Source organism: Ursus americanus, chromosome 9 (assembly GCF_024610735.1).
Source record: "Ursus americanus isolate L20-20 chromosome 9, mUrsAme1.1.p, whole genome shotgun sequence".
Classification (NCBI taxonomy): Eukaryota; Metazoa; Chordata; class Mammalia; order Carnivora; family Ursidae; genus Ursus; species Ursus americanus.
In genome coordinates, this window is record NC_142135.1 from 35,194,732 (window position 1) to 35,698,682 (window position 503,951).

General features: G+C 41.3%; 6 protein-coding genes and 2 pseudogenes across 22 annotated transcripts; 5 read left to right on the top strand and 3 right to left on the bottom strand.

The window, feature by feature from the left end:
• Positions 1 to 30,039: 30,039 nt before the first annotated feature.
• On the top strand, positions 30,040 to 94,045 carry SNX31 (sorting nexin 31). Its single transcript, XM_045805858.2, has 14 exons — positions 30,040 to 30,183; positions 30,295 to 30,369; positions 39,757 to 39,871; positions 43,258 to 43,322; positions 57,388 to 57,498; positions 61,340 to 61,430; positions 62,359 to 62,446; positions 65,671 to 65,740; positions 71,264 to 71,356; positions 75,291 to 75,494; positions 81,499 to 81,612; positions 84,461 to 84,538; positions 90,322 to 90,378; positions 92,908 to 94,045. Exons 1-14 carry the CDS (start codon positions 30,118 to 30,120, stop codon positions 92,998 to 93,000), a joined length of 1,320 nt encoding a protein of 439 aa, XP_045661814.2. The 5' UTR covers positions 30,040 to 30,117; the 3' UTR covers positions 93,001 to 94,045.
• Positions 94,046 to 103,529: 9,484 nt separating this feature from the next.
• Positions 103,530 to 322,644, top strand: ANKRD46 (ankyrin repeat domain 46). 6 transcript variants are annotated; one of them, XR_015725785.1, is made up of 9 exons: positions 103,530 to 103,636; positions 127,151 to 127,251; positions 129,312 to 129,649; positions 130,848 to 131,006; positions 211,393 to 211,690; positions 234,645 to 234,810; positions 245,167 to 245,251; positions 291,848 to 291,961; positions 322,628 to 322,644. XR_015725785.1 is itself a non-coding variant. In XM_045805861.2 (6 exons), the coding sequence occupies exons 3-6, from the start codon at positions 129,339 to 129,341 to the stop codon at positions 189,829 to 189,831; spliced, it is 597 nt and encodes a 198-aa protein (XP_045661817.1). In that variant the 5' UTR covers positions 103,530 to 103,636; positions 127,151 to 127,251; positions 129,312 to 129,338; the 3' UTR covers positions 189,832 to 193,431. The 6 variants fall into 6 exon arrangements, 2 of the variants coding, with proteins under 2 accessions (XP_045661817.1, XP_045661815.1); XR_006781093.2 differs by lacking the exon at positions 322,628 to 322,644 and adding an exon at positions 293,597 to 294,188; XR_015725786.1 differs by lacking the exons at positions 234,645 to 234,810; positions 322,628 to 322,644 and adding an exon at positions 293,597 to 294,123.
• LOC123797674 (large ribosomal subunit protein eL20 pseudogene) lies at positions 313,808 to 314,984 on the top strand (annotated as a pseudogene).
• A 2,658-nt stretch (positions 322,645 to 325,302) lies between the features above and the next one.
• RNF19A (ring finger protein 19A, RBR E3 ubiquitin protein ligase) lies at positions 325,303 to 378,341 on the top strand. Of its 3 annotated transcripts, XM_087864697.1 has the most exons (11): positions 325,306 to 325,442; positions 326,653 to 326,685; positions 348,833 to 349,601; positions 360,740 to 360,948; positions 365,236 to 365,380; positions 366,252 to 366,414; positions 369,989 to 370,103; positions 370,608 to 370,769; positions 373,353 to 373,566; positions 374,941 to 375,084; positions 376,157 to 378,341. In XM_087864697.1, the coding sequence occupies exons 3-11, from the start codon at positions 348,928 to 348,930 to the stop codon at positions 376,845 to 376,847; spliced, it is 2,517 nt and encodes an 838-aa protein (XP_087720823.1). In that variant the 5' UTR covers positions 325,306 to 325,442; positions 326,653 to 326,685; positions 348,833 to 348,927; the 3' UTR covers positions 376,848 to 378,341. The 3 variants fall into 3 exon arrangements, with proteins under 3 accessions (XP_045661825.1, XP_045661826.1, XP_087720823.1); XM_045805869.2 differs by lacking the exon at positions 326,653 to 326,685 and having other exon boundaries at positions 325,303 to 325,442; XM_045805870.2 differs by lacking the exons at positions 326,653 to 326,685; positions 374,941 to 375,084 and having other exon boundaries at positions 325,303 to 325,442.
• A 13,225-nt stretch (positions 378,342 to 391,566) lies between these two features.
• LOC123797970 (small ribosomal subunit protein uS5 pseudogene) lies at positions 391,567 to 392,853 on the bottom strand (annotated as a pseudogene).
• Positions 392,854 to 398,168: 5,315 nt separating this feature from the next.
• SPAG1 (sperm associated antigen 1) lies at positions 398,169 to 463,828 on the bottom strand. Of its 7 annotated transcripts, none has more exons than XM_045805863.2 (20): positions 461,099 to 463,828; positions 456,318 to 456,459; positions 454,355 to 454,514; positions 448,441 to 448,566; positions 445,387 to 445,451; positions 444,371 to 444,480; positions 443,698 to 443,803; positions 440,561 to 440,691; positions 437,053 to 437,159; positions 433,370 to 433,526; positions 430,867 to 430,938; positions 421,634 to 422,011; positions 421,164 to 421,263; positions 415,896 to 416,048; positions 411,677 to 411,843; positions 408,859 to 408,991; positions 406,792 to 406,918; positions 400,773 to 400,937; positions 399,245 to 399,616; positions 398,169 to 399,139 (listed from the first exon to the last, which is right to left on the bottom strand). In XM_045805863.2, the coding sequence occupies exons 2-20, from the start codon at positions 456,455 to 456,457 to the stop codon at positions 399,008 to 399,010; spliced, it is 2,901 nt and encodes a 966-aa protein (XP_045661819.2). In that variant the 5' UTR covers positions 456,458 to 456,459; positions 461,099 to 463,828; the 3' UTR covers positions 398,169 to 399,007. The 7 variants fall into 7 exon arrangements, with proteins under 7 accessions (XP_045661819.2, XP_045661818.2, XP_045661820.2 ...); XM_045805862.2 differs by having other exon boundaries at positions 459,606 to 463,828; XM_045805864.2 differs by lacking the exon at positions 430,867 to 430,938 and having other exon boundaries at positions 459,606 to 463,828.
• A 142-nt stretch (positions 463,829 to 463,970) lies between these two features.
• Positions 463,971 to 467,613, bottom strand: POLR2K (RNA polymerase II, I and III subunit K). Of its 2 annotated transcripts, none has more exons than XM_045805872.2 (4): positions 467,545 to 467,613; positions 466,842 to 466,911; positions 465,768 to 465,860; positions 463,971 to 465,101 (listed from the first exon to the last, which is right to left on the bottom strand). In XM_045805872.2, exons 2-4 carry the CDS (start codon positions 466,900 to 466,902, stop codon positions 465,079 to 465,081), a joined length of 177 nt encoding a protein of 58 aa, XP_045661828.1. In that variant the 5' UTR covers positions 466,903 to 466,911; positions 467,545 to 467,613; the 3' UTR covers positions 463,971 to 465,078. The 2 variants fall into 2 exon arrangements, with proteins under 2 accessions (XP_045661828.1, XP_045661827.1); XM_045805871.2 differs by having other exon boundaries at positions 467,513 to 467,610.
• Positions 467,614 to 472,323: 4,710 nt separating this feature from the next.
• Positions 472,324 to 485,297, top strand: FBXO43 (F-box protein 43). Of its 3 annotated transcripts, none has more exons than XR_015725787.1 (5): positions 472,324 to 473,164; positions 476,078 to 477,533; positions 480,330 to 480,432; positions 482,540 to 483,947; positions 484,501 to 484,632. XR_015725787.1 is itself a non-coding variant. In XM_087864698.1 (5 exons), the coding sequence occupies exons 2-5, from the start codon at positions 476,095 to 476,097 to the stop codon at positions 485,054 to 485,056; spliced, it is 1,995 nt and encodes a 664-aa protein (XP_087720824.1). In that variant the 5' UTR covers positions 472,324 to 473,164; positions 476,078 to 476,094; the 3' UTR covers positions 485,057 to 485,297. The 3 variants fall into 3 exon arrangements, 2 of the variants coding, with proteins under 2 accessions (XP_087720824.1, XP_087720825.1); XM_087864698.1 differs by lacking the exon at positions 482,540 to 483,947 and adding an exon at positions 484,808 to 485,297 and having other exon boundaries at positions 484,501 to 484,704; XM_087864699.1 differs by having other exon boundaries at positions 482,540 to 484,640.
• Positions 485,298 to 503,951: the final 18,654 nt, after the last annotated feature.

Consider the following 503,951-nt stretch of genomic DNA (forward strand, 5'->3'; position numbering starts at 1 on the left):
GCCCCCAGTTTGTTTCTCAGAGTCCATGAGAGACTAAGTTCTAAGCTAGAGCTGCTTGCAGTCACCTCTCCCGGTTTCCCGGAAGCAGCTGTCGGTAATACACGTGAGTGAAGCCTAAGTGCAGAGGCAGGTAGAACTGAGAGGTGCGTGAGAGTCCTGAAGATATTACTTGAGCTCCTGGATCCATGTGTGCCTGAAGTCAGAAAATGTGTATTTTCCAGCTTACCTGAACATTACATTTCCTTTTTGTTTATGTTACATTAAGTTTGGTTTCTGACACGTGCAACCCCCCCAAAATGTAGTCTAAGACATGGTTCAAAAGGCAGTTGTAGATATAATTTTTTTTAGCTTGCTTGATGATACTTTCTAATTATGATTGACTTTTTTCTTCTGCAAAATATAAGGGCAAGTGAACTCCAGAGTATTATGCCCTTGTAGGTCAGACTTAGTAAGGTCTTTATTTTGTATTTATTAATTTTTATTTAAATTCAATTAGCCAACATTTAGTACACCATTAGTTTCAGATGTAGAGTTCAATAACTCATCGGTTGCATAGAACACCCAGTGCCCATCATATCACATGCCCTCTTTAATGCCCCAGCCTTAGTAAGGTCTTGAGCAAATGACCTTTTCTTTTTATCATGGAACTGATGTACACTCCCCTCCCCCGCGCAGGCCTATGGCCTCCTTCCCTGGGCATAGCTGATTGGTCCAGGGATGCACCAATCAAATCCTCTTTCCCAGGAATTTCAGCCCAGGTCCCAGTGGACTGAATCACTCTCTCTAGGGCTGGAAAGGTTGCAGGTAACATGAACTTAGGGTGGGGGAGGGGGAGAGCTGTAAGGCAGCAAGTCTACCAAGTGACTTAGGGAAACAGTAAAAATGGATTAGCAAATGTGAAGAAAAAGTTTCAGAAATGTTTCAGTTCCAAGCCCCATCCGTTCCCAAGATCCAGCTATATTCCTGCCCTTAGGTTCTTTAAGAACCCCTGTGTCTTTAAGTAAAACCCTGTTTTTTTGGTTATATCTTCAGGGGGCTTCTTTACTTGCCTCTAAAGAATTCTAAGCTAATACCTTATTTCTATAGGTATTTTAAGTTCTCCCTTTGCTGTGAATCAGATAACTAGGAAGCCGCACCACACGGTGAGGGGGTGAGGGTAGGGGTGGGTCAACCACCTCGGAACCACCTGCGGGGGAAGGTGGTGCACGGCGAGGTAATAGGTTTCCTTTGGCTTTAATCAAAGGTCAAAACAAGAAACAACCACACGCTTTTGTATTCAAACCCGGGCTCTGACCCTCGCCCTTGGAGTCTTTCGCTGAGCCTGTTTATCTCAGAAATGGGCGTGTTTTTAAGGGCTTACAGGAATCAAGCAGGACAACGCGGTCGAACGCGCACGAAGAGGAACCTCGCTGGTCAGTTCCAGCGACAAAAGCTTGGACACGTGAGCTCCCTTCTCAGAGCCTGTCCTCCTCGTTCGCTCCCTGCCGTAGCGTCTGCTCTTTCACTCCAGCTCGATGGCCTGGTTTCGGTTCCTCCCGGAGAACTGGAGGCTTTCCCACATGTGCTGTTTTTCTGCCTTCATCAGTCCTCTTTTGAACCCTCTACACCGGCTCTTCATCTGACTAACCCGACTCCCATCTCAGGTCTCAGATAAGCCTTCCACGTGCTCCTGACTCGGCGCCGCTCCCCACATCCCAGCCCTGTGCACGCACCGTGCTCTAGCCTTCATAGAATGGATCGCACCTGGAATATATTCCAGTTGTGCTCCTCTTGCTCAATGTGTGGCTTGTCCATGAGACCATATGAGCACAGGGACTACGTCTGGTATGTCCACAGGGGGAGGCGAAGCCCAGGCGCCGGCCACACAGCAGATAGCCACTAAACGTGCTCTCCCTTCTTGACGGACTACCGGTCCACCTTGCTTGACCAGCTCACTGCTGGAACCGCCAGCTCAACCTTGCCCCTACAACTCCCTGGCCAGAGATGCAGAAAAGCTGGTTGCCCTCAAGTTCATGTTTACTTAACCAAAATCAAAGTCTGATAGCTGAAGAGTAAGACAGGCTCAGCAGGCGGACCTTCCCCAGCAGTGCGTCCTGGCGTGGCTGGCAATGCCCTTCCTTTATCCCCAGCCATGGAGCTGAGCCTCTCATTACTGTTGAAGAAACAAAATCGTCTTTATACGAACCCTTAGACAATAGGGTTTCAAATGGCAGAGAGAACCCCGATCCGATTGTTTTGGAGCTGTGGGGCATTGCTGTAATTCACACGGCATCCTCGCAACTGAGGAAGAGGAGCCAAAAAGAATCAAAGGCAAAAACAAAACCACTTTTCTGCAAAGGCATTCCGCGAAAGCCCCGTGCACACAGAAATGGGCTGGCTGGGTCATTTCCAGCTGTGCTGTCGGGAAAAGAGCTATTTCTCTTTAACTCTTAACTACAAAGATACTACTCCAGGGCTATCGTATGTTTATGATTTTTACTCATTTGTTATTAAAAGCAAAATATTTAAAAAACTAGGCCAATGGTGTCATGATACTCTATTGTTGTAAGAAAGAGGTCTAGTGAACAACTTCATACCTAGAAATGTTCTCCATTCAATGAAAAGCAGAAACAGAGGTTCTAAGAGGACTTAAACATGCAGTAGGACAGTTTAGATGGGAGATGATGGCGGTTAAGAGCTTGGGTGTTGCAAATACAAGGTATAACTGCCACCCCCCACCCTACCCCCATCCCATGACAAGCGTTGCTAAGGGACTGTGGCAGTTTAGCACAAGGATTGAGAATGTAGGCTCTGGAATCACTGGGTTTGAATCCATTTAACAGCTGCATGACCTTGGGCAGGTTAGTCGATCATGCCAGGCCTCACTCAGCTCATTGATAAACGGGCGCAGAAGCATACCTACCTCAGGTCATGGGGTGGGCTGAAGGACCAAATGATTTATACATATAAAGCACTTAGAAGAGTAGCCCAAAGCAAGCACTCCAGAAATCTTAAGTTCTTACGCCCAAAACTAGACATAACCCGAGTGCTCATCAACAAGCAAATAAATTGTGGAATATACATACAATGGAATACTACTCAGCAATGACAAGTGTGGGGAAAAAAACTATTAACATGCACAACAACTTGATTGGATCTCAAAATAATTATGCTAAGTGAAAATACACGAAAAAGCATCTATATAGTCGGATTCCATTTACCCAGAACTCTTGACAATGCAAACCGATCTACAGTGGCAGAAAGTGTATCCGTGGTTACTGGGGAATGGCAAGGCAGGGGAAGGTGGGAGGGAAGGATCACAAAGTGTCAGGAGGAAACTGTTGTGGGTGGTGGATATGTTCACCAGGCTGATTGTGAGCATGGTTTCGTAAATGTGCACATATGTCAAAAGTCAAATTGTACGCTTAAAATATGTGGGATCTGTTGTAGGTCAATTGTCTCTTAGTCAAGCGGTTTAAGTAGAAATATTAGCCACTATTATTTCCCACTGACCCCATCCCTGTTGGTCACTACTGGGTCAGGGTCAACATTCAGTTCAAGTCTTATTGGCTATCCCTGGTTTAGCTGAACTTTTTTATTCTCTCCCACTTATGAGAATTTAGGATTCTAGAACTTACTAGTCCTTGGACCTTAGACAAGTCATTGAGTGTTCATTGGTAATATGGAAATTGCAGGAGCTACCTGCCTTTCTGGACTGCTGTGAAGGCTGGCTCTCGAAATGCTCCGACTACTCCGGAACACTGCACAGTGCTAGGCAAACGTGAGGGATGACGCAGGCGGCGTGCATTTTCACAGTTCGTGTGTTTGCCAGGACTTAAGTCTGCCACTAGAACTTGATGCACCTTTTAAAGCAGCCCTTTAGCAAATATTATTCCGATTTATGAACAGCATGTTTTTATGGCTAACCATCAGGATTGGGGGAGAGGAGCGCTTAAGAGATGAGAGTCTGGGGAACTCTGGCCAGGCTGCTTGGAGAGGCCCGGCCAGCATTGGCAGGAACTGTTGTATATAGAACTTCCCAGGTGGAGAGTCTGCCACCCAGAGAAGCTTCTTCCTTCTGGCCAGGGGCCCGTGCCCTTTGAAGAATTAAAGCCAGGTGCTGATTGGCACAGCCAGGCCTGGCTTGATCTCTCGTGTAAAAGCAATGGTTTATGTCACTACAGAGCCCAAAGTGAGTATTTGCAGGAAACAGCAAATGTTAAAAGACCTCATTTGGAAGGAGGATGGGAAGGAATAAACCCAGAGTCAAGACAACTGGAAAGGTACAAACTAAAATTGTACCAAGTGCACACCAAGAGACACAAATCAAACACTAATAATAGTTACTTTTAGGTCGGGGAAGTTTTTACTTTATCTGTGTTGTTTTCTGCAGTGAGTGGCTAAGAAAACCAAAAGGGGGGGGAAAGCTCACAAAGTATTTCTGGTATGGAACTGCTGCTACCTTTGTTCAGAAGAGGAAGAAACATTCTAGTTACCTCTAATCAATAAAGATAGCCATCATCCATAAACACACACAAATAATTTAAATGCCTCAAGCCTACGTACATTCTGGCCAGCTCAGGCACCTGACCCTGAGAGCTGTACCACACGGTAGTTTCGGGAAAGTCCTGCTGTGCCCCTTGACACCCAAATGAGAAGGACAGGCATGTCCCCCAAGCCTCCTTATGTCCTTATATGCTAGATCTTGCTCTGTAGTCTATACATAAATCTAAATTCTCAATTCAACATGTTTTCTGCCTGTAGGACTCAGCTTGAGGTTAATTGTATTGTATCCTAAATTCCTCCAAGCCTATCAGCCAGTAGGTCCAGCCAGAGCAGGTCCCGCCAAGAGTGATGGAACAGTGCTCACCAGTTCATGGCCTTTGCCATCAACCAAGCCCTGGACCCACCGCAAAGAACCTCTTCATGAGTATAGGATCCCCAGAAGCATCTCGTGTGTGCTCCCACAAAGTCCACTCCGGCCACCACTGTCCCACGGTCTCCCTCATGGAGTCGGCAGTGTCCTTTTGCCCTACATTTCTCCGTGGAGCCCAAACAGTTGGATTTCAAACCCTGCTGTAAGGATTACCAGCTGTGTACTCGGGCCAGGTACTGCTCTGTGTCAGGTTCGTTTTCAGGCAGATGGGCACGTTACTACTTACTTCCTAGGGGGGGTTGTGAGGATGAAACGAATGCTGTGAGGTGCCCCGAGCCGCGCCTGGCACATAGTAAGCGTTTACTGCGCGTTCACTGGTATGGCTACTATTGGTCAACGGCTCTCCAACTTTCCAGCACCCACTCACTCTCTCTCTGCGGGGTCCTGGCAGCACGTGAAAGAATCGTCATTCTACCGATGGATGAAAAAGACTTTGAATAAAACCCCAGGCTTCAGTTTTGTCCCAGCGAGCTGCTTGGATGAAGTGCTTAACGCAGCTTTCCAAGGAGGCATTTTTCCAAGACTAGATCTCCTCTCGCATAGAGCGAGCCGGAGGGAAAGTGAACCTTCAGAATTCTAAGAGCTGGGAGGGGCTCAGACCATGATGGCTTCATTCACTCTCCAGGAGCTTTCACACATGGTTCAGCCTGGGCTCCCCAACTAAGTCGGGATGCCTGAAAGGGGGACCCAGGCATTATTTTTTTTCAGAGAGTGTGAATGCATGCAAGTGGGGGCGGCGAGAGGGAGGCAGAGTGGGAGAGAGAATCCTCAGCAGGCACCCCTGGTATTTCTTCAGAAGCTCCCCAGGTAATACCAATGTGCGGTCAAGGCTGAGCCGAGCTGCCCAGGCCTAAACCAAAGGCCGTGCTGTGAAGGTTTTCACAGGCGTCATGGATCACAGGTGGTAGTTAGCATATGGTCATATTTAAAGATACAAGCAGAGGTTAATAAACTGACAAGACTGGGGATTCAGGAATGGGGTCCATATGATATCAAAGCTCCATGGTCTTTTCTTACCTGTTTGGAAGACTTAGTTGGAGGGACCCCCAGGTAGGATGGCTTAGGTCTTATAATTTAGAGTTCTAGGGAAAGAGCTCCTTCTGGGATAATACCACCCCTGCTCTCAATTAGCGCTCCCCGCAGGAGTCTAAAGGCAGGGCTGGGCAAAGGCAAATCCGAGCCTCATAGCTCTGGAGTGTCTCTGACCTGGAGGCGTTCGTCTCTCACCGAGGGGAACTGAGCCAACCCTGGGGTCCATGTTGAAGGTGGGACGGGGAGCTGTGCCTTGAAGCATAGAGAAGGGGACTATGGAGAATTTCTGAAGAGGCTGCAGCAGCCCAAGGGGGGACTATTAGGGTGAGAGGACAGGTATGTCCTTGGGAAGGATCCCTAACCACACTGTGCTTCTGAGTCTTCAAATGAATGGAGGCGATAGTAGCTACCCCAGGGTCACTGTGAAGACTGAGTTAGTACAGTATGTGTGAAGGCAGCGCTCGGCCCGGAGAAAACCCTCCCAGGATTAGCTGAGCTCACCATTATCATCGCTGCTCGATGATGCTGACAGCAATATTCAGCCTCCTCCATAACCTGGATGAAATTTTCCTTGATAATATTCCCATCACCTTTGAGAGGCAGCAAACCCCTTTCCATGGTAGCTTTAGGGTAATGCTTTGAAGGTCCTTCAAATTCTGATAGTCAAGGTCTGTGTGTTATAACAGCATGTTTGCCCTTTATATCCCATTTCTCTGAGGTCATTTGTGCTTCTCGTTAAAACCAAGTATCTTTTCCAAAAAAGTTATGCTGCCCCTTAGGAATAGTTGCCAAAGGAGCACTTAGGGCCTGCCCACTCTGGGCCTCACACAGAGTCCAGCAAGTGCCTCCTGTGGCCACCACGGACCTGCCAGTGTACCTAGAAGTGGTCAGGCTCAGAAAGGACAGAAGAAGCCGGCTCACAGGACACCAGTGTCCTGGCCAGGCTCTGATTTATTGAATTACCAGGGGGAGGGCATTTCTTGGTGACAGGACATGGCTGTCTGGGCTCTCTAGAGCACCACGCCCTTACTGGCACCCCTCAAAACCCAAATTACTAATAGAAGGCTGTTGGTGAGCCTCAAGTCAAAGCAAAGGAAATTAGATGGTCAAGAATGGTATCTCATTCTAGCTGTACAGAAGCCCAAGGAATGTCCCCTGCTCTAAAACTCTGGGCTTGGAGGAGGGACCGGAGGAGAAGCCTGGGCTTCTTGGCAGCCTTCTCCCAGGTACTCTACCAGTGAGCAGCCGTTAGGGTTCCACAGCCCGTTTTAGACACTTGGTATACAGAATTGGTGAGGTTACAGCCCTGATTTCCTTCGTTCCAGAGAAAGCCTTCTCGTCACCTTGACCACACCTGACAGGTTTTTACTAGGGTTCCATAGTGGAGCCCACTTCTCTCCTTACCTTCTGTGCCTTTGCCAGGTGACTATATCCTCCCCTGTGCCTGTGACCTCCGCCCGTATCCCCCTGATTCCCAGTCATGGTTTCATCTTCCAACCCAGCCTGGATATCTGAACCCTCCAACTAGCTCCCCCTCTAGCACATCCAAACTCATTTTGGGCTCCTCTTCCCCACGTGGTCACCCTATTGTCCATTCAGACTTTCCAGCGCAAACCCTGAAGCAGCCTTGGGTCTCTTAACCTTTCTTCACTCCCAGGCCTGATCAATCCAAGTCCTGTATAACTTCCCCTCCTCAATTTTTTTTAAAACAACTTAACAGAACATTGATTTATTGCAAGGTAAGATGTGACATGCCATCCTTCTGTCCATGTGAGCTTGGTTAGTGAGGAAGGCAACTGTCGAATGCTTGCCCTTGCTCCTTTAGTTCTTCAAAATTCAATCCCTGTTCACTTTTACCCATACAACACCTAGCTGCCAGAACGGGACGGAGCAGGGTCACATCCATGAACTCCAAGCTCCTTGGCCCAGTGGCTGCCGCCTTCAGAAGCAGCCTCCGTCTGCAGCCCCACCTTTATTCCCTCTGGCCTCACCTTTATTTCCCTATAACAAACTTTTTTTTTTTTTTTAATCATCCTAGGCCCTCGCTGGCCTATGTTTCTGGAATGCTCTTACCAGCCTACCTCTACTCATCTAGAAAGATCCCTGTCAAAGCTCACCTTTTCCAGAAAGCTCCTCTGCTTCCCCCTACTCTCCATGCTGACCGGCACAGCACAGCACCCCAGAACTCCCCACGGTGCTGGGGTCTAGCTGTGTCTGCCTGACCCCAGTAAGCAGTGAGGCTGTCCAGCTTTCAGTTCCCACCCCCTAATGCTAATGCGGTACTAGCACAGAAGGGAGCATCCCAGCAACCCATTTATGTCCCCCTCTGAGGGGGTGGCTTCTGTAATAACACCCGATTCCCAGTGTCACTTCCATAGGGTCAGCGCCTCCTGACATCATTGCCCAGATTTGGGGCCCTTGATTTTCCAGAGTTCCTCCAGTAGCAGATACAAACTGAAATGTTATTTTTGTTTAAAGAGATAAGGAGTCTAGAATCAGAGTGCCTGGGTGTGCATCCTGACCCCCATCATATAAGCTGTGTGACTTTGGACAAGTGTTATCCCACCTCAGTCGGTCTCCCATAAACAAGAACCGTTGTGTGAAGATGCCATGGTCGTTGCAAGGGTTCAAGGAGTTTGTATATGTGAACACACCCTGGCCCATAGTGAGCACTGCGTGAGGGTAAGCCAGTCTTGGGATTATTTCCAGAACAGTGTCACTCAGGTCACAGGTCCCCTTTCCTCTTGCTGCTCTCACCTTGTCTCACCTCCGCAGAGGCACACGTGTGGCCTGGACGCATAGCCCCTGTGCTCTGGCAAAGTCCCTATTTCCAGTTAAGGCTTCATTCTGAGCTTTCAGGTTACCTGAATATTTGGAGGACACTATCCAACGGACTCTAGTCAGTCTCTGGGTTTAGGTGTTCCAGACCAGAAAATTACCCAGGAACTCCAGACAGTACAGAACTACCTATTACTGGTGTAATTTTGCAGCTCTCTCACATTTCCTATAATTTTGTGTGTTCTTTCAAATTCTAAAGGACTCTAAAGCATTCAACATAGCCCAACACAGGTAGAGTCAGGACAGAGACATACAGCCCAGGCTCTCTAGCTTTACCTTTCTGACCATTTCTTCGGAACCTCCAGAGAATAAAGAGGATGCTGACAAATGAAACAAGATAGATAAGGTGGGAGGATTTAACTCCATATCTCTTGCCACTCTTACACCTTTGTGCTTTTGCTCAAAAAATCTGCCCATTGACAGGAAAGTCTCACATGTTTGCTCAAGTCTCTTTGTTCATGTAGTCCAGAGCTTTGACTATTGGTTCCCAAGGCCTGGGCTATAAGAGGAGCAAAGGGTACCAGTGGGCACTGGGCGGGCCCCTGCAGTGTGCATGTAAGAGCACCAGCCGCTGGGAACCACGTTGCTGGCTCTGTAGCAGACCTACTACCCTGCCCATCCCAGAGGCCCAAGAGTACGAAGGACTCAGGGGGAGTGGAAAGCTCCACAGTTAAGACAGAGCCATACCTCACCATTCACACCCCCAAAGAGTGTGGGTCCCAGATATGAAAAGACCAAAAAGATTATATAAAGTGGATAGGCTACACGCAAATAACATTTAAAAAACTTAAAAAGCAGTAGTGATCTTGGTTGGTAATACCATGGATTACACTACAGAAATTCCTTCTTTTCTTGTCTGTAATCTAGGCTGCAGATTCTGTGAGGTTAGGAGACTGTTACCTGTCACACTGTAGGAGGCACTCAATAGATAGTCCTTGAATGAGGAAATGCTAAGCTTTTATTTTATATGGCCACCATGTGTCAGGTACAGAATAAATTAAAATATTCCTTGGAAACGATATAGAATTGATTCAGAAATGGCACACCATAAAAATATATTTATTGACAACTGTATTAAGAGTTAAGACTTATAGAAATGGCATGACTGAAAAGTCATGGTGCAGATTTCACAAGCCGTCCTTGGAGAGTAACCGAGTAAAGCACGGGCTGTAGACGCAGACTCCCTGTCTGCTTGATACCCGGCTTCATTACTTACAAATTCTGGAGCTTGCAGCAAGTTTCCTAACTTCTCTGTGCCTCAGTTTCCCCAACTATATATGAGAATAAGGTCAGTACTTACACTTCAGCTGGTTGATGTGAGAATGAATGTATTCATGTAACGTGTTCGGAACACCTGGCAGAGAATAAGTTCTCTTAGTGTTAGCTATTACGCTTATCTCATGGGCACGTTTGAGCGCCATGCCTTGCACAGCGTAGAGTTCATGGAAGGAGCTCAGTAATGTTTGTTGATAAATTATAACATCAATAAACTAAAATGTGAGGTGGGGTAGAAGTGAAAGTAGAGAATTTTTATATGCTATCCAAGTTAACTTATCAGCTTAAAGCAGGACGTTATAAGACCTTTCATTTAAGCCTCATGGTAGCCACAAAGGAACAGCGTATAGTAGACACACACAAGATTATGATAAAGGCATCAAAACTTACTACCACAAAAAGTAATCAAATCACAAAGACTGCCAAAAAGAAAGAAAGGGACAAAAGCACCATAAAACAATGCAAAAACAATGAAAAAATTAACAATATTAAGTCCTTACCTATCAATAATTACTATAAATGTGAATTAAATTATCCAATCAAAAGACAGAATGGTTGAATGGGGAGAAAAAAACCCAAAACACTAGATCCAATGATAAAGAGACTCCCTTTCACTTGAAGATCACACAGGCTAAAAGTGAAGGGTATGGAAAAAAAGATATTTCAAGTAAATAGTAAATCAAAGAGAGCATGGTGGTTTTACTTTTATCAGGAAAAAAAATACTTTGTGTTACAAATGGTCACAAGTGACACGGAAGTTCATTATATAATGATAAAGGGATCAATTCATCAAGAAAGTATAATAATTGTAAATTTTATGCATCTAATATTAGAGCACTGAAATATATAAAGCAAATACTGAGAAAACTAAAAAGATATCAGCAGGGCGCCTGGGTGGCTCAGTTGGTTAAGTGTCTGCCTTCGGCTCAGGTCATGATCCCAGGGTCCTGGGATCGAGCCCTGCATCGGGCTCCCTGCTCAGTGGGAAGCCTGCTTCTGCCTCTCCCTCTGCCTGCTGCTCCCCCTGCTTGTCTCTGCAAATAAATAAAATCTTTAAAAAAAATAAATAAATAAAAAGACATCAACAGCAATACGATAATGGTAGGGAACTTAAATAACACACTCTCAACCATGATTAGATCACCCAGGCAGAGAATCTATAAAGACACAGTGAATTTCAGCAACACTATAGACTAAATGGACTTAATAGACCTACAGAACATTCTAGCCAACAATAGCAAAATACACATTTTTTTCAAGTGGAAAAGAAACAATCTTCAAGAGGCACATGTTAGACTATAAAACAAGTCTCAACAAACTCAAGAAGATAGAAATTACATCAAGTATTTTTTCTGACCACAATGGTATGAAACTAGAAATCAATAACAAAAGGAAAACTCGCAAACACATGGAAATTCAACAACACACTTTTTAAGATTTATCTATTTGACAGAGCGTGCAAGCAGGGGGAGCAGCTGAGGGAGAGGGAGGAGCAGGCTTCCCACTAAGCAGGGAGCCCGATGCAGGGCTCAATCCCAGGACCCTGGAATTATGATCTGAGCAGAAGGCAGACGCTTAACCAACAGAGCCGCCCAGGCACCCTCAACAACACTGTCTTGAATAACCATTATACCAAAGAAGAAATCAAAGGGGACATCAAAAAATATCTTGAGACAAATGGAAATTGAAACACAACATACCAAAATTTAAAGGGTACAGCAAAATCAGTTCTAGGAGGAAAATATGTAACTATGACAACCTACCTTAAGAAAAAAGAAAAGAAAAAAGGGGGAAAAAAAGATCTCAAATAAACAACCTAACAGTACACCTCAAGGAACTAGAAAAAGAAAATACTAGGCCCTAAGTCAGCTGAAGGAAGTAAATAAAATTAAAGAAATAAATGAAATAGAGAATAGGACAAAAGTAGACAAGATTAACAAAATAAGAACTACTTCTTTAAAAATATAAAGAAAATTGACAAACCTTTAGCTAGACTCATCAAGAAAAAGAAAAAGAGGACTCAAAATCCTGAAATGAAAGAGGAGACATTACAACTGATACCACAGAAATAAGGACAAAGGATCAGAGACCACTATGAACAATATACACCAAAAAACTGGACAGCCTAGAAGAAATGGATAAGTTCCTACAAACGTACAACCAACAGAATAATGAAGAAATAGAAACCCTACACAAACCAATGATGAGTAAGGAGATGAAGCATTAAAAAACAAACGAACAAACCCTCCCAACAAACAAATTTCAGGACCAGATGGCTTCACTGGTGAATTCTACAAAACATTTAGAGAAAAACTAACACCAATCCTTCTCAAACTCTTCCAAAAAAAAAATTAAAAAGACACTCTGAAGCTAATTTTAAAAGACCAGTATTACAATGATACCAAAGTCAGATACAGACGCTACAAGAAAAGGAAACTATAGCGCAATATCCCTGATGACCATAGATGCAAAAATTCTCAATGAAATATTAGTTGAACTCGACATGTTACAATGATCATACACAAGGACCAAACAAGATACATCCCAGAAATGTGAGGATGATTCAACATATAAAAGCTAATATATATAACACATATTTTTTTTAATGAGTAAGTGAAATTTATTGTTTTACTTTGATCATTTTATAACAAGTTAAATTTTTACTTTTTTTTCTATTAACATATAATGTAGTATTTGTTTCGGGGTACAGGTCTGTTATTCATCAGTCTCACACAATTCACAGCACTCACCATAGCACATACCCTCCCCAATGTCCATCACCTAGCCACCCCATCCCTCCCACCCCCCTCCACTCCAGCAATCCTCAGTTTGTTTCCTGAGATTAATAGTCTCTTATGGTTTGTCTCCTTCTCCGGTTTCATCTTGTCTCATTTTTTCCTTTCTTCCCCTCTGCCTTGTTTCTCAAATTCCACATATCAGTGAGATCATATAATTGTCTTTCTCTGATTGATTTATTTCACTTAGAATACCGTCTAGTTCCATCCACGTCACTGCAAATGGCAAGATTTCATTTTTTATGGCTGCATAATATTCCAGTGTGTGTGTGTGTGTGTGTGTGTGTGTGTGTGTGTGTGTGTACCACATCTTCTTTATCCATTCATCTGTCCATGGATATCTAGGCTCTTTCCATTGTTTGGCTATTTTGGACACTGCTGCTATAAAGACTGTGGTGCACATGTGCCCCTTTGGATCACTACGTTTTTATCTTTGGTGTAAATACCCAGTAGTGCAATTGCTGGGCTGTAGGGTAGCTCTATTTTCAACTTTTTGAGGAACCTCCATACTGTTTTCCAGAGTGGCTGTACCAGCTTGCATTCCCACTAACAGCGAAGGGGGCTTCCCCTTTCACCATATCCTCGCCAACATCTGTCATTTTCTGACTTGTTCATTTTAGCCATTCTGACTGGTGTGAGGTGGTATCTCATTGTGTTTTGATTTGTATTTCCCTGATGCCGAGTGATGTTGAGCATTTTTTCATGTGTCTGTTGGCCATTTGGGTGTCATCTTTGCAGAAATATCTGTTCATCTCTTCTTCCCATTTCTTGATTGGATTATTTGTTCTTTGGGTATTGAGTTTGATAAGTTCTTTATAGATTTTGGATACTAGCCCTTTATCTGATAGGTCACTTGCAAATGTCTTCTTCCATTCTGTCAGTTGTCTTTTGGTTTTGTTGACTGTTCCCTTTGCTGTGCAAAAGCTTCTTGTCTTGAATTCCCAATAGTTCATTTTTGCCCTTGCTTCCCTTGCCCTTGGCAATGTGTCTAGGAAGAAGTTGCCGCAGCTGAGGTCAAAGAGGTTGCTGCCTGTGTTCTCCTCAAGGATTTTGATGGATTCCTGTCTCACATTTAGGTCTTTAACCCATTTTGAGTCTATTTTTGTGTGTGGTGTAAGGAAATGGTCCAGTTTCATTCTTCTGCATGTGGTTGTCCAATTTTTCCAACACCATTTGTTGAAGAGACTGTCTTTTTTCCTTTGGATATTCTTTCCTGCTTTGGCAAAGGTGAGTTGACCATAGAGTTGAGGGTCCATTTCTGGGCTCTCTATTCTGTTCCATTGATCTATGTGTCTGTTTTGTGCCAGTACCATACTGTCTTGATGATTACAGCTTTGTAATAGAGCTTGAAGTCCGGAATTGTGATGCCACTAGCTTTGCTTTTCTTCTTCAACACTCCTTTGGCTATTCAGGGTCCTTTCTGGTCCCATACAAATTTTGGGATTATTTGTTCCAGTTCTGTGAAAAAAGTTGATGGTATTTTGATAGGGATTGCATGGAATGTGTAGATTGCTCTAGGCAGCCTAGACATTTTCACAATATTTGTTCTTCCAATCCATGAGCATGGAACTTTTTACATTTCTTTGTGTCTTCCTCAATTTCTTTCATGAGTATTCTATAGTTTTCTGAGTACAGATTCTTTGTCTCTTTGGTTAGATTTAATCCTAGGTATCTTATGGTTTTGGGCGCAATTGTAAATGGGATTGACTCCTTAATTTCTTTTTTCTATCCTGTTGTTGGTGTATAGAAATGCAACTGATTTCTGTGCATTGATTTTATATCCTGACACTTTACTGATTTCCTGTATGAGTACTAGCAGTTTTGGGGTGGAGTCTTTTGGGTTTTCTACATAAAGTATCATATCGTCTGCAAAGAGTGAGAGTTTGACTTCTTTGCCAATTTGGATGCCTTTTATTTCTTTTTGTTTTCTGATTGCTGAGGCTAGGACTTCTAGTACTATGTCGAATAGCAGTGGTGATAGTGGACATCCCTACTGTGTTTCTGACCTTAGAGGAAAAGCTCTCAGTTTTTCCCCATCAGGAATGATACTCGCCGTGGGTTTTTCATAGATGGCTTTTATGATATTGAGGTATGTACCTTCTATCCCTACACTGTGAAGAGTTTTAATCAAGAAAGGATGCTGTATTTTGTCAAATGCTCTTTCTGCATCTATTGAGAGTATCATATGGTTCTTGTTTTTTTCTTAATGTAGTATATCAGATTGATTTGCAGATGTTGAACCAACCTTGCAGCCCAGGAATAAATCCCAATTGGTTGTGCTGAATAATCCTTTTAATGTATGGTTGGATACTATTGGCTAGTATTTTGGTGAGAATCAGGGATATTGGTCTGTGATTCTCCTTTTTGATGGGGTCTTTGTCTGGTTTGGGGATCAAGGTAATGTTGGCCTCATAAAATGAGTTCAGAAGTTTTCCTTCCATTTCTATTTTTGGAACAGTTTCAGAAGAATAGGTATTAATTCTTCTTTAAATGTTTGGTAGAATTCCCCTGGGAAGCCATCTGGCCCTGGGCTCTTGTTTTTTGGGAGATTTTTGATTACTGCTTCAATTTCCTTGCTGGTTATGGGTCTGTTCAGGTTTTCTATTTCTCCCTGGTTCAATTTTGGTAGTTTATACATCTCTAGGATTGCATCCATTTCTTCCAGATTGTCTGATTTGTTGGCATATAGTTGCTCATAATATGTTCTTATAATTGTATTTCTTTGGTATTGGTTGTGATCTCTCCTTTTTCATTCATGATTTTATTTGTGTCCTTTCTCTTTTCTGGCCAGGAGTTTATCAATCTTATTCTTTCAAAGAACAGCTCCTAGTTTTGTTGATCTGTTCTGTTGGTTTCTATTTCATTGATTTCTGCTCTGATCTTTATTATTTCTCTTCTCCTGCTGGGTTTAGGCTTTATTTCCTGTTCTTTCTCCAGCTCCTTTAGGTGTAAGGTTAGGTTGTGTATTTGAGACTTTTCTTGTTTCTTGAGAAAAGCTTGTATTGCTTTATACTTTCCCCTTAGGACCACCTTTGCTGCATCCCAAAGATTTTGAACAGTTGTGTTTTCATTTTAATTTGTTTCCATGAATTTTTTTATTCTTTAATTTCCTGGTTGACCCATTCATTCTTTAGTAGGATGTTCTTTAGCCTCCACGTACTTGAGTTTTTTCCAACTTTCCTCTTGTGATTGAGTTCCAGTTTCAAAGCATTGTGAAAATATTCAGGGAATGATCCCAGTCCTTGGGAGCACTTGAGACCGGATTTGTGACCCAGGATGTGATCTGTTCTGGAGAATGTTCCATGTGCACTCAAGAAGAATGTGTATTCTGTTGCTTTGGGAAGGAATGTTCTGAATATATCTGAGGTACATCTGGTCCAGTGTGTCATTTAAAGCCCTTATTTTCTTTTTGAGCTTTTGCTTAGATGATCTGTCCATTTCAGTGAGGGGGTTGTTAAAGTTTCCTACTATTATTGTATTATTGTCAATGTGTTTAATTGTTATTCATTGGCTTATATAATTGGCTGCTCCCATGTTAGGGGCATATTTACAATTGTTAGATCTTCTTGTTGGATAGACCCTTTACATATCATATACTGTCCTTCCTCATCTCTTACAGTCTTTGGTTTAAAATCTAATTTGTCTGATATAAGGATAGCCACCCCAGCTTTCTTTTGATGTCCATTAGCATGGCAAATGGTTTTCTACCCCCTCACTTTAAATCTGGAGGGGTCTTTGAGTCTAAAGGAGTCTCTTGCAGACAGCATACCAATGGGTCTTGTCTTTTTATCCAATCTGATACCCTGTGTCTTTTGATTGAGGCACTTAGTCCATTTACATTCAGGGTAACTATTGAAAGATAAGAATTTAGTGTCATTGTATTGCCTGTAAGGTGACTTACTGTATATTGTCTCTGTTCCTTTCTTGTCTATGTTACTTTTAGGCTCTTTTTGCTTAGAGGACCCCCTTCCAATATTTCTTGTAGGGCTGGTTTGGTGATTGCAAATTCTTTTAGTTTCTGTTTATTCTGGAAGCTTTTTCTCTCTCCTTCTATTTTCAATGACAGCCTAGCTGGGTATAGTATTCTTGTCTGCATATTTTTCTCATTTAGTGCCCTGAATATACCATGCCAGTCCTTTCTGGCCTGCCAGGTCTCTGTGGTTAGGTCTGCCGCCAATCTAATGTTTCTACCATTGTAGGCTACAGATCTCTCGTCCCAAGCTGCTTTCAGGATTTTCTCTTGGTCTCTGAGATTTGTAAGTTTTACTATTAGATGCTGGGCTGTTGACCTATTTTTATTGATTTTGAAGGGGGCTCTCTGTGCCTCCTGGATTTTCATGCCTGTTTCCCTTCTCCAAATTAGGGAAGTTCTCAGCTATAATTCGCTCCAATATACCTTCTGCCCCTCTCTTCTTCTTCTTCTTGGATCCCAATTATTCTAATTTTGTTTTGCTCTATGGTACCTCTTATCTCTCGAATTCTCCCCTCATGATCCAGTAATTGTTTCGCTCTGTTTTTCTCAGCTTCTTTATTCTCCATCATTTGGTCTTCTGTATCACTAATTCTCTCTTCTGCCTCATTTATCCTAGAGTTAGAGCCTCCATTTTTTTATTGTCCCTCACTAATAGCTTTTGATTTCAACTTGGTTAGATTTTATTTCTCCAGAAAGGGGTTCTCTAGTATCTATGTTTTCAAGCCCAGCTAGTATATTTATAATCATTATTCTGAACTCTAGTTCAGACATCTCACTAACGTCCATGTTGATTATGTCCCTGGCAGTCAATACTGCCTTTTTTTTTTTTTTGAGGTTTTTCTGTTTTGTTATTTTGTCTAAAGAATAGATGAACAAGAGAAAATGCTAAAAGGGTAACAACGACCCCAGAAAAATATAAAATATACATTAAACAAATCAGAAGAGACCAAAAACTGGTGGGGGGGGGTAGAAGAAAAAAAAAGAAAAGAAAATGGTCAGGCGGGTGAATAGAACAGAGCCACACACTAGATATTTTGGGTGTATTTTGGTCTGAAGAAACTGCCTCCCAAAATTTTACAGAAAGAAAAACATGTACAAAAATAATGGTAAATACAAAGAAGGGATAGAATATACTGTAAAATGAAAATTAAAAAAAGATTCTGAAAAAGGAATTGATAAGTTGGTTGAAAAAGAAAAGAAAAATTCAGAAAAAAGAAATAGAAAAAGAAAGAAAATTTTAAAAATTAACTTTGAAAGACTGAAGAATTATGGGGGAAAAGTCATGAATTCAATGCGCTGTATTCTCTTAACACTGGAGTTTTGACGTTCCCATTGATCCGTAAATTTGGTCTTGGCTGGATGTTCTTGCTGTTCTTCTCGGCCCGGGGTGGGGGGCGCGGGCGCTGTTGTTTGATTCTCAAGTGTCTTTGCCCCAGGCAGAATTGCTCTGCCCTTTGCCAGGGGCCAGGCTAAGTCATCTGCTCCGGTTTGCTCTCTGCAGCTTCTGTTCCCTGAAGGCTTTCATTCGGAGCTTTAGAAGATGAGAATGAAAATGGCAGCCTCCCAATCCCTGGCCCCAGAGGAGCTGAGAGCTTGGGGCCCCACTTCTCAGTGTGCCCTCAGAGAAAAGCAGTCAGTCATTCCTGCCTCTCTGGTCTCCAGCCGCACTCGGTGCTCACCCGACCTGTGATGGAGCGTTTCTATCTCAGGCACATGGTCCTGTTTGTGGCTTCCAAACCCAGCAGGCTACTGCTGTATGCTCCTGCACTGCTCCTTCTGGGGGAAGAAGGGGAAGCTCCCTGGTTCTGCTGCTTGTTGCCCCCCCCCCCCCCCAATGGCCCAGCTGCGCCGTGGATCACAGTTAAGGCAACCCTGAGCTGAGAGCCTACCCCTCAGCTCACTCTTTGCCACTGGCTTCCCCGCTTCGATACCTGGGAACTCTGCTGCACTCACGCACCCCCAGTCTTCCTGTGACCCCAGGGATCCTGAGACACGTTGCCCCCAGAGAAGGTTCCACCCCCCTTCTTAGCCACTGGCGCGACGCCCCTCACCAGAGCAGACTTCTAAAAGTTCTGATTTTGTGCTCCCCTGCTCTATCACTTGCGGGTAGCTGGCTGATGGAGGCTTCCCCCAACCCCCCCAGTCTATCTTCCTATATATCGCCTCAGATTCACTTCTCCCCATGTCCTACCTTCCAGAAAGTAGTTGCTTTTCTGTTCATTGAGTTGCTGTTATTCTTTGCTTTGATCTCCTGTTGAGTTTGTAGGTGTTTAGAATGGTTTGATAACTATCCAGCTGAATTCATGGGACCAGACAAAATTTAGGTCTCCTATTCCTGCGCCATCTTGCTAGCCCTCATATGTAATGCATATTAATTGAATGAAAATTAAAATCTTATCTCCGTAGATACAGAAAAAGCATTTGACAAAATTCAACATTCATTCATGATCTTTCAACAAATATAGAAGGAACCTACTTCACACAAAAAAAGAACATTATATGATAGGCCCACAGCTAACATCATACAAGAGTGAAAGGTTGAAAAGTTTCCTCTAAGATCAGGAGCTAGACAAGGATGCCCACTCTCACCACTTCTATTCAACACAGTACTGGGAGTCCTAGCCAGAGCGATTACGAAAGAGAAAGAAATAAAGGGCACCCAAATCAGGAAAGAAGGAAGCTGTCACTATTTGCAGATGACAGGACATAATTTGTAGAAAGTCCTAAAGACTTTATGAAAGTACTATTAGAATAAATGAATTCAGCAAAATAGAATGGTAGCAAGTCAGTGTTCAAAAATCAGTTGAATTTCTATACACTAGAATGAAATAGCTGAGTAAGAAAACAATTCCATTTACAATAGTAACAAAAGGAATACTTAGGAATAAATTTAACCAAGGAAGTGAAAGATCTGTACACTGACAACCATAAAACATGGATAAAAGAAATTGAAGAAAACACAAATAAGTGGAATGTTATCCCACGTTCACAGACTGGAAGAATGTTGAAGTGTCCATTCTTCCAAAGCCATCTATAGATTCAATGAAATGACTATCAAAATTCCAGTGGTGGGGCACCTGGGTGGCTCAGTCATTAAGCATCTGCCTTCAGCTCAGGACATGATGCCAGTGTTCTGGGATTGAGCCCTGCGTTGAGCTCCCTGCTCAGTGGGAAGCCTGCTTCTCCCTCTCCCACTCCCCCTGCTTGTGCTCCCTCTCTTGCTGCCTCTCTGTCAAATAAAATCTTAAAAAAAAAAAAAAAAATTCCAATGGCACTTTTCACAAAAATAGAGAAAACAATCCTAAAATTCATGTGAAACTACAAAAGACTCTGAAAAAGAACAAAGCTGGAGGCATAACACTTCTTGATTCAAACTATATTTCAAAAGGTAGAATAATCAGAATGGTATGGTATTGGCATAAAAACAGACCTATAGATTAGTGGAACAGAATTGAAATCCTAGAAATAAACTTCTGCATATACGGTCACTAATATTTGACAAGAGAGCTAAAAATACTCAATGAGAAAATAGTGTCTCCAATAAGTGGTGGGAAAGCTGGATATTCACATTCAAGAGAATGAAACTGGACCCCTATTATATACTCCTCACAAAAATTTTCTCAAAATGGACTAAAGACTTAAATGTAAGACTGAAACTATAAAACACACAGTGAACACATACAGAAAAAATCTCCTTAATATTGGTCTTGGCAATCAATTTTTGTATATAGGACACCAAAACACAACAAAAAAAACAAACAAGTAGGCCTACATCAAACTAAAAATCTGCACAGCAAAAGAAAATGAAAAAGCAGCTTATGAAATGTGAGAAACTATTTGAGAGCCATATAAACATATTACAGATATATGAGAAAGGGTTACTATGCAAAATATATAAGATAATCATGGAGCTCAATAACAAAGGAAATAATCTGACTAAAAAATGGGCAAAGACAAAACAAGTCTTTCTTCAGAAGACTGAAATCATATTAAGCATCGTTTCCAAGCATAGTGGTATAAAACTTGAAATCGAGCACAAGAGGAAATGAGGAAAATACACAATTATGTGGAGATTAAACTACATGTTACTGAACAACCAGTGGATCAAAAAAAATGCCTTTAAGACAACTGAAAATGGAAATACAACATACCAAGACTTACGGAATGCAGCAAAAATAGTTCTAAGAGGTAAGTTCATAGAGATAAATGCCTACATCAAAAAATAAGGAAAATGTCAAATAAACAACCTAACTTGACACCTCAAACAAGAAAAAGAACAGAGCCCAAAGTCAGTAAAATGGAAGGAAATAACAAAGATCAGGAGAAAATAAAACAGACTAAAAAGGCAATAGGAAAAAAAAATGACTAAGATCTGGGATTTTTTTTTTAAATAAACAAAATCCACAAACCTTTAGCTAGACACACCAGAAAAAAAGACAAAAATCAATATAAAAAATGAAGGCGACATTACAGCTGATAATACAGAAAAACAAAGGATAGGAGAGTGCTATACCAATTCTATGCCAACAAATCAGACCATGTAGGAGAAATGGATAAATTGCTAGAACCATACAATATACCACGGACATACTTAAGCATGAAGAAATAGAAAATCTGAAAAGACTGAGTATGTAAGGAGATTGACTCAGTAGTCAAAAACCTCCCAAACAAAAGTCCAGGACCAGATAGCTTCACTGGTGAAGTCTATAAAACATTTAAGGAAGAATTAATACCAAACCTTCTCAAACTCTTCCAAAAATAGAAAAAGAGGGAAGACTTCTAAACTCATTTTATAAGTTTAGCATTATCCTGATACCAAAATCAGACAAGGACACCACAAAAAGAAAAAAAAAGGGTGCGGGGGGGGGGGGGGGGGCGGGGAGAATGAGAACTATAGGCCAATATCCCTGATAAACATACATGCAAAAATCCTCAACAAAATATTAGCAAACCGAATTTAATACATCAAAAGGATCACACCATGATTAAGCGAGATCTGGTCCAGGGATGCGAGGATGACTCAATATCCACAAATTAATCAATAAACCACATTAACAAATAAAGGATAAAAATCATATGATCTCAATAAATGCAGAAAAAGCATTTATTGAAATTCAACATCCATTTATGATAAAGAAAAATGAATTTCAACAAAATGGGTATAGGGTGATATACATAAACATAATAAAGACTATATAAGAGAAGCCAACAATTAACATATGCAATGGTGTAAAGCTTTTAGCTTTTCGGAGCAGGAACAAGACAAGGATGCCTACTCTCCCCACTTTTATTCAACATAATGTTGGAAGTCCTAGCTAGAGCAATTAGGCAAGAAAAGTAAAAATATCCAAATTGGAAAGGAAGAAGTAAAATGGTCACTATTTGCGGATGACATTATATGTAGAAAACCTTAAAGATTCCATTAAAAACTGTTAGAACTTATAAACAAATCCAGTAAAATTGCAGGATATAAAAAAAATCAATATATGAAAATTTGTTGTATTTCAGTTATCAGAAAAATTATATATCATAAATATGTAGGAATCTGTTTAACCAAGGAGGTGAAAGACTAGTACATTAGACAGTATCAGACACTAATGAAAGAAATTGAAGAGGACACAAATAAATGGAAAGATATTCTGTGCTCATGGATTGGAAGAATTAATGTTAAAAATGTCCATACTATCTAAAGCAATCTACAGATTAAATGCAATCTCTATCAAAATACCAATGGCATTTTTCACAGAAATAGAACAATCCTAAAACTTGTACGGAACCATAAAACACCCTAAATAGCTAAAGCCATCTTGAGAAAGAACAAAGTCAGCAGCATCATGAGCCCTGATTTCAAGCTGTATTACAAAACTATAGTAATCAAAATGGTATGGTATTGGCATAAAACAGACACGTAGATCAATGGAACAGAATGGATAGCCCAGAAATCAACCCATGAAGTAAGAGTGTACAGTAAGGAAAGGACATGCTCTTCAATAAATGGTGTTGAAAAAACTGGACAGCCACATGCAAAAGAATGAAACTAAAGCACTGCCTTATACCATACACAAAAATTAACTCAAAATGGATTAAAGACTTGAATGTAAGACCTGAAACCATAAAAATCCTAGGAGAAAACATAGGCAGTAAGCTCCTTCACATTAGTCTTGGGGATGGTTTTTTGGATTTGACACCAAAAACTAATACAACAGAAGCAAAAATAAACAGGTGGGACTACATCATACTAAAAATCTCTGCACAACAAAGGAAAACATTAATAAAATAAGGCATCAATGAAAAATCAGCAAACCGAACCCAATAATACACTAAAAAAAAAATCATTCACCACTATCAAATGAGATTTATTCCAGGGATACAGGATGGTTCAATATTTACAAACCAACCAACATGATGTATGACATCAATGAGAAAAAGGATAAAAACCATACAATCATCTTAATAGGTATGGAAAAAGCCTTTTACAAAGTACAACATCCATTCATTATAAATTACCGCAACAAAGTAGGCTTAGAAGAAATCTACTTCAACATAATAAAGGCTGTATTAAAAAAAAAAAAAACCCACAGCTAACATCTTATTCAATGGTGAAAAAAGGGGGAGCTTTTCCTTTAAGATAAGGAACAAGACAAGGACATCCACTCTCACCACTTCTATTCAACATAGTAGAGAAAGTCCTAGCTGCAGCAATCAGGCAAGAATAAAACACATCTAAATTGATAAGGAAGAAGTCAAACTTTCACTACTTGCAGATGACATAATACTGTATATAGAAAACCCTAAAGATTCAACCAAAAAGCTATTAGAATTCATAAATGAATTCGGTAAAATTGCAGAATTCAAAATTAATACACGGAAAACTGCTGCATCTCTACTATACTAATAATGAAGTAGCAGAAAGAGAAATGAACAATCCCACTTACAACTGCACCTAAAAATTAGTAAAATACCTAGGGATAAACTTGAGGTGAAAGACCTGTACTCTGAAAACTATAAAACATTGGTGAAAGAAATGAAATAGGACACAAACAAATGAAAAGACATTCTATGCTTATGGATTAGAAGAACCAGTATTGTTAAAACAGCCATACTACCCAAAGCAGTCTACAGATTTAACGCAATGCCTATCAAAATACCAACAACATTTATCACAGAACTAGAACAAATACAAAAATTTATGTGGAACCAAAGACCCTGAATAGTCAAGCAATCTAGAGAAAGAACAACAAAGCTGGAGTTACCACAGTCTGAGATTTCAAGATACTGTAAAGCTGTAGTAATCAAAACAGGAGGGCACTGGCACAAAAACAGACACAGACCAAGAGAACAGAATATAGTGCCCAGAAAATAAACCCACACTTCCGTGATTAATTGATCTGTGACAAAGGAGAAAAGAACACGTGATGGGGGAAAAGACCGTATCTTCAAGAGATAGTGCTGGGAAAACTGGATAGCTACATGCAAAAGAATGAAACTGGACCACTTTCTTACATCATACACAAGGTAAACTCAGAGTGGATTAAAAACCTAACAGAGTTGAAACCATAAAACTAGAAGACAATAGGAATTTCTCTGACACCAGCTGTAGAAGCATTTTTCTAGAGGGCTCCCCAGGCAAGGGAAACAAAAGCAAGAAAAAACTATTGGGCCTACACTATCCAAGAAGGGTTAATATCCAAAATCTATAAAGAACTTATAGAACTCAAAACCCCCATACCAAATAATCCAATTTAAATGGGCAGAGGACCTGAACTGACATTTTTCCAGAGAAGACCTACAGATGTCCAACAGACACATGAAAAGACGCTCAACATCACTCATCATCAGGGAAATACAAATCAAAACCACCATGAGATACCACCTCACATCTGTTAGAAGGGCTACAATCAAGAAGACAAGAAATAACAAACACTGGTGATGATTGGGAGAAAAAAGGAACCCTCATGCATTGTTCACAGGCATGCAAATTGGTATAGTCACTGTGGAAAAAAGTATGGCAGTTCCTTAAAGAATTAAAAATAGAATTAGCATATGATCCAGTAATTCCACTACTGGGTATTTACCCAAAGAAAACAAAAACACTATTTTGAAAAGACCTATGCATCCTTATGTGTATTACAGCATTATTTACAATAGCCAAGATATGGAAGCAACCCAAGTGTCTATCCATAGATGAATGGATAAAAAAAGGTGTGTGTGTGTGCGCACGCACGCACATGTGTGTATACAGACACATATATAATGGAATATCATAGAGCCATAAAAAGGAGATCGTGCCATTTCCAACAACATGGATGGGTCTAGTGAAGGAAGCCAGAGAAAGACAAATACCGTATGATTTCACTCATGTGGAATTTAAGAAAGAAGAAAAGAAAAAAGAAACAAAAAACCAGACTCTCAAATACAAAGAAACCTTGCCAAAGAGAACGTGGATTAGAGGATGGGTGAAATAGATGAAGGGGATTAACAGTACACTTACCATGATAAACACCGAGTAATGTATGGAAATGCGGCATCATTATATTACATACTTGAAGCTAATAACACTGTATGTTGATTATACTTCAATTTTAAAAAGAGGTTAAATGGCACACAAAAAAAGAGGCAACCTACTGAATGGACAAAAATCTTTGCAAGTCATGTATCTGATAAAGGGTTACTACATAAAATATATAAAGAATTCCTACAACTCAACAGCAAAAAACAATCCAAAAATGTACAGAGGATCTGAACATTTTTCCAAAGACGACAGAGATGGCCAACAAGTACATGAAAAGATGTTCAACATCACTTATCAGGAAAATGCAAATCAAAACCACAATGAGAGGTCACCTTACACCTGTCAGAATGACTATTATCAAAAAGACAGTAACAAATGTTGGCAAGGGTGTAGGGAAAAGGGACAGGACCCCTCATGCACTATTGGTGAGAGTATGAATTGGTGCAGCTACTATAAACAGTATAGAGTGTCCTCAAAATATTAAAAATAGAACTACCTTAGGCTCTAACAATTCCACTTCTATGTATTTATCAGAACGAAATGAAAATACTAACTCAAACAGATAAGTACTCCCTCCCAGGCATTGCAGCATTATTTAAATAGCCAAGATATGGAAGCGACATAAGTGTTGGATGAATGAATTAAAAAAAAAAAATGGGGCACCTGGGTGGCTCTGTCAGTTAAACTTCTGCCTTCAGCTCAGGTCATGATCCCAGAGTCCTGGGACCGAGCCCGGCCTCAGGCTCCCTGCTCCGCCAGGAGCCTGCTTCTCCCTCTCCCTCTGCCACTGCTTGTGTGTGCACGCAAATAAAATAAAAATCTTTAAAAAAGTGGTGTATGTATACATGTATTATAGAATGGAATATTTAGCCATAAAAAAGAAAGAAATCTTGTCATTTGAGACAACATGGATAGACCTTGAGGGCATTAGGTTAAGTGAAATAAGTCAGAGAAAGGCAAACACCATGGCATCTCACTATGTGGAATCCAAAAAAACAAGAAAAACAAAACCAGAAAAACCCTACACCGAACTGCAGGGAGCCTGCTTCTCCCTCTGCCTGCCACTCCCCCTGCTTGTGCTCACTCACTGACAAAGAAGTTAAAAGAGAGAGAGACAGACAGACAGACAGACTTACACCTCCACATTCGTTGCAGTATTATTTATAACAGTCAAGACATGGAAACAACCTAAGTGTCCACGAGTGAATGGATAAAAAAATGTGACACACACAGAGACACGGGATTATTCACACACACACACACACACACACACAATATTAATTGGCCACAATAAAGGAAGTCCTGACATTTGCAATAATGTGGATGGACCTTGAGAACATTATGCGAAGTCAGAGAAGGACAAATAAGAGATGATCTCACTTATATGCGGAATGTAAAATAACTGAAGTCATAGATAGAGTAGACTGGTGGTTGCCAGGGGCGAGGGGTAGAGGAATGATGGTCAGTGGGTACCAACTTCCAGTTAGGAGGTGAATAAAGTCTGGGGCTCTAATGTACAGCGTGGTGACTATAGTTAATACTATATTGAATATTTGGAAGTTAAGAGTTGATTTTAAATGTTCTTACAAGAAAAAAACCCAACTACAAAGATACAAATGGTGACTATGTAAGGTGATAAATTACCGTAATTATTTCTCAAAATACATGTGTATCAAATTATATTGTACCTCTCAAACTTCTACAATGTTATAGGTCAATCATTTTTCCATAAAGTTGGAAAAAATAAGATACAAAATACTCTGGCAAAAAAATTATATATGTATATGTAAATAATGTTCATTGAATGAGTGAAGGAGAACGGTCTGTCCGGAGCAGAGGCTGGAGGTAGAAGACTGGGACTTGCCTAGAGGCTGGTCCTGTTCCCAGTCAGCTTCAAGGTGAAACCAAGTGAATGCACATTTGTTCAACGCTAGGAGGCAGAGGCAGGCCCCAAACAGGTGGAAGAAAGTTCCCAGGATGATGGGCTCTGCTTTGCCATCCTAAAGACCAGGCCTACCTGATCAGCCTCTACCCCAGGGGACACTCAGGGGAACCCCTGGTCTTGGTGTAGGGCAGCCTTCCAGTTCAGAGATGGCCCACTGGCAGAGGAAAACCCTAAGGCTACCCTGGACTGAACATTCTGGAAAACCGATTATATATACATATACATGTATACACGTATATATGTGTGTGTGTCTATGTGTGTGTGTGTGTCTATGTGTGTGTGTGTGTCTGTGTGTGTGTGTGTCTGTGTGTGTGTGTGTCTGTGTGTGTGTGTGTCTGTGTGTATATGTGTGTGTGTGTATGTGTGTGTGTGTATATGTGTGTGTGTATATGTGTGTGTGTATATATGTGTGTGTGTATATATGTGTGTGTGTATATGTGTGTGTGTATATATGTGTGTGTGTATATATGTGTGTGTGTGTGTATATATATATTTTTTATTTTTTATTTTTAATTTGAGAAAGAGAGCAAGCACACACAAGCAGAGGGAGAAGCACACGCCCTGCTGAGCAGGGAGCCGGATGCGGGACTCAATCCCAGGACCCTGGGATCATGACCTGAGCCAAAGGCACATGCTTAACCAACTGAGCCACCCTAACAGCAACCCCCCCCACCACCAGAATACAGATATTAACACAATTTCATCAAGGAAGAAAATGCAGTGTAATAGTCCACTAACTTGCCCAAGGCCCCGCAACTAAAAGCCACTGGAACAGGAATTCCTCTTGCCATTCTCTTAGGCATGCAGTAAGCATGCAGGAAATAAGGGGTGTTCAGCAAGTGTTGGTTCCCCTTCCCTAGTCTCAGATCCCCCTTCAGGCACTCAGCTCTCACCTGGTGAGGGCTTGCATTACAGAATAAACTGATGAATGGTGGAGGGAGGTGGGCAGGGGAGGGGCCTAAATGGGTGACGGGGATTAAGGAGGGTGCTTGTTGGGATGAGCACTGGGTGTTATATGCAAGTGATGAATCACTAAATTCTACAACTGAAAGCAATTTTACCATGTATGTTAACTAGAATTTAGATAAAAACTTAAAAAAAAAAAGAACTTTCAGTGTTATCACTGAATCCTAGAATAATTCAGACCAATGGAGGAGGGGAATCACATGCGATCTTGGAAAAGTTCTTCCACTCTGGGCCTGTGGGGTCAGTGGCAGGATGCTGCCTTTTTTTTTTTTTTTTTATAAAAGATTTTATTTATTTGACAGAGAGAGACAGCCAGAGAGAGAGGGAACACAAGCAGGGGGAGTGGGAGAGGAAGCAGCAGGCTCCCAGTGGAGAAGCCTGACGTGAAGCTTGATCCCAGATAGCTGGTATCACGCCCTGAGCAGAAGGCAGACACTTAACGACTGTGCCACCCAGGCGCCCCCAGGATACTGCTCTTGATGTTTGCCCACAAGAGTTAGGAGATTAAGGAACAGGAAGAAGCATGGAGACAGCCCAGCACCTGCCTTGTGACAGGCACACAGGTAACCAGAGCATCCCCCCACCCTAGTGAGGGGGGATTCTACCTTGATTTCAGTAGAATAAGGGAATTAGGAGGATTACGTGACACAGCTACTAAAAATGAAAGACTGTTGAAAGAACTTGAGCTGGTTAGTCCAGAGAACCCAAGGTTTATACAAGCCCAGCTACGTGGGTGCTGGCACCTATTTAAAACCAGGACTTCCTGGGGATCAAGAGAGGCCCAAACCACTTCCATCTAAGGTTTCTGGTATATTAAGGGGAAAAAATTGTTGAGGTTTCTGGTATATTAATGGGAAAAGTATTTTTTAAAGGAAAAATGTTTAGTATTAAAAAAATACTAAATCGGGGTTATAAATATTATGGCATACCTTAAGCGTTAGATTTAACGAATGTTACCACCCAAAACTAAAGCTAGTATAATTGCGCTAGTCCTAGGGCAACTACTAGATTTATGTACTTCTCGAAAATCTTAATTCACAGCGCACTGCATGCAGGCATTGTCGAGAGGTAACAGAACACACCTCCCCCCCACCCCCCAGTCCTGTCTGGGCACCTACTTGGAGAAAAGTTCAATTTTTTGAGCTTGAGGGTGCATCTGCAAGGGATCTGTCTCTTGTTCCCCCTTCCCCCCCTAACACGATAGGCCCACTGGAAGGGGGGCGGCACATTCCCCAAGCCACGCAGTCAGAATGGGGCCCTGGAGCGGACGGACCCTTGGAGAAAGCAGGTTTCTCCTCCCAGCGCATTCCCCTGCACCCTTCCTCCCCCCACCCCAGCAAGTAGCCCCACCCCGAGATGTTGGGGCAGGGTGGGAAGTAGTTACTTGGTTGGCACGTGGTCAGGACATTTATGTGGCTGAGGCAACCGTTTTAAACTTTTGTGGGTTCTGATGAAAATCTGAAGAAAACCTAGGAGCCTCTCCCGAGAAGAATTCTATCTCCCCACGCACCAGGCACGCACGCACGATTTTCCCGCCAAGGAGCCCGGAGACGTCCACACCCCAGGGTGAAACCCCTGGCGGGCGTGTACTCCGTCCCAGGCCCCGCCTCGCCCCCGGGAGCCCAGCTCCCCGCAGGCCCCGGGACCCGGGCGCTCGGCCAGAGCTGGGCGGGGCTAGAGGCGGCGTGGCTCGGGGGCCGCCCCACCTGCCGACGCCCGGGGCGGCGTAGCCAGCACCCCCGCCCCCCGCGGCCACCGCCTCAGGGCTCCGAGACTAGGACCGCGCTGCTGCTCCCGGAGCCCAGACTCGCGACGCGCCCCCGCGGCTCGGCTTGCCGGCGCTGTTTCCGGGCGGCGGCCGGAGCCATGAAGATGCACTTCTGTATCCCGGTGTCTCAGCAGCGGCCGGACCCGCTGGGGGGGCGCTACGTGGTGCGCTGGGGGCCAGGGTCCGATGGGGCTGGGGGAAGGTCGGTAACCTGGCGGGGCCCGGGCTCACCTGCTCGCTCAGCTAATCCGGGACGGTGTGTCTCTGTGTGGCAGCTGTACTCCGTGTACCTGGACGGCTACCTCTTCTGCAGGGTGCGCTACAGCCAACTGCATCGTTGGAACGAACAGGTGAGCCAGTTCGAGGCAGGTGAGGAAAAGTGCGCCCCAGCACACCGGACTTTTTGAGGGCTCCAAGCCCCTGATCCGTAACCGATCTGGAACTCCTGGTCTGTGTTGCTTGGCACAGCGCTCCGTTTATATAGGTTGCGGCTCCTAACCTTCTACAGCTGGGAGATGAGGCAGTAGGGCTCAGGTCATTCTCCCAACCCCTTTCCAGCCCAATGATCCCCAGCAGCCCCACCTGGCAGGGTGCTGGGGGATGGTGGGCTCCATTTCAGTGCCAGCTGTTCCCCAGGACAATGTCCCCATTCAAAATGAGCATACTCAGTCTAGACCAAGGTGCCTTAGGAATCCTGTACATAAGTATTTAATCTCCTCTCTCCCAGAGTTTCTTAGGCTTACTTCTTTAAAAAGGTGTGTCTATTTTTGTTTTCAAATTCGTGTATTTATAGGCTTCAAGTACTGGCAGGGGGGAAACCCGGGAAACATGACTTATCAAGACATGAGGTCGTTTCCCACTGTAGTTTCTCACTCTGATGGCCTGGTGGCATTTTCTTTGGGAGGCAGCCTGATTTTTTAACCTGCTCTTATTGTCCTAATAAGGAAGTGTTGCAAGTCTTCAAAATGGGTTGGAGGAGTAAAAGAAAGTTTGGAAATAAACTGCACCCTCCCTCTACCTCTATGCATTGTGTTTTCTTTTTAATTAAAATTTTTAAAAAGAGAATATACCCAAAATTAGAAAGAAAGGGGAGCCTGGTTTGCTCAGTGGGAAGAGCATATGACTCTGGATCTCAGGGTCCTGAGTTTGAGACTCAGGGTCCTGAGTTTGAGACCCAGGTTGGGGCAGAGATTACTTAAATAAATAAAACTCAAAACAAAACAAAACCAAGAAACAAACTTTCCCAGGCAACAGCTATTAACATTTTTGGGAGAATCCTTCCAGGCAATCTGGGTTCCTAGTGAGTAGATACACCTTCTGTCGAAGGACAGCTCTCAATTTCTTTTTTTTTACTATTGCAAACATTGCATTGAGCCTTCTTGCTCATATCAGAGGGCATTGGAAAAGTCTATTTTCAAGGCATGATTACGTTTCTTTGGAGTCAACAAAAAACAGGTGTAATGTGCTTGTAATCTTGTAATGTGCTTGTAATTTGTGCGGTCCTCTCTGAATTGCTAGCACCTGCTGCGGTTGCCCCAGAAGGTCCTCAGGGATGTTGGTGGGCTGACTCAATGAGGAAGGGCATGGATTCAGACTTCTGCAAATGAGAAACTACTTGTGACCAAAACGTGTCTGGGGATTTGGGAGGACTGCTGAGGTCGGCAGATGGAGATCTTAAGAGAAGAGAAAGTATAGGTGTGCTGGGTATTTGGAGGAAGAAGTTGAAGTATCATCTCCCCCACTAATCTGTGTCCTCTAGTGTGAGGTGGGATTGGGGAGATTGCCGTTCACAGCCTGAAAAGCAGGAGACAGCAGTGGGAGCAGGAGGGTGTGGAACTGACTGACCGCTTCCTGGCTGGTCGCCTTACCTCTTCTCTGACCTTCAATTTTTTTTCATCAAAAATAATAAGCAAATAGGTAGTTATGAGGGTCCACTTCCCAGAGTACTTGTGAAGCGTAGGGGCCAGTTTCTCCCAGAGCCTGGGACATGGAACATGCTCAGTAAATATTTATTGACCAAGAGGCTTGAAGAATTCCTGAATCTGGCCCTCCTTAATCAACAGACTCAGAGGAAATGCTTGGTTTCAGAAAAACTAAGACCTGTCGAATCTTAGCAGGTTCAGGAGGAGAGACATAAAGTGAGTAAACTTTTACTCTCGATCTTCTGTTTTGGAAGCCATGAACAACGAACTGTTATTCACTTCAGTTGACTCTTTTTTTTTTTTTTAAGATTTTATTTATTTGTCAGAAAGAGAGAGAGTACAAGCAGAGGGATAGCAGGCAGAGGGGAAGCAGGCTCCTCCCTGAGCAAGGAGCCTGATGTGGGGCTCGATCCCGGGACCCCAGGATCATGACCTGAGCCAAAGGGAGACACTTAACCGACTGAGCCACCCAGGCATCCCCCCTCTTTTTTTTTTTAAGTTTTACTTATTTGAGGGAGAAAGGCACGCCCATGGTGGGAGGGGCAGAGGGAGAGAATCTCAAGCAGACTCCCCATGAGCGTGGAGCCTGACACGGGGCTCAATCTCAGGACCCATGAGAATATGACCTGAGCCAAAACCAAGAGTCGATGCATACCTGACTGAGCCACCCAGGCGCCCCACTGCAGTGGACTCTTAAATATTGAATTGCCATAGCCTGGTGCCCGATGTAGGGTATAGAGTAGATATTAATTAATTAATACTTCATATTTGTCCCAAATTTTTCGAAGTCTAAAAGTGGAGATTTCTTTATCAGTTTCCAACTATTTTACACCTTGCACTTAGCATTTTTTCCTCCTGCAGTAACAACAACTTCATTTTAAAGAAACTAGAACTTAGGTGGCTATTTGCCTTATTCATTTAAAACACAGGCAGTTACTGTGTGTTAAGTTTGGTGCCAGGAGCTTTACAAATAATAGCAGGTTTAATATTTACAACAGTTCTATGAGCTAGGATTATAATTAGCCTCATTTAACAGAGGAGAAAACAAGGGCACAACTTGCCCCAAATCAAACTGCTAGTAAGTATTGGAGCCAAGATTTGATCTCCAGAAATGGCGCTGGCCCATTATATTTTGTGGTTTCTTACTAAAGTTAATAAATTGTATCAGTAAAACAATTGGGTTACTTTAGTAACAAGCTATTACTCTATTTGGGAATAACATAAAATTTCCCAATTTTCAGTGTTCAGGGTGGTGAATTTTGGTAAACGTGTACAATACTCCCACCATAATCAAGATAAAGAAAAGGTTTTGCACTCTAGAAGTTCCCTTGCCCCTTTGCCCTCAATCCTCTCCCTCCGCTTCTCACCCCAGGCAATCAAGGTCTGCTTTCTGTCTGAATTCCAGGAGCAGGATTTTATTCAGATTGCCCACCAAGCGTCTTCGGGGTCAGCGGTACACTCATCATCATGACTCCCATTTTGTGTATAGTCTGAGGTTGCCAGATTGAGCGAATAAAAACACATGCTCCCCAGTTAAATGTGAATTTCAGATAAACAACAAAGAGGTTGTTAGATGAGTAGTTCCATGCAGTCACTGGGACATACTCAACAGGGCATCCTGTCTTTTGTCTGGCAACCCTGAGTCGGAGAAAGTTTGGGGGTTGTCTTTCAGGCCCTTCTCAGCTAGATCGTTTTCTTCTTGTTTCACCGAAGATGTGAAAATGGCTCAGAACTCTTAATATGATTTAATACAAAACACCATTTAAAAAAAAGGAAACCATAAAGGCCCCATCTGTGTGTGCATTTGAGTGTATTTCCTAGGAAGTTCTCTATCCTGATAGAATAAAAATGTCATCTTATAGAATTAACGGATTGATTTATTTACTTAAGAAATGTTTACCAAGTTCCTGTTAGAGGGCATGCACTGTGGTGTACGTGCAGACAGCACTTGAGCACATGTGATTTTTTTTTTAGAAGATTATATTTAGAGAGAGAGTGTGTGAGAGAGATAGCACAAGCAGGGGGAGCAGCAGAGGGAGAGGGAGAAGCAGGCTCCCAGCTGAGCAGGGAGCCTGATGCAGGGCTCGATCCCAGGACCCTGAGATCATGACCTGAGCCAAAGGCAGATGCTTAGCCAACTGAGCCACCCGGGTGCCTCAGCACACGTGATTTCTGACTTGAAGTATTGGATTTCTATTTTGTATATTGGATAACTTTGAGTGCGAGGAAGGGCACCTGCCCAGGTGAGGCGGCCCCTGCTCTTTCTCTGCCAGTCTGAGTGGAGGCTACTGCATCTGAGACTGACTCCGGAGAGACTGAACCTGGCTGCGTTTTCGAGATGTCAGTTGTGACTGGTGCCCTCTGAAGTCATTGCCTGCAGCCGTGTCCCACGGTGAGGTTCCTTCCAGCAGCTTGCCCCTCTGCTGCTGAGTGCCATGTCATCTCTCTGCCATGTGAACTGCCTGAGTGCCATGTCATCTCTCTGCCATGTGACCTGCCTGACCTGACTTCTCTCTGAGCCTTTACCTAAATAAAACCAGTTTGATTTATGCTCTGCTCTTGCCTACAACACCTTCCTCTAAGGGATTTAAAGAGATCTGAGAAGGAAACATTTAACTGGCTCATTTTGACCAAGTGTTAAAGATGAGGCCACCCTGTGTGAGCGACGCTGGACTCTATGAAAAGGATGCCTGCCGCTTTGCAAACATTCTGCCAGTATCAGATATGGCAACGGGCGCAAGCCATAGAATCTTGCGAAGGATCTTTCCATGGGGTTGGAAATTCTGTGTAAGGCCGTAAGTGCTAGTTTGGTCTTCCCCCTTGCCTGGTGCTGACCCAGTCTCCCTCTTTCCCCTCTTTCCCTACTCAGATTCTCTGTTTGTATCAGGCCGGACCATTCATTACCTCTGTCTACCTCACTTCCACATCCTGGGAAGACCCCTGCTTTCTGGCCCACTGGTCAGGGACCAGCAGTTTCTCAAGACCAATCTCAAAGCCTCACCTCCTCTGGGAAGTCCTCCTTGACTGCATGAGATACGTTTCTCTGATTCCTGTGTCACTTTGTGTTTAGACCTTGTCATGTTCCTCCTTTTGTGTATATATTTTCCTTCCCCTGCTCTAGTTACAAAAGCCCAATATTTAAAGGAAAGAAGGAATGAAGGCTGTAGGCATAGTATACCCAGCACGAATCCTCCTTTAGTAGAGGTTCAATAGAGATTTGGCGGAGGAGAAGGAAGAGGAGAAAAGAGGAAGAAGGGAGGATAATGAGGGAGAGAAGGAAAAAGTAATGAAAATCTGCCAGTCATTAGCTTATAGGACCTTGGTTAAAGTCCCTTCATCTCCCTGAGCTTCAGGTCACTGTGACTGTCATGTCACTTTGATGTGAGGGTGGCAGGATGACATGTTGACGGTAATGATGACCCTCTGTCTCATGGGACTATTTTGAGGAACTAATGGGATAATATACAAGCTCTGGGCTAATGTTCTTCGGTACCAGATGCCACATTCTGGATTGCTTTGAGCTGTGGCCCTTTATCTGGTAAATCTGGGGTGTTGATTCGAAGGGGTCTTGGAGAGGTGGATGGATAAGCATTAGAAAGGACACCATTTGTGTCTGTAATTCCACTTGTCCCGGGTCACCACTTTGGGATAAGTATGAGGGCTGGGGGTGCATAAGGAGGTCATATTTTCCACTGGCCAGTAAAGTCCTCTTCATGTTAAAAGGCAGAACCGTGTGATGGTGAAATCCCTGCAGGAGATTGTGCTGGGATTAAAAATATATATTATCTAAACATGGTCTTTCAAAAGCAAACAAAACCCCCAAACAAACAAGACATCTCATAATAAAAGAACAAAAGAGGTGTGTTTTCTTTTGGAGATCTTTGAACAATTTTTGGGAAGAGTCTTTGGGCTAAACTCCAATACCAGGTAATTCTTAGTATGCTATTGGTTTTCATAGCTAAACTGTGCTGAGACCAGTAGAAAAGGTTATATTTTGATGGAGTTGAAGCACTTGGGGAGTCAGTGATTGATATTTGGCAGACCTAACTACTCAGTTTATTATATGTTTATCTCCCCCCCTTAAACCAGTATTAGAGAGGGGAGGGGAAAGATTCCTTGAGAAGTCAGCTCAGGTTGTAAAACCTGCTGGGAGAGTTTGGGCTGTGTTGGCTATCAGAACCTTAAGCCTCGGTGATTTTTACCGCAGCTCTTGGCCTTATGGTAGGGGCTTCCCCAAGATGCTCTCCAGCCCATGGAAAACCCTGACGGCTCTGGTGGCTCAAGGCTGCTGTGATTCAAACCATTGGGAGCATCTAACATTTATGAATGCATGCCTAGGAAGACAGTTGCCTCTTAAAGATCGCTTAATCCACTAGCAAAAATAGTCACATGCAAAGAAGACAATTTTCTTCTCCTATTTAGTGGAATTAACAGCGATGGGTACATAAATCCCAGGTTGTTTGAGCAGCCTTGCCTGGTTTGATGCTCCAACTGGGGTGTCTTTGGGCAGTGTTTGGCATAACAGGAAAATTGCCTTGAATTTAAAAAAAAAGAATTGTTGCTATAATATTTTATACTACCAGATTTAAAGGAGGAAAGGTTGCAAACTTCGATGGCTATAGGGGTCAGGCAGGTAATTGAAATGAGAAGCATGGATCAGGTGAGAGGCAGCGGGGACTGGTGGGAACTGCTCAGGTCTCCTCTAAAGGGGATGATTACCTGAGGAATGTGAACCCAGTGATTCCAGAACCTCTGATTTTTCAAGAAGCCAGAACATCAGGGTTTGGTTTCGTTTCTTTAAAAACCTTAATTTTTGTGGTCCAGTTTTAGATTTACAGAATAATTGCAAAGATAATACAGAGAGTTCCCATATATCCCCGCACCCAGCTTGCCGCATTGTTTCCTGTGAGTATGGAACATTTGTTATAGTTAATGAGCCAATATTAATACATTATTATTAACTAGAGCCCACAATTCACTTATATTTCTTTAGCGTTAACCTAATGTCCTATTGCTGCCCTAGAGCACACGTCCCCATTGTTAATTTTTTTGTTTTGAGCGCTTCCTTGTTTTCTGGTGCTACAAGATGCTCCAGATTCCTCTTCTATATTTCCTGCTTCAGTCCTAAAAATTAACTATTTTCTTCATGGAGTCCTGGTTGCTTTAGTTGGGGAATGGTTAAGAGAAACCAAGATCTCGGACTAGGGTATATTCATTGCTACTATAGTGTTGTCACTTCCAGGCCTCTCAGCTGATAGAGCAAGGAAATATGTGTATCCACATATCTATAAATCCTTTCATATGTAACCATCTGTATCTACATTAAGCTAAACATGAGTTCATACCAAGATCTCCAACTATAATCCATCACCACAGGGATCATTCCAGCCTACTCCCCTTGCTTATCTGAAAACTCTCACTTCAGTAGTGAAAAACCTGACTCCCATCACCTGCCATCCATTTACGTGATGTCTCTCACCTACAGGCAGGCATGTACTAACCTTTCTAGAACACCAATGCTGTTCCATAGAACTTTCTGCACTGATGGAAATGCTCTGTGTTTGCTTTGTCCACTTCAGTAGCAACTTGCCACAAATACTGTTGAGTATTTAAAATGTGGCTAGCACAACTGAGGAACTGAATTTTAAATTTCATTTCGTTTTAGTTGATTTAAGGGTTAAGTAGTCACAGGTGGCCAGTAGACATGTTGAATGGCACAGCTCTTGGCCATTGCAAAGATTTTCCTTGGATTTTCCTTGAGTGAGGTAGGAAGCCATGAAGGATTCTGAGTAGGGAAGTGGATTGATCTAGCTTACCTTTTTAGAATGTTATCTTAGATGCTGTATTAAGAATAAACTGAAGGGGGTCAAGAGCAGAAGCAGAGAGATCTGTTGTCAAGCCGCTGCAGTAATGGGGCAAAGAGAGGACAGTGATTTGGACCAGAGTGATGGCAGTGAAGGTGGACAGAACTGGTAAGTTTTTTGTTTTTTGTTTTTATTTTATTTTATTTATTTATGTGAAAGAGAGTGAGAGACAGAGAACATGAGCAGGGGGGAGGAAGCAGAGGAAGAGGGAGAAGCAGACCCCGCACTGAGCAGGGAGCCCAATGTGGGGCTCGATCCCAGGACCCTGAGATCACGACCTGAGCCAAAGGCAGACACATACCCCACTGAGCCACCCAGGCGCCCTGAGAACTGGTAAGATTCTTGATGTCTTTTGAAGCTAGGTAAATAGTCACCAGATACACACTGTGTTTGTGACAAAGGCCATGGAATTAAAATTCCTACCTGTTTGCTTCTTTTAAATCTGTTTTCATTTTCTTTAACGGACTGACTATGGCAATAGTAAGAGTTTTAGCCCTTCTTCTCCAGAGGTACCATGTTAAAACCTGATTTCTGACTAGTTTCCTTTCTCATATTTTATTTATTTATTTATTTATTTATTTATTTATTTTTAAAGATTTATTTATTTCCGGGGGGGAGGGGTAAAGGGAGAGAGAGAGAATTTCCAGCAGGCTGAGCATAGAGCCTGACCCTGAGATCACGACCTGAGTCAAAGTCAAGAGTCAGAGGCTTGGGGCGCCTGGGTGGCACAGTGGTTAAAGCGTCTGCCTTCAGCTCAGGGCGTGATCCCGGCGTTATGGGATCGAGCCCCACATCAGGCTCCTCCGCTATGAGCCTGCTTCTTCCTCTCCCGCTCCCCCTGCTTGTGTTCCCTCTCTAGCTGGCTGTCTCTATCTCTGTCGAATAAATAAATAAAATCTTTAAAAAAAAAAAAAGAGTCAGAGGCTTAACTGGCTGAGCCACCCAGGCGCCCCTCCTTTCTCATAGTCATAGTTTAAAGAGAATGATGCTGTGGCTTGTCTTCAAGCTGTCACTGTAAATGTAGGGCTGGAATGAAGGAAGATGCATCTTTGATTGTCTTAATTTAAAACATATTTTTGATATACCCACTATTTAGCTTGCGTAAAAATAATGGTCACCTCGGTCTTAGATCAATATTTGGGTGGTTGGGAGGGTGGGAAGGGCCTCCGGGTTTCTATTGGGATCATATGTCAGCCTTATAGGAATTTTATAAACCGGCACTGTCCAATAGAAATATAAGATGTGAGCCACATATGTAATTTAAAATTTTCTGTTAGCCCAATTAAAAAACATAAAAAGAAACAGGTGAAATTAATTGTAATACACTTTATTTATCCTAGTATATCTAAAATATTACCATTTCAACATATAATCAATATAAGAAGTTATTAGTGAAATATTTTACTTTTTCTTTGTACTAAGTTTGGCAGTCTGGAGTGTGTTTTATACTGATGGACTATCTCAATTCAGACTAGCCCTAGTCCCAGTGCCCATTAGCACTGGCTGGGGGATACCATATCGGATAGCATGCTGTGACCATCTGCTGTTATGTTCAGATTTGGTGGACGTGGGGTGGGGAATTCAATTCCTAACTATCATCATCGGTATCACAGATACTACTGGGGAATGAATTAAAGAAACATTGTGTGGTGTGAGTGGTGGGCAGTCTTGCAAAAACAAATGAAAAATTAAAATGTATCCCAAATCTACTGAACTCAGACTGGAGAGGTCAGTCCATAGTATGTCTAATAGTATCTTCAGAAACTTATCCTGAAATAAACCCCTCCTTAAGAAAATCAAAGCATCCCCTTTTCTTCCTTTTGACCACCAGGAAGGGCTCATTTTAAATTAAGTACTAGAGTGAGACTTGCCCTACGAGGAGGCTTCGGTGTCTCATTAACCTCGAATTGGAGGTTCTTTGCTTTAACCGTATGTTTTCTGGATATTTTAGCTGAGGCGGGTCTTTGGAAATTGCCTGCCACGCTTCCCACCAAAGTACTACCTTGCAATGACCACCTCCATGGCTGAGGAGAGGAGGGACCAGTTGGAACAGTATTTGCAGAATGGTATGTATTTGGATTTTATTTTTACAGATTTAATGAGATACAGATTGTACACCGTAAAATTCGTGCATTTAACGTGTGCAATTCAATGGTTTTTAGCATATTTACAGAATTGTGTAACCACCCACCATAATCTAGTTTGAGAACATTTTTGTCACCCCAAAAAGAAACCTCACACCTATTATCAGTCACTCCTTATTCCCCTGCCCCACGTGCCTCTATCACCCCTTATACTAATTTTTGTCTTTATAGATTTGCCTGTTCCAAACATTTTACATAAATGGAATCATACAAAATATGGCCTTTGTATTTGGTTTTAAAAATACTCTGTTTTCAGATTTGCCCTTGGATGCTGTATGTTGGCTTTGATTGTAGAAGTCAAAGACCTATTACCTGGATTGAGACCAAAACAGAGGGATGAGAAGAACTGTTTTCCTGAAAGCTCTCAGGAAATACCAGAGATGCGTGTCCATCTCTGTCCTCACCAGGGAGCCTCGGAGGTCTGCTCTGACCCCCGTGGGGCTTGCAGTGCCCCGGTCCTTGCCCCTTGCCTTCATCCTGCATATGCTGTGCACAGCAAAACTGTGGTTGGCAAAACGGAGCCCTCTCAAAAACGGGGGGTTGGGGAGAAAGAGCAAAATTGACATTCAAGTATTTAAAGGTTTTGAAAATGTGGAAGGGTATATACACAACATATTTTTTATTTTTATTTTTTTTATTAAAGATTTTATTTATTTATTTGACAGAGAGACAGCCAGCGAGAGAGGGAACACAAGCAGGGGGAGTGGGAGAGGAAGAAGCAGGCTCATAGCAGAGGAGCCCGATGTGGGGCTCGATCCCATAACGCCGGGATCACGCCCTGAGCCGAAGGCAGACGCTTAACCGCTGTGCCACCCAGGCGCCCCCAACATATTTTTTAAAAAAGAACCTGTCCGAAGAGTACACAATGAAAGGCACATTCCCTTCCAGCCCAGCCCCCCAGGCCTCTAGAAGTAAACACAATGGCTTATGTGTTTCTCGGAAACAAGTTTTGTGTCTGCTGGTGTGTAGGCACATTCCTGTTTGTTAAACACAAATTGGAATGTACTCTATATACTTTTTGGTACCCGATTCTTAAAAACTTAACCTGAAAGCATTTCTGACTTACCAAAAAGGTGCGGAAATAATGCAAAGAATTTCTGTAGAGTCTTCACCCAGATTTCCCAAATGCTAACATTTTATATTTGCTTTATCATCCCCTCAATTTCGTGGTATACGTATGTGTACTATATGTAATTTTTTGAGAGGCCTGTGTTACCTGCACAAGCCACTTTCCCCTTAAGTACTTCGTGTGTATTCCCTAAGGTCAAGGACATTCTCTTCTACAACCACAGCACAGTTATCAAAATCAGGCAATTAGCGTTGGTACAATAATGTTATCTAATCTAGAGACCTTTTTGAAACTCTACCAACTATCCCACTGATATCCTTCATTGCACAAGAAAAAACGATTTTTTCTTCTGTAAGTTGATTTTTCCCTCTTAAAATCTATATTTTATAGACCATTCTAGATCAGCAATTAGAGACTTACTTCATTACTTCTCATGGAGGCACTTGTTTTCCTTAAAGATAGTAAATAAAAATTCTAGAAGTCATCTATTTCCCATTCGTCTTTTGTAATGGAGAATATCCCTCTTTTAGACCCATTAAATAAGCCTTTTCCAACTCAAAATGTAGTATGTGTTGAATTTTTCTTCTCCCGTGGTTTGATTTCTCATGTCTTAGGGCAACGCTCCTTTAAGTACTGGCCTTTCCACAAATGATCAGTGCCTGAGGGGTTGCTTTTCCGGGCCTGGCCTTTGTGCACATCACGGGGAGATCTCCTGCACCCTTCTCTGGCAAGACAGAGCAAGGAGACAGTGCAGCTTAGTGTTGTGACTAAGACATGGGCTCCAGAGGCAGACCCAGAGTCAAATCCTAGGTCTGCACCTCACCGGCTGTATGACCTTGAGCAAGACATTTACCTTCTCTGAGCTCCAGTGTCTATCTGTAAAATAGAGATAATATTTACCCCAGGGTTTGTGGCGAAGATTAAATGAACTAAAATATACAAGTGCTTAGCATTGTACCTGGTTCTTAACAGTTGCACAGTAAATACTAATTGGGTGAACACATTTTTCAATGGCTTTCCCCATGTCCAAGAATCCATGCTAACAATTATTATGTTAATTTGCATTTCTACCACATAGATTCCAGAAAATAAGGCAAGGCTCCCCACGCCCCGAAATCATCTCCCTTAAAAAAGAGGGAATACCTTTTATAAAAAAGTTTCTCATAATATGGAGACTTCCTTTTGAAAAATGTTGCAGTGTTTGGGAAAGATACAACTTGAAATGACTTTAGTCAGTGCTAGTTTTGAATGCTGGTAGAAGTTACAGTGATACAATCAATTGAAACAGCAACAAAAAAAGAAGGCAAGGAAAGGAAAAAGGGAAGGGAAGGGAAGAAGGAAGGAGGGAGGGAAGGAAGGAGGGAGGGAAGGAAAGAAACAGAAAGAGAAAAACAAAAAAAGAAAGAGAAAGAGGAAATAGAGAAAGGAAGGAGGGAGGGAGGGAGGGAGGGAGAGAGGGAGGGAGGGAGGGAGGGAGGAAGGGAGGGAGAAAAAGGTGTGTGGGAGGGAGGGGGAGGAAAGGGAAGGGAAGGGAAAGAGAAAGACATTTGCTATAGATTTAGTAAGTACATAAGTCTGGCTAGAGTGAAGGGTCCAGGAGAGGCATAAGAAATGAGAAAGGCTGGGGAGCCCCTCATGCAGGAGTTTGGACTTGAGTCTCAGGGGAAAGCTTCTGCCCCTCTGCTCTGGCCACAGCACCTGAATATTGGTATCTGAGCTTTAAAAACTAAGAGGGTGAATACTCTTATAGGTATAGAAGAATAGAAAACTTTAAATCTCTCTGACAGCCTTAAATCACTTTTCTGGGGATAACCTCTTGAGAGCTCCTATTGATACAAGAGATACTCTCAATCAGGGTTCTTGGTTGATTTCAGATTTTCAAATTAAGAAATGTCTTGCTGAAGTAGGAGTCCAGGTCCACGTTTTAAGATCTTTTTGCTTTTTCAAATTAACTTCATCATCATCCTGGTAGGGCAGCAAGCTGCATATTGAGTGATATGGGGATGTGTGAATAAAGTGAGACTCCTGGGACTGATATGATGGGTTCATGTTGCTGTCAAGGCTGCCTGGAGGAGGCAAGCTTTGTGGATTTTCATGTATTTGACAGGTCATAGCTCCATTGCCCAAGGAGGCAGGGGTGCACTGGCCAGGCCTTCAGGGCTCCCTGGAGGACAGAATAATTTAAGAGAGAAGTCAATCCAGCCCCATGCTGACCTGGCTTACCCTCCGTATTTTTCAGTAACCGTGGACCCAAACATGTTGAGAAGTGACATCTTCGTTGACTTTCTAAAATTCGTACAGCTGGTAAGCATGCTCTTCTTTACTAAGATCATTAATTCACTGCTGAACATGTCTCTTAGTTACCATGTGTGTGTTTCTGGCCATTTTCCCCACATTAGGTAAAATATATTCATTTGTAGTAATTGGAGGATTGGAGGTTCCTCTTTTCTTTTCTTTTCTTTTCTTTTCTTTTCTTTCTTTTTGGGGTTTAGATTCTAGATGGAAAATAAGCATGTCACTTGACTTTTGAACTCATCTTAATTAAGCAGGTACCTTTTTAATCCTATAGCCTAAGCATTGTATATCTCAAAACTGGTCATGGGGAAGAGAACATTTCATCATTAAGGACTCCACAACAATTCAGGGACCTTCCTTCTGTAGCTGGGATCAAGTGTACCCCAGTGAAGACATCAAGACAGCAGTAAGAGCGGGCCCAACTGTTACTTGTGTATTCTCTACTCCTAACTTTGTTGTAAATGGATCACAGAGAAAATTCAGTCTGAACAGAATGACATAGAGCAGCTCCCTTTCCTTTGTTGGTCTACAGAACCACTGGCCACTTGCCTGTAGAGGCCGGAAGTTTGCCAAGTAGGCTTGGTTAGCACACCGCTCATTCTCGTTGTACATGGGGGAACGTTTTTTTTATGCCTACAAGTATGTTCTTGATTGAATGGAAAGCTTTGTGAAGATTGAAGTCATAAGAATAACGTGATATTATTGAACTGGATCCCTAGCTAGGAGAGGAATGATACTTTGATGGGATTTGTAAAAACTGGAAGCGAATTTCTTTTATTCCGCGGGTCAACCATGTTGGTACAGTAACTGGTCCATTCAACCTGAGAAATGACCCTGGAGTCTCCCTTGTGCCACTGTTCATATTTTCACATATATTTGATGGCTTAAAAAATGCGTACTTTCTTTTTCTTTGAAAAGTTTGTTGTTGAGGTGTTGATGGTTGTAAAATTCAAACAGCACCGAAGGGCATATGATCCCAGCACCGACCTCCAGCAGCGCTCTTCAGAGACAACTGTTTCCAGTTGAATGTGCGTTCTTCCTACATGTTTCTGTGCGTCTACATGCATTCATATGTATGCATGTCCTTTCCGTCTTACGAATAAGCACATACTCCACGCACTTACTGAAACTTGTTTTAATTCTGCATCTCACAAATCCTTCTACGTCAGTATACAGAGGTACGTTTGGCCTCAGTTCTGTCATCTTTTTTGTGTATATTATGGCTTTTGCTTTCAGTGCTTTTTAGAAACCATTCATGGGGTGTCAGTGTTTTGGAGCTTTGATTTGAGTGTCCTTTTTTTCTGATAATCTGAAAGATTTTTGCCTGGTTTTAGTTCTGTTAGTGTTTTGCCTTTCCTTGCTTGCTCTGATGAGATTTTCACTTTTGCAATGGCTTTATTTTTCTCTTCTGTTTCTTCCGTCAACTTTGCCAGCTTACTTTGCTAACTTTTTTTTTTTTTAAAGATTTTATTTATTTATTTGACAGAGAGAGAGACAGCCAGCGAGAGAAGGAACACAAGCAGGGGGAGTGGGAGAGGAAGAAGCAGGCTCATAGCAGAGGAGCCTGATGTGGGGCTCGATCCCATAACGCAGGGATCACGCCCTGAGCCGAAGGCAGACGCTTAACCGCTGTGCCACCCAGGCGCCCCTACTTTGCTAACTTTTTGTTACCGTACATCTTTTTTGACGTCTTCATCTGTTCTTTGAGGCCTTAGTTCAGAGAAGCCATATTTTTATTAATACATCTATCACTGTCATCTCCTGAGTGGCATGGTGTGGGGAATATATTTTTTACTCTTAGTTGGTCACGATTCCTCCCTCCTTCCCCGGAGGAGTTTTACCGAGGGCTCCTGCTCTTTCTTCTCAGGCAATCACTCAGCTTTGGAAGGGGCTCTGCTTTGTGAGCTAGCTGACACATAGTATCATAGCAGCTGGGGATGAGTCATTTGAATCTGTCCATTATACTCCTGATCTTACCTCTTGTTTCTGAGCACTTTCTCTAATGTTCTGCCTGGAGGCCCCAGCAGTGTGTCTAGCAGTGAAGCCATAGCCACAGTTCCACACATCATGATCTAGCATTCTAAACCCTCTTATTGGCTAAGTAGTCTCAGGACTGGCTTAGTGGTTAAGAGTGCAAGGTCAGGAGTGTGATGACCCAGGTTTAAATTTTGGCTGCCCTCGGAGGGAGTTAAGATGGCGGACCCCTTTTTCAGCTGGTCCCCTGAGTCGAGCTGGATAGGTACCAGACCAGCCTGAACATCCACGGAATCAGCCTGAGACGCAGGAAGATACTTCTGGATCTCTACAAATGAACATCTCCAGCGCTGAGTATTGAGGTACGAAGCGGGGAGCCGTGAAACCGCGCACAGATATCGGAAGATAAACGGAAGGGGGAGGGAGCCGCCGCGTTCGGGCGCCGGGAAGCAGTAGCCACCTGCACAGGGGAGCGGGCGGACTCGCCCACGGCACCTGCGAGAGAGCAGACTGAGACGGTGAGCGGAGAGCGCGTGCCACCAGACTGAAACGGAACTCCGGTGTGCTCACTGGAACCAGACTGAGACCGGGAGCTCCGGGAGCGCGTGGGGGTGGCTGGCGGCTGGCAGCTGGCAGTGTTAGAAACACAAAGGACAGAGACACGCCGGCCCTGGCAGTGAGGGCTGGGACGCCAGGTGTGGGGCGCACATCCCGGGACGCTGCAGGGTTGAGCAGCACCAACAGTAACAGAGTTAAAGCGGCCAGAACATCAGTGGAGAACGGTCCGCGATCCCTCTGTTCTGAGACAGAGGCTGAGATTCGGCCGCTGCTGCTCTGACTCTCAGAAGAGGCACAGCAAACTGCCAGGGAAAGCCTCCAGAGAACAAAAGCCTGGAAAGACTGGCTCAGGGAGTGCCCATCCCCATCCCCCTCGCAGGGGACACGGAGACTCTACCCAAACAGGGTTGCCTGAGTATCGGCACGGCAGGCCCCTCCCCCAGAAGGCAGGCTGAAAAATCAAGAAGTGCACATCCTAAGATCCCTATAAAATAAGGGCGCACGGCCTGGGTCCTGGTCAATAATTTGGGCTCTGGACAACCCCGCAACCTCTCCTCATCAGAATGACGAGAAGGAGAAATCCCCCTCCCCCAGCAAAGAAAAGACAATGAGTCTGTGGCCTCTGCCACAGAACTAATGGATATGGATATAACCAAATTATCAGAAATGGAATTCAGAGTAACAATGGTCAAGATGATGTGTAGACTTGAAAAAAGTATTAACGAAAATGTTAATGAGAATATAGAATCTCTAAGGGTGGAAATGAGAGCGAATCTGGCAGAAATTAAAAATTCTATGAGCCAAATGCAGTCAAAACTAGAGGCTCTGACGGTCAGGGTGAATGAGGCAGAAGAACGTATTAGTGAATTGGAGGATGGGTTAGTAGAAGAGAAAGCTAAAATAGAATCTGGACTCAAAAAAATCTATGCTCAAGAATGTAGGTTACAGGAGATTATTGACTCAATGAAACATTCCAATGTCAGAATCATCGGCATCCCCGAGGGGGTGGAGAAAAACAGAGGTCTAGAAGAGATATTTGAACAAATTGTAGCTGAAAACTTCCCTAATCTAGCAAAGGAAACAAACATTCGTGTCCAAGAGGCAGAGAGGACCCCTCCCAAGCTCAACCACGACAAACCTATGCCACGTCACGTCATAGTGCAATTCGCAAATATTAGATCCAAGGGTACAGTATTGAAAGCGGCCAGGGCAAAGAAATTTCTCACGTACCAAGGCAAAGGTATCAGAATTACGTCAGACCTGTCTACACAGACCTGGAATGAGAGAAAGGGTTGGGGGGGCATTTTTAAAGCTCTTTCAGAGAAAAACATGCAGCCAAGGATCCTTTATCCGGCAAGGCTGTCATTCAGAATGGATGGAGAAATAAAGACCTTCCAGAATCGCCAGCCATTGACCAATTTTGTAACCATGAAACCAGCCCTACAGGAGATATTAAGGGGGGTTCTATAAAAGTAAAAAGGCCCCAAGAGTGATACAGAACAGAAAGTCACAATCTATAGAAACAAAGACTTTACTGGCAATATGGCATCATTAAAATCATATCTCTCAATAATCAGTCTCAATGTAAATGGCCTAAATGCTCCCATAAAATGCCATAGGGTTGCTGATTGGATAAAAAGACATGACCCATCCATTTGCTGTCTACAAGAGACTCATTTTGAACCTAAAGATACATTCAGACTGAAAGTAAAGGGATGGAATACCATCTTTCACGCCAATGGACCTCAAAAGAAAGCTGGGGTAGCAATTCTCATATTAGACAGATTGGATTTTAAACTAAAGACTATAGTTAGAGACACAGAAGGGCACTATATTATTCTTAAAGGATGTATCCAACAAGTGGATATGACAATTATAAATATATATGCCCCCAACAGGGGAGCAGCAAGATACACAAGCCAACTCTTAACCAGAATAAAGAGACATATAGATAAAAATACGTTAATAGTAGGGGACCTCAACATTCCACTATCAGAAATAGAGCACCCATGCAGAAAATCGACAAAGAAACAAGGGCTTTGAATGCTATACTCGACGAGTTGGACCTCATAGATATATATAGAACACTACACCCCAGAACCAAAGAATACTCATTCTATTCTAATACCCATGGGACATTCTCAAGAATAGACCATGTTCTGGGTCACAAAACAGGTCTCAACCAATACCAAAAGACTGAAATTATTCCCTGCATATTCTCAGACCACAACGCTTTGAAATTGGAACTCAACCACAAGGAACAATTTGGAAGAAACTCAAACACTTGGAGACTAAGAACCATCCTGCTCAGGAGTGATTCGATAAACCAGGAAATCAAAAATCAAATTAAACAATTTATGGAGACCAACGAGAATGAAAACACAACGGTCCAAAACCTATGGGATACTGCAAAGGCAGTCCTAAGGGGGAAATACATAGCCATCCAAGCCTCACTCAAAAGAATAGAAAAATCTAAAATGCAGTTTTTATATTCTCACCTCAAGAAGCTGGAAGAGCAACAGAGGGACAGGCCTAATCCATGCATGAGGAAGCAGTTGACCAAGATTAGAGCAGAAATCAATGAATTAGAAACCAGGAGTACAGTAGAGCAGATCAACAGAACTAGAAGCTGGTTCTTTGAGAGAATCAATAAAATTGACAGACCACTGGCAAGATTTATCCAAAAGAATAGAGAAAGGACCCAAATTAATAAAATTATGAATGAAAAAGGAGAGGTCACAACCAACACCAATGAAATTGGAAGGATTATTAGAAACTTTTATCAACAGCTTTATGCCAATAAATTAAGCAATCTGGAAGAGATGGAGGACTTCCTGGAAACCTATAAACTACCAAGACTGAAACAGGAAGAAACTGATTTTTTAAACAGGCCAATTAATTATGAAGAGATTGAGTCAGTGATAAACAACCTTCCAAAAAACAAAACTCCAAGCCCGGATGGTTTTCATGGGGAATTCTACCAAACATTCAAAGAAGAAATAATACCTATTCTCCTAAAGCTATTTCAAAAAATAGAAACAGAAGGAAAGCTACCAAATTCATTCTATGAGGCCAATATTACCTTGATCCCCAAACCAGGCAAAGACCCCATCAAAAAGGAGAATTACAGACCAATTTCCCTAATGAATATGGACGCCAAAATCCTCAACAAGATCCTGGCTAATAGAATCCAACAGTACATTAAAAGGATTATCCATCATGACCAAGTGGGATTCATCCCTGGGATGCAAGGGTGGTTCAACATTCGCAAATCTATCAGTGCCTTAGATTTTATCCAGAAGGAAAAATTCAAAAATCATATGATTCTCTCAATAGATGCAGAAAAAGCATTTGACAAAATACAGCATCCTTTCCTGATTAAAACCCTTCAGAGTGTAGGGATAGAGGATGCATTCCTCAATCTCATAAAAACCATCTATGAAAAGCCTATGGCAAATATCATTCTCAATGGGGAAAAGCTGGAAGCCTTTCCCTTAAGATCAGGAACATGACAAGGAGGCCCACTCTCGCCACTATTATTCAACATAGTACTAAAAGTCCTTGCAACAGCAATCAGACAACAAAAAGGGATAAAAGGTATCCAAATCAGCAAAGAAGAAGTCAAAATATCTCTCTTCGTAGATGACATGATACTCTATATGGAAAACCCAAAAGAATCCACGCCCAAACTATTAGAAGTTATAGAGCAATTCAGTAATGTGGCGGGATACAAAATCAATGCTCAGAAATCAGTTGCATTTCTATACACGAATAATGAGACTGAAGAAAGAGAAATTAGGGAATCCATCCCATTTACAATAGCACCAAAAACCATACGTTACCTTGGAATTAACTTAACCAGAGACGTAAAGGACCTATATTCTAGAAACTATAAATCACTCTTGAAAGACATTGAAGAAGACACAAAAAGATGAAAAAATATCCCATGCTCATGGATCGGAAGAATTAACATAGTTAAAATGTCCATGCTACCCAGAGCAATCTACACTTTCAATGCTGTCCCAATCAAAATACCGAGGACATTTTTCAAGGAACTGGAACAAATAGTCCTTAAATTTGTATGGAACTGGAAAGGGCCCTGAATAGCCAAGGAACTGTCAAAAAGGAAAAACAAAGCTGGGGGCATCACAATGCCGGATTTCGAGCTGTACTACAAAGCTGTGATCACAAAGACAGCATGGTACTGGCACAAAAACAGACACATAGACCAATGGAACAGAATAGAGAACCCAGAAATGGACCCTCGGCTCTTTGGGCAACTAATCTTTGATAAAGCAGGAAAAAACATCCGGTGGAAAAAAAGACAGTCTCTTCAATAAATGGTGCTAGGGAAATTGGACAGCTACATGCAAAAGAATGAAACTTGACCACTCTCTCACACCATACACAAAGATAAACTCCAAATGATGAAAGACCTTGATGTGAGACAGGAATCCATCAAAATCCTAGAGGAGAACACAGGCAGCAACCTCTACGACATTGGCCAAAGCAACATTTTTCATGACACATCTCCAAAGGCAAGAGAAACAAAAGATAAAATGAACTTGTGGGACTTTGTCAAGATAAAAAGCTTCTGCACAGCCAAGGAAACAGTAAAAAAAACTAAGAGGCAGCCCACGGAATGGGAGAATATATTTGCAAATGATGCTACAGATAAAAGACTGGTATCCAAGATCTACAAAGAACTTCTCAAACTCAATATGCGAGAAACAAATAAACAAATTATAAAATGGGCAGAAGATATGAACAGTCACTTTTCCAATGAGGACATACAAATGGCTAACAGACACATGAAAAAATGTTCAAAATCATTAGCCATCAGGGAAATTCAAATCAAAACCACACTAAGATACCACCTTATGCCAGTTAGAATGGCAAAAATTGACAAGGCAAGAAACAACAATTGCTGGAGAGGATGTGGAGAAAGGGGATCCCTCCTACATTGTTGGTGGGAATGCAAGTTGGTACAGCCACTCTGGAAAACAGTGTGGAGGTCCCTTAAAAAGTTAGAAATTGAGCTACCCTATGACCCAGCCATCGCACTACTGGGTATTTACCCCAAAGATACAGACGTAGTGAAGAGAAGGGCCACATGCACCCCAATGTTCATAGCAGCATTGTCCACAATAGCTAAATCGTGGAAGGAACCGAGATGCCCTTCAACAGATGACTGGATTAAGAAGTTGTGGTCCATATATACAATGGAATATTACTCAGCTATCAGAAAGAACGAATTCTCAACATTTGCTGCAACATGGATGGCACTGGAGGAGATAATGCTAAGTGAAATAAGTCAAGCAGAGAAAGACAATTATCATATGATTTCTCTCATCTATGGAACATAAGAACTAGGAAGATCGGTAGGGGAAGAAAGGGATAAAGAAAGGGGGGGTAATCAGAAGGGGGAATGAAGCATGAGAGACTATGGACTCTGAGAAACAAACTAAGGGCTTCAGAGGGGAGGGGAATGGGGGAATGGGAGAGGCTGGTGATGGGTAGTAAGGAGGGCACGTATTGCATGGTGCACTGGGTGTTATACACAACTAATGAATCATCGAACTTTACATCAGAAACCAGGGATGTAGTGTATGGTGACTAACATAATATAATAAAAAAAAAACATTAAAAAATTTTTTGGCTGCCCTCTTTTCAATTTGTATGGCTTGGGGCAATTTACTTAGCCTCTTTGTATCTCAGTTTCTCCATCTATAAAATAGGGAGAATCGCTCCTGCCTCACAGGGTTGTTTTGAGGATTAAGTAAGCCTTCAGTATCTCTTAAAGCACTTAAATATCACCTGGCAAACTTAACACTTACAAAGTACTTGCTACCATTAACACCAGTCCTTTCTTCTCTTCCCAACCATGCTGAGAGATTGCTTTTGCAAAGATGGTGTGTCTGCACATTTTTTTTGGCCTTCCCTGTCACTAGGTAGTGTCAAATGGGCTTGCAGTTGTACTCCCAGTCGTGCTAGTCCCTGGGGTTTAACTGCTTGAAGAGGGCTTCCGTGTGACTTGAGTTCCCTGGCACCTGGATACCTCTGCTTCTCTCCTCCCTGACCAGGTCTGATTTTCACTGCACTTGGCGGCCCCTCTGAAAACCCTGTAATGATTCAGGCTTGGGACAATTTTCAACTTCTTCAAGGATGATTTTCCTTCCAGTTGTTTTCTGTTTGTCTCCAAAAGGAGGGCAGGATAGAGGTAACTTTGCTTCTAAAGATGTTTATAAAGGAGGTTGATGATTTTGAAAAAGGAGCTTAAATCAGGAAGGTCGTTCTGTGTTCACTGCATCACTGTCCTGCTTTATGCTGCCCTTTATCATTCATACGTTAAACAAATACGTAGTGAATGCCCACCGCGGAGAGCCAACACTGCTCTAGAGGTGGGGGAGACACCAGTCAATAGCACCCAGTGTAGCTCACGGAGTTTACCGGCTTGACGGGGAGATAGAAAAGTCACTGGGCATGACACTAAATGTAATGAGTACTGTGAGACAGGGCCACACACCGTGATACAAGAGCGCACACCCTGACGCAGGAGCACGCACCGTGGCGCAGGAGCACGTGCTGTGAGACGGGGCCGCGCGCCGTGATACAGGAGCGCGCACCATCATACAGGAGCGCGCACCATGATGACGGAGCACGCGCCGTGATACAGGAGCACGCGCCGTGATGCAGGAGCACGCGCCGTGAGATGGGACAGCGCGCTGTGATACAGGCGCACACGCTGTGAGACGGGACTGTGCACCGTGATACAGGAGCGCGCACCGTGATGAAGGAGCACGCACCGTGAGACAGGGCCATGACCCAGAAAAAGATTAGGGCTGTGTCGAGATTTCTGTCCTCTCAGCCCTGGTGCAGCATGTGTGGGCCCTGCCACACCAGTGGCTTTGTCCCCACTTAACCCAATGTGAAGTACCAATATCATTCTCTACGTGTGACCCGTGAGAAAAGGACCAGGACACACTGCCATAGGGTGAGTGTGTGTCCGGGGAGCCTTCCACACAAAGTGACAGCTAAGCTGGTATTGGAAGATTTCTAGGGTGGGCAGGGAGATCAGATTATCCTCCAGCTTTTTCTTCCCGTTAGGGACAAAGCAACAAACCACGTAGTATCTGGCGTTCTGGAAGCCTCAGGACTGATATTAGTAAAAGGGAAGCAGTAGCCACTTAACATTGGGGGTGAGTCTACTCCAACTTCCAGGAGACCCTTCCCCGACCCCCTTGCAGGGCCAGAGCCATTTACTGGTGGTAAATAGATGCAGTAAATGCAGAAGAGCGTTGGCCCACCGAGCTTGCCGCCAGATTGCTAGTGCAGGGCGCACAGGAGCTGGAAGAACTGGAATGGGCAGTGGTGATACGTGGATTTGCCAGACTGTGAAAGGAGCCCGAGGAACAGGGATTCGGCATTTTGCCCAGCTCAATATTCTACAGACCTGCATATTTTCACCACTACTGATAAGTGCTTGGCCTGCATTTGCCAAGTGATTATTGCCATGTAATCACATGCTCCCAGGCCTGGCTCTCCGGGCTCAGCAGTGCAAGAGCATCTTTTCTCTGGGCAAGGACACGGGACACTAGAAACTTGAATGCATGCAAGCTTCCTGGCGCCCTCCTGAGGAAAGCCTTCATCAAGGATCATCATATGCAAGTTGCAAAAACAAGAGGGGTTTCCCTCTACAGAGTGATTTAATCTGGGCAAGGCCTGCTGCTTTATGTGCGCTCTCTCCTTTATCCCCCACAACTTGTTGAAGGAGGTGCCACTAGGATCTCTTTTTCAGGGGAAGTAACTTGTCCAAGGGCATACATCTCATACGTGAAAGAGCTGGGATCTGAACTCAAGGAGCCTGGATCCAGAGCCCCTGCTCCATCGATGTTATGAAGTATTTCTAGAGTGGTGGTAGCCCACCCAGCCCTGCCCCTAACCACGTCCCTCTTATTTTGTGTGTCTAGACTCCCTTCACTTACTCCATTCTATGTTTTTGCCCTGTGATCTCCTTGGAGATAGAAGGATTTTCGAAAAGGCAAAATCAAAGTCTTCAAAGACTTTTTTAATGTTCTGGATTCTTAAACTGTAGTGTTCTGTGGCCTTGTGTGAACAATATGTTTGAGAAAAAGAAGACCGAGAAGGTATTTGGAGCAGCGTTTGTGCGCCTGGGAAGTTAAGGGCAACCTACTGACCCGGGAAGTTTAGCTCACTCTGGCTTTCCTTGGGGGATCTGAGAAGTGACTATTTCCTTATTTCCTCTTAAGAATGTTTAGCACATGCCTGTGTGATGAAGCCTCCCTAAAAATCCCTGAACTGTGGGGTGCAGAGAGCTTGAGTTGGTGAACAAGCGGAGATGCTGGCAGGCTGGTGTGCCCAGAGAGGTATGGAAGCTCTTTGCCCCTTTCCACACGCCTTTCCCTAATGCATCTTTTCCATTTGGCTGTTTCTGGGTTGTGTCCTTCGTAATAAGTGGGTAATGATAGGTAAAAAGAGCTTTCCTGAGTTCTGTGAGCCATTCTAGAAAATTACCGATCTTGAGGAGGGTGTCGTGGGAACCCCTGATTTCTAGCTGGTTGGTCAGAAGTATGGGAGGCCTGGACTTGTGACTGGCATCTGAAATTGGGGAGGGGCTGTCTTGTGGGACTGAGCTCTTAACCTGTGGGGTCTGTGCTAACCAGATGGATAGTGTCAGAAGTGGTGTGAGTAGAGAAAAACCATCTTTTTCCTTATAGCGTCCTGTGAGCAATGTTAAGGCCGGTGCTGGTGGTATAGCCGTGAGCATAGCTGCCTTCCATGAGCAAGGGGAGGACATTTTTAGGTTTGCATTTTTAAAATATTTCTTTGGCTGCTATGTGGAGAGTGCTTTGTAGTGGGGAAAGAATGGGGGCACCTGGGTGGCTCAGATGGTTAAGCGTCCGCCTTTGGTTCGTGTTGTGATCCCAGGGTCCTGGGATTGAGCCCCGCGTTGGGCTCCCTGATCAGTGGGGAGTCTGCTTCTCCCTTTCCCTCTGCCCCCTACCCCCTGCTCATGTGCTCTCTCTCTCTCACAAATAAATTTGAAAAAAAACAAAACAATGGAAGCCAGGAGGCCATGGCAGGAGTCTAGGGAGAGATGTCGGTTGGGTCAAAGGCGCTGGTGGTGGAGATGAAAAGTGGATGGATTCAAGAGATACCAGTGTAAGATGTAAAATATGCACAACTCAGAACTTGATTGGATATGAATGTTAAAAATATCTTCCTGAATCTTTCCTTGGATCCTTTATTTCTTATCCGTTGGCGCTCATTCTAATCAAAGGGACATAACTTCCTGCTCTTTCCTTCCGCTAGCAATAACAAAACAGTAATACAGCCACTAGTTGGGTGTTTGTAGTGAGTGCCGTTCCAAGTTGCACATGTTGCTTCCTTGAATCTTGACCACAGACCTATGAGGTGGACACTATTAGCATCCTTATTTTAGAGCTGAAGGAATGAGGAACACAGGGGGCAAGTAACCTTTCCGGGTTTGTACAAGGTCCTGTGTGGTGAGTGTGGGAGCTGGGTTTGGAGCCCGTTTCCTCACATGGTCCAGCCCAGTCCCTCGGTACCTCCAAGGGGGTTGCTGCAGCTAACCTCTGAGTGTCCCCCACCCCACCCCCACTCTCTCTTTCCGCCCATTTTCACCACACTACCAGACAGATTTTTCCATAACTCTGTTTCCATCCTTTTGCTTCCTTTTGCCTTTTAAATAAAATCCTCAAGTATCTGCTTTCAGGGCCTTCTATAATCTGACCCGCTCTATCAATCCAATCTGCTTTCTCGCTTTTGCAGAAGAATTTAATAAAGGTATGCATTTATATCATTTTAGCTGTTCATGTAGTTTAGCTATCTTACCAGTCTGCAACTTAGTTTGAGTTGGGAGTTGCACTGAGGTAATATAAATTAACGCTAGGCTTTCCTTCAGAATCTTACCACAAAGCAATGGCATTCTTTTCATTCATTTTGAGTGTTTTTCCCCTGAGGTAAGAGATCTCTGTGATTATAGGCCCCCGAAACTTGAAGAACCAACATCTAGGCAAAGAGGTACCTAGAAAGGGGCTATGCGACAATTATTTGGGGGGAACCCCTAGAAACTTAGTAATTGTAAGTACATGGGGGGGAGGGCATAGTTAAAATTTAAAGTCAAAGTTTGCCTTTTGATAATAAAATTAGGAAAAATAAGCCTGTCATTAATGTGATTGGCCTTTTGAGAAGGTACCTGGGTAATGCAATCGAATTGTTGGACTCCCCCAGTTGCCTACAAAACCTGATCTGTTGTATCTGTGAATGTGGTGGGGGTGAGGAAAGGGGAGGTGTTGCCTGTTGAGGGGAAAGGTTCCCAGTTGGTCAGCTCACCTGAGCCCAACTCTGTGATCTCCAAACAATCTTAGGGTTGGTCATTTGGTTCTTCTCTTCCCCAGCCTGATACCAGGAAGTCCTCCAAGGGGGTTGCTGCAGCTAACCTCTGAGTGTCCAAACAATGGTAACCTGGGCTGGGTGCACATTGTCTAGGCACCCCTGTATTACTAATATTCTAGCTTATACAGTAGGCTTAGAACACAGACAGTGATTTGAGTGACTCTTTTCTCAGTTCTCCCCAGGATGATACATAATCACTGCCATTCTAAATGCCTAGGACAGAAGTGAACTCATTGCATACAGGGGATGCGTTGGTGCATTAGGGTTGAATCTTGTTGTAGAACCTGGGATCAGAAAGGCCGTGCCCTGAGTCCACGTCCCAGAGAAGAGGCAGCCCTGTGGACTGACAGCATCCCACTTGGGAGGTTCTAAAAACAGCCTTCCCCCAGACGCAGCTGCCCTTTGAGGCTCAGTTGGGTGGCCACTGGCCATGCCTCCCCCTGAGATCCCTCTCTCTGTGGTAACTGAGCACAAATTTCAGCTTCACCCTTTCCCAAACTCTGAAGACACTCCTTCCCAGTGTCTCTAGCCTGTCCTTGACATTTTAGAGCATTCCATCCAAGAACTTTACAGGCCCCCAGGTTTGCAGTCATATCCCCTTGCAGAATGCATAAGTGCAAAGATGCAGGACTGAGCTGGGGGTGCTGGCCATCAGCTGGACACTTACTCACCAGGTAGTGACATGCTTTCTCATTCAGGCCTCATGGTTTGTACACTTCAGATTTTGCTATAGCAGAATCATAAATTATTGCAGATTATGGACTTTCAGGGAGGCCTGGAAATATTCAAAATGAGAATTAAAATCTGAGATGCCCCAGGGTCACATGGATAGCTTCCCCCCCCCCCTAAAATGGATGCCTTATTGTTTATTTGGAAATTATTCAAGCTGCATGTCATTGCTTTGTCTTGGCCTCTCTACATGCTTCCTCACCCCACCCTACCCCTCAAGACGCCATCCCCAAAATCTCTGCAGTCAGCTCTGTGTGTTTCTGGACACGTATGCCCTGAGGGTCCGGGTGGAGGAAGTTACTGACTGTTCCTGCTCCGTGTGCCCCAGTGAAGAGCACTGTGGGGGCTCACTGGACTTTTCTTTTGCTTGCAGGACACATTTAGCATCACTACCAAGACAGCCTCTCTGGATGTATTTCTGCCAGATGGAAGGAATATTCCAGTTGAAATTCTAACATCAGATACTGCTGAAAGAGTCCTAGAGGTAAACTTTTTCTAAACTCCAGAACCAAACTTAGGAATCGTTCTGTTTGAAGGCAGGAAATAGGATAAGGTTACCTTCCAGAAACTTCCTGCCTATCATTTTACTCTGGATGACATATCTGTTGAGATGGTGGGATTTTCTGGGAGATGGACCAAGGAATCTGAGCTACAGCCAATCCTCCAGAGTATCTTTGGTTTTACTCTCCTTGTGGACATCAACTTCCCAGACATCTTTTAGGCCCTTCCTAAGGCTGCTGTCAGTCACCTGGGACTCAGCCAAGGATGTGCCCTGGAAATATGCCAAGTGCTTTATTATGGGATGCCTCATAGTTGGGAGCAGGAAATGGAGTGGAATCCAGATGAGTCTGAAACAGGCTGTACCCAGGTAGGCTGGTGACAGGTTTTGTCAGAGAGTGACAGAGGAATTCTCAAAGGCTGAGTGTTGTCCCTCCTCCCCCACAGGGAAAACCCCTGAAGCCAATACAGCAGCAGGTCTAACTCTGGATCCAGAGGGCCAGACCTGCATTCTAACTGGTTCTGTGAAGAGTCTGAGGAAAAGACCCAGAGACTATCCTCCCTGTCTTTGGATGGCGGTCGTTACTGACTCTGTCCCCAGGGCCTTTCCTCCCTCCCCTGGACATCAAGGGGACACTGGCTTCTCACACCCACACACTGTTCTCAGGTCCTTTTCCTTTGGAGGGTTTTATTTCTAACTCTCCAGAAAAGTATGTGAGGGAAAATAAAAAGTTATAAACAGGTGAAGGTCAGGAAGTTTCTAGGGCCTTCCCAAGGACAGAACATTCTTGTGCTGGGGACATGGTACCTGGTAACTTCTGGGCAAGAAACAAGCCCTCCCTGTTGGGTTCCCAGCCCTCGAGCCCACCTTTACCTGAGACTGTGGTGTGTGTGGATGGCCTCTCCCAACATCATGGCTCCTCTTTCTAGCCTGGAGATTCAAGCTGGCCCATGCCCTCCCAGCCTCCAAAGAGCAGTTTTGTCCCCAGACAAGGAAATGTCCCTTTTCTAGGGTCTTGGCTCTGCCTAAGAGTGACCGTTTTGGACCTTCCTTCCTATGAAAGTCACTGCACACAAACTTGTCTTGGCTCCTGTAGCTGTCCTGGTTGAACGGGACCAGCAGTCCCCTCATCGCCGAGGCCATGAGGAGTTACCTTATGGTCCCCCTCCTTCACCACCTCCGACCCCCCGAATCCTACTGACCTTGTGTCCCAAGTGTCTCTCCTAATAATTCCTGTCTCCCATTTCCTCCTCTCCATCCTCACACCCTTAGTTTGAGCCCTCATTTCTCGGCTGGATTTCTATAGCAGCCCCCAAAACTAGTGCCTACTTCCAGTCTTGCCAATCTTCTATCCTGACCTCCAGAATGACCTTTCTAAAAAGCATCAAAGGCCCTTGACACTTAATGCCTGAGGGGATCTATACAAAAAACTAAAAAAAGCTCTCAAATACAAAAACACTGTTCCCCTAAATTGCCGTCCCGGGACCTACACAGTGGGAGAATGACACATCAGTGAAGGAGGAGGACAGTACAGAAGGGCAGAGGCCACAAACACAGACACCTCCAGGGCCAGGCTCGCAGCCCAGGGATGCAGATGAGGGATGTGAGATAATTTGGGAATGGTGGGGCTTATGGAGAACTGGAGAGTCCCTGCCCTGCCTGACAGCATCATTATTGACATGTTTTTCACATGCTGGGCTCACGGGCCTGTTTAGACATATCTGCAGCTGAAGTTGGCTGCCGGTGGGGGTTTGGGGTCTCCTCTCTGCTGGGTTTAGAGCCAGAGCTGGATTCAAATGACAGCACTGCCATGTCATAGCTGTGTGAGTTTGGGTAAGTTGCTTAGCCTTTCAAGACAGTGTCTAAGTAATTATAGAAATAGCTCATGTTCCATCAACAGTGGTGGTTATGGTTATTTCTCATTGTCGGTATTATTATTGATGTCAGAGGGAGTGTTGAGTCAGTACTGAGTAGGGTAGTAAGTCTAGGGTCCCGCAATACCATCTATTTTGCACAGTTCCCCTTGTAACTAACAGCATAAGTTTAACGAGGTGCATTTGTGATCTCAGAAAAATATGCTTTCCCTCTTCTAATCACACTGACTTGTGAGAAATTCAGACCCCTGACACTGACATCATTACCATCAGGTAAGTTTACCTGGAGGTTTTGCCCTCGAAGTGGTGGAGTTTCTATAAAAAGTAAAGTGAGCAGTTGGTCAGGCAGACAGGTGAATTCTCTTCCAGGGGCTGGGAACTTTTCCAGCTTGCATAAAAATGTAATTTAAATTTTGTAATTGAAAATCATTGTTTATATCTCCTCAAGCACACTCGCCCCCACTGTCCATCTCACCACCATCCTGCTGGGCTCCTTAAAGAACCAACAACAAGCTAAAATCTCATTTTGGTTTTTAATGCATTTGCGCTAACGTGGTTTTATTGGTGGTGGTTGTGTTTTGAAGTATCCTTAACATTTGCTAAGAAGAAAATATTATTGTGTCTCTTTTTGTCAGTGCTTACTCCTCCTGAAAGAAGGTGTGTGTGTTTATGTCTTTATAAATTATAAAAGCCTTCTCCATTCTTCCCGCCTCCCCACTCCTTTATCTGCCTTGGCATGTGAGCTTGCTGTTTTCACTGAACAAGTCGGAGAAGAGAGAAATCTAATCTGAATGGACATGGATCACACTCTAGGAAAAGATGTCTTTGCAATCTGTTACGTCCCAGCACACAGGAGCACTGGGTTTTGGTTTGGGGTTTTTGCCCGATGGGTGAGGTAGAAAGAAGGCAAATGGGGATAAGCCTTGAGTGAACTTGTAAAAAGTTCCCAAGCTCTTCTTTATTTTCAAAGCTATGCCGAGAACACCCACTCCTATCATGCACCTAATAAGACTGTCTCATGAGGTAATTTACAGATCTCTGACAAGAAAAGTACCCCTTTGAGCCTCGTGTCTGTACAACTGCCACCTTGGGAGCTTGGAGCCATGGTTAAAACATCGGCTCACACACACGGCAGTGCTCGAGTGTCACAGAGGTGATCTAGTGAATTCAGGGTGTGCAAGCAAAGAATCACTCTGGAGCCCAGTCTGCAGGAGGAAGGGGGTGGGTGGATGAAGAAGGGGAGAATCTGTGGTAACATGGGCATTCCCGCTGAGGGAAGGGGAGTGGAGGTAAGACATGATGAGGTTCCAGCCTCATGACCCCCTGGCAAAAATGAAACCATTAGTGTTGAAATGAAAGCCGTTTGACAGAAGGGCCAGGGAGGAACATGAAATGAGAGCAGCGTGTGCCTGAGATCTGAGGTTTCACTGAGCCAACGCCATATAAAGTAGACTTGACCGTCACAGGAGACGGCAGACGGAAGCAGGCCCAGGGGGTCAAAGACGGCCAGTAGCCCGCACACTTTCATATGCCAGCCAAGTGGCGGGGCAAGTCCCTTCTCCCAGCGTCGGATAAGCCAGCCCATAGGAAGGGAAACTGGTGTGGGCGCCCCGTGGCAGATACCACAGAAGGACCGACGGGCATGGAGAATGACTGCTGCCCCCCAGTGGACGGTCAAGACCAAATTCTCTGGGAGGCTCCTCTGTGTCCGACATGGGACAGCCCGCCAGTTCATGTCCAGTGTGTTGGAGCTGATTCTTTTTTTTTCACTCTAATTTTTAAAAATTTCTTAATTTCCTAAAATCAGTATTATCATTTTTAGATTCAGAAAAGATTCCTTTTAACGTCTGCAGCCCATTAAAGCCCCCTTGTTAGCGATGTTTACAGGCAATTTCAAATTCTGCGCATCACCGTAAGCGGACACTCCTAACTTTTCTTGTCTTCGGTTAAAGGTGGTGTCGCACAGAATTGGACTGTGTCAGGAGCTCCTGAGCTACTTTGGCCTGTTTCTCATTCGGTTTTGCGAAGAGGGCAAACTCTCTGGTAAGGAGAGAAGGAACGCAGGGCAGCCAGGAGGCGGGGAGGGCCGGTGTGGGCGGGTGCTGAGGCCACAGGACGCAGGGGATACCCCTGAGTGGGGGTGGTGTGTGGGCCCTACCTCTGCTCTCAGCCCCTGGGTCAAAAGTGGGGGGATGGGAAGTTGTGTCTGTGTTCAGGGTGAGGTGAGCGACTCCAGAGAGGTAGTACAGACAGTAGCAGGACATCAGGTCCTTCCAGCAACTGCAGTTCGTCCTGTGCCCTCCCCGGCCCCAGGCCTAATGTCCGTCTCACCTTGACCCTTGACCCTGACCACCAGCCATTCCCCAGCCCCCTCAAAATTGGAGTGCTAGACTCCAGGTGTCAGGACATCCCATCACACCATCACTTCTTCTTGTTAAGGAATGTTTGCTACAAAATGTGCTATAAAAAAGTTCTGATTCTGAAACCACATGTAATGAGTTAGCGAAAGATGACGGTATGATTCACATCACTTTTGCATTTCTCTACAGTGTATGTCTAAGATATGACAGGTTATTTACTTGTGAAATGGTATCGATTATCTGAAGGCAGTTTACATATATTCTCAAGAAGCTGCAGAGAGGTGGTGTTGAGCGGGAAGTTGAAGGGTTTGTGTGGCGGCTGGGCCGCTGAGCTCCGCAGCACGCTGGCCAAGGCACTAGGCCTCTCTGGACCTCAGGTTCTTCTTCAGCATCACAGACTAAAACACCCCCACTGAAGCTGTTGATATTTGATGAGGATCGAATGCTACTTATCTTTGAAGGGATTTCAGAAAGTTAAAAATTGTGTACAAATATTGTTGTTGTGATTTTATTCTTTCTAACGGTAATGCTTTATTTTCTCATTTCAGAGCCTCGGTATGTAAACTCTATGTGCTGTTTCAACCAGTAAGACTCTCTTTCCCTTTCTCTAGTCATGAAAAAACTGGTGGACTTTGAGCTCCCTTATGTGAGTCTTCGAAGCGCGGATGTGGAAAACTGCAAGGTTGGACTCAGGAAGTGGTAAGCAGTTATGGTGACGGTAGGTATTTGCGGCTGTTGTAGATTCCTGGTGAGAACTTGTTGGTCTCACCCTGTCAGCTCACCACCTAAGCTAGAGAGGGACGAGGAACTTGGGGACAGTTGAGAGGAGAGCAATAGAGTAGAGAGAGTGGAGGATGAACCAGAACATTTGTCCTGAACAATAGGATGTCGAGGATGGCTTTCACTGGTCTCCAGAAAGTACTTGAGGGTTGCTGTCATGAAGACGGTGGCCATGAAGACAAGGCTTGAAAAGCAAGCGCTGTTGGGGTGGGGATCGAAGCAGGAATGCTGAGGAACCGCAGGTGGTGGGCTTGCTTTGGAATGGATTATCAGCTGTATTGATTGAAGGGATTTGTTGACGATTACAAGCAGGTGCGATTCATCTGTTGAACGGTGGAATTCCCTAAAGGCAAAGAGTGGACTCAGCCAGCTTGCAGGGAATTTGAACTCTTAAGTATTCAGCTTACATTCCTAAAGGATTCCAACAATAAATTCATATAAACCAGGGCCAGCCATACTCCTAGACTGATTGAACACCTTGCAGAGAATACTACCCTTTCCCCCAGAAACAAGAAGCCCTATGGAGAGCGAACAAACAGAAAATAACAAGAAGCACCCTGGGGTGCCTGGGTGCCTGAGGAGGTTGCACATCTGACTCCTGAATTCCGCCCAGGTCATGGATCTCAGGGTGGGGAAATAGAGCCCCACCTCAGGCTCCACGCTCAGTGGGGAGACTGCTTGAGATTCTTTCCCTCTGCCCCTCCCCCGTTCTCTCTCTCCCTCTCTCTCTCTCTCAAATAAATAAATCTAAAAAAAAAAAAAAAAATAGGAAGGACCCCACATATATCCTATAATCTGTAGTTTGCTGTGTTTATCACCATGGCTGTATTGGATTGCTTCTTTGGTTCACTGTCTCCCAGCCCAGCTATTCTGTAATCTGAGCTCCGAAGTTTTAAGAAAGGCATTTTGTAATCTAGGAATAGTAGCTATCTTGACCTTGTGATGCCTTGCTTGAGCTCCAGTCTGTGGTTTCGAATTTTGGAAGGATATTCTGGGCAAGGCTAAAAGTTCGTATACTGCTATTCAAAATATTCTGAGAAACTGTCAAAATCTGTGGCGTGGAACAGTGAGAAGGGAAAAAGGAGAAACCTTAGCAGTTCCATCTAAGTGTTTCTGGAAGCTGCTTAGGATAACAAGTGGCTGAGCATGATTGTTCCTGGGATCAGAGTATGTGAATCTAAATCCCAGCCCTCTCAGGATTTAGCTGAATAACCTTAGCCAAGTTACTCAAGCTCACTCAGCCTCAGTTTCTTTATCTGTAAAATAGGAATAAGAGTCTACGTCATACAATTAGTATGAGAGTTAAATAAAATAATTCCACATGCTCAGTAAATTTTGGTCTTGTTTGTTACTGTTATATTGAGGATAATATGATAATAGTAACAACAGTAACAACAGAAATCCCTGGGGCTTAGACTGCTTTGCTCATGGGCTCTCCAGAGATCTTGACATCAAAGAAGACATGAGGATTCTGTCCCTCACCTTGAAGCTTTAGTTGGATCGGGCTTTGCCTCTGTCTTCATTAGATAGGTATATTCTAGATCATCAGCGCGAGAGAAAATGTCATTCACATGCCAGCATCTCGGATCCAGGCACATTGCCTTTGTTTATGGGAACTGGGAAGAAACGAGGTCCCACTCCAGTTGTTAGAGCTGAGGGTCAAGTCACCTGCGGGGGAGAGCCTGGAGTGGGATCCTGAAGGTGACTTCTCCTCTTTCTAGGAAAAGACCGAGTGGGAGCAGGGAGGCTAGCTTGGCTGCCATGAGCCGTGGGGTTCCCAGCAGGTGAAGCATCACAATGAAGCCTAGCCAGCATTTGGGGGATTTTTCTCCATCTGGAACTCTCTGATGCATCTCTCCAATTATGATATGGTTCCTTCCAGACTGGAGGGAGCCTGCCCTCGCCTCTCAGAGCCCCAGTGTGGGATGAGTCTGGGGCCTCTCTAGCTCTGACACAACAGTTGCTATTCTCTGCCGCGGAGAATAGGGTGCATCCACTGCATGGAAATTAGCTAAATAGAACATAACAGAGTGCTTCCTTTGCTTCTCCCCAAGGAGGAAGGTGATCTTCAAGTTACGTTTTCATCCTTTCCTAGTCCATGCCAATCCCATTGGTCTATTAACCATTCAGTTCTAAGTGCAGTGATTCTGCTTAAGTCTGCTTTCAGATTGGTTTAGACCAGCTGCAGTGGGGACCCTTTCCTGACCGTTTCTATCCATTCTTAATCCGCTCCTGCGCTTAAACCGGGACTATGGTTTCAGTTTATCCTAGTGATTCTGGATCCGTTAGACAGACATGGAGCCCTGCTGTTTGCAAGTCACTTTGCGAAGGTCCACAGGGGCAACTCCAAATAGGACGCAGCCTCTGCATACCTGGTGTCAAGATCAACTTACGAGAGCAGTGGTCAGACTGAATTCACGGTGCTAAGGAAGCACAGAGGATGGAGTGGAAGCCTTGGGGAGTGGGGACTAGAGGATGTCAGGAGAGGCAGATGAGTCAGGGATGGAGGCTGGGGGAGGGCAGTGGTCTTCCAAGCAGAGGAGAGGAGAGAAAACATGGTTGGAATGTAGAGTGTGGGGGAGGGAGATGGGTCATAGATGGAGCTGGAAAAGAAAGGTACGTGTCCCATGACAGGCATCATGGAAGGGAGTAGGATGAGTGATCTAACTCCTGGGACTGTGAGAGCCCAAGGGTTACTCAGGAAAGAGCACTCAGGCTAGAATGCAGAGCCTGAGACAGAGGGGGCAGGGCTGAGGCAGCGGGCCTGACAAAGGGAGCAGCTCGGGCAACAGATGTGGGTATGGGGCTGATGAAGACATCAGGTACTGTGGGGTGGGGAGAGGGCGCGCACACTTGAGGACTGACGGTGCGGCTGAGTGTGAACGGGGCTGTGGACCATTTTCCATCAGCTTCATTGTTTGGCATCTTTACTCTCAGGGTCCACCAGGCAAGAGCTTACAGTGTAAAGAAAGTAGGAGACAGAGAGATGGACGGACAAACCGAAAGCTAGGCGAGGAGAGGGGTGTTAGAAAGGGGGGGCTCAGTTTAAAGTGTAGGGGACCACCACTTCAGAGAGCACCTGCTCCCAGGTGTGCCCACTAGCCGTGTCGTATGAACGAACTTACTGCTCCTGAATCACACAGGTACCTGGACCCATCCCTGGACTCCGTGCTGATGGACTGCCCAGCAGCGGTAGATCTGATCTATATGCAGGTGAGGGTGACCGAGGACTCTCAAAACACCAGATGTTCTTGACCATTTGGGATTGAAACCATTAGAAAAAATTTGTAATAGTTAAGAATTCTACGTCGACAGCTGGAAGAAGCAAATGCACAGAGACCGAAAGTACGATAGAAGTTATTAAGGGGTAGGGGGCAGGAAGTTATTGTTTCACGGGTACGGAAATTTTGCTAGGAATGCTAAAGTACGTATAAGAGAATGTTGAGAGTTGTACGACATTATGAATGTTTTTAGTGCCACTGAATTGTACACTTAAAAATGCTTAAGAAGTGGGGTGCCTGGGTGGTCAGTCAGTTAAGCATCTGCCTTTGGCTCAGGACATGATCCCAGGGTCCTGGGATGGAGTCCCGAGTTGGGCTCCCTGCTCAGCGGGGAGCTTGCTTCTCCCTCTGCCCTTCCCCCTGCTCATGCACACATGCTCTTTCTCTAAAATAAACAAACCTTTTAAAAATGGTTAAAATGATAAATGTTATATGCACTTTACCACAGTAAAAAAAAAATTTAAAAAGAAGCAGAATTTAGAAGGAAAAAAAGTTCTACCTCCATTTTAACAATCTCTCTGAGTTTTCCAGCTGACACTCCATCATCTGGGCCAATTTACGTGAGCCTGGAAATGATGTCCCTGATAATCTAAAGCTACATGTGGTCCCCAAATCTCATTTTAGCATAATCTCCTTTTCCCTGAGCCGACAAGCAGCATCCCTGGCTGCAGGGCCCGCTTCATGAGTGTGTAGTCTGTGAAGCAGCCCTGGACCCCGTGCTCAGAAGGGCCCCACACTTGTGTCAGATTCTGCTGTCTCCATCTTGAAATCCTTAATTTTGCAACAACAAACCCCACATTTTCATTCTGCATTAGGCCCTGCAAATTATGTTGTTGGTGCTCCCCTATGCCCTAAGCCCCAGAAAGTACATTTAGTGTTTGGCCTCCTTTCCTTTCCCAGACTCGGTGGTGAAGGTGCTGCTAAGCAGTGGGACGGTCAGCAGACGGTGCCTCTATGATACCTCTCCAGTTACCCCCTCACCCCCACTCTGTTCTCCTGCCTCACCAGCCCCCTGTCACTACGTACACGATGTTTCTCCATGGAATGGGAGTTATCATTACACAGAAAGGCAAAGACAGGGTACCTGATGGCTCAGTCAGTTAAGCATCCAACTTAGTTTCAGCTCAGGTCATGATCTCAGGGTCGTGAGACTGACCCCACATCAGTCTCCACACTCAATAGGGAGTCTGCTGGAGGTTCTCATCTCTCTGCCCTCCCCCCTGCTCATGCTCATTCTAAATAAATAAATAATAAATAAATAATTAAATAAATAAAATCTTTTTAAAAAAGGCAAAGACGGAGTGGCAGATTTCCCTTTTATATTCATAAAGCAACGGCTCATCTTTGAAGAAATGACCACACTTCCATATTATCTTGTAAAGCAACCACCAGGTGCTTTATGTGCCCAGAGAGAGGAAACTGCTCGGTGTTTTATTAAGCTGCATGCGAAAGGACTGCCTAGCACAGGCCAAGCAGGGCAGCCAAAGGCAGGAGAAATCACCAAATGCCTCAGAAGAACTAAAAGTAATTACTAGCTGGGAAGGTGGGCATGGTGGGTTCATGCACCCTGCACCCCTGTCACAGGACACGTCACCGTTTGACCATCAGTGTTTTTACTTAGTGTCTCACAAAATCATGGTACCAGAATCCACTGTACCTTCAGTTTCACAAAGTAGAGGATCACTGACATCTAGAGTTCCCCCACTAGACCACCAGCCCCATGCAGGAACCTTGGCTTTTCCAGTGCTGGTTGGAGCACCTTGGGGTAGGACTGAGCAGAGACATGGAGCCCAGCGGCCAGAGTGTCAATAAGGGGTCACAGCCCTAATGCCCATTCCTTCTTATGTGACTTTTTTTTTTTTTTTTAAGATTTTATTTATTTATTTGGGGGAGAGAGAGACAGAGCGACAGAGATAGCGAGCTGGGAGGAGAGGAAGAAGCCGGCTCTCCGCTGAGCTTACAGCCCACGTGGGGCTCGATCCCAGGACCCTGAGATCACGACCTGAGCCAAAACCAAGAGTCAGACGCTTAACTGACTAAGGCACCCAGATGCCTCTCTTATGTAACTTTTTAAGAGACCAATGCAGTCTAATAAATCATCTTCACAAAGCTCTTCTAAATTCTAAGGAGGCAAATCAAAATATCACTTATTAAATGTTTAATGTTCTCTACTGTAGTTTAGTGGTTAGAATATAGTTTTGAGTTCGTTTCTTATCATACTTTGATCCATGTAATTAAACCCACGTTGCGTGAGTTGGAACATAACTTACATTTTAAATGTTTACTGAGGCTCCTTGCTGCTGTATCCTTGCTTTTATAACACGTTATTAGTTGTGTCTGGTCTATTTGATACCATGGCCTTGGTGGGGAATGCATCACCTAATTCTACTATTGTTCTGGTGGGAAACAGTCTTTCTGGCCTGGTTTCCAGGAGACGTGAGAAGTAGGAGCTGCCAGCGTCATCATAGGAATTTTATCTGTCTTCATCAAGGTGTTGTAAACCGGAGAGAAATGGGCTGTATTTCCTCTGCTTATAGCTGGGGGGAAATGGCTTCACGGAAAGCACACTGAATTCAGTTTCCAAGATGTGTACTGTCCCTTGCTGTGCCGCGGGCTGTCTCTCCGTGTGATCTCGGCCTGCCACTTCATCCTTCTGAACCTGGAACTACAACGTCCCCCTGTTAGTGATGACATTGAACGAACAGTTTCTAAGTTCTCTCTCAGCTTGAATAGACTGATATTCAAACTGTAGCTCTTTGCCTGGCAAAGTCTTCAAAAGATTGCAGCTGATGTTATAATCATCTGTGCTGTCATCATCATCATTCTCATTGGTTGCTGAATCCACACAGAGGTACCAAGAAGTCCGCCCCAGGGAGTCGCGACCACCATTGTGGCCTCTTTTGGGGAAACTCTTCTCAGCTCCCCTTGAAAGAAAACGCCCCCCTCCCTCTCTGCTTCTGTGGTATTTTGTTTATACCCTCCGTTATGGTCCTCCTCACCCAGCCTTGTAAATACTGCTCACATACCTCTCCGTCTAACTGGACTCTGAATGGCCCAGGGCAGAGACTGTCCTGGGAGCTTAGGATGTGTGAATGTGTGAGAAGCAATCATCCTTTTAAAAAATTAATGCAGAAAATTCTTATGAGTTCTTCGATAAATAACAGTGCCATCATAATGAACTATTAAGGACACCTCTTTTATTTTTCTAAAGCAGCTGTGCCCCATGACCTCCTAGAAGACAAGTGGACTCCCACATGTTCCCTTTTTCTTTTTTAAAATTCGAGTAACATTGACAAAATGAAAGATCGTATATAAAACTATAAATTTCTGGGTTTTCTCAAAAATATTGAGGCTTGGTCAGTTCTGGGACTGCATTTCAGCACCGCTGGCCAGTATGGTTAACTCTGTGCAAATTAGAACAAGGGGTCCTTTCCTCCAGGCAGGCCTAACCCCGTGTCAGGCCCTAGGCTCGGGGAAGGGAGCATGGGTTGACTGTTAGCTTCCCTGGAGCTCCATGGCCCGGTGCCCTTTGTGCAGAGCCTGGCCTACCCGCACAGCCCTGGCCTTGCTCTGCCATGGCTCCACCAGCTGGAGCTGTTGGCCGATGCCCTCCTCTCCATTTCTCACTGCTGTACCCTCTGCGGGGGATACGGGACATGTGTGATTGAAGCGCATGAAACCCATGGCTTAAGTGGTTTCACTCGATTTTAAAAATTAGTTTCTACATACGTTTCTACATAGTTTCCACATAAGTGTCCAGCGGCCAGTCTTTGGGGAGCCAGAGAACAGAGCAGAGCCATGTGTCTAAATTCGACTGTCTCATTGTTAGAGTGAGGTCCTGTGTGTCATGTATTTGATGACTCCTGAGCCCATAATCAGGGTCAGATCTTTTCAAAGGTAGTGAAACAAAAGCAGTCCATTCCTGCTGATGTAGGGCATTTAAAACTCTGTGTCTGAGAGTCCCAGGCCCCTCACGCTGAATGACGTATCTTCAGTGAGTGCTTACTGTTGTGATTGCTATTTACCTTCTTTCTTTAGCCATACTTTCTCTTTGATATCCCTGCGCTGTGATAACAGCCCCTTGTAGGGCTCTACCACCAAGTAGAATTCAGGAAAGGAAAAAGCGTTCCGTTCTTCACACCCACATCAATTCCATTCTGGCGTGGTGTCTAGGTTCGGTTTTGAGAATAGTTGGTGACCAGGAGAAAGTCTTGGGTTGGGTAGCTGCCTACATGCTCAGAATTCAGTGGCTTGGGCAAGGACAGGAGGGCTTAGTGCAGTGACCAAATTGGGATTTTTAACCCAACTCTTGCCGCTTACTTGCTGGGTTGTCTCGAAAGCCGTAAACTCTCTGGACCTTAATTTACCCATCTGTAAGATGGGGGGATGGCCCTACCCCACAGAATAATTTGGAAAAAGTCAATAATAAAACCTATCTACAACAGGTTCTCAACAAATACTATTTTTCTTCTCCTCTCTAAACCCATCTCCTTCTCCCACCTAATCTAAATAGCAAAATCAAAACTTTATTCAGCTTTTCATTCTCCATTTGGAGATAAGGCATAACCAATAGCACTGAGGGATGGAACACATAAACTTAATTCAGACTATGGTGTAAATAGGTGCAGGACGATTGGCAAAGAATTGTTGAGTGTTTGCTGTGTGTAGAACCTTGGACAAAATACACTGAGGTGAAGGACTCCAGGTTTTCCCTCGAGGGGTTAACAAGCTAACCGAAGACCAATGGAAAACTTCTTTTAAAGCATGATAAATAAAAGCAGCACAGGCTAATCCCATCCGTTCTATATGGAACTTCTTGTTTCTCTAAACCCTTGCTAGCTCTGAATATTATATATTTTTTAGTCTTCGCCAAGTTGAGAGGAAAAAACAAGATTATTGGTTACTGGTGAGTTTATAGATTTGTAATTTAGAATTCCTTTTTGTTGATTGCTGATACCTATGCCTTACTGACATTTTTCCTATTGTTTTACATAAATAATATCAACTTTCTCCCACATATGATGCAGTCATTTTCTCTGGCTTGCCATTTACTTCTTACTTTGTTCTTGATGGTTTTTATGTACAGTTTTATATTTTCATGTAATTATACATTCCTTCATATTTTAAAAATATTATTCCTTACCTCAAGATCAGATTTTTTTTCTGAAAAAAAATTTTTTTTAAACATCTAAACTTTTATCTGGATTTATATGATTGGGTGACATGGGGAAAGAGCTAACTTTATTTTCTCCCCCAAGTGTGGCCAGTTGTCCCCAAACCACGGAAAGATCTTTTCCTACACCCACTAATTTAAAAAGTAACCTTTATAACATGTGAAATCCTTACATATGTCCACTTGGGTCTGTTTCTATAGCCTTTCATACATGAGTGTGTTTTTGCCAGATTAATTCGTTTCTGCTAAGGTTGCTAATCTTACAACTTCTGTTGTTTTAAGGCAGTTCAGGACATTGAAAAAGAATGGGCTAAACCCACACAGGCACAGAGGCAGAAATTAGAGGCTCTCCAGAAAGAAGACAACCGAACAAAGGTAAATCAGGTATTGCACCAAGAGAAATCCCTTGGAGGGCTGTTAAACATATTGGAATTGAGCTGTTTCTTAATTTATAAACCCATCAACCACTAAAAATCGGGTTCTTTTAAAAAATGAGAATACCATCATTCATTTTTCTGATTATATTATTTAAAGATTCTGAAAAATACAATAGATTGTGGGAACCCTTGGCCCACTTAATATAGACCTTCAGCATTTCTTTTTAACGACCACAGAGTATTCTGTTTTATAGTTATCATTTAGCTAACCAACTTCTTATTATTAGAAATCAGGTGGTTTCCAGTCTCTGCTGCTATAAATCACTTTGGCAGTGAGCACCATGAGACCCAGGACTGTGTCTAATTTTACATGCCTCGTGTGTTCCCAACACCTGTACAGCTCCTAGCTGAAGTCCCTGAACGCCGCAGCCCAACATCCTCTGGCCTTGAGTACATGTTCTATTATCTCTTAGAATATATTCTAAAAGTCCATTTTTAAAGCTTCCATAAAGATCGTACCAACTCACACTCTCCGTCCCCAAGCAGTGATACAAGTCTGACAAACAAGGCGTATTTTAACAGAAGAAATGGACTCTGCGTCATCGTGTTGTCTTCTTTATCCTTTAGACTTTGCCAGTGGTCTCTCATTGATTTTAAACAAAATGCAAACAAAATTTAGAGGACTCATTTATACTTAAATTGACATAGAAAGTAATTCTTCAAAAGCTCAGATATTTTCAGAATTTCACTGATGGGCAGGATAAAAAAGGAAAAAGCATCTACTGCCATGATCTAATATTTTCCTTCCTTGGTATTCTGCCTCAGCTTTGTTATGAAAATTCTGGAATTCAATTGCAATTATAGTGTTTATTTTGATGGATAGAATATTTGGATATAATCGGATACATCAGCTGCTTTGGATACAATTACAGATTCTAAGTGCACTTCCGCTCCCTAAACTTTTTAATTTAATAATTTAGTAAGAATATTGTTTTTACCATGTGCTATACTCTGCCAAAATTTGTATTTATATTTTTGACACAAAACAAATTTTATTTTCCATAATGAATGTTTTACCTGATTTTACCATACAATTTGTAATAGTCCTCTTTAAAAAACTTTGAGTGCATGAATTAGGTGAAAAAAAAAAAAAAAGAACTGAACAATGATTCAAATTAACTGATATTCTCTTGAAGCATCTCCGGATACTGACGTAAAAACCGGCATTATTTAAGTGTTTAGGAAGTTCTGCTAATGGATTCAGCACATTAACCACTATTGCTTTACTTTATGTCCATGTGCAAGAAAACCTGGAGTTGAAAATGAGTGAAATTAGGTGCTCCTGGGTGGCTCAGTTGGTTAAGCGCCTGCCTTTGGCTCAGGTCATGATCCCAGGGTTCTGGGATAGAGCCCCATATTGAGCGCCACGTCAGGCTCCCCGCCAAGTGGGGAGCCTGCTTTGCCCTCTGCCCCTCCCCACTCATGCTAGCACACGCTCGCACACGCACACACACTCTCTTTCTCTCTCTCTCAAATAAATAAATAAGATCTTTAAAAAAAGAAAAAAAAGAAAATCAGTGAAATTAATTTAAAGGAGGAATTAGTTGATCTAAATCATAGGTAGGCTAACTACAGCCCACGGGCCACTGTTTTTGTAAATGAAGTTTTATTGGCACACAGCCGTTCATTTCCGTTCTCTCTAAGGCTGCTTTTTGTGCTAGGATGATTGAGGTGAGTAGTTGCAACAGAGACCATGTGCCAGGAAAACAAAGTATTTACTGTATGGCTGTTTACAGAAAAGTTTGCCAACCCTCAATCTAAATGAAAATATATGAACATACCTTTTGCAGTTACGCATGTTAAACTATCTTTTTCAGGTGTAAGCTTCTTTAAAAAACTAATTTTCTTTAAAAAAAAAAACAATAAACCTTGCAGATTTCTTTTAGTTTGCATATGGGCAGGAATATCACTACACCCCCTTGTTGAATGACAAATGCCCACAAGTATTTTGAACGAGTTACTAACTCATCACTGACTTTCTAGAGAAATGGGGCTTACCTTTTAAACACTTTTGTCTCTTTGACAGCATGGCAGGGAAGAGTTGATTACAAAAAGTCTTTTAAAGTATTACCAAGCAATAAGGTAAAGATTTGTATCATGTGATAAGTAAGAAACTATTGTAGCAAGAGCTTAAAACTGCTGTGTATGCTGTGTGGCAAGATTACTCAGCCCCTGCCCCACCCCTGCATGCACAGCATAACTCAGGACCTGTCATTTCCACTGTTTCTCATTGACCCAAAGGGGGGCAGGCAGCTTAAGGCATCTTCTCAGTTGAAGGCATGGACCCCAGCACAATGAGCTGGTACAACGATGTGTGGCTAGAATACCTCTCCCGCCTTGGAGTAATAGTCCCCTGTCTCTTGCTGCTCATGTCGGGGCGGTTTCACTTTATCAGAGAATGCTTCATATAGTCCTCCAAAGGACTTGCCTTCCTTCAAAAAAGGATCTGGAAAGTGCCACATCGTCACTGAGTGATCTCTCTGATTTAACCATGTGCTCAAGTGAGAACTCCCTTTTCTTTACGCCCATCTCACACAGCATCAGGCAGGACTATGGTGAAAGCTGGAAGAACCAGGTAGAGGTCCTCAGACTGATATGAGCTTATTAAAAAGCAATGGTTAATAATGACGCTTTGTTACAAAAACGAAAAGGCCCGGATAGATGTTGTCAGGACAAGATGCCTGGACCACAGGTATGAGCTAAAACTGTCCTCTTTTCTTAAACCAAGTTAGAAGCAGAGGGAAAGGGGGCACCTGGGTGGCTCAGTCGTTAATCCGACTCCTGATTTCGGTTCAGGTCATGATCTCAAGGTTGTGAAATAGAGCCCTATGTCTGGCTCCACATTGGGTGTGGAGCCTGCTTAAGATTTTCTCTCTCCCCCTCCCTCTGCCCCCCCACCCACTCTCCTCTCTCTCAAAAAAAAAAGCAGACGGGAAAGCTAAACCTTACAAGTCACATAAAAGTGTTCTCTTGACACTTTTAGAAAGCAGAGTCATTCTTTCATTGCCATTTGCAAAATCTCTTCCTCTGACAATTCATACCACCATCATATAAAGCAGACTGTAAAAATTAACTACTTTCTTTCTACATAGACCTCAGCTTTGTTTTTAAAAAAATAACATCTTTTTTAAGGAGGCTCGACATCCAGTGTGGGGATTGAACTCACAACCCTGAGATCAAGAGTCGCATGCTCTACTGACAGAGCCAGCCAGGTGCCCCAACAGCATTTTATTTATTTATTTATTAAAGAGTTTATTTATTTATTTATTTATTTATTTATTTATTTAAGAGAGAGAGAGCAAGAGAGAGTGTGAGCGGTGGGGAGGAGTGGAGAGAGGGACAAGTGGTCTCTGTGCTAATCACAGAGCCCGATGCAGGGCTTGATCCCAGGACCCTGAGATCGTGACCGGAGCCGAAACCAAGAGTCAGATGCTTAACAGACTGAGCCACCCAGGCACCCCAAACAGCATTTTAAATGTACACTTTTCGTTTAGTTTGCTGTGGTAATTCATTGAGATAGGATCCTATCTACTACTCATTTGATTCACTCTATTCTTCTCCATTCATCATTCACTGACTGAATATTTTCGTCCCCACTATGTACCAGGCACTGTAACAGGAGTGGAGACACAATGGTGAATGAGGCAGAAATGGTTCAGTCTTGGCAGGACATACCATGAACTTCCCCAGGCCTTATTGTCAGGAAGCACAAGGGACATTGTCTCCATTCGTATCATCCAGAAGAAAGGCGCTTTCACTGGGGGGCTCGATTCCATGTGTTCCACTAGAATGGCAGTAGCTTCTGACGTAAGGTTGTCATCTTTTTCAAGCAGTCTTTTGCTTCTTTTGCCCCACCTTCACCCCCGGAGCAGTTTCTGGAGCTGTCCCAAGAGGTCCGGCACTATGGGTACTTGCGGCTGGATCCGTGTACCTGTGACTACCCAGAACCAGGCTGTGGGGTCGTCCTCTCGGTTGGCAATAATGAGATCAGCTGCTGCATAACCTTGCCTGACAACCAGACTCAGGAAATCGTTTTCCAGATGAACAGAGTGAAGTGCTGGCAGGTCACTTTCCTTGTAAGTATCTTGGCACTTTGCCTTACCCATGATTTAAAGTCTCTACCCGTGGTTTAAAAGTCCTATTGTCTTGGGATGACAAAGTTGGCAGTAGGGAGATCGGTCTGCCATTTTCATCACTCCCTTGAGTGGACCGGCACTGAAGCCACAGGAAGCATCTCCTAATGGTAAAACCTGTCTATTGTCTGATACAAGTGTCCCATCCATAGCAGTAGAGACACCCATCTTTCCACTTGGCAACAACAGGCTTTTCTACTGGCTGGAAGCTGGCTATAGGAATACAGCAGGTAGAAACAATGGCTATTGTTTATGGAGTGCTTTATACAGACTTGGTACTGACAAGATCTCTACCCTTGCAAACTGGACGCTGACCGGTAGAGCTCTTCTTCTTCGTCGTCGTCTTTTTAAAAGATTTTATTTATTTATTTGAGAGAGACAGAAATAGCTACAGAGATAGTGAGAGAGAGCAAGTGCAAGGAGAAGAGGGAGAAGCAGACTCCCTGCTGAGCAGGGAGGCCAATGCAGGGCTCCATCCTGGGACTCCAGGATCATGACCTGACCCAAAGGCAGACGCTTAACTGACTGAGCCACCCAGGAGTCCCCAGTAGAGTTCTTCTTAAGGATCCCCAGCATCAAACTTACGTTGCCATCTCCTCCCAGAGGAAACCCCATGATCAGATGTATTGAGTGCCTGCTTCGTATCAGATGCTGTTCTGGGTACTGCCACATCTATTACTTAATTAAATTCTTGCAATAACTCAGCGAGCTCAGGGGGATTATCCCCTTTACACAGGAAACCGAGGTTAACTAGGAGAGAACAAACACTATTGGAGCAACCGTGACCCCCAGTCGCTAAATCCATGGAATCCACGGGGATTTTTTAGTTGGCACAATACTGGGCCTCTCTGTGGCATTTGGTGTTTTCAACCATTTCTTGCTTCTCAGAATTCCCTCTCCTTCCTCCCCTGTTTTTGTGGGCTGCCTCTTCCTCTGAGCACTTCTTTTTTTTTTTTAAGATTTTATTTATTTATTTGACAGAGAGAGAGACAGCCAGCGAGAGAGGGAACACAGGCAGGGGGAGTGGGAGAGGAAGAAGCAGGCTCCCAGCGGAGGAGACTGATGTGGGGCTCGATCCCAGAACGCCGGGATCACGTCCTGAGCAGAAGGCAGACGCTTAACGACAACTGAGCCATCCAGGCGCCCCATCCTCTGAGCACTTCAGAAGTGCTCGTTTCCCTTGGGGTTCCATTTCCATATTTCCTGTACATATTCTCTGAATTCAATTGCCTACATCCCTGTCAAGAGGTCCAGTATTTCCTAATGCCTTCTGGACATCTACCCCAGGTGTCTCACAGACATCCCAAACGCAGCCTTTTTCCAAACCAGACACATCCTTGCCCTCTCCCGCCCATCCTGGAGACCTCCCCTCTTGTGTTCCCCATTTTGGTAAATAGGACTTCTACCACCTGCTATATGGCAAACCAGCAATCTTGACATTTTCAGCATATAACTTCAGTCTTTTAAACTTACAGGAACTTGTTTTGTGGCCCCAAATCTGGTCTGTCTTGGTAAATGTTCCATGTACACTTGAAAAGAATGTGTATGTGCATTCTGCCACTGTTGGGTGGAGTATTCTGTAAGTGTCAATTAGGTCAAGCAGTTGACAGCTTTCAGCTGTCCTGTGTCCTTGTACGTTTTCTACTTGTTCTGTCAGTTACTGAGAGAAGAGGAATGGGAAAACCGTCAAACCTAATTGTGGATTTGTCTATTTCTTTGAGGTTTATCAGTTTTCCCCCCCTCTTTTCCTGCCTTCCTTTGATTAAGCATTTTATTTTTCCATTTATTTACACCATTGTTTATTTTTTCGCTCTACCTTTCCATTTATTTATGGTTACTTTAGGCTTTCTTATGTCCTTTTTGAACTTATTACATTCCACTTTTAATTATTATAACACTTCACAAAAAGTGTAACAACAGTGTACTTCTACTTCCCCTTTTGTGATATTGATTACCATATTTCTACATATATAAGCCTCATGCTACATTATAATTATTTTAGCTTTTAAGCAGTTGATTCTTTTTAAACTTTTAATTTTGATGTCATTGTAGGTTCTCGTGCAGTTGTAAGAAGTGCTGCAGAGATCCTGTGTACTTTTCACCGACTTTTCTCCAGTTGTTAGTTACATCTTGCAAAACTGTAGCACAACATTAACACCAGAATAGTGGTATTAATACAAGCAAAAGCCCGAACATTTTCATCATCCCAAGAACCCCTCACGGTGACCCTTTATAGCTCCACCCACTTTCTCTCGCCACACCTCTCCTTAGCCCCAAGGAACCACTGATCTCTTTTATTGGTTTTTTTTTTTTTTCATAATTGTGTCATTTCAGGAGTGTTATGTAAAACTTTTGGAAGTGATGAATATATGCATTACTTTGATTGTGGTGATGGTTTCATGAATGTATGTCCAAACTCATCAGATTGTATACATTTAATATGTGCAGGGTTGTTTTTTTTTTGTTTGTTTTTTTTTACATCTATTACACCTCAACAAAACAGTTAAAAAAAAAAAAACCAACAACAGAAACACTCCTAAAACAAGGCTATGTACTGATTGGTTGATGAGAACGTTGTGACCAGAGGTTTGCGGGAACCTAACCTTGCATCTCCCCCGGAGCAGTGACTCAGTGTTCAGTACTGCAGTGTTTACAGTGACCATACAACAGGACTACTGTGAATAATAAGAATTGACTGCATTTAGGAGGCAAAAATAAAAACAAAAACAAGGTAATGATTACCTTAAGAATGTTCTCTAAATGGAATCATATGTAGCCTTAAGGATTGGCTTTTTTTATTCAGCATAATTCTTTAGTAATTCATTCAGATCGTTGTATATATCAGTAATTTGGTTCTTTTTATTGCTGAGCAGTAGTCCGTGGCATGGAATGGACAAGATTTATTTAACCACTCACCCAATGAAAGGTACCTGGTGGTTTCCAGTTTTTAGCTATCATGAATAAAACTCCTATAAATATTCATATGTATGTTTTAGAGCACAAATCTCCATGTCTCTGGCAGAAATGCCCAGGAGTACAATTGCTGGGTTATGTGGAAGTTGCATGCTTAGCTTCTTAAGAAACTGCCAAACAGTTTTCAAGAGTGGCTGTGCTAATTTTAATTTCCATTCCCACCAGTGTTGCGTGAGTGATGGAGTTTCCCAGCATCCTCATCAGCATTTGGTGTTGTCGCTGTTTTTTAGTTTAGTCAATTTGCAAAAGTGTGGAATGGCATTTCGTCGTGATTTTAATTTGCATTTCCCTCCTGGCTGATGATGTTTACCGTCTTTTCATGTGCTCATTTGCCATCTGTATATCTTCTTTGGTGAAATGTTTTCTTCCATATCTTTTGCCTATTTTCTAATTGATTGTTTGGGTTGTTTTTGTGTTGTGTTTTTTGGGTTTTTTTTACTGTTGTTTTGAGAGTACTTCATATATTCTAGTTACTAGTCTTTTGTTGGATATGTGGTTTGCAAATATTTTCTCTCACTCCATAGTTTTTCATCATCTCAACAGGGCAGAGCAAAAGTTTTTAATTTTGATGAATTCTAATCCATCAGTTTTTCCTTTTATAGATTGCGCTTTTAGTGTCGAGTCTAAGAACTCTTTGCCAAACCCTGGATCCTGAAGAATTTTTTCTTAAGAGTGTTTTCCTAAAGGTTTTACAGTTATAGGTCAAACATTTAAGTCCATGACTCATTTTTGAGTTAGTTTTCAACTAGGGTGTGAAACTCAGAACGACATTCTGTTTTTCGCCTGTGGAAGTCCACTGGCTTGGCACCATTTGTTGCAAAGCCTGTCCTTTAACTGACTTGCTTTTGCACCTTTGTCAGATATCAGTCAGGCATATTTGTGTGGATTTATTTCTGGATTCTCTATTCTGTTCCATGATGCATGTGTCTATCCCTCTCCCAGTACTACACCATCATTCCCTTCCTTTGTAACAGCTTTATCAAGATATAACTCACATGCCATACAATTCACGTTATAAAGTGTACAGTTCAGGGATATTTAATACATTCACAGTCCATTACCACAATCAATTTTAGAATATTTTTGTCACCTCAGAAAGAAGTCCCATACCCCTTAGTTCACGTCTCTATCCCCCGTTTCCTACCAGCCCTAAGAAGCCACTCACTTGCCTGTCTTTATAAACTCGCCTATTCTGAACATTTCATGATTAATGGGACCATATATAATCTTTGTGATTGGCTTCCTTTACTTGGCATAATGTTTCCAAGGTCTACCCTTATCATAATGTGTATCAACACTTTATCTTTTTCATGGTCAGGTAATATTTTGTTGTATGGATATTACTAAATTTTGTTTATTCATTCATTAATGTTTCTCTCTTTTGGTTGTTATGAATTATGCTGCTATGAACATTTGTGTACAAGTTTTTGTGTGGACGTACGTTTTCATTTCTCTTGGGTATATGATTAAGAGTGGACTTGCTGGTACCATGGTGGGGATTCCATGTTTCACTTTGTGAGGAACTTCCCGACTATGTTCCAACCAGTCTGCTCCATGTTATGTTCCCACCAGCGGTGTGTGAGCGTTCTCCCCACACATGCACAGATGTTATTCAGCCAAAGATCTGAAAAGAGCTCTCTGGAGCTCTTATTCTGCATAGAGTCTTTGTCTGTGATCCTCTGCCCCACATATTCTAAACTCAGTTTCTTCAAACTTTCATCTCTTTCTCCTCAACTCAGCAAGATCTCTGGGCTCTGTTTGAGTTCCCTTCCCTGCACTGCCTCCTGGAAACTCCAGGCAGTAAGCTAGGTAGCTGTAGGGCTCACCTCATTTGTTTTCCTTCTCCCTGGGTTAATTAATACTCCTGGATTTTATGTTGTTCAATGTCTGAAAAAGAACCACTTTTCAGTTCATTTTTTCACCCTGATGCTGTCAGATTAATATTTCTAAAATGTAAATCTAATCGTGTTATTGTCCAGCTTTTAAAATCAGTGAATGCATGCCTGTTGCCCTCAAAATGAAGTTCAGACTCCTTAACTTAGCTTATCAAACCTGTAACAGCTAGGGCTCTTTGGTGGCCAGCAATAGAAAGCAACACTTCTGGCTCTAGTGAAAAAAGGGGATTTATTGGAGGGGTATGGAATAACCCACTGACTCAAAGGAAGATGGAGACAGGGGCTTAGGAAAGTCAAGAACCAAAGGAGCTCAAGGTTTCTAGGAAACAAGGAACTCTTTTTCCGGACCTGCTCTTTGGATCTCCACTCTTGAATCAAAAAAGGGGCATGGAGGGCATTTGTCCAATTGGCCTGGACTTGGGTCACATGCCCTGCCCTTCAGGAGGGCGGCGTCTCCTGATAGTCCTACCTACATTGGCACAGGGCAAAAGAGAAGGTTTCCCCACAGGCATTTGAGACTCCATTACTAGGAGAAAAAAGGATGGATGCTACATAGCAAAAATCAAAGCTGCTTCCTCCGGGGCCCCAGGACCTGGCCCCACGCTGCCTCTGCGAGCCTCTTCTCTCAGTGCCCTGCCTGCCTTACAGCCTGCGCTTCAGCCACATGCCATCCTTTGCCATGTGTCCAGTGTGCCAGTCCCCTCGTGCCTCAGTGCATTTGCACTTGTTATTCCTTCTCCTGGGAAGCACTTGTCACCGCCCCTGCTCCCCCTCCAAAACCCCACAACAACGACTTGGGATGTTTCTAATTCTGCTGCTCAGGTAGCACCCCCTTCAGGGAGCCTGCCTTGACCCTCCAAGTCTGAACGAGGTGCCCATCCTACCTCCTTCCACCGTCCTGGGTCTGCTTCCCTTCTAATAGTTATCATACCAAACTGTGGTGACTTACTTTCATAGCCCCTCATGGCCTGACAGCTTCTCGGGGGTAAGTGGCAGTACTGCTTGTTTTGATATTTTGCCCAGCACTTAAGAGCTGCTTAAATTTCTGTTGAACATCAAATACTGTCTTTTCTCTGTAGGGAACTCTGCTGGATATGGATGGACCGCAGCGAACTCTCAACCAAAACCTAGAGCTCAGCTTTCAGTTTAGTGAAGAGAGTCGTTGGCAGTGGTTTGTAATTTACACCAAGCAGGTGAGCTGTCAGGGCAGAGCATGAGGACCGGCACTCAAACGCCCTCTCGCTTGCTGGGGTGAACAAAGCGCATTGCCCTAACCCAACCGGAGCAGAGTAATGAGAAGATGCTATTCACTTTGGCCTATAACAGTGTTTGTTTTGTTTATTTTTTGTTTTATTTTACTAGTCACCACGGCCTTCATTTCAATTAGAGATGAATTTAGTTACTAAATAACAGAAGAGTCAACTAAGAGTGGCTTAGACAAAGCGCTGGTGAACTTTCTCTCAAAGGGCCAGATGGTAAATGTTTTAGTTTGGGGGGTCCATCTGGTCTCCGTTACAACTACCCAACTCTGTTATACCACAAAAGTAACCACAGGCAATATGTGAACAAATGGGTACAGCTGTTTGCCAATAAAAATTTATAAAAACAAATGAGGGGCTGGATTTATGGACCTCTGACTTAGACAATTCAGATTTCTATCTCACTCAACAAGAATACTGGAGGTAGACGATTGACATCCCTGTTATCTGGACGGGAAAAGCTTTGCCTCAGAAGCCCCCAGTAGACTTCCCATTATGTCTCATTGGCCAGAACTGAGTGATATGACCACTCCTAGCTGCAAGGGAGTCTGGGAATCAAGTATTTAGCAAAAAAGAACAGAGTTCATGATAAGCTTAGAGTAAGGGTGAGCTGGGCACTTTGTCATCAGATGAAATCAAGGTTCTATTAGGAGAGGAGAGACTGTTGGACAGCCAACTATCCAGGTTTTCCATGGCTTTATAATTAAAGTTGGAATAAAAATTTTTTTTAAAAAGATTTAATTTTCTAAACACCAAATTCAGCTGAAAAATTCTATGAAATAACTTAAGCTATTTCAAATAGGAATCAAAGCTACAAATGTTCTAAAGCGAAACCAAAATATCAAAGTAATCTTTGCATCAGCATTTCATTCAACTTAAGTCACTGGTGGTCACGCAAAGTTCCATGGAGAATTCTGGTTTCAGGTAACCAAAGCTCCCTGAGACTCTCTACTTTTACTATAGTTGTGATCACGAGATAATAGATACCAAGGTGTTCTGAAACACATGAAGTGCTAAACCAAATTCTAGGTTAAAGAAATGGGCCATCAGGTTCACCTTGAATATGAAACATCCTTAAGGGAAATGGTGGGATGGTTTGCAGTCACTTGGAGAGATGCAGATCTGTCTTGGCAGTGAAACCACCTACCCTTGCCCAGAATGCTAAATGCAGTAATTAAATTTTATTATGGTCTTTTAATCTAGTCTGTACCAAATGAGTTTAAGCCGCTATAGAGAGTGCAATAAACATTCTTTTAAAGGATTCCTAGTAAGGTCTTATTTCCTTTGGAGTGTGGGTTTATTGATATGTACCCAAGAGCTACTTCTGCAAAAGGCAGAAATGTGGCTGTGTGCCTTGCAACTACAAATGAGGGCTTGGACCCCAATATTTTCTAGACCCTTTACACAATAGCTCACTGCCTTTATATTGAATAAACCTTACCTGGTTTATAGCTGAATCTTAACCTACATATCTGTAGACATTGTATGGAATATGGAATCGGTCCACGTCTTGTGGGGTGTTATTAAACACCCTTCTAAGCTCTATCAACTCAGGTTATAATGTTTAACTATTCCATACCCTGGTTTTGTGTAGGTTATATATATGCACAGATAAACAGGGTTAGTTTTTAGCTAAACCAGGAAATCAAAATTTGTTTGTGTACGTAAATCCCAAGTCTTTTACTCTTTTCCTTATTGGTAGCAGTGCCTTTCTTCTCTTCTACCTCCTTTCTCTCCTCCTAAATAAATTAAATTCTGGTCAAGCTCTACAGTCCTGCAAGACTTTGAGATGCCATCCACATGTAGCCATTCTCCCTCTAATTCTACTTTCTATGTCCCATCCTCTGAGAGTCTCTGTTTGGCTACCATCCCAACCTGGGTTTTCTCTTTTTCCTTTCTCCTCCTCTCCATCACCCCCTCCCTTCAGTGCAGTGACCATCCTTGAGCATAAATTTATGTTAAGGGCCTATAACTTCAAGCTTTGAGCTTTAATTGTCTCAAACTTTAGTAGGGCCAAAAGAGAAAAGTACAAGCCAAGCATTGAGAGCAGGACAAAGGAGAAAGAGGATTACTGGGAAAGGAACAAGTGGGGAAATTGTAGGGAAACTTAAATTGGCATGTGGAGTGAAGATCCTGGAAAAAGGAAACCCCAGTTTTGTGTAGCAGGATGTCTAATGTGGGTCTTGGCACTGACAACGATGAGCCAACAAAAAGCTGCAGGTGGTACTGGGAGCAACCAGCAGTTTTAAAAGTGAGTGATTAACGATGCCAGGAAAATAAGAAAGTGGTGAAAAACAATTTTTTTTTAGTTCAATAAAAGCCATAAGGTGCTAATACCCCTTTCAGAAAGACAGGTTAATATCTATGCCTAGTAATATGTCTCTCAATAATTATGCATACAATTAAATGTAAGATCGGCCATCATCAGTTGATTTGGTTACAATAATAAGCACTTTTTATTATTTGTTGCTTGTAAAACATGAGCTGCTTACAATGTAATAGGAGAAAATAAGAGGGGAAGTTTTAAGAGGGAAGAGATTAGTAAATGCAATGATTCTCTGTCTTTTTTAAAAGTTACTGTAAGTACATCCATGTAATTAAGAAAATGTATGGCTACTTGCTAATTGCATCTTATGCAAATTTATGGAAATTAAAGGTGAAATCTAAATTCTTAAAGGCATGCTGTTGGAGAGCTGAGTTCAAAATCTGCTTTGTGGTGTGAGGAGGGAAGAAAGAGAAGATCTCTTCAGTTGAGAGACTTCTTTATTTCTGGATTCTTTAGGCTTTTTTGCTGAGTAGCTGCTTGAAAAAGATGATCTCAGAAAAGATGGTAAAGCTAGCTGCAGAGAATCCAGAAATGGTAAGTGCTCTTAACTGTGTATGTTTTTCACTTTAAGTTCCCACCCTCAGCCAACACTAACCTACAGGAATGAATTCTGGTCCTCCGGGGAGGAACCCAACCTCCCAGAAGTGAGCCCCTCTGCCTTCTCTTAAGAAGAATTAGAATTCAAGCCATTTTTCCAAGAGAAGTGTCCTTACATGGCTCTGTATTCTTGTATCTCTGCTTTCCCCCAAATGAAAGATTCCAGATTTACCATAAAAACTACATCATAAAGTCAGGATCCTGAGAGGTCTTTAACACGGCAGCGATGAACTTAAATAAGCTCTATAATTTTGTCTCTAGAAGGAACTCACAGTTTCTCGATACTTCCTCTGTTCCAAATTAAAATGCCATTAGCAGTCGAAAGAAGCCATAGAGTAAAAGCTCTCAAGGCTATAAATTTTTCTCAGTGTAAAATTAAACTTTGCTTTTCCAGTCTGTATCTCTTCAATTAAGGACTAGTAACTCATTGAAAAGGTTGGTGGCAGGCTGTACAGAGACACTGAGGTTTTAAACTTTCCTACTTGTCACCATCATGGTATAAGCATACCCCAAATAAGACAGTACCGTTGGAGTTTTGAAAATGATTACAAATACTAGTGCCTGGTTGACATTTATAAACATTTTTTTTTTTTTTTTTTTTTGCAGAATGTTATACTGATCTTTAAAAATGCAACAGAAAACATTTGGAAATGTTCCCTAATGTTTTCATTTAAGTTGAGTCCTTTATAAGAGGATGGGTGACATCTTTCGTTGAGCATTGCTCTTTACTAAATTTTGCAGCTTTTTTTTCTGAGAAAATAGTTGCATTTTGTCCTTAATTCTCTTTCTTCTAGAACTGAAAATATTTTCCTGGGGAAAATAAAATTTACTGCCCCTTGGTATTCAAACAATTCAAAATGTACTATAGAGTAGCAGATCAAAGCCATCAAAGAATTATGGGTGCTCTTTTTTAAAGAGACATAAAATCTAACCTCTTAGGATGGACCCCCTTAGGTTCCAATTATTATATATACATATATAAAGAAGAAGAAAAAGTAGTTAGCTGAAGTAGTCCCATTAAAAGAGAGAAGGACTCTCAAATGTGGCTGAATAAAATGTAAGCTACTTGATGCAGGAAATACTTGTACAATGAATAGCTAGAGTTTGCTAAATAATAGAAGGTAGTGACCTATTTAAAATTTTCAAAAAAAAAAAAACAACCACACTAACTACATTCTTTAGATTTGCACACAAATTGAAACCTATCCTTTCCCGTGGCCGATAGTGAAATCAGCATATTAGTCAATAGTGCATTGCTTAATCCAAATACCTAACAAGTTTTAGTTCCACAAACTCCTTTTTCTCTTTTTTTCTTAGTTTGGTTATTGGAAAGAAAAGTTAAGAAACTTCCTCTGGAAAATTGGGTTTTTGGGGCACGTGGGTAGCTCGGTTGGTTAAGTGTCCAACTCTTGATTTTGGCTCAGGTCATGATCTCGGGGTCCTGGGATCGAGCTCCGTGTCTCATCAGTCTCTGAACTCAGCAGTGGGGGGGGCGCGTCTGCTTGAGATTCTCTCCCCCTGACCCTTCCCCTGCTCACTCTCACTCTCTCTCTAAAATAATTAATAAAAAATTAAAAAAAAAACCAAAACAACCCTGGGTTTTCAAGGGGGATGTTGTAGGGATAGTTCACATTTCAACGTGAAATTTCATCTACAAACCCCTGGGAAGAATGAGACCCCAGAAAGTGAAAAGAGCAGACAGATCAGCTTTTTGAATGTATACTGAGTTCTGGGCTTCCTCACAAAGCACAGATGAACAGAACGAGTCATTTTGTGGTACTTAAAGTAGCCGTATAAATGTATGACTGTGACATGCACTCATTTTCTAGGTAAACACATAAAGTCTGAACTGACACGTATCACTTATAAAAGGCTTGTATGGACTAGGATCCAGGGGTCTCTATTTTGCAAGGCAGAAGAGATTCCAAGATTTTGATAATCATGAATCTGGAAAGGGGGAGAGAAATTAAGGAAACTTTAACCAAATGAACCCCATAAATAAAGCAAATAGTCCCTAGAAGCAGATTAAATAGTGCTATTTTATACTAGGAAGAAGAAAGGCTTTGAAAGAAGAAATTTAGTGCTAACTTAATTAACTTATCTTTAGGCAATGCTTTCACAGGTAAGACTTGAACCATTTCTGAAGAGATTGTTAAAATTTAAAGTCAAATAAATGCGCTAAAAAATGTAAACACACAACAAAATCATGTAACATTTTTTTTTTAAGATTTATTTATGTGAGAGAGAAAGAGAGCGTGAGCAGAGGAAGAGGGAGAAAGGGAGAAGCAGACTCTCCACTGAGTAGGGCCCCGCACGAGGCTCAATCCCAGGTTCTTGGGATCATGACCTGAGCTAAAGGCAGACACTTAACCGCTGAGCCACCCAGGTGTCCTTCATGTTATAGTCTTAATGGCAGTATTAACTGCAAACCAGAAGGGGAAAAAGTTGTAACATTCTTTTTTAGAGCTATGCTCCTACGCAAAAACCTTTAATAAATAAATTTTGTTATTATTTGCTCCTTTTAACTGAACAAAATTTTAGGAATAATTTTATGTAAAAATGAAGTGTATTTGTTAGTAGTAGGGTTGGCTATATATAATGAAGAACAAAAGACAGAAGAGGGGTCCTAGGTAAAATAAAAGTTTGTGTCTTTCTCATCTAAAAGAAACCCAAGGGTAGGCAATTTAGGGCTGGGATAGTGGCTCCATGATGTCACCAGAGACCTTTCTGCTCTGCTGTCTTTAGTGTGTGGCTTTTACCTCATGTTGAACATGGCTGCTGGAGCTCCAGTCATTACATCCACATTCTAGGCAGCAAGTATGAATGGAAGTATGAATGGCTCATCTCTTTTCTTTAAGGAAGGGTCTCTGAAGTCCCACAGAATTTCGGCTTAGGGCTCATTGGCAAGAGTTAGCACCACAGGCCTACACCTACCTGCAAGGGAGTCTAATAAAGGTAGTCTTTTTACAGGGTATGTTGTCTCTCTAAATAAATTTGGGTGGTATTACTAAGGAAGAAGGGCAGAATGGATAATAGAGTAGGCTACCAGCAATCTCTGCCATTGAAAGAAATCTAAAAGACATCAAGAAAAGAAAACAGATGTATTTTATGCAATGAATGTGTTCCTAATGAGTTTCTGAAAGTATATCATTATTATTATCTTGTATATTGAACCATAATCTGAATATATGAGAGGTATCATGAATAAGATAGTGACTAATTTTCTGAATTAAAAAACAATTTATATTTTTAATAATCCATACCTAGTTTGTTTTATTAGTTTGTATATTTTTTCCTTAAGTTTACTAAAAAGTGGTTCTGAATTTCTAAATTGGCTTTCTGGAAAATGGCAAAGAACAAATGGCTTTCTGATTCTTGTTTGCCTCATACCTCTCACCCCCAATGCCAACTGCCATCACTATATATATTTTTCTCTCCACTCCTCTTTCATTTTGGGCAAGATCAGACCATGTAAAAGGCCACTGGGCTCAGAGATCATGCTTTGAAGTGTGTTTCTGTCACAGGTGAGGAGGGGAAACAGCAAGGGCAGTGTTATCTGATGTCCCAGGAATGTCAGCCTTCAAATAGTTGCTGTTGTCTAGAAAGCAGCAGAAGTACAGATATATTACAGCCCACTTGAGAATGGTCTGAGCATAGCAGGTGGACAAAATTTTAGAGAACCAAGGGGAAATTACTATGTGGGAATAATTAGTTAGATTATTAAAAGAAATTACCTGTTGATAAAGAAGAGGGTATAGGAATACTGCATTATGTCAAAAGGATTTGCTCTCTTCCCCTCCCAACTTTATTCCCCCTAGTATATAAAATATTTAAAGCCCTTATTCAAGTAAGTCAAGGAAATAGATTATATCAGAAATTGCTTAACATTTGTAGTGGGTTCTGTTTTATTTATTTTGACATAGGGAGGGGATGAAGGTGAAGGAGAATAGGAGAGAGAAAGATTCTGAGCTGTTTTTGCCAACTTCTGTACTTGCTTGCACAAGGCTACTTACGAGTTATAATGTAAGGTTGTAAGCAGTAACAGTCATACTATAGCAAAACACGTAAGGCAACAGAGCATTAATTTCTCATTTGCCAAGACTTAATAACTGATGTTTTAAAAGATTTTATTTATTTGAGAGAGAGAGCATGAGCTGGGAGTGGGGCAGAGGGGGAGGGAGAGGGAAAGGGAGAGAATCTCAAGCAGCCTCTGCCTTGAGCACATGGCTAATGCGGGGCTCCATCTCACCACCCTGCGATCCTGACCTGAGCAAAAACCAAGAGTCAGATGCTTAACAGATTGAGGCACCCAGGCATCCCTAATAATTGCTTTTTAAAAATTATTAAGCGATACTTCAAAGTTATGAACATTTCTATTAATACCAACCTAAAGGAAGTCCTTTGCATCCCTCAAAGCAGTCTATTTTATAACAATATTAAGTTAACTGTAGTTAAAAGACAACGCTCTTGCAGTGTCATGTTATTTATCCCACTTATTTTGAAATGTTCCTCTCTATGTTCTCATGAAGAATAAGCAATAAGAAACAACTTAATTAACTCACACCTCATTCTTTCATTTACAAATGCCTCTGTTTACCATACAGTGGTTGGAAACTCGAGGATCCAGAGTCAAGGAGTTTATTTGTTGGAGGAGAAAGGCAATTAGGAAGGAGATATTTACGGGGATAGAGTGATACGCTGAGACCCACACACAATGCTAGCTGCTTAAGAAGAGTGTTCTTTTCCTCGAAGAAGAGTCTAGGAACTCTTCCTCCTGAGCCCTGCCTAGGTCATATTTCCTGGCGTGCCAGACGCTGCTTGCCTTTCCCGGTTCCCTGTCCACTTTCTTCCACCCCGCTCTGTGCTCTGGACACTCAGCTCTGTGTGCTGCCATCTTGCTCTCAGGACTCCCACTGGGGTCACCCATGGGAAAACCCAGCGAGACTGGATGGAGCATGGAAGAAAAGTGAGATTGAGGGATTTATTTCTCCAGTTCTGTCCCTGCTGGGTCTCTGTAGTCGACACAGCCTTCTGCTGAGGGCCAAGCTCCTGGAGGTGGCCTCTCCTCTCCGCAGCTCTCACCCCTCCAATACCAGCTGCTCCCCAGGCCCTTTCAGGCCTAGGAGTGGTAAAAATTACCCTCCAGCCCCTCACGGCTAGCCCCATTGACTCACTTTAATCCTGTCCACACCTCCATTAAATCGTTCCTTTTTTTAAAGAACGCTCCTCAGGAGTGTGCCATCTGTTTTCTGCCAGGACCCTGACTGTTATGTTAAGTTTACCTGATGTACGTGAGGTGTATTCAAGCGTCTCGAGCTCCCGTTTGATCTTCACTTGATCCTTGGTGTCTTTTGATTAATCAAAGCCCCATTTGGCTTTGATTCAGCGTATGGATTGGGGCTCTGCGGATTATTTCAGGATTTTGGAGTTCATTTCACGTGAAGTCCTTTTAGAAGCTGTGTTAAATCCCAAAATCTATAGGCAACCACCACTGTTAAACATGAAGCTTCACTTCACTTTTAGGGGCTCAATTTCTGCACCGTTTGTGCGTTTGTAAATGAAGGGGGATGTGCGGACGGGAAGCAGGTGTGCCTGCTGACTGGCAGCCTTCGAGACCATTAAGAGGATTATGGTGGAAGGGAAAATGTGCTAGTTAAATAGATTATTTGTGTGCTTGCTTCTCCAGGCTGTGCTGACTGACATTTTACTCATCTATTTAGCAGATAGAAGTTCCAGAACAAGGCAAAAGTAAAAAACACCACATTCAACAAAGCCAGGTCTGTGAGTAAAATTATGTAATTGATACATTATAATTTTGATAAATCTGTCCTTTTCCCCCATTAAGTAACCGGAGTCATTCTACTTTTAAGAGTAAGCCAGAATTTTCTTTCTCAGAAGCTCCTCCACATAGGATTGGGCCAATTGGAGGACCATCACAGAAGTATGATATTTTTACTGTAGAACCCGGTAGGGCCAGGAGACATGCTCTCCTGAATTTTTACATAGAAAATTTCCAAGAAGAACATAAAATTCTTTAGTGATTTTCTTCTACACTCCATGCATTTTTTTTTTAAATCCTCTTTCTGGTTTACATTTTCTTTTCATGAATTCTCTGCAGTGTACTCTGTAGAAAACAGTCTCTACGTTTATTACCTACTGTTTGGAGCATTTAGGTCTGTTGGGCAGATAACAATAACAATAAATGTCCTATTAGAAAGCATTAGTAGGTACTTATTGCCAGGCACTGTTCTAAGCACTTTAATGGGGATTACCACATTCATTCTCACCAAAGTCCTATAAATCATTGGAGGAAATGGGCTCAGAGAGGTTAGGTGACTTGCCCAGGTTGCACAGTAATCAATGCTGGAAGAAAGCAGACGCTCTGACTCCAGAGCTGTGCCCTTAACTAACTCTTTCTTTCTAGGTTCAAATCCTCGTGTATGTAAGTGAAATAAAGGTGACCTCCAAGTAGCATTTGAATGGAATTTATGGGTCTACCCCTGTTACATAGCTGGCTGTGTATTTAAAGGTACTAAGTATATAAGTACAGTACTTATGAAAATATAAGGCCCTTTCTTGAGTGACTAAGCTGAGTAAAAAAATTTAAAAACAGACTAAATGCAAAGCTTACTCTCTTTCATAATAGCAGCATTTTTGGCTGCTTAGATCAGAGACGGGAGATAAGAACTCCACCATGTACTGGCGATGTGTCCTCAGGCAGATAAAAAACCAAATGTTTAAGGGACTCCTGAGGTGCTTATTAAAATGTAAATTCCCGGGCCCCACTCCAAAAGATTGATTTAGCAGATCAGCATTTACAGCAGGCATCCCAGTGGGGAACACTGCACCAAGCTTCAATTTCGTTACCTGTAAAGCGTAGGTAGTAATCACTGCATCCCTCAGATTCATCAGCGGCATAGTGATTAGCACAGAGCTGTGGTTCTCAACCTTGGTGGCGCATTGGACTCACCTGGGGAGCTCTAAAAACAAATCATGGCCGGGCCCCACCCTCCAAGACTCTGACTTAATTGGTCTAGGGGCCTGGCAACGGAATTTTTAAAAGCGCCTCTGGGGGTCTACTGTACAGCAGGACTGGAGCTATTATCCTAGAACAGTGGTTCTCAAAGTGTGGTTCCTAGAGCAACACCGTCCGCATACCTTGGGAACTTATTAGAAATCAAATTCTCAGGCCCCAAACCTACTTCTTCAGAAACCCCAGGGATAGGGGCTAGTAATCTGTGTTTAGCAAGCCCTCCAGACGAGTCTGATGCATGTCCAAATTTGAGAGCCACTGTTCTAGAACAACAGATAACACATAGCACAACTATGATCAACATCATAACTAATTCAGATGTCCTCTCAGATGAGCGGCAATGCTGAAATAGGCCAGCCTCCCTCATGCTCTAAGCAGGTCCAGCATGTCAGAAGCTGCCCAAGTATACTGAGTTCCAACTTATTTAGCAAACCTTTATATAGAGCTTGTCCTGAGCCAAGAACTGTTCTAATTGCATTCCACTTATAACTCATTTAATCCCCATAACAACCCAGCTATTATTATTTTCTTGGTTTATAGCCAAAGGAACTGAAAACACAGAAAGGTTAAGTAACTTGCTCAAGGTCACACAGCAAATAAATGACAGAGCCAGTATTGGAACTGAAACAGTCTTTATTCGTTGTTTACCCAATAAAGTTTTTTGTTCCTTTAACCACTTTGCCATGGGGCCTGTCTATCAAGACAGATCCCTCATAGAAAAAAATTTTTTTAGCTTATCTGCCCATTGAGGCACATTTATTTCACCAGGGACAAAGCCATGGCCTAGTCTTTGAGATTTCATAAATACCGAAGGCCAACTATACACTCACTGAAGGTTTATAGCAACCATAACCTCTTACAATGTTTTAAAATAGAAAACCTGTTAAAAATTTGTATTTGTGTGGGGCGTGCACTAAAGATTTGAGGTAGAGTTAAAAATGGAAAGTTGTATGGAACTTAAGAGGAGGGGGGGGAAGGATGGGAGAGGCAGCACCCAAATGTTACCTCTGACATCACAGTGCCTGGAAAGGCCCTCTGCACAGGCCCTCGGCACACCAGCAGGAGGCGCTCTCAGCCCTAACACAGACACCTACCCCAAACTAAAGCTTCTATGGGGGAAAAAACACTTGAAATAACCATTGCTTAAATCAATGTAACCTTTCTGTTGCCTTTTTAACATTATTTTAACATTCCTGACTTCGTAATTATTATTGTTGTTATGGAAATTATTTCCTCTCACATACATTTCTGACCTCTGTTTATTTCACAACAGAAAGACTCTTCTCGTTTTCTGCCAAGAAAAAGCAAGATTGAGATGGCCAAAGTTGACTGTGTATTTGGGACCATAAAGGAAGAAGACCTTTGATGAGAAACTCTCACGTTTTTAAATGTCCTCTTGAGTTGTCTCCACAGTGAAAGAGCTTGGGGATTGAAAGTGGGCTGCCCACCACCAGTGGAAGAAATTTGACCCCTTCCCATTTTCTCTTGACATTAAGATGGACCGTATTCACCAAGGGTACTTCAGAACTCTGTGAATCTTAAGATTAAAAAGAAATATGAACCAAAGTTATACAGTTTGCTTTTAGTGACTCATAAATGACAAGTGGCAAATCCAAATCAATTAGTATAAGTTTGTTCTCTCCCCCCCCCCCCCCAGTCTAGTAGATGTTTACCTGGCTGGATGAAGTCTTCGATGTGTTCTGATACGACACGAATAACAGGCTCAGCATAAAACACTATAAATGTACTTGGGGTTAAGTTCTGAAGGCATGACTCATCACCTGCGGATAACGCGGCTCTGAGAAACGGAATCATTGAAAAAGAAATCGGGACTTCGCTGACCCATCTGCAGCACCGAGCAAGGAGGTGATGAAATACTAATTTCTTTCCTTACATAATTCTGAGCCTACCAGTAGGGGTGGACTCAAAGTAACGGGCTGCCCAGTTCTCTGTTTCTCCACTGATGTAATTGTATTTTCTCTTCAGAATATGAAATTCAGCTCAATAATCACATGCTATTTTGAATATTTTTATTTTGGAAAGCAACGGGGCCCTGCACTCAAAATCAGATACTATATAAGTCTCTTAGCTTTAAAACCATGGATATTTTTTTCTCTAGATTTTTCCTTATCTAGTTTCAGTTTATCATGATAATGAATGTAATTATATATGGAATTAAGACTGCAGTAAGGGAGAGGGACAGAGGAATCTATGTAATGTAATTAGATATAGTGCAATATTCTAATGTTCTTTTCTTACTGGATTGTGTAACTAATTATGTAATAAATATGAAACACATTCTGGTGAATATAAAGTTTACTGATGAAAATTCTGAGAATGATCTTTCTGAAGTGTAGAATCTATTTAAGCCCTGTAATGTTTATAAAGCAATGCCTCCAGACATAACTTCTAGTGCCATAAAGTTTTATATTTATATTTTAGGCAGTGGTAGGATGTTTTTGCGGGGTGGGGGTGGTATAGTAAACATCCCAAATCATCCATGGTGATGGTATTAATGGATTAGGATACATTTTCAGATTAAAATAGAAGTTTATCTACTATTTTGCCAATTTAAGAATAGTCCGTCAATTTCTTTTTAATTGCAAACACTTAAACTGTGTAAGGGCCTGTTGGAGACACTAGGGATGCAAAGAGAACTTGTATTTGGGGTGAGAAGGTGCATATATGAGATTGAAACATACCCAATTGCTGTTTTGTAGGTCAAAAATAGTTGAATGTTGTCGGTTTCATATGTTTCAACTTGATACCTGAGAGCTAGTAATCCCAGACAACACATGGTGGGTATCCAATGTGTAGTGTGGACCTGTGTGTCGGCGGAAGTTGGGGATCGTCAGAAAGGCCCATGGGGAAGTGAGACTTTGAAGAAGGAGTGGAGCCAAGTGGAGAAGAGATGGGGACACACATGTGAACGGCTAGGATATGCCCTAATGGAACAATGAGTGGGAAATGATGAGCAAACCCACTGTGTGCTGGCAAAGTTTTAGATTGGGGAGTAGTTAGGAGATAAAGCAAAGAGAGATGAGGGATCAGTACCTACGTATACACAAATGCAGCATTCCTTTTTTTATTTTTAGGATTTTATTTATTTATTTGACAGAGAGAGAAAGAGAAAACAGCAGAAGCACAAGTAGGGGGATCAGGAGAGGGAGAAGCAGACTCCCCGCTGAGCAGGGAGCCCGATGTGGGCTTCAATCCCAGGACCCCAAGATCATGACCTGAGCCGAAGGCAGACACTTAACCGACTGAACCACCCAGGCACCCCACAAATGCAACATTCCTATAAAATGAACAGAGCAGTTTGTCCCTTATTTTAAGATGGCAAAAACAGAAGGATTGTATTTAGTAGTTTTTTTTCCAAGACATAGAGATTATCATCGATATCAGAATACGAGAAGAAACAAGTGATGGCGTGCATTCCATAGTTTATACCATGAAGAAGAAAGGAACTGGGATAGCGGAAGACAAAACTCAAAACTTACTTTGTAAAATGACACATTCCTTAGCAGTTACGTGGGAGAAGAAAGAACCATTAGCCCCTTTGGGGATTATCGGGCCTATCTTTATTTAGAAGAAGTTGCGGGTTTGAATGACTTCTGGATCAAAACACTTCATCAGTGGTTAAAAAGTCTAAACTCCGACTGCCAGAGTGGCCTTCCCTACTGCAGGCTCCGAGAGAGGTCAGAAGTGGGCCCCCGTCTGTCCCGGGGGTGATGACCTCACTCTTGTGTGGTGCTGCAGGGTGGGACCTTCCCAGCAGCCTAGCCCCTCAGCCCGGGACAAGACATGAGCCAGTGTATGAACTTTGTAAAGGTAGGCAGCTACTGAAACCCTTCAGGTAACTTCTTAGTGGTGTGACATGGCTTCGGAAACCACCAGTGTGTGCTCTAGGCTACAGATTCACTCCATTTATATCTGCAAAACCGGCCCCCGGTCAGCCAGATTTTCTCCTGCGGCATCTGCTCTCACCAACACCACTTCTCCCCACTTCTAGACATATGTATGTGTTTCTATTGCTGTTCATGCTCCTAAAATTACTGGCATAAGCACCCGGCTCACAGGCCAACCCACGAGTGTGAAAAGTTCACAAAATAGAAGAAAAAAGGGCAGAGCTGATTCAATTGTGATTAGGCCCCCAGGGTCTGAACCCCTGTGGGTGCTCAGGAGGGAATCACGTGCAGGCTTTGTCTGAAGGACTGACGTGCTCCCTAAAGCCAGGTCTTGGTCTAGGTCCGTATGTGGTGAGCTCGTAGCTTGCACGCATCCCCATGTGGACACTTGGGAAGCAAACTTGATGCTACATATCTAAGTGAGAAATTACCTTAAGTTTGCCCTCAAAGTGAATTTGAGAAGAGCTGAGTAGTCCTGATTTGTGGAAAAACAAACAGACTCCAAGCCTCAGTGGGAAAATAATGGCCAAAGTAATCTTACGATACAAAACAAAGGAACACTCAGCAACGCAGGCAACTCTTCTTCTCCGGGTGCTTTTTAGTCCTCCCCCTGCCGTGTGTGGACCGAGGCTCACCGGGAGGACTGAGGCCAGGGGCCCATTTGGACTCTGGACTGTAGGAGACGGAGTGCCAGGTACTTCTCTCCTTCTTTAGGGTGGTCTCAATCCTGTCCTCGGGGATCCCAGAAAAAAAGTCAAGAAAAAGTTAGACATATTTTGGTGGCTTTTATCACCCCAAAATAAAGCATGCTGAGTTAGCCTAGAAAATGTATGGCTGGGGCGCCTGTGTGGCTCAGTTGGTTGGGCGGCTGACTCTTGATTTCGGCTCAGGTCACCATCTCAGGGTCCTGGGATCAGCCCCTCATTGGGCTCCATGCTTAGTGGGGAGTCTGCTTCAGGATTCTCTCTCCCTCTGCCCGCCCCCCTGAAATAAAAAGTCTTAAAAAAAAAAAAAAGGAAGTGTATACCTAACACCAATAATCCCTTAGAAGATGGTTTTCAGCCTTACCATTGTACTCTCCCCCCACTTTATTGAGGTATAATTCTACTTTGCTTATAAGTTACATTATAATAGCTATTTGTTGTATGCTTAAGAAGTCATATGTTGAACAGTTTTCCATATAAGAAAAATTAGAGCCATGGAAAAAGTCCATGGTGGGCTTGGCTCTTTGGTCTAGCCCTGTAACCCGTGTACTTTTCTGTAGGGCAAAGTCCTCAGCTCGCCAAATGGGCTTTGGTTGTGTAACATCTTGGAAGAGGTTAGACACTCAGTTGATTTAAAGGCACTGACCCTGGTGAATTTGCACCACTCCTGCACTGAATGTGGTTTCTGTCCCAGAAATGTGGGAACACAGAGTTGGCTGAACTTCCTAATGGCTTTTCCATCTGTCCACATGAGCTCTTATTTGATGGGTTCTGCGGTGCAGCCATTGTCTGGGGTGGAGGCGCCTGGAGCGACAGGCTGAAGCTGGGAGTGTGAGCTGGCTTTTCTGTGCACAGGCGTGCTCTTTCTTATTCGCACTGAAAACTAGTCCCCACAGAATGTCTGGGGAGGTCCCCGTCTTTGTATTGGGTCTAGTGTGCAGAGGAAGAGGTGATGGAAACCTACTGCCTCTGGGTCCCCCATCAGGGGCAGTTAGAATTTGATTTTCTGCAAAATGCTGAGCACAACAAGTGCAATGGCAGTTACGAAACAGACCTGTGGCACAGTCAACCACGTGGAGACGGGTTCTAGTCAAAACTCAACTGCCGCGCCTTTGCTTCACAACAGCTGGCGGGGCATGATGCTTTCCAGAGGCATCCGCCCCAGGACTGATAGGCACCATGTTAAGGGAGCAAATAGGAAGACTGCATATCAGGGGCTTTTTTTTTTTTCATGTAAGGGTTGAATACGTATCATAGCAGTTAAATCGAAGGTTTCTTACAGGTAACTGGGTTTGTATCAATTACGTATGTCGGTATTAGTTTCTCTTTTGCAATTAATTGTGGGTCGTTTGTGTCAAGATGTCTTCTTTTCCTTTGTTTTTCTTCTCTTATATCCTCTTTTCCCTTTTCATTGGTTAAAATTAAAACGGAAGTGACATGTGGGCTAGGTGTGATGATGAAGATGGGCTGAGATCTTAGTGAATTCGCTGTAGGAAAAAGGAAATCCTAGAACCTTCCTGTTCCAGTGTGGTAAGGACTTGTTACCTGGGACTCGTTACAAAATCCTGCTGGGTGATGTGACAAAAACAAACACAAAAGGCAACTAACGCCGTTTATTCGTGAGCGTGGAAGACGGGCACATAAAATATATTTTTGAGATTTATAAAAAATAAAAATCATTTGTGTTTTCTGATTCTGTTTGCCTTAAAACAAATGCATAGGCTAAGAGCAATTGGCATTACTTATCCACACCCCCCTTTTTTCCCCTATAAAAATGTCACAAGTTTCCTTTCTTGTTGGTCAGGAGTTTAAGTAAAAAAGATGTATTGGTCCAGTTGTATTGGCAGAAAATAGTTGTCACAGTAAAATAGCCTCGGGCTTTCTCCCGACTTGGGTGTCATAGGCTTGTAAAGGTGGAAATGAAAGCAAAGGCTCCGTGTTTTGAGAGGACAAGAGCAGAACTGAGGCAAGTTCTGATGAAGCTCTTTCCCTGGAGTATGTTTCAGGACCGAGAAGGAGAGGAGCTTTGCTTCTGTTGGAATGACCGCTAGGAGTTTATTTTGAGACTAATATGAGAGTCAAGATCCCTCTAAGCTGAAAATGTCTGTTCAGAGCGAGCCCCTGGAGTGAGCTAAGCGCCATTCCAGGGTTGAAGCGAACCCTTTAACAACACAGGTTGCTGGAACCAGCTGCTCATTTTCTGGACCGAGCAGACATTACAGAGTCCTCTGGGACCGGCATGAACCCTTCCTTAGCTTCTCCTTTGCCCACACACTGAACAAACCCTGAACTAGTATGGTCTCTAAGGAGTGGCAATATTAGTAGGTTGGGAAGGAAATTTAGGGCCAGAAAGGAAAGGAGAAAAGGTCAGGATAGCCTGGACTATGCGCTTTTCCGTATTATCTCCTCTTGGCTTTCCTTGCTCGCTTCTGAAAGAAAAAAAAAGAAAGAGAAATTATAAACCTATTGACTTCTAGTTTCTAGTGCTTGTTTTGAAGTATAAAATAAATGATCGATATGTGGACATTACCATTTCTTATGCGTTCTGGAGAGTTTTTATTGACTTTGCGAATGACATACAGCAGTGTTCTTTGGGAGATCGTTTCTTAGGTTCCCCCCATAATCCCTATATGCCAAGTAAGATATGGCTTCCACATGCCTAAGAGCTCCTATCTCATTACTCAATGACTGAAGCCTGGTGGTCACGGGTCTCACCAATCGCTTTTAAAGGCTTTGCAAAACAATGCATTTGCTTAAACCTTTGCAAAAGGTATTTCCTTACTAAGGATCCCTTCCTTAACTTTTGGAAGGGAGGCTCAGTCAGGGCTAAGCACTATATATGTTCCCATCACATACTTTAGTTAGCCTAATACATGTGTGAAAATCCGTGTGGTTCTGGCATGTGCGGGTAAGTGCAAAGAAAAACAACAAATGAGTGTTGCAGTGAGGAGCCAAGTTCTCTTCTTTCCAGGGATCTCTTAGTAACTCTCGAAATTCAAGATCTAAGACAAACGTTTACTTTGCAATTAATAAAGGGAGAGAGACCCCTTTCTGAAGGTTTTGCTTGCATACTTAATTTCTAGTTGTGTTGGTTGGTGGAGGGACAGATTATCCTCCTAGACTCCAAATTTTTTCCTCAGTGTTGCAGATACGATGCCTGGCACACATGCACGCTTCATTTTTTTTCTGGTGGTTTAAATGTTTAAACTGTTGGGGAACCGAAATAAATCTAACTCTGGTTTAGATAAATATACGCTACTTGTCTTATACCCTGCAACTTATTCATTCCATGGTTAAGCCTTGGGAACCTGCAGTGTTGTTAAAAAACACCTGATTCTGCCTACCCGGGGTGAGAGATGGGACGCCCACGGAAGCAACACTTCCGGGAGCATGTCTCCCTCTGATGGTCATTTGTTGGTACTACAAAAACCAACCTGGAACAGTAGTAAAGCTCAAAAACGGGTAGAAATCCCTCGTCCTTTGTAGGTATGGTGTTTTTTGTTGTTGTTGTTGTTGTTGTTGTTGTTGTTGTTGTTTAGAGAGGGAGGGGGAGAGGGAAAGAGAGAATCTTAAGCAGGCTCCACACCCAGCATGGAGCCCAACGCGGGGCTCAGTCTCACAACCCCGAGATCATGACCTGAGCCGAAATCAAGAGTCAGACACTTAACCACCCAGGCACCCCGGTATGGTGTGTTTTTAAAGCGCTTTCCCATTCCAACACATCCCTTTTCTACAGGGACATTGGTTACACTGGGATGGTTGCTGGATCACTCTGAGTCCCTTCTGATAAATGTTCAATTCTGTTTTTGAAAACCCTTTCTGCATTCTTTAAGACAGGATAGTAATATATAATCAGTCTAGCCCAAACTCCTTTTTTCCCTAACCAGAAAAAAAACCACCTAAAAGAAAATCCTACCCCAAGCAAATGTTTTCTACCATCCATTCATTCATTCACTCGCTCAGTTGTATCTGACACAGGGGTTCTCAATCCTGCACGTCGGCTGCATATTGGAATTCCCTGAGCAGCTTTTAAAAATACAGATGCCAGGGGCGCCTGGGTGGCGCAGTCGTTAAGCGTCTGCCTTTGGCTCAGGGCGTGATCCCGGGGTTCTGGGATCGAGCCCCACATCGGGCTCCTCTGCTGGGAGCCTGCTTCTTCCTCTCCCACTCCCCCAGCTTGTGTTCCCTCTCTCACTGGCTGTCTCTCTCTAATAAATAAATAAAATCCAGGGGCGCCTGGGTGGCACAGCGGTTAAGCGTCTGCCTTCGGCTCAGGGCGTGATCCCGGCGTTCTGGGATCGAGCCCCACATCAGGCTCTTCCGCTATGAGCCTGCTTCTTCCTCTCCCACTCCCCCTGCTTGTGTTCCCTCTCTCGCTGGCTGTCTCTGTCTCTGTCAAATAAATAAATAAAATCTTTAAAAATAAATAAATAAATAAATAAATAAATAAATAAAATCCAAAAAAAAAAAAAAAATACGGATGCCGGGGCCGTACTTCAAAACAATTCTTACTTGGTGTTGACTAGGACCTGGGTGTTGATATTTTTAGGCTCCTGTGGTGACTAATGTACTGCCAGGGCTGACAACTACTAAGGTCATATTCTTGAGCACCTAGTACATGCTATTCGTTGTGGTAGTACAAAGGATTCGATGGTAGGGACACAACTGGGCCACACTGACCTCCTCCTTCTCTTTCTCCTCTTCTCCTCCTCCTCCTTCTCCGGTAGGCTCCATGCCCAATGTGGGCCTTGAACTCAGGACCTTGAGATCAAGAGTCGCATGCTCTACTGACTGAGCCAGCCGGGCGCCCCCACACTGACCTTCTGACATCACCATTCCCAGGCTACACATACTATCCCCTCATCTGGAACACTGCCCTTGCTCATTGCATAAATGACTCTTCCTCATCCTTTGCGTCTCAGATACAATATCACTTCTTCAAAGGCATTGCTGCCCTTCTACCTAAATTAGGTCCCACATTATTTGCTTTTATGTAGCGTCTCTTCTCTCTTCCTTCATAACACTTATCCCAGTTGTAATTACAGGTATTCCTCCCCAATGGAAGGCTCGCAATCAGAACCTGGGACCAAACAGATTTTGGTATTGAGGAAGAAGAGGCAGATATCCCTGAAGGGAATGGAGTTTGAGCTTCAGGATGCCCTGTAGTGGGCTGAATAACATCCCCTCAAAGATGTCCATGTCTTAATCCCCAGAACCTGTGACTATGTTACCTTGCATGGTAAAAAGGACTTTGCAGATGTGATTAAGTTAAAGACCTTGAGATGGAGAGATTCAGGGTTATCAAGGTGTGCCCAGTACAATCCAAGTTTCCTTATAATGAGGCAAGAGGGTCAAAGTTAGAGAAGATGCAAGAGTGAAAGCAAAGGTCAGAAGGAGAAATGATGCTACATTGATGGTTTTGAGGCTGGAGGAAGGGGCTACGAGCCACACAAAATGGGCAGCCTCTGGAAGCTGGAGAGGGGAAGGAAATGGATTCTCTCTAGAGCCTCCAGAAGAACGCAGTCTTGCCGACATTTTGACTGTAGCCCGGTGAAACTGATTTTGGACTTCTGACCTCCTGAACTATAAAATGACGAATTAGTGTTGTTTTAGGTCATTAAGTCTGTGGTAATTTGTTACAGGGACAATAGGGAACTAATACAGCCCACCTCTCTCTTGTACAGTTGCTTCCAAGACCCTGGAAGTATGTTCACATGGTCAAATGTTTCTGTAAAGCTTGCAGAATTAATATATTTTAACTACAATAAAGACTGCCGTCTCTTTCTGCTCAGATTTCCCAAGGCTCTCTTCTCTGGTTGAGTAGCATTGGAGTTAATACAGATTTTTGGGGGCTCTTGCTAGCAGAAATGCAGTTGGGAATACTCTGGTTTGCATTTAATGGGATACGTTCATGTGGTTCTCGGTCACATGCAGCATTACTGCTGACGTGCAGGAATGGCTTCTCCTGCACTCCTAACGACCGATGTGCTGAAGTCCCCAGGTGCGCTGACACGGAAGAGTCACAGAACATGTGTAGAGTACATCTCACTCCCTTAATCTCGTCGGAGAACAAAGCTGTCTGCAGAGTGCCTGCATTTTTTCATATCAAACAAAAGCAGTAATTCACAAAGGGTAAGAAATATGTTTGAATAGAAGTAATAAATAGGCTCCTAGATTGTTTGGTAAGCCAATTAATGAAGAGAAGTGCATCCTACCAGCACATCTGGAAAAGGCTTAGATTCTTTGTAGATTTGACACAATTTATGGGCGTCAATGAAGATATTATAAACTCAACCCAAACCACAAGGAAGACATCCATGACAAATTGGTTAATAAAAGTCATTCATTCAGAGAGTTCTTAATACTTATGATTAGCCACTTCACCAGAAAATGTGAAATGCCCTGAAATCATAATTCTTTTTTTCTTTTCAAGTAGGCTCCATGTCCAATGTCTTTAACTAATGACCCTGAGATGAGGTGTTAGATGCCTCACCGACCGAGCCACCCGGGCGCCCCCTGAAATCATAATTCTTATGTGAAAGAAATTTGAGAGAGATTCTCTTGAATTTGACAATCATCCTAAACACTCACATGGCTTTACGAAGAACAAACTGTTAGACTGAATAATAGCTCTTGAGTGGATGGGCACGAGACATCCCGGAGGATGGCCTGGTTAGGCAAGTGGTGCTAGAATTCAGAGAAGGGATGATCACTGTGCAGAGGAAGTCTGTAGAAACAGAGCTAGTAAATATATATATAATTAATTAGCTAATTAATTAATTTTCTGTAACTTCCACCACCCCACTACCCACCACACTTTTAGTGAGTTTTGGCTGGGGATACATGCAGCATTTAGTCCAGAAATCCTAAAAAATGGGATGTAAATATCCAAACCATTAAAAAAAAAACTTTGCATCATATTTTAGAATTAGAGCAGTCAGTTACCATTATGAATGTGTCCGTGTGGGTTATATATTAGCCTTACCTCGAGGCCAGTGACTATTAATTGATGCCTACAGCTTTTAATAAAATGGTTCTTGCTTTGAAGCCTTCATTTAGCTGAGGGGGTGGGATGTATATTTAGAAAAGGATGTGAATAGTGCAAAATGCTCCTGGACTCAAGTCGGAAAAACCTCTTCCTAGGCTGTCATTCTCTTCTCCCCACGCGCAGGTTCGGTCCTTTCCCAAATTCAGAGCAGGTTCATTCTGCTTCCAGCTCTGGGCAAGCCGAGCAGCCGCGCGGGCCTCCCGCCTCCAGGGGGAGTGCTGTCCAACGCGGCGTGAGGCCGCTCTAGCCCAGGGGGAGAGCCGCCTGTCTCTATGGCCCGCCCTTCTCCTTCTCTCAGCCTGCTGCCGTCGCCGCTGCCTTCTCTGCTCGGCCGTATCGAAGGTACCTGGGCCGGGGCCCGTGGGTGGCCCCAGGACTGAACCGCTGACACCTCCCCTAACGGCCCAGACGCACCGGAGAGGCCCGGGCCGGAGCCTGGCCGAGGGGCCAGGGGTCGGGGGGAGAGGCCGCCCGGAGCCCCCGCACCTACTCGGCGGCCGGAGGGAGCCCGATCGGGCGTCGCGCGTGCGGAGTGGCTTCCCCCTAGGGCTGTGCCGTTCGTCAGGGCTAGGAAAAGACCTGCGAGGGTTCTTGTTTGTTTTTGCGGGTAAAGGCCGTGGTCGTCCGCAGGAGTGGGCCAGCCCGGGTTTGCGGGCCGCCGCGGGCGGGCCCAGGGCGGAACGGGGCGGGGCGCGCTCGCGGTTAATCGGGAGGTCTGAGCCGCAGCCCTCCGCTGGCATTTGGTTGTAGCGCCCGGACCGAGTGTGTGCTTTCGCGGCAGGAACACCGCTGTACGTGGCGGATCGTAAGGAACCCGCAGTCTAGGTGTAAACAGCTGTTGCGGTGCGACTGAACAGTCCAGAATGGCACATAGCCCCGTGTTTAAATAGCCATTTGCCTCTTAATGTGCAATGCTAGGAAACGGGTGGTTAGGTTTTCCAATACAGAGCCCTGCCTCGAGGAAAAGATACATTTATTCTTTAAAATTGGCTACTGAACACAACTGGGGGGGGTACTATACCATTGAATAATGACACCTCTCACTCTTAAAAAAAATAGCAGTGGTACCAAGAAGCTCCTAGTTTAAACAGCTGTAATATTAGTGGTATAGGAATTATAGTAATAACTATTTTCAGTGCTTACTCTGTGTCAGACATGGTGCTGAGTGTTTGAAATACCTAATACCTCTATTTAATCCTTACAGCAACCCTGTGAGGTACCATTGCCATTTTACAGACAAGGAAACTGAGCACGGAGAGTCTGAGTTAACTTGTCGAAGGTCAGACAGCTAGCGGAGGGTGAGCTGGGATTTGAGCAGCATCTGCCTTACTTCAGTGTTCTTGGTTCTTTTACCTGTCCATACGTGTTCTAGAGATTTTTGTTTGTTTAATTTGATTTGTAGCCTGAACTGATTTCTCTCAGGCTTAATTTTCATGGCTATATGCAAGAGCCCTATACCAACTCCTTTTTCGTTTTTAAGGAGTTTAATGAGAAAAATGTTTGCTCATTACAGATTATAGTGGATTATAAAGTAAGCTTGGACTAAGGCCCTCACCACTACCAATGCAGTTTGATTTGAAATAGAGTTGGGTTTATCTGGTTGTTTGTATGCTTCATCACTATTCTTCATTATTTGTGTTTTGATACCATTGTTATTGAGTTCACTTTGCCTTTACAATATTAAGACAGTAGTGCTAAAGGGAAATGAAAGATTTTTCAATGACAGTAAATTAGTATCTTACTGGATGTAGGAAAGGCCCTGGAGAGAGACTGAAGTAAAAAGGAATGAAGAGATTTTTGGCCTGTTGTTTAGAGCAAATTGAGTTACTGTGAAGCATAAAGAATTTCCATGGTTCCTATGAACATCATAAGGGAAGTCCTATTTCCCAGGAGAAAGAGGTTGGATACTAGAGTCTCCCAAATTTCTTAGCCTTATCAGGGTATAAGAGTTAGCATATTCAACATTCTTGTAGCAAATGTATATTGCCTGCCATGGCCAGGCACTGTTCTACACACTGGGGATGGAAGGGTGGGGGAAAAAAATCTTTGTCTTCATGGAGCAAACTTTCCACTGGAAGAATGTGAGAGTGGGTACAATAAACAAAATAATTTGAAAAAATTAAAATATATCCAGTCAGATGGTAACTGTTGCTAAGAAGAAAAATAAAGCAGCTAAGGGGGATGTGGTTTTAAAATAAGGAACAGTGTCATGAAGAAGATTCTTGAACAAAGCTGGAGGGAGTGAAGGACAGTCATGGAGCTATCTAGGGGAAGAGTATACCAGGCAGGTGCAGAAGCCCAGAGACTGCCAGTCTTACTGGAGGACCAGCAAGGAGGCCAGCAGGTTTGAGCAGAGTAAGGGAGGGCAGAGTGGGAGTCTGAGAGCTGACTGGTCCTGGTAAAGACCTTGGCTTTTTCTCTGGGTGGGTGGAAGGTTTTGAGCAGAGGAGTTGGGGGATCTGACTTAACATTTTTAAGGAGTCGCTCTGGCTGCTGCGTTCAGAATCAACTGTGGGGGCAAGGATGGAAGAGGGGAGACTGGTTAGGAGGTTGGTTCAGGAATCCCAAGTGAAAGGTGATGGAGGCTTAGACCAGCTTGTAGCTGCCAGGATTTACTGATGGATTGGATGTGGAGTGTAGGGGTAAAAGCATGAAGCATGACTCCAAGGCCTTTTGTCTGCTGTTGGAAGGATGGATTTGTTATTTACTGAGATGGGGAAGATTTAAGGATGGAGAGATAAGGGGAGGTGGGTGGAGTGGGTATTATGAGTTAGTTCTAGGTGTGTCAGGTTTGAGATGCCTGTTCACGTGGGGTTATATGAGACTGGAATTGATGGGAAAGATTCCAACTTCAAATAGAAATTTGGGAATTATTAACAAGTAGATAGTATTTAAAACCATGAGATTTTATGAGATCTGGTCTAAAGGATCAAGGATTGAGCTCTAGGCTTTCCATGTTCAATGGTTGGAGAGATTAAGAACCTCAAAGTCTGAGGAGGAAAAAAAGCCTTTGAAGGTAGTAATGTGGAGTGCTGGAAGCCAAGTGAAGAGAGTGTTTCAGGAAGGAGAAAGTGATCATCTGTGTCTGCTCCTGCTCAGTTGACAAGTCATGTAAGATGAGGACTGTGAAATGGCCATTGGATTTAGCAATGTGAAGGTCCTCGGTAACCATGCAAGAGCACTTTCAGGAGAATATTGGGTGAGAAAACCTGGGCTAAAACCTGGTTTTACAGAGCGAGTAGGAGAGGAATTGGAATCTACAAGTATAGACAACTCTTCAGAAAAAGTTAGCTGTAAATTTTTCATATATGAATTATTTAAAAGCACTGTAGTCATTTTCATAGTGACTAATTTTATTTCCAGCTTCACCTGCTTAGCAACTAGACTTGGATTATTTTATCAATGACTGGTGAAGTAAATAATTATACTACTAGTACTGATAATGTATTATTAACCTTCAAAACCAATACACCAGGAAGCTTGTCCTTTATATAACGTATTTCAGGACTCATGAAAGTGCTTGAATGGAGTGTGTTCTTTTGCCACTTTGTTCTTACCTCAGGTTAAAAAATTAAACTTACAAGCGTTACAAGCTGTGCATTTAGAAACAAAAATACACTCCAGAAATTGAGAACTAGGATTTATTTTGAAGTATGCTATCTCAGTAGTAGTAAGAACTGACTGTGCTGATATACATCATTTCTGTTAAAAGAATTAATTCATAAGTGCAAAACTACACTTCTGTTACTTATAAAGTGTGAAGACTAATACCTCATTGCAAATAAATAATAGAAGACGGCGTGGTTTAAAAAGGGGGTTAAATGTAAAAACAAAAAGCAAAAACAAAAAGAGTGCAATTTTTATTTAGGGACATAAGCTTAGGTTCTTGTGTTTACCCGGAGTAGGTTAATGCCCAAATACAAATACAAACTAATCAGTGAGATACACAGCATGTGGCCGATTTACACCATCTTAGCTGTGGATATAAGCTCTTTCCATGATCCTGTGTACTGTTTCCATAGTAGGTACAGCTCTGTGTTGTAAAGATTTAGAGTGATTAAAATATTTCAAAGTTTAGTGTTATAGCTACTAATTTTTTAATCCATTAATTTTATCTGGAAGATGACAGGTCCTTCAATCTTTTTTTTTCACTTGAGGGAAGTGTTTTCTTAAGTTTGTGCCTTTTTTTGTTTTGTTTTTTCATTTTTTTCCTGTGGGGATTTTTCATGGGTTGGCTCTGGTTTCTAGTTGTATTAATTGTGTCACACATCCTGAACTTTTTTCTTTTCTTTTGCATCGCTTCTTAAGCAGGCCTTTCTGTCCCAGATTTTATTTTCTGCAGTCATTTGTTCTGTTTCTTACTGCTTACAATTTGGATTTTAAATTTCTTTTATGTTTTTACTTAATTTACAGTTTTGTTTTATCCCAGTCTCCTTCTAATACTATTTTTTTCCTCACCCTGAGTTCTTAATTTTTTGTATATTCCTAAAGCGCATTTTTTTCTGGATTTCTTTTTCAATCTTATTGTAAATAATTTTCAGTGGTATGCTTTTCTTCACGGAGAGAACCTCTTCTCTTCTGGTGCAGAATTTTTCATTGACTCCATATTGACTTTGTTTTATTATTCATCCTTTAAAAATGAAAGAACTTTTGAGATTGTCACTATACTATTGAATTGTCATGCCAAATTTGCTTAGTACCGTTCTACTAAAGACTTTTTCTAGATTTCTTACAAGGAAAATAATTAGAGAATTGGACTATATGCAGGCATTCCATAAAGAACTCTGTTGTGGTGTTGACAAAGGATTTACCTATTTAAAATAATTTTTGCTATTATTAAAACTTAAGTTTATAGTTATGTCTTTGTAATAAAGTCCCTTTTTTATGAACCAAGAAGTAGACGTGAGAATAATCAACTTAAACTTTATGTATAAAAATAGAATCAGTGACAAAGGAACAGCTAATTTCCAGATTAAGGGATGCTTGTTCCTTTTTCTTCCAGCTTTATTGAGGTATTAGTGACAAATAAAATTGTATATATTTAGGTTGCACAACATGATTTTTTAAGGGGTACAATGTGATGATTTAGTATTCTTATACACTGTGTAATGTTTACCACAATCAGGTTAATTAGCACATCCATGACCTCACATAGTTACCTTTGTGTGTGTGTGTTGCAACACTTAAGATCTACTCAGCAAATTTCAAGTATACAATACAGTATTACTATAATCACTGTACTGTTCATTAGAACTTCAGAGCTTAGTCATCTAACTGAAAGTTCGTACATTTTGACCAACTTCACTTCCTCCACCCTTCAGTCCCAGGCAACCGCCATTCTGTTTTCTGGTTCTATGAATTAGGCTTTTTAAAATTCCACATATAAATAAGATCATACAATATTTGTCTTTTTGTGTCTGGCTTATTTCACTTAGCATAATGTCCTCCATGTTTAATTATGGTATTGTAAATAGCAGGATTTCCTCCTTTTTTATATCTAAATAGTATTCCATTATATATACACACACACGCACACACACACACACACACATACATATACACACACACACACCACATCTTCATCTTCTGTATTATTTAGCTGTCAGCTGACACTTAGGTTATTTCCAAATTTTGGCTGTTGTGAATAATGCTACAATGAACATGCAGATATCTCTTTGAGAGAGTGATTTTATTTCCTTTGGTGACATACCCAGAATTGGGAACTTGTTCTAGTTTTAGTGCTGTTCAGGTTTTCTGAAGCTTCTCTTTGTTCACTAAGATCGTTTGCAATTCCTCCAAGACAGTGTTTAGAAACCTTAAATACTGGGGCGCCTGGGTGGCACAGCGGTTAAGCGTCTGCCTTCTGCTCAGGGCGTGATCCCGGCGTTATGGGATCGAGCCCCACATCAGGCTCCTCCGCTATGAGCCTGCTTCTTCCTCTCCCTGTCCCCCTGCTTGTGTTCCCTCTCTCGCTGGCTGTCTCTATCTCTGTTGAATAAATAAATAAAATCTTTAAAAAAAAAAATAGAAACCTTAAATACTTATTATCTTTATCGTCAGTAATCATTAGAGAAACAAAACAATTCTAAGACTAAAACATGTCAAATAAATAGTAGAAATATACCCATTTGATTAAAAAATGGACAATTTGTTGTCTCTAGCTCTTTCATGTAACCATAAACACATATATACCAAAGAAATACTGGTATTTGTATGTATTCGATAAGCTATCCAATAAGTAGTACTTTTTTTTCCCCTGAAAGTTTGTGCCTCTTAATCTCCTTCACCTAATTTGCCCATTTCCCCTTTCCCCATCCCCACAGGCAACTAACAGTTTGTTTTCTGTATTTATGAATCTGTTTCTGTTTGTTTTAGATTCCGCATATAAGTGAAATCATATGGTATTTGTCTTTCTTTGTCTGATTTATTTCACTTAGCATAATACCCTCTAGGTCTATCCATGTTGTTGCAAATGACAAGATCTCATTCTTTTTAATAGCCAAGTAATATTCCAGTGTGTGTGTGTGTGTGTGTGTGTGTGTGTGTATAAAACTTTATTTATAAAAATAAATCAGTGACAAAGGAACTGTGTGTGTGTGTGTGTTTATCCATTTATCTATGGATAAACACTTGTGTTGCTTCCATATCTTAGCTGTTGTAAATAATGTAAATAATGCTTTAATAAACATAGGGGTGCATATTATCTTTTCAAATTAGTGTCTTTCTTTTCTTTGGTTAAATACCTAGTAGTGAAATCCCTGGATTGTATGGTATTCCTACTTTTAATTTTTTGAGGAACTGCCATACTGTTTTCCATGGTGGCTGCACCAATTCCCATTCCCCCCAGCAGTGCCGGAGGGTTCCCTTTTCTCTGTGTCCTTGCCAACACTTGTTATCGCTTGTCTTTTTGTGACTAGCTATTTTGACTGGTGTGAGGTCATAGCTCATTGTTTTGATTTACATTTCGCTGATGATTAGTGTTGTTGAGCAGCTTTTCATGATCTGTCTCTGGCCGTCTGTAGTCTTTGGAAAAATGTCTGTTCAGCTTCTTTGCCCATTTTTAAACTGGATTATTTGTCTTTGGTGTTGAGTTCTGTAAGTTCTATATATATTCTGGATATTAACCCAGTATTGGGTATATCATTTGCAAATACCCTCTCCCATTCAGTAGGTTGCCTTTTGTTTTGTCGATGGTTTCCTGTGCAAAAGCTTTTTATTTTGATGTAATCCCAATAGCTTATTTTTCTTTTTTGTTTCCCCTGCCTGAGGAGACATATCCATAAATATGTTGCTAAGTACTAATAAGTAGTACTTTTCATAAATTTCTGAATATAATCACTTAAAAGATATGTGCACAATGTTATTTAGGGATGGTAGCAAGTCAGTCAGAAATAACTCCAAGAATACAGTTTATTTAGCTACCTTTTCCACGTTGGGTCTTTATGAGACTACTTGGCTGTATTTTACTTTTTAAACTAAATATATTAAAATTAGCCAAATAACCTATGTATTTTCTCTTACTAATTACAATGTCTTTTTTTCCTTTACTCTAAGTTTCATTTTGTTTTTTAAGTAGGCTCCACACCCAGCATGGTGCCCAGTGTGGGGCCTGAATTCAGAACCTTGAGATCAAGAGTCAGACACTTAACCGACTGAGGCATCCAGGCGCCCCAAATTAAGTTTAATGTTAAAATGTTCCGAGTGTGACATTGTTGGAAGAGTTTGGTCATTTGTAACTTTGGTGGCATTTTTAGTCCTAAAGTTAAGTCAGTCACTTTTTATCCCAATTGCCAAATAGTACTGCTTCTTTCATTAAAGTCTTTCTCTGCCCCTTCCCCATCTTTTTCTGTGTTTTGCCTGTTGACTGTTATGTTGATTTTTTTCTTAAAAAGCAAAATCAGAGTATCTTTTCAACTTGTTCTCTGGGTTATCTCCGTGGTCAGTTCCTAGAATTTACTCAGCTCTCAGTCAGCATCCAATTCCTTGTGCTGTTTGTTCCATTTAAATGCGGGATTTCTTAGGCTTTAATTCATCTCATTCTTGAAGCGAGTTAGATATCATCACACCCCACCCTTCCTTGGACCTTTGTCTTTCTCTGAAACATGTAACAAAAACAATATTTTTTCCTTCTTAGAAAGCACATACAGCATGTGTGACAGGCACATATAGCAGTAGGTTAGTTATCAAGTAGCAATGACCACTTTAGGTTCTGTGTTAAATATTTGGCTCTAAGTAACAGAAAACCTGATTTAAACTGTCTTAATAAAAAAGGGACTTTACTGATGCATGTATTTAAAAAATCCAGAGCTAATATGTGCTTCAAATGAGGTTTAATCAAGGCTTGACTCCCTTTTTCTCTCTACCCTGTGTGCTTCCTATATGTGTGTGGACGCATGCATATATGTGTGTGTATGTGTGCACATGTATATAAAATATATGTCAAAATAAAGCAATTTTAGGTGTTATTTACACACTGTATTTTTAGGGGGGAAAAAAGAGAATGTGTCACTCTAGCATTTCAAGCAGAGTCTTATTGGACTGGTCCCATGTCTACCTCTACATAAACCACTATAGCTAGGGGAATGTAATTACTACATGGCTCAATATAATCAGGACTAACCCCTTCAAGGCATGTGGGCAGTGAAGAGTTATACTGTTGGGTACTATGGGGCAGAAAAACGTAGGAATAGATACTAAGTAGGCAGCCAATATGTCCACTACAGTGGGAGTAGGCTTCTGAGGATAAAACAAACACACATAGTTGGTTTTAGATCAAAATGGTACATTAAGTTCATGTTTCAGTACATGGCCATAATTAATCAAACTTGAAAAGAGGGAACCAGAAAGATGTAGCAGAACAATACATAAATTAAACATCTCTATAGAGTAGAAGCACAGTGCGATGAGTGGAGCTGCAGCTGTTCTGGAAGTGGGCGGTGGGGGGGCAGGGCAGATATTTGGCTCCTGCTGGGTGATAAGGATTAAAAGTGCTTCACACAGGACAGGAATGGAGTAAGATTATGGCTTGAAGTCAAGGCTTTGAGTAGAAATTCCCCAAGCAGGAAAAGAGTCCAAATAAAACTGTTCTTGACGGCTGCTAGAATCAAATGGCTTAAAGAAGCTGGACCTAGCAAGGCAGAAGGACATGGCAGTCTCACAGCCAGGAACTGAACTGGACTTCAGCTCAGCGACTAAATCTGTAATAGCCCCACTCTCACTGAGAGACAGGAGCTCATACCTACCTTTTATAAGACGTGGTTCTGAACTGCATTCCCAGGAGGCGAAGTGGAGGCAGCTCTCAGAAGGAGTAAGCATGGGGGAGAAGGAATGGAGAACAAAAACAAACAAACCTTTCTCCCAAAATAAGCTTGCAGCACAAATTCCAAAAGGAATGAAGAAGATGCTAAGTGCTAAGAAGAACTCATCCAATAATACGAGCATTGGAACACAAATTCAGGCCTGCTGTAAAAAATTTTAGGAAACCATCCAGCAAAGATTTTTAAGTGTCTATATGCTCAAAGAGAAAAAGGACTCATATTTATTAAAAATGAACCATGGGGCGCCTGGGTGGCTCAGTCGTTAAGCGTCTGCCTTTGGCCCAGGGCGTGATCCCAGGGTCCTGGGATCGAGCCCTGCATCGGGCTCCCTGCTTCTCTGGGAGCCTGCTTCTTCCTCTCCCACTACCCCTGCTTGTTGTTCCCTCTCTCGCTGGCTGTCTCTCTCTCTGTCAAATAAATAAATAAAATATTTAAAAAAAAATGAACCATAAATTATGAAACAAAAAGTAACAACAGGTGGATATGAAGAATTAATTAGAACTCTTAGAAATGAAAAATTACAGTAGTTGAGGTTTTTTTTAAGTGTAATAAACTTTTAGACTCAGATCAGCCTGAGCATAAGTGAATTAGAAGATGGAGCTGAGAACTGGACCTAGAATGTAGCACAGAAAAACTTTTTTTTTTAAAGGATATATTGATTGTTGAGTTTCCAACATTAATAGGAAGATATGGTTGAAAAGCACTAGTTGAAGAGAATTTGATAGAATTTAAGAAAAGCATGAGTACTTAGATTACAGATACGTTCTGAATTCCCACCAGGATAAATAGTCCTCCTAAATAGATCCCAATAAAACTGTAGAGCATTAGGGATAAAGTGAAAAATTTTAAACCAAACGAAGACAAAGACATTCCTACACAAGAACAACTGAACGGAAGCAGACATCTCCTGGCAATAAGATGCCTGGAAGGATCAGAGCGAGAGCTTCAGGGGACTGAGGGAAAGTAACTGGCAACTACAACCTCACGATCACCTGAACTGTTAGTCAAGAATAAAGTCAAAACAAGTCATCTGCAAATTTGTGAAGACTGAAAGCAGCTACTTCTCACAGAATCTCACTAAAAGAAGTGGAAAGTGAACTTCAGCCAGAAGAGTGAATCCAGAGGGGAGGCATGGGATTTTTTGAAAAAGAGTGAACTGATTGATAAAATGTTGATAAATTTAGTTAACTTTTTTTTTTTTTTTTAAGTTTTAGGGGTTTGGGGTTTGGTATTTTTTAAAGATAAAGCTAAAGGGGCGCCTGGGTGGCACAGCGGTTAAGCATCTGCCTTCGGCTCAGGGCGTGATCCCGGCGTTATGGGATCGAGCCCCACATCAGGCTCCTCCGCTATGAGCCTGCCTCTTCCTCTCCCACTCCCCCTGCTTGTGTTCCCTCTCTCGCTGGCTGTCTCTATCTCTGTCAAATAAACAAATAAAATCTTTAAAAAATAAAAAAAAAATAAAGATAAAGCTAAAACTATTAGACAGCAATCATGGAGTGGTCTGTGGTGGTTATAGTGCATTCTGGTCATTGTGTTCAGAATAAAATTCTAGATAATTTTAGACTTTAAGAAACATTGTTAGCATGCATGTCAAAATTTTTGAATAACTAGTCGAAGAAAAGGAATAGAGAAGGAAAAAAAGATGATAAACAGAAGACACAAAGAAGAAAAAATAAGTAGAAAACACAAAATAGATGGTAAACAGAAAACACAAAATAGGTGGAAATCAGTCCAAATAGGTTAGAAATCATAGAAAAATGATAGAAAATCATAGAAAATCATAGAAATCATAAAAAATATAAGTTGACTGAACTCACCGTGGGAAAAAAAACCTTCAGAACTGTTAAAAAGCAATCTAGTTTCCTGTTTACCAGACATACATCTAAAACAAAACTATCCGTAAAGGTTGAAATAGGAAACTATCCCCCCAAAGTTATAACTGTAGAATAGAATATAACCATAGTAATAACATAATGTTAATATCATTAATGTCAAATGTTGAGGCAAGAAACATTAATAGGAATAAAGAAGCACACTAATAAACAGTCTTCTGGGAAGATAGAGCAGTGATCCATGTACCGAAACATAGTCTCAAAATGTAACCCCAAATTAGGTGGGATTACAGAAAAAATCGATAAATTCACAGTCGTGGGGAAAAACTGTAGCACTACTTTCAGAAACCAATATATCAGATGGCAAAAAAATTGGAAAAATAAGAATACTTCCACAATAAAATTAACAAGATTGATCAAATGTATGTATATAGAGAGTTGAATCCTGTCTTCAACTAATGCTTCATACATTCTTTTCAGATACACATGGCACATTAACCAAAAGAAAGTCTGTAAATTTTAATAAATTCTTGCCCCAAAGACCATTTTCTTTTACCACAATGCAAATAAACTAGAAATTAATAAAAAGGTTTTCAAATCCCATGCTTGGGTATTTAAAATGATTTCTGTATAATTAATAGGTTTAAAGAGGCCATCACAGAAATTATATAACATTTAAGCAACAATGTGAAATACTGCATGTGAAAACCAGTGGGGTCTAGTTGACACTTCAATGTAAATTTATAGATTTTTATCTTTCTTTTTTTAAAAAGATTATATAGATTTAAGTAAATTTGTTAAAAGATAAGATTAAAAGTGAGTTAAGGATACAAATCAAGAAGGTAAAAAAAAAGAAACCACATATAAAACTTAAAGTAGAAGAAATTAACAGGACAAACCAGAAGCAGTAAAACAGCGGAGCTGGTTCTTTCTCTCTCTTTTTTTTTTTAAAGATTATTTATTTGAGAGCGAGCCAGCGCACACATGCAGGGGAAGCGGCAGACTCCCCACTGAGCTTGGAGCCAGATGGGGATGCGGGGCTCAGCGCCAGGACTGTGAGATCATGACCTGAGCCGAAATAGAGTTGGCCGCTTAACCGACTGAGCTACTCAGGCATCCCAGAACTGATTCTTTGAAAAACTAAATACACAAACTTCTACCAGTAATGATCTAGGAAGGAAAAGCAAAACAAGAAAAAGCACAAATAAACAGCATCGGAAACAAAAAAGGAAACAATGCAGATATAATAGAGATTTGTTTTTTAGTCATGAAAGTATGTGATGAATAACTTTTATGCCAATAAATTTGAAAACTAAAAAGTTTAAAATAATGATGTCTGTGGGTCAGGAATTTGAAAGTGGCTCAGCTGAATGGTTCAGGCTCAGAGTATTTCAGTGAAGATTTCAGCCAGGGTTAGCCATTTGAAGGCGTGGCTGGATCTGGAGGATTTTTCCCAAGGTGGCTCACTCACAAGACTTGGCAAAAAGCTTCAGTTCCTTGCTGTCTGCTGGCAGTGCTTCATCACAGGAACCTCTCTAGTACTGCTTGGGTGTCCTCATGACATGGCAGCTGGCTTGTTTCAGAGTGAGTAATCCGTGAGAGAGTAAGGAGGAAGCTGCATTGTCTAATTTATGACCTATCTTACAAACCACTTCTACTGTATCCTGTTTGTTAGTAGTGCGTTAGTAAGCCCATACTCGAGGGGAGGGCATTTTAACTCAACCTCTTGAAGAAAGATGTAGTGAAGATTTTGCAGGCATGTTTTTAAACTAACACAGTGTACTTAATGTAAGTGATACGGTAATACATAGAAAATTCAGGAGAACCTATAGATGTATTAATAGAATTAGTAAGAATTCAGCAGGGTTGCGGATATGAGTCAGCACATTTGCATCAGTTTCATTCTTTGTACTGGTAATAACAAATTAAAACTGTAGTAAAAAAAGGACCTCAATCACAGCAGAAATAAAAACAGTTAAGTTTTTAAAAAATAAAACATATAAAAATGTACAAGACCTTCATGGGGAAAATTATAAAAATGTCTAAAAAGATAGCAGAGAATATCCAGATAGTTCATGTTCAAGGGTATGACTTGGCATAGTAAACAGATTTCCAATAGGCTTTCCGTGGGACATGTCAAAATAATCCTGACACTCAGATGGGATAGAAGATTGCAAATAATTGTTATAATGATTTTGATGAACAGTGTTGGGAGACGTGCCATAGAAGATATCAAGAACTATGATGAAGCCAAAGTAATTAAGACAGTGTGATATTGGCACATATATATCCCATAGACTATTAGAACAGAGTAGAGAGCCAGAAACAGACATATATAGATAGAAATTTATTGTATATTAGAGTTACATTATCCAGTATTGTGGCTATTTAAATTTTAAATGTAAAGTGCCTAGCATAATAACTGCAGTACTAGTTCTCAGCATTCTGGTGTGCTAGTATTTAGTGCTGCTTTTAAGTATTTTTGATGATATATTGTGGGGCTTAGGGGTATTTTTATAACTTTAAGAATTTATGTCTTGGGACTTACCAAGGGAATTATTATATGAAGAGCCATGTAGCTAAAAACTTGAAGTCCTTAGTCACTAACCACTTTTTCTCTTGTTGGTCACAATGACCTGGTAGGTCTCTGGGCAGTCTCTAAAAATAGTTCCTTGGGAAAATGATGTAGGGATTTGCCAGCCCTACTCCCATTTCTGAAAGAGTCCCTAGAACTCAGAGTACATACACTTAAACTGAGCAAACTCACGGATCTGCCATTTTAACAGGAGAGGCTTTGTGGGGGCCAGGTCTCAGTCGGAAAGAAGATTGCTGTAATTCATTGTCCTTTTCACTTGGAATTACTGTTCTATTGACGAAGCTATCAGGACTGCTGATTCAGCTCTGCCTTGGAATACTAGCATTTCCCACTTTGTGCCCCACATTTTAGGTTCCTAAGTGGCAGCATGAGGAAAGCACCAGCCAAAAAATACAACTTCTCTCTGTAATTCTTATTTTTATCCTCCTAAAATGGACTAAAAAATTTAGGGGGGGAAATCCCTATTTCTCTTTTCTTGAACCTAGAGTCATTTGTATGTCACTCCCTATTTTCTTTTCTCTGGGTATCAGAAGATGCCTCCCCAAAATAGGTTGCCCCCTAGTCCAAAGGGGGGGGGGAGCAGGCAAGGAAACAAAGGCTTCCCTTAAAGTCTCAGACATCTACTCTTCATCCTTTACTTGATTCCTACCAAAGATTTTATCCTTAATTCTTAGGGAATTAAGGAAAAAAGAGGAACTGTCTCACACCCCAAATGGTGGTCCTTTTGTGGCTATACGTAACCATGCCATTTTTAGAGGCTATTTGGTTAAGTTGGTTCCTTAGTCCTCTCTTCAGTCGTTTTTTCATCGTATATCCTTATTTACCAGGGCCCCTAGAGTTTGGAATAAGTGAGGTAGGATGTGGGTCTAATAATGATGTGTCAGGAGTTCTTGACTTTTAAGGGTCTATGTAGGCCATCACTAAGCAGTATGGAGCTCTAGACCGCGGTGATCCACATAGCTTCACATGCAATCAGAGCACACCTCAAAGAAGTCTACTAGATCTTCTGTGGGCTCGTATAGCCTAGGGAGGGCCCTCGTCCACCAAGTCACTAGGATGGGTGTTTTGTGTGAAGCATGCCGTACGTGCTAGCATCCATCTGGTGCACCATTTAAAGCATTAGATGGGGACAGATCACAATAGAATTGTGACAAACTGTTATGTTGAGGATGATGTACCTTATATTTCCACCGTGAATCATGAATGGAGTTAGAATCTTGAGGATAAGGGGTAGCTTGCTTGTAAAGTAGCAGGTTAAGTTATAGCCTTTCTGATTCTCAGTATCCTTCTATGTAAAATAAGGAGATTGGGTTGGATAATCCTGAATGGCCTTCCTGGTCGTAAAAACTTCATGGAAGTATTCAAGTTTCTCCTAAGAACAGAGTCTTGTGCCTTCAGACTATTTGAGGTGAATCTGGTTTACATTTTGTGAACTATTTAGAAAATGAGTAATTTACAAAAGTTGTAGTTCCTGTATTTTTAAACAACACCAAATAAATGAATAAGTAGGAATGTCATTTTTTAGGGGGGAGGGGCAGAGGGAGAGGGAGAATCTCAATTTCACAACCCTGAAATCATGACCTGAGCCGAAATCAAGAGTTGGATGCTTAACTGACTGATCCACCCAGGTGCCCCAGGAATGTCATTTTTTTTTAGGACTTTAATTTTGTATAAATGAAGTCTGCTAAGGTGTATTTAATGAGATTTAGATCTCCGAATAGTCCTGGGATCATATTTATGCTATTAATTTGCTTTGTAAATCTTTTTTTAATTGAGGTATAATCAACATACAACAATATGTTAGGTACATTTTTTTTTTAAGAAAAATTGAGCTTCATCTCAACTCTGAATTTTCACTAATTAAGAATTATTGAGAATGATAATGGTAAGTAACTAAAATAAAGCAGAGAGGAGCGCTGGCTAGTTCATTCAGTAGAGCATTGGTCTCTTGATATCAGGATTGTGAGTTCAAGCCCCACATTGGGTGTAGAGATTACTAAAATAAGTAAGTTACTAAACTTTAAAAACGAAAAACAAAAAAAAAAGAAATGAAACAAAAACTTGGAAGGTGCTCGCTCCCTCCTCTTGCTTTATCCTTGTCCTAGATGCTAAAGTTGCACTTGAAGCCCAGATAGGCCACAAGGTGGCACCATTGGGTCATAAATAAAATGCTACTAGTGCAGAAAACTGATTTTTTAAAAGCACTTGATTGCAAAAGCAATACATACGCATGGAAGACTTCAGATTGACCTTCCAGTGCTTATTTAATATCTTTATTATATAATTACGAATTATAAACTGAAGACTTCCTATGGAGGAAAGCCCCTTGCTAAGAATTTTAAACATGCTAAAATTACACAGTGAAGATTTTGGAAGATGCCGAAAGGTATTAGAATAAATAAAATATCCATGGTACCAGTACTCCATATGTGAACAAATAATTTTTATTTTAAGCCAATATTTTTACAAAAGTTGAACTAAATTTTATTTTGTTTTATTTTATTTATTTTTTTTTTTAAAGATTTTATTTATTTATGTGACAGAGACAGCCAGAGAGAGAAGGAACACAGCAGGGGGAGTGGGAGAGGAAGAAGCAGGCTCCCAGCGGAGGAGCCCGATGTGGGACTCGATCCCGCTACGCGGGGATCACGCCCTGAGCTGATGGCAGACGCTTAACGACTGCGCTACCCACGCGCCCCTGAACTAAATTTTAATAATGCAAAAATATAAGTAAGACAGATGTTGGAGGAAATATATATCAGAAATTTTTTGATTTTTTTTTGTTTTGTTTTTTTGATTTTCTGATGGAGAAAGAAAAATTTAGACAAGTGTTTTCTCACTATGCCAATGAGTAAGAAATACATGAGAATAACGACTCCAGAAATTTAGTCACTTCCTGTAAAGTAGCAAATATTTCCAAATATTTTATTGTTGTTTTCTCACACTTAGAAAAGATTACTTTGAGAAGATTGCAAAGAGTTAATTCAGAATATATGACTGAATATTTCCTGTAAACATGTGACCGATGTTTCCTGTAAAGTAAGAAACATTTCCAGATATTTATTGTTTTTTTGCAGAAAAATTTACTTTGAATGAAATGATAAGGAGTTAATTCAGAGTGTGTGGGCTAGACTAATGTTTCCCTTTATGTAATCTTGGATGAAAAGTTTCCTAAACTAATTCATTATATGAAGAAGAATCTTATGAAAGCAAACTTAGTGCCATTAGTTTTTTGCCCATAAAATGAGGATAATATTTACCTTATATATAAGGCTTATATGGGGATTAAATAAGTCGTTCCAGGAAAAACACTTAAATAGTGCCTGGAATATAATAACTTAATGAATGTTAAATGTTATGTATCTCATGTTGCTAAGCAGTTGTTGCATAGTAATAGCAGACATATAAATAAATCCTTGTTCCTTTTTTCATTAAGCTTTCTTTCCTAAGAATGTTTACTAAGTAATACCTGATTAGCCTACTTTTAATTATTATATGAACTTAAACGTAATGAACTGGACTTTGTAGCATTCTGTAATTCACACATTTCAAAATAACCTCACCTTTATTGCTTTAATAAAGTTTTAATTATAAAGTAATTGATAGCTTGGCATTGAAGAAGTCACAAAATTAAGAATTTTAAACAAATCAAGTTAGACTTGGAAATACAACAGAATTAAATGTAAAGTAAAAATGTATCTGTAGTAGATCCAGATCTGTCTAAAAATTTTTCTTTTTGAACTTCTGTTAATTATTTTTGAGACTTGGAAGTAAAATCCAGAAGGTTCTACTTATAAACATCCTCCTTCACGTGTTCTTCATGGTGCTGGAATATCCTGAAAGGATAATATTCTCAATTTTTTTTTTAAGTTACTTCCATGCTTTCAAAAAGGGGGCTACCTTTTTCCTTTTTTAAGAACTCAAAACAAAGATCCACTATTTTGCCTCTATTTTGGACAGATACCTCAAAGGTTAAGAATTGAGATTCTAGCCGGACAATCTTTGAGAATTTATTTCCCAGACCCTTCTAAGACAGTCTTTCAAAAAATCAATAAATAGGGATTCTAAAAGGGATTCAAATTAAAGTGAACTGTAGTTTAAGATGAACCATACACCAGAATCTTTGACGTTTTATCATGAGCAAAGCAAGCATTGCATCAGGATTGCTGTCAAAGTAAAACTATTGTCCGTAAAGAAATAAGCCTCGGGGGACCTGGGGGCTCAGTTGGTTGAGCACCCGTGGGACTCTTTGTTTCAGCTCAGGTCACAATCTCAGGGTTGTGGGATCAAGTCTGCTTGAGATTCCTCTCACACTCTCTCTGTCCGTCCCCCACCCCCACGTTCTCTCTCTCTCAAATAAATAAATCTTTGAAAAAAGAAGAAAAAAAGAAGTCTAATTCCACATTATAGCTGGATGCATCCGTGTCACATCTTTTAGATACATCGCCTGAGAATCCATTATGGTAGTCAGATTTTGAAACCAAAAATACTATTTTAAAAGTCTCTTAGACTATGTTTTTGTTTTTTTAAGATTTACTTATTTTAGAAAGAGAGCAGGGGGAGGGGCGGGGGAGGGGCAAGCAGACTCCCAGTGCTTGATCCCAGGACCCTGAGATCATGACCTGAGCTGAAACCAGGAGGTGGTCCCTTAACTAACTGAGCCGCTCAGGTGCCCCTCTTAGACTATGTTTTGATTGGCTTAAAATGTCAATGAATTTAAATTCGGGTAAGAGGAAAAATGCAAAGCAAATTTCTTTAATGTGGTAAAGAATTTAATAAGAAAATTATGGAAAATTATAGAATATTACAGAATGCAACCATTAAAAATTGTTTTTGGAAGACTGGTAACATGGAAGGATATTCATGATATGGTAAGTAAAAAGTTTAACATTTGTGTATAGTATGAATTAAATATATATTCATACAGAGAAAAAAGGCTATAGGACTAGCACCAAAATAGTAAGAATAGTTACTTCTAGTTGGTAGGATTATGGGTAACTTCTTTTCTTTGCTCATATTTATTTTTGTAATAAATTTATAATAAATTATAGAATTAGTCATAAAAATGTTACCTTAAAATTTTGTTAAGATGGGGGTGCCTGGGTGGCTCAGTCAGTTAAGCGTCTGCCTTCGGCACAGGTCATGATCCTGGAGTCTCAGGATCGAGCCCCGCATTGGGCTCCCTGCTCAGTGGGGAGTCTGCTTCTCCCTTTACCCCTCAGCCTGCTCGTGCTCTTCTCTCTTTCTCAAATAAATAAAATCTTTAAAGAAATAAAATATAATCTTGTTAAGATGAACTTAATTGAGTGTGTAATCCACAAAGAATTATTGGATTCTCCTATCTCTAGATTTTTAAAAAATGTGCCAGGCACTATGTAATCTGCAAGGATACACATCTCAAACCCATTTCTTGCATTTTAGGCACAAGGTCTGGCAGGAATTTTTGCAAACAATTGTGAACAAGCACCTGAGCTTTGTATGAACCATTTCCTACTAATTATCTTGATAACTGTATAGAGGTGGCATGGCATATTAGAAATATTGTAGACTAAATTTGAAGCCCATTCTGCCACTTAACAGCAATGTGGCCTTAGACTCATTAACCTTAGACTCATTAACCTCTCTGAGCCTTGGAAATCACTCTATTAGAGAAATATGGCTATTGAAGATAAGCAGGCTGAAAAAATATATTATTAACATTTTGAGAAGGAATTAAATTGTTAAAATGTTTACTCGTGCAGAGCTAGATTTCTTTTAGATGTGGCTTTTTTTCCTTTTGCCTAATGTCTGTGGATCTGTACAGCACTTGGATTTTAAGAACAGTAATTCTAAAGTGCTAGCAGTTAGGATTTAATGACTTCATTGGAAGTTCTTATTTTATGGTTCTTTAAGGTTATTTTTATATTTTAAAAACAGCTGTATCCTTTTAAAAGGCTAAGAATAACCACATGAGGTATAGAGAGTCCAGATTTGGGTTTCCATTTACTGTATATCACTCTCAGTTTTAGTACTTTTCTATGATATTAGAAAATGTAGGCAGTCCGATTTGATAATGTGTCTCTCCAGGTATGCCATTTTTCCCTTGCATTTTGCTGAAGTGTCTGGTGCTTTGATCTCTGATCAAAGTTGCTATGTAGGCATAACGTCAGTCCATTTGAACCAAGAATGTAGCACTTAGTTTTGCCTTTCCCAGTGGCCTTTCAAAATGAAAAATAAATCAATACATTATGTATGGTTGGTGATATTGGATATAGAAGACCAATTTAAAGTTAGGTTTAATGAGTATATATTAAAATACGACAGGTTTTCTCCATTAGTTCTTAACCATCAAGAATATTATCTTGAAGTTATGTAGATGTGACCCAATATTAACATAAAAGAAAAATAGAAATGAAAAGGAATATTAACTAGAACTTCCAATCAAGTCAGTAACTCACATGCTTCCACTAAAACCTCCTTGTTGTTTTGTCAGTTGTATTGAGACAAGCGCTGTGTGGTATTAGGAGCTCTTGTTACTGGTATCTAGGTGACTGCTTCATCCTAAAGGATGAGTGGCTCCATCCTTATGAAGTCTCTTAGGCAGTGCCAGGCCTCCAAGATGTGACCCCCCGAGTCCTCCTTTTAACAATCCCAGGGAATTGGCCTCTGAACTAGTCACTGTCCCTCATGGACACTGTCCCTTAGGAACCAGGCTATGGTGAACAAGGGGAGGATTTTCTAGGGCTTGACTGTTCTTGTGGGTTTTCCTCTTCCAGGAACCAGTTCTCTTTTCCTTTCTTGGATGTCTTTACTCCCCACTAGAGGTCACCCCATTGCTGGATGCTGCTACCAGGGGATCAATTCTCAATGTTCCGTGCAGGCTGTCTTCGGTGCAGTAGAGAACTGTCGCCCCAGAGCTGTGCCCTTCCTCACGAAGCTAGAAACTATTGATTTTTGAGTACTTAAGTCACACAACTAGTAAGTATCTGAACTGGGGTTCAAATCCTAGGAGTCTAGCTCCAGATACATTCTGGGTGAGGTAGCCAAGCTCTTTTAACATCTTCTGACACTAGAAAAACTGCCTCTCTAGAGTATTGGATACTCCTGAAAGTAGTCCCTCAGGAAAGTCAGACCATATCTTACCTCTCTCCCTCCTCTTCCTACCTTGAGAAGCAGTCTTCACTATGTCTAGCTTTTATATTCATTTACAGGGGAACAGACTCAGCCCTCTGTGAATCTTGAAAGATACTAGTTCAGGGTTCACACTCGCACATTCATGTTTCTAACTCTTACTTGTGGAATGGTTCTTACTACACACTATCTTTGGTAAATACTAGGGCCCTTATTAATGCTTAATCCAACAAACTCTTCTGTAAATAACCTCTCACTGTCCTGGTTGCCTGAGCCATCCAAACAGATGATCCCAAAGAAGACCTTACATTCTTTTTTTCTTTTTTTGCATGGGAACAGTAGGCACCTTCAGACTTGACTGTTTTTTTTTTTTAAGATTTTATTTATTTATTTTAGAGAGAGAGCATGGGAGCGCACAAGGAGAGGGAAGGGCAGAGGGAGAAGCAGACTCCCTGCTGAGCAGGGAGCCATGCAGGGCTCAATCCCAGCACCCTGGGATCAGGACCAGAGCTGATGATGTAACCTACTGAGCCACCCAGGCGTCCCATCAACTGTCTTTTAGTCCAAATCTTTAAGCCTCCAGACCAGCAGTTGCACCCCTGGCCATTTGTTTTAGAGAAACAAAGATGTTCATTCACATAAAAACATGTACCCGAATGTTTTAGAAGCTTTAAAATAACACACCCAAACTGGAGACAACCAGATGTCCTTCAAAAGGTCAAAGGCTAAATAAGCGGTGGTACATCCATACCACGGAACACTATGCAATAGAGAAGAATGATACTATTGATACACACAACCTGAATGAATCTTCAGAGAATTATGTTGAGTAAAAAAAAAAAAAAAAAAAAACCAACCCCAAAAGGTTACATACTGTATGGTTCCATTTATATAACATTCTTGAAATGACAGAATTCTAGAAATGGAAGACAGGATAGTGGTTTCCAGGGGATAAGGTGGGGTGAGGGTGGGAGGGAAGTAGGTGTGGCTGTAAAAGGGCAATATGAGAGAGTTTGGTGATGGAAATGTTCTAGATTTTGATTATCAGTGTCAGTATCCTAGTTGTGATATTATAGTTTTGTGAGATATTAACATCAGGGGAAACTGGGTAAAAGTACACAGGATTCCTTTGTACTATTTCTTTGAACTTCGTGTGAATCTACAATTATCTCAAAAAGTTTAATTAAATCTTTAGTCCTTTTCACTCCTTGAACCATAGTTAATATGTGTTCTGAGTTTTACTCACTTTCATAACTTCTTGAGAAGCTATTAATAGATTGCTAGTGAGTAAGTTCTAAATGGGGTCTTAGACATTTTCTTGGCGGGTTTTAAGTACAATTAGGTCTAATGCATTTGTGTAATATTAAGTTTGAAATCACATTAATCTATAGTTTGATCAAATGTACTTTCTTATGGAGCTTGTCATCAGAAGAAAATGTCAGAAGCATTATCTTGTGAACTTAAAGAAACTTTTTAAGTTTTTATTTAAATTCCAGTTAGGTAACATACAGTGTAGTATTAATTTCAGGTGTACAATGTAGTGATTCAACACTTCTATACAACACCCAATGCTCATCACAACAAGTACACTCCTTAATCCTGATCACCTGTATAATCCATCCCCCCCCCCACCCACTCCCCTTCTGGTCACCAAGTTTAGGAACTTTCTTGTGAATTTTTAACAGGTCATTTGAAGGGGTAACTATATAATCTATAATTCTGTCTCCAAATGAAAAGCAGAATTTGTCCTTTTCATAATGTGAACCCTGCTGTCTTCAGAATAACACCTGCACCATTTCAACATTGAAAATCATATATTAGAGGTAGGCTTTAGTCATGAAGATTCAGCCCCCAATGGTCAGGATAAAAAAGTAAAGGTACAATACTTTGGGTGAACTCAGAATATTTGTGCAAGGAAATTAAGTGGTTCAGTAATTTGAAGTTTGTCTAAATTGGTACATGTAATTTGTCAGCCCTCATCTTCTGGTCTAGCCCTGATAACCCTTACGATACAGCATGACTTATGTATTTAAATGGAGCTTCATAAAATACCATTGTTTCTCATACAAGTTTATTTAAAGGGATTTGATAATATTGAGCATGAATGACCAGTAAAAGCTTAATCTGAATCTCAGCCTGAGCTACAAATTCGGGATTTAGTCTTTATATCCTACCACTTAGCATAGTATCTGCCATATTTTGAGCACATAGTAAATGTTAGTTTCAGGAATTAATACTGATTTTTTGTGGTGCCTACTGTCTGTGCATGACCCTACTTCCACGATCCCTTACAAGAAGGGTACAGTGGGGCAGACAAGGTCCTTGAGATGTCTCTGAGTGCAGAGGGGAAACCTGAGGGGGTCCCAGCAAGAGCATGAAGGTGGGGCAGCAGCACCTTTCAGGAGGAGCAGGGTCTGGCTTGTGGAAAAGTGCAGATAGATTTGGGCCAATTTTTCTTTCACATTGAAAAGCAAAAGGGGCGGGGGATCAATCTCATGGGGGAGATTTAAGTACCAGAATTGAGAATGGATTAGAAATATTTTTCCTTAAATGTATCCGGTTTGGTTTAAATGTAAATATTGGTTGTTTTTACTCCCCTCCCCATGCAAATAGCATTTTATTTCTAAAAGTGCTTTTGTGGGCTACTCTGAGTTCTAGCCACCATTTATAATGTGAAAAATAGGCATTCTGAATTCCAGTAACTTAGAATGAATAGTCAGAGTCCAGTTTGTCCTCTACTGATGGCACATAATTTGATTCTTTTTATCTTTTTGACCATGCTTTCTTGTTTGTGGGCAACAGAACCACTCCTTAGGAGGCCTTCTGTTCTCCCTTTTCACTACTTTATTACTTGTCAGTTACTACTGGCCTTGCAAATTAATGCCTTACCCATAGATTTTCCAGAGAATATTCACAGACCCCACCAGCTCCTCTGTGTTTAATAGAACAGCTAGACTTCATGTCACACCCTTGTTATAACCAAAGTTTCTATTTACTGTAGATCCTTGCTGTCACATTTCTGGATATTCTGTTGAACCTTCTTAAGAATTCAGAGAAATTGCTGGGTGACCACTGAAAGAAAGATCTAATCTTCAGGCTTACGTGAGTATTTTTCTGCTGTCAACTTCCTCACAGTGTGTGAAAGCTTCGATGCCTTGCTTTATGGCAGATTCAGTCCTGTGATCAAGATGAAAAATGTTATCTATCATTGGCCTTATTAAATTTGGGGGTAAAGTTAGTTTCTCAAGGACAGAAAGAAAAATCACAAAGTACACCACACTTATTCTCACTTAAAAAATAAACAAGGAAGGCTTTTTTTTTTCCCCACTGAGCCAACATTCAAAAGAATCCCAAGTCTTCAAACCACAAGAATTCTTACTGTGTTAGAACCAAAAATACCAAGTAACTTGTTTTTCATTATCTATTCTTACAGAATTTAACCAAAACACATTATCGCTTGAAAAGCTCTTGATATGTGGTATTTTATTTTTTCAAATGCTTTTGATAGTTTTGTCCTTTTTTATGATCTAATCCAGTGAATACTGTAGGGGAAAATAGGGAGGTTACCCTGAAAAGAGAATTCTTGATTATTTTAATGAGTAATTTCTTCTCAATGGGTTAATTTCTTTAAAAAGCATTATATAGTATCATAATCTGAAGTTATTTTATCTTGATCTAATTCTTAATCCTTAGCAGATTTTTCCCATATTTAAAATTATCCTTAACAACTCCTTCTCACCTGTTATATGCAGCACGTCATTAAGTTGTACTAATTCTATCTTCTCTATACCTCTCCAGTGTGCTCCCTTCTCTGTGCCACTGCCTCAGATCAGGCTGTCATCATTTCTTGGCTGGGTTTCTACAGTGACCAGCTGATTGGTCTCCCAGTCTCCGGCCTTGACCCCCTCTAATCTAACCTTTCCCTCTGACAGAGTAATCTTTCTGAAAGACCATCCCATTTCCTTGGCTTGAAATCTTTCAGTGACTCCTTATTAAAATTCAGTATAATAACCCTTACCATAGAGTTGTTAGGAAGATTAAATAAAACTCATTAGGCACCCTTGGTGTGATGCCTGGCTTGGAACAGGCCCTCAGTGTGTGTTCCTGAATCCCATTGAGGTTAGCCACAAGAATAGATGGGTCTAACATCCAGTTCCATCAGTGTTCCAGAAAGAAAGACTTTGTCTGACAAATTACAAGACAACCCTGTCTGTGACTCAGCTTTTGTAACTGTAGAGTGAGGGAGTCATCTCTGTAAATACATTGGTCTCTGCTTTTGTGATTTCTTCTTTTGGTTTGTTTTCTATTCAGTTTCTTAGTAAGGTTTCTTTTGTCAGACTTTAACTTTCCTTAAATGAACCAAGAGGAGGTCAGGGAGACATAAACACACACACACACACACACACACACACACCAAGAGACTGCTGGGGCAGGGAAGTATCAGTGAAAGAGGTGTGGACACACTGGAGAGGCTGGAGTACTCATTTAGGTGAAATTTGTGGAGTGGACACAGTTGGGATTGCTGCCTTTGTCCTGCCTCTGTGTTCCCAGACCTGTTTTTCTTCATCTCTCAGCCTTCAGACAATGGGAGTTTCTATGAAATTGAAGTTTGTGCTATAGACAAAACATTCAGCAGGTCTTGATCGAATATGAATTAAGTCATTTCATTGTTGTTTTCTTGCTGATTTAGTTAACTTTTGAGTAGATACTTCTGTTTACTATGTAGAATATCTCAAATATGATAAAAGGCAAATATGTGAAAGAGAGTTACTTTGTTTTAAGAAAGAATCTCTACCAGCATTAGCATGCGTTTGAAGTTTAGGGATCATGTTATATATGTCTTCTGACAATGCAATAAACTTAAATCTAAACGATTATATCTTATTTACCTTAAAAAAAATCTCTCAATCTTTTTGCTTAATGAAAAACAAAATAGATCTTTATAGTAATTTAATTGAAATTTTGATCAAGTGGATATGAAGAAAATAAGACATTTTAATGAGAAATAAAATATAATTGATAACTTTGTTGTTGTTTCTGTTTGGTGAGGTAATTTATTAGAGGCAGGAGGCCAAGAAGGATAAGAAATAGTGTCTAATGACTTCATTGTCTTGATTTAGTTTGGCTTCACCGAATCTCACTCACCTCATATTTCATTACAGGCATAGTCCATCCACTCCATCAGAATAATGTCCTATGTTTTTGTAAATGACTCGTCTCAGACTAATGTGCCCTTGCTGCAAGCCTGTATTGATGGAGACTTTAACTATTCCAAGCGGCTTTTGGAAAGCGGCTTTGACCCAAATATTCGTGACAGCAGGGGCAGAACAGGCCTTCACCTCGCGGCAGCCAGAGGGAATGTAGACATCTGCCAGCTGTTGCATAAATTCGGTGCTGATCTCCTGGCCACAGATTATCAAGGAAACACAGCTCTGCATCTCTGTGGCCATGTGGATACTATTCAATTCTTAGTTTCCAATGGACTCAAAATTGATATTTGGTAAGTCTGCTGTGGTTTTTGAAGTCTAGCCATTTCTTCCCATTAGTTTATCAACCAATGGTCCAATCTCAGAGTCTATCGATTCTGCTTTCTTGTTGATCAGCTGCAGTGACAAGTTCAACAAGGCATGGAGGATAAGGTAATCTTATTAGGGGAGTGAGGAAACAAGAGGCTGACTTTAAATTTATGCTGAAGCAGTGCAAGTTTTTCTATGAAAACAGTGGTGAGGTTCTGCTACCAATGATTGTGTATTGTCAGATAAGGGAAAAAGAAGAAAAGAACTAACATCTGTTGAAAATCTGTTATGGACCAGGTGCTGTGTTTACTTACATTAGCTCATTTCATCCTTAGAATGAATATTTCTTGAGGTTGGTGTTATCTTCATTTTACAGATGCAGTAGTTGAGACAAGAAGGGTTTAAAAAAAGACAGAGGTCACACAGCTGGAATTTGAACCTAGTTCTGCCTGATTCCAAATTGTTTGTCTTGTCACATAATACACCATGCTAGCTTCATAATCTCTCTGGGGCTCAGAGTCCTTTTTATACTGAACAGTTTGTAGAAGTAGTGTTTGTTTTAATGATACCTTGTCTCTAGAGTGGGAAAGATGTGAGACCATCTTTAAAACTGAGCTTGACCTTTAAACTACACTTGTTGCCTTGATTTATTGATGCTCTACTGTCACTAAATCTGAAAAAGACAGCAAATGTGATAGACAAATGTGGTGGGAATTGGCTATGGGATTCGATGTTACTTGGCTGTCTTCTCTTATTAGTGTTAAATAGCCAGGTGAACCAAAGTAGCTTATTTGGTTCTTTGGGCTTTTATTTGTTTTTAATTAGACTTTGTTTCTGTTTTTTGTTTTTTTTAAAATATGCTCTGTTGCCATAAAATGTAAATGTCAGGTAAGAATGAATCTAGAATCTAGAACTTTGCAGTTAATTTCTAAGAAAATGCCCTCTTTTTCTTTTATTTATTCTCATTTACTTACTCTTTTGCATATATATTCTTTTTCCTTTTTCCCTGTAAGGAAAAAAATAGCTTAACTCAAAATTCAAGTTCCAGTTCAACCATTGGTTCTGCTCTGGGCTTCGAGTTAACTCGGCCCATGCCTTTGTCACTGAGATCTACACAAGTGTGTACTAATGCTGTAATCCAACTGTTATGATGACCTCTTTGTGTTTATGAACTTGTTTTAGCAATCATCAAGGTGCTACACCCTTGGTTCTGGCAAAGCGCAGAGGAGTGAATAAAGATGTTATCCGATTGCTGGAGTCTTTGGAAGAACAAGAGGTAAAAGGATTTAACAGAGGAACTCACTCAAAACTGGAGACCATGCAGACAGCTGAGAGTGAAAGGTACCTAACAATGTAATTTTTTAAAGGGCAAGTCACTTTAAGTCTTTGGATCTTTTATGGCAACTTTGTGAGCTTTCTATTTATTTGCTTTCAAGTACAGAGCTTTGATACTTTATTTGAACTTTATATAGGTCCGTATGGCTCCAGATTACAATTGAGAAGCTGTTAACAGAAAGTTCTACATGCCCACATGCTTAGTCCCTGTGCAAGGAAGCCTGCAGTATTGTCAGCAGAAGGGAGAAGAGGTGGTTAAGAGGTGAATATGAGGGAAGGAAGCAGGAGTTTGAGAATTTTAAGTGCCGGCCACAAACAGAATTGTGGAAAGGAGGAGAAGGATAAGTAAGGCTAGAAACATAGACAACATTAGAAAAGACCGAAAAGACCATTTCAAAGGCAGGAAAGTGGAGTACTGAGGAAAAGTAAAATAGGAGGAGAGAAATGAATATTTAACACACAATTCAGGAATGTGAAAGTGAAACTAACTTCCCCATGAGTTGGAACAAATGAAATTTGGGCTCCTGTAAGTAACTAGAGCTAAGATGGAGTGACAGATGGGGCCTTCAGTATCTCATCATTTCTCATCCAGAAACAGTTTATAGCACGGTTCAGGGAGCTCTGAAAAGGTGACAAATCGTCTTTTCTCCTGGCCTCACTAGCTCAACAGGCGAAGTCCGTAGTCCAGACTGAGTTGTACTAGCGTGGAGTCTGGTTGTTTGCAACAGAGATTCAGCATTACAGATAATTACAAGGTAGGACAGATGATGAACCTACTATTGTCTCCTCCCAAAATTTTCAGTGGAATATATTTCAAGGGCCCTCATTAGCTGTTGACCTAGTAGCTTGACTGATTAGGACTTGGAAATAGGATCATATGGTCCACTTAGACTGCTGGGATCAGTGTTTCTGTGAGTTCTAATTGAAGTCGTCTGTTTTTTTTATAGTTGACCCTTAATTTGATTCCTTTGTACCGGTGATTGCTTTCCTTTCTCTTCATGTGTTGGCCAGTGTACTCTTTGGGAACCATGAATTCCATTCTCAAGCTTAGAACTATTTGTTTAGATACTTTCAAGAACTTACTACTGCCCAAAGAAATTAAAGTTTTACTTCTAGAACAGTGCTTGCTCCTCATGAGTTATCACTAAAAGCTGACAAGTAGATAAAATAAGCAAGAAGTCCGAGATATATTGCAAGCCCTTTTTCTTTCACCTGTGTACTCTCAATTGACAGAATGCCATAAGCAATATGATAACATTGAGTTTTCTGTTATTTGTTAAAGATCGTGTTCTTCCAAAATAACTTGAAATTTGTTTTCATAAATACTTTAAGCTTCTTTACCATGAAAAATGTCCAAGAATGTGTTTTTGCTTGGTATGTTCTGGGGACCTTGCTTGCTATATTTTGTGAATACCCAGTTTCTTGGCACCTCCTTATCAGAAACATACTTTTAACTTTTATTTTGCCTAGGTTGTGATTACTTACTAAGTAGGAGAAATAGTCGTTTGAGCTGCTCCGTATGAAATATTAATCCTGCTTCTTTCACATACCTGTCATGTCCTTTAGCATAAGAATTTGTATTTATAGCATTGTGTAAAGCCAGTTCTTAAAAAATTGAATTACTAATACTTGTACTACCTGGTTGCCCTATCTTACTCCTGCCTCTCAATATCATGGTAGACATGTGGTAGTTGAAGTTTAAATTTAAAAACTTAAAGACAGCATCGTTGGTCGTTAGAGAAATGCATAGCAAAGCCATAGCGAGTTACCACTTCATACCAGTAGGATGGCTGTAATCAAAAAGATGGAACGACAACAAGTATTGGAAAGGATGTGGAGAAACTGGAACCCTCGTACAGTGCTGGTGGGAATGTAGAGTAGCTGCTTAGGAAAACAATAGTTCTCAAAAAGCCACACAAAGTTACCATATGACCCAACAATTCCACTTCAGGTATGTACCCAAGAAAATTGAAAACATGGGTTCACGCAAAAATTGTACACGAACGTTTATAGCAGTATTATTTATAATAGCCCAAAGGTGGTAACCACCCAAAAGTCCATCAACTGATAAATGGATAAACAAAATGTCATCCGTGCATCTAGTGGAATATTCCACCATAAAAAGGAATGAACTACTGATATGTGCTACAACGTGGATGAGCTTTAAAAGCATCCTCCATGAAAGAAGCTGGTCAAAAAAGCCATATATTGTGTAATTCCGTTTATATGAAGTGTTCAGAATTGGCAAAAAGAAAGTAGGTTAGTGGTTGCCAGGAGCTGGTGGAAGGGGCAATGGGAAGTGACTGCTAAAGAATACAGAGTTGATTATAGAGGTGATTAAAATGTTCTGAAATCAGTGGAGATGGTTGCATAACTTTGTCAATATACTAAAAAAAAACCCACTGAATTGTACAAGATGAATTTTATATGTGAATTATGCCAATAGAAAAAGTTAGGGAATAAATCTTAATGGGATTGGCTAGTACGTGGCATTGTGGCAAAGCTGTGTGATGATTACCAGAACATAAAGCAAGTTTTGAATGTACTTAGTATTTTCCATCACTCTTAGGATTCTCTGAGACATAGCATAACTTAAGGGCCTATAAATCAAGATGATGAAAAATATTTTCCCACTCCCCCATATATCCTAAATTTAATTTAGTTATTTTTAAATTTGTGGGTATAGAATGACAAAGACTGCATAGATGACACATGTACAAAAAAAATATTGCACACGCACGTCCAGTAGAAAACATTTCACTGGGTAAGGTCATTATAGAAAATTATGATCGGCAGAGCTTCGTGAGCTAGAGATTGCTCAGCTGAATTCTGATTTTATATCTAACATCTTTGAATATGAGATCACATCAACTCGGACATAGTCAACACATTTCATACAAGTCAAAATTCACCTCTCCTGGACTTCTTTATCTGTTCATGGTATTATGTGTTTAAACCTTCTCAAAGTTCCAATCTTATTTTTCAACTTGCTTCAGTTTTCTAAAATTTTTGTATTCATGTAGACTCCCACTGAAAATGTCTTTTCTTATTTAGAGAATAAACATTTTAATATAGAAGGAAGAAAAGCTTGGATGTCATGCAGAGTGGCCCATTTAGGAACTCAGCATCCTATGATTAGAGAAGACCTCTAATACTAGTAAATGCTGCAGGACGTCTGGCTAAGTGTCAAGAAGTAAAGTAAAATTGTAGGTTAAATAAAAATGCCAGTTTTTGCGTGATAAACCAGACTGTAAGACACTGTTTTATTCTGTTTCCATTGTTCTGTGCCCAGATGGTTGGAAGAATATGAAGAGAAGGGGGTTAGGAAGGGTGGTAAATGACCTTTTATAAGCAATAGATACTTGATACATAGGATTATGGTCATTGTGGCTTTAATCTAAATGATACCCTGTTATTGGACCTACATGTTGTGACATAATTGTAGGTGCTAATCCCTCCGAGCTTTGAATTCATCACAGTGTGGTCGTCCACATACCAAAGTCAGATGTCCTGTTTTCTACTTGTAAGGGTCATATTTTTCCTTGCTAGAGTTCTGAAAACCAGAATCAAGAATCATTGTTTTTATGGTGCTTGTGCAACCTTATTTTCAACTAGATTTAGCCTTTATGCAGAAGCGAAATAAACTTGTTTTGTATTATTGTAAAAGATAGAACTACAACCAGGGGGAGGAAGCTAGTAAGAAGAATTCCTAATGACTGGGCCTGTTCAGATGTACAACAGACTGAGCTAAGTGTCCGTGTTTAGAGGATTATAGTTAAAAGAAGTAATTCCTTCATTGGTCAGATAATTGAACTTAAGTTAATGAAAATTCCCTTTTTAACTTTAAGATTCACACACTGTATAAAAGTGAATCTAAAAATCATTTTTAGATTTACCCATCTTTGCTTATTTTCGTTAACATAAATTCTTAAAATATGAATCTTTGTTTTGAATTCTTCTAAATTTAAAGTAACCAAAATTTGGTTACTTAGATACTAGGAGTTTGAAACAACTCATTTGACCTACAGTCAAGACTTCTGCTTGGGACCTTTTCATTAGAAAAGGATTTTTAACTCTGACTCTGCTGCATACTAAACCAAGAAACATAATCATTGTGGCTTAATTGACAGTTGAAGACTGTCCAGATATATGCAGATACATACATCAGTACATGGATGTATGAGAGCACATATATGTTGGTTTTCTTCTTGTAAGTGTTGAGTCTTGTCTTTTCTAAGTAACGCGGTTGCTGTTGTATCTTTCTGAAATGGGTAGAATGTGTTGTTCATGCCCCTTTCCTTTGTCTTTGCTCCTTTCACAGTGCCATGGAAAGCCATTCTCTCCTCAATCCCAACCTGCAGCAAGGGGAAGGAGTCCTATCCAGCTTCCGAACCACATGGCAGGAGTTTGTCGAGGACCTGGGCTTCTGGAGGGTGTTGCTCTTAATCTTTGTCATTGCTTTGCTATCTCTTGGCATTGCGTACTACGTGAGCGGGGTGCTCCCCTTTGTGGAGAACCAGCCTGAACTGGTGCATTAAAGGAGCCCATGGGGATGGGGCCGGTGCCTCTTTCCTGGCTTCCGCTATTCCTTCTGAGTTTCTCAAACGTTTTCTCTTAGTGCAAGGCAGTGAGGGCTGTACAGTCTTTGTGCATTTTTATGTATTGTAATCCTTTTCAAACGACGTGTTCATTTGAACTAACCACATACCGTAGTCAAGTATACTTCATCCTAAAGCTACCTCTGACTCAGCCCGACTTGTTAGGAAAGCCTTCACATAGCCTTGTTTGATAAAAACATGGAGGTGACTGAAGAATGAAAGATAAAGGAAGAGACTAGGGAGTCCTTGCTACAGAAACCTTATCCTAATATGGGACCAACTAAAGTGCAGTATTCAAAAAGAGAAAGGTTTTCTGTGATTACTTTTTGTTAGTTGGTGGATTTGGGTTTTGTTTATTTTTGCAAGAGCCCCCTTTTTTCTTTTTCTTCTTCTTTTCTGGGAATAGGGGGAGAGAATGAAACATTAAGCTTAAAACTTGAAGTGCTTTTTTTACATCCCGTATAGCAAATCAGTATTGTGGGAATGTGTTTGGTTTATTTAAATATTTTCAAGTCTAGTGACAAACTGAACAGAACTTTTGAAAATGAGCTGTATTTTCTTCAAAAATGATTGATTTGATCTTATATTTATTTGTTTATAGGCTAATTTTGGCTTTCTTTTTTGTTAACTGCTTTGCTTGTTGTTAATATCTGTGAAAAAAGAACTTGAGTTCATTTTGTTCACTTTCCTGTTTCCCCTAATGTTTATATCAGAGATCTCCCGTTCATCAAAAATATAGTCAGAAAACTCTTTTTCTACTCAGTAGTTAGCAGGGAGAGATAATTCTGACATCTGTCACTGTAATTCTGTAGTGCTATTGTTGTGAAAAATTCAGTTCTGCAGGCTAGCTGTGTTGTCACAACTGTAGCATAGTTCATAATTATTTCATTTTACATGCAGTCCTGTTTAGAGGCCCCTTTAGAGTTGTCCTAACAGTCTCATCCGTGTCAGGAATTCTCTGATGCAATAACGGATGGAGCATTCCTAAGGTTACTGTGCTGAGCACTGCTGTCCTGGGTGCCGTAATCTCTTTGCGGATGGTGATACTATGTAAATTGAAATCTGGTCCCCAGACTATATTGCAGCTTTCAGCAGTATGTTTGAAGGCCTCTTTTGTTAATGATTCTGTTATGTATAAATCATACTCTTGAGTTTTTAAAAAGTACATGAAGAGTTGATAATTATTCAGGGTATAGTCAGAAAATTGTAGCGAAAGAACTAATGGTTTTATTTTTTAGAACAAAGGCACCTAAGCTACTACTAATTGAATTGTTGCTAGAGTTAGAAATTATAGTTTAGAGTAGGATTGGCATTTCTGTGATTCTTGTTGCTTCTTGATATTTTCTCTTGTATTTATATATGTAGGATTGAGGTGTTTTCTTTCATGTGGCTTTATCCTCTCTAAAAGAGCTGTTTAAAAATTCCTGATTTAACTGACTGCTTCAGGATCAGCTCACAGAGTCTTGTTTTTAGGGTAGAAAGAAAATAAATCATACTTGGTAAAATACAGCAAAGTAAAAGCCAACTTTAGAATGGAGAATACTAGAACTCAAAATCAGAGTATATTCAGAATGAAAGCTTTGGGATTCGCTTTATGTTTGTAAATCTAAATAGATAAGCAGAATCGGTTAACATATATGTAAAGATACTGCATTTTTTAAAGATTTTAAGTGCTGATTTCTTTGTATTTTAATGTCTGCATTCAGCATTCAGTAATACTACCAATAAATGCATTTATAGTCTCTTAATCACAACCCATTTCCTTAGTGTGTCATTGTTTTAATTTAGGGCTCTTTGTAATAGGTTGCAAGTGCCTGTTAAAAAAAAAAGTTTTTTTCAAACCTGATGTAGCAGGTATATTGAATTTCACATATGTTTGCCTTGTAAGTGCTCTGAAACTAATTTGGGTGAATTGCTTGTGGATTCAAAAGTGATAATAACTACCATGATCAAGCACCTTTCTATTGCGTATTTTACTTAACGTGCCTCATCTCATGCCATCGGTTGGTCCCCCGACCCAAGCTATGTTTTTCCATTTTGTAAAGTGAGAAAACTGACACAGGGAGGGTTGTGACTTGTCCAAAGTCAGACAGATAGGACATAGTGGAACAGGGATTCCAATCTGAGGCTCTGTCCCGATTATAAGCTTCTTTTTTCCTTCCGCCCCACTCTCTGTCATGCACCTGACAGTGGAGTCATCTAGAACCTTGCCTGCTGCCATCACAGGAGTACATTACTAAATTTTCCACCCACATTCTTAAAACTTTTGCTCCTTCTATACTGTGCCATTGCCCACATCCTCTCAGTATTACCAGCCTTTAAAATTAAAGGTCTAACTCTGGCATGTTCAGAAGAAAGTTCACCTTGACAGCCCACTTCTCTGCCTCTTATTTCCTCATGACTTACCATACTGAATAAACATGTTTGCTTGTTTGTTTGTTTCATTTGTCTCTCGTTACAAGCTTCTTGAGAGCAGGGGCTTAATCCATGTTACTGCCCATTTGTCAACGGTGCCTCCTATGTTGTGTAGAACTTTTTGTACCTACATGCTGACAGCGTTACTTTTTTACCTGTAGCTATATTTTCTCTTTTCAGATTAAATAGCTTTTTACCTTTCTCGTGTTCTAACAGGCTACATCTGTGAACTGTGTTGGTCATTCTTCTTCCACAGTATGCCTGTCGCTTGATAGAAGAACTGCACATTCGTGAACGGTGTAACTCCTTTTACATAAGAGCATGCAGGCTCATTTACCACAGGTTAAAAAAAAAAAAAAAAGTATACTTGGTATAGAAGTCCAGGAACAATATTCACCTGTTGTTGTTTTGGTTTGGCTTTTTTTTTTTTTTAAACCAGGCCTTATTCTTTGTCTTGTGAAGTTGTTCGTGTATGTATCAAAGTGCTTTCAGCTGCAGGAAACCAAAATCCAAATTAAAAGTGGTTTAAACCATAGGAAATTACTGATATATGTAACTGGAAGTCTAGAGGTAGAGTAGATCCCCAAGGGTGACAGTCGAACTTTACCTCAGTTTTCCTGTGCTTCTGGCTCTGCCTTCCTGCTTGTTCACTTCATCCTCCAGCTGGTTCTGAGATGAGTTTAGAATGTTCAGGCCTCACATCCATTTGTAACCATGAAGAGAAAAAGAAAGAGACTGTCTTTCCTGTGGTTTTCTCCTAGAAGACTTCCTGCCAGGCCCCCAGCAAACTTCCTCTGTGTTTCATTGGCTGACATTATGTCATGTTCCCTATTCTCAAACCAGCCACAGCCATGCACTGGACAGTGAAGCCTGGATTGATGAGCCAGTTATTGGTGAGGGCAGGAGTGATAGAACTCCTCTGATTGGCTTGGAGCAATGGTTTTAGAAATGATTGGAGGTACTGCTGGCAATTAGTAGGCAGGGGCCAGAGATGTTTCATGTCCCACAGTACATGGGAAGGTTTAGCACAACAAAGAGTTGTTCCATATGTTATGATTCTTGAATGCTCTGTTGAACATTAAAAAAAAAAAAACTTACCTGAGCCTTAAACCCAACTCCATTTTTTTATAGAATTTTAACAACCACTGAATTTTCCAGGAATACAACCATGAGATCAGTGAGGGAAGATTCTACTTTATTTTGTTAAAACTTGACCAAGAACTGTACCCGTCTCAAAAAATCTTGTTACCAATGCTACTGGTGATAATTGAGTCACCAACACAATTCTGTGTATAGGTGCTCATAACTTTATTGCCTCTTATGTGGCTGTGCCTAAGCATTTATATATTGAAATACACGTTTTATTATCAATTACTTTCCCTTTATTTTGCCTTTATGTTATGTGACTTATATGAAATCATTTTATTGATTTCAGCAATTGTTACTTTTATCTGGGACTCTATTCATATATACTTTCTCTCATTTAGTCATCTTGATGTACCTTTTCCGAATAGTTTATCTTAGAGGGTACACCAGGAAATAGCATTTCTCAAAGTTAATAGAACACTGGGGGGAAAATGAGGCCAGCATCTGGTTAGACTACCCTTTAAAATTGTTCAGATCCAGGGTGCCTGGGTAGCTCAATCGGTTAAGTGTCTGCCTTCGGCTCAGACCATGGTCCTGGGGTCCTGGGATCGAGCCCCACGTTGGGCTCCCTGCTTAGCAGGGAGCTGCTTCTCCCTCTCCTTTTGCCCCTCTCCCTACTTGTGCTCTGTCACTCTCTCTTGAATAAATAAATAAAATCTTTAAAGAACATAAAAATAAATTGTCAAGTCCAAACAGTTCCAACTGTGCTGCTCGAAGTAGAACTTTGGGATCAAACCCATTCCTTTGTGCTCTGCAGTAGCTTCAAAGCAGTTTTCTAGGGATGATCTTGGTCTTGCTGTGGATACCTCCTTAGCTTCCCTCACAGCACAGATAGGTGGGCATTCTGTTCAGTCATCTTAGACTTTGCACATCAAAAATAGGTCCACAGCCCAAGGCGTAGGTGCTGTGTTTACCTGGCGGCGGAGGTGGCCACACTCCAGTTAGATGTCAAGGAATACAATCCGGAGTCCTTGTTGCCAAATACTCATCAAAAACTTATAATGGTATTTAGAGAATATTACTTGGAAGATGTTTGTAGATCAGTAATATTCAAACTTTCTGAAATTTCTGTATCCTGTGCTATCTGGTGCAGTAACTAGTTGTTACTCGTGGTTATTTAAATTAAGTTAGAAATTCAGTTCTTCATTAGCACATTTATATGAGCCTAAAACCGAGCTCCATTTTACATTTGAAAGCAAAACTAGCCACATTTCTAATGCTCAGTAGCCTCAAGAGGCTGTTGCAGTGACTAGCGCAGGTTTTTGGGCAGCACTGTTCTAAAAGCTATGGGGTCCAGTCAGATCAGTGTAGAGCTAGATCCTGAATTGTGTTATGGCAGTGCCCACCCCACTTACTTTTACTAAGCTCTTCATTAAGAAGTAGTAACACTCTACAATGCTTATTAACTTGCTTAATCTTTGCAAATTGCTGCTGTTATCACCACCTCACAATTAAAGAGACTAAGGCAGGAATAACGTGCCCAAGGTCACACAGCGGAGCTGGGATTTGCACTCAGACAGTGTAGGGCTGGGGTCTCTCCTAACTGTCGTGCTGTGATGCCTCCCTCTGCATGGCTGTGATGCCATCATTTTCAAGGAAGAATTGTCTTGAGAACTAGCCCTGTGTACCGCCCACTGTATCTACTGAGGATGCTGTTGGCCCGATTCTTTATGAAGACCCCCCGAAGAGGAGCTTTTGCTTCTTCAACTGCAAGCAACTGCATTTCCGCTGAGCTTTGCTTTCATCTTATTTTCTCTATGAATTACGTAATTGATCAGGTAGACCTCCTCTTCCACACTGGATGCTGGAATGCTTAATGCCAGGTTTGGGTTCCACTAGAAGCAGTTGTAATGTAGGCCGTTAATGGTGGTTTATTAGAACTTCATTCCTGGCTTATTTTGTATGCTTATCTTTAGTCTTATTTCCCTTTTCTAATTCCCTCACTTTTTATTTATGCAATTCTGTATTATTTAAGCCCCTTAATTTATTTTTGGATCATGATAGGGGATGATAGTTAATTACATAGATATTTTTATTAGTATGAATTGATAGGACCACAGCAAAACTGTCAGTTTCTGGAAACTAACAGCAGAAAATGCACTGACCTTTTGCAATGGGAAACAATAGTTTGTTGCCTCCTATTCAAAATATAATTATGGTTTCTGGCATAGCTGCAGTTGTCAGTTTACCTTATTCATATGTCTCTCTGTTCCAAAAAAGGATTTAAGTTCTGCTGAATAAGCAGGTATTATTCTAAATTATGGAAATCGAATGTCTTGGTTCTCTTCTAGCATTCTGATGAATCATGTGCGTGAAGCCTGAAAAATGAACATTATAACAAGTTATAATCACAAAATTTTAGAGATGAAGGGACATTAGGAGTCATCTAGGGAGGGGAAAAAGACCAAAAAGGATGGAATGACTGGTCCCACAAGTAAGAAAGGGGCAGAACGGTTATGTGAATCCAGATCTAGTGTGTTACTCCTACCACACCTGCCCTTATCCACATCTCCAGCCTCCCCACAGGCTGTTGGAAGTGTTATTTAAAAATACAAGTATCTGATGTTAGATACATAAATATAAACTTTCTTGCCATGATGTTTTGTGTACTTCAATAGTTAACCAAAATACTGATCTAATCAGTAAATTGATCATGTCATAAGCCAAGAATGTATTTTTCTGTAACCCCAGTCTATTTGTTTATGGGACAATCACCATAAACCTATCATCTGCTCTTGATAAACACTTTGAGAAATCTTTCTCTTCTCAAAAAAAAAAAAAAAATTCCACATCAGATAATGTACGTTCTCTGTAAAGCACCTTACACCGTGGAAATGCTGTGGGGAAGCTAAGCAGAAGGCCCCAGAGTTTCCATCGGAGGCACAGTGTTGCCAATTTTTCGCTGGTCAGCCACAGTACTTTTTCTATTAGAACAACTGTCTCTTCAATCCTGTTGTCTGCTGTATAGTTCTAATTCAAGGTAGTGGGTTGATGGCAGCAGGACTGGTAATGTAAGCCCCGAGTTATAAAATGCCCTGCTCGGTGGTTCTTCACACGGCCGTTCACTGCTTCGTTCTCTCCTGTATCAGACGTGTCTTATGCGTGTCAAGTGAGCTGTTCGGTACGTGTTCCCGTGTGTCCTTTCCCACACCTCTGGTAGTATTTTTTAAAAAATAGTGAGAAATGAGTGAAGATAGGAGAATAACCCACAGTCAGAAGAAAACTATTACTTATCTGCTTAGGAATCACTCACTTAGGGGTGTTCAGTAGATTCTTCTTGCCCCCTTTTCCTTCTTAAAGGTTTTGTTTTTAATCTGGGTTATTTGTTCATGTCCAAATTAGTCTAAGGATCAGTTTAATTATAAGCTCTGACGTAAGGTAATTCCAATTTGAGATGTACAGTAGTTAATCTATTCTTGAGAAGAAAAAAAATACTAAATGGATAAATTTTTTGTTTGTAGGAATCATCACAAGTTAATGTGTGCATATATTATTTTATGAACAAATCTATTTCAGCAAATTTCAGTTGTTTCTCTTTTTTACAGTATTTTTTTTTTTTTAAGATTTTATTTATTTGTATGACAGAGATGGAGACAGCCAGCGAGAGAGGGAACACAAGCAGGGGGAGTGGGAGAGGAAGAAGCAGGCTCATAGCGGAGGAGCCTGATGTGGGGCTCGATCCCATAACGCCGGGATCACGCCCTGAGCCGAAGGCAGACGCTTAACCGCTGTGCCACCCAGGCGCCCCTCTTTTTTACAGTATTCTTTTATGTGCTTTTAAAATCATATGGCATGCAATGTTAGCTCTACAGAATACTTGTGCGTTTTTGTATGTGTCCATAAGCCAGAAAACCTTTTTGGAGGTGAAAGAATAATGGTCAGCCTACTTCTCTTGCCTCTTTATGGTGTAAATGGCAAGTATTTAGAAGTGTGGCATTGCAGTGTTCGTTATTCCTATAACTGGGCTAGGAGAAGGTTACTCTCTGTCACAATAAAAATTAATATTCCCTTTCTTTGGGGATTAATTTCTAAATTTGAAGACTCTGGGTCAGAGTTGGTTGGGCTGTTTCACTGAAATTTCAGCCCCTAAGAAACAAAAATAGGTTTTGGAATAGTTTCTAGGTCACTGGCACAGAAAGCTGGCAAAAAGCTGTAACTTACTTTGGATAGTCCTAGTTAGTACAATTCCATCAGTACAGGCTGTTCTTTTAGCCTGTGACTCAAGTTTAGGAGAAAATAAAATGTAGGGATCCCCAAATTCTTACTCTGTAGTGAACGTTTAGGCTTGGATTCTCCTGTATTCTAGCAGAACCCCTGACCTGGGGGGTGGAGATGTATTTGATCAGATGTCAGTTGTATATTTCACCTTATTGAACTATTCGCAATTCATCTGTTATTTTAGCTTATGTCCCAGTTCTGGATCAGACAGTGGAGGCTCTGGTTATACTGAAAAGCATGCAGACCTGGGAGGCGATAGATCTCAGCTGCACTTAGTGTGGACTGACCTTGATCAAATAATGTAAGCTTTCTAAGCCTCTGTCCTTATCTGTAAAACAATACCTACCTCACAGACTTAACAGTGATTTAAAAAAAACTTATTTTGAGGGCTGTGTGCCTGCAGGTATATGTGCCTGGCCCTTTAAGTGTTGATAGTGTTGTTAATCCCATAAAGAAAACAAGGCTTAAAAATTTTAGTATGTTTCCTGAGGTCATGGAGTAGACCAAACCAGGAGTCTAATTGTGGCAGTTTTGTGTGTAGCCGTTAGAACACGGTGCTTCTCCCATTAAGTGAGTCACCACATCTGAAAGTACTTGATACTCAATATAGGGACTCAATATAAGTTCTCCTTTTCTCTCATTAGAATAAATTGTGTGGTTTATTGACTGAATCCTCGCTTTTTATGTGCAAATGATCTACACATTATCACACAATTTTTGATTCGCTGAGGAAGCTTTAATAACTGCTTTATTCATTAAAACTCCTGTCCATGGTCTTTCATACCTGCAACCTTGTAAGAGCTCGAGAACCTCCCAGGCATCATCTCATTAGCTCTGGCTGCCCCTTTTCGATAAAGGAACTTCTCAGCCACCAAGAGGAAGTCCAGAGATCTCTCCAGTGACAGGGAAAAGGAAGATGCTCAGGCTCGTGACTGCTGGACTGACCAATCTCAAGCTGACACTGGAAAGGGAAGTGTTCCTTTTAAACCAATCGCGAAGTTGTAAAATGCCAAACGCACACCATGTTAAAGACTGTAGAGGATGATTTCCATTGAGTGGATGGGGGTAGCCACATTGACTATATTCTTTGAAAAGGGGCTCTTCTAATGGAACTACTTTTGAAGATAACAGTAAATGAGAATTATGGAAGCTTATATTTTCTTTCTAGTTGAGCTCTTTTTTCTGTTTGAGAAACATGATACTTTTCTCTCATGATTTTTGTTATCTGTGATTATGTTGGCCGTGTCAGATCCCCAGAGATTGGTGACATCATCTTGCCTAATTACAAAAATGTTTTAATGGCTGAGCTTAGAAACCCACTACACTTCTTATGATCTTCAAAAGGTATATGTTGGTCACATGAACTGGGAATGCACTAGATCTTCAATTAAACCTTCAGCCATACTGGAATCCCCGTTCTGGAAAGGGGCAGTCCCAGGCCACAACACAGGGGCTCTGCCCTATCTTATTTCCCCTTTGACAAACCCTATAACTTTCCAGGGCCTGCCCTGCCCTAGTCTTGAGCTGCAGTTGGAAGAGAGACTTGAAAAGCAAGGAGCTCCTGTTCTTTTGGTCCTGACTCAAAGAATGCTATAAATGGAAGGGGCTTGGAGCTCCCATCCCACAAAATTATGATTCTCTTTGGACAGACTAAACATCTGACCCTCCTCAGAATATAGCTTCTATTTAATCAGAAGTCTTATTAGAAAGAAATCATTTCAATTCCAGAGTTAAATGGCTAAGCCCCGTTTCTCCGCTGATGGAGATTCTTCTTTGTCGTTCATAGAGCCCTATTGCTCACACTGGGGCCTAGCCTTGGTCCGCTGGCTTACAACTGCTCAAATAACATTTGCAGTTGTGTCATAAATATAGGCAGTCAACTTATTTCACATGTCAGCCTTTTAAAATACGTACGGATGTGTGATGTTTCTTGATGATTTGGATAAAATAAATTTTAACAGACCGTCTGTTGCTTCTGGGGCTTCTGAGTTGCAAGAACGGATATGAAGGAATGAGCTAAGATGCCCCACCTTCAGCATTCCAAGGGAAGTACACACACACACACAACATGGTCTCTCTGCCTCACTCTTTGCCAGGTTTATATGAAAAGAAAATAATGAGGCACACCTTTCCACAGACACCCTCTGTCTATGACTGGGAGACAAAATGGCTTAGTGGGTAAGCACACGGGCCTTGGAGTCAGACCTGGCTTTGCATCCCAAGCCTCCCACAGTAGTGGAGTGGCCTTGAGCAGGTTACCTACTCGTCCCCCTAGCGTCAGCTTCACCATCTGTTAGATGAAAATAGTAACACTAACCAGAGGCTCAAATGAGATCAAGTGTGTAAAATGCTGGATGCAGGGTCTGGTAACTCTCAGTTATTCGTGTATTTATAGGATTACTTCCCTGTAGGCCAATCACTACCTAGAACTGTGCCAGCCCCCCACGCTATACTTTAGGAAGCATTTATTTGCAGAAAGGACAACTTCTGTTCTCTTGTAATTGGTCAGGCCCTCAGGCACTAGCTGATTGGATTCCCTGATGACTGGATGGCTTCCTCTCTTCTTTGAGCTTTCTTTAATACCTTAATTATTAGCTCAAGAGGAGGTTGACCACAGTCACTGCCAATCTCCCCAAACCTTCCCTGCAGGAAGCCCAGGACATTTGAGGAGCTACAGAGCACATCCCTCTAAATGTTAAGAGATCTAAGGGCAAGAACTGGAGAAGCAGGGCCTGTGCTTGCCAGGTCCAGACATTCATTCTCTTATTTAGTCCCAGTACATCTCTGTAGGGTAGCAGAACTGGGATTTTTTACCCTCCCCACTTCTACAGAGGAGGAAGCTGAAGCCGAAAGCTTTGCAAGACAAGACAGAAGCCGAGTCCAGTCCATCTAACCTCCAGGTCAGTGCTTTCTGTACCTGGCTGTTACCACCTGAGCATGGGAGGCGAAGAAAGGAGGGACACAGACATCAGTATCCCTGTGCCCATGTCCCCATCATGACTGTGTTATGGAGCTGCATCTCCAAAGCTCTGGAGTTAGAGAAACAGAGAGATCTTGCCACCAGGCCCCTCCTGTCCAGTCCTGCCCTGCAGTCCGCCTGGCACACCTGCTGCCCTCCCAGTTCCTCAAGCTGAGCCCAGAGGACCGTCCCCTCTGCTGGGGCAGGATGCGACCTCCACAAGGCAGATCACAGCCATTTGATCCTGAACAAAGGCTGCGACCGTGTCTGAAATGACAACTCCCCGGCGGGTGATGTCATGCTGTTTTGTCTCCATGGACTGTGGGGATCTGATTTCAGTTGTGAAGAAAAATGGTCTGGGGAAAAAAGTTACTTCATTCGGAAAATTCCGAGAAGCCATAAATACAGTTTGCAGCTGATGAAAGCACATTCACAGGCAGACAATGGCTTTGGGATGGAAGAAGAGCCCTCTCAAGAGGCCAAGCCCTTCACCCCCCCGCACCCCCCCACCCCACTCCACCCCCAGCCAGCAGCGGCCCTGCTTCTCCCGAACTTCTGGCAAGATCGAGAGCAATCGCTCCATCAGCTGAGGAGACTCCATACCCCAGTGGCAAGTTGGCTATGGACAGATTTTCCCTGGTTCTCATCCTAAATTGCCTCCTGCCCGGTTCATCCCTGGAGCATCTGGCACAGTTGTGTCCACCTCCCTGCCCTAAATGGTTGACCTGCATTTCTGAGCTCGAAAGCAAATTAAAAATAACATTTTGTTTTGTTGTTTTCATTTCTTATTCACTTTCTAGCCTTGCAGTCTCTTTGAATCTTTTTCACTTTGCATATTCTTTTCTCTTTCTCCTACAGTTGGCACAGTAAGAAAGAGGGAGAAAACAGAGGATGAAATTCCATTTTGCTTTTCATAAGAAATTTAAGAGTATAATTCCTAGTCCAGATCCTCAGGCCTGAGTCAGGAAGGAATAACCACTGCCAGGAAAGACCAGAGGCAGAGAGCTTAGAACTGGGGGTAAGTTTTCAAGAGATGTTTCATCCCCTTCCCTCCCCCTGCCTCAATAATATAAAAACAATATGGCAAGATTAGAGAATTTGGGGGAATCAGAGAAAGTTTTCCTATTCCAGCCTGTCCCTCCATCATTGTGTCTTCCTGGTGCCAGGTCCCTAGGTCACCGAGCCCCTTATTCTGTCTTCCCTGTTCCCACAGCCCCCAGCTTTGGGGTGCCCTTCTCTTGGGGCCTGGCCTCCAAGAAGTCCATGGTGTTCCCAGACTATGGGAGCTGGTTTTTCCAGAAACTCACCCACAGCTTCTGATTTCCATCCCCAAGTTGGTTCCTGGAGACAGTGAGCCCCTTGTGTTTAGTCCTGAGAAGAGGAATCCCTTCCCTTTGGCCCTTAGCCTGGGTGCCTCCCACACAGGTCTGCCCCCAAATACCCGCAGCCCCACCAGCTGCCCATCTGCAGGTCTGAGCTGAGCCATCGTGGTGCAGACACTGCCCCAGGTGTGGCAGGCACAACCCGGTTCCTGCCTCCACCCTGTGAGCCTCAGTGACTCGCCGCCAGGCCACAGGTTCAGGCCCTTGGAGAGTCCAGTTCCTGGAGGAGGTGCAAGTACAGTGTCAGAGGAACCTTGGGAGGAGGCCGCATGTGTCTTTCGGGGGGGCACAGCATCACCAAATGATAGAAGAATAAAAACAAAGCCAAAGCTTCTTAAAAAGTCCCCATTAGGGGTGCCTGGGTGGCTCAGTCGTTAAGCATCTGCCTTCAGCTCAGGTCATGATCCCAGGGTCCTGGGATCAAGCCCCACATCAGGCTCCCTGCTCAGCGGGAAGCCTGCTTCTCCCTCTCCCACTCCCCCTGCTTATGTTCCCTCTTTCACTGTCTATCAAATAAATAAACACAATCTTTAAAAAAAAAAGTCCCCATTAACCCAATTAGTCAAATCCTGAAGGGGCTTTTGTCTTAATGGAATTTGACTATATCTCAATAGTACTTGAAATTAAAAAAAAAAAAAACCAAAACATATCAATTCACGTTTAGGAAATGTGGATTTTAAACTCCTGGGATTTGATTTCTAGACATGACTAGTTTTACGTCATAGATCAGTATTGCCCCACAGAAATAGAAAGCAAGCCAACTGAGTAATCTTTAATCATCTAGTAGCCACATTTTTAAAAAGCAGTAAGAAACAGGTGAACTTCAGTATATTTTATTTAACCCAATATATACAAAACAGCAACATGGAGTCAATTTTAAAAATTATTAATGAGATATGACATATTCTTTTTGGTACTAGTCTTTGAAACTTTACCCTTTCAACATACCTCATTTTGGACTGGCCGTTTTTCCAGCACTCAGTAGCCACATGGGGCTAGCGGCTGCTGTGCTGGCCGGTGCAATTAGAGGCAACTGCCATCTCTCCTGGGAAAGTTCCCTGTGGGAGATGATCCTGGCGAGTGGGCAGTGGCTCTGAGAACACAGCTGCAGCCCATCAAAACAGAGGCCTGCGTCTGTCAGAGATCATAGGGCACAACCAAAAGCAATGCAGGAGTCCATTAGAAAGTAAGTGCTATGGGAACAAAGGAAAAATAGAGCAAGGTTAGGAAATCAGTGCTGGGGTGGGTCAGGTTGTAGTATTAAAGAGAGTAGGTCTCCAAGAAGGTGAGATTTGAGCAAGTCTGTATGCTGAGAGTTGAAGGAAATGAAGACGTTGGCCAGTAGAGCATCCCGACAGAACAGCTAGAGCAAAGGCCCTCGGGTGAGCGGGCATACACCCGGCATGTTTGAGAAAGAGCAGAAAGACCAGTGTGTCTGGAGAGGAATGAGCAGGGGGGAGAGTATTGGGAGATGAAATCACAGAGGTAAGACGGTAAGATCATGTCAGGCCGTCCAGGCCATTGCAAGGATATTGGCTTTTATTCTGAGAGAGAATCACTATAGAATTTTGAATGACGTAATCTGACTTTAGTTTGAACAAGGTCACTCTGGTTGCTGTGTTGAGAATACAGCGTAGGAGGGCAAGAGTGGAAGTAGGAGGACCAGTTAGGAGTTTATTCCAAGATGAGAGCAGTTGGACCAAGGTAGTAGTGAAAAGACAAAGAATACATGCCTTATGGATAAATTTTCAAGGTAGAGCCAATGAAGTGTAAGAAAAAGAATAGTCCAGGATGCCTCCTAGGTTTTTGGTTTGCATAAATGATAATCTGTCAGGGCCATCTATGGAGATAGAAAAAGCTGCAGGGGGCGCAGGCTTATGGGAGAAGATCAGGAGTTCAGTTTTAAATGTGTTTAGTGTGACGTGTCTGTTCAACATCCAAATAGAAATGTCAAGTAGGCAGTTGGAATTACAAAGCTAGAATTTGGGAGAGAAGCCTGGACTTAAGATATAGATTTGGGAGTTCTCAGCGTATACATAGAATTTAAAGCCCTGAGATTCAATGAAATCAAATCATCTGAGTAAGTACAGGAAGAGAGCGCGCTGAGGCACTCCTAGCAGTCGATGGTGGGGACGATCAGGAGAACCAGGGAAGAGTACTGAGGAAGAGTGACTAGAGATGGAAGGAAGACCAAGAGACTGTTGTGTCCTGGAAACCACAGGAAAAGAGAGCTTCAAGGAAGAAATGGCAAACCGGATGGGATGTCCTGACAGGTCAGGTCAGATGTGAGAAATGAGAACTGACCATTGGATCTAGCAACATGGAGGTCATGGCAGTCCTGATGAAGCAGTTCCATGTGTGATGGAACGAGATGGGTGTGGACATAAGAGAAAATCTGTGGGGCAGAACTGCAGCCAACTCAGGAGCCTTGCAAAACAGCTGGCAGGGTGATTGGGAGCAAGAGAAAGCTTTTTTAAAAATCAACTTTATTGAGGCATAATTTAAATTTATGTATGAAGTATACAGGTCAATGAGTTTTGACAGATGTATATACCCATGTAACCACCACAACAATCAAGATATATAACACTTCCACCACCCCAGAAATTCCCTCGTGCCCCTTTATAGTCAAACTCTCCCACCCCCTCCTCCCAATCTCCAGCCCCAGGCAACCACTGTTCTGCTTTTTGTTGCTGAGCTTTGTTTCACCTTTTCATATAACTTGAATCATACAGGATGTACTCCTGTGCCTGGCTTCTTTTGCTCAGCATGTATCAGTAGTTCCTTCCTTTAGATCATTGAGTAGTCTCCTGTTGTACAGATAGATATACCACAATTTGACCATCCATTCACTTGTTGTTGGACATTTAGTTGTTTCTAGTTTGGGGCTACTATGATTAAAGATGCCAAGAATATTTGTATACAAGTCTTTGTGCAAACATGAATTTCACTTCTTTTGGGTAGATAGATATCTAGGAGTAGAATTGCTGGGTCATATAGTAATGTGTGTTTAATTTTATAAGAAACTACAAAAATGTTTTCAAAAATGACTATATAATTTTACATTCTCACCAGCAGTGTATGAGTTCCAGTTGCTTCACAGATTTACAAACACTTGGTATTGTCAGTCTTTAAATTGTAGGTGAAGTTTTTTTGTTTTTTTGTTTTTTTTTTAATAGACTTATGATTTTAGAATAGCTTTAGGTTCATAGACAAGTTACAAAGACAGAACAGAGAGTTCTGGTACACCCTTTGCCCAGCTTTACCCAATGTTACCTTCTTATAAAGCCATAGTATTAAAAAAAAAAAAAAAAGCCATACTGTATTTGTCAAAACTGACATTGGCACAATTCAAGTAGCCCCATTATGGTCTCTACCCACATCTCACCAGTTTTCATACCAATGACCTTCCTCTGGCTCAGGAGACCACATTGGGTCAGGCCTTAGTGTCTCCAGTCTGTGCCCCTTTCTCTGTCTTTCCTTGGTTTTTGTGACCTTGGCAGTATTGAAGAGTACTGGTCAGGTATTTCCTGGAATGTCCATCAGTTTGAGTTTATCAGAGGTTTTCTGATGATTTGTCTGAGGTGATGGTTTGGGAGAAGAATGCCCCAGAGCTGAAGTGCCCTTCTCTGTGGTTCGCATCAGGGGGCACGTGACAGCAACATGGCTTATCACTGGTGACATTACCCTCATCACTTGGTTAGCATGGTGTCCGCCGGGTGTCCTTCCCCTTACATACTCTACTTTCTGGAAGCCAGTCACTGAGTCCAGCCTACCCTCAAGGAGAGGGGATTCAAGTCCCACCTCCTGGAGTGGGTAGCATCTACATGTGTTACCTGTAATTCTTTTCTGGGGGAGATTTCCCCTTCTCCTTCATTGATTACTTTGTTGAATCATTTATTACAGAGAAAACTTTGTTTTAAAAAAATGGGAAAATAACAGCACATTTGTATGTTGGTGGGAATGATCCAATAGAAAACAAAATATCACAAGTTCTTTAGTTTTTTCAGCAAATGTTGAAAATTTTTTTCACTGTTGGAGTTTCCACTGGGTCTTTTCTCGTGTCATTTTAAACATCACTTTTACCCATAATTCAGTTTCCGTAGTCCTCATTGGAAGTCAGAGGACCTGTGGAGGTCAGGGCAGAGTTTTCATAGATGGCCTATGTGTCAGGTCTGTTCTTCCAGCAGAACTCCTTGGTGCTTGTGAAAGGATGGCCCCTCACCCCAGCCTTCACCCTTCCTACTGTCTCCCTCCTCAGCCCACAGAAGCCTGGGCAGAATGGGGAACTCCAGAACTGGGGAAGAGCCCATGTTTCCCTTGGGTAGGAAGGAGCCAGACGTCTGTCATGGGAAGCTGTGGCAGCTGGAGCCCTCTCAACGGGACTCTGGGGGCTGATGGTGACTGAGGGGGAGAATTCTAGGGGAAGGAAGAAGCAGGTGGAGCTGCTTGGCTCCAACTCAGAATCCAGAACAGTGGGCTCTGTTTCTTCCGTCCCCTCATTGGGAGGACAGAGCTCTGAGGACAATAGCCAAAGCTCTAAGCCCTGGCGGGGGGCTCCAAGAAGAGCCAAGTCTGAGCACCCCAGGAAGGGGGGGGGGAGATGAGATTGAAAAACCTTGGAGGTTCAGGTTAGAAACTCGGTGGTGGAAGAGACACCCTAGGAGAGAGAGGCCCAACAGGCCCTGGAAGGGACTGGGGCCACTGCCAGCCAGTGCACCAGCCCCGTTTCCCCACCCCCACCCCCCAATCCCTGCACACAGAGACTCTCATCTGGCCTCCAACTGGGGAACCCCAGGCCCACATGCCTTTGCCCACAGGGTGTTGGGGTGGTGGAGAGAGTGGTTGTGACAAGAGGTGACGTATTCTGGGCTGCAGAAGTTATCTCCAGGCTTCTATTTTGCAGAGGCTAGCAGTACAGTGTCTAACAGATACATGTATTTGTAGATGAATCAATCCATACCCTGCCGTGACAGCAGAAGCACCGCCACCGTGAAGGAAGGTGGTAAATTCCCTCTCATTCAGAGAATGCCTCTCTCTTCTCAACCAGCTGCCCACGGGTTTCTCATCAAGATAGTAATTCATTGTACAGGGAAGGGAACTTACCCTGCGGAAATTCCCGCTTCCTCCCAAGAATAGTGTGCACAGTGTTAACCTTGGTGGGTAAGAATCCCCCTGCCCCCCGCGACCCCAATGGCCGCTTCTCTCTTCGGAAGCCTCTAGGTCTTATCCAAAACCTCTAGGTCTTATCCAAACCCTCTGTGGAAGTCTGAAAAATGCCCAGGACAGACCTGGGGGTGAGCTCAAAAGCACCGATAACCCCATTGATAGGAGCAGATATGCTAAAGTTCTTCCTGCCCAGCATCTCTTTCTTCTGACTGCAGCCCTTGGGTTTTCCTTTGGGGTAGCGGCTCTTCTCTCCCGTCCATGTGCTTCCGCAGGCCCAGGCTGCAGGGATGGGCACAGGCTGAGCCAGTCAGAGCCTTGGGCAGGTACTGCTAGGCTGGAGTCCAGGGCAGAGCCTGCTTGAGGACGGAGCTGATGCCGCAGGAAGGAAAGCTAAGGGGTGGACAGACTTCTGACCACAGCCTCCTAGGAGCACCTGGCCCCAGCTGGTCTTTTCAGTTACAGACGAGGCAAATTTCTTTCCTCCTTTCCTCCCTCCCTCCCACCCTCTCCTTCTCCTTCTTCTCCTCCTCCTCCTCCTCCTCCTCCTCCTCCTCCTCCTCCTCCTCCTCCCTCTCTATATCTCCCCCCTTTATTTTGGCTTGGTCCAGTTTGTGGTTTTTATCTCTTGTTCTAAAATTGTTCCAACAAATACCCTAACGGCATTACCACCTCACATGCCTGCCCGTGCCTCCTCCTCCCCTTCCCCCTTCCCCTCCCCCCACAACACTGAGAAAGGCTCTAACTCTGGTTTTTCTCAGGTGCCACAGGGCTACTGTGGGAACCATCCCATGGTCCAACCCACAGCCCCTTTTGTCCCCTACGGCATAAAGTGAGAATGTATTTTTAAAACTGAATACATCTATCTTTCTATTATACAAGAACTTATTGTTTTAATTAGAGAAAAGGGGGAAGTTGTTCATATTGCACCTGCTATGAGGATTTTAGCTTATTTCCTTGCAAATGTTTCCCCAATACACATGACATAGTTGTAGCCCTAGTGCACCCAGAGCGCACCCAGCCAGCAGCAGCCTGCTGTCGTCGGTGCATTTCTCTCTTTGTGGTTTTTCACCGTCTCTGTTTTCAACAGCTCCGCTTCTCAAAGGTCCAGCTGTGAGACTGGAAAGTCAGGAGCTCACCTAGAACAAGGTGAACCCTCTTGTTCAGGTAGGGGCTGTTCCTGTAACTCTTTCCGGGAGTCCGGCTCTCCTCAGCTGGAGTTTGACACTGATGCCTGGGTCGCACCCCTAGACCATCCGCTTCAGTAGCTCTGAGGTGGGTTCTAAGAAGTTGTATTTCTGAGCAGTTGCCAGATGATACTAATGCTGCAGGTCTCAATGTGCAAGACTCTCCTGGGAGCTAAAATGCATTTGCTATTCAGGTGACCCGTAGGCCCATTCAAGTTAGAGAAGCTGAGATAGAGACATGCCCTAACTTTCAATAAGAGTCACTTACTAAACACTAACTCATGCCTCTGTGGTTTTTCAGAAGCCTACCTTTTTCTTGGGGGCCAAGTTTCCGGGTGGGGTAGGACCTACAACTTCACACCTAAAGCCCCCGGGAACCCCCAATTTCACATAACCTAAAAAGGGAGGGTTATGTGAGGGTTTCTTTCACTGTTCTCTTATAACCTTGCTCCAGTTGGTTAGAGATGAAGGGGCAGGCTGTGGGGGATTGGAGCCTCAGGTCAGTTTCATATTTATTGAGTGTTGGAGACGGTGTCAAGGAGATACAAAAGTAAATGAAATGTGGTCCCTGTCCTCTAGGAGCTGATGGATGATGGGGAGGTAAACACAAAATAAATCAATGCTCATAACCTGAGAAAGAGCAGGGCAGAGGAAGGCAGTGTTCCCTGGGAGCACAGAGAAAGGGCACTCAGCTGGCCTTATGGGAGGGGGAAGCTGAGCCAGGTAGAAGTTTGCAGTTAGCCAGTGAAGGAACATAGGAAGGGCATCCATAGCAAAAGGAACAGTGAAAGCCAGGGGGCCCGAGACATCCTGGTGCTGTCAGATATGGGATGGTGAGAAATGGAGCTGGGGGGTGAAATGGACCAGATGTAGACCCCCTGAGCTGAAAGGACATTTCAGAACCTCCCAGATCTCTGGTCCTCCAGCCCAAGAGCCTGACATGGAGCCAGCGTAAGACTATTGGAGGATTTTCAACCAATCCACTAAGTGGAAAGACTTGGTTTCTCTTATCGCTTATAATTTCACCTCAAAGGCACCAAGTTTGGTCAATAATTGCCCAAGCCTCATTGAGGCCTGCACATACCTAGCCGCCACAAGTTCTCACCAGTGGCTCCTATGGCTGAAACCACATGTCTGCCTAAGAGCAAGGACAATGGGTTGGGTTGGGTTACTAGTTTATAAAGAACCAAACAGCAGTGAGTTCATTGAAAACCAGTCATATTTTCTCCAAAAACCAGTCCAGGATTCATATGGGGGCCGTGGTCAAACTCAGGCCCTTCTGGCGTTTGAATCCATTATCCTTGACTACATCGCTACTCAGAGTGTGAGAACTTATTAGAAAAATGAAAAGGGCCTGTTCCAGACCTACTGAACCACAGCCTGCATTATAATCAATCCCCAGGGGATTTAAACACCTGTGGTTGAATAAGTTGGGCTTATCCTCACTGCAGTGAGGGAGACGACACACCTTGGGCAACGGTGGACCCTCTCAGTAGGAAGGGGTTTGACAGGACTTGCAGAACCTGGCATTTGGTTGGGTGAATTTCGGGAGGGCCCAAGAAAGCCGGCATTTGCTCTGGATTGGGTTTTGTCAGGAAATGGGACAGTTCTGTCACTGAGTATCTTAGTAAATCTTATCGATAAGGAGGGTTAGATCAGATCCAAGCTAAATGTGTAATTGGTAAAGAGGCAGCCACCACTCCTATGAGCAAGGAAAGGAAGACATTTAGGAGTTTGTGGTTGTTTTTGTCTGTGCTTAAATAAAATTATGAGGCAGTCCATTTTGACTCACTTCATCACAGTTGCAGAGTGACCTTGACTGATGGCATTCTGTGAGATCGTTTATGTCCAACCAGAAAACATCTAGGCCAGCTTCAGACAAGCTAAGGCCTAGCTGAAAGTATCAGGCCAATTCCCAGATGTCAGGAGCTGCTTTCTCCTTTCGCAACATTAAAGACCGAGAGTCAGTGTTTTAGAGTGTGGCTTCCTTTTTCAAGGTTGTCTCGTGGTCCAATATGGTTGCTGGAGCACCAGCAATCATAGTAGTTTTCCAGGGACAGGGAGCAGACAGTTGAGCGCACATTTCCCAGCTCCCTTTAAGAAGCTTTTAGGAAGCCCCACCCATGTACCTCATAGGCTATCCATAGTTTCAAGAGCACTGGGAAATGTAGACCTTTAGCTGGCTATGTTGCTGCCCCTCCTCCAATTAGGTACTTTTCGGTAAGGCAGAGGGGAAATTGGGTACAGAGTAGGCTACCGGCAGTCTCTCTCAGACAAGGAAGGCTGGGCTCAGGAATGGGGGAAGTTCTGGGCCTGGGAGGGTAACAGAATTTTATCTTCTCCTTATCAGTATTTAACATTCCGACAACCAGAGCTGGCCAGTCACAGTGAAAAAGAATCAGCGAGTCTCCAGTGTCTGCAAGAAATTCTTATTAAAGGTAGAATTTGCTTCTCAAGTTTTTCATACCACTGGCTGGGAGAGCAAGAGTGTTGTAAATATACAAGAACTGCCCCCACAGCCCCAGGTGGAAGAGCTGTTGGAATGAGAACGACGTTTGTGAGAAGAGTCATCTGCTCTGCTAGGCTTTATCCCATCCCCAGGGAGAGGAACAGTGGGAGGAGGGGAAGACAGCTCTTCAAAACAAGGTATCAGAGTAAGATGGAGGCATGCCTTCGTTTTTTATTGAATAAACTAGCCCAACGGCCAGGAATCCCAGAGGTCACAAGCCTGGACACACAGTAGGGTCGCGCTGATGCCCAGGTCACAGTGACTCACCCCCACCCCACCCCACCCCCCCCAGAACACCACCTGAAGTAGAACGGCACTTCCTTCAGAGTGCCCCAGCCATTTCCCAGAAGCCCCAAAGGGACCCTTCACAGGTGCCCTTGGCGGTATGCCAGCTGCCCGCTTCGTCACCTCATTTAACACATTTGCTGAGCACCTTCAAGACCCCTTGCCAGACATGAATGATTCAGGTGTCAGCGAGACAGACACATCGTTACCATAGAGAGCTGACAGCTTGTTGCAGAAAACACACAAATTACAAATTGTGCAAATGCTTTGTTAAAGATAAAAACCTGGTAGTGACCAACAGGAGATAGGGTATTCCTTGAAAATATCCTGAGCAGCCGAGGGTGTTCCCACTTCAGGGCACAGCTGCTGTTCTTTCTGCAGGAACAAGTTTTCCCCTACAATCCCCATGACTCACTCCCTCACTTCCTTCAAGTCTTTGTTCAAATGTCACCTTCCTGAAGACGCCTTCCCCAACGCCCACCCCCATCCTCCGCTCTCCCTACTTCCTGGCCTTACTCTGTTTTCTCCACAGATTCATTATTTACCCTCCTACTGGTTTACTGACTGTCTACCCTCCCCTCCACAAATACTTTGTTCCATGAGATCAGAGGTTTTGTGTTTTGTCACTGTCCCCAGTGTCCATAAACAGTATGTGATCAGGCTGCATCAATGTGTGTTGAATGAATGAATGGATGAATGAATGAGTCAGAAAGAATAGGGCAGTCAGGGAGGCCCCTTGTGCCCTGATGCCCGGGAGGCAGAGAAGCACGCGAGACAGTGATTTGATTTTTTTTACCACTGGTCATCTGGCTGTTTGGGGCGGAATGGCTTGGAAACAACCAACCATGGCAATGGAGAGGTGGACAGGGTAGGAGGCCACTGCAGTGGCTGAGGCTGAGAAATCATCTGGCCGTGGCCCTGCAGGAAAGTGGGCAGTTGAGGGTCATTTTGGAGGTGGACGGGATAAGACTTTGAGCTGTGCCCCTGAGCCTCCGCTGCTTGAGATGGGGCCAGATGGGAGGAAGAACAGGTTGGAGGAAGCCAAGCGTTTCCCTCTCCTGCTCTGTCCCCACTGTGGACTTCTGTAGCCCTGAAGCAGCTTGCAGGGGCTCTCAGTGCTGCTGCTGGGACAGCGCCCCCCCCGCCCCGGGGAAGGCCCATGGCCCTGTAAGGTTGGGCCCTGACCCCTGCCGAGGCTGCCAGTCCTTGGGGAGCCTGGGTGATGCCCGTTCCACAAGAGCAGAGGGTGTGCCCACCCCCACCCCTGGGCCACTTGTGCCCAACCTCTGCTGGCCCTCACCCCTCCAGGGTGCATGGGGCAGGAAGGGAGCAGATCAGCCCCCTTCCCACTCCCTCTCTCCTCTGCAGCGCCCACTGCTCCAACCTGACCTACCTGGTTCAGCAGACTGGAAAGCCCTGCTGCAAGGCCAGTGTCCACAGGGGTGATGTAGATAATTCACTAGCAGTGCAGCAAGCACCACGGCCAATCAGGACGGGGGCCTGGCCCTTCTGCTTGGAAGCTGCCCAGATAACCATCAGACCCCCAGACACCCTCATCAAACCCCACCAGCCAAACTGGAAGGAGCAGGATGGTCAGACTCCCACAACCCTGAATCCAGCGGGTGACAGAGACACCCAAGGGCCAGGCCAGTGGCCTTCTGTCCCCACTTCCAAGGCAACCCGAAGTGGCCTCTGAGGAGCCCACGTGCCACCACACTGAGTCCAGTCTCCTTGAGGTTTGCCCCTTCTCCCTTTCTCCACTTGCTTTCCTGCCGCTGCCTTCCCATTCCCCAGACATTCTCTGATCCCATGCCGACACTGCCTCCTCCATGAAGTCACCCCTGACTGCCTCTCCTTCTTTGTGTTTCTTTTCTGGGTTCTTTGGTATCTGCATCCTTATTTCCGCGTTTGCAGCTATGTGTTTCATCTCCTGGCTTTTTAATTCCTAGAGGCTGGAGGGTACTTGTTACGTGCCCACAGAGTGGTGGTGGTGAGCACAGACGGCTACAGACAGAGGTGCTTTCGGGTCCCACCTGCTACCGTGTGGCCTTGGGCAAGGAACTTAACTTCTCTGTGCCTCATCGATCAAGAGGTACCCATGCCCCCTTGAGAGGTTCCTGTTTGCGAAGAGCCCAACCTGGTGCCTTGTGCTCAGTAGGGACTCCACAGATGTCAGCTGTTATCCTAGTGTGACAAGTCCCCATGGTATCTGACATCACACCAGGCGTTCAGGACGTGCCCAGTAAGTGCTCCATGGCTAACTGGGCTGAATCTCTGTCTTCAGCTGCCTTGAGTGGGTTATGCATTAGGGCATCTGTTTCCATTTCTCTATGGACTTGGGTCACAGCTGCAGGACTGGAGAAGCGCAAGGCTGATCTCTTATTTCCTTAGCGCCTGAGCCAGCAGAGACAGCAAGTCAAGTTCCCAGATAAGTGTAGACATTGGGCCCCTCTCAAGGGGTGGAGAGAAACTTTCTCACAAACATGTTCACCATTTCTCCCGTCCTTTTCCTCACAGACAACCCTAAAGCAAAAGCAGTCTCTATGGCAACTCTCTGCTTCAGAGACGGATTCTAGGAACACTCTGAAGACCCTTCAGGTCCCACGTGACCTGTTGCAGTGGCTGAGGCTCTATCAAAGAGTGACACTTCCCTTACTGACCTCAGGGTTCCAGGTCCTGGAACCAGCCATTTTATATACATATGTCTCTTGTCATCTTCATGAAAACGCCATTCAACAGTTAAAGAGACTGAGAATTGGCAAGGTTAAGAAACTTGCTCAAGGCCACACAGTTGGTAAATAGTAGAACCAAGATGTCCACCCTGTTTGACCTCTGCCAGCCCGTGCTCCTGCCTCTGGGCCACTCCCTTTTATAATGCGGCAGCCACTGGCCTAGAATCCAAAAACCCAGCTTGGGGCCAGGTAATGGACAGGGGAAGGAACGGCCACCACCCCTCCCCCGCCGGCCCACTGCCCAGGTGAGGGCTTTTGGGTGGGGGCAAGAAGAGAGTAAAGAGTAAAAAAAAAACAAAAAATTATTTTAATTTATGGCTAACCAGATTTCACTTTTGCATCAATTTATATCCATTTCCCCTAATTCAGGCAACTCTGAGTATGAGAAAAGCATTCAGCCGTTTGAAGAATGCTATTCAACTCATGACAAAGAACAATTCTTTTGAATCTATGAGAATTTTCTGGAAGTCACGTGTCATTTTCACTTTCACCTATTAAAATCGAAGCTTACGTTCAGCTTTTTTAAAAGGTTTCTCAGCGTGGAGGCAGCCAGCAGCTGGTGGTACAGGCTGGGTCGCAGGCCCTTGCCAGAGGTCAGCACTCTCTGAAAGCCCAGACCAACTCAGCAAGCCATGGGCTTGGGCTCAAACCCACATGATCTTGAAAGAAAGACCTGCATAAAGATCACAATGAACCAACAGAACATATTCAACATCTGTCATTATCTCACCTTACTGGGGGCTCGGGAGCAGGATGTGGCACCTTCCAAGAACCCCTAGAGGGAAGACTGAGCCACGAGGAAATGGAGCTCCTGGACTGGACAGGAGCCTGGGGCCGGGATGAGGCCTCTTCACACATCTGCTTCCCTCATAAGGGATCCCTGACTCGAAGGCTCTGCCAGGTGGAAACCAAACCCGCCCTGGGCCAGGGGCCAGAGCAAGGACTTACCTGGAAGAGACATCTGCAAAGCTATTTGAACCACATGCAAACGCTGCTATGTTAATGATCATAAATTCCTACAGCAGCTTCCCCCAGGACCTTGGCTACCATGTTAGTGGAATAATTTTTCAATGTACTTGGTACAGAGGAGACCCAGTGCACAGGGCCAGGCGAAGGGTGCGTGTGCATGTGTGTGTGTATATGCCTGCATTTTTTGGGAGTGAGGATATTTGCATAACACAGATATCTTTGCAGATACCAGACAAACAGGAAGTTTCAGAACCTGTGCCATTTCCTTTCACTGTGAATCAGCAGCCTCTTTCTTCTCACTCAGAAATGATGAAAATCACAGGGTACAGCACTGGAACGTGAACTACAAGAGAAGAGCACAAAGGCCTCCCAAGTCACCTTCTCTGCTGGGGGGCTTCCCTGTCCCCCACCTCTACCTGCACTCCTTGGGCCATCCCCTTCCACCTACCCAGCTTCCTAGAAGGCTTCAAGAGAGGTTTAGGCACCGGCCCTAAACACATCAGCAGAACAGTCTTCAGCCACCCCACCTATGTTCACACCAGTGCTTGCGATGAGGCCCCGCCAGGCTGCAGCGGGGCCTCCCGTGTCCAGTTACTGGCTCCAGGACTGCATCCTTGAGAGGCTCTCCCAGGTAACAAGCATGCCCTGGACTTGCCACCAGAGTGCCTGGTCTCAGACTCCCGCTCTAGCTGGAGAGGCCCCCGGTGAGCCACCTTCCCCTCCCAGCCTCAGTTTCCCTACCAGTTACATAGGAAATAGTGACTCCCTGACGGTTTGGGGCTAATAATACACGTGAAAGGCAAGGAATATGAGGCAGCAAATAAAAGCACAGGCTTTGGAGTCAGATATCTGTGTTCAAAACCCAGCCCCACGGTGTACTGGCCATGACACTTTGGGCAAATTACCTAACTTTGCCAAATCTTCCTTAACTTGCTCATTTGTAAAATGGAGATAACGAGCATATCTACCTGATAGCCTACTGAGAGGATTAAATGATGTAATCTCCTGGCTCACAGGAAACTCTCAACAACTGTAAACCAGTTTTCCCACCGCCTCCCCCACTCTTCCTTCCTCCTGCCCCACCCAATGCTGCAAGACCCCAGGGGTGAGACCAGGGCTGAACTTCACCAGGGAGAGCCCAGCACCTTGGCTTGGCCCGTGATAAATCAGCTGAATGAATGAATGAATGTATGTATGTTCCTGGTCCATAGCAGGTGCTGAGGAAGTACATCCGTATCAAATAATTTATACAAAAGCCGCAGACCAAATCATGCCCTATGCATTTTTGAAATTCCTGAAAGGGAGGCGGGGCAATAGAGAATAGTGATAACAAACGTCCTGGCTTAGACGGCCATCAGGTCTGGCCCGTCCTTGAACTTTGCGCTCTGCATGAAATGTGGAGAGGATGTGGAGGAGTGGGTCCAGTAAGTCCAGCTTCACGACCCAGGAAGATGATTCAAGGACTTGACTTCCTTTCCAAGAGGACAGGCCTGGCAACTGGCAGCCGTCTTGCCTCAGTTCTCTCCACTCCCTCCTTAGGCCTAACAGTCTTTTCTTGTTGAAGAGCTGGTGGGTCTGAAGGCCCTTGGGCTCCCAGCAGCCTTGTGGAGGATGGCAAGCCACACCCCAGTGCCGACCCAGGCCGCATGAGTGCAGAGAGCAAGAGGCTTGTCTCTACGGGAGGACAGCACACTCACCCGGGCGTTCACTCTGGGGCACGGCTGTTCTGCTCTCTCCTCCTGTCGGCTGTGCCAGAAGAGTGCTCCCTGGCCACTCCTCCAGGAGAGAGTCCAGGATGCAGCGGACACAAAGGCTAAACGCCAAAGTCTGGAGTCAGACGACCTGGCTTTGCATCCAGACTCTGCATAGACAAGCTGTCTGAGCTCAGGCAAGGCTGCTACCTCTCTCGACCTCAATTTCCTAATCTGTAAAATGGAGAGCAGTGCAAGAGCCCAGGGCTGATGGTGAAAACATTTACTAACTAGCCTCGGCACTAACCTGTGAAGTGAATCCCAGCCAGGACCAGGTTAGACCTGCTAATTATTAGCTCTGCTAATTTCTACTGCGGGGTTTGTTATGGCTGCCGGCACACTGTAAACACTAAACATTAGCCACCGCTTTTGCTGTTTTTGTGTTAAGCTCGTGTCACAGAGTTCCCAGTTGGAGGGACATTCAGAGGAATGGTGGCCCTAGACAGGCTCGGTCATTGCCCTGTCCCAGGTTAACGAAGACCCTCCTGCCTCCCACTGTTCCCCCAGAAAGTCACAGGAGTGGGACACCTGAGTGGCTCAGTCGGTTAAGCATCTGACTCTTGATTTTGGCTGAAGTCATGATTTCAAGGGTCGTGAGATTGAGCCCCCGTGTCAGGCTCCGGGCTGAGTGTGGAGTCTGCTTGAGATTCTCTCTCTTTCCCTCTCCCTCTGCTCCTCCTCCTGCTCATGCTTTCTCTCCCTCCCTCTCTCTCTCTCCCTTTTGCTCTCCCTCCCTCTCTCTCAAGTAAATAAATAAAATCTTAAAAAAACAAAACAAAGAAAGTCACAGCGGTGATGGGAATGAGACAGGACCTTGATCTTACCTGCCTAATGTGAGTCCTGCTGCATCCCTCTGTTGCCCACGGCAGGAGCTCTTTTCCCCAGGAACACTCTGCAAATTTTTATCACAGCAGCAAAAGAGCCAAGTAGCTAGTGGTCCATCACTGAGCATCTGTTTGCAGTGCAAGCCAAGCCAGTGTGCGGCTCGCGTATCACACGCCGGGGTCCCCCGCACTGTCGGGAAGGAAAACCCCAGAGATGTGTATTGTGCATGTCAGAGGCCAGAGTCCCTTTTCCTCCTGTTTCGGACCAGTTTTAAAGAAGAGTTCTCAGAACATTCGGAGCCTGGAGGCGGCCCACCACAGCAGCAGAAGTGGAAGCTCAGGCATCCTGTACCCCAACAGTACCAAGCCAGAAATATCAAGGACACGGGGCCCAGCTGGCTAGAGTCTGGAGGTCATCTCTGCCTCTGGGGAGAGCCCGCTGGAGCCTTGTCTGCTCAGGGCCAGGGCAACCGGTCACCCTGGGGGCCTGTGATCTCCTGCCGGGGCTTTGATGGCCTGCTGGGCCCCCCGTCGTGAAGATTAAAAGCGGCCCTCCCTCTCTTGCAGACCCGTCAGTCCCACTATGTAAGGAGCTGCCTGTCTATGAAGACCTCTCCTGTCATCTCATAAAAGATGCTCCTGCTGGAGGAGTGTGGAAGCTGGCCAGGGAGGGAGGGGACTGCACCTCAGAGCACTGGTTCTAGAAATGTCACCTTGGCGATGGCTGCCCATCAAAGCCACATAACAATGCAAACCCAAATGGGATTTTCTGGTAACTGTTTTATCAACAGACTTTTTTTTTTTTTTTTTTAGAACCACAACCTTTGTGAATAGAACCCAGCAGGAGTTCACCCTGGGTTTTTCGAGCATCTGCATCTATCCTTTGCTATGTCATGACTAGGAACAATATAACATAACACTGTAATCACAAAGCTACTATTTCTTGTATGTAAACTGTGCTTCTATCTTGAGCATTGAGACATGATCTCTCCTTTGAGCTAGTCCTTGCCAAAAACCCATAAGAAAGTAGTTATAATAACAATTATTATTATTCTTTTACTATTACTTATAATTGATTACTATTATTAACAAAATGGATTTTATTTTAATAAAATAACATTTCTTAAGCTTTTCCAACATTCCAGGCATCGTGGCCATTGTCTTATATCCAACTTCTCCTTTGTTCCCTCCAAGAGCCCCGTAAGACATGTACTACAATGACCCCTTTCACAGGTGAGTTAGGGGAGACCTGGGACCCCAGCCTGGAGCCGCTGCCCCCAGAGCCTGTGAGCTTCCCACTGCACCGTCCCACCTCCCTTCTCAGCCCTGCTTCTTCTCCCTCTTCTCTGGCCCGGAGAGGCAAGGGCCTCAGGGCTGAGGAACCGACGGCCAGAGCATTGCGGCCGAATGGGCCGAGCTCCAGAATGCAGCCCACCTGGCTTTCCCGGCAGTCAGTGAAGACCAGGGGTAACTTCCGTGAACACAAACTAGCCCGGACAACTCCTGAGCTGTGCGGGCAGCTCTGGATGAGCCACTCAGACTATTAGAGGCTGACATTAGAGCCCAGAGGATGGAATAACATTAGCAGAAAGTACAGAGTTTCCATATACCAACCTTACTAACACCTTGCACTGTGTGATACATTTGTGACACATGATGAATCAATTATTATCATTAACTACAGTCCCTAGTGTACACTACGATTCACTCTTGGTGTGTCTTCCGTGGCTTCTGACAAGTAGAAAGACATGTATCCCCCGATGCAGTATCCCACAGACTAGCTTCACTGCCCTCAAATTCCTCTGTGCTCTACCCATTCGTCCGTCCCTCCTCTCTAGTCCCCCACTGCTCACCTCCTGCGCCAATCCCTGGCAACCGCCGATCTTCTTACGGCGCCATCATTTTTACCTTTGCTAGAAGGTCGCCTAATTGGAATTACACAATATGTAGCCTCTTCAGACTGGCTTCTTTCACTTAGTAATATGCCTTTAAGTTTCCCCTCAGTCTTTTCATGGCTCCGTAGCTCATTTCTTTTTTTTGCTGAATACAGTTCCACTGTTTGGATGTATCATAGCGTATCCATTCACCTGCTGAAGGACATCTTGGCTTCCAGATTTGGGCAGTTATGAATAGAGCTGCTGTAAACATTCACCTGCTGAAGGACATCTTGGCTTCCAGATTTGGGCAGTTATGAATAGAGCTGCTGTAAACATCCGTATGCCAGTTTTTGTATGGAAGTTAAGTTTTCAAGGAGCGCAATTGCTAGGGTGTATGGCAAGAGTATGGTTAGCTTTGCAAATAATACTTTAAACTTAATTTTGCTTTGGATGTTTTGTGTTTTAATGTGAATGCTTAAGTTGTTCTGGGGATTTGCAACTCTCCCAATAAAAGCAAGAGACCTTCTGAGCACAAAGATCTAACCGTCTAGCCTCACCTCCTGTCCCTGCCTCTCCGCTGGCGTCTCCATCCTTTCCCGCTCGGGGAAGGTGGGTGGGCACAGGACAGATCTGCTTTCAAACCCACCAGGCTGAAATTCAATGCAGAAGGCCTGGTTCACACCTTCTCCAGGGCAGGGAAGTCATTGTATGGCTTTTACAACTAGGTAAAATTCAGTTCCTGCTGAGTATACACAAAGATGTCATTCATGGCAAGCTAAATAGTTTAGAATGTTGACGGAATTTAAAATTGTTGAATAATTCTGGAATATAATCAAACTCATTGTCCACGCATTATTAGATTCTTAAATTTTAATATATTTCATTTCTTTCTCTCCCTGAACGCTCTTTTTCTTATTGAATGGCTCCTTCCTCTTCTTGACATACATACCTCTGCTTTGGAAAATCACACTCCTTCTTTATCAGCTCAGCAGGGCAGGAGGCAGGACTTATTTCTCTTTGTAACCCCTAAGTAAATATTTATTGAATGAATATTTTGGAGAAAAGTACCTTGTTTTTTCCCTCCCGTTTGAAAATGTCTTTTCCACTGAGTCAATCTTCACAAATGAGGACCCAAGAGCATTGTTGGAATGTCATTAACATAATGCTTTAATACGGATTAAAATGTACCGTTTACTTCCCAGGGTCAGAGTCCTGAAGGAGATAATGAAGGGCTTGAGTTGAACCTCAAGGGTGTGTCAAGGGCGTGTCACTAGAGTTTCAATACCCACAGCTCAGGCCTTTCTCCTGACGTCCTAGATCAGCCTCCGGCTGCTGCTGTCAGGATCCTTTTTACACACTGTCCCTTGAGGCCTCATAGAGGCTGGCTGCTCCCGATCCCACTGACAATCTCTGCATTCACACCGAGCAGCAGCGGTGCCTTCCCAGGACCAATTTACAGAGGAGCCCCTGGTGCCTGGGGCCACTAGAGCGGCCCTCCTCTGTAAGCTGACGGCTCCTCCTTGGGTTTGCACTCCTAGCGAACTCCTCAGAGGAAGCCTGTGGTGTTGGGTTTGTTTGGCTGGTTGGTTTAACTAACTTCTGGTTCCTTCTACTGAAGAAATGGACCCTAATTTCCAGAGAGCATTTTGAATGACTGTCATTCTTAAAGTCTTTCCCCTTGTTTCCCGGGGTGTGGCCCAGGAAGAGCCTTCAGGCTCTCCTCCCACCCACCTCAGGAAAGGGTCAGCCCCCACCACCCACCATGCTTTGTTCAAGGGTCCTATTTCTAGTGTCCCAGGCCTTGACCCTCAGCTCCAGTGCCCTCTGCATCTTTCTTCCAGAAGCCCTAGGAGTGAGCTCTCATGAAAAGCAAAGTTTCTGTGGTCCTCCTTCCCATTCCGGAATTCCTGTGGTGGGTATGCTGAATTGGCCCTGCTTTACTTAGGACAGGCGAACCCACTGTAACAACTAGACGCCCGAATGCATGGACTCAAATACATTAGAAGTGTATCTTTAGATCAGGTAACATTCCAGGGTGGACGTTCCAGATCCGCAGGTGGCTCTATGCTGCAGGGTGATTCAGGGACCCAGGCTCCTTCCAGCTGTGGCTGCATCATCCCCAAGGGCCTTGAGCCAGTGGAAGGGGAACAAGACCATAAAGGAAGCATGCTGCCGTCTCAAAAGTTCCTCACACTCCATTGGCTAGAAGTCAGTTGGCCAGTCCTTGGCCACCCTTACCTGCAAGAGGAGCTGGGCAATATTGCCTAGCTCTCACCCAGCAAGAAGGGGAGATGGGTTTTGGTGGGAAGCCAGTGGTCCCTGCCAGAGACCCCATCCGTCTTTTTCCCAAGTCTGCCCTCCCTTGCCTTCCTCCTCTAGCCCCATTTGTCACATTTGCAATGTGACGTGTTGAGAATTTATAACTCAGGAACTAATACAATCAAGAGGCAGCCACCTACTGTTTCTAAGGACCAGATAATAGAATCTGATCATTAAGGTCTAATCATCACAGTCTTAGCAACATGCGACATATCCCAGAACTGGTCTGCATTAGCATTCTTTGAGTTTTTATTTTGTTTATTTTAAAATTTATAGTCCGTGCTGTTATTCATTATCCCCAGGCCTTGCTGATGTATACCAGCTCCAAGGGAAATAAAAACCAAGCATTAGCAAACATCTTCTCTGAGCACAAATACATTGCAGAGCTTTGCGCTCAGTATCAGGCTTGTGATATTAATCTTCAGATAAGTTCTTAAGATCCCATTCAGATGCACTGGCCTTAATGATATTATTAATGGAAAACAGGCCCAGGCTTGTGGTTACAGACCTTGATGCAAGGGTCCTGTAGCCTCCACCCCCACCCCAGCTGAGGCTGGTTCTTCCCATCTATCAAGGAACAAAAGAAGTCAAATTGATTTAGAGGCTCATTGGACATTTATTGGGTGCCCTGTGGAATAATGTGAACTTCTGGCTTGGAGATGGAGGAGGGGCCAAGGGGGAAGGGATGTTTAAATGTGGCATCTCCAGAAACTGTGTAGTGGGTCCATGGGTATTTGTCCAACTTATGATGAGACTGCCCAATTTTTTATTGCCTCAGTTTCCCTTTTCTCTTCCTAATTTTTCTAACTGTGAGTACATCCCAGCCAGAGCCTGCCTTCTACTATTAATCCACTGACTTCAGCTTGTCCTGACACCCTCACCTAAGTCTCAGGGCTTAATATCTGGCTAGTACTCTTTGACGGTGACTTTAGTAAGCCCCCCTTTTCCAGGTTCAGCCCTCTCCACCTTGACAGCCCCCTGCCTGAATCTCTGCCCTCCATTCCAGGTGAGAACATCCTGCTGCCACCCCTCCCCCAGGCTGGCCCTCAGAGGAGCCCGTGCCTGACTGCTTCCTGCAGGCTGAGAACCCAGGGTTTGGACACTTCTAGATGCCATCCTCCTCCTCCTTGGCCCCTCCATCCATCCGCAGTCTGCAGTGGGGTTAGTTCTTCTAGCTCAGGAACCCCATTACTGTCCTCCTCCCCCCAAACCAGGGGCTCCCATGTGCTGCCTGAGGCTGGAGCCCTCACAGGTAAGGAGGTCATTCCCACCTTAAAACCTTCCCTCCTGCTGCTTTCCCAGCCCAGAATTCCTGATCTGTCCCTTTCCATCTGGGCTCATCTTGTCCCCATGGACAACCCAGCTCCCCTCTGGAAACTCCTCTGATGAGCCCGCAGTGGATTTCTTGAGGTCCGTGTCCTTCGGGACTCTTGGGTCGGGGTAGCTATTACCAGGCCCAGGTGAGTGGGCCTTAAGCAGAGTCCTCTACTGGGGCCAAAACTCTGGATTTTCTGTAGGATGAAACTACTGGAATTGTGCCAGAGGCAATAAACTGCTCTCCCCTGTTAGTTAATAGAAGCTGTTAGCCACAAAGGAGGGGAAGGCACACTTTGTTTTTGCAGTTGGGGAGAATGTAGAAATACCAGGTGTATCCACTCTCTAGTGGCTGTGGTTAAAAACGAGTGATCACTTCCTTTGTTTGCTGGATATGGCGTGCGGCCTTAGGAGGTTGGGTGAAATTTTTATCCCAGATGCCTCTGAAGGTGAACTTGTCTCCAAGTTTGGTCCTTGGAACACCAGCAGCACTAATTAAAATGTAGATTCCTGGTCTCCTTCCCCCAAGACCTAGTGAACCAGAACCTCTGAAGGTAGAGCCCAGGAATCGGCATCTTTATCAAGTGCTGTCAGTGGCTTGACCGTGGTCAGCTGTTTGGTAGAGGATGCTGTCACCCTGGCCCTCCCACCCTGAGGATCCTGGGACCTCCTGCCTCAGGAGCAGAGACTTGGCAGACAGACCTCAGAGCTCTAAACCAAGATCAACCCCTGGTTTTGGCACACTGTCCTATACCATTTTGCCAAAGTAGGCAGTCTATAAATATTTCTTGAACTGAACTAGCACCCTTAGGGCAGGGCTTTATCTTCATTTCTTTGGGCCACCTGCTGGCACATAGTAAGTGCTCACTCTATCTCTGACAGTAGGGTGATCGATGAGGTCACGGATCCAGGCCATATCTGTCAAAAGACTGGAAAGGAGACAGCAGCTTTAGTTAATGCCAATCTACCTGCCCCTCAGGATGTTTCTACAGGAAGAAGCTGTTTTGTTCTTGTTCAAAATCTATAGATTCTCAGATTCTCAGCTGGGTAGAGACCCCTGATATGACTCGGGAAAGGAGATGTGAATGCAGGTACCTTTTCTAAGAAAGAGCTAATACTGATAAGTGAATGAAGTTGACCTCGAGTACCTTGACAATGGCTTGGCCAGACAGAACTTCTGTGTGCAGTTTTGGTTTTTGTTCTCTGGGATAAAAGCCATGTTGACAATCTTTGGTGTGTTTCCTGGATCTCTCAGCTTAAAGGTCATAGAGCCCTTGAGATATGCAGGGAGGGAGCCCACCAGCCATGGTAGGAGAGATTTGAATATGTCCGAGAGACTACTTAAACCTTTTATGAGTAAACAATTTTAAGCCAAAGACCAAAAGGAAATTGGAGAAGACTTACATGAGCCCTTAGACAGTGAACTAAGAGATAACCCAAAACGAATGGACTCTTACAGCCAGAGGATACACGTGTCTGTACATGGGACTGAGTGGGAATTAACGGCTCATAAGGATTGTTCATGCCTGAAGAAAGCAAATTATGTTTATTAGTGTCTCAATCAATCATTAAGTATTTACAGAGCAATACTACAGCCTAGCTTCTCAGCTGGGCCTTAAGAGGATTCAGAACAAGCCCTACTTCAAGTGTTTACAATCTGGATGGAGAGCTAAGACGAGTTCTCTGTTCTTTGGGTTTTTTTTTTTAAGATTTTATTTATTTATTTGACAGAGAGAGAGACAGCCATTGAGAGAGAGAACACGAGAGGGGGAGTGGGAGAGGAAGGAGCAGGCTCCTAGCGGAGGAGCCTGATGTGGGGCTCGATCCCAGGACCCTGGGCTCAGGCCCTGAGCCGAAGGCAGATGCTTAACAACTGAGCCACCCAGGCACCCCTAAGACGAGCTCTCTGGAAAGAGAGAACCACACAGAAGATTTCAAAAGTAAGTACACCTACCTAAATGGCTAGGAAAATTCTTGAAGGGATGAATAAGTTCTGAGTCTTACCTTGAATCCTAAATTCTTAATTGTTCAGTATCTTAAATGCTTATATAGCTCAAATCTATTTGCCTAATTGCAAGCAACAGAAACAAACTCTGGCCTGGTTCAAGAAGGAAAGAAATTTAGAAGAGTATAACTGGAAGCGGAGCTGGGACCCAGACTCAGAAAATGGGCAGAAACCATGAGAGGCTGGAGAACAGGAAAACCACTGGGTAACCTCATAGGAACAAGCTGGTGAGGACACCACTGTCACCATGGCAAGGCCTAGGATTCCAAGGCTTTCAATTCTAAGTCAGAGGCAGGAGTCTAGAGTCACATGCCCACATCCAACTGCAAGGGAGGCTAAAAAACAGAGTTTCTGGAAGGTTCTGATTTTTAGCAGAAGGTAAACATTCATTCATGAGGTGGGGAATTCCAGGGCAGCCAAAACAAATAGCAAATGTTCGCCACACCTTCCCTATCTAGTATGGAAACGGAAAGTAGGGATGTGAAAGAATAATCACTTTGATTTAAAAAAAAAAAAAGGGAACACTGCAGGATAGGAATTGTGTAGATTATCAATACAATAAGACTCTGCTCTGTGGGAGTTGGGGAAGTCTTAGGAGAAAGGGGGACCTTCATGACTTTCAAGTACTGGGATAAATTGAGAAGAGGTGGGGAGGATTCCCCAGGCTGGGAAACTACCTAAAAGTCAAAGTGAGCTTGTCGAGGGGATGGGGGCAGGAAGGAGATACTCTGACCTCCTTACCAAGCCAGCCCTCTCCAGGCTCAAGATTCCACATGAGGACACCCCTGTCATCCACATCTGTTGCAGTGTCTTCAGCATCACCGGACATCCAGTTTATCATCAACCGAGAGTGGCATCACCACTACTCCTTTGGGCAGGTAAACAAGGAGTGCCCACATTTGACATCTGACTACATTTCACAATAAGCTGAAATCAGTCGCCACTAATCGCTTCGTGTAAAACTGTTTTCAAAGTGCAAGTTTAAAGATGGACAGAGATTACCAAAAATGAAAATCTTACTTGATTTTCTTGTATACGGTATCTTTCCCAGTACTTCTTGCAGATAAAAGTAACTACGGCCTCTTAGACCGGTGGTTCCTAAGATGGATGGTTATCAGGGATCACCCAGTGAGTTTTAAAACGTATTTCCAGGTCTATCCCAGATCAGTCCAAAATTAGGACTTCTAAGAGAGGAGCTGAGAAATACAACTTTTTAAGGCTCTCCGCGATATTTTCAGTATTATCCAATTGGGAAACGGTGCCCCAGACATTTCAATACACCTCGACGTTCCCTCATACGTTCCTTTGATTGTCTATGAACCCAAGACCCCTTCTTCACTTTTTTCCCCCATCTAACTCTATTCTCTACTCTTTTTTTCTCAACCTATAAAAAATGTCAAAATCCGGAAAAGTTGAAAGCGCTACAGTGATCAGTCATATTCCCTCTTTCTAGACTCTGCATTTGTTAACATTTTGCAATATTTGCTTTATCACATATCTATCCATCTATCCACTCAGAGATCCCGCCATCTTGTTTTTGTTACATTTCTGAGTTCTGGACCTCAGCATTCATCACCTGTAAACATTTTAGACTGCATGTCATCAACTAAAGTTCAGTATTTGTAGATAGTTCTTTTTTTTCAGGTAGAATTTACAATAACTAAAATGCACAAATCATAAGTGTACCAATCAATGTGTTTTGACAAATGCATATCCCTGTGTAACCCAAACCCTTAACAAGATATACAATATTTCCATTACCTTGGAGAGTTCCAAATACCTCTTCCCACTCCATCTCCATCTCCACTCCCAGAACAAGTGTCATTTTGATTTTTTTAAACCTTAGATTAGTCTTGCGTGTTCTAGAACCTCACATAAATGAAATTGCACAGCACATACTCTTTTGTGTAGGGCTTTTGTCACTCAGCTAAAGATTCATCATGTTTTTGCATTTATTAGTAGTTAATTCCTTTTTCTTACTGATTTTATTCCATTCATATGAATATATCATAGTTTGTTTATCCATTCCCTTGATGATGGATATTTTGGTTGTTTCCCATTTTTAGCAGTTATAAATAAGGCTGCTATGAATATTCTTGTATGAGGCTTTTGTGGATATATATTTTCATTTCTTTTAGGTAAATACTTAGGAGTAGAATTGCTGAGATGTAGGGGAGGCATATGTTTAATTTTATGAGAAACTGGGCAGATCTTTTTTCTAAAGTGTTTGAACTGTTTTACATCTGCTAATAATGTATGAGAGTTCTGGTTGCTTCTTGACATCCTTCCAACATTTAGTGTTTTCTGTCATCTTACTTTAAGCCATTTTGGTGGGTATGTAGTGGTGTATCATTGTGGTTTTAATGTACATCTCCTTGGTGATTAATGATGTTGAGCACTTTTTCACATGCTTATTGGTTGGTGATGTATCCTCTTTTGTGAAGTAACTGTTCGTGTCTTTTGCCTGTGTTTAATGGAGTTGTTTCTTTTATTTTTGAGATTCAACTTGCTATATTTAGTTAAGGATTTTTGCACCCATGTTCATGGAGAATATTGCTGTGTGTTTTACTTTTACTGTAATAGCTTTCCTTGGTTTTGGTACCAGTGTTATGATGATCTCATAGAATGAGTTCATTTTATAAATAGTGTTAATATAATTTTTCCACCTTTCTTACAAACTGCCTCTGAATTTACACTTATATTGTGCTTATAGATAGCATAAAATTGGGTTCCTCCTTTTCCTTTCCAGTCTAATAATTTTTAAATTTTAAGTGGAGCATTTTGGTCAATTCATATTTAATATAATTAATGTACTGATATGGGTATTCATTGTTTTTAGGTTGTCCAATCTATTTTTATTCCTGTTTCTCTTTCCTGCTCTCTTTGGAGGTAGTTGTGGTTAGGGGTGGGGGGTTTGTTTTGTTTTCTGTTTTGTTTTTCTTAGAATTACATTTTAATTTCTCTGCTGGCGTTTTAGTGATCCCTATTTGCATTAGTTGTTGTTGTTTTTTTTAAGTAAGTGCTCTCGGATTGTAATAAATATCCTTAACTTACAACAATTTACTTGGAGTCAATATTGTAGCACTTCACAAAAATGTAAGGATTTTGCAACCATATAGTTTTGTTCACTGCCTTCATCTGAATGCTCCAGCTGTCTTATGTATTACATCTACATATGTTATACACTTTGCAATAAGATGTTATAAATTTTGCTCTAAGTACTCCTATGTATTTTAAAGCTATCAAGAGAAAAATCAACGCTTACCTGTATCCACATACACAGCATTTATAGCACCCTTCAATCCTTGCTGATGAGTTGAGTTTCTGTCTGATATCATTTCCCTTCAGGATGAAAGAACTTTATCATTTCTTGTAGCTCAGGTCTGCTGATGACTAATTCTTTTAGTTCTTATTTATATGAAAGTTTCTTTATTTCACCTTCATTCCTTGTGGTGTATTTTTCTGAATACAGAATTCTGGGTTGACAGGGTTTTTTTTGTTTTGTTTTGTTTTTAGTCCCAGCCCTTTAGAGAGAATCAACTGACTTCTGATCTCCACTGTTTGTCCTTCATGAGTGAATCAGCTGTTATTTATATTGTTAGCCCCCTGTAGGTAATGTGCCATTTTTCCCTAGCTCATTTTCTCTTTGTGTTTGGTTTTCAGCTAAGATGGAGTACATCCTACATGTGGTTTTCATTGTATTTATCCTGCTTGGGGTTTGCTTGTATTTTTGCATCTATAAAATTATGTCTTTCATCAAATTTGAATTAATTTTGGCACATATTTCTTCATTTTTTTCATGCCTTATTTTCTCCTCTCCTTCTAGAACTCCAATAACATGATAGACCTCTTAATACTGTCCCACATGTCTCTGATCACCTGTTCATTTTTTTAACCTCCTTTCTCTCTGTTCTTCAGATTGTTTAACTCCTGTTGATATATCGCTGAGTTCACTGACACTTTCTTCTGTCATCTCCAATCTTCTCTTGAGCCTATTCAATGAATTTTTATGTAATACTGTATTTTTCAGTCCCAGAATTTCAAGTTGTTTATTTTTTTAATCATTTCTATTTATCTGCTAGGATTTCATATCTTGTCATTGATTGTGAACTTACTTTTCTTTACATTCTTGAGCATAATTACAATCACTGCTTTAAAGACCTTCTCTGTGAGTTGCAATATCTGGATCATCTCAGTGTGTCTCCATTGATTGCCTTTTCTCTTGAGTATGAGTTACATTCTCTCTCTTCTTGAAACATCTAATGATTTTGAATTTGGTCATTGTGAATGATACATTGTACAGACTCTAGCTTCTGGTATGTTCTTTAATAAAGTGTTGATTTTTATTATCGTTGTTGTTTTAATAGGCAACTAACTTAGTTGCACTCAACTTCAAACTCTTCTCTCCCCTCCATTGGACAGTAGCTGCATTTTTGTTGGTTCTTTTAGCTTCGCTTAACTGCTTGGAGTTTGCCCTATACATGAGTAGCTCAGAAGTCAGCCAGAAATTTGAGCAGAGTTTATATACAGAATTTGGGGTTCCCTCTCTTTGGCTCTATCCTTTCCTGGATTTCCCCACCTCACTTTATAGCTGCTTTGGCAGCCCTAAATTCAGTTATCTGGTTCCTCAAGCCGGTAAGATTTCCAGTTTGTTTCCAAATTATAGTTACCTTGAGCACCCGACTGAGGTCTACTGCTAGGTAAAAACCCATAAAAAAAAAAAAATTAAAAGGGAAGCTCACCTGTAGTCATTTTCTTCTCCCATGTGTCAACTCCCCTCCAGTTTCTGCTTAATTCTGGTCGTGCTCTAGTGGCTTCACACAGTTGTTTTGTAGGCTTCGTCCAGAGTTTACCACTGCTGTCTGTTGACATCTGGGTAGGGTTGGTCTAATACAAACTATTCCCCCTTTTCTGGAACACAGAACTCTATCTCTACTACTTTTTCTACTTTTTAGAGACAATTGCTGGGCAGTCATTTGGATTTTCTTTTTCTAGTAAGGCTGTAGAATACAATAGTAGTTAAGATCCTGGACCCTGCAGGTTCAAATTCCTGCTCTGGCTACTTCTCGGGTTCAAATTCCTGCTCTGGATACTGTGACTTTGTGCAAAATACATGTCTTCCCTATGCCTCAGCTTACTCACCTTTGAAAATGGGGATAATTCCAAAGTATCTCCCAGGTTTGCTGTAAGGTTTAAATAAACTCCTATGTAAAGATCTTGGAGGAATGCCTCTTTCATGGCCAATAATAAATAAGCCAGCTTTGCTGGGTTTTATTGATATTATTTCACTTCTCATTTCAGTAAACTGTTTGGTGCACAGAGTTTGGGGCAAAGTTAATCAGCACCATTTTACAGATACGCAGACTGAAGATCTCAAAACCATAAACAGAAGTCAGGAATTACAGCTCCAGGCCTCTTGTTCTTTGCTAATTTACTCAGTTGTCATCTTCCCTCACTAGTCACTACCCTGAATCCTTCAATGAAATGAGCCTGCCTAAAAAAGTTTATCACAGGTTTTATTCATTAGGCTGAGAGAACTCCTAGACCTCTTCTTAAATAAGGACATTCTGTTAGGAAGCTTTTTTTTTTTTTTTTTGGCTTTTATTTATGTTTGAAGGGCTACAACATCCCCAGTGTCTAAGAGGAAAAGCCTGTTTTCTCAAATGTTTTTCTCCTTGGCCATATACCCCAGCCTTGAGTTCATATTCTGAACCAATGATTTCTCCTAAGTGGTTGAGTTTATTATTAACAATGTCCTTTAAACTTTCTCTAAACCTTGGCTGCTGGAGCTGGGGTGGCAAGGAGTGAGAGAGCTGGTATTCTCAGTTGCTCAAGCCTGTACATCAGGAGGATTGTGGCACCCGCTCCACTCCGATGGTCCCTCTCTAGATCTCCCCATACTAAGGATCAAGTTTATAAAAAGCCACAGTGGTGGGTCCCCTTTATAAAAGGGGCCCTGATGAAGCTGTGAGAGAAGGTTGGTTTTGGAAGGGGCTTAGTTTCGTTAGGGTTACAAAGTTGGCCTCAGGCTGCATGGGATGTATTTTTTGATCATCTGAATTCAAACGCTTTTAGGCAGAACAGGCATCACCATTCTCTGTTTATGTTTTGACTGGCTCCTGCAGGGATTTAGGTTTGTATCAAATTTTATGTAGGAGCACCTAGAAGAGTACAAGAAAATCTGGATTTTGCTGTAGACATTGGCACCTGATGAAGGGTCCAGAGACCAGAAAGCATCTGCGGTGGCAGATATAATCCACTAAAGACATGCACACACGGGCCCCAAATTCTATCCCACCAGTTCCAGGCCCAGCTGCCATCATAAGTTGTTTAGGTTCCTCATTATGGTTTACGTAAGATCTAGTTGGAAAAGTCCACCTGCATAGCCTAGTTTTATATCTCAAAAACTCAAGCCTGTGCAGTGTTATTTGTAGGCAATTACCATAAAGAGCAAACTTGGATACTCCTGTACAAGTCAGGAATGACTCAGTATTTAATTGAATGAAATGAAGTTGATCTGGTCCCTTGGAACTTTGGAGGAGAGCTTGGAAATCCAATGGAAGCTACTAGAGCCACAGAGCCAGGATCGAATGTTGCCTACAGACACTCTGCCTCTGGTCTTAGGCCACACCGCCCTCCTCAATTGGGACTCTGCATCCTAGCCAGAGATAACTTCCTCGGTCACCATTTGATAGTGTCCCTTTCCTGCCCAGAATGCTCTTAATGACTCCCAGCATCCTCAGAAGAAACCCTAGTTCAGTGATGTGACGTATAGGGTCAGAGTCTTGACCTTAAGCACCTCTGAGTTCTGAACTCTCACCACACCATTCCCTCCACTCTCTGACATCAACCCGGTCCTCTAGCTACTAAATTATAAGATGTGTCATACCCAGCCTTTGATATGCTGCGTCCTCCGCTTGGGCCATATGCTGTCTCCAAATCCCACCCCCACTGTATTAGTTTCCCATTGCTGCTGTAACAAATTTCCACATCGTGGCTCAAAACAAACCAAGGTTATTCTCTTAAATTTCTATAGGCCAGAAGTCTGAAATCTGTTTCCCTGGGGTAAAGTCAAAGTACTGGTTGGGCTGGTTCCTTCTGGAGGCTCTGAGGAGAGAATCCATGTCCTTGCTTTTTTCAGCATCTAGGGGCTGCCTGTATTCCAGGCTTGCAGCCCCCAGCTCACATGCAAAGCACATCACTCCAGGCTCCTCTCTGTGGTCAGCTTGCTTTCTCTTTGGCCAAAGTCAGATCTCCCTTTGTCTCCCTCTTACAAAGACACTTTCGATTACATTTGGGGCCACGCAGATAATCCAGGATAACCTCTCTTCTCAGGATACTTAACCTAATCACACCTGCAAAGTATCTTTTGCCATATGAAGTACTATTCACAGATTTTGGTGATTAGGATGTGGACCTCTTTGAGGACCCATCTGCCCTCCGGCTTCTGCTCAGTTTCTGTTTTTCTCCTCTAAGAGGCATCCCTGATCCCCCAGGCTGTGTTCAGGGGGCAGACTCTCTCATGAAGCATGTCACACACCAGATTGTAATTGCCTTTTTCATCTCCCTTCTCTCAACGGTCAGGGGCTCTAGGACTGGGATCTCAGTCACCTCTTTCCTTTCGGTGTCCTCCAAGTGTGGCACATGGGGTATGCTGAGTGTAAGTTTGCAGGGGTGAAAGTGCTCCTCCGGCTGACAACTCTAGGATGAACAGCCCTGATGAAGCAGGCACAAAGCTCCCCTGGTCAGGGTGAGGAAGGGGCCTGAAGAAAGCAGGGCTGTAGCTAGGCCTGTTGGTTGGACAGGTCACTTAATGCCCAGGAGGTGCATCCCTTGCTTTCAGATTCTAGAGCTTTGCATAGGGTGTACAACAGCCCAGCAGCCACAGAGGCATGGGCTCCTCAGGTCACACGCACTGCCCTGACCTCAGGGACGTGGCCCTTGGGAACAGGTACTCGGAGTCCAACTTCACTACACCTCTGTGGTGGTCTGTGACTGGTTCGTTTAGACATTGATTAACTTTTCAGGGAAACACAATCATTAGGCAAATTCCATCCACCTATCAGGCAAGATATAAACATAAGCAAATATTAACCTAGACACACGGTTTACAGCCCGCAGCTGCACGTTGGTGGTGCCAGCTTGCCCCTGGGTCCAAGGAGCTGTTTGGTTGAAGGGAGTGAAGCTGACGGTTCTGTGCTTTCCATTTACGCCAACAGATATGGGAACATGACCCCTGGAATGTGGACTTATACATGGGGCAAGGTTTACGTATCAGCAAGAAACACAAACACACCCCTCCCCCCAAGGCTATATTATATCACAGCTGCAAGTGTTTATTTCTGACAAGGCTAACCTAGTTTTAATTATTTATCCCAAAACTTATAAGCCACTAAAAATGTCCTGCAGAACCAGAGCGCAAAGGGAAAGAAGTCTCGGTAACCTGAGCCCTTGCTGGGGCAGACACCCTGCCCTTAGCTCCCACGGGCAGCAAGCTGAGGCTGTTTACTGGTGCACTCTTTTGACATGTGGTTGAGGTACTGTGGGTGGGAGAGGCGTCTGTGAGTTTCTTTTGGATGGTTAAGGGTGAAGACAGGGCTGGGGAGTCTGGTCAGCTCTCAAGAAGCATACACCTCTTTGAGACTGCAAAGGCTGAGCTACTTTAGGACTGGCCACCCCCTCCGTGGAGGCCACCAGGCCACTTCGGCTGTCTCCACCCCCTGAGGTGTCTGGTCTGGTGGCTGGACACTCTTGAACTCACAGTCAAAACACTGGTCCTACTGGAAACACTAAAATCTTCATTCCCTCAGCTGCCAGACCCTATCTGTCCCTTTCTAGAGAGTTTAGGGGACATTCTCTTTATGCCCACAAGAGGATCCTTTCCACCCTCGCCTGTCCTGTCTTCCTTCACCCTGCTCTGTATCTTTCAACTACTCCTTTACTCTCTTACCTCGTCCATCTGGACACGTGCACGTGTCAGCATGCTGGGCATGGGAGAAGATGAGCACAAGAGAGGGACCTTAGAATGAATAAGAACTTGCATTTGATTCTGACATGTCACATACCTAGTGCCAATTATTAAACTGAGATTCCTTTTCCTTATCATCAACTCTGACTTGACGGATAGCTTAGGGTCATGACTTAAAGCACGGATTTTGGAGCCAGACAGACCAGGGTTAGTGGTGGTGCTGCCATTTATAAGCTGAATGTCCTTGAGCAAATTAGTCTGCCCAATTACTCTTTCGTTTCCCTGTCTGCAAAATGGACTAACAGGGATATCTACCTCACAGAGTTGTTATGGGAACAAAATGAGGCTAAGCATGTAAAAAGCTTAACAATTCCTTGTATAGGTAGCGAGTGATTGATAAACATTAGCTATTGCTGCTATTGGCCATGATAGGATTGTGGGTAATATAAGAGCAACATACAGAACCTTTGGTTAGAGAATGCTGGAGAATCAACCACTCTGTCATCTCTGTCTTGTATTTGGGGTAGCTGGAAATATTATGGAGGGTGGAAAACTTTTCCAAGAGGTCATGGGAGGTAAGGTCATATAGGATGGAATTAAAAAAGCCCACTCCCAAATACCTCCAGGATCTCTAAGTGAATGAGGAGAATCACAACTTGATCCTGCATTGTTTTGTTGAGACTCTATGTACCCCCCTCCCCCACACCACCAACCAAAAGAATTTCAACAGAAATGGTCATAAGTAAGTTTAGTGCCAGAGGAGGAATGTTGAGCCACCCGCTAGGGAGCGGCTGGGCCTTCCAGCTTCATATTACAGGTCTGAGAAAAACAGAAAATGATTCAGGGACAGCTGTAACTCACTGAGCCAGCAGCCTACTGGGGTCAAAGCTACTTCCCACAGGTATAAGGCCAGAACCTTTCAAGAAGGAACTACCCAGGGCTGAAGTAACCACAAATGGATCCAACTGGTTTTTGTGGTGGGTAATGTTTGTTTAACATTATGTCCAGATGTCCAGATTGCAAGACACGTATGTTGGCATGAGAAAGTGTTTATAAAATTCTTATTTGAACTCCATTCTGGGTTAGGTACTGGGATAAATCAAACTGAAACCAAATTTTGGCCCCACCCTTGTAAAGAAGGGCTGGAACTGGTCCCGGGTTTCAAAAAAGTGGACAAGAAACTAAAAGAAGGGAATCATATGAGCAAGGAGGACTTGCCCGACATTCTCAGCTATTTTCCTGTTCCAAGAAAAAGGCTAAGCTGTGGACATGGTGAAGTCATCAGGGACTTTATTAAGATCTGGTTTCCTAGGTGAGCCCAAGATAGGGAGAAAGCCCCCTCCCTGGGAACATTTGGCTCCTTTCCATTGCTGGGCATTTAATGACAGACTTGGCTAAGCAACCTCCCTGTGAGGGTGGGAAGTGAATGCCCCACCCCCCAAAAAATGGACTCAGTGTGCTGGGTTACTTTTTCTTCGCTTTTCTACCAAACTTAAGCATTAATATCCTTTATTCGGCAATAACTTCCTGTTCTGGCAAAGAAGTAGAAATTGTTGTGGGTTGTTTTTTTTTTAAAGATTTATTTATTTTAAAGGATGGGGGAGAGAGAGTGCGTGCAGGGGAGAGGGACAGAAGGAGAGGGAAAGAGAGTCCCAAGCAGACTCGGGGCTAAGCACTGAACCTGATGCAGGGCTTGATCTCATGACCCTGAAATCACAGCCTGAACTGAAACCAAGACTAGGTCACTTAACCGACTGAGCCACCCAAGCACCCCAGAAATGGAAATTGTTTTAATGGGGTTTTTGTTTGTTTGTTTTCTGGGTTGTAATTTTTTGGTTTAACTTTTTTGATCCCAGTGTTGGCTATAAATTCAGGTTTGTATTTTCAGGTTTGACTTTAGTTAGCAGGACAGAACACAATTAGACCTGGCCAAGATCTCTAATACAAAAACAGCCGAGGCCGACATCCACTTCATTTCTGGGTTCTCAGTGCACCACCCAAAGAAGGGAGATGTCCAAAAATGTCATACTTGTGAAAACAGGAGGTATAGATAAGAGACTTTCAGATAGGGGCCTCTATTAGCTAACTTAACCGCAGCAAACTCTAGCTTACGTTTAGGCCTTAGAACAACAACCAAAAGTTTCTCCACGTATATACGAATACTATAAAATATATACATCTGTGCTTCCATATTAATGGAAAATCAAATAATTAAAACGTCCTTAATATTGATTATTTCTAGAGAATGGACTCATGAAATGGAGAAGAGAGTTTAGATTTTACTTGGTATTTTTTTTCTTTCTCTTTTTCCTGATGACTTTAACTGCCATATCCCACAGCATTACTGTTATAATAAAAAAAAATTTTAAGAAAAAAAAGGTTTCTTCACAAACAGTATGTTTGAAGCATCTGAAAAATCATTTATTCACAGCTTACTGTAGCAGAGCTCTATGACTGAGAGTCTGTTATCTTTAAAATAGTCTCTAAATTGCTTTCTTCCTTTGATGGATAAGAGGTGAAGAATTGGAAACTAGGCGAGATTCCATCTCACTGCTCCCCCCGCCGCCCCCCGCTTCTCACCAATGTTTAAACTATTCAGGCAAACTTTCTTCAGCAAACAGAAGATAAGTCTGAAATAGCTGATGTAATGGTGACCAAGTTTTTCCTTCTGGCAAATTAAAACAAATGATTTTGCTGTCAGATCTTTACCACTGAAGTCACTTGGCAATCCAGAACTTTTCCATCAAAGAAATTGCAAAATTGGATCCACTTGGAGTGACACAAGAAAACAGAATATTTGACCAAAAAGATAAGATAGAAGAGTGAGTCTTTGCATTCTGTTGAATGAGTGCACAGAACATTTTCTAGAGATACTAGGTTTTAAAAGGTTGTACTTGTATGGATGGGGCATGTCAGGGTGTGAGACTAGAGAATAATATTCTAGAAACTGTGACTCTCACTGGGTTGTGTAAGTTCTCATAGTGCCTCCCATTGAGCCTCGAATAGGTGCTGTAAGACTCAGAGGGGGAATTAGATATTTGGGGATGACAATCATCTTTGACTATTTGCTTCCATATGCAGACATTGGAGGAACCCCAGAAACCCTCTGGTGGATCAGATACAGAACACTCAGTGGTAAGGGCTGTAGGCCTGGTGTCAGCTGGACTGGGTTGGAATCTTGGTACCATCCACTAGCAAATAATTTAACGTTTCACTTTCTTCATCTGTCAGCTAGAGATTATTATATGACTTAATCCTGCAAAGGCCTTGAAAGATAAATGTGGTGATGCATGCAAACATTTTAGCATGTTATCAGCCACAGACTAAAAATGTCTCTGACCTGAGACCCTATACAATCTCTGGAAGACCATGCACAGGAGCGTGGCATTGTTGGGAGGCTTATGTTTAGTTCACATAGGCATTAAAGACCAGGCCGACTAAAGACCAGGCTGACTGTTTAAAGTTGTCAGTATGTATGGTTACCCCTTCATTGTCTTTAAAAACGAGGTGTTTTCAGATAGTAGAGGTTTGGGGGGTTGGCAGCCTGCCTCAAATAAGAATATTTCAAGTGCCAACAAATTTTAATTAGTGGGTGGTACCAAAAATATCACAGAGATAAACCAGTCTTTTCCACTATGGTTTCACACTGGGTAGCCTACCATACCTATAGGCTTCTAGAATAGGCAGATAGAAATATTTTGAGTGTGTGAAACTCTCAAGACATGCCAAATTTCTGAAGTTGTATTGTTTATTCTTACCGGAGTGTGTTATAGGCCATTATCTGGTAGCAAGTTTGCAGGATAAATAAATTCAGTCACTTATTCACAATTTGTTCAACAGTGATATATGGAGGACCCCACTTTATGCCAAGAATGGTTCTAGGCACTAGGATTATTCCGTTAGTGAATATAGCCCTGTCCTTGTGGAGTTTACATTCTACAAATACTTCTGGTTGGAGACAAGCAGAAATTAGCTAACTGGGCATTTCTTTGGATTCTATCATGGATTAGTGGTGAATTATCTAAGCAAGAAGACCTCAAGTGTTCTGTGAACAGAATGATGGCCAGGCATTTGGAACCTGAATGGAAACCCTCCAAGTGGCTTCCCTGCAGGCAGCCTTCCTAGAGGAGCTCTTGACCCCTCTCTCCAGGAGCAAGGACTTGTGCCTCTCTCATGATGGGCTGCCTCTTTGAAACCAGGCCAAGGGTGACTCATGTGGTCACATGGGGTTTACAAAGCACCTCTTCACCAATCCATTTCCTGCAAAGTGGCTGTTAGCTTGGCAGTGTGAGAGGATAGGTCCAAGAGGAAAGTAGGAGAGGCCTGGATCTTATAGGCAGGAAAGACATTTGTGCAGGGCCGAGGTTTGAGATGAGAGACTTCTGCCGCTGCTGTGGCTAGCAATGTCGGGGCTCAGAGTATCTGTAGGATGGGGTGGTGGAGTTAGCAATTGGTTGCTGAATCCTTCAGGACCCCCCACTGCAAATCACAGGGGCTGATTCTGATAATCAAGCAGAAAAGGGTTCATGAAAAAGAAATTGGCTAGCTCAGAATTAGCCTGGAGAACCAATCTCATAGAAGACCATTTGAATCCATGCTACGGAACCCCCTGGGGGGAAGAAGCTGCTGCTTGGCGGCCGCCCCGCCGAGGAAAAAGGCCACCAGCACTGCCACTCCACTGATACTATTTCAGTCCCATTTCTTCTAAAAGAAACCTCTGCTGCCCTCCTTGACAGCAAAATGGGTTTCACCCAGAGCCTTTTTCTTTGAAGCTCTCACTTCTCAGTCAAATGTAACTCTGATTCGGTTGCCTGCGCTCTGATTGCACAGGAGTTTGGGAACTGATTTTCTGGATTCTTCCTGATAAAAGTAGGACTCATAAAGCTGGCATTTCCCAAATAGAGCAAAGAGAGGTTAAAAAGTTGCTGGACAGCCAGGAAACATTGCAATTATCTCTTTCACTCAACCCTTAGCTAAGCCAAGGCCAACCTACACCACAATGTGAAGCATGGTGTCAACTTCAACAAAATTCTCTGCCTAACATAATTCAACTCTCCTTCAAGCAAGCTAAAGTGACTCCTCTGCCTGAAATGGGTAAAACTCAAACTCAAACAGAAGTGGTCCTCGGAAGTAAAAAAAAAAAACAAAACAACAACAACCCACAAAAATAATTGTAGCCATCTTATCTTTCATTGGAGAAAACTGGCAAGCAGTGTTTATGGTATAAAATATTCAGGGGGCATTAGTTTGGTAATCGAAGGATAATCAAGTACACAATGGGTACCTCTACCTTCTGGCTAGCTTATCTCTTAGTCTCATGCAGGAGAGAGGAGCTATCCCAGAATCCTCTCTCCAGCTTCCTCTCAAGAGATAGAGGCTTTGGATTCAAGGTATCACATCTCTGGGAACAGGGCTGCCTCCTCCTAAGGGCTCAGGACACAGTTGTCCAGAGTGTCACGTTGTGGGCCCTAGCCTGTGAGGACTGACTTCACTGTGTTGGGCAGCCCCTACCCAGCCAGATAGTAGAGCTCCCTGTCAGGGCCCACAGCCTCCCAGTTTCTCTCCGCCTCCATTTCCCCCCTAAGCTGCCCTCTGGAAAAGACCACACTCAAGTGTGAGGGTCATTCATCCTTATTAGTTCCCCTTGGACTCCTGGCAGCCCTTGAAGGTCCCTCAGAGAGGGTGTCCTGTGACCCGGTTGTAAGGATGCTGCCCACTGTCTCTCAGGAACTGAGAGGGGAACTGGTACTAGAACTCGGTTCTCTAGTCTCCCATGATGGCATCTCTTGTTCAAGGATATTTGCATTTAATAGAGGACAGAGACTTGAGCCAAAGGGTTGAGTCACCTCTGGTGCAATGTCACTCACCTTTGAGCCCTCATGCTAGGGACGGCTGAGTAACACAGTGTTCCCCTGCAAGCCACGTGGAGGTAATGCTGCGGTGAGCAGAGCGGGCAACCCCATGGCATCTGTACCTGCCTGAATGCCTCATGCCCTCCACGCACAGGACTGGAGCGAGGGAGCCCAGTGGAACTTCTTCAGGAACTTCACTCTCCAGGTCTTTCCATCATGGGAAGGATGAGAAGGATGCTCTTCTTTCACCCCACACCTCCAGGGAAGTGCCAGCCCTCTGTCTCACTGGCCAACCTCAGCTTCTATGACCATCTGAGCTTAGCAAAGCATGTGCTAGAGGAGGGGAATCAGTGGGATTTCAAGTTTCCTCCTGCCAGAACCTAACATGAGACCAACAGTCAAGGCTCCAAGGTGTTCAGATGACCGTGACGGTTGATTGATTGCAAGAGGAGGAGACCGTCCTGAGAGCCTGAGCTGCCTTCATTACGGCTGCGCTCCTCTTGGTTTGTTCAGTATTTACAGAGCTGAGAACCAAGCATGGGTGGTCGCAACCCATGCTTGGTGCCGCCTCACTTTGGGAATCTGCCAGCATTTCCAATGGATTTTTTACACCTGTTGCCCCAGATGCACCCCTAGATCCTGTCCCTCAACTGAACAATGCAGCAAGTGTTGACTTAAATTTTCAAATAAACTCCTTGACTTGATCGTAAGACTCATGTCAAGCTCCGCAAGAATGTGTTATGACTCTACTGATGCTGGGGCCCCTTGGGTCCAGTCACAGAGTAAGACCGTGATACTCGAGAGACAGTCCAGCTCCCACAGAGCAGCCCTATTAACTTTTGTTCTTTATTTGTGCTTTTTGACCATCATGAAGGAGAGAGATGTCTGGGTCACTCTGCTCGCAGTTCTTCTCTTCCATCTGTTTTGTTCTCACCCCAAACATGCTTCTCTTTCCTCTGAAGTGCTGGAGGACACCCTCTCCAATACCAGTCGGGGTACTTCTCATCACTTTCCCCTTTTGGCTTTCTGCATTACAACAGCTCCTGAGAGCCTCTGGCAACACAGAGCCCTGGGGAGAGGCCATGGCGGGCAATGCTGACACACAAGGACGGTAGTTCTGGAACAGGGTCCACTGTCCCCTGAAGCAGAGAAATGTTCATTCAACGCGCATTTGGGCCCACTTCCTTTGGATCCACCTACTTCTCATTTTGCAAAATGCTTCTAAGTCCTTAAATTAGTTGTAGCACCTCAGGCAAAGACTAGAAAAAGGGGTGACATCTGGGGGATAGAGGTAGAAGTAATACAAATACCCATGAAAGAGAAGTGTGAGTTCTTGGTGGGAATTACTGTCGTGAAGAGGAAGCAGGAGAGACCAGAGTCGCAATGGTATTGCCGGGTGCGTCGGTCTGCATGGCCGTGATGCTGGAGCAGGCTCGGTAAATAGTAACAGTCGTGCTAACACTTGCTGTGTTGATTGTGTGCCAGGTACTTTACACGGAGTGTTCCGTTTATTCCTCCTGACGCCTCTAGAAGTAATATCCCCCTGTTGAGAAGACAGGATTTGAAGTCAGAGAGGTTAAGCTACTCGCTCAAGGCCTCACCTGTTAGTAAGCGGTGTCATTTGAAGTTGAACCTGAGCCCGCTGATTCAGAGGCCATGCTTTTCACTTCCACACCTGCTTTACTGTTTCCCCACAGAGAGGCTCCATCTGGGAGCATGGAGAGAGGGAAACTCCCAGAGACCCCAGCGAGGCCACAGGCACGTGGGCAGGACTGGTGTTTCCGCACAGAGAAAGGTAGGAGCTGGGGAACTCCCTCTTAACCCAAGGCCCTTTGCTGTTTAGGAAATGCTGCACGGGCATGATCTTAGTCAGTGGGCGAATGGGGTAACAAACAGCTCCACATACCAACAGCTGAACACAGAAGCTTATTTCCTGCTGACATAAACGCTAAGCAGACAGTCCTGGTCAGGCAGCTGTCCTGGGCTTCTCCTCCACACAGTGACTCCAGGCCCCAGGCTCCTGCCCCGAGATGGGAAGAAAGTGAGGGAAGACACGCTGGCTGCTTAACCACGTTAGCCAGAAAATGTCACATCACTCAGGCTCATATTTCACCGGCCAGAATGAATCACCTGGGGAGGGTTGGAGGGTCTCAGAAATGGAGTCCCTGGATGGTTGTTAGCTGCTTTTCAACAGCAACTGTTCACTCTGGAAGGAGACCATGATTCTTCTGGGGCCACCAGCCATTTCTATCCCAAACACACTGGAGAGAAAGCATGGGGAGTGATATGATCGCCTGGCACATGCTGGTGAATGGCTCCTGAATGTTGGCTTTGTATGGGCTGCACTGGAACGGGAATGTTCCAGAGCCTTAGATGGGGTGCTTCTCCTAAGGAGCAGGTCCAGGAGATCAAGCCCTTCCCTAGGCACCGGCAGCCTGCTGAATCTTGGCCTAGGTGCTAAGACTAGAGTCTGTCCTCGCATGTGGTCCGATGTCACTGAATCTGACCCCAACAGCAGCGTTGCCGGAGAACTGGTTTCTGAAAGCAAGACCAACCTTCCTGTGACTTTAACTAGAATCTGTTACATCAGGTCATGTGACATACTGAGGTTTTTTTTTTTTTTTTTTTTTTTTTTTAAATAAGCTCCTATTGACAGGCCATTCTGGGAGTCTGGGTAAGAAAGATTGAATCCCGAGATCTAAATCCTCAGACTAAAGACATTTACAGAAAGAATTTGAATAAATGTGGCTGTCAGAAAGAAAAGGGGCCAGAAAAAAGGGTGGACAGATTCTGAGGGGGAAAAAAAAAAAAAAAACCAGCCTGTTCTCAGAGTCATATTTCAAATTCCAAGTTTTTATGTCTCTTTTTTCCCCAAAATTGTCATTAATTATGGATCGTGTGTCCTGTGGAAGTTTGTTAATATTATTAGTTTTGGAAAGGCGTTTCCTGCTTCTTTTCCATATGCAACTGTTTATTTAGTCAGCTGGTTTTCATTTCAGAGCGCAGGTTCAATGGTCCAGCTAGAGGATAATGGGCCGAAATGTCTCAAACGAAACTTGAATAAATAAATAACTCTGATATTTTTTCTTCAGGAGTAGACGAATACAGTATTGAATCCATTGGGACTAACCTGGCCCCTTTTTAGGAAAATGCCCCTGGATGGAAATAATAGTGGATTTGAAAACTTGAGTTGTAGATTTTCTGAAATGCCAGCATTCTTTCTGTACATCTGACACTTTGTACTTGCAAAACGGTCTATAACTACTCTTCAAAATACCCCTCAGAGGAAAACTGCAAAATTTCCCTTAGTTTCCAGATGAGGAAACAGGCTCTGGAAAGACAGTCATCTCTCCCAAGTTCACAGAAAGGGCACAAACTTGGAGATTGCGGCCCCCAGTTTCTCACCCAATTTCCCACTCCAGTCAATCCCACCTTCATGAGGCCACTTTTCCTGCCAAACGGCCAAAAGGACTGAAGGGTGGGCTCACAGAGACCTAGTGAGTTGCTCTGAGACCTTTTAGAACAATGGTAGGAATTTCCACTTGAAGTCTGTGCTCAGTGCCTTAGTCAGTGTTGTGCGTATAAGCTGTCACATTAAAAAGCCTCCACAAAGCAATGTTTTTCCTTTACTTGCAACTCTTCTTTCCCCACCAGCCTCGCTCTGACTGGTTTACGCTCCTCTGGCCCCATTGCCCCTCCGCTAGGACCCTCCCTCCATCTCCCTCTGTTCTAGCAGCCCAGCATCCTCGGCTGTCCTCCTGCTGCCTCCTCCCCTCCACACAGCTTTTTCCAGGCAACCCATCGCCACCTCTGCACAAGCACAGCCAGTCTGAGTGGATGGGCTCGGGCAGAGAGGGGCCTCGGGGCCCAAACTCTTGTGCGTGCCAGGGTGTGGGTGTGGGCCGTGCAGGGGCCGGAAGGGGCTCGGCTGCTCCAGCCGCTCGGGAGGCAGGCAGTCTAGCAGGGCAGGGGGTCGCGGCCTTGGGCATGGGAGCAGATAGATGGGGCTCTGAACCAGAGCTGGTGTCAGAGGCAGCCATAGAGCAGACATAGCTGTGTGTCATGGAGAAGGGCACTCTGGACACAGAGTCAGAAAGCCTGCCTCCAAATCCTGCCCCTGACAAGTTCCATCTGTGTGACTTTGGGACACACGTCTCTGAACCTTGGCTTCCTCGTCTCTAAAATGGAGGCTACTGGTACATTAGCAAATACTCGGCAGCTCTTCAGATGCCCCCGAGGTCACTCTGAGCACTTTACGTATGTGAATATCCTTATTCCTGGCACGAGCGCTCTGGTGTGTGTACTTTCACGAGGATTATTGTACAGTTACAGAAATGGAGCCGCAGAGAGGTTGACCATCTTCCCCAAGATCTCATGGCTTACGCAAGCTGAACTGGGATTATCTCATCGAGGGACTCTGAGGTAATCTTCGGCAAGTTGCTAGCTCAGTGCCTGGCATAGAGTAAACACCCAATAAAGATATAGAGACAAAGGAGGCTTGATGTGGGGGGCAGTGTATGGATGGGGGTCGGGATAAGACCAGCAAAGGGAAGAGGCTAAGGAGCACATGTGGAAAGACAGGCCGGACTAAAGGACAAGAGGTATGCTTCACAGACAGAGCAAAGTGGGGGCTTGGGTTTGAACTAGGCCCAAGGTCTCAGCTTAGCTATCGCTTCTTCCAGGAAGCCTTCCCGGATCTTGCACGATTGAATTAGGAGCTCTTCCTCTCTAGTGCATCCTTCACCATGGGGACCAGGCTGCTGTGGAAAGGCACAGTACTGCACTGGAATCACTCAAACTTGCACATTCTCCATATTTTGGGCTCAGCAGTGACTTTGGCCTGCTCACCTGTGCACCCCAAGGGCCTGGCGTCCAACCTGACACATAGCCCATCTCGAGAGCTCTACTTAGATAAATGAAGGAATGAACAAACAGGCACAAGCAGACTGACAACACTCTGGCCTCTTGTCCAAGCATCTCGATTCGCATGGCAGGGAGTCCCACTGAGAAGCCCATTCAGCCTTCATTCCCACTCCAGGCCTGCGTGGGTCAGGGTGACACATCTGTGGGGTCTGTGGGAGTATGTGGCTGGGCCTTGCAGGGAGGCATCAAATAGCTACTAACAGGTAGGCTACCTCAGGGCTTGAGGGACTTCTCTGCTCCCTCTGGCCCAGACAACAGTGTCCCAGGAGAGTAACTAGAGCAGCTGGGAATGGTACTGGGAAGTCACCCTTCTAAGTCCTTTACCCTCTTAGGATCCCCAAGGCCTTCCAAGGGAGTTTACCTCATGCCTGGAGAGAGAGTACCTGAAATGCTCCTCTCAGCAAACTTTTTAAGTAGTTGCTTTTCTTACCAAGGCCCATCCCCAACAAGGCCAGGCACTGGGGTCGCCCACCGCAGTTCCAACCCAGACACTCTGGGCCCTCCTTCCTCATTAACACAAGCTTCTCCTGCTCCTTCCAAGCCTAGGGCTCAGGGGAATCTCCATGGGAACCTCATGGGGAATTCCAAGCCCCACAGATTGTCTGCCATCTGAACTTGGCCTCTCTCACAGTTGCTCAGGACGCTGGCACACTGACTGGGAGGCAGCACAAAACACTTGATTTTCTTTCCCCAGCGCTGTTGCCTGGGCCAACCCCCCGTGCTCAGAAACGCCTTACCGTAGAAGCTGCAGGCAGGCAGGCCAAGGTGGAATAGGTTTGGGCACTGAGTATAAACTCAACGTGTAATCACCTCACGGGCCCGAGGTCAATTTTTATGGTTTGACTTTGCCGCTTCCACCAGGCCGTGCTCTTTCTACAGAGCAAGGCAGGCAAAACCCTAGCTGCTAGAGCACGGGCACAATTTCCAGACTTGGACCTTCCCAGCTGGGAAAAATCTGGACATGGGACTTGTACCTCCAACCTGTACTCTTTGCACCTCCTTTTCTGGTTGCATAATATAGCAGGAAACACAGGTCTAAACAGTCACTGTGCCGGAGAGATCCAGAGATCTTTGGATTTCTGCTGGCAGAGATCAAGGGCTTCCTGATAATCTATTTTCTGGAAAACACAGGGCAGGGAACGTTCCAGGTAGCCCTCAGATATCCCACAATAATGAAAGTTCTCTGTAAATGAAATTGTTGTGAGATACAAGGAACAATGTGGCCGGGGGCTGACTGAGGCTGACAGGCCAGGCCAGGTGGGTGGAAAGTGTGACACATCTTCACAGTGCTCTTGATCAAGTGGGGATCAGGCCAGGCTTGGATCGAGTGAGGATCCGGCCTGGATCCAGCCAGGCAGGGCTGCTGGCCTCCCAGGCGTGACCTGAGGGCAGACGGAGCATCACGACACTACTAAGCCTTAGAGCCCCATCCCAGTTCTACTCCCAAGACCTCAGCAGGTCACTGACCTAAGGAAGTGGAGGGGACGGAATCTGTCCTGCCTCTCAGGGTGGTCACGAGGTTTAGGCTAAGTGACTGTGACGGCTCCTAAGCTATTGTTGCTTCACTCTAAATGCCACTCTGCTCTGTGACACTGGGGACGCTACAAACCACGATTCTCCTTTCCCAGCTGCCAGCTCCATGCTGCCAGCAGCGAGTAGTAGCAGCAGGACCAGGGTGCGATAAGCAAGGCCCCCAGGATGAAAACTTTAAGGAAACACTTACTCTCTCATGCCCCCTGCACCTGCACGACCTTCCAGAAAGGCCTGCAGAGACTCGGACTAAAGGCTGTTCCCTACCACCTGTGATTTACGAGCGCCTATGGAGAACCAACCTCCTGTACATTGCCTGGTATTTGTTAATGACTTAGGTTTGTTTGTTTTCTTTTTTTCCTTCCACTAAGTTGCTTTTCATCCGTGAGGGAGCATTCAGGGCTTCAGTATGGCCGCAGACATTCCTGAGGGTCGTGGGGATGGGGACGTCCTCGCTTCCTGTCTCTGGAGGAGTTGAGCCTTGGTTTAGTGAAAGGAGGGCAAGATGATTCTCTTGTCGTCAGTGTCATCCACGCGCCCACATCTGGCCTCCACTGGTCTGCCAGAGGAAAACAAGTAGAGCGAAGGACCGATAAGCAGTCAGCAAGGATGGGCTTGGACGAAGGAATGAAAGGAAGTCCAAATTGCTATGAACAAAAAAAAAAAGAGTCACCTGGAGTTCAGAGGAGTTGTCTGCCAAGAGCAATCAGCCATCCGTGTGGTCATTATCATCCCCACTTGCAATGAAACCATGATTCCATCTGGTTTCAGGAAAACAAAATCTATAGTGTTTAATGATTTTGTTCCCATAATAACAGTAAATGAGCAAACAATATTTTTTGCTCTGCTTGGAGAAAAATACAAACCATTCTCATGGAGTGATGTTTAAATATGAAAGTCACCCTCTGATTCACCTCTGCCTCTGTCACCCCCAGACCTATTGCTCCAACCAGTATTGACATAACAGATGCCAAATCATGAAGCTGTTGATATTATGCTCCGGGGCATCTTGGTTACAGCAGTCACATGACCTTTGTGTCTGTGTTCCATCTGAGGCCTAACTCCGGCTAGCCAAATCCCACAGACAGCGACGTAGGGCCAGAGACTAGAGCACGCAGTGGATGTTTTTCCCCTGCAAGAAAATGATAGAAACAGACCAAACTTAGTAGCTTTCAGAAAGGTTCCTTATCTTACACTTGTAATTTAGGAATACACTCTTTTTGTCAGTAGAACTGATTTAGTTTGTTAGGGCTGCTGTAGCAAGTACCACAGGTTAGGTGGTTTAAACAACAGAAATTAAATTTTCACAGGGTGCCTGGGTGGCTCAGTCAGTGAAGCATCTGCTTTCGACTCAGGTCATGGTCTCAGGGTCCTGGGATTGAGCCCCGTGTCAGGCTCCCTGCTCTGGGGGGAGTCTGCTTCTCTCTCTCCCTCTTGCTCTTTCTTGCTCTCTCTCAAATAAATAAATAAAATGTTAAAAAAAAAAAAAAAAGAAGAAGAAACTGAATTTTCACAATTCTGGAGGCTAAAAGTCCAAGATCAAGGTGTCAGCAGGGTTGCTTTCTACTGAAATTTCTCTTTTTGTCTTGGAAATGGCCACCTCCTCCCCACATCTTCATGTGGCCTTTCCTCTCTGTGTTTATAACCTAATCTCTTCTTGTAAGGATTCCAGTCATATAGGACTAGGGCCCACCCATGTGGCCACCTTTTACCTTTATTACCTCTTAGACGACCCTATCTAAAAATATACTCACATTCTCAGGAACTGGGGCCTAGGGCTTCAACATATGAATCTGGGGGTGGGCAGACACAATTCAGCCCATGACAAATACTTCGAATGACAATCGCAGTTATAGCTAACGTTTCCTGTCGTGTTTGGAACTGTACTAAATACTCGACTTGAATCTAATCCTTAAAAACAGTTTTATACAGGTGTCATCACTGTTCTCATTTTAGAGATTAGTGACAAAGGCTTTAAGAGGTTGAGTGACTTGCCCAATGTTACATTACTAGGAAGTATGGAATCAGAGGTATGAAGTAAGACATAATGTGAACTCAGGTCTGCCAACTCCAAAGAAATCCAAGTTTCAGAAGATCCTGCAACCATTTTCCTTTCCAGAATATTAATGAAAACAATTTACTGACCCTTAGCACATATATACATCGAAGAGAATAAGGTGAAATATCTTTGGAAGAAAAATAACGTCTTGGGTATGTCAAATTGTGAAGAAAGAATATTATATATGCCATTTTTGGATGATAACTGGTTTCACAGTTGAGAAGTATTCTAAAGACTAAGCTAAAGGGGGAAAAAGAGAGCAATGAATAATTAAACTTTATTTGTTGATGTTCTTGGCATTGCATTCAAAAACAAATCCATTTTGGAGAAAACCCCAGATCTCAAGAACACATTTTGTACTATGAAATTTGAATCTCACACAAAGACAAGAACAAGAGCTAAATCAAGTAGGTAAGAAACATCTATGTTTATTTTTCTCTACTTGAAATATTAAATCACATCTATCTCTACACCTATCTCAATATTATTCTCTGCTTTAACTCCTTCATTATCCTTGCCAATCTCAAGATTCCCATTTATTATAATTATCAATGTAAAGAGGGCATGTGATGTGATGAGCACTGGGTATTATATAAGACTGATAAATCACTGACCTCTACCTCTGAAACCAATAATACATTGTATGTTAATTAATTGAATTTAAACTTTAGAGAAAGTTTATCAATGATCCAACTGTGTCATTTTTAACATAGAATCTATTTTACCTATTTTTTCCTCTCTGTCCTGCTGCCCCATCCTAGCTGGATACTAGCTAGCTAATCTTAACAGGAAGTGAGTACCTATGATCTGAAATGACTCTTGAACTAAATATTTAAACATTCCAGATAAACCTAAATTGGGCTTCCTCCAAAATGTTAGCACTACTCAGCAAATGCGACTGGTATTTGACTTAACTAGTTAATGTTAACCACGGTTCTGTAATTAGCGGCAATGAATATGCCATTATCATTGCCCCAAAAAAGCATACATCCAACATCTCCTGTACGTTGTTTTGTCAAAGTTACTATAAAAAGATGGAAAGATTTAGTTTTATCCCCTTAAGAGGTAATGAAAACAATGGTTTAAGATTGATAGTCTACCTTCTATATATTCTGGTTAAAGACTCGAACTGGCATAAATTGATATTAACCTGCTAACCTTGAATTTATCCACGAAGAGTGTCTGAAGACTGAAATAGAGAAAAAACACTAATTCCTAAACCCAAGCCTTCAACCTGATCTGAACATAAATCCACTTAATGTTGAGTTCCTGAGTACATAGTGCACAGTAGCTAATAAAGACATTTGATAGAAGGATTAAGTGACCCAAGTCCATAGTGGCTACGTCGAAACTTTAACTGCAACAGACATTAATCGATAAACCCACTGAGGAAAAATAGTCCCTTTGTAATACAATCAATATTGCTTTTTAAAATCATAAATAATGCAAAGCAAGGCCAATGTCAATAGTAGTTTACCACAAAGATACACAGGGTCACAATTTTACACAACAAAAATACCATCCTATGCCCAGTTTCTATCGGTGGCGGGAAGGGGTATGTTGCTGTTGGCTCTATTTTCAGGACAACCTGGGAGGTGACCTGCATATATCCCATGTACTCTCCAGCATGGAGGACCCCCCGCCCCACCTCCTCAAGAACATTCTAATCTCCAAACCTTCCTCCCTTACTTTAACTTCTCCCTCTACGCATTATAATTCTCAAACACTCATTAAATTCCCCTCAACACTTGAAGATGCCTTATTATCTCCTTCCTGCCATACTGTGAGCTCTAGGAATGCAGGTGGCAAATGTTTCAACTTTCCTAGCTACTTGGTCTAGTCTCGTAGTCATTCCAGAAATGCTTGTTTAATACATGAATGAATTATAGATTAGTCTCTTTTTAAACCATGTGCGATCCCTGCAATCTGATGTGGGATAAACCTTTATGCCCACATAGGATTTCTTTCCCTGGTAATACCATTTCTAATGACAAACTATGTCTTTAAAATGCATTATTTTTGTTCCTAGTATGATCACAGTACACACTCAGCTACTTCGCTAAATATTAAACTGACTTGTTTCTTAACTAAAGTTCAATATTTTCAGTAACCTGAAGTGACCAAATCTCTGGAGTATCTAAAGAAATGTGCTCAAAGAACAAGTATTCTTTTTCACTCTTCCAAGAAGAGAATTCCGGGAGACACTGAATAATTACTCTTGCATCTCACACTGTGACTCAGATTTTAGGAGCAATATGACAAAGTGAGGGCAGGACTGTCATATGGAAATCCCCTCAAATGGGTACTTGTGACCCAGACCAGTTTGAAATTTTGTGGCATGGCATGGACCTGTTGCTAGGCAGCCCTGATGATGGGACCACGGCTCTCTGCCTCAGCAGAGCTGTGCTCCAGCCCAAGTAAACAACCCTGCTGCCTTAAGCAGGCAAAGGGCTGTCAACACAGTATTTTCACTCTGCTCTGAAAGCTACCATGTCCAACCTTGGAAAGTACACAGTGCTCTCTTGCTGAGAGGAATCTGCTGCTTAAAGTCAGAGGAAACATACTTAAAAACTAAGAGGTCACCGACCATCTAACGCTCAGGACCCAATGTTCAGAAAACAAGCTTGAGTATTAGTTTTTCTGCTGCACCCAAGTGAGGAGTACTGAATGCAGGTGTCCATATTTGTATATGTTCCTCTCCCATTGTAATTTTGTTTGCCAGTGACCTTGACCTGTTGGGCAGCTTCTGTGAAGCAAGGGAACTGTTTGCACTGACTGGACCTAAATAGGTTGCTCTGCTCAAATGGGCTGCTTCTAACTTTGAGTCTGCCCTAAGGCTTGAAATCTTGATTTTGTGGCAAAAACTTCTGAGGAAAAGACAGTAAAGGGGGCAAAATCAGACCCCTTTCATCCCCCATCTCTCTACCAAGATCCTAAGAGATAAATTCTAGATGTAGCACTCCTTGCGATGTGAGCTGTTATATTGTTGGCTTTCCCTTAAGCTGTTTTTGAGTAATTCCCCCAAGAAACCAGGAAGCTCTCGTTTTTTTCCTCTTCTATCACACACACACACACACACACACAGACATACACACAATATGTATGTGTTCTCTACCTTTGACTCTGCAGTTTTTAATCAATATTTTCATAAAATAAGTCAGTATTTTATGTTGCTCAGATCGTGTGATGGTTCAGTGGGTATTCGATTAGGTCAGCGAAACCTGGCATAGTGCCGTGTGGTGGTGTTAAAATCTGTCCCCGAATTCTTTGACATGCCTTGCTTCAAAAGATAAGACCTAATTCCTCTCAAGTATGGGCCAGATTTAGTAACTTGCTTCAAAGGAATGCAGCGTAGCAGAAATGACGCTATGTGACTCTGACTTTAGATCATAAAAACAATAGCTTCTGCCCGGCTCTCTTTTGGATTGCTTTCTTTGGTGAAAGTCAACCACCATGTTTTAAGGACACTTAAATGGCCCTTTAGAGAGGCCCAGGAAGAGAGGAGCTGAACCTGGTGCCAATAACTGGTATCAACTTGCCAGCTATATGAGTGAGCTTTCTTGGAAGTGGATCCTTCAGCCTGGCAAGCCTTCAGATGATTTCCATCCCAGCTGACATCTTGACTGCAACCTCATAAGAGATCTTGAACCAAAACCACCCAAGCAAACTACTCTCAAATTTCTGACCCATAGAAATTATGAGAAATAGCAAATGTTCGTTGTTGTTTGTTTTTAAAATTTTAACTCCAGTGTAGTTAACATACAGGAGTATGTAACTAACGTATATTAGTTTCAGGTGTACAAGGTAGTGATTCAACAAATCTATACATTTCATTACTCAGTGCTCATCACAAGTGTAGTCTTTAATCCCCATCACCTATTTCACCCATCTCCCCACTCACCTACCTTCTGGTAACCATCAGTTTGTTCTCTAAATTAAGAGTCTGGTTTGTTTTTTGGTTTTGGGGTGTTTTTTTTCCTCTTTTTTTCTTTGTTCATTTGTTTTGTTATTTGGATTCCTTTCTCTTTATTTTTTGCACATCTACCACTGGTTTTTGATTTGCGGTTACCACTAGATTGGAATATAACATTTTATGCATATAGCAGTCTATACTACCTTGATGGTCACTTAAGTTTGAACCGATTCTTTACTCCTCTCCCCCTCACGTTTTAGGTAAATGGTGTCATACTTTACATCCTTTTATTTTGTAAATCCCTTGACTGATTGTTATAGCTATACTTATTTTTACTGCTTTTGTGTTTCTTATTTTTCTTACTCCTACTTGTAGACTTTTCTTTCCATTCAGAGTCCCCTTTCACATTTCTTCTATGCCTGGTGTAGTGGTCATGAATTCCTTTGACTTTTGTTTGTCTGAGAAACTCTTTATCTCTCCTTCTATTCCAAATGATAGCCTTGCTGGATGGAGTATTCTTGAGTACAGATTTTCCTCTTCCAGCCACTCCCTTCTAGTCAGCAAAGTTTATGCTGAAAAACCAGCTGACAGCTCCCTGGGGGTTCTCTTGTATGTAACTGTTTTCTTTTCTCTTGCTGCTTTAAAATTCTCTCTTTATCACTAGTTTTTGCCATTTTCATTACTATGTATCTTGGTGTGGACATACTTGGGTTGATTTTGTTGGGGGTTCTCTGTGTCTCCTGGATCTAGATTTCTGATTTCCTTCCCCAGATTCAGAAATTTTTCAGTGATTATTTCTTCAAATACGTTTTCTGCCCCCCCTTTCTCTCCTCCTTCTGGGATCCCTATAATGTGAATGTTATTACACTTGATGGTGTTACTTAATCTATCTTCATTTATTGTTGTTGTTGTTGTTGTTGTTTTCTCTCTCTCTTGTTCAGCTTGATTGCTTTCTTTTATTCTGTCCTCCAGGTCACTGATCCATTCTTCTGCTTCCTCTAGTCTCCTATTTATTCCTTCTAGTGTATTTTTAATTTCAGTTACTGAATTATTCATCTCTGATTGGTTCTTTGTTTTCTATGTCTTTGTTAAGGGTCCCACTGAGGTCCTCCACTCTTTTCTCAAGACCATTGAGTATCTTTATGATCACTACTTTAAATTCTCAATCAGGCATATTACTTATCTCTGTTTCATTTGGGTATCTTGCTGTGATTTTGTCCTGTCTTTCCTTTGGGACATATTCCTCTGTCTCCTCATTTTGTCTAATTCTCTGTGTCTGTTTCTGTGTTAGGAAAGTCAGCTATCTCTCCTCTCTTGGAAAGTAGTGGCTTTAGGAAGAAGAGGTTCCTGCAGTGTGTTCCAGTGCAATGTCCCCTGTTCACCAGAACCTGGCACTTCAGGGTTTCTGTGCATGCTGTGTGAGCCCTGCTGTTGTGGCCGTGCTGCTTTTGTCTTCAGTCTAGTCATCTGCGATAGCTGTCTTTGCCTTTTGTGGGCAGGGTTTTGTCCCTGTGTTGTTAGGGTCAGTCTGGGGCCACCTTGGACTTAAGCTGAGACAGAACAGATCTTTGTTAGAGATGCAGTAGTGCTGAACTGCAGGAGAACACAGGAGCAGGGCACACAGTGCCAGCAAGGTCCTCGGTAGTGGGAAGGACCTGCAGGTACTGGGGATTGAGCCATATCAGGTTGGAAGGGATGGATTTGCAGAAGAGGGTGGGAGCAGGTCACATGGTGTTAGCAAGGTTTGGGTGGGTCTGTTGTTGGGGGTGGGGGGACCTGGAGCTGAGGTCTTGGGGCAGGAGGCATGTTTGCAGGAGCATGTGGGGATGGGCACACAGTTAGGCACAGTGCTGGTTCCCACAGGTGTCCATGTGTTTATGCTAGAGGGCAGGGGAGGAAAATGGCACCCTCCAGCTCCCTTTTTCCTGGAGAAGTCTCCCAATGAACCCCTGCCATTCCAGCACATGCTGTTAGATTAGTAAATAAATCTCCCTCCTGTATACCCCAAGCAATTTTCAAACTGCTTCTTCTATGCTGTATCTCCATGGGGCTATTTGTTGTGCTATCTCTTTAAGGTCAGGGACTCAGTTTCTTCTTGCCCTCCCAGCTCTCCCACGAGCCTGCTGATTTTTTAAGTTCCAGGTTTGAGCCCCAGTGATTGTAAGAACTCATAAAATTCAGCCCCTCTGGTTTCAAAGCCAAATGTTATGGGGATTTGTCCTCCCTGTGCAGGTTCCCTGGTGTTAGAGTCTGTTTCTCTCCCCTCACTTTGCTCGTGGTGTCCCTCCCTCCTGCAGACAATCTTGCGGTTCCATTTGATTCCCAACCCACCTCTGCCCTTCCTACCCTCTTCCCTGTGGCCATTTCTCTACATTTACCTGTGGAGAGTTTGTTCTACCAGTCTTTGGGGTGTTTTCTGGGTTATTTACACTGATGTGGGTGTCATCTAGGTGCATCTTCAGGATTAGTGAGCTCACGGTCCTCCTGCTCTGCCATCTTCCCTGAAAGTCAAATGTTTGTTGTTGTTTTAAGCCACTAAGTTTTGAGTTAGTTACATAGAAATATATACACGTTGACACCCCTCCCTCCTGTGCCCCTGACAAACAACACTGATTGATTATGGAACTCTTGTCCCCTGAGCCTGGACATGGCTTTGTAACCCTTCACACATTGCATTAGGCTGCCACCACTATAAAAGATTAAATCCATTTGCCAGCACTTGTCATGGGGACAAACTAGAACTGTTGAACATTCAATCCAAAATTTTAGAAAGTTCCCTTTTACTATTAATTGTAAATGAAGACTAACTTAGCAACCCTTTTATTACAGATGTAGATTTATTTATTACAGATGTAGATGCTATTTACACAGTATTTATAATAGTGCACAGACAAAAAATTATGGCCTGTGTGTTTGTGTGTGTGATTCTGGTCTGTTTCCCATGGTCTTTTCAACTTACTCTACAAAAAGCAGGAATCATACACTAGCACAAGAATTTGGTCAAAGTGGATTTTGTATGTGTAACCCAGTTGCCCAGGCCACAGTAGGGTAGAGGTAAAAATAAGGTCACTATCAGAAGTATAGCTTGGGAGTGATGCCAGCAAGATGGTGGAGTAGGGAGCTGTAAGCTCTTATTCCCCCAAAGAAACACATATCACACACACACACACACACACACACACACACACACACACACACAAGCTGAAATTTTCAGAATCAAGTAGTCAGAACTCTGGAAAACAGCCAAAGGTTTACAGCAATCAACTAAATGCTGAATCAAGAAAAGGCAACTTGACAATGGTAGGAAAATTGCGTGGCATTTTTGCTTGCTCTGGCCCCACTCCCTCCCCAGTGTGAAGGTGGTCTTGAAAAGATGGCAGTATTCCCTGTGTTTACACGTTATTGTTTATATTTGTTCTAACACATGTTTTGTTCACACATTATTGTGTATGTTCATTCTAACCTGTCTGGAGGTTTATCAAAAGATGCTTGTCTTGCTTTTGCCTAACTCAGACCTCAGGCCAGAAAAGCAGTGGGCATTGTGTGAGAATGTTGCTGGGTGAACTAACAACCCACAGAAGCCTGAGGCAAAAGAATATGGTCCAGATACGATCACCAATAGATCACCTAAGATCCAAGAGGAAAAGCTGGGACAAGTTCTTTGAGAAATTAGGACATTCAAAAGCACCCGTATATGCAGGGGAATTTAGAAAGTCATGCACATGCTTGAGCAAACTGCATGCTCAGAAAATACCTGAGAAGACCGTCAGCTTTTATTTCGTGCCAATCCCTAGGCTCAATGCAAGCCTAAGTGTTGGAGTGGTCCAGCAGAAAGTCAATCTGTGAAGATTAGGCTAATTGATTGCTTTTTGTGTTTTTCTTTTTCTTTTCTTTCTTTCTTCCTTTTTTTTTTTTGTGGTTTTGTTTTGTTTAGTTTTATGTTAGCTTCTGGTATTCAACAAAATCTCTATCAAACATTAGCTGAACATAAGCAAATGGAACAGAAACCTCGGTGACCATACATACAACCAGGAATAAGCTTTGCAAAAATAATTTGGGGGCACCTGGGTGGCTCAGTCTGTTAAGTGTCTGCCTTTGGCTCAGGTCATTATTCCAGGATCCTGGGATCAAGCCCCACATCAGGCTACCTGCTCCGCAGGGCATCTGCTTCTCTCTCTCCCTCTGCCGCTGCTCATGTTCTCTCTCTCACTCACTCTCTCTCAAATAAATAAATGAAATCTTTTAAAAAATAATTTGGAAAGTCATTAAACATGTACAATTACAGACTTTAACAATCAGAAGAAAAAAAAAAGTAACCAAAACCAGAAAATCTTGGGGAGGGGAAGATGCTGATTTTCAGTGTCACGACATAATATTCAAACGTCCAGTTTTCAACAACAACAAAAAATCACAAGGCCTATAAAAAAAAAAAAACAGGAAAGTTTGGCTAATTTGAAGAATCAAGGCAAATGGATAGAAACCATCCCTGAGGAAGCCCAGGTGTCAGACTTACTAGGCAAAGACATTAAAACAATTATCTTAATACACTGAAGGAACTAAAGGAAACTATGGACATGGAAATAAAGTCAGGAAAATAATGTATGGAAAAAAATGAGACTATTTTAAAAAAGGAACCAAACAGATATTATGGACCTGAAAAATGCAATAACTAAAATTAAAAATCCACTGAAGAATTTCAACAGTAGGGGCGCCTGGGTGGCACAGTCGTTAAGTGTCTGCCTTTGGCTCAGGGCGTGATCCCAGCATTCTGGGATTGAGCCCCACATCAGGCTCCTCTGCTGGGATCCTGCTACTTCCTCTCCCACTCCCCCTGCTTGTGTTCCCTCTCTCGCTGGCTGTCTCTCTCTGTCAAATTAATAAATAAAATGTTAAAAAAAAAAAAAGAATTTCAACAGTAGATCTAAGGATGTACAAGAAAGAATTAGCAAACTTGAAGATAGGACAATTGAAAGTATCCAGTCTGAGGAGCAGAAAGAAAAGAAAATGAAAAGTGAATAGAACCTTAGAGACCTGTGGGACACCATTAAATGGATCAACATATGCTTTATGGCAGTCCCAGAAGGAGAAGAGAGAGAAAGAGTAGAAAGAATATTTGTAGATTCCCAAATTTGGTGAAAGACATGAATCTACATACCTAAGAGAAAAAGAATCCCCAAAGCAGCAGAAGTGACTTATCATACACAAAGGACCCTCAATAAGGTAAGTAGTTGGTTTCTCTTCAGAAATCATGGAGAACAGAAGGCAGTGGGATGATATATTTAAAGTGCTGAAAGAAAAAAAAAAATCCTGTCAACTGAGAATTCTATATCCAGCAAAATTCTTTCAAAAAATGAAGTAGAAATTAAGACACTCTCAGATAAAAAGTAGAGTTATCAATATAATAAAGGGCATTTATGAAGAGCCCACAGTTAACAACATAGTCAATAATGAGAACTGAAAGCTTTCTCCCTAAGATCAGGAACAAGACAAGGAGGCCTGTTTTCACTTCTGTTATTCAACATTGTACTGGAAGTTCTAGCCAGAGATACTAGGCAAAAAAAAAGAAATAAAAGACATCCAAATTGTAAAGGAAGAGGTACAAACTCTCTGTTGTCAGATGACATGATCCTATATATAGAAAATTCCAAGGGATCCACAAGAAAGAAAGCTACTAGAGCTAATAGGCAAATTTGGCAAAGTTTCAGGGTATGAAATCAACACATAAAAAAGTTGGGCCCTTGCCTTACACCATATGCAAAATTAACTAAAAATGGATTGGAGACCTACACTCCTAAGATAACACTGTTGGGAGGAAACAGGGAAAATCATTATGATTTAATGTCACTGAATTGGACACTAAAAAGTGATTGAAATGGCAAATTTCATGTATATATATACATTATAGATATAGATATCTATAATATATACATATATATAATATAAATAGATCTCTCTCTCTATATATATATATATAAAACCAAGATTTTAAAAAATAAATTTTTAAAAGTATAGCCAAGATAGAGGAAGTGGATCTTTTCTTCTCTCTGAGCATATTCTCAGAGCATTGCCTTGTCAGCATTTTATAAAAGGTAATGTTGATATAACAATCACTAGGCCAGAAGGAAAACCCAATAGAGGAAACAAAACAGGTCCACTTGCTTACCCACCAACCAATAGGACAGGGCTCACCCCCTCAGGAGACCCAACCCTTACATGGCCTAGCCCCCAAGGCCATGGCTCAGGTGACACTCTGAGGTCCTCAGATTTCTCCTAAACAGATCCGACACCGCTAGAAAATGTCTCCGGTGTGCCTAGGTAATCCCCTCACGTACTACAGGGCTGCTGTTTTCCTCTTCTCCCCCTGCAGTAAAGTCTGCCTTGGAGACATTGGCTCGGTTCCTAGTGCCTGGTTCCCCAGATTCCAGCAGACACTCAAGCGTGAGTGGGGGCTGGGGAGAGAAGTCCCGTTTGTTCCTTTATGTGTGGTGGGTTAAAAGGTGACAAATCTGACTGGCTGATATGCTCTCAAAGACCAGCGGAGATTTTAGGAAGTTTTTTTAAGTTTTGTCACTCCCTCCCCTGGAGCTCAGGCAGGAGGCCATGGGGACTAGGGTAGAGGGCCCTGGTAGAAGGGAGGGAGTCAGTCTATGTGACAGACCCAGGGCTGTGCTTGAAAATACCTGTCTCCTCCAGCTTTGACCTACTGCCCTTGATCTAACTTAAGAACTTCAATTCTCCATCTTAGCGCAAATTCTGTCCCAGGAGTAGCCTCAGATGTGCATAGGTAGCCATAGTGGACTGCCCCACCAGTCCCTCAGACTTGCTTGGTCAGGCCTACATCCTGGGGGGGGGGCATCTTGTGTATAAGCAATTGTTAAGGTTCATGTTGGTTTCCTCTGTGCCAGGCATAGTAGTAAAAGCTGTAGACATGCTAGTCTCCTTACTTTTTTTTTTTTTAAGATTTTATTTATTTATTTGAGAGAGAGAGAGAGAGCACAAGCTGGGGGAGAGGCAGAAGGAGAGGGAGAAGCAGACTCCCCACCGAGCAGGGATCGATCCCAGGACCCTGAGATCATGACCTGAGCCAAAGGCAGATGCTTAATGGACCGAGCCACCCAGGCACCCCTCCTTAATTTTCTTTTATTTTTTATTTTTTTAAATAATAATATATTTTTATTATATTATGTTAGTCACCATACAGTACATCCCTTAATTTTCTTTTAATTAAAAAAATCAGATGATGTTTATGATATCTGCAAGTTCTGAAAAATGTGCAATGTATATTCAATGTACATACATATAAAAATTATGTATAAGAGAATTAAAACTTGCCCTCTATCTTATTGCTGTTTATTTCATTTAATCCTCACAACAACGTACGGTGGAAGATCTCATTGTTTCTATTGTCAAGGCAACGAAACGTAGGCTCAAAGAGAGGTTACGGAGGCTGCCTAAGGTCACACCTAGGAAATGGATTTGCACGAGGAGAGCCAGAGCTCCTGCTCAAAAACCACCCTGCCTCCTCAAGCTGAGACTCCAGCTGCTTGTAAGAGTAAGTTACTGCAGAGCTTCCTGGAAGCTCCGAGGTTTCTTTTACAATATTCTATGCTCAGATCTTGCTGAACTGATGATCCCGAAAAGAAGGAAGGGCACCCCAACTGTTACTGGCCACAGAAACGGCTGCTAACAACTGTGGACTTTGGGCAAGACAACTTCCTATTTTCTTTTATATTGCAAAATGATCACCCCCCTAGTGTTAGCTAACACCTCCATAATTTCATGTAATTACCATTTCTTTTTTGTGGTAAGAGCATTAAAGATCTACCCTCTTGGCAACTTTCAAGTATATAATACAGTGTTGTTAATGAAGACTTCCAAATCTTATTAACTGTAAGGACTGGACTAGTCTAAGGACCATTAGAGATAACATGTAATATGCCTAAAGAAATACCGGGTACTAATACAGTCTTGGAGATTTCGGTTGCAGGAATAAATGGATGCCCCTCGCAGGTCAAACATTTCCAGACTGCTACCTTTCGGTGTTTGAATAGCTATGGTACCTGGATCACTAATACGAGGGTCAAAGTGGGAAGCATCCCATCCCCACAGTCAGGCACCTGAAAATTAAAGGAGAACACACCATCAGGGCCATAGTTAGGGTAGGAGTGTTAGCCCCAAGAGGAGAAGTCATTTTGCTTCTCCTAAATTCTGCAATGGTTCTTGGTTTGGCCGTTTAATGTCTATCACTCCAAAGCCAGTTTTGAGTTTTTTCCAACTCTTCCTGCACTCAAGGGGCTTGGGATTTCTCTCTGAATCACAGGCATAAAGACCCGCCAGGAAGTCCCTGAGTTGTGATCAATTCCTCTCCCAACTGATTTTAAATCTTCCCAGGGGCCACTTAGTGATTACGTGAGCAGCCTGCAGCACAGAGTGCTATGTTCCTTCTGCCGGCGAGACAGCCTGGCTTTGGGCCTATCTGGTCGAGGATGTCATGAACTCTCTACAGCATACCTTTCTTCCAACAGTCCTCAAAGTTCACCTGCAAGCATTAGAGAGCATGCCTTCTGCTTAAAAGTCACCCCGAAAAGTTGACTCGCCTTCCCAGGTTCACAATGTCACCATGAGAACAGCTCCAGCCCTCACAGCCTCGTGTCGAGTAGACTCTCTGCCCACCATTTCCGCAACAACGCAGCCAGTCTCTGACTAATCCCCAACTTACAAATGATTCATAGATAGGAACGAGCTCATTATGTCCCACCACCTCCGCCACTGGAGTTCTCCCCAGCATTTGTCTCCCACAGCCAGAGGCACCAGCAGCAGCCTGTCCCCTTCTCAGGGCTCAGGAGCTGCAGCATTAGAGCCTCCCTGGCCCCTCTCAGCAAGAGCCGCTGATGCCAACAGGCAGTTGGGGTAAGTTTTGAGAACAGGAGATTTGGAATCAGGCAGGCCACTGATCAAGTTTGAGTTCTTTCACTTGTTGGCCGCACAGTCTTAGGCACATTTATTAATTTCTCTAGTCCTTGTTTTCCTCATCTGTAAAATGGAAAGATAACGGTACAAATCCCTTGGGGGGATCGTAAGTGTCGAATAACATGAGGCATAGAAAGCATGTAGCACATAGAAAGTGCTTTCTAAGAGCGAGTTATTAATATCATTATTATCACCACTAAAAATACTCAAAGACTCAGCTCCACTCCGAGGCATTAGTAACCCAGCCTGTGGTAAACACCCCAGACTTGTGCCCAATGATCTGCTCCCACTGGGATTTCTCATACCCCATCCCACTTGCTCATTCTCTCCAGCGAGTTCCCAGAACATTCCATCCTTCTTCCTGCCTTGGTGACATGGCACTCGTGCTTCTCTCTGTCTAGAATACTCTTCCTATTCTTATTCTTGTCTTCTCTTTTGCCTGGTTGACTTCTCCTCTGTTAGGTCTCTGCTTAAATGCCACTTCCCAGGGAAGCCTTGCTAAGCACTTCCAGTCTCCCCCACCAGACCTGGTTAGGTCGCCCCTTAATGGTTTGGAGCGCTATCCATAGTTATCATTACGTCACTATTAATTTAACCATTATTATGTGTCTATCCCCCTCCACCATAAAATTGGTCTCTCTAGAGTAATACTATTTTTACTTATTTTTTTCAAACCCTGGTTGAACTTTTGAGAAATGTGTTTTTAACCTAAACCCCAAGTAGACCTCTAAGACAAAGGAGAATCCCCATCTTTGGCAACTTCTGTTGTACCCATGAACAGCTGATTGCTGCTTACTTGTGGCTCAATTAACAGAAAAAAAAAAAATCCAGCATTTCTGAAGTGTTTTTCTGTCTCTTCTCAGGAAGACCAGAGGTTGAGAAGGAACTTCCCAACTCTGTGGGACAGCATGTGGCCCCAGCAGCCGCACCCCGTGGGCTGCATAGCATGCTCACACTTACCATTTAATTTGAGAAACTGGAGCAAGCCAAGAGCAACAGATTGTGATTTGTGGGTGTCAAACATGCCAGAAAGCGGTCAGCGTGTAGGCGACAGATGGGAGAGGGTGGTATTACTTCACCGCGGTGGAGGGGAAGGCTAAGGGCCTCCTCCATTTTGAAACCTGTGGCTTTTCTCTGCCCAGGAGAACTGGCCATGCTGGGGTGCCCCTCAGGAAAGTCTGAGTCTACAGGCCTCAGAGCCGGAAGGTCAAGCGTGGTTACAATAAAAATAAACTCTTGTGACTATAACCCTGGCTCAGTGCATGCATTTGTGGCCTTGGACTGAAGACACCGGCCACAGTATGATTTGCATTCACCAAAAATAGTCATTTCAGCATCTGAGAGTGAGATTGGGAAGGAAGAGCCAAGCTCAATTTCTCACTCTCTAGCTGCTATTTTTCTCCATGGGACCAAACACATCACCTCAGCCCTTGTTCTTCCTTCTTGCTTGGATCACACCTGCTCAGGCTTGGGTACCTTCACTTGACAAAAGTTTATTTGGGACCATTTACACACCAGACGCTGTGCTATACACTGGGGATTCCACAGTGAACAAATTACACGTGGCCCCTGCCCTCAAGGGCCTGAGAGTCTTATTGGGTATGCATACGTTTCCTGGGGCTGTCCTAACAAAACACCACAAACAAGGGGGCTTCAAACAACAGAACTTTATTGTCTCACAGTTCGGGAGGCCAGAAGTCCAAAATCAAGGCTTTGACAGCGCCGTGCTCCTTCCAAAGTTTCTAGTGAAGAATCCTTCCATGTCTCTTTCAGCCTCCGGTGGCTGCGGGTAATCCCTGGCCATCCCTGGCCATCCCCAGCGTTCCCTGGTGTGTAAACGCTTCACTTGAGTCTCTGCCTCTGTCTTCATGAGGACTTCTCCCCTGTGTGTCTGTGTGTCTGCGTGTCTGTGTCCAAACATCCTTCTTCCATTAAAGACAACAGTCATACTGGATTTAGAGCCCACCCTAAACCAGTATAATTTCATCTTAACTAATTACTTCTTTCATCTTAACTAATTACTTAACTAATAGTGTCTAACTAAGACACTATTTCCCCCCCAAAAAAAGGTTACATTCTGAGGTTCCAGGTGGATGTGAATTTGTGGGGGGAGGGCACCTGTTGAACCAGGTGTCAAATGATAAACCAATAAACTCAAATAAAAAGATATGGGGCAGGATTATATGGCAGGTGCTAGCCTGGTTGTGTTTTCCATGTATTTCCATTCCGCCTCCTTCTCACAGGCACACCCAGTCAGCATACACCAAAGCAGAAACAAGAGCAAAAGGAGAGAGCACACTGGGTGCCCCAGGAAGATTCTTGGTTGCACGCAGCTTGCGGACTCTGTTTTTCCTCTCCCAGCAAAGAGCCGAGATAAGGCAGGGCCTGGAGAAAGGAGAGTAAGAAGACAGCATGGCAACAAGAGCAGGGGAGGTGGGCAGGAGATTGAGGGGCGGCGGGTCTTCAGACTGGGAGAGGAAGGGGCACCTTCGACCCTCCCTGCCACACACACACGCACACACACACACAACTCCCCACCTCATCAAGAGTCCCAGGCGCTTGTAAGTCCTTCTAAACCAAAGGGATGAGACTTGGACACCTCAGTGGAGATGGGGTAGTAGGAGGAGTGGAATAGAACCAACTAGAATTTCTGTCTGAGCTGAGGCCATGGTAGACACACCACCACTGTCTCTGTGATTGCAGATGGTGATAGGAAGGGAACAGGTGCCATGGCACAGAATAACAAAGGGGGCTGCTTTCAGCTGAGGCCTGAGAGGAGTGCTCTGAAGAAGTGACTGCTAAGATGGGACATGAGGATGGGAAGAAGTTCACAGGCAGAGGGGCAGGGCTGGGGACTTTTCTGGCAGAGGGCACAGCTGGTGTGCAGGTCCTGAGGGGGAAAGAGCTAGGTACTCTCGGTCTTCTGGATGGAGGCCCTGAGCATCAGGGAAGCAAGCAAGCGAGAAAGAGACACTAAATGGTGTGAAGAGGGAGGCTGGGGCTGAAGCCGCAGGCCTGGCAGGTCCCAGTAAGGAATTTAGAGATAAAATCAACAGGACTGGGGGATGGAATGATGGTGGGTGGGGGAGAGGGTGTCAGGGGTCCGTAAAGAAAAAGAAGCATCAAGAATGACTCAGGGGTGGAAGCAGGAGGAGCAAGTTTGGGCCGGAGGGTATGGGGCATTAACTTGGGGTCCTGTGGAGTTTGAGACCACGTCTAGGTGGTCATGTGGAAATCCTAAGAAAGCAGATGAAGGGCTGAGTCTGAGCTCAGAGAGAAATCAGGCTGAAGACATAAAACATAAATGTGGGAGTTACCGCAGGCAAGTCAATGGGGGTAAATCCATCCAGGTCAGCTGTGTGGCAGAAAGGAGAGAATTGTGGGCTTTCTTTTGAATAAAAAGTAAACATTTTTTCCCTAATTACAAAAGCAAAACATATTCATTGTAAAATGCTCGAAATTCTGACCAGCAGTAAGAAGGTAAAAAGAGGAGCGTTTGCCCCAAACAGTGTACTATAAACAGGTGTCCATGTCAATATATATCCTACAACAGGGTGGTGTGCAGCTGGGGGGGGGGGGGATTGCATTGCAGGAACATGCAAAGTCGTTCCTGATAATCTCCCACTGTAAACAACACTGCCACGAACAACCTTGTAGTCTTTGTGTATATCCTTTCATTATTTCTATAGGATAAGTGACCTTGAAAAGCAAAAGAGGCTTATGTTTTCTGTGGTTTTTGATCATTGTCACTGCATTGCCCTCCAAAAGAGCTGGGTCTATTTATGAACTTATAGGTGTGGCTGGATCACAAGGAACACAGATGACCAGGTTCCCTCTCCGTCTCCCACCACTACCCACAGGGATGAGCAAGTCCAAGGGGTGGAGGTTGTAGTCCCAGGGAAACGCTCCAGAGCACATGTCGGCATGAGCTTTCAGGCACTGAATGTTCCCGAAAGGAGTGATTCTCCTGAGTGCCAAGAGTGACGTCAGGATCAGAGGCAGCCCCCTCAGGAAGCTCGGGGCTACCAGATGAACAGAACATACGTGACTGCAGGGGGGCCTGGGTTGCTTGTGGTGATGGGTGAAGTCAGGTGTCCAGGGTCAGAGAGAGATCTGAGTCTAATAGGCAGCCCTGACGCCTTCCTTCAGGCTCGCAGCCTCACACAGGCTCAGCCTGACGGCACCTCAACTGGGGCTGCTGAGATCATGAGGGCGAGCGCGGGCACCTGCTTCGGCGCTCGGCGCATGCGCCCTGGCGTGCGGAGGCGGAGCCACACCAGGCACGTTTCCCCCTCTCGCCTCATGGTCTGTCTTCCCGCCATGGCCAACTGGACATCTCTGCGGCTCTCCCTCCTTCCCCGCTTGGCTCGGCGTGTCTCTCAGTCCCCAGTAAAGGACTTGCCTTTGAGTCATTGTTAGGCTCGGCTTTGGGGGCGAACTCAGGCTAAGACCGCCGCCCCCAGGTGTGTGACCTGGAGAGAGTACCTTCAGCTCACTAATCTAAACGTTCTCGTCTCCCAGACAGGAGGAAATAGTAGTGCTTCCTGAGGTGGGCAGATTAATGCCCCCACCCACCACCACCACCAAAAGTGCTTGCCTCCTGGGAGGCGGAAGAGAGAGCTGGCCACTGAGGAGAGACGCACAGAGGCGCTGTGTGGCGGGCTTTGAGGCTAGAGGAAGGGGCCCTGAGCCAAGGAATGCGGGCAGGACACGGAAACGGATTCTCCTCTAGAGCCTCTGGAAAGAACGCAGCCCTGCGGCCACTTTGATTCTAGCCCACTGAGACCTGCGTCAGCCTTCTAACCTTCAAAACTGTAAGGTAATATATTTCCCTTAGTTAAGGTGCTAAGTTTGTAATGATTTGTCAGAGCAGCAAATAGAAAACAAATACACTTACTGCATGGGGTGTTGTGGCAATTTTACGAGCTGATGTGTGTAAAATGCTTGGCTCGAGGCCTGGCGTGGACGAAACGCTGGTACTGCTGTTATTGTTTGGTAGCTAATAACCCTGGAGCACCTGTCTGCTACATTGAGGAGACACCTGAGTGCCACCCTTGGTGATTCGGAGAGAAAACATAGTCCTTTAAGGGGTACACAGGTGGTACTGATGTACATCCAGGACCTGGGACCATGCCTTGGAGCCCCAAACGATAGCCTTGTGGCCACCAGCACCACTCATCCCCTGACCGTTGGCACCTGGTCCTTGCCCCATCCTGGGCTGCGCACTCGCCCCCAGCCCCAAAAAGGAGTGAGAGCCGGAAATAGCAGCCACATCCCTCAGTCTGAAAATGCGTTCCTGCCAATTTGGTATTTTTGTCACTGTGAATGCCTCCTATTCTGCCTTTAAAATATGAAGACACTTTTTCCGGCAACATCAATATACTAGGCCATCTTCTCAAGGTGGGGTCCTCGACCAGCAGCATCAGCATCACCTGGAACTTGTTAGAATTGCAAATTCTCCATCCCATCCCAGCCCTATTGAATTAGAAACTCTGGGGGTGGGGCTTAGTGATCTGTTTGAACAAGGCCTCCAGGTGATCCTGATGCTTTCTAGAACAGTGGTGCTGCGATGGGCATTGTACCAGGTGCCAAATGCAGGCTACCACCTGCCAGGTGGCCTGCGTGTGTCATTGGGCCATACCTTTCAGATCCTGTCTATTCCTACTGCCCCCTGGAGTCAGTCACACAGAATATAAGGCTTATTGTTAAATCAATAAAGATTGGGTGCCTACAGTATGCCAGGCAGTGAGCTAAAAAGTGGGGTGCGGTGGGGAACAAGCCAGCTTGGGGCTTTTCATGGAGGTAAAAGAGAAGACCTTTAACAAATCATTCCCCAGTCATACCTCAAAAGGTACAATTTGCAGAGGCTTGTTTTGTTTTGTTTTTAAATCCAGGCTTCTCAAACTTTAATGTGCAAACAAGTCACCTGGGATCTTGCTGAAATGCAGATTCTGCTTTGGTAGGTCTGGGGAGGGGAGCGCCTGCGTTTCTAACAAGCTCTCGGGTGGTTCGGAGATGGCTGGCGTGAGGGCCACACTTTGAGTAGCAATGGCAAGTTCATATCCGTTATCCTATTCCAGCCCCCAGTTTCACTGATAAGCAGAGGTGGCAGGAATTAAAGCCTCATTTTCAGATCGGGAAACCAAGGTCCTGAGACTGCCATGTCGAGGGCTGACACCCTAGAACCCTGGAGCTTCTCGGGGCCTCTGCTGGTTATCAGGAGGTGCTGGCAGTGGAGACAAAGGACAAAGGCAGCTCCCTGATTAACTACTGCACTAGGGTTTTATCACAGAACTGCAGAGCTCTCCCTGCACCGGTCCTGATGTGAGGGAGACAGCTGCTCCTTCTCCCTCCCGTCGGGGACTTCGATAAGAAAACAGATGTGAATTTGCGATGAACTCCGAGTTAAAATGTGCTCTTGGGCCAGCACTGAATGATAAGGAAGCCGCACTCCCCAGTTGCCAAGGGGAAAGAATAACACTGGAGCTTTGCAGCGCCTCTCACTCCCCCACTTTGAAAAACAAAAGCCTCCCAATCTCCTTCCTATAGCAAAGGGAAAATGGGGCGCAGGCTTTTCTTGGCTTGTTTACAGCCAGGGCAGCTGGAATCTATTGGACACATTCAGTCACTCTTTGCTGAGATGGACTGGCTGGGTAAAGGCTGCATTTCATTCAAGACCACTCTTTCCTCTTGGGGGCCTCTCCCCTCAAGGCTGTGGACTGCCCCCACCATGAGCCACGCTTTCTCTCTTGTCCCCTGTTTCTTGCCTACACTGAGCGTTCTCAAGATTTAGGAAGGTGGTAGGATTTCAAGGGATTTAAGGGATTCTTTCTTTTGGGGGCTCTACCCCACATCCTATCAAGCCTAATTAGCATCTACATCTCGTGTATTCAACATTTGGCCAATTTGAGCAAATGACTATTTTGGCTGTCAAAAGTATGATATGACTCTTAGAATTCTGCTTTTGAAACGATTTGCCTACAAGGAATCCATCTAATTTACAACTGGTCATGATTTCTCAACAATTGTTATTGCAAACTAGAAAATTTTTGCAAAATATGGAAAGCAGGCCCTATTGTTTTTGAACACCATGATTTTTTTTATGAATTCCAAATTTAACTATTTATGAAGTTTAGCATGATATTTTTGTAGGCATTTAATCAAACTTTCATTAATTTCAATTTTGCCACTTTTCCTGCTTTGGAGTTTCCTACTTTTTTTTTTTTTTTTTTTTTAAGTCTTAAGCATTTCTGTAGGCTCTTGAAGGTACTTAGTGGTTGAAAGAGCCCTGGATGAGGAAGGGGGGGGGGTGCTGGTGGGAATTTGGACAAAGGGTGGATGCTGCCTGAGGGAACAACTTACCAGCACTGTGAGTCTTCAGTTTTGCTTAGCTCCTGCATTTCCCTACCTCCAGGGATCTGGCTTCATCCAAGAATCTGGTTGCCATGGTGCCAGGGAAATCTCAAACTGTGTGGAGAGAACTAGGGAGAATCATCAGGTCCAGGGGCTTTGTTCAAATTGACTAAATGTTAATTATAGAAAGTGTGGAGAGTAGTGGGCAAGGGGAGTGCAGTCCAGTCTGGAATGAAAAGGGCCCCCAAGAGAGAGGGGATGGGACAGGGTGGCAGTGTGATGGGGGCCTGGGAGCTGGGGCAGCTAGGTGAAGGCCCCGTACGAGGGGTTAGTTGTGTAGACTTGGACATTGGATGGTCTTTCGGTCCTGGCTTATCTTCCCCTTCGTCGTATAACCCTGGGTAAATCGCTTCTCTGTGCCTTAGATTCGTCTGTGTAGTAAGATCATTATAATGCCTGCCTCCTAGAGCTGTTGCTGGGATTGAATGAGCTACTGTCGTCGAGTGCTTTGCACAGTGCTCGGTATATACCAGATGCTCGTATACTGTATGCATGTATGTATGTGTGTTGAATTCCATCAACATAATAGCTATTTTATTTATATTTTCTTGTGGGTAGGGTCACTCTCTGTGTCTCTGCCCCCTTCTGGTACAGGACTCTGGTCCTAAGGGAGGAGAAAAGGCTTTTTTTTTTTACCCCCCCCCCCCCCCCCCATTGCTCCAGTGCTCCAGGTCCCTCAGACACCCACAGCCCTTACCTGCTTAGGGGTAAATCCAGCAGCAAACACGGGCTGAGGGAAGATTTTCGAAGAGAAAAGTTAAAAGAAGAAAATGACAGCCTGCATTTGTAAGCCACCCCTACCCTCTCCGCTACAACCCCAAGGAACATAAAGGATAATGAGGTGGCGATTAAAACAAAAGTATTGGGCTAGTGATTCTCAAAGCCTCAAACCCACATGTACGTGGAAAGAGCCCCCGAGTCTGCCCCTGGATCCTGGGAGAGAGGAGGAAGGAGGGTTTCGAGGCAGCTTTTAGGAGGCGGGCTAGGAGGTGACTGGCATGGTTCTCACCATTTCGTCGGCCAGACTCCGGCACACACCCGCTCTGAGGGAGAGGGGCTGAAAATTGCCAGCTTGCCACGACAAGCTGCCACCACGAGCGATTTTAAGGCACAGCTAAGTTCAAACACTGCTCTCCTGGGGCAAAAGGCAGCACCGACGTCTCAGAAACTGAAGAGACAGAAGGGAACAAGCCGTATCTGACCGTGGAAGAGAGACTTCGGTTTGCAGCATTATCACCTGCACCCCCTTCAGCGTTCCCGATAAGCCACCACAGGCTCCCACTCGCCCTGCAGAGTCCTCCGCCCCCCTGCGGGCCTCCCCTTCCCCACTCGGCACCCTGCTTTCTTGTTCTGCTGTAGGCGAGGCTTTCCACGCAGTCAGCCGCGCTTCCCAAGCGCCCGACAGGGTGCTCGGCACAGGTAACAGGCGTTGGTTGAATGTAGTTGCGCAGCACCTAGATGGGGGGCAAATGACACCGAGAAGGACCATCTCCGTGGGTTAGAGCACAGGTTCTGCCGCACAGTGGGTGACCTTGGACGGGTTCCTTGACCTCTCAGGGCCTCGGTTTCCTTGTTTGTAAAAGAGGGTTCGTGAGTGCAAACACTTCACATGCTCATTGCGGGGCTTAGAAGAGCGTCTGACTCAGTGAGTCCGGGGTAGATATTGTCGCTATTTTTGTTAGTAAGACAATAAGAAACTCTACACCTGGAAGGATGTGAGGGCAGAAATGTGCAATCACAAGAAGGGACTGTTTGCACACAGCACGGGGGGTAAAGGAGGAGTCGGATGGAGAAAAGTTTCCCCACATACCCTGGCTAGGAAACTTCAAAGGAAGTAAACATCAGAGGGTGACATTTAACTTTTCACAGAGCAAATGGAACATCACCCTTCTCGCCCTGTGCAGGCTGGGGCAGGAAATGGGTCAGTCATTGCCGAACCCAGGTGACTGAAGAGTCTCACGGTGCCAAGGCGAGGCTGGTGTTTTGAAGAGGGAATGAGGGGGTGTGTGAGAGACAGAGATACACGTGGGGTATCTGAGATCCACCAGATAATACTTGACACAGTCTTCGGGCCACAGGTGGCTGCTTTATTGCATTAACATTTCCATAATTCAGAAGGTCTCTGGCAGCAGCTGCATGATTAGATGTCAAAGATTTGGAGGGACTTGAAGATTTATTTGGAAAAACCCTGCCTGATAAGAGTAAGAGGGAGATAATGCCACGAATTTCAGTTCAGTTATTCAAGGCTTAGGCGTAGCTGTCCTTAAAATGGAACACAGACCACTTCTGAGGACACCAAGACTAGATGTTTAATCTAGCATTACCTGGGCCCTGCTGGCGCTTTCTCCATTCGTTACCCCTCTCAGAAGGTGATCAACAGGCGGAAAACATGAGATGCCACTTACTCAAATCTGATTAAAATGAAGGAAATTGGGGCAACTGGGTGGCACAGCGGTTAAGCGTCTGCCTTCAGCTTAGGGTGTGATCCCAGGGTCCTGGGATCGAGCCCCACATCAGGCTCCTCTGCTATGAGCCTGCTTCTTCCTCTCCCACTTCCCCTGCTTGTGTTCCCTCTCTCGCTGGCTGTCTCTATCTCTGTTGAATAAATAAATAAAATCTTTTAAAAATAAAATAAAATAAAATAAAATAAAATAAAGGAAATTGTTGGAGCCTGCCCTGCAGAAGAGCCCGGGTGAAATGGGCTAAGGCTCAGAGGAACCCCAGAATCTGAATCCTGCCCTCCCCATGCTGTGGTCCCTCCCTCAGGAAAGGGAGCACCATGTGCTGGCTTGGCTTCCTTTGAGACCAGTCTAGCCCTTTGTGAGATGTGTGGTCCCAGTTAGAAGAACAGTCCAGGATTAAAGAACTTTTCACTCATTCTCTACCTCCTGGCAATGCCTATCATTTTGTGGTCAGAGAATCCATCCTTATCTGAAAGCCTAGCTACCGTTACAGTGCAGACTCCTGGGAATGTCTTCTGGCATTTACCTCTTATGATTGAGGGTTACCTTAGGAATGGAGGGATCTGGGGAAAGGGATGGAGACAACGGTGGGTGGTGAGGTGGGTACAGGGAAGTGAACACTGTGGAGAGGAGTGAGGGGAAGCCAGAGTGGCCAAAGCTCAGCCACCTGTCTCTGTTTAAACTCCTTGTATGGCATTCTGCCGCCATAGCATACACCTGCACTGTTCACCATGGCTTCAATCCCCTATGAATTCCTCCCTCATTCTTTGCCACTTCCTATTCACTGCCCTGAACCCGCGCTGGTCTTGTTGCAGTTTCTTGAACGTACCAAGCCCTTGGCCACCTTTGTACGTGTCCTAGCCTCTGCCTGAGAAACCCTTCCTGTTGCCCATCAGAGAGCAGACTCCTCAGAGGTTTGCTCGCTTTTCTTGAGAAGAGGGGCATTTCCGCCGCCAGAAGGGATCTTACTATCTTGATTACTGTTGTCCCCTTGGCACCCGGCTCATCTATATGGTCCCCATTCAAGTAGTCGTTGGATGAATATGCTTGTTTCATGGTTCGTTTGGGCAAGCCCCACGGCTCAGTTCCCGGTAGGATCGGGCTTGGTGAGTGGGCTGAGTTTCTATAATAGTCTCCCTACCAGGTTCCAATTTTGGTGAAACTATCTTTGTGGGCACAAATGAGTGTGCTTGCCACTCCCGATTCATGTCTCCAGTTACCCAGCCGTGGATCATGGTGCTGGGCCCATGGGAGACCGCCTCATCCCCCATTCACTTTCCATCGCCTGCAGCCAACAACGGAAACAAGTGTTCAATGGGAACAGCAGAGTGCCACCTCGATTGGAACCTTCAGGAAGAGAGCTCATGAAGATAGTCAAGATCTCAGGGTTACAGATGATTCAATATCCTGGCTGATGTCTCTGTTATACCAAGGGTTCCAAGTTAAATTCTGAGCATCAGGGGTGAAATGAGAATAAGAAGACAAATCAAGTTCTCACATGGAAAGCAATTTTCCTCTTCTGGGATCCAGAAACAATTTCCACCCTGTATATCCTGAAGGTAGAAAGCAGGGGCTGCCATCCCACAGTAGAAAGTGTGAGTAACCCTCACGTAAGATGTGTTAGACCCAGAGGAGTCAGGCTCATTAAGAGAATCTATAAAGAATATACTGCTCACCTGTTTTTACCCACTCTGGGTACTAGAATATTTATAATTTTAAAAAGTTCACACACACACACACACACATATATAAAATCACTGTTAAATCCTCTTGTATATTCTTATTTTTGTATACATGTATGTATATAAGAATACCTAGATATGTATGTATATGGACAATATATATATATATACATATATACACACTATATATATATATATATATATATATATATATATATATATATATACTATATATATATGTAGTATGTAAGAACAAGAATATACAAGAGGATTTAACAATGGTTATTTCTGAGAGGTCAGGAATATAGGTAGTTTTGGGGTTTTTTCTTAGCTAGATTTTCTGAAGTTTCTAAAATGAACACGTTTTACTTCTAGAATAATAAAACGATGAAAATAATTTTTGATGAAACAGTATGTCCTTATTAAATAAAAAGTTGCAAAATACAGTAGAATTACAAAGAAGGAAAAATTACTCCAATTGTATTCACATTTTGGGTTTTTAAAATTCAGTCTTTTTTGAAAAGTATTTTCTATAATTTAGCATAGTTATAATTCTATATATAAAATGTTTTTGCCTCCATTTTTAAAGTCATTTCATTGTAAACACTTTCCATGTTGTTACTAATCGTGGCAACATTATTTTAACTTGTGAATAATATTCTAACTACTAAGTTATTATAGTTTGACTTGTTTCTCATTAGGGGCCATGTATGTTTCCAATGTTTCACAGTTATAAGCTACCCCTAGCATGCCATGCCATAGAATTTTGATTTCATTCTGAAAGCAATGGCAAGTCGCTGACAGATCTTAAGCAGCCAAGTGACATAATCAAGTTTTCCTTTCAGAAAGATCTGGCTGGCTCACCTTTGGGGTGAGGCTGATGGTAGAAAGAACTGGGCTGGAGTGGAAACCTCCCTAGTCTCCCATTTCACAGAAATTAAACCTACTGTTCCAGATCTTGCCTTCACGTTACATGAGGTTGTAAAATTCTTGAGCTCTGAGATCTAGGAGTCCAACTTCCCTATTTTACAGATGGTCAAGGAAGGCTCAGAGTTTGCATGGCTTCTCGAAAGTTGTGTACAGATGCAATGAGGCGCTGCCGCTGGAACACAAGGCGTCTGATTTCAGTCTCCTGCCCTTCACTAGAGTAGAGCATAGCAAATAAGATGACCGAAATGTCATTTGGATATTCAGAACTGTGGTAAGTCGAAGAGGAGTTTGTAACTAAGTAACAAAGGCAGGGATCCATGATGGTGGTGGTGATTCTTTACAAAGGCCAAATACTCCCACAACTGTGATCTCCTTCGATCTTCGCAATAAATAATAATGCCCATGATCTCCTTCCGAGCTGGGCATCATGTGAGATATTTTATATACATTATTTCATTTCATCGATGCTACAGCCCTATGAGATTGTTATCCTTCCCATTTTACAGATGGGAAAACTGTGGCTCAGAGAAATGAAAGGACTTGCCCAAGTAAATGAGGAAGTTGGAATTAGAACTCTGTTCTTTTGTGTGAGTTTTACCAGGATTTCTTCCAGGACTAATCGTTCGGACAATACTTTCCTCTGGCAGGTAGTTTAAACAATGGAAGGGCATGGTGGAAAAGAAGGGAGGCAGACTGGCTGGCCAGGGCAGGCACATGGCTATTGAGAAGGGGCTGGCCACTCCTTCCAAAGAGGACCCCCTTGAAGAACATATAGGACAGAGGTGGGGCTCCACACAACAACACTCCACAAATAACTGGGGCCATAGCCATAGACCACCAAACAGGTACAGGACTGTTTAGTCAGAGCCACGCTTGCGGACCTCATCATTAAGAACACCTTCTCCAAGGGGCACCTGGGTGGCTCAGGCGGTTAAGCATCTGCCTTCAGCTCAGGTCATGATCCCTGCTTGGTGGGGAGTCTGCTTTTCCTGTCCCTCTGCCCCTCTCCCTCCCCACTGCTCCTCCCCCTGCTCATGGGTGTGTGTGTACGCCCAGTGCGCTCTCACTCTCTCTCATAAATCTTAAAGAAAAAAAAAAAAAGGAAGAATGCCATCTCCAAACTCAAAGAGTACACGGTATGACAGGAGCATGAGCCAGTAAAAGAGAAAACTGTTTTTAAACCTTGAAATCCTCTAAAAATCGATCACTTCTTACAGGCTCCTATCGACCTAAATCTAAACACTTGTTGCCCCAGGCAGCAGCGTTTGTGGACCCAATGCAGATGTGCTCTGGAAACCTGAGAACAAGCATTTGTTATTGGGTTATTCCAATGCGAGCTTATTTGGAACAGCTGTACCTGGTTCAGGCACAAAAGAGTAGCCCATAGTTAATTTTCCATCCATGATTGACTTACTGGGAAAAAGTCAGGGCACCAAGAGAATAAATGTCACATTCCTTTTCATTTCCTGCCATATACAAGCCATAAGTATAACAGTTTGGCACTACTGTGCTGGAGATATCCTCCTTTAGCTTAGTGAGATGGAAGGAAGGTGCGATGGGTTGCCCAAAGCACTGGAAGTGAGGGAAAGTAGCTCCTTCTTGAAACAAACAAAAAAAACCTCACCCTTGTTCAATGAAGGAGAAAACCAAGGGCCACCTAGAGTGCTGCTGGTCTGTATTTCAATTCAATCACTCTGACGAACTGGAGTTTCTCAGTGTCATTGGTTTTGCTCACCATATGACAATGGGTTTTCTCTTCTCCATCCCACTCCCAGGTATCAGCTTACCCTTCTCCTCCTTCGGGTGACTCAAAAGTCACCTTCTCTGAGAAGTCCTCTCTCGTTCTCTAAAATCACACAAAAGCTCTAAAATCCCCTAAACACTACTTACTTGTCCTCCCTGCTTTTTAGCTTCTTAGCATTTATTACTATTTCATATCTTCTCTGTTTTACTTATTTTGGTTATGTTGACTTTTTGTTGATATTTAGGTGATTATGATGGTTTTCTCCCTCACTAAAATATAAGCTCCATGAGAGCAGGGATCTTCATCTTTTTTGTTTTCTTCTGTTTCCCAAATTTTGAGCACAGTGCCGAGCACATAGTTGGTTCTCAATACATTTATTGAACAGATGAGTGAGGGCAAAAATCAATTTCTTCAAGAAGGTCACTGAGAAATTCCGAAGATGTGTGACTAGGGGGTGATGGACAAAAATATCACTTATTTTGTTACTAAAAGATCAGTCATTAGCCTTTATTATTGACCAGACACTGGCGACGAGCTGTCCATGTCTAAGGTAGAAAACCCAAAATGCTGTTTTAAAAGATGGCTGCAAGTTGTACCCCTTGCTCTCGGGGTTGGGGGCAGAGTTCGTCCTCAGGACAAAACAGCTCTGCTGTTGAGAAAACAATCAAGGGCACTTTGGATGTGCAAAAATGAGGGGATCTTCGTAGATGGAGTTAAATTATGACTATGACTTCCTTGGAGAGTATTTTGGTCATTTCTGTGAAGGGATTTTCTGTTTCCCCTCACAAATGTTTGAGCTAGGTGAGGGAGGAACTCGGGACTTGAGGGTGGATGGAGATTGGAGAAGGAAATTGGTCGAGGGAAGAGAGACCCCAGAAGCATGACAGCCAGCTGGTGCCCAAGAAGGGAGACCCCTGATGCAGGGCTCCTTTTAATGTGGCTTGACTCATAGGCTTGCAGTAATGTCTGAGACCTAATTAAGTTGCCCTAGCAATATGCCCATCCTTCAGCAAATCTTGCACAGGACTAGTATACATACTCTTAAACAGCTTCTTGTCCTGTACCTTCTTCTCCAGTACCCACAACCATTGCCTTAAACCCCCTGGCCCCAAACCCATGACCCCTTGACCTCCCCCCAATGATCCAGAGACAACAGGGACCCTTTGGGACTGATTGGCCATTCCATGGGCCACAGCAGTTGTTACATATTTTGACTTTCACCCCTGCCTCCACACACACCAGCGGGGCTCTGGAGGTGAGTGGGGAATAAAGGAGGGGGCCATGTCCATAGCTGGGTTGAAGCCGAGCAGAGAGAGCAGTGGTGTGAGAAGAAGTGAGGAGACACCTGAAGGCAGAAAACCAGAAGGTGCCATGAAGTGGGAGGTGGGGGCAAGGGACAGGCAACATCCAGGGCACAAATGCACTTGCCAGATCGCTTCAGAAATATCCAGAGGGGTCCGGTTTCCTGCAGTCAGAGCAAGGATTCAACCTATAAAATTTGAATATTAAAAAAAAAAAAAAAAAGCTGGGGCGCCTGGGTGGCACAGCGGTTAAGCGTCTGCCTTCGGCTCAGGGCGTGATCCCAGCATTATGGGATCGAGCCCCACGTCAGGCTCCTCCGCTGTGAGCCTGCTTCTTCCTCTCCCACTCCCTCTGCTTGTGTTCCCTCTCTCACTGGCTGTCTCTATCTCTGTCGAATAAATAAATAAAATCTTTAAAAAATAAAATAAAAATAAAACCAAGATGGTTTCCTGATAAAATTTAAAAAAAAAAAAAAAAGCTTACAGAAGTCTGGGAAACTTGGGGATACTGAGATCACATATCAGACCGAAAGAATGGCCCTTCCCATGCTAATTCTGATAGTTTCAATTTTATATCAAAGAATAGTTTGTGTCAGCAAAGAACAGGCTGAACGAAAACATCATAATTCCCCCTGTATTTAATCAGATGTTCAACCATGGGGGGTATGCACGGCAACGGCTGGCTCCACAGCGCTGCTTTCAAATCTGACCCACTCCACAGCCGTGAGCGTGCCAGGGAGGAGCAGGGTACCCGCTGTGTTCACTAGACTCTGCTCAGCTTCAGCAGTCTCGTCTTTTCTCTTAATATCAAGAAAATTAATGGGAAACTATGAGGCAGACATACGAGCAATCATTTTCTGGAGGCCCAAGCAAACACTGTTGGGGGGGAGGGGATGGTCCTACCACCCTTGTCATCCCCTACTTTCAACAGCTTTTGTCCTGAAGTTCTCTCTCCTCCCTTTGTCCTTTCTTGTTGGATCCTTCCTTTTCTTCTCACACTTGCGTCTTTACCTTATTGATAAGGCTCGTATCCCACCCACTGAACAACATGGTTAGCCCCATGTCAGGCATAGAGACAGACTCTGCCCGGGACTTGCAGAAGCCAGACAGATAGCTCCCATCTCGCTGCAGAAAAGCCAGCTAAGTAAGGCCCAGGAAGCCAGAGAATTAAAAAATGGTGTTTCACCCTTATAGCTAGGACTGCAGAGAGGGAGCTGTCAAAGAGCCTGTGAGGAAAGAACGGGGTCCCTTCGTCCCCCTTGCCCTACAGAATGGTAAACTCCTTCAAGAAAACCTCTCATTTGAGACCCAGGAGCTGTGTGTGCCATGTCCTGCAATACTCTTTCAGGACATTCAGAGCAAAATATCTTCTCTGCTGCCTCTTGAGCCCTCTTGCCTGCAACTCTCCTCTGGCTTCACTCTGGACACACTGACCTCCTTGTGGATCCCAGGATCTGCCAAGCACATTCCTACGTCAAAGCTCTGCACCTCCTGTTCTCTTTTTCTGGAGCACTCTAAATGTCTATGTGACACCTTTTCTCCCTTTCCTCAGGCGCCCGCTCAAATGTCACCTTCTCAGAGACCCTCCACGATGACTGTATCAAAAATTACATAGACCTCTAGTCACTGTCTCCAACCCTACCCAGACTCATTTTTTTTCTAGCACTTGCCCCACTAGACATAGCTACCATTTGTTTGATTTCTGCCTCTTTTCATTAGTAAAGAAGCTCTAGATAACAGCCAGATGTCTGTTTTGTTGGTGGTCAAGATCTCCTTACCCAGAAAAGAACCTGGCACAAAGCAGGTTCTCAATAAATACTGTTGAATGAATGACTCCCCCAACTTTTTCACCACCAAATATTGTTTCGTTACTAATTTTAGTCCCAGAAGTCTGAGAAATTCTTATCGTAACACCGAAAGCCTGTCTGAGCTTCTAAGAATCAGAAACTGATATACCCTCACTAACTTGTTTTAATGCTAGCCACGTGGGTCTTCAGTAGACCTTGTTAGCTTCATCTCAGGTTGAAAGTAAAATTTTAAATTGGCTTTTCCAGCTCCCCACACCCAGGGGTGAGGAGCGCTCAGGCTGGAAATTGCTGGGAATTCACACCTTCGGTAATACTGCTTCTTCCCAGTAAAGGAACACCCGTCAATGTATCATTCAGTCTGCACAGGACTGGATGAAAAAAATATCCTCTCTGACCATTTTTCAGGGTCCTACTTGGTCCTGGCAGCACAGCAATAAACAGCAGAGATGTGGAGCCCACGTTGTGGAAATTAGTGAATGCTTGTTAACTTGAATTAAAAGTGACCTAGAAACCTAGGATCTTCAAAGACAGGAATCCATATTAAACATATTTCACTCTCTAAGTTCTGGAAATGGATAGTGGTGGTGGTTGCCCAACATGATGAATGTACTTTGTGCTAGTAATTGGACACTTACAACTGGTTTGGTAACTTTTATGTTATCTATATATTTCACTACAAAAAATTTTTTTTCATTCTCTCCTTCCAGGGTATATTCTTTAAACATGCCTTGTGGTTCACAGATCTGCACTCCTTTCACTTAAATTTCTTCAATCAGGTAGAAAAGGAGTTTACCAGAAAGGTATTGGGTAGCTGACAGAATTATCAGGTGGACTGGAGAAACACGCTTGGTTCTGTGTTTTGAGGGGAAGGGGTCACGGTCATGCTGCAGGACGGCGCAGTCACGTGGCCACTAGACACTGGTGCTGCAATTTACAACATTGCAACTGAGACCAGGAACTTCCTTTACTGCAACTTCTACTGCTTTTTGCTGCACCAGTAGCACTTCTGCACCAAAAACAACCTTCCGGTTACTGTCACCACCAAAAAATCCCCTCTACCAACTTTACCAAAAAATAGATTCTGGATGGTGCTGGCATCTTTACATTACCCACTTTCCAAGAGAAGTTTCATGCAGGCATGGTGTCTGATTGGTGGGGCCCAGGCCACACGTCAGTTGTTTGCTCAAGTCAGAATCCAAACAGTCCATTCATTTTGTTTGGTGGGTCCATCTCTTAAGTGTTCCTTAAGTCACTTTTAATCTAGAAGAGTCCTCCCTGCATTTTTCTTTACAAGTAACTGACTTGCAAAAGAAACCAAATCAGATTCTCTAGTGTCTTCTATACTAGCTTTCATTGATTCCCTTTTCATGTTGCCATTTAACATGTCCTTCTCCCCACTCTATTGTCTATAGATGAGGAATTAGAATTAATGGCTGGATTTGACTCAAGTTCAACTTTTTTCAAGTATACTATTCCGGTGATACTGTTTGTATGTCATCTTTGGAGGTTCATAATGTCTAATTGCATTTCTAGCATTGCCAACATGGATCAGTGATCTAGGCTGGAAATACCCTGAGCTCTCTGTTATAAAGTTCCTTGTTAGTCTCTATTCTATCCTCTACTGATGACCACCACGGAATGGTAATTTTTTTTAACTGTGCCATTTCTTCCATAATTTAATGCCTCTCTAATGTTGATATAGAAAAACTATCCTTCACCCATGAGAGGTGTTTGGTTGCTCTGAAGTTTGGATTGTACTGAAACAGCAGGACAAGTTCTAGAGATTTTCTGGAACATTCCATGAAATCAGTGTGGGTTTTTTTGTTTGTTTTTTAAACGATTTTATTTATTTATTTGACAGAGAGAGAGGCAGCAAGAGAGGGAACACAAGCAGGGGAGGTGAGAGAGGGAGAAGCAGGCTTCCCACTAAGCAGGGAGCCCGATGTGGGGCTCGATCTCAGAATGCTGGGATCATGACCTGAGCCAAAGGCAGACTCTTAATGACTGAGCCACCCAGGCACCCCTGAAATCAGTGTTTTGAGTTACATTTAGAGTGCACTAAAGAAACTGAATTTTGAAAGGACATCTGTATTGAATCTTTGTAAAATAAATAGACAATGCTTTGGTATTCACTTAATCCCTGAAGTATCAGCTTTGTCAACCTAGATATACAGAATTGGTTTTCCATAAAGGAAGTATAGAGTTTTCAAACAGGAAAGCCCTGGATAAATGCTGACCAATTTACTGATGGAATAACCAATAGACAATCCAGTGTAATGGTTCCCCATCTTCTTTCTCCTGGTAGAGACATGGCCAATGACTCAAAGAAGTGACAGTACGGTAGCGTTAATTATGTGCCGGGCACTGTGCTGAGTGCTCTACATGCACAAAAGCATATAATCCTCACCACAACCCAGTAAGATTGACACTCTTATTATCCCCCTCCATTCCACAGATGAGAAAACTAAGGTAAAGAAGGTAAAGATAGTTGCCCAAGGTCACACAGTGACTAACCTGGAGGAGCCAGGAGTTAAACCCAGGCAGCATGGCTTCCATGTGTGTGCGCTCATAACTATGTTTCACCACGGGATGGCTGGCAGACCCACATAATTATGTGTAATTCCTGCAGAGTAGCTATAACCAACTTTCTCTACTATTCAGAGAGCGACTTCAAATCCATTCTGATTCAATTATTTTTTAAAAGACCTGAATCAGTATAAAATATTTACTCTTTGATCATTGAAGAACTCACATGGCATAGATTACACTGATGGTGGCAGACTGGTGGAGACTCTGATTTCCAGTTTAGGGGAGATGGGTACGTCTGACAGGCCGATGCCATTCTGTTCCAGATGGGTTGGGGGTACCTCCCGAGTAAATCGGATTGCATCGTAATAATAGCTAGTACTTACATAAGGCTGGATGCTGATCTACGCTCTTGAAACATACTTATTCCCTCATCTACCTAAAGGGCGTTTTTTCCCCAGCGTGGGTCTCCGGCCAAACTATACTCTTGAGAGCACCCCAGAAGGTCCTGTGGGGTCCAGGCAGGGAAGTTGTTTTGATCCAGTTTCTTGAAGGACCTGCCAGCCCAGCCCTGCCTCACAGAAGTCAGTCCCAGAGCAAAGAGTCTCAAGGACCTCTCAGTGAGCTGAGGTGACCTCTGAGAGACAGACTGTCGTTACCCCTCCCTGAAGCCATTTGCCCACTCCCCCCCACCCAGGAGGGCACTCTCTGATTAGTGCTGTGATGCTTCTGAACAGCCGTCTGCATATACTGCTTCATCCTCTGTGACATGAATCAACACAAAATCTGGAGACCACGCTGATGGGCGTGCCTCAGTCTGACTTGACAGCTTTCGTGTCTGCGTCAACCTGTCTTTCCCCATTTAGGAATCGTCAGGGCTTCAGCCTCCTTTCTAATAATATAGTAAACATCCATCAGTGACTCAAGCCAGATATTGGTTGCTACCCAAACTGCACCTTATTCGGGCCCTCTTGTGATCCCTGAGTCATCACTCACACCAAGCCCGGGCTCAGCTCCACCTGACAAGGCCTCCCATCCATGGCTTCTCGCCAGGGCTGCTCTCAGCCAGGGCTAATTAGCACCCTCTACCCCCCACCCCATCCTCTGCCGTCTCGCCCACTCAGGCAAGCAGGAATTGAGAGGGAGAGTTCAAGAGCTGTGAAAAATGAGCAAGGTTTGGAAAACAAGAGAGACTGCAGACTGGGAGCCCTTCACGCCAATTTTAGGGCAGCTCCTATTATGAGAGCAATAAAGAAATAGCCGTTTATGCAATTTAGAAGCAAATGGCCCTTTCATCTGGAGTGGCTGTTTAATGCAAAGCACACTCCACTGGAGAGGAGGAGCCGGCTCGGCTAGCAGCGCAGCCTCACGCAGCAGAGAAAAGGCTGCCTTGCTGAGCCACTGCTCATGAGGCAGCTGGAGGTAGAGATGGAGCAGAAAATCACCTGGAGAACGCAAGATTTCACTTTACTCTTTGTGTCTCGGGAATGTTCTCTTCCAGGGGGCTGGCTCCGGGCGCAGTCGCAGGAGGCAGGGAGGACTGCCAGCCAGAGCATTAGTTATTGCCTGCCTGCCTGCCTGCCTGTGTGATGGATAAAGAGAGACAAGAAGAGACGCTGAGAGCAGCATTCAATCACTGGGATCGTTGCCAGGGATAAGAGTGAAGATCTGCTGTCACCAGAAAACCCTTTATCCATATAGTGGCCACATGAGGCAACTTGCCTCCCGTTAGTGTGGCCGAGTTTTGCACCAGCTGGGTCCCTGTTGCCCCAGGGTGGTTCAGAGACCACGTCAGCATTAGAACCACTTGCCAGCTGGTTAGAAATACAGACCATTGGGTCCCACCCAGAGCTACGGAATCAAAACCTGTGCTTTCACAAGATCCCCTGTGCTAGCTGAGCAATACCCTCGAGGCCCCCCTCGCTGTTGTGAGGAGGCAGGTGGAGGCGGAGGGGAAAAGATGAGCTGGGAAGGCACTTTCCTTTGCAGGAGAAAGGGGCCTGTGAGTAACACAGCGGCTCTTCCTACCTGCGGGAACCCTGCTGAAATCATGACACCTCAGCAGTGAGTCAGCGGCAGGCTCTTCCTTCTCACTTCTAGCGGGTGCCTCCTCTCTCCATATTGGAGTGTGGTGACCTGAGCCCTTTATTTATGCAAAAACTATGTGTTCTCTTTCATCTGTTGGAAACCATGTTCCTAAAGCATTCACCGGATCCTCTGACTGTATCAGAGCGAGGGGGGCTCAGGCCTCTCTCTCTGGGGGAGCTCTGCCGACACTCACCATCTCCCCCTTTCTGGGCGCAGGCCTCATAGCCTCAGCCATCTGAGCTTGGCCGGGGGTCGACCTTCACCACCGGGGCCCCTGGCATGCTTCCATGGATGGGCCCCCTTTAATTTTTTCCATGTTGCCCCCACCGAATGCCAGGAACAAAGGAAAGTTATATTACCGAATGTATTTTAGAGGAAAACCTCCCAAGATTTTTTTTCCATCTTGCAAATATTTTGGGAATGTCTGTGCTGTCAAGACTGTGAAGAATGTCTGCTTCAGCATCCGTCAACAGCATTTAAGAAAATCGATCTCTGATGTGGTGAATGTGGAAAGTGGAATCTATGAAGGAGAAGTAGGGCTCTTCTTTTTGTGAGAAAAACCACTGGAGCGCATGTGTGCCTAGCAAGCCGCTGGCACCGCCGGCCGGAGCCCTTCCGTCCCGGCCCACCCCTTTCTGTGCTTCGAAGAGGTGCTCAACGTGGGAATGCTTATTTATTTGAGCAGAGATGTGTCAAAGTTGGATTTTTTTTTAAAAGCGTGGCTGTTGAGAAAGTTACGTGAACATCATCTTTAAGCCATAGTGGAGAATGTGTGGTCTTTTTCAAGTATTGGGTATTTGACAGAAAAGGGACACTAGGGTCCTAGCGTATGGTGTCGGTCGAGGACCTCGTGCTCGATCCCCGAGGCCAGCGTGGCTGTAGGCACTCAGGGAATGTCTGTGGCTGAGAGTAAAGAAATGAGAGAACTGGAGGGTGCCCACCAGGCAGTGAGTGATCCGTGCCTCACCTGCTTTTCTCTGCAGGGCGATATCAGGCACCCAAAAAGACTCTGGATGTGACATGTAAATTGAGGATGAAAATGCAACAATGGAGATTTGGGGGAGAGTTAGCCATGAAAACCCTCCGTCCTGGTCCACTCAGGTGACTTTCCTGTCCTATTGACTGGGGCCTGCCGGAGGCCCTCTCCCCTAGAGTAGCAGAACTTGAGGCTGGGGTTCTTGAGCAAGTGCTTCACAGAGTGCTCCCGGGACAAGGGGAGTGAGGGAAGCAGGCGAGGGCAGGGGGGTGACTAGAAGGGTGTGGCCTCCCTGAGAAGCTTGGAGAGCACAGATTACACCCCCAAGTTGACCCCACATTGAGGCAAGGGGCTGTCAATAGTCAGTCATGGACAGGGCAGTAGAAGGGGGTGGGTAAGGAGGAGGGGAGCTTGGGGAGCAGGGAGATGAAGTATATTGGCTCTAAAGGGAATCTGGATGGGGCACCAATATCTATTACATTTCTCAGGCCCAAGGTGCAGGGGGCCTACCTGTCAGGCCTTTATAATGTACAAGTTGATTTTTGTAGATACATATAATTTAGAAGAAATTTTAATGTCCCTTCATGTGGAAACTGCCCCCTGCATCTTGCTCTATTTTTTTCCCCACCACATTTATAACCATCTAACGTGCTATAAAATTCACATACCTTTAGATTTACTAGTAGCTTATTATCTCTGCTCTCACACACTAGAATGTAGGCTCCATGAGGAAGGGCATTTTTATCTCTTTTGACGGATATATCCCAAGAGTAGTTCCTGACACTTAGAAAGTGCTGGGTACGTGTGTGTTAATGAAAGGGTATTCTAAGGAACATATTCTGCCGGTGTTCCTCATTTTGTGATGATTCTTTGGGTCCAAAGCAATCAAATTCCGACCTGCATGAAAAAGCAGGGAAGTCTCACATTCTGGAGAGGGATTGATCATAGAGCCCTGTGAGTCTCAGATTTCAGGGTGTTTAAGAACCATGTGAGGATCTTGGTCCCCCGACCCAGAGATTCTGATTCAGTGGTTCTCAAAGGGGCCTAAGAATATGCACTTTAAAAAAGCGTGACCATTGATTTTGATGTAGGTGACCTGAGGCACGTACTTTGAGCAACACTAATGCAGTCTGAAACACTGGTTCAGACAGCTATTAATAGCTTCCCCAGAGTTGCTCAGCTGCAGGGTTGGGGGTTAGACCTGGCTCTTCTCACTCTCCGTGCAGCATGTTTTCCACTCAGTCTCTCTTAGGATATGTTTATAAGCTTTGCACGTACAGTGATTACCATGGGAACATAAAGAGCGTGATGAAATCCTACCACTCGAGCTGGGCTTTGAGGCATCGGTGGAGAGCTGTCTTCAGGAAAATTTGGCTTCACGATGTATTGTGGCCTGTACTGCCCCTGTGCTCCCCCAGATTCTTTCAGAATTGCAAAGGTGTTTTGCAATGTCCTGATGCCATCTCATTTGACAGGAGGGAACACAATGAGAGCCAGGAGCCAGGGTTCTTGCTCAGCCTGATTTGGGGCATGTACTAAAGAGACACAGAGGGGTTGTAGGAAAAATCTGGAATGAGGTCCTGTGGTTTAATGCGTGGGGAAGAGCTTCAGGGTGGCTCCAATCGAATACATGAACTGATTCGAAGTCAGTAAGCTAAAAACTGAGCTGTCATGAGGAGGAATTTCACTGAGACTGAATGAATGAAAGAAGGAATATTGGTTGAAAGACATTTCAGTTAAGTTTTTTCTATTGACCACAAATCCTCTGGTTGTAAGCATGGGCCATCCTCAGAAGGAATGTGTACTTGGGATGGAGGTTAGATTCCAGAGGGACAATGGTGGTTGATAAGTTACCACTCAAGAATAAATCCTTAAAGAATTATATTACCATGTACGGCACGTAGAGAGGGCCAGGTTCTGTTTTAAGATTTATGTATTATCACATTTGATCCTCATGACAATGCTCCGTGGTAGATACTATTATCCCCATTTGACAGATGAGGACACAAACGAGTAAGTTCCCTAAATTCACACCCTTCCAAAGTCTCTGAGCTAGGACTTGATTCAGGCAATCTGGGTCCAGACCTAGGCCTTGAAACAACCACTCCTCCCCCAGGATCTGAAATCTAACAGGCAGCCTTCTGTCTGCCGGAGCATGGCCCTGAGGGTTGATGAACCATTTAAAAATGGAAACTGGAACACAATCGAACTGCTTATATTTGTGTGTGTGTGTGTGTGTGTGTGTGTGTGTGTGTGTGTGTGTGTGTGTGTGTGTGTATTCGTGTGGAGAGGAGGAGGGAAGCACCGAGAAGGACTGAGGAGCACAGAAATACTGAGGATGGATTTCAAGCTTTTCACTCTGGAGTTGTAGGACCTAAATTCTCTCCTCCTCTCCTCTTTGACGTAAACAGAAAGTTTACAGTGCTCATTACTGCGTCCGCCACATGGATTCTTTTCTGGGAGAGGAGCTGGAAGAAGAAAGAGGAGGGAGTTGCCATCTGGTTTCCCAGAGGAGGGAAGGCACTGGGTTGAAGAGTGCAGTTTCCCTCGATGGTCATCGTGCACTGTGCGGCCTGCACGGGGCAGGAGCATCAGGACTGGGGAGGGGCTCAGTCCCGAGCCCAAACCTCTGTGGGTTGCAGCTGGCAGCTTCGGGAGGAATCATGTGGCCTTGGCAAGAAAGGCTGCACGGAGGAGGAGAGTGTGAGAGGTTGACTTGGGGGAGGAGACAGCTGTAGGCCAGAAACTAAAACTGGAGCTGGTGACAACAGCTTGGACCAAACCTCAAACCAGAGAGCAGAGAACCTTATTTTCATATATTTGCCACCAGGTAGAGGCTGTGTGAGTAGGGATTTTTCCAGAATTCATCCTAACTGGAGAGAGGCTAGAGGTGGAAGAGGAGAGAGAAGCAGGTCTAACTCCTGTTGGTGCAGAGCTCCTCCCCGGCCCTTGTGTTTAGTGATATGACCCTCTGCTCTGTGAGCCCCGACACCCAGCTGGCCACATTCACTGTTGTCATTGTAGCTCAGTTCTTTCCACCCTCTGCCATTTAATGGTGAGCAGGCAACTACAGATCTACACGACGGGTGTACTTTAGGCATAAATAACATGGCTTCTTGTTTGTTTTTTTAAAGATTTTCTTTTTAAGTAATTTCTACACCAACGTGGGGCTGGAACTCATAACCCCAAGGTCAAGAGTTGCAGACTTCACCAACTGAGCCAGCCAGAGCCCCTTGTTTGTTTTTTATTTTCCAGTTCTCTGTTTTTGAAGAGTGAAATTGATTTTTTCTTTCAGGCAGCACAACGCTGAGGGTTTAGAAAGGTTTTTGGTCTGGGAAATGTACAACTGACATGAAAGAGTTTATCAAACCTGATAGTACATTTTGGCCATTATGGGCTAGACTCCAGAGCAAAGGAGGAGGTACTACCTGATGCCAGGTGACAGCCAAAGGTACTCAGGAGGGGTGCCTGGGTGGTTTGGTCGTTAAGTGTCTGCCTTCGGCTCAGGGCGTGATCCCGGTGTTCTGGGATCGAGCCCCGCATCAGGCTCGTCCGCTATGAGCCTGCTTCTTCCTCTCCCACTCCCCCTGCTTGTGTTCCCTCTCTCACTGGCTGTCTCTCTCTCTGTCAAATAAATAAATAAATAAATAAATAAATAAATAAATAAATAAAATCTTTAAAAAACAAAAAAACAAACAAAAAAACAACAAAAAAATAAAGGTAGTCAGGAATCAGAACTGGGGCTGGGGCCACTCTGGAGGGCCAGAACAGTCAGGCCAAGGGGTGGGGTCCTGGACTCCTAGTAAATCCCCTAGAGGGGCCACAGGGTGTGACGGGGAAGGCTACGTGGGGCAGACTTAGCACGCCTACAGGGTCTGCTCATGCGCACAGCTCCTTGAACGTGCTTTCCCTTGTACTTTGATAACTGACCTTCCCATCTTGCCTCTGGAGGTGCCTGCTTTCTGCTTGCTTGCCTCATTCATCACTTTCTAAATGGGCGCGACCTCTTACGCACTAGTTAAGGGCTCAGGTCAACGGTTCAGGGGAAAACGGCTCAAAGTGAGCCTGGGCTGACACTCAGCAGGTGCACACGGGTCTGGAGTACCGGTTGTTAAACACTTTGACCATCATCCCTGTCAGAGCATTGACCCTGGAAGGGTCATTACATTCAGCCCGAGAAGGTGCTGGCACTGTGGAAGGCCAGCCGAGGGGCAGGTCACTCACACCCTGCCCCCCTCTCATCTTCAGAACGACCCTCATCATCCACATCATTTCAACTGCTATTTTCTTTCTCTCATTGTTCTTCTCTTTCTCTTTCTTGCCTGTACCGTTGGATACAAAGTGAATGAAATATGGTTCTAATGTGTCTCGACTGCATTTCACCTTGATCTTTATTCCTGTGTACGTCCAGGCCTGGGCTTTCCTGCTGGCTGCTAATCCGTGGCTCACGTCAGACCCTGTCTGCTTGCCACTAACCCACCCATGTCCGCACTGTTAACACCAACGCAGGTTAGCCTATTTTGAAAACAATGCTGGTAACAACATCCTTCCACTTCGTCATTCTGTAACATCTAGACCCAGGAAGGGACACCTATCTCCCGTTCACCAAAACAAGTTTCAGATTCCCCTCATGAGCACTGTGTGTGACCATTCATCACTAATAGATTTTGGTTACAAGTAGGGTTGCCAGATTTAGCAAATTAAAAAAAAAAACAAACCCAGAATATCTAGTTAAATGTCAGTTTTAGATAAGCAACAAATAAGTTTTTAGTATAAGTATGTCCTATGCAACATTCAGAATCTGTTTATAATAAAAAATTGTCTTGTTTATTTGACCTTCAAGGTGAAGTGGATGTCCTGTACTTTATCTGGCAGCCCTCGCCACAAGTCCTCCAGCAAGAGCGGCAAACTGGAACGTATTGGCTTAGCTAGCTGAGACGTCTAGAGGCTGGCCTGCCTTCAGCACAAGCTGGGGCCGGAAGTCCCCAAGACCGTGCCTGTATTCTCAGGTAAGGGTCTGTCCTTGTGCTGACAAGATAGCTGCTGTCTTCCAGCCTCATATTCTGAGTTGACAAAAAGAGAAACGTTGGTTTTCCAAAGGCTCCCCCTAGATGACTAAGATTCATTCCAGTGAGGTCAGATTAGGTCACGTGGCCACTACGAAGCCCATCTTTGTGGTCAAGGAAATGAGATACGCTGATGGGTGTGGGCTGGGGCCAGTTCTCCCCCTGGACTTGGAGGAGCACATCCATGCAGACGGCACAGGCAGAGAGCGAGCTGTGGCTGGTGAAGGGGAAAAGGAACCTGGAAGGCAGATGATGCACACCCACCCCCACGTGAAATCGGAGCGAGCGCTGGGTGGTGGTCTTCGTCTTCTGCAGCAGCCTGCGAAGGCCTGGAGGGAGGGAATGTGGAGAAGCCCAGGGCAGTGCCAGCAAGCCGCTGCCCCATCCGCTTCGAGATCTGTGTGGCTTCACTCTCTCGCCCCTCTTCCTGGCTTCTAGCTGTTCCCCGGTTTGCCTTGATTGAGGCAACACCTGAGACAGTTTAAGAATGTTCTGGACAGGGGCACCTGGGCAGTGCAGCTGATTAAACTCTTGATTTCAGCTCAGGTCGTGATCATGGGATGGGGCCCTGCGTTGGGCTCTGTGCTGGGTGCAAAGTCAGCTTGAGATTCTCTCTCTCCCTCTGCTCCACTCTTGCACCCATGATCGCTTGTTCTCTCGCTCTCTCTCAAATAAATCTAAAAGAAAAACAGTATTCTGGACAGAATGTTTGTATCCTCCTCCCCCCCCACCCCAAATGCATATGTTAAAATCCGACCCCCACGTGGCTGTATTTGGAGATGGGCCTCTAAGGAAGTAATGAATCTTAAATGAGATCATAGGATGGGGCCCTAATCTGATAGGATTAATGTCCTTTTAAGAAGAGACACCAGAGACCCACACTCCCCCTCCCCCCAGCACACAGCAAGAAGGCGACTGTCTATAAAGCCAGGAAGAGAGCTCTCACCAGAAACTAAATTTTCTGACACCTTGATCATGGACTCCTAGACTTTACAACTGCGTGTGTGTGGGTGGGTGGGGGGGGAACGTCTGCTCTTTAAGCCACCCTGACTGTGGTATGTTCTTGTGGCAGCCCGAGCAGACTCACACAAGGACTCTGGCTGAATCTTGGAAGGGCAACTATATTTTCACATAATGCTACTAACAGAAAAGGTTTTTCAGGATGTCAAATGACCCAGAAAGACATGATCTACCAGAAGGCTTTTCTGTGTATCTGTTTGCAAGAACAAATGCTTTAGGATGCTGTTAATCCTTAACCTGAGTTTACTTTTTAAGAGACTGCCTCAGATTTGTTAAGTATTTTTAAATGGTACGGTTTAAAGGATTGTTTCTTTTGAAAATCAAATATGGGAAACTAGGAATTCCTCCAACAAAGGTTCTGTGTAGAGAACTAAATGAGGAAATTAACCACCAATACGTGTATTAACCAGTATTTTTCTTTAAATAAAAAAGTTTAAAGACTAAAAGCCTAAGAAATAAAATAGAAGTTTATTTCTCTTTCATATGAAAGAAGTCTGGAGGAGGTAGTCCAGAACTGATATCTTCATAAAGGCATCAGGGATCTAGCCCTCTCACTGCCTTTCTATTCTTGGCATAGTGTACCTCATGATCCAAGATGGCTGCTTAAGTGCCAGCCATCATATCTGCATTACGGCCAACAGGTAGGAAGAAGGGACAAAGAGCATTTAAGGACATCTTAAATTTATATATGACACCTTCACTTACATCCCATTGGCCAGAACTTAATCACATGTCCACATCTATCAATAAAGGAGCAGGGAAATGCCGTCTTTATTCCAGGTGGCCTTTTCCCCAGGTGAAGATTGGCAGTTCTATTAGTAAGAAAGAGAGAATGGCCATTAGGGGCAAATAGAAATCTTGGAGCCACAGACAATTGGAAAACTTTTCATATTATAATGAGGATGAAACATTAGAATGCTTTTACAAGAGATATTTTAAAGTAAGACTTTGAACAAAGCTACCAAACATGACCAATCTGTAACATTCCAGGTTTTCTTCCTACCTTTGCTAAATTTATCATTTTATATAGTTATGGTCAATGTCTACTTGTTACTTGGGTGGTTATAATTAAGTGTTATTTCATATAAACATTGCAATATGGTCATAATTCACATAGTTGTAGTTTTAATATCCTATCATGTTAATTTAACAAAGTTTTAAATAGTGGATGTGGGATAGATGAAATGAGAGTGGTAAAATGTTGATAATTATTGAATTTGCTTGATGGTACAGAAGGTCCATTATTCTGTTATCTCAACTTCTATGCATCCTTGAAAATGTCCATTCTAAAAGAGTTTCTGTATGTATCATAGTTTCCCTAGAGAAGACAAGTATTGAAAGAAGAGAATAGACTGCTAGGTTTTCTTTTTTGCAGTCAAAATACTTAGAGGAAAGAGAAAAGATAGTGGAGAACCCCTTGCATTTTCTTCTATCTCCCCTCAAAACTTAAACAAATTTCATTCAGAAGGTTGGTTGTAATCTATTTTTGTTTTTATTTTTTAAGATTTATTTATTTTTATTGGAGAGAGAGAGAGAGAGTAACGGGAGGAGCAGAGGGAGAGGGACAAGCAGGCTCCACACTGAGCACCCAGTGAGGGGCTTAATCCCAGGACTCTGAGATCACGACCTGAGCCGAAAACAAGAGTTGGATGCTTAACCAACTGAGCCACCCAGGCGCCCAGGTTGGTCTCAGCCTAAAAAAGCTAATCATAAGACTCTCCTGTTCAAGACCAGTGATACTGTATTGTACTTTAGGAGGATTGGTTTCAACTTTCATAAAGTTGTCCTTGTCAGGGGTGCCTGGGTGGCTTAGTCGTTAAGCGTCTGCCTTCAGCTCAGGTCACGATCCCAGGGTCCTGGGATCAAGCCCCGCATCGGGCTCCCTGCTCAGTGGGAAGTCTGCTTCTCCCTCTCCCACTCCCCCTGCTTATGTTCCCTCTCTCACTGTGTGTCTCTCTCTCTGTCCAAAAAATAAATAAAATCTTAAAAAAAAAAAGAAAAAAATGTGTAGAGAGGTGTTGTGCATGATTCAACCCCCACCCCCAACATTTATCGAGAACCCATTCTGAGTTCTGGGGATACAGAGATAAGTGAGACCATCACGGCCCTCAAGCAGCTCATAGTCTGTTGGGAGAAGCAGATACATGAGTAGATGGTTATAAAATAATGTGGTTAGTGTACTGACAGAGCTGTACACAGCCTGTCATGACTATACAAAGCATATTCATAAAAAATGGTTCACTTTGAAAATGTTGCCATCATTGAAAGAAACTTAATACAGAGCGGTATTATACAGTTAAGTATGTTCCAACTATGACCCCACTAACACAAACTATAAAGATGCTTTTAAAACAAATGGAATTTGCAAATGTTAATATATTCCACATACTTTAAATAGTAATATGACTTTACCACAAATTCCTCAGTGCAATCAGAAGAAATGTGATATTTAATGAGGAAAGGCCTTTAACGAAGTCACTGCAAGATAAGTTATTATGTAACCTGATGCTCAAATTCACAGAAATTTTTTTCAAATAAAAATTATAGATTTAAATTGTTAAATAAGTCTTTTTGGATATAGCAATGAGTGTAATTATTGGGACAGGAAACATTTGTGAATGAATGAATGGATGGATGGATGGGTGAAAGCTCGTAATAAGGCTTGGTTCTAATCTTGGCTTTGTCACAAAGTAACCAAGCATTCTAGGTAGGTCAACTAACCTCTCTGGGAATTTATTTCTCAATCAGTAAAATTAGGGGGTAAAATGTACTGAGGGTTTCAAACTTTATTTAGCCACATCACCCTTTGTTCCAATGAAGTGTTGAGGGATGGCTTTAAGTGGAGGTGTGTGTGTGTGCATGAGTGCAGGCGCACGCGCGCGCGCGTGTGTGTGTGTGTGTGTGTGTTGCATGTCAGAGGTATATTCTTGGTTTCTTCTCATGTTCCTCCCCTGGTGATCTCGGAGTCACCTCCTGCCAGGAGTTTCAGAGAGCCTCTAGTCTGGGGGATCCCCGAGGTCATGTCCCACTCTAACACTGGACAATCCTATTATTGTAAACCATTTAGCCATAGAATGCTAGTTGAGGGAATGTCCAAGGACATACAAGCCCATCTGTGGAGAAAGAAGGTGGAAAAGTGGGACATTTTGAACTGATCAAACCTGGTAGCATGTCTGAGAAGCCAGGAACAGAAGACTGGACCGCTTTTTATTCTGATTCACTTTTAGATTAGGTTCTTCAATGATGAGCATATAAATCAAGCTAGGCCCAGACTTAAGGCCTTCCAGAAGAATCCAAGGGGCAATATCACCAGCATGGCAAGTTGGGTTTTCTCAGCCCTCTCTGTTTAATTCTTTCAGCCAAAACACGACAGAGGAGAACTGCAGGCTTCAGAGAGTGGTGCCTATTAATATGGACACAGCCTGCCCTACTGATAACAGATGTGGTTATAATGGGAGCTGAGTGAACAGAAACACATTTCCCCAACTCCAAACCTCAGGCACATTTTTCATCATCTGTAACAGACTGAATGTTGGCTCAGAGCAGATGCTTTCCTTTGCTCCTTTGTGGACATTGCTTCAAGCCTTACTTGGGAAAGGAGAGTCTGAGGTCTCCGCTGGCGAGTGTCCAGGAGATGGTGGGACTGCAGAGTCTTCCTCTCCCTTGCTTATAGGAACTGCGTTGGGGCCAGTGCTACAAAGGCCTTTTTGTTTACACAAGCTTCCCTGAGATAACACTAAGTACACATTTCTCAGAGAAAGGTTCTAGAAAGCTGAGCATTGCCGAGCTGAGCCTTACCAGTCTTATGACTGATGCCTTGGCCAAAACCACCTCCATAGCGCTCAGCCACGAACTTCATCTTGTGTTAGTGCAAAACCACATACTATATGGAAATAGCCTTGAGCAACTCAAGCAATAAGAGACTGAACCCCAAAACTTTACTCTCCCAGAGAAAAGCCACCCACAAGTGATCACTTTGTCAGCCCTGACAGCTTTTCTGGAAAAGAGATTGAGAAATGACCGTATGAGGAGTGCACACTAAGTCAGCAGTAGAGGTCTGAACTGAGCTTCTGGCTCTCAATCTTGCACTTAATAAACTAGTCCAGCCCCTTCTTTGTACAAATTTACTTCTTTAAAGTGGGGGGAGAAACCATTGTCAACAGTGTGCATTTTATAGGTAAGTTCCAAGCCCCACGACATTTCATCTTCCTCAATACAGCCCTCTGTGCTGAGAGACTGTGTCTCTCTGAAGAGCACTGTAGGCTTCATTTGATCATCTATCAGGAAGGAATCTGATTTTCCAGTGGACTGGTATTAGCTAAAATGCTTGTCATTATATATTCCCTGGAATCTCTATACTTTGTTGGGTCAGCTCTTGTCCTTTCTGGCAGCTGCCAGAGATCATTGTCAGGGAGCTGGAGTTACACCACTGCTGTGAAGTCGCCTGGGAAAGTTCTTGTTTGGGCTGGAATTAAGGCCCTTGACTGGATCACTTGAGCTTTCCCTTCCCTTTGTCCAAACTCCCAAAGTTGGAGCTTGCCAGTGAGTACTGTACCCCATCTGTATCGTGTCTACTAAAGAGCTCTGGACACCCAGAGCGGCATCCTTTAAATATTATGTAGTCTTGAGATGCCTGGGTAGGTCAGTTGTTAAGCATCTGCCTTCAGCTCAGGTCACAATCCCCGGGTCCTGGGATCGAGTCCCCTGCATCGAGCTCCTTGCTCAGCAGGGAGCCTACTTCCCCCTCTGCCTGCTTCTCCCTCTGCTTGGGCTTGCTTCCTCTCTCTCTCTCTCTCTGATAAATGAATGAATAAAATCTTTAAACATTGTGTAGTCTGTCTATAGGCAACGTCTACAGTGCGATCCATATTTGGTTATAATATATATATATGCTAAAACTGGAAGGAAATTCCCCAATTGATAACAGTGTCTTCCTCAGGAGAGTGAAAATCTAGATAGTTTTTTTTCCTTTATCTCCTGTATTTTTCAAAATTTCTACCATGAACAGATGTTACTCTATAGCACTATTGCTATGTTACCATATATTAGTGTATTACTCTTATAGTGATATTACTATAAATAATAGTAATTACTATATATACATACTACTATGTTATATAATATTGCTCATAGGAAAAAAGGGTGTGTGTGTGTGCGAGTGTTGAGTGTGATGTGGCTATGAGACCATAACCGACATAGATTTTGCTCTCTAGACAGCTCAGGCTCCCAAACCTAGACTATTTATTTCCTAGAAGACATAATTTGCCTCTATCTTCCAGTTACTCAGAAAACTTTATCAAATTCCCACTTCATATCAATTGTGGAGACAACTTAGGAAATGGTGACGGAATTTTCAAGCTCTTCCACTAATTAGGATGGAATGAGCAGAAAATGATGGGAGCCCTAATCAATAACTTAATTCAAAAATTTTTACTTTTATACATGCTTATCTTCATTGGTTATAAAACACGCTTATTATCAAAGAGATGACCATGGCTGGAACCTTGGTATATTTCTCTTCTTCCACTGAGCTGATGTTAAAAGTTGCCCAGAACATAACCCAGGAATGCAGGCCCTGGGAGATTTCTTTTCCAGTTGTCTTTTCTAGACAGTGCCTTTGAATGTTACTCTCTCAGAACATCAGGAGGACAGCAATGGGGCTGCATGATTTTGTCTTCCAGTTTGCTTCTCTTCAACCCAAAGAAAAGACATTATTTGTATAAAGCTGTCCAAAGAACTCTGGTATTGTGCCTAGATTCTGGTTGTACAAAGATCAATAAGACAGTTTTTTGAGACAAAGTATGAACAAATAATAAAAATACAGCATGCAGAGTACTTTGACAGATATACACTGAGACTGCAGCCAAGAGCATAGCGAGGGAAAACCTAAGAAAATCTTTCACGTGGTACTTCTAGATTTCTCCAGTTGTTGCGTTCATAAGAGTGCTGACTCCTAGAATCGGCCAATGTAGATTTGAGCCCAGTTTTACCAGTTACTTGCTATGTGACAGTAAAAAAAATTTTTTTTTGCTCTAGCTTTCTGAGCCAGGAGGGACTGATCCTATCTTCCTCATAGGGTTTGTAGGGGGATGACTTGAGATATGTCAGTAAAGCCTTGTGCCCAGTGTGCGGCACACGACGAGCACGCCAGAGGTTCTGAGGCAGGACCACCAGTCTCCCGTTCCTGCAGCTCTGTCCCACCAGGTTCCTCCTCATGGATCCCAAACTGACACTCCCTCCAGTCCCCAGGGATGAGAACTTGGAAGTGAGAGGAAGGCTCTGGCGACTCAGCACGGCCCCCAAGCAGGTTAGCTGAAAGACGAAGCAGACGGATCATAGAACTCGAACCTGTTTCCCCAACTCCACTCAGCCAGGGTGGGAGACAGAAGCAGAGGCAGATGGGAACATGGTTTTGAACATGTCTAGCCTATAGTGGGTTCAGGAATAGACACTCAGCCTCGGCCTGGCGTTTGCCTCTGTTGTAAATTTGGCAAGAAAAGGTAATACTGCTGTTGAGTGGCTTAGCAAATATTGTAATGGGCATTAATAATGCCAATTTAACCCTTTTGTTAACTAATATCATTTCACCGGTACTCCAAACACACTATCACCTCACTTGTTCAGATGAAATAGTATCGGGAGGAGAATTGATTTTTTTGTGTGTGTTTCCTCTGGACACTGTGTGAGACACCCTCGTACAGTTTCTCATGGAACTGACACAGGCATCCTGTGAGGTTTGTAGGTATAATACTATCACCCCGACCATACAGAGGAGGACACTGAGCTTGCTGATAGGAAGAGACTTGCCCAACCCACACTGTTAGCAATGTCTGAAATGGGGCTGAACCCTTATCTAACACCAAAGACTGTTTTCCCAACACTTATGCTGTAGTCTGAGTGATCCAGAGCAGTGCCAAGAACCAGGGAGTCCTTTAAAAGGCAGCTAAAGTACACGGCATTGACTTCATGTAGTGAAGAGTATATTTTATTCGTAGGCAATCTCCCAGGACCTTGCTCAGAGGATTTTTTTTCCTGCATAGAGCAGGAGAAATATTGAGTTTCTTCCAAGTTGTAAGTAAATCTTGTTGACTCCCAGTGACGCTCCCTGATAAGAAGGGTTCAGTTCAGACATGCCCGTTGGACCACTTAGATCTTATTTTGTCGTGGTCTCCCCCACACCCCACCCCACCATGTCATTGAGAGTCAGGATCTTATACAGAGAGAGGATAGTTTTTGTGCTCTGAGGATACAAGAGAAAAGGTTCTTCTTGATTCCCAACTGGGAAGAAGTTCTTTGAAACATCCACGAACATGATTTAAAAGTAAAAATATATTCTTTTCCATTCCTAAAAGAATTTATGGCAATTCATTTTGGTATGAGATCAACGACACATACGGATTTTAAAAATTTAAATCTGCGCTTACTTTAACTTCTTTCTTTACTTTCACAGAGCTCTGTGTTGCTCTTGTTTACTTCTTAGTTATTGACCAACAGTAAGATATGATCCTTAAGAGTTCTGCTAGATCCCACAAGGGCGATACTTTTTAAAGCATTTTGAAGCAATGGAGTCATTCCCCATAACATCCATTAGGCCATTTCAGAGCAGATGGGTTTGAGCCCTTAGGAAATCCAGTCTCGAAAAAGAAAAAATAAAATCCAGTCTCATCATAATGGTGAAGGGAAAGCATACCATGTAATAGCTTCAAGAGCCAACAGGGAGTTAGGACAAATGGCCAGCACAGCACAGGCTAGAAAACCAAGACTTTGGGGAGGTAGAAGACTTCAAAAAGTAGCAATAGAGAGTCAGTTTTTTTAAATATCCTCATAGGAGTGTTTTTTCCAAGCCAAAGGTTCATAGGTTAAGTTTAAGTTTTAATAACTTAGGCAGCTAGCAAAGGAACCTTATTAGACTCAAAGTTGGCATTAATCAGAATTTTCCATTAGATCCACTTTCTTTTCTATGCAACACTCAACATGCTTAGACATTAACCAGTTGTTATGAGGACTGTATGTTTGTTATTATTTTATACCATTAAACTGGGGGCTCTGGGATTATTTTCACAATAAAATTTTAGAAGTGTATAGTTGCCTGATAAAGATCCAACCATGCCAAAATTTGGCATGCCTCGTTTCATTCAGCTCCCTCCCCAGAGTGGATCTTTATTGGGATAATTTGCTATAATGACATTTTATGAGAGAGCAAGTTTTCATGAGACATAATTTTGGAAGTAGGCAGAGATAGCCAGATGTTGTGCTTTATCTTTTGAGTTCCTAAATGCTGTTTTAACTCCACTTGATTCTAATAGTTATTAAGTAACCCTGAAATAAGTGCCAGAGTTTTCTTCTGTGTTTCATAAATCAAAGACAAATGCCAAATCCCCTAAACAAAAGTTATGATAGAAGGGCAGGCACAAAAACAAAAAAAACCCCAAGGGAACCAAAAGACAATGTGAGCAGGGTAGATTTTTCTGACCCTTTTTTATAAGCAGAGGTGGGGGTCAAGAAGGAGTCCCATTTTTTACTATAATGTATTCTTTATCTATAAAGATGTCTCTAGCAGTGATGAGTCTGAATGGATCCATCCACACATTCTGATCCTGTATTTTTTGTGACTAATGGTTGTTTTGCAAGGTGGCTGCCTGAAACCGAGATGGAGGAGGGGAAAGAGGTGGCCAGAGTAACTCAAGTCCTTGATGCCCCTGTGACATATTATTCAGTTTATAGATAATGTGAGAGAAGGGCCATGGTGTCTGAGCAAGCATCTGCTTTTTCGTGTCCTGAAAAGGCCTGAAAATTTGCGTTTTGTAGTCGTGGGCAGGGTGGTTAGAAAGAAAACATGTATTAAAAGTGCGAAGGGGGGGCACGTGGGGGACTCAATTGGTTAAGTGTCCAACTCTTGATTTCAGCTCAGGTCATGATCTCGGGGTCTTGGGATTGAGCCCCGCATCAGGCTCCATGCTGGGTGTGGAGCCTGCTTAAGATTCTCTCTCTCTCTCTGCCCCTCCCCACCCCCGCACCTTGGACAAGCTTTTTTAACTTCTTTTTGCCTTAGTTTCTTCATCTGTAAAATGGGGATCTTAACACTACCTGCCTCACGGAGTTCTTGTAAAGATTAAATTGAGATATGCAAAGTGCTGTCTGTAGGTGGAATTATGCATGAGTTATTATTTACTGAATACCTAATAGGTGCCAGACACTGTGTTAGATGCTTTTGTATATTGTTTTATTTAATCTTTATAACAAACTTAAAAGGCAAGTAATATTATTTCCATTTTGCAGATACAGACATCAAGGCTCAGAGAAGTCAAGAAAATCACTCAAGTCTACACAGTTAAGTGGCCCAACTAAAAGGCATCAGATCCAGGTATTTCTGCTCCAGCATTATATCAAACAGCATTGGTGCCCCCAGCTCACTTTAGCTGCTATGTGACAAACACCTACTTAATAGTCTAGACTATTAAATTTTTAATCAATTTTGTTGATTAGAGAATTATGTGTCTCTCCATCATCGTTTGTCTAACTCATTAAAATTAATAGACAGCATTAGATAAATGTGTTTGACACCTGAAATTGAGTCACTCTGGAAGAAAGCCCTGAGTGTTACAGCTTTGGGTGCAATTGGAAGGAAAAACGAACAGTTGCTCCTTCCTTCCTTCCCTCCTTCACCAGACAGGAAGGGCCGCAAACATACAGCTGCCTCTCAACAAAGTGACAAAGCCCAGGGCAGCCTTTCTTCCTGAGCTGGAGACCATCTGCTAGCTCACTTACCAGGCAGTCACTCTCATATGGGCTATCCTTTGGGGGGCCTGAAAGCACTCAGAGATTTGGGGACAGGGCTTTCCTCATCAAGAGCACTCAAGCAGGAAGCAGCCCTTCCTGACAGGCTGCCCTGCTCAGCTTCCTGGTATAGAAGGAGAGGGAAGAAAAGGCAACAGAAAAACACTAATTAGAAACAAAACAAAACCATAAGTGCCAGTGTTAAAAAAGCATGAGAGACTATGGACTCTGAGAAACAAACTGAGGGCTTCAGAGGGGAGGAGGGTGGGGGGATGGGATAGGCTAGTGATGGGTAGTAAGGAGGGCATGTATTGCATGGTGCACTGGGTGTTATACGCAACTGATGAATCATCGAACTTTACATAAAAAACCAGGGATGTACTGTATGGTGACTAACACAATATAATAAAAAAATATTAAAAAAAAAGAATAGCGCAATCATTTAAAATTTGAGTTTATAAGGAATGTTGTAGTACTGGTTGACATTTACCCTTTTGATTTGCCAAATATTGGCAAAGTCCTTTGGAAGCTTCTCTAGGTTCCTTACGGTTGTCAAGGTGTGTGTGTGTGGGGGGGCAACAGATTTGGGGGTGTGGGGGAAAAGAGCATGGATACTGCTGGAGCCCAGAAAGGTAGTATCTAGAAAACCCAGCAGACAGGACATCATGATGCCACGGTCAGAGAGAGGCTTGCAAGACCTTGGTGTCTGTATGACACTTGGACTGGGCATGGCCAGAGAAAGAACATAGCTCATTGGTGCATCCAGAGAGGAGCTTGTGACGTTACTTCATAGACATCTGTGACCTAACCAAAGATACTAACTGAAGCATTACTTTAACACATCCCAACTGGTTTTAAGATGAAAATAATGGATAGGCTATCCATTACAGGGACTAACTTACACTGTTGGAGAAATGCTCCCAGAAAATTTCTGTTTACATGTGCCCTCTTTGAAGCAAATACAGTGCATACATATATGGATGCATAGAACTGATTAGCTAATTTTTCATGTTACAAAGATTTCTCCTTTTCACAAAAATTATTTTCTTGTCCTTTCTTAAATAGCAAGCTCTTTAAAAAAATATGTGCATTTTTCTAGGTACACAACTACCAATGCTCCTTGCTTTGCCCCAGTGACTCCCAAATGAGAATTCTACATGGCTTCATGAGAACCATCTGAGTGTTTATTAAAAACAGATTCCTGAGCCTTTCCCCTAACCTACTGAATCAGAATCTCTGGACATGGGGCTGGGGATTCTGTATTTTTAACAAGTGCTCCAGGTTATTCGGATGTGCAGGTAGAGTTGGAAACCACTTCTCACACAATAAATTTCTAAAATGTTGCACAATCTGAGTTTGGGGCTAAAAAGAAAAAGGCAAATAGATAAGCTGTAGAATCCTTCTTCATTTTACTTTAATTTTAAAAAAAGATTTACCAAATCATGAAGTATTTGAAACATATGGAAGAGTATAAAACATAATAAGAGACACTTGTGTGTCCACCAACTCCATTTTTCATTCATTTCATTGACTTGCTTCCCTAACAGTGGTGTATTGGTAAGTCAACTAACTCTCTGTTCTTGATTTATTTCCATCTTGGACTTAAATGTCTTGAGATTATTTCATGAGTTTGTTTGCTCTATGTGATTTTTATTTTAGACCGGTCCATATTTCCAATCAAATTAATAATCCAAGAAAGCAGGAAACATATCCATCTTATTCATTCACCATTGTATTCTCAGCATCTAGCACAGTTCCTGGCACACAGTAGGTGCTATCTATTGATTAAATATCTATTGAATGAATGAATAAGAATTCGGCCATCCCAAATGACTCTTGTGCTAAAATGCTCATTTATAAAATAATGATAATAATATACAGCAGAGTTTAATGTTCTTACCTGTAAAAATTTAATAGACTCCAGAGTTCTAGAGCAGTTACAAACTATTTCTAGTTTGTTGAGTGCATTCATCATAAAGGGTGTTGAATTTTGCCAAATGCTTTTTCTGCATCAATTGAGATGATCATATGGAGTTTTTTCTTCATTCTGTTGATAGAGCATATTACATTGATTGATTTCTATATGTTGAACCATCCTTCCATTCCAACAAACTAGGGAACAAGGATAATACCTCAACATAATAAAAATCAAATATGAAAACCCACAATAAACATCATACTCATTGGTGAAAGACTGAAAGCTTTTCCTGTAAAATCAGGAACAAAGCAAGGATGTCTCCTTTCACCACTTCTATTCAACACAGTACTAAAAATTTTAGCCAGAGCAATTAGGCAAGAAGAAATCATAAAAGGCATCCAAATTGGAAAAGAAGAAGTAAAATATCTCTATTCACAGAAGATATCATGTGTAAAACCCTAAATATTCCACAAAAAAACTGTTAGAAATAATGATTTCAATTGAAATGAATTTAGCAAAGTAGCAGGATACAAAGTCAACACACAAAAATCAGTTGCATTACTATGTATGAACAATGAATAATCTGAAAAGGATATAAAAATAATTTCATTTACAATAGCATCAAAAAGAAAAAAATATTAGGAATTAATTTAACCAAGAAAGTGAAAGATTGTACAGTGAAAACTACAAAATAATGCTAAAAGAAATGTAAAAAGACATAAATAAATGGAGACACATCCATGATCATGGATCGGAAGACTTAATACTGTTAAAATGTCAATACAACCCAAAACAATCTAGAGATTCAATGTAATTTCTATCAAAATACCAATGATGTTTTTGCAAAAATAGAAAAACATCCTAAAGTTCATATAGACTCTCAAAAGACCCTGAATGGGGAACTTGGGTGGCTCAGTCGGCTAAGCATCTGACTCTTGATTTCATGATTTCATGATTTCAAGGTCGTGAGATTGAGCCCCGCATTAGCCCTGTGCTAGGTGTGGAGCCTCCTTAAAATTCTCTCTCTGCCCCTTCCCCTAGCTCATGCTCCAACCACCCACAAAAAAAGACCCTGAATAGCCAAAACAATCTTGAAAAAGGACAAAACGAGAAGCTGGAACAGCAACAGAGGGACAGGTCTAATCCACGCACAAGGAAGCAGCTGACCAAGATTAGAGCAGAAATCAATGAATTAGAAACCAGGAGTACAGTAGAGCAGATTAACAGAACTAGAAGCTGGTTCTCTGAGAGAATCAATAAAATTGATAGACCGCTGGCAAGACTTATCCAAAAGAATAGAGAAAGGACCCAAATCAATAAAATTATGAATGAAAAAGGAGAGGTCACAACCAACATCAATGAAATTGGAAGGATTATTAGAAACTTTTATCAACAGCTATATGCCAATAAGTTAAGCAATCTGGAAGAGATGGAGGCCTTCCTGGAAACCTATAAACTACCAAGACTGAAACAGGAAGAAATTTATTTTTTTTTATTTTTTATTTTTTTTTAGATTTATTTATTTATTCGACAGAGATAGAGACAGCCAGTGAGAGAGGGAACACAAGCAGGGGGAGTGGGAGAGGAAGAAGCAGGTTCATAGCGGAGGAGCTTGATATGGGGCTCGATCCCACAACGCCGGGATCATGCCCTGAGCCGAAGGCAGACGCTTAACCGCTGTGCCACCCAGGCGCCCCAAGAAATTTTTTTTTTTTAAAGATGGTTTTTTTACAGATTTTATTTATTTATTCGACAGAGATAGAGACAGCCAGCGAGAGAGGGAACACAAGCAGGGGGAGTGGGAGAGGAAGAAGCAGGCTCCTAAGAGGAGCCTGACGTGGGGCTCGATCTCATAACGCCGGGATCACGCCCTGAGCTGAAGGCAGACGCTCAACCGCTGTGCCACCCAGGCGCCCCAAGAAATTTATTTTTTAAACAGGCCAATTAATTATGAAGAGATTAAGTCAGTGATAAACAACCTTCCAAATAACAAAACTCCAGGCCCAGACGGTTTTCCTGGGGAATTCTACCAAACATTCAAAGAAGAAATAATACCTATTCTCCTAAAGCTATTCCAAAAAATAGAAACAGAAGGAAAGCTACCAAACTCATTCTATGAGGCCAATATTACCTTGATCCCCAAACCAGGCAAAGACCCCATCAAAAAGGAGAATTACAGACCGATTTCCCTAATGAATATGGATGCCAAAATCTTCAACAAGATCCTGGCTAATAGAATCCAACAGTACATTAAAAGGATTATCCATCATGACCAAGTGGGATTCATCCCTGGGATGCAAGCGTGGTTCAACATTTGCAGATCGATCAGCGAGATACATCATATCAACAAGAAAAGACTCAGGAACCATATGATCCTCTCAATTGATGCAGAAAAAGCATTTGACAAAATACAGCATCCTTTCCTGATTAAAACCCTTCAGAGTGTAGGAATAGAGGGTACATTCCTCAATCTCATAAAAACCATCTATGAAAAGCCTACAGCAAATATCATTCTCAATGGGGAAAAGCTGGAAGCCTTTCCCTTAAGATCAGGAACACGACAAGGAGGCCCACTCTCGCCACTGTTATTCAACATAGTACTAGAAGTCCTTGCAACAGCAATCAGACAACAAAAAGGGATAAAAGGTATCCAAATCGGCAAAGAAGAAGTCAAAATGTCTCTCTTCGCAGATGACATGATACTCTATATGGAAAACCCAAAAGAATCCACGCCCAAACTATTAGAAGTTATAGAGCAATTCAGTAATGTGGCGGGATACAAAATCAATGCTCAGAAATCAGTTGCATTTCTATACACGAATAATGAGACTGAAGAAAGAGAAATTAGGGAATCCATCTCATTTACAATAGCACCAAAAACCATATGTTACCTTGGAATTAACTTAACCAGAGATGTAAAGGATCTGTATTCTAGAAACTATAAATCACTCTTGAAAGACATTGAGGAAGACACAAAAAGATGGAAAAATATTCCATGCTCATGGATCGGAAGAATTAACATAGTTAAAATGTCCATGCTACCCAGAGCAATCTACACTTTCAATGCTATCCCAATCAAAATACCGAGGACATTTTTCAAAGAACTGGAACAAATAGTCCTTAAATTTGTATGGAACCAGAAAAGGCCCTGAATCGCCAAGGAACTGTTGAAAAGGAAAAACAAAGCTGGGGGCATCACAATGCCAGATTTTAAGCTGTACTACAAAGCTGTGATCACAAAGACAGCATGGTACTGGCACAAAAACAGACACATAGACCAATGGAACAGAATAGAGAACCCAGATATGGACCCGCGGCTCTTTGGGCAACTAATATTTGACAAAGCAGGAAAAAACATCCAGTGGAAAAAAGACAGTCTCTTCAATAAATGGTGCTGAGAAAATTGGACAGCTACATGCAAAAGAATGAAACTTGACCACTCTCTCACACCATACACAAAGACAAACTCCAAATGGATGAAAGACCTCGATGTGAGACAGGAATCCATCAAAATCCTAGAGGAGAACATAGGCAGCAACCTCTATGACATCGGCCAAAGCAACCTTTTTCATGACACATCTCCAAAGGCAAGAGAAACAAAAGATAAAATGAACTTGTGGGACTTCATCAAGATAAAAAGCTTCTGCACAGCCAAGAAAACGGTCAAAAAAACTAAGAGGCAGCCCACGGAATGGGAGAATATATTTGCAAATGATGCTGCAGATAAAAGACTGGTATCCAAGATCTACAAAGAACTTCTCAAACTCAATACACAAGAAACAAATAAACAAATCATAAAATGGGCAGAAGATATGAACAGAGTCTTTTCCAATGAAGACATACAAATGGCTAACAGACACATGAAAAAATGTTCAAAATCATTAGCCATCAGGGAAATTCAAATCAAAACCACACTAAGATACCACCTTATGCCAGTTAGAATGGCAAAAATTGACAAGGCAAGAAACAACAATTGCTGGAGAGGATGTGGAGAAAGGGGATCCCTCCTACATTGTTGGTGGGAAAGCCGGTTGGTACAGCCACTCTGGAAAACAGTGTGGAGGTCCCTTAAAAAGTTAAAAATTGAGCTACCCTATGATCCAGCCATTGCACTACTGGGTATTTACCCCAAAGATACAGACGTAGTAAAGAGAAGGGCCATATGCACCCCAATGTTCATAGCAGCATTGTCCACAATAGCCAAATCGTGGAAGGAACCGAGATGCCCTGCAACAGATGACTGGATTAAGAAGTTGTGGTCCATATATACAATGGAATATTACTCAGCTATCAGAAAGAATGAATTCTCAACTTTTGCTGCAATATGGACGGCACTGGAGGAGATAATGCTAAGTGAAATAAGTCAAGCAGAGAAAGACAATTATCATATGATTTCTCTCATCTATGAAACATAAGAACTAGGAAGATCGGTAGGGGAAGAAAGGGATAAAGAAAGGGGGGTAATCAGAAGGGGGAATCAAACATGAGAGACTATGGACTATGAGAAATAAACTGAGGGCTTCAGAGGGGAGGGGGGTAGGGGAATGGGATAGACTGCTGATGAATAGTAAGGAGGGCACGTATTGCATGGTGCACTGGGTGTTATACGCAACTAATGAATCATCGAACTTTACATCAGAAACCAGGGATGTACCGTATGGTGACTAACATAATATAATAAAAAAACATTAAAATATAAAAATAAATAGATAAAAAAATTTTTAAAAAAGAAAAAGGACAAAACTGAAGGACATACTTCCTGATTTCAAAACTTGCTGTAAAACTACAGTAATCAAAACACTGATATTGGCAGAAAGACACAGATACAGACCAATGGAATAAAATAAAATAGAGAACCAGACGAACCTCAGTATATGGTCAAATGATTTTTGACAAGGGTGCCAAGACCATTCAATGTGGAAAAGATGGTCTTTTCAACAAATAGTGCTGGAAAAACTATATATCCACATGCAAAAGAATGAGGTTGAACCTTTACCTTATATCACATGCAAAAATGAACTCAAAATGGGTCAAGGACCTAAATGTAAGATCTAAAACAATAAAACTCTTAGAAGAAAGCATAGGACAAAAACTTCACCACAATGGATTTGGTTTATTAGATATGGCACTAAGGCACAAGTAACAAAAAAATAGACAAATTGGACTTCATGAAAATTAAAATTTTTGTGCATCAAAAGACACTGTCAACAGAATAAAAAGGCCATCCACCAAAAAAAAAAAAAAATGCAATCCACTGAATGGGAGAAAATCTTTGTAAATAATATACCTGATAAAGGATTAATATGCAAAATACATAAAGAACTAAAATCAAAAACAAAACAACAAAAAGCCCAATTCAGAAATGGGCAAAGGGCTTGAATAAACATTTCTCCAAAGAAAATATATGAATGGCCAATAAACACATGAAGAGATGCTCAGTATCACTAATAATTAGGCTCCTGATGCAGGGCTCAATCTGAAGACCCTGAGATTGTGTCCTGGGCTGAAATCAAGAGTCAGTAGTTCAACGGACTGAGCCACCCAGACATCCCAAAAATATATTTTGAAGTTAGCAAACTAAAAAGGTTAGCAATTTCCCCATCCCCCACCTCCAAGCTCTACCGCTTGAAGTCAGCATGGCTTTGGGCCTCTCTGAGCTGACTCTTACTTACATCTACTGACAGAAAAATAGTTCCTACCTAAGATTGCCAAATAATTAAGTGAAGCAATCTACATGAAAGCACTGTGAAAGCTGTAAAGTATTGTGAAAAGCAGAGGTGTCATTAAATCTATTTCTGTAGGATGTAATGAATTCATTCTTTCAATTGAATTTTTTATGGAATTTGGAAGCTGTTCTTATAAACTGACAAGGGATTCAAAATTTACACATTAAAACAAGTATTTATTGTCCCTTTCAAGCTGGTCATCTTGAGAAACTATACATTTATTCTGACATTGCTGCATTTGCTTGAAATATCTCTTTCCGTTATTGTTCACATTTCTCCTTTTTTAACTTATTAATATTTTACTTAACTGAACACACTTATTTAAATTTAATACATAAAACTTATATTTATAATATATCAAAATATATCTGTCTTTACATACTTGTTTAGAAAACAAGAAACTCTGTGATTAATAAATAAGAGCTAGAAATAACTATATAATTCCTATAATAATACAAATGCTTTCCTGATCTAACCAATCTCAGTGAATTAAAGTTACTGTAATTTTATATTAGCCACTCATACTTAAAATCCCATTAAAGTTGAATATTTCATTACAATATATACCCCATTACTTTGCTTATCCTCAGTGGTAGCAAATTATTACAAATCACCATTTTTGAATGCAAATTTGATTTCTTGAAATGATCAGAGGTCATTGGGAACCAAGTCTGATAGCTCAGTGAAGGCAGTGATCAGTCTGGATAATGCTTTTCTTTTTTCAAGACTGAAGTGTTACTACTAAGTAATAATTAATTTTTTCTTTAATTAATATGTCAAAATTTGTGCATTTAAATGAGAGTTGCCCTACAAAGAAGTAGGCCTGAGCAGCTTATCTACTTGTGATGTAATAACTGATTGAGAAGATAATAAGGTATTATTTCCTAGCTATGACTGAGAAGCATGTTTTTCTCCCCCTTTCTTACCCCAATCCATTCCCTAGGACATGGTCTTTCAACGTTGTCACTATTGGCATTTGGAGCTAGGTAATGCTTTGTTGTTAGGGCTGTTGTGTGCACAGTGGGATGTTTAGCAGCATCCTTGACCACCACCCACTAGATGTCAGTGCCAAATGTACTCTGGAGGACCAAATCACCCCTGCCCAGGAGAACCACTGCCCAGGATGGTAGCCAGAGCTTTGTGTCCTACAGGTTTGGGCTTCCCTTGCTCCAGGGGATATGTGTTTTACTATCCAAAGTCTAGGCCAAAAATCTCAAATACAAATGCTTCCAGGAATAGGCAGGTCATTTGTATCAGTGAGGTGGACCAGATGTAAAAAAAAAAAAATTCAGTACAGGTATAAGTACAAGAAATATTTCACTCTCCTCTTTACCATAAGATAAGAAACATAACAAGTGGATTAATAATGCCATTGAATGGTCAACCCCAGCACTAAGGAACACTAGGGATTAGTGAAGACTATGATGAACTGTAGAGCTTGTGCCCCATCTAAATGGAGGCAGCCAGTGTTTAGCTCTAGCTAGTCACTGTCATGTAGGCATGTGGTCTAATGTTCCAGAACTTTCGATTTTGGAGGGAAAAAGCCAGAAATTAAGATTTTCTTTTTGAACAAATAATCCAGTTAAGATATGGGCAGAAGACATTTTTCCAAAGAAGACCTCCAGATGGCTAACAGATGCATGAAAATATACTCAACATCATTCATCATCAGGGAAATGCAAATCAAAACCAAAATGAGATACCACCTCACACCTGTCAGAGTGGCTAAAATTAACATCATAGGAAACAACAGGTGTTGGCCAGGATGCAGAGAAAGGGGAACCCTCTTACACTGTTAGTGGGAATGCAAACTTGTTTAGCCACTCTGGAAAACAGTATGGAGGTTCTTCAAAAAGTTGAAAATAGAACTACTCTATGACCCAGCACTTGCACTACTAGGCATTTATCCAAAGGGTACAAAAATACAGAGTTGAAGGGGTACATGTACCCTGATGTTTATAGCAGCACTATCAATAATAACCAAACTATGGAAAGAGCCCAAGTGGCATCAACTGATGAGTGAATAAAGAAGATGTGAGGTGTGTGTGTGTGTGTGTGTGTGTGTGTGTGTGTGTGTGTAATGGACTATTACTCAGCCATCAAAAAGAATGAAATCTTGCCATTTGCAATGCTGTGGATGGAGTTACAGTGTATTATGCTAAGCAAAATAAGTCAGTCAGAGAAAGACAAATACTATATTATTTCACTCATATGTGGAATTTAGGAAACAAAACATCTGAATATATGGGAAGGGGGGAAAAAGAGAAAGGGAAGCAAACCATAAGAGACTCTTCATGATAAAAATTTTCTTTTTGATTGTGAAATCTTCCAAATTTTCTCACATTGTCAATTAATTCAAAACATTTAAAAACTTGAATGTGAATCTTGTGCCTGACCTCCGGTCTCAGATATGCTACGCCAGTCAGAAGCATAGAACTGGATTGCTCTGAGGGAAGGGGATAGTAGCTGTGAGAGAAGGAAGGAAATGGTCTGGCTCCCAGAAGTACTTGACCCTTGATTCTGGAAAGGTATGCTCTCACATAACATCTTAAAGGTAGTAGGATCTCTGCCAGGTTGTCTATATGATGCCTGGGAACCAGACGCTTCTGTGTGGCCAACTTTGATGCAGATGGTGCAGATGCCATGAGCACTGACATTCAGATGGGCAAAGTCAGCTTGGCTAATGAGCAGGTTGATGGTAGTGATGACCAGGGTGGACTCAAGACCAGAGACCCTTTCTCAACTTTCCTGGGTCCCATGAGGCTCAGTGTTCTAGTAATATCTTAACAGAGAGGTGGGGATCCCTCCCTCTGCAGTCCCCACCCCTCACCTCCACCACATGACTGAGATTGGATTTCCCATGTAACCTGCTGTCATAATGTCTGTAAATTGCTTTAAAACAATTTAGCACAGACAGTATGCATTAGTTTTATTCTCAACGCTAGGGGCAGTTAGCTAGCATTTAAAATATCTGAACCAGAATATAAACTCTACAATAGTTTGTTAGCATTTGAAAGACTCTAATTAGAAACCCACACTCCCATGGTCTTTGTCTCAGAACACTAGAGGCTTGTTAATTGGCAAAATGGATGTTGGAAAGGATTATTCATTGGAGAAGTGAATGGTGAACAGGATGTATGGACCAGCTAGAAATCTGTATTGACACACCTGCCCTTGCACAAACAAGGACTGAGGATCACGTGAACCCAGTAGTCTGTACCTATACCCTTCAATATGGCACTGGTCCTGTAATGCTTATTGGAGAGCACGCAGAAGTTTAGCTGACTCCAGCTATACAATACTATCACATCCACCTTTGGTGAAACTTTCTAACAAGATACTTTGAAAGATCTGAAAAATCCCAAATCTGGGATTTCATCCTGCAAAATAATTTCATGACTGTTTTTGTACCTGCTTGGTAATAAATGTATGTGTGGCAGAATCTAGCCTGAAACTCACATTAATTGTAAAAAGAGGGTGTGGTTATGGCTGTCACCTACCTCAACTATTGAAGACTGAGATAGCTACCAATAAGAACCAGCGAGTGTGAATATCCACATTGGCTTACGTCATTTCACCATGGCTGCCAATCCTCGTGGATGGGTGATGAGTCCAATTTCATTTGATCTTAAAAATTAAAAGAGCATGAGGCTTTGTTCTATAGAGGCAGGGAACAATGCATAACTATTACACACTTATTCCATCAATACTGCCAATGCCAACATTTGGAGGCTCTCTTTTATAACCACTATTAGTGAAAGTCAGTCTTCCTAATTGTTACACCTGGCATGTTAGAACCACACTTTGTTGGAATTGTGTGTCTGTAGTCTCAGCAAAAGAAGCTGAGGTCCCTGCCCAGAAGGGATGGGAGAGAAGTCTCACAAAGCTTCTACTGTGTTTTATTTGGTTTCCATATTTTGCCTTGAAATATTGTCCATTCATTTCTATTCAACCAACAAATAGGAAACATCTATTATGGGTTAGCCCTCTATTAGACCATGTAAAGATTACCAATATGAATTAAATGTAAATCCTGAAACAACTGATTTTATAATTTGGTGAGAAAGAAAGAAATATGTGCAAACGTCAGTCAATAATGCAAACATTAGTCAATAATACAAACTAGAATATGATGATTTAAAAATAGAGGGATAGAGGCATCTGGGTGACTCAGTCGGTTAAGTGTCAGACTCCTGATTTCAGCTCAGGTCACAATCTCAGAGTCGTGAGATCGAGCCCAGCTCTGCATTGGGCATGGAGCCTGCTTAAGATTCTCTCTCTCCCTGTCCCTCTGTTCCTCCCCTCCCTGTGCTCTCTCGCACTCTTTCTCTCTAATAAAAAAAAAAGAGAGAGAGAGGGATAAATACCAGGCAGGGTGCTCTGACTGCAGGAATAATCAGGCTTCAGAGAAGAGGATGAGGTGGGTCTTAAAGAATGAAAAGGGATTTGATAGGGAATGAGGAAGTTGTTTTGTGTCAGTGGAAAGTCCCAGAGAGAGGAAAGTCCTAAATTGTGCAGGGAAGAGTAGGCAGAAGGACAGAGCAGCAGGCAAGACCGAAAAGGAATGTGGAACCAAATCTTCACCATATCTGGTGTGCAGTTTGCACCTGGCACTGAGGCATTCTGCCACGTGGGCTGCTGGGGAATGGGATCCCGCCTCTGCCCGTTCATCAGCCATGCGGCAGCCATCTGCAGGAAGGGGTGTCTTTTCTTTCTTTGATTTTGATTTTGATTATTATTACTTTTACAGAGCATAAAGTATTTCACCATGCGAGTGGTTAAAACAAAATGGTTAATTAGGTATACAAAAACCCTTGGATGCCTCTGAGCTAAATAAAAGTGCAGTGCACAGAATTTCTGGAGGTCAGTACTGTGATGTGTATCAGAAGTCTTTAAAATGGTTCTTAGGGCTATCTTTTCTAATTTGCACAGAGACCCCCTACTGGTTAGTGGGACCTCTCTCTTGATAGTCTTGAATGTCACCCCCCCCACCCCCAGGAAGTCTGGGCTTTGTTCTTTTTTTTTTTTTAAGATTTTATTCATTTATTTGACAGAGAGAGCAGCGAGAGAGGGAACACAAGCAAGGGGAGTGGGAGAGGGAGAAGCAGGCTTCCCGCCAAGCAGGGAGCCTGACGTGGGGCTCGATCCCAGGACCCTAGGATCATGATCTGAGCCGAAGGCAGACGCCCAACGGCTGAGCCACCCAGGTGCCCCTACTTCAGTGGTTTTTAGTAAATTCACTATGTTGTACAGCTCTCAGCACTTTCTAATTCCGGAACATTTTCATCACCCCAAAAAGAGGCCCTGTACCACTTGGCAATTACTCCCCATTCTCCCCTTCCCCCAGGCTCTGGCAACCACTCATCCACGTCTTGTCTCTATGGATTTACCTCTTCTGGACACTTCACATCAACGGAGCCATACGATATGCAGCCTTCTGGCTCCTTTCACTTAGCACGGCCGGTGTTTTCAAGGTTCATCCGTACTGTAGCCTGTGTCAGGACTTCGTTCCTTGGTTCAGCTACAGAGATGGGCTTTACAAAGTGGGCTCTAGACTGACAAGTAAAAGTCTTTCCCTTTGAAGATTTTTCTTAGAGTTAGCATTGGTGTATCTCACCTAGGGAACGTGCAGCTCTCTTCTAGAAGGCAATTTTGTTGTGCACCACCAAATGGACCCGATTTTCTCCCTCTCTATACACACCCTCTTTCCTCTGTTCACCTTCAGAAGTTCCATACTCAGACTCAGCCGGGATGTTAATCACCACCTTGTCCAGTCTTGAGCAAGAATGTAACTCAGAGGTGCAATCAGGCAAGTGGCTGTCTCGTAATTAATTCCTTTGCTGAAATATAAGACGCCACAGAGGAGAAATTCTGTTCGACGTTTCTGCTCTTGGCAACTGAACATAGCCCAAGATTACTAAGCCCACTCTTCTTAGGGACAGTTCACTTGTTCACCGAGCAGCACACCCTGCCATATACCCAGCTCAGCTAAGCCAGATCCATTTAAGCTACAGTGAAATATAATTCACTGTGCCGTTTCAGAGCTCGGCAGGAGGGTTGAGGGGGCGGGTGGGGTGGAGAGGATGGGCTGCCGTTGCTCTTTTGTAGCAGGAAGCTGCTGTGCTTTCCTTGTATTATAAAATAATCTCCCAAACACGAAGGTTCTGTAACCGGGAAAGCAGTGGTCCCATTGGAGCCATGATAGATGTTATTTATTATCCATCACAGTCTAGAAGAGGATGATGAGTTTCTTTTTTAAAGTCCAAATCTCTTTTGACAGGTTATGTTGGACCTTCCAAGTGTCTGCATTTTGCCATTTTCTTTTTTTATATTTGTTACTTTCTAAAAATTCCTTTGCTAGCTGATTTTCCAAGTTCTTCCTTGGAATAGATTAAATGCTCAGAAACGAGGAGGGTTTTTTTTTTCCTCATCCAAGTTCATGGATAATTTGGCATGTTTTCTTAGAGAGTTTAGATAGAATTTAATGGTGAGGTTGGAATGTCTGAGATAGGGAAGAAGCAGATGAGCTGATTGTAGTCACTGCTTGAGAGCAGACACAACGATAGGGAGAGTTCTGCATCATCTTTCTCTAACACATGAAGTTCTACTGGTTATTCTTTGATGAACTGGACTAAGAAAAGCATGTCATGTGGCATTATTCGGCTCCAAGAACTCATTGTCAGGAGATCAACAAGGCATGAGCCCTCCAGGCCAGCCACTCTGCCGGCACATGTTTGGCTGACTCTTCAATGTGCCTTTCCTAGTCTCTCTTACCTATCACAGTTGTTAACCACTCAGTTTCTCAGCCTCCTCTGCACCTAGGAAAGGCCATGTGAAATAGTTACACACAGAGGAAGCTTTTGCTTTTCCGATGAGAGGAGTAAATGTTGCCACTGTGACCCGCTTCTCCCTTTCTTCCTCTGAAAGTGGTGTGACGCCTGGAGCTACAGCAGCCTTTTTGGGCAGTCATCTTGCTCTGATAAGGAAAGGTCAAGAGAATCGCTGAGATGTTAGCCCTGATAGCACATCATTGAGCTGATGAATCAACACTGCCTTCTTCTAGCCTTCAAACTGATTAAGAACTCTAAACCCCTATTTGTTGAAGTCCCTTTTAGCATGATTTTCCCTACTGGAATACACTGCTAATATCAACAATTCATGGAAAGAATGTTATTACATACCTGTCTTCTGCCTTACTAATGCTTAAGAGCAAACATTCCTTTTACCTTAATATTCAGTATTTCCCTTTTTCTCTGTCCTGTGTATTTCAGTATTGTCTAAAGCCTGTGTTTATTATTTTATTCCCTTTCATTTATTTTCACAGAAACTTAACAGAGGTGTAAATTTTAAATTGGGGGAGGGGGAATGGGAAGATTTACAAAATCCATTTTGAAAGACATATATTCATGGGTGAGTTTCATTTTCACAATCTAACATGTGTTGCTCCATTGAGACACACGTGTTTTCTGGGGCAATTGCAACCCACACGCAGTCGAGCTGGTTGGTGTGGGAGAAGGACAAAGGGAAACTGTGACTGTGGGTCTAAGTGCAAAGCTGTCTGACCATAGGTCTATTTGTGCATGAAGACAATTCTTTTAGAAACCCATAACCTTTTGCAACCTCAAATGCCAAAAGCAGAGTGTGAAATAACCAGTGTAGAAAAAAATGGGGGCTTTCGATTGATCTTCACTATAGTAATAGGCTTTGAAATTGTGAAGACATTTATATTTTTTAGAAGAAAAAAATCTCGGGGCGCCTGGGTAGAGCTGTCGTTAAGCGTCTGCCTTCGGCTCAGGGCGTGATCCCGGCGTTCTGGGATTGAGTCCCACATCGGGCTCCTCCGCTGGGAGCCTGCTTCTTCCTCTCCTACTCCCCTGCTCTGTTCCCTCTCTTGCTGGTTGTCTCTCTGTCACATAAATAAATAAAATCTTTTAAAAAATAAAGAAGAAGAAGAAGGAAAAAATCTCTACTTTTAATCATTTTCAAATTCATCCCTTGCATGATTGCCTGTGGTCTGTTTAGGAGAGTCCGGGTGGCTCACATATTGTTTTGTCTGTTAAGGATATTGTCCATTGAATCATGGGGTTTCCTGTGTATTAGGACTCTTAGGGAAAATCTTCAGTCTGATCATAGAACCAAGAATATTTAGAGCTAAGCAATGGGTTTGTTTTTATTCTATGAATATTATAGTTGATTTAATTGTCATTGAGCTGCTGATTTTTGTTTTATTGGGTGCTTTTAAAATAAAAGTTAAGGGGTGCCTGGGTGGCTCAGTCAGTGAAGCATCTGCCTCCGGCACAGGTCATGATTCCAGGGTCTTGGGATCCAGCCCCACATGGGGCTCCCTGCTCAGCCATGGGGGGAGGGGGTCTGCTGCTCCCTCTCCCTCTGCCTGCCCTTTCCCCTGCTTGTGTTCCTCTCTCTGTCAAATAAATAAATAAAGTCTTTAAAAAAAAAACAAACTAGTTTTCCAAAAAGGTATGCAAATCTCACAGCTTTAGTTCCTATTAGCAAAGAATGAGCTAATTAGGTCAGATTTTCATGTAACAGCCAAGAATGACTCCGGCCAATAATGTTCCCAATCCCTCCACTGGATGTTTCCCAAACGGACTCAGGATATGCAGCATTAACTAACATTATGTGAATTTCCACATTATTGCTATCACCAACTTTGAGGATTCTCACTATAATCACAGTAAATAGAGATTAACAGGCATTGTAATTAAGAGAACAAACAATTCCCAAAATGTATCATTGCTTCCACCTCACGATTGAAGTCTAGTTTTCACTCGGGTTGAGTCTGAAGTGCGCGTTCCTCATCAGCGCAGAGTTCTCCTCTCCCCCGGGCTCCTTCCCCCTGATAACTCCACTGCCTTGACTCTGTAGCTTCCCCAATTGCCCTGCTGCTCAGCCATCAAGCCTGCAGAAGAGGAAAGATCATGAGGAGGGAGGTTGAGGGGCCAGACCACTCATATTTCACTCGCCAAAAGTCGGCCCCGGGAACACACCTAAGTGCCAGGGCAGCTGCGGGAGGCGATGTAGCTCTGTAGCCAGAAAGAAGAGCGAACAGGGTAGATGAAGCCCCAGCCAGTCTCTGCCACAATGAAAATAATGATAAAGTCAAAGGCACGGAGAGTTTTATAACCTGAAGAGGGATGGAAAATTCAATTAACTCTAATCACTTGGTGAGAAGATAGGCTACACCCCAAGGGGGACTGTAGAATTCTATCTACCCAAATCATGCGTTAAAAAGCGAAAGAGGCTATGATAAAAATAAGATAAGGGTGAAATTTGAAAGACACTCTGGGGACACATGGGCACATTCTTTCTCTGGTGACACAGCAAACAGAACCAATCCAACTATAAAAAGCAGCTCAGTGTGTTAACCCGTTGGTCAGGGAGAATTCTCCTGGAAGAAATTCCCAGTTTCATGTATCTTGCTGATAATCAGTACTGTAGTTCCAAAGCACTCCAGCCTGCCCGGGGTGCCTCCCCGCTCCCTTTGGCTGGTGAAAGTGACTTTGCTCCTCTCGAGAAGATGCAGAGAAAGTGCGCCCAAGGTGAAGCCAATCGAACTCACAGTATGATTACTCTTGTGTTAAGTTTAAGGAGTGAGTTTTGTGACCATTGCAATCATCAGTTTGTGTCTGTTATTTAAGGGGTTTGAGATGTTTAAGAGAATCTAACAAATTCGCCTTGTGGTTTTATTTTCAAATGATAAATTGGTACTCGATTTGTGATTTTTGTCCATTTGAAAGTTGGAAAATAACTGAATATGTTTGTGAAAAGTATGTGTTGAAGGGAACCCCAATTTACCACACATATAAATTAGTTTTATAAGATTCATAAAAGTTAATTGGGATGTGGGAAGATTTTACTTGCTAGGTTTGTGTTGCTCTTGGGCATATGAATTAGAAAATCAAATATATTAAGTTTGTAAGGGTAGTCGAAAATATTTCAGGAAACTTAATTACATGGCCAATTGTTTGAGGAAGCTTAATCTTTTTAAATTTATAAGCTCATTGAATACTAATCAACTAAAAAGCAATTGTTTTTCCATAAAAATGTCTATATTTACTAATAGAATAAATTTATAAACTTGTAGATTGTATTTATGGGCTAAGTATGAAGACAAGGTAAACTGAAATGTCCAACTTTAACAGCCTGAATATTAACTAATTACAGTAGATATAAGTAGTTCATTTTGCTCACAAATCTCTCACAAATACTCAACCAATAGGAGTAAGGAAGAGGAGAGATAGAGAGTGGTAGGCATTTGATCAAATGCAGGACCAAAAACACTTAAACAAATTCATTTCTTCCAAAGTGTGGTATGAGGCTAGAAATTAGTCCATGGTATCTTCAGAAAAAAAAAAAAGCCAAAATATAATCTTTACACATCACAGTACTACACCTTGGAAATCAAAAAGTTACATTATATACACATTAAATTTTCACAAAGTCAGCTACATGAGCTTGGTTATGACAAAAGAAGTTAATTTTGTTTCAGTCCCTAAGGTCTCCTAAAGATGACAGGAATTTTCAAGAGCAATGTTGCCTTACAGATTGACTCTAGAGAAGTCAGGAATGATTCTGCCCAAATGACCACCTGACCTGAGCCTCCCTGCTGGCTGGTGCTGCCTTTTGCCCACAAAAGGGAGGTGGTTCAGCTGAGCCTCCCCAGGGAGCACTAGAGAGGCTGAGGTGGGGGAAATAGGGAGGAAGCTGGGAGGGTCTACAGAATTGAAGGCTGAGCTGTGTTGAGGCTCCGGTGGGGAGCCAGTGGGATTGACAGGTAGAATAGGGGCCACTGTAGGAATTCCCACCAGAGCAGGGCAAGAGAGAGCAGGGGCAGGTCCTGGCCCCAAGAAATGGGTCTGACCAGCATTCCAGATGGGCACCAGGGCCATGTGTTGACAAAGTAACTCTGGCAGCAAATAAGAGGACAAGGGAGGGTCTTGTGGCGGTGGCCACAACTGTAATGGAAATATCTGGCCACTTGGTGCTGAGACATAGAGCAGAGCAGAGACTAAATATATCCAACACTCCCAACAGCCAAGGGGCAGGAGAAGGGGTAGGAGAGGCCTGGGGGGGGGGGGGAGTGGAGGCTCTTAAAGAACACATGAAATAGACACTTGGTGTCCTGATTCCTTAACATCTGTATAATAATTATCTTACCTGAACCAGGTGAGGCAGGAAGGGAGCTGCATATGTGAAGCTCTGGGTGGGTGGGCATGAGAGCATGGTGTTGTGCAAAGCTGCAGGTGGATGGTGTGGGAAAGAAAGAGGCAAGAAATGGAGCTGCATGAACCGCATCCTGGGTCTCTAACCTCTACCTGACAGTAATGCCCCCTGTGATAACAAAACATGTCTGCAGACATGGCCCAATGCCCCGCCGGGGACCAAAATCACCTGGGTCTAAGAACCATTGCTCTAGGATGTCAGCTCCGCCATGCAAACGAACTTTTTCCTTCTGCATCTCCAGCACCCACAAGTGGCACCGGTAAGAATTTGTTGAATGAATGAATGGCTTGTAGGTAGTATCACAGCAGTGGAAAAGTAGTGACGATATGACAATAAAATTTCAAAACCTTCCTGGATTAAAACAGGTGAAAACTGATTGATAGAAGAAAGAGTCAAAAGAGAATTATCCAGTAAAGAAAGAAGTAATGGTTATACATAAAATGGGATATTACTCAGCCTTAAAAAAGAAAGCAATCCGGTCATATGTGACAACAGGATGGACCTTGAGGACATATGCTAAGTGAAACGAACCAGTCACAGAAGAACAAATATGCATGATTCCACTTACATGAGATGTCTAACATAGTCATACAGAAGCAGAGAGTAGAATGGTTGTAAGTGTTGGCGGAAGGGGGGGAAGGGGAGTTGCTCTCCAACAGTTGTAATAAAGTTGTAGTTATGCTAGATGAATAAATTCTATAGATCTCTTGTGCAACATAGTGTTTACAGTTAACAATCCTGTGTGGTACACTTCAAAGTTTGTTAGGACGGTTAGGTCTCGGGGCACCTGATTGGCTCAGTCGTTTGCACTTCTGACTCTTGATCCAGGCTCAGGTGTTGATCTCACTGTTGTGAGCTCGAGCCCCCACGCTGGGCTCTGCGCTGGGTATGAAGCCTACTTAAAAAAAAAAAAAAGAGGAGGGTAGATCTCATATTAAGTGTTCTTGTCACAATTTAAGAAAGAGAAAGAATGGTTTATACTTAAATTTAAAATTGTTTTTCTAGTTGGCACATTGGTTTATCTCCTCATGTTAATAATGAATATGTGTTTACCATTTTAAGTATATTTCTAATCCATTTAAATACAGGTGTGTTACTTCTCTGGAATTGTTAACATTCCCATCGGAACCCCACTTCTGTTTTAACCAGAGTCCATTATATTACTTAGGTGAGCCAACTACTAAGCATCTAGTGATAGCAACAAGACACAGAAGTCATTGGGGGGAAAAGGAGAGCACAAAGCACTTTTCACCTTTCCCCCCCAAATACCAGGATGCAATAGCAGTATCTCAAAGGAAAATCTGGTTGAGTTTGTGGAGTGGGTATGGTTTGGGCGGATCCTGGGAGGCCAAGCCAAGGCATTGTTTTAAGGTTTGGAGCATGAGAGAGCCCTGAGTCCCATGTTGAGCACAGTAGCATCAGACGATTCTTCAGGCATTGGTGGGCAAGGCAGACAGGGGAGGGGAGAGATGCCTCCAATGGGCTACGATGCCCAGTGAACAAAGGGAGTTGGCCGTTGGAGCTCAGAGCCAAAGGAATGCGGTGTGGAAATGACTGTGAAGTTGTACTTGAGTTGAGGGAGGTTGGAGCTTCTTTACGGCTCATGCCATTGCCTTAGAATTCGCCAAATTTAAGATTGTAATGATGATCATGGGTTTATTTTCCTTTTCAAAAGAACTCTGGGAAAGGGTTACTAAGACAGGGTCACCAAGACCTGGACAAACCAACACTGTCACCGCTTTGGATGGCCTTGGCCACAAGGTCAAATCCAGTGTTATTTGAAAGGTGAAGTGATTATTTTGTCTCAAGGGAAATCAGCTTTACTATAAGATCTAGGATGAAATCATCATTTTAAAAATTATTTTTATTAAGATCTGGAGAATAATTTTTAGCTATTATGAAATTACAACCTCTTAACCTTGCCTTTTTTTTTTTTTTTAACAACATTATGGCAAGGAAAGGCAGTGAAGCCCCAATATCCTTTTTTTTTATCTCCTCAACAGAAACCTTGGTTTTTCAGCTGGGAATATGGATTCCTAGACAGCACACCTTATTTCCTAGCTTCCCTTGCTAGATGTCACCCTGTTGCTAAGTTCTGACTAAGGATATGGGGACAGAAGTATCATGCGGAGTATCAAGAGTTTGCCCCTTAAAGACACTCAATGTCTACTCTTTGCCCTCTCTTTCCTTTGACCCTTCCTCCATCCTGCTGCTAGGACCCAGATCTGGCCAGCCTGGGCCATGAGGAGGCCAGCCACCCCTAGGAATGGCAGAGCAGGGAGCCAAACGGGCCTGGGGACTTGAGGACTTCACGGAGCTGTCATACCAGCCCAGCCTGCCTAGCTGACCTTCACATGAGACAGATACAGTCTCATATTTTGTGTGAGTCTTTCTTTGGAGGGTTTTGCGGTCGAAGCTAATCCTCAGCAATATAAAAAATAAAATCCTGTTCTGCTCTCATGTACCTATTAAACATATTTTTCAATTTCTCTCATTCATTTTTTCTTCCCCACAATTTGTCCCACACGTCACTTATAAATGTCCTCTTAAAGAAATTTCCAGCCTTCTCTTCCACCCGTCCCTCTGCTTGGCTTGAATGGCCCCTGCTGTCCTGAAATGTTTATCCCCATCTCTGCCTGTCTCCGTTCCCTGTATCATTCAAGGGCCATCTCAGATATCACCTTTCCCAAGCAGATCTTCCTCCTTCCCTTCAACAGAATGGGATCCCTCTCTCTCTGCTGCATCCAGAGCACTGTGCAGCTCTCTCCCCTGACAATTATACTCTGTGATGCCTTTTCCTTATTGTGTCCTTTTATCCCCATCCTAGACAGCAAGTATTGTGAAAACAGAAACTGTGTTCATTCATCTGGGTGATCTCTATTGCCCTTAGCATAACTCTTGTATAGGGCAGATGCTTAATAGTTATTTGTGAAATTGAATGTCCAAGGCTTCTTGGCATAGAGAGAAACCAATACGATTCATTGCTGATCCATTTGCTTTAGATTTTATTGTTCAGTCTCTCCTATCTTCTAGTTCTTCTTGAAACAGAGCCCTTTGCAGTGGGGAGAATAATTAGATACAGTCTTGCATAATTTGTTGTTATCACCTAATAAATTGTAGCCCTCTGGTATCAAGAACCATGTTTTGAATGCATCTTCTATTTCCTTTTTTGTCACCTCCCCCACCCCGCCTAATGGCTCTGAGCTCAGTGTCACACTCACCGAATAATTTAAGATATTTGTTGAATTAATGAATAAATGAAGTCAAGTTACTTCTTCCTTGACGTTGATCACATTTTCTTTTCCCCAACCTCATTTTCTCTTTTCCATTTTCAGGGCCTGCCACTCTCTCTGACATTCCCAGCTTTCTTCTCAGTTGCCCAAGCATTATTCTTCAGGGATCATTCCCAGCTCTTCCCAGAGGTCCCAGACGTCCGCTAACCAGAGAGGAAATAATATAGCCTCTCTCTTTTTTTTTTTTTTTAACAAATTAGATTGTTTTATTTATTTATTTTTTTAAAGATTTTTTATTTATTTATTCGACAGAGATAGAGACAGCCAGCGAGAGAGGGAACACAAGCAGGGGGAGTGGGAGAGGAAGAAGCAGGCTCATAGCAGAGGAGCCTGATGTTGGGCTCGATCCCAGAACGCCGGGATCACGCCCTGAGCCGAAGGCAGACGCTTAACTGCTGTGCCACCCAGGCGCCCCTAATATAGCCTCTCTTTAGTCTCCATATAATGAAAAGGTGGTGCAGTACCAAAGGGCTCAAAGTGCCAAAATTTTTTAAAGGCCATGATCATAACTTAGACAAGGTTTTGAGATAACTACGTAGATATGTTTAAATAAAAAACTGCAGTCGTCCAACAAGTATGATGCTATGTGGTCAACACTCCAAGATAAATAATGTTTTCACAGCCAATCAAGATCTGTTCTTGTTTGGTTTTGTATGAGTACATCCTACTGCTTTCCAAATTGGAATTAAAGTAGATTAAGATCTGTTCATTTTCTGATTTGAGGCTTACAGGATATCCCCAGGGAACACGGGGTTGGGAATTATGCCCAGGACAGCACCATCAACAGAAAGGTCTATCGCCAATAGAGTCCCTATGGGTACTCACAAGTAGAAGGATTTCTTTCCTAAAGGCCACACTGTTTTCTAACAGCTTTCTGCATCTACTCTCCCTGGGATCTCTCTTGGATGGTGTCCTCTATGATTAACACATACTCAGTGGGTAGGCATCCCCAGAAGTACATAATCTCATTACTTAAACTACTTTGTACAGTTTAAATTTTATAGCCAATACTAGATTTACTTCTTAATCCCATTCTTCCAGATCAACCAAGAGTCCTTTGGCTCATGGATTCTGTCACGGAAGACATTATGGTCATACTATCTGGGCGTGTGGGTTAAGTCCGCACATTCAAGCCAAACTTCACTCTGTATGATCTTGGGTATTTTAAGTAGTGATCTTTCCCTGGTATCCTGCTCCACAAATTTCCCAAAACTCACTTGCCCCTTTTTTGAACACAGGCTTCTAGTCAGCGGCTCTAATCTATGTTTCCTCTTCTGTTTAGACAGGTCCTAAAGACCATTACCCGAAGTCATTCAACCTGCATCAAATCACAGTGCTGTCAACTCTCCTCATTTCCAAGGGTCTGTTTAGTTTAACAAATGTTTATTGAAAACCTATCTCATGCCAAGCTTTATGCTAGGCTGCGGGGATATAAAGATTAAGGCATGGTTCCTGCTCTGCAGAGGAGGGGCTTCTAGTTTCCCCCTTTCCTTTTCATGTATTTTACACTCCTCCAACCATCAGCCCACATGAATAGAATGTTTTCTGGGAATTGCCACATTTTTCAGGGATGGGAGCTATACCTCATGTCCCTAGAAGTCAAGCAGGCAAAGGACATTCAGATGAATGTCCATCAGGGAAGAGAAAATATTTCTGTCATCCCCCCTTTCCTTACTCTGACAATCTTGTGTCAGAAATGGCCTAATTTGACTTTTCCTGTAGACTGCAGGAGAGATTTGGGAGAGAGGGACACTCGTTGCTTTGAAACAAAATGAAACTTGGATCTGGGGTAATTGAACCACTTACTGGTTGACTCCTATTATTGTACCCTAACAGGATGGTCTAGGTTTCTTGCGTGAAAATCTGATAAGTAAAGAAGTTCCACCATCAGGAATGAAGAGTGGTAGAGTAAAGTATACCAGCCATCCCAAGGAAATCTGGGAAGGGAGGATGGCAAGGAAACTATGAAAATACAAATCTATGAAAGGTTGTGTTTCCTTTGCTTTAATTCCTCCCCTCTCCCCTTCCCTGATGGGCTTTGCTCCTTATCTTTGACCTGGAGGAAGTGTCTGTAATTCTTCTCTGGAGAGGGGAAATTCCACCCAGGAGTCTGTGTTACTATTTCTCTAGCCAGGCCATCTCCACATGAGGTCCCCCCTCCCCTGGAGGCTCTCACTAAAGGGGTCATCTTTCTGGTTAATCTTCTGTTATCAGCACCCACTAGGTCATATGTCTTCCTGTTAACTTAAATTTTGGACTTTATTATGCTATAAAAATGTGTCTCTTCTTTCTGATTTTGAGTTACATCACAAAACCTTCTTCTATGAACTTAACCTTGAGTGGCACCATGACTGATCCCTTCTTCCTGGCCTCCCCTGATCAACTACATAAGCATGTGGGTGCGGATGGGAGCATCCAGTACAGCCCCCTCAAATGAAAACTGACAGGAATGGGTGAAAGTCAGGAAAAATTACTCCTGGAGATTTGAAGTTTTGTTACCTCCCGTGTGTGTGTGTGTGTGTGTGTGTGTGACTCTGTTTCCACTGAGCAGTAAAAAAAAGTCCTTAAAAACCCAAGGTAGATTGTGTACTTGTCTCAGGAACAGTAGGGGCTGAAACAGGGATGGGATTCAGAGCTTCTGTGCTACCTCAAAATCTGTCTAGGCCAAGAGAGGGCTCAAGGTGAAGAGTCACTGGGAGCCTGGAAAGAAGAGATAAGCAGGAGAAATCCTGGGGACTTGTGTCATCAGTAAGAATGGAAGAGCTGAGAATGGACCCTGCCTGGGACTGAGAAGTGGGGGTTTTTACCTGAAGAAAGGCCCAGCTCCCCAATATTTCTGTGGCTTGGTAGCTGGTCTTTGACATTTCTGTACATTTGTAGATGAAATGAATGAGAGTCCAGGCACTCTAAACAAAGACTTCAAGACTTTGGGGCTTCTTCCTGGGAGTACCACTTTGTTCCATGCCAGAAGTCCAAGATTCAAGTGCTGGCTCCGGCGACCGCTGGCTGTGTGATCATGAATCCATCTCTTATACTCTCTGGGTCCTTGGTTTCTTCATCTGTGAGAGGGACAATGATACTACCTGCCTACCTCTCAGTCAGCAGATACCTGACATGTGTCTTTACACCCCAGGTACCAAGCTAGATGTGAGGAGCCAGTGAGTGAGACAGATATGGTCCCTGCTCTCTTGTAGCTTACGTTCTACTTTGAAATTGGTTGTGAACAAGTAACTATAGGTGTGATGGTGTCACAGTGGAAAAGCACCCAGACTTATGGGCATGTTCACCAGGTACCTAACCTAGACCGGAAGCTCAGGGAAGGCTTCCTTGATCAGGCCACACTTGTGCTGAGTAGAAGTTAGATCAATGATGTGGGAAAGTGAGAGCTGACATGATAAAGGAACAGCAAGAGAAAGACTGAGGAGGGAAGAAGGTAGCATGTTGAACAACAATAACAAAAAAAGGGCAGGGTGATAGGGAGTGCAAAGCCACGTGGGGAAGGTGGAACAGACTGCGCTCAGCCTCACAGGCTGCAGCAGATTAATTCTAAGGGAGACAAAATGAATAATAAAGTGTTAACATCTCTTGGGCCAGATGCCATGGTCATCACTTTCCATGCATCATCCCATTTATTTCTCCCAATTGCCACAAGGTCACATAATTATTAAATAGGGGAGCCAGAACACAAATTCAGGCAGCCTGCCCCAGCCCCCTCATGCTATAAATGTGCTTTATATAAAAATTCTGTGCAGACTCAAAGGCAGCCTGCCACTGTCACATATGGACACTTAAGACCCAGAAGGAATCATTTCTCCCCAAATCTCTTTTGGATATTTCTATTTTTGTAGGAGGTGTTTCCCAAGGCCACAGAGAATGTGAAAAATGAAATCAGCTTCTTTTTAAAGAAACTCATGAGGAACAAATGACTCTTGGTCAGGCTGTTCCTCTCTCTGGTCAACATCCTGGCAGGAAACTTCCAATGCTGCCTGCAGCAAACACAAGAGACTTGAGAAGGAAGGAGTGTTTTCCCTTGCCTGTAATTTGGTTTCCTGTTTTGCTTTCCATAATTTGCATAGATTCTTTTTTAATGCTTTTAGGAAAAGTGTGTTTTTTTAAATCTTTTCCATGAGACAAGATTTATATCGGTGAGTGATTAGCCCCAGGAATCGCACAGGATTGGCTTGAGTCGCCTGGATATAGACTCTGCTGCCTCCTCTCTGGAGTCTGTTCAGTGCCCCTCCTCCCACTCACCTAGAAATATCCACTCCTTCCTTTGTAGTCTCACTCTGGCCCCATGTTCTTCTCTTTGGCAAGCTCCTTTGCTTATATGGCCGTTACTCCGCTAGACCATCAGCTCCTTGGAGGCAGGAACTGTCTGACTCATCGGTCCATCCCCATGCTTACTCACATGGTGCCTGGTACATGCTGGCCATTCAGTTGAGGTTTACAGACTGAATGAGCGAACAATGATATCAGCACCAACTGAGTACCTACTTTGTGATAAGCACTATGTCAGTAGTTTCTATGCATCATCTCATTACATTCTTGGAAGCCTGATAGGCAGTGACTCTCTTATTCCCCATCTTTCAGATAAGGAAACTCGGGCTAGGGGGCTAAGTACATCACACAGGTAGTAAACAACTGAGCCAGGAGTCTGTATCAAGTGTTCTTTCCCATTTTCCTCTTTGCCTCTTTCCTTAAAGTGGCAGGTAGAAGAAGTCTGCAGCTCGGAGGGCTTGTTGATCCTTACAGGTACTGGCCAGTTTTTAAATGCCGTCTCTTAGTTGGCATGGTAAGGCTTGCTTTGGGGCCGCTCCAGCAGGGTGAGGTTATGGGAAAATAACTGCCCCCGTGTTGTGCATCTTTCCCACCAGCATAGAGTGGGGGGAGGAAGGAAGCCATGGGTTGGCTAGGCCACAGTTCAAATCCTGGTTTTGTCACGTTCCAGCTATGGGATTCTGACAAGGTGTTCATCAGCTCTGTATCTCTTATAGAGGGACAATCACCCCTACTGCACGGGACAGAGAAGACTAAGCCAGAAATTTCAAGTACACAGGGAGTACTTTATAAAGGGCGACTGTTTCTCATGTGAAGATGCCCAAGAGGGGCAGCCCTGCCCAACCCCACCCTCTAGCTTTAACAGACACAGGGCAGCAGACAAAGCTCTGTCCCTCTACCAGGAGCACTGTTCCCTTCACCATCCAGATGACACAATCCTCCCCATCACACCTTGCCTTCTCTCCTTTCACCCTGCCGAATGGATTGTTGCTGTTTGTTATTGGTTGTTGGTTGGTTGGCAGGGATTAGGGTCATCTTGAACTCTTGGCATGGCCAAGGATCAACAAACTGGAACCTGTAGGCTAAATTTGTCTCTCCCTGTTTCTATATGGCCCACAAAATAAGTCTGGTTTTTACATCGTTAAATGGTTGAAAAAAAAATTTTTTTAAAGGTTACTATTTCATGACAAATGAAAATCATATAAAATTCAAACTTTGTTGACCATAAATAGTTTTATTGGAGGACAGCCAAAAAAAAAAAAAAAAAAAAAGGAAGACGATCCTGCTCACTCATTTACATATTATCTACAGCTGCTTTCCTGCGACAAGACAGAGCTGAGGAGTCACAACAAAGGCTGTATGGTTTCCACAGCCTAAAATATTTCCCATCTGGCCCTTTACAGGAAAAGTTCGCCAATCCCTGGTATAAGCAAATAACGGCGGAAGATTCCTCACTCAGAAATACCCAAGCAAACCTCTTCCCCTGCCACTTCCGTTGCCCATCCCCAGATAGAGTCTCAGGCCAGAAGTTCTATTGGATTCAGAAATGGCAAATATTCCCTGAGAACTTGACAAGTGCACACCATGCTTCACACTTTTATTTTATTTGACTCAATCACACCTTAGCACAGAGGAGGGAGGAAGGAGAAGGTGGAAGTAGATGAGGAGGAGAAAAAAAAGAGCAAGAGAAAAGAAGAAGGAGGCAGTGAGAAGGATACGCAAAGTCGTAAATAGATTTGTCCCAAACAAACAAATCCATTAAAAGTCAGGAAAAGATTCAATGGAAATGTGTATGTTTCCCTGTTTTCTCCACAAATGACACAATCATACCATGTCTGCTTCAAGAAAGCATAACAGTTCTGACAAGATGGCAATGAGAGCTGATGACACTAGTTAGAGAAGATGACTGTTAACCAAGCAACTGTTGTTGACACAATTTAGTATTTACTCAGCTTAGAAACTGACCAGTTGACAGAGATGAGCTCAAAACTCTTGGCAGAATTTGGCGGTAGCAAACAAGCTGAGGAGCCAGAACTATCTAGAAGAAGTCACCGGATCTCTGGAAAAGAAAGAAACAGCACTCTTAGCACTGAAATCTTAACATTGGAAGACTGTAATAATTAACACGGAAAGTGCTGGGGAGAAAAAAGACATGGGCATTATTTTTAAAAATTAAAAAGCTAGCACATTCACTTGATTCACATAAGTCTTATTTTATTGATAGAAGGAAAAGCCCTGGTGACAGTAAATACCAGAGAAGACCTGGTTTTATCCTTGGTGCCTGGGGAGCTCAGAGCGAGATTTCTGAGCTCAGGAATAGGGATTGTTAAAATACCAGAATAAGCCTAGCAAAGCATTTCTCCACTTTAACACAAAGACCAGAGATCAAGAGCACAAGTGTTTGCCAAAGTCAAGTCCCACAGGGCTTTGTTTTTTCTGAGTGTGCACTTGATACAGAGGGAGAGATTTAATCTGAACAGGACTCACAGAGGGATGTGAAAAGCTGAAAAATCTCATTTCCTCACCTCCAAGGCATTTAGTAGTAACAAAAGAAGATAAAAAAGAGAAAGCAGAAAAGCAAAAAGCAAAGCGGTATGAGCAAAAAGAATAGGAAAACCCTGGCCATGCTGTCTGGACTCTGGTGCTTTTAAGCATTGGCCTGTGCTCCTGGCTTGCCCAACTCCAGCGGTCCACATTCCCAATTTGGGGGAGTTAGTGCACAAGTTTGTGCCAAACTGTAAAAGGAACCCCCCTAATTCATTGCCATAAATTAAATAGCAAGAGGGATAAGGGAAAAATTAAGTAATTCCAGCCAGTGTACCTCAAAACAGTCAAGGTCATGAAAAGTAAGACTGGTTTGAGAAACTGTCACAGTCAAGAGGAGCCTAAGAAGATGCAATGACTAAACGTAACAGCACAGAGGATCATAGCGGAAGGAGGGGAATACTGAATGGGAAGTCATCAGAGAGGGAGACAAACCAGGAGAGACTCTTAAGTCTAGGAAACAAACCTAGGGCTGCTGGAGGGGAAGGGGGTGGCGGGATGGGGTAATTGGGTGATGGGCATTACGGAGGGCACGTGATGTGAGGAGCACTGGGTGTTCCATGGAACTGATGAATTACTGAACTCTACATCTGAAGTTAATGATGTACTATATGTTGGCTAATTGAATTTAAATTTTTAAAAAATGTAATGTGGTACCTGGATGGGATCCTGAAACAGAAAAAGGATATTAGGTAAAAAATATAGAAACTTGAAGAGTATGGACTTGGATTAATAGTAATATGCCAATATTGACTTATTAACTGTGAAAAATACACAATACTTTTGTATCTCCCAAAATTCTCAGTGGTCTCACTACAAGAAGTGCTTAGGGAGTAAACTATCCCCTTGATCCTGCAATGGCCTAAGTCAGTGTTTTCCAAAGGGAAATTCTCTGTGAGATTCAATAGGTGTTATTTAAAAAGAGGGGGAGAGGAATGTGTGGGTGGCTCAGTCAGTTCAGTGTCTGGTTTTGGCTCAGGTCATGATCCCAGGGTCCCAGGATTGAGCCCCACATTGGGCTCCTTGCTCAGTGGGGAGCCTGCTTCTCCCTCTACCTGCCGCTCCCTCTGCTTGTACTCTCTCTCTCTTCTGACAAATACATAAATAAAATCTTAAAAAGAAAGAAAGAAGGAAAAAGAAAGAAAGAAGAAAGAAAGAAAGAAAGAAAGAAAGAAAGAAAGAAAGAAAGAAAGAAAGGAAGGAAGGAAGGAAGGAAGAAAGGGCACACATTTAAACAAAAAAGGAGAGGGAGAGAAAAAAAGAGAGGGTGGCCTTTGGTTAAACAAATTTCAGAAAAGCTGGATTATTCACATTTCTCTACTGTGGGACCTTGCAGAGCCTTTCTTTTGCGCATGCACAGTGCAACTATCCAGAAAGGAGATGTAGAATGCAGCATTTCCCAAACTCAGTTGACTATGAAAGTCTTTTATTATAGAACACCTCTTGGGATTAGCTTCCTCCTGAAGGTACTTTGGAAAACATTAATTTGTGCAACCTAAAAAGAGGACTAAAATAGCTGACAACAGCTAAAGGAAGGGCCTGATAAAGTCAAGTGAGAAGAAACACAATAGAAGCTATCCAATTAGCCATTGCTGATTTTTAAATGGTTGCTTCAGGGATCTCAAAAGCAAGAAATTCTGCCAAACTAATTGCTGAAAAATTCTCATTTTATGCCCAAGGCCTTAAACAAGAGCTTAATGGACTATGTATCTTGTTAAAAGTAACTGGATGAGGAAACTATTAACATTAGGCTCAGTTGATTTCCTTTGTTGCTAAACAAAAGGCGTTTGTATCTCAGCCCTTTGAAGAGTTACACAGATTTGCGTGAACAATGAATATGTGGTCGAGATTAGTTAATGCAAGATGAATAAATACTCCCTATTCTGGGGAACAAAGACAAATCAGTTTGCAAATAACTGCAGCACCCAAATGTATCTTGGACAGCTGGAAGATTTAAAACTCGTATGTGAAACATTGTACATTTTATCCCTTTAGATGGGCAAGTTTGTCAAGTCCAAACTGCATTCTAATTTAATCAGTTTGGGCTGTTGTATCTCATCAACGGAGATTAAAATAATAACAGGCTCAAACTATTCAGGGTTTTCTTGCAAATTTGTTTCAAAATGTAACAGAGGATAAGGGAGAAGACTTGAATCTTGACAACACAGCTTTGTTATGGCATACATTAGTAGCATTTTTATCAACCTCTGACTGTTTTTAGCACAATCCTTGAGGAATTGGAAAAATCTTGCTTGAGATGCATTTAAAGTAGCAGAAAAAGAATTGTTGAGGAAAGAGAAGACCTGAGACAGCAGAATAGACTAAGGAATCAGACTTGAGTAGAAAGAGCACAGGCTTTTTGAAGGGTTAACAGATGTGGGTTTGAATCCGAGAAAAATCCCTTCAAAGTTGAGTAACCTTGGGCAAGTCACTTTGAGAATCTTAGCTTCCTCATCAGTAAAACATGAACAAGAATATCACCTTTGCAAGGTGGTGTCACAAAAATAGGGCTCACAAACTGTCTTTTGCAGCACTAGACACTTACTATACTCTCAGCAAATGATTATTCTAATAAGAAAGTGCCATCATTAATCTCCAACAGTGAAGAGTTTAGCAAGGATGCAAGCAAATGAGGGAATATCAATGCAAAACCACTGGAAGCCAGGTTTATAGGAGATGGAGGAAGGAAAAAAATGTTAGGCCAACTAAAAGTGAATGCTGTATGGAAAGAACAACTTTATTTGCATCAGCAGAGTTTTTTGGATGGCAGGCAAGACTAATAAACTTCTAGCCTGTTGGCATAACTGAACTCAATTACAGTCATTCTGCTTAAGTCAAGTTCATAAAATGGGCTACCCTGTACTTCTCAGATCAAAGTCTTCTAAAACTAAATGTCCTGAACTCAAACAGGAAAACGATTAGATTCTCAAAAATGATACAATGAAAGTGAAGCAAGGAAATGTTTACCAAAGTACATTCTGACTGCTATTCAGAGGAAAAGAAATTGTGAAATTATATATTTTAGGAACTGTTAGGTTAACGTTAAACCAATTTCTAGGCTTCTTTAAAAAAGTAAGGCATATACATGGATAAAAATTTGGACAGTGGAAAAGAGCACAGAATGCAAAGTAAGATTTCTTCTCACTTCACCTTCTGTTCCCCAATTCTTCACAGAATCAAGAATTGGTACTAGTTTCTTATGTATCTTTCTAGAGCCATTGTATACATTTATAAGCCTCTTTTATTTAAAGATTTATTTGTTTATTTTAGAGAGAACGAGCAAGACAGAGGGATAGAGGGAGAGGGAGAAGCAGACTCCCCCCTGAGCAGGGAGCCCGACTTAGGGCTCGATCCCAGGACTCTGTGGTCACAACCTGAGCCAAAACCAAGGGTCGAACACTTAACCAACTGCACCACCCAGGCACCCCTATGTCTCTTATTTAATCAAGCTATAGGTAGCTATAGGTAAATAACTTACACGAATGATAGCAAATTACACCCCCTTCTGCATCATCCTTTGTTCACTTACATACAACTTAGGGGAAATATTAGTTCATTTAGATCAGTGGTGGTCAACCAGGGGTGATATCTGGAGACATTTTGCTCTGGGTGCTCCTGGCAACTAGAGTTCCGGGATGCCGCTGAACATCGTGCGCGCACAGGACAGCCTCCCACAATGATGGGTTATCTAGCCCCAAACAGCAACGGCGCCGCCATTGAGAAATCGGTTTAGCTCTCTCTCACTTTTTTAATGGCCACATACTCTTCTACTGTATGGATGAGTCATAATTTAGGTAACCTGTGCAATGTTGGGGGTCATTCAGGTTATTTCAAGTCTTTTACTGGGAGAAGAAAGAAAGCTTAAAGGAATAGTCTTGCACAAATGTGGAAGCCTATCTATAAAATAACATTCTATAAATAGAATGGAAGGGTCAAGGTGTGTATTTTTTAAAATATTTTATTCTACTTCTTTAAGTAATGTCTACACCCAATGTGGGGCTTGAAATCCCAACCCCGAGATCAAGAGTTGCTTGCTGCACCGACTGAGCCAGCCAGGTGCCCCTGTGTGTGCATTTTTATCATAAATATTGTCAGTTGTCCTCCAAAGCTGATAATGCAGTTTATGCCATCACCCACACATGCAAATTCCTGTTTCTTCATATCCTATCTAAAGCAGTGTAGTCACGTAATTTTTTATATTTGCCGATCTAATTGGTTAAAATAGTGTGTTTAAATTTGTGCTTACTTATTATAAGTGAAGTTGAGCTTTTTTTCATACATCTAAATTCCATTAATTATTTTTGTAAACTATCTGACTGAAGTTTTACCTAACGCCAAACTTCTTAGAGCCTTTCATATGTTCTTCTATATTATTATGAGTCTTCAAGAGATAACATTCAGCATTTCCCAGTTTCGTATCCTCATTGCTGTATTTCCTTTGTAGATCATTTTCAGTAAATATGGTTTTGTGAAACATTCTTTGAGAATCCGGAAACATGAGACACCAGGATAACATTGACTTGTGGAAGAATTTTGTAAACATTCTGAGGAATGTGTAACAAGACTTATCAATTATTTGATGGCCTTTTTAGCACATAGGCTCATAGTTAGAAGGAAGATCAGTCAAATTTGAGTTCCCTGGACCCTAATCACTTTTCCACCAAGTAGAAAAGTCTTACAGACAGAAACCTAACTGACCGAAACCCACCCAACTCAAACGAAGTTCAGCAAAACAAAACAAGACGCCAAAAACCTCATTTGCTCACATAAATAAACTTGGGGAAGGTCTGCGAGTCAGCTGTGCCTTACGTATAAGTGGTACCAAGAACTCGAACTCTGTGAGGCTCTCCTCTGCTTGTGCTCTCTTGCTCACTCACTTCCCCTGCTTCTCTCTTCAGTCTTGGCCTCTCAGATGGCCGCCTTGCTGCTCCTGCACCTTGTATTTCACTACTTCACCACCGAGACTGAAACCCTTGCTCTTGGTCCCCAGGTTCAAAAGTACGGGGGAGCCCTGGATCCCTGCCCACCCCTGTGCCATGCAGTGGTGCCAGGGCCAGTAACCGTGAGGAGACCAGGCGTCCCCTGGTACCGCATCGTGGCAGTAGGGGAAGGAGCTTTGCCCAGAAAGAGGACAAAGGAAGTTTCTCTTTCACCAATACATGACAAAATGCCCTGCATGTTAACAAAAGAGACTAAAAACATCCTTGGAGAACAAGTGACACTTGGCAAATAAATTTAGAAGAATTTAACATTCAGTGTCCTTGTGCAGTTTATACAGATTTGCCAATGTGAAAAACAGCATCAGACACTGGAAAGGGGCTATTAATTGACAAGATTTGGACAGGTGAAGAGACAAATATCAAAGGGATGGCCAGCAGTGGCCCTGGGGCAGAAGGTAGATTCATAAACCCTGCCAAATATTAAAAAAAAACCCATACTCTTCTTCATATTCAAAAGGCTAGAATGGTAGAACGGTACCCAGCAGGAAAAACTGTAGTATTCAGCACCAGTGCGAATGTATGGAACATTTGCAAATTATATTAGTTTTCTATTTGCTGCTAAAAAACTGGGAAATACTGAATGCTATCTCTGGAGAGTTATAATAGATGAACATATTAAAGGCTCACACAGACTTGCTGGCTTCAACAATGCAAATGTATTACCTTACAGCCCTGAAGCTCAGCCATCCAAAATGGGTCTCCCTGGGCTAAAATCAAGGTGTTGGCTGGGCTGGGTTCCCTTGTAGAAGTTCTAGAGGGAGAATCCCTTTCCCTGCCCTTTCCGGTTTCTAGAGGCTGCCCACGTTCCTTGGCTCTGGTCCCCTTCCTCCATCTACAAAACCAGTAATGGTAGGCTCTGCCTTTCTCACATCCCATCACACTGACTCACTTCTGTTGTCACATTTCTCTCTCTGACCCTCTCCTCTCGTGCCTCCCTCTTCCACTTTTAAGGACACTTGTGATTACATTGGGTCCACATGGATAATCCAGAAGAATTTTTCTGTGTTGAGGTTGACAGATTAGCAAACTTAATTCCTTTACTCTACAATCTACTCCCCCTTTGCCAGGTAAAATGCCATGTTCCAGGTTCCCAAGGGTCAGGAAGTGGACATATTTGAGGAGGCATGATTCTGCCTACTGTACAAATTAAGACCTGAAAACAAGGTTTTCTCGTGAGTCGCCAGAAGGACAGTTGGCATTTGAAATACTGAATATCAATGATATTAGGTACTCCAAATGTATAAAGCAATGTCTAAAGTTCAAATATTTCCATTCCACGGACATGGAAAGGTAAGTCTCTCTGTAGGCTAACCCCTAACTTAGAGGCAAGAAATTTCATGAAAAGAATTGGGTGAACATTGTTCAAACTAGCTATTTTTGAATCATTCAGGAAGTTGTTCACATTGCTTAATTTGTATTTTATCCTTCCAGCAATGGTACAAATCATATACAGTATTACCACAAAAAAATCCCATAGAACTGATGTATTCCATATTCACAACATAAAACCAGAGGGCAAAAATTCTTTTTTTTTAAAGATTTTATTTATTTGAGAGAGAGAGAGCATGAGCAGGGGGAGGGGCAAAAGGAGAGAGAGAAGCAGACTCCGCTTTGAGCAGGGGTCCTGATGTGGGGCTCGATGCCAGGATGCTGACATCATGAGCTGAGCCAAAGGCAGTTTCTTAACCAACTGAGCCACCCAGGTGCCCCCAAAGGGCAAAAATTCTTGTAAAGCATATTAAAATTAGTACAAGATTATCCTTTCCTTAACTAACAGGGAAGCTTTCTTCACAGTACTCCTGAGATTATCCCCTCCTTCCTTGAAGGCAATGCTTAGGCTTAAAGCTACCCAAATAGATAGATAATGGTGATAGAGTTTCCTGCGGATATATCATGAAATGAGGGGAAAAGGGTGAATTTTATGTTTTGTGAAATGTGGTATGAATTATATCTCACTAAAAATGTTACTAAAAATAAAGTTCAGAGAATCATACATGGTGGATCTGTCACAATTAAATAAAACAAAGCCCTTCAATAATAGTTTACAATAATTGAATATTTACTAAGGACCAGACTTTTTCTAAGTATTTCGTATGTATTAACTCATTTGATCCTCACAATCACCCTCTAAGGCAACTACTCTTATCTGCACAAATACACTGATTTATCCAAGAACCCCAGTAGTGAACCGCAATAGTGAACAGCAGAGCTGGGATCTGAACTCAAGTCATCTAACTCCAGAACTGCTCTTTCTACCCCACACTATTCATTCCCTTAACCACTGCACTATGCCCTACTGCGTCCTTGAATACATGGGAGTCCATTTATCTAGAAACCCAATTTACGTACTACTAGATATTCTAAGCAAAGAACCATGATGGGAAAGTAGCTTAATATTGCACTCTAAATAGTTGTATGTTTTGGCAGAACTAAACAATATAATTAGCCTACTTTCAAAGCCTGGTTTGACAAAATATGAGAGGTTATAAAATAGAACAAGTCATCATAGATTAACACCCCCTCCCACCCAAGTTCAACAGGCATTTGTTATCCTGTTGTATGCTCTAGAATTTTATCAATAAGAAAAAAAATGCAGAGAATTGTTATTATATTATACATCCCACAAACACTTCCTTGAGTAGTATAAACAAAGAAACTTGACATCAAGATGAAATATAAATATCTTCAATATCCACTTTGATATGTAATTGCCATTAGAATTCCTGTGTCATGAAAAAAAAAATGTACCTTTTTCCTTTGTTTCTGTTTCCACTAAGCTAATCTGGTGGGGGAAAATTGAAATATATATGAGAAGTTAGGAAAGATTTCAATGGCATTTATTTTTGTCTCCACAAACAAAAGGCAATATCTATCTGTTAAACAGGACACAAAGGGTAAGGGAGTAACAGTCCATGCTTTGTAGTGAGCTGAAATTTCTTTGCTCTTTTGTTTTAAAATTAGGCTCTTGGGGGTTTTGTTTGACTGACATTCAAAAACAAGTATTTTGTGCCTTATTAACTGCATAATCTTTTCAGAAAACGATGGTTCCACTTACTCTGAAAGTTTCCTGTATACAAGGTCAGAGCCTCATCTGTCTCACTCTATGCCAGGGTTTTTGTAGGATACCAGGCCTGGGAAGTGGGGTAAAACCGGCATCAGAAGAGCCAGGCGAGGGCTCCTGGGTGGCTCAGTCAGTCTGCTTTCGGCTCAGGTCATGATCTCAAGGTCCCGGGATCTAGCTCCCCATCAGGCTCCCTGCTCAGTGGAGGGCCGGCTTCTCTCCCTCCCTCTGGCCCTCCCTCCTGCTTGTGCTCTCTTGTGCTCTCTCTCTCCCTCCCTCTCTTAAATAAATAAATACAAATCTTAAAAAGAAAAAAAAAGGAGAAGAAAAGGAAGAGCCAGGCAAATTGGCTTGGAGGTGTGCTGGAATTAAAATTCTAACTGCAAACACCAGCAGTTACAGTTTTAGCCCTGAGCAAGGTGTGTGCTCATAAGCTTCCCTCAAAGATGTGAAAAAGAAGAAAATGTGGCAACTAGCTGGTTACTGATCTTTCAGATCGCTCACTTACCATGGCTCACTTACCAGAACGTCAGGCTTTATCTCCACCAAACCGCCTTCCTACGTGTGTTCTACACTCCACCACCCCTGCGCCTTGGTCCCAGCTGCCCAGGACCCTGGAGAAAATCTCCCCAACATACACACACATACACATTCTACACTTTTTCTTCTTGAACTCTCCACTGAAGTCATTTCATTTGAGAATATTTTCATTAGCTATCATGCATTCATTCATTCAGTAATTTTATTCAACTAACATCTACTCATTTAGAACCAAAACTATGGGCCAAACACTGCCAAAACAACCCTTAAATGACTATTTATTCGGGGCAATTTTGCAATTATGATAGTGATTGTGTCTATTTATATGGTAACTCTGTCCTGTTGCTTGATGAGGACCTGCCTGTTCTTTGTACCCTTAAGCACTCTGGACTCCAGCATCATTGGTACTTACTGGACTCTGTACTTCCTACTCAGTCTCCCAAGAGACTGCCCAGAGCAGCTATTCGCACCATGCCTCGCAGTAAGAGAAAGTGAATGCACTTTACCACACATGTCTGAGCCACACTAATCCAACTGACTTTTGACCCATCCCCCACCCTCCTCACCAAAACAAACATGGAATAATTATCCCCAAGAAGTAACCACATATTCCAATCAACTTTGGCCAAAACAGGAACCCTCAAGCCCAGAATCTGAGCCCTTTGCCTAAAAGACTCTCATTACCTGTAAGTTGAAACATGTCAGAATACAGAGAACAAGGACACGGGATTTGAATCCCACAGATCAGCTGTGACATCCCCGGGCGAGCCACAGCTTCGTGGACGTTCAGCGTCCTCATGTGTAAGATGGAAATGTTGGTGCCTGCCTTCCGAGGCTTCTGGGAAGGAGGAAATAGGAACTGTACGAGAGGAGGCTGTGAAAACTGCATGGGCTTGCAAAAAAAAAAAAAAAAGCATTGACAAGCCTCTCTTGCCTTTCTCTGGCTCACTTACTGCCTTCCAAAGACCCCCAGTGCCTTCCTAATAAACCCAATTTTGCCTCAATGACTCAGACCTTTAATCTTTGCCTTTTGGCCCTAGAATTTCAAATCAAACTTAACAAAAGAAAATCTTCACGGACTTTCTCCGAAATCAGTCATGCCTCAACCCCCTTGTGATCTGGCTTCCGTTCTCAGGAATATAATGAAGCTGTAGCCCTAAAGTTCACCTATGAGTTCAATTTGCCAAGTCTAAGAACTTTTTTCCTTATCAGTCGACTGGTCACTTGATGCTCTTGATCATTTTTTTCCCTCCACTCCTGAGACATAGCAACAGTGTGGTTTTTCTCTCACCTCTTCCCAGCACTCTTTGTCTGCATTTCTCTTTCCTTCTACCTCCTAATGGCTGCCATATCTAACGTCCTGACCTCCATCCTCCTCTTTGGCTCCCTACTCTTGCCTCATGGATCCACCCACCCTCAGGACTTTAGCGACCATTTTCTAAGCAAAGGACCCTCATTTGTAGCTTCAACCCCATCTCTCCTTCAGGCTTGCTGGTTGCTCCCACGTGACAAAAGCTTGACTGCAATAAAATTCATTATTTCTCCCCTAAACTGGTTCTTCTTTCTGCTTTCTCTCTCCCTCACCTGCCGTATGTGGTTAATCACCCAATTCTGGTAGTTCTTCCTTCAAAATGCCTTGTCCAAGTCCCAGTCATTTCATGGAGAGTGATGACAACAGACCTCTTTCCATCTTGCATGCCTAGGGGGCTCTCCTTTTTGACAAAAGGGAGAGTTTTGATTTGTAGTTTAATTACACAAGAGCTTTTAAATATATGAAAATTGTTTCTAGGCAACAAATTTCTGCTAAGCATTTTTTATACATTATCTTAGGAGGAATGTTTGAGTTTATCATTCTCATTTGGCAGTAAAAAGATATAGGAAAAGATTACATAATAGGTGTTTCTCAGATCAACAGACTGGGGACAAGATGATTTCTCCCCAAAATATTAGTGGAATAGGTTTTCCACTTTTGTAAACCTGTGCTCAATTCAAACTGACCCCTGCCTCAAAGTGAGGCTCCACACATCCAGGTCTTAAAGGTGAGGTCTGTTTAACTCTTAAGTGTATAGGGACCCTGTACCTCCCCAACAGTCCATACCCAGCCCCCTACCCCCCCCCCACACACCCCTATATTCCTGTCCAGCGAACATGCCAACCCCAGTGAAGCTTTCCTTTTTTTCCTGCCATGCACAAACCGCTGGTCTTCTCTGCTCATTGACAGACCACCTTCCTGGTGTTCTGCCGCCAAACCTCTGCTTTCTGCCCCAGTGAGAAGAAATATGCCTGTAGCTCCTAGTAGAACTTAGGACACCCCCAAAGAGTCCATGAGGTTTTGATACTGTCATTTTGCATCTGTCTTTTGATGCTTGTCCATATTTTAACATTTGCCTCTCTCGATTAGCCCTAAAAGGTAAATCATATGACTTTCAGCCTCTTTTTATTACTAAATACTGTGTCCAATAGATGATGTAATGCCACCTCTATGCCCCCCATCCCTGAATCTCAGGATGCCACCCCATTCTTCATGGGAAGTCCAGGCCCCCCACCACCACCCTGCCTGAATTGAGGTGAGGCTTCTCACAATCATGCTATCTGGTCCTGTGCACCCTGCTTCACTTCTCTTGAAGGGGATGATTTGGCCCCCCAAATCAACTCCAGTACTCTACCATCTGCTGCTCCCTTCTCTCCTTCCAGCTGCTTCCTCTGTTCCCCCCAGAGGGTCTTTCCAAAGCTCAAAGGACAAATTCAGCCCGATGACGTTGACCCTCTCTTTCAGAGTCTCTCATTATAGTCACACTTCACCTAAACTTACACAAAAAATCGTGGCAAAAAATGTCATGGTACTACAATGCATTCATTCTTGGGAGCTGACTCCATTGAATTAACTGAACGTGCCTGTCTCTCTGTGATGTATATTCTTAGACTATTGGTCCCTCATAGTCAACTTTGTGCTAGTCTTGTATTAAAAATTGCAGGCAGAGCTGCCAGAAGACCAACAGCAACATTGAGATGTAATTTACCAGCCAGCAACAAAGGGACTCATAGGGAAGGAAAACGAGAGGCCTATGGATAGACCTGCCCCCACATCAAGAAAAGCCTGAGTCAGAACAGACCATCCCAGGAGTGTTAACTAGGGCATTGACAGGACCAGTCTCCTTCCATGCTAATTCACAGAGATGTTTATGCCCCCGTCACCATTTGAAACATTCATTTATTTCTTTGGGCTTTGAGGTCTACGACCTAGTTTTCAGTTTACCTTTTCCACCTGACATACAGCCTACACATTCAAAAGGGCAGAGCAATTCCATTTTATTTGAGGCAGAAAGGTCTTTCAGGACCACTCCTCAGAGTCAGCGGAAAGATTTCTTCTCTCTTCCTCTTTCATCTTTTCCCCATCACTCCCCACACAGCCTCTAGCACCCACTCACTGGCATAGAATCCTCCTATCAGCTCTTCATCCTCAAACATTATTAAATGGGGTTTGTACGAAATTAAAAGTGAAATAGCATGAGAGGAAGTACACGTTAAGTCTTACCAGTCATTTGCATTTTGTTGAAACTTAGTTGATTGTATCTCTTTCCCACTTTCCACAGAGCAAGTTTTAAGAAAGGAAAAAGAGCAAATGGGCTATGGACACTGAGGAGGTATAAAGGTCATGGAAAAATGTAGAGTCCAGTTGCCTATATCACAATCTGGCTAAAAGCAGGGTCATGGGTATCTCTCTTTTCAGTTCTATCATATCCCCTCAGTCCCATGTGATATTGAAGAGACAACTCTGCACCTCCATCACTATCTAAGAAATGAGAGGAAGAAAGAATAAATGGATTGCAAGTGGGAAGATAATACATGCCATAGGAGATCAAGCCAATGGTTTGGGGCAAGATGCTATTCCTTGAGTTTGGCCTTATTTTATTATTAGTCAATAACCAATGCCAGTTCATGTCTTCAACTGATCTTTGTTGGAGTTACAGGAACCAACTGATGCACAACAAAACATAGTGACTTCTGGAGGGAGATGGGGAAGGAGGAAGTAACCCCGTGGCCATCATCTTGGACCTTGAGTTTGTGTTGTGATGGAACCTTAAACCAGGGATCCCTGACATGTGAATAGAGAAACAATCTCATTTCAAGAATGCAAGCAGTTTTCAATTTCATAAGCAAGGAGAGCTAAAGGACCAGTCAGGACCAGCTACATCATTTGTAGAGCCCAGTGCAAAATGAAAATGCAGGACCATTGTTCATAAAGTCGTGAGGATGCCAGCAGAGCATTGAGACAAATACCCCTTCTAAGCATGGGACCCCAAGGAGCTACACAGGTTGCAGGCCCATGAGAGTGGCTATGGGGCCATTTAATCATTCATATGTGGAGCACAGACACTCTTCAAATGTGGACATGACTGAGGCATGACTCCAAGGAGCTGAAGTGCTCTGTTGAAGAATATGACTTTCATGAAGGCAGGAATGTGGGCTGTTTGGTTACCACCATGTCACCAGAGGGCGGAGCAAGTGCTCAATCAATATTTGTTGGCGAGCAAATGAATAAATGAACATGAAATGCTTTGTACGCAACAGACAACTGCATCATTACAGACTTTACTTCTGTTTGCTTCCATGTTTTCTGTGTAGGAAACTGACCTGTAAGTGCAGGTAAACCATTGCCTGTGCTTCTGGAAACATGAATATTCCTTAGGAAACATTCACTCAAGAAAACTTAGGAGTGTTTGAGAGAATCTGAGCACAGATGGTACCTGGAGTTGAGAAGACCGAGCGTAGCCCCAGCTGGGAGCAAGTCCTTCTTGTCGCTAATGAAAGGAGCCCAGAGCCATTCATTCACCTCAACTATTGGACGCATTGGGAGCATGTCTTGGAACATTAGTAATAAGCTATGTGCTTAAGACCAAGGGCACCAAAGTCAGACTAGCTTCATTATTCTCTGCTCCTGGACCTTGAACAAGTTACTTAGCCTTTCCATGCCTCAGTGTGCTCATCTATAAAAGGGAGGGATAACATAGTATCTACCTCACCAGGCTCAAATGAATTATATGTGCCAAGCACTTAGAATAGTGTCTAGAACAGAGTAAATGCTATGCAAGTATTTGTTGCTTCTTATAATGCTCTTTGGAAGACCCCATGGTCTGAGACAACCTTTAAGCACCTTCCCGGACAGTAAACATTGATGATGGGAATAGGAACAGAAGAGGAGGAACAGGCTCAAGGCTACCAACAAGCAAGTATGTGAGCACTTTTGTCCCCTCATCCCTTACCTTAGCAATTGCTGGAAACAACCAGGGAAGAAGAGTTCTTTATGTCATGGGGAGGGGAGAAGGCAGACAACAAGGACGGAAATTCAGGGCACCAGAGCTCTCATGTGATTTGACTTGTAAATTGAGGCTGGAAGCAGAGGGGCACGGTGGGAGTCCACATACCTTGATAGTTATGAGCAGGGGTCCTGGGGTTAGACTGTCTGGGTTCAAGTCCTGGCTCACCCATGGGTTCAAAGCTAATTTAGTGGTGCACCTAGAACCCAGCCCTTGGGACACCTGGGTGGCTCAATTGGTTAAGCATCTGCCTTCAGCTCAGGTCATGATCTCAGGGTCCTGGGATTGAATCCCTGCATCAGGCTTCTTACTCAGCAGGGAGCCTGCTTCACCCTCTGCCTATCGCTCCCCCTGCTTGTGCCCCCTCTCTCTCTCTCTCTCTGACAAATAAAGAAATAAAATTAAAAAAAAAAAAAAAAGAACCCAGCCCTGAGTGATAAGCCTTCCTCTACAAGGCGAACGTTGAACTGGAATTGGTATTCTAAGTTTTTCTACGTTCTCACAGAAGACAAATCCTGTGTTTGGGTAACCAAAACGACTACTGACCCAACTGGCCACTATGTGCGAATCGCAAGGCTCAGGCTGGACTCGACTTCCAATTCACCCCCTTTGCCAGGAACCCTTGTCAGGGTTTAAGCTTAACACATATATTCAAAACACAGTTAACCAAATCAGTTACTATTTTAGTGTAAAGAAAACAACAACTTGGAAGAAAATTGTCATTTAACTAAAAAATAACAAAGTCCATGAATTTTACATATATTTTTGCAACTAGTCAAGACCAAGGAGACTGAATCTTGGAGGCTCTGGCCAGTCATACTTTCTTAAGAGAGTTAGGATCCTAGCAGAAAACAAAATATATTATCGTTCTTAGAAGGAAATGTTAAGAAATGCTCTGCCAAACAGAGATTGGAATTGAAAGACAGTGGTCACTCTCACCAATCATATATGAAGTTTAAAAGAATAGTAAAATAACAATTTTCACATGAAATCTTTAAGCAAAAAAAAAAAAAACCCATAAAAGTAATTTGAGACAGTTGTACAGTAAATTATCTCTGTGGTTTTAAAATGGAAAAAATAGATATATTAAAATATCTCCTATATGTAATTTAGATACAATTTACAATTTAGATGCAGGTTATAATTAAATCAGTAGTAAGAGATGTGAAATCTTTGCATTTGGAAAGCAGAAACGATTTAAAATTTACACAAGTACCACCAATTGTATATATATTCCTGATACATTCTCCAGGTTCCTGTCAAGAATCTTCCCAAGACAGGGGTTTCTTTCCATGCAGTATGGATAGGTGAGCGCTGGACTGGGTCAGATACAGGGGTTTAGACTGCATTCGGCCACCAACCAGCTGGACCTGCTGGAATGATCTTCCTCTCATTCTCCTCTGGCAAGCCCCTGCTCATTTTTCGAGACTCAGCCCAAACGCCAGCTCCCCTGGGAAGCCTTCACAGACTCCCCCAGAGAATCTTTGAATTCTCACACATTTTGCTCATACGTCTTCTATAGATTTTTAGCGGTTTCATAATTTTACTTGTTTCCCTAGCACCTAGTACAATACTTGACTAAATGAATGATTAAATTAATGAACAAGCAGTGTGCCTAGCCAATTCATATAACATCTCTGGTACTGCATTTTCTTTGTCTGTAAAAGGAAGACATCAGGCTATTTCTCAAGGTCCCACCTGGTTCAAATGCTCCTTATAAATACATATTCAGTTACCAATGTTCTGCCCAGCCTTTTCCAGGGGTAGGGCAGACAGAGTTGCCTCTGGGGTTCTGCCCTATCCCCTTTGTACCCTCTCCATTCATCTGATTCCCCCACATATCCTGACTGTGACTTTTCCACAGACCCTTGCACTCAACTACTTGTCAATAGTGTCAAGGTTAAGACATAGAGCCTGGAGACAGACTGAGTTCAAACACTAGCGCTAGCACTAACTAGCTGTGTGACTTTGAGAATGTTAGTCAACCTCTGGATTCCCTAATTTTAAAATAGGGATGATAGTAACAATGATTCTACTTCCTGGTATGTCTAACACAGGCTCTGACCACTCAGAACGGATCCAGTCTTAAACAACCTGCATGGCTATACTGAGCACAGGCTGCCTCCCCCACCCCCGTCGCCTTCCAGTGTTGCAGCCATTGACTGTTATTTTTGAGAAGAGATCACATAAGGGCTTAATAAAAGATGCCCCCTCCCTAGAAACTTTAAATAAGGCCTCGGGAGTGGAACAGTTCAGATAGTTGAAGTCCAGTCCCAAAAAGGCTCACCATAAGACGGGTTTCCAAGCTCAATTGATTTTACTTTGGCAATGAATGACCAAGCTTTGGAACCACTCCTCCTGGTCTGTGAACAGCATAGATGTCTACTTATTATCAGAAAATAATATTACATGGTTTCTCTAGGCTTATAATTCTCCTATCATATGTGTAACTTAAGAAACAGTTATTTTTAATAACAGTATTTAATGTTAGAATAACACTTCATACATTTTCCTGTAAATTACTGCATAAGATTCTCACAAGCCCCAGGTGAGGTGGGTAGGGCGATATTATCTATCCCATTAAAAGAGTAATCACTAATTTGCTGTATCTGGGAGCATCTAACACATATGATTTTGGGCAGTTCTTTGGAAACTTACATAAATACTGATGAACTGGTAGTAGTCTCTGGGAAAGTGAGAGAGTAACTCAGATTTTCTTCATCAATTTCCTGGAATCTAATTGGAAATTGTGGATGATGTAAGAGTCTAAGGATAATAACTTATATAAAATGGATCTATAGCTTAGACATTGCTGCTGTCACAGATAATATATTACTTCACTCACTCCAAGAATATAAGGTAAGTGACTTTTGTATTTACAGAGCCAAGTAGAAATAGAAGCATACCAACCACATAGGTTAGTTACAGAATAACGGAGTAGAATCCCTCTGAACTACAAAGCTATCAGGAGCTCCGTAGACCATCTCTCCCATGTGGAGATGAGCATGGTGTTTGGTCACAAATGACAATCGTATTTGACTTGACAGAATACATGGTGCGGAAAGAATAATCTTCACCCAGCAGTTCACAATTGTAGTCCCAATCCTCTCTCACTGTTCATTAAATTAATACACCCTTGACTTTGAAGAGAATGCTTAACAATAATTAAAGCTGATGCCTTAAAAAATGTATGTTTGTGTTATTGGATATATGGACTAGATATTAATATGTAATAGCTGGATGGTCTGTCTTCAATTCTAGGCAAGTATTTGTTTGCTGGTAATCCTATTTGGTAAGTCCAGAGGAAAGGAAATGTGTCAACTCATCACTAAATGCAATTCCTGGGAAGCTTCCTTATTCCTGAGAGCAAGTGAGGTAAGCAATCTTTGTTTATTGAACAGATTGATGAAGTAACATTTTGGGAAAATTATAGGAGTAAGCAGATGGGAAATGGGCAAAAAGCCACATGGGTAAGAAAAATCATGAGTTTTCACCGCAAAACTATAAAATATGAAGGAAAATTCTTTGGGGAACCCCATGGGTCACTTGATTCAACAACAGTGATTTATTTTCCATTCAGCAAGGGATCTAAACTTTGAGAGTACAGGGTGTTTTATGACATATGGCTCTCAGCACCAGCTGTGACAGAAAAAAAAGAGCTGTTGATAGAATAATTCTGACTAAGATAATGAGATCCTTAGCTGGCTGCATCTAATAGCCTCACAGGAAATTTCAGGATGGAAGTCGGCCAACAAGCCCATCTTCATTTGCCCTGTCCTTTGAGTTGGCACAAACAGTAGACACTTATTTATTTCTCTGAAAAATTAATTCCTTTTTTAAAAAAACGTAATGGAGTCCTTTCACATGATAGTCCAGCCTATATTTCAAACCAGATAAAAGCTTCAAAATAACTTTCTATCTTGCTGGCTTATTCCATCTCATCCTTGGCCTCATTATGTCATCCTGGGTGTTATGTCGTGACTACTGAAGGTGGAGAGACTGGTCATACTAGAGCCATTTGAGATGGGAGTGCAGGAGAGAAATGGCGCACAAGAGCTCCCTCTCCACATAGAGAAGGGTCTCATACAGCAGGCTAAGGGTAAGCCATACAAGCCACACATGCTTCTAATTAGGAGTGCTATAGATTGAATCTTTGTGCCCCTCCCCGCAATTTCGTATGCTAAAATTCTAACCCCCAACATAATGATATCAGAAGGTGGCGCCTTTGGAAAGTGATTAGGTCATGTGGTCCAGGTCCTCATGAATGGGATTAGTGCCCTTATAAAAGAAGCCAAGAAAGCTCCCTTGCCCCTTCTGCCATATGTGGTTATGGGGTCAGCGGGCACTCAATCTGCTGGCACTCTGATCTTGGACTTCCAGCCTCCAAAACTTTGAGAAGTAAGTGTCTGTTGTTCATACGCCATCCAGTTTATAGTATTTTTGTGATAGCAGCCCAAATGGACAAAGACAAGGAATATGGCATAATCAGATCTGTGCTTCAAAAAAAATCCCTCTGGTGACGATATGGAGGACAGATTGGAAGAGAAAGATGATGGACTTTGTTGTATCACTTGGAAAATTCTGTAGAAGGGCTGAGGGGAGAAATGCTGAGAACCTGAATTAAGACAGAGGCCCTGGGGATAGAGAGAAAAAAACAAATCAGCACACTTAGTCATCAGGTCCTGTTCATTTTCTCTCTGAAATCTCTCCACCAATTTAATCAAATGTCCCAGTAATGTCCTTTATAGCATTTTGTTCTCCTGCAGTAGGAGATGCAGTTCAGGATCACGAATTGCATTGGGTTGTTATGTCTCTTTAGTCACTTTTAATCTGGAACAGTTCATCAGCTTTTCATTGTCTTTCATGACATTGACATTATTTTAAAAGTACAGGTCAGTTCTTTTATAGACTGCTTCTTAATTTGGGTTTGTCTGATGTTTTCTCATGATTAGATTCAGGTTATGCATTTCCAGCTGGAATACCACATAAGCAATGTCGTGTCCTTCACAGGGTCACATCTGGAGGCCACATGATGTCTGGCTGCTCCTCACTGCTTATGTTCATCTTGATCACCCGGTCTGGTTTCTCCACTGTGTAGCTACTATTTCCCCCTTTGTGGCCAGTAAGCAATCTGTGGGGAAATACTGCAAGGCCATCTGAATGTTCTGCTCTTCAGGGGCGCCTGGGTGGCTCAGTCATTAAGCGTCTGCCTTCAGCGCAGGGCGTGATCCCGGAGTCCTGGGATCTAGCCCCACATCGGGCTCCCTGTTGGGAGCCTGCTTCTTCCTCCTCCTTCCCCACTCCCCTTGCTTGTGTTCCCTCTCTCACTGGCTGTCTCTCTCTCTCTGGCTGTCTCTTTCTCTCTGTCAAATAAATAAATAAAATCTTTCAAAAAAAATGTTCTGCCCTTCAGCAAACTTTCTTCCCCAGACTGAACATTCTCTGATGATGCTTGTCCAGATTATAAAGTGGTGATTTTTACAGTACCTCCATTTTTAGCTGGACATATTACTGCCAGAAATAAGGGTCCCTCTATCCCTGTCTAGTTGTAATTTTGTGACTAAATTCTCATTGTAGCATTCTGTGGGATTTCCAAGAAGTGTCCTTAAAAGCACAGGGGTGAGGGGCAGGTGCTCATCTTCACCCCCACTTCCTGCAGCCTCTAGGTTGAAGGTCTGTCTGTCAGTTTAGACCACCTTGGACCCTGCAAATGAAATCCTCAAATAAAGGATACCAGAGCAGAAAGATAGAAACTTGTGTCCCTGTTGACACCATGAAGCTTCTGCACCAGCCTTAGACTGCCTATGTTCAGACTTGCACCTTGTTTAAGTCACTATTTTGGGGGTCTCTGTTATAGATGAACAAAAATTTCTAGCTAGATACATACATAGTAGTTGAATCCTTAAGAAAGTATGGGCAGCTTCCTAAGAAGAACATGATGTAAGAAGAGAGAAGACCCTAGGGGCACCTGGGTGGCTCAGTCAGTTAAGCGTCTGACCCTTGATCTCAGCTCGGTCTTGATCTCAGGGTCCTGAGTTCAGGCCCCACATGGAACCTACTAAAAAAGAAGAAAGGGAAGAAGAGAGAAGACCCTAAGAGATTAGGGCCTTGAGGAATACTGAAAATTACTGGGTAGAAGAGTAGGCATTGTAGAAGTCTATGAAAAATCAAACATCAGGACAGAGGGGTGCCTCCAAAATCAAGGAAAGAAAGAGTTTGCAGGGAGAATGGAATGAACAGTTCAAATATCATAAGAACATCAAATAAAGTAAGAACTGAAGAGCCTCTGATGAACTGGCCATAGGAAGTCTTTGGTCACCTACCAAAAATGGAATTTTACTAAAATGGAGGGGGGAAACCTAGAGTGTAGGAAGATGAAATATGGACATTATGTTTAGTTGACTCTTCTGTAAAGCTTGCTAGAAAAGAAAAGGAATAGGACCAGGCTGTAACTAACCCTCAAACTAATACCCTGAAGACAAAGGCAAATCGTCTTGATCGCCCTGGTCCCAGCAGTTCATGCACACGTGGCACATAATAAGCAGTAAATAAATATTAGCCGAGTGCAAATTACACAGAAAAAGTCTCTTCCCTCAGAGATCACTGAGAGTAGGATGCATAGTGAAGGGTTTTTTGTTTTTTGTTTTTTTTAGGATACATATGTTTTCAGGTTTATTATATTAGGCATACAGCTCTATGAGTTTTGACAAACATACACAGTCAGTCATATTAACCACAATAAATTTTAAAAGTTCCCTTGCATCTCCTTTCTCTTCTTGCCAGTTTTTGGCAACCACTAATCTAATTTCTATCTCCTTAAACTGACATTTTCAGAATATCATGTAATGGAATCAAACAGGAGCCTTTTGTGTCTGGATTATTTCAGTTAGTATAATGCTTTTGAGACTCATCTATGTTTTTGCATGTATTAGTAGTTTATTTCCCACATTCTCACCAACACTGGTTATCTCTTATCTTTTTGATGGTCTCCGGTCTAACATATCATTGTGGTTTTGATTTACCTTTTCCTGATGAACAGTAATGTAGAGCACCTTTTCATGTACCCACAGGCCATTTGTGTGTCCTCTTTGGAAAATTATCCATCTGGTTCCTCTGCCCATTTTTTAATTGTTTTATATTTTGGTTTGTTGTTGTTTTCTTGTTGTTTATGTTGTTTGTTATTGAGTTGTATGAGTTCTTTATATATATATTTGTGATATTAACCCCATATCAGATAAATGATTTGAAAATATTTTTCCCATTCAGTAGGTTGCCTTTTCATTTTGTTAATTATTTCTTTTGCTGTGCAGAAGATTTTTAGTTTGATGTAGTGTCATTTGTTAATTTTTGCTTCTGTTGCTTGTGCAAATTTTGGCGTCCTATCCAAAAAATCATTGCCAAGACCAATGTCAAGGAGCTGTTCCCCTATGTTTTCTTCTAGAAGTTTTATGGTTTTGGGTTTTATGTTTTAGTCTTTAATCCATATTGAGTTAATTTTTGTGAGTTGTGTATGAAAGAAATTTCATTTCTCTGAATATGATTATTCAGTTTTCCCAACACAATTTATTGTAAAGACTATCCTTTTCCCATTGAGTATTTTTTACTCCCTTGTTAAATATTAGTTGACTGAATATGCACAAGTTTATTTCTGGGCTCTTGGTTCTGTTCCATTGATCTATGAGTCTATTCTTCTGCCAGTACTCTTTTGATTACTACAGGTTTATAATACACTTTGAAATCAGGAAGTATAATGCCTTCAGCTTTATTTTTCTTTCTCAAGATTGCCTTGGGGTTCAGGGTCTTTTGTGGTTTCATACAAATTTTAGGATTGTTTTTAATATTTCTGTGGAGTATGCCATTTGAATTTTGATAAGGATTGCACTGCATCTACAGATGGTTTTGGGTAGTATGGACATTTTAGCAATATTAATTCTTCACACCCATGGACATGAGATAACTTTCCATTTATTTGTGGCTTCTTCCATTTCTTTCATCAAAGTCTTACAGTTTTCAGTATATATATCTTTCACCACTTTGGTTAAATTTATTTCCAAGTGATTCATTGTTTTGATGCAATTGTAAATGGGATTGTTTTATTTCTTTTCAGATATTTCATTGTTAGTATATAGAAGTGCAACTGGTTTTTGTATGTTCATTTTGTATCCTGCAACTTTACTGAATTCATTGATTAGTTATAACAGTTTTTTGGTGGAGTCTTTAGAATTTTCTATATATGAGATATCATCGACAAACAAGACAGTTGTACTTTTTCCTTTCTAATCTGGATGCCTTTTATTTCTTTTTCTTGCCTGATTGCTCTGGTTAATACTATGTTAAATAGGAGTGGTGACAAAAGTGGGCACCCTTTGTCTTGTTGCTGAGCTTAAAGGAAAAGCTTCCAATCTTTCCCTGTTGAGTATCATGTTAACTGTGGGCTTGTCATATATGGCCTTTATTATGTTGAGGTATGTTCCTTCCACACCCAATCTGTTGAGAGTTTTTATTGTGAAAGGATGATGTATTTTGTCAAATGTTTTATCTGCAACTGCTGAGATGATCATATTTTTATCTTTCATTCTACTGATGTGGTATATCATATTTATTGGCTTGCATATTTTTGAACCATCCTGGTAGTGTCTGTCCTATCATGCTTCTAGAAAAGTACTTTAATAGGACAAAAACCTACAGTCATGAAAAGGACCTCAGATACAGTTCCTAGCCCTCAGGAGAGGCTATACCTTAGTCGCTTATTATGTACATAACTCCAGTCATCTTTCAGTGGTTTCCAGGAGGAAGAATTTTCAAAGATGGATAAGAAAACTGCCTGCTTTTAAGGAGCTTACAGTCTAGAGAGGAAACAAATTCCTTATCACAATATACAGCATATTATAGGACTTAAAGTTATACATAGGGACAGTGAAGAAAGCAACTGATTCCAGCTTGACATACTACTCATCAGAGGATATAGGGTTTGAGTTGACCCTTGGCAGGTGATTGGAATTTCACCCAGAGAAAGGACATTCTAGACTAAGAAAACAGGAAGCAGAAAAAGTCAAGATTCAGAAGTCATCAAGTACAGGATTTATTCTTGAAACATCTCTGTTTTCATGTGGCAGTAGAATAGGGTTTTAGAGGCAGGGGTGTGAGGCAATAGGGCTGCAGAGGTCGGCGGAGGGGGCTCATTGTGGAAGGCTGAATCAAACGATAAGGAAGATGGACACTTTGTTCTGTATACACCAGGGAGCTATCGCAGGTTCTGAAGAGGCAACTAAATAATAAATCAGTTTTGAGAGGATTTGACCAGAGACCATGTGTTGAGGGAAGAGTTTAGAGACAGGCATTAGTTAGAAGATTTTGCCATGCTGATGGCTGAAGCGTATGAACATCAATATGGGCAGTGGTAGTAGGAAGGGAAAGAAGAGGATGAACACAAGAGCCATTTCACAGGGCGGTGAAGGGAAAGTGTCCTGAAAATATTACTACCATAAGATTGCTGTCTTTGCAAAATATTACCCATAAAGCAGCCTTTGCAGACATAAGCCACAGAGTAATTCCTCCTGCTATTGGTGTGACTTTCCCCAATGCCAATCAGAGTAGCCTTTGCTAACTATGGTCACAACAGTCCATGATCATCAGAAGTCACTATTCCTTAAAATATCCATCTAATAACTACCATTTATTAAGTGCCTACTGTGTGTCAGTCACTGCACTAGTGTTTCATGTATTTTTCCTGCAGATATTTACATCAATCCAATAAGGAATAATTTTCTCATTTGTCAGGTGTGGAAAATGAAGCCCATTGAAGGGAAATAAATTGCCGGGTGTCTCTCAAGACTTCCAAAGTCCAAGGCACTTAGCCTGATGGAGATTAAGATAAAAATAACCCAAATCCTTTGAACCTTTACTAAGACATTTGCCTTTTTCAGAATACTTAAATTTCTACTATCTTTTCCCTTACTTAAAAAATATCCTCCTTCTACCTAATCTCTTGTTTTTTTAATTAATATACATCCAAATACATTGCAAATACTCCTGAATAAATAATTTTAGCATTAGACCTTTCACTTGATTTCCTTGACTTCATTCCAGTCATATATTAGACGATGCCCCTAAATTGCCTCCACATGCCAAACCTGGATCCTTTGCATCTCAGATTCATTGTTTCAATGATTATTTGTGGTCAGTGGGGGGAGTTGGCTGGTAGACTACAGGTCAGTTTCAAACATACTGCCATTTTTCTCTGCCTCACAGTGTTTGGACAATTATTTGAATCATTTATTATATTTTGCCTTTATTTTATTTAAAGAGTGTAAACTATAAAATAGAAGTGTTACTAATAGGAATAAAAAGCATTGATCCTGCAAACTTAAGAGAACTGTGACTGTCAGAAAGGAACAAATCTTCAGGTTCCCCAAATGCTTTTTAGACTTCAACTGGTTAATTTTTATTCGGTTGTGATGGAAAAACACAAAAATACAAAATCGAGAATATGAGTAAAATGCTAGAACCACATTATCAAAGATTATATCTAAGAAGTTGTATATATAACTATGAATATAAATTTTATGTCTCTCTATAGATAGAGACACAGATATAGATATAGATACACACGATTTCTATTTATACTCTGGGATAAAATCCTCCCTTTAAACATATAATTCTATTGTTTAGCTTTTACACATTTAATTTTAATTCACATTTCCACAAACTCGTGTGTGAAAAGGAGACTATTTACCTCTCTTTACATTCAAAGCTTTCCAATGCTGTGGTCTTATTTAAATAACCTCTCACTTCTTCCTAACATCTACCTTAATTCTTTTGGTCTAAACAGAAATCTAATGCTGCTGTTTCTCTACATTTTTCTCTCACTTTTCCTCTCTGTTCTGCACTGCAGCCCTTAGCCCTTCAGCTCTTTCCCTCAGCTATCCCTGCTTTCTTCTCTCTTAAAGTGTTGCCTAAGTGTCTAGATTATGTTTCTCCCTCAAGTGATCCTAAATGTTTCCAAGCAAAGAGATTAGGAATATAGTCACACAAAGAAGGAGTGATTTGAAAAATAAATAAATAAATAAATAAATAAATAAATAAATAAATAACAACTCATGTGTTGGCAGGTGTCCCCTGTGTTTCTTAGTATTTTATTACCTGTGGGTTATTTCTTGCTTATACTCTGTAAACCATGAGAACTATTAAAATTCCTTTGCTTGGCACAGTCCTGAGAATCCTGTTATAAGCAGCAAATGTGATATTAACAAACAAAATTTAGGGAATTGTGACTACAGAGGACCTAAATTCCAATCTCATGTGTGCCCTTTGTATAATAATAAACATAGCAAAATCTTGTGAGCAATAGAGAGGAAAACAAATCTAAATTCATGGCAAGTCTGAATTAGAGGCTTTAAAAAGCTGCATTGTTATACTACTTTTGTATACCAAGAATAATTTGAACGGCTAAGGCTGTGGAGGGTTTTCTAAGTTAGAAGCCCTATTTGCCTACTTCAGTGATAATAACCCTTTGGGTAGTTAATAGGATCTATTTTTACATATGAATAGCAAATGCACTTATCTCCTTAAAAAACATTTCTTCTTTTGAATAGACTAACATCCTAACCACCACAAACACACAATCACAGCTTCATCTAGGGGACTGGTTTGCTCCTTTTTGATAGCATTGACAGTTACTCTTTGCAAGAATGGTTTCGTTAGAGATTTGCATTTTATTTAATCTCCATAATTAGTGTTATATCCCTGACAAAGTTAGAAAGAGTTAGAAAGGGATACACAGATATTACAATTAAAATCATATGTGTGAGGGCGCCTGGGTGGTTCAGTCGGTTAAGCATCTGCCTTCTGGTCAGGTCATGATTTCAGGGTCCTGGGATCAAGCCCCACGTCCGACTCCTTGCTCAGCAAGAAGCCTACTTCTCCCTCTCCCCACTGCTCCTGCTCTCTCTCTAAAATAAATAAATTCTTAAAAAAATACTTAAAAAAATACTTAAAAAAAATAGTATGTGTGATTTCAACTGTGAGGGACCGGTGTAACATTATTTTAGGCTGTGGCAGCCCTCAATCCATCACTCTTAATTTAGCATAAACAATGCAGCAGTAGTTTCGTTATATCATAAAGTGTATGGGCTTTGCAGTTAGAGAGACCAATTGAGATTATACAGAGGAGTTTATATCAAGAATTTGCAGATTTTGAAATAGTTAACTGGTGCCCCCTCCCCCAGAAACTGTTAGGGATAAAGTAAAGGAAAAGCATAGTGCCATGCAAAACCCACAAGATTTAGAGTAAAAAGTGTTTACCTGGTGTTTATCTGGTGCACATATGACTTTGGACATGTCCTGTAACCTCTCTGACCCTGTTTCCCAGCTACAAAATGACACTACAGGACTAACCTCAGCACGTTATTTTGAGTATTAAGTTCAATCACATGTGAGAAAAATGTTTTGTGAACCGTTCAATGCTCGATTAAAAATGGAAAAACATTTAATTTGCATTTTATTGTTTTTGAAATAGAACTGTTCCTGTCTTGGCCTGGGAGAAAAATTTCCTCTAACACTTGGCATCTTTTGAAAAGCTAATAATAAACTCTTCCACCAGTAGTTGACTCGTAATTATTTCATACGTTTGTGAAGGGAAGGAAACATGATACAAAGTAGTGATTTTAGACAAACTGTCAAAACATCCTTACAATAGTGACAACTTTTTGGTCAGGAAAGCATTCCCCATGTAGATGCAAGGTGGAGTTTTAGAGCGGTTTTTCACTGAAACATCAACAACAGCTCGTAGCTATATTGTTAAAAATGAAATACGCATTATATTTAGTTGAACATGAAGTAAAGTTTTACAAAGATAGTTGAGTAGTAGGATCCAAAGATCCTCGGGTCATGATCCAGGGTCCTGGGATCGAGCCCCACATCGAGCCCCACACCAAGCCCCACACTGAGCCCCAGATCATCATATCATCCAGCTCCCCGCTCAGTGTAGACCCTGCTTCTCTCTCTCTCCCTCCCCCCTGCTTGTGCTTGCGCTCTCTTGCTCTCTCTCTCTCATTAGCAAAAATAAATAAATAAAACCTTTAAAAAAAAGAAGTGAAGGGAATTGTCTTGCTGCCCTCAATATTTTTCATATTTGTACATGAATGAAAATCAAGATAGTGACTATTGACTAATTCCAGGTGATGATAGGTAATACCACCAACAACTGGTTATTGTTAGCAGGACTCTAAGCACTGAATGGAGAAAAATGAGGAAGAGCAAAAGTAAATATGTAATAACAAAATAGAGCTCAGAAATTTAGAAATTTCACTCAGGTGGAAATGCCAATCATTTCCTCCCTGTCAAAATCTCTTCAGAGAGCCGGCTGCCGGCAGACTGTGAGGGCATCCTTTCAGGAATAGGGACCCTGCCCTACTAACTAGCTCTCTGACCAGCTAATTTGACCAGGAGCGGAGACACCAGGCTCAAACTGGGTCAATCACATTCTCAGAGACATGGAGGCAGAATTGGATGTTGTTGGCAATGAAGATGCAAGGTCATGAAAAGTCATTGCCAAAACTGGCAGTATGGCAACCCAAAGTCATCTGCCAGTGTTAGGAGGGAAAAGACACTAAAATCCTTACAGAGAAGCAGAATAACCAGTTGGCAAAGAGGAAAATGGAACAGATGTGAAACAAGGACAAAGAGAGATTAGGAAACCAAGCAGCTAGTTGGAGAAAGGGAGAGAAAGAGACAGAATGACTGAGAATCTGTCTGACCATGCATACTTTCTTCAGCTGGGTTCTGTATAATGTCTTAAAATAAATCTCCTTTCCTTTACTTGTGCTGGCTCCAGTGTGTTTGATTCCTTAGAACTGAGAGATATTTTAGTAAGACAGTCACTGATTGGATTAGAGCCAAAAGTATTAAGGTAAACAAGAAAGACATCTGAACAAATTGCATTTCCAAAACATATACTGAAGCTCACGTGACACTAAAAGTCTTTCATTGCTTATTTAATTTTGCGTAACAGCTTTATTGAGATATAATTGACATACTATAAAACTCACCCTTCTCTTTTTTTTTTTTCTTTTTTTTTTTTTTAATGATTTTTTATTATATTATGTTAGTCACCGTACAGTACATCCCCGGTTTCCGATGTAAGGCTCAGTGATTCATTAGTTCTGTATAACACCCAGTGCACCATGCAATACGTGCCCTCTTTACTACCCATCACCGGTCTATCCCATTCCCCCACCCCCATCCCCTCTGAAGTCCTCAGTTTGTTTCTCATAGTCCATAGTCTCTCATGTTTCATTCCCCCTTCTGATTACCACCCCCTTTCTTTATCCCTTTCTTCCCCTACCGATCATCCTAGTTCTTATGTTCCATAGATGAGAGAAATCATATGATAGTTGTCTTTCTCTGCTTGACTTATTTCACTTAGCATTATCTCCTCCAGTGCTGTCCATGTTGTAGCAAATGTGGAGAACTCGTTCTTTCTGATAGCTGAGTAATATTCCATCGTATATATGGACCACAACTTCTTAATCCAGTCATCTGTTGAAGGGCATCTCGGCTCCTTCCACAACTTAGCTATTGTGGACATTGCTGCTATGAACATTGGGGCGCATATGGCCCTTCTCTTCACTACGTCTGTATCTTTGGGGTAAATACCCAGTAGTGCAATGGCTGGATCATAGGGTAGCTCAATTTTTAACTTTTTAAGGGACCTCCACACTGTTTTCCAGAGTGGCTGTACCAACTTGCATTCCCACCAACAATGTAGGAGGGATCCCCTTTCTCCACATCCTCTCCAACAATTGTTGTTTCTTGCCTTGTCTATTAAAACTCACCCTTCTCTAATTGCCCTTTTACTTAAAATTTTTTTCAATTCCATCAAGCTTCCAGGTCTAGTGTCCAAGTCTACAAGTAGCCTTAATAACAAAGACAGAATGGCTAGTACAAGCAAATACACTATGGCAATAGAAAGTGACAGTTGACAGCCTAGCAGCAAAGGAGAAGCAGAAAAACTATAAATAGGAGAACAATAATTCCAAGGGGGAAAAAGAGAGCAATCTGGGGCCATCTAGAGTGTTTTCCTTAGGTTCTTTTAGTTCCGAGGAACAGCTCAAGTTACATCTAATATTAGGGGAAGAAGTTACAAGGAATGAAGAAAACAGGGATCTCAGCCCCACAGGGCCTCGTGGGAACCACTGAAGGCCAGATCACCAAGCCTCTGGAAGAACAGGCGCTGTCACAGAGCCAAACCTCAGGAAGACTGGAACCAGGACACCATCAAGAATCCAAGGTTACCCCAGGACTTCAGCATCAGGAGCTCGCACCTCGTCACCTCGGTGATTAGTTATTTATGTGACTTAGCTGTCCTCTCCGGCAACGGCTGGCCGTGTCTCACCGGCTTCCTCATCCTCTCTTTGGAATGTGTAAACGGCCAGTTCTTGACCTATTCCAACCTGCAGACTCATTTTGTTTGGCCAGCATGGTGCCTCCACATTGCTGTGAATTCCAGTCTTTAGGTGGGACTTGAATTTGGGAGTCTCTGGAATCTTTACTAGGCCCCACTACCTTCGCCACGCCCTCTTCTCTCAGCCACATAGCCTGCCGACTACTGAAAGTACTTGACTTGTGACTCCCGCGCTCTCTCTCTCTCTCTCTCTCTCTCTCTTCTACTGCCCAGCTTCCACGTACCATCGTATCCGGTTCCTCATAACTTTTGCTTTTTCTCCCCCATCGGCTCTCTCTACATATACCCTGTTAGCTCCCACTGCTAACTAGCAATTCCCAGTTCAGATTCCCCAAAGGGAGAATCTGGAGCACATTGCCCATTTTGGGCTCAACTTCTCCTACGGGTTCATATTGTAGAAGTCTGGCCAGCCTGGAGCATGGCCGCTTTAGGGCAGGTGTCCACTCCGTGTCATCAGCTGTGGCTGAGGAGCTCCAAGGCCTGCGCTGAACAGAGCCCAGCTGTCTGGGGCTAATGCCTCAGCCAGGCCTGTGAGCGGTGTAGCCAGTCACCTTGAAAAGGGACTGAGGGAAAAGGTGGCCACCGCACTTGTCCAGTGCAGTGGGTCGTAATGACCCAACTTTGCAAGCTTTAAAAAACCTGAGAGAACCAGGCTCCATCTAGCCTCCCCCAAGTAATAAAAGTCTAGGATGCTAGCATGGAGTCTTTAAGAAAAGGTTAAATTGTGTTTGCTTTCCTCTATTTAAGAATCAGTGATGTGTACAGTATACTTTGGAAGAATTTTCATTGAGAATTATAAAAGAAAAATAATGGAAGGTATTTAATACATACTCAGATATTTGAGAAACTTTGGATATCAAAAAGAAAATCTCATTTTCCTTTGAAATGGGAATTAGTCTTAGAAAGTTTTTAAGAACAGAAGCCCTGAAAGTTTTCTAATCCTGACTCTGATATTTACCAGCTAGCAAATTCTTTAGTAATTCAGTGCCTCAATTTCCTCATCTATAAAATAAGGGTAATAATAATACCAATCTCACAGGGTTGTCAGATTAATGAAACAATCCAAAACAAAAGAAAACAAAACAAAAAACAAGCACACACCAAAAAAACCCCACCAAACCTTAGAGCATGTTCTTGGTGCATGAAGAGTGCTAAAAAATGTTATTGTTGCTTTTGTTATTGTGTAAATAAGCAGGTTGTACACTAATACATGAGTCAGATTTTTATAATAGTTGATAATGATTGAGATTTTCCTCTTTGTATGTATATATTCTCTTTTCCTTGATACTTTATTCTAGGTCTATCACACAAATTATGTATTGTATTTCCATATGAAACAAACTGCTTTGATCAGATCAAATTGCTGTACCTTATAACAATAGTGTTTTCTTTGGGGGTATCTGAGCTTATTTTAACCCTAGTGCTGGTCTGTCTGTTCATTCACTTCCCTTGGTGCCTAGACTGGAAGGCAACCCCTACAAGGCAATCTTCAGAGCAGGCTCCAATGCAGACAGTTGTCAATTTGAAAGTAAACACCTTTGAAAAACAACAAAGGCTATAGCTGATGCCAGAGCATTTATCTAAAGACAGTCTCTTTGGAGTCTCTGGCCAGTGCTAGGATGACTTCCTGCCTGGAAACGAGACAGGAAAGTGCTGGAAGGGGTGCATGCCAAAAGGGCTGGGGCCTGAAAGCAGTAGGGCTCAGTTAGTGAAACCATTAGAGTCAGCTAGGGAGCTTTAGAAAACACATCAGTGCTGTCCCGCCTTAGACCAATTAAATTCTAAACCTCTGAGGGGGGTGGGGAGGAAGAGAGCAAGCAGTTATATTTTTTTAAAGCTCCCCAAATGCTTATAATAGGTAGCCAGGGTTGAGAACCGCACCATTCCAGGGCTTCCTCTAATTTGTTTCTGCCACTGGGCCGGGCCTCCTCGGAAGAGAGGCTTCCGGGGAAGAACGGGAAAGCAGTGGACGTTGCCCATGAGCCTGCTCACCATAGCAGCCTCCTCAGGAGTTGGTCAGGGCTTGCCCTCTGCTCAGCACTTTGCAGAGCCAAGTGGGAAGGGAAAAGAAGATTATGATTCACGTTGCCTGCCCTCACAGAGCTCTCAAAACAGCTGGGGAGTCCATATTAGCACATGAGAAATGGGGGCAGAACCGTGAGGCATTAGGCTACAGCTGAGATTAAAAGGCCATGCTCTGAGAGTTCCACCAAGGGGGAGGCGAAGGTCGACCAGGAGAAGATGGAGCCTTCTAAGGATGTGGAAGAGATGGGCACAAAGGGAGCACGAGGAAGGCAGGTAGGAGAACCAACCACAGAATGAGCAAGAGTCACAGAAAAGGCCTGGGGTGGCACAGTGACAAGACCACTTTAGGGTGCAGGATGTCCCTGGAGAGTAGCAGGAAATCCACTTGGATGATTTAAGTAGAATGGGGCCAAATTATGGAGGGCTGATGTCCTAGCCTGAGTAATGTAAACACCATGCGGTAGGGAGTGGGAAGGCATTGTGGGGTCTTGAGTAATGATAGTATTTTCCAGGAATCTAATAGAGCATTGGAGGAGACCAGAGGCGGCAAGACCGGGTCATACCACAATCCCAATGTGAAAGATAAATAAATAAAGGCCTATGTGGTCACCGTGGAAGCACAAAGAAGAAGAATAAATCCTAGAAATAGGTTTACATTCCTTTTCTGTGTGCTTATTTTGAGTTTGATTTTTATCAGACTATATAATACATGCATATTATAAAATTTGAGAAATCATGGGAGAGTAAAAAGGAGAAAATTCTCATGCATAATCTTTCTAAACACAAGTAACCACTGCTTTGACATTTCTTCTCATTTTTTCATTTATTTTAATGCAGTTGTTATCTCACTGTCTAAGCAAGTTTGTATCCCATCTTTAGTAGCGTAAGAGTGTGAGAATTTCCCCCCATCATTAACAGCTTTGAGCTTTAATTTTGTAGCTGTGTGGCCTTCATTGGTATGGATACACTGTGATTTACTTGTAGGACAACAACTTATGAATTGCTTTCAATTCTTCCCCTGTTAAAGCAGTGCGGGGTAGAAGTACATCTCAGGCATTAATCTTTGTCCATCTCGATGGTACGTCCATAGGATAAATTTCTAGATGTGCCATTACTGAATAAAGAGTTTTCAAAAATTTAACGTTTTTGCTACTTACTGAGAATTTGCTTTCCAAAAGTATTAAACTAATTTGTACTCCTGCCAACAGAGTATAGCAATGCTGGTTTCACTCTAATTATCTTTGCTAATTTGCTAGAATAAAAAATGAAATCAATTTGTATTTTTTTGTTGTTTATGAGGATGAAATTTTTATGTGCTTATTATTAGCCACTTGTACTTCCTCGCTTATAAATGGCCTGATCATTTCCCCCCATCACACAATAGTAAAAAAGGAACAAATTTTAAGACTTAGCAATATACAGAAGATGAAAAAGAGAGAAGATTAAAAGTTGTCATGTTCTTGGCAAAAATGAACATGACAAAGCAAAAAAAGAAACATATAAATGAAATGAAAGGTTAAATAGCAATCTAGAAAAAATACATATGGAAGAAAAGAAGTAGTTTCCATAAAATATGATGTGTATATACCAATCCATCGGTCAACAACCTAATAGAAAAATGGGCAATTAACATGAACAAATAGTTCTAAGAAAGGAAATACGAGTGAATATTAAACACAAACAACCTCATAATAAAATATGTAAGTTAAATGAAAATGAGATCACGTTTCACTTAACAGATTTACAAAGACCAAAATGTCTAATGATAGACTTTGTCAAAGAGGATGCTGGAAAACAGGCATTCATCCATTGTTGATAGACTGTTAATTTATGTGATCACTTTGGGGGAGAAGTGGGCAATAGATATCAATATGGAAAATTAGACATATTCTTTGACTCAACAATTCCACTTTTAGGAGTTTATCCTACAGATAATTCACAATACGTATGAAATAATATATAACTCAGATAATATATATAATATATAATAATATATAACTCAGATAATATATATAATATATAATAATATATAACTCAGATAATCATTGCAAATTTGTTTGTAGGAGCATAATATTGGAAACAACCTAAGGTATATCAATAGGAGGTCATTTCAGTGATGTAGGGTGTCTCTGTACTATTGAATATTATGCATCCATTAAAAAGAACAGTGTACCCTTGTAGGTACTGATATAGCATTGCTCCAAGATACATTGAGTAAAAAAGGAAGGTGCAAAGACTCTCTGTAAAAGGGGTGGGGTGGGGAACATACATATATATATATATTTGCTTACATGTGCACAGACTTGTTTTGGATTTATACATAAGGCAGTAATAATAGTTGCCTGGGGGAGGGGTGCTGAAGGGGTGGGACAGATGTTTTTACCTCTAGAAAATCTTCTCTCTATCCTCTTGTTCCTTTTGAATTTTGTATCATACTGCTGCAATGGGAAAATGTAACTCTTAAGAATATGATGACGGCTTTCCTACATTGTGTGAACTCAAGGTTCAAAAGGGCAGCTGCTTGGATCCTCTCCCAGTTGCAATTTGGACACAGCTGCATCAGCTAGTGTTCTCCCCTGGACTGTCAGTCCAAGATGACAGGGGCTGTATACATTGACCTCCCTGTTGAATCACCAGCATCTAGCCCTGATGGGAGGTGCTTAACAAATACGTCTCAGATGACTACCAGGATTCTAACTTAATAGAAAAATGGAAGAGCCATAGAGAGAAACAGATTAATGTGAAAGGAAAGACTCAGAGACAAAAGCATGTAGGAGGGAAAAGAAGGTTCTTTGCAAAAATGTTGCAAGGGAATCAGGCTTCGAAGGACTGGCACAGAGCCAGCCTGCTCCTTCCACACCAGCACTGGGCGGCTACAGTGGTGTCAAAGCCGGCTGGGAGAAATGCAGCTGGAGAGGCGGGCGGGCAAGTTGCCATGGGCCCCCGACACCACGTAAAGAAATGAGAAGAACGAGAGAAGTTAGAAACGGAGAGCCCAAACATATTGTTCGGACTATTTTGGCTTCAAGAGAGAGATCTAAACCAAAGAGGGAGTTTATTGGCTTGAGTAACTGGAAAGTCCAGAGATTCAACAATATCATCAGGATATTCTCTCTCTTTCTCCACCTCCACACCCACTTTTCTGTGCTGGCTTCATTCTCTTGCAGACTCTTTCCACATGCTGGCTTCTGGCAACTCCAGCTTTTCAATGAACAAACAAGTGATCCCAGCAGTTCCTAATAATTCCAGTAAAAGCCTTAGAACTGATTCTTACTGGACAGCTTATGCCACATGACCATCCCTGAATTAATCACTTTCTGAAACACTAGTAGGCCAGGCAAAGGTCATATGATCATCCCTAGGAGTGGTGGTGGTTAACACCATTCTAACCTTATGACCCAAGAGTAGGGGGGAAGGGGTAGGTACCCAAAGAAACTGGGATGCTGTTTCCAAATACAAAGATGCTGAACAGGTAAAAGCAACACTAGCACCCCACTCGAGGCAAAAACAAAAGATTAAGTGAAGATTGTCCCTTTCTTTAAAAATAAAAATTGGTTGGGATTTTTGGAAAGAGAAAATACTAGACAAGGTGGGGGCAGTCATGGGAGCAAACTCTGGAAGAAGTAGGAAGGAATGGGGTTCAGATGAAAAGACTGGTGGTGGAGAGTAATTGTGGATTCCTAGGGCTAATCCAGCCCCCTTACTCCTCTTATGTGGGCCTCCCCTGCCCACTCCACATACGCAAAATTAGGATCCCTTATAGGACCATTCGAATTCGACCTGAACGTATTCGGTAACGGATAGGTCATGATTTTGGAAAGTAGTTTTATCATCATCCTGGTTTGCTTCTTTAAAATGTCTGCTTGTCAGTGAGCTGAAACCCAGTTGTCAGTCTGTCCTCAGGATTAAAAAACCTTCAGGCTACTCCTCTCATCAGATGATCCTTGACGTGTTGGAAGACACAGTCCTGTCCCAGTCTTTCCTCTTTTGGCCAAGCACAACCAGTTCCTTTAATCATGTATCAGGTGACATGGTTTCCAGATTTTTTTATGGCCTAATTGTCTTTCTCTGGATTCATGCTGGTTTATATGTGTCTGTCTTTAAAAGGTGCTTAGATATAAGCCTCCAGATGAGGCCTTACCACTGCTGAGTTCAATGGGACCATTGCCTCCCTTTATCTGGACCCTATATTTTGCTGATGCAATTGAAGATTTCATTGGCTTTTTTTTTTTTTTCAACAACCGTATCACAACTCAGTCATATTGAGCTTGTTACCAACAAAATCCCCAGGTCTCTTTTCTCATGAATGGTTGCCAAGTCAGGCTTTTCGTAATTATGCAAGTGGTACTTTTTTGAGCCAACAGAATGGAACTTCCTAGTTTTTTTCTTTTAAATCTTTCCTCATTTCTTTCAGGCTCCATCCTGTTACTTGTTCTGCCAAAACGTGACCCTTTAGAACTAGGTGGTATAAGGCCTGTAGACCTTGCTACAAAAGAAGGAAACTGTCTGGTATTCCATTTACTCAAGTGTTTTTTGGCTTATGCATGGGCCAGTGCTCATGCCTATTCCTGAATAATCTGGCTTCTGCTCCTTGCTAATGCCTTGGTCATAATAATTGGGCAGCCTTTCTAGCCCATGGCTGTTGTGCACGTGTGCACATGTGTGTATCAGATGATAAGCTTTGACCTGTGGTTTCAGGTCAGTTACTGCCAACCTTTGCCCCCACTCAAGCTTCATGCTTGCCGTTCCAGATGAGCAGACACTGGTGCCAGGAAGCTGTTCCACCCCCCTCCCATGGCCAATGAAATGGTATCAGCCAGGATAGCTCCAGAGGCATTTGGAATTGGTCACATTTGAGCTGTGCTTTTCAGCAGAGTTATCGGACCTCTAACTCATCACCATGTAGCCAGATGGTCTGATGAGTCTTTGAGCCAAGTCCCAGATTCTAGATGTCCCCCACTCCACCTCCTTACTGGAACTAAAGACCTCTGTATTTCAGCTGTGTCATCTAGGACCTTGACTTCCTTATGACTCCCTCATCTGGTTCACAGAAGACCCTTTTCATGGGGCTATACATCTGCTTCCAGAATTTGGAAGGGCCTCTCTGATCTAAGATTTGTATACCTACTTACTGCCTTAAGATGCTCATCGCTAGAAGCTTCTCCTACACATTGCCCCAGGTCCCTTGGACTAGACCCTTTGCATGTAGACACACTAAAAAGTGAACTGAAATTCACCTTGTCGCTTTGACTCGATGATTTTAACTGCTGACCTCTTCCTGATTGGAGCTAGCTCCTTTGCTTCAGTTCATCACCACTGCTTTCTTGGCCCCCAGTGCTGCTCTCCTATTAGCTTGAACCTGCTCTGTACCAAGAGGTCCTAGGTACTTGAGGCTCTGGGATAGCGCCAATCATGATCATTAAAGAAAATGTGCGACTGAGACCTGAGGATGTGGTCAAAAGTGGAGCCTCTTCCCTAACCCAAAGAAGGAAGGCACATTGTGCCAGGGGTAGTTACCAACTGCCCTTGCGTCCTGTCTCTTGTAATACATTCATTGAAGGCACCCTGAAAGAAGGACCAAGGTCTGAGACTCTCACTATAGTGTAGGACGCATACCTCAAATATTTGAAGGGCCTACCTGTTTGGCAGGATTTATTTCTGTTTCCCCCACAAAACTCTACAATAGCTCATTGTCAGGTTGTGTCAACAGCAATAAAAATATAATACATTAGTGCTTCTTGCTCCCATATTCTGTGTCCCTGAAGAAGAGATGCTGGCTTGAAAAGCAACAGTGAATAAAACCATCAGTGATGTTCTCTTCACCTTTCCAACCTTGTTTCATGCGATGCCCTTTTTTAAAAGCAGTACTTTAAAAAGAGGAACCAGATGTTTTCCTAAGGGGAAATTTCTGACACCCTCTCTCCGAAAAATAAGGCACTGGAATTGAAAGACCATACACTCAGGATTTTCCAGGTTGTGATCACAGTAAAATAGTGGGTGACATCACCTATGGGAGAGAAGTTTTCATGAATTGACACAGTAAATTGTGTATGAGAAATAATTACTAAATCTAACAGGAAATTCTATAAGAATTCCTAGATACTGGGGTGCCTTGGTGGCTCAGTCGTTAAGCGTCTGCCTTCGGCTCAGGGTGTAATCCCGGCGTTCTGGGATTGAGCCCCACATCAGGCTCCTCCGCTGGAAGCCTGCTTCTTCCTCTCCCACTCCCCCTGCTTGTGTTCCCTCTCTCGCTGGCTTTCTCTGTCAAATAAATAAATAAAATCTTTAAAAAAAAAAAGAATTCCTAGATACTGAAATACTCCTCCTTACCAATCCAAAATTAGTAGATCAGAAAGGGAAAATAATTTTTCTTGTATTTGTTAGCCAATCTAAGATTAAACTGAAAAACCAAGCCTATATGTGTGGGACATTTTTATAGCAAAATAGAAAGTACCTGGAAGGCAATCCAAATAAAATCATCTAAAAAGAAGGGATCCTGACATATATGCCAAGGAACTATTCATGAGAATGTTTAGACCAGATCCAAGAATGTTAATCCACTGGCTCCTATGCTGATTATTTTGGGACAGAACACAGATTTCAAAAAGAAAAAAACATAAGATAGCACTCAAAGACACTGCCAATTCTGAATTTGAAGATGTTAACAAATGTACTCAGCATTTCTTTCATCAAAGAAAGTCAAAATGCAGCTTTGTATTTAATACAGACTGTGTAAAGGGTTTAAGATAATATCATTTATTTCAGAATAAAAAGTATGAAGAACCATAAGGAGTAAGGAATTAGAAGAGGGAAGAAGTGAATGAATTCAAGAGCTCATATGGGAAAATAAATAAGATTGGCTGTTCCTCTGAGATAGGAGGAAAGGTAGAGACAAAGAAGAAGCAGAGAGAGATGACATAGAGATAGGGAAGACTAAGAGGTTGATGCTCGCCAAAGGCCTGGATGTTTCCAGCAAAGGAGAATGGGTGGGAAGCTATCTTTGGTTCCCTCACTAGATGGTAAGATCTGTCAGGGCAGGGATTGGGTCTTTTTTGTTCCCTACTGTAATACCCATCACCTAGCGTCACAGGTGGCATATTGTCGATTCTCAATTTGTATTTGTTGAATAAAATGAATGAAAGAATGTGGAAGTTGGGAACTTAGAAGAACAGGAAATGCTGGGAATAGCTATGTTAGAAATCAGTAAGAAATGAATAATGGGTTGCAAATTTGAGGTTAGCCGGTATGCAAAGTTCGGAAGCTAGAATGGAAAAGCAAGCACATTGGAATTGATGTGACCGAGAGAATGGGATGCAAAAGGAGTTAGAGGGTTCAGTATGCATGAAAGGGTGACAGAAGACAGGCTGGAAATGGGGTCAAAGATGAAGACCTATTGGAAGCAGCAATTGACTGTCAAGGTCATGTGATTACAAGCACTTCTGAGGGCTTTAGGCAAGGAGCCCCCTTAAAACACTGGTGTAGCACATATTTTTGTCACAGACTAAGTAAGCATCCAACTCAAATTTTTACTCTCACTTCTGTGACTGTTCAGACATGGACTGTGTCTGATTTGTTTTCTCTTGTCACCCAGTATGGTTTTTTTTTAAATTTTTTAAATTAAATTCAATTTAATTAACATATGATATATTATTAGTTTCAGAGGTAGAATTTAGAGATCCATCAGTTGCATATAAAACCCAGTGCTCATTCCATCAAGCGCCCTCCTTAATGTCCATCACCCAGTTACCCCACGCCCCCACCCACCTCCCCTCTAGCAGCCCTCAGTTTGTTTCCTAGAGTTAAGAGTCTCTTACGGTTTGTCTCCCTCACTGTCTTAATTTTATTTTTCCTTCCCTTTCCCTATGTTCATCAGTTTTGTTTCTTAAATTCCACATATGAGTGAAATCATATGATATTTGTCTTTCTCTGACTTATTTCACTTAGCATAATACACTCTCGTTCCATCCACACGTCATTGCAAATGGCAAGATTTCATTCTTTTGGGTGGCTGAGTAATATCCCATTGTATATATATGCCACATCTTCTTTATCCACTCATCTGTCAATGGACATCTGTCACCCAGTATGTTAATCAAATGGATAAAAAAAGGGAGGAAAGAAGAAATTAAAGACATGATTGACATGTGTCATGTCTATTGAATTTATGAGCTATTCTAGTCCTTTCTTGGGTGGCTGGGAGAGCGGAGAGAGCACCCTGAAGGCCTCGGGCACACTGCAAGAGTACAAGGTGGTGGGGAGCTGCCTGCCCACCCCAAATGCCACACTCCACCCTTCTCTTGCATGCGGAGATTTGCACCTGATCATGTGGTCACCAAGTCCCTCTTCTGGCACTTTCTAAAGAAGATGAAGTCTTCAGGGGAAATTGTTGACTGCAGACAGGTGTTGGAGAAATCTCCCTTGTGGGTAAAGAACGTCGGCATCCAGCTGTGCTGTCACTCCCACAGGGGCTCCCACAGCACAGGCCAGGAGCTGACCGCTGCAGGCGCTCTCACCCTGTGCTTTGAGATGTGGACACTGGCACCACACTGGGCCCGCTCAAGCCAGATCATGAAGGTGAAGGAGACTGCAGCCCGCAAGTGCCACCGACCAACCGTCAAGCAGTTTCAGGACTCCAAGATCAAGTTCCTGCTGCCTCCCTGGGTCCTGCATGGCCAGGGCAAGCCAGGCTTCACCACCAAGAGGCCCGACACCTTCTGTTAGATGCATAAGTTTCCAGGTCTGCCCAAATAAACCCCTTTGGAAAACCAGGGTACTCAGAAAAAATAAAATAAAATGAAATAATTTTTTTTAATTATGAAGTACCCTAATTTTTCTCTGTGTATTGATGTATCTAAACATTTGGATATGTGTGTATAATACTCACAAATGCACCATCATAAACATCCACATATTTTCTGCAATATTGGGGTTGACAACAAAGATTGGAAAATCCGTCAGTTAGTTATGTTCTATCTTCTGTGCTGTAGGATGGAGCCAAGATCTGGTAAATACTGAGCTTGGAGACCCAGGAGACAGACTGAAGATTTGGAGCTGCTGAGGACTGAAAAGTAGAACCAAATTCCTGGGTACAGGCATCTTGTCCAGAGGGCAGTTACTGAAAGGAAAGGGCCTAGAATGACACAGTTTGACCAGAATCAAAGACCATGGAACTGGTCAAGTCAAACAGAGGGACAAATAAGCAGACACTACACAGGAAGTCAAAATCCAGAATGACTGTGTGTTTGCTTCTTTGGAAGACCCAAAAATCAAACCCTCTGCTCAGAGCCTTTAGTTTTAAGTTCTCTGTCTTCAATACCAAACATATTTTCTTTATTAGGATTTTCTATTTAAAAGATGAATCTTTTGATTAATTTTCTTATCACCTCTTACTTATACGGGTCTTTCTATTTCATTTGTTTTAAATTTTTGATGACATTATGCAAATACATATATTCATATATTTAGTTTCTCGGGCTGGAAATTCTTCACTTGTGAAAAATCAGTGCAAAGGTACATTAGAAGCTGAATTAAGAGAAAAAGCACTCATTGTTAGATTGGAGTGAGATGGGAGTGGGCTTTGGAAGGAGAAGAGAATGAAAGGAACTTCCTCTCTCCTCCAGACTTCCTACTTAAGTCTTCTAAATGTAGTATTTCAGGAGAATCCATTGTTCACTTTAAAGAAAAAACTCTGTACTTGTTTTCCAATTGGGTCTATAAATCAGTAAAATATTAAGGTGGAAACAAAGAAATACCTCTTGGTGATTGACCATCTACTTTAGTCATCTGTCCTTGAATTTGATTGTGCTGCAGATTTGTACTTCTGAAAATAGAATGTCTCAAGTATTGTTTCTAAATCCTCTTTTGCTTGCTCCCAAATTATTTCTCTTCTATTCAAAACTGAAATGCAGAGATCATTTTAAAGATCTCCTGTGAAGTATGGGACCAGCATTGTATAAAATCTGGACTGGGCACCCTCCTCTTCTTGGTAAAAATAAATTATAATACAACGTTAGTGTATCGGAATCTTTATTTGAAGAAAAACCATCTCAAAATGACAGCATTGTAATAATTATTCAGTTTTCCCCTCATATCCTTGAGATATATTGTTTTAAAGTTTTGATTTTATCACAGGATATAAAACCCCTAGAAACAAATTGAAATTGAACACAGATCACTAACCCTGAGACTTCAGATGTTTTTCTCCCTGAGACTTCAGATTATTTTTCTCCTTTGCTTAGTTATTCAACTATTTTAAAATCTTAGTCTCTTTAATCACTGATAGGAATATTGGCTTGGCACAGTCATTTTAGCTCCAAACTTGTGATGTTTGGTTTTTGTTTTCTTTTTAACTCCGAAGTATGAATTTCGGCAAGGTAACAAGTTCTTCCTTCTAGACCCAAACATTAGATGATGGATTCAAGGTACTACATGTCATCTCTTGTCCACCTTTTTACATCACACAGGCTTCTAATTAGTCATTTTGGATTTGGACCACATTTGCCAGGAAATAACTGTTTAAATATGTCTTCTAACACATTTCTGATGGGATTCCCCTGGCAAAGGTAGATGGGATTTTTAAAATTGGATCCATACTAGAAACAGAATTGTGTTTGGTAATCACTGATGAGTTTCCTGGCTAGCATACACGGAGCTAAAGTGACAACACCATCGAACAGAATGGAGGGCAAAAAATGGGCGGGGTAGGGGGAGGATGGCACCTGCAAAAACAGGCTGCCCACTGACAGCAGGGGTTAGTTTGTGCTTAGTTGCTTTTCCTACTGTTTTCTCCCGCCTTTAATGTTTTGTATCTTCTTGCTGTTTCAGTGCTGGATTCTGCCAAAAATATTAAACACAATTTGACACACTTGAAAGCCACTGAATCCAATATCCACTCGTCTTAAAATAACTCTATTGATAATAGCTCATTTTTACTGAGCTATTACTAAGCGCCATGTGCTAAATACTTTTATATTTATTACTTCATCTAATTCTCACAGAAACTCTAAGGAGGTACTTTTATTACCTTCATTATATAGATGAGGAAACAGGAATTTAGGGACCTTGGTTTATGAATATTCATCTCCTTGTATTAACAATTTTAGACCTTTTACTGGAATAGCTCTGAGAATCCAAATACACACATGTATTTTTTTCACCCACTGAATATTAACACTTACAGGTATAATCAGAATAAAGGACAGCCATAAGACAGGTTCTAATATTTTTCAAGTTTTTTTTTTTTTAAGATTTTTTTATTTATTTATGTGACAGAGACAGCCAGTGAGAGGGGGAACACAGCAGGGGAGTGGGAGAGGAAGAAGCAGGCTCCCAGCGGAGGAGCCCGATGCGGGGCTCGATCCCGGAACGCCGGGATCACGCCCTGAGCCGAAGGCAGACGCTTAACGACTGCGCTACCCAGGGGCCCTAATATTTTTCAAGTTTTAAAAGAGTGTCTTCAGTAATTCTGCTTCTACGTATATACTCTAGAGAAATTCTCCCATATATGCAAAAAAGACATGTATAAGAAAGCACATTTATATGGAACTTAAAATAAATAAACTAGATTTCCATGTATCAGCATGGGTAGATCTCGAAACAATGTTAAGCAGGGAAAAAAAAAGGAGGCTGCTGTAGAATGATACGATTGATACAACATCATTCATGTAAAAATGTTGTTTAGTAAAAACTATGTTTAGACATAAAACAACAGAATATGTTATTTGGGAATATGCACTTAATGTCGTAAAAGAATGTGAACGAGAAGGGTAAAAATTTCAGGATAGAAGTTACCACTGGAGGAGAGAAATGGGACTGGGGTGGGGAGAGGTAGAAAGGAGGTTTCAACTCTATAATGTTTTATTTCTTTTACTTTAAAAAATAATACAAGTAAGAAAAAATGTTAACCTTTGTTCTTTCAGGCGCTCTTCGGGTTTGTTCCCTTTTTCTCTGAAAGTTTTGTATTTTAAGAAAGATAAATGGGTATATTCACCCTGATAAGGGGCAGAAATCACTGTATTCAGCATGATCTCCTTAAATTTAGGGTGAAAATTTTTTGAAACAGATTTAAGTAGATGCCCAATTTATCCATAAAGTAACATAGAATATCTAGCGTTAAGTCTTATAAATTCAGTGCAACCTCCAAAATAAGCTAGTTGTAAAATGTGTTTCTCAGTAATTCCATCACAGTGAATTTCTTTATGTGGTTTTATGTTATCCGCAAACCACAGGGAGCCAGCCTCTCCCTCCCCCGACTCCTGCAATATTACCAAGGCCGGCAGTAAGAATAATTGTCTGGAGACTCTTACAGGCCACATACTTCTGGCCAAAAACTCCTTCTCATGGGTCATCATTATTATCTGGACTGCACATTCTCAAATCTGATTCCCTGACCTGTCCCCCTCCTCTCCCTTTCTTCATGTCCAACAGCACAGGATTTCATTATGAAGGTAAACACCCTGAATGCTATCTAATCAGGCTATGTAGTTTCCTTAGCGAGTGTTCCTCATTGCATTATTTGGTATAAGGTTCTGGGTCATATCTAAAAATATTGCAGCTTGAAAATTAATCTTTTGTTCATCTTCTTTCGTTTGAATCTTTTCACTTTCTAGATAATGAGGTAGTTGAAGAATGCTAAATCCAGCATTACTTAAAATGCTATTCATTTTGCTAATACTATATTTTGAAGTGAGGAAATTATTCGTTGTGTACATTTTAAAATAATCCCTTTCAGTTTTATAACTAACAATCAGTACCAGTTTGTTTGTTGGCATGTGTTCATACACATTTTTTTATACCTGCCTTGTTTCAACAAGGATAAAAGATGAGTTACAGATACATACAACATAGCACCCAAGAAATTAAATCTGAAGTTAGTGAAGAAATGGAAATAGTCACTCTTGACTTAAGTAGGTAAAGTGCATCCTGTTCAGTCTTATCTGCAGGCCAGAAGGAGGCCACATAATACAGTTCTAAACTTCCTCATAGCCAAGAGAAATACTGTCAGTTCCACAATTAGGTATCCAGAAGACAAAACAAATGGGGATAATAAACAAGGGGAAAAGGGAAACACAACTATACCAGGTGCTAAAGTCAAAGAAAAACATTCTCAAGATACAGTCACAGAGAATAAATATAGCAACAGTTTTCATGGTGCTTTCTTATAAATCCCTTAATGTAAGTCCAAAGTATTGCACCAAAGTAATTTCATTAAGGAAATCTGAGAGGAAGGAGTCATGGCATGGGATTGGAGACCGGAAGGGTAGGAAGGGGGTGGGTGAGACACAATCCAAGCGCTAAAGGGTTGCAACTGTTGGTTTTGACATGAGGCTCCTTACCAGGCTAATGATATAATGTGTCTAACCCAGGACGCTTTGAGAGTGAAAGGGGTACCATCAATAATTAAGTCCCCACAACAGGTATAAGCCAAGATTTCTCTGAGCAAACTGGGACATATGGTCATTTTAAGTCCTTGCTCATCACCCACTGACACCCTGCTTCCAGTGCAACCCACCACTGTAGACCTAGTCAGCCAAACTCACCCCATCCAACATGCAGTAAGTCTAACCAGCTCTAGTTTTAGGGGGCTCTGAGGATTTCTAGCCCAGGTGACCAACTCAGGGTAGGCTAAGTCATGAATCAAACAAATAGGGAAGGTAATTAAGAAAGACTGGAATAAGCAATGGGTTATAGTGGCCTGAGGATCCAGTCTCCACTAAGAGAAGGTTAAAGGAGATATCACTTCTGATAATGGGTGGGCAGGACAATGAACCAGACTGTAGGTAACTGGATGGGTCCCATGAAGAGGAATGAGATACCCTCCTTCCTAAAGAGCCCAATGAGAGATCCTGTGGAAGAAAACTTCTAGAATTTGAGATATTACCATAATGGCTGAAGCACTTAAGCTGTAGTTCTTAAAAGTGTAATATGAATTTCCTGGAGAGTTTGTTCAAAACTAGATTCCAGGACCCCAACCTCACAGATGATGATTCTGTAAGTCTGAGATACAACCCAGCAATCTATTTTAACAGATGCTCCAGGTGATGCTGACAATGATGGTTCTAGGCTGTACTTTGAGAAATACCACCCTAAAAGCTGATTCATAGCCCTTTGGGGAGTCTAATCTTCCCACCAGAAAGAGTACCTTGGGCTGGCTTTGGGGAGGATATGGTGCCATGTCCCCCATGGAAGGTCGTGAGCAAGAGATGGAGCAGGGAGAATAGGTGGATCAGAGCAACTCAGCTTTCAGCTGCCTGAAGGATTTTGCCATTGAGGGGCCTAGGTTTCTCAATTCGGAAGAGAAAAGTCCTTTCCTCTCCAGATTCCCTATATGGTCCTAACAATTAAGAGAACCACCCGAGGAGGGATGCAGATGACCCCATTTTTAAGATCCTAGCTGAATCGACTCCCACTCTAGCCATCTTCCCTTTACGTAGTAATAGCAGCTAATATTTATTGATGGTTTACTACATGCCAAGCTTAAGAACTGTAGCTGCTTTCACTCATTTAGTCCTGAGAACAATGCAATGGGTTAGGTACTATTTTTCCTTCTATTTTATGATGGGTTATGTTGAGGAGGGCCACTGTGAAGCCCATTCGTGGTGCAATGTGCCCAGTGTGGTCTATTTCCGTGGCACCCGTTGTGGTCATGCAGAACAAAACCCTCACGCCTTACCCCCTGGGCCCAACACTGTGGGTCACAGGAGCTCAGTAATTTTCCCAGGGTCCCACAGCTAGAACTCAAGCTCTGAAACCTCATACATGAGACAAAGGAGGGACTTATATAAGAAGAAACATCTATGACCATGCCAGGTCGGGAACTGAACCAACTTGAGATCAATATGCTTATTCACACGGGGACAGGTCAAAGTGAGAAGTCAGGAAGTAGCACATTCCAGTGAATCAACTGTGGCAACTGAGAATCTCCCAAGTCTTCCTGGATGAGGTCCCAAGACTGCCTCCCCAAGCCATATTAAATGATGGTGGAGAATAAAGCCCCCAAGCTCCCATTTCTGCTTGCATTTTTTCCCAGTGAAATAACGCTTAGGCCAAGCTTCTTGCCTCCAATGTCCTGTCCTATAACATGTTGTTTCTATGACACTTTTGGCCCTGGTGTTAGGGTGATTTTCTATGTGTCTGTTTCTCTAACAAGTTTACAAGCTTCTTGAAGGCAAGGACAATGCTTTATCACATTTGCCTCTCTCGATGCCCAGGGAAGACCCCTTTGCTGTCTCCCTTATGTGTTACACTTTAAGCTACCTGCTTTCAAAATCTAATGGGAAAGATCTACAAATAATAATGAAGCACTTTACATAGAAAATTTTGGAGATAAGCACAGAGAAGATGGGTTTGACCTAGCCTACAAGAATCAGTGAAGGTTGTTAGATTGAGCCAGGCACAGAAGGGGAGAGCACATCCTAGGCAGAGTAGACAGCATGTACAAAGAAAAGTAAATGCTCATGTGTAAGAGAGAGGGAGGAAAGATGAAGGAGGAAAGAAAGGGAGAAAGGAGACAGGATTTGTGGTATTATAAGTAGTTTGACATGGCTGAAAATTTCACTTTGTGACACCAATGGAGTGGACTATGATTGGGGTGGAAAAAGAGTATGAGCTGTAGAGCCAGACTACCTTGCCTGCATGGTCCAAATCCCAGCTCTGCCACTTGCCAGCTATGTAACTTTGGGCAAATTACTTACCCTCTCAAGCCTCAGATCCTAATTTGTTAATGCGATAAAAATAGTACCTATCTTGGGGTGCCTGGGTGGCTCAGTCTGTTAAGCATCTGCCTTTGGCTCAGGTCATGATCCCAGGGTCATGGGATCCAGCCCCACACCTGGCTCCCTGCTTAGCAGGGAGTCTGCTTCTCCCTCTCCCACTCCCCCTGCTTGTGTGCTCTCTCTCTCTCTTTCTCTGTTAAACAAACAAACAAACAAACAATCTTTAAAAAAAAACAGACCTATCTTTTGGGACTCTTATGATAATTAAATGGCTTAATACTTCTAAAGCACTTAGAACAGCACCTGTCAGGTAACATGTATTCAACAAAGAGTAGCGGCATTGTTCTCTTTCTCTCATTCCTTTCTTTTACTCCATTCCAAGCAAGTCTTACCAATTCTACCTCTAAAACAAATACCAAAACCATCCTCTTCTGACTCCACCTTAGTCCAAACAACTAAGATTTCTTTCCTGGATTCTTGAAGTAGCCTCATGATTGATCTCCCTTCTTCCACTCTTGCTCTGCCACGATGATCCCCAGAGCAACCAGAGTGATCCTTTGCAGAGGTATATCAGCTGTCACTCCACTTAAAAATCCGTTGCGTCTAACCACACATCATATCAACCATTTAGAATTCTCCTTATCAGGATCTCAAAATGTCTTAAATAATCTGGCTTCCTTGTACCTCTCTAACCCCATGTGCTATACTCCCTCTTACTGACAAGGCTTCAGCCTCTAGCTCCCTGGAACTTGGCAAGTTTGTGTTGCAAGGATCTTTGCACCTGCTCTTCCCTCTACCTTCCCCACCTCTTAACTTGTTTGCCTCCTTTTTGTCTTGTAGAACCCAGCTCAAATGTCAGAGGAATAGACTTATTTTCAGATGTTAAACTAAAGTAACAGCCTCCCTGGTTTCTATATGTCATGCAGGTAAATTTATTTCCCTTCCTATATTTCTTTGTTGTTTTTTCTGCCTTTCCCAACTGTGTCACCCCACTCCCCCAGACTGTAAGCTCTATGAGACCAGGTACAAGGGCTATCTTTTTCATTTCTGTATTCCCAGTTTCTGGGGAAACTCCCCGCCTTCCCCGCCATACACATACTTGGCACTAAATATTTATTGAATTGATTCTTCTTTTAAAAGTATTATTTATTTATTTGACAGAGATAGAGAGAGAGAAAGCACAAACAGGTGGAGTGGGAGAAGCAGGCTCCCTGCTGAGGAAGGAGCTCGATCGATCCCAGGACGCTGGGATCATGACTTGAGCCCAAGGCAGCCGCTTAACCAACTGAGCCACCCAGGTGCCCCAGTTGAATTGATTCTGAATGAATTAGAAGAGAATAGGGAAAGAAAGGAGAATGCTGCCAAAAATCAAGGCACCGGGGGCCAATTATTGTGCTTTTGCAGTAACCTGGTGAGAAATGATGAGGCCCTAGCATTAGTTTTCAACCATGGCTATGCATTGGAATCACCTGGAGAGGTTTTTTTAAAATCCTGATGCTAGAGTGTCATCCTCAGAGATTCTGACTTAATTAGTGGAGGCAGCCTGGGCATCAGGATTTTTTTAAAGCTCCTCGGGGGATTCTGATGTGGAAAGTGGAAATCACTGCCCTAAAGTCAGAAGGGGGATACAGAAGAGAGAGTACAGGGATATTTAACAGAACTTAAGGTTAATTATGAATTGGAAATGACCAGAATCCTAGGTCTCTGGCTTGGGCCTGGGTGAATGAGAGACACAAGTTTTGAGGAAAAGAGAAATTCTGTCTTGGACAGGCTGAGTTTGAGGTACCTATGGGGATTCAAGTGGAGATGTTCAATAGATATTTGTGTTTTTTTTGTTTTTTAAACAGATCTATGTTGCCTTAGTGAAGCGTAGGAAATCCCTCTAGTTTTCAAGAAGACAAGCAGGAAAAGGCATCTCTGGAAAAGACAATTGTACAGAGTACAAGACCGTTTCCACTTTGCATAGCCTCTTTCCTCAAAACCTCCTTCCAAGCCAATGCCCCATCTGTTCTGAAATGTTCAACATGTTGATATATTCTTAAGGATTATATTACGTATGAGTACTGTTCCATAAATCCATTTAACTTATACTATTGTTGTACTACTTGTACAAAGTATCTCATTGATTAAATTGCAGGCAGCCTTCAAGTAGGATTTAAAGGAATATATAACAGCTTTAAAACTTCAATAAATGAAAATAAATATGCCCATTATGACTTCCTTTAGTGTTTGTGGTAAAAAAAAAAAAAATACTTGGACCAAATGCTTAACTTGTTTAGTTTTCTAATTGGTAAACATTTACTGGGTTACCAAAGATACCAAGTACTGTTTGAAAGACCATGGCTCCTTGGTTTGTTTCTAATTTAAATTAGACAGACATACTAAAACAAGGATTGATAGGATGATATATTTAGTTAAGTAACAGATGGCGAATGGACATTCTGTCCAGCATCCATCACATTCCGTTTCTCAGTATTCCAAGGAAGAGTGACTCTGAATCTTGAAATCAACTATGAAGGAATGGACCAGGTCTGTACTGAATGGTTTATTCAACTAAAAAGAACTGATACTAAACCATACGCAGGTTAAAAAATTCAAAGGGGAGGTATGACTGGTTTAAAGGATAAGGGGATGGAATAGCTAAAGCTGGATTAAAGTAATTCAGAATGTATCAGTAAGTACTGAAGTATGAATTTTGAATACTTCAGCGACTTTGTGAAATTAAGAGATGTGGGGGAAGGGAAGAGGCGAGTGGCAAATATTCTCTGCACCCTCACATAGGGTGTTAAATTGCGGCTAAGTGCTGCTGCTAGCAGCCCCTGCGGAAGAATGAGGTCTTCTAAAACAGTTAAGAACGAAGCGGCGGGAGCACCGCCACTCTCAGGAAGACATTTCCACGCGGAAAGGAGCAGAAACTCGCAGCAACATCCCAGCCTTGCTCTCCCTGGGGCTGCCAACCTAACAGGTGAACCGTGAGAACACAAAGAAACGAGTAATAAATGGCGTGCGGAATGCCAAAAGCCAGGGTCCTCAAGTCCAGCGTCTACCACCACGTCGGGAGCAGCTCCAGCCACCCCACCCATCCTCGGAGGCGACACCTGCCCCACAGCCCCGCCCGCTCTGGGCAAAGTGCTGCCTGCCGAGGGGCAGAAAGGGCGACTGACTGGCCCGCATAGGGGACGAGCGGAACGCGGCCCTCCCCGACACCCGGTCGCAAGCGGGACCCGCCAAGACGAGCCAGGCCGAACGTGCGCGAGCGAACGACAGCCTCCCAGAGCCGCCCGCGGCGGGCCCGGTGGGCGTGACGCCATGACGCACGGCACGCGGGCGGCGCGCCGGGGCGGGGCGGGGTGGGCCGGGGGCGGGAGGAAGGAGTGGGAGGAGGAGGCGGAGACAGCGGGGGCTGAAGGAGGGGGAGAATGGCAGTTGGGGCGCTGGTTCCCGGGAACAGCCGTCAAGACAGAACTGCGGAGGAGGAGTTCGGGAAAGCGGCCGTCGGGACCCCTCCTCTGCGTTCCCCCCGCCCCAGCTGAGAGGCGTCTCGGCGGGTCTGAGGAACCCTCCTCCGTACTTCCTTCGGCTTCTGCCGCCGCCGCCGAGAGATGGGCCTCCTCACCCGCACTCCGGCACCCGCCACCGCTCTGAGGAGTTGAAGGTACGGGCGGAACGGGAGGAGGTTGCTCCTGGGTGCGGGAGGACAGGGGCGGCTCCCGTTTCCACTCGAGGCGCTCCGGCACGGCCGCTGTCCTCGCGCCCCTCCCCGGGACGGAAATGGATTCAGAAATCCCACGGGAAAGGCGCCCCCTCTCGGGCTCGGGGCCGGTCCTGGGGGTCAGGCCTCGGGCTGGTTCCGCGTCCCCTGCCCTGACCCGGCGCTGGCGCCCCCTGGGCCGCGCACGCTGCGGCGGAGCGTGGGATCCGCCCCGAGCTCTGCCCTCACGGCCCGGGTAGTCTGTGGAGTCGGCGGCCGACCCATCAGTGTTGTGACGGGCCGAGGCGGGGCTCCCCTGCAGCCCTTCCCGGCCGCTGAAGCAGCCGACACCGAGGGCGGCCGCCGCGGGGAGGCAGCGGGGGTGGAGCACATTCCTGATGGGTGAAATCGGCTGTAACGGGACCGATTTCCGGGCCTCGTTGCAAATTCAGAACTGGGGCGAGAGCCCCCAACCCCTGCTGCCGGGGGCTCTGGGGATGGGTTGGCATGCACTCGGGAAGATTCATCTGGGAGAACTGCCATCCCCTTCAAAAGCAGAAATTAAACATACGAAAAATGGTGTTGCCTTGGGTTTAAAGTATTTGTTAAGAGGGGTCTATCCAGGATTGTTTTGCTAAACCTCCAGGGTGTTCCTAGCCTTCACCCAGCAAGAAACGCCACGGTTTTTAATTTCCAGTTTCTCTGTCATCTGGGTTTCTCTCTCTCGTTGCCCCCCCCATTTCAATTAATGCGAAGACGAAAAAGAAGTTTAGGGTTCATTAGCCCCGCGACAAGAGCAATAAATAAAAGAGGGGAGAGAGGGGCTAAGGCTGTATATGGGAGAAAGAAAGCTCTTAATTTTTTCCCATTGGTCCTTAAAGGTGGAAATACGCGAACGATACTTTATTCTGGTTAATGTTTATTTACTATTCAAAACGTTGCAGAATGTTCTGTTGGGTTTACGTTGGAAAGGACAGTGTTTCCGTGCTGCTATTTTCAAATCCAGGTGTTGACTAGAAATGCTAGTTTTAAATGTTAGTAAACAGTGGAGGCGTAAAGCAGTCTTTCCCCATGGTTGCCTTAAAATGTTGTGATCTTTTCTTTCCGTTCCACTTTTTTTTTCTTTTTGTTAGGAACATGGCTGTCTTATTCATGTTTTATTATTTTAACCTAGATTCCTTGACTCTTGGTTATACGAAGTATGACGGTATGCCTTATTTTCATTTTCAGTTTTGCCATTAACCATCTTAATAGGCATCTTTTCACGTGTGTTTATAATTCAAGCTATTACCGTATTTGCCTTTCTATGCTTCCTTAACACCCAGCTGTATGAACTGAGTTAAAATGTAAATACTTCTCTCTGTGGAGAAAATGGCGATGATCTGTTCTTAACTCTTATTTTCAAATGTTCTTTCCCTGCTATTTGGAATTCCATGGTAAAGATTTGGAATTAAGTCTTGGGACTTAATCAAATTATGCAACAACAACAAAAAGCCCTTTATCTTAATATTCTTTTTATTATATACAATATAACAAGTTTAAATTTCATGCCTCCATGGAAACTATTGTAATGTCACCACAAGGTGTCTTTCTGAGGGGAAAAAAATTACACTTGTCAACTAATGTTGAAGTATTTTTTTCAAAATTGTTGACTTCCGGGAGGATTCCAGTTAGATTAACTTTTAAAACTGCAGCAGGTTTTAGGAGTTGAAACACAACCCAAGTCTCCAGGTAGTAGCTACTTTAAATATTGTTGTTTCATTTGGGGAAGGCCTCAGTTGATCATTAGTTTATGTAAAGAACAGCCTGTTTTACTATCTAACCAGTGTTGAAAATTATTTTTAAAATTTTCATGGTGATTTGTAGAATTTGGGGTGCCTTTTTACTTGACTAAATGAAACCATATTTTTTTCTGCCTAATGTATGAAAGATACTAAGATTAGTATTTGTTTTTAAAGATACCTCGGCATGTTAGTGGAAAATAAATGCATTTCATAAATTTGAAGTAGGGAAAATCATAAAGTAATATTTTTGCAGTTGTGAATGTAAGACACTTGGGGCCACCTCTCTTTAATGCGATCAGATTGAAAGATACTATTTGTTCTCATGGGGTTATTAGATAGAATTAAATATAGGTAATTGGAAGCAAACTTTTTTAGCCTTTGAAAGAATCTGTTGTATATTATGGCAGGTTCTGATTTTATCTTAAACACTTAATTTGAGTTTATCACAGAAATTCTTTGGTTTGTAATCATCTCCCACCCTCTCACCTTGGCTTTGCTTTTTTAATCTGAAGGGCACTGAGGATTGAGAAACGTAGCTTTCTGAATTTATCAAGGGAGGAAAAAGGAGGACAAATATTTGTGATAACATGTTAAAGTCCCTAGTCTAGTGCTGGGCACAGAGTAGCTGGGGTTAAATTTTGTTGCATTTACATCTGAATTGTCTCCTTATATTCTCTCTTCAGGTTATAAAGGAAATTTTAGGGAATTGTTACTTGTTTTCCTGATGCTATTAACAAGTGACAATTGATTGTCAAATGCAGACTGGTTTTGCAGTAAGGTTTATGCTTTTTTGTTTGAGGCTCATATGAAAAATAGGCCATTCGGGCTTGAAGACCAAAGAAAAGTTGAATTCGTAAACTTATATTTGATTGCATTGTATTTGGCATGTTAGCACTAGTAGTTTAATGATTGAAAGGACCCGTGATCATATATGAAGTACTTTAGCTTAAAGATTTTGGTTTGACTCCTTTTTAGCGAAATGCTAATCTGATTACTTATGGAGAATAGCTAAATTTTCCTTAGACAATTTTTTTTTTCCCAATCAGGAGTACTTACTATTTTCTTCAGCTTTTTTTTTTTCCTTTTAATGTCATAATAGTTATTTGTTTGCAGGTAGAAGATGTGTAACATTGAAACAACTATGTATATAACCACACCTGCACAGCTAAAGACAGAGGGATAATATTCCTTTGCTAACCACATCTGTATTTCTGATGGTGGTAGACTTAACCAAGAAAGGCAGTGAAATAATTTTGGGTGTTCGAAATTTGGGTACTTCATTTGTTTCTCAATAGCTTTCATATGTCAGTAATACTTTCTCTATTAAAGTGGGAAAAATTACCACCTTTTGATAAAGTAGTTTTGTTTGTATTGCTTTCTTTGTAGCTGTCAATAAAACCTGAACATTTAGTTTATTGGTAACAGAAAGCAATGCCATTAGCCTTAAAAACATATGTTCTTGCCCTATTGATGTTACCTAGATTTTATTTTAAAAATCATTTGCTAGAGAAATACTACTGGTTAATTTGTTTTAGAAGTCCTATTTGGAATAGTTTTCTTATGTGAAAGTCTCAGTGGGACAAAACTAATGAGTTGTTGTAGCTCTCAAGTAAGTTTGTGCATTGAATTACGAAGCAAAATACAGAAATCACGAAGTTTAAGCCCAAAGAAACTTCAAAGCTCAGTCTTGGGTCCAAAAAACTGGAGTTGGCTGCCTAAAATTATGTACAGTTTACGTTTTCAACCTCTTTCCTTCTTTGGAGACCCCTGAAAGTATAAATAGCCCTGCTGTAATGTGAAGAGCAGGCAGGTTGCCAGTTGAAGAGACAGTCTGGAAGAGGTGAGCCATAAAGAGGGAGCAAACCAGTTAGAGGGAGGGATCAGGAAACTGGGAGAAGCTATTGGGAATGTGATAGTATTATGCTTGCAGATAAACATTATATAGCATGTATCACAAAAATAGACAACCATTAGTGTGAATCTCTATGCTTAATATTTTGCAATTCTAAGTCAAGTATTGACATTTGCTCCCCCAAATGGTAAAGTATTCTAAAAGTAAATTATCCTGGGGCACCTGGGTGGCACAGCGGTTAAGCGTCTGCCTTCGGCTCAGGGCGTGATCCCGGCGTTATGGGATCGAGCCCCACATCAGGCTCCTCTGCTATGAGCCCGCTTCTTCTTCTCCCACTCCCCCTGCTTGTGTTCCCTCTCTCGCTGGCTGTCTCTATCTCTGTCAAATAAATAAATAAAATCTTAAAAAAAAAAAAGTAAATTATCCTTATGCATTATCACAAATGAGGTAATATATGTGAAATGTGCATTGGAAGTGTAGGAGACAATTTAACCTCTAATGGCAGGGACCATTCTCTGTGTTCACTGTTAAGGTCTAGCACTTAGCATAAAGCTTGACAACAATAGATGTTGAATAAATTATGTACTAACTGAATAAAGTATGTATACTGTAAGGTATCTATTTTATAACTTTCTCTACAGCAGGGCTGTCTAATAGAGTCTAATGCGAGTCATAAATGTAATTTAAGATTTTTCTATTAGCTAAATTAAAAGTAAAAAACAGGTGAAACTAATTTTCATAATATATTTTATTTAATGCAGTGTATCCAAAATATTATCATTTCAACATATATTAATGACTTTACGTTTTTTTGTTCATACTAAGTCTTTGATCCAGTACGTGTTTACACTGAACAGCATAGCTCTAGGGGCATTTTGCATGAAATGTTTGTTCCTTTCCACAGAAATTTTATTAAATTAGATGCATTAGATATTTAACTATAGATTCTTAGGAAACATCAACCTAAAGACCAATTTGAAAAATCACTAATCAGGAGACAGAGTGAGTCTCTTAAATTAATCACGGAGATACAAAGAGTGAAATGAAAAGGTTACAAACCTGGAACTGTGCTAGTCATGCTCAGGTGCATCTGCTTGAATACTCATTACTTTTTCTCAGAACGCTGCGGCAACTTTATTTGGCTGTGGAACTTATCCAAGTGACACTAGTGTTCTAATTTAACCTCTGTATTTTATAAGTGAGAAAACTGTAGTGTAGAGCTACTCAGTTCAATGTATCATTACTTGCCACATGAAGCTATTTAAGTTTAAATTAGTTAACATTTTAAAAAATTTAAATTTCAGTTCCTCAGTTGCACCAGTCACATTTCAAATGCTCTATAGCCATATGTGGCTACTGGCTACCATATTGGACAATGCAGGTCTAGAATATTTCCATCATTTCAGAAAGTGCTGTTGGATAGTGCTGGTCTAAAGATTTATCCACATAGGTAATGTGGTAGAGCCAGAGTTTAGACCACTTTCTCTTATCTTCCCAGACTGAAATTTCATTAATCACCTGGTTTCTGAATGATCACATTAGTCTTTTTGTTTATAAATCTCCGTTTGCTTCTCACAGATAAATTTCAAATTTTCATGGCCCTCAAAACCCTCCAGAATCTAACCTTAGTCTCTTCACCATTCTGCAAAAAAACCAACGCTGAAGCCAGTTGATCTGTTTGGTAAATATGTTAACAAAACATCCATAGTTTCACCCCCATGACTTTTCCTAGGCCTTTGTCTCTGCCTGGAATACCCTTTTCCATCTTCTCTGCATATCTAAGGTCCTGCTCTTCTTTCAAGGCCTGACTCCTACCTTATCTCCACAAGTCATTCCAGGTTGGTGATTCTAAATTACTAAAAATTTTTCTGAGATGTTATTAACAGGTTCCAGACATGGATGGGAACATATCTTTTGACGACCACCATTCAACCTACTACATGATGCCAGAAATTTTTGCTAAGGACATTAGTAAAGTGTATTATATTTATGCAGAAAGCCAAAAGATATTCATCCGTAGTAAAAAATTTTTAAGGCTTTTTTTTTAAATGGTATTGCTTGTCATAAGGAGACATCTCTTTGATTTGGCTATGTATAACTGCTTATCAGGTAACTGTTGCCACCCTTGATTTGGACGAAAGAATTGGTCATTGTGCTATACGTAATATATCTTGTGATGATAGGCTTTTCTAAATGGTTGTTTTATTTTCCCCCTTCACCCACTTATCAGTCCCTACCCCTTTCCAAAGGACTTTATTTCACTATTTTAAGAATGCCTATTTAAGAACTGTTGGTTATTCATGTAAACAAAAACTGAAGGATAGATTAGTTCCGGCAGTATTTATGTAGATCAGAGATTTAAAATCTGATGCTGCAGTGGACCTAGTCACCTTTCCAGATTCTTCGTATTATAAGAGCATCTTGTATTGATTTATTCATTGTAACCGATTCCAGTGTGGGAGGTAACAGGACCCTCATATGCAGTAGTCTCATGGGAACTTCTTTCTTTTGTTTTTATGCTTGGACTTGCTATGACAAGTTACTAATGAAAAATATCTCTTCTGTAACAGTCTTGTCTGAGTAGTTCAGAGTGTTTCAGAGATACACTTTAATACAAATCCAATGAAATTGGTGGTAACACATTTTCCCTTATAGACAAGGAAAAAGTGAAGCACAGTCATTCTGGGAGAGTTGTAAAGCCAAGAGAAGTCTTATATCCTGACTTTCAGTTCAACTTAGTAATTCCAGTTCAGTGACGTATGTGCTTCTGTATTTGGTCTCAGAAGAAGACTATCAGAAAGGCAAAGATTATACTCATTCCACTGGATTTACTAAAACAAAAGAGTATACTGACATTTTAGAGAATTTAGAGATATTTTTTAAAACAAAAATTATCTCAGAAAAAAATTACCTACTTTTAACCCTAGAGTATGCTGTATATTAAAACTATGCATTTGTATATTTGAATCATAGTCTTTTAGAACTAAGGGACCTTTGACATTATCTGGTTCAGTCACTTCAACTTGCAAATAAGGAAATTGAGATTCAAAAAAGTAGATAGATCTGGCTAAGATTTCAGACAAGGTTAGTATTTCCCTTCTGTTAATCTGTAGCAGTGAGTATTTTAACCAGTTCAAAAATTTTTTGACAACTAGATACCTTTTTTAAAACCTATTTTAAAACTTTAGAATGTCTCTAGGCATTCCATCATGCCTGGCATTTTGAATGTTTCTGGTTACTCATGCCCAGGATTTTTTCCTATTTCCCTATTGGTTTGCCCTTCTGAACAAAGAGGGCCTGGAATGAGGCAGCCGAAATGTTTTTAATCTTCTTCTTCTTGGAAAAATGGAATGAATAATGCTTTTGCTTTCTGCAGCAGCTTACTTCTTGTGGTAGATTAAGTAATTAGTATTATTTGTAGTGAGTAATAATTTGTAATTATTCTTACATGTAAAGAACCATGTGGATGACTTAAAACCACAAAGTACCATTCTATTCTACCTCCCAAGCAAGAATAGGTTTCAGTAAGAAATAGGAAGATTGGTAGGAGCAGGAAGGGAAGAATGAAGGGGGGGTAAACAGAAGGGAGAATGAACCATGAGAGACTGTGGACTCTGGGAAACAACTGAGGGCTTCAGAGGGGAGGGTGGTGGGGGATTGGGATAGGCCGGTGATGGGTATTAAGGAGGGCACATATTGCATGGTGCACTGGGTGTTATACGCAAATAATGAATCATGGAACATTACATCAAAAACTAAGGATATACTAAAAAATTATTATTAAAAAAAGTAGGAAAAAAAAGAATAGGTTTCGATAGGTAAATGTGGCAGGTGTATGTTTGTGAAGCTGTTTAAGAACTATCTCTTTGGAGAGGCTTTGTGAAATATGGGAATAGTGTGCTCTTGAACTTTTAGTTTCTTTTTCTGTGAAATTGTAGAAACTAGAGGACAGAGCTCAAAGTAATATATTTGAATCATTCTTAAAAACTTGCTGGAAACTGATACTTGCCTATGCTAATGATCTGTTTGAATTACCCCACCTCATCCATTTATAAGTAGTTGAATTGAAATTATTGATCTATTTTGTAATATTAGACCACAGGATGCCTGCGTGGTTCAGTCGGTTAAGTGTCTGCCTTCAGCTCAGGTCATGATCCCAGGGTGCTGGGATCGAATCCCACATTGGGCTCCCTGCATCGGGCTCCTTGCTCAGCAGGGAGCCTGCTTCTCCCTCTGCCTGCTCCACTTGCATGTTGCGTGTGTCCTCTCTCTCTCTTTCTCTCTGACAAAATCTTTAAAAAATATATTGGGAAGACCACTTGAGGTAGGTTTATAGCTGTATAAACATAAGACTAAAAACATTTGTTTACCTTGGAGAAATTAATGTACTATAATGATGTATTCCAAACTTCCAAATTGCTAACTTTTCTGATTACATTAGAAAAGCCCTTTCGGAGCCAACAATTTGTTTTATTTCTAACCTTAAAGTGTGATAATCTTTCCAACAGTTTTATCCAGTAGGTAGTTTAGTTAAATTTGTAACCATCTTCTTAGATAATTATAATAGTTTGGTTAATTAGTTAATATGTACCATACCCTATGCTGCATTCTTTGTATATGTTATTTCACTTAATCCTAATAATAATCTGGTGGGCTGTAGGTATATTACTATTACTCCTATTTTATATTTGAAGAAACTGTCTTAGTAATTTAACTCAGTGTCACACGGCACAATAAGTGTCAGGAGGCTGAACTTGAACCCAGACTTGTGACTCCAAAGTCCATGCCTTACTTTCTGGATAAAAAGTTGCTGTCATTACCCCACATTTGAATAGTATTTAAAAACCTCTAGGTTAAGATAATTGTGTCTGAAACAACCCCAAAATCTCATGGTGTAGAACAATAAAAGTTTCTCGCACAAAGAACCATATAGATGACTGAGGTATCCACATTCCTATCGTCTTGTGATTCAGCTGCCCCTATGGCCTGCTTGGAGTCACCACTAGGATTACTACATTCAGCAAGCCAGTGAGGGAAGAGAGAGAGCTCAAAGGATGTGTGAAGGGAAGATTTAGGGACCAGTCCTGGAAGGAGCATACATCATTGCATTGGTCAGGACTAGACACATGTCTGCATTTAGCAGCAAGTGTAATGGAAAATTGTGGTCCTCCTATGCGCTTGGGAGGAAAATGAAACAGGTGAGTATATAACATCATCTCTGCCACAGTTGTGTTTTCCCTGTTATACAGATGGTACAGAGAGGTGGTTACTGAACCAAAGCCACAAAACCACTTGGTAGCAATAAATAGAACCCAGATTTCCTTAGAGCTGCATTATAATATGCTCATGTTTCTGATGAGACATTCAAATAATTGAAATAGATTGTATTTCTAGCACCATTGCTCATTCTTTCATACCGGACAGCAAATATTTTACCTCTGTGTCCACTACATTTTAAATAGAGATATTGTCATCGATTTACTTTATGAGGAATGATAAACTTAAAAACATTTTCCAGTGGTAATTGCCATTTTAAGTGAAGATGACATGATAGCATTAAAATACCTTTTTATACATATTTATAATCAGTTGTCCTTTGAATTTACAATATTGATTAGCCTTTATTTGTATTATTTTATATTTTAAACAGGTGATAGATTATTCTGGGCCATATACATACCTCATGTTTATTCTTGCATTATGAACCTGAAACATTTATTTTAGGGATGAGAGTAGTTTTTTAGCCTTCCCCAAAACTTAACTCTTTTCAGAAAGAACTGCCACTTCAAATCTTAGTGGGATACAAGTGTTAGCTCAGTTAACAATTAGTACAGATATGAATATCATACTAATATAAATTATTGAGAGCAGCAAATTTACAGAAACTGATGTTGGAATTTAATTTGCCAGTAGACATTAACATCTCAGTGGTAGCTGTTAACCTCTTGTTACACTTTAGACTCCTTGGAGAATCTCTTGAAAGCTGTGGATTCTGTCCCTAGAATATATAGTTATTCACAATTTAGTATACCATTTTAGAGATTTCATGGATTTTTTCGAAGCCTATCCATGTATTAGCTGTTATTTTTAAGCATTTTTATCCTTCTCCAAAAATTTATTGTTGTGCCTGTTATATTTTTACTTTAATAGATAGTATAAGGAGATGTTTAATAATTCAAGAGTTTTTATAAGAGTGTGTCTTAACATTATTTGGGCAGCGAGAATTATGCGCAGAACCTGCACTGCTGCGATAGCTGAATTTGGCAGCTATATTGGGGATAGATTTATTAGAGGAAAATATGGCATTTCCAAATCTGAGGTTGGCAAAACAAATGACATAACTTAAAAAAAAAAAGCTTTAAACATTTAAAAAATCTTTTTGAGTAACAGCAAACTTTGTTATAATGAACTTTAGTGATTTATCTCTGTTTAGAGAAAGCCATATATGAAGATCCAAGAAAATTAAATGCCTCAGACTTCTTTTAATGAGATGGTTCAAATTTACAAAAGCATTGTTTATTTTGGGCCAAAATTAGCTTATGTGTGGACACATCATTTTTAATACATCACTTCTAGTTGTGGTTTGATCAAAAGATGACTTATGATAATTCTGGTTTTTGGTAGTCAGTTACTACATTAAATTGTACCTAGCCATGTTTAAATTTATAGATTGTTGTTTGCAGCTCTCTGTACAGGAGATAGTATGGAAAGATAGGTACTTCTTTTCTCACTGCCTCAGGAACCTTTATTGAACATTGGAGGAAGGGTAGAACCAAAGATATGAGTCAGGTTTTGAAGATTTCCCCCACTGTTTATTTACCAGTATTGATTCCTGAAATTGTGCACAGTGACCTAAATGAATGTTCTCTATACTAGGTTGTATGGTCAGATAACCAGTGATTCCTTTTTGTATAACTTAAATTGTCAGCTATTTATGGTGTCAGAAAACCATTGTTACAATGAAAAATAGAGTTGCTGTCAGGGTATGGTTTTTTAAAAGAAAGCTTTAAAATGGATTTTGATAAGTATTTATTTAGATTATGGGACAGCCATATATGCCCAAATATAAAATCAAATTTTCCTTCAAAATTATGAAAAAAGGGCATCACTTTATTATAATGTAGGTCCTTGCAAAATCACCCATATTATTGTTTGGGGAAGACATAGACTGAAATATCTTTGTTCAGAAATATCTTTGTTCAGTTTTTTAGATGCACTGGAATGAAAATTCCACAGAACAGGGGCCTCGCCCATTTCTATTTGGTATTGTATATCTACCACCTAGAAGAATATCTGGCACATGATGGACATTGGACATATTTATTGAAAGACTAAATAACACTTACACAGGTTACTTATAGTAAAAAGGCAAAAAGTTTAACAAATTTAGTTATTCCTAGAAGCCATTACAGTTGCAAGTATTGGGTAATGCGAAACATTTTATTTTACTTTATTTTATTTTTAATGATTTTTTATTATATTATGTTAGTCACTATACAGTACATCCCCGGTTTCCGATGTAAGGCTCGATGATTCATTAGTTGCGTATAACACCCAGTGCACCATGCAATACGTGCCCTCCTTACTACCCATCACCGGTCTTGCAAGAAACTTTTTAAAGATCAGTTTTTAAAAGCTGTACAGTAACTTTATATTTTAAGGATAATGTATACTTAATGTTGGGCTTAGATTTCCTATGACAGCATCGTATACAGATTCAAGAATACTGTATCTCAGGGGCGCCTGGGTGGCATAGCGGTTAAGTGTCTGCCTTCGGCTCGGGGCGTGATCCCGGCGTTATGGGATCGAGCCCCACATCAGGCTCCTCCGCTATGAGCCTGCTTCTTCCTCTCCCACTCCCCCTGCTTGTGTTCCCTCTCTCGCTGGCTGTCTCTATCTCTGTCAAATAAATAAATAAAATCTTTAAAAAAAAAAAAAAGAATACTGTATCTCAGAACCTAGTTGACGATATCCTTTGGAAAACTGCCAGATGTTTTAAAAAAAAAAATTTATACAGCTTTCCTCTTGAGGAAAAGACCATGGAGCACAAGGCAGCTGGAAATCAAGCAGAAAGTCAGAGTCTTACTGGTTTGAGGTGTCAAGAAATGAAGTTTGGGAGGGCCAGAATTGCTGGAAATTGACAAATTCCAGAGAGGAGGGACTTATAGTAGGATAGCCTTAAAATCTATGAATAAACTCCCCCTCACCCCGACCTAGGTGACCCCTGAATTGTGCATGGAAGATACCACTGAACTCAATGGAAAACAACAGCTGTAAAACTGAAAATGCTGACTAGAAATATTGCAGCTATCCTTAGCAGGGTAGACAGAATTTGGTTTTTTATTCCCACCAAATTAAAGGGCCTTGGTAAACATGTGTTCTTCAAGACCCATTCTAAAAAAATATAAACCAAGCCTCCACAAATCCAAACGGCCAGGTATAATACACATCCTCACTCTTCAGGAGAAGATAAGAGACTCTTAAAGTTTCTACAATGTATCATCCACAATATCCAGTTTATAATAGGCAATTACTAGAATCAGGAAAATATGACTTAATGTCAATACCATCTCACCCAAATGGTAGCAGACGCTAATGTTAGCAGAATTAGTAGACTTTAAAGCAACTGTAATATTTTCAATGACTTAAAGGGAGAAGCATGATAATGACTGAACAGATCGGTAATCTCATTGGAGAAGTGGAAATTATATAAAAGGAATAGACATTCTAGAATTAAAAAGTCCAATATCTGAAATGAAATTTTCACTGAATGGATTTAACAGCAGATTGGGGATGACAGATGTAGAATTGGTGAACTTAAAGATCAATAAAAATTTGTCAATCTAAAGAATGGAGAAGAAGCATTACGAAAAATGAACAGAGCCTTGGTGGCCAATGGGACAGTATTAAACTGTCTAACATACGAATGGCAGAAGGAGAGGTGAAACAGGATAAAAAAATATTTGAAGAAGTAATTGCCAGAAAATTCACTTATTCAATTTAAAATCAATTTCAAATCCAAGAACTTAAGTGAAACCCAAGCAGGATAAATACAAGGAAAACCACGTCTAGGCACATCTTAAACTGCTGAACATCAAAGGTAGAAAGAAAATATGGAATGCAGCCAAAGGGGGGGGGGAAAGACACATTATATACAGAGGAATTAAAATATCAGTTAAGGATGATTTATCAGGAATGATGGAGGTTAGAAGACAATGGAATGACCTGTTTAAACTTCTAAAAGGATAAAGCTGTCAACCTGGAATTCTGAATTGAGCCAAAATAAAACATGAAGGTTAAATAAGGACATTTTTCAGATAAACAAGTTGAGAGAATTCGTTGCAAGGAAACCTACATACCAAGAAATGCTATAGGATACTCTTCAGACCGAAAGGAAATGACCTCAGGTGGACTTGGATCCTCGAGAAGGAATGAATACCAAAAATTGTAGTTGATAAACAGATTTCATCCTCTGAAAAGATTCTTTAAGCATATAAAACAATGAAAGAATTTACAGAAGAGTTTGGTAGATATGACTAAATAAAAGTTTTAAACCTCTTCAAAGTGTTACAGAATTAAAGGGCAAATGTTAGGAAGTAAATATTGAACGTTTAAAATCAAAGAAGAACATTAATGTTCCAGTGTAAAAATGGACAAAAAAATCATTGTGCATGAACAGATAAATCATTGAAGAAATAAAGACAGTGTGAACAAATGTTGGATTTGTTTAGTAATGAAATAAATGGAAATTGAAGTACTCACTATTTTTTGTCACTCTGAAAAAGCTATTGAAATAACATAGGATGTTGGTAAGAATTAGGGAAATAAGCACCTTTCTGACTGGTGGGAGTACAAATTGGAATAAAACAGTTTGGTAGTTTATTTGAAGAGCTTATTTTAGAAGTCCATACCACCTAAATAGCAAGAATTCACACTAAGATGTAGCTTATTAAGTAGGTGGGAGTTGTGGATGAAAAAGAGATCATTGCTCAACAACTGGTGTTGAGGTAACTGGCTAGCCATTTAGAAAACATCAAGTTTTGATCTCACTTATTCCTAACATTAAAATGAATTGAAATGGATGGAAGTGTTAAGCAAAAAGATAAACTGTAGAAGTACCAGAAGGAAACGAGAGCATTTTAAAATCATACTCTTGGAGTAAGCAAGACTCTTCCAAGACAGGAATAGAACCCTAAAGTCGTAAAGAGAAAGATTTGTGAATTTGAACTCATTAAGAAAATTTGAAATACCTACATTGGAGAATTGCCATAAAATCAAGTACAGTTTTTAAAAAAATATTTTGACACATAAAAGCAAGTGTTCTTTATACATAAGTTTTACACATCAGTGAGGAAAAGTCCCAACAGTGGGATATGAGCATGTGGTTAGGCCATAGAAAGTGAAGTATAAATGACTTGTAAACACCTGAGAAATACTAAAAATATCTTTCCCACCAAAGCAAATGTCCTTCTTTGTCTCCCAGTTTCATATACAATACCAAATATATAGCCATTGAAATGAATAAGTTTTTTATTCCTTATCTTCTCCCAACTTCGCAACATGTGTATATTGCTGAAGTTTAATAGCCTGTTATGCTTTTTAATACAGAATACAACATCTAAAATAGAAAGTCTTGTTTATCTTCTTTCTTGAGTCTTTCACTTGAATATAAGATAGCTCAGGCTTCACTAGTAACCAAATTAGTGAGCTATAGAAACTCTGGTCGGGATCTCTGTGCCTATTTCCTCCTCACTTAAAAACAAGAAAATGACTTTATACTTAGGTGTTCTCTTCAACAGTGCTAATAAATGTTGTTCCATGCTACGTTCGTTACATGCAAGTTTTTAGAGGTGCAGAACATCTGGGTGTCAGACATCTAAAAAAGAAATTCGAAGTTGTAGGTACTTTTTGCTCTTCTACTTAGTATTTAGACCATCCATACAAAATTTTTGGATTTTCTCTATATTTTAACCTTTCCGAGAAGTAACAGAAGAAACTTAATTTTAGCTGAATAACAGAGGCAAAAACTGATCAAGAGTATAAAGGAATTTTCTCTTGGAAAGTGATTTATTGTCTGTAAACTTTTTTGCCCAGCCTTCTACATTTCTAGAATACCTTCTGATTAGTTTTAAATCACTTAGCATGTGGGTGGCTATTCGGTGCTATTGAAGTGTTTATGATTAGGAGATGCTCATTAGGAGAAACCTTAAATCGATAATTCTTGAATTGACATAGTGTCAAGATACTTAACATGTTTTATTTCTCCTGTAGCACTCCTGGGATAAAGGTTCTTAACTTTTCATAATGTAAAAAGCTGGATATAGTAAGATTATATCCCTTAATAAGGATCATACAGTGATAGTAAACCAGAAGTAAAGATATGGATAGAATCCTCAGTTCCTCATTTCCACTTACATGTTTTCGGCATCATAATTTATTTAGCCAGAGTTTATTAGGCATTTGCTATAAGTTACACATTGTGTTAGGCTCTAGGGATACAAAGCTTGTGTTACATTTCATTTCAGCTAACATTTAGTATAATGCCAGATTTTGCTAGGTACTTTTAGCACATGTCAGCTTCACTTTATTCTCCTAACATCTATTTGAAGTGAGTGGTATCATCCATATATTGTAGTGGAGATCACAGACTCAGTATTATACTTTAAACAGGAATTTTATAACTAAAAGTAGCTAAACCAGGTCTTGACTCCCAAAATTCTCTTATACATCCAGCACTGGATTTTTTTTTTTTTTTAATGTGCCCCTCCAGATCCACTCTTCACCCATCTCTGCCTTGCTTTGTGTCCCAGAGGGGAGTTGACTTCTAAGAACTGCCTCATTTGGGCTCCTTTGTTGGACTTAACCAGTTTGAGGTATTGGCAGGATATTGAAGAGCCACAGAGAGAAGCTGGATATTGTTTCTCCAATTTCTATTGCACAATTCCTCTTCAGTAATTGTTTCCTCCTGCCCCTTCATTCCAGAGGGTGGCAGTGGGTTCCTGAGTACTTTGCCATCTCTGTTTGGTTCCTTTAACCCTGCCCACACTTTTTTCAATGTGCCCTCAGTTACCTCTTTGAGAGTACTTTGTTTTTTGCCAGGACCCTGACTGATACATACAGCTTTTCTTAAACAGTGGGCTACTATTTGTATGTATTTGAGCCTTCTGACTGTTCTTGTCTATCCTGTTTATAAATTGATTGTTTAAAATCTGGTACATATTTTCATTTAAAACAGTATTGTAATTATTGATTAGATGCTTCAACTGGAATGCTCAATTTCTGTAATCTTTACAAAGTATAAAAAATAGTGTGGCGTCAAATTAGATGTATTTTATGAGTCAGTACAAAGTTCTTAGCACTTTTACTAAATCTTAATTCTACAAAGCTTTGACACATGTTGGTAGAAATACCTTTGTTTTTAGCCATTCCTATTTCATAATCCCTCACATATTCTCAAGAGATAGAAAAAAGTAGGGGCACCTGGGTGGCTCAGTCAGTTAAGCAAGAGTCTGACAATTGTGGCTCAGGTCATGATCTCAGGGTTGTGAGACTGAGTCCCATGTTGGGTTCTGCACTGGGAGTGAAGGCTGCTTTAAGATTATCTCTCTCCTCTCCCTCTCCTCCTCTCCCCTGCCAAAAAAAGTAGAAAAAAGTAAGAATCAAGAGACCTTAACTTTAAAGGGATATGAACCCTGAACTAGAAAAGGTTAGATGAGCAGGTGTGGGTCTCTGTCCTTCTCAGTACCAGTCTTTGGTGCTGTTCTTTAGTTGAAGTTCATTAAAGGTCAAAAGTGGGTCTCCTTTGCCAGCAATAAAACTAATTCTCCAACCACTTTTTTTAAAAGATTTTTTTATTTGTGAGAGAGAGCAGGAGCACAAGCAAGGGGAACAGCAGACAGAGGGAGAAGCAGGCTCCCTGCTGAGCAAGGAGCCCAGTGCGAAACTCAATCCCAGGACCCTGGGATCATGACCTGAGCAAAGGCAGACACTTAACCGACTGACACACCTAGGCGCTCCCTCTCCAGCCGTTTTCTTTAGGGGCATGAGTGTGTAGCAGCAATTGGTAGTCTTGGTTACTTGTTGGGAGTTATGCTATACTGAGAATGAGGGAGAGGAGAGACCTTTCTCACAGTTTAATAGATGACTAGAATTCCTTGTGACATTGGTGTTGACAGTGATTATGATTGTAGATACTTAGTTGAAAATACATACTTTAGGGTCTACTTGTGTTTTATTATTCTTTTCTGTTTCAGTAACTAAACTCGGCTAGTACGTCAATGTAAAGAGCTCCCAAGATTGGGGATTATTAGGAGTTGGGGATATTTCAGATTATGTTATTAGTACATTTACTGCCTTTCATCATCTGTTCATGCTCTGAAGTGGTATGAACTATTCTGTTATACCATGTAAATATCTATGTTTTTATATATAATCTGTTCTGTATTTAATACAGTAGATGTGATATTTCTCTTTGTAGACCTAGTATGAACTAATTGGACTTAAAAAAAAATAGTACACATTATGTGCCTAGGAAGTACGACAGTGAAATAACAAGACGGATATTTTCTTGTGGTTATGGAATAGTATCACTTCAGTGACATTGTGTCATTTTAGGAAATACTCATTGGTATTTGTTCGTGATGTTTATGTTCACGACACCATCTTGGTTCTGTTGTATTAAAGAAATCACAAATACTCACGTTCTACCTTAAAAACCTTATTAAAGATAGGAAAAAAAGTGAACAAAATTAAGTTTCATCTGAATTATAAAAGTGGAGTACAGTTTGGTTAGGAGGAGAAAAAGGGAGTGGCATTTCAGACAGGAGGAATGGTTTGAGTGAAACATGGAGTTGAAGGATAATTAAGACCAGCCCCAGATGATGTGTAAGATGTAATTGTCTTTTATTTTCTGAGATAATTTTTGATATCCTGATAGTGACTAGAGAAGTTGTTTCATGAAGGCAGCTGCAGGCAGATAATGGTACCGAGGCCGAGGTATCAGAACACCGGAATTTCCCTTAACCCTTAAACCTAATCATTTACTTACGTTGCAATATTTACTCTCTCTGAACTTCAGTTTTCCTATCAAATAAGATTAATAAAACCTTTTTTTATCGAGCAATGAGGCTTAAGACACAGATAAAAAGGACTTTTGAACTCTATAATGGTATTATTATATGCAACATATTTTCCCTTCTTTTTCCAACCTACAACCCAGCCATTTGTTTTAAAACTGAAATAATATTTTTGTATTAATGGTGTGTGCATTTCAGAGGCAGAACATAATACAGATTGGGGGCGCCTGGGTGGCTCAGTCGTTAAGGGTCTGCCTTTGGCTCAGGGCGTGATCCCGGAATCCTGGGATGGAGCCCCACATCAGGCTCCATGCTCCGCTGGGAAGCCTTACTTCTTCCTCTTCCACTCCCCCTGCTTGTGTTCCCTCTCTCACTGGCTGTCTCTCTCTGTCAAATAAATAAAATCTTAAAAAAAAAAAAAAAAGAACATAATACAGATTCATATAGTTGATAGTTTACTTCAAAAAAAAGTTGAGTTCAAAAGAACAGTACTGGGGCGCCTGGGTGGCACAGTGGTTAAGCGTCTGCCTTCGGCTCAGGGCGTGATCCCGGCGTTATGGGATCGAGCCCCACATCAGGCTCCTCTGCTATGAGCCTGCTTCTTCCTCTCCCACTCCCCCTGCTTGTGTTCCCTCTCTCGCTGGCTGTCTCTATCTCTGTCGAATAAATAAATAAAATCTTTAAAAAAAAAAAAAAAAAAAAAAAACAAAAGAACAGTACTATATTAAATGATGCAAATAATAGGTTTTTATTTTTCACTGGAGAATGAAGTCAACTTTTTCTAAAAATAAGTTTCTGAATCACTGAAAGTTTTTTTAATTTCACACACACATTTTGTCATCTGTTCAAATTGGCAGAATTTCTGTAGTACTTTTTTTTTTTTTCTTAGTGGTTTAGGGTGTAGTCTTAGCAATCCCAAGTTAGCCAAAGTTCCTTTGATTGAGGCATTCCCAATACTCTTTAGTTACGTGCTTGTAGACACTTCCGTGGATTATTTCTGCAGAAAGATAGTCATTAAATTATGTGGATTTTTAAATAAGTCTCTCTCGTCATCTCTCTGCCATAGGTTAAGGGGTACCTCACCGTAACCCATTTGGCTGACAATTACTAATAAACTGAGTTGTTGTTTGTTTGTGTTGTTGTTTTTTAAGATTATTTATTTATGTATTTATTTGACAGAGCACAAGCAGGGGGAGCTGCAGAGGGAGAGGGGAAAAGCAGGCTCCCCGCTGAGCAGGGATACAGCCTCACCCTGGGATCATGTTCTGAACTGAAGGCAGACGCTTAACCGCTTAACCGACTGAGCCACCCAGGCACCCCCTGAATTGTTGTTTTTAATGGAACTTTTATTTTTTGTACCTAAAGTAATGAAAAACAAGGACCTTGTTTCAGAGGCAAGGCCTATGGAGTTTTGTTTCAAGTCTCCTTAGTATTAGTGGTTCTTAATCAGAGTGTGCCACTAAATTACTGACCTAAATATAAAATGCACAAACTCTCACCCCATCCTTATTATAATTGGTTAGCTTTAGGGCAAAATATATTGTTTGTTATTGCTTGTGGAGTTCAATTAGTTTTTTGTTTTTTTTTTTTTTAACTCTAAGTAGTGGATGCTCTGATATAGTTTTAAACTCTGCAGAAGGCAGAAAGTCATACTAGATTGTACTCCCCAAGGTAACAATTGTCAATGGTTTCTTAATATTTTTCCAAAAATTGTTGTGTGTATATGTAAGCTGGGTGGGTATGGTTTTTCCACAAATGTGCTCATATTATACACACTATTTTGCAGTTATTCACTTAGCATTATAGAGAGAGTGCTTTCCATATCATTGCACATAAATTGTGGCTGGTTCATTTATTTTTACCAGTCGCCTGTTAGACACGTAAGTTCTTTTCAGGTTGTTTTGGTCCTGTTTTGATTGCTTCTATCAACTAGGCTAAAGGGAATTTTCCTTGCACATTATCTTTGCACACCTGTGTCCTTATATTTTCTTTTTTTTAATTTAATTTTATTTTAATGTTTTTTTATTATGTTAGTCACCATACAGTACATCCCCGGTTTCCGATGTAAAGTTCGATGATTCATTAGTTGCATATAACACCCAGTGCACCATGCAATACGTGCCCTCCTTACTACCCATCACCAGTCTATCCCATTCCCCACCCCCTCCCCTCTGAGGGCCTCAGTTTGTTTCTCATAGTCCATAGTCTCTCATGCTTCATTCCCCCTTCTGATTACCCCCCCTTTCTTTATCCCTTTCTTCCCCTACCGATCTTCCTGGTTCTTATGTTCCATAGATGAGAGAAATCATATGATAATTGTCTTTCTCTGCTTGACTTATTTCACTTAGCATTATCCCCTCCTGTGCCGTCCATGTTGCAGCAAATGTTGAGAACTCGTTTTTTCTGATAGCTGAGTAATATTCCATTGTATATATGGACCACAACTTCTTAATCCAGTCATCTGTTGAAGGGCATCTCGGTTCCTTCCACGATTTGACTATTGTGGACAATGCTGCTATGAACATTGGGGTGCATATGGCCCTTCTCTTCTCTGCGTCTGTATCTTTGGGGTAAATACCCAGTAGTGCAATGGCTGGGTCATAGGGTAGCTCAATTTTTAACTTTTTAAGGGACCTCCACACTGTTTTCCAGAGTGGCTGTACCAACTTGCATTATCTTTGCACACTTGTGTCCTTATATTTTCTGAAGAATAAGTTTTACATGTAGGATTGCTGGTCAAAAAAAACTTCCATTTTGACATTTAATAGATAAGGCCAAATTGGTTCCTCTGAATTGTGCTGATTTGCACTCCTCCCAACAGTATGTGAGATGTTTCTTTCAGTACACGCTCACCAACTCTTTACAACCTTTGTCAATCTAATGTGCACAGAGAGGGTATCTAGTGTTTAAATTTTTGTTTTAGTTGTGGTTGTTAAAAACTATATCCTATCTTTCTGATTTTTATAATTTTTTCTTCAGACATCCTCCTTGTATCCTTGCTATCAGGTTGTACATCTTTTTCTTATTAACGTGTAAAAGTTATTTGTATAGTAGGGAAACTTGTTCATTGTTATACATGTTTTCCTGATTTATCATTGTCTTTCTACATTATAATATTTTTTACCTTACAGAAATATTAAAGTTTTAGTATTCAGATTTATTTTTCCTTTGAGGCGTACTTGTGTATTTTCACAGTGTTTTAGAAGGATTTTCTAAATAGGGTGCATACATGTTCCAATTTGCCTGTTATCCTACTTTAAATATTAAGAGTACTTCTAAGGGCACCTGGGTGGCTCAGTTGAGCATCTGAACTCTTGATTTTGGCTCATATTATGATCTCAGGGTCATGGGATCAAGCCCCATGTCCAGCTCTGCGCTCAGCAGAGTCTGCTTGAGATTCTCTCTCTCACCCCAACTCCTATACGTTATCTCTCTCAAATTAATAAATCTTTAAAAAAAAACTTCTATTAATTCTTACAAGGTTCTCTTTTGGAGAAAAAAATTATATGGCTATCAGGTTTCTTAAAGTGTATATTTTGAAAAATTTCCCAGGTGATACTGATAAGTACCATTGGTTTACTATTTTAAGTGACAGATTCTTATGGTAAGTCCCCCAAGATGGATTCCCTCTGTAGTTCTCTTCTATGATAAATATATTTCACTGTGGAGTACAGAAGCCATTTTGAGATGCAAGTTAAAATAAAAACATGGAAGAAAATCTGCAGAAAATTTTAGTAAAACCTACCATTACACCCTGTATTTTCCTCAGAATTAGCAGAGAATGCTGCAAATAATGGGAAAATATAAACTGATGGACAAGAATAATATTTGCCTGAGTGAAATGTTTTTCTAGATTTTGTGTTGGGAAATCAATATGACTTTCTCAGATTTGCCTGAGTGAAATGTTTTTCTAGATTTTGTGTTGGGAAATCAATATGACTTTCTCAGGGATATGTGTAGATACCAGCTCAGGAAGCTTTTTTTTTTTTTTACTTTGTGATACAACAATCATTCAGTAAAGTATATTGAACATGAGTTTGTAGGTCAGTGATTTATCACAAAGTGAAAATACTTTGAGACTACCACATATGTCAAAGTTCCTTTTGTGCCTCCCCACAAAAGGTAGCTATACTCCTGACTTCTGTCATCATAGATTAGTTCTGCCTGGTTTTAAACTTTATTTAAATAGAATTATACATACAGTATGCCGTCTTTTGTGTGAGATTCATTCTTGTTTTGTGTGAAGCAGTATTTTGTTGATATTCATTAATTTCTAGTATACTAAAATGGGAATATATACAGTTCTCTTGGAAGAAGTGTGGGTTGCATCTAGTATTTTGGCTTGTTATAACTAATGTTGCTATTAATATTGTTATGTATCTCTTGATGCATGTGGGCATTCACTTCTCTTGTGCAGTTACTTCTAGTAGTGTGATTGGGTAATAGAGTATCTGTATGTTCAAATTTGGTAGATACCATTAAACAGTTTTCCAAAGTAGTTGTGCCATTTTACACTCCCACCAGCAATCCACATCTTTGCTAATACTTGGAAATGTCAGTCTGAATTTTAGCCACCCTTCTGGGTGTGTATCTCAATGTGGCTTTAATCTGTATCTCCCTGATGACAAATGTTGTTGAGCACTTTTTCGTATCCTTTTGTTAAGTGCCTGTTAAATCCCTTGCCCATTTTTCTTTTTGATTGTCTGTCTTGATTTGTAAGTGTTCTTTCCATATTCTGGGTGCTTGGTCCTTTAGTAGTTATATGTGGCAGCCGTCTTGTCCCACTCACTTAATACTGCCTCTTGAGTTTATTATATTCCAATTTGTCAGTCTTGTCTTTTCTGGTTAGTACTTTTGTATGTTTAAGAAATCTTTTCACAGAAATATTCTCTATGTTAACTTTTAGAAGCTTTATGATTTTACTTTTCATACTTAGATCTGTGAACCAACTGGAATTGATTTTTATGCATGAGGTGAGCTATAGGTTAAGTTCCTTTTCTCAAATGGTAACCAGTAAGACAGTATTATGTTGTTTTGTCTGTTTTGCTTTTGAAAAGGCCATTGTCACCTTTGACCTAAATGAAGTATCCACATATATGTGGGACTTCTTTTCTGGACTGTATTCTGCTCCATTGGTCTTTATATCCAGCCTTGTGATGTACCACAATGTTGTCTTAATTCCTGTATCTTTATAAGTCATTACATCTGGCAGGGTAAGAGCACACACACACTTTGCTCTTCTTCAAGATTGTATAGGTTATACTTAGTAACCCTTTGTATTTGCATGTATATTTTATTGTCAACTAAAAAAAAAAAAAAACTCTGAGACGCAGTGGGGACTCATTGAGGTCTCAGTGAAAATGATCAAAAATTTTTATGAGATTTTGATAATGTTAAGGTCAGCTCAAATCTAGAGTTTTTTTTTATTAAGATTAAAGAATCTACTTGTTCTAGTGCTTACTGTATATTACTACATTCTCGTGTAGACTACTCAGTAAATTTGGGTCTTATAAAAAAAAACAAACACTAATGATTAAAGAACATACTGGTTTGAAGTTTCATAGTAAGGTTGTAAGTTTATTTAAAAAACAAGCAGACTAAGAATACAATAAAATTATTTTGGTGTTGTGTTTTGTTTTTCAGACCATCTATGATAACAGTCTTCTGTAAGTCAAGCTTTTTCAAGAATTCGCTGAAGGAACGAAGTAGGATTTTTCTTACATCATGACTTAATCTGAATGCAAGAACAAGAAATAGGTTTTATCTCTAAATATAATGAAGGGCTGTGTGTAAACACAGACCCTGACTCAATTCTAATGAGCATTTTAGACATGAGTTTACATCGGCAAATGGGTTCAGATCGTGATCTTCAGTCTTCTGCTTCATCTGTGAGCTTGCCTTCAGTGAAGAAGGCACCCAAAAAAAGAAGGATTTCAATAGGCTCTCTGTTTCGAAGGAAAAAGGATAACAAACGTAAATCCAGGGAGCTAAATGGCGGGGTGGATGGAATTGCGAGCATTGAAAGTATACATTCTGAAATGTGTACTGATAAGAACTCCATTTTCTCTACAAATACCTCCTCTGACAATGGATTAACTTCTATCAGCAAACAAATTGGAGACTTTATAGAGTGCCCTTTGTGCCTTTTGCGGCATTCTAAAGACAGATTTCCTGAGATAATGACTTGTCATCATAGATCTTGTGTGGATTGCTTACGACAATATCTAAGGATAGAAATTTCTGAAAGTAGAGTTAATATCAGTTGCCCAGAATGTACTGAACGGTTTAATCCCCATGATATTCGCTTGATATTAAGTGATGATGTGTTGATGGAAAAATATGAAGAATTTATGCTTAGACGGTGGCTTGTTGCAGATCCTGATTGTAGGTGGTGTCCAGCTCCAGACTGTGGGTAAGATTTTGTTTGGTTTTTCTTAATATTTTTTTCTGTGGATAAAATAAGAATTAGCTATTACTCAAAAGAAAAATCTTAGCATGTCAGGTGATTCATTATTCAATAGACAAACATACATTAAATGCATACCATGTGCCAGGCACAATGTTAGATGCTAATGGCAGGAATATTATCTTACTCATTTTTATATTGTGTTTCATCACATACTTATTTGAGCATTATCGCAAGAAAGGGGTAAGATGGTAGAGTACAGGATCTAGTTGTGAGCAAAGTTGATTATCCCCTTCATTTGGAAAATTGTTATTTTATTGTAGCAGATGAAATGATCAGGGGTTTTTTGGTTTTGGTTGTGGGAGGGTTTGGTTGTATAAACTCAGATGACCCTTTGAAAAGACAGCTTAATGTGTGCCACAGCGTCATGTGTTCATGTTGGTATGACATAAGTATTGCTAGTCTAAAGATTTAAAGTAATTTTGCTTATATATTTGATTGTTATGTTAACAGCATCTTCTGTTTAAAGAGCATTTACTATGTAGGGTTGTCATAACTAGGAATAAACAGTCATGCTTTTCAAGAATAACAAAAGCTGTAATGTAAACACTGGATCTTATTTAATACCCATTAGTAAGCTAGAGATTACATATAAGTAAAAGTTGGGGAAAACCCAGAACTTTCAAGATTATCTGGGTATAATCAGAAACAAGGGTGGAATGTGAGTTTAGTTTCTCAGATGAAGTTTCAGGATTCATCGTCTGGATCAAATTTATTATTAAAAGCTTGTTGAGTAGCAACTTTTCAGATTGCATCTAGCCTATATTCTGTAATTTTAAATGAGAAAATTAATGTTTCCAGCCTTTGCAAATCCCAGCCAGTTTTCCCAGGTATAACTAGCACTTAACTGTTCACCAAGGATTTCAGTGGAAATAAAGCATTAAAAATATTACCTGATTATTTACCATTTTATGAATTCATTAGTTGTGTGAAGAACTTAGAAATATTATTCATTATCACATTTGAACTGTGCTCTCCTCTAATGCAGGGAGCTTGTACTAAAACATAAATAATAAAATAATATGCTAAAGATACTTTCTAAACTGGGCCAAGGTTGGCTGTGCTTCCAGGTGTATGACAGAAGCAAACTCTGGGATCCATGAAGAGTTAAACTCTCAAGAAAAAGATTGGAAGAAATAGGGATAATGAACAATACCTTTAACTTGAGCAGGAGACAGTATCCTGTCAGAAGAACAGCTTGGATACAGTTTTATCACTCTTGGTCCCATGGACCCCTGCACAACATTTTTACTGGTGCAGGTGTGCACATTCATTAGATTTCAAGTTGGACAGCAAATTTAAGGTTAAAAACACCTTTTGCAAATCATTATAGCAAATACTCCTTTAGCAAGAGTTCAGATAGTGAGGAATATGCCTATATGTTGTGTTTTGTCTGGAGAAAGAGTGTGATTTTCTAACTATCTTTCATGGAACCCCAGGGTAAAAAGTGCTTCACAAGTTCTTCAAGCATTTAATAGTTTTAAAAGAAAAAGTTTGAAAATGATGGCATGAATTAAAAGGCTTAAGTGTCAGAAGCTATGGCCCCGAGAGATGGAGACAGTAAATCCTGGGCACACATTTTCTGGTCACTAAATAGGTATATTCTCTTGAGTTGTGTTGATTGATCATGTGGTCCTAATGGATATCAACTGTATCAACCTAATAGAACATAATAGATACAGCTGACACAGATTCTTGTTAATATAAGAATTTGATTTTAGGGGAAACAGGCTAAACCAACTGGGAAAGGATTGATTTATCAACATACAGAATTGTGAAAAGTAGCTATTTGAGGGGAAAAAATTAGATTGTCACCACACATAACACACCAAAACAAAATCAAAACTGATTATAAAGGAAAGTTTTATAAATAAAAGGGAAAATTTTAAACTAAAAGAAAATACAGGTGTAAGATTAGCTCACATGCTGCCGTATTATTATTAAAATTGAATACACATTTACCCTGTAACTCAGAAGATCCACTCTTAGTGAAATACCTTGAAGAAACTCTTGTGTGCCAGGGAACATCTAGTTAGGAGACATGTTTAAGAGTGTTCATAATAGGAGCACCTGGGGGGCACATCCAACTCTTGGTTTCAGCTCAGGTAGTGATCTCAGGGTCCTGAGATCAAAGCCCGCCTCCACTCTGCACTTGTCAGGGAGTCTGCTTGAGATTCTCCCTCTCCCTCAGCCCCTGCTGCTCGTGCACTCTCTATCACTAAAATAGATCTTTAAAAAAGAGAATGCTCATAATAGCAAACAAGAAAAAAGTGTTCATTAATAGTAAAATGGATGAATATATTTAGTTTCATGGTTACCTATTGAAAGGAAGTTGTGAACTTGAAGGGGCAATCAAGGGGCTTCTAAAGCCGCTGATAAATGAGGTAAAACCGTAGGTTCTGACTTGCCAGAGATAGTTCAGTTTATGCTTCTGCTGTAATTTTTAATTGCATTGCCCTTCTCAAGTGTTCCAGATTAGGTTGTTAATTATATGATCATCCTACTGATACCGTTCTTAGTTTCTTTGGTAGATAGATCCTTTTTGTATGGGTGACATTTTTCAGTAAAACTTTAAAATGTTTCATAAACTCATACTTTGGCTTATTTTTGCCCATTTTCTTATCATTGAGGCTTCATTGTCAAAGAGTAAAATGGCTTAAATCTATCTATGGTAGATAGATCCTTTTTGTATGGGTGACATTTTTCAGTAAAATTTTAAAATGTTTCATAAACTCATACTTTGGCTTATTTTTGCCCATTTTCTTGTCATTGAGGCTTCATTGTCAAAGAGTAAAATGGCTTAGGGGCACCTGGGTGGCTCATTCGATTAAGTGTCTAACTTAATTGTGGCTAAGGTCATGATCTCAGGGTTGTGGGATGAAGCCCTGCATTGGGCTCAGGTGGAATCTGCTTGTCCCTCTCCCTCTGCTCCTCCCCCAGCTGTCTCCCTCTGTCTCTCTTTCTCTCAAATAAATAAAATCTTAAAAAAAAAAAAAAAAAAAAAGTAAAATGACTTAATATTCTAAATATTTTGGAGAAGATAACTGTTAAGTGTAAAATATAAAATAATAGAAACACCTCTAATAGATTCTGTTATTATGAAAACAACCACTTGATTGTTACATAAGTTTAACAAAGAGTTAGCCTTGATTAATTTGACTATAAATTAACTCTTGGTTTGGTGGTTGTCAATAGTCTTACCCACAAAGGACAAAGAAAGCATGTCAACATTACTTTTATTGATGTATTGCCATTTATATTTGATTTATGTTGTTTTTCTAGATTGAGCATATTTTATATACTTGATTACATTGTAGGCTTTATGGTTGCGTTATGTAGATAAAGTGTCATCCAGTAACAAAGTTTATATGTGTACTTCGAAAACATGGAATACTACATAAGCCTTCATTAAAGGTTTCATTTTTACTTAGCATGAGCATATAGACCTGATTTTAAATCTCTGTCCTATCATGTTATGAGGATTGGAGTAGATCTTTAATTTTATTACTAGCATAATTCCTAGCATACAGAAGGTTTTTTGTAGCTCTTATTTATCATTCCTTGTGTCCATTCTTAAGTTTTGCCTTAATTTTTAAAAACCAGACAGTCACTCAAGTATTTAATGCACCTGTGTGCCAGGTACTTAGAAATTTAGTAATGAACAAAAGACAAAAATCTCTGCCCTCTTAGAACTTACTAAAATCTTCAGATCCACAGAGGGTCATATTTTATTTAGAATCCATTTATTATTTAAATCTTTCATAAGGAACAGTGATAAATATCTGATTGTTTGGCAGTGAGTAATAGAAATACTTAGCCAGCTAGGACCATTGGCATGTATGTAGTATTTAACCCCTTTCGTTGTACAACACACTTGAAAGGCTTTTTTCTAGAAATGCTATATGTGAAACTATGAATTTTTTCTTTTGCATTTGATATTTATCAATATGACCATTTTCTATGGCTGACATTAATTTTACTTAAACGTGTAGTTTAACACACTTCAAGAAATATTGCCCTTAGCTTAGAGTAGAAAGAAAAGCTGACCTGGTTTCTATTTGAGATCTCTCAGGGCTTCTGACCTAATATTCTTTCTACTCTTCTGAGGGCCAGGACAAATCAAGCTTGTTTTAAAAGACAGTATTTTGGAAAAGTCCTCTTGAGAAAGAGCCAAACCTGTGTGCTGTGATTTAACCAGAGTGAAGTTAGCTAGGCTGCTTCTGTAACATGCAGTCTACACAGGTTCAGAGAAGAATCTGTCCATGACTAGGGAGAAGTGTTGGGGTGAGGTGAGGGGCACATAGGAAGGAATGCATAGAACCTTCTTGAGTAAAAATACCTGATTACCTTCTGCCCAGGAAGCCCAGTTTATACATTGTAGGCAGATAGCAAAAAGTTGGCATTTTAGTTTTTGTCATCACATATTTCAATTGGCCACCCTTCTACCAGCACACATTATCCCTGTTATCTCGAATGTGAGTGCTTCTCACTTTGCTGGGAAGCTTTGAATATACAAGAACATTTATTATACAAGAATATAGTTAATGATTTAATAATGTCTGTGAGCCTCTCAAGGGCAAAAAGAAAAAAGTATTTGATTTTTCTTTTAATTGCTGGTTAACCCGTGCTCAATAAAGAGTTGTTGAATGAATCAATCTGACTATATGCCACTAACAAATCATGTATCTTAGGAATGGCCAATAAGCCATTTTATTTTACTTTTCTTTCAGTAAGCCATTTTAAAGCAATGTGTTTGACTGTAATCAGGTTTGTGTAGTGTCAAACTGGCTGACATTTAAATGATTTTAATAATTCTGGTGGAGGATACTGTTCATAATGGATTAAAAAAATGGGGCCATCGGCTTAGCCACTAAACAATATATATTTTTAAATTCTCTTTAATCTCCATATAGCTTTTATTTTCATCCTACAAAGAAGGGTTTTAGCCATAACTTGACCATCTTTTGACATGCTGGAAATGCTTTTGTAGGCTGACCTTTTAGCAATTTTGTACAGAGTACAGATCCAACTTGTGATTTTCTCCAGAGGAAACAAGTACATGTGACTTAGAAAACAGCAGGTTTTGTGTATAGGGAACCATAATGAGTAAACTGTGTTTCAGTGGAAGTTGTAATTCATACCCAGTGACAAATTGTATCTTTTAGAATAGACATTCATAAAAGTATTCTAAGAGTTTGAGCTTAGAGTTTGAAAATTACTTGAGCTGAGAGTTTCCTCTTTTTATTCTTCCTAACCATAAAATTGATCTAGATACATTTTAATGCTATGTAATTCAGTATATACTGCTGCTACACCAGACATTGTTAATTAATACTAAGATTTTTGGTGGTTTTAAGGGAATCGATAAAAATAACATTCCCTCAAACCCTCCATCAGAACCAGGTTGATAGGAGACATGACTGCTCTCTCTTAATTTAGTCTACTAAAGAATGTGGCTTTAGATATGCAGCCAGAGTGGCTTGCTGACACTGCCCCTAAATTAGACTGACTTCTCCAAATAGTCTGGGCAGTTCTCAACAACTGTAGGGCTCCCCTGTAGCATGTAGTGGAAAGCACAACAGAAGGCATCCTCTAGAGGAAGCAGCTCCTAAAAGGGAGATGAGCCTCACATTATCTAGACCTTCTCCCAAACATTTTAAGCAAGTCACTCCTTCTCTATTGAATAATAGTAACTTCTAGCAAGTAGAAGCATGAGCCTATTGATTTTGATACAAAACTTGACTTCCCCCCTAACTGGATCAAATAGTTTTTATGATTTTATTTTCTTTGTTCTATAAAGGTTGTTAATGTTAAAGCTTTACTTTGGGGGGAGGGAGGTATGTTTGACTCCTGGGTAATCTTTCTTCATTCTTTTTTCTCATTTTTTAATTAAAATTTTTCTTGGGGACTGGTGTGTTTTTCTTAGGATTAGATTTCATGTTAGGTATAGTTTGTTCTTTTTACTTGTTCCTTCATAAGGAATTCGCTGTAGAAACAATGTAGTACCCTAGCTGGTATCCCTACTTCCTCTGTTACCAATAGTATAATTGGTAGAACTCGAGTACTATGAAGCTCTTCCCAGGAAATAGACGTCATGGTGAAATAAATTCTGGAAATAGTGCATACTATATACTGACCACTGGTATGTTAAAAATTCTTTTAGCAAATCCTGTAATTAAAAAAGAAAAAAAAATGAAAAAGTACTTTCATTTTGCTTAGCATTTTCCTAATTTGACCATTTGAGTACTTTTTAGTATAGACCTCCTGTTGCCAATCCAATGAGCAGAAAATGTTTCTGGAAAGACTGCCGTATTTCAGTCCCTATTCATCTTTCCCACTTTCTTCCTGTCCCTCCACTCCTGCTAAATAGGAAGGTTTAAACATTTTTAAGTAGATAGAAATGGAAGGATAGAGATGGAAAGTAAGACTTGAGGTAAATTTGGATTGTAGAAGGAAATGGAGCCATCTTTTAAACCAAGATTTGGATACTATTCAAGCCAAAGATGTTAGGTTAACTAATATTAGTCATCCCTGATATTCTGCTGAGGGTGTTTATTTCCCACCTAACACTTAATGCACCAGAACAGAGACAGTCCTGAAATTTTTCTTTAAAGGAAGCATTTTAGGGGCACCTGGGTGGCTCAGTCGTTAAGCGTCTGCCTTCGGCTCAGGGCGTGATCCTGGCGTTCTGGGATGGAGCCCCGCATCAGGCTCCTCCGCTGGGAGCCTGCTTCTTCCTCTCCCACTCCCCCTGCTTGTGTTCCCTCTCTCGCTGGCTGTAGCTGTCTCTGTCAAATAAATAAATAAAATCTTAAAAAAATAATAAAATAAAGGAAGCATTTTATATTTAATTTAGTTTTACCATTTGCTTCTATTGTAATTTGACAGCTGTTTTCCAACGTGTAAAGTTTGACTTCCACACAATGAAAAGTATCTTCAGTAGGCTTAACATTCTCTTTTCCAAATATGTAAATGCTAGTTACATTTAATTCTTACTGTATTATAGAATATGCCTAACAAAGTTATTATTGGGATTGAATGTTTATGAACATTAACATAGTAAGCATTCAACAACTGTTAGCATGAGAAAAAACTGATAGACGAATTACCTTAACTTTTAATCATCAAAATATACATTCATGAAAATGGGATTATTAAAGATAAACCTGTTTTTCTTTGTAACTTGTACAGATTGAATGGGACTTGAGTGTTTAATTCTGGGGTAGGATCTCTCCGCTTTTCCTTTAAAAAAGAAATACTGGAAAGTAGCATAAAACAAGTTCGAGGTACTTTTATCTCTAATATTTGAGTACATAGGTTGGTGTCCCATGAACAAATTCTCTTTCCCCTTCCCCCTTCTTTCCCCTGCCTCTTTCTCTCCCTTTTTCTCTCTCTCCACAACACACAGAAACACATGAAGAGAGTTTTATTTAAATATCACAACTTTTTTTTTTATTATTATATCCTAATTTCTGAGATGCATCAAACCTATGTTTATTTTCAACAAATGCCAAATAACCAGACGTTAAATTAAATTCCTCCAGGGCCAAAGTCAAATATCACTAATTAAGGTGTGATGAACTTATGGGATACAAAAGTAAATGTAAAATTTTATTAAAAAATAATCAGATGTTAAATACTTGACATCATCATGCAGGATTGCTAGTCTACATGTCACTGTTTAGTTTGCTCCAGATAATTATACTGTGTATTTTGAAAATCCAAATAGGTATTCCCTATTTATAAGCAGTTATTCTCAACAAGCTTACGTCTCTAGACTCAGAACTGTAAGGAATTTTTATCTTAAAGCAATTTATGAAGCTGTTTTAAAGTTTAATTATTGAGAATAAAATGTGTTTTGAGACCTCAGTTTTCTCGCCATACCCTTTCATGTTTTCATGGATACTGTACCAGATGTAGAAATTCTCTTGTCATGAAATTTTAAAATAGCAAAGTTGACATTCTGCTTTTTCATTCTTGTCAAGATGTGAAGAATTCCCTAATAGGACTTTTTCTTAAAAGACTCATAGCTTAAGTCATTAATTAAAAATTAAGTCAGTTCTTAAGTTTTGTTTAGTGATATGGTATACTGAGCAACCTATAAAGATTAGAATTATGATATAACCTAATTTCTATTAATCGAACTAGTATATTTTTATAAATATTTATTTACTCAGAAAGGCTGTATTCTTCAAAAATTATAGCACTCTCAATGTTCATATTAACTGTAAATCTGTATCCCTGTTTAATGATTTGAAAGTTAAGTTTGCATCTAAATTTGGCTTTCACAGTTCTCACTAATTATTGCATTTTATTCTTCCAACACAATGTGCATTTATACTTCAGTTATCAGTAAAACTTCACCATTTGGAACAATAAGATTTTTGTTCTATATCTAGAATGCCTACCAGTGTTTATTTTTTTAAAGAATTATTTCAGAGAGCAAGAGAGCGCAGGGGGGAGGGGCAAAGGGAGAGGGAAAGGGTCTCAGGCAGACTCCACACTGAGCCCAGAGCCCAACACGCCCAATGCAGGGCTCGATCTCAGGACCCTGAGATCATGACCCGAGCCAAAACCAAGAGTCAGACACTTAACCAACTGCTCCATCCAGGCGCCTTCCATACATTATTTATATTGATATAGAAAGCACAGTAACTTGTGTGATCACATGGTCATTTATCAGTCACAGATGCGGAGGTACTAGAACTGTCATTGAAATGGTGAGCTGTTTGTTTGGCATTCTAAAGATCAGGGCTAAAGCTGAAGCTGATTTTGGCTGAATACTGAGGCTGAGCCAAAACTTCATTGACTCCCGGTTTTATGTTTTGGGAAAACTTAGTTGTAGGGAGATTATGCAATTTATGTGAAACTATACGGATAATAAGTGGTGGAAGTGGAATTTTGACCAGGTAGCCTAAACTTCTCTTCTGCCTTTATAAATTCTGACTGACCTTAAAAAACAGTTGGTCTTCGCATTGTTGTCCCCTGCACCCACACAGATTTCCCCATGTCCCTCTTCTTCCCTCCTTCCTTCAAGAAAAGCTAGGATAGAAAAGAGTTTTAAAAGAGAATATCATTTCCTTTTCAGTTAAAATTACTATTTTAAAGACTGTTTAAGGATTATAATTTGATAGAAAATAAAGTGTAGAGTCTTTGAGGACTTTTTTCTTTTTATTGATAACTGCAGTGAATAAGCCCTCAGGGAAATTAAACTTGGCTAAATTACCCCATGTTGATACATAAATTGCCTTTAATTTAATCATGCTTGAACACATTTATGATAGTGATGGTAACTGGAGAATTGGTCTATCAAAAATAAAATGGAATTTAAGATGTAAAATTTAAGTTTAAAAGGTAAGATACTAAGGGAGCAACAGGTCCAAAAGTGGAGGAACTTCCTGACTCTTAAAATTTTATAATTTTACAGATTATCTTGAAATTCAATAAAAATATCAGTTACAGTTGCTATTTAAATTTTATTGCCAATAACAAGAGGAACCCCGAAAACTCCCCTAAATTTCCAGGCAAAAGGAAGTGTTTGATACTTACAAAAGCTTCTTATACACATAAGTAAGACTTATTTGTGTCTCTTTCAAAGAGAACCAGAACCCCCTAGACATTTTTTATTGTAAGTTTTATTGAGATAATTGTAGATTCATGTGTAGTTATAAGAAATAATAAAGAGAAATCCTGATCCTTCAGTTTGCCCCAGTGGTACCGTTTTGCAGTACTAGAAGACATCACAACCAGGATATTGGCGTTGATATAATCTACCAATCTTATTTAAATTTCCCCAGTTTTACTTGTATTGTGTATGTATGTATATTTAGTTATATACCATTTTATCACAATACATTAGTGTATTCACCACCACGGGGTACTGAACCATTCCATCACAACAAAGATGCTTCCTATTGTTCTTTTATAAATCCATCCACCTCTCTCACACTCTGTCGCGTTCCCAATCCCATCCCTAATCCCTGGCCATCTCTAATCTGTTTCCATTTCTAAAATTTTGTCATTTCAAAAATGTTCTATAAATGGGATCGTACAGTATATAACTTTGAAATTGACTTTTTTCACTGGGCATAATTCCTCAGAGATTTATCAGAGTTAAGTGTATCAGTAGTTTTCTTTTTGTTGTTGAGTAGTATTCCATATAGATGCACCATAGTTTAACCATTCACCTAGTGAAGAATAACATCTAGACTATTTCTAGTTTTTGGCTGTTACAAATAAAGCTGCTGTAAGCACTTGTATATGTGTTTGCACATTAGTTTTCATTGCTCTGGAATAAATGTCCAAGTGTGCCCAGAATTTATTTTAAGTAAGAAATTATTGAAGTGCCAAAATATTAACTCAGAGAATAGGTATTAGGGCTAGTCATGAATCTACTGTTCTTAGTCTTTTAATCTGAAGTGGAAAAAACAGTTTTCTAATTGAGAAGATCAAGTTCGTGTACTTTTTAGAAGGAGATTGGCACCAAGGAGCACTTTTACTATGCATCTTAGAAACATTAACATGAGAATTTATGCATAAATACAAGATAATCACAAAACTTATGAATTATCACAGTTTGCCATTAACTGATAGGTGCAGCTGATTCACAGTCATATTTTAGGTACTAAATTAATTTAATTTTAAAAGTAACAAGTAATTATAAAAATCAGAAATGTATGAATATATAAAGAAGAGAATTAGAACTCTAGTACCTGCAAAAATACTGTTAAGATTTTTGGTGTATTTCCTTCTAGTTTTTTCTGTGTGCATATAATACTAATTTAATATTTTACAAAAGTGGGATTAGATTAACTATACAGTTTGGCATCTTAGTTAAAAATTGAAAATTAAAAGTTAAAAATTGAACTTTAAAAATGTTTTTAACCACTTAAATGTCTTCATTTGTGAATTGTTCATTTTTTCCCCCATTTTTATATTGATGAGATAGTGTTAGGGTTTATGACTTACTTGCTCGTGTATAAATAGAAAACTTTTTCAGGAATAGCATTTAAGTTGGGTAATTGTTTTACTTAATATCTCTTCTTTTATGTCCCATTTTAAATAATTTTTCTTATTCTTCAAAGATATGCTGTGATAGCATTTGGATGTGCTAGCTGTCCAAAATTAACTTGTGGGCGAGAAGGCTGTGGAACAGAGTTTTGCTACCACTGTAAACAGATTTGGCACCCCAATCAGACCTGTGATGCTGCTCGACAAGAGAGAGCCCAGAGTTTACGTCTGAGAACTATACGTTCTTCATCCATTAGTTATAGTCAGGAGTCTGGAGCAGCAGGTATTTATGTCTAACTTTTTCTAATAAAATATTTGACACAAACAGAGCACTATAGCTATCTTAATAAAAAAAAATGCAGTATTCAAATAGTTCCTGTTACTACCTTTCCTCCCTTCAGTTTTCAGAAGTGTTTTATGTGTTGTTAGTATTTCTGTCCCAGAAGCACTCATTCTTTACTGTGGAAGAAAATGGTACTGAAGTTGGAAAGATTTTATTGAAAAAAAAAAAAAAGTGCCATGGTTATTTATATAACTGATAACTGAGGATGGTGTGAAACTGTTGTTTATAAAGGTATATTATAGCAAAGCTTAGCAAAGACTTTTAAAAATCCTCTTTTATTTACAGATGTCTCATCTAATTCCAGGATCAAGGATTCATAATCATACCTTAGTGGGACACTAAGAATTTTGTGTCTTTGTCTAGGAAGTTTTAAATTACCTGGGGATCCGTATATGAACAATGTATGCATCTCCTAAATCTCAAAAATTAAAAAAAAAAATGTGAACCTCTTAATCTTCTTTGAATAAAAATCGAAAAAAATTAATATTTCCCATTTCTAGAATTTCATTTATTGGGATTTCAGTCATTTTTAGAAAAATACTCTTCTCACTGATTGTAAAACGGAAAAACTTGGAAAATACAGAAACTTGTCAAGAAAATAATTTACATTCCTACTAGCAGTGTATTGATATAGTCATGTACTTTATGTTAAAGTCAAATTTAAAATTAAATAAACTTTAAATTCAACATTTAATACTTCATACACTGTACACAGATTTTCATGCTTATTTGCTCATTGACTTGTTTCTGTTTCCTTTCCTGAAGATTTGGGGTGGAACTTAAAGGTATTAATAATAATTTGTAGGTATGGTTCCAGAAGTAATTCAGAGAAGACCTGATATTACCCTCTGTGGTCAGCTCTAGCCATGGAATGGTCCACTTGGAAATGATATCCCTCTTCTCTAAGTGTGGGCATGGGTATTGATTGATTGGTTACAGGACGTACCTATTGAGTAAGAGCCTGGACTCTGGAATCAGTCTGTCTGGATTTGAATTCTAGCTTTTCCACTAATTCTGTGTGACCCTGAGCAAGTTATCTCGTCTGTAAAACGAAGATCCTAATAATACTTATGTCTGTAAGGTTGAAACATTTCCTGACACATAGTAAGCGCTCTGGCTATTTGAGGTAGAGAAACCAGTCACTTGCTAGAGATTTGCGTTTTTTATTAATTTAAAAAAAACATGATTTAGTCATCCAAATGAATGTTGATCTTTCTCACTGTATTCACTGTGGGAGATTTTATGTTTATTTCAGCAGCACTACCCTGGAATGCTTTATTGGTTATAATCTTTAGATCCCAATACAGCCACTTAAATTATCTTAATGTCAATTTGATTTCTGGAAGTGACCAGAAGTTCTTTTGGAGCTAAGTCTAACAACTAGAATATCACACCAATTTGAGTCACTGGTTTGGGGTGGATCCAAAGTAAGATGTGACTATATGATCATGAGAGTGATTTTTTTTTTATATTAAGTAGCTTTGAAAGTAATTATGAAAGAAAAACTTCCCAAATGATTTGAGCCGAATAGTAGCATTGTTAGAATAAATATAGCCTCCCAAGGTGATTATTTTTAAAACTTCGTTTGGAATTTTTCCATGTTCAAAAATCTTAAAATTCTGGAAATTTAAAGAACATGCATTTTTACCCCCAGTGCTCTAAAAATCAAAACTCTCAGGACAAATGTTTATGTGATAGTTTCTTTTGATGAATCTATAAAAAACTTGAACTTAGCTACTCATTCACTTGGGGGGAAAAAAGAGGAAAGGGAACTACCATCTAAAATGGTTTTATTAATTACTGTTATTCCAGATATCCTGGTATTTTTTTATCTCCTGTTATCATGATACATTGAAAAAGTGGCTGTGCTTTTAATAATTGCTTGACATAATGATAATACTTAATTGGCTCTTTCTGATCAGTCAGCTGAAGACAAATAAGTGTGCTTAATCATCTGGTACATTAAATAATTTATATTATAAAATTATCTTTAAACTGTAACAGTATTACATCTACATCAGACACTTTCTTATAGCTACTAGGAAGTTTAATGCACTTGGAGTTAACATTTTAAATGAACTACATATTTTTCATTTTTGTTACTATATTTTCCCCTTTAATAAAAATATATTTAATTGGCTTTTGACTCCCATCTCTGTCTCCTACTACTACCACCCCAAGAGATAACCACTATTAACATTTTGTTGTAAGTCCTTACGGGTAATATGGTGGGGATGGGAAAGTTTTTAAACAAATTTTGAGAACCGTATATTGTTTTGTAACCTGTTGTTGTTTTTTTTTCCCTTAACATGACAATAACCCATATTTTAACAGTAAATAGAAATATAATGATCAAAAAAAAAAAGAGCTTTGCCAAATGCACCTTAAATCAAAATGGGAAACTTTTTTTAATATAAAATGGCTGTGGATTAATTGATTTTCGGGGAAGGGATCATCAATTGACCATCTATTCAGTAAAACAACTCTACTTAGGATTTTTGCATTTGAGGGCCCCTGGGTGGCTCATTCGTTAAGCATCTGCCTTCAGCTCAGGTCATGGTCCCAGGGTCCTGGGATCAAGCCCCGCATTGGGCTCCCTGCTTGGCGGGAAGCCTGCTTCTCCCTCTCCCGCTCCTCCTGCTTGTGTTCCCTCTCTCACTGTCTCTCTCTGTAAAATAAATAAAATCTTAAAAAAAAAAAAAAGGATTTTTGCATTTGAGAATATTTTGAGAGAGAGAATGTGCACAGTAAATTTCTCATTTAAGATACAAAGACAAAACAGCCTTTTGTAGATAAATAAGTACACAGAGTGGAAATATGCAGGTACAGATCTATAAAGAGACATCAAAAATACATTGCTTATGGTATTCTCCAACATGTAATCTTAGCATATTAAAAGGCTGTTTTTTGTTTTAGAACCGCAAGAATGAGTGGAGAGGTCACCTTTCATTTTGTTCTGAAGACTGCACGTATCAGAGCCAAAGTCGAATCTCTCTACTCCCACTGCTAATTGAGAGATTTACTACTTGAGTATACTCTAGAATGAGGAAGTTTATCAAGATAGTATTAGCATTTCTTTAATTTGATGTACTAGACATTATATCTGCTATAAAAGCCAGCTTTTTTTTAATTCATGCTCCAGTGTTAAAAAATTTTTAATGCAGACTTTGTTTTTTGGATCATTTAAATCATGACTTATGAATATTTTTAATTTTTATATTCTAGTATTTATCATTTATCTTGGTCTGGCTGCATAGAGTTATCAGTTTGCTCAAAATTGTTTGAAATTGTTAAAATACTAATTGTGAGCATTGACCAGTTCTTAAGTTAAAAAACAGCTTTGGCCCTAAAAGAAGCACTAAGGAAACCTGAATTCACTGATAAAGCACAGGTAAAATTTCTTAGAAAGGAAAATATAATGTAGTTTAATGCTTATCATGTAAGAAAATGGAACAAGTACTTGAATTCAGCAGCTAGTACTACACCTATCTTTTCTTAACTGAGTGTAATTGGAAAATATAGCTGGCTACTAATAATAGTAAAATAGTTACTGGTTGCTATTAAATAGATGCCAAGGTTCAAAGTAGTTGTATAATTTGGGATAGCTTTTATTCTATGTCAGTGATTCTGAAAGTTATGTACCATTTGATTTTAACTTGGCACTTTTGTGCATTGTAACCATATTATTATACAAGAAGGGTACAGCAACAGCATTTGAATAAATGATTTTTAAAAAGACAAAGATAACTATTCTCTAGTATAAAGAATATTTACATTATAATAAAGCAGAGATGGTTAGAAAAGTTCTAGAATATGAACTGCCACCAGAAAAGACAGTTATGGGGTTGGAACAAAGACAAACTTTATGTAGTTTGCAGTTTGCCTAGGGCTGTCCTTGATTCTCCTTTCTCTTTTTATTATTTTGTTACTCTTTGGTCTCATTGTTCTACTGTGTTTGAAAATGTTTACAATTTGAAAATTTAACGTAAAAAATGTTCCTTTTCTCAGAAAGGAAGAAAAATACTTCCTAAAAAAGTTATATAGATGTTCTCCGTAGCATTTCTTTGGAAAAAATACTTTATGTACTAAAAATTCCTGGCTAAAGCTATAGTTCAGAAACTATATACGTTAAGATTTTTTGGCATTGCTGTAATTGATTATCTACTAGAAATTGTTATTTTTAGACCAGTTTTATGTAATAAACAGGTCTCTCTATTTTCCTAATAGCTGATGATATAAAGCCGTGTCCACGATGTGCTGCTTATATAATAAAGATGAATGATGGGAGCTGTAATCACATGACATGTGCTGTCTGTGGTTGTGAGTTTTGTTGGTTATGTATGAAAGAAATCTCAGATTTACATTATCTAAGGTAAGTTTATAGAAGGAGCTATTTAGTCTATGCCATACCATCCTGAATGTGCCCAATCTTGCCTGATACTGGAAGCTAAGCAGGGCTGGGCCTGTTTAGTACTTGGAGGATTGGGGGGAGGGAGAAAGAGCTATTTATATCTAAATATTTTATATTGTAAGATAATTGGAGACCGTATTAAGGATTTTTAAACTTGCTGCTTATAAGATACTGAGAGGGATGTGTTTTATTCTAGTTACATACATCAGGTAGTGTGATACATAAATTCATGATGTATCTTTGGAAAAAAAATTTTTAAACAAGAATAAAATGTGTGTTTTAAAAAATTTTAAAAGGAACCAAATTATTGTGCTAGTCATTTGGGCTTAATTAGTCAAAAATAGGAAGCATAGATTTCTTCTTTTTTTGTTTGTTTTGTTAAACTAGAAGCCAGAATTTTATACCCCCTTGTAATTATGCTAGGTCATAAATATTTCCATTTAATTTTCTTAAATATAAACTCCCTCATTTAGTCCACAGACTGAGTTTAATATAATCAGATAATTGTATGCCTAAAAATAAGCATGTTTTGCATTAATTTCCTCTTCAAAAACTAACCTAACATTTTCAGGATAATGAAGGACTAGGGATAAATATTTAACCTGAATTCTAGTTATCAGTTTCCTTTTAAAATAATTGATGGTGGTTCTTACATTGATTTTTTTGGCTTTTATCATTAAAAGCCAAATTCAGAATTCAAAGAAAAAAAACCTCATTTCTGAATATGAGAATTCTTTTAGAGTCATTTAATGTCATTAATGACTTCAGTGTATTACAGTCATTTGTTGATGTTATGCTTTGTAACAGTTACAGTTATAATTTTTTCCATTAGTCCATCAGGATGTACTTTTTGGGGGAAGAAACCCTGGAGCCGAAAAAAGAAGATACTGTGGCAGCTGGGAACACTTGTTGGTGCTCCCGTTGGAATTGCTTTAATAGCTGGCATTGCTATTCCTGCAATGATTATTGGCATTCCTGTATATGTGGGCCGTAAGGTAAAATGCTTAATTCCTTATTAGTTCATTATCTTATTCTAAACCTTCAGGTTTAAGACTCATGATTTTCATTTTTTTAAAATTTGTTTTAAAAGAGCATTTTTAGTATCTTCAGTATAAAACTATTTTATTTTTTCATAAGATAATAAATTTTCAGTGTTGGGCAAACTTGTATGTATGCATAAAAAGTAGACTTGCTTTAAAATTACCTGAATCTGAAAACTTTAGTACATTTCCTTTCTAACTTGAAGTATAAAGTATTGAAGGATACACCTGGTATTTTTCTCATGGTATATCCTTGTAAAGTTAGGTCTAAAAAAAGCTCATAGCTAAATAACACATGCCCTCAAGGCAAAGAATAATTAGCTAGTTCCTGAATTATTTTGAACTTTCGTTCAAAGGTTTTATTTTCCTAGATTACTGCTATTAGTAAATAGGCTGTTCTGTAGATTTTAACAGTCTTGTGTAAGTCCAAACACCAATAATTACCACTGGCCTATGAGTGATGAATTATACTTCATTAGCTAAGCAATAATTCTTTTTTGAAAGGTTAAAGGGATAATTCATGAAGTGGCTAAGAGGTCTGCTGCTGTCTACATTAATGGAATCTCAGAATTGAGAAGTAACTTCAAAAATTATTTAAGGGGCACCTGGGTGGCTCAGTTGGTTGGGCATCCAACTCTTGGTTTTGGCTCAGGTCATGATCTCATGCGTCCTCAGATCAAGTCCAGGAGCAGGCTCCGTGCTCTGTGGGAAGTCTGCTTGATTCCCTCCCTCTACCCCTCCTCCCAACTTACGTCACACACTCTCTCATTTTCTCTAAAATAAACCTTAAAAAAAAAAAATTATCTAATCGTAACCCTGAACTCAAGCAGAATAAAGTACAGGAATTAAAAGAAATAACATTTGATGAACCCTTACTGTGTGGTAGGTGTTTTACGCACTTTGACTCATTTTAACCTCATAGAAATTTATGTGTTAGAATGTTGAGGTTTGGGAAAGTTTATGTAATTTATTTTCAGTTATACAGAAAGAAACAGAGTTAGGATTTAAAACACATTCTTTATGTGAGATCCCTGATCATTTCTCTAGCCATTTGGGCACTTTAGTGATGGGGACATCACGAACTCCTGAAGCAGCCCATTCTGTTGCCACCTGTCTATAATTGTTAGGTTGAGTCAGAGTCTGTTTCCCTTTAATTGTTTCATTAAGTTCTGGTTATAATTTTTGGGACTAAACTCAAGAGGAGGCTGATCCTCTTCCATATAACAGCCCCATTTTTTAATATTCAACATCTATTACTTTTATAATCAGAAAAATAACAGTACATACTATTTTTTAAAAATTAGCTTTAGGATCAAGGATAAACATGGATACTTTTGACCTAAATGTTTATTTGAGAAGGTTTTAATTAACTAAATTTGTTTAAGGTCCCAAACATGGTAGCTGATTATATAATCTTTCATGTAGTTATCCAAAGCAAGGCTTTGCTAAAAATAAAATAGATACTTAGAAGTAGAAGGGAAGGAGAGACTGTTGTACTGCACACACCTACAAATAATTTATAGAGGAGAGATTATTTACCTCATTGTTCATGTCTTAGGTGCAATTACAAGTTTCCTTTTTTCAAACACACACCCAAAGGCTTACAAGTTGATGAATTAGTTTTCCATTGGAACAGTGTTCTCTGTGGTGTTTAAGGATACAAAGCAGCCCAGGAAAACCCGTTAAGTTGATGAAGTACCTAAAAGCTTAGTCTTTATTTACAATAACAAATAGAAATGTGGCACAAAGCAGTAGAACAGAAAAAATTAAGTTGGACCAGAAATAGAATGATATGATCACTGTAATTGAACATTGGTGCTTAAGGATACAAAACTTTCTGGAAGATTCGTGTCTACTCTGTCAGTTTTTTAGCTTTGGCTTTTCTCTGCTTCATTGCTACATTTTTCAGGAATGGTAGTGGGGAGAGGAGCGAGAATTAGCTGTGGTACTGAGGGATAATGAAGGATGCCTTGCTCCGGAGAGTCTGCCATCTCTGCCTGCATGGACTATCTAGGGAAGCATAGAGGCCCGTTCCCTAGGAGTGAACAGTCAGTGCTGGCAGGATTCTGACTAGGAAATACGAATGCTTCTTGTCCCATGCATGCTTCGCCCACCTCCCCACCCCAGCTTTCTCACTTTCATATATCCCATAAGAGTCATTGTACTTTATAGCCTTCAAGATAACCACATAATAATAATTCTGTTAAACCTCACCTGTAACATTGTTCAAAAGTCAAGTATTTTATTTTAGAGACTAACTGTACACTTTTAAAAAAATCTTAGTTGTTTATTTATTTGTCAGCACAAGCAGGGAGAGCTGCAGGCAGAGCAGGCAGAGGGAGAAGCAGGCTCCCCGCTGAGCAAGGAGCCAGATGTGGGGCTCTATCCCAGCACCCTGGGATCATGACCTACGCTGAAGGCAGACGCTTCACCAACTGAGCCACCCAGGTGTCCCACCTGTATGCTTTTGAGGGCTGTTTCGAATATGTCTTGAAACAGAAGGGACGTGTACTTTATTAGCATTAGCCCTTGCAAACCATGAGACCAAAGATACTGGGCTGTCTTGAAGTTGATACATCTCACAAGCCACTTTCAGTGTGGTATTAAATTCTGTTTATTAACACCTATTCTGTACAAAGATGCTAAGTAGATCTAACTCATGTCCTCTGGCAGCATTCTTCTTTTTTCCTCTTTCTACTTTTTACTTTGAGCTATAAATGAGACCCCAGGATTCTAAGTCATTTGATAATATTTTCCTTTATAAAAAAGGATCCAAGAAAAAAAAATTGACTTATTTAGTGATGTTTGCCTATTAGTACTGCTTGTTAAGGTCAATTAAAAAAAAAAAAAGTGTGGCTTCTAGTCTCCCCTAGAAGAGCCAACTTTTATCATTTAGGGATACTTATTTATTTTAAAGATTTTATTTATTTATTTGAGAGAGAGAGAGATGGAGAGTACAAGCGGGGAGGAGAGGGAGCACAAGAGGGGAGGAGAGGGAGAAGCAGGCTCCCCCCTGAGCAAGGAGCCCAAAGTGGGGCTCAAACCCAGGACCCTGGGACCATGACCTGAGCCAAAGGCAGATGCTTAACCAGCTGAGCCACCCAGGTGCTCCTAGGGATGCTTATTTAGAAAAGTGGGATGCTAAATTTCTTAGAAGTAATCCTATTAGTCAAACATCCAATCCATGTCTATGTTGAAAATAATATTCTTAATTCCTTTTTCTTTGCTCAAAACATGATTTTACTATTCTTAAATAAGAGTATACATTTGCTCAAGACTGTTTAAAAGTAAACACAAAGTAAAATCTATTAAATTACTGTCTTATTTAAGCAAATTAGTAATAAGGAGTAAATCATGTGTAAGAATATGGTTTAAGAACAAAACGGTCATCTTGAATTAGGACACTTAAGTGAATGAAATTATAAAAGAAATCACTAAATTACTAGCAAAAGTAGGACTATTTCATTTAAATTAAATATGTAATGTGTTTTTCTTTAAACCCGCACCCCATTTTTATTTTTAATTCAAGATTCACAATCGATATGAAGGCAAAGACGTTTCAAAGCACAAACGGAATTTGGCTATAACAGGTGGTGTAACATTGTCTGTAATAGTATCTCCAGTTGTAGCTGCAGTAACTGTAGGTAAGAAAATGCTTTAAAAATTGATTACCTCAAATTTTATAAAATTTAAGTTTTGTGGAAGGACTTTTTAAGACAAAGCATTATATTGTGGAAGATAAGAGAGTTACTTTTTTATTTATTTAAGGACAATTTAAGCTGAGCCTATAGAAAGCCTTTCATTGAGTAACTGTATTGGTTAAAAGTATTATAGACTCAAGAGCCTAGAGTTAGGATAATTGGTAAATTCTTATAGGCTGATACCCACCCTCACTCCATATGGTTTAGAGCCTTGACACTTAAAAACAAAAAGGCTTGCTTTTTTTTTTTTCTCCTCATGTGTGTCACCTGAAAGTTTGGAAGTTTTAAATTTGTGTCCCTTAACAGTTAGGTAAATCTACTTTGGGCAAGGGTTGAAGAACAACAGCACTTTTCTCCCGTACACTTTCTCTTGAAAAGGCTTTCTAAGAACTCATGTTTCTGTGATTTATTTTTTAACTTATAATTAATAATTTAATTCCTCTTTAGGTATTGGTGTTCCTATTATGTTAGCCTATGTCTATGGCGTTGTTCCAATTTCTCTTTGTCGAAGTGGAGGTTGTGGAGTCTCAGCAGGCAATGGAAAAGGAGTCAGGATTGAATTTGATGACGAAAATGATATAAATGTTGGTGGAACTAACACAGCTGTAGGTAAGTCTTTTAAGCAAAGGAAGAAGATGTACTTATTAATAGTTTGTTAGGGAAAGAGATAACATGCAAATTAGAATTTCCATTGCCCTCCTTCACTAGGCCTAATAGCATTCATCCTGATGTACATCAGTGAAATGAATTACCTGGGAAAGGTGAATGGATGAAAGAGGGTGAAAGAGTTCTGGGTACCTAACCTACACTAGAAATGTAATGTCTTAGAAATTCCAGACTTTGAATCTTAAATTTTGCCTGAAACAATACAAATTGGTAAGAACAGGATATTCATAAAAGAAGAAATACAGATGGCCAGTGAATAGAGAATATCTTTAACCCAATGTTATTCAAAGAAATATGAATTAGAACAATACCTGGAGAATGAAAAGGCCCTCATAGAAATTTTTATAGAAATTTGTTTTCAGGAAATAATTAGGCAGATGTGCAGAGATAATGTCCACTTTCTTACCTCCCATTCTCTCTTGAACCCACTCTAATCAGATTTGGTCCCTGCCACACCAGAGTTTTATCTCCACCACTCCACCAAAGCAGAGTCACAAGTGACCTCCGTGTTACCAGATATAATGGTCAGCTCTTGGTTTTCATCTTAATATAACAATTCATCTGACATGGTAGACCATTCTCTCCTCCTTGAAACATTTTCTTTTCTTCTGAGAAACCATTTCTCATATCGTATCTCCTAGCCATTCCTTCTCAGTCTTCATCTACACTCATTCCCTGGGGCATCTCACCTATTAAATGTGTCGACTGACCACTCGTAAATTTGAATCTAGGCTAGAACTCTCCTCTGAACTTCACATTTGTACATCTAACTCTCCTCGTTAATCTACACTTCAATGTCTAACAAGAATTTCAAGGTTAACTTGTTTGTAACCAAACTCTTTACACTCTAAAACCTGTTCTCTCCAGTCATCATTCGCACCTCATCAAGTAGCCTCTCCATTCTTGCTGTTTGTTGGACCAGAAACCTCCTTTTCCCTTCTTACCCTACATCTGATCTGACAGCTAATTTTGGTACTTCCTTCAATATTTAGCCATAATCCAACCATTTCTCACCTTCTCTACTGCTATTCCATTAGTCCAAGCTACTGTCCTTTTTCTTGGACTATTGTAATAGCCCCTTTAGCTGATCTGTCACCTTCTCATCTGCTCACTATTCCACAGTGTAGCTGTAGTGATACTTCTGAAACATAAGTCAGATCATGTCTTTCTTATGCTCAGAACTCTCCTAGTGCTTCCAGCTGTACTGAAGGAAAAACCCACCATCTTTATCATGGCCTATATGGCCTGACATGATCTGTCCTTGGCTTCATCTTTGAACTCATCTCTTGTTACTCTCCTATTTAATACCAACCCTCCTTGATGTTTTTGAGGATGCCAAGTACACCTCCACCTCTAGGCTTTTAAATTTGCAGTTTCCTCTGCCTGGAATAGTCGTCCCCTGGATAATTTTATGTAATATAGTGGTATCAGATCTTGTAATAGCTTGTAGACAATTAGATCTGTAGAACATACCTAGAAATCAACTTTTGGCCCACTTTATTGACCTGGAGAATAATAAGCACTTTAAATAAAAAACCCTTATGGAAAATTTACATATTTTCCTCTGGAGTCAGCTAAATCTTTCAACTGTCAGATTTTTTATAGAATTCCTAAGTCTTCTGGATTTTTAAAAGAAGTGGTGACTTTTTTTTTTTTTTTTGACGATTTCAAGCCAATTTACTTTAGATTGAAGGTAAAAGTTTGATTCCTTAAAAGCACTTATCACATTATGTAATAACTTGGTTTTTTGTTTACTTGGTATCTTAGGGGTGAGGGCTATAACTCTCTTCTTTGTCATTATATTTTTAAAACTTGGAACATAGGGATGCCTGGGTGGCTCAGCCAGTTAAGCATCTGCCTTTGGCTCAGGTCATGATCCCAGGGTCCTGGGATCAAGCCCCGCATCGGGCTCCTTGCTCAGTGGGGAGCTACTTCTCCCTCTGCCTGCTGCTCCCCCTGCTTATGCTGTCTCTCTCTGACATATCTTAAAAAAGAAAAGAAAAGAAAAAAAACCTGGAACATAGTAGGTGATTGATTTCACCAATAAAAGACTTTTGTTTCCATTACCATACAAAAATGTTAATATCTTTAATCTTAACAAAAGGAGGAAACCACTTTCCTCCTCCCATTTCTTCTCAGTTCTCATTTCTTTTTTTCTTTCTTAATATGAGTGTAGTTGACACAAACGTTATGTTAATTTCAAATCTTCAACGTTGTGATTCAACAAGTTTCTACATTATGATATGTTCACCACAAGTGTAGCCACCATCTCTCACCATACAATGCTATTACAGTAAAAGCGTGGTGACTGTTTAATACTGAGAGCCAGTCCCTAATCCAGTTTTACAAGCTAGAGATAGTTCCCTTTCCTCTTATCCCATCGTTATGTTTTCCTGACTCCAGATGTCTTTTCTATTCCTGTGCATGTTGTATAGTAAAATCTCCTATCTGAAATCATGGAGGAATTTAAGAAGAGGGAATTTAATAATCACACTTACTTAATTTCTTTGAAATATTTGCATTTAGACACGACTTCAGTAGCAGAAGCCAGACACAACCCTAGCATAGGGGAGGGAAGTGTTGGTGGTCTGACTGGCAGTTTGAGTGCAAGTGGAAGCCACATGGATCGAATAGGAGCCATTCGAGACAACCTGAGTGAGACAGCTAGTACCATGGCCCTAGCTGGAGCCAGTATAACGGGGAGTCTGTCAGGAAGCGCCATGGTGAACTGTTTTAACAGGTAAGAAAAATGTGCTCTGTTTTCTTTTTGCCTTCTGTTAACTACAAATTGTTAGATGAGAGTTTTGAAGATTATGTAATCATTATGATTATGTATAATTCTGTGTCAGGGCTGAAAACAGTAATATTAATGAAATTTAGTGGTAAACAGTAAAAGTTTTACTTGTTTGAATTTTCTGGCCTAATATTTTATACACATGGTGTGGTAAAAACCAAATCTAAGGCATAGCATTCTGCTAATTTCTTCACTGCATTTGTCAGATTTGATGTTATGAATCAGTGCTGGGGCTGCTTTCGTGGACACAGTAAAGGCGGTACTTAAGCCTAGACCTTACCTCTGGAGCTGGCAACAGCTAGATGCTCGAAAAGGAGACACTGGCTGAGGTCTGGGGGAGCAGCTGGAGTCAGGATGTGTGGGAGTGTGAGAGTTGAGGCCAGGGTAGTCTAGTCCTCCGGAATTCTTCTGTGTGTTACTGCTTATTTAGTTCTCACCAAGTCTCTTACCAACAGCCATACAGATAAGTAGGAGAAATTAAAGCATATTTGTCTTCCTTTTTTTCTTATCTAATTCACTATTCTTTACTTCTGTTTATTAGCTTTGTTGTTTTTTTTTAAACGTAGGAGAGTATGCATAAACTAAAAGATAGGGGCGCCTGGGTGGCAGAGCGGTTAAGCGGCTGCCTTCAGCTCAGGGCGTGATCCCGGCGTTATGGGATCAAGCCCCACATCAGGCTCCTCCGCTATGAGCCTGCTTCTTCCTCTCCCACTTCCCCTGCTTGTGTTCCCTCTCTCACTGGCTGTCTCTCTGTCAAATAAATAAATAAACTAAAAGATAAATTGGTCATATTTATTTTATTTTTAGGTAATTTGCTTTTTATTTTTTAATTTTTTTAGGTAGTTTACTTTTATGCTTTTAAACACATTCTTTTAAGGTATAGTAGTGTTTATTATGTCTTTTTTAAAGAATCGGGTATTAAATTTAGAGAATCATTTTTAATATATAGAGGCTCAGGATGTTTTAATCCACTGATCTGTCCTGTAGCCTGGTTTTTAATGTATTCAGATTTTGTTTCACACTCAGACATGGTAAGCATATTTAATTAAAATCCTTTATGTCCTTTTTGTGTTACTCTGTTACTACCTTACTTGGCAGACAGCTGATTTTTCTTATTTTATTTGGATGGCTGGTACTGTTCAGTGTGCTGCAGTAGAATTTGAATAATCAAATAAAAGGAAACTTAAAAAAAATGCTGATAGTTGTTTCTATAATAGTTTCTTGTTACTAGGGGTCTCAGCTGAATTATTTGAAGATACATATTATAGTAGTCTGGTGTTATATGTAATTTCAGTTTGTATCTGCTCCCTGCTCTTTAAGGTTGGAAGTACAAGCAGATGTACAGAAAGAACGGTACAGTCTAAGTGGAGAATCTGGCACAGTGAGCTTGGGAACAGTTAGTGATAATGCCAGCACCAAAGCAATGGCAGGATCTATTCTGAACTCGTACATCCCGTTGGACAAGTAAGGAAAGAACTGTTAAACAGTTAAAGTATTTTTTAAATTATTTTGTTTTTTATTTTTTTAAAGATTTTATTTATTTATTTTAGAGAGCACAAGCAAGGAGAGGGGCAGAGGGAGAGGGAGAGAGAGAATCCCAAGCTGACTCCGCACTGAGTTCAGAGCCCAATGCAGGACTTGATCCCAGGACCCTGAGATCATGACCCGAGCCAAAATCAAGAGTCGGACACTTAACCGACTGAGCCACCCAGGCGCCCCTTAAACTTAATTATAAAAGAATTATTCCTGTCATTAGGTAAAATTATCATAAATAATGGTTACCAGCTATTAGGTTCTCCAGGAAAAGAAAATGATGAAATGTCCAGAGTAAGCAAATCCGTAGAGACAGAAAGCAGATTAGCGGTTACCAGGGATTGGGGGCAGGAAAGGATGGCAACAGGCTGCTAGTGGATACAGGGTTTCTTTTAGGAATGATGAAAATGTTCTGAATTTAGTTGGTGGTGATAGTTGCACAATTCCGTAAATATACTATGTAAGAACCATTGAATTGTGCACTTTAAACAGGTGAACTTTGTGATATGTAAATTATATCTCAATAAAGCTGTTCTGAAAAAAAAATGGAGAAGGTAACATAGTACCTGGAACAGCATAAGCAATAAATGTAGCTACTTCTATTTTTTTTAATTGAAACATTATTATAAATACAGTCTCGGAGCGCTTGGGTGGTCTCAGTCAGTTAAGCGTCTGCCTTTGGCTCAGGTCATGATCCCGGGTCCTGGGATTGAGTCCTTCAGGCTCCCTGCTCAGCGGGAGCCTGCTTTTCCCTCTCACTCTGCTGCTCCCCCTGCTTGTGCTCTCTCTGTCAAATAAATAGAATGTTTTAAAATAATAAAAATAAATACAGTCCTCTTATTTCAAGTAATATTTTAATAGAACATATCCTTCATTAATTTGTTCTGAGAGCTTTTATGTAGTCTTTGAATTTTTCACACAGATCCCTCTCCCTTTGTTGTTACCTCAATAAAAATAAAAGGAAGGTACAAATGTATTTATATCTGTTACTCTTATGTTCTAGAGAAGGCAACAGTATGGAGGTGCAAGTAGATATTGAATCAAAGCCATCCAAATTCAGGCACAACAGTGGAAGTAGTAGCGTGGAGGATGGCAGTGCCACCCGAAGTCATCCTGGTGGTTCATCCAGTGGCTTGCCCGAAGGTAAATCTGGTGCCACCAAGTGGTCCAAAGAAGCAACAGCAGGAAAGAAAGCAAAAAGCGGTAAATTGAGGAAAAAGAGTAACATGAAGATAAATGAGACCAGAGAGGACATGGATGCACAGTTGTTAGAACAACAAAGCACGAACTCAAGTGAATTTGAGGCTCCATCCCTCAGTGACAGTATGCCATCTGTAGCAGATTCCCACTCTAGTCATTTTTCTGAATTTAGTTGTTCTGACTTAGAAAGCATGAAAACTTCTTGTAGTCATGGTTCCAATGATTATCATGCCCGCTTTGCTACTGTTAACATTCTTCCTGAGGTAGAAAACGATCGTCTGGAAAATTCCCCACATCAGTGTAGCATTTCTGTGCTTACCAAAACTGCTTCATGTTCAGAAGTTCCACAGTTGAATCATATTGCTGAAGAACATGGTAACAGTGGAATAAAACCCAATGTTGATTTATATTTTGGTGATGCACTAAAAGAAACAAATAACAACCACTCACATCAGACAATGGAATTAAAAGTTGCAATTCAGACTGAAATTTAGGCCTATAAATGCTGCAAATTAATTACCACTGAACAACCTTGTTTGGAGCTGGTTGAACTACATGTGACTACTTTAAGTTTCAAGTTACCAGCAAATGCCGGGTTATATAATCTAATGCAGATACATTTTCTGTGTTCAGCAAAGCATTGTGTTTCATGTGGATCTTAATTACCAAACTATGAAATGAAGGCTTTAAAAGTGCATTATTGTAAGGACAATAATTCATAAGAGAAGTATGTTTTGTGTGTTTGCCACAAAACGTTGCTTGAAGCACATACTTGTATATTTAGTTAGAAATTTGGCTTAATTTATAATCAATATAAAATACTAATGCAGTTAGAAACATTGTTATGAAGAAAACCTGAGGCTTAGGGATAAGTGGTTAGTGACATTTTATTGAAACCACTAAGGGATACTGTTTAAAGAACCTTGCAGGTTACTCTCAGTATATGATACTCTTTGTAACATTTCTATTCATAACTGGGCATAAATTTCATTTTTTTCTTCGTATGCAATGTGGATATATAAAGCTTAATGCAGCCCATTTGCTACCATTTGGATACTTAGACACTTTGAGCAAGATTGTGGCAGTTTTTGCACAACTTTGAAATAGAAATACCTGGTACTCTATATATCTTGTATATTGTTGATGCCATCTTAGAAACAAAATGTAAAGGTAGGTAATTAAGTATACTGACAGCACCAAATAACGATACATAAAACTATAAAATAAAATTCCATTAGTTTGTAAGTATTAATAAAAAAGTCACCTTCCACCAAGGGGAAGTTTGCACCCCATTGATTCTTGGTGCCTTTGGAATAGACTGGATTTTAAGGGCCTAGTTGTTTGAGGAGTTTGCTGTATTGTTTTCCATTATGTCCTCTCTAGCCACCTTGGATTATGTAGACAAATACAAGATAGATAAATATGAGTAATAATAACAATGCTGAAAAAGTATTAGCCTACCAAAGACACACTCAGGCTTTAGTGAATACATAACCTCAGTTTTAACACATGCGTATCTTCTCCAATCATGAAATCAAAGCACGGTGCAGAGTTTGTACCAAGTACTAAGGAGGGGTCCATGTATGGCTGGCTTTATTTTATTTTACTTTTGTTTATGGAAGGTGTTCAGCTGACATAAACAGAAGTTGGCCAAAATACTGCCTGTACTGTTACTTTCCTGTATAATTCACTTAAATAAAACAGGTTAACCTCAAAGATAGCAGTTGAAATGTTCCATCTTATGTGTTTCTGTTAAGTATTACCATTATGGTGCTACTGAGCATTTTCTTTTATTAAAAAGAAAAATGCCATGGGCTGCAGTCTTCTTCCACCACTTTTTCTCACTAGGTCCATTAATATGCTTATAACACTAGTGCCAGTTATTTGATAATGCTTATTATGGTATTTGTATATTTGTTTGCATTCCAGTTTTGTTCAATAGTGAGTGTGTAAACTGCATACATTAAATAAATGTAAATACTAATGTATTGCTGCTTTATGGTTTGTGTACAGGTATTTTTATAAGAATATGAATACTCATTTGCCACATGGCAGTTACTTATAAGTATTGCAAGTCATTGAGATGATTCTGTATACTGGTCGCACCCCAAAAGGAAGCATTTGCTGAACCTCTCAACAAACAGTGTTGACACACAAGGAATCCTTTCTTCATTTCTAATAACTGCCTTTCTTCCAGAAATAAGTTGCTTTAGTCTCAACATATTTTATTTTTAAAAGTGAATTGGTTGGAAAGTAAATAGATCTATCATTAAATTGTGAAGAGATAAGTATTATAAATCCTCATCTTAACAGAAAAATAAAAAGATCTTAAAATACTATTCTAAGAGATTCTACTCTGGTAACATTAGATCATGAAACTAGAGCTGTTTAAATTTAAGCTAGTAATTGTAATTAAATGCTTTCTATCCTTATAGCCTCTATAAAATGCATTGGTGATTTTTCTGATTTCCTGTTACATAGTTAATTCTTAATGAAAATAATATGTATGAATATGTTGACTACCTCTTGACCTTTCTGTAAAAGGCCATAGATTAAATGGAAAGCTAAAGGATTTTTGGAGGAATACAGCAAAAGTAGGTCAGTGTAGAAGGTCAATGCGTTCAGATTACCCCATTCCTCTTCTGGTTGTACTCTCAACCAGTACCGCCCCGGTCTCACTTGAAAAAATGATCTAAACCTTTCAGCTGGCTCCAGAAGTTCTTCATCTCCCAGGAGTCATTCAAACTTGAATTAATTTAGGACTAAGCCAGATTCTCCTGGAGCTCAACTCTAGGACCAGCCTAGAACAGGAGAATACTCCAGGGTTCAAGACAGGCCTTAACTCACCAAAGTCTTTGAGAGACCCTTTGTACTTTGCTTTCTTTAAGGTCTGGGAGTTGGGGGGGGGGGATCATATAGTAGTGAGAGAGAATACAAAGATTAAAATGGTATACCCTGCTGTTCATTATGTGGACCGCCAATTTAACTGGATTCTCTTGAATTCAAGTACAAATTCATATCTTTAGAGCACTGAATTAGTTAGCTTTTATGTTAAATTCACACAATCCATCACTCTTTTCTTCACCAAAAATTGGGTTGATTTATAAATATGTAAGACTTTCCGTAGCATATTGTCTAAATACAACTTTGATCACCAAAGGATAAATAAAACACATACTGAAAACCATCATAGCTATTTGTTCCTACATGAGCAAAATACCTAAACTCCTGTTCCTCTGATCATTTTGCCTTTCTAATCAGTCATCAGGATTCTCAGGGCTATGTTCTATGTGGTTCCTTTTTATGGGCTTGTTTCATTTCTTTCCCTTACTAAAGTATGAGATACAATTGCTAAAAGCCAGTATTTATATGCTGGTAGGCTTTGAATGTTCAAAATAGTATTTTAAACTTGGGGAGAGTTACAGTGTTTTGGTAGCCGTTATTTAATAGGTGAATAGTGAAATGGAGTTTGTGGTTTTTAAATTTAGATCAAATTTCATCACTATACTTCATATACCAGTCAGCATTTTTGTGATTTCTGCCAATTTATTTACTCATTCAACCAGGTAACAAGTAGATTTGGAGATACACAGCATTGTATCAAATAAACAGATACCCTGGCTTCAATGGGCTGATGTTGTAGTTCGGGGAGAGAGACATAAAAAACACATACACATAGCTTAAAATGATGTCACATAATGGGTGCCAAGGAAAATACAGGATGTGGAAAAAAGTGACTAGAGTTTTGGGTAGTGCTGTTTTATATAGAACAAACCGGAAAGATCTCTCCTAGATGACATTAGTGCAAAAATCTAAAAGAAGCGAGGGAGGAACTGGGTAGACCTACCAAATGGATGAGCATTCCAGAAAGAGATCTTCTCCCAGGTGAGTTAACAGACTAGACATCAGTCTTGGAATTTGATAACTAGTAAGACAAATCTGCTACCTTGTTTTTCTTGGAGAATGTCTTGACTCTTCTTGATACTTTGCATTTTCATAACCATTTTGGAATAACCTTGTTGAATTCTACCAGTTGGTGTTGGGATTGTATTGAGTCTATAATTATCCCTGTAGAGAGATCTTCCGTGTCTTTTGTTCATTTTATTCCCAGGTACTTGATACCTTTTGGATGCCATTTTCTGTTTGTTACTAATAGTATAGAGAAATACAACTGATGTTCATATAATGATTCATGTCTTGGGAATATTATTGCTCTTTCAATTTCAATAGTTTAGCTTCTCTGAGATTTCTGTGTACACAATCATCATCTGTGAATAATTTATATTTAACCCTTTTACAGTGCTTTGATGTGTCAATCACTTTCTATGTGCTTTTAAAATATTAACTTATTTACTCTTCAGAACAACTCTGTGAAGGAAGTATTCATTATCCCATTTTACAGATGAGGAAACAGAGGCAAAGAGTTAAGTACATTGTCCAGAGTTGCATGTCCGGTAAGTGGCAAAGCTAGGATTTAAAGTGTTTTGTTTCTTCTTCTTCAATCTTTTCATCATGTATTTCTTTTTCTAGCCCATTTGCACTAGCTGGGACTTCAAGTGTAAAGTGCTAAATGGCAGTGGCTGTGGGGGCATTGTTTACTTGTTAATCTTAAAGGGATTTCAGTGTTTGAACCGTTAAGTGTGATATTTGTGCAGATATATTTGTAGATGCCCTTTATCAAATTTATTAAATTGTCTTCTAACTCTTCATTTGCCAAGAGTTTTTACCTTGGGAAATACGTTGTATTTTATTGGCTGTTATTGGGGACGTACGTCTGTCATATACTTATGATTTATTCCTTTCATGTAATTATGTAATACAAATGTGATTTATTTCTTTAACCACAGTTAATATGGTTATAGTTAACATATCAATTTGATTTTTCAAATATTAAACCAACCTCCTGGGATAAACTTCAGTATCAGAACGCATAAGATTGGAATTACGTCTTTTATGAATGGTTGTTAGAAATTGCTGTTAAGGCTGTGTGGGCCTTCTGAATTGTTTGTTTTTTAATATTATAGAAAGCCAGGTTTTCAGAGTTGAGAAGCATTCATCTTCATGGATATAGTATGAGCAATAAGGAATGGCAGCCCCTCTCCTCTGTAAGAGTTTACTAATCCTAGAATGTGTAAATTTCCCTAGCTCTGTGGTGACAACATCGTTTTGCTCATATTGTTTTTCTCTCCAGTGTTTTGCCTGATAATTGGAACACCTATTTCTACTACCTTTTTTTTTTTTTTAAATCCAGCATAGAGGAAGTTAAATTTAGATGCTACACACCGTGTGCACCAGGTGCCTCCAAATTTGGAATTCAGGATACTGGGAAAACAGAAATCTTACCAAGAAAGAAACTGTAGGCTCTTAAGGGCAGGGACCTTGTCTTTTTTCTGTAAGTATGTACTAATAAGTATATACGAAGAGGAGATTGAGGATGTGCTTGCTGTGATGAGACAGAATAAGCAACAGGAATGGGAATGTTTGTGGACTTAGGCCTCAGAGTTGGTGACCAGTGTCTTCATTACACTGTGCACTAAAATAAGCTGTTTGAAACAAGACAGTGACTGAAAAAGCAGTCACTTTTAATAAGGTTTAATGCCACGTATGTTAGGTCATAAATATTGTAGAATGGAGCCACTGGCACATCATTTTTCAGGGTTGATTTAGCCAAAGCATTTTAATTTTGGTTTTTGGGGGCTTTTTGTTGTATGTTCATTTAAAGGAAATGTGATACTTTCAGCTAGTAAAAAAATTTTCTGCTTTAGAGAGATAACATGCAAACTGATGTTTTAGAGACAGTTACTATTGAGAGTTCATAAATAGAATGTACACAAAAGAATTTACTTTCCCTTTCCCCCTTTTTTCCTTTCTTTCCCTCCTTTCTTTGCTCCATCTTTTCTAGCCCCTCCTTCCCACATTACCTTCCCCCATAACTGATGCAAATGAGTATGTACGTATATCATAGTTTTCTCCATGTTACTTAGTCACGCAAAATGCATGTACACATTGATCATTTCCTCAATTTTCTCAATATCTTACAGAAATTAATCCAAGTGATAGAGCTCCAGCTCATTCTTTTTAAAGGCTGCATATGATGGGCATTCTCTTGGTGACACTTTCGGGTTTTTCCCCTGCTACAAAATAGTGCAGGAAGCATCCTCGTATATAAATCCCATTTCCTGGTAGTTTTAATTATGGGAAATAGTTTCATGGATATCAAATGGCTAGGTCACAAAGTATATGTAGTTTTATTAATAAGATTATCAGATTGCCTTTTGAAAAAGGCTGTCAAAATTTACAGTTCCACTAATAATACATGAGTCCCCTTTCCCTTGCATTCAACGAAGAGTAAATATTAGAGCTTTATAGTTTTTACAAGACCGGTATAAAGTAATAGGTATTACCTGATTTTATGTTTATGTATCCCTGGCCACTAGTGAATTTGTACATCTTTTTTGTGTGGTTTTCTTTTTTATAGGAGGAGGGGAATTGGTGGTATTTGATTTACTGTTTTCTACACTGAGTGTTAAATCTTTTGCTTACTTTGCAGGGAGAGAGTCTCTTTGTTCAGTTTGAAAGAGATCTTTATTGTAGCTCTTATGTATTATAGGTTTTTTAAAACGATTTATTTATCTTAGAGGGAGGGGGGAGAGAATCTCAAGCAGACTCCACGCTGAGCTCAGAGCCCAACACGGGGGTAAGCCTCACAACCCTGAGATCACTACCTGAGCCAAAACCAGGAGCCGGATGCTTAACCAACTGTGCCACCTAGGCGCCCCATATTATAGCTATTAAAATAGCTATGCATTATATATATGATAGCTATTATCGTTTTTTGTTATATATTTTTGTTCAAATCTATTATTTGACCATTGACTTTATTAACTTTGCTGTGGATTTTATTCTAAAGTTTATTTGAAATATTTTTAGACTATAAAGAAAAGTTGCAAAGATAGTTCAGAAGCTTCCCATATACACTTTACACACACACACACACACACATGCACATACACACACACATACACACAGCTGTATTGTCAAATGTATCTAATTTTATATTTCAGAACTTCTAGTCATAGTTAAGGTTTCTTTTGCTCCTAAATTATAGTAGCCTAAGTTTTTTGTGAGATTTTTATTTAATTTTTTACATTTGCTTTACTCTGACTTGAATTTGTTTAGTATAATGTAGAGGTCCAATCTTACTTCTTCCAGATGATAAGCTGTTTGTGATGACGCGTTATTTTTAAAATAATCTATCCTTTCCCACTGATCTGAATGCTGCCTTTATACTGAAATTTCTAGATTTCTATCAGCCCACTAGGATTTTGATTGTGATTCCATTGAATCTATAGTAGATCAACTTGGGGGAAATTGGCATTTTAACAATAATGAGCCTTCTGATCCATGAACATGGTGTATCTATCCATTTATTGGGTTTTTTAATTTCTTTCATCAGTGCTTTGTAGTTTTCAGTGTACAGATATTTTTAAAATCTCAATTTCTGATTGTTACTATTTTATAGAAATACAGTTCATTTTTGTAGGTTGATCTTGAATCCTAGAAACTTGTAAGTCATTTATAACTCTAATAGCTTTTTAGTAGATCCATAAGATTTTTCTACATAGAAAATCATGTTTCTGCAAATAGTTTTATTTCCTTCTTTACAATCTGGATGGCTTTAGGAACTTTGGCGGGGGTTGTCTTATTATACTGGCTTCAGTCTCCAATACAGTATTAAATAGAGATGGTTAAAGAGACAGCCTTACCTTGTTTCCAGTCATAGTGTGTAAGTATTTAGTCTTTCATCCTCAGCTTTTATTCCTTCTGCCAAATTCTTGACAAGCTTAAAGGGGTTGCCATTTTAGATTGATTGGAGGACCCCAGAGTTTGCCTGTAAGGTATTACTTGAGTTGGGTGTTTTTTTTTTTTTTCTTTTCATTCAGTTTTTAAAATTGAGATACAGTTTACATATTGTAAAATTCACTGTTTTTAAAGGATAAAATTCAGGGTGCCTGGGTGGCTCAGTCAGTTGAGCATCTGCCTTTAGCTCGGGTCATGAAGGTCCTGGGATCAAGTCCCATATCAGGCTCCCAGCTCAGCAGGGAGTCTACTTCTCCCTCTGCCCTTCCTCCTGTTGTGATCTCTCTCTTTCTCTCCCTCTCAAATAAATCTTTAAAAAAAAGTATAAAATTCAGTAATTGCTAGTTTATTTACAAGGTTATGCAACCATACCATTACCTAATACTAGAACATTTTCATCACCCCAAAAAGAAACCCTGTATCCATTATCATTCAATTCCCATTCTCCCATCTTCTCAACCCCTGGCAACCACTAAAGCTATTTTCTGTCTGAATAGATTTGTCCATTCTGGACATTTCATATAAAAGGAACCATGTAATATGTGGCTTTTTGTGTCTGGCTTCTTTCACTTAACAGAGTTTTCAAGGTTCATCTATGGAGTAGTATGTATCAATATTTCATGCTTTTTATGGTTCAGTAATATTCTGTTATATGGATATACCATTTTTGTTTATTCACCAGTTGATGGACATTGGGGTTGCTCCCACATTTTTGGCTATCATAAATGATGCTGCTATCAACATTTGTGAACAGTGTTTTGTATGAACGTATGTTTTCATTTTTATTGGGTATAATACTAGGAGTGGAATTGCTGAGTCATATGGTAACACTGTTTAACTTCTTGGAGAACTGCCAAACTGTTTTCCAAAGCAGCCACATCAATTTACAGTCCCATCAGCAATATGTATTGTTTCTAATTCCTACACCTCCTTGTCGACATTTGTTTTTGTCTGGTTTTGTTTTTTTTATTATAACCATTCTAGTTATATCTTTGCCTTTGTTTCAGCACGCATGTGAATTAGGATTAAAATTGTGTTTTTTTGAAGTTCTCCCAACCCACTGCTTAATTATAGTAAATACTTGGTCCTATTTTCTGGTGGGAAACACATAAAAGAGGTCAAATGGTAGCCAGTGAGATTCAATTTTTAGCAATTTTTGGATTTGACGGGTCCCTATTGAAACCCTAAGGAAAAATAGATAAGTCGGGTTGGTTGGTAAAGTTCCTGTCTGGTTTCTACCTGCTACATGGTGAAGCTTGCAGTGGCAGAGTTATTACTAAGTTTCTAATGCATTGTGATACTGGCAATTCCATAGTAAAGTGATTTAATTTTACTGAGCTCTTCCTTCTCATCCACTGAAGTCTGTTTAAAAACGTGGCTTAGATTTTACCTCTTCCTGAAAACATTCTTGATTTATTCTACTTGGTCCTTTTAGTAATTTTGACAAACATTTCACTGATCCTTTTTTTCTCTACTAGAGTCTCCCTTGCTCTTTTTTTTTTTTAAGATTTATATATTTATTTTAGAGAGAGTGAGCACGAGGAGGAGGGGGAGGAGGAAAGGAATATCTCAAGCAGACTCCACACTAAGTGCGGAGCCCAACATGCGGCACGATCTCACAACCCTGAGATTATGACTTGAGCTGAAAGCAAGGGTTGGATGCCCAGCCTACTTGAGTGCCACCCAGGCACCCCTCTACTAGAGTCTCTTGAACTTGGTTTTATTTTCTTTTTAAGTTAGTCATAAGCTCATTAAAAGCGGGAACTATCCATTTTATCTATTCCCCATATTTTATGCAGAGGGTGATGAATCGTTTAGTTCACTTACAGGGCTTACACAACTCAGATACTAGTTACTGCACACTCACCTTCTGGGCCACTGGGTCACATATTCCAACTTGCCTAAGAATTAGGAGAGAGATTTTAAAAGTTAGATTCCCAACCCCTTAGACTCAGGATTCCCAAGTGATTCTGATGCATATATTCTAAGCAGTGTTTGAGAAATATTTATTTGATTTTTTAAAAAGATTTTATTTGAGAGAGAGAGAATGAGCAGGGTTGAGGGGCAGAGAGAGAAGCAGGTTCTGTGCGGAGCAAGGAGCCCAATACGGCACTTGATCCTAGGGCTCTGGGATCATGACCTGAGCTGAAGACAGGTGCTTAACCGACTGAGTCATCCAGACGTCCCTGTGTTCCGGGTTTTAAAAATACAATAACAAGACAGATATAGCCCTCACCCCAAGAAACCAAGTAAATAAAAAATCAAGTCATTACAGACTGTGATAAGTGCTTTTAAAGAATCAAACTTTTACCTTCAATATAAAATAAATTGGCTTGAAATCCTCAAAAAAAAAAAAAAAAAACTGTCACCACTTCCCGGGGTCATAAAGGGAGTTTTCACCAAAATGCATTTCAGAAGTGGAAATGAAAGCTTTCCTGACAAACATCAAATTCTCAATATATCCATCCTGTTGCAGTGTCAGCTTACAGAGTGCTGTGCATTCTGAGATCTTGCTCACGAAGGAGGCACTCTCTGAAATTGCCTAGATACATCATCGATCATTCTGAGCAATTCAGAACTAAGCCAATTTAGATTCAGTCTTGCAGCTGCCGTTAAGATTTTGCTGCTTCACCTTTCAAATTTCATTTTCTTTGCCCACAATCTCAGCAAAAGTTTAAAAATAGTACAGTCACAGTTTATCAGCATTCCTGACTCATAGTATTCTATTGTGTTCTTAATTTGGGCTTCAATATAAATAAAGGGAGTAGAATTAGATGAGATGATCTGTAAAAAAATCTCTTTGGGCTACAGTGTAACCGAATTCTATGACTAAGAAAAGGCTTCTGGATTTGACCAAGGTTGTTGAGAGTAGTTTGAATATGATGGGAAATAGAGGCTGAATTTCTTTCAAAAAAGATAATTTGAGAGGTGGGAAAAATAGAAAAAGTTACTTTTGAAAACCTGATGTAGGAAAGGATGGAAACTTGGAGATTGAAAGGGACTTGAAGTGGGGAAGAGTTGAGTTAGGTTTGTAGGATGAGAGGAAGGCACTAATTGAAAGGGACATGTGCAAAAGATGGTGGTATCGTTGGAGGAAAGCCCTTGAAGAGGGGATGGGATGAGGGAACAGCCCTAGTAAGGAGGGGGAAATTAATTTCTAAAAGAAGAGGAGCAGGGAAAATGTGGTAAGTCAGAAGGAAGGGGAGCTTATTGGAGCACTCGTAGGAGATGGCCTGTTGGTTCAGTTAAGGTCAGGAGCTGAGGGTGGTCACAGCCAGTGGTACTACCATGGCAGTGAACTGTGGGATGATGTGACAGCTGCAGAGACTGGACAATAACTGATGGGCCATAGTTAGGAGATGCTCTATACACAGGGAGTTTTTGTAGTGTCCATGAACCAGAAATACTGTATATAGCTTAGAAGGCATTTTCATATGTTGTATCACAACAAACATGATGTCAGCCTAGATGATATTTACTAATCATTTAAAAATATGCAAACTTAAGCCCAGCGATTGTAAATTTCCTCAGGTGTTCTACATCTAGTAAGTATTGTCATGTATAGTTCTCATTTAAAAGGCTTTGGGTTTTTCCCCCTTTTTCTGTTTTAATATTTTGTCTTTCATTCTTCTGTCTAGAAATTCTGCTTATTAGGTCCCTAAGGCATGAGGTTAAACTTTGATGATTAATCACCCTCGCTCTGTATAGAATTACTTTCTTTGAGACTTTGCTACTTCTGGATGCATGATTTACCCATTACACTTGTATAACAAGTGCTCATTCTATTGAAATATTTTATTTTTAAGATTTTTTAATTTATTCATTTGACAGATATAGAGACAGCCAGAGAGAGAGGGAACACAAGGGGGAGTGGGAGAGGAAGAAGCAGGCTCCCAGTGGAGGAGCCTGATGTGGGGCTCGATCCCAGAACACCAGGATCATGCCCTGAGCTGAAGGCAGACGCTTAACGACTGAGCCACCCAGGCGCCCCTATTGAAAATTTTAATATATGTACCCAAAAATATAAGTTAGTAATGCTTTTTTTTTTTTCAAGATTATTTGAGAGAGAGACAGATCACAAGCTGGGGGAGGGGCAAAGAAAGAGGGACAAGCCGACTCCCCGCTGAGTGGGGAGCCCGACTCAAGGCTCCATCCCAGGACCTTGGGATCATTGCCTGAGCCCAAGTCAAGACGCTTAACCAACTAGCCACCCAGGCACCCCAGTAATGCTTATTCTTTCATTGAGGAGGTATTAAATCTCCATTGTGCCAGTCATCTTCCTGAGCAACATGGGGAACAGAACTAAACCAGACATTTTCTGTCACAGACAAGTCAACTCAAAACACCAAAACAGTGGGGGCATCTGGGTGACTCAGTCGGTTGAGTGTCCGGCCCTTGATTTCAGCTCAGGTCATAATCTCGGGGTCATGGGATTGAGTCCATGTCAGGCTCCACACTTGGCATGGAGTCTGCTCGTCCCTCTCCCTCTGCTTCTCCCCCTACACTCTCTTTCTCTCTCTCAAATAAATAATCTTAAAACAAGCACACAACCACCGAAACAGTGGTTAGAGCTGTGGCAGAGCTGTGCACTATGAGAAAACAAAGATCACTTAACTCAGCCAACGTGGGTGAGGAAGAGCCTCTAGGAGGTGACGTTTGAACTGGTTATTTTTTTAATGATTTTATTTATTTACTTGAGAGAGAGCATGAGCGGGGGGGGGGGGGGCGGACAGAGAGAGGGAGAAGCAGACTCCCCGCTGAGCAGGAAGCCCACTGTGGGACTCAATCCCAAGACCCACAGTCATGACCTGAGCTGAAGGCAGATGTTTAACCTACTGAGCCACCTAGGTGTCTCTGAACTGGATTTTAAAGGATGACTAGGAATAGCCTTGTGGTTTTTGGAGGTAAGAGGAAGGAGAGGAGAGCATTTGGAGCAGGGAAACGTGGGGTGCATAAGCAAGTCAGTGACTGGTGAATACGCCCTCTCTGGGTAACAAAACAGTTTGCCCGAATGAAATATTGGATGTGGACATTGAAAGAGCAAGAAAAGCCTAGGAGGAAGCTGAAGTTTCTGGCTTAGATCAGAGCTTAAACCCTGGTACCTTTCACAGAGATCCCAAGTAAGTGAAGCCTGAGTTTGAGGGAACGAAGAGTTCAGTTTGGGGCATTACTACATTTGAAGTGCCGACGAGACATTCATGGGGAGACGAACAGTTTGAAGTTGGTTTTATAGATTGGGAGCTCAGGAAAGATTTAAGGGCTTAAAGCAGAAGAGATACAGAAACACTGTGAGAGACTAAGTCTTTGGATATAATTTTAAAGAATCTGAAATCTCAGTGGCTTAACAAAAAAGGATTATTTCTTATTCATGCTATCTGTTCAATGCAGATTGGCAGGAATTTGCCTCAGACCAACACTCCAAGAATCGGGTTAATGGAGTCTTCCTGTAACCCACGAACTGGAACGTGAGGCCTTCTCAGTCACTGTAGCAAGATGAAAAGACCACGTAGGGCCTGTGCCAGCTCTTGGACACCAGGGCCCAGGAGGGACACCTCCCTTCTACCTCTGCTCTGTTGGTAGAATTAGTCACATGGCCCTAACCAATCAGAAAAAGACTAAAGCTCCTGTCTTGCGTATGACGAGAAGGGGAAGAAAACCAGGTATTGGTTAAGAGTGGCAATGCCTGACTCACAAAGGAACTACTTGTGTAACTAAAACTCTGATATTTCTACCATTTTATATGCAGCATACAGCTGTTTGATCCAACTGTCGTTCCTTCAGGCTTATCACACAGACTTATGCTCCTCTGGTATTAAGAGTACATGCAGTTCCCTAAACATGCCCAGTTAGTTCATGCTTTCGTTCAGCATGCATCTCGATGCCTCTGTGTCCCCCGTGTCCTCTGCCTGGCACATCCTTTTCTCGTCCTCATGACAAATTCAAGCTGCAACATGACCTCCTTGAAACTTATCTTAACCTCACAGGCAGTACTGGGCATATCTCTTGGTCTGCATAATCAACTCTAACACCTCTATTAGTGTAACAGGGTTGGTAATTTACATATTCATTGCCTCTACTAAGCTGTAATACTTACAGGCCAGGCACCTTACTAATTATTCCATTATATTTAATACTTTCCATTACACAGCAAAGGTTCAAAGACAGATTGCCCAGGTTTGAATCTTGGATCAGCCACATGTAATATTTGTAATCCTTGTTAATATACAAGGATTTAAGTTTTTCTCTATATCTTTTCTGTGCCATGAATTCCTCATCTATAACAGAATTATAAGGATTAAATTAGCGTGTGATAAATTGTGCACAGTCAAAACTACCTACAGTTGTTTTAATTGAAATGTATTTGACATATTGTGTAAATTTAAGGTGTTCATATTGGTTTGGTACACATGTGTTGTAATATGATTACCATTGTAGTGCTAGGTAGCACCTTCATCACCTCACATAATTATTTTTTTGTGGTAGGAGTAATTAAGATCAGTCTCTTTGCAAGTTTGATGTTTATAATACGATATTGTTATCTATAATCATTATGCTGTGCTCTTACATCTCTAGGACTTAGCTTATCTACTAGTTGCTAGTTTGTACACTTAAACGTTTCTCCTATTCCCCCAACCTCCAGTGCCCTGGATATTATTTTACTATTTTTAGGAGTTGGGCTTTAAGATTCTACATATAAGTAATATTATACAGTATTTGTTTCTCTCTGACTTATGTCACTTAGCTGTCCTCAAGGTCCATCCATGTCACAAATGGCAGATTTCCTTCTTACGACTGAATAATATTGCAGTGTGTGTGTGTGTGTGTGTGTTTGTAATCTTCATTCATCAGTTGTTGGGCATACTTGTTTCCATATCTCGGCTATTGTGAATGCTGCAGTAAACAGGGGATCGCATATATCTCTTCAACATCCTGTTTTTTTTTCCTTTGGGTATATACCCACAAGTAGAATTGCTGGATCATATGGTAGTTCTGTTTTTAGTTTTTTGAGGAGCTTCCATACTGTTTTCCATAGTGGCTGCACCAATTTACATTCCCACCAGTGTACTAGGGTTCCCTTTCTCCACATCCTCACCAATGCTTATTTCTTGTCTTCTTGATGATAGCTATTCTCGTAGGTGTGAGGGGGATAGCTCATTGTGGTTTTGATTTGCATTTCCCTGATGATTAGTGATGTGGAGCATCTTTTCATATACCTGTTGGCCATTTTGAGGTTGTCTTTGCGAAAATGTCTAGTTCCTCTGCCCCTTTTTTAACTGGATTGGTTTTCGTTACTGTTTATATATATAAATTTATTTAACAGATTTTAATTCACTTTATTTTTCTTGTATAAAACTATATACTGGCAACAGCTGGAGCCTGGGTCCTTTGCATGGAAACTCTGATGTGGGTCGTTACAAGATGGTTAGTGAATTCCGGTTTTGTTGTTGTTGTTGTTGTTTTTTAAGATTTTATTTATTTGAGATATATAGAGAGCGAGCGAGCATGCACATGAGCAGGGGGAGGGGCCGAGGAAGTGGGACAAGCAGACTCCCCATGAGCAGGGAGCCCGACGTGGGGCTCAATCGCAGGACCCTGAGATCATGACCTGAGCCAAAGGCAGATGCTTAACTGAGCCACCCAGGTGCCCCGGTCAGTGAATTCCTGATAGGGAGACTTAGTGAACAGTCTCTTTCCAGAGGTCAGAGGTGAGATAGCTGTAGATCTTGGAAATGGCATCAAAAGTGGCCTTGGCAAAGTTGCCTAGGGTGGCAGTGCAGCCCCTGGCTGAGATGCAGCAGCCAACAATACGGGCCATATCAGTAGCTTCTTGGGCATAGGGGCTGAGACAGTGCCAATGCTCTGGGGGCAGGGATGAGGTGCACCAGCACAGAGCCATGGCGGCCTGTCACCTTGCGTGACATGGTGTGGGGCTTGTGGATCGTATACCATCAGTAGCCTTGCCACACAGGGATGATGGAAAGCTTGGCCAGGATAATGGCCCCATGGATGGCTGTCGCTACCTTCAGCACTTAACACCCAGAATGATGTGTCCATTGTAATCTCCAATGGCAACAAATACCTTGAACCTGGTCTGCTGGCCAGCACAGGTTTGCTTTTGAACAGGCATAATCTTCAAAACCTCATCCTTGAGGGATGCCCCCAGGAAGAAGTCAATGATCTCAGATTCTGTGATGGGCAGGAAGAAGAGATAGATCTCCTCCAGGGACTTGATCTTCATGTCCTTAACCAGGCAGCCCAGCTTGGTGACAGGGATCCAGTTCTTGGCCTTGTCTCCACAAGCTCCTTGGCCTTGGCCCCAGCCTCACCATGGCCGCAACCCCCACCCTGCATGCCGCTGCCAAGCCTCTGCAGAAGCCACCACAGCCTCACATTCCAGGGCCCCAAGTCCTCCAGACCTTCCCACTGCACCAGTGCCATCCGCCATTTGGTGTTTTCTCAGAGAACTATTTACATATTTTGGATATTAATCTTTTATCCAGTATATACTTTGCAGATATTTTCTCCCATTCTGTACATTACCTTTCCATTTTGTTGATCGTTTCACTTGCGCAAAAGTTGCTTTTCGTTTTGATGTAGTCCCGCTCGTTAATTTTTGCTTTTGTTTGTGCTTTTGGTGTCATAGGCAAAAAAATCATTGCCAAGACCAATATCAAGGAACTTCTTTCCTGGTTTCTTCTAGGAGTTTTATGGTGTCAAGTCTTAGGTTTAATTAAGTCTTTGATCTGTTTCAAGTTAATTTTTGTGGGTGGTATAAGATTAAGGGCCCAGGCACCTGGGTGGCTCAGTCAGTTAAGCATCTGCCTTTGGCTCAGGTCATGATCCCAGGGCCCTGGGATTGAGCCCCATGTTGGTCGCTCAGTGGGGAGTCTGCTTGTCCCTCTCCCTCTGCCCCTCCCCCCAGCTCATGCTCTATCAAATAAAATCTCAAAAAAAAAATCAGGGGTCCAGTTTCACTTTTCTGTGTTTATCCAGTTTTCCCAACACAATTTGTCGAAATAGTATCCTTTCCCCACTGGGTGTTCTTGGCTGCCTTGTTGAATATTAGTTGACTATATATGTAGTGGTTTAATTTGGGGTTCTCTGTTCTGTTCCACTTGTCTGTGTATCTTGTTTTTATGCCAGTACCATGTGGTTTTAATTACTAAAGCTTCATAGGTTAGTTTGAAATCGAGAAGTGTGATAACTCCAGCTTTGTTCTTTGTTCTAATTGCTTTGACTATTTGGGGTCTTTTCCAGTCCCACGCAAGTTTTAGGATTTTTTTTTCTATGTGAAAAATACCATTGGAACTTTGATAGGGATTGTAATGAATCTATAGACGGTTTAGGGTAATAGGGACTTTTTAACAAATTTAATTCTTCCAATCCATAAGCATGGACTCTCCTTGCATTTGCTTGTGTCCTCTTTGATTGCTTTCAATGAAGTCTTATAGTTTTGGCTATACAGATCTTTCACGTCCTTGGTCAAATTTAGTTTGTTTTGTTTTTGATGCTACTGTGAATGGATGGGATAGTTTTTCAGATGTTTCACTGTTCTAGAAATGCAACTGATTTCTTTATGTTGATTTTATATCCAGCAACTTTATTGGCTTTGATTAGTTCCAACGGTTTTTTAAATGAATCTTTGGGATTTTCTCTATATAAAATATCATCTGCAACAAAAATTTTACTTCTTCCGGGGCACATGGGTGGCTCATTCGGTTAAGCGTCTGCCTTCAGCTCAGTCATGATCCCAGAGTCCCAGGATCGAGCCCCACGTTGGGCTCCCTGCTCAGTGGGGAGTCTGCTTGTCTCTTTGTCCCTCACCCCACTTGTGCTCACTTGCTCTCTCTCTCAAATAAAATCTTTAAACAAATTTTACTTCTTCCCGTCCAGTTTGGATGCCTTTTATTTCTGTATCCTGCCTAACTGTCCAACACTTGCATTAAGAGCAGTGAGAGTGGGCATCCTTGTCTTGTTCCTAATCTTAAAGGAAAAGCTTTTGATTCTTCACTGTTGAGTATGTTATATTTATATTCATCTGAGTTATGGGTCTTTAGTTTTCTTGTAGATCCTTTATCTGGCTTTGATATCAGGGTAATGCTGGCCTCATAGAATCAGCCTGGAAGTGAGTGTTCCCTCCTCAGTTTTTTGGAAGGGTTTGAGGATTGTCAACTCATCTTCAAATGTTTGGTAGAATCTGCCAGTGAGGTCATCTGGTCCTGGAGTTTTCTGTGTTAGGATGTTTTTGATTACTCATTCAGTCTCTTATTGGTCTGTTCAGATTTTGTTTCTTCCTGATTCAGTCTTAGTGAGTTCTGTGTTTCTAGGAATTCATTGATTCCTTCAAATGTATCTAATTTGTTGGCATATAACTATTCATGGTAGGCTCTTATGATCCTTATCTGTAATGTCTCCTCTTTGATTTCTGATTTTGAGTCTTGGTCTAGTGCAGTCTTGTCAATTTCATTTATCTTTTTGAAAAAAGTTTAGTCTTGTTGATCTTTTCTATTTTTTTTTCTGGTATTTCATTTGTTTCTGCTCTGATCCTTATTTCCTTCCTTCTGCTAACTTTGAGCTTAGTTTGTTCTTTTTTAGTTAAGTGTAAAGTCAGACTGAGATCTGACTTCTTAATATATGCGTTTATCACTATAAACTTACCTCTCAGAACTGCTTTTGCATGGGTTTGATGTGTTTCCATTTTCATTTGATAAATGTTATTTCCCTTTTGATTTCTTCTTTGACCTATTGGTTGTTCAGAAGTGTTGTTTCAATTTCTACATATTTATAAATTTTCCAGCTTTCCTCTTGTTGATTTGTAGTTCTTTACTATGTGGTCAGAAAAGATGGTTGGTATGATTTCAGTCTTAAATTTGCTAAGACTTGTTTTGTGTCCCATCCTATAATCTATTCTGGAGAACATTCCTTGTGTAGTTGGGAATAATATATTGTTGAGATTGGATGGAATGTTCTTTATGTCAGGTCCATTTGGTCCAAAGTATGGTTCAATTCCAACGTTTCCTTATTTTGTCTGGATGACTTATCTATTGCTCTAAGTATTAAAGCCGTCTGCCATTATTCTATGATCTATTTCTCCGTTCAGGTTTGTTAGTATTTGCTTCATCTGCTTAGGTGCTCCAATGTTGAATGCGTACGTATTTATGATTGTTATATCTTCTTGCTGTACTGACATTCACTACATTATATCTGAAGGTCAGTTCAGATACAATGACCTCTATCATTATAAAATGACCTTTGTCTCTTGTTACCATTTTTGGCTTAAAGTTTGTTTTGTCTAATGTTAAGTATGGCTATCCCTGCTCTTCTGGTTTTCATTTGCATGTAATTTCTTCTTCCAGCCCTTTACTCTGAGCCTCTGTGTGTTCTTAAAGCTGAAGTGAGTCTCTTGAGTGAAATATATAGTTGGGTCTTACTTTTTTTTTTTTTTAAAGCAGCCACTCTGCCTTTTGAGTGGTGAATTCAATTTACATTTAGAGTAATTATTGATATGTAGGTATATACAAGTGCCCTCTTAGTGATTGCTTTCTGGTTGTTCTGTATTTCTGTTGTTCCTTTTTCCAGCCCCCGCCCTTTTCCTTGTTCCTGTTTAATCTTTGTGATTTTCCATGCTGGGTATACCCCATGTATGTTTCCCTTTTTTAATCTTTTGTGAATCTAGATTTTTGCTTTGTGGTTAACATGAGGCTTGCATAAAACATTTCATACATGCTGATTAACAGCTGATCTTCATTTGCCTATAAAGGCTCTACTCTTTTACTCCTGTATTTTTATCACAATTCATCTTTTTATATTGTGTACTGTTAGCAAATTATCTTAGCAAGTTATTTTTAACACTCTTCCTTTAACCTTTATACTACATAGTTAAGTGGCTAATATACTATCCTATTATAGAATTAGTTTTCTAAATTTAAGTATTTTTCATGTCACTGATTAGCATGTTTTTATTTTAGCTCGAAGAACTCCTTGCAGCATTTCTTGCAAGGCAGACCTAGTGGTGATAAATTCCCACAGCTTCTTTATTTCTCCTTCATTGCTGAAGGGTAACTGGCTGGCAGTTTTTATTTTTTGACACTTGGAATATGTCATTTCACTCTCTCCAGGCCTATAGCAGAGAAATCTGATAGCCTAATGGGGGTTCTTTTGTAAGTTATACTTTCTACCCCTTTGTGCCTTTAGGATTCTCTGAATTTTGGTAGTTTCCTTGTAACGTGTCTGGAAGAAGGTGTTGCCACATTGAGATAATAGGGTGATCTATGAACTTTGTGAATTTGGATGTCCAAGTCTTTCAGTTATTTTTAAAATAAACTTTCTGCCCTCTTCTCCCTCTTGTCTTCTGGATTGTGGATTATTTCAAAATTCCTATCCTCTAAGTCATTTATTCTGTCTTCCATCTGCTCTGTCCCACTACAGAGGCTGTTGTAGTCTTCATCTCACTCACTGAATTCAACTCCAAAATTTGGTTCTTTTATAAAAGTTTTTTATCTCTCTGGTAAATTATTCTTTTGTTTGGGATGCCTGGGTGGCTTAGTCGGTTGAGCATCTGACTGGCTCTCGGTCTCAACTCAGGTTATGATCTCAGAGTCCTGAGATCAAGCTCTGCTTCAGGCTCCACCGTCAGTGAGGAGTTTTCTTCCCCTTACCCTCTGCTTCCCCACCCCTGCTCATGCACGCTCTCTAAAATAGATCTTTTTTTTTAAAGTTATTTTATGTATTTTCCTTCCTAATATCATTGTATTGAGTTTTCTTGTAGCTAGTTGTATTCTTCAAAACAGTTGTTCTGAATTCTTTATCAGCTAGATCGCAATATTCTGTTGTCTTTGAGCTCAATTGTTGAATTATTGAGATCTTTTGGGGGTGAAATAATTTTGATTTTCATGTTTGTGTTTTTGCATTGCTGTTTTCACATTTTAAGTAGCAGACATCTCCTGAGCCTTTACCTGTTGCCTTCCGATGGAGTGTTGCTTCATCAGGTTGCTCCGCTCCTCTTGCTCCCTCTAGTGGCAGAATTCTTAAAACTTCTCCATCTTTCCTTACAACTCACCAGGCTGGCTGCTGGAAACCCATTTCCCAGGTGGTGCCATAGCTCCACAGCTCCAGTTGGTGATTGCTCCCTTGCCCACAGACCCAGGTCCACTTTTCTGAGAACACACTGACCACTGGACCTGTTCTCGCTGCCCCATCAGGAGCATGTGCAGGGATCTAGCCACATAGTGGGAGCTGGTGTGACTTTAGCACTTGGGGCTTTGGGGGTGCCTGTGGACCCAGTGGGGCAATCTGGTGGGGAGATCCTTGAGTGGGAGACTCCCAGGAGTATACAGGCAGGCAGACTTCCTGCTGATGTCTTAAAGCAGTCAGCAGGAACTGCATTCTTTTAATGCCCTTTGATATTCTCATCTGCTTCCTTCACCTCTCTTCCCTCCCCCTTACAGTCACGGAGGTCCCATCTCCGTACCCTGGCTGCTGCTGGAGACAAATGGATTTCTCCAAGCATGACCCACACAACTGGCACAACTGGGCACTCACTGCTTTCCACCTCCTCTGGAGGAGAGTTCCACCACTGCCAGACGGCTCAGCGGCGAAGCCCCTGCAGCGAGGTGCTGGGTATGTTAACTGTCAGAAAAAGAGGTTTCCTTTTAATGTCTGTCTCCAAAGTTTACTAACATTCAAAAGGAGAAAACTTTTGTTTGCTTGAAGACTAGAGTCATAGATTTTCATTAATGAACAAAGAACAGTTAAAAAGAAAAATGTCGGAATTTGAAAGGTATCATTTACCCACAATGATTTTTTTAAAATTCTGTAATTCTAAAAGATTAGATAATGAATTTGGAAATAATGAAAGTGATACTCATCTTTGATCGTCACTTCTAAAGAATAAAAGAATGCTCCAGAAAAAGAACTGACTGTAATAATTACAGGAATAAATGACAGTACATTCATACAGACCTGAATGTTTTATTGTAAGAAATACCTTTACTTTGACCCAGTTAACAAAGGAGCTTTCAATATAAGATTTCTTCACTTTCCATTAAGGGAATAAATATGGTCATGCTTAAAGGAGGAGGAAAAGGAACATTTAAACATTGGGGAAAATGTGGAGGTGACAAAACGCAGGCTTGGTTTGCTTTTATACAGTGGTGGTTTTGTTATTATTTACATAAGCAATATATATGGAAAGGGAGCTTTTTAAAATCTAGTAAAAAGTAGAAATTTTTGCAAATTTTTGTTAATATTTCCATGTAAGAAAAAATAAGTTCCTCTTATAGCTCTTAAATTAATAATCAATTTATTTAATAATCATTTCACCCTAGCAGACTGTGATCCACAAGTAGTATAAAGTGGGATTTATACATATCATAGCAGGAAATAAAGGTGATAAAATAATCACTGTTAATGATTTTTAAAGAAATACATTTCTATCAAACTTTAGAGGAATCCTTCGTAGCTCAAAGAAATGTAATTTAACTCAAATTTTTACAAGTAATTAAAAGAAAATGTATAATATAAATTAAAATGTACTTTAAACAAGTTCCAAATATACTTATTATTAAATATAAAGATGTTAGCTCTTAGTACCTAAGAAAATATTTACACCTAATAAAAAGCATATTGTAGAATATACATGTTCTATGTATAAAAATAAGTAAAATATTTTATAGTCCAGACCAAAGGATCTTTTCTAAACCACGTTTTATCCATGCAACTCTATTACAGTACCAACCCACTAGCATTACTGGAACACATACATGCATGGGAGAAATCTAACAGTAGTCTTGACTTAAAGCTCATACTTCCTTTTTAGGGCGCGCACATCTTCTAAAGTAAAATGTTTATTTGGTGTGTCTGAGAGGTCATCGAAGAGCTGTTCAATTTGCTCCTTTTGGCCCTTGCTAATTAGTGTCAACATCATCTGGGAGAAAGAGGAAAAACTATTAGCTTAATAAAAAATGAACATTTTAAAGTTATAGAAACCCTGGAAGAAAATCAGTGTCTATTAAGTTATTTTTCCACTTACCATGAACCTTTCTGCTTTACTCAGATATAAAAGATGCTGATACACCAATGAGGGATCTTTACCAATAAGATTATTTTTCAGAGACTGAATGAGAAGGAGGAATGTATCCCCCTCAAGTTTGTTACTCAACAACATTGGCAAATCTTTTGGTTCAGTGATGGCTAAAAGGTGTGCACAGGCTTCTTGATCGTTCCGCATACTGATAGCGTTTATAATTTGACCAAACTCATAGGCATTGTTAGGCTTGGTGATGGGTAGTTTCTCATAGCATTCTGGTGGCCCACTGGTTGTGTCCCCCTTCCCAGAGGCAGGACAATCAGTGGAGAGCTCCTCTGAGGTCCTTCCAGGCTCTTCTTCCTGGCCTTCGCTCACCTTCATGAGGAAAAAAATGATACCGTGAGATAACAACCACTGCAGCACACATCCCAAGCTACATTTAGTTAAAATGGGAAGGAGCTGGAAAACACTAGTGGGCTCTATTTTAGTCAAATTCTAACTGAAAAGTGTGTAATTTATAATAGTAAAATGTACTCCTTTTAGGAAGAAGTTTTAAATATCCAAAGTATTTTTAAAATTTTTTATAGTTTTCCATGAAAGAAGACCTATAACAACTTTTATCTTTTTCATGATAAATTTTATACTTATTTCCTTACATTTAACAGACACCTGAACTTAAGACATTCTTCTTTTCTTCCCTCCTCAGAGGGAAAATACTTCTGGTTTCACTTACTTTTTGGCTTTTACTCTGTAGTGGAAACACAAGATGATAAATGGGATGATACCAGCATTCATGAATACACAAGAATTCAGGAGCCGACATTTTTTTTAAAGAGAGCACGTGTGTGCGGGGTGGGGGTTGTTGGGGCGAGGGGCAGAGGTAGAGAGAGAATCCTAAGCAGGCTCCACGATCAACTCAGAGCGCAACACAGGGCTTGATCTCACAACCCTGAGATCATGAGCTGAAATCAAGAGTCAGACACACACTAAGTCACCCAGGCTCCCCATGAGCTGACATTCTTCACTGAAGGCAAAGCAAAAAGCTAGAGCACAAGACACTGAGTTTGATTCAGGAGTAGACCAAGATCTCTGATGAGGCCAGTCTTGTTTCAGAGTGCTAAAAAGGCCCGAATCAATCTAAAAAATCCCTACGGTGTATGGCAAGGCCACTGAAACTTGAATCAGTCCTATTGGTATTCTCCAGGTCTACCCTGAAGCAAAGTTCAAGGGCCACAGGCCCCCAGAGCAATCTGGGGTGGAAACAATGTGAACTGTAGGCCAGACTGGAGGGGAGGCAGACGAAGGAGGACTCGCAGTAATGCAGATTCCCAGTACACTGCACGGACCCAAGCTGGGAAATACAGTGGCTAATTATGGCAAAGGAAAGGTTTGTTTCTATAACTGGTGAAAACTTCCTCACTGAGATTAGAGTAAAAACAAATTGAAAACATTTTTGTAGAACTCATAAGAACCTGACTTTAGAATCCAATATAAAATCCCCCGAAGAGTACTTTCAAAGATAGTCAAATACCTCCTGAATCTCAATTTTCCTTCTCTCCTTTTCTTTGTTGAATGATGTTATATTGTCCTTAACGTTAAGGAATCTGGTTACTTCTTCCAGTTCCATCTTTGCCTCAACAATACTTGAATCTAGTAGGAGAACTTTATTGAGATCATTTAAACTTTTCTGATAATCCTGAAAGTAGAAAGGCAGAGAAAATAATTTTCATAAATAAAAGAAGGGACATAGATCAGCCCCACACGGGAGTCAGAATGATGAGCTGAGTTGCGCAGAATGTGTGCAAGGGTTCCCGTTAGTACCCTGATGATAACGCCAGGCCCATACAGTAGCCTTGAACTAAAATATTAACACCCGTAACACAAACCATCCTCCAGAGAAGAAAAAGCACAGAATCTGGAGTTGGAAGACTCAAGTTCAATTCGGGGTCACCACAACTTCCACAGTCCCCGGTGTATAGTAGGCATTTGTTGTCTGCTGAGTGAGTGGAAGAATGAACGTCGCCATGTTAGCACCTACTGATTAAGAAACTGGAGCAAAATCCTACTTAATCTTTGAGTTTTCTCATCTTTAAGGATAACGAAAGCTGCTCTACTATGGTTTTCACAAGGCTGTACCAAGTATAAATGAATACTTTAAACCTATGTAAAGGGCTATCCAAATGTCACCTGTCACATAATATCCTGCACCATAAAACCCTTCAAAGTTGAGTGCTTCGGCTAGCATCAGCATTTCCTCTTCCGTACAGACAATACATTCAGAGGGGGTGAGGGAAAGAAAAGGAGGCTAAGCTTAACAAAACATGGCAAAGAATCTTAACAAAACATAGCAAAGACAGATCCACAAAATCACAGCCCCATGTGATGGGCCATTCTAGAACCACAGACTAGACCAATGTTTTGATTAAACCAAAATTAACTCTGTGAGAAGGCAAAGAATTCCAGTGATGTGTAACTTCCCTAAGTAGTCACGGCCTACTGATAGTAGCACGCGCTGGAGGCTGGGGCACAGGGAGGACAGGCTAGTGGGTATGTGACATTCCTGGGGGGCTCGCTGGGAGGCCACATCCTCCCCCCTCAACCCAGCAGGACACGAGAGCAAAAGTGACCTGTTTAAACAATAAACTTAAGTGTGCTCTCATTCAGGAAAGGGAAATTATTTACAAACCATAATACATTATGTTCTATTAGTAACAAATCACATACCACTGTGTCACACAGTGCAGCTGGAACCTGCTACAGAAAAACAGACACTGGATTTCCATCTGAAGTGCTCCTGCCGGGAACCATACTGAAAGGCAAGGAAGGGGGGCAGCAGGGCAAGTGGAGGTCGTAATAACTGCTAACTCCTACCATTCTCTGCATTTTGCAATTATTACTTTACTCACAATAGCCCTACATATACTAGCTGCCTTCCCCATTTTAAAGATAAGGAAACTGAGGCATAGAGATAGAATCCTTGAGACGATCAAGGCAGCAATGCCTATCAGGCCAATGAGAACACAGCTGTGGAATCCCAGGGGGAAGCCTGAAAACAGATTTGTGAGCTATGGCCTCGGAAATGGAAGAAGTCCCACACCACAGGAAGTAATATGTTTTTTGTTTTGTTTTGTATTTAAGAAAAATCTGTGCCTAAAGAGTGATCCGTCTGGTTGGAGGAGACCTAAGAAAACATGAAATAACACTTTGATAAGAGTTAAAACGGGCAAGCAAATGTAAAGACAGAACCAGAGAGCAGAAAGAGTGAGGAGCCCGTCTGCCGGATCCCAGGAATAGTCAGGTAGCCATGGCCCCTATGGAAGCTTCTGAGGAAGGAACAAACTTTTTAAAAAGTAAACAAACAAAGTATGGACTATCAATCACTAATGCAATTAAGAAAACCAAGGTTTTCTATGGATACTAATGAGGGGGAAGGAGTCTCCTTTTGATACACTTGTTAGGGAACACAAGACCCAGAGAGAAACGGCCACGCAGCAGAGGGAAGAGTGGCTGAGCCACACAGAGAAAAGTGTGGCTCTGGCTAAAAGGAGGACGTTAAAAGTTGCTAATTACTTCATTAGGCATTACAAAAAAAAAAGGATAATCCCATGTGTTTATGATAATACATACTATGAATAGATGTACTTAAACTGTAAGAACAATTACATTACTGTTTGCTATTTCTGGCCTCACAGCACACCCAGCTGCACATTCCCTAAGGCAACACCATGGGCTCTTCACCGCTGTGACCACAGTCCAGCACGGAAGTGGCACTCAGAGAAATTCTAGGACAACTACCACAGGATTTCACTCACATGTGAAACTTAAGAAACAAAACAAATAAACACAGGGAGGAAAAAAAGAGGCAAACCAAGAAGCAGACTCTTAACTAAAGAGAACTGCTGGTTACCGGAGGGGAGGTGGCGGGGGTGTTGGCAGGTGGTGGGGACTCCAGACGGCACTTGCTGGGATGAGCAGCACGTGTTGCGTGGAAGCGCTGAACCGCTCAATTCTCCACCCGAAACCGGTATTGCGCTGTATGGTAACTGGAATTTAAATAAAAACTTGGAAGAAAAACAAAAATTCTAAGAGAAAGCCCTATAATTTCCAAAACTGGTACACACACACACACACACACACACACACACACACAAAGGCATCTAGAAAACAAGCTCTAAGGAAGCAGAGCGTTCAGCTGGTGGCCCACGCGGGGCACCGCTCACCGCGAGCCGACTCCGCACACACTGAGCACGTGACGGGGCGTGAGCTCTGCCGCGTGTTTGAGAAGCGGTTGCTGCCTTTGCAGATCCTGACACTGAATCTGCCTGGCACAGAACTCAAGCTGCAGGATATACACATGAAGCTACAAGAACTCAAACCAGGAAAACAAGCTGCCAGCCTTCTGACCTAGCGGGATAGGATTACTCAAATTTGGGACGATCTTTCTGCATAATACAATTTCTAGAATTCATTGCAGAGAAGTATAAAAAGTCCTTCATTAGGTGCGCTTTCTGACTTTATGTCAGGAAAACCAGTTCAAAGAATCAGGCAGCCAGTAGGAGGTAAACCCGCTTTTAGAGTCTGGACACACACAAACCCGGAGTCCGCACGCAGATCTGCCCTCGCGCCGAGTCCATTCAACTCCGAACAGCTGCGGATGTTGTGAAGAAGCCTCTTGTACTTCACGGTGCTGCACCCCAGCTAAGGAATCTTTACGTGAAGGTTAGGAAGGAGCGTGCTGCTAACAGAAAGGGGCGGTCAGGTCACATGGGCGCCGTGGAGCTTCTGGGTGGGTGGTAACCGCACCCACAGGCAGGGAGGGTGGCGTGCCCCAGGGCCACGGGGACGGAAGCGCCTGTGCCCGGACCCTTCTGGCCCTGGCCCGGCTACTGATCTGTCCCCTTTACAGAATCCCGTGTGACACCCCGGCGGGAGAAGGGGAGGGCAGGCAGCCGCACTGGTTGGCACAGCAGCTGCAGGGGGCGGCTCTAGGATCAAGGATCTAAAAACAGAAAAGCCTGAGACCTCACTGCGCACAGCTTGTACTCACTTGCTGTCGGATACAGAAACGTGACTGCCCTCCCCCAGCAAAACCCAGGTCTTACAGAATATATTTTTGGATATTTCCCTGTCAGTGATGGGCATGGAACAAAAAGAATTACCTCAAAGTCAGTAAAGTCAAACTGAACTATCCCTGTCCCCACTCAGACCGCTCCCTCCCCCTGAATGCCCTCCATCACCACAAAGACCCCAAACAGCCAAAGCAATCCTGAAAAGAAACAAAGTGGAGGCATCACAATTCCTGATTTTAAACCACATTACAAAACTAAAGTAACCAAAACAGTATGGTACTGGCATAAAAACAGACACAGAGATCAATAAAACAGAATGGAGAGCCCAGAAGTAAACCCATGCATATACGGTCAACTAATCTATGACAAAGGAGCCAAGAATTCTCACTGGGGAAAGGACAGTCTTCACCAAATGGTGTTGGGAAAACTGGACCACTATCTTATCTTATACACAAATATCAACACAAAATGGATTAAATTTGAACATAAGACTTGAAACCATAAAACTCCTAGAAGAAAACATAGGCGGTAAAGCTCCTTGACACTGGTCTTGGGTTTTGGATTTGACACCAAAAGCAAAGGTAACAAAATCAACAATAAACAAGTGGGACTACAGCAAACTAAAAAGCTCTGCACAGTGAAGGAAACCATCAACAAAATGAAAAAAATACTACGTAGGAGAAAATATTTGCAAATCATATATCTAATAAGTGGTTAATATCCAAAATATATAAACAACTCCTACCACTCAATATGAAAAACAGAATCTGATTAGAAAAAGAGCAGAGGAACTGAATAGACATTTTTCCAAAAAAGACATACAGATGGCCAACAGGTACATGGAAAGACGCTCAACATCTGAGCATCAGGGAAAGTACAATCAAAGCCACAATGAGGTATCACCTCACACCTGTCAGAACGGCAATCATCGAAAAGGTAAGAGCTCACAAGTGTTGGTGAGGATGTGGAGAGAGGGGAACCCTCGCGCGCCGGTGGTGGGAATGTACATCGGTGCGGTTACTAGAGAAAACAGCATGGAGGCTCCTCAAAAACCTAAAAATACAACTACCATATGATCCAGAATCCCACCTCTGGTACCTCTGGGTATTTATCTGAAGGAAATGCAAACACTACATCCAACAGACACCGGCACTCCCCCGTTCACTGCAGCCATATTTACAACAGCCAAGACATGGAAACAACCCGAGTGTCCATCAATGAATAAGAGATAAAGAAAATGTGTAAATCTACACAGTAGAGTACTATTCAAACGAAAGGAAATCCTGCCATTTGCAACGACATGGATGGATCCTGAGGGCATATTCGAAGTGAAATGAGTCAAACAGAGAAAGGCTACTGTATGACTTCACTTGTAGTGAAATCCAGAAAAAAACAAACAAAAACAAAACTGAATTCACATATACAAAGAACAAACTGGTGGTTGTCCGAGGCAAGGCAGGGGGTGGGGAGTGGATGAAATGGGTCAAAAGGTACAAACCTCCAGTTAAAAAATAAGTCATGGAGATATATATATATATATATATATATATAACATACCGCATGGGGACGACACTTAATAACACTGCATTATGTATTTGAAAGTTGCTACAAGAGTAGATCTTTAAAAATTCTCCTTACAAGAGAAAACAATTGTAATGACGTGCGCGTATGGGCTGCTGACTAGACGGACTGTGGTGATCATTTTGCAGACTGAATCATTATGCTGCATACCCAAAATGAATACAGTGTTATAAGTCAATTATAGCTCAATTTTAAAGTCTCTGAACAAACTGGTTTTTAAGAAATACAATTTCAAGAAATGCCATAGCCCAGGATGTTCTAATTTTTCCTTGTGATGTTACTTTCTACAAACATGAACATTCATTCAACTGTTTCCACGAAGAAGAATCGGCATAGAGACAAGTGTGATTATACGACGCTTTCTTTGGAAATAACAGCGTGCTTTTCTTAGAGAAGAGCACCACCCTGCACGCCCACACTGATGACCAGCCAGTTTAAGGCCCAAATCACCGTGAGCTTCCCAATCTCTGTAGGTCTCCACCAACTGCCACTGGGGGAATCAACCTTCCATTCCGATGCCGGCCTCCCACCCCACAGACAACTCCAGTCCTTTGGTGGAGGAATCCAGTGGCACCGCTGGCTGGCTATCGCCAGTGATCCAGTAACAAATCTTCCTGTCCCTTAAAGTGGACCTATGATAACTCATAAAATTCCTTAGAAAGTCAGGAAATAATTCCTAATTTTTGAGCTGGAAGGAATCTTAGAAATTATCTAGCTCCACATTAAAGATAGGGGAAATCTGAGGCCTATTCCAAGGTCTCAGGATTGGTTAGCACAGAACCAGGATTAAATCCCAGGATTATATCTCACTCCCTTTCCATGATCCCAGGATGTATGGTCATAAAACCATATGCCATTTTCAGAGCTGCAATTTACATATGAAAATGAAGATCTCCTCACCTTGAGTCCTTTATGAGCAAGAGCTCGTCTATAGTGCGCTTTCACGTTCCCGCTATCCATCTGAAGCGCCCGGTCACAGTCCTGCTTTGCCTCTTCAAACTGGCCCAGCTTCAGGTAACAGAGAGCTCTGGTACAACGTAATTATGAAAGTAATTATGTATTATGAAAAGCAAAGACAACCTATTGGTGAATCCAGACAGTGAATAAAAATCAGAACATAGCTCAGTAAGTCTGTTTCTATACCACGGCCGTCTCACTGAAACCTAACATTTTACTCCAATCATGGCATTTTCTTGCAATACATGTAATTGTGACACTGGGGATACAACTGTAAACAATATACAGTTCGGGCCCCTCAAGGAGGCTACAGTCTAGTGGAAGAGACAGTTAAAAGAAGCAAACAAACACAATAAAATCTAAACAGGACGCTCTGGGAGCACACAGCTGAGAATCTCATGGAATCTGGTAGGGCTGAGGCAAGGGCAGGAGTAGTCAGGGAAGACTTCCTGAAGAAGTTACATTTAAATTGAAGCCCAGAGTATGAGGTGAGAATTATCCAGTGCAAAGGCACTGGGCGAGAGTTAAGATGTAGGAGGGGAGAGTGGTGGCCAAGGGCCCAGCAACAGCAGAGTCTCACAGTGAGAGAGAACACAGTGCTCTTGATGGGCTAAGAAAAGCGTCATATGGCTGGGTGCATGGATGAGGCAGAAGGGAGGCCAGGCCAGATGGTGAAGGTTCCTGTAAATCATGGCGAGGAAGCCGAGCTTTCTCCTGAGCTTCCTGGAGATCCACCAACGGGTTCTCAAACAGGGGCTCACATGTTTACCAGGTTTTAGAAAGATGCCTCCAGCTGCAACTTGGAGAAGGAGATGAGAGGGAGTAAGATGTGTGGGATAGTATGGAGGGTGCTGCAGACATCTAGGAGAAGTTGGAGGTGGCCCAGGACAGGGGTGATGGTGAGGACGGAGAGAAAGACTCCCATCAAAAAGGAATTTGGAAGGAGGACATCCAAGCTTGCGGACGGCCCGGGAAAGGGAGGCATCAGTCAGGAGTGGAGATGGGTGGAGTGCTCGGGTCTGGAGCCCAGAGGGAGAAAGGGGTGCAGGGGGGGGGGGTCCACTGAAAGGTGGCAGTGAACCATGGAGAGGATGGATTGGCTCAAAGAGCAGGCGGAGTGAAAGAGGGCCTGCGCCTTGAGAGCCCCGAGAAGGGCAGAAGAAGGAAGGCCTGTGGCGGGCGGAGAGGAGAGCCGGGCAGCGAGCCGTCTGCACCGACGTGTTTTCAGGCCCCACAGAGCAACCGCCAGTGCCCCGTACCGCAGAGGCTGAGCAGAAAAAGGGGAGAAAACTACCTGGTGGAGTTAGTGACAACATTTTTGGCCACATGGTTGCCAACAGAGGAAAACATGCACAAAAACAAAGCAGTGAGGGGTCAGAGTAAAGGGAATTCACCTGAAATAGCCAGGAAACCCTGCTCTTTAGGAGTACACCCTCCTCCTCCTGTCACCCCAGACTCCACCTATTCCTGGAAATCCCCACATCACCAGAGTCCAGATAGCGATCCTTTCCCATTATGTGGTACAGACAGCCTCTCAGCAGCTTTCCAGAACAATCTGCCCATTCCTAGTGTTACACACTGAAGGATGCTGGTCCCCTCCCTTAGGACTCCAAGAAAGAAAGGACACTTAGGAAACGTGTCAGAAAGGCAGCTGAGTCCTGCTCCTGCTGGGACGACCACACGCAGGCCTGGGGGGGCCGCAGGGTCCTGGGGGGCCGCAGGGAGCCGGGCGGCCAGGAAGGGGCAGCGCAGCAGCAGCGTCAGGGCGGCGAGGGCCGCCCGCGGGGACCCCTGCAGCAGACCCGTCGGACCCCAGCCCACCGCACCGCACCGCACACTGTCAGTCTCTCTGGAATGCCGATGGCCCTGTCTCTTTGAAAAACATCACTTACGACAATATGCGATATAAAGTCTCAAAACGATGGAAAAAAATCTTTGGTAATTAATTTGTCTATATTTTTTAATAAAAAAAATTAACATAAGAAATACATAAAGTTACAAAGAACTTGCCTGTTTGTATAAATGGCACATTCCTTGTTGTTAATCTTTAAGCATTCACTGTATTTACTAAGGGCATCTTTATAGTTTTTGTCCTTTACACACTGATTTCCTTCTTCTTTAAGGGTTTTAAACATTTTTTCATCTATGGGACAGCCCCCAAAGGGGGGAAAAAAGAAAAAGAGGAAGGATTCATATAAGCATCTCTACAAAATCTTCAGCATATCTGTAAGCAGATATTCTATTGTGAATTAACCTGACCACACAACACGCAGAGTTAAAGTCAAAGTGGAATGAAACTTTGTATACAAATTAAAAAGACAAATTGGCTCTAAGTAAAAATTATACAATTATGACAGCATTTTTTTCAAATTAGAAAATAAAACCTAAGTAATTATATCATTTTATCCATATTGGTACGTCTTCTCTACTGGAGGTACAAACAGCTACAGTGTTCGGTTTAGTAACTATTTCATGAAAAATGCACAAACAAACCTGTTCGAGCCCGAGGCGGACATCTGCCCGGTACCCCATTTCCTTGGAAAACCACAGCTCCCCACTCTCTGCCCTGCGGTTTAGGTAAAGCAAGGCCTACCCCAGGCCGACCTTTCGGAGTAAGCTTCGTGTTACTATCAGCCCATTCTACACTCTTGGCCACAATTATCTAACTCGTCAGGGATGGGCCCATGGAAGCCAATAAAGCTACAAGATTTTTGTGGCAGCTTCTGGTAATGCCTGCTCTTTCTCATGGAATATGAGGAGGAAAAGAGGACCTATCCTGCCATGCAGTGATCCAAGGGGAGAGTCTGTATGGCTAAGAATGGCGTGAAAAGAGCAAGAAAGAGGCCAAGATAGAGAGCTAGAGAAGAATCTCGGAGTCCTGAATCCAGCCATCCCTGCAGCTACTCTAGCTGTGGGTGCTTCCATGATAGGAGCCAAAAAGCGACCTTTTTCATTTAAGCCATAAAAGCCTGGGTTTTCTGTTATCTGCAGTGAAGAGCCCCGACTATTACCATTCCCTGTGCTATCCTGCAGTGACCACGGCCAACTCTGCTTTGGATCCCTTTCCCCTTCCTAAGGGTGCCTTGATGTCCACTCAGCTATCACCCCCTCCTACCCAAGCCAGGCATTCAGGGGAAGCTGACCCCGCTGATCGGGAACACAGGCCTCAGCCAATCAGGGCACGGCATGTCCTCATCATAGGGACTGGCTCAGGAATGCGCACAGGACCCATTAGAGTAAGTACCAATAGAACGTGAGTCAAGAAAGTAACAGGGTAAAAAAGCTAGGGCTTTCAGGGTAACATATTTTCACATTTTTAAATTAATGCCACCCAAAGCAATGGTGTGTCCTCTCCCTTTGGACATTGATATCTGCACCCACGAAGCCTAAAACTGCTACAGTTCTATTATTTTCAGTCAGCACCCGAGCCCTGATGAGCTTTCAGTTACAGGAGCCAGAACATTCCTTACGGTTTAAGTCAGATTTTCTGTTACTTGCAACCAAACTTTTCTATCACACATAAAGTATGAAAACCTGAAGCTTTAAATCTATGTAATAAATCTACCTAATGGAGTAACTTGATCTAAAATAAAAATCTGTAAATTAAATTTTCAAATATACCTTTAAATTTTGCAATCCAAAAATCATGATATACTAAACTTACAGTATAAATTTGGAATGTAAATAATCTTATTTGTCCCCTTCACAGTGGCATGAAGTAGTAATTTTTCACCTTTTATTTCAAATCACAGAATATTTCTATCGTTTCACGTTTCAAAAGATCTCACACAATGGGGCCAAATGACACTCCCCATACACCCCGCTATAAATTAAGCCCTAAAACAGAATATTACAGGGATTCCTCCCTGCCCAATTTGCTGAAAAACCTTCCTTAAGCTTTTTTCCCCCAGTATTTTTAAACCTTCGGTATCTCTTCTAATAATCACATAAATATGAAGAGAAAGAGCTGATTCTACTTGTGCTTATGATCGGCTAACACAGACCTACAGCAGATCAGTACGCGCTCCTTGTTAATAACAGCTACCCTTTACTGAGCAAATGCTTTGTGCCAGACTCCAATAATCGCCAACTCTCAAAAACCAGAGATCTCCAAGATTTTCCAAGGACCGCTAAATAATCTTAAAGCCTAAGCAGATGTTCCCTGCATCTCCCTTCTATAAAGAGGATGAGGGTCTAATAGCAGCCTCGTCATGACTCAGGAATCTCAGGGTGTCTACAAGATGAGGCTCAACCAGGGACACACGAGGAGGTCCTAAGCAGGTAGGAGAAATAGGGCCTCAACCGGCTTTTAGCAGGAAGCAAAAGTGAAGTCCCACTTAGTAAGCACTGTGCACAAAGTGACGAGGTCGGTAGGGGAACGCAGGTGCGTCAACAACTACGACATAAGGCAGAGAGAAACACCTGCTAGATGTCTATGTTGTACCGCTTTACTTTGTTCTGTTACTTCAAACACACCGACCCTGCTGTGTTAAACCCTGCCGCATACAGGTGTAGGAGAGAACAAATGCTGCTTCTTTTTCCTACGAATAATAATGCTAACTAAACCTTCAAGTGTTTTGTACGCGTGTCTCCATTCGTTCCTGAGAACAACGTCACGAGCGTTCTTCATGTTCCTCCCTCTCATACACGGACCCTGGATGTGTGAAGCAACTTCTTAAAACTCTAGTTAGAAAGAGGGCGAAACAGGGTCTTCACTTAAACCTGGGTCTGATGCCTGAGTTCATGCCCTCATCCTTCTGCTTTCCTATGAAAACAGACACACGGTTCAAGAGAACCTTGAAAACAAAGGCGTGTAGGCTTCCCCCACCTGGGACACCGGGCTGGGGACGGCCGCAGGCATCCCCCCCCTGGCTGGGGGGCGTCTCGGCCACAGGCTGCCAAGCTCGCAGATGCACAGAAGTGGGCACAGCAGGAATGGGCGACAGCTTCTCCCGCCACCTTGGTCCATCCAGAGTCATTAAAATTCTTGTTATTCTAAAAAGAAAATGAGTTTTCTCTATTAATCATGCCATTTGTTTTTTTACATCACTGAAGCTCAAATCAACAGTAAGATTTACAACACTGCCTTTGTACTTCTAGAAAACACAGTCTTGAGCTATCTGCTGTCCACATAAACGGTCTTTAAGAGGACTTTTAAAAGTTGCCCAAAACTATTCACTTTAGATCCTTTCTGTACCAAAAGAAAAAATGAAGGCATTTCTAATTGGTTTAAAAAAATTGTTTAAAAAAATGTGATAAAAAAGTGAAATATAAAGGTAAAATTTAGGAGGCCTCGAAGAAATGTCCCACATGACATCTATTATAATTACTAAATTGAATTACTAAATGCATTACTCTTGAGAATAATCAAAAACACACTTTAGAATTTCTACGCCCAAACTATACACCAAAGACAGGTGTACAAGACCGGCCGCTAAAACTGATGAGGGCAAGCTATCATGTGGAATATTGTTTTTTCTTAAAACATTTACATATGGCTAAGATACTCTTACCTTGAATTTTTTTTGTCTCTACAATTATCCACTTACTGTGTTTTCATATGCATAAAGATGAAAGGACAAGATACCGGAAGGGCCCTGACATTATTGACATTACTGACGGCCATCATGAAGTTCAGATTAACATCCCCAATTATCACTTTGTCATCATATTTCGTTTAAAAACAAAACTGAATTATGTCTTTGAAATGAAACTGGTTTAAAAAAGGTGTGTCCCAAGACTGAGAATATTTACAGGTAATCAGTAGAATGCATTCAAGTTAGTTAACTCAACAGTTAACTCAACTTTCTGTGTGAATAGTTTTTCTATTTTTATAGAGACAAATACAATCCACATACTTCCCCTACAGCTTCTGAAACTGAAATTTCAGTAGTGATCTCTGGTTATGCTAACCAGATCTCCCACATTCTAGTGTAAAGAAAATAACTTTAAAAAATAATGTAAAACCACCCACAACTGCAGAAGAAGAAGAAGAAAAAAAAGCTTTAGAAAAGAGAATTTTCAAGCAAAACTTATATTACCAGCAGAGAGGAAGGAAGAAGCAGTTGAAAAGAGATGATGTGTTGCCAGGGAGTAAATAAGTATATGCAGGGAAATTTAACATATAAGATTCCTGGAGAAGAAGAGAGGAATATGGTTAATGGAAGACAGAAACCGAATAAGCACAGATGTTTAAATTAAAAAAAAAAAAAAGCTGCTGTTGCTCACATGGGAAAGCAAGTATAAATATGGGATTCATGAAAAGGAACAGTGAAATTTTAAAAATGGATATTTTATAGAAAACTATATATGGCCAAACCAGACAAAGCCTCCTCCTCTTCTTACAAAGTATCAGTAAGGAACATTCAATTAGAAAATGAATGAATCTTAAAAGTCAATCTGTATAAAAGAACCTTCATGAGTACATATAAAAAGTATAACACCATCCTCAAAAAGCTAAACACAGAATTCCCATATGACCCAGCAATTCCACTCCTAGGGACACTCCAAGAGGAACCGAAAACAGGTGTGCGAACAAGACTTGTACACGAGAGCCCCCCGCAGACTATTCCCAATAGCCCAAAGATGGAAACAACCCCAGCGACCATCACCTGGTGAATGGATACACAGAACGTGCTATGTCCATACAATGGAACGTAACTCAGCTATAAAACGAGACAAAGCACTCACATATGCTACAACATGAATCTGGAAAACGTCGCACAGGGTGAAAGAAGCCAAACACGAAAAGGCACATGCTCTAGGGTTCCATTTACAGGGGACTACCCCGAGCAGTAAACCCACAGACAGAAAGCAGATCAGTGGTTGCCAGGGGCTGAGAGAAGGGAGAATGAGTGGCTGCGTAATGGGGACAGGGTTTCCTTTGGGGACGATGAATGTGCTGGAACTAGAGACGTGTTAAGCGTGCTGTGCAAGCGTGCACGTACTAAAGGCCACTCAAGTGCACCCTTGAAAACAATCTTACGTTCCGTAAATTGTACTTCAATTTTTTCAAAATACATAGTGCCGAAGGTTCAGAAATGGGGGTCATCACAGCCTCTCAGACAACTATTCCTCCCTTCAGACCTTCCGGCCTATCGCTTCGAACTGATAGGTATTTTCCTGAAATACCTTCCAACAGGCCCTTCCTCTCTGTCGGCTGCTTCGGCTGTCTTCCCACTCGGCCTCACGGGAAGCCCGAGCTCTGTGAGAAGATCCTACGTTCCCGAGCACCCTGGAGACGACCGGACAGAGGACGGGCACATGAGACGCCGAGCACGGCAGCGAATTATGCTCTGCTGCAGAACGAATTCAGCACCTCTCACTGAGGATATCTACTGCACGGGCTACTTCGGCGACACGAACGGATACAGCACAACTCCTGACCTCAAGGAACTTCCAGCAGATTGACAGAAAAACAATTTTACAAAAAGGGAGGGACAGGGAATTTACAAACAAGGTGGAAGCGGGGTAATAAAAGAAGGCCCAGGGCTCTGGGGGAAGTGGCACGGGAGCCTGACGGACGTGTACGGTGGGAGGCGGTGCTACAGGACAGGAAGGAATTCACCAGGCAAAAAAGGGGGAAAGTGCCTCCAGGCACATATACGGAGGAGCAGGAGCGGATGACACTTCCGCAGGGCAGCTGTGCCCCAGGGCAAACGGCCTGCAAACCTCTCAGGTGAAGCTGCCTGATTTTCCAAGCTCAAGATCAAGGAGGCTGCGAATGCCCAAGGCTCGACCTAGCTCCGCGCCAGGGTCCATAACCAATGGCTATCCCTTTCTTCCAGTCAGGCCGGCATCAGACAGGTTCTGCGTGACCGCAACAGACACAGCAGGAAATGGCTGTTGGCTCTACATACAGATCTTTCCAGTGGTCTTCTCCAAAGTGCGGCGGGACCACGTGGGGAGGTAAGGCATGATTTTACAAAACGAATTAACCCAAAACATGCCATTCTCATCTTGCACGGTTTTGCTCAAGGTCTCCTCCTGTCCTATCAGTGCTCTTCACAGACCACGTCCGTCAGGCGCTTCTCTCCAACAACTAAGGCCTACGCAAACCAAGGGGGCCTGGCCTCTCTGTGACCTCCCCACTTTACTAACATATTTTCACCGATGGGGATAATCTGTCTTACGTTTTTTCCCCCTAGCTATATTCTAGTTTGCTTAAATACAGAGATTATGTTATTTTCCCCTTTTTTGTCTTTTTGCGGGGGGAGTGGGGCAGGGTACACCAGACCAACACGGGGCACAGTGTAACACACATAAGAAGGTATACTCTGGACAAATGGGATCAGAAAATAGTATCCGTAACTAGAAATATTATCCAACTCGTAACTGTTTAATTTCACCTGAAAGCAGTTGATGAAGTCTGGAAATTCTTACCTTCCCATGCTCACTCAGGGGGTAAATGGGTCATAATATACATTAGATCCAAATTCTTTGCTATTTCACCATGATAAATTAATACTCATCCTGGATGAGTGTCTATTTAAAGGGCATATAACACAAAATCTAGCAGGTTCATGAAGACTTCCATTCTCCTGAGAAACAACAGCTATGCTTCCACTGACATGTGGTGCAATGAGCATGTGCAAACCCTGTGGGAGAAGAAGATTCGACATGGCGGTTTTCACTACATTTTTGGATCTTGTCCTAGAAATTACTACTGATTTACAACATCACTGAAAGCACCTTCCTAACGCCACAGATATTTACAAAAACTAAAATTAAATTCTGTGCATTCAGAACAGCAAAGAAGATCTATAACTTGAGCTTAAAAAAAAAAACAACTTACTGAACAGTAATTAATGGACCGGGAAACAAATATAAAGGTGTTAGAGGACAACTCAAAATGGATTACAGGACAGTTAGAAATTAAGTTAGAGAGAGAGAACTGCTTGGTTTTGATGGGCGTGAAAATCATGCGTGGAAAGTAAGTAACCAAGGACATGTCTACACTCTGACACTGCTCTTGGAGGAGAGGAAGAAAAACACCTAATTCCAGTATAAAACAACTAGACCTCAGGCACCACCTCAGGCCGGCTTACCTGTTAATACTGTCATTTGCCAGCTGGATTCTGCAGTCTATCTGCAACACTGTTTTATAATCCACATAAGCTTTCCCATACTGCTCTAAAGTTTCATGGGCCATTGCTCGACGAAGAAGAGGTTTGACTGAAAACGGATGGAGTTCCAGAGCCCTAAAGACAAAAATATTACATGTTATTTGCTTTGAAAATTACTCTTTTAACTTCTACTAACTGAAATATACACTATAGTACTGGACTTTCAAACACAGACACATCTGGTATTTCATACGAAGGACCTAGGAATCTCCTAGAAAGGCAAACTCAAGAGTGGAAGAGCAATCCAATTTGCGGTTCTTTTCTTTTTTCTTTTTTTTTTTTTTTTTTAAAGATTTTATTTATTTATTTGACAGAGACAGAGACAGCCAGCGAGAGAGGGAACACAAGCAGGGGGAGTGGGAGAGGAAGAAGCAGGCTCATAGCAGAGGAGCCTGATGTGGGGCTCGATCCCAGAACGCCAGGATCACGCCCTGAGCCGAAGGCAGACGCTTAACCGCTGTGCCACCCAGGCGCCCCTCTTTTCTTTTTTCTTTTTTCTTTTCTTTTCTTTTCTTTTCGTGGTGCCAGAGGGAGAGAAAAAATCTTAAGCAGGCTCCACTCCCAATGCAGGGGCTCAGTCTCATAACCCTGAGATCATGACCTGAGCTGAAATCAAGAGTGAGCCACCCACGTGCCCAGCCACGTACTTCCTTTATTTTAAACGAGTAGCAAAGCACTTTAGCCTTTACTCTTTCTCCCACTGAGACTGAGCTCCCCGGCAGCAGGCAATGTGCCCCACCCTCTCCTCTGCCCTAACAGATCCCACCATGGCACCAAACACAAAGTAGGCTGATGGATTAAAAGGAAAATTTTTATTCATACCTGTGTTTAATAAGGTACTTCAGCAGAGAACCACAAAAACTTGCATTACATTTTGAAAACCTGCTCTCTAAACTTCAGTTTATTATGACTGACTTGCTGGCAAAGGGCTTCAAAAATAGACCAGGGGGAATCAAGGAAGTAAGTATACGATGATTTCTTGAAAGTTATGAATTTTTCATCTTGCATTTTTTTAGTCTATGAAGTATTTCCAACATCACTAGAGATGTATTTCAAGGTTATGTTCCTTGGTTTTGTTTGAAGTAACTGTTTAAAGCTACTTCGCTACATAATGGACTTCATTACATTCTGAAATAAAGCATACGATCAATACAAGAGACTGTATTTATGAATGAACACTATCGTACTCTTCGTTTTAACAAACTTAACTAAAACTGTAAAGAAGTGCGGCGAGCAGAAATCCTAGGAAGAGCCTACTTTCTCCATGTCCCAGCAGGGAGTGTCTGCCGCCCCGGGCTGTCCACACTGGGGACCGCAGCTTCCCTCTTCTGGTTAACTCGTCTGCGACACGCGGTCGGCACAGCAGACGTGTAACTTGCTTCAGGGAAAGCACGAGTGAGGGCTGCTTTCCTTTTTCTCCAATAGTCTCGGGGATCTGCTGTCTGTTCCTGCCTACAGTGATCTGGCAAGGAGGAAGCTCTGACCCGACACCTGCCACGCGCGAGCCACTGCAGACTTTCTCGAACTGCACAAGCCGGCAAGGTAGACCGCCATGCAGCCACACTGCGGGTGAGGACACGGAGACGAACTGAGCGTGATCTGCCCACAGGTCAGCTCTGTGGAATTTCAGCTTCAGGGAAGCCAGGGCACTGCCTGTTCCCCGGGCTGAGATCAACGCCTGGCCTACCTCCTGAGCGAACCTATGCTCTGCCTGCCACACACACAAAACCCTGCAAATAAGGGACCCTCGCTGGAGTCACGTGCCACTGAGAGGCTTCACAATTCTGCACATCGTACAGACACTCCGCCACAAAGGCGGGCGTGCTCCCGGCTCCACACCACACAGGCTGGCGTTAATGAGCTTCAGTTCTCGAAACACTACCCAATTTTGTTCTGCCCGGGTGTTCCGCTGTGGGTTATTTTAATGATCTCCTCTGTACTGTACTGGGTTTTAAATTTTTTTCTATAACACATATGTATTACTTTTATAACCATTAAAGTTACTTAAAAAGTAAAACTAAGATCAAGTAAAAACTCTTAAGCACTAGAAAACAGCTCTCTAAGCAGAGGCTCTATCACTTTTACACTGCCTTAAGTCTAGCTTAGTTTCATGCTTAGGGGATGTTAACGACATGAACCGAGAGGACACATGTGTACGATACTCACACAACTACCCCACGTCACCACAACTACCCCATGTCACCACAGACTTCCAACGCCCAAGGAGCTGTTCAGCCACTCAAGACGGATCCCAAGTAGGCGTGGAATATAACCCTGAGTGAGATGATGCATTTAATTTTTAGCACTCCCAGCAAAGTAAATGCAAGGTTTTTTCTCTTTAACCACAATCCTGAAAATGAATATGAGCTTATAAGTGGAAATTCCACTAAAGAAAAAAAAAGGGCATTCATTCATAAAAGCAGAGAGAACTTTTAAGCCAGAGCTCACAAAGGCTTAACTATTCAAGTTAATACAGTGAAGACCCTACAGAGTCTTCTAATTTGAAGGCTGTCAGACAGTAGCAAAGAGGAGCAAAAGCAGAGAATGACCAGGCAACATTCATGTTTACTGAGTCTGTCAAAATAGCCTCAATGGGAACTCATCGAAAGATTTTTTTGGTGTAGTGCAGATAACTCAAAAAGGTTCTCCGGCAGATGAGAAAAGAGGATTATTATTATTATTATCATTATTTTAGCTGATAAACAATTCTGAGAACATAAAGCAATTTCTAGGATAATGGTTTTAAACTTCTGCCCTGTTTCATGGTTTACCTCGAAGCCTAAAATAGAAACATGAAGATGCTGTGGTCAGGAGAGGGGCAGGACCCAGAGGCCTTTGAGCTCCTCAAATACCCTTTACACTCCCAGCAGTGATCCTCTCAGCACACCCCTGGGCCACACCTCAGAGAAGTGCTTCAGAGCAGGCCCCAGAAGTTCAGATGTGTAAAATCACTTTTCCCCCAAACTGCATCAAGTCATTTTCATAGGTCAATCTTTGAAAGCTAATTCATAGGTTCCCCTCTCCCCCTTATTTTGAAGTTTGCCCCCATGAATTTTTTTTTTTTCAAAGTTTGACTCCTGCTACCACTTGCCTTGGAATAAGGGCTCATGGCATACAAAACAACTCTCCAAAGAGCAAAGACAATTAAGCAAAAAACTAAAACACAGGCTTCCATTAAAATGTATGCAATCTTCTTGAGGTGAAAAGAAAATAGTCCTACTTCTGCTACTAAATGATTCCTAGTTCACACAGATTAAAATACATTTATTTCTATATACTCACAAAAGCAAATCATGGTTTCTGGCATTAAAAGTAGTTTGAGGTTCACTGCTTTGGAGTAAAATCACCTCATGCCCCTTATGAGGGGACGCATATACCAGATTATCAAGAAAACACCTAAGTAGGTCGGTCTCCATAGAGGTCAGTACTGACCAGCAAAGCAGGATTCCTTGGCCTAGAACACAGCTCTTATCTAAGGACATCTTAACTAAACCACCGCCCATCTCCCTCCCCGCAAAGGCCATCTCCTGCTCTCCTTCAAGACAAACCTCCATTCTAGCCTCCTTAGACACCACGGCTGGAATCCCATCTTTGAATTCCTCCCAGATCTACACTGAAACACAACAAATTTTAGCAAGAAAATGTCTGCTACCTTAAACCATCTCACTTAAGGATAAAGTGAGTCCACTGTTTTGCAGTAGCCCTAACTGTAGGGTTCCCAAGTTTTAACTGAAGTCCTGAACACACTCACTGTAGGAAGACCCAAGATAAATCTGAAGGTTAACGTGTTAGACACAGACACTTGAGCTTTAAAGGTTCTTGGCAGCAAATCACAATGTGCTTGATATTCCACAAATTCACATGGTCTTACTAGTTAAGTGCAGTGGTAAATGTTTAACAGCTGGCTCTCCTGAGGAGAAAAACCCAGATTTGTGGTGCTTGCCAATTTTCATGGTATTAGTACTCCAACTACGGCAGATTTCAAGCTACCAATTTGACTTCAACCAGCCTCTAAAAATGTAGCAATTAATTAGCGTGAGCTAGCACAACAGTGGGTGGGGTCTACAGTCAAGCCCAAGTGACTACAAAAAGTATTTATTTTAAATTTGAATATGTAAAATTCACAAAAAGAAAAAAAAAATCCAAGCCCCTCAACACCTTCTTTTTAAACTGCAGGCACAGATATTAGCAAGTTTTTACCCATATCAATATGCTGATACTAACACTGAAAAAAATAATAAATTGTTCATTTTATAATGAGGTTGTCCACATAAGTTATTATTCAACCTAGGACCTCCGAGAGTGAAAAGGGTGATATTAGTAATTTTACCAGACAAGAAGAGTAAACCAGGGCTGTGAGGGTCAAGCCAGGACACACAACTTATTTTTTAGATGGGCTAATAGTAGCTTCTTTCCAAAAGGCTCCTGAAGCAGGCTTATTACTTAATGCTGGAAAAAAAACAGTACTTTTTATTCACGTAAATACATTCACCAACCTCAGTATGTAATCTGTTGAGTACCAAGGGTGACTACAGTGCTTGAGGGATGCAAAGCTGTATAAAACATGGTTCCTGACTTCAAGGAGCTGAAAATCCAATGTAGTGGATGACACAGGTACCCACAGGAGAGTGACAGTGCAAGGGTTAAAGCCATGCAGGTGACCAGGGAGCCTGAGGGGACCAGGAAGGCCATGAAGAGGGAGCAGTCGAGCAGGGATTTCAGAAGCAAAGATGTGCAGAGGGCACACAGTGGCCCAAGTGAGAGCAGAAAGCTTGTCTGGGGGGCAAGGTGGTAAGAGGAACTTGTAATTATCTGCAACACCACACTGAACCACTGAATACCTGTCTGAAACACAAAATAATGCTTCAGGAGAAGTTGTTCTGATGCTACAGTGGAGGAGCCAAAGAGACTAGATGGAAGGCTTCTCCAGTAGTCTGGAATTGACATGAAAAGAGCATGGATTAAGGTGGTGGCTGCGGAAATGAAAAAAGTTTGCAGTCTTCTATTAACTGTCTTCGCATATATGAAGAAGAAAAATTTATCATTTTTATGTATAATTCAATGAACATGTCTTTAAAATGTCTAAGAAATTAAACTCATGCAGAAAATCCAATAAGAAATTAAATACTGCATTTATTCATCACACTGAAACGGGAAGTCCCTTGACAAACCTGAAAACGCGCAGTTTACCTGTTACAATCTTGAATGCAGCCGCTGCAGTTTCCCTCTTTTAGGTAACACGCTGCTCTATTTGAATATAAGATACTTAGATCATCTGCACTTCCACTTCCTAAAATCACATTTAATTAAATACGGTTAAAATCCATTAGCGCAATCCCAGTACCCCCGCTGCGACGAGACGACTGAGGTCTCCGGGGGCACTGCAGTCCTACAGACCGCCCCTAGCGCGGAGCCCCGGGGGCGCCCAGTGCCCGCAGTGGCCTCAGACCGCGAGCCCGTGAGGGGCGGATGCAACGCGCCCGGCCAGGGCACATGCTCCGCGTTCCGAGGTGCTGCTCGCCCAGGTCGCTCCCAGCCCGCCCTCGGTCCGCTCTGCACGAAGGAACGCACGGACGCGAGCGCCTGTCATTTGGGCCGGCTCTACACGTCCGAGAGCCACAGCCCGAGGGTCCGGGGAGGCGCGGGCGCAGCTCGCCTACCTGCAGGCTCCAGCTGCGCGATCGCCGCCGAGTACCGGAGGGCCGCCTCGGCGAACTGGCCGCTTTTGAACAGCTCGTTGCCCTGACTCTTCAAGCCCGCGGGACCGAGCGTGGCGGGGGGGACGGGGGCCGCCGCGGCGGCAGGGTCCCCGGCGCCCCGCCCGCTGCCCGGGTGCCGGGTGGCGTTGCTTGCCGCCACCGCCGCCGCGGCCCGCTGTCGGCCCCGCTTGTCCACGCCGGCTCCGGGCGTCCGACCCCGCCGCGACGCGCCCCTCTCCGACCGCTTGCCGCCCTCGCTTTTGCCGGTCAGCTTCTTCTGGATGTTGCCCATGGCGCGCGGCTCGGCGGCGCTCCCGGCTCCCGCCGGCTCCGCGGCCTCTGTGGGAAGTGGATGCGGGAAACGAGTGTTTGCATCATCAGGAGAAACTACCTACCGCGGCGGCCGCGGGGGTGCCCGGCGCAGACGCGCGGCGCGGCGCTCGCAGGGGCGGGTCGCAGCGGAGGCCGGGCGGGCACCGCCCCCGCGGGCGGGGCGGCGCGGTTCCCGGCTTCTCCAGGCGCACGTCCGCCGAGGGGCTGACGGCCGGGCCGCGCGCTCCCCGGGCCACGCACGAGAGCCACCCCGTAGTTAACTCGTTGAACGACGACGGGCTTGGGACGCGAACACGGCTGCTTAAAATCATCCCCTGACTCAAAGCATCTGTGGCGAGGTACAGCTTACAAAAAATCCACCTTTCTCCCATTTACGATTTACCAATGCATGAAGTTACCAAACCTTGAATACGATAATTGCACCCAAGATCAGGGTACCCTTTTCTTTTGCTGAAGAACTGGGAGAAAAAGATAATTTGAAAGTGAAATAAAATCCAAGAGATTTGTCATTTAAAATGAATTTAGCAAAGTTACATAAAATAGGCACCAAGTTTTTAAAGTGAGCCTTAAAAATCTGTAAAGTTTTCCATTACAATTCCTTATTCAAGCTTAAATTCCTTTGATCTTGATCGGAAAGACTTCAGGCATTAAACATAGCTTTAATAATTGATTATTCAATCTATTTTAAAATATGAAAATGATGTAAAATTTTTCATTGATGGGTGTCATCAATATTTAAAACAAAGCAATACTTCACAGCACTGTTTAAAAAAAAAACACAAGTACAGAGATTTCCAAGCTTTCTGATTTAACAGATTATAATCTGATTTTTAAGGAGGCTCCATGCCCAACATGGGATTTGAATTCAAGACCTGGAGATCAAGAGTCACATACTACACCACTGAGACCAACTGAGCCAGCCAGGAGCCCTCTAATCTGATTTTTAATGGATATATTTTCCACTGTGTTTCATGAATGGTAAAGCCAGGATTTGAACCACAAGGACAGAGAGAATAGAAAACCACGAGTATTTAAAAGCAAATCAGTGGATGGTCACCTTAAGGCAGTCACTGAGTATAAAAACACATTAATTAGTAAATATGGGTTTCTATAGAGTGTAAGAACCAAAAGAGGCTTCAATATGAAAATAATAAAAAGATCTTGTTATAGCAATAAATCCCCAGATTGGACCCAGTAGGATTATTAGAGCAAGACTCCAGTCTTCTTCATCTGGTATCTGCTGCTGAAGTCCCCACCCAGCATAAGAACAGATGAAAGCGCAGATCAGTGTCAGCAGAAACAAGAGACAATTTAGTATTATTCTCCATTCCCTCGTATGTTATCCCCTCATGTCTGACCAATGCCACACTACTAAATAGCTGCAGTTTATGTAGAACTTAGTATGGGTCAAGATCTTTACATACACCATTTTCCATTATCATTAATCCTCATACCTAGTATTATCATACCCTACTTTATAAATGAGGCTACAAAGACACAAGGAAAAAGCTAAAGACTGTCCTAGAGCAAACAGAGCTAGAAATCAGCATAACTGATTTCTGGGATGAACTGAAATGAACTGAAAGCCATACCTCTCTCCTTAAGATTGAAATGTCCTTGAACAACTTTGACAGTCTCTGCAGGTAAGCCGAGGCCTGAGCTTGAAAGACCAGTGAGTCCTGGTGTGTATTGTACTACCTGTGGGACATTCCAGAGCAGTTGTTCAGGAGGTGGCTCCAAATGTAGCTCAGGGGAGTGGCCTTGACTCTTCAGATAAGTCCCAATTGCCTTGTGAGTTGCTGATATAAATAGGATCATTGGAGTTTGGGTGTGGATGAGGTCACTCAGATCTTCCAAAGGATCCCTAAGAAACACTAACACTTAAAGGATGATAATAAGAAAAATCTCCAATGGAGATGGAGGAGTATCTAGAAATGAGAGAAAGCCAAGGAGGGAGTACTGCCTCAGAAACCAAGAAGAAAGAGTATTTCAGGGAGGAAGGAGTCAACACTAACAAATACCAAAGGAAGGTATGGCCAGCAGCATCAGCTGCCTAAGGCCTACCGATAACCATTAGATCTAAAGACACGAGGACTTACTTTAGTAGCCTTCAGTAGTTTGGGTAGTTAGTAGATGCAAAAATCCTCAACAAAACACTAGCAAACCGATTCCAAAAGTGTAGTACAAGGATTATACACCATGACCAAGTGGGATTTATCTCAGGAAGTAGTTCAACAGTACAAAATCAATCTATGACACACCACATTGATCAAATAAGGGGAAAAAACTGCATGATCATAACTGACATTGAATAGGCATTTGACAAAAGCCAACACCCTTTCATGATAAAAAACAGAAAACTGGGAACAGAAGAGAAATTTCTCAACATGATAAAGTTACGAAAAACTCAGTCTAACATCACGCTCAGTGGTGAAATCCTCAAAGCTTTCCCCTGAAGATCAGGAACAGGACAAGGATGCTGTCTTCACCACAGCTAGTCAACATTACACTGGAAGTTGTAGCCTTATCAATTAGGCAAGAAAAAACACAATAGAAAGCATCCATATTGGAAAGAAAAAAGTAAAACTATTAACAGATGATATGATTATATTTTATATTACGTATATGGGCGCGCATGTGTGGGGGGGATGGTATATGTATGCCTAAAGAATATATACACACACACACACATTACTACTACTAGGGCTAAAAAGCAAATTCAGCAGTTTCAGGGTACAAGACACACTAGCAATGAACGATCTGAAAATTACAAAAACAATTCCATACACAGTAGCATCCAGATGAATAAAATATTTAGGAATACATTTAACCAAGGAGGTGAAAGACTTGTACACTGAAAACTACAAATTACTGGAAGAAAGCCAACAAATGGAAAGATATCTTTTTTTTTTTTTTTAAAGATTTTATTTATTTATTCGACAGAGATAGAGACAGCCAGCGAGAGAGGGAACACAAGCAGGGGGAGTGGGAGAGGAAGAAACAGGCTCATAGCGGAGGAGCCTGATGTGGGGCTCGATCCCATAACGCCGGGATCACGCCCTGAGCCGAAGGCAGACGCTTAACCGCTGTGCCACCCAGGCGCCCCTGGAAAGATATCTCTTGACCATAGATAGGAAGACTTAATGTTAAGATATCCAAAGTGATCTACAGATCTGACATAATCCCCTATCAGAATTCTACAGCCTTTTCTGCAGAAATGGAAAAGCTGATCCTCAAATTCATACGGAATTTCAAGGGGTTCAGGGTAGTCAAAACAATCTTGAAAAATAAGAATGAAATCAAAGGACTTACACTTCTGATTTCATAATTTTCTAAAAGCTTCAGTAATCAAAACAGCATGGTACTGACATAAGGACAGACGTGTAGGCCAATAGAATAGAACCGAGATTCTATAAACCCATATATCTAAGGTCAGTTGATTCTTGACAAGTGTGTCAAGTCCATTCAATGGGGAAAGCATAGTCTAACAAATAGTGTTGAGACAAATGGATTTTTACGTGCTGAAAAAGAAATCTAAGTTGGACTCCTTCCTACCTCAATTAATCAATATAAGTCAGTGACCTAAATATAAGAACTGAAACCATAAAACTCTTAGAAAAGAACCTAGGGGTAAATCTATATGACCTTGGATTTGATGGTGGATTTTTATATAGGACACCAAAGGCACAGGCAACAAAAGAAAAAAACAAATTGAACTTCATCAAAATTTAAAACTTTGCATAAACAGATATTATCAAGAAAGTAAAAACACAACCCACAGAATGGGAGAAATTATGTACAAGTCATACATCTTCCCTGCAAGGGTCTAGTATGCAGACTATATAGAGTACACTTATAATGCAACTATGAAAAGACGACCTAATTCTTAAATGGGAAAACGACTTGAATAAGCATTCCTCCAAAAAAGATATACAAACAATAATAATAATATACACATAAAAATGGTTAATATAATAAGTCATTAGAAAAACACAAATCAAAACCATAAGGAGTTGCCACTTCACACCCACTATGATGGCTATAATAAAAAAGGCAAACCTTATCAGCATTTGCAAGAATGTGGAGGAATTCAAATCCTCATATATTGTTGGTGGGACTATAAAATGGTGTAGCCACTTTGGAAAACAGTCTGGAAGTTCCTCAAGAAGTTAAACATAGAGGTACCATATAATCCAGCATTCTACTCCTAGTTATATACCCAAGAAAATTAAAAACATATGCACACACAAAAAGCCTGTACATGAATTTCATAGCCACATTATTCAGAAGAGCCAAAAAAGTGGAAATAACCCAAATGCCCATCAGCAGATGCATAGAGAAAATATGGTATTATCCATGCAATGGAGTATCATTTGTCCATAAAAAGGAATAAAGTACTGATACATGCTGCAACGTGGATGAACCTTGAAAATATTATGCTAAGTGAAAGGAGCCAGACACGAAAGGCTGCATATTGTATGATTCCATTTACATGAGACACTTAGCATAGGCAAAGCCACAGAGACAAAAGTAGATGAATGATTGCCAGGAGAGGGAGATGGAAGTGACTGTTAATGGGTATTAGATTTCTTTTTGTGATGATAAAAATGTTCCAGGATTAGACAGTGGTGATGGTTGTACAACTCTGTGAATATATTAAAATCCACTGAATTTGAAAAGGATGAATTTCATGATATATGGATATCTCAAAGAATGCTTATTTCACTTTACCCTTGACAACAAAGGATACTTTTCTTCTTCTTCTTCTTTTTTTTTTTTTTTTTAATCTCCCATCTTGGCCAATCTCATGGGAGAGAAAAAGAATCTATCTTTAATTTTCTCTGTTAGCAATACAAAATTTGTTGATCATTTAATTTCTCCATTAGTGATTAATTGTTCATATGCTTTGTTCATTTTGGTACTGGGCTCTTCTAACATTTACTTTTTGTTTTGTAAAAGCGCTTCATATGATAAGGTCATCAGCCCCTCGCCATTTTTCCTAGTTTGTCATTTACCTTTTAATTCTTTATAGCATCTGACTGATAACTGGTTTTTCACTTTTACACAGTCAACATAACTCACCTTTCTTTTCATGATTTTATCTATTGTTTTAACTCCTTGAAATCCCTACCCTTCCACCTTCCTGATCCCACCAATTCTAGGACAAGAGAAATAACTGTATTTTATTCTTTTGTTTGCAAGTTACTATTTAGTTTTCTTATATTTCATTTTTAAGTAGGGTATAAGCAAAAGCATGACAAGGGAAGCTAGATGCTTGCTTTCCTCTGATTACTTCTCACAGACTCTGGAAGAAGAATAAATACCAAAGTCTCTGACAGCTAGTCCTATGGTGACGGTCACATCTTAAATGCTCTCCACTAGGGAAGGAAAACACAAACGGGGAGTTCCCAAGAAAGCCCAGGAACTCAAATCCTTGGATCTAATCAGCCTGGCAAATAGGTATTTCTTCAAACTAGTCCCTAGAAGGACAGTTGTCAATTGTCTTGTCTCAGTACCTGATACAGAGCAGGTGATCGGTAACTGTCAGCTTATTAAATTAAATCCACTGGCTAGGTTATACCTCAGTCAGGATGAACCAGGCCTGGCCAACCCGAGTGGCGCTTACAGGGGAGCAGCATTATCAGCTGGGGTTACACAACACTCAAAGCTGCATTTTCCCAGGGGCTTCAGGGCTCCCTGCATCATAGCCCATAATGACTAAGAATTCTTTCTTGGAATGTGATGGGATGGGGAAACACATGCCAGGATTCCATCCTGATAATTTCCCTCTGGGCGTTAACATGATTTCCTAAAAGTGCCTTGGATTTCTCCTGTCTTGCCCGAGTCTCCAGGACCTCTTTTTACATGTCTTCTAACAATGGAACTTGGTAGTGGTGAGCATAAGACAGTCTGATTGACTTTATTTCACCTTAAAAGGACTACTTTAGGGCTTCCAGCCATTTATTCCACCTAATCTTGATTTGCTTTCCTGATAAAAGAGAACTAGTCTTAAAATTTATATTCCTATCAGGACATTCTTATTTTGAGAATCCCACATATTTTTATATCCCCTAATCTACAAAATAATTATTGAGGGGTACAAATAACAAGATCAGAAATGGTTCTCTTAGGGGTGCCTGGGTGGCCCAGTTGGTAAAGCATCTGACACTTGATTTCGCACAGGTCATGATCTCAGGGTGGGGAGATGGAGCCCTGTGTTGGGCTCTGCACTGGGGGTGGAGCCTGCTTAAGATTCTGTCTCCCACTGCCCCTCTCCTTACCCCAGCTCTCCCCATGAGCCCCACCCCCGCCATGCTCTCTCTCTCTCAAAAAAAAAGAAAGACAGAAAAAAAGAAATGGTTTTCTTAAAGCTCTGGCTGCTTCGAGATGTGAATGGGAACACTGTTTCTCTGTGGTTCTGATGTTAGGGATAACCACTTAACTCAGAGAGAAACATCAATCTATTCAATGATATTACACAACAATCCTGACTCACTTTTCTAATCACAGAATATTACTCACTGTTCAATAATTAGCCCTTTCCTGTTTATCTCTACGTGGGAGGAGGGCCTTTTAGTATCTCCAATCCCCCCCAGCTTTATTGATATACAACTGACATACTGTATACGTTTAAAGTGTACAACGTGATGATTTGATATAGATATGTATTGCAAAATGATTCCCACAGTAAGGTTACTTAACACAGCCATCACTTCACATAACTTTTTTTTTGTAGTGAGAACATTTAAGATCTACTTTCTTTGCAACTTTTAAGTACATAATATCATATTATTAACCATAGTCACCATACTGTACATTACCTCCCCCAAACTTACTCACAGGTAGAAGTTTGTACTCTTTGACCAACTTATCCCCCAAACCTCCACCTCTGGCAGCACTGTTCTACGCTCTATTTCTACAAGTTTGGCTTTTTTTAGATTCTACACATGAGTGCGATTACACAGTTTTTGTCTTTCTGTCTGACTTATTTCATTTAGCATAATGTCCTAAAGGTCCACCATGCATTGCAAATGGCAGAGTTCCTTCTTTTTTGTGGCCTAATAATATTCCGGTGTATGTGAGTGTGCATCTCACATTTTCTTTATTCATTTATCTCCTGAAGGACACTTAAGGTTGTTACTGATGAAGGATAGTTAGAAGGCAGGAAGGCAGGCCGGGACAACGACCACCCCCCCAACCCCCCACCCCTCCAAGAGGAAACCATCCTTAAAAGAGTTTTACACCACTCTGGAAGGAGCCCTGCACCCTTTCCCACATGATAGATAGATGACAAAAGCCTGATTGGATGACAGGCACTGGAAGGGTTAATCAGATTTAAACAGCCTACCAGCAAGCCCATAAAAACCCTCAGACTTAGAAACTCCAGTGGCAATCCTCTCAGGCCCCCTCCCTCTTTGGGAGCTTTGAACTATCGCTCAATAAACCTTGCTTTGCTGCCCACCACTGTCTGGTCTACTTTTTCATACTTCAAAGTGGGGTGACCAAGAACCGCGAGCACCGCAGGAGAAGAAATCCTACAACATTACCATGTCTTGGGTATCAAGAATGCTGAAATGAAATAGGGGTGCAGATATCTCTTCAAGATAGTGGTTTCATTTCTTTCATACATATACCCAGAAATGGGATGGCTGGACCATATGGTAGCTCTATTTTTAATCTTGAGGAACCTCTATACTGTTGTTCATAGTGGTTGCATTAGTTTACATTTCCACCACCAGTGGGGGTTCCCTTTTCTCCACATCCTTGCCAACACTTGTTATCTCTCATCTCTTTGACAGCCATTCAAACACATTTGAGGTGATATCTCATTGTGGTTTTGATTTGCATTTTCCTGATGATTAGTGATGTTGAGCACCTTTTTCCTATACCCATGGGCCATGTGAATGTCTTCTTTGGAAAAATGTCTACTCAGTCCCTATGCTCCTTTTTTTAATCAAAAATGATAATACTGGTCTTTAATTCACTTGCTCTTCAACATAGGTTCAGCTTCTGATAAGCGTTTTGGTACCATATCAGTGAGCACAAGGGAGATAAATACCAAATTACACTTGTTTCTTTGACAAGGTAGTCTGGGGACGTTCAGGATGGATTTTATAGAACCTATACTTTCTTAGTTGGCATCCACTAACCACTTTTATGAGAAAGACTTTGGAGTCACACAGGTACACAGGTTTAGAGCCATATCCTAGCCATGTGATTTACAGCCCACGCAAATGTGGCAAATAACTAAACCTTTCTAGGCTTCCATTGCCTAATCTATAAAAGTGTGGGTTATAGCTTCCTTGAGGATTAAATAAAATAACCTATATAAGCAACTTTCATAGTTCTTCAAATGTGTTAATCCTTCAAAAAAAATAGTAACGAGAAAGGCAGTTCTGTCAAGATGGAACAAACATACTCTACCAATCTCTCCCCCTAAATATAACTAAAAACCAGAGACGGAATTGATGAAGTAGCCAAATGAGGACACTGAACAGTAAATGGTAGCAGGCCAGCTGGGAAAAGGGCCTAGAACCTCAACTACCACCAGACCAGCGGTGAGCTTCTCATTTTTCTTTCCTCTGTCATCTCCTAACCTGGTTCAAAGGCTGTCCAAAACCCAGAGCTGGTGCGCTGGGTGTGGACAGAAAGAGCTCCAGGAGAAGCCCTCTATTATTTATCTAAAGCAGCAAAATAGTGGACACCTATGGGAGAGAGAGTTAGGGAAAATCTTGGCTTCTTTTTTGTTTGTTTTGTTTTTCCTTTCTGTCCGACTCCAGCCCCCAGGCAATCCTACAGCAGCTGCAGGGCCAGTAACAGCCAAGTAGGTACCTAAAATTTTGAGGGAGAGAAACTCTTACCTCTGGTCAGAGAAACTGTGGTCCCAAGAATGTTCCCATTGCTATTCTTCTCTGTCCTCTTGCTGCTCAGTCCTGGAGGCACAGGATCGTGGGATGTGTGCATAGAAAGGGGAAATTAAAGGAAGGAAAACCTCTGGGCGGCAGTAAGAGAGTAGGGAAGAATCACAGAGAAAGGGTAACTCAAGAAAACAATTGCATATGAACAGAGCTCACCCTCCAGGTGACCTATATGCATAAAGTGACCCTACACAGTATACTAAAAGTTTTGAAAAGTGAATTATATGGGAAGACCATCGCCCAGACCCTGGCTGGTCACAGAGTGCTGCACAGGTGGGACAGATCCAAACAGCACTGCAAAGGTTCTGAAACTAAATGGATATTAGAACCATAGTCCACAGAAATTGGGCAGGAAAACTGTTACCCAAACCTAACCAGATTGATTAACTGCTTAAAAAAAATTCTCCGTGAGATTTAAATAAGACTGAAAAATCACATATCATAATATTTAAAGTTGCTAGTATACAGTACAAAACTGTTTAACAGATGAGGAAGAAAGAAAACCTTGACATTTGGCAAGGGAAAAGATGATGAAGTAATACCAAACCCCAGATGACACAGATGTGAATTCTCAAAGACTTAAGTGACTATTATAATCATGCTCCAAGAAATAAAGGCAAACACTCCTGAAATGGACAGAAAGATTTAAAAACTTTGCAGAGAAGTGGAAGATCAAAAAACCCAAAACAAACAAAAACACAAAACACCTAAATGGAAATTTTACAATGGAAAAACACAAAAACCAAAATTTAAAATTCACTGTATGGAGCAACAGTAAATTTGGGATCAGAGAATAAAAAATCAGTGAACTTGAATATAGATCAATAGAAACTTTTCAATCTTAATAACAGAGAGAATGAGAAAAAGGGAAGAAAGCCTCAAGGACTTGTGGGACAACACTAAGTAGTCTAACAATTGTCATAACAGTTCCTGTGGGAGAGGAGAAACTGTGTTCCCCCCACCCCCCAAATTTGAAGAATTTATGGCAGACCAATGGTTACCAAGGTTTGAGGTGAGGGAAGAATTTGGCCAAAAGGACAGCAAGAAGGCGTCTTTGGCATGATGGAATTGTTCTGTATCCTGTCCCGTAATTTTATACCCCTGTTAGATAGACCTGCATATCAAAAAAGTCCACTTTTACTATACGTAAATTTTTAAATAATAATTTACAAATAGGATCAATGGATCTAGTTTATACTGTATATTGTTCCAGGTAAGATATTAAATGATTTCAATTTTAAGACACTTAGCTTGACATCTTAAGATAAATATAAATCCTTAGAACAATATTTGCTGCCAGAATTTATTTAAAATCTGTCTGAAAGGTGAGTCTCGATCCTTGAAAAACTATTTACTTTAACTTCTCCCTTTTTCTTCCTTTCGATGCCCTCTCTTCCTTTCCCATCTCCCTGGTACTCTTACTGTTTCCTTTTCTTTCTTCCTCCCTTCTCTTCTGTCCCTCTGTCTTTACCCTGATTTCACTGATGTTTTGTCTTGAGCTGTATATTTTATGTTGTATTTCTGTCACTAAAAAAATTAAAACTTTCATTTCTTTACTTTTTTAAGTTGAATGAGCTGAACATTTTATATTTCTCTCTCAAAATTAAAATATTCTGTCAGATTACTTACAAGTTAATCTTTGCCTATGAATAATTTTCAAAACTGTTACTTTTCCTTTGGTTGCTCGGGGGCTCTCAGAAAAGGGGTAAAGTTGCACCCCACCCTTGTAAAGGGAGTAGGCGCATCCTTCCCTTAAACCTGATGTAAATGTCACTGTTATATATTATGAAGATGAAGCTTTATTTAGTCTAGCTTCTCTAAAAAAAATTATACCAGAAGTGAAATTATACCTATTTCTTTTGCATATTTAAAAATTTTTTTGAGAGGCACATATAGCAATTTCCCAAGAATGCATTCATCCCTGTGAAGGCAACACATTTGGTTTACAACCAAGTAGCTATCTACAATCATCTACAAGAGGGATTTAAGGTTAACTTGCAAATTATCAATAATCTAAATTTACCATGATAATCAGGAATTGAACTGAACACTCATGAAAGGTGCCAGGTTAAGAAGAAAAATGGGTTTGGGAGATTGTATTAAGAAAAACATTAAGAAAAAACTTGGGGCGCCTAGGTGGCTCAGTCAGTTAAGTGTTTGACTATTGATTCTGGCTCAGGTCATGATCTTAGGGTTGTGAGATCGATCCCAAAGAGTTGGGCTCGGCTGCTGCTCTTGATTCTCTCTCCCTCTCCCTCTGCCCCTCCCTCTGCCTGTCTCCCTCTCTAAAAAAAAAAGAAAAAAGAAAAACTTGTTTGTAGCTTTACATGGTGAAGCTAGAAAAAGTCTGGTGGACTAAGAATTTTGGTAGAAACAGAAAATTTGAGCCAGCTCATCATATAAAAAGGGAGGTTTTTGCATAACCAAAAGAGGAAAGATGTTTTACTCTTGTCTCCACTGCCATCTTCCTGTGCTCTTCTCCTGTCCTTTCCATCTTCATCCTCCGAGTTTTCTACTTCCTGGATAACCATCCTCTTCCCTTTGGTTTGAGTCTTAGATGCAGGGTCAGTTTTCAGATCTCTCTCAACCTCCAACAAGGTCTTCTGCAACATAATCACCAGGTTAAAGAAAATGTTTTCCTTTAATTAAAAATATAACCATTCTGTCAGGTAGGAATGTGAAGATATTAAAAAGTGAATAAAGATACATAGGACAACCCTTTTTATGGTGATCTTTTTTTTTTCAAACAACTTCATTGCTTTGTCTGATTATAATCATACATGTCTGTTGTAAAAAAACTCAAAGCGTAATGAGCATGAAAAAGAAGGAAATCATCTGAAATCCTGCCACTCTGGTAACAATGACATTCTAACATTCCTAGATACGTTTTTACACATATGTACACACAGAGAGATACAGTTTATACAAATAAAATCATATGACACATGCTTTTTTTAGATTAATGTTTGAAGTTCTATGTTTTATGCCAATTACAATGAAAAGAATATATACATTTTCCTCCCCCCCCACTGCCCATTTTTAACAGCTGATGGAGGTATAGTTGACAAAGTCACATGCTTAAAATGCACATCGATAGGTTTTTACATAATAGATATATCCATCATTCTCAAAAGTTTCTTCCCATTTTTTTAAAGATTTTATTTATGGAGAGAGAGAGAGAGCGTGCGCACGTGAGAGAGAGCACAAGTGGGAAAGGGAGAAGCAGGCTCCCTGCTGAGCAGGAAGCCTGACCAGCGACTTGATCCCAGCAGCCCGGGATCATGGCCTGAGCCAAAGGCAGACGCTTCACAGACTGAGCCACCCAGGCGCCTGGTACTGTGATTTTAATTTACATTTTCCTAGTGACTAATGATCTTGAACATCTTTTCAGATGCTTATTTTCCATTCACATCTCTCTTTTGGTGAAGAGTCTGACAGTCAAATATTTTGCTTATTTTTTATTTGCCTGTTTGTTTTCTTATTATTGGGTTTTGAGAGTTCTTTGCAGTTCTTACAGATCTTCCTCAACTTACAATAGGGTTATGTCCTGATAACCCCATTTTAAGTTGAAAATGCATTTACAACACCTAACCTACCAAACATCGTAGCTTACTTAGCCTGGCCTCCCTTAATAGTGCTCAGAACGCTTATATCAGCCTATGGTTGGGCAAAATCCTCTAACACAAAGCCTATTCTACATAAAGTGATGAATATCTCATGTAATTTGTTGAATACTGTCCTGAAAGTGAACAACACAATGGTTCCTGGGCACAGAATGGTTATGAATGTCTCGGTTTCCCCCTGTGAGCACATGGCTGACTGGGATCTGTGGCTCGCTGCCCCTGCCCAGCATATTCCTAGTCTGGAAAAAAAATGAAAACTCAAAGTACAGTTTCTATGGAATACCTATCCTTTTACACCATCATAAAGTCAAAAAACTGTTAAGTCAAGCCATTGTGAGTTGGGGACCGTTTGTATATTCGTGATACAAGTCCTTTGTTGGATACACCATTTGCAAATATTTTCCCCAGTCTGTGGCTTGTCTTTTTTTTCTTCTGTCAGTGTCTTTCAAAGAGCAAAACTTTTAAGTTTTAAGGAAGTCCAATGTACCAACCTTTCCTTTTATGGATTGTGCCATTATGTTATGTCTAAGTAAGATTTGTCTAATCCAAGGTCATAAAGATTTTATCCTATGTGTCCTTCTAGAACTCTTATATTCTAGGTTTTACACTGAGGTCTATGATCCATTTTGAATTAATCTTTGCATATGGTTAAGCTATAAATGGTTAAGGCCTGAAAGTTTATATGTAAACATGACATTGTATTGGGTAGTGACATTAAAGGTGGTTTTCCTTGTTTCAGATTTTTTTTAGAATATTGTCATGTTAACTTTTCAATACCACTATAAAATGAAATTACTAAGGGAAAAAGATGCGTTCTTCAGCCAGGCCCTAAACCTAATCCACTGAAATGCTAACTTGACAAATACACTAGGGTCATTAGCTGCCATTGAGAGAGAACGAGACAGATAAGCCGACAGGTACGGGTGGAAACAATGACAACTTACTGCTGGAAGACAGTTCTTCATGGGTTTTCTCACATTTCTAAATACATTGTGAGCAGAGGCATAAATAACATTTGTTCTGGACTATCTTTTTCAGGATGTCTGTTACTGAGAACAGCCTTGGAAAACAGTATTTTTCTTCAGAGAAGAGAGCAGGTATGTTTGCTCTCCGGTAAAATAAAGATGTTTCCCTCCATAACAGAATTTTGGGCAGGTTTGCTTGTATTCCATTATAAAAGACAGGGGTTTCCTAAATTTGGGATTCCTCAGCTGTGATACAAACCCAATGAGGGTGCAGCTCTATCTGGGCCACTCTGCATCACCCCCATGGGACTTGGGGGCCAGGGGAGCTGACATGAACTTGAAGCTCATCAGTTTGCTGTAGCGTGAATAACAGAGTCCTTTGTGTCTGACCCAGGAGCCTCTTCTCTTCTGCTAGGCTTACCTTGTTAATTTGCAAGTAGGGTAAAATCTCACGGTTCTCCACACCTCTCCTCTTTAGGCCTCAAAACAGCCCCCGGGGTGCATACCTCAGTCAGTCTGCTCAGTCAGGCAGCGAATGCTGTCAGTGGCGCTATGCTTACCATGCACTCTTCTATGGCCATGGAGCGCGTGCCTAATCCTACCTAGGAAACTTCTATACCACTCTGCATAACAAACTGAGATTCGCTCAGAGGAAAGCATTGCCTACAACACTGCAGGAAAGAGAAAAATCAAATGTTCCTATTGTATGATATCACTTATATGTGAAATCTAAAAAAGCCAAACTCATAAAAACAGAAAGTAGAACGCTTATTACCAGGGGCTGGGGAGGAACAGCAACGGGGAGATGTTGCTTAATGGTACAAATTTGCAGTTAGTAGATAAATAAGTCCTGGAGAGCTAAGGCACAACATACTGTATTCTAAACTTCAAAGTTTCTAAGAGACGAGATCTTAATTGTGCTTACCACAAAAAAAGAAATAGTTACGTGATGTGACAGAGGTGTTAGCTATAGCTAAGGTGGTGATCATACTGGAATACATAAATGTATCGAATCAACACAAGTACACCTTATAACCAGTGTTTCATATCTAAATAAATGTTTGTCCTTCAGAGTACCTTATAGTTTCAGACATCTTCAGAGCCTGCTTTCTTCCACTTCAAATAGATATTAATACTTCGGGGCATCTGGGATATACCTAGTTGTTTGTTGTTTGGGTTTTTTTTTTTCTTTCGGGTTATACCTAGTTTTTAAAGGTGTGACCTAATTTTCAACAACATTCATCCAACAAGATTGATGTCATTTTAACAGAAATACAGAAATAATAACTGGGCGCCTGGGTGGCTCAGTCGGTTAAGCATTTGCCTTCGGCTCAAGTCGTGATCCCAAGGTCCTGGGATCGAGCCCTGCTTTTGGGCTCCCTGCTCAACAGGGGAATCTGCTTCTCCCTCTTCCTCTGTCCCTGCTCCTGTGCTCTCTCTCTCTCTCACTCTCTCTCTCAAATAAATAAGTAAAATCTTTTAAAAATTTTTTAAAAAGAAATAATAACTATAGAATTAGATGAGTCATTTTCTGTACTTACTTTGGCCAATTCGTTATCAGGTTCAACATTCAGTACTTTATTCAAATCTTCTATAGCTTCCTGGAGCTTGTTTTGATGTTTATATGTAGTGGCACGGCGCAGAAGAGCTGGAAATTTACCAAAAAAAAGTTATATTTTTTAACGTGTGGTATCATGGTTAGAACCAATTTTTCCATAGGTTCTCTTGAAATAGGTTCTATCTATTCTGCGGAAGAACACAAATAGCACAGAACAGTTTAGTGTGCAGTTGTGCAAAGCTTAACTACCCCCATTTTCATATTGCTGCACATATAGAAAATGATACTGGAGTAAACAGAAGAGGCTGCCTTGGGCAACAGTCACCTCCAGCAACCTGGTCCTCGCCAGCCCCGGGCCCTGCCGGCTCCTCCAAGCGCTGAGAAACTCCATACCCTCAGAGGCACCACGCTGTACAGCTATATAGGAAAGCTTTTCATGAAACATTAACATTTTCCTCTTAATAATCATCACTGGTATTATTTTGCCACTTTATGAAAATCGAGCAAATTCTTTACTCAAATTTAAGTATATTGCTGACCAGCAGATGGCTCAGCATATGAGCCATTAGCGAAGGCTTTACAGCAATCTCTAAAATGACTAGAAGACGGTATTTCACACGGGGAACTGGCGGATTCTGATGATTATGTCGGCTCAGTTCAGAAATTGAGCGCTTTGGTAATTTGCATCAGATTTTCTGTGTATTTCAAATAATTTGACAATTATTTAATACTTATAAGGAAAGCCTTTATAGTCCCATCATTATCCATGCATAATCAGAGAACTCTGTATAGTAAGTCATTATTTTGAAAAGAATGCTTGGAAATTTTGAAAAGTGAGAAATTTATATCTGATATATTTTAATAAGGTATTTTAAAACATACATTTGACTAATCTATTTTAGTCTTACAATGAGCCATGAAAATCTACAGGATAAATCACTTCGTCATAAATTTAATCAAAACTGTTACACTATACTATAAGTACAAGTTTAGCTATTACTATTACTACTCAGAAGGGACCATCCATTAAGAAGTAGGCATGATATAACAGTTATCATTTTTTTAACTTATTTTTGAAATAATTTTAGATGAATGGGAAAGTTGCAAAGATACAGTTTTCTTTTTTTTAATAATAATTTTTTATTATGTTATGTTAGTCACCATACAGTATATCCTTAGTTTTTGATGTAGTGTTCCATGATTCATTGTTTGTGTATAACACCCAGTGCTCCATGCAATATGTGCCCTCCTTAATACTCATTACTGGCGAGAGTTTTCATATACCTTCTTCCAGCTTTCCCACATGCTAACATCTTACATAACTATGGAATATTTGCCAAAACCAAGAAATTAACATTGGTATAATACTATTAACTAAACTACAGGCTTTACTTGGATTTCACCAGTTTTTCCACTAATGCCTTTTTCTGTTGCAGGATGAATTGAAATACCACACTGCATTTAAACAATTATATTTTGAGTAAAACACAAAGTTCTGAAAAAGAAGTTATTTATTCACATGTAAGCAAACATAAGACTTCTTAATGTTTTATAGCCCAACTCATTACTAGATTTGGCTCTATCCAGTTTTTTTTTTTTTAAATAGTGAAGATTCCGGTGCTTTTGAAATTACTCAAACAGGAGAAATGGAAACATAAAGTCATTCCGGTGGCAGAAGGTGAGCACTGTGGTTGAATGTCAGCTCTGGAGTCTGCTGCCCAGGGCTGAGTCCTGTCTCTGCTATTTGCTAGCTGTGTGATCATGGGTGAATTGCTTAATCTTTCTATGCCTCAGTTTCCACTTTTGTAAACTGAGGGTCCTAACAATAGAATCTGCACATCTACTTAGCTATTGGGCAATTAGTGGAGTTCATATGTGTCAAGTACCTGGCACGGGGCCTGGCAGTGTTGGTGGAGGCCTACCAGAAGATGGCAGAACTTTTTTGCCACCTCTTAAAACTGGGAGCCCACCCATACTCTGTGACAGAGACAAAATACAGGCAAAGAGGATTTTGCTGGTGAAAGGAGGGCAGTCCACGGCAATGACTGTCAGGGCTGATGCTCCAGGATCTCCCCTTAGCATGGCTTCTGCGCACCCATGTTCACGGGCACAAAGGGTATATTCCGTGTGAAAAAAATTAAGTGTTTATATTTACTCAAATTCATAACATTTAAAGAAATAGAGTCTATTATAAGTTATGCCGCTCCCTTGTGGAGTGATTCCTTCTCGATAACAGAAAAGGAGAGTGGAGTCTGACTTTTATAGTTGTTCTTAGACCACAGCAAGGTTGTGCAGCAAGTGGGACAGGAAATCCAAACAGAGTGCAGGTTTTGGTAAAAAGATATAGTTAGCTTTGGGCACATTTAATTTAAAATGTCTATGGACATGTAGGTGGAAATGCCCACAAAGCTACTGGCAGAAGGTTCTAGAGCTCTGGCATGGGCTTATTATATTAATGTCAGAAATTTTATATTAAATTATACTTAGATATTTCTTGGAAAAAAAGATAGTTCAATAAGGCAGTAACAAAAAGAAAATACTGTATGATTCCACTTAGATGAGATACTTACAATAGTAAAATCATAGAGACAGAAAGGAGAATGTAATTGCCAGAGGCTGGCGGAAGGAGAAAGTAGAGAATTACTGTTTAATGGGCATAGAGTTTCAGTTATACAGGATTAAAAACGTTCTGGAAATGGAGGATAATGACGACCGTACAACAATATGAATGTAGTTAATACCACTGAATTGTACATTGAAAAATGATTAAGATGGTTAAGTTTTACGTTACGTGTATTTTACAATAAAAAAATTAAAAGATAAAAAGAAAACCAACCACAGTTCAAATGTAAACTTGAGATATTTCTTTAAAAACATATACATGTTATTTAATCTCCTGGGATAATTAACTACTTCAGTGCAAATAACCAGGAATTTAAATTCCAAGTTAAACTTGAAGTTAAAAGTAACTTTATCAAAGAAAGGGGGGCTAATCAGAAGGCGGAATGAAGCATGACAGACTATGGACTCTGAGAAACAAACTGAGGGCTTCAGAGGGGAGGGGGATGGGGGAATGGGATAGGCTGGTGATGGGTAGTAAGGAGGGCACGTATTGCGTGGTGCACTGGGTGTTAGACGCAACTAATGAATCATCGAACTTTACATCAAAAACCAGGGATGTACTATATGGTGACTAACATAATATAATAAAAAAATTATTATTAAAAAAATAAAAAAATAAAGTCAAGAACAAGACAAGAATGAGCAGTAACACCACCATTATGTATAACTCTTCTAGAAATGCTACTCAGTTAATTCAATAAAGAATCAAATAAAAATAAAAAATAAATAAAAAAAATTAAAGTAACTTTATCGAAGTGATAATTCACAGAAATTAGAGTGTATTTGACATAGTTAGTATAATCGTAGTGTCTACAAATAGTCTAACAAATCCTGATGTAAATTTAAAGCATTCTATGAATATTTTTTACCTTTTAAGTTTCCAGGTTCTAACTCCAAGACCTTTTCACAATCCCAAAAAGCACTGTTCCAATTCTGTAGCTTGAGTTCTGCTTGAGCACGATTGTTATAGGCTGCCACGGTGGGGAGCACTGATATACTCCTACAAAAGAGACACTTATTGGCAACAAGTAGACCAGAGGAAAACATAAGAAGATGGAGAAACCCAGCTAAAGTTGTAAACAAAACAACTATAGCCTGTGTTATGGGCGGGATTGTGTCCCCCAAACTCATATGCTGAAGTCCTCACCCCCAGCAGCTCAGAATAGAACTATATTTGGAGACTGTCTTTAAAGAGATGATTAAGTTAAAACGAGGTCATGAGGGTGTACCCTCATCCATTATGACTGGTGTCCTTATAGGAAGGGGAGATTAGGATACAGACATATGCTGAGGAAAGACCACTTGCAAGACAAGAGAGATGGAGGCCACCTACAAGCCAAGGAGAGGGGCCTCAGAAGACACCAGCCCTGCTGACACCTTAATCTCAGATTTGCAGTCTCCACATGGTGAGAAAATAAATTGCTGTTGTTTGAGCCCCTCAGCCTGTGGCACTTAGTTATGGCAGCCCTAGCAAACTAATACAGCCTGCAACACCAAGAGTAATAAATACGCAGTCTGCTCTATAGACAGACTGAATCAATATTTAGACAGATGCTGAAATAGCCAGGTAAGCAGTTTAATGTTGACTCTGACTTTAGAAGTGACATGGGAACCTACATACCCACAGATCTCCTAAAAACCAGTTTGGTTAACATTAAATATCAAATACATTATTTTAACTCCTTGGGGACAATTTCCTAGTACAAAAAAATGGAGCAATCAACCACAACTAATACCCTTTACTGAGTTGCTATGGTGAGTTTACTTTGTCATCTAAAAACAAGAGTTTAGTTTGTAATCTAAAAGTAGATTTAACTCTAAGGAAAGGATCATAATTTAATCAGAAAAAGTTAACTGAAGGAAACAGAGGAGAGTAGTAGTAACTGAGGAATACAGACTTCAAGAGAGGAAATTTTGTTACATTAAGGGTATGAAAGCAAAATAACTGATGAAAAGAAGGACTTAAAACCTACCTGGTTATTGCTCAATAAGTTGATTTGGAGTACTGTGAAATAATGTATTCCTAAGTATAGGAAGGATTAGGGTATCGGTGCACTGAATTTTCTAAAGCCAGAAGAAGAATAGAAAATGAAAAGGGAAAAGCCACAAAAAGTAGCAATTTACTAAGATCATTAAAGATGAAGATAAAGAAATCACACAGTTGGGTAGAGACCAAAGACAGACAATACAAGTAAGAATGACTGAAAGTACCTGACACTGAGTACCTCCCACATGCCAGGCACAAACACCACACTCATTTATCCTCACCACAATCCATGAAGGAGGTATTTCTGCTCTTCCTAGCTTACAGATGAAAAACACAGATATAACAGATAGGCTAAGAAACATGCCCGAGGCCGTAGGCTAGTAAATGAGAGTCAGGACTCAAACCCAGTGCACTCCAGCACCTGCTGTCACCACCACCATGGTATCCTGCCTTTCAGTGTGTTGTTTTATGAATCCTCACAGAGGCTCTGAAGTAGGCACTATAACAACCTCATCACATTGAGGAAACTGAGGCAAGAGAGGTGAAGAATCTGCCCAACATCAGAAAGTGGCAGTCCGAGTTTCCTTAATGCTATGCTGCTTTAATTTTTCACCACTCTGATTTCTTAAAAGAGGAAAAATTGTGTTCTGTAGACTAGACCAAGAGATTCTCTACTGGTGGAAATCTATAAGGAGAGAGGGAACAACATCAGAGCTGACTTCCACCTGCCTGAAAAGGGAAGACAATACTGAATGAGAGGTAGATCAACAGCCTCTTTACCTTGTATGTTCACTTAAATATTGGAGACAAACTTCTTTAGAGACACAACGTTGAAAAAAAAAAAACTTCCTTCCAAAGGTGAAAAAAGATCGTAGAGAGTTTATTTCCAAGATGGTATAAGGGATTCTATAAGTACAATTAGTTCGCAATAAAGTTTTAGGAAATTAGTCTACTTTTCATTGACTGTTAAGAGCTTCAAAAGTGCAGATAAGCAGGCACCTGGGTGGCTCAGTCAGTTAAGTGTCTGCCTTCAGCTCAGGTCATGATCTCAGGGTCCTGGGGTGAAGCCCCACATTGGGCTCTCTGCTCAGTGGGGAGTCTGCTTCTCCCTCTCCCTCTACCTCTCTACCCGCTCATGCTCTCTCTCTCAAATAAATAAATAAAATCTTCATTTTTAGAAAGTGCGTATAAGTATTTATTGAACACCTACTATGAACCAGGTACTTTGTTGGGCACTGGGGATACAATGGTATAAGAAAACTGACAAGCGTGCTCTGCTCTGACAGAGTTTACACTTGTTACTATCAAAACACACAAACTTAAACTGTACCTCCAACAAGTACCACAAAGGAGAGCCAAGACTAGGGAGTCAAGGGTGGGGAGGAGTGGAGTAGGGTGGAGATTTAACCTTGTCTGGGAGGTAAAGGACGACTTTCCCAAAGAAGTAAAGCATGGGATGAGACCTGAAGGAAGTTTGAATTAACTAGATAATTAGAAGAGGAAAGAATTTCTACACAGAGGACCCAGCATATACAAAGGCCCCGTGGTAGGAAGTAGCATCCTAAGAACTACAATTATATCCAGGCAATCTGACGGCAGAATCTGAGTTCATAACCTCTATGCTATACGGACTTTCTGTCGAGTTCCATTCAGATGGCTTCTATTTTCTCTGTAAAATGGGGAAGTCAGGACCTCTGTCAAAACTAGGGGTCAGGGAGCTTAAGGGGTTGAGAAAAGTATTGAAAACAAGGCAAACACAAGTGAATTTATGGTAGATCATAAGTACAGTATCTTCAGTGATTCTGACACAGACTTTTAAATTAAATATAAAATTAAATATAAACATTATCATGTTTTTTAAATGGCAAGTTTAAATCACAACAAGGTGTTCCTGGTTGGCTCAGTTGGTAGAGCATGCAACTCTTGATCTCCGGGTCCTGAGTTCAAGCCCCATATTGGGCGTGGAGCCTACTATTAAAAATAAAAGGGCAACATAAACCACAACAAAAATCTGCTCACCTAGTATAATACATTATAGCCTCTTCATAGTCTCCTGAGTTAAAAGCTTCATTTCCTTTTTCCTTTTCACGAGTAGCAAGAGAAGTCTTTTCCTTCTCAGTTAGACCTAGAAATAAATATTATCTGCTATAAATAATAGAATTGAATCGAATTTTTTAAAAGTTTAAATCCAAGAATGCTTATTTTAACAGAAGTAGTAAATTGTGAAGTAAATAAAAGAAAATGTTTCCTAAGTTTAGGGAATGTTTCTTTAAATCATTCACAATTTCGGAGGTTTAGATTTTTTTAGATATTTTTATTTCACTTGAAAGGTGCTATACACCTATGGACTTCAAGTGAAAAAAAACTGCTATATCTTTTTGTTTTGAGGCAAAAAAAATTGAGGGATTTGGAGAAAAAAAGAAGATTTGAAAATAGAATGAAAAACAAATTATAGTAAAAAACTAGGTTTATATTTCTGAATCTTACTAAATTTAAGTAGCGTAACTATTACTCATACAAAATTAAGTAAAGGACAGAACTGAATTTGTTAGAAGTAGTCAACTCTAGGAGAAAATCCATAAATTTCTAATGGAAATCTGTAGTGCTTAAAGAGATCATCTAGTTTGACAGCTTTTATTATAATTTTGATAATGTAAAAATTATTAAGTTATTCTTATTTTTTCCCAATTACCTGCTGTGTCTATTCTTGTCTCAATTTTAGACAAATGTGACTTGTTTTTTACTACAGCTTTTTCTTTGTAATCCTCATCAATTTTTGAGCATTCCTTTTCCACGTCAAATCTTAAATGAAAGAAAAAAAACTGAAAAAATGTACAAGAAAATTAAATTTATTATTGATATTCTTATATTTGTACCACTGTACCTTTAGAGGCATATTCCAAAAGAGCGTAACAGGTTTATATTACAAGTCATCTGTATTCACTCTTAGAAACCATGCAATTCAGGTGAGGACTTACATACTAATCAGACCTAAACTGTTCAGAACTTTGTCATTAAAATTGTGACTAACTTATCTCGATTTAAAGTGTTTTTTTGTTCTTTTTTATTTTTGATGGGCATAGGATTACCTGAATTATTTTTGGTTGCTTTTATAAACAAAAGGATGCTGTAGATATCTATTTGATGAAAAAATAAGATCAAAAGTGCTTACATCACAGGATTTCTTTACCCTCGGTGCCCATAGTTCTTGGTCATGCCACTTTAAAGAATGAAGAGGTTGACCAGAGGAACAGTGGTGGGCAGCAAAGCAAAGTTTACTGAGCGATAGTATAAAGCTCCTGAAGAGGGAGGAGACCCAAGAGGGTTGCCACCGAGTGTCTAAGTCCAAAGGTTTTATGGACTTGTTGGCGGGCTGTTTTAATCTGATTAACCCTCCACACACCTCTCCTCCAATCAGGTTTTTGTCATCTATCTGTCATGTGGGGAAGGGTGGAGGGCTCCTTCCAGGGTGGTGTAAAACCCTTTTAAAGGTGATTCCCACTTAGGGGGAGGTGGGGGGCTTGACCCTGCCTGCCTGCCTTTCTTCCAACTATCCTTCATTACTTAGGCCATATACTCTTAGTATTCTCCCAAAGTAACGTGGTAGTCTTGATATGTTCAGATTTATAACAATTAAGAAGTTACTACAATATTTCATGGTAGAGAATTTTTCAGTGACAAATTTATATTATGAAATATAAAACATACTTATCCCATTCTGCATAATCCCTCGGAATTTTCTTTTTAGGTCGTCTGCTATTAGAATATTTTTCCTGAGAGAATAAAATCATATTTTATGAGACATATTTAATATAAGATTTGCAGGTTTTATGATAAATGCAATGTGAAATATTGAATTAAGATACGCTAACTGAATGGATAAGAAAAATAGGTACTCTTGAATAACAACTCAAGTACTGTAACTATTAACATACAGCATGTTAAAAAGGACTTGAAATTGGTAGTTAATTCTGGAAGCCATCTATAGGACTTCAAGTATGTATATAAGATTTATAAACTCACATGTATGAAATGTGATTTTTAGCAATGTTCTTACAATAAAAAAGTAATCAACTATCATTCATTCTTTTAAAACCTAGGCATTGGAGGGATGCCTGGGTGGCTCAGTTGGTTAAGCGTCTGCTTTTGGCTCAGGTCCTGATCCCAGGGTTTTGGCAATGAGCCCCGCATCAGACTCCCTGCTCAGCAGGAAGCCTGCTTCTCCCTCTGCCTGCTGCTCCCACTGCTTGTGCTCTCTCTCTCTCCAACAAATAAATAAATAAAATCTTAAAAAAAAAAAAACTACCCTAGGCATTGGAGAAATAAGAATAACTACTTTGCTGCATTAGAGATATCTTTTGTTTGCAACAACAGACACGCCACTTGGACTAATCCTATTAAAAAAGAATAAACTATTGGCTTACATAACTGAACTGATGAAAGGGCAGGGGTACTGCTAGATAAAGGACTGTATACTCTCTCTCCAGCTCTCCCACTCTCCCCCTGTCCTGTCCCTAGTCTCCGTTTCTTTCTGCCCACTGATTTCATTTTCCCCCTGCTGGCTACTTGCTTTTTCCATGTAGTTGGCACAGTGGCCACAAGCAGTGTGGGATTATAACCTCACAGGCCTCCTAGTTAGAAAGGACGGTGACTCTTCTCTCCACCTTCACTTAGAGAAATCCCAGGGAAGAACTTGGCAGCATTCCCTAGCTTGGGTCATGTGCCCATCCCTGACCAAGCACCAGCCTGGTGCTATCAGTGACCCAACCTAGGTCACCTGCCTACTAAGAGCACTAGAAGGGAATGGGAGGAAAGCAAACAATAGCCATTATGCTCATCAACAGTTTCTTAAATGGTTTCTTAAAAGTTAGTCACAGTCTGAAACCAGTTTGAACGGGTTGTTTACCCATGCACAATTTTGTAACATGGGGCGTCGGTCATTTGAAGTTAGGCAGATCTTCCAAATATTCGTACATTTCATTATACAATTTAAAAATCTTATCTGTTAATACCTTCATCGAGCTCATCAGAAAAGTCTTTAAGTATTCCCTTAAGGGGAAATTTTTTGTCACAAGCAGGTATTGAAGAGCCGCATAAGAACAAGAAATACTCTTAAATTTCAACTGAAAGCTCAGATTTTATCACTAGCAAAAAAACAGTCAGTTGTTTTCCTTAAAGTGACAGGCTCACTTCGTTCATTTTCAATACAATGTTTGTCAAAAACCCAAGCCTGAATAACCATAATTTGTCTATCAATCGCTCTTGCCAGTAAAACCTGTTCTGGGAAACAGTGGTGACTTAAGCTGGCAACTCAGAGTCTCGAAATAACCACCAGACTTTACCTCACAGTCAAGTGCTTATTGAATACTTCTTTTGTCCCACAGAATATTAAAAAGATGCGTCCTCAAGATTCAAGACTTGACAAAATAAGTAAGTTTTATTGTTTCATCAAGGACATTTGTAAGTCAAACTGGAATTTTTTACTGTAAATGGGGAGCTGTGGAGGAAAGAGCGACTACTAGCATAGCTCGGTGCTGCTCGCTGCCTTGATTCGTGCCAAGGCTGGGGCAGCTTCAGCCTCAATACAAATGTCAACGCAGTGAAAAAACGACATGGCAGTAGCATTATTTTTAAAAATAGCATTGACTTTCTGAACCCTCTGCAAGGATCTCTGGGAGAACCAGGGTTCATGGATTATACTTTGAGAATAACTGTACCACCAGTCTCTCTACCCCATGGAATCATAACCTCCTGTTATATTTTCAGCGCACAGACTTAGCAAAAAATGGGTGTTCAATACATACAAATGTATTGATTACAGATAGTGGCATCCTTACCAGATTACCGTATACCTCAGTTACATGAACAATTCTTTATGGGGAGGAAAAAGATGCAGGAAAGTAAATTATTAGAGAGTAGCATAATGAAGGGCTATGGATGTTTTTTAAATAAAATTGAGTATTCAAAGAAGAAATGAGATTAACAAGAAGGAGTTAACCCAGAATGAAGAGACTTGAGTAGGCAATCTTTCAGAAATGATAGGAATAAAAGAAAAAAGTGGGGCAGAGGGAATGTAATGCAGGATCCACGTGAAAGCCCAGAGACTCCCAATGCCCAGGACACAATGGCTAGATTCTGTAATATCAGGGTCAGCTGGTTGCCCAGAAGCTCAGTTTTAACTTGAAGTTAAGTGTAAATGGACTTGGAACTCCAATAGGCCCCTTCTCTATGGAACCCACGGGTGAAAAAGGAGAGTTCTACATGACAAAATAGGGATCAACCACAGAGAAATCATTGTAAGGGGCTGGGGTAATAACACGCAGTAAACAGAGGAATGACATCTATAACTGCTTGAAAGTATCTACTTAATACTTTAAATCCAGAGTTAATCATGTAATAAACTATTTCCTCTATGCCTCTCCACTGGACAGATAAAATTATTCGCTGAAATTCTCACCCACTGAATTGGATCTTAAGTACTCATCAGAACTGGTCAGAGTAGAGCAGATGGCACAACAAAAGAAAAAATGACAAAAGGCAGTGAGCCCAAGGAGCAAGGCTTCAAAGGGAAATGCTGTTTCTTTCGGATCTCCAGGTGATGGAACACAGCCTCCTCAAGAGGGCAACAGCATTGGCCTGAAAGACAATCCCCAGCTCTCAGAGGACATCACCCTGGGTTACTCTGATTAAAGGACAGCTCTCTGAACAAACAACAACAATCTTCCCCCTGCACCCCCCACACCTCACACCAAAACGGCCCACCTTAGTGACATGAAGACGGCTGTTGGTACCACGAACTGGAGGCAAGTTATTGTCCATTGCCGGAAATGTTTCAGTTTCATGACAGTGTATTTTATTTTCTTCTTTTTTAATTTCTGATACCCAACTCTGAGAAGCAGGAGAAAACAGAAGATAAACATACAATTTGAAGTAATTAACCAGGTGTTAGAAAGGATTACACATCATCATAGTTTCCTGTGGGTCCATTTTTTTGGGTGACAATTTGGTCACGCATTCTATCTGTAAAGCTCTTCTGCTATTCTTTTAAATTGTGGTAAAATACACAATACACAAAACAAAATGTATCATCTTAACCACTTTTAAACGTACAGCTCAGTATTGTTACGCGTATTTGTGTTACGCTTCCTATTTGTATTATTTTGCAAGCTTACTCTCATCGCTTCCAACAAGCTTTCCCCGAGCTATCTGCTTGGGCTAGAAATGCTCCTCCTCCATGTTTTAATACAGAGATTTAAAACAATCCATTTATCATCTCTCTCACATTCTGTAAGTTCCTTGAGGGCAGAACCTATGTCTTAGTCTCATCTTTGTGATTCAGGAACCTAGTGTCAGGCACATAAGAGGTTTCTAATCATGTTTATTAAACTGAATTGTCACAGGTTTAGGAAGAAATTGAGTGAGAGATTTGTTATCTGTGAAATTCTATTACTATTATTCAGCAACTATACAGTGAGGGTCTAATATCTGTCCGACACTATATTAAATTAGGCACCGTGATACAGCAAAAAAACTGTATTATCTATCCTAACTGTGCAGGAGACAGGGGAACAAAATGGGAGCAGAGAGGTGAAAAAAGGAGAAGAAACAGAAAAACATTTGGGGAAAAAGGTAAAAAGGAAGAGGAGGCATTATAGAGGAGGACAAAGATAAGAGAGAATGGGGAGAGCGGGAGAAGTGGCAGGGAAAAGTCTGAAAGAAAGGGAGTGGAGGCAAAGTCAAGAGGTGACTGAGAAAGAATACGTAACTGGAACAAAAGCAGGTTCTGCAACTAAAACTACGCTGTCATTCCCTGGACGATAAAGCCAAAGAACTCTGGACATAAACTGCTAATTTAACTTGCAGATTAATTACCAGATTTTCTATTTCAAGTCAATAAAATGGCAAAATGAAAAAGCTGAAAGTTTAAAAAATAATAGCATTCAAAGGTAGAGAATACATATTCCTCAAAATTGTCTTCAAAGGTATTATTCAATCCAGTAAAATACGTTGAATAAAATAAAGTAAAATAAACAAAACACTGTTTCTCCAGAATCTGTTTTAAGAAGTTATTTCTTGGGGCACCTGGGTGGCTCAGTCGTTAAGCGTCTGCCTTCGGCTCAGGGCGTGATCGCAGGGTTCTGGGATTGAGCCCTGCATCGGGCTCCCTGCACTGCTGGGAGCCTGCTTCTTCCTCTCCCACTCCCCCTGCTTGTGTTCCCTCTCTCGCTGCCTGTCTCTCTCTCTCCGTGTCAAATAAATAAATAAAATCTTTAAAAAAAAAAAAGTTATTTCTTAAGCAAAATGAAACCACAAAAGAACTCAGAAAATACAGGTAAATATGCATCTGGTGGAGAGGAAGCTTTCTCAAGTATAAAAGCAAGAAAACATAAGGGATAAAACTAAGGGATAAAATTTTTTTAATGAATAAACATGAAAAACACCACACACAAGATTTAAAAGACTAACAACAAATTGAAGGAAAATTTAGAATATATGCAACAAAACTATTACAAATAAATAAGGAACACATGAATAGAAAAATCAATAAAGGGATATCTCCTCCTAGCCCTGATGGAGTAACAGGGACCGGATCTGCCCTCCTGCTTAAACTCTACAAAACTGGATAAAATATATGAAACAGTGGTTTTCAGACATTGGACAATAGGTAGCACAGGACAATGATCCTTGAAAGAAAGGAAACAAATGAGGGAAGCCCTGCATTGGCCCCAGTTTACTGCCCGTAATTTCCAGGCTAAAGGATAGGGAAAGGAAACCCAAACAGCACTGTGGTTTCACTGAATTCAGAAGAACACAGTTCAGGCTTCAAGCAGGCAAAGATTGCAAAGAGCCAGGGTGCATAATATCCAAGAGGAGGGACCTGGACAGAGAGAGAACTCTAAGGATAACCGGAATAGCACTGTATTTGTTAAGGAAATGTAATTCATAGTCAAAACCTTTCTTATAATGAAAACTTGAGGCCCAGATGGCATCAGTGATGAATTCTGGAAAATATTTAAGGAAGAAATAATACCAATTATACACAATCTTTCCTAGACAATTCAAGAAGAGAGAACACTTCCCAACTCGTTCTATGAGGCCAGCATTACCCCGTTACCCATGAGACAACATTATAAGAAAGCTACAGGCTAGTATCTCTCATGATTGTAGACACAAAAATCCTTCATAAAATTTTAGCAAATTAAATCCAACAATATATAAAAAAGACACATCACGACTAAGTAGAGTTTATCCTTGAATGCAAGACTGGCATAACATTTGAAAACAGAGTATGTAATTTACCTGATTAATAGACTACAAAGAAAATCTTACATTCCTCTCAAAAATTCTATACTCATTCATGACAAAAAGTCTCATCAAACAAGGAAAAGAAGGGACCCTCCTCAACCTTACAAAGTGTCACGTCATAAAATCTAAAGCTGACACTATACTTAATGGTGAATGGCTGAATGATGTCCCCCTAATATTAAGAACAAGTCAAGGATATCTGCTCTCACCACTTCTATTCAACATTGTACTAGAGGTCCAAGCCTGTGCAATAAGGCAAATAAAAGAAATAAAAGGTAGCCATACTGGAAAAGGAGAAATAAATCTTTCATTATTTGTGGAGGACATGATCCTGCATATAAGAAAATCCAATGAATCTATAAAAAAGCTACTAGAACTAATTTGTAAATTTAAGAAGATTGCAGGATACAAAGCCTATATAAAAATATCAGATAACTATAAACTTGCAATGCACAAATAAAAATTGAAATTAAAATTCCACTGATATGAGGTATCTAGATTAGTCAAACTTATGAAACAAAGTAGAATGGTGGTTGCCAGGAGCTGAGGGGAGGGGGAAATGGAAAACTGTTGTTTAATGGGTACAGAGTTTCAGTTCTGTAAGATAAAAAAGTTCTGGAGATTGGGTGCACAACAATATGAATATAACACTAATGAACTGCACATTTTAAAAATCTCTGAATATAATGTCAATATAACACTAATGAACTGTACACTTAAAATGGCTAAGATGGTAAATTTTATGTGATATGTATTTTATCACACCAAAAATAAATACATACATACATAAAATTCCATAGCTAGGATGAGTTAGAATGAGTAAAAAAATTAAAATTAAAAAACATTAACTTTTACAATAGCATAAAATATATTAACTACTTAGGAATAAATTTAACAAAAAATATGCAAGAACTACACACTGAAAATTATAAGACATTGGCACAAAAAATTAAAGAAGACTTAAATGAACAGAAAACATATAATGTTCATGGATCAGAAATTTCACTATTGTTAAGATCCATTGATCCATAAATTCAACACAATTCCAACCCAAAGACGAGCAAATTATTTTGTAGCAACTGGCAAGCAAAGGACCTAGAATAGCCAAAACAATTATGAAAAAGGAGAACAAAGTTGGAAGACTTGTACTATCTGATTTTAAGACTTAACCATAATCAAGAGAATGAGGTATTGGAGTGAAGACAGACATTTAGATTAATGAAAGATAATAGAATCCAGAAATTAACCCACACATACATGGTCAATTGATTTCTGATGATGACACCAAGAAGTTCAATGGGGAAAGGATAATCTTTCATTAAGTGGTACTTGGAACCCTGGATATCTATATTATACGTATGTGTGTGTGTGTACCCCAAAACTAAAACAGATCCTAGACTTAAATTAAGAGTTAAAAGTAGAGGGGTGCCTGGGTGGCACAGCGGTTAAGCGTCTGCCTTCGGCTCAGGGCGTGATCCCAGCGTTAAGGGATCGAGCCCCACATCAGGCTCTTCCGCTATGAGTCTGCTTCTTCCTTTCCCACTCCCCCTGCTTGTGTTCCCTCTCTCACTGGCTGTCTCTACCTCTGTTGAATAAATAAATAAAATCTTAAAAAAAAAAAAAAAAGAAATGCAGAATCCTAGACCCACCCCAGCGTTCTAGACCTGGTGAATCAGAATCTGCATTTAGAAAAAAAAACAAGAGTTAAAAGTAGAAACTTTCTAGAAGAATCACATGAAGAAACTTGGGGATCTGAGATTAGACAAAGATTTCCTAAATAGGACACAAAGCACAGACTGTAAAAGAAAAACTGATTTCATCAAAATTAAACACTTTTGCTCTTCCAGAGTCACCGTAAAAAAACGAAAAGGCAATCCGCAAAATATTTTTTGCAAAAATATTTGCAAGAGATGTATCTAATGAAAGACATTTATGAAAGACATGTATTTTACAACTCAGTAATAAAAATAATCCAAATTTTTTTAATGAGCAAAGTATTTAAAGACTTTTTACAAAAGAAGATACATGGATGGCAAATAGGCACATGAAAAGATACTCAACAAAGTTAGTCATTAGAGAAACGGAAATTAAGACCACAATGAGATACCACTGCATACCTAACAGAACAGCTGAAATTAAGCAAACTGGCAATACTAAGTGTGAACCAAGATGCAGAGCAACAGGGATTTTCATCCATTACTGGCAGGAATGCCACGTTGGAAAACATCTTGTTCATCCACTGGTAAGTAGATAAACTGTAGATATCCATGCAATTCAGTGCTACTCGACAATTACGAAAAACACACTACAGACATGCAACAACACTGATGCATCTCAAAAGCATGCTGCTAAGTGAAGACGACACAAAAGACCACACACTGTATGACCGTATTTATAGGAAAGTCTAAAAACGACAAGTCCATAATAATAGAAAGCAGTTCAGGGGTTACCAGGACCAGGATGTCATAGAATAGAAATGTTTTAGAGCATAGACAGGTGTCAAAACTCAGTGAAATTGTAGACCATTAAATTTTTTTTTGAATGTGGATTATACCTCAATAAAGCTGATTAAAAGAAATCACTAAAGATACAGGCCATTAACAAAAGAAGAAATCCAACCGACGGACAAAAAAATTTAATGTTGCTAATAATCAAACAAATACACGAATTTTTCAATTATTTAATTGATTAAAAAAATGATTATATGGTGGCTCAGTCAGTTAAGCGTCTGCCTTTGGCTCAGGTCATGATTCGACGGTCCTGAGATCAAGCACTGCACTGGGCTCCCTGCTCAGCGGGGAGACTGCTTCTCCCTCTCCTTCTGCACTACCTCTACTCATGCTTGTGTGCACACGCTCTCTCACTTTCCCTCAAATAAATAAATAAAATCTTTAAAATGATTACAGGATCCAGTGTAGACTACCTTAAATGGGCATTCTTATATACCACCGGATGAAAAGAGAACAAAGGCACAACTTTTCTGAGAACATGGAAATGTGTTTCAACAGCCTTCATATTATTCACATCCTTTGATCAAGCAACTTGATTTCAGATAATTTATGCCGAGGAAATAACCAGGATGGGACAAAGGAAATTATAAACCAGCATGTTTGTATAGCACTATTCATAGAAGCTGAGTGAATTATGTTTCTTTGATAGGACAGTCATTTAAAATACACACATGGGTGTATGGACACAAACATACACATTCACAATATTCTCCTGGGTTTCAGAAGCAACCAAGACTGAGTAAGTGATTACCACTAAAAGCCCTTCACTGACAAAAATGAAAGGAGCCTAGGATTTTGGAAAAGTGAAGGAGACATATATATAAGGCAACAATGTCACAAAAACCAGCGTCACTCTATACCTTTATGTCGCCATCAATTTTTTCCCATTCTTCTGCTGTAAAACTGGATGCTGTTGCTGCAGGCTTATCTTTCCTCAAAGCTCTACTTTCAGGAGCCAAGCCTTTAAGGCGTTTTTCACAAAATTCTGTAAGTTCAGGATAATATCCTTCCTCACCAGACCTTCAAAAAAATTCAGAACTTTGGAGTCACCACTTTATTTAGAGATGATGTAGATTTGCAGGCTGGGCTCCACGGAGCAGAGCGGTTCTGCGGAGATTCCCAGGGCTGCCCCTGCACAGGGATGAAGGCTGGGCAGCGTGTGGGCTTCCTCCTCACCTTCCTCAACCAGCACAACCTTCATTTTTAGCTGTTAATCTATGGAGGGATGACGCAGTGAAGGAGGAAATGGAGCTCCAAAAATACCAGCTTCCATCACACACTTTGAAAGTTGAATAAACAACATCTTCTCCCCTTTAACACGTGTTCGTGTCATTCAAGGGACAGAATTCATTCCTAGAGAGTTGTATGGAGAACTCTGTTCTTCGTTTTTGAAGGAAAACCAATCTTTTTTCCCTGCTCTCATAAATCTGTTTACCTCTAAATTTTTAGAAAAATAGAAAAAAAATCCCATTTTCAAATAAATTTTTCTTAAAAATAAATTCTGGGGGCACCTGGGTGGTTCGGTTGGTTAAACGTCTGCCTTTGACTCAGGTCATGGTCCCAGAGTCCTGGGGTCAAGCCCTGCGGCAGGTTCCCTGCTCAACGGGGAGCCTGCTTCTTCCTCTGCCTCTGCCCTCTGCTCGTGATCTCTCTCTCACTCTCTGTCTCAAATAAATAAAATCTTTAAAAATATATAAATTCTGAATCAATGCAACAGAATTGAATTAAGCTATTCATAGAGTTTCTTAGAACCAAGAGTGTGTGGCTTTCAAACTCTTCCATCACATAATCTTCTCATTTTATTTAACAGTCCTTGACCACACATAAATGAAAATGTTTTTCTGCTGCTGAGAAAAACAAAAGGAAAAATACATGTTACACTTTTCGTTTCAGAAATGATGAGGTTATGACATCGACCGTGTCTGGGCACAAGCAGTCATGCTTAGGGAGGACAGGAGGCGGAAGGTGACGAGAGAAAAAGGAGAGGACACCGTGATAAGGAAGGGTGTCGGAAGGAAGAATAGAGAACTACCGCCAAACAAAAGGAACAGTACTGATGTCTGGGGAGGTGTGTGCTTCACAAGTGCTTCTGCAGTATCAAGCTACTCTCCAAATGAAAACCCCTCAGGGCCCAAATAGGTGGCACCCATTGCGATGCCCCAGGGCAGTGCTGCTTAAGCAGGCTCCCTTGCCCACCTGCATGTCAGTCAGCCAGGCACTCGTTAAAAACACATGTTCCTAGGCCCCACCCCAGGTTTCCTAAAGCAGGTACCTGGGAATGGGACCCTCATATCTGCGCTTTTAACCACCACATTTGACGTATATTAAAGTTTGACAATCACCACTGTGGGACCCTTACCCAGAGAAGGTCTCGTTTCCCTGCTTTCTGGTCCTACCTCCTGGCCTCCCCACCATCCTCTCCTTGTGACCAGCTCACAGGAAGTCACCACCCTTGTTGGCAGATGGTATGGAGTGGGGGGAGTACCAAAGAGCTTTATGAACTGGTAGGCTGGTGAGCTAACCTTATTTCCTATTGGCTACTCTCATGGCTACTTTACTTCTTCCTAGAAAATGTGGAGGAAGCAAGAAAAATGTCCTCTTGAATACTGATGAGCCTTAAGTTGCATGCTGGAAGTAGACCTAGCCAGAACCCTCTAAACTAACCACAGGATCAAAACAACTATTTTGGAACCTAACATGAGGGAAAAAACCCAACAATCTCAGTATGTGAAAATGTTCTGCAATGTTTCTAAGAGTTTCAATGTTCAGAAGGCAACAATGTAATTGGCATACTGAAACATGAAATGAGTTTCAAATGCTTACCTGAGCACACAAAGAATTTTTTCCAAGTGTTTAACATCTGAGCATTTTTCAATATACTTGAAATCCAAATGTTCCACAGGAATTTTAAATGTTTTTGTTGTTCCAAAGCCCCATAATGATGGATTATCTTTGGCAGTCATGGCTGAAATGTAGTATAGGAAAATAGTTATGAAGCAAATATATATAGTAATAATTTGGATAGTAGTAACCATCTAGGCATTTCTATAACATCTATTTTTCATTCCTATGGAAAAGGAGGTGTGTTTTCTCTAAGGAGGAAAGCTACTCATTTTAAACTCTCTCTCCCTGATAACAGTTAACAGTCGTGGAGCTAAATTACTAAATAACATACATGGATTACCTCAATCTCCATTTAAGCAAAGTTGGAACACAAAGTATGTTTTGGTGCTATAGAATAGGAAAAAAACTTTTCCTCTACTCAATTAGGTTCAGTGCCTGAGACTCCCAAATTAAACTGATAAAAGACACATTAACAGGAGAAAAGATTTATTTTATACACTTAATGCATGGTGGGGGCAGGGCTTCATAGAAAAATGAAAACCCAAAGAAACTGTTAGGCTGAGGAGCCTATATACCATTTTAGCAAAGGATGTTAAGTTGTGGATCATTGATTAGACAAAGGAAAAGGGGGTTTGGCTTTTAGAAGAAGGTAAATATGTGGGAGAAACTAATGAACGATAATGGTTTCCTTAATAAGATTTGTTTATGCAGCCTTAGCCTGGTGCTATCTAGTATGAGGATTGCTCTCCTCCTCCTGGTACGAGAGAGGGGAAGACGCCCTGCTATTAGGCAGAAAGGGGGAGGGTGAGAATTCTTCCTGTTTTTATTAATTGTTTTCAGTTCAAAATAATCCTTATGCCAAAATGGTTTATTTGGGGATGGCATATTCTGGTCCCCTTAGGTGCTCAAACTGCTTTTTAAGATAGCTTTTAATGTTGATTTCAATGACTTCTACTTCAGCTGTTCGTTCACACCCCAACCATGCTTTGCGATTTAGCACAAACATAAATAATATCCTTTACAGTCCTTAACATTACTCTCTTGCCCATTCCCTGCTGCCCACTCCCAGCTCTGTGTTCTAAAGGCACTGTGCCCATACCTTTCTCATAGCTTATATTCTAATTATGTATTTTTATCTTCCCTTCTAGATTGTGAGATCTTACTTTATTCATCATCATGTATTCAGGATTAACATAAATAGTGCCCTGTACCCTTAAGAAACACTTGCTGAACTGAATTGGGAACAAGGGGGCTCTGGACTGTTTCACTTTAATGATACTGCTGCTAATGATGATGATAATAATATCACCACCAAATACACAGTTCTTAATGTGTGCTGGGCACCATCCTAAGAATTTTACATGTATTACCTCATTTAATATTTCAACTACTGTATCAGGTAGGTTTTATTTTTAAGTAGAGAGCAGTAATAACAGTTAACAGTTATGGAGCTAAACTACTGTGTGCCATGGATTATTATCTCACATAATCTTCAAAACCACTCTCATGAAGGGTATTAATAATTACTCTCATTTTACAAAAAAGGAAGTGTTTGTGTTTTAAGTAACCTGCTCAAAGTCATATAATTATTAAGTAGTGACTGAGGATTTGAATCTCAGTAGGCTACTGCAGAGTCCACATACTTAGCCATCATACCCAGCCTTTTCAAATTGTGGGTGGCAACCCCTGAAATCAATTTAGTGGGCTGCAATTAGCATTGTTTTATAATGAGATACACTAGAACAACAACCAAAAAATCTGACTACTTCACATACCATTGAAGTGAATACTGTTTTATAAAACCTTTTATTTCCCATCTATACAAATGACAAATGTGTGAATATAAATGCACATGTTGCAAAATATATTTCTCATCATGAGTCATCGTCAAAGTATTTCAAAAACCACTGCAGTAAAACACATTGGGTTATAAATTTTAAAACAAGAAGTAGCAATGAGTCGAATTGACCAAAAGTATTTCCTTCAGCATGCCTGCCCTCTGGGATTCTGGTCATACTTCAAACCTCTGCAGAAAAAGAGAAGGCTCTGTCAGCTTCTCCATATTCCTACTGATTCTGACTGGGGCACAGAACACAGAAGACAGTTCATCAGCTTTCGGATGAGATCCGGCTGAAAAATGAGATCGTGATTTTTGCACTATACTGGCAGGGCCCAGGATAACGAATGATACATTCATCACAAGGATAGGCTTAAGAGTAGAAGTTACTGGGAAGCAACATGAAGAACTTTTAAATTATTGATGCTGCCCAGAACAGAATGGGTTGCATTAGGAGAATTTTTCTGAAGAGTGGGCAGATCTTTTATGGGAGAAACTTAAGCATCCAACCGGATTAAAAGAGATGATCTCGAAGTTGTCTTGCAATCCTTGAGATTTTACAATTTGAATAAAATACAGTGAAAAACATTTTAAATGACAGACCCGTCTCTTATCTAATCAAATGAATTTCACTCTGCACACTGTTTTAACATTTCTCTGAAAATCCTTTTTGAAAACTTCCACGTTTGTTTTGGGTCCCCTTCTCCCCCGCCCGGATGCACATCTCAAGACTACTACTGAATGTTAACTCTCAAGTTCCAAAAAACAAGTCATACACTTTATTTGCTCTCGGTAGAACCCTCCCACATCCGTTTGGAATTTCTTTGCTTAGATAAATCCTTGATTTAGTTGGATTTAATCTCTTCTCTGTCATCCTGATCCACATCCATTTCCCATATTCCCTAATTTGCTGACAGAAATACCTCCAGTGGAAACTGAACTAAAGCAAGTAACACGGAAACCTGTTTTCCTCCACCCAGGCACGTTCTTTCCAGCAAACACAGGGTCGAGCGCCCCCTGCAGGCGGAGATCGAAGGAAAATGGCTCCCTTAGCCGTAGCAACGGTTTCTGTGTACAGCGCGGCCGAGAGCGGCGAGGGTCAAGGGCGGGCCGGGAACCCGGGGCTCTACTGTCAACGCAACGGTCAGGGGGCACTTTAGGACCCCCTGAAATTGCTCCCCACTCCCCGGCTTTGGTCTCCAGGACTGGTCGCCGCCGGCGGATCCTGGCAATCCCCGTGTTGCGACCCTGTCCCAACATCCGCTACCGTCCGCCACAGAAAACTAAAGCGCCCAGTTTCTTCATTCCATAACCGACTCCCTCAGTCGAGTCCGACCGTGCATTTGCTTCTCGGGGCCCGCCTTTCACCCCAGCTCCCGAAGGCAACTGCGATAGCAGATGTAATTTACTCCGGGCCAGCAGGTACTCACCTGGTTCCCAGACCCCGCGCAGCGCTGAGGATGCAACCGCCGCACAATTTACCACCGACTCCGCAAGTGCGGAGATGGGGGCGTGTCGCCCGGCCTGAGCCCCTACGCGCGGAAGGCGGACCACCGGGGGGCGGGACTAGAGCCTCTGCGGATGATTGGCCGGCCCTCGACTTGCTACCTCGCGGATAGGCCTTACAGCCCAGCCTCTCCCGCACAGAGGACCATTAGGCGAGAAATGAGTCCTAGTGGGAGAGTTCCCTTTCTCCTTTGCGTTCGTTTTCGATCGAGTTAAAAAACCGTTACTGTTCTGGATTGTTGTAGTACCCGCAAGATAAATTGATAACTACTCCTACTTAATTATAGAAATATAATTAAACGTTCAGAATATCTACAATGCAACCCAGACTTCGCTCCTTCCCTTTACATAAGAGTCAATGAAAGACAAGATTCCCTCTTCCTTCGTATGCCTTCAAATCTTCTGAGTACTGGTTATGAGACACCGTAGTGAGTACTGGGATACAAAGGCAAATAAGACATAATACAATCCAGATGAATGAAACAGTAGAGATAGTTTGGGGGGGTGTATTTTACTTTTATAATTTCAGATTGTCTGCTAAATAATAGGAACTCAATAATGTATTTCCCTTCCCTTTGCACTTAAATTAGATCTAGTCCTTTAGCAGGCATTAAAAGTGGTAAAAACACTGATGGTGGTAAAAATTCTGCTGAAAATATGGCTGACTATATTTTTATTATAATGCTAAATTTGCACGTTTATAGGCACAGATTTGAACTTTAGTGTAATCCTTAGTTTCCTTTATTAAATTGTCATGGAGAACAGCATCACATGCCCCAGGCCATGTTAAGTCACTTCACACCTCATTCCAGCCAGCACACTTCACTCAAAACTATGTCCTAGGTTTAATACACTGACCACTGTAACGACATCATTTTACTTCCAGCATTGGAGGAAATCCTTCAAATATTTGAGGAAATGGTTGTAATTCCACATGCTCTGTAATTTTCTTTTCATTCACACTTAATATTTTCTTCTGGTTATAATTATGTATATATACATTTATGCATAATTAAAAAGTAGGATAAAAAGCAACTTGAAGGGAATAGACTATGTGGGCATATTAAAATTATCACTATCATGTTCAAAGAGGTAAGACATTGCATCCCAGAAACAAGGATAGGTATATATTTTAGTTTTTCTTTGAATGTATACATTCCAATACACATTCAAATATACAAAGAAAAACTAATAAGCTTGTAGAAATTAAAATTACACCAGAAATGAAAATCCCAATAGATGGATTAGAAAGTAAAATTAAAGGAAACTTTCAAAGAGCAAAGGGAAAAAAAAAGGAAAAGGAAAGGTGAGAAAGGTCAATGAAGTTTAATGTTAGATTTTTTTTTTTTTTTTTTAAGATCTGGAGAAAAGAGAATATTGAGGGTAGGAAGTTATTAAACATTTCAAGAAGTGTCACCTGTATGGCTCGGTTGGTTGAGTGTCCAACTTTTGGTTTCAGCGCAGGTGATCTCATGTGTCCTGAGATCCTGCCCTGCATAGGGCTCTCTGCTCAGCCAGCAGTCCGCTTGTAGATTCTCTCTTTCTGCTCCTCCCCCCAGTTGCACACTCGTGCACTCACTCACTCTCTCAAATCTTAAACAAAAAACAAAGAAAATTTCCCACAACTGAAGAGCTTGACTTTCCAGATTCTAAGGACCCACTGAGTGCCCAGAACAGAGGAAAACAGCCCCATGCTAAGGCACATATTGTAAAATTTCAGTACACTGGCAAAGAAAATGCTACGTTTCCAGATAAAAAATGAAAAATTAGGAATAAGAATAGTTTTGGACTTCTCAACAATACAGGGGCAGGGGATGGGGGCACCTGGGTGGCTCAGGTCATGATCAAGCCCCACATCAGGCTCCCTGCTCAGTGGGGAGTCTGCTCCCTCCCCACCCCCATTCATGCACTCAAGCATGTGCTCTCTCAAATAAATAAAATCTTTAAAAAAAAATACTGGAAGCTAGAAGACTATAAAACAATCCTTCAAAATTTTGATGCTGGCTAAGAACAACACAAAAGGTCATTTCAGGCAGAGAGAACAGTATGAGAAACGCACAGGTAAGAAAGAAATAAGCACTGTTGCCTGCTTAAAGCACTGCAAACATCTCCTTAGAACCGAAAGATTGAGAGGTGGGTTGAAGTGGTGACTGAGATAGAAAAGGAGTCATATTATCAGGAACCAAATGTACTATCCTAAGACTTTTGACTTTACCAAAATGGGGAGCCACTGAGGATTTTCAGCAGGACAGTGCCATGAAATCTGTATTTCAGAAAGAGCAACTGGAGGAGAATGGAGATAACAAGGCTGGTAGCTGGGAGACTAATCTTGAAACTAAAAAAATCATGTGTGGAAAATAATACTCATAGCAATGGTGATAATAATAAGCACTGATTAGGCTAAGAGGTTTTACGGATTCATTTTATTTTGTAACTAACCTGTGAGGTAGGTGCTATTATTTCATGCCTACCTTACAAATGGCGAAAGTGAACCCTAGTGAAGTCACACTGTTAACAGAGGACACGGTGGATATTTGAACCCAAAACCTTTCACCAAAGTCCATACTGCTTACTGAGCTCTTAAATACTAACCAATCCATCAATAAGTCCCATTAGCTCAAATGTTATCTTACAACCAGCCACTTCTTAGACCCTCCACGGCTACCACTCTGGTCTGCCATCATCATTATCCTGAACTATATTACAGGTGGTCCTTCACTGGCTTCCCCATCCATCACCCATGCCTACATTATCCATTCTCACAGAACAGCACAAGTAACGTTACTCTCCTGTTTACTCCCATCATGAGACCATAAAATAAGCAGGCCTCTGACTACCTCAAAGTTTGAGTCGCATGGGCTTCATTCTGAAGTGAGAACAAGGCAAACTTACTTTCCACCCCTGAGACATTACACTGGCTGTTTCCTCAATTTCAGGAATTATCCTTCCCCTTGTCTTACTATGTCAGGTTCCTTCTCATCCTTCAGCCCTCTGCTCAAATAACCACTCCCTCTTGACTAATTTTCTAGGAGGGGTGGAGACGTCCATGTATTTATATATGTGAGGAGGCAACTTGTTTTTACATCTTCTCAGTTTACACTTTCTCACCTTATATAATTTAGTCTCCTTTAAGACTGTTTTTTTTTGTTTTTTTGGTTTTTTGTTTTTTGTTTTTTTGGAGAGACAGACAGATACAGTAGAGGGTGGAGGTGTGCAGAAGGAGAGAGAACCCTCATCTCAAGGTCATGAACCTGGGTTCATGACCTGAGCCAAAATCAAGAGTCCAACGCTTAACTGACTGAGCCACCAAGAAGCCCTAAGACTGGCCATTTCTGATTTCATCTACTATTTTTACATTTTTCACAACTTGAATCTCTGAAGATAACTTCAGAGCCTCAAAGCACCGTATTGACCATTATATATTCCTCCACTTTGACAATGAAGCTGAAGTTAAAAGAAATGAATTGGCTACTCACTGAGTAGCAGGGCTGGATTTGGATGTTTCCATGCTCTTCTCACGGACATGCATGTTCATAGTCATTGGTAAGCAGTTTAAGTAGGGGACAAGTTATGTGTTAACTTTAAGCTCAGATTTACTGATATTTATATTTATAGAACACTATTTGAAAGTCTTTTTTTTTAAGATTTATTTTTATTTTTGAGAGTGTGTGCTGATGTGAGGGGCAGAGGGAGAGGGAAAAAGTCTCTGTGCTCAGTACAGAGCCTGACATGAGGCTTGATCCCACGACCCTGAGATCAAGACCTGAGCTGAAACTGAGTCGGAAGCTTAACTGACTATGCCACCCAGGCACCCCAAAACAATCTTTTAAAGCAAGTTTATATCTATTTTACCTTTTTTTTCTTAAACTGTCCAGGTAGGCAAGAGGGAAGATGACTTCCATTTTTATAGATGAAAGGGACACAAAGAGGTGACCGGTTGAAATGCTGGTCTTGAGTTCCAATGGTAATACTTTTTCCATTAAACCACTGTCTAGTTAACCAAATAATAATATTCAATTAGGGGCGCCTGGGTGGCTCAGTCATTAAGTGTCTGCCTTCGGCTCAGGGCGTGATCCCAGAGTACTGGGATGGAGCTCCGCATCAGGCTCCTCCACTGGGAGCCTGCTTCTTCCTCTCCCACTCCCCCTGCCTGTGTTCCCTCTCTCGCTGGCTGTCTCTCTCTGTCAAATAAATAAATAAAATCTTAAAAAAATAAATAAATAATATTCAATTAAACCAATGATACGCAAAAGACCTGTGAGAAAATCAAAAGAGCTAAGAGCAACATATCGGAAGTGTTAGGGTTTGTTTAGGGGTTGTCATGAGATATTTATTGGACTCTTTTATCTGAAAAAGACAAGGTTAAGAAGGAACATAGCAGAATTACAAAATTATGGAAGGTATGGCTAAAAGAAAACCTGGACCTAGGAAGCACTCTTTAAAAATCTGAGCATGGTGGTACTTTGTATAGCACATAAAAAATTTATAGAACTTGTATTCAAGGATGGTAATAGAAATACAGTTGTTTTTTTAAAATGGCACAGTTAATTTTTTGAATGTCAGAGACACACATAGCTATTAGTGAAGATGGAATATAGCTAATCTTCAAAATGAACGTCAGATGACATCCCATAATGATGGAATCCTGGAACAGATGGGAGTATCCCAGGTATCCATATCCCTAAGATCAAGGCAAAAGTTTTTAAACATTTATTCATAGGTCAGTGTAAACCAGTCCCTATTGTTTTTTTTATATCCTGAAAGCAGAATTTTTTACCTTAATGATTATACCTCAGAAACTACACCTGCCTTAATAACCTGCTTCATCCACTTTACACAGGGTTGTTTTGCCTTACAGATGCAACCATTAAAGTTTCTTTTCTCTCACCCAAGATTTAAAATATAAACAAGTGTTATATACAAATACAGAAGGCCTACATCAAGTAAAAATGAAAAGTCTAACTCAAAATAATGCATGCATGCTAAGTACACTGGTATACTCAATATAAAATAATGCTGGAGGGTAAACAAAGTTGGGGATGTACAACTGTGGTTTCCAAGGAACTTACTTAATCAGACCTTCACAGGGCCCTAGAAAACTTCATTTTTAACAAGGACCCCAAAAGATTCTAGGCCTTAAATAAAAGTGTGGTTTAGGGAAGCACTTTAAACTTTCACTCTGTGTCAGATTACATATTCAATAAAAGTAAATTATAAATCATGTAATTGAAGAAAAAACTTTTCTTTATAGAAACTATTAATAGCGATCTAAATACAAGATGGATTTTAAAATGAAATGTTATTTGTATTCATAAAGATATATACACTAATCAAAAGCTATACAACATTAACAGCAAATCCAAGTACAAACGAAGATAATCCTCTGAATTCCATGGTTCATCGAGCATCAAAAACCACCACTGTATTACAATGAGTTAAGGACAAAAACATATTTAAAAATTACATGCAAGATTTAACACTTCCAAGTCACTGTCTCTTTGCAATAAACTACTTAATCTAAAATGAACAAAAGAATGGAACTCAGTATTTACTATGACAATTGGAAATGAACTAAAGAAAAAAAAAGATTTCAATTTTTATTAGTTTCCTTTCCATGATACAAAAGACTAATGCACCAAAAAACACTAAAGCAATGTTAGCAAGATAACATACTGGTTTAAAAAATATTGTAATTGCATTATTAGTTACCACATAACAGTGTACTTTCGGTCTTTTGGCTAATTTGTAAGCCTCACTTTTTCCATTAGGAAGCATTCATACACAGTATTTGTATTTCTCCTTGTATAATTTAGTTTGTCCATAAACTCAAACTCAAGAAGGAGTATAAGTAAAATAAGTTAAATACCGATCTTGAAAAATTGACTTATGAGAACTAAAATCAACTAGTATTTAGATATTTAGTATATGTCTCTACACTGGATTTTTATTATGAAAATAAGCCCCTTTTTTGGTAAGCAGTCTAAAAGTTATTATGTTTTTTTTTACCAGAAATCAATCTTTGACTAACAACCCAAGCATTATTCTTCACTTCCACTTACTTCATACTTACCAAGTTAAAAGGATACATCTTTTAGTCCTTTTCTTGTACATTATTCTGTATCCACATTCTCTGCATCTGATTGGATCCCTGGATTTTATTTCATTTTCTGTGTGACATTCTAAAAAAGAAAGCATGTATATTCAATGTCTAAAGGGAAAATAGGACAGACAAGCAAATTACCTTAACTGGGTTTTTCACCCAAAGCAATAAAATGTACTCAATTTCAAAGAGTATGGTGCTATGACCATGCTGAAAAGAAAACCACAGGCCCCAAACGGCCTCACTTAGGTTAAAGACCCCAAGTCAGTAAACCCACTAAACCAAGATTTAACACTTAACCTAACTGCAGTTTCAACCATGCAGAAATGTAACCTCTGATCAATCAACATGGGAACTTCCCTGTCAGCATTAGGAAATCTACTGCTTTTTGGTTCCTCTTAGGCAACTTAATATATTAGCCTAAAAAAAAAAAAAGAAAGAGAAAGGCGACCTTACCTAAAACAATGGATTCTTCCTAATAATTTCCTTTTTTTCCATTCCTCTCTACCTTTAAAAAACCTTCCTTTTCTGTACCCTTTGGAGCTCCCATCTACTTGCTAGATAGGATACTGCCTGATTCATAAATCCATTAATAAAGCCTATTACACCTTTAAAATGTACTCAGTTGAACTTTTATTTTTTAACAATATACTAAGGAGGAAAGAAAAAAGAGTTATGAACAGCACATTTTTCTCTCTTTTTTTAAAGATTTTATTTATTTGACAGAGAGAGAGAGAGCGACAGAGGGAACACAAGCAGGGAGAGTGGGAGAGGGAGAAGCAGGCTTCCTGCTGAGCTGGGAGCCCGATGAGGGGCTCAATCCCAGGATACTGGGATCACGACCCAAGCCAAAGGCAGACGCTTTAGGACTGAGCCACCCAGGTGCCCCAGAAAATGAATTCTTAATGAGAGTTTGTTTTTTGTTTTTGTTTTTTCTACAGTTGCTTGTATTCTGCTTTGTAACTTTAAAGATGAGAGACTCATTTAAGACAAAGTTAAATGTAATTATTTCAAAACGCCGAAGTAAAACACTCCTACTTTACGTAAGTTCTACCCTTACCTCCGCAGATATATATCATTGGCTGTTGCTTTGGGGGTTGAACGTCCTTCTGGGTGTCCATGGATAGGCCCTGAAATCACAGACTCAAATACTGAATATCTCAAAAGGGCGCCTCACAAATCCAACCATTTTTGGCCTCATTTTTCTCAGGAAAACCTAAAAAAGTCCCAATTCCTAACCGTACTTTTTAAAACCCTATGGGTAGACCTAAAGGACGAAACAAAAACACAACGTATTGCGCACTTACCCCCAAACTGGACACAACAACATTTTACAGATAATATTTCATTATAATCTTTACAACAATGCTAGCAGGTACCACCCTTACTTTACAGATGAAGCAACCCAGCCTTGTAGAAGTCTATTTGCGCAGGGTTATTCGGCTATTAAGAGGTAGGGGCACTGGGAACTGACGGCAGAGCTGCGTTCCCATTTATCACAAGTCCTACTTTTCCAAAATTCAGCAGAAGGCAATAAATTATATCCCTCAACAAGGGAACATGCGAACCGAAAATAAGGGGAGAATAACCCCCAAAAGCCAAACAGCTAAACTGAGAGAACCGAGCAAAGAATTAACACCATCCACTCAATCCCCACCTTTTCCCAATTCTAACCCCATACCGGACCTTCTTCACCTTCAAGGTCTTACCAGTTTGGGTCCAAATACCCACCTCTAAATACAACCAGACAATTCCCTACTCACGTAGCCCGGAGAAACCGCGTACTCTGAAGTTGGAGGCAAATTCCGGCCCCTCGTTGTGTCGCAGCCAACTTCCGGCGCTAGCATATGACGCATGTAGTCCCCGCCCCTTCGGCCCCGGGGCGAGGCCGAAGAACCCGGATTGTACACAGGCGGTAAAGCCGGGGATTTTGTATGTTAGGGTCTGTGGAGAAGAATTCGTGTTTCGCCCCAGTTTATTTCATTTTTCAGGATAGCAAAGCATTTCAATAGTTCCTCAAATCGAAGGGACTCTGCTTCTCAGACTAATGAAGTCAGTAGAAAGTAAACTATTTTCCAGGAGTGCTGAGGGTTAGAAGAGAAAGCGAAATGACAAGTGCCCCTGGAATCCTAGGCTAACCGTTACTCGGAGGAACACAGAAGCAGCGATTTTTCAAATTATGTTTTTCCAGTTGTTTGATACCTGTGCTGGGCCAGGGGAGCAGCCGCCCCCTATCCTTTGCGTAATTTCATTTTTGCTTTTGGAAACTTTCGTAGGCTCCCCTCGTCCCTCTGACCACTCCTTTTACTCGTTTTAAAGCAAAGGCTGGGGGCGCCTGGGTGGCGCAGTTGGTTAAGTTTCCAGGGGTTGGTTTCTGCTCAGATCCTGATCTCAGGGTGCTGGAATCGAGCCCTGCGTCAGGCTCTGCATTCAGTGTGGAGTCTGAGATTCTCTTTCTACCCCTCTCCCTCTGTCCCTCTCTTTCGTGCTCTCTCTCTCTAAAACAAATTAAAAAAAAAAAAAAAAAAGCAAAGGCGGTATGAAGGCAGCTGCGTCAATTAATTCCACTTAAAACTGAGAGATATTGATAGCAGTAACTACCCATTGATTGACCTTCCTTCCATCGTATGTATTCCTCCTTAGATGAAACAAAACGGTCCGCGCAGTGGAGGTGTGCTTTTTGAAAGATCAAACTCAGTGAGATTAATAGCAATTGGGTTCACAACATTTACATTCGTTTGCTTCTTTCATAGCAGGTTTTCACTTAGAAGGAGGAAGAAGAAAATAAAGTAATTAAAATTTAGAAAATAGTTGTTAATAGTGACTACAGTTAAGCAGAGAAACAGGTTTCTTCCTCCCCAACATGCACTATGTCCTTGATTTCTTATTAAGCAGAATATACTGCTTTCCATCCAGCAACTTGAGAACTTTGAGCTTCACCTTTCACTTCCAGAAGGAGTTCAAACTCATTGCACCTCTATGGACCAGGTTGGGAGATTTCACTTGATCCTCCCAGTCTTCCTGGCTGCCAATTTTTTAATTTTGGGGGAAACATAATGGATTTTCTTGCTTCTTCCTTCACAGACAGGCCTACACACAGTATAAATATTTAACCATTAGCTCTCTTACAAAGTATCTCTCCTGTCAACCAAAAAGAGGGTAATGCAGTAGAACAGCCAAAATAGGCTTTCCTACAAGAATTACTAGATAAGACTATTGTTATAGGCGAAAGATGATGGAGAGGCGCCTGGGTGGCTCAGTTGGTTAAGCGTCTGCCTTCAGCTCAAGTCATGATCCCACCCACCTGCGATGGAGCCCCACATCAGGCTCCCTGCTCACCCAGGGAGCCTGCTTCTCCCTTTCTCTCTGCCTGCCACTCCTCCTGCTTGTGCTCTCTCTGCCAAATAAGTAAAATCCTTAAAAAAGAGAGAGAGAGGGAAAGATGATGGAGTGATCCAGAAAGTGTAACTTTATTTATTTATTTTTTAAAGATTTTATTTATTTATTTGACAGAGATAGAGACAGCCAGTGAGAGAGGAAACACAAGCAGGGGGAGTGGGAGAAGCAGGCTCATAGCGGAGGAGCCTGATGTGGGGCTCGATCCCACAACGCCGGGATCATGCCCTGAGCCGAAGGCAGACGCTTAACTGCTGCGCCACCCAGGAGCCCCCAGAAAGTGTAACTTTAATCATTGCACACTTTACTGGATTCTGACTCTCCAGGTGAGGTATTAAGATGATTCTGGCACATAACACACTCTATGGAGATCAGAATGGATCAGCACATGTAGAATAGAAATGGGTCTTGGGACGCTGTGGTGTGGTAGAGGGATTAGAAGTGGTATCAAAGAGATACAGATTTTCAACAAGAGTCCATGTTTCCTATCAGCAGGAACCAATAGTTTTAAGATCACTATGGAGCATGGTCAGTGTAAACTATTATCATTGGTAACAGCTAACTTTTCTTGAGTACTTACCATGTGCAGATATCACTGCATTGCCCTCTCCTAATAAGGGCAGATGTCTTGTTATCTTGGATACTTGTGCTTTTAATTCCTTAAAATATGATTATGGAGATGCAAGTTGCTATTTTCCTCCCTGAATCTCTGTTTTTCATTTTCCTCGATCTTATTCTTTTAAGTATATCTGCATAGCTTGAGACACGGTGATTGGAAAAGTCTTTCATTCTGTTTTGCTGGATGGTCCCCAAAAGAAGAATTAGATCCTGAGGAAAACAGATGGGTTTTAGAATTCTGAGGTCAGTAATGGGATGACATCCAATCCAGAAAAGGAAGCAAAAGGGCCGAAGACCGTGGTGGGTAAAGAATAGGAAAATATAGCTCAGTGATTTGTATTTGGGGTATATGAGTAAAGCCAGGACAAGTGTAACTAGGTTCCTTTTTGCCCTTTTTTGGGGGGGGAGTAAAAATTATTCTTTAAATGATAGAAGGGAGTTATACTTTTCTGCTCTTCAGTCATAATAAAATATCTAAAGAAAAATAAATTAACTAGAGAAAGAGAAAAGAGCAATGTTTAAATGGCGTTTGGGATTGTGTGGATTTTTTTAAATCATAGGCAAAATTCCCTGCCCTGTTTACATTATAGTGGGAGTGAGGCTAAGACATTAAACGATAAGTAAGTAATATGGTATTTTCATTTTTAAATTATTTTTTCTAAATATTTTATTTATTTATTTATTTGTCAGAAAGGGAGAGCACAAGCAGGGGGAGCAGCAGGCAGAAGGAGAAGCAGACTCCCCAGTGAGCAAGGAGTCTGAGGACTTGATCCTCGGACCCTGGGATCATGACCTGAGCTGAAGGCAGATGCTTAACCAACTGAGCCACCCAGGTGTCCCAGTAATATGACATTTTAGAAAGTGATAAACTACATGGAGAAAATTCAGCAGAGGAGGATTGCAAATGCTATGGTGGGGGAAGGGCAAAATGGCTGTAACAGAGATTTGTTTGAAGAGCTAGAGAGGGCACTAGTCACTCTATCTGGGTACGTATGGGTGTCTTCAGAGAGGTGCTATCTTGAAGCATGGGATTCACCAATTCCTTACCTTAAGTCCTACAGGTACCTGGAACTTAACAACCTTATACTAAATTCATCTTATTTTCTTCCAAACCTGTCCTCTGTGCTTCCTCGACCTCTGCCCCACACACTTGATTCTGCTAACTGAATATGTTGGGCCCAGGTTCTTCTCCAGCTCCCCTGGCTTCAGAGTCATGCAGTAGCTTCCTGAGTGGTTTCCTTGCAACTGCCCTCACCTCTTTTCCTTCTGTTCTCCATTCTGCCACTAGAGTGATCTTTTTAAAATTAAAATGCTCTGTAATGCCTAGAGGATCATCTTCAGACTCTTAAATGCATCCAAAATTTTCCATGACTTGGCTTCTTCCCCTTCTCAAGAATTTTCTTTGCCCTTTCCTCAAATAAATCTGAGTTTCTAGCTATAACAAACTACAATTTGCCCAACTGTTCCAAGTTTCTTGCTCTTGCACATTTTGAGATTGAAATCACCTGTTGTCTGACTTTTAAATTGCCATCTGTCCCTCAAAATCCACCTCAAGTCATGGTCTCTGTAGAGTTCGTTCCACCCCTTCTTCTCCCTTAGGGTTAGTTGATCCTCTTTCCTTTGTACCCCTACTCTTCCTCTATTACAGCACTCGTGAGCCCTTAAGGCCATAACTGTGCTGTACTCATCTTTGTCTTCCCAGTACCTAGCCTAGAGACCGGCAGAACTTAATAAGTGTTAGTGAGTTTGATTTTGGATATATTTCATTTTGGATAACTAAAGGGCATCCATTTTTCCCAACTAAAGGGCATCCATTATTCCCAACTGGAAATAAATGTCCAGTTGGAGGAGAGTGGTGGCAGCTATTATTGGCTTAAAAGTAATCGGTGAGATTCTGCACAAGAATTATGTAAGCACATAATGGTACAGTTTAAAAAAAAATGCTGGGGGGAGGAGGTCTCACTTAGGGATAAGGCAGAGAAAAAGAAGCCAGATAAAGGAGACAAGGAGGAAGCTGCCAAGAGCAGAAGGATGGAGCCTGACATAGAACAGGTGTCTGGTGAATAATATAAAACATCCCGTCTAGCATAATCGAGCAATCTTGTGTAGAGATGCTGTAACCAAGTTAGTCATACCTTTCAGACCTCATCCTGTGTATATCTATACTGCTAAAAGGCGTCATTCCGTTTGTAACCTGCTTTTGATACCTATCTCAGGAAACATTTTCAAGTGAATATGCACCTCCATTACTTTTAATGGCATCTCACTGTAGGACCTAGTGGCCTTTCTACATAATGCTTCCCAAGGTGAGAATGGGGAGAGGCAGAGCCCGTGAAGTTAGGAAGCCGGCTGAGTTTTGGGTGGGGGGGTGGAAGGGTGGGAAAGGGCGGACGAGACCACCTCGGGGAAGCCTGAGCCGGGGCCTGCGAGTCGCGGGGCTGCCGGCGGGGGCGCAGCGGAGGCGGAGGAAGGGGCGGCGCGGGGCGGGGCGGCGCGTAGCGGTTACTCGAGGCGGGCAGTTCAAACCGAAGGAGGGAAAGGCGGCGGCCCCACGCGAACGTGGCGTGGGGGTTGCCATAGCCAGGCATCCCTGGGGGCGAGGCGGTGGCTCCTGCCCGGCGCTCCCAGCGGCGGCTGCCTGTCTTCCCTCCCGCCTGGCCCCGCGGCCGGGTCGGTGCGGGCGCGCCTCGGTCTCCAGGTGGGCGGGAGTGGGGGGCCCAGGTGTGTGCCGGCTAGCGGGCCTCCGGGCGTCCCCGGGCCCGGAGCCCACTTTGCTTTCCAGGTGCTGGGACTAGAAAGGCGCCCCGAAGCTGAGCTCTTGCCCGCTCGCTCAGCGCCAGGTGACGCCCACCTACCCTCCGCCTTCCGGTGGCGTTCTGGGCCCTGGGCCCCGGGCCCTGGCGGCGGAGCGGAGGCGGCCCCCGTTCCCCCCGCCAGCTTGGCCTTGGGAAGGTCCAGGAGCGACGGTCGGGGCCAAAAGACGCCCTGGTGAGACCGTTAACCACCAACTTGGGGGAGTAAATGACAGCGCTGCGGCTTACACTGCATTTTCAGAAACCTGAATTTGGGAAGGTTCCTCAGTTCCCAGGCTAGCCGGAGAGAACAAGGATATTGAAATTGCCATTATCTGGAGAGCTGAGAAAAATTCAAAATGATTTAGGCCTTTTCATATGTTAGGAATAATCCCTGCAGCATGTACTTTATGTACCCTTCAAATCTTAGCATCCCTCGTGCTGCTGCACGTTTCAATTGTCCAAACTAAAGTTTTTAATTGGTAATACTTTGGCATGAGTTTTAAAGGCAAAGTGAAAGATTTTCTTGTTTGGAAGATCGCATAACTGACATCTAAGAGCTCAAGATATACTGATGGTAAGATTTTCCGCTTTAACAAATGAAAATGTGGTTTTAATATAGTTAAATAGTATTTTATTCTCTAACTTAAGTGTTTTTAAATTGAATTATAGTTGACATACAATATTGTATTAGTTTCAGGTGAACAATATAGTGATTCTATATTTTTATACATCATGAAATGATCACCTTGATAGGTCTAGTTATTATGCCACTATAAAAAGTTACTACAATATTATTCATTGTATTCCCTATGGTGTATATTACATTCCCATGGCTTATTTATTTTATAATTGGAAGCTTGTACCTCTAATTCCCTTTGCTTATTTTGACCACCCTTTACCCCCACCCTCTCTGGCAACTTCAGATTTGTTCTCTGTATCTTGAGTCTGTTTCTGTTCTGTTTGTTTTGTTTCTTAGATTCCACAATAAGTGAAATCATATGGTATTTGTTTTTGTCTAACTTATGTCACTTAGCATAATACCCCATGAGTCCATCCATGTTGTCACAAATGGCAAGATTTCATTCTTTTCTATGGCAGAGTAATATTTCATTGCATACATGTACCGCATTTTTATCAGTTCATCTATCAGTGGACACTTAGGTTGCTTGCATATCTTGACTACTGTAAATAATGCTGCAATGAACATAGAAGTACATGTATCTTTTCAAATTAGTGTTTTCATTTTCTTTGAATAAATACCCAGAAGTGGAATTGCTGGATCGTGTGATAGTTCTATTTTTAATTTTTAAGGAGCCTCCATACTGTTTTCCACAGTGGCTACACCAGTTTGCATTCTCACCAGCAGTGTGTGAAGATTCCCTTTTCTCCACATCCTTGCCAATGTTTTCTTTTTTGAGGGCACATAGAGATGTGTTCTCAACGCTCAGAAGCCTGGTTTAAAAAAATGAGCATCAAGGAGGCTCGTTTGATTATCTAGTGAACTGTTGAATCAGTAAAATTAAGTAAGTCAATGGGCATTTCAAAATTTTGCATGAGTCTTTTTAACTGATTTAAAAATTAAGTTTTGAAGAACCAAGTTTTGTTTGAGACCAACCTCTTGGGATAGTAGAAAGATGGACATGATGACAACAGAGAAAGCACATTGGAGGCAACTTCAGATGGGTAGATGAACAGAAAAAAATTAGTTTTTTGATTATATGTTTATATCAAGTGGCCTATGGGTGGTAGGGGAAGAGGACATCTGCATCCCCATTTTGTTTCTAACAAATTGTCTGTTTCCCAAATTCTAGCATGGTGAGACACCTAGTGGTAAGGGAGAACATATATTTGCTCTAAAATTTTGGAAGGATTCATTGACCTAATTTTAACTTACTTTATAGAATGATTCTCAGAGGGGGGGGAATATTCATGGGTGGAGGTGTAATTTGAAAGCTCATTATATGTCATTAACTTAATATTTTGAAAACAAAATTGTCTTAAAGTATAATACAAGTTATAGAAAGCAAAGTTTGATTATCTTGGCTGGTAAGCATGTACAGAAGAGAGCAGTCATTCTTACGATCTGTGGGGATCTAGATCAGAAGAGAAGATGCATGAGATTTACCAAAATTGAATATAGGTTTAAAAGGTTGAGAAACACTTAGATATTTTGCCCATGATCAATTTACCATAAAGAAACTTTTGTTTTGTGGTTGGAGTAGCAATTTGTTGTTGTTGTTGTTTTTAAAAACTCGTTTACTTAGGTACTTAACTGGTAGGCAACCTAGGCATAAATATATTACTTTGCCATTATAGTCAACTAAAATATACTTTCCCAGGATCTTTCAATAGAGAAAAATCATGCATTTGGTCTGGAGAAAACTTTGAAAGAATGACAGTTTTCTTAGTTTCCTTTGAATAATCTGGAGAAATGTCAGAAACTCTGATAATTTTCTTCCCTTCAAACCCTTTGAGTAAAGATTTGAGTTTCTAAAAAGAAGGAATGTGATAATACTGTTAGGAAAAGGCTAATGAGTAAAGTATTTCCTAGTGTCATTCCTTACAAATATAATTACTGAATAATTCATTAAGTAATTACAAAGTAATTAACTTGAATTCTGTACTTGTAATTTCAAGAATATCATAAAGGGTGAGTTTCCCACAAATAGTTGTCTGTTATCTGTGAATTCAAGCCTGCAACTGGACCTAATGTGTCAAAATATTTAGAAAATGAGACAAGAATCACCTGCCAGGTTTGTAATGGCCCTCTATCTATGGGGTGCTGGTTCATTTTGGTTAGCTCAAGAAGAACGTATTAGTAATTTATCAATCAGCCAAGGAGTCTTTGCAAAGTTATGAGTCTGGTTACTCAGACCTTGAGAATGGTCATGGGGACTGGATTTCTGTGACGGGCCTTTGTCACAAGTATGAATAATATTATCCTAGCGTTGCTTAGCCAAGTTGCAGTTAAATCTGGTGGCAGCACTCAGCTGACACATTTCCAAAAACATGATTAAAAATTGGCATATAGTTTTTTAAGCAGCTTTACTTATATACCAGAACTTTGAAGGGAAATAGCCAACTGACTAGAGAGAGGCCAGTACAAATAAGCTAGAATATTAAAACTATAATTATATACTTTAGCACTGTTAAAATCGTAAGGTAATAAAAGCTAAAAATGACGCTGCCAGATTTTCTTTTTCTCAAGTGTAGTTCAAGAAAATATTTGTGCATGGTGCTGAGACCATGCTTAACCAAGCAATCTGTGAATATGTATAACCCCAAAGTTTTGGTTTTTATGATGTTAAAAAGTTGAGTTAATATACACATGAGTGTGTATTAGAGTAGATTTGTTTTTTAAGGTAACTTTTCTTATTGCCATAACATTTTCTATTATTATCCCCATTCATAACAAATAATGTATTTTGGCGTAAGCTGCTATGCTACTCGTTTCAAAGGAAGAATAAAATTTGTTTTCACTTTGTAGAAACAGAGATTTTGAAGATGTCGGAGAGACGTTCAAGTCACGCTTGCACTGGAGTGGAAAATGAGGTGGATTCTCCTGTCGATTTCAAATACTCCAGCTTCAGCGGTTTTTGTTCCACATCTTCATTTCAAGATAGTGGTTACAATGAGTTCTTACAAACTTGCAACTTTGATAATACAGATCAAGAATTTTTTGGAAAGAAAGGAAAGGGCCCAACATTAATCCATGAATATCCTGAAACTTCAGATCTGGGCTTAACTCATCCTTCAGAATCTCTAACTCAAAAAAAGAGATTTGTCTTTTCTAGGAAGGAAAATGATAAAACTCCAGAACTTTGTGAAACCCCTAAAGTCAGTGGAAAAAAATGTTTACTGCGTCGAAGGTTGGACATATCTTTCTCTCTCCTAAGGGGGGACTCTGAAGCACAAAATAGTTCTCTAGGAAGTAGTACACACCAAGTGCCCAACTTAGAAAAAAGTGCTTCAAGCAGTGCTTCAGGTTTTCCAAGGCAAACCAGTTTTAGTCCTTTTGTTACTAGTACTTTGAAAACAGAAGAAGCAACTTCCAGCAGTCAAAAATTGAGACTTAATTTTTCTCAACAGAAGACTTCCACAGTTGATGATTCCAAAGACGACTGTAGCCTATTTGAAGTTGAATGTATATCTCCGATTCAGGGCAATAGTTTTAAAGACTCTATCACATATGACCTTAGTGATAGCAGTCTGTTTGTTAATGATGAGAATACATATCCCAAACTTCTGGGCTCCTCTGCTAATGGAACAACTTGTGGCACAAATGAGAACTTATGTGTGACTCCAATAAGTAATCTTGTAGCAAACATTAAATTTAATGCAAGTCAAAGTCTCTCTCCTTCAGCTGAAGTGAGGGACAATATTTCAACACCTGAAGACAGTGGTTTTAACTCCCTTTGTTTGGATAAATCAGAAGATTCCCTCTCTGACCAGGAGGGTTCTTTTCGAGAACTTTGGAAACATAAGGGGACTCTCAAAGTGGGGGACACCATAAAAAAGTCAAGGCATCTTCGAAGGCTGAGAAGATTGTCCACCCTTCAGGAACAAAGCTCACAATCTGAGACAGAAAGGGACTCTGACTCTGAAGCAACACCAGCGGCTACTTCAGACATCTCGGAGAATCAGCTGAGCAGTGACAAGGAGATTTTAAGCTTTAAGAATTTATCAAAGACCCCAGCCTTGCAGTTGGTGCATGAGCTCTTCATGAGAAACAAAAGAAAAAGATCCCAGCAAAATGGTGCATATGAATTCTTAGAAGAGAAGGATGGGGGGCGAATAGCTGTACTACAGTGTGTGCTTGCAGGACTGATTGGCAAGAAAATGGGTATAGAAAAACTGGACATCTTAACAGAATTAAAATATAGAAATTTAAAGCATATTCTCGCTATGGTTTTAGATTCCTTGACTGCAGAAAGCCTATGCAGGTAAGAAATAAATTTTTTTTTCTGAAATAAAACTTCCTTATCATTTTTTTTAAGTTGGAAAGCTTTTCTATGTGTTGAGTAGTTGTCTTTTTTTTTAATTTGTTTTATTTCTATATTTGGTCGTCTTACACTTTATCAAAGGTGGTTTAGTGAACTTCCTAATAGAGCTTACTAATATATAGTTCCTTCTGTTTAAAATCCTGTTTTAGGGGCATCTGGGTGGCTCAGCTGGCTGGGGTCTGACTCTTGATTTTGGCTGGAGTCATGATCTCATGGATTGTGGGGTGGAGCCCTGCCTCAGCCTCGGCTTTCAGTGGGGAGTCTGGTTGGGGGTCTCTCCCTCTGCCCCTTCCCCAACCTCTCTCTTTAAGATAAATAAATAAATCTTAAAAAAATTTTAGAAGCATCAATATAGTCTTCTGGATAAAGTTCATGTCACTGTCATTTGGGAAGAGTTTCTAAACATTGAACTTTAAATTTTCAAGATGGCAAACTGTATTCTTCAAACGTTATTTAATGATTTAATAGTTCACATCCTGTTGTCAGATTGCAAATTGTATTAAAGTTACGACACTTGGTCAGAAATTATGTAAAGTATTATGGTGACTAAGAAATGACAGCATACGAAGGCTACCATTTAGTTATTTAATCTAAATTCTAGAATCCAAAATGATGATTAGCTTTTATTTTAGGGCTTAGTTTCTCCAGAGAACAAGGGAATATGGATTAGTTCATTTTCATTGCTAACAGGGCAGTGGAAGGTAATCACTTTTGGGAATTTCAAGGAATTAGAAACTGAGGAATTTGTGTTAACAGAGATTTCAGTATATTGGATGCTGCTACATAATTTAAGAGAAACAGACATTTAGGAATATTGAGGGCAGGAACTAGGATTACAAAGAATAAAGTGAGACTGTGTTCATACTGGCAATTTTGGGGAGTTGCAGGACTATCAGAAGACAAGACCCTTGGGAATCCCATGACCAAGAAGGAGGGAAACCTGTTGAACAGGACTTCTGCAAGGTGACAGTTGGGGGAGGACATGGAGGAAACGTTTGTGAATTTGTTTTTTGATAGAGATATGTCAAGAGTTTGGCTCATAGAATCCTTGCTGTTTTTATTGCCACTACTTCTAGTAAAGCCCTTCTTCACCTTTTCTCTACAAATTAATTACAGGCTATTGTAGAGAATTGTAGAATTTCATAGTTGGAAGTCTTCTGAGACATCTAGTCTAATCACATATTTTGCAGATGAGGAAACTGTGTTCCAGAGAAGTTAAGTGACCTGCCAACAGTCATTCAAGGAGATAGGAATATATATCTAGGTCTATAATTGAGCCCTCTGATTTTTTTTTTTTTTTGAGAGAGGGAGAGGTGGCTCTTAAGCAAGCTCCACATTGGGCGTGGAGCCCAATGCCAGGCTTGATACCATGACCCTGAGATCATGACCTGAGCTAAAATAAAGAGTCAAATGCTCAACTGGCTGAGCTACCCAGGTGCCCTGAGCCCTCTGATTGCCAATCCAATACTGTCTCACAAACTCATAGTAAGATTTAAGGCCTTTCTAAATAAACTTGTCTGGGAACGTACTTGGTGTAACCCAAGTAGGATAATAAGCAAATTAGTGTACCTGTATGTATGTGCCTTTAAAAAAATGTTTGAATGAGACAAGTTGTTTAAAAAATCAAGGAGATGGCTGAAATATAGGAATTTTATTTTTGTATGCTGTAGTATTTGGATAGAGACCAGTTAAAAACTTGGGTAATACCCTGGGTGCTCACTTGTGGGAGCAGTTGATATTCAGTCATATTTTTATTTTTTTCCCCAGCCCTCCAAATGTATAGTATTTGTACTGCAGCATGCATGTAAAATGTTAGCAGTGTCTATTCTTGATAATGTGAGAGATGATGGTCAGTTGAAATAACTGTGGCAAATACCCAATCGCATAGTTCATTTCTTCCCCGTTAAGAGGTGACTTTCTGCCTTTTCCTTTCCATCAATCCGATGTAAGACACATGGATGTCTTAGGGAGGGGCAAGGCTACTGAAGTGGCCATGGTAACTGGAAGAACGGTATTACCTCCATTACAACAAGTGATCTTTTTAAAATTATCTGATCTTATTCCCTTTGAGTGATTTAAGTTAGAATAATAAAAAAAAAAGACCAGATTAACAGCTGAGAGATTATCTTTAATAATTAGTATAACCCAAGTTATCAATAGATAGGCAATCACTGGTCATAAACTGCAGGTTTTTCTTTTTCTTTAGCTTCATCGTTCCCATCACTTTGGTTTATAAAATAGGAACTTTGTAGTGATACCCCTCATAATGATTGTTATTTGGAACTTAGTATGTCCAGTGAATCAAAATGGCAGATTTATTAAGTACATTCATAGAAATAGATAAAAAACCTCTTGTGCTGTATGGATGATAATCATTTTCTACATGTTCCAAATTTTTAATTTCTGTCTCACATTTGAAGTTAAATCCTCTTAATCAGTCTCCCAGTGGACTCATTTTAGCTTTATAGGAAATGATGTTTTTCCCTTAACCATTTATAAGATTATAATCTATCAATATAATGCTGGCATATACTTAATATTTTAATGGGGATTCTTTCATATGGTGAAACAATATGGGACAACAATGTAGATCAAGTCATATTTTTAATGTAAATTTTTCGGTTTAAATTTCCTGTCCAAAATCTTTAAAACAAGTTTTTCTTATTAATTGCCATATGCAAAAAATGTTAACTTTGTGGCATATATATAATCTAAAGACCGATCTTTTTGTTATAGTGTTTGGAAAGTGAGCAGAAATTGGCGTGAAATTATTGTTCAAGATAAAAAGGCAAATCGGAGGAGGAAATTTTATGTCTCACAACTGAAAGCAGATTCTGAGGTAATGTATACAATACTTTTCTCAAATGGATTTGTAAAAATAATCTCATATTGCTGGACAACCTAATTTGGTTTTCCTGCTATCTTTTAACCCTTTTCATTTAGCAAACATTCACTCATGAATGTTTTACTTCTCCCAAACTCCGTTTCCTTCCAGTCCATAAGTGGAGTAGACTACCTAGCATTGAGAGCGCCTTGTAAGGTTTTGTGGTTTAGGTGTGTGTGCTGTTAGCAGGGTTTAAATACCAGTGCTATGCCAGATCCTATTCATAATTAGATATCCTTATAGCATTTTCCATCCAGTCTTTTGAGTGGCTATTATGTGCCAAATGCTCAGATTACAATGGTGAACATTTCTGAAATGGTCCCTGCTCTCTTGGAACTCATACCCCGTGGGTGATATAAGTTAACAGGTGATTATAATACAGGTATGTTAGGGGAAGCCCAGAGTTCGTTGTATTAAATCATTGAAGAGGAGTGTTTGATACTTGGGATTCAAGAGAAGGCATTTCAGAAAAAGTGCAACTTGGCTGAGATCTCAAGGATGAGGGGGTGAGTGGCTAGCCAGGTGAAGACGGGAGGAGCGTTTCAGCAGAGAGGATAGCGGAGAGGAAGACCTGGAAGTGAGTGGGTGTGGCAGATTAGTACTGGTAAAGCATCATAAGCTTGTATTTTCTTGAAGAGTTGAGAACCAGCTTTGAATTGACAGGAAAAGGCCTGCAGAAGCTGATTAATTCTTCCTAGCGACCCTGCTCTGTGTACTGGGCATCTGAGGACTCCGGCATCCACGGGTTTTGTATATGCAACCTGTAGACCTTTCTTAGCCATCAGTACCCAAAGAAACCATGAGAGTTCACTTTCTTATTCTTATTCTAGTCGAAAGTATTTAATAACATAAGTAAATTTCTAATTTGACAAAATATAATAATTGAGGTGATACATGGTATAAACAAATACAAATACGTAGAAACAGTTTGGTGGGTTTCTCATTACAATGAAATATTAGGGACTGCACTTAACTAAAATGTTGACTTTCTATTTTACTTTGAAGAAAAGTTTTACCTTCTCACCTATAATATTGCCTTACTTACTCACAGCACCTGGCTACTTACTGCTGCAGCTTCTGGCCCTGGGAGCTTATACTAGAGAAAATATTAATTGCCTTCTTAACTTCTTATCTTTTTAGAGTGCTGCTCTATGTGCTAAGGACTTATTTAAAAAAAATTTTTTTTTTAAGATTTTATTTATTTGAGAGAGACCGGCAGAGGGAGAGGGAGAAGCAGGCTCTCCACTGAGCAGGGAGCCAGACGTGGGGCTTGATCCCAAAACCCTGAGATCATGACCCAAGCCAAATGCAGATGCTTAACCAACTGAGCCACCCAAAAAAGCCAGGCACCCAAAAAAGCCAATTTTTAAGCAAACACCTATTAATATGAAACTGTCAGCTCCATGTACATTGTACATTCTACAAAGAAAGACACGTGATTGTGTTTGGCAACACTTAGGTAATTCTAGATAAAATATTCTGTCTTCATATCCTGGCCACCACCTTTTTTTCCAACTTTATTTCTTAAAGGACTATATGTTTTTCCTTACCAGAACTTTTTTTCTTATTTTGGTTTGCTTTTTAAATTTTTTTTTCAAAGTAAAACAAGTATGTGGCTTAAAAAGTCAAATTGCACTGTGAGGCTTATAACAAAACACATCCTCTTGCCTGTCTCTTCCTACTCTTCATTCTTGCCCCAAGTTAATCACGTTCAACTATTCAGTTATTCTTTTTGAGATTTACCTCCACATTTCTAAATAGCATGCCTTTACTGCTGTTTCTTGGCTTTTTTCTTTAAAGAGTTTGTTCTCACCACTCCTACCGCTACCTGCCCACCCACCTTGCTCTCTGAACTCCTTTCTCCTTTTCTCCTGCCTCACTAACGTAACCACACCACCATTTGGGAGTCAATCAGAATTAGGTGCTGACATTAAGACTGTATTGAGATTATGAGTTTTTGACAGCTGAAACATGCAGTACACTATGATTACACCTTTTTTCCTGTGTAACTTTTTTTTCCAGAGTTAATAATTGCCCAGTTTCTTTCTTTTGTTTTGCTTAGTGTTTCTCTGTACAGATCCCCGATTCATCTCCTATTATCCACCAGAACTGGAAATCTCCTCTGTGTAAGTCCAGACAAATCAGGTATTCCTCCTGTTCCTCCTTTTCCCTAGAAGCATCCTTCCTGGTGCACTTTGCCCTCCTATTCTGATATGGATTGGTTGCTTTCCACGTGAACTATCCTAATGTTTATCAATAACCCAGAGAGAAACATTCTAAGACAAAAGTTGTTGGATGGTTTTCCTCATACTTGTGTAATATCTCTGAAAGCCCCTTCTGTATAAAAGTTAGAAGGCACACACCAGCCACATGTCATAGGATCTCAATTTCATCCATTTGCTTTGCAACCATGAGAATGAGTGTTAGAATCAGGATACACCTTTTCCATCGAATTTCTTAATTTACTGTATTCCTCACTGTTTTTTATAATCATGGAAATGAACAATCACATGGTGACTCCACTCTCACATTTAAATATTTTCTGGTAACATGATGTGACTGTGTTTGAAAAATTTTGGCCTTCACAAACATGTGTCTTGGTTGACTGCTTTGCCACCTTTTGTTCAGAGATGGAAGCACACATTTTAAACTCTAGGAGAACTGGGATTAGACTGTTTTATTCACTTGGCACCTTTAGGAGTTCTGTAAATATTTGTTAAATAAATGAATGTTTATTCTGTGGCTGAAATGTGTTTCAACAGTATATCTCTGCTCATTTTGTTGGTTTATTCACGATCACTGTGTTTACCAACTGCATCGAAATCCATCAAAATTTTGGTGTGCTCTTGTGTCATGTGCTTGTGTCCTAGGCTGCAAATTATTTATAAAAATATACTATAAAGAAGTGTATTGAGTCCTTGAAAGAGTTCAGTGGTATTCATTCTAATTTTGGAAAACCCATATTCATCCATTACACTTATGCATGTGTTGTTAAACTGTTAATCACGGAATTTTTCATGACCAGCTAATTTTATTTTCTGTATTTATGCTACTATAATTTCTCATATTTTCTCTCTCCTCACTTTTAGGAGCCAATTGTGGCAAAGGGAGACTATCAAGGGAGAGGAAGCACAGTTTTAGTTAGACACATGAGGAAATTCACTCTCAGTACATTTTATTTTGATAATTGGTTAAGAATGCCAATCTGTTAAAAAAAAACCAGCCCTATTTTTTCCCATTATCAACCTCAACAAAATAGAAGGCTTATTGAAACTATTTCTTGGCTGAATATTTAAGTAATGTGGAAATCCAGTTCAGAGAAGAGATATGTTTTTTTCTCCTTTTAAAATGCTAAAGCTTGTTTATTAAAATTTAAGTGTAAAAATGATTCCAGTGTTTACACATATTGTAAAAACCAATTGGATTTCATGGACTAACTAGGCCCATTATTCTTCTGACATGTGGCTAAGGTAAGAAACCTTCAAAGAATTCCATGATACCCCATAGCAAACTTTACAAAGATTCACCTCTTCTTATACCTTGACTTAAAAGAGGAGTTGGCAAACTCCAGTCTGTGGGCCAAATCCTATCCATTACTTCTGTTTTTAAAGTAAGTTGCATTGGAACACAGCCTTGCTCTTTCATTTACATATCTCTACAGCTGCTTTTGCTAAAATAGCAGTTGAGTAGCTGTGACTATCTGGCCTGCAACATGTAAAGTAATATACTGTCTGGCCCTTTTCAGGATAAGTTTGCCAACCCATGCCTTAAACAGAAAAATAACCCATCATGCAAGCCTAAAGCTAACATTTATTGTCTTAATTTTGTTCATTTTCATTTCTTTGACATTTAAATGTTAGATGAGAGAAAATTTTTTGTCTAAAAAGGGAAGTTTAGGGAGAAAATTCTAGCGGAATTTAGTGTGTAGTCACTTTCAATATTTAAACACATGTGCAGAAATACAGAAAACTGTTCTGGAACTTTTGATATTACAGTACTGACCCCTCTTATCTTTTACCGCAGGGGGCTATATTAAATGTTGAGGATGCTGCCACTCGGCTCCATCTTTTAAATCGATCAGCTTTGAGATCTGTACAAGCTCAGGCTAGGATACCAGGTTTTCAGAAAGGAGAAGTTGCCACATCTTCTCCTTGGGGAGAAGTTTTGACACCTGTAGCAAGCTCTTCTGTTACTCCCTTAAGTAGTAAACAGGAAGAATACGTTAAGGTGAGTATTTCTCATAAGCTGTTAGAAATAAATGTTTAGAGTCCAAAATAAAGTGACTCTGTGTATGAAACTGGAAGATTGAGTGTGTATGCTTTCACTGCAGGTTGCCAAAACACTATTTATTGACGAAGCATTAAAACCTTGCCCCAGGTGCCAATCCCCTGCTAAGTACCAGCCATATAAGAAAAGGGGACTGTGTAGCCGCCCGGCCTGTGGTTTTGACTTTTGTGTGTTATGTTTGTGTGCTTATCATGGGTCTGAAGAATGTAGTAGGGGAGCAGCAAAGCCAAGAAATAGAAAAGATGCTCTTCCAGGAAGTGCCCAGAGTAAGCGGAATTTAAAACGCCTTTAAAGAGACTCTCAAATAAAAGAAGCATTCCCCCTACACAACGTCTTGTCTGACTTAAAAATTATGAATATTTTGAAAGCATGCAAAATTTCCCGTTAATGAGAGATGATGATTTATTTCCTATCTTGTATATATCATAATCTATGTCTGTATTCTTTAAAGTGATGAGTTTGAAAAATTTTTATTTTATTGTCACATTTTCCTATTTTAATAAGTGTTTTTAAATAAAGAATATTTAATGTTATATATATGTATTTAACTGTTTCATGTAACCTTTGAAAATTGTGCATTTCAGCACTCTGTGTTGAAATGTTCTTCAATCACTTTTTAAAAATAGTTTTCCAAGAAATATTACGAATTTTGAACTTGAGACAGATGGCCTTATAGATTTGGAAAATGAGTATTTGAAATGAAATATAAATAAAATGTTTTCAGAAGTTCTATTGAATTTACTCTACAATTTCAATCTTTTAATTTTGGGAGTGCCATATGTAAGCAGACTTCTGGTTAAATAAAATTTACTTAATACTGATTACTTAAAAAGACATAAAAAGTAAGTTATTAGACTTATGTTATTATTCACAATGAGAGTCTCAGTAGGTTAATGAACCCTTATAAGTCATGCATTTCATTTAAGCGCTTTTTAAAATTCCAGAACTATAATCGCAGATTCCATTTGTTTAATCTAGCCTGGGTCTCAGTATCGTGACAGATTTGGACTAGTTAGAAAAGATTGTTGTTGATTCTTTTTCCTCAACAGTTAGTTTTAGCTTGGGTTTCTTAAATAAGAAAATTCACTGAATTGTTTATAATATACCTCTTTCCAAAGATGGTTGGAGGTAGCACGTTCCATTTACAGAATAGCAGCAAGAAAGAGGTAAGTTCTATTGTTCAGCAAATTACTAAGACCAGGGAAAAATTTGACGATGGTTTCATATTTTGTTTGTCTTTAGGTAACTGCTGTGTGCATATGTCTGTGTATATGCTGTACACACAGATTTAAAATGTAGCTCTTCTTACACAGTACTTTAATAAAACAATTTTAAAGTGTGAAAGATAATAGATATATTTGGTTTTAAAAAAATTTTTTTAAAGATTTTATTCACTTATTTATTTTAGAGGGTGGGGGACAGGTGAGTGGGGGTAGGGGCAGAGGGAGAGGGACAAGCAGACTCTGTGTGGAGCCCGATATGAGGCTCCAGCCCACCACCCTGAGATCATGACCTGAACTGAAATCAAGAATCGGACACTCAACCGACTGAGCCAGCCAGGTGCCCCTAGATATAGATATATTTGGAAAAATCTGCCCTAAATTTTAATTTGTTGCTTAACTCACAGAAAATTTTAGCTGCTAAATATTAAATTTTATCTATATCCTTTCTAATTCCACAAAGAATTTTTGGAGGTTAAATATAAATAAATAAAAAGTCAGTTGTCTTTAATAAGTTACACAGTCTATAAATTTTATATCAAATTTTCTGATTCAGTTGATTCTAATCATTTAGTTCTCAGTGTCATTTAATTTCCTGAGGTATCTTCCACATCAGGGTCAATATACTTATTGACATTGTTAATAAACATTGTTAATTCAAGTTTCTTTGCATTTAGGAAACTTATTCCCAGTCTTGATTCTTTTAACTGCTGAAGACAGCTCTTTCATTTAATCTGACTACCTGTCTTTGACCTCTCTTTCTGCAGCTCAGATCAAATCATATCTTCTGTCATATGAACATTTTTGCTATTTTATGCTCTTGATTTCTACCTGGCCTAAATGCCATTTCAGAAGAGACTTCTTAAGTTGTAAAAATCACAGGTCCAGCTTCATGATATGTTTTTTTAAAATGAAGTGCAAGATTTTCTATTTTATGTGATTTAAAATGTTTATTTCCCAATATCCTATGGATTTTTATTATTCTATTACAGAAAATGAGAAAGGAAGCATAAGCATTTCTTTTGTCTCTTTATACTTGAAATTATCAGTATTGCAGTGTGAGACTCTGGAATCCTCTTTCCTGTCCATTAGGAAGCACTTTGCAGCTGTCTCATCTGGTGCAATCACGCTGCCCTCTCCGTGTGATCACCTGTGTGGTCTCGTGGCCACTCAGTCTATTCAAATGTAATATTTTATCTCACTCTGCTGTTGAAAATGTAGATTTTACCACATTTCGTTTTAGAAATCAGTTATCTCCATGTATTCTTGTCTACTGCAGGTACTGTTATCAGTGGAGTTTCAAATTATTTATATATCTGGTTTTGATTGGGATTTGAGTACCAGATCAAGTAGTTAAGAGTAAAACAATGTAAGGACTTAGTACCACATATTTGAATGATTTCATAATAAAAATTCTGAAGGAAAAAAGATCAGAGTAGGAACTCAAAAGATAAGCTTTTTATTGGTAGGCTTTGTGTTTGTGACGGGGTCAAGAGGTAAGTTAACTAGAAGAAAATCATAACAGTGTTCCTGAATAACTTTAGTAAACAAAGGCTTTAGCTATCCAGAAAATAATCAGCATTCTCCAAATTATTGTAAATCACTATGTGTTACAGCAGCTGACTGGAGCAGTCACCTTGGCTGTTTGCTCCCGTGGCGCCCTGTGTGTCCCCTGTCACAGCATTTAGTTTATTTAAATTGTTTGTTAATTTTCTTTCCCCATGAGACTATCAGCTCTGTGAAGACCTGGACCGTATCATGTTTGATTTAAAAACTGTTGCATCCCTAGCGCCTCACCCCGTGCCAGGCAAGTACAAGGTGCTTAACAAGAATTGAATGAGTCGATTTTTTTTAATGCTACTAGTAATTTTTGTCAAGTAAACCATTACAACTCAATCCTAATGATCTGTTCATTTCATAATATTTTGATCTTAGTGATTAATGCTTCATCACACAAAAAAGTGAGATCTAAATGATTTCTCAAATTGCTTCACACATGTGATCAGTGGATTTTTTGGTTTACTCCTTTTAGCTACTGTTCTTACAGTTTGTGAGAGTGTAATGGAAAGAGCACTAGACTAGGAGTCAAAAAGCTGGAGTAGGTATTCTAAACTACTTACTGGCTGTGACTTTATGCAAGTCACTTGTTGATTGTGAGCCTATTTCTTCTGTCTATAAACGAGAGAAATTAAGAGAATTGATCACTGTTGAAACTCTAAGTGTTACAATAGTCTGTATGGCTATGCATTTGGCTAAATATGAATAGAATAAAACAAAATACCATTTGTGGGGATAGAATATATGATCTTGATATCATTAGCATTATGCTGAATGAAATTATAAAGCCAGCGTCTAGCGTGCTTGTAAAAAATGTCTGCTTAAAAAAAATTCATCTGGGTGGAAGAGTTAAGATGGCGGAGGAGTAGGGGACCCCTTTTTCAGCCGGTCCCCTGAGTCGAGCTGGATAGGTACCAGACCAGCCTAAATAACCACGGAATCAGCCTGAGACGCAGGATGATGCATCTAGATCTCTACAAATGAACATCTCCAGCGCTGAGTATTGAGGTACAAAGAGGGGAGCTGTAAACCGTGCACAGATATCGGAAGATAAACGGAAGGGGGAGGGAGCCGCCGCGTTTGGGCGCCGGGAAGCGGCAGCCACCTGCACGGGGAGCGGGCGGACTCACAGAGGGCACCCGGGAGAGAGCGGACTGAGACCGGTGAGCCATGAACGCGCGCCACCAGGCATCTCCCGGAACACCGGAATCCCGGTGTGCTCACGGGATCCAGACTGAGACCGGGAGCTCCTGGAGCGCGCGCGGGGCGGCTGGCGGCTGGCGGGCCACCTGCACGGGGGAGCGGGCGGACTCGTGGTTGGCACCCGGGAAACAGCAGACTGAGACCCTGATCCGGGTGCGCGCGCCACCAGGCTTCTCACGAAACTCCGGAATCGAGGTGTGCTCACCGGACATAGACTGAGACCGGGAGACCCGGGAGCGCGCGGGGCGGCCGGTGGCTGGCGGCATTAGAAACACAAAGGACAGAGACGGGGCTGCCGGTGGCTGGCGGCATTAGAAACACAAAGGACAGAGACGCGCCGGCCCTGGAAGTGAGGGCAGGGGCGCCGAGTTGGTGCGCACATCCCGGGACGCTGCACCAACAGTAATAGAGTTAAAGTGGCCAGAACATCAGTGGAGAACGGGCCGCAATCCCTCTGTTCTGCGACAATGCAGCCTCTGCTGCTCTGACTCTCAGAAGAGGCACAGCAAACCACCAGGGAAAGCCGCCAGAGAACAAAAGCCTGGAAATACCGGCTCAGAGAGTGCCCATCCCCATCCCCCCTCGCAGGGGACACGGAGACTCTACCCAAACAGGGTTGCCTGAGTATCGGCGCGGCAGGCCCCTCCCCCAGAACACAGAAGGCAGGCTGAAAAATCAAGAAGCCCACAACCCGGGTGCCTGGGTGGCGCAGTCATTGAGCGCCTGTCTCCGGCTTAGGGCGTGAGCCCAGCGTTCCGGAAAGGAGTCCCTCATCGGGCTCCTCCGCTGGGAGCCTGCGTCTTCCTCTCTCACTCCCCTGCTTCTGTTCCGTTCTTGCTGACTGTCTGTCTCCCTCTCTCAGATAAGTAAATAAATAAAATCTTTAAAGAAGAAGCCCACATCTCTAAGATCCCTATAAAACAAGGGGCACGGCCTGGGACCTAGTCAATAATTTTGGGCTCTGGACAACCCCGCAACCTCCCCTCATCAGAATGACAAGAAGGAGAAGCCCCCCCCCAGCAAAGAAAAGACAGTGAGTCAGTGGCCTCTGCCACAGAAGTAACGGATATGGATGTAACCAAATTATCAGAAATGGAATTCAGAGTAACAATGGTCAAGATAATGAGTAGACTTGAAAAAAGTATTCAGGAAAATATTACTGAGAATATAGAATCCCTAAGGGCAGAAATGAGAGTGAATTTGACAGAAATTAAAAATTCTATGAGCCAAATGCAGGCAAAACTAGAGGCTCTGACGGCCAGGGTCACCGAAGCGGAGGAAAGGGTTAGTGAATTGGAGGATGGGTTAATAGAGGAAAAAATAAAAATAGAAGATGGTCTTAAAAAAATCCACGCCCACGAATGTTGGCTACGAGAAATTACTGACTCAACGAAACGATCCAATGTTAGAATCATCGGCATCCCCGAGGTGGTGGAGAAAAACAGAGGTCTAGAAGAGATATTTGAACAAATTGTAGCTGAAAACTTCCCTAATCTAGCAAGGGAAACAAAAATTCGTGTCCAAGAGGCAGAGAGGACCCCTCCCAAGCTCAACCATGACAGACCTACACCACGTCACGTCATAGTGCAATTCGCAAATATGAGATCCAAGGATACAGTATTGAAAGCGGCCAGGGCAAAGAAATTTCTCACGTACCAAGGCAAAGGCATCAGAATTACGTCAGACCTGTCTACACAGACCTGGAATGAGAGAAAGGGTTGGGGGAGCATTTTTAAAGCTCTTTCAGAGAAAAACATGCAGCCAAGGATCCTTTATCCAGCAAGGCTGTCATTCAGAATTGATGGAGAAATAAAGACATTTCAGAATCGACAGTCACTAGCCAATTTCGTAACCACGAAACCAGCCCTACAGGAGGTATTACGGGGGGTTCTATAAAAGTAAAAAGGCCCCAAGAGTGATACAAAACAGAAAGTCACAGCCAATACAGACAAAGACTTTACTGACAACATGGCAGAATTAAAAGCATATCTCTCAGTACTCAGCCTTAACATTAATGGTTTAAATTCTTGCTTTAAACGCCACAGGGTTGCAGATTGGATAAAAAGAAATGACCCATCCATTTGCTGTCTACAAGAGACTCATTTCGAACCCAAAGATGCATTCAGACTGAGAGTAAGGGGATGGAGTACCATCTTTCACGCAAATGGACCTCAAAAGAAAGGTGGGGTAGCAATTCTCATATCAGATAAATTGGATTTTAAACTACAGACTATAGTTAGAGATGCAGAAGGGCACTATATTATTCTTAAAGGAAGTATTCAACAAGTGGATATGACAATTATAAATATATATGCCCCCAACAGGGGAGCAGCAAGATACACAAGCCAACTCTTAACCAGAATAAAGAGACATATAGATAAAAATACATTAATAGTAGGGGACCTCAACACTCCACTCTCAGAAATAGACAGAACACCCTGGCAAAAACTAAGCAAAGAATCAAAGGCTTTGAATGCCATACTCGACGAGTTGGACCTCTTAGATATATATAGAACACTACACCCCAGAACCAAAGAATACTCATTCTATTCTAATGCCCATGGAACATTTTCAAGAATAGACCATGTTCTGGGACACAGAACAGGTCTCAGCCAATACCAAAAGATTGAAATTATCCCCTGCATATTCTCAGACCACAACACTCTGAAATTGGAACTCAACCACAAGGAAAAATTTGGAAGAAACTCAAACACTTGGAGACTAAGAACCATCCTGCTCAGGAATGACTCGATAAACCAGGAAATCAAAAATCAAATTAAACAATTTATGGAGACCAATGAGAATGAAAATACAACAGTCCAAAACCTATGGGATACTGCAAAGGCAGTCCTAAGGCGGAAATACATAGCCATCCAAGCCTCACTCAAAAGAATAGAAAAATCTAAAATGCAGTTTTTATATTCTCACCTCAAGAAGCTGGAACAGCAACAGAGGGACAGGCCTAATCCACGCACAAGGAAGCAGTTGACCAAAATTAAAGCTGAAATCAATCAAGCAGAAACCAGAAGTACAGTAGAGCAGATCAACAGGACTAGAAGCTGGTTCTTGGAGAGAATCAATAAAATTGACAGACCACTGGCAAGACTTATCCAAAAGAAAAGAGAAAGGACCCAGATTATTAAAATTATGAATGAAAAAGGAGAGGTCACGACGAACACCATTGAAATTGGAAGGATTATTAGAAATTTTTATCAACAGCTATATGCCAATAAACTAAGCAATCTGGAAAAGATGGAATCCTTCCTGGAAACCTATAAACTACCAAGATTGAAAAAGGAAGAAATTGATTTCTTAAACAGGCCAATTAATTATGAAGAAATTGAGTCAGTGATAAACAACCTTCCAAATAACAAAACTCCAGGCCCGGACGGTTTTCCTGGGGAATTCTACCAAACATTCAAAGAAGAAATAATACCTATTCTCCTAAAGCTATTTCAAAAAATAGAAACAGAAGGAAAGCTACCAAACTCATTCTATGAGGCCAATATTACCTTGATCCCCAAACCAGGCAAAGACCCCCTCAAAAAGGAGAATTACAGACCGATTTCCCTAATGAATATGGACGCCAAAATCCTCAACAAGATACTTGCTAATAGAATCCAACAGTTCATTAAAAGGATTATCCACCACGATCAAGTGGGATTCATACCTGGGATGCAAGCGTGGTTCAATATTCGCAAATCAATCAGCGTGATACATCATATCAACAAGAAAAGACTCAAGAACCATATGATCCTCTCAATCGATGCCGAAAAAGCATTTGACAAAATACAGCATCCTTTCCTGATTAAAACCCTTCAGAGTGTAGGAATAGAAGGTACATTTCTCAATCTCATAAAAGCCATCTATGAAAAGCCTACTGCAAATATTATTCTCAATGGGGAAAAGCTGGAAGCCTTTCCCTTAAGATCAGGAACACGACAAGGATGCCCACTCTCGCCACTATTATTCAACATAGTACTAGAAGTCCTTGCAACAGCAATCAGACAACAAAAAGGGATCAAAGGTATTCAAATCAGCAAAGAAGAAGTCAAAATGTCTCTCTTCGCAGACGACATGATATTCTATATGGAAAACCCAAAAGAAGCCACTCCCAAACTATTAGAAGTTATAGAGCAATTCAGTAATGTGGCAGGATACAAAATCAATGCTCAGAAATCAGTTGCATTTCTGTACACGAATAACGAGAATGAAGAAAGAGAAACCAGGGAATCCATCCCATTTACAATAGCACCAAGAACCATATGTTACTTTGGAATTAACTTAACCAGAGACGTAAAGGACCTTTATTCTAGAAACTATAAATCACTCTTAAAAGACATTGAGGAAGACATAAAAAGATGGAAAGATATTCCATGCTCATGGATCGGAAGAATTAACATAGTTAAAATGTCCATGCTACCCAGAGCAATCTACACTTTCAATGCTATCCCGATCAAAATACTGAGAACGTTTTTCAAAGAACTGGAACAAATAGTCCTTAAATTTGTATGGAACCAGAAAAGGCCCCGAATCTCCAAGGAACTGTTGAAAAGGAAAAACAAAGCTGGGGGCATCACAATGCCGGATTTCGAGCTGTACTACAAAGCTGTGATCACAAAGACAGCATGGTACTGGCACAAAAACAGACACATAGACCAATGGAACAGAATAGAGAGCCCAGAAATGGACCCTCAGCTCTTTGGGCAACTAATATTTGATAAAGCAGGAAAAAACATCCGATGGGAAAAAGACAGTCTCTTCAATAAATGGTGCTGGGAAAATTGGACAGCTACATGCAAAAGAATGAAACTTGACCACTCTCTCACACCATACACAAAAATAAACTCCAAATGGATGAAAGACCTCGATGTGAGACAGGAATCCATCAAAATTCTAGAGGAGAACATAGGCAGCATCCTCTACGACATCGGCCAAAACAACCTTTTTCATGATACATCCCCAAAGGCAAGAGAAACAAAAGACAAAATGAATTTATGGGACTTCATCAAGATTAAAAGTTTCTGCACAGCCAAGGAAACAGTCAGAAAAACTAAGAGGCAGCCCACGGAATGGGAGAAGATATTTGCAAATGACACTACAGATAAAGGACTGGTATCCAAGATCTACAAAGAACTTCTCAAACTCAATACACGAGAAACAAATAAACAAATCAAAAAATGGGCAGAAGATATGAACAGACACTTTTCCAATGAAGACATACAAATGGCTAACAGACACATGAAAAAATGTTCAAAATCATTAGCCATCAAGGAAATTCAAATCAAAACCACACTGAGATACCACCTTACGCCAGTTAGAATGGCAAAAATAGACAAGGCAAGAAACAACAATTGTTGGAGAGGACGTGGAGAAAGGGGATCCCTCCTACATTGTTGGTGGGAATGCAAGTTGGTACAGCCACTCTGGAAAACCGTGTGGAGGTCCCTTAAAGAGTTACAAATTGAGCTACCCTATGATCCAGCCATTGCACTACTGGGTGTTTACCCCAAAGATACAGACGTAGTGAAGAGAAGGGCCATATGCACCCCAATGTTCATAGCAGCAATGTCCACAATAGCTAAATCGTGGAAGGAGCCGAGATGCCCTGCAACAGATGACTGGATTAAGAAGTTGTGGTCCATATATACAATGGAATATTACTCAGCAATCAGAAAGAATGAGTTCTCAACATTTGCTACAACATGGACGGCCCTGGAGGAGATAATGCTTAGTGAAATAAGTCAAACAGAGAAAGACAACTATCATATGATTTCTCTCATCTATGGAACATAAGAACTAGAATGATCAGTAGGGGAAGAAAGGGATAAAGAAAGGGGGGGTAATCAGAAGGGGGAATGAAACATGAGAGACTATGGACTATGAGAAACAAACTGAGGGCTACAGAGGGGAGGGGGGTGGGGGAATGGGATAGGCCGGTGATGGGTAGTAAGGAGGGCACGTATTGCATGGTGCACTGGGTGTTATACACAACTAATGAATCATCGAGCCTTACATCGAAAACCGGGGATGTACTGTATGGTGACTAACATAATATAATAAAAAATCATTATTTAAAAAAAAATAAATAAAAATAAATAAATTAAAAAAATTCATCTGGGGTGCTTGGGCAGCTCAGTGAGTTAAGTGTCTGTCTTCAACTCAGGTCATGATCCCAGGGTTCTGGGATCGAGTCCCACATTGGGCTCCTTGCTCAGCAGGGATCTTGCTTCTCCCTCTGCCTGCTGTTCCCCTTGCTTGTGCTCTCTCTCCTTTCTCTCTCTCTCTGACAAACAGATAAAATCTTTTTTAAAAAAAATTCACCTGATTATAAATTGAGTGTTTACTCTGTGTAGACACTGTCCTAAATCCCTTATATGCGTTAACTCATTTATTCCTCACATTGACTCTATAAGGCAGTTATTATCTTATTCCTTTTATGTATCGGGAAGCCAAGAATCAGGTTAAATAATCTAAGACCATTTAGACAACAAGTGGGGGAGGCAAGATTCCACCAGAGGTCTCTGCCTCTTGTACATGACCAGACCTCTGCAGAATCCCTGTTGGTAAATTCAATATGCGTATAATTACCATGTCCTAAATGGAAGGTTGTTTTGCCATTAGAGGAAAATCCATTGGTACGTCAGGAAAAAAATTCTAACTTAAAACAGTTCTGACCTAAAGTAGTTTCTTAGCTCTGTAGTTCCTCACAGTTTTATAATTTGAAAAACTAAATGAATTACATGAATAAACTATTATCTGAGAGCTCAGTTCCAGAGAAAGGCTGCTTCTCCAGTCCCAAGGTCTTTGTAATCTAAAGACACAAGGCATGAAAATTAGTATTAATACATTCCAGTCATTACTACCTTCTTACAGATTTTGATTATTGAGTGAAAGTAATAAGAAAAAATATACCAGTTATTGATAGATCTACTTTGCATTTCCAAAACGATTCCAATAGAAGAGGGATGATTAAATTTGGCACTTTATTTTGGTATTTTTCCCACTGCTTAATAAGGACATAAGGCAAAGAAGGAGTGTTAAATCTGGGGAAAAATCAACAAACACTCTACCTTCTTCTGATTTAGAATAAGAATCTATCTTTACCCCCTTGACAGCCTTGTTAACTAATGGATAAGAATATTTTTTCTTTTTGACTTCTACTTGTCTCCAGGAAAGACAGGAATTTCCTATTTTTCATTCCCTAGTTTGAATAATTAAATGGTCAGAAACTTGTGATAAGTGATATAAAGAGAAACAACACTTTAAAATTTACCTGATCATTTTATACTAGCACTTCTATGGGCACAAACGTGGATGTTTACAATTATTCCAGATATTTAAGTACTTAATAAAGTCTTATGGATTTGTTAGCAATAATTTCAGGGTAGAAGTGCTATTGAGAAAACAGTTTTGATACTTACTTAGCACGGTGTAAAGCTGAGTTTTTCCATTACCTTTGCTTAATTTATGATTCACAAAACAAAATTGTCATAAATTTATGACAAAAATTTACTGAACATTTTCAACATTCTGTCTTTTATGTTTGTTGTTTGAATTAAATTATTTACATGGACTTATTTTAAATTATGTTTCTTAGGAATAGTGTAACATATACAGAAAGTAATTTAAATGTCTTAGATGGAATAATCCATTACCGGTTCTGTGTGAAAGGTAAATATTTCAAAGCTCACACTAAACATTCCACAAGGGGGCACCAAAGACTCATTTATGGTGCTTTTGGCCTTCCTCCAAAAAAGCTAATTTAACTTATTATCTCTGACGCTGATGTACTGTGGAATTGCCAGGTAGGGGAAATGTTCCTTGACTTAATTTTTAAAGTGCATACAGAATAAATTTAGTTAATAGTTATTACTCAGAGTTGCTAATTAAAATATTTTTAGCTGTCTTGCAAGATTGCTGTGTTTTCTGGGATGACTTTTAACAGAACACCTTGTTGGCGGCTGGGTCTGTGCCTCGGCCATCTGTATTTACTTGCCCAACAGCTCTGCCCTCCTGGCTCCCTCGTCATGAACAGTGGAGCCAGAGGAGTGGAGGGAGCAGTAGAATCATGGAGGTGAGTTCTGGTTTTGAACAGTGGTGGCGTGCTACCAATTATTTCCTTCCGGCCTTCTCATTTCTTCAGAAAGGGGGTGCTTGCTTGGTTCAGGTCCTAATCACAGCCGGCCTAGATTCAGTAAATGTTCCTAACAGGTCTCTTTGCTTTTACTTTCTCCCCATCTAAGTCTGTCCTAAATAGCCATTGCCAGGTTATTTGTACTAAAATGTGGCTCCAATTATATTGCTCCCTACTAAAAATGTAGCTGAATTTAGGATCTCCTAATGGTCCTAACTTTCTAGCAATCTCTCTCACCATTCCACTCGGTCCACTTTGTTCCATCCAAACTAGACTCCTTACTGTTTCCTAAATTTCCCCTGCTTTTTCCCACTTCCCCTCTCTGTTGCCGTACTAAATCCCATCAAACCCAGCTAATCCTTAGTTTCTTTCCATGAATCATCTTCGACGATCTCTCCAAGATGAAATTTTTACCTTCTTTGAATCCTATGTTTATTTATACCTTTCTTGTGCTGTCTCTGGCATGTCTTATTTGCAATAACTTCTTGTAATCTTAAAAAAGATAAAAATAAAAGAATAAATTCTTGTAGTCTTCCACCATTGGCAAGGTCCTTAAAAGAAGAACTGTTTTATTCACCTCTCTACCTCCTTTAGCAGAATGTCTTATACATGATAGATGCTAGAGCAAATATTAATGGAATCATTGAATGAATGATCATCACATGATATGATAATGAACCATATGGTAATGATACGCTGAGTGAGAATTAAAATAGGTACGTTTGTATAAGTGTATATACACATTAGGTGTTTAGGGGCAGAGGATATTGGTCTTTAGAGGTGAAATATGCATCACTTTAGAATTAAGTGGTAAAAAACTACACATGCCGAAAGTTAACATGATATTTAAATTTTTATGTGCTAGGGCAGCAAAGATATTTTTGTTTTGGTATTCCAAAGAAGGAGGTAATATATTCAAGACACTGCTCTTCTATTAAATTAAAGGAAGAAAAGTGATCTTCCCTTTTTTCCAGCTTGAGATATAATTGACATAGAGCGTTGTGGATGTTTGAGGTGTACAACATTGGTTTGATACACTTGTATATTGCACAGTGATCACCACCACAGTAGTAGCTAACACCTCCATCCCATCACATAATTACCTCTTTTTTTTTTTTTTTGTGATGAGAACATTTAAGATCTACCCTCTTAGCAACTTTCAAGTACAGTTGACCCTTTAACAACATGGGTTTAAACTGGGTGGGTCCACTTATATGTAGATTTTTTTTTGATACAAGTAGACTATTGTCAGTATATTTTCTTTCTTATGATTTTCTTAATATTTTCTTTTCCCCTAGCTTACTTTATTGTAAGAATTCACTATGTAATACATATAACACACAAAATATGTGTCATTTGCCTGTTGGTATTACCGGTAAGGCTGCTGGTCAACAGTAGGCTATTAGTAGCTAAGTTTTGGGGAAGTCAAAAGATACGTGTGGATTTTCAACTGTGCAGAGAGGGTTGGTGTCCCTACCTCCACATTGTTCGAGGGTCAACTGCATTCTCTATTTGTAAAAACTACAATATCCTAGAGCAATATTAGAGTTTTAAAACTTTAACAAGGGAAGGGTTAAAAGTGGAATTATCTCATCAGTTTGTGCAAGAAGCAAAGTAATGTAATGGAATATATTGACAATTACAATAAATCTAAACCAGCAGGTCCAGATGGTAGTTATCTTGGATAAGTTAAGAAATTGCCTAATGAATGTATTAAACTAATTATATTCCTTCTTCAAAAAATCATGAACTCTTAATAGAAAAAAAAATGTTGTTTTCCAGTTAAATGTGATACGAATGTGTGTAGTTGTTATCTAATATAGATATACAATTTCATACAAAGGAAAGATAATGATTATCAAAAAGAGACTGGAAATAAACCACATGTAAATTTTGAATTTGTGTTTCTGTTCTTGCACAACGGCAGTTATTGAGGGACTGCACCGGGGGTTGTCATAATATGTTATTAGACGTTGCCATCCAGCTCCTAGGAAAAACATTCTGCTCTGTTCTGTCGGTCTGGTTCATTTGTGTGTAAAAATTAAAAAAGGGTTTAGCTATGTGGAAATAAATGAGTACCACCCAAATAAGAACAAGCAAAGGGTATTTATTCAGAGCTTGCTATAGCAAGGGAGTCAGCCACCATCATATGCATTTGGTAGAGACTCGCAGGCAGGCAAGAGAGGGGGAAAGCTGTATAGCGCAAAAAGAGGAAGACTTCAGGTATGCTCTGATTGGAGGTCGCGGGCATGGGGGAGCAGGAAGCGGACTAACTAGAATCTATAGGACATCCTATGTGATTGGTTTGGGAAGCTTATTTGGCTTTCTCTCGTTGGTGCTTAATTGGAAATAGGGACAGAAATTAGGGAAACTGGCAGTTACCAACCATGTCTTGACCATTCTGGGTCTATTGCAGTAGAGGTTGTGGTTTGGTTTCTAAGACTGGTTGCTGCAGAGATTTGAGTCAGAGTTCTGTGGGCATATATGGTCTGGCCATTGTCCGTTTGTATATTCAAACTCTCAGCCATGTAAAAAAAAATCTCATTACCATTAAAAATTAAAACCAGGGGCACCTGGGTAGCGCAGTCCTTAAAGCGTCTGCCTTCCGCTCAGGGCGTGGTCCTGGCGATCTGGGATCGAGTCCCACGTCGGGCTCTTCCGCTGTGAGCCTGCTTCTTCCTCTCCCACTCCCCCTGCTGTGTTCCCTCTCTTGCTGGCTGTCTCTCTGGCACATAAATAAATAAAATCTTAAAAAAAAAAAATTAAAACCACAATGACATAAATTTCAGCCTTTGGTGCTATTCCTGTTCACATTCAGAAAAGTTTAGAGCTAGGCTTAAATGGGACCCTACCACATCAAACTCAAGAAAGGACTGGTACTTCTAAATCATTAAACAGGTAGGATGCCTGAAGTTTTGCTTTTGATTGTCGAGACACCCCCGCTCTCCCCCCCACACTAGCACATCTCTCCAGCAGTACTTGGGAGAATCATTGAATAAATCTTTGCAGCTTTGCCTCCAGAACAGGCTACAGAGTAGCCCTAATGCAATAAGTCCTTGTAATTTAGGTCAGCCACTGAAACATTTGGTTTAGGGCTCATATCTGAAGCCTAATCAATTTTTCTTTGTCCACAGCAACTTAACGTGGTATCACTTCCGTTGCATGGTTATGTTGGCTTCTCATTAACAGTTTTAGCTGTTTTGCAGGGAGACTGAGATGCCCTTCGGAGTTCCCCAAATTGAACTACAGGTGTACTACAAAGTCTATTTTTAAGTAAGGCCATCTCAAATACATCCTTCAAATTTGCTAACAATATGCCCAGAATCAGAGTAAACAGAAACTTAATCCCATTTATGTAGATATAATTCCCATTATAAACTTTTGGTTTGGGACAGCATCAGTTTTCAACAATGATACAGACAAGTTGTAGAAAAAGGCATTTCTGGAAAAACTAGCTAGTTTGGGGGGGCAGAGACAGAATAAAATATTTTAAAAGTAAATTAAAATCTAGTCATCAGGGGAATGCGAATCAATCCCACCAAGAGATAACCACTTCACACCTAGTGGGATGGCTGTAATAAAGAAGTTAGATGATAACAAATGTCGGTGAGGATGTGGTGAAACCAGACCCTTAACCCTCCCCCGATGGTAATATAAATGGCTCAGCCAATACGGAAAACATCACGGCCGTTCCTCAAAAAGCTACAAATAGTTGCCAAACAAATATAGGATTATGCTCTGACCCAGCAATTCCACTCCGAGGTATATATTCAAGAGAAATGAAAACATATGTCCACGCAAAAACTGGTACACAATGTTTATAGAAGCATTATTCATAATAGCCAAAAAGTAGAAAACCCAATGTCTACCAACTGATGAATGGACAACCTGTGATAGATCCTCGTGATGGAATATTGTTCAGCGATAAGAAAGAATGAAGTACTGATTTATGCCACAATATGGATGAAACTTAGAAACCATTATGCTAAGTGAAAGAAACCAGTCATGAAAGCCCAACATATGATTCCTTTTATATGAAATGTCCAGAATAGGAAAATACATAGAGACAGAAGGTAGGTTAGTGGTTGCTTAGGGGGTGGGCAAAGGATGAATAGAGGATAATAGCTAAAGGATATGGGGCTTTTTTGAGGTAATAATGTTCTAAAATTGATTCTGGTGATAATTGCACAACTTTGAATATATTAAAAATCGTTAAAGTGTATGCTTCAGATGAATTGTGTGATATACGAATTACATTTCAATAAAGCTATTACAAAAAAATTAAATCACCAAAACACTAGAATAACTTATAACCTACACATTTGGGTTCAAGTTACTGTCTTTGTGATTCTTGGGATGTTTTTTTAAATCTCGTGAGATTATTTTTAGAGGGAAAGCCTGCAGAGCATGGTTGTTAAAGAGCAAAGGCTTTGGAATCAGACCTGGATCAACTTGTGGCTTCAACACTTCAAAGCTGTTTGTCTTTGAGCAAATTATCTCACCTCCGAAGGCTCAGTTTCCTAGATTGTTGGGAATAATAATACCAATCTCTTAGGAGTATTATTGGAAGTGCATAGTTAAGTGTGCAATAAGTGTTAGCAACACTTGATGATAAAACAATTGACTTCTTATTGGTGTGGTTATCTGAAACAGGGATAAACCTTTTCTGTGAACAGGGCGCAGCGCGGAATGATTGCAATGCAGAGAAGATATTTCAACAAATATGTACTGAGTGGCAGGCACTCAGTAGTGGGGATTGGTTGTGGGGGTTGGGGGTCAAATAAGATGGATCTCCTTCAATCATCAGGAATTTACTGTATGCTAGGTGGCACTGAAGGTAGTGGGCATACCTCTCTGTACTGATTGTTTTAATATTAATATGGCTTTAAGATAGGAGTTGTTACCAAGTATACAGGAACAATAGGAGAGGCCAGTGAAAGGAATTCATATGAAAGTACACTACAGAAGATGACACTCAAGCTGAGTATATATATATTTTTAAGATTTTATTTATTTATTTGAGAGAGACAGAGCACAACCAGGGAGAGGGGCAGAGGGAGAAGCAGACTCCTGGCTGAGCAAGGAGCCCGATGTGGGGCTTGATCCCAGGACCCTGAGATCATGACCTGAGCCAAAGGCAGACGCTTAACCAACTGAGCCACCCAGGTGCCCCTCTAGCTGAGTATTGAAGAATGAGAAAATTTTGCTTGAAAAAGGCCAGAAGGGCTTCCCTGGTGGCAGAAACAGTGCAAGCAAATAAATGCCTAAACAGCCCATTTATAGGTCAGCTCTCAAATTTACATCTCCTAACTTCCAGGGTTCTATATCAACTGCAAATTCAGAATCTTCACTTGTAAGGCTCATAGACTTTTTTTTTTTTTTTAAGAATTTATTTATCAGAGAAAGAGCACAAGCAGGGGGAGCAGCAGAGGGAGAGGGAGAAGCAGGATCTCTGCTGAGCAGGGAGCCCAAAGCAGGGCTTGATCCCAGGACCCTGGGATCATGACCTGAGCCAGAGGCAGACACTTAACCGACTAAGCCACCCAGGCATCCAGGCTCATAAACTTCCTAAACTCTCCCCCACAACATGGTCCACCCACAGCTTTTCCCATCTCCAATGATGGCAACCCCAGCCTTCTGGTTGACATCGTCATTAAGTTATTCTCAGCTACTTTTTGTTTCATCCCCACAACCAACTTGTCAGGAATACCCTTGCCTCTACCGTTAAAATATATGCAGGATCTGAGTTCTTCTCAAACCTGTTACTGCTACCACCCTGGTCTGAGCCACTATCAGCTCCTGTCTGCTTCTACTTGTTCTTGTCTACACTCTCTAGATAGCACCCAGAGTGATCCTTTTCAAATAAAAATACATCATAGTACTTCACTGCTCAAAACTTCTATGGTATGCATTTCACTCAGGATGAAACCTGGGGGGGGGGGGGGTTTCTTTGCAAGGGCCGACAAAGCCCTTCCATGATTTTTTGCCTCACACCACACTTTGCCTTTCTATTTGCTTTCACTACTCACCCTTGACTTCATTTGGCCCTCTGATTTTGTTTGGTCCAAGTAGTGGTTTATAGTTTTTCTCTTTGCCTATGTACTATTGAAAAGGCAGTAACTATAACTAGGTAGGGGAACGTTCTGGTTCCTTGCTCTACGAGCACCCATCGTCTCACTCGTTCTTGCTCAAGCATTCACACACCTGCAGGATCCTGACAGGCGTTGGATGTCCCACACAGTGTAGGAGGCAAATGTGGAGCCACTGAAGATTTTAAGTAGGTCAGAGTCATAGTTAGATTGTTTTGCTTTCAGCAAGGGAAATGGATTTAAGGGGAACTCCACTGAAAGCAAACAGTGGAAGAGGGACAAGTTAAGGAACTTTTTACAACACTCTGCACGGGAGCCTGGCTAAGGCTATGGTTGTTCATGAGAGTGGAGAGAAGATTCCAGATTCCAGAAATAGTTTAAGGTAGAGTTGGCAGGACCTGGTGTTTGTCTAAATATGGGTTTTCCGGCTTGAGTCACCTGGTAGATGAAGGTACCACTTACTGAACACGGGATTTATGCAGAAAGATGATCTTTGAAGATAAGGAATGGGAGAAAATATAGATTTCCTTTTGGGTATTTTGATTTGGAAGCATCCAAGGAAGAGCCACCGCTGTGTGGGTACAGCAAGCAATTGGGTCTAGGGTTCTTAGGAGCAGGGGACGCTGGAGGTGGAAATCTGGCTGGACTGGAGATCTGGGTTGATTATGACTTTTCCAAAAATTTTGTTCTCCTACCCCCCTCCCCCTCCTCTTAATTAGAAGTACAGTTTTTCTTTTTTCGAATTTCACTTTTTACTTCCATCATAACTTTTCCCGGAACACACACTATGGACATCTTCAATGTATTGATCCCGTCGTCGACAGCCTCCTCTGGTAATGTTTAAAGCTTAGATATCTTGAAAATGAAGGCGTCGTAACCGATTGAAGCAAAAAGGTGGGGCAGATGCAGTTCCTAAATCACACGAATATTTAACTTTCGAGGTAGGCATTTCCTGCACCTGGGAATGGGCTAGGCGCTGCG

What these genes read in the sequence shown, in the direction of transcription:
- FBXO43 (XM_087864698.1), top strand. Translation starts at nt 476,095, where the DNA reads ATGTCGGAGAGACGTTCAAGTCACGCTTGCACTGGAGTGGAAAATGAG. An exon ending in ACTGCAGAAAGCCTATGCAG is followed by an intron (nt 477,534 to 480,329) that starts GTAAGAAATAAA and finishes TTTTTGTTATAG; the next exon opens with TGTTTGGAAAGTGAGCAGAA. An exon ending in AACTGAAAGCAGATTCTGAG is followed by an intron (nt 480,433 to 484,500) that starts GTAATGTATACA and finishes CTTTTACCGCAG; the next exon opens with GGGGCTATATTAAATGTTGA.
- SNX31 (XM_045805858.2), top strand. Translation starts at nt 30,118, where the DNA reads ATGAAGATGCACTTCTGTATCCCGGTGTCTCAGCAGCGGCCGGACCCG. An exon ending in CTGCTGAAAGAGTCCTAGAG is followed by an intron (nt 57,499 to 61,339) that starts GTAAACTTTTTC and finishes CTTCGGTTAAAG; the next exon opens with GTGGTGTCGCACAGAATTGG. An exon ending in CTGCAGAGAATCCAGAAATG is followed by an intron (nt 84,539 to 90,321) that starts GTAAGTGCTCTT and finishes TCATCTATTTAG; the next exon opens with CAGATAGAAGTTCCAGAACA.
- RNF19A (XM_045805869.2), top strand. Translation starts at nt 348,928, where the DNA reads ATGCAAGAACAAGAAATAGGTTTTATCTCTAAATATAATGAAGGGCTG. An exon ending in TGTCCAGCTCCAGACTGTGG is followed by an intron (nt 349,602 to 360,739) that starts GTAAGATTTTGT and finishes TATTCTTCAAAG; the next exon opens with ATATGCTGTGATAGCATTTG. An exon ending in TCAGATTTACATTATCTAAG is followed by an intron (nt 365,381 to 366,251) that starts GTAAGTTTATAG and finishes TTTTTCCATTAG; the next exon opens with TCCATCAGGATGTACTTTTT.
- POLR2K (XM_045805872.2), bottom strand. Translation starts at nt 466,902, where the DNA reads ATGGACACCCAGAAGGACGTTCAACCCCCAAAGCAACAGCCAATGATA. An exon ending in AATGATATATATCTGCGGAG is followed by an intron (nt 465,861 to 466,841) that starts GTAAGGGTAGAA and finishes TTTCTTTTTTAG; the next exon opens with AATGTCACACAGAAAATGAA. An exon ending in CAAGAAAAGGACTAAAAGAT is followed by an intron (nt 465,102 to 465,767) that starts GTATCCTTTTAA and finishes ATTGTAATACAG; the next exon opens with TGGTGGTTTTTGATGCTCGA.
- ANKRD46 (XM_045805859.2), top strand. Translation starts at nt 129,339, where the DNA reads ATGTCCTATGTTTTTGTAAATGACTCGTCTCAGACTAATGTGCCCTTG. An exon ending in GGACTCAAAATTGATATTTG is followed by an intron (nt 129,650 to 130,847) that starts GTAAGTCTGCTG and finishes AACTTGTTTTAG; the next exon opens with CAATCATCAAGGTGCTACAC. An exon ending in CAGACAGCTGAGAGTGAAAG is followed by an intron (nt 131,007 to 135,321) that starts GTACCTAACAAT and finishes CTCCTTTCACAG; the next exon opens with TGCCATGGAAAGCCATTCTC.
- SPAG1 (XM_045805863.2), bottom strand. Translation starts at nt 456,457, where the DNA reads ATGACTGCCAAAGATAATCCATCATTATGGGGCTTTGGAACAACAAAA. An exon ending in CGCGCAGCTGGAGCCTGCAG is followed by an intron (nt 421,264 to 421,633) that starts GTAGGCGAGCTG and finishes ATGTGATTTTAG; the next exon opens with GAAGTGGAAGTGCAGATGAT. An exon ending in TTGCTCATAAAGGACTCAAG is followed by an intron (nt 400,938 to 406,791) that starts GTGAGGAGATCT and finishes TTCTACTTTCAG; the next exon opens with GATTATCAGAAAAGTTTAAA.